The sequence below is a fragment of the Armigeres subalbatus genome, chromosome 3, assembly GCF_024139115.2.
Source record: "Armigeres subalbatus isolate Guangzhou_Male chromosome 3, GZ_Asu_2, whole genome shotgun sequence".
NCBI lineage: Eukaryota > Metazoa > Arthropoda > Insecta > Diptera > Culicidae > Armigeres > Armigeres subalbatus.
In genome coordinates this window covers 9,015,682-9,527,118 of record NC_085141.1, presented here as the reverse complement: position 1 = coordinate 9,527,118, position 511,437 = coordinate 9,015,682, and the positions used below count along the sequence as shown (strand labels likewise).

At 40.0% G+C, this 511,437-nt stretch overlaps 12 protein-coding genes and 3 long non-coding RNA genes across 28 annotated transcripts in view; 7 read left to right on the top strand and 8 right to left on the bottom strand.

Moving 5' to 3' along the window:
- The window catches only part of LOC134227135 (T-complex protein 1 subunit gamma), a 2,279-nt gene extending 490 nt beyond the window's left edge, over window positions 1–1,789 (bottom strand). The window contains exons 1-4 of the mRNA XM_062708426.1: window positions 1,624–1,789; window positions 1,498–1,559; window positions 779–1,380; window positions 1–721 (exon numbers count right to left, since the gene is read on the bottom strand). The exon at window positions 1–721 is cut by the window's left edge and continues 490 nt beyond it. Coding sequence (XP_062564410.1) covers window positions 1–721; window positions 779–1,380; window positions 1,498–1,559; window positions 1,624–1,657 — 1,419 coding nt within the window. The 5' untranslated portion in view covers window positions 1,658–1,789. The remainder of the gene's footprint in view (window positions 722–778; window positions 1,381–1,497; window positions 1,560–1,623) is intronic.
- An 11,506-nt stretch (window positions 1,790–13,295) lies between these two features.
- LOC134224548 (replication factor C subunit 5-like) lies at window positions 13,296–14,548 on the bottom strand. Its single transcript, XM_062703938.1, has 3 exons — window positions 14,464–14,548; window positions 13,844–14,406; window positions 13,296–13,764 (listed from the first exon to the last, which is right to left on the bottom strand). Exons 1-3 carry the CDS (start codon window positions 14,487–14,489, stop codon window positions 13,688–13,690), a joined length of 666 nt encoding a protein of 221 aa, XP_062559922.1. The 5' UTR covers window positions 14,490–14,548; the 3' UTR covers window positions 13,296–13,687.
- Window positions 14,549–19,357: 4,809 nt separating this feature from the next.
- LOC134225397 (DNA topoisomerase 2-binding protein 1-A) lies at window positions 19,358–25,044 on the top strand. Its single transcript, XM_062705438.1, is given in 7 exon segments — window positions 19,358–19,668; window positions 19,806–20,903; window positions 20,964–21,990; window positions 22,219–23,145; window positions 23,148–23,666; window positions 23,807–24,222; window positions 24,287–25,044. Coding segments are annotated over 7 exon segments (4,515 nt in total). The 5' UTR covers window positions 19,358–19,563; the 3' UTR covers window positions 24,710–25,044.
- A 15,991-nt stretch (window positions 25,045–41,035) lies between these two features.
- On the bottom strand, window positions 41,036–43,945 carry LOC134219237 (probable methylcrotonoyl-CoA carboxylase beta chain, mitochondrial). Its single transcript, XM_062697943.1, has 3 exons — window positions 43,686–43,945; window positions 42,823–43,626; window positions 41,036–42,104 (listed from the first exon to the last, which is right to left on the bottom strand). The coding sequence occupies exons 1-3, from the start codon at window positions 43,821–43,823 to the stop codon at window positions 41,298–41,300; spliced, it is 1,749 nt and encodes a 582-aa protein (XP_062553927.1). The 5' UTR covers window positions 43,824–43,945; the 3' UTR covers window positions 41,036–41,297.
- An 8,917-nt stretch (window positions 43,946–52,862) lies between these two features.
- Window positions 52,863–62,015, top strand: LOC134227222 (uncharacterized). Its single transcript, XR_009983632.1, has 3 exons — window positions 52,863–53,243; window positions 59,633–59,856; window positions 61,883–62,015. It is a non-coding gene; the product is annotated as an uncharacterized LOC134227222 (long non-coding RNA).
- Window positions 62,016–64,089: 2,074 nt separating this feature from the next.
- LOC134226818 (large ribosomal subunit protein bL20m) lies at window positions 64,090–64,865 on the bottom strand. The gene is made up of 4 exons (XM_062707830.1): window positions 64,680–64,865; window positions 64,357–64,565; window positions 64,201–64,289; window positions 64,090–64,145 (listed from the first exon to the last, which is right to left on the bottom strand). Exons 1-4 carry the CDS (start codon window positions 64,764–64,766, stop codon window positions 64,126–64,128), a joined length of 405 nt encoding a protein of 134 aa, XP_062563814.1. The 5' UTR covers window positions 64,767–64,865; the 3' UTR covers window positions 64,090–64,125.
- Window positions 64,866–65,180: 315 nt separating this feature from the next.
- LOC134226817 (tRNA (cytosine(34)-C(5))-methyltransferase) lies at window positions 65,181–68,365 on the top strand. Its single transcript, XM_062707828.1, has 4 exons — window positions 65,181–65,411; window positions 65,487–66,894; window positions 67,523–68,017; window positions 68,083–68,365. The coding sequence occupies exons 1-4, from the start codon at window positions 65,343–65,345 to the stop codon at window positions 68,262–68,264; spliced, it is 2,154 nt and encodes a 717-aa protein (XP_062563812.1). The 5' UTR covers window positions 65,181–65,342; the 3' UTR covers window positions 68,265–68,365.
- A 9,196-nt stretch (window positions 68,366–77,561) lies between these two features.
- Window positions 77,562–188,489, bottom strand: LOC134224496 (E3 ubiquitin-protein ligase Iruka). Of its 7 annotated transcripts, none has more exons than XM_062703866.1 (8): window positions 188,338–188,475; window positions 187,728–188,156; window positions 187,568–187,672; window positions 167,152–167,700; window positions 166,936–167,080; window positions 165,626–165,910; window positions 78,291–78,354; window positions 77,562–78,227 (listed from the first exon to the last, which is right to left on the bottom strand). In XM_062703866.1, the coding sequence occupies exons 2-7, from the start codon at window positions 187,812–187,814 to the stop codon at window positions 78,317–78,319; spliced, it is 1,209 nt and encodes a 402-aa protein (XP_062559850.1). In that variant the 5' UTR covers window positions 187,815–188,156; window positions 188,338–188,475; the 3' UTR covers window positions 77,562–78,227; window positions 78,291–78,316. The 7 variants fall into 7 exon arrangements, with proteins under 7 accessions (XP_062559850.1, XP_062559849.1, XP_062559844.1 ...); XM_062703860.1 differs by lacking the exons at window positions 77,562–78,227; window positions 78,291–78,354 and adding an exon at window positions 131,299–131,474 and having other exon boundaries at window positions 187,728–187,957; window positions 188,019–188,156; window positions 188,338–188,478; XM_062703865.1 differs by having other exon boundaries at window positions 77,562–78,354.
- Window positions 126,251–131,324, top strand: LOC134224497 (uncharacterized). Its single transcript, XR_009982960.1, has 3 exons — window positions 126,251–126,434; window positions 126,700–126,816; window positions 131,186–131,324. It is a non-coding gene; the product is annotated as an uncharacterized LOC134224497 (long non-coding RNA).
- A 9,508-nt stretch (window positions 188,490–197,997) lies between the features above and the next one.
- Window positions 197,998–317,411, top strand: LOC134225412 (ATP-dependent Clp protease ATP-binding subunit clpX-like, mitochondrial). 2 transcript variants are annotated; one of them, XM_062705471.1, is made up of 7 exons: window positions 197,998–198,269; window positions 247,918–248,218; window positions 296,137–297,088; window positions 297,253–297,529; window positions 315,952–316,101; window positions 316,168–316,389; window positions 316,448–317,411. In XM_062705471.1, exons 2-7 carry the CDS (start codon window positions 248,146–248,148, stop codon window positions 316,661–316,663), a joined length of 1,890 nt encoding a protein of 629 aa, XP_062561455.1. In that variant the 5' UTR covers window positions 197,998–198,269; window positions 247,918–248,145; the 3' UTR covers window positions 316,664–317,411. The 2 variants fall into 2 exon arrangements, with proteins under 2 accessions (XP_062561455.1, XP_062561456.1); XM_062705472.1 differs by lacking the exon at window positions 197,998–198,269 and adding an exon at window positions 234,987–235,263.
- Window positions 309,585–311,207, top strand: LOC134227511 (uncharacterized). Its single transcript, XM_062709057.1, has one exon. The coding sequence runs from the start codon at window positions 309,585–309,587 to the stop codon at window positions 311,205–311,207; it is 1,623 nt and encodes a 540-aa protein (XP_062565041.1).
- Window positions 317,412–328,880: 11,469 nt separating the features above from the next.
- On the bottom strand, window positions 328,881–334,653 carry LOC134220776 (uncharacterized). 2 transcript variants are annotated; one of them, XR_009982053.1, is made up of 3 exons: window positions 333,865–334,653; window positions 333,506–333,650; window positions 328,881–329,491 (listed from the first exon to the last, which is right to left on the bottom strand). It is a non-coding gene; the product is annotated as an uncharacterized LOC134220776 (long non-coding RNA). The 2 variants fall into 2 exon arrangements; XR_009982054.1 differs by having other exon boundaries at window positions 333,869–334,653.
- A 7,514-nt stretch (window positions 334,654–342,167) lies between these two features.
- On the bottom strand, window positions 342,168–436,900 carry LOC134226093 (tumor necrosis factor alpha-induced protein 8-like protein). Of its 4 annotated transcripts, none has more exons than XM_062706639.1 (5): window positions 436,773–436,900; window positions 435,454–435,601; window positions 380,511–380,652; window positions 345,447–345,601; window positions 342,168–345,385 (listed from the first exon to the last, which is right to left on the bottom strand). In XM_062706639.1, exons 3-5 carry the CDS (start codon window positions 380,587–380,589, stop codon window positions 344,972–344,974), a joined length of 648 nt encoding a protein of 215 aa, XP_062562623.1. In that variant the 5' UTR covers window positions 380,590–380,652; window positions 435,454–435,601; window positions 436,773–436,900; the 3' UTR covers window positions 342,168–344,971. The 4 variants fall into 4 exon arrangements, with proteins under 4 accessions (XP_062562623.1, XP_062562626.1, XP_062562624.1 ...); XM_062706642.1 differs by having other exon boundaries at window positions 436,784–436,833; XM_062706640.1 differs by lacking the exon at window positions 436,773–436,900 and adding an exon at window positions 436,321–436,339.
- On the top strand, window positions 400,241–412,632 carry LOC134221455 (uncharacterized protein K02A2.6-like). Its single transcript, XM_062700645.1, has 3 exons — window positions 400,241–400,381; window positions 410,659–411,330; window positions 411,403–412,632. The coding sequence occupies exons 1-3, from the start codon at window positions 400,241–400,243 to the stop codon at window positions 412,630–412,632; spliced, it is 2,043 nt and encodes a 680-aa protein (XP_062556629.1).
- Window positions 436,901–445,427: 8,527 nt separating the features above from the next.
- LOC134221922 (zinc finger RNA-binding protein) lies at window positions 445,428–495,274 on the bottom strand. Of its 3 annotated transcripts, none has more exons than XM_062701087.1 (9): window positions 494,856–495,274; window positions 478,657–478,826; window positions 469,696–470,173; window positions 468,542–469,614; window positions 468,244–468,471; window positions 464,341–464,456; window positions 447,254–447,349; window positions 446,839–447,190; window positions 445,428–446,769 (listed from the first exon to the last, which is right to left on the bottom strand). In XM_062701087.1, exons 1-9 carry the CDS (start codon window positions 494,903–494,905, stop codon window positions 446,678–446,680), a joined length of 2,655 nt encoding a protein of 884 aa, XP_062557071.1. In that variant the 5' UTR covers window positions 494,906–495,274; the 3' UTR covers window positions 445,428–446,677. The 3 variants fall into 3 exon arrangements, with proteins under 3 accessions (XP_062557071.1, XP_062557069.1, XP_062557070.1); XM_062701085.1 differs by lacking the exon at window positions 494,856–495,274 and adding an exon at window positions 478,980–479,097; XM_062701086.1 differs by lacking the exon at window positions 494,856–495,274 and having other exon boundaries at window positions 478,657–478,894.
- Window positions 495,275–511,437: the final 16,163 nt, after the last annotated feature.

Sequence of the window (511,437 nt, the reverse complement as noted above, 5' to 3'; positions counted from 1 at the left end):
GGATCCAGCCGGATGCGATGCATGTTTAGCTCGGAGGGCTGTCAAGGTACGGATCGTGTTTGCTCCACAGTTTTGAGCCAGCGTACGAGGAATGATTTCCAGGGCTTGGGCCACCGCACGGTAAGGTCCTTGGATTTGCTTGTTGGTTAAGGCTTGCGAAACAGCCATTTCCACTGCACCACCTCCGGGGAGCAGCCTTGGTTCCAACATCAGATTTCGTGCCACATGCAAAGCGTCCTGAAGATTTCGCTCCGTTTCATTAAGCACATCCTTGGAAGCACCGCGCAGTAGAATGGTGCAAGCCTTGGGATCAGCACACTGCGTCACAAAACAGAAGTATTCGTCACCCAACTTTTTTATTTCGAACAATCCGGCACCGACTCCGACATCCTTTTCCGTGAGTTCTTCGGTACGGTTTACAATAGTTGCTCCACAAGCGCGTGCAACTCGGTTGTTGTCGGTTTTCCGTAGACGCCGAATAGCAGTGATACCAGCCTTCAACAAGAAATGCTGAGCCAGATCGGAAACGCCCTTCTCAGTAAATACGACGTCCGGCTTAACAGCAATTATGTCCGCACAAACCTTGGCAACATGCTCTTCCTCGATTTGAAGCAATTTAGTGAAGTCTTGGTCGCCTACAATTTCCACGTTTGTCTGACTTTCACCTTTCTTGTACTCCAGGGGACAATCCAGCAGAACAATACGAGGATTTTCAATGTATCTGAAATTATTCCAAAGCTTTAATTATTTTCGATCCGTTTTATTCCCACCTTATTACCTTCTCATTTTAGGATGCGTCACATCTTTGTTCAACATTACTCCTCTAAGTACGCACGAATCATCAATCGATCCGCCGGGAATTTTCTCAACCTTGGCATACTTTTTGATATCGATCTCGGTGCGACCATTTTCCGTCAACATGACCGTCTCTACCGCATCCAGGGCAATTTTCACCGCCAAATCGGACCAACGTCCGATAAACTTCGTTCCAACGCACGATTTCACAACCTCTGCCAGTTTAGTTTTATCGGTTTTATCCAAAGGCATACTGACATCAGTCTCCAGCAGTTTGATCATATCCTCCAGAGCTTCCCGATAGGCACGGATGATCACGGTAGGGTGAATTTGCTGTTGCAGGAACTGTTCGGCCACTGCCAACATTTCTCCGGCCAAAACAATTACCGAAGTGGTTCCATCACCCACCTCCTCATCCTGGGTTCGGGCGATTTCGATCATACTCTTCGCGGCCGGATGTTGGACGGTGATTTCACGTAAAATGGCATTTCCGTCGTTGGTCATTACGATCCCACCCATCGGATCCATCAGCATCTTTAGCATAGCCTGTGGTCCCAAGCAAGTTCGAATCAAATCCGCAATGGTCTGTTAAACAAGAACGGAGTGGTCAAATTAAGATATATTCCATTAATTTTAACCTCATCATGTTTGCGGAGGCGTAAACTTCGCTGTCTCTTCTATAGACATACTAATGTGACTCACCTTGCCGGCATTGATGTTTTCCAGCTGCACTTTTCGGCCGCTCTCACGCTTTGTGTTCTGACCTGAAAGCACACGAAATCATTGAATTCCATTTCGCCGATGACTAAACCAGCAAATGGTACTTACTTAGAACAAGAATTGGTTGTTGCGGGGCATACATTTTGCCTTTAGTAAACTGGTCACTACTTGCTGAACAAATGGAAAGAGATCACGTTTGAGTTTTTTCACCGCACGCAGCACAGAAACACGAGAACAAGCAGAAAGAAACGAACGGGACAGCGTTTGACAGTTTAGGAAGGAAAATAAAAGATACATGACAGTTTAGCACAAATATGTTGGTAGTGTCGGAGTTGTCTTCTGGAAAATTCTGGTCGCTATTCTGAAAGGGCGAAACGTTCTGTTTGGTCCGATTCGCGAATTGGGTCCTAAAGCCCTACCTCGTTTATGGTTGCAAACGATAGTGCATCGGTCAAGATTACTTGTACCGTTGTTATAAAAATTCTGGTAAAATTCTAAATCAGTAAAAATAATATTTTTGTGTTTAAGACATTTTAAGGCAAATTTTGGGCTGTGCAACATTTCAGAACGAATGAACCATCAGCCCGAAACGTCAGCCCCATATATTAACTGTCAAAGGTTGAGTCAAGTGCCCTGCGGTGTTTTGCTAGTGCGTTTGAATCCGTACGTCAAACAAGACCGAAAATGTCGAGGAAGCATTTTTTATCTATTTTTCAATTTCAAATTAAATAATGTTCTTTTCGATTTTTAAGTCTAAAGAAAAACTGACACGTTTAGAATGATTACCTTCATCGTTCCCTGAAAGAAAATCGAATATCGATTCTTCATTTTAGGACCCAATTAAAATCAAAATTAAACTTAAATATTTAGGTGTGAACCATTCCACCGATTCGTTTAACTTTTAGAATAGAGGTAATAAACAATAGAGGAAGATTGTCGCTGTCGTCACTGGCGAAACATCTTTTGCTGGCGAGGATAGGGCACTAAATGTCAACAAAGGAAAAATCAGTACGTTTTGACAGATAGGTACCCAACATGTTTGGGGAGGATAACAAAGGAAACCGCAGCGACAATCGTCCTCTATATAGTTTATTAACTCTATTACTTTTAGTTAAAATTTGACAGTTCGATTGTTATTTCGCCGTGGTTAAAAATAACCATGCTCCGGAGCATGGTTATATTTGACAGTTCAATAGTTAAACTTTGTTCGCGAGAAAATTGGCGCCAAATCCATTTCGTTCCCAATAACTACCAATCTGTCAAAACTCAAATGGGTCGGCTTCGGAGTAAAATTTTAACCACGATGGGAAAATAACCATCGAAGTGTCAAATTTTAACTAAAAGTTAAACGAATCGGTGGAATGGTTCACAGCCTTAGTCGAAATTGTTTGTTTTGGTTTTCATTTACATATTTATTTCCATGCATGAGTTTTAGCATTGACGAATACATAGACGGAGTGGTGGCCATTTTTTCGGGCACCACTATATACCCCTGGGGAGTGACGGATTACAATTATTACAATCACTCGACCATTGAGAAGCCCCTCAATTCAAAGCACGTCAGTTTGACAACAGTTGTCATTTCCATTTTTGTTAACCTCCTGTTTCTGATTCAAAAATATATGAATCGAGACGAGTTTGTCGATTTGAGTGCAGTTATGGTGAAACAATAATAATGAAGCCTAAAACATGGATGATGATGATTATTCTGGACGATGAGATGCACCGGTGAACTAGCTCAGCAGCGACAACAACAACAACAGTTAGGGGTCTACAATCCGGGTCCATCCATGATCATCACGGTGGAAACCAATGTTCTGAAGCCAAAACAAGAAACACATCAACAGCGGTACACTCGAGGTCGGGGAGTGAAACGTACCAGCAATGGCGCTAAAGTTATACCCACCAAGAAAATTCATCCTCGAGCGATTCCCGAAGCGAAGCAATTGGATTAACGGAGAAGGAGGATGTCTGCGATTGTGTCGTTAGACGTTGATGGGATCGACACGGACGACGCGCCGGAGGGGTAAGAGCAGCAGCTGGTGAAGCATGAGCAAGAGTACTACAATGTTGAACCGCTGGAGTCAGATGTTTGGAACGACTTGATAACGGGGTCAATCAAGAGATTCTTAATCTGCTTGAGTTGTCGGACCTCAAGGACCACATTGTGGACGCACGACGGAAATACACGATGACATTTATTCAATATGAATCATTGATTATATTTACGAAGATACATTTGCCTTAGTTGGTAACTCGCATTGCTGCCCGCACTACCGTAATGCGTAATAAATTACCGTAATGATTACGAATACATACCTATTTTAAGATCACTTTAAAACGAACTTTTATTGAGAGGCCCGAAGATCCATATTATTACACATCAATCGACTAAGTGGCTAAGTTGCTTGATTGGTTGATTGCTTGTTTGATTGATTGATTGGTATGGTAGCTAGCTTGAATGGTTGAATAATTTACTGGTTGATTGATTGGTTGTGGTTATTTAGTTGATTGGTTGATTAGTTGGTCGGCTGGTTAGTTGATAAGTTGTTTTGTTGATTGCTTGGTTAATTAGTTGGTTGGTTGCTTGATTGGTTGATTAGTTGGTTGGTTGCTTGATTGCTTGGTAGATTGGTAGCTTGTTTGACTGGTTGGTTACTTGATTGGTTGGTTGATTATTTGGTTGGCTGCTGCTTGATTTGTTAGTTGGTAGTATGGTATGATTGATTGGTTGGTTGCTTGACAGGTTGATTGATTGGTTAGTCGGCTGGTTAGTTGATTATTTGTTTTGTTGGTTGCTTGGTAGATTAGTTAATAAGTTGATTGGTAGCTTGCTTGAATGGTTGGTTGCTTGATTCGTCGGTTATTTGGTGGGTTGGTTGCAGCTTGATTTGTTAGTTGGAAGAATGGTTGATTGGTTGGTTGCTTGATTGTTGGTTGGTTGCCAATCCTGCTTGATTTGTTAGGTGGTAGAATGGTTGTTTGGTTGATTGGTAGCTTGCCTGAATGGGTGATTGCTGGATTAGTTGATTGTTTGCTTTACTGGTTGATTGAATGGTTGATCGGCTGGTTGGTTGGTTGCTTGATTTGTTAGTTGGTTGAAATGTTATTTGCTTAATTGGTTAATTAGCTGCCTAATTGATTGATTGGTGGGTTATTTGGTTGATTGATTGCTTGACTGATTGATTGATTGGTTGGTCGGCTGGTTAGTTGATTAGTTGTTTTGTTGGATGCTTGAATGGTTGATTGGTTGGTTGCTTATTTGGTTGATTAGCTTGTTGGTTGATTGGTTGATTAGTTAGTTGTTTGATTGGTAGCTTGCTTGATTGGTTGGTTGCTGGATTAGTTAATTGATTGATGGTTGGTTACTTATTTGGTTGATTGGTTGCTTTACTTGATTGATTGGTTGTGGTTATTTAGTTGATTGGTTGCTTGATTGGTTGGTCGTCTCGTTAATTGATAAGTTGTTTAGTTGATTGGTTAATTAGTTGGTTGGTTGCTTGATTGGTTGGTTGGTTGCTTGATTGGTTGGTTGATTGGTTGCTTGAATAGTTGGTTGGTTGCTTGATTGCTTGGTTGATTATTTAGTTGATTGCTGCTTGATTTGTTAGTTGGTAGTATGGTTGATTGGTTGGTTGCTTGACAGATTGATTGATTGGTTAGTAGGCTGGTTAGTTGATTAGTTGTTTTGTTGGCTGCTTGGTTGATTGGTTAATAAGTTGATTGCTGGATTGGTTGGTTATTTAGTTGATTGGTTGGTTGCTTGATTGGTATTAGCTGGTTGGTTGTTTGATTGCTTGGTCGATTGGTAGCTTGCTTGAATTGTTGGTTGCTTGATTGTTGGTTGGTTGCTTGACTGGTTGATTGGTTGGTTGCTTGATTGGTTAGTCGGCTGGTTAGTTGATTAGTTGTTTTGTTGGTTGCTTGGTTGATTGGTTAATAAGTTGATTGGTAGCTTGCTTGAATGGTTGGTTGTTTGATTAGTTAGTTGATTGATTGGTTGGTTATTTGGTTAGTTGGTTGCTGCTTGATTTGTTACTTGGAAGAATGGTTGATTGGTTTTCCTTTTTTTTTATTGATTCCTTGATTGGTTGGTAATTTGGTTGATTGGTTGCTTGACTGGTTGATTGATTGGTTGGTCGGCTCGTTAGTTCATATGTTGTTTTGTTGGTTGCTTGATTGGTTGAATGATTGCTTGGATGATTGGTAGCTTGCTTTAAAGGTTGATTATTTGATTGATTGATGCTTGATTTGTTAGTTGGTAGAATGGTTGATTGGTTGGTTGATTGCTTGATTGGTTGTTAATTTGGTTGACTGGTTGCTTGACTAGTTGATTGATTGGTTGCTTGATTGGTTGGTCGGCTGGATAGTTGACATGTTGTTTTGTTGGTTGCTTGGTGGTTGATTAGTTGGTTGGTTGGTTAGTTGTTTGATTGGTTGGGTTGGTGGATTGGTAGCTTACTTGATTGGTTGATTTGTTAGTTGGTATAGTATGGTTGATTGGTTGGTTGCTTGATTGTTGGTTGGTTACTTAATTGTTGGTTGGTTGGTTGACTGGTTGATTGGTTGGTTGCTTGGTTGATTGGTTAATAAGTTGATTGCTAGATTGCTTGATTGGTTAGTTATTTGGTTGATGGGTTGGTTGGTCGGGGGCAGCAGGGACTTTGTCCAAGGGCTTGACGATCCCTCCCCAGGCCATCTGCGAGTTGTGGCGCCTGCCTAGGATGTGGTGGGGTTTGACAGTAGGCCCTGTTTAACCACTATAAAAGCTGCATGTATCCGCAAGTAGGCTCCGCCAAAGCGACCGTGTGCCGCTCAAAGCGCACAAGCCCAAGTCCTGGTGTTAGGTGGGACGCTAAACAGCCCTGACACGACGGCCCTCCGACGAGACAGGAGGTTTGCACAGGCCCAATAAGCCGCCTTTAAAAACAATCATTACGAACGACATAGAAGATAATACGACACGATATAATCGGCAACGAATAAAGGATCACGATTGGAAGCTTGGAACATGGAACTGCAAGTCGCTAGGCTTCGCAGGTTGCGACAGGATAATCTACGATGAATTACATCCCCGCAACTTCGACGTCGTAGCGCTGCAGGAAATCTGCTGAACAGGGTTGGTTGGTTGCTGCTTGATTTGTTAGTTGGTAGAATGATTGATTGATTGGTTGCTTCATTGTTGGTTGATTGATTGATTGTTTGGTAATTTGGTTGATTGGTTGCTTTACTGGTTGATTGGCTGGTCGGCTGGTTAGTTGATTAGTTGTTTTGTTGGATGCTTGAATGGTTGATTGGTTAATTGCTTATTTGGTTGATTAGCTTGTTGGTTGATTGGTTGATTAGTTAGTTGTTTGATTGGTAGCTTGCTTGATTGGTTGGTTGCTGGATTAGTTAATTGATTGATGGTTGGTTACTTATTTGGTTGATTGGTTGCTTTACTTGATTGATTGGTTGTGGTTATTTAGTTGATTGGTTGCTTGATTGGTTGGTCGTCTCGTTAATTGATAAGTTGTTTAGTTGATTGGTTAATTAGTTGGTTGGTTGCTTGATTGGTTGTTTGGTTGCTTGATTGGTTGGTTGATTGGTTGCTTGAATAGTTGGTTGGTTGCATCATTGCTTGGTTGATTATTTAGTTGATTGCTGCTTGATTTGTTAGTTGGTAGTATGGTTGATTGGTTGATTGCTTGACAGGTTGATTGATTGGTTAGTAGGCTGGTTAGTTGATTAGTTGTTTTGTTGGCTGCTTGGTTGATTGGTTAATAAGTTGATTGCTGGATTGGTTGGTTATTTAGTTGATTGGTTGTTTCATTGGTGATTGGTTGGTTGCTTGATTGGTTGATTAGCTGGTTGGTTGTTTGATTGCTTGGTTGATTGGTAGCTTGCTTGAATTTTTGGTTGCTTGATTGTTGGTTGGTTGCTTGACTGGTTAGTCAGCTGGTTAGTTGATTAATTGTTTTGTTGGTTGCTTGGTTGATTGGTTAATAAGTTGATTGGTAGCTTGCTTGAATGGTTGGTTGTTTGATTAGTTAGTTGATTGATTCGTTGGTTATTTGGTTAGTTGGTTGCTGCTTGATTTGTTACTTGGAAGAATGGTTGATTGGTTTTCCTTTTTTTTTATTGATTCCTTGATTGGTTGGTAATTTGGTTGATTGGTTGCTTGACTGGTTGATTGATTGGTTGGTCGGCTCGTTAGTTCATATGTTGTTTTGTTGGTTGCTTGATTGGTTGAATGATTGCTTGGATGATTGGTAGCTTGCTTTAAAGGTTGATTATTTGATTGATTGATGCTTGATTTGATAGTTGGTAGAATGGTTGATTGGTTGGTTGATTGCTTGATTGGTTGTTAATTTGGTTGACTGGTTGCTTGATTAGTTGATTGATTGGTTGCTTTATTGGTTGGTCGGCTGGATAGTTGACATGTTGTTTTGTTGGTTGCTTGGTGGTTGACTAACCAACCAATCTAGCAATCAACTTATTAATCAATCAACCAAGCAGCCAACATAACAACTAATCAACTAACCAGCTTACTAACCACCCGAGCAAAGCCTGACATCATAATGAGAGCAAAAAGAAAACATATTTTGATATCAACATTAAATTGAAATCATAATTTGTTTTCAAACTTTGATATTCATGATTGATAACTTATTTAGGTATCAATTTGCTGTTGATTTCTGAATAATATGAACTGATATTAAACTGATTACTTATTTCGTTATCCAAAACCAATATCAAAATCAGTTTTCGATTTGCTATCATCGACAGCAGAAATAGTTTTCAATTTGATGTCACAGTAAGATTTTTCTGCTATACATTTTGTTATTTTAACCGTTAAAACGACCAAAAGGATATCATGCTGAGTTATCAAAATTAGGCGATTTCACAACAACAAAATTAGTTATCGATTTGCTCTCCATCTTTGCTCGGGCAATCAATCAACCTGTTAAGCAACCAACCAATCAACCATACTACCAACTAACAAATCAAGCAGCAATCAACCAAGCAATCAAGCAACCAACCAACCAATCAAGCAACCAACCAACTAATTAACCAATCAACTAAACAACTTACCAATTAACGAAACGACCAACCAATCAAGCAACCAATCAACTAAATAACCACAACCAATCAATCAAGTAAAGCAACCAATCAACCAAATAAGTAACCAACCACCAATCAATCAACTAATCCAGCAACCAACCAATTGAGCAAGCTACCAATCATCCAACTAACTAATCAACCAATCAACCAACAAGCTAATCAACCAAATAAGCAACCAACCAATCAACCATTCAAGCAACCAACAAAACAACTAACCAGCCGACCAACCATTCAATCAACCAGTAAAGCAAACAATCAACCAAATAATCAACCAACCAACTAATCCAGCAATCAGCCATTCAAGCAAACTACCAATCAACCAAGCAATCAAGCAACCAACTAATCATCAACCAAGCAAACATTGAAGCAACCAACAAAACAACATATGAACTAACCAGCCGACCAACCAATCAAGCAACTAATCAATCAACCAGTCAAGCAACCAATCAACCAAATAACTTGATTAGTTGGTAAGATTGAGAACCAATCAACAATCAAGCAACCAACCAATCAATCAACCATTCTACCAACTAACAAATCAAGCAGCAACCAATCAACCGATCAACCAAATAACCAACCAATCAATCAACCAACCAATCAAGCAATCTACCAATCAACCAATCAATTATCCAACCTACGAACTAACCAAGCAACCAACAAAACAGTCGAGTCAGGTACGAGACACTGAATACGACCACACAGTTGTGGTCGAAATACGTATCTGCAAAGATATCAAAATAATTGGTGGAATTAAATGGAGAGTCCTAAACTCATCTTAGACGGTTGAACAAAACAGTATCAACTAACCAGCCGACCAACCAATCAATCAACCAGGCAAGCTACCAATCAATCAAATAACCTGATTGGTTGGAAAAATATATTAAGCTCTTTTAGTGGAATGTAGACGGTCTGATTGGTTGGTTGGATTGGCAACCAACCAACAATCAATTGGTTGATTATTTGTTTTTTTTTTTTGGTTTCTTGATTGGTTGATTAGTTGATTGATTGATTGATTGGTTGGTTATGCTTGATTTGTTAGTTGGTAGAACTGTTGATTAGTTGGTTCCTTGATAGTAGGCTGGTTGCTTAATTGGTTGTTTGGTTGCTTCATTGTTTGTTGGTTGCTTGGTTGGTTATTTAGTTGATTAGTTGCTTGATCGGCTAATCCAGCAATCAGCCATTCAAGCAAGCTACCAATCAATAAAGCAACGAATCAACTTATCAACCAACCAAGCAACCATTGAAGCAACTACCAAAACAACATATCAACTAACCAGCCGACCAGCCAATCAAGCAACCAAACAATCAACCAGTCAAGCAACCAATCAACCAAATTACCAACCAATCAATCAATCAACCAACAATCAAGCAACCATCCAATCAACCATTCTACCAACTAACAAATCAAGCAGCAACCAACCAACACATCAACCAAATAACTGACCAATCAAGCAACCTAGCAATCAACTTATTAACCAACCAACCAAGAAACCAACAAAACAACTAATCAACTAACCAGCCGACCAACAATCAATCAACCAGTCAAGCAACCAACCAACCAACTATAAACCATTCAACAATTCTACCAACTAACAAATCAAGCAACCAACCAATAATCAGGCAACCAACCAACTAATCTACCAATCAAACAATCAACAAATCAACTAATCAACCCATCAAGCAACCGACCAATAATCAACCAGCCAACTAATCAACCAATCAACTAATCAATCAACCAATCAAGCAACCAATCAACTGAATAATTAACTAGTCAACGATTCCAGCAACCAACCAATCCAGCAAGCCACCAATCAACTAATCAAGCAACCAACAAAACAACTAATCAACTAACCAGCCGACCAACCAATCAATCAACCAGTCAAACAACCAATCAACCAAATAACCAACCAATCAAGCAACCAACCATTCAACAGTTCTAACAACAAATTCTAACTAACAAATCAAGCAGCAACCAACCAAATAATCATTCTACTAACCAACAATCAACCAACCAACCAATCAAGCAACCAATCAAGCAACCAATCAACTAAATAACCAATCAATCAACCAACAAACAATGATGCAACCAAACAACCAATTAAGCAACCAACCAACTATCAAGGAACTAACTAATCAACAATTCTACCTACTAACAAATCGAGCAACAACTAACCAATCAACTAATCAATCAATCAATCAACTAATCAATCAATCAATCAACTAATCAACCAATCAAGAAACCAACAAAACAACTAATGAACCAACCAGCCGACTAACCATTCAATCAAACGGTTAAAGCAACCCAACAATCAAATAACCAACCAACTAATCCAGCAATCAGCCATTCAAGTAAGCTACCAATCAATTAAGCAACGAATCAACTAATCAACCAACCAAGCAACCAACAAAACAACCAACCAATCAAGCAAGCAATCAACCAACCAATCAATTATTCTACCATCTAACAAATCCAGCAACAATCAATCAAATAACCAACCATTCAAGCAAACTACCAATCAACCAAGCAATCAAGCAACCCATCATTCAAGCAAGCTACCAATCAACCAAGCAATCATTCAACCAACCAACTAATCAACCATTCAAGCAACCAACAAAACAACATATGAACTAACGAGCCGACCAACCAATCAATCACTCAAGCAACCAATCAACCAAATTACCAACCAACCAAGTAATCAATAAACAAAAAAAGAAATCAACCAATCAACCATTCTTCCAACTAACAAATCAAGCAACAACCAACTAACCAAATAACCAACGAATCAATCAACTAACTAATCAAACAACCAACCATTCAAGCAAGCTACCAATCAACTTATTAACCAATCAACCAAGCAACCAACCAACCAACAAAACAATTAATCAACTAACCAGCCGACTAACCATTCAAGCAACCAACCAATCAAACAGTTAAGCAACCAACCAACAATTAATGCAAGCTACCAATCAACCAAGCAATCAAGCAACCCATCAGCGAATCAACCAATTAAGCACCCAACAATTCTACAAACGTAACAAATCAAGCAGCAACCCATAAACCAAATTACAAATCAATCAAACGACGACCATCCATTCAAGCATGCTACCAATCAACCAACCAACCAATAATCAAGCAACTACCAAACTAATCAATCAATCAAGCAACCAACCAATTAGCCATCCAAGCAACCAACAAAACAACTAATCAACTAACCAGCCGACCAACTAATCAAGTAATCAATCAACCAACCAGTCACGCAGGGTCTCCAGCAGCCTTGCGAGCAAAGGCGTAGGATCGCCAATCCGGAGATGGCGAGTTCGATTCTCGGTCCGGTCTAGGATGTTTTCGGGTTGGAAACATTCTCGACACCCTGGGCATAGTGTATCCATTGTACTTGCCACACAAGATACATACTCATGCAATGGCGGGCATAGAAAAGCTTTCAATTAATAACTGAGGAAATGCTAATAGAATACTAAGTTGAAAAGCTAGTCCAAGTTCCAGTTGGAATGTAGAGCCATTGAAGAAGAAGAAGAAGAAAAAGAACCAGTCAAGCAACCTTTCAATCAAATAACCAACCAATCAACCAAATAACAAAACAACTAATCAACTAACCAGCCGACCAACAATCAATCAACCAGTCAAGCAACCAACCAACTATCAATCATTCAACAGTTCTACCAACTAACAAAACAAGCAGCAACCAACCAATCAATCAATCATTCTACCAACTAACAAATCAAGCAACCAACCAACTAATCTACCAATCAAGCAATCAACAAAACAACTAATCAACCCATCAAGCAACCGACCAACAATCAACCAACCAACTAATCAAGCAATCAACTAATCAACCAACCAATCAAGCAATCAATCAACTGAATAATTAACTAATCAACCATTCCAGCAAACTACCAATCAACAAATCAAGCAACCAAATAATCAGCCATTCAAGCAACCAACAAAACAACTAATCAACTAACCAGCCGACCAACCAATCAATCAACCGGTCAAACAACCAATCAGCCAAATAACCAACCAATCAAGCAACCAACCAACTGTGAAGCAACCAACCATTCAACAGTTCTACCAACACCAACTAACAAATCAAGCAGCAACCAACCAATTAATCATTCTACCAACCAACAATCAACCAACCAACCAATCAAGCAACCAATCAACTAAATAACCAATCAATCAACCAACAAACAATGAAGCAACCAACAAACAATGAGCAAACAACCAACCAACTATTAAACTGATCCAAAATTATTTATCAGATCGCTCACTGCGGGTAAACTATCAGAATTCTACATATTTAGGACTTCTGCTAGATCAAAAATTAACTTTTAAAAATTTGAAGGCCTTCAAGCCAAATGTAACAAATATATTAAGTGTCTTATATCCACTTATAAACAGAAAGTCAAAACTTTGTCTTAAGAACAAACTTTTGATTTACAAACAAATTTTTAGACTAGCGGAGACGAGCCAGCCTCGGGCTGCAAGTCTCTTAAATAAAAAAAAAAAATATGTTTAGACCAGCCATGTTGTATGCTGTGCCAATATGGACTAGTTGCTGCAATACCAGAAAGAAGGCACTTCATAGGATTGTTCCTCCTCGGACCACCACGATTACCAGATGGTCTTCCTTCAGTCCCTCCTCGGTGAGGTTGTGACATGTTGGTTTCAACAATTCTGTCGAAAAATCACATGGCGGGAATGAGTAGAGCACACCAGTTGCTTCCGTTTCTTTATTGAGTAAGAGTATAACGCCGGCCGCTTCTTTCTGCTTCAGGTAGGACACGAGATTACGCAGTGGACGCGTCTGAACGCTGGCATCATCCGACGATGCTACCGATGATGTCGATATCCCGGCAGGCCGAGGAAGTTTGCGTGCGACGATGACGTCGATATGCGCTTCTGCACATCTTCCAACTTGGGTTGATCGAGGCGTAGTCGCTGAGTAATACGAAGGTGGTGTTTACCTTCCTCGTCCTTCATCAGGCTGTCCACTATTTCGTGGTCTCCGTCCGTTAGGTGCAACTTGACGGGGAATAGTGTTTAAAATCAGCGCCCCTTGCCAGACTGTGGTAGATTTCCGTGCCACTTCTGGTAACGTTCTTGCATTCTATAACATGCCATTCCTACAAGAAGCCGAATCAGAATCAGCCGGACTGCGTCGCCTCGGTGAACGGGAGCGAGATCTATCGATTCCTGGTTCACGAATCATATTTGCCATCGACTCCTGATCGACGCCATTCATCATTGTCCCCGTGGTGCGGTGGGCCATCACGATGAAAACCGCCACGGAAACCACCACGTCCGCGGAATCCTCCACGGCCGCGGAACGGTCTTCCACCATAGCCGTACGATAAATTTTCCTCGTATGATGCACCGCCTTCCGGATATTCGTAGTCGGGGCCGCGACGATACTCACCACCTTCCTCAAAACCTCCACTGCTCTTTGAGAACGATGGTGTTGTTCCGTTATCAGCAAAATCGATACGAAGGATACGAAACGGAACACATTGGTGACGGGAATGAATTCCAGCAGGCGCGTGGTGAATTCATCACAGGCGAAATTTGAAGCTGCCGATACGAGAACGTTGGCTTTGGGTTGTAGTTTCCAAATTTGTAAAACTGCCTCTACGATAGTTGAAGTTTTTCCAGTACCGGATGGTCCAAATAATATGTACGGAACAGGGAACGAAGTCCGATTCACGATATTTCGCACAGCAGAAAGCTGCTCTTGATTTGTTGCGACATATTTGTTGAACCATTGAAAACTGTAAAAAGCACTGTATTGCATCATTTGAGTTCGAACATTTTGTAACACAACTCACCTCTCGTATATGATCTTCTTTTCCATCGGTACCGGATACTGATTCAACGGCGGACAATGAATCGTTGGTTTCTTCAAAATTAGCTGCTCTTTCACGAAATGACTCAACACGGTCACCTGCAGGTGGTAACCCAAGCAACCAGAAGTTCAGATTTTACTTAAATTTACTCTTAACCGAACTAATTGGTTCACTATGGTTCACATCAAGTTCCAAACATCCTTAACGGAACTTTAAAGTTCACTTAAAGTTCCGTTACATACAAAAAACTACTTAAAATGAGAGCTGATTAAGCCAAAATAGCCCTTCTTATCCGAACTTCTGGTTGCTTGGGAAAGTTCCAATATTTCTGTCTTTAAGTCCGCCAGTCCAACCAATATCAGTCCGTAGCTTCTATCCAGCTCCGACAGCAGACAACTGTCGAAGCAAAACTTTGAAACCGTACCCCAATGAAGGCGCATATCTTCATGTGACCGTCTGCCAGGTGGATGTAGGCCCTGCTGAGTCGCAACACCGAATGGGGTGACACGTTCCGCACGTACACCAACGTTCTGGCGTAATCGGGACGGTAGTCCAAACGCACGGCGAAACTCGGTTCCTCCAGAATGTAGTCATCAACCTGACGAATGAAACCAAATATGCGCCCGTGTTTCGTCATGTGTTTGGCGAAACGGTCGTCACAGTTTGTATGGACGTTCTTTGCTCTTTGACGACGTTGTTTCGGCTTTATCGCACTTTGGCTGTAAGATATTTTTTGAGTTTAAGATGTTTGTGGAGATGAATAGATTGTTTACTCTGGCATTTCTGTTAGACAATCTTACCTTTTCGGTTGCGACCTTATCAATTTTCGATGATGAATTAGAAATCATGTTCACAGAAAAAAAATTGTTCTAATTTAACTAACTAACTAACTGCACGCGTTGGAGTAATCGATCTGATAGCCACAAAATCTCGGGTACTTATTCAAAAGGACGTATGTGACTTTGTAAACAAAGATGCAAACGTCGATTTGTCCAATCTGGTGGCACTCTCACGCAAACCAACACCACAAACAGGTAGCCGAAGGCTTCTCCTATAGGAGAAGCCTTCGGCTACATGTTGGTGGTGTATTGGTTTGAGTGGGAGTGCCATCAGATTGGACAAATCGACATTTGAATCTTTGCTTGTAAAATCACATACGTCCTTTTGAATAAGTACCCGAGATTTATGTACGATGCAAAACCGAAACGACGTCGCAAGGTGAGGGAGAAAAACAAACAGACAAACTGTCAAAACGTCAAGAGGGGTAAGTCAGCGCTCGTAAAATATTTATGTAATGTAATTCGTCACCCACGAGGGGTATTTTCTTCAAAATGAAGAAGAAGACATGGTGCCCGATTTTCTGATGGCTTTGTACCGGACATTTAGGTCTATGTATTCGTCAATGGTTTTAGGATGTTTTAGCGCTTTTCGAGGCGCTTTTAATATATAGTTAGCATAGCAGAGTCTTGGTGATCAAATAACAGCTGATGATATGATTTGCCGTGACACGAAGTTCTCATCGTCCATAATACTGGACAACGCATTATCCAACTGCCTCTTTCGTCAAAATTTCGTCCGGGCATAGTTAAAAAACCTCCTTTAAGGGTCTGTCTCATTTGGAGAATTAAACTTAAAAGTGACAGTTCGAACATTAGAAAATCACCCAGTCATAAGAATGGTTGGTGCTATCCAGCAATTCCAATAAGACATTGATGCTGAATGATTCGATATCTGTCAAAAGTAATCTTAGGGTAGGGTTATTCGTTAATTATTGAAATGTCACTTTTAAGTTTAATTTCAGTTTAATTATCCAAATGAGACAGACCCTAAAGGTAGCCTCACACCTCGGGAATTTGATCCGCGGAATTTTTCCCCATGCATTTTTGCATATGCGATGTTTTCGGGATTTGGGCACGGAAAATCAAAATCCCGGCCCCATTTAAAATGCACGGGGATCAAAATCCGGCGGAAAATTTTCCCGAGGTGTAAAGTAGCCTTAAGGGTCTGTCTCATTTGGAGAATTAAACTTAAAAGTGACAGATCGAAAATTAAAAAATCACCCCGTTATAAGAATGGCTGGTGCTACCCAGCAATTCCAATAGGACATCGATGGAAAATGATTCGATATCTGTCAAAATTAATCTTGCTCTGCGAGCAGGGTTATTTAGTAATTAATGAAATGTCACTTTTAAGTTTAATTTCAGTTTAATTATCCAATTGAGACAGACCCTAAACTCGCACCACACTGCTTGGCTCGAAGCTGCCTGTCAAACATCTGGAAATTATTTTACAAAACTACCTTTTGTTATCACTCGAGTTATTAAAACAGAAAAACTCACATGGCGGGACCGCGATTTTCGGAACCGTCCGGTCATTAACGAGAAGTAGTCTGTGAAAACTAATGCCCGCTCGAACGCGTTGATCACTGTTTCGGTCTCCGGAACGGTGGTGCACTTCCTCTTGATTTGGCACCGAAATCTTCTAAATGATCTGAGGAGTTCCTTCAGCGCTTATATGGAAACGTTTATTCTTTAATTTTCCAATTCTGACAGATCGTCGCTGGCTGCCAGTAACATCATTTTTCGTTGTCGGTGTTGCCAGAAATATGATGTATGAAAGATAGTTTGATTGTTTTATCAATTATGTTCTGAGTGATATCACTGTGAAAATCACAATTTTAAATTGAGATAAAAACTTTCAGATCAAACATTTTACATTTGACTCGATTATTTTACCACTCGAAAATACCAAATTTTACATACTTTTAAAATAAAATTGGAAAAATGTTAAATTCCCAACTTTTTTTTCTCTGTGTAGTATCCCTATTAGTGATGTGTATCCCGTCCACTAGAAGCGGACGAGGGCAAAAATAGGAGTACAGTAGACGTTCGATAACTGCAAGTCATTTAACTGCAATGCTTTTTAACTGCAATTCGATAGTTGCAACAGTTTTGCAGTTACCGGACCGCTAAACTTCAAACTGAGTTCAGACTCAATGACAGCTGCATTGCGCTGCACATTTAGATGCACTTTTATTGCATCTGACGTCGATTGACAGCTGTTTGACGTCTAAAATGCATTGCAGTTATCGAACGGCATTCGTTAACTGAAAAGTAAACATTTTGCAGTTATCGTACAAAACTATTTCATACTCAAACATTTTGCTCCACAAATCGTTCTCATAATGCTTTTGCAAAATGTTTCATTAGCGATAGTTGATAAACATATATGTATACATTTCGCTCTGATGCTACGTTTAGACAAGGCAAGTGAATTGAGCAAGTCGCTTGAATCGAACGCGAACTGAACGTGTAAACACCTTGATTCAATTCACTTGAACGAAAAAAAATGTTGAACATGTTCAACTTTTGGCAAGTCAATTGAATTCAACTGAGTTGTTCAATTCACTTGCCCTGTCAAAACGTAGCATGAGAACCCCACTCATATATTTTTCATACATTCATTTTGAGTAGAATTCACTAGAAGAGTATATAGATATTATTTTCAATGTTTTCTAATGAATTCCACTACATTTCTTATTAAGATGTACTTGTGATTTGAGTAAGTTTTATTTGAATCCAGTAAGGCCGATAAAAGTTTCGATTTTTAAAGTCTACATGACTTTTTTATATTATCAATTCAGTGCAAAACCGAATTATAGCCGCTAACGAAGTTGGATTTTTCTCACAATCCATACGTTAAACCTAACTTCGGAAGTGGTGCGCTGTTTTCATTTGGTGATGTGCTATACAGCGCATCACTTCCGAAATTAGGTTTAAGGTATGGATTGTGAGAAAAATCCAATTTCGATAGCGGCTATAATTCGGTTTTCTACTGAATTTATAATACAAGACAAAATTTTCAAAACGACTTATCTGCTTTTGTAAACAAAGATTCAAACGACGATTTGACGAATCTGATAGCTCTCCCACGCAAATCAACAACATCAACAGGTAGCGGAAACCTTCACCTACCTATTGATGGTGTTGGTTTGCGTGGGAGAGCTATCAGATTCGTCAAATCGTCGTTCGAATCTTTGTTTACAAAAGCAGATAAGTCGTTTTGAAAATTTTGTCTTGAATAGTGGAATCAAAGTGACAATTATTTTGAGTGTAAGAAGCATATATCAGAAAATCAGAAACTTCGAGCTCTATCTGGTAAAAGGGCGAATGTCGCAAGAGAAAATTCTCTTCGTCGACTTCCCCTCTTTGGAATGAAAGTGACAAGCAGAGGATTTCTTTGTAGTTTATCACCTCAAAATGCAAGTTTGCATTGTTTTCTATCGTTCAGAAGTGAAACCACAAAGAAATCTGCTGCTTGTCACTTTCATTCCAAAGAAGGGAAGTCGACGAAGAGAATTTTCTCTTGCGACATTCGCCCTTTTACCAGATAGAGCTCGAAGTTTCTGTTGCGCAAACGCATTTTAAATTAGAACTTCCAATATTTAATAATTGCGTAAAATTTAAGCATCCCAAGAGCCACAGTAACCCTATGTGTAATGTACGTATTGTAACTTGTGAGGAGGTGTAACAAAGCAGGAGCTTATTGTGCTCCGTGATAATTTCACCGAATTTGTGAGTAATTCGCTGTAGTATGTTTTTGATTATATGTATTATTAAATAAATGTATATTACAGCTTTGTAGCTGACCAAAATGACAATACTATTTGTCTGTCTGCTGAAAGAATCGGCGTCTAAATGCACCTCCCGCAACACTTTTATTCAAAAGAGGGGAAGTCGACGAAGAGAATCCTCTTTTGCGACATTCGCCCTTATTCCAGATAGCTTGACTTTATGGTTTTGAACAATTTCCGCCAGACTGTTAAGTAACGATTGTTTACTCCGACAATAAATTTCCCACCAAGCACCCACTTTTTTGCTTTCAAATTTTGAAAGCAGAATGTCGCGGATCGCCGGTACTGTAATTCGTGTCTTTTCTGTAGATTAGAAAAATAATTACAGGCTTTTTGGCTTAAGAATAAGTCCTTTTTACTAGCTTTTTTAGCTATTCAAGCTTTTCCGAATAGTAAAGTTTCCTAGTTTCACAGGATAATAGTTGGTTTCTTGTTTATTCCGGAAAACGATGAGTACTTCCATTTCTGAGCAGCACCTGGTCAAATTGTGTTTCGTTTTAAAAGGAGGAAAACAGGTCGAAGATGCATCGGAGGATATGCAAATGGCTTATTCTGTAAGTATTATGTGTTGTTATTTTGTTGATTAAACGTGAACCTATTAGTTACAAAACTATTATCTACTTAGGCCAATTATGTATAATGCAGTGTTGAAAAACAAAAAAAAATTAATATGTTTATGTTTCTTTTGTAGTCTGCACGAGATCAAGGTGTAGAAGATTTGATCAGCTGGTTGGATGAAGACGAATGTCTGCTACTGCGAGGAGATCAACTTTCCAAAAAACACGTTTTTGTTTTTGAACAATTCTCCGGACCGGCATTTGATCACATCCGGACGCACTCGAGTGCTGTTCTGATTGGACCGCGATGTCTAATCAGTTGCTTTCTAGACAACGAGGCGATCCCTCTCGGAAAGTATCCGGTGCTGACTACGGCAATGAGAAATCTAACAATTTGTAGCTCCGGATTGAAACCAGAGGAGAAGAACGAGATCAGTCAAATGGTTCATCATATGGGGGGATACCATCTGGACATTTTGACGGCTAGCTGCACACATTTAGTAGCCGCGACAGTGAAATCTATTAAATACGAAAAGGCGGCTGAAATCAAGTTAAAGATTATGCACCCGGAATGGGTTAAGGACGTTTGGGAGCAAAGTCAACGGAAAATGATCAGTGCTACGGATTCGGTATTTGCCAAACATGCCCTGCCCGTGTTTTTCTCGTTGACAATCACTTCTACGGGTTTATCCACGCAGAAGCGAAATCAAATTAAGCAACTGATCGAGGAAAATGGCGGGAAGTATATTGGAGCCTTTAAATCGGAAATTACCGATATATTGATTTTGGAGAAGAACAGCATTGGGTCAGCAAAATTTCAAGGAGCTATTCGATGTAAGAAAGAATGTCTTTCGCCAGGTTGGATTGTGGACAGTGTCGAGGCTGGGTACGCCTTGCCTGTGGGAAAGTACGAGATTCGAGGAATCAAATCATCTACCCCGACGAAGGACGATGCTGGAATGTCGGTGGCCGGTGAATTCAACCCAGACTGTACGCAACTTTCGATGATCTCGCACACGAACAGTCGTAATTTAACCGTGAATGAAAGTGTGATGAGCTCGACAATATCTCAAGCCACTGGAAAAGGAACAGGAAGAACTTCTACGGGGGAAACAGGAGCGGTTCTAGCAAAGAACTCAAATGTAGACCAGAAGAAACAATATCGCGATATTTTAGCAACTATCAACGTGACTGTAGCAAAAAAGGCTGGCCCTTTCTTGGATGGTTGCAAGGTAAGGATTGACTCAGCTTATAAATCTCTACGAACATTGATTTATCTTGTTAATTCACAGATTTACTTGAGTGGTTTTGCATCCGAGGATAAAGAAAAGTTAAACAAAATTCTTAACAGTGGCGGCGCAACTCGAATTGATGAACTTAGTGAAAGAGTTAGTCATATTATTGTAGGGGATCAGGTTCAGGCTGACTTTCGGGAGATCCGTGATCAGAAGTTAACACCTCACATTATGACTCTGCAGTGGCTGACACGATCAATTGAACAAAAAGCACCGGCATCAGAAGATGACGATTTGATTTTCCGTCCTAACATAGCGACAGAGGAAGATATTCCCGAACCTCCATCACCTGCTAGCAAGAAAAACCTACAATCGATGAACAGCACTTTCAAGCGCCCAGAAGTACCCCGCAAGTTGATTTTAGATGATCCTAAACCGGGACCCAGCAGAATTTCCCGCTCAGAGGACGATGTTCTGAAGCAATACATGCAAAAGAACACTTCTGTGCAGCTGCCACCAGCGGAACAGAAAAAAATACAATCGGCGAACGTGACTCCAGCTCCAGGTCCGCCGAATGGATCCACAACGCAGGATTCGGAAAGCGATTCTCAGTTTACCGAATTCATGTTCGGCAAGACGCTTTTTATCTATGGATTCTCCGAAGAGGATGCCACGCAAATCGTTTCCGATTGCGAAAATTGTGGTGGCATGATAGTTGACGAACACTACGCGGACTTGGTGGATTACATTGTGATACCGACGTGCAGTGTAGGAGAGATCACGTTCAGCGTGAAGGGTCGCGAAACGGTTAACTGCATTTGGTTGGAAACTTCGATTCAGGACGGAATGTGTTACCCACTGGAGTACTACTTCGAACCGATTTTGTACAGTGAAGATGACCCTAAACCGTTGGAAGACGAGGTGCTGGTGATAAGTACGTATTCCGGGGCGGAACGAAACTATCTTATTGCGCTGGGCGGCATTCTGGGTGCAAAGGTGGAGGATCGATTAGTGCGAAAAACGGCACCAATTGTAATCTGTAAGGAGCCGACCGGAGCCAAATATGAGGCAGCTATCAAATGGGGTGAGTATGCAGGTTGTTTCACTATCGATTTCTGGCCCACGTCAAACAATTAAAGGCTTTCGTTGGAATGTTTTAACGAGACATCTTATCCGTCTTCTCTTGTGTTTTGTTTTTTATCTTTATTTCAAACTAAAGCACACTCTTTCTTATTTTGTTTAGTTAACGTAAACTGATATGGCACAAAATTATCCAAACCATATGAAAATTATTATATCTTCATCGTTACAGATCTTACTGTGGTAAGTGCAGATTGGCTGCGCGAGTGCTACAAGCAAAGACGCCGTGTCAATGAGCAACCTTTTCTGGTCGGTGCTTCCACTTGCTCTCCAAAGAACATCACCGAGCCACCTCCTCCTGTTTCAATCAGCACCAGCCGTATGTCTGATTTACCGGAATTTTCCCGGAACGCGTGCCTTCCTACGACATCGACTGACGACGTTGATATAGATTCGGTATTTTTACCACCAGCGGTTCCTGAACCTCCTGCTGTCACCACTACGGTTGCAGATCCGCCAAAAGAGAACCAACCTGGCAATTACAAATATATTTCTGTCGAAAATGCAGATAACACTTCCCAAGTGGAGTACGCATTTAAACGTCTACCGTCACCTGAACTTAAGAAGATCAGTTTGGAGGAACGTTTGGTATACTCTCAAGAACTTCAAGAATACGGAGAGCTGATTCAAACGCAACTCAGCCAACGAAAACCATTTGATCCGGGTCACCCTATTGATACCCCACCTGCCCTGAAACATCGCCGCCTTTCCGTCCTGACGGGAATAAACTCGCCTGCTACTCCAACCTCGAATAACACAAGTGCAGGCTCGTCCGATTACGAGCAGCTTAGCGTGACTCAGCGCGTAATGGAGTTTGAAACCCCGATACGCGATACGCTGTACAAAGTTTTGAAGGAAGCCGAAGAAAAAGAACGGAACCTGTCCCCACGAACCAAGAAAATGAACGAACTTCTGGCTACGCCTAGCGTCGGCAATCCTGGCCACGTAAAAACTCCCTCCCTTCCGGAGTGTATGACAAAGCAAGTCACCCCTTACGGATTTCGACCGGATGCCGATCAGCAAAATCATTTATATCACAAGCGCAAGCTGAAGGTTTGGGATCAATTCCACCAACCGAAGCAGCAGAAAGATCGTCGAAAGAGCCGCTTAGCGAAATTAAGCGACGCTACTGGAAGGACAACCTCGGAGAAGAGTATGTGAACTATATGGAATCCAAGTACTCCTCCACGCAATTCCAACACTTACACTCGGATGAAGCTCAGAAGCAAAGCACAGCCACCGAACCCGATCCATAATGCCAGCCGAGCACTTCAAAAGCAAGCGGCAGTCGAAGCAAACAAGTGTTCAGAGCTATCAATGATAGCGTCGCGGCCAACGAGAGTGCCACCGTCGGGGAAAAGCGATCACGCGAGGATGATGACGATGATGAGGACATAGAGGCTGTTGAGCTGGATGAAGCGAACAAAACTGGACAGGAGGTAGTTGCAGCGGAGGGTATCGGAGGCGAAGGTCACGCGGGAGCGTTTGGAGTTAAATCTTCCGAAGATGATCAGATTAAACAGCTGAGTGATTTGATTGCTATGAATAAAAACTCTGCTAGAAAAATGAAAAAGTTCAAGGAAGATACGCAGTATACCGAACTTCCCCGTTTCGATTCAGGTAAGTGCTTCTTTCTAGGATATTGGATTTTTTTTAAATAGTAATAGGTATAAAAGTACAACATCCAATATTGAAGCCATTAAGCGTGAAATAGAGTTCGCCATTTCCTCAAATCAAGTGACGTTTTCTTTTTTTTATAGAAATGGTTGACGCCCCCTACGCTCCTGCGGTCGGTTGGTGTGATCCAACCGAGTATGACAGGGAAAGCCGTTTCACTAGTGAGGCCGCGAGAACGGCAGCCGCCGCTAGTTCCGTTAAAACTGCCAGAACCTCCATTGCTTCCAAGGTCAACGAGAATCGAATGATCCATAAGGGTACGCCGGTGTTCGCTCTTTCCGGAGTAACCGATGAGTTACGGACAAGCCTCATGCGAAAGATCCAGCAGATGAATGCAGAGGTTTCGACCAAACCGAACGAGTACGATAAGGCATGCACTCATATTCTGTGCAGCAAGCCTAATCGAGGTGAGAAGATCCTGTCCGGAATCGCTGCAGGCAAGTGGCTTCTGTGCACTCAATATATCGATGACAGCTTCAAAGCCGGTTACTTTTTGAATGTAAGTCGATTCTATCACGAAACGTTTTCCTCGTTTGGTTTTCACATACATTTTTCAACTGCAGGAAGAACAATACGCTTGGGGCAATCCAAAAGCAAAGGATCTACCACCGCTTGAGCCGAACGACAAGCAAGTGGCCACCGCAGCGTACAATTGGCGCCAAAAAATCGCCTTAGAAGCGGGTAAGCACGACGGAGTGTTCTCCGGTTTCCGGGTGCTGCTGTTGGCCCCGAAGAAGCAGCAGTTTGTACGGTTGCTCAATTCGGGCGGCGGACTCGTGATCGATCAGGATCCGCCCTTCTGGTCCAGCGAGGCGGCCATGATGGCAACTCACTGCTTCGTCGATGTGAAAAAATCGAAAATCAGCCCGTCGGATCACAAGGCACTGGCCGAGGCCGGTATTGCCGTAATGAACATCATGTATTTAAACGCGTATCTTACATCGGAAACGCTTCCGGATCCGGCTAGATATCGATTGGAAATTTAGATTAAAAGTTTTTAGGTAATGTATATGCTATTTTTAATGTTATATTGGGAGTTAAATATTTTTCTTGATATTGAAATGCAAAATTTGTTAGGACATAGAAAAGAATGCCTGGAGATTTTTGTCGAAATTTACCGTGCAGACTCTGCAAAATTAGCAGAAACGTTAAAAACATCCAAAAAAATATTTAAAAACGAAACACAATATTGTATATATCACACGTTGAGTTCAACTTTTTTTTCAAGCATTACATGGTGACATGGGGTAGATGCTTTGTTACTGTATAGAGACACGCGTAGAGAATAAACGAAAATCTGGCTTTAGGGGCCGTACACTAATTACGTAAACATTTTTTTGGGTTCTTCAACACTACCAAACACATATTTTTTTTATTTATATGGAGCGTAAGAAAATGGAAGACCCCCCTGCCCCCATAAGTGCTTACGTAATAAGTGACCCCTTACGACCAGCAGACAAAAAAAATTCCTGTGCGAATGGCAACAAAAAATTTGTAAGAACTTGAAGTGACTCTCAGTACAAGCAGTTATTTCGTTTGCTCTCCCTAAATCTTTGTGTAACTCGTTTTTCCCTTACTCGATCATAATTCAAAGTCCCGTGAATCTAGCGAGGTCGATACCTCCTTATACTCGATATTCTCTAAGTCGAAGTAATTTTCCAATACATCTCGCTAACTCGATGTTGTCAAAAACGTTTCTCTTGCACGACATACACGCTGTCGCACCATTTGGTTGAGTCAAGTACGAGACACTGAAGACTGAAGAATCTGTCAAAGGTACAATAAAGTAGTGGAATTAAATGGAATAGTACAAACTCGTCTTATGCCAAGTAAATACATTCCACTAAGAGCTTAAAATAATTTTCATATAGTGCTTCGAATATTAAACATTACGAAATCGTTAAACGACATAGATATTATGGCACATAACTTTGAGAGGATGTAGGAAGCTTACATCAGACTGAAAAGCGAAGCTAAACGGATTGGACTAATAATCAACACGTCGAATACGAAGTACATGATAGGAAAAAGGCTCAAGAGAGGACAACGTGAGCCACCCACCACGAGTTTGTATTGATGGTGACGAAATCGAGGTGGTTGAAGAATTCGTGTACTTGGGCTCACTGGTGACCTCCGATAACGATAAATACTAGCAGAAAAATTCGGAGACGTATTATGGCAGGAAATCGTACGTACTTTGGTCTAAGCAAAACGCTCCGATCGAATAGAGTTCGCCGCCGTACCAAACTGGCTATCTACAAAACCCTTATTAGACGTGGAGGACCAACGCGCACAGGAAGTTTTCGAAAGGAAAGTACTGCGTACCACCTATGGTGGGGTGCAGATGGCGAACGGTACATGGAGGAGGCGAATGAACCACGAGTTGCATCAGCTGTTGGGAGAACCGTCCATCGTCCAAACCGCGAAAATCGTAGCCGTAATCGGGCACGTAGCCAGTATGTCGGACAGTAATGTGGTGAAAATGGTTCTCGACAACGATCCGACGGGAACAAGAAGGCGAGCTGCACAGCGGGCAAGGTGGATCGATCAGGTAGAGGACGATTTGCGGACCCTCCGCAGACTGCGTTGTTGGCGAAGTGTAGCCATGGACCGAGCTGAATGGAGAAGACTTTTATGTATTGCACAGGCCACTCCGGTATTAGTCTGGAAATACATAATAATAATCAAACTTCAGCACAGTAGAAACTTGTAAAAAAATCGTGCAAATTCAATCTAACCTGCTTGACAATCTCGTATTGATTTGCGGGCAGCAGGGACTATGTCCAAGGGCTTGACGATCCCTCCCCAGGCCATCTGCGAGTTGTGGGGCTTGCCTAGGATGTGGTGGGGTTTGACAGTGGGCCCTGTTTAATTCCTATAAAATGCTGCATGTATCCGCAAGTAGGCCCCACCAAACGACCGTGTGCCGCCGTGTGAGTATCATAGTTCTTCATCGTAAGTTGTGTAGTTCAGCTGCAATTTACTGTTTTTGGATGTTTCTGCATACATTTTTCCATATAAACTTCCAACGAGTTTAGGACCGCCCAAACGTTGACCGATTTGGCTGAAATTTTGTCCAGAGCATCAGGGCATCAAATAGAACCGAATAAGAGGGCGGCCCATCAAAAACGAACAGTGGGTAATGTCTGTGACATAACCGCTAAGTGGACGTAGGACTTGACCTGACCATGCCTTTAAGATACATAATATGTCCGAATTTCTCACATCAACTATTTTGGATAAATAATCGGCGTTCAATAATCAAACCGACACAGAAATCAAATCTACCTTGAACAAAATCATCAAAAAAAAAATTCAGGAAGTATCTGTCCGGTCACAAAATATTAGCCTCGACAGTGGCAACCTTCCCACTGAAGGACTGCCTGAAATAAACCACAAGTTGGCTCAGCGGGGGATGTAGACTGTATCTCAGCCCTTCCACTGAAGAGCCTTCTATTCCGTGCGATAGCAACTGAAGGAGAACATTATTTTTAACTCTTAGAGCCTTGAAAAAGGCTGTTTGCTTCAGCTAAGTGCAAAAAGTAAGAAAACGATCTTTTCAAATAACCGCGAATTTCTAGTGATGGTATAAAAAAAAATCAGAAGGGTTATGTACAAGACTCAACCGCCCAACGTAAACTACGTAAGGCAGTTTAGTTCATTGAGGATTGTAGTGCCATCATGCATGAATATTTTTAGAAAATTCATTTGATTACTTATGTCACTGATGTCGAACAAAACTAGCGTATCTTATGATATGAAAATTGTTGGATACGACAATTATTGTTTAAAAAATTTACTATGAAAACCCAAATTTATTCCTCAGTGGTAATTGGATCCGAATTGCCTACATTTGGGTTTTGAAGTATTTGATGAAATATTTCAATAGAAGAAGTCCTAGGGGAGCATCCTCTTTTCCGTTTGCAACATTTATTATTAAGAAACATTCCATTCATAGGCATATCTTGTTTTTTGTGCATTACTAGAAATCATAAAATTTCAATCATGTACTAAAACCCAATTAATTTGGTTGTGATGCGCGCGAGTAGTAAACGTTGCGGACGGGAAAAGAGGGTGTGTGTGTTATTACAATCTAAATCCCACTGTGTGGCAGTGTCACTATGGATAAAATATTCGTGCAACCATTTTATTAATACCATTGCAAGACTCTTGAATCAGGGAGCTAGAAGGTGATAGCTCTTTTGTAACTCATATAGCCCGTTTCAAGAACTATGCGTTCCGAAGCTTTAGTCGTGTACAATAAGTACCGCATGATTGCACTCACGTATTATAAAATATCTTAAGTGCATTCACACTTCCTGAATCAAAGTTAAATCCTTCAGATTCAGGCGCGCATTTAATTGAACAAAATATTATTAGTCCGATGTAAATTTTTTTTTTAAATATGTCTCCCCCTTCCCTTCGTATTTTTTGCCTTTCTCGTACAACAAAGTTGTAGCGAAAGGCTATCATTTCACTCCAAATTCGAACTTTTGATAGAAGTCCCGGAGACCCATAGTGTTATATACCATTCGACTCAGCTCGATGAGCTGAACAAATGTCTGTCTGCCCGTGTGTGCGTGTGTGTGTATGTGTGCGTGTGTGTGCACAAAATTCCATAAAAACATTAGCCAAATTTTCACATAGAAAATCTTAACCGATTTTCTTGCAACAAGTTGCATCCGACAGAGACTAAAACGCTGTTGATCACTATAGAATTTCGTAATAATTGCGAATTGCAAAAAATAAATAAATATTAAAATAATGATGAGACATAGTCACATAGAACAATAATGTGTTATGAAGAATGCCTTGCATTTATGAATATTTATGAAGTTTATCCGTGGCTTGCTCCCATTAAGAGTTTCATCGTACTATAAAGATGCTCGTGTTGCACGCATTTAGGCGTAAGTATGCTCTTCGTTCAGTTTCATAGTACCATGAAATTGTCCGAAAGTCAAAATTCGAACATAGGAAATTCGAGAAACTTTTGGCAGCGCCATCTGTCGTCTACTAGTGTAAATTTTCTATCATAACATTAGACGGTGTAACTGTTTTGCCTTTCTTGTACATCATCGAGGTGTCAGCGTAAAGGCTACATTTATTACCTTTTTACGCGAGAAAGGCGCCATCACCGCTAGGTTGATTAATCTGGGTTTTTTGTTCAAAAATAGCAATTTGAGGGGCAACAAAAAAAATTGCCGGTAAATTTTGAGAACTTTCAAAACATTCTTTAACAAATCCGAGGAGTTTTTTTTATTTTTTTTACCATTTTAATATTTATTTTTTAATAGCAGACCCGACGAACCTTTTTTCGTGTAAAATTGATTTATTCTCTGATTAGTTCTCGAGTTATGCAGAAATTTTTGGTTCATTTGTATGGAAGCCCCCTTTCCAGGCAAACCTCCACAGAAACATATCTTCCCTTCCAAAACCTCCACTTGTCAGATTTGGTTCCATTTGCTTGATCTCGAGTTTGAATGAAATTGGTGTTTCATTTGTATAGGAGCCAGGCTCCAAAGAGGAGAGGGGTCTCGAACCATCTTAAGAACCTTCCTCGGTCCCAAAAACCTCTGCATTCAAATTTTTACGCCGCTCGATTCAGTGGAAGAAGAAGAAGATTACCCCCCCCCTTGACTTTGTGGAGACCAGTAGACTTTGACCTTGCGTAGACCATAATGTTTAATAAATATGTGTAACGGCCTTATTAATTTTCAGTTTGCGAAAAAAATGCTCAACATTTTTCCAAAGTCGTTTTTTAATATAAACATCTTTGTGCAATTACATTGCGATGATTGCATTACTAGCAAGGACATTGGCATTGATAACAATTGATCGTCTCATGCCCAGGGACGGGAACGGTTGACATTTCTTTTTATCATTCAATCTGCCACGAAGTAAAAGAAAAACAAAAACACGGCAGCCGCAGCAGCAGCCACGAGCAAGCAGACGACAGTCAGCACATGATTTTATTATTTTCTCTCCCCACAATTAATGTTTTTGTACGCTCATTTCACGACGTATGACCGTTTTTTGGTGGTAAATGATTATTTCTTTACTCCTTGCTCATTTTAGAGACTACAACTAATGAATTAGTACCAACGGCTAGCATTCTCTCTAGGCTTTGCGCCACAGGCAATTACACTCGATCCTGTTCTGTTTGCTGCGCACGAGCCTAAACAAGACATCTGCTGACTGCACCGACGGCTCGACTCTCACGCAGCAGCAGGCAGGAACATACAAACAGTTTGCCGCATCGGTAAAAAATGTCACAATGAGGCGTACATGTTTTTTGGTTTGTGCGGTGCGTAAAATTTGACCGGATAAAATGTAAACATTCGCATAATCACAGTGTTTTACTGTACATTTCCCAACACTGCTCATGCCTGCACAAACATGCCCCTATCTGCATCACTTTTTATACACCATGCACTACATTAGGGGCCCCATACACGCTCCGACGTGTTGTACAACTTTGACTCCACCCCCAGGAAATTTGGTTCGGTCGGAGTAAAGTCGGACCGTCTGTGGGCAAGTTGTACGACTGTTTGGGGGGTGGGGGTGGAGTCAAAGTTGTACAACACGTCGGAGCGTGTATGGGGCCCCTTACGCATTTTTGTTACATTTGTTTCGACCGCGGTCACTGCTCCGGCTCCATTGTTCTACTTTTTGTGCGAAACACCGCACAAAAAGCAGAGTCCAAAAGCCAACCGCACTGAACGGCGACGGCCGAAACGAGACTCTTGCGGACAAGAAAAGAGGGTGCTGCCAAAATGATCCGATACCCTATTTTAACGTTCATAACCCAAAGTTTTAATATAACTGACAAATTGGTAGAGAATTTCCGAGTCGATTGATATATAAATCTCAAAAATCCATCGGAAGATAAAGGCGCTATTAAAGCTCGAAATCTTACATGATTTCGTGACGGTCTCGAATTTGGAAATTTTCATTTGTCACCCTGTATCCGAGTCTTCCCCTTAGACGTAGTTTACGTCAAAAAGACTGAATGCTCTGCGAGCGAATGCACTTTTCTTTTATACCTTATTTTGAATCTTCTCTGCTTCCCAATTGGTGGGCCAATCTTGTCTTCCTGTCTTGTATCCCACTTCTTTGTCAGCCAAACCGTCATCATCATCAACGCGTTCGAAAAGGGCTTCTTCTTTTTTACGCTTGTTGCTCGCTGCTGGCGTCTATTTCCTAACGGGACTTTTCGCTAGATACAGGTCAATAAGCCGGTCAAGCGAGCTTAGAATTGCAGTTCAGGTGGGAAATACGTGTTCTTTTCTGAGACAACATTGTTACTACTAGAAGGAAGGAAACACCCGGACATGGGATTTCGGGTGATAAGATTTAGAATTGGTAACATGGGACGATCATTCAGGCACGTTCGCTTTGTGTGCGGTCAGTATCAAACAATGTTTATCTACATATTTTTTTATCAATGCCAAAAAAATCCAACATTTGAGAAATTTGGACATCTTAAGAATCTTTAAAGGCATGGTCAAGCGAAGTCCTGCGTCCACTTCGCAGTTAAATCAAAAAAATTATCCACTGTTAGTTTTGACGCTATTTATAAAAATCACGCATAAAATTTGGTCTCTAGAATATTGGATTTGGCACCCAAGTACAATTTCTATCCCGAAGGGTATTGAAAGCATTGATATTGATCTCTATTATTGGCTCTCTGAAGAACCGTTTGTTTTTTGGACATACATGCTGCATCATGTGGCTTTTCTTCAGCCTGTCTCGGCTCAGCACCGATGCCGGCCGGTCTTGGCTCGACTCTGCTGCTGCTGTTGCCGGTATCTGCTCAGCATTGCTGCTTTGTCGGGTCTGCTGATGTACTGGCTAGGTTTCGGCTGATGATGGTCGCTTCGATGGTGTCGAGCCAAAAAAGCGGTCGGTGCAGACTTCATTCCCTGCTAAAAGGTGTGAGTGCTGTTCAATCGATGATGCGGTTGCTTCGCTTGTCCCGGTCAGAATGAAAGGAAAAAATCGCGTTGCGCTATTTTATGGCTTCTCGGCAGACCCAGCGGCTGCTCATTCGCTGGTGTCTGCACCAATGAGAACGTGGTAATGGAATGATGCAAGAATTATGCGGTACCCATATTTATAGGTTCCCTTGATCTCAATGTTTTTCATTGAAAACAGTTTTATGCCTATTGAAACAAGTTTTTCGGGTCTTATCAAGCATGGACATGGAAGGCATACTTGAAATCTGTCGATTGAGGGGCTTATCGCAGAAATTCGTCTAATGAGACGAACGCTATTAACGTTTAAAATCTTTCAACACAGCGTAACGCGGTCGATCTGAATATTTTGAAATGACACCCGGTATAGTGAAGAGAGACGTAAGTCCTACGTCAAAAATTGGACAAAGTTTTTCCCATACTAATTTGTGCCACTCTAATGGAGAGTGTTGTATTTAAAACGCAGCAGTAGTGCGACAAGTTTTTCCAGCCAGTGCAACGTGTAACGTATAGGCTAAAGATGTCACTTGGTGGTGAGATTGTAGCTACGGTAGCTACTTTTAAAAAGCTTAAAAGTTTTGAGCATAACGGAGCCGTTTTCAAGTTATTGTATTAAATAATTCAAGCATTTTGGTATTGGTAAATAGTACATAACTTTTGATAGAAAAAACATACACCTGAGATCTGCACAATATAAGCTAAGCTTTCCATCGATGTATTGATATTCAAAATCGGTGGTTGCAAACCTGGCGGAAAAATACTTTTCAAAAAGAAATCCAAGATGGCGGCCAAATTCAATATGCCTGCTTCTATTTTTACTATTGCAAATTGAGGATATACTCTTCCTCTTTCCAACGATATGCTAATCTCTACGATCGGTTGAGAAATGTTTAAGTTATGACTGTTTTGGTGAGTCAAGAATTGACAAAAATCGAGAGGTTCATTAAAATGATTTCGTGTATAACTAACGAGAGGTTCATTTTTCTGAAGAATTTAGCTCGGATCCATAATATACTCGCCGAAAGCTTTCGAAAGAATATAAATTTAGGCATTTTTAAGAACCTCGTGTAAATAGTGGCCCGGTTTCAGCGAGATTTACTCCACTCCTAAACTCAGGTCAAAATTTTTCAACTTTTCGGCCAAATGGCCTGACATTGATTTTTCTGCTGTCTTTTTCGCTGGTGTTCGGGTTCGGCTCATAGAACTTTAGCGGGTGCATATTCAATTCTATTTGTTTAATTGTCGTTTAATGTTTAACAAAAGTTTCGTACTACAAGTGTTACAGAACAAATTCCTTGTTGAATACGGTGCTGGTGCTGATGGCAACGATGGCAACGAAATCAACATCAGCTAGGATAAACCGGTGAGGATGTTCCAATGTTGTTTCTCTATCTACATTTTAGCAAACGCTCAACACTGGCGGCGCCAGCCATTGTTTTTTGGTCGGAGTGCAGCTGGGCGCAAGAACGTTATCAATGAAACAACTACACTCAGGTTTTTTACGCTGTTGAAATTCATTAACTTCTCGGTTCAAACATGAATTTTCACAGCTTTTTGAATACAATCCTGATTTTCTTAGTTCTTGTGTGATTTTTTCAGTGGGGTATCGAATAAGGCCAAACCGTGGAAAAAAGAAACCTCGGTAGTGAAATTTTCTTGTTTTGGATACAATAGAATCTGCTATGAGAATGTTAAAAATGAGTGTCAATTTCCATTGGAAATTTGGAAAACCTCGACGCTTTTTCTGCAGAACAGTTTCTAATGTTGTATGCAACATTCGGGATCCATTTGCGAGCGATAATAACTGACGATTTTTAATTTATATTTAAAAACTATGTATTGAGTATGATGCGAATTAAATGTAGATTTGATTTGATGTTAGAATGATTACATCCGGAAATAATTTTTCATATATCTTATACCTGAGTTAGATTTTTGATTACTATAATGTTCTAAAGTATGATACTAACGCATTTTCTGGTGAGGTTTGACAGTGGGCTCTGTTAAACCTCTACGAAAAGCTGTCAACACATGGATGCTGAAGTGGAGGCGATAGAGGTACTGCTCCATACAACATGTATGTATACCGTCTTCAATTTAGCATCTTGTATTGAACCATGTACGATTTTATGTTGACTGGGAAGTGACAGTGTGCCGCTCAAAGTGCACAAGCCCAACAAGAGCGCCAACCGGCACATCAGGATTAATACGTCAAACAACACACACCCACGCGCGCGATAGTAATGCAAAATAAACGTAAATTAACAAAATATGTCTGACTGAATATTCTTATTTAACCTCAAAAGGAGATAAAATAAGGGTTGCTGATTGACATTAGCTTTCCGATTATTATCAATGTGGTTCAACGGCCGTTAATATTACTTCATTTTCAATTTTATTCCCGGTTCATTTTACTTTCCTTACGTTAAAGATATGATGACGCGGGCGCCTAATCCGAAATTCAAAAGAAAAATCGCTCACTCTGAGCGATTGATTGTTTATTCTCGCGAAGGATGAACAATTCAACAAATTAAGAAAATGCTACCGTCGTGCAAGGCTTCTTTTGACAAATCGGGGGCTACTTTGGACATTTTAAAAATGGAATTATAACGTAAATTACTTTTAAATCGCCATTATTACCATTCGGGTTGGATGCTAACTTTCTGTTTCAAATTTGGTACTTTTTTTCGCTTAATTTTTTCATAAATCCAAAATCCAAAGTGGCTCCGAAGTCAAAAGAGGCCCCACATGACGGTAATACTGTTGTGTAGATGTTGCATAGGTCACATCGCTTTCCATGGTGAATCCCGATCTATGTTACTGATTACCCCACCCAACTAACAAAACTTCCTTCCCGTGATAATTGTGGAGATGCAGATGTATTCTCGGTCTCTAGTAGCAACAATAACCAATAACCACACTCTAACATTCCCTCCCTATCCCAACTGACTGTAAGGACTTGGCCGGCGCCGTTTTATTGATCAACATTTGCGATCTGCTGAAACGTGCACTTCGAGAATAGATGGTAAATCCCAACCACTATTCATTTGGATCGAAGTGCAATTTGCACCAGTTCTAATCAATCACGGAGTAGCAACTAGGGTGGTCGGTATTGGTCTTTTTTGACAAATACCGGTATTCGGTATTTGGTGGAGTCAATACCGGTAATACCGGTAAAATACCGGTTTTTGTGAAAATTTCAGGCACCAGGTATTAAATGAAAAACTTTTGATTTTGACTTTTGGATGAAAAACAATATATCTTGGGTACTTATTCAAAAGGACGTATGTGATTTTGTAAACAAAGATTGAAACGTCGATTTGTCCAATCTGATAGCACTCCCACGCTAAACATCATCATAGACAGGTAGGAGAAGCCTTCGGCTACCTGTTGGTGATGTTGATTTGCGTCGGAGTGCCATCAGTTCGGACACATCGACGTTTCAATCTTTGTTTACAAAATCACATACGTCCTTTTGAATAAGTACCCGAGATATGTTGAAAAACTTCGAAGGTTAAAATAATTGTTTGTTGAGCTTAACTTAACTTGAGCGAAACTTAAGTAATTAATTGGTTTAGTAATTAACTTACTGAATGACACATCTCCCAATCTGCATTGGATTTTGTTGGCATTGTTGTCAACTACTGAAAATCCCCTTTTTGGACGAATGGTTCCAAAGCCGTCAAAAATTAGTGTGAAGTACTTACCCTTAATCCCTTCAGAGGCATCTTCTTTGTACCGATCCTCAGGAATGGTCGTTGTCTCAGTTTCAACGATCGCATCAGGAAATCGTTTCTGATCAATTGCTTTACGGCAGAATTATTCAAAAACGCAAAAAGATCATGCAGAACTCACGACAGAGTAGTTTCACAGCAGTTTGAACAGGTTCGAGGGCTTAAATTATTTCCCCAACCGCCAAAAAACCATCACCGAAGTTTAATTCGGATTATGATAGATCCGTTTGAGCATAGATAAAATTCTATTTCAGCGGTCTTTGGGGTCAGCCACTAATTTAAATTCTTTTCTGAATTCAGAACGGACATATTTTTGCAGCAAATCGTTTTCACGTTTTTCTGAGAAATACTACTTTGGCTCAGTGATGAACTCTTGTAATAAGAAAAATCACTTTAATAAAGATTAAAAAAAAACTACTATGGCACGTACCTTTTCACAATTTCATTAATTGCAAGAAAATTCTTAACAATGTCAACAATGTTCATTGAAGAAAAAAAGTCATTGGCTAAGGGAATGAAGCAACATGTACATGCAGTTTAGCTGATATATGTAGGTGAAAACTATTTGAGATTTTTGATTCTGACAGCAAAATTTGAAATACCGAAAATACCGGTATTTTCCGTCTCTAAAACCGGTATTTTCGGTATCCAAAATTGGCCGGTAATACCGGTATTACCGGTTTCGGTACTACCGGTTAGACCACCCTAGTAGCAACCTTTGATATGTACAGTCCAGTCAGTCTAAGCTAACCTAAGCTAAGCTATTCGGCCAAATGGCCTGACATCCACTGGGCATAGGGCCCTAACATGCACTGCGTTCTGCGGATGTAGTTAATATCCTCACCCATGCCAGCGTATTTTTCACCGCTTCTCATGGACCTCAGTACATCGGCGTAGCCTTTGCCATCGGACTTGACAATAATTGTCTCGCCTCTGTCCCTTCGACTACGGCCATTTGAAGGTGCGCACTTTCGTATACAGGCGTTATTCTTCTTGGCCATCGTTCCTTTTTCTCTCTCAGCCGTTTTTTTTGCGGCTTACTTTCTCGTTCGTTTCGCTTTTTGGGGTTCATGACCTCCCTCGATAGGACGGCTTTTTCCCTGCAAACTTCAGCACCCTTTTTTGGTGGAGTAAACCCCCCCCCCCCTTACATGCTGTCGGTTAAAATTATTCTTGTTATTCTTGTTATATACTTGTTATACTCAACGTATCCCCGGGCCGTGGCCAATCTACGTTGTATGACATTAGGCAATACGTTTACACTGCTGGCTTAAATTTTCAACGTGACGATGAATTTATAGAACTCATGAAATCAATGTGAACTCGACTCGTGGAAAACTTATTCCAGGTTATCCGAGGCTTGTGATAGACCCTTTATCACAACGGACCTTTCCATCCACTGACTGGTAGGCTCGAGCGTCCCGTCCTCTGCTTCAGACCCATAAGGGGTCCGAAACAGTTCAGTTTCAGGGTGTGAGATAATAGAAGATAGAGGAGGAGAGTATGAAGCGGCTTGTTGACCGCTTCCGGCTCTAGCGACTGCTATGGAACCTTTTTATTAGAGAAATGTTTGTAGAGATAGAAACGGTTGTATTTATGTTCATAATAGATATTTAGGCAGTTCGGAATCGCTACGATAGAGTTTATTATAGTATGAATCATTACTTATGGTAGAAGGGAATTGATTGAAATCCGTTTTCTGGTGATTCTCGCTTCTTGTATGTAGATTGATATGATAGAGCAGGCCTGGTAGCGGGTCACTTTTTAGTGACTTGGTCACTTTTTTCGAGCAAGTCACTAAAAAGTCTCTTTTTTCGACCTCAAGTCACTAAAGTCACTTTTTCTCGAAAAAAGTCACTTTTTTCAACTATTTTGAAACTATTGACTATGATTTTTGAATGAAGCATTATGTAGCCATCGAATGATGCTTTGTTCATGGCGGAAATGAAATTACGGATCTTGGGAAAATTATTGCTCTAAAACTTCGCCAGCCATTTTACTCGCTGCTCTTATTGACATTTCACCAGTAGCTAATTGAAGTAAAACACCTTCAGAATTTATAAATTGGTATATGGTCATGCAAGCAGGAGGCCTGGATTTTTTGGATTTTTTTAACTATCAGGCTTTCTACAGTAATGGAAGGTGGGCGACTAGATTCCTGGAGAGACTTGGTCCCTTGGGAGACTTGAGCGTATTTTTCTAATAAATTCTCTAGACAAATGATCGTTATGTGGCGAGTTATTTTTCGGATTGGCAATTTTATTTACTCTATTATTTACTGTGTTTTGTCCCTCCTAAAGATTTTTTAGTGGCCACGAAAAATTTGAACAACTCCTCCCAACAATGACCAAATGTTATCATTTTTTACAGCACAAAGCCATAAGTATGCTAAATTGTCCATACTGATATAAAATCCTGCATTCAATTATAATTTCAGGATATTTGGATTTTTAGTTGTTGCCCCAATATGAGGAGACTTGATCTCTCATTAGTCACACATAAAATTGGCGAGAAAATTCAAGAAAATATAAATTGTGCTAAAGCGGATAATTTGTAGATATAGATGTAATGAAGGATTTGCTCGAAAAAATATTTATTGAGTAGATATCATTTAAAGGGGATTAGGACTCCCCAATTTTGAAGATTCCATGCGCTGTCGAATTCCATACCAAAAGTCATTCATGAATACGCACAGCAAGTTGAAAAATCTGCGTATTTTGGAGGAAAATATTTAAAAGTTCAGAGAGCACTTTTCTACTTTCATTAAAGCAAGTTCTTGGAGAAGGAACCAGACCCTCCGAATATTTTCAAATTCGACTTTTAAAGCACTCCAAAAATCAATTATGTATCAATAACAACAACAGTTGCATAACAGCAACATCATGCATCCGTGAAGCTAAATTATACATTTCATGGAGAGTAACAGAAAATGTTTCATCACAAGCCTCGTGTTTAGAATGATAGGGCCGTAACTGCATCAATTCATTGCTCTTCGTCGATGTTATCTTTTTATCAATGCAGCGAATTGCGGTAGTTGGCCGAAGATTGAATGGTTTGGTGTGATAAAGGATGATTGCACCAGACGCATCAATCACGGTTGTAACTTTGGAATCAGTTGAGCTATTTACGAAACAAATCGATTAAGAGAAAACGATTACTACCCTTATGATTCTCAGCGCGTGATGTTTCGATTAAATAAAAATATTTATTTTTAAATCGAAATAATGATATTTGCCTCTATGATTGTACAGCAATCGAGGGGAAATACATTAAATATGTAAGGGATCCCCAAAGTAATTTTGCAGCAAGAACATGAGAAAATTAAAGCCGTTTTTTCCTCCCAATATCCACTTCGCTCAATGTTTTAGAATTTTCCAATTAAGATGATAATTTATACATTTTAAATGGCATAAATGTAAAAGTTTCCAATATGAAATATTGTGATTTTTTTAGATTTTGTTAGATTTGTTAGCTTTTGATAACGAGCATTTAATTCCAGGCTCGTTGTTTCGTTTTGTACCAAAACGATCCGTACTGTTGTTTCTTTTGCATTAACAAAATTCCCTGGCACATATGACAAATCTGCAACTTTTTAAGTAGGTATTCAGCTAATCCAGTGATCGTAATTTTCACTCATTCTCACGAGAAGAGAATATTTCTTCACGCAGATTTTTGCCGAGAAATCATTTTTCGGGAAGAAACACAGATCTTGCAAGTGATAACCTTGTTTCGTTCACTTTCGTTCACTAGCAGGACTACTCATAATTTTGAGTAATCCTGGTTTTGACTGATATTTAGTAAAGTTTCCGTGGGATAAAAAAAGAGCGGCCAATACAATTTTACTTAGTAGCTGATCACTACTCGAGTTGATAAAAGTTAGCTTGCTTGATTTTCGTTTCTCTGCTGGATTCGTTATGAGAGAGTGGTGAGTGAAAGATGTTCTCCGCCACAAATTACGAAAAAAGATTCTTTTTCGACAAAAGATATTTTAGTTACCAGATAAACATTATCGCTATCCGGAACATCTTTTGCTGGCGAGGATAGGGGATCTAAATGTCATACATACGATTTGGCAGTTAGGTACCACACATGTTTCGGACAGCAGAACAAAGGGAACCGAAGCGACAATCTTTATCTTGTAACTAAAATATCTTTTTTTTTTCAACCCAAAAACTCTTGAATTCGTCTCATCAAACTTGCAAGTGAAACTAAAAGTCACTATTTGGTCACTTTTTCTGCAACTGAAAGTCACTATTTGGTCCCTTTTTTCGTCAGCTTTGGTCACTAAAGTCACTATTTTGAGCGGCATTGGTCGCTACCAGCCCTGTAGAGGTACGTGTAGTTTGGGATTAGTGTGATCCCGTTGGTTTAAGTTTGGAAACATAAAATAGAAAAGGAGGGAGCAGGACGGGTGGGGGCACAAATACCTAACCATTTGACGCAGAAAGATTAAAATAATTAAACTGAATTAAAATAAATCAATTAAATTTTACAATTTTGGTCGAACTTAAGTAAAAAATGTGTTCCAAGCGTGCCCACCGAATTAAGTATATTAGGAGTACTGATAACCTATGCTACTAATAAAGCTCGTGATTAAAAAATGGAGGATGGCATTGTTATTGCTCATCAAAATATAATATTATTCTAGATATTCAATTAAGAATGAAAACTGAATACTAACTGTCCAGAAACTGCTTTCACCATACTGCCGTCCCGAGCACAGCCGCCTCTGCCACTCATAGGCAATGTCCCTCCCACCACCTTGACAGTCTCCAGAAGTATCTACCACAAGATTTGAGAACTAGAATGAATTATTAACATGTCCAGCCATTATATAAAATGACTTGTTCAAGCAAAGGCGTCATAGATGCGGGAACGACATCGCCATAAACGACACGGGACAACCATGCTCCACACGACAGTGCAACAATGCACCGAATCGGGGACCTCCTTAACTGTTCTATGCAACGCAGAGTTTTACCCTCTCTTGCGTTATGAGATGCTGAAAATAAGCTCCTAATCATTTGATGGCAAAAATAAAAATAAAATAAAAACAATCAGACAAAATTAAAATATTCTAGCTAAATTTTACTATTTGGTCGAGCATGGGTCAGCCGCCTAACACCCGCGTTTAAAAATATGTTCCATGCGTGCCCCCCACATAAAATAATAACGTGTGCTAATCACTAATGATACTAAACGATTTAAATGGAATTAGGTATTGTTCCCGCTTATCATTTTAGCACCGCCAGGGGGAACTTGGCCGGTACCTACTGCACTTTTCTTTCCCTTTCCACAAGCAATGACCATCATTTGTGATATTTCAACGGAATCTTATTGGGAATTCTGAAAAGGCAGACAATCAATGCAGTTAGATTGCCAGGTAATACGTGCACATCGTAGCACTGGTGATGTATCACAACACAATCGTATATATACAGGAGTATATGAACTATATGATGACATTGACCGGAAGATTAGATAAGCATTTCCCCCCATGCTGTCGGTTAAAATTATGGAACCAAAATACGCACTTCTGTGAATACAACTATGTAACGAAATTATTTCTGGGAAAATTTTGAAAACGAGTGTAAAACACGAAAAATAATGTTTTGAACATTTGTAATCGTAATATTTATTTCAATCACTATTATGAGTACACATACATGGCATTAAATGCAACATCTGGTAGGTATGTAAATAAATGTCATCTTATGTTTTTAGTACTAAGTTCTTTAAAAGATGCCTAACACTTGTTTACCTGAAACTCCAATTAAGAACCTTTTTATCTTACCTTCTAATAAATGCACTTTAGTTACGCTACCTAGCACTGGAAGACTCAGGTAGTTTGACGATCTAATATTCGATTACATTCTGAAAATGCCGAACTTGGTATCCCCGATGGGTTTGTTCAAAGCCGCCTGCAAACTCAATCCGAGAACCTTTCTTGTATCGACCGGATCGATGATACCATCATCCCAAAGTCTAGCAGTACTATAGTAGGGGGAGCCTTCCTTCTCGAATTGTTCGATAATTGGTTCCTTGATTTTGCTACCTATCTCCTCGGTCCACTGCTTCCCTGTGCGTTTGTACTGCTCTTCGGTGATCTGCGCAAGCACTCCGGCAGCTTGTGAACCTCCCATTACGGAGATACGGCTGTTTGGCCACATGTACAGGAATCGCGGCGAATAGGCACGACCGCACATACCGTAGTTGCCAGCCCCATACGAGCCTCCGATGAGAAGTGTCAATTTTGGTACGTTAGCACATGCAACTGCCGTCACCATTTTGGCACCGTTTTTGGCGATTCCACCAGCTTCGGCATCCCTGCCCACCATGAAACCCGTAATGTTCTGAAGGAAGATGAGCGGAATCTTCTTCTGGGCACACAGCTCAATGAAGTGTGCTCCCTTGAGGGCGCTCTCTGAAAATAGCACACCATTGTTGCCGACCACACCAACCAACTGTCCGTACAAGCGAGCATACCCACAAACAATCGTCTCCCCGTAGAATTTCTTAAATTCGGTGAACCGACTGCCATCGAAGATACGGGCAATCACTTCGCGCACATCGAACGATCGCGTCAAGTTGGCTCCAACGATTCCGTATAGCTCTTCCGGGTCGTACTTTGGAGGTTCGGGATCCGGTAAAAAGCTGAGACGATCATGGTTCATCTGTAAATGTTAAATTAATAGAATTGAGCTTTCCTACCTTTAAAACTATATTTAATGATCAGGGTCAGTAATACTCATTGTCTTTATTTAGATAGAAGTAATCAGTTAGAAAAAATATAACTTTCGTAATGAAATGATTTTTTTTCTCATAAATTGCTTATTTTAGTTTGCAATTTGTTTTTAGGGTAATATTAATTAGAATCAACTTTGAGTAGATAATGACATTAAATGTATGAGTATATTTATCTCATGGGGGGCCCTCCTTAGCCGTGCGGTAAGACGCGCGGCTACAAAGCAAGACCATGCTGAGGGTGGCTGGGTTCGATTCCCGGTGCCGGTCTAGGCAATTTTCGGATTGGAAATTGTCTCGACTTCCCTGGGCATAAAAGTATCATCGTGTTAGCCTCATGATATACGAATGCAAAAATGGTAACTTGGCTTAGAAACCTCGCAGTTAATAACTGTGGAAGTGCTTAGTGAACACTAAGCTGCGAGGCGGCAATGTCCCAGTGGGGGATGTAATGCCAACGAAGAAGAAGAAGATATTTATCTCATCATCAGTGGCTTCCTCGCTATAATTTCGATGGAAATTTACAGCCCTGCCTACTAGCTGTAATCGCATATCTGTCCCATCTTTTCTGGGTTTTTTATTCATATGGGACTTATACGCGATTACAGGCAGCATATTATCCTTGTTTTTTTTCAATTCAATTCTTACCATTGCCTTCGTTGAATACCCGGCATTTTCGTCATACGCGCTGGGACGATTCAAATTCATCACGACCTGGCGTGCCAAATAGAGCGCATGCTCATCGTCCACCGCATAGTGATCCGTCACTCCAGACGTTCGGCAGTGTAGATCGGCTCCACCAAGATCTTCGGCCGATACCACCTCGCCGGTGGCGGCCTTCACCAACGGAGGCCCTGCCAGGAAAATCGTTCCCTGTTTCTTGACGATGATGCTTTCGTCGGCCATCGCTGGCACGTAAGCCCCCCCAGCGGTACAAGATCCCATCACAACAGCTATCTGAGGAATTCCTTGCGCAGACATGTTTGCCTGATTGAAGAATATTCTCCCGAAGTGCGTCTTATCTGGGAACACATCCGCTTGGCGAGGCAGATTCGCGCCGCCCGAATCCACGAGATAAATGCAGGGTAAGTTATTCTCCTGGGCGATTTCCTGTGCACGTAAATGCTTTTTAACCGTTATTGGATAATAACTGCCTCCCTTGACCGTGGCATCATTGGCAACAATCACACAATCAACGCCCTGCACCCGGCCTACACCGGTGATTATTCCAGCGGCGTTGACGACATCCTTGCCGTACATCTCGTATCCAGCCAGAGTACTCAGTTCCAAAAATGGCGAGCCTGGATCAATTAACTTGTTAATACGATCTCTGGCCAAAAGCTTTCCTTTACTGGTGTGGCGCTTGATGGCCTCTGGGCCACCCCCATTTAGCACATTCTCAGTAATGGATCGTAAGTTGCCAACCAAGTCGCGCATCTGCGTGTCATTTTCCTGTAAGATTTCCCAGCATAGTAACAGCGCTGAATCAAACCACAATGTTGCTTTCTTACCTTGAATTCCGGTGCTTGACGATTCACTTCGGTCGTTAGAACGTTCGCCTCGGAGATATGAAGAGCACGACATGATTGTTGAAACCGGAGCCGCAGCGGGGACAAATTAGATATAAGAAACCTTGCCTTCGAAAGCATTCTTTGCAAGAAATGAGATATTATGTAAATACTCCAAGTAGAAGGAGAAAAAGCGCACGACGAGCGTAATTACGATAATGATAAGCGAAGCGCACAGGCGCAACAACACGACGAACGTCAACACGTTGCCCGTGTTGCGCAACATTTTGGCTTTTTGACAGCTAAAGTAAAAACATTAAAAACATCGATTTTCAAGTGTTGCCTGTTTTGTTGTATTTATAATATAAATCTCGGGTACTTATTCAAAATGACATATTGCCTGATTTTCTCAAAATTGCACGACGCGAACCCTTCAGGGGGAAACGCAATGGAGTGCGGCAACGGAACGGCAACGGCAGGATGCGGCAGCTGTCACTTTTGAATACACGGCAGTATATGGAACGGCACGCAATGATGCGGAACGGCAAATGCGGAATGTACTAAAACCGCATATTTTTTGAAAATTTTCAAAAAATGCGGCAGCGGTATTGCGGAAAGATTTGTTTATTTTTAGCATGAAGTGATTTTATTCAAATTTGTATTATTTTCAGTAGCAGAGAACTTCAGAGAAAGCATAATCAGGACAACTCGATTAAACTGGATTGCTGAAAATGAATAAAATTATTTATGGAAATCGTGAAAACCTCGAAGAAACAATAATGATTATATTATTAATCATAAAATCGTCGTTCTACTTGGTTTTATCCAACAAGTAAATCCAATTTCAATAGAACATCCACTATTCATCCAAATTAAATCCCTGAAATTGTGAGTTTGAGTTCCCAGATCCTTTGTATTTCCGATAAAAATTGCATGTAAAATTTTCTCTTAATTTACCATGAAAATTAACTTGAGCTTTGTTGGATAATTATTCTGAATCTACAAGGGATTTCCACTGATTTTTAATGAAAAATTCCTATGAAATTCCAAAAAAATACCAAGAGAATTCCTCTCAAATATTCCTGAAACTCCGAAGGAAATTACTCTGAATGGAAATGAAAATCGAAAATTAAACAAATTAAATTGAAAAAAAAGTTTCTAATAAATTAGGCAGTTCCGGAATTCTTTCGGAAGTTCCTACAGGAATTGTTTCGGAAGTTCCTCCAGAAATTCCTTCTGAAGTTCCTCCAGAAATGTCTTCGAAAGTTCTTCCAGGAATTCCTCCGGAAGTTCCTCCAGGAATTCCTCCGAAAGTTCCTCCAGGAAATCCTCCCGAAGTTCCTCCAGGAATTCCTCCGGAAGTTCCTCCAGTAATTCCTCCGGTAGTTTCTCCAGGAATTCCTCCGGAAGTTCCTCCAGTAAGTTCCTCCAGCAATTCCTCCGGAAGTTCCTCCAGGAATTCCTCCGGAAGTTCCTCCAGGAATTCCTCCGAAAGTTCCTCCAGGAATTCCTCCGGAAGTTTCTCCAGGAATTCCTCCGGAAGTTTCTCCAGGAATTCCTCCGGAAGTTTCTCCAGGAATTTCTCCGGAATTTCCTCCAGGAATTTCTCCGGAAGTTCCTCCAGGAATTCCTCCGGAAGCTCCTCCAGGAATTCCTCCGGAAGTTCCTCCAGGAATTCCTCCGGAAGTTCCTCCAGCAATTCCTCCGGAAGTTCCTCCAGCAATTCCTCCGGAAGTTCCTCCAGGAATTCCTCCGAAAGTTCTTCCAGGAATTCCTCCGGAAGTTCCTCCAGGAATTCCTCCGGAAGTTCCTCCAGGAATTCCTCCGGAAGTTCCTCCAGGAATTCCTCCGGAAGTTCCTCCGGAAGTTTCTCCAGGAATTCCTCCGGAAGTTTCTCCAGGAATTTCTCCGGAAGTTCCTCCAGGAATTTCTCCGGAAGTTCCTCCGGAAGTTCCTCCAGGAATTCCTCCGGAAGTTCCTCCAGGAATTCCTCCAGGAATTCCTCCGGAAGTTCCTCCAGGAATTCCTCCGGAAGTTCCTCCAGGAATTCCTCCGGAAGTTCCACCAGGAATTCCTCCGGAAGTTCCACCAGGAATTCCTCCGGAAGTTCCACCAGGAATTCCTCCGGAAGTTCCTCCAGGAATTCCTCCGGAAGTTCCTCCAGGAATTCCTCCGGAAGTTCCTCCAGGAATTCCTCCGGAAGTTCCTCCAGGAATTCCTCCGGAAGTTCCTCCAGGAATTCCTCCGGAAGTTCCTCCAGGAATTCCTCCGGAAGTTCCTCCAGGAATTCCTCCGGAAGTTCCTCCAGGAATTCCTCCGGAAGTTCCTCCGGAAGTTCCTCCGGAAGTTCCTCCGGAAGTTCCTCCGGAAGTTCCTCCGGAAGTTCCTCCGGAAGTTCCTCCAGGAATTCCTCCGGAAGTTCCTCCAGGAATTCCTCCGGAAGTTCCTCCAGGAATTCCTCCGGAAGTTCCTCCAGGAATTCCTCCGGAAGTTCCTCCAGGAATTCCTCCGGAAGTTCCTCCAGGAATTCCTCCGGAAGTTCCTCCAGGAATTCCTCCGGAAGCTCCTCCAGGAATTCCTCCGGAAGTTCTTCCAGGAATTCCTCCGGAAGTTCCTCCAGGAATTCCTCCGGAAGTTCCTCCAGGAATTCATCCGGAAGTTCCTCCAGGAATTCCTCCGGAAGTTCCTCCAGGAATTCCTCCGGAAGTTCCTCCAGGAATTCCTCCGGAAGTTCCTCCAGGAATTCCTCCGGAAGTTCCTCCAGGAATTCCTCCGGAAGTTCCTCCAGGAATTCCTCCGGAAGTTCCTCCAGGAATTCCTCCGGAAGTTCCTCCAGGAATTCCTCCGGAAGTTCCTCCAGGAATTCCTCCGGAAGTTCCTCCAGGAATTTCTCCAGAAGTTCCTCCAGGAATTCCTCCGGAAGTTCCTCCAGGAATTCCTCCAGAAGTTCCTCCGGAAGTTCCTCCATGAATTCCTCCGGAAGTTTCTCCAGGAATTCCTCCGGAAGTTCCTCCAAGAATTCCTCCGGAAGTTCCTCCAGGAATTCCTCCAGAAGTTTCTCCAGGAATTCCTCCGGAAGTTCCTCCATGAATTCTTCCGGAAGTTTCTCCAGGAATTCCTCCGGAAGTTCCTTCAAGAATTCCTCCGGAAGTTCCTCCATGAATTCCTCCGGAAGTTTCTCCAGGAATTCCTCCGGAAGTTCCTCCAGGAATTCCTCCGGAAGTTCCTCCAAGAATTCCTCCGGAAGTTCCTCCAGGAATTCCTCCAGAAGTTCCTCCAGGAATTCCTCCGGAAGTTCCTCCATGAATTCCTCCGGAAGTTTCTCCAGGAATTCCTCCGGAAGTTCCCCCTGAATTCCCTCGGAAGTTCCCCCAGGAATTCTTTCGGAAGTTCCCCCAGGATTTCAGGAGTTCCTCCGGAAGAACCTCCAGGTATTCATCCGGCAGTTTCTCTAGGATTTCCCCCGAAAGTTTCACCTGAAGTTTCTCCGGAAGTTCCTCCAGGGTTTTTTCCGGAAGTTCCTCTAGAATTCTTCTCGAAGTTCCTCCAGGAATTCCAAGGAGAACTTCCGTTCCAAAGATATATAGGAGTAGCTTCCGGGGGATTATCGGGAGGTCCTTCCAGGTTAAATCTTGGAGGAATTTTGGGAGGAACTCCTGGAGAACTTTCGTGGGATTCCTGGAGGAACTTCCGGGGGATTTCCTGGAGGAACTTCCGGGGGAATTCCTGGAGGAACTTCCGGAAAAATTCATGTAGGAACTTCCGGAGGAAATACGGGAGAACTTCAGGAGGAATTACGGGAGGAACTTCAGGACCAATTCCGGGGAATTCCTGGAAGAACTTTCGGTGGAAATCCAGGAGGAACTTTTCGGGGAATTCCTGGAGGAACTTCCGAAGGAATTCCTGGATGAACTTCTAAAGGAATTCCTGAACTTGCGAAGGAATCTAGAGGAACTTCCAGAGGAATTTCTAAAAGAACTTCTGTAGGAATTTCCGGAGGAACTCCTGGAGGATTTACTGGAGGAACTTCCGAAGGAATCGGAGGAAATCCTGGTGGAACTCCATTAGGAATTTCTTGAAGAACTTTTGGAGGAATTTCCCGAAGAACTCTTAGAGGAACATCCAGAGGAACTCTTGGAGCAACTTTCAAAGGAACTCTTGGGGAAACTTACGAAGGAACTTTCGAAGGAATTTTCGCAGGAACTTCTGAAGGAATTCCTGAAGGAGCTTCTTAAGGAACTTCCGAACAAATTACTGGAGGAACTTTCGAAGGAATGTTCGATGGAATTACTGGAGGAACTTCCGAAGGAATCTTGAGGAGTTTGTGGAGGAATTCCTGGAGAAATTCGTGGAGAAGCATTCGAAGGAATTGGTAGAGGAACTTCCGGAGGATCTTTTGGAGGAACTTTCGAAGGAACTTTTGGAAGAATTTACGGAGGAACTTCCGAAGGAATTTTTGCAGGAATTTGCGGAGAAATTCCTGGAGGAATTTCCGGATGAACTCCTGGAGGAACTTCCGGAGGAACTCCTGGAGGAACTTCCGAAAGAACTTCTGTAGGAATTTCCAGAGGAACTCTTGGAGGAATTTCCGAAGGATTTGTGGAAGAAAGGAAGAAATTTTTGGAAAAACTTTCGATAGAATATTGAGGAACATCAGGTGGAATTCCTGGAGGAATTCGTGGAGGAGCTTTCGGAGGAATTCCTGGTGGAACTCCATGCGGAATTTCTTGAGGAACTCTTGGAGGAACTACCGGAGGAATTCGTGGAGGAACTTCCGAAGGAATTTTTGCAGGAGCTTCTGAAGGAATTTCTGAAGAAACTTAAGGAATTCCTGGAGGAGCTTCTGGGGAAATTCATGGAGGAACTTCCAGAGGAATTTTTGGAAGAACTTATGGAGGAATTTCTGGAGAAACTTCCGCAGGAATTCCTGGAAGAATTTCTGGAGCCACTTCCGAAAGAAGCGCTGGTGAAACCCCGAAGGAATTTGTGGAGGCACTTTTGAAGGAATAGGAGATCGTCAGTTGCGTTCTAGCAAAAATTCCGCTTGAGGCCCTTCCTAAATATTTTAACAACAGCCACTACACCTGACGGTATAATTGCAATATTTCCATTATCAGGCGACAGGTGGTGTTGCTGTGTGTTTGTATCAATGTAACATTGCATATACACTAGTGACATCTGCTGTTCGATATCGTAAGCTTTCAATGTTCCTTCCACACACACGAGGTGGAGAACAGTCTTAAAGAAATTGAAAGTATACAGCTAGAATTTAGTATGGAGGTACAATGAAATCTCTTTTATTGTTTAGAACTGTAAAACAAGTCGTGGGAACAAAAAATCTAAAAATTATTTGTTGCTTTTTGACCTAGGTTTCATATTGATGCGATGCGTAGTTAATGAGAACGGATGATTTGTCCATACAAGGAAATTAATTTTACTTTAAATGTTGTGGCGCCATCTCGTTCAAACAGCATCTTTGTCTTTGCCTTATTGCTGGAGAAATTTCCAAATTAATTCCTGGAGTAACTTTCTGTAGAATATGGAGGACCTTCCGGAGTACTTTAATTAGTGTTTTTTATCGCAATTAAGTATAACAAAACGGAACTTCCTTAGAACTTTTTGGAGGATTTTCCGGAGGACTTCCTAGACAAACTTTCTGGGGAATTCTTGAAGAAATTTCGAAGAAATTTCTGGAGCATCTTCATGTAGGAACTTCCAAAGGAATTCCTAGAAGTTTCTCCAGAGAAATATCCGGAGCGATTTCAGCAACAACTTCCAAAATAATTTCTTGATGAATTTCCGGTGCAATTCCTGAAGGAACTTTCGAAGGGATTTGTGGTGGATCTTCTGGAGAAATTGGTGATGGAGCTTCCTTATTGGAATTATGTACAATACTTCTGAGCCTCTGCAGTTCCTGCAGGAACTTCCGGCGGTTCAAGACATCAAAAAATAGTATTCCTACTGTTCTGATCGAGGTTCTGATATATTTAAAGCAGTCACTGAATCAATTAGAATTAATTTAAAAGTTTATTTAAATAATTGAAATTAAATCGTCTCTAGAAATAATTAAAATCATCTTTGAAAAAATCAGAATTCCTTTAAAACTTGAAACGTCATATAAAATCTGTCCGGCAAATCCGCATGCATTGCGTTTTGCAACTGCGGCAATGATGCGGATTTTTTTAGTACAAACCGTCGACAAACCGCTTGCCGTTGCCGTTCCGTTGCCGCACTCCATTGCGTTTCCCCCTTTCCATGAAAGGTACCGCCGCGCTTTCTGCACCCCGTTTACTTGATTCTTATGGGTGAATAGCATTGCGCTGTATCGTTTGGTGCGGCCGTATTTTTCGACAGTCATTCGCCGCGTGAAGTTTTGTGCAACATTACAAACATTACAAACGCCGCGCAGTGTATCATATCCAGAAAATCTGACAATATGTTATTTTGTAAATAAAGATTCGAACGTTGATTTCACCAATCTGATATCACTATCCCACTTAAAGCATCGCCACAGACAGATAGGGGTAGGCTTCGGCTACCAGTTCGTGGTGTTGGTTTGCGTGGGAGTGCCATCAGATTGGACGTATGAATCTTTGTTTACAAAATCACATACGTCCTTTTGAATAAATACCCAAGAAATAGCGATTGTATAGAGATGAGTGACGTTTAACGCTCGCACACTGATGTGCAATTCGGCATGTGTAAATACATGTTTGTTTTCCTTCTGCTCATAACCTCAAAATTCTAGAGTGCTTTGAGAATAGGTCGTATGTGCAAAAGAGAGCCTCTCTTCGGTTCCATTCTCTTTCGATTATTACAAAGCTATGCACAAATTTACGTTGGATTTTTTGGCAGATATCTAAAGACAATAGCTTTGTCTAGCGTGCTAAAGTGAAAATGTTGAAGAAAATGCTAAACTTGCCGATCTATTAGCGAAAGAGAGCGTGAACAAAGAGAGTCTCTCTTTTGTACATACGACCTATTCTCAAAGCAATCTAGAATTGATCGAGTCATCACAATGGTTGCGAAGGAGTCAAAAAATATATGGAAATATACTCATTTTTACCCAAACTTTGCTGAGTAGCACCATCTAGGAGTGTTTGTTTTCCTTTTATCGCTACTCACACATTCGGACGTGAGAATCTCAATGGAAACATGAGAATGTTAAGCTATCAGTACACTGTTTGTCATAATAACAAATATTTGTCAAGTCAGCCTGATATCCATGTCGATTTCTGGTCAGTCTGATAGATATCCGGATAAACTTGACAAATATTTGTCATCATGACAAACAGTGTACTGAGGGCTTTATACGTACATAAAACTCGACATTCAAGGACTTAAGTCATTGCAAGGACTTACTTATAGGTCCTGTACACGAGAGTGTATTATTAATAGAGTAATCTGTCAAACGCAACGCAAACGTATCCTATGTGCGGGGTTCTTATGGGCCAAACACAATGGATACGTTTGCGTGCGTTTTGACAGTTTTCTCATGGAAAAACTGTCAAACCGCACGCAAACGTATCAATTGTGTTTGACCCATTAATGCTTGTGATCCATTATTTTCTCTGGGTGTGTAGTTCACTCGGATTAACCTCGCTGGTAGCAATGAAGGCACCTTCCGGAATATGTACAGCACCTCGGTGCTGTCAAAGAAGGACTGTTTCACCGTGACATCTCCCAGTCGGCGTGTGTCGTCCTGTATTTTTTTTTGTAAAGCTGATCACAGGAGCCACAGGTGACCTCGTGATTCAGTCGAAGGGGGATCCCCCGATTACCATGTCGTTGTAACTACTGAATTCTGCGAGCAACACTCTTGATCATGATATCACCCTTGGAAATCTATCTACGACGGCATTAAGTTGGCTGTAGAAGGTCTCTTGGTCTTGCAGATCGGCAGCATCGGTTGACGCATAACATTGCATTATCGTAAGGTTGCGACCTCTTTCATTTATAGGTTCTCAGTTCATAAGCGAAGAGTGTGCCTGGGCGCTAGGTAGCCAAATTGACGATGCCGGAAAGCGTGTTTATCTCATAAACCAGAGTATAACAGAATTTGTCTCAACTTAGTCCCAGGATTTCAGGTTCGGCTCGGGGAACGAAGCCTTTCCGGGATGTATTGATCTTCTGATAGAACTTGCGTGTTTCTTGAGAACGGCACAGCTGCTCGCACTTTGCTTCTTCCAGGTGGCGCTTTTTCTTCCGAAAAGGTCTGTCTTCGTTTCCGTTCCATGTTATGTAGGGTCCCTTGCTGCAGCGCGACCCCCCGCGCTATCTGCACTCTTTTTCGAACCAATCGTTCCGCCGACTTCGTCCCTCATACCCGATGTTGCTTTCCGCTGCGTCGTTGATGACTCTTAACAACTGCTTTAACTGTATTCCAGCAGTCCTCAAGAGGGGCCCCATTGAGGCCCCACCCTATGCAACGTTGCCTCGAGATGCTGCGTCTAGACAATGGCGACATCAGGTAGCTTCAATCGCTCTAGGTCGTACCGCGGTGGCCGTTAGTGCCACTATATGTCCCGACGTCGTTAATGTCGGAACTCAAGTCCCGTAGTATGCAAACGAAGACAAATTCGCACTATATACTACTTTGATTCTTCCGGTGGCTTTATACGGCCATGAAACATGGACGTTAAAAGAGGCTGATCAGAGAGCTTTCGGAGTGTTTGAGCGTAAGGTGCTGCGGACAATACTCGGCGGTAAACAGGAGAACGGTAACTGGCGGCGTCGCATGAATCACGAGTTGTACCAGGTGTATAAAGGGATGGATATTGTAAGCTTATACAACACGGCAGACTACGGTGGGCTGGATACGTTGTTTGTATGCCGGAAGAACGTCAAGTGAAGATAATATTTTGTTGAGAACCCGGAAGAGGCTGCTGGCTTCGCGATGACTTTTTGCAGTTGAAGAGGACCTGAGGGCGTTCAATGTTCAGGGCGACTGAAAGCGATTGGCCCAGGATCGAGTCCAGTGGAGAAGGATACTCCATTCGGCGTAGGTTCATCGAAGAGCTGTAGCCCATCAAGTATCAAGTAAGTAAGAAAAAGGACTTAAATTGCGATTCCCAATAATTTTCCTTAGGAGTTCTTCTTTTAAATTTGAAAGAATGTCCCATGAGAAATCTGAAAATTCCGTAGAAATCTTTGGAAATTCTGTGGACATTGACCAAAATTTCTAGAGTAATTTCCGAAAACTTTGCTGGAAGAATATTTTGGGTAAGCTCAGAAGTTCTGTAAAAATTCTGAATAGTTTTAGGCCGAAGTTTGGATGAACCGTTTGTAGTTATTTTTTTATTTTTTTAAGAAAAATTCTAAATATTCCCTCGATAAAATAAAAAAAATATTGGATTGGATTTCAATTATGCAAAGTAAAGAAATCTATGCCGTGGAAACTTCGTGCTTCGAAGATGTTAACAAACTAGGTATACTTGTTTTTAGTACACTCAGGTTTTTTTTCACACGGTTTGGTTTTAGTCGTTTAAGACCTTCAGCGTCAATGAAACAATGAGTTAACCCCACGAAAAAATTCACAAAAAATCAAAGAAAATTCAGGTGGTATTGTTGAAAGCGTTTTGGAAATCTTTTCGGATCTTTCGGAGGAGTTGCAATTTCCGAACAAGATTGAATGGATTCCAGTGCTAGTTACCAGCAATTTGGTTCTATGCTTTTCTGGAGATTTAATCAAGTTCTTCGAAGGCAACTTGGATTGTTCACTAAAGGAATGACAAACGTCTTGTCGATTAGGAAGTGAAAACTGAACTGTACTGAACTGGGGCCATCCAGAAACCACGTGGTCATATTTTTGAAGATTTTCAACCCCCCCCTCCCCCCATGTGGTCTATCGTGGTCATTTGGCAGAACCCCCCCTCCCCCCCCCCCTTTGACCACGTGGTTTTTTTTTCAAGCACAAAAATTAAAAAAAAACCTATGTAACTAAAACATATGGTTAATCCGATCAATTTTAAAGATGGACAATTTCAACTGATTCAAAATCAAACTAAAACCCAGCATGGAAATTATAAATTTTCATTATTTCGAAGATTTTTATGATGTTATCATGTTGTAATGTGTATCAGGTATTAGTTTATCTAGAACTCGCATACCTTCGATGCATCAGGAGGATACCAAAAAATGCGGACTCGCGAATATGTTATAAAAATTTCGGGAAAAATTTGTAATGGCTTAGAAATTTTCCAAAATATCCCTATATTTTTTAATTTCTTTATTGGTGATTTTTTTAAATACATAATTGCAATTTTTGCTTTTACAGGTGCTAATTTATTATTGTTTTGTGGAAAATTTTCAACTGTTTATGGAAATTTTGCATTATTTGCAGTAATTCTATATTTATTTAATACTCATACCCTGATTTCTTTATTGGCAATTTCCAATTCTATTATTGAAAATTTCTATTTTTTCTCTGAGCTGGCTCTAGAGCTGGCTCATCTCTCAAAATTTCTAATTCTTCATTGAAATTTTATTTTGATATTGACTCGTGGAATCCAATGATGCCATACTAAACATATTTTCTCAGTCACTCTGATGTCTTTCGAATAATTTCCCAAGGAACTTCTATTCCATATCTCGAATATGCTTCAGTCAATGGTCTTTTCATAAGCGACTCATAGAAGAATGAATTTGTTATAGATCAATTATCATTTTGGAGTTCGGATCATTCGATTTATTCAATTAACCAAATTATGAATGATGTATCTAGACCAACATTTGAAAAGGGCGTAACAGCCAAAATTTATTCCTTCTGATTCTTTGTCCACATATATAGCTTTATACGTAGACGAAGAATCAGAAGGAATAAATTTTGGCTGTTACGCCCTTTTCAAATGTTGGTCTAGGTATGATATAATATCCCATTAGGTCCATTGGGTTGATATGACAATTGTTATTTGTACAAGCTACTACAGACTTTTTAGTTCAAAAACTTATGTTGAGCTTTTAAATGGAATGTCTTTACTTGTCATAAGACGAGTTTGTACCTTCCCATTTAATTCCACCACTTGATTGTACCTTGACAGATACGTATTTCGACCTCAACAGTAAGGTCGGCTTCAGTGTTTCGTACTTGACTCGACTTAGGTTATACAAAACTTTTAGGTTTTAAAAAACGTCCTGGAAGTCGTAATGTTTGAACTACTTAATCATCCAAGCAGAGATGCATCTGAACACGAGAACGCGTGTTCGTGTTCAAAACGTTTTGAACACTGCACACTGTTCAAGAGCACTGACCGAACTTAGCAACTTGTATCCTAGGAAAACAAACTCAAGCGACGGCATGCTACTCATTTTTCGGCTAGTAATGGAACACGTGGGTGTCTAACGGATAGAAATCAAGCATGCTCGTATGTTTTGCATAGTTCCAAATCTTAGGAAACTTAGTTACCATGATCGTTTTGCTTGCGTACCAACTCAGTGCACACTGAACAGTGTTCAGAGTTCAAAACTAAGAACACCAAGGCACGCTCTTGGCTCATGTTCTGTTCAGGATGCATCTCTGCATCCAAGACCCAGTGCTTCTAAGGCCCTACAAAAAAGGCATAGTCATTGTGCAGCTTGATGTTGACTCAAGATAATTTTGGGTACCCTGTCTCTTAGATCTCATGTTAATGGAAATTAGGATCATATGCTTATTTCATCGGATTGGGTACATACCGATGATGAGGACATTACAAATGTCATGATTGATCACCCGAGAAGTCGTGGGCTGAACTTGAGAGCAATCACTGGCTTAACGTTCAGGATGACCCATCTTATCTGAGTGTCCAGAATGATTCAAACATTTCAACTTCATTTGCATGCTCTTAGAATCGAAATCTTCCCAAAGTTTCGGATAACTGAGTTTTCAGGGTCAGTCAAATTTGAGCTCCCATATTTTTTCTGTAAAATCAATATCTAGATTAACAATTTTACTGAAGAAAATGGTGGTCTAACTCTCTTTGTGATTTAATAGACAATCTAAAACGCTGGACATATATGACCCATCCGTCCTGAAAGGGTTGAGATTTGTTTTGAATTCAATTTCAATCGTTATTATAACACTATTTATTACCCTAGATTGTTTTAGGAATTCAGTGTTTTTTCTGGAACACTGCCACTTTTTTCATATCGCCGAACTCTTCTTAGTTCTAAGACCCTTTTATGAATTTAAAAAGCATTTTATTTAGAATTTCATGTTGATTTTTTAAATGCAAACTTCTCTATGTCATAACCTTTTTAACACGCACTACTAGAATTTTGTGCATTATTGATCGAAAAATTTAAAAATGCACCTAAATGTTCTAATTAGGTGCATTATTAAATTTTTCGATCAATTAGCCTAATTATTCAATATCATAAGAACTAGGCTTCTTAATCCTAAATAATTGCCTACATGTATTGCTTGGATGAATTTTAAATTCCAAGATCTTCCTAATTTTCAAGAATAATTATTCTGGAGTTGCAAGGGAAACCCTTCAGAATAGTTAGAAGAAATTTTTCAGATTCTCCACGGAAAAATCTTCAGTTTTCAACGATTTTTTCGAAATTTTGTGGAAAAGTTCCTAAAAAAGGTTCGGTAGAAATTTTGAAGAACTAGAAGAATCCGTAGAAGGATCCTAAATGCATATTTACGATAAAAATTCCAATAAACATCAAATTCCGAAGAACTTCCGGTATAAATTAGAAAAAAAATCCAGCTTACTTTTTTTACAGAATCTCTAAAGATTTTTTTCAAAATCCTGGGCAAATTTAATAAATCTTCAAAGGAAATTCTTCTAAATTTCCAATGGAATTTTTCGTTTTCAAAAAATAATCTTAGAAATTTTCAGCAGTTTTTTAATTTCCAAAAGAAATTATTTGGAGTATACCAAAATATTTCCGATGGAAATTCCTAAGATTTTCCATTAGAAAATCGATGAAAAGTTCATCTAAAACACCAATAATGAATTTCCCGAGGATATTTCGATGTTTTTACAAGTGGAAATAACGAAAAAAATTGCACTTTTGTAGTACTTGTGAAGGTTGTACTTTAGAATCAATTCCAATAGGAATTCCTTAGAAAATTAAATCAAAATTTTGAAGATTTTCTGATGTGAAAATTCCTTAAAATTTTTAAATCATTTCTTGTGCTTCTTTGCATGGTAAAGATTTAAAGCAATGCACAATGGGGAAATCCGATTTCAAAGGTGGAAAAAATTGATAACTTTCTTCACGAACAACTTACAGAAGAGATCAAGACCTTATTCGAAAGGGAATTTTGCAAAGAATTCAGTGAGTGCTGTTTCATGGACGTGGAACGCTTCTGTATGTAGTTATTGAGCTCGTTTTGCCCTAATGCCCCATATATCGCGAGTTTCCAAACTATTTGTCATTTTATCTTTAAGACATTGTTCTAAAATTGTGTTTATCTCTTCACTGTGGATCCACAGAAGGGCACTAAATATATTTTGTTGGTAAAAGTTGGAAATTTAAGGGATTTTGGGGTCAAATACGCATCAAAGTGCATTTTATGTGAAATTTTCATGTATTCTGTAAGAAATAGTAATATTTACAGATAAGTGTTGATATTATTGTCTCAAAGTGTTGAACAGATATTGACAAATGTTTACCGAACCAAAATTAATGAAATAAATCGTTTCACAGATGTTTTAATTGGTTATTTATGGAGTAAAAAACGACTTTTAAAAACTTTTGAATAGCACCGATGCCAAACATTTCCAAACCATACCCGATAGCACAACTAGACAAGAATAGTCATATGTTATGAGTCTTGATGTGATCATAGATAGGAGGTGATGGGAGATACTCTTTTTTCTTACCTTTTTGCCCAAATTCCCCTATGAAATAATATAGCTCAATGATTATGAGGAAGGAAATGATGTTGTAATGTTTATTTAATTGATATTTTCCAATGATATAATGAAAATAACTAATAATAATATAAATCATTAAAAATATTGAATTATAGGGGACTTAGGGGTCATACAGCTCATTTAATGTAACTTTTTATACAAAATACTATAACTTTTCTCACGAGCGACTCACAGATAAGGTTAAGGGCTTATTCGGAAGCGAATTTTCCTAGAAATTCAGTGAGTTGCGTTTTATAGACATGAGACACTTCTGTATGTAGTTATTGAGCTGGTTTTGCCCCAATGTCCCATACATCAAAATTTTTCATATTTTGGTACTTATATCTTTCAAAAATTACACTGAAATTCTGTTTTCCTCTTCATTGTAGATCCATACATGGCATCGAACTCGTCATCTCCGGATTGGCAATCCTATGCCTTTGCTCGTAAGGCTAACTGGAGACTAAACATTTTGAAGTGCACTCCCCAAAATGTTCGAAAAACTTATTTTGGAAATGAAATAGAATTTCTGGTGAAGATTCGGAAGAACTTGTCGAAGAAATTCATTAGAATGTAAAAAAAAAATATGAAAATATGAACATTTTTTTCCACCGAAAATTATATGTATTTCCCACGAGACTGTTTTGAATTTTCAGACAGAATTCACATGGAATTTTTTCGGCATTTACACTGGCGATATTTTGTTTTTTTTTTCATGACCAATTTGTAGCAAAATTTACAAGCAAAATTTTCCAGAGAGAATTGTTCAAAAAACATTCTGAATGCTAGCACTTTATCAGGATTTTATGAAGTAAGGTCAAAGTTTTTACAGGAAATTTTTTTACAGGATTTTTCCTGAATATCCACAAGACATTCTTTTGAAGATTTTTCTTGAATTATTGTAAAAACATGAACAGTTTTCAATATTGTAGCTGTAGTCCGCTGATGCAAAAGTGTCGGCGGCGTGATGCCAAAAACCATCTGCGGCGGAATTTTAAAAAAATATTTTTTCATTTTTCTTTCCCAATTTTCTTTGGTGAAAATTGAGACTGAAACGCAACCTGCTTTTTCGTTTATTTTTTTTTATGGAAATAGGATCTAAAGCTAAGTTGGCCAAATAACTCAGATATGCATCGGCGTTGCGACCGACGCTGCGTTACCGGGTTTTCTCGATGCTTAATGCTAAATTCTTTTTAACACTGAGTTGAAAAGACGCTACGTGGGCATCGGCCCTAAGATGCGCTTTGCGTTTAATGATTAAATCATTAAATTTTGATGATTTGTATTTTTTACACCGCTATTGTTATTTACCAAAAATTTTTGTGTTAAAAAAAAACCACGTGGTTCGAGAGCAACACCCCCCCTCCCCCCATGTGGCTTATCGTGGTCATTTTCCACCCCCCCCCCCCTCCCCCCCTATATGACCACGTGGTTTCTGGACGGCCCCACTGTATTTTCCAAAGGACCTCTTAAGCTATATATACATAATCTTTGGGAAATCGACCTATACATATTAATCAGTGTTCATATCATCATTACCTATACCTTTAACCAATTCTAACTGGTATTCTAAATTCTTACTGCGTGAAATTCTAATACAGATGGCACTCTTATAATTTAGGTGCTGACCTCTAAAAGCCCATAGCTAAAGGACCTGCAATTCTTATTAGAAGAGTCTCAAATTGCATCCAACATAGAATGCAATTTCTAATCGTCGCGACACCTATCGTGCAAATACTTATGAGTGGTGCCATCTGTTATCCTAAAGGATACAAGTTTTAATGCAAGAGGCAATCTTGCAAACGAATGAATGGAAAATTCCTATTGTGAGTATGTTTATTCTATCCATAGGAACAACGCTCGAGAAGCGATCATATCTAAAGTAAACATTCGAAATCGGTTTCCTATCTAGAATTTGCTCTTCCTGGGAGGTAAACTATCTAGAATAAACATATGCTAAAGGAAACATTTATGGTTTGAAAACTAAACATAGATTTATTATCTGGTCTATGCCTGGCATATGGTTTTGATGATACGAACATTGGGTTGGTTCAACTTAACATGAAATTTGAATAAAAATGTTCTAACTATTTTCAACAGGTATTGAAAAAGATGTGAAAGTTCGGGTTAACCGAAAAATTAATGAATTCCAACCGTGTAAAAAAAAACCTGGGTGTATAGCATTTAAAATAAATCGACCTGAAAGAAAATAGAGTTTTTAAATGACGAATAATAACTTTCAAGGCAATCTGTCTCCAAATACATCACATCAAAAACAGTACAGAATTAGAACAAATTCAAATTTAAACCAAAGGATTGCTTATGTCGTTTTCGTTTTTACGGTGTAGCTGCACCGGGTGTACACTTTCTGCACTGAAATTCTTCGTTTTTGGTTTTCGCTCTACACTCAAACCCCACTTTTTCGTGCACCGTACGGAAAGTGTAGCACGCATAAAATCGAGAGTGTAGCTTGTTCGAATGGTGGTGTTACCAATACAGCCGCATGCCACGTTCTTGTTGCTGTCAAATTCTGTTTTGTTTTGGCTTCAGTTTTGATGTACCGGGTGCGCGTTGGAGTAAGATTTTTTTAATAAAGTGGGAATGGTAATTGCGCGTTTTAATTCTATTTATCTAATACAAAATAAATAAAACTGTAGTTTCATGTATGTCATAAGAGAAGGATAATTAAAAACAGTGAAGGACATTTACTAATCGATTAGTTTATAAAAGTTAGGCGATGAATCAAGGTAAAAGAAATTGCTTACATTCAACCAGTTGAATTGTATACTAATTCATGTTCCTGCTATTAAATTTTATCTTTCGTTACCTTGACCATCGGTTTGAATATATTATTAGTCATGAAATTATTCTAATAAACAAGTTTTTTTGTGGAACTTGAAAATAGTTCCAAAATTTTGAACCAACATCAGAACTTGTTCTTCGAAGTATCTTTTGAAAAAATCAACTAGCTTGAGGTGACGAATCATTCCATAAAATCTTTTGAATTCCAAGTTTTTGGTATTTACAAAGGATTTTTACAACCTTTTCAGATTTTTAATATTCAGCTTTGATCTATTGAGATTTTGTTAATTTTTATTATCTTATAGAATCTAATGACTCAATAGCAATAATTACAGTCTTGCTTTGCTAGCTCACATTTTATTACATGGGCCACCTTTTAGTTGAGCCTTTGCTGGTTAATATTTAGCATAATTGAACATAAATTGTGAATTGTAATGTTTGATTCGCAGTACATATGTTCAAATGGCTGACAGGTCACCTCTTAGAAATAAAGTTTAATAGATGAGGCGATGTGTTATAGCCTATTCAGATTACGCCATTAATCTTAATAAATATCGTGTACAAGTGGAATTGAAAATTGAATGTATGTGGATGGGCAGCAAGTTACTCTTTATCATATTTATTATAATAAATGGCGTAATTTTAAACGGCTATTAGCTCAATCAGCATATCACGAATGTACATGTATAATCGCTGTTGAACTTAATCTGTATAGATTAAAAAAACACCTTAATAAAGATTTAAAAAAAAAATGTACATGTATAACAAGATTAGTTTAGAATCGAGCTTAGAATGTATAAACTGATTCGAGCTTTTTTAATTCGTTTAATAAATATCTTTGCAAAGCAATATTTTATTAAACTGGAAAACTTTGGAAACCGATTTCATTTAGAACACATTCTACTTTCCACTTAATTTGTGAGTGCTAAGAAAAATATATGTCTCTTACGAACCGAAGTTCGCCACATTGTTATATAATAGCAAATATAAGATTAGTACAAACAAACGTTTCCCTAAGAATCCAACATTCTTCTCAAAAACCTGAAATGGCCCAAGAATTCACAATGAAAACCCAAAAATCAATCTACTTGTAGTTTTGTATTGTGATTAATTGGAATATGCTTTTGCATATTTTAATACTTCCATCAGAAACAAAGAAGCTCTTAATGAATCATTGGCCGTGAAATTTTGCAATATTTGATTCGTTTTGAAATATCATGCATCGTTTTCATGATCTGTCAGACAGTGAGTACTGTGTTCAGCTTTAGATAATCGATGCAATTAAACAGAAAGTAAAAGTAAAATGTCTATAAGAATGACACTATTCATACAATTTCAATTTAATCCCAACAAGAAAGATTGGAATAACATACATATTTCATAGCAGGCAGCAAGAACAAAACCAAATATGACAGAAGCATGGAAGATGACCGATGTCACACATACTTTCGCAATCTTATTGGGACTGCACTGAAAATGTTCGTTTATGTGGTGCAAAATTATGCACTTTCCGGTGTAGCTACACCACAAAAACGAAAACGACATTAGTTTTACAGGGTACTGCTTGGTACGGAACCACAAAATAAGTACTAATTTGCTATCACCTCAACATCTTGATATTAATTATATCTATGGTATGATTAGCTCTAAACATTCTCACGATTGATCCAAGCAATAATTAATTTTCTGGGTTTGCCCGATCTGCCCAACAATAAGAAAAATGGCATCGGCGGCATCTAAGAATAAGTACACTGAGAAAATTCTTCATATTGAATATATTTGTCGCACACATAAATTTTTGCAATTTGGGAACCCAAATATATGCAATTTGTGTCCACACATAAATTCAATAACTGCATATTAGAGACCACACATACATTTTATTTGATTATAGATTCTATTTGTACTTCGCGTTGAAAGTGGTTATGTGTGCCCTAATAAACATCATGAGTTAAATTAATGGATTTTTGCCAATAAAAATGTGTGGAGTTTTTGCAGTGTATATTGTACTTCCAGTTGAAAACCGAAGTGAGCTCTCGCGACAATCGAGTTTTTTCCCGTTTCCTTTTGTTGCAACTACGTCGCGACTAGTGCGCATCATGGCGCACGGCGGTGGCATAGATGCGCACTAGTCGCGACGTAGTTGCGACAAAAGGAAACGGGAGAAAACTCGATTGTCGCGAGAGCTCACTTCGGTTTTCAACTGGAAGCACAATATTACGCATTGCAAGAAAAATTTGGTTTTCAGGAAAATTCGAGCGCGCCTACGAGTAAATTTTCCACCAAAATCATCATAGTCATCCATGCTATCACTTGTTGTTGATTGTGTATCCTATTCTGTCATTCAAATGTCTTGTTTGGAAACAAATTTTGATTGAATTAAAAAGCTCTGCATTGATCACAGTTTTCAGGAAAGCAGTAAGTTTTTACGGGTGGAACACACCTGAAACACTTTTCGTTGAACTTGTTTTGCAAAATCACGCCTAACGCATTGCCCAAAACGAAAATAATGTGTTGAATCGCATGGTTTGGTAACTCAGAGAAGATCGTTCAAACCTTCATAAGATGGTAGTGGGTTGGGAGTTATGGGTTATCGTATAGCTATTTTTGAAATGCAAAATATAATAGGATGATGAATTTACCTCAATATTAGCTGCGTGGGTTCCAAACCGTGTTGATTTTGATCACTTGTAGAGTTTTTTACGATTTCGTTATTTACAATATTATTAAAAAACCCTGTGAACACAAGTTAAAACATGTTTGTCCTACATTCGATATATATCATTTACATATTAAGAAGAATCAAAAGCCAAAATCTCCAATTATTTGATGGGGCGTTCACTCATTCCATTCTGTTTGTTGCCCTGATGCTCATCACAAAATTAAATCCAGACCAGTCAACTTTGGACTGTGCTTAACTGATTGGGAATGCTGGATAACTGCTGGAATTTGAAAAAAATGTATGGAAAATCGAAATTTGGTATTTGTCCACGTGATGCCCATCCAGCTATTGCAAAATTCAATTATCCGACAAAGTTATTACATAGCATCTTGACTGTCTCAACAGGTAGTGAAGGTCCCAACGCATAGACTCTTGCACTCTTGCACAATCTGACATTCGTACATTCGTTTTTCAAGGCTGGATAACCCGGTATTGGAATCTTTCATAGGTGAACCCGCATGCAATATCTAGCCAATGGATGCAGTGCTCATACTCACACAGAAGTGCTTTCAAAAAAGGAAGCTGAACTTGCTTTATAAAGGTTACACTTTTTTCAATTGAAAAAGTCATTAGTGTCATACCATACCGATCGACCCAGATAATATGGGTCTAGTACAGCGTTTCGGAGAACCTTAGCCACCGTTGTGCTGTTGAAAAAATGTAATTGATAGTTTAAAGAAATTAAAGGTAGATTAATAAATAAACACAAAACAGAGATTACTGTCAATAAGCTGAACCATGAATGTAATACTCAATGCTTGCTATGCAGCATTTACTCTATGCGGAGATAGCTGACTGCGCGTTATTTCCGCGGATCCATCCAATTTTTTCTTTTTCTCCGTAATACTAACAATAACGAGTTTTTGCGGACCGACAGACATTACCTCGATTCATCAAGCGGTATATAACACTAAATATTCTCGCTTTCTATCAAAAGCTTGCATTTGAAGCTATCCAACAGCTTTTACGCACATTTAGTGTACAATAAAGTTGAAAATGGGAAATAATTCTCAAATAAATTATCTACTACAGGTCGAAACTTCATTAATTTATTAAGTGAAACATTTAATTATTTATCTGACGAAGATCCTGCAATTAAATATACATTTTACACGTTGAAATCAGTTTTCATTTCTTCACTTACCATCATCATTATCGGGTATTTGTTGGCTAATTAATGCCAAAGCTTCAAAAGTCCTTGGTTCCCAAATTGCGAGATCAGCTAGTACTTTTCTAAATATGATGATATAAAAAATTATATTATGCATATTATTTCTAACGTTAATTTACGAAAATTTACCTGTTTAACAAAACTTCATTCCTATGTAGTCCATCCTGAAAGGCAGCAAATTGCAATCCATGTTGCTCGCAACCTGCATTGATCCGATGTGTCCAAAGTTCACGCATATCTTGCTTTTTCAGCTCCCGACCCTTCGTGGCATAGGCTAAAGCCCGATGAACGCTCCGAATTGTTATCGAATAGCAGTTCCGTGAGCGTCCAACGTAGTGCTAGGGAATTACGATTTTTTACCACCTATTAGTCCCGATGTGCTGTGCGATGTTTTATCCATGTCCGTCGAACAAGGAATCTTTGAATGAATGTATTTTTTGGTTTGTACTTACAGCAGCCAACTTGAAGATTTTGCGTTTCCTCCAAAACTCATCTGGTCCTCGGGCACGAACTAAACTTACCACCGAGGTGAACACCATGTTAAAAATTGAAGCACTACAAAAATACAAAAAGATCAAGGAAGAGCTCTGCACAAGGAAGGTGCTGTTTTAACTTTTGACCAAAACAATGTTATGTCATCTGACGGGCGATATGCATGCGTGCGGTAACAAGGGGCGATCTTGAATCGGTATAAAAATGCACTCTAAAGCAATACTATCGATGGTCTTATTTCTTAATAATGATTATTATGACCTTTAATATGAATATAAATATTGACTAAATATTGTAGAAATAAATGATAATTATTACTGTTGTTTAAGTCTTCTACCATTAAAATTATATGTCGCTTGGTGATCAAAATTCAGGTTCTGACAAAAATTGTCCAAGCCATCGAATCCATCTGGTTGAATAAATTTTAACGAACGTGACTGTCACCACTGCCACGAACTCGCGAACGTCAATCAAAAACACATCGGAAAACACGCTGCGGTCTTCATTTGTAAACAGCGTAAACAGTGATTAGTGTTGTACCAAAAAGCAGATCGTTTTTTAGCGTTTAAACAGTAATTTTGAGTTTCAACAAGTGAATAACTTCGTATTTTGTTTCGTAAAACATGGGCAAAAGACGTGGCAACCATAAGCAAAATCCGTTTGCTAAGAAAAAGCGCGACTTGAAAGAGAAGGTTAGTGTGGACCCGTTATGGGGTTATGTTTATAGTCTTGACCGCTTTTAAGCAAGTGTTTCAATATTTTTGCAGGAATCAGAGCCGGCACGACGAGAAAAGCCATATGAAGATATTGTTCGCCAGAATGATTCATTCGAGACATACTACAAGCATCAGAATATCTGCAAGCCTGAAGAATGGGACGAGTTCATAGCTAAGCTGCGGTCCAATTTGCCGGTAACATTCAGAATCACCGGCTTCAAGAGTCAAGCCCGGGCCCTACTCAAGATTATCAAGGACAACTTTTTCTCAGAATACTACCGTGCGGTAGCCCAATTCAGAGAAAATGGCGAAGAAGTGCCAGAGCCACAATGTTTGGGGTGGTATCCGAATGAATTCGCATGGCAACTGGATCTATCTCGAAAGGATATCCGACGCTCGGAAGCTTTATACAAGCTTCATAATTTCCTGATTGCGGAAACAAGTTCTGGTAACATCAGCAGACAGGAAGCTGTTTCGATGATTCCACCGCTTGTTTTGGGAGTAGAACCCCATCACAAGGTGTTGGATATGTGTGCTGCTCCGGGTTCTAAAACAGCTCAGTTGATCGAAGCTTTGCATGCGGGCGGGGAGAATCTACCCACTGGATTCATCATGGCCAACGATATTGATAACAATCGGTGCTACATGTTGGTCCACCAAGCTAAGCGTCTGAGCTCCCCGTGTTGTGTTGTGACCAATGCCGACAGCTCAAATTTTCCGAATCTAAAGCTTAAAACCGATTCTGGTGAGATGCAAAATCTCAAGTATGATCGCGTCCTTTGTGACGTTCCGTGTTCCGGAGATGGAACCTTGCGAAAAAACCCGGATATCTGGACCAAGTGGAACCTGCAACATGCATGTAATCTACATGGACTGCAGTATCGCATTGTGAAACGTGGTGCCGAATTGTTAGAAGTTGGAGGAAAGCTAGTCTATTCCACCTGTTCTCTGAATCCGATTGAAAATGAGGCTGTCCTTCATTACCTTCTCACGCAAGCAGGTGATGCTTTGGAAATTGTTAAAGCCAGTCACTTACTGCCGACGCTGAAGCACAATCCTGGTATCACTTACTGGGAACCGGCAACGAAGGACTTGCAATTTTACAAGACTTTCGAAGAAGTACCGGAAATGTACCACACTATCATTCGACCACAGATGTTTCCCCCTGCACCGGAAGATGCGGCAAAATATAATTTGGAGAACTGTATCCGAGTAATGCCTCATCAGCAGAACACGGGAGGATTCTTCATTGCTCTGCTGGAAAAGAAAAAGCCTCTTCCATGGGAAGCGAGTGAGGCGGACACCCAGAAGGATGCGGATACCAAGAAGCAGGATGATGAGGAGTCCCAACGAAAAAAGCCAAAATACCGACGTGGTTTCAAAGAGGATCCGTTTGTTTTCTTTGACGGCCAGGAGGAGATTTTCGATTCAATCAAGGATTTCTACCAACTTAAAAATGGTAACGTATGAAAACAATCCTGGTGTTTATGCTAGAAGAGTGCGTAGTTCAATCGCTTTTTTGGTCACTTCAACTTAATTCGCGTAATTCTTTTTATAGGATCTAGAGAATATGTAATATTCAACCTCCGTATTCAGAGATGAATCAGCCGAGGGCTGCAAGTCTCTAATTAAGATATAAAAAAACCTCCGTAAGGAGAACCGACAATTAAGTTTCAGGGCACTACCTACAACGTCTATGTTTGGAATATAGATCATGTAGGGGATTTGGTAAGGTGTCTACCAACAAGTTAATGCTTAAAGATTAGTTTCGAAGTCGTTTGCATAATCAATCTTTGAACCGTTGATTTTAGGAGAGTTTATACTGCCGTGAATCGCATATCTGTCCCATCTTTGCTGGATTTCCTATTCATATGGGACAAATATGCGATTCACGGCAGTATAGCCAAGCCTGTTTTCATTATTTTATGAAAAAGTGCTTAAAAATATCATTTGGTGGCCCGAAGATACATTGCGACCTCTATAAAATCACAGCCAATTCAGATGAACTCTTAAACCATAAACTCAATCTAATATTCATAGAAATGCATTTTGCATGTCCAAACACTAACAAATTTCCCTATCCCCAGCCTTCGAACCGAAAAACCTGCTGACGCGATGCAAGGAGGGCAAGAAGAAAAACATCTACTTCAGCTCTGAAGTGCTCCGGAACGTGATCACCAACAATGAGGAACGTATCAAGTTCATCAATCTGGGCGTAAAGACGTTCGTCCGATGCGACAACCGCAACATGGAATGCGATTTCCGGTTGGCCCAGGAAGGGCTGCCCAGCGTCATCAGCTTCCTCGGTCCCGATCGGCAGCTGTTCATCGCCAAGGAGGATCTCGTGCGGTTGTTATCGAACAACGATCCAACCCGGCCGCCGGAGATTAGCACCCTGTCGGAGGCAACGCAGATGAGCGTCCAGCTGCTCGGGCCCGGAAGTTGCGTTCTACTGTACGACGACGGCGAGCTGCAGCTGAACGTTGTTGGGTGGCGTGGGACGAAGAGCTTGAGAGCGTACGTTGATCAGCACGATACTGTCCACATGCTGCGCCTGCTGGGCGCCGATGTTTCCAAATATGGTAGGTTAAAAAATAGCAATTTCGTGGTTGATAGTTTGGCGTTTAATAACTTATATTATTTACAGAGAAAAATAAGTTCGAGGCTAAAAAGGAAGCCGAAACGGAGAAGGAAACGGTAAAAGATGAAACAGAAGACAATGAAAAGAAAGTCATTGATGATGTAAAAGAAATAGACAAGAAGTCTGAACAAGAGGAAGAAGATGATAAGATGGACAATGAGGAGAAGAAAGAAAAAGTCTCGAGTTGAAACAACGACTATGAGTAATGAATCGTTTGGTGCAACAACCTACAAAATGACTTGTGTATTATTTCGACTAGATGTTGAATAAATATTGATTTGAACTCAAATATTTTTTTTTAATTCCTGATTATAATACCTGGTTTTACAGTTCGTGTCTGAGTGATAATACGGCCTACTTTTCCATACCAATTTTGCAATTATGCAATTCTAATGGGTTGCATAAAATCCATTATCACACTCATTTGGGTGCTATAATCAAACACCAACATCAGCACAGTAGTTACATGACTACATTTTGTTCAATTTGCTTGGGTAAGTGTTTAAATAGTGTATTCTTTGCGTCGCGTAATAAATGAAATAGTTTGATAGGCATGATATCAAAAATCTCCAAAGGCAGGTTCATCTATCACTTCTTGGTATGTCGAGCTATGCAATGTGGAACGATAACATGAAGTCTACTTGTTCTCTGCAGGAGCACAATTTGTTGGCAAGAATGATCTCGTAAAGTGAATTAGACTGTACCCTTTTAGTACAAATTCATCATATTCATTCATTTCATTTATTTAGTTTATATCTAAACAGATGACACTGAATCAACAATTTGACGCCACAATACATGGTTCGAGGCCGCATCTATCCATCCTCGAATGCGCCCCATGCTCGCAAAGTCGTTTTGCACCTGGTCTGCCCTCCTCGATCGCTGCGCTCCACGCCGCGCCGTCTCGTACCTGCCGGATCGGGAGCGAACACCATCTTTGCAGGGTTGCTGTCCGGCATTTTTACAACATGTCCTGCCCATCGTACCCTTCCGGCTTTAGCTACCTTCTGGGTTCGCCATAGAGCTGAGCGAACTCGTGATTCATTCTTCGCCGCCACATACCGTCTTCTTGCACACTGCCAAAGATGGTCCTAAGCACCCGTCTCTCGAATACTCCGAGTGCTTGCAAGTCCTCCTCGAGCATTGTCCATGTTTCATGTCCGTAGAGGACAACCGGTCTTATTAGCGTCTTGTTCATGACACATTTGGTGCGGTGGCGAATCTTTTTCGACCGCAGTTTCTTCTGGAGCCCGTAGTAGGCCCGACTTCCACAGATGATGCGCCTTCGTATTTCACGACTAACGTTGTTGTCAGCCGTTAGAAAGGATCCGAGGTAGACGAATTCCTCGACCACCTCGAAGGTATCCCCGTGTATCGTAACACTGCTTCACAGGCGGGCCCTGTCGCGCTCGGTTCCGCCCACAAGCATGTACTTTGTCTTTGACGCATTCACCACCAGTCCAACTTTTGTTGCTTCACGTTTCAGGCGGGTGTACAGTTCTGCCACCTTTGCAAATGTTCGGCCGACAATGTCCATGTCATCCGCGAAGCAAATAAATTGACTGGATCTGTTGAAAATCGTAACCGGCTGTTACACTCGGCTCTCCGCATGACACCTTCTAGCACAATGTTGAACAACAGGCACGAAAGTCCATCACCTTGTCTTAGTCCCCGGCGCGATTCGAACGAACTGGAGTGTTCGCCCGAAATCTTCCACAGTTTTGCACACCATCCACCGTTGCTTTGATCAGTCTGGTAAGCTTCCCAGGGAAGCTGTTCTCGTCCATAATTTTCCATAGCTCTACGCGGTCTATACTGTCGTATGCCGCCTTGAAATCAACGAACAGATGATGCGTTGGGACCTGGTATTCACGGCATTTTGAAGGATTTGCCGTACAGTAAAGATCTGGTCCGTTGTCGAGCGGCCGTCAACGAAGCCGGCTTGATAACTTCCCACGAACTCATTCACTAATGGTGACAGACGACGGAAGATGATCTGGGATATCACTTTGTAGGCGGCATTAAGGATGGTGATCGCTCGAAAGTTCTCACACTCCAGCTTGTCCCCTATCTTGTAGATGGGGCATACATATAACCACTCCTCCGGTAGCTGTTCGGTTTTCCATATTCTGACTATCAGTTTGTGCAGGCAAGTAACCAGCTTTTCTGGGGCCATCTTGATGAGCTCAGCTCCGATACCATCCTTACCAGCTGCTTTATTGGTCTTTAGCTGTTGAATGGCATCCTTAACTTCCCTCAAGGTGGGGGCTGGTTGGCTTCCATCGTCCGCTGAACTGACGTGGTCATCTCCTCCGCTACCTTGACTTTCACTGCCTGTACTCTCAGCGCCATTCAAATGTTCCTCGTAGTACTGCCTCCACCTTTCGATCACCACACGTTCGTCTGTCAAGACAACACGGACATCAGATTGCTGTAACGCACGCACCTTTTGGCCCACCGCTTAATTTTCCATGTGCATAGTCGTGTCTTGCGGCCATTGGCGGCCGTCGACGAGTAGTTGTTGCAGAAAATTATTCACAAAGATGACGTATGTAGCAAATAAGCGGAAAATCATTGAGTGGCTGTCGTCGGTGACAGCAGAATTGTGGAAATGCAATTTTCACCTCATTTTAACTCGCTGTCGACAAATCTGTTCTACTAAAAAATTTAAACAAATTCTATTGAACGCTGCCGATGCTGATGACAACCGCACGATGATTTCAAGCTAAAACGCAAACGCGCGCGTGAGAGCAGCTTTTTGAATTGACTTGAGACGATAGTTGCGCCGGTAGCGGTCCAAGTACCTAACATGTGGTGGTGATTGAGAAAAATGTTTGTTCTGAAGTTTAAGATAATTTTTGGTTGAAATACGCTATTGTGTCTTGTATACAACCTAATGTTCATATGATATTACGATTCCCATGGCACTAAGAGGATTTACGTAGTTTACGTCGAGCGGTCGTGTCTTGTACACAACCCTTCTAATTTTTTTATAAAACAAAATGAGTCGTGTGTTCCCTCGTGCGGAAGACTTGAATTTGGAGGAGTTAGATTTTGAATTGCAAATTCGCAATCAACCGGAAGATACTTTTAAGCTTGATTTGAATGCAAAGCAAAGACATTTGAGAAATTTATTTAAAAATGATCAAAAAGATGGACACATTTATCGATTACCTTACAATATTTTCGATGAATACTCTCACATTGAAGGAAGAGTACTAAATTTGGAGAAAGCATTAGAAAAAAGAGTGGAGTCAAAATACGAGTCGCGTGTTCTACATTATTGGTATAGAGTGAAGTGGATTCAAGTGAACGGGGAGGAAGAGAAAAGAAAGAAACGGGAGTTAGTGCAAGACCGCCGCAATCCCCGTTAGTGTCAACAATAAATACCATTATTCAAGGGAACGGAGAACAAGCAAGTGGAGGACAAATGTCGAGAAGTTCTCCATCGCTCAGTTTGCAGCTTCCTGGACATTCTCCTTCATCAATGGACCAGAATGAGGAAAGTAATGGTCGCGGTTTGGATACTCTAGCACAAAAGGAGTTATTCCAAAAATTACAAAAATCACACCGAAGACAACTGAGGAGCCGGCGACACTTATTACTGTGCCGCGAAGCGAGTGAGAAGAAATGAGAACAATGATAGCGGATTTAACAGCCAGACTAGCGCAGAGCGAAAGCCAGAGGAGAATGGAAGATGTTCCGAGCAGAGATAGAGCAGGTCAACAACGAGGAACGCCACAAAGAGGTGCATGTGAAAAGACCGCAGCACGGTAACAGCCATGTGATGACACACCACGGAAGTTTTGCGATGACGACAGCGATGACGAACCGAACAGGAATCCGCCGGGTTGGCGAAACAGAATTCCTCAGATGGGTGACGACCACTTCTCAGATTATTCCAATTACAACGATTGGAACAACTACGCAGGACAAGCGATAAAACAGCCTAGTGGACGATATGCAGGCCAAGGACGAGTGGAAAAGTGGAAGTTGAGGTTCAACGGTGAACCAAGATCAATGATGACAGTGGAGAGTTTTCTTTACAAAGCAAAGAAGCTTGCTGAGAGAGAAGGTGTGAGCAAGATGATCTTACTGAGAGACGTTCATATGTTGTTGGAAGGAGGTGCTTCGGATTTGTTTTTCACCTTCGTGGATGACTTGAATACGTGGGAAGAATTCGAGACTTCCATAACGTACCGATTTGGAAACCCCAATAAAGACCAGGGAATTAGAACGAAGATACAAGAACGGAAGCAACAGCGAGGAAAACCGTTCATTGCTTTTGTGACGGAGATCGAGAAGATGAATCGCTTACTGTCCAAACCGCTCTCAAACCGAAGAAAATTTGAGCAATATGGGACAATATGCGACAGCACTATAGATCCAAGATATCGATTGTTGAGGTCGAGAACCTTCAACAGTTGACGAGGTTAAATTACAGAATAGATGCCGCTGATCCACAACTGCAATTCCATAATTCAGAAGGGACATCAAGTTTTCAACGCCGCACATAGGAGTACGCAGTGTAAAAGCGTGGCCAAAACTATGCTAATCATTTTGTCGGCTGTAAATGCATTCAATTAACAGCAAAAGCGTTTTTTTTTTGTTTTTGTGCTCTTTGTATTAAAATAGTAGTGAAGTATGACCACCGGCGGCGTCAGTTGTTGTTATTAGGTAGAGCACCACTTGGCGTAAGAACGCTGCCTTTGGGAATTACAGCGTGCTTGCGACGAGTGGTGTCCTCCTCTGACTCTGTCATTGAGTATGATTTTTATGTTAATTTTCATTCTTTAATTATTACTTACTAAGATTTCCGAAGATGTGCTTTGTTTTTTTCACTTCGACTATATAAATTTGTCATCGGATAATGTTAAAGTCCCTGGATAATGTATGGATATTACAATCGATGGGGCAGATCAGATAAATTCGTTGCACTTCAGCCGCTTTATTTCTTAACAACCTTTTACATCCGAAAAATGCGTATGCTTTTCATTAAAGTCCAACTCTTCTTTGAAAGCGAACTATTTTATGAGCTTTGTCGCTGAAATCATAAATATTTATTTTTTTCGCCTAGCTTTTCTTAGAAAATTTCACTATATTCAAATGAAAACAACTCACAATTGCGTGAGGATGCGTGAAATGTTTTTCGTGGAGCTTATTGAGGAAACTCCAATCTTTCCAACGCTGACAATTTTGTTGCTTGATTGGGTTTGGAACCTAATTAAAAGTTTAATTTTGTAAAACATATTATTGTAAAGCTAGCAATTAATATCATCATTTTGGATCACCTAAAAACAATTTCAGATCGAATCATGCTTGGAAAGGATTCTACATACCCTCATTATTGGTACCTATATTGATTATCATCTTAAAAATCAATAAAAACCCAGAAAAACACGATAAAACATGAACAGTTTTTCATGGACAGTTGCAATAAAACTAGCATGTAAATTATGGTGAAGTTTTGGCAGCCAGCATTGCTCACAAGTAATCAATATTGATCCAAAAATCCCAGGGCAAGTTAGTATTACTATTTGAGAGTACAAAAACGAAAAATAATATGGCGATATCTAAAAATATTGTTTTTGACTTTTGGCCAGGATTTGGGCTGAAATACTCCTTAGTGCGCCGGCCAATAAACCACGTCGAACCGGAAGGTCGTGACTACGAAAGTGACCATTCCGTCAACGCAATCAACACTCGATCCAATCGGATTTTTCCCCAAGTGACCAGGCAGACATCGGAACAGCAAACAAGACCAGCAGAAAGTACGCCAACACCAGTGAGTAGTTGGAATTGTCAAGGCCAGGGCCATGGTTGGAGACAATGTCCTAGTATTCTGTTACGGATGTGGGAACTTGGGCAGAACAATTCGGAATTGTGATCGCTGCTCCAGAGCAACGAATGTGCAAGCCACAAACCAGGGAAACGAGTAGAGGGGGGCGATAAGGAGAATTCGTCACACCCGGTCGTTAGTAAACTCCCCAAAAATGTAACAAGTTACGATCCATTTTCTCAATTTTATTATATCAATGTTCAGAGGACCAAATGTCCCCATATTAAAGTAAAGGTCTTCGAATCAGAACTCGAAGCTTTGTTGGATTCGGGAGCAGGAATTAGCATCCTGAACTCCCTGGAAGTGATTGAAAAATATAATCTCAAAATTCAGCCGGCGTACATCAGGGTTTCAACAGCTGATGGGTCCGTATACAGCTGCTTAGGGTACGTAAATGTCCCATTCACGTACAAAAAGTTGACAAAGGTGGTACCTACTCTCATAGTGCCAGAGATTTCGCGACATTTAATATTAGGAGTAGACTTTTGGGAAACTTTTGGAATAAAACCGATGATTGACGTGGGCAGAGGGCCAGAAGAAGTGGAAACAGTAGGGGTTAGTGGCAACTCATCAATGTGTTTCACCATTGAACCGTCTGGGGATCCACTGTCTCCAGAAGTAGCCGAATACGATGAAAACCTGGACATTCCAGTTTACGAAGGACCGGTAGAGTCTGTCCCGGATCCTGATGCAATCGAAACCGAACACAAACTATCAGAAATGGAGCGGACACAGCTGACCGAAGTAATCAAGGAGTTTGAACTAGTGATGAGCAAAATGGTTCAATTTAATGAGCGGCTCTGAGCCAAGCGTTCACATGAATGAGCCGACTCATTTGAACGCCTCGTTGACTCATTTCGAAGTATTTTTTTTTGTGGATGAAGCATAAAATCGATAAAATCAAAGTGTTTTATGATATGGGGTCATTCAAAAATGACGTCACATGTTTAGGGGGGAGCGGGTCTAAGATTTTGTGACAGCACATATACTAGGTATACTAAACAGCTAAATCCTTGTACATTTAGAATCAGTAAACTGAGAGAAGTTATATGCTCTTTGCTCTCCAATTTCACTGGGGTATTTTTTTGTTGTTGTTCACATCATAACATCGAAACGCTCATCCTCGACAAGTGAGTTTCAGAATTTTTTTTTGTCAACTTCAATAACTGCATTAATCGATGAATCATTTAAATGTAGAATCTTGCTGAGCTACTCATCAATCATTCGCTGCTACCAATGCACGTAAATTCTATGACTGCCGCTATTTCTAATTTTTGAATAATCTACAAATTTCCATATCGCCTAATCAAGCCTGTAAGCAGTTCATAACAAAGTTTCTTAATGATTACCGGCGTAAATGTAGCATCACACCACGGGAATCTTGCCCTTGAAATTCCTGCATATTTTCAAAACGGCAGGATGGAAACTTTTGATAGAGTTCTGACACAGAGAATCGATATTCCGGCCTGTAGTTTTACATGGGAGACAAAACAGTTCCGGAAAGTTTACCCGAGGTATAATGTTCCCTTTAATCTTACTTGTACGTTAATACTTTCTAGCTACAGTTACAGATGTCAAACAATCAGATCATGGATCGCAAATGTGAGGGAATAGATGCTCTTAAATAAACGGACAGTTAAGTTAGCCACCCATGTATTCAAAATGGGCAGGATTTCCGACTACGAAAAAAACCGTAAAAAGATTCTCAGGCTTCCTTGAACACCAAAATTGAACGACTGAACGAGGGAACCAGCTATCGTTATTTTGAGCCATTGATTCATTTTAACAGCGACCATTCATTTTAGAGCCGCGGTTCAAAATTATAGAAACGTGGTTCGTTCGCTATTTCTTAAGAACCGGCTCAAATGAACGGCTCGTGAGCGTTCGCCCATCTCTAGTTTGAACTGACATCAGATGGAAAGCTGGGCAGAACGCATCTGATAACCCATGAAAACGTTCTCCAGGAAGGAGCTACACCCCGTAACCCGCCGATGTATTAATGCTCGCCTTACGTTCAACAAGCAATAAATGTCACACGCGCTCGCCACATGTGACTCGCCAAAATCGATCAAAACGTGGAAGACTTTGTTAGAAACTGTCGGGGATGTTCATTGGTAGCGCCTCCCGATCCTCCGGAGCCAATGAGTAGGAAGGAACTGCCGTCTCATGCATGGGAGCAAATTGCCATAGATTTTCTGGGCCCTCTTCCGGAAGGAGAACATTTGTTAGTATGTGTCGATTATTACAGCCGCTACGTAGAGGTAGTTGAAATGATGGCAAGCAACCATTGATGAACTGCTAACAATATTTTCACGTTACGGTATATCAATTTCGATGCGGGCTGATAACGGACCTCAATTATCATCCGAAGAATTTAAGATGTTTTGTACTGAACACGGAATTCAGTTGGTGAGCACCATACCATATTGGCCCCGGATGAACGGAGAGGTTGAACGGCAAAATCATTATATACTCAAGAGATTGAAGATAGCACAAGAGCTTGGTAAAGATTGGCGTAAGGAATTCCGACAATATCTCCTCATGTATCACGCTGCCAACCACACAACAACTGGGAAACCACTGTCAGAACTCATGTTTGGACGCCGTTTAAGAACGTGCCAACAGTAGTTGTTGAAGATGGCGAGGTGAGAGATCGGGACAGTGTCCAAAAAGAAAAAGGCAAGCACTATGCTGATACGAAGAAAAGAGCAAAATCTAGTCAAATTCATGTGGGTGACAAAGTGTTGATTAAGCAGATCAAGAAGAAAAACAAGCTAGGTTCAGATTTCGCACCAAAGCTATTCGAGGTGATTCAGAATAAAGTAACCTATGTTACTTTGCAGAGTTAATTTAGTGGAAAGACAGTAAGGAGAAGCGAAGCACATCTAAAAACTATCCTACAAAGTCATACTTCAGGTTCTGGAGTGGAACCCCCATTGATATAACTATGGCAGCAGGAAGTGATGATAATGATGAAGATGTACAAACAAAGGAAGGAGACGGACTTACGATCTCAAACAGAATCGAAGTTGTTGAAAGATTATGCTACTTATTGATTTCGGATTTATTGTTATTTTAAAGTAAGGAAGGGATGTAGGGTTCTAATGAAATACAATTAACAATCTCGTGTGCGCATTCTTATAATTTATCCAGGAGCTCTAACAGACCTGCGTCTGATGGGAAATTGGAGAGTTTACGAATAGTATGGGAGAGTTGAAGACGAGGAGAATTGGATTGAGCCGTGAGCGAGGCGGACGTGTTGCTGCGGTGACGAGGAGCATTGATCAGAAAATATAAGCGGATAGTTTTGGAGGATTGGTGTTCATATTTGGTAAGTGGGAACACTATAACCGGGTCACCTTTGACCACAATTGGCGTGCACTTCTTCCGCTCTGGCTTCTTCTCCTGCAACTGTTGTTGCTGCTTCTTCTTCCGCTTCACTGGTTGGTCACCGGCGTCGTTGTCTTCCAAACTGGAGTAGGTATTGCTCACCAAAATCTTTCTCCTAGCGGCTTGGTTCTCAGCCGAACTGGCTGTCGCATCACCCATTGAGGGGCCTTTAAACCGCACTCGCTATCGCGCAGTGCACTTTCGAATATGACTCAGTAGTGCTTAGTGCTTTCTTTTCAATGGACAACACGATATATTTTTATTGTTTGTTATTAATGGGTACAAATTAACCACTTTATTTATTTATACAAGTGTACTGTAGTCATAATTTATTCCAAATAGTAGCTGTGCTTCGCCTGGATAGGATGATTCGGAAAGATGCTCAGTATAGATTTTTTTCTTATAAATAATCAGTTATTTAGTTAAACTACTATAGCACAATTTGTTTTATTCATTTAGTAAAGAGCCGTTTCTGTATTTGGCGACGATTCTGTTTTTGCTCGTTAGAAATCTCTGTGGGGTGCGTGAATATTGAAAATAATTTTACCATTATGACATTACTTCCCGATAATTAAATCAACTGGAAGAAGTGCGTTTCTTAATTAGTAGCTATTTATTACAAAACCGAAGCATAAGATGACCTTTATTAACGCATGTTTTTGCGGTGTTCAAATTACGATTATTATCAATCTTATTTTATTTTCTGTTTCTTAAATGAGAACTTATAGTTTTCATTTGATTTTTATTTAATTTTTGTAGATAGACAGACAAGGAGCTTTTCGGATTAAATTGGCAATTTTTCTTTAGTATTTTAAACTGTTGCATGAGTATCTCATGATCGCCGGCTTAGTAGCAGAAGAGCTTAGAACTATGATGTCACGGTTGGACGGTTCTAGGTGAACCAGTCAAGGACTGAAAACCTCTATAATAAAGAATAAAAAAAAACAATACAAAAAGGAACAGAAAATTCTTGAAAACTGTTTACCTATAATAGGATTTGGGGGCCACTATTTACATTGACACACTCCCGGTAAGTTTGGGGTTATCCGCTAATAAATAAAAAACAAAGTTTTATGTACACATCTCTATAATATTTTTCCGATTTGCGAGCTTCAGGGCTTTTTTTCGATAAATATCACAATCTAATAGAAGATGCAATAGAATCATTAGCATTTTATGCATGCTTACGGATAGACGCGCTACGAAATTTCCACTGATTGTATTGAGGATCAAAAAGTTAGGAAAACTACAATCAAGAACTAGAACAAAACGATGAGAACAAAATAGGGAAAATAGGAAAATACATTTCAGAAAGGAAGAATTATCAATTCAACCAGTAGATGCATAAGTATTAGATTGCTAATGGCGCAGTAAATCTTGTGATCAACATATTTTGCTCAAGGTGGTATTGTGCAACTTTCGTAATCAGTTTCCAAGGCTCTCATAGATGTGCAAAATTTATCCACAGAGGAAATTAATAGCACTATCACACAATTCCCCACGTGGCGGTCAAATTTTTGGAAATATCAAAGTAGTAGTTTTTTTTTGCGCGGTGCAATACTATATTCAAGACAAAATTTTCAAAACGACTTATCTGCTTTTGTAAACAAAGATTCAAACGACGATTTGACGAATCTGATAGCTCTCCCACGCAAACCAACACCATGAATAGGAAGGTGAAGGTTTCCGCTACCTGTTGATGGTGTTGGTTTGCGTGGGGGGAGTTATCAGATTTGTCAAATCAAGACAAAATTTTCAAAACGACTTATCTGCTTTTGTAAACAAAGAATCAAACGACGATTTGACGAATCTGATAGTTCTCACACGCGAACCAACACCATCAACAGGTAGCGGAAACCTTCACCTACCTATTGATGGTGTTAGTTTGCGTGGCAGAGCTATCAGATTCGTTGAATCTTCGTTTGAATCTTTGTTTACAAAAGCAGATAAGTCGTTTTGAAAATTTTGTCTTGAAATGGTCGTTTGAATCTTTGCTTACAAAAGCAGATAAGTCGTTTTGAAAATTTTGTCTTGATATGAACATTGAAGCGACCAGGCCTGTGCGATGTTACATATGGGAATTTTGTTGATTGCACAGTTAAGCCATAGAGCGGGGATATCTCGTACAAAATACAAACCGCTCCTTTTTAAGTTTTTTTTTATTGCAATGAGATTTCTTTGGGTGTGGTTTTGCTAAGAAGGTTGATGTAGTAGGGGAAACCACCAAATGTTGAACGGATAATTTTGTCGCCTATTGTTGAACTCCCATAAGAAATACACTGCGTTCAACAATAGGCGACGACAAATAAGTGTCCACGGTGATTAAACCCCAGTCAGCTTACCGAATTAACAAAACAAAAACCGAATTAACAATTAACAAAAGATGACTTACCGATAAACACTAATAATCCTAATTATAACTAATAATCCAATTCGATTAGCCCTTGGACGTCTCCTGTATGGATCGTTCCAAAAAAATTGATGCTTCAGGTGACAAGAGGTAGCAACTAGTAATAGGCTACCGCAAATCAAATGAAAAAAACCATTGATGATCGGTATCCTATATCGAACATCACGGACGTTCTACATAAATTAGGACGATGTATGTATTTTACCACTCTAAAATATCTTCACGACACGACTAGAGAAAACTACTCATATCAGACGAACCATTGGTGCCTTGACCAACCTTATCAGTTTATCCGGAAATTCGTATTCGTGCATTAGCTGACATAGCTGGTCTCAATCGATTGTATAATATTCAGTTCTTGGCGTCGATCATGTATTATAACTTATCACGTCCGTAGCAAGCTATGCATAATTACGTCAAACTTTTTCATACTCTAATACACTTTCGTTCAATAAAGACGTTTATTGTAAAAGCTTCGCCTAACTTATTATTAGTAGCTATAGCGGGATTACCTGTAGGAGCAGATATCTTGAAATTTGAAAAATTAATGAGGTAGCCGGATTTTACAAAGCTATTCGGAAGTTCGAATTTATTAGGCGTAAGATTGGTTTGGAGTTATTGACTAGCAATACTAGTTGATGGCAATTGGTTGATGGTGTACTATACGCGAAACTAAAAGTTGGATTAAATGTACGGATTTGGAATGGATTTGAATTGGATTTGGATTGACTTTATACTGGATTTAGATTGGATTTGAATTGAGTTTGGATTGGATTTGGATTTGAATTGAATTAGCATGAATTTTCTTTATTAGGTTGTTCTTATATCTTATTAGTAATGAAGTTCAGCACCGCTTAGTTTTGGATTGCATTTGGGTAAGATTTGGAATGTTTTTTTGGAAGAAATGGTCATTGTATTTGACAAACAAAAGAAGGCCTTTGGCTTCGTAAATTTGTTGTTCTCTAATCATCCAACGAAATGAATCACGTTTTATCTTTCGCGACCCACACTCTGAATCATTGTTCTGGTATTAAAACCATGATGTTGAGTCAAGTTTATTTTGGTGTTCACCTTCGTCTCATTTAAAAAACCCAGAAGAAAAACAAGCATTGCATCCTATGCCAGAAGATTGTTTATGCGTTTTTAGGATCTGTCTCAATTGGATAATTAAACTGAAATTAAACTTAAAAGTGACATTTCAATAATTATCAAATAACCCTGCTCGCAGAGCAAGATTACTTTTGACAGATATCGAATCATTTTCCATCGATGTCCTATTGGAATTGCTGGGTAGCACCAGCCATTCTTATAACGGGGTGATTTTTTAATTTTCGAACTGTCACTTTTAAGTTTAATTCTCCAAATGAGACAGATCCTTAATGAGAGAAGAAGGGAAATGTGGGGTTTGAGTAAAATGCCTTCAGCGTGTGTTAACACTCCTCCGACCGTGATAGGTTTTACTTACACGAACGACCATGCCTCGAAAGACACTATTTTCAAATCGCTATATCTCAGCCGTTAGTGAACCGATTTGAATAATTTTGGGACTCACAAATTTTCCCGTCCATCAAGATTTGTCTGAGATGTTGAGACCTCCGATCGGACCAAAAATAACCTCTGTGGACCTCCAAACGTCGGAGCAAGTCGTGATTTTCATACAAATTTCGTGGTTGGTGCTCACCAGCTTGATGTTCATGCTAATATTAGTAAGATACTTCGTAATCCGTGAGATTTAGAAAGTTGCCGTCTTCTACAATTTTGTTCGGGAGGTTGAAACCAAACTGTCGCAGATCATATTATTTTGGAACTCGTCCGCTTGGCGGCGCTAGTGTATATGGGAATACTCCGTCAGTCAAATATTTCGGAATCCGTAGGACTTAGAAAGCTGCCGACTTCTACAATTTTGTTCAGAAGACCAAAACCGTACTGTCGCAGATCATATTATTTTGGAACTCGTCCGCTTGGCGGCGCTAGTGTATATGGCAATACTCCGTCAGTCAAATATTTCGGAATCCGTAGGATTTAGGAAGCTGCCGTCTTCTACAATTTTGTTCAGAAGACCAAAATCGTACTGTCGCAGATCTTATTATTTTGGAACTCGTCCGCTTAGCGGCGCTAGTGTATATGGGAATACTCGTTGGGTCAAATATTTCGGAGTCCGTAGGATTTGGAAAGCTGCAGTCTTCTACAAATTTGTTCAGGAGGCCAAAACCATACTGTCGCAGATCATATTATTTTGAAATTCGTCCGCTTGGCGGCGCTAGTGTATATAAGAAAGCTCATTGAGTCAAATATTTCAAAATCCAAAAGATTTAGAAAGCTGCCGTCTTCTACAATTTTGTTTAGGACTCCAAAAATATATTGTCGCAGATCATATTATTTTGGAACTCGTCAGCTTCGCGGCGCTAGTTTATAGGATAAAGCTAGTTGTGTCAAATATTTCGGAATCCGTAGGATTTAGAAAGCTGCCGTCTTCTACAATTTTATTCAAGAGGTCAGATCCATACTGTCGCAGATCATATTATTTTGGAACTTGTCCACTTGGCGGCGCTAGTGTATATAGGAAAGCAAGTTGAGTTAAATATTTCGGAATCCGATAGACTGAGAAAGCTGCCGTCTTCTACAATTTTGTTTAGGACTCTAAAAACATACTGTCGCAAACCTTATTATTTTGGAACATGTCCGCTTCGCGGCGCTAGTGTATATGAGAAAGCTAGATGGGTCAAATATTTCGGTATCCGTAAGATTTAGAAAGCTGCCGTCTTCAAAAATTTTGTTCAGGAGGTCAGATCCATACTGTCGCAGATCATATTATTTTAGAACTCGTCCACTTGGCGGTGCTAGTGTATATAAGAAAGCTAGTTGGGTCAAATATTTCGGAATCCGTAAGATTCAGAAAGCTGCCGTCTTCTATAATTTTTTTTCAGGAGGCCAAAACCGCCAGCTTGGCGGCGCTAGTGTTTATGAGAAAGCTCGTTGGGTCAAATATTTTGAAATCCAAAAAATTTAGAAAGCTGCCGTCTTCTACAATTTTGTTCAGGAGGCCAAAACCGTACTGTCGCAGATCATATTATTTTGGAACTCGTCCGCTTGGCGGCGCTAGTGTATATGGCAATACTCGTTGGGTCAAATATTTCGGAGTCCGTAGGATTTAGAAAGCTGCCGTCTTCAACAAATTTGTTCAGAAGACCAAAACTATACTGTCGCAGATTACATAATTTTGGAACTCGTCCGTTTGGCGGCGCTAGTGTATATGGCAATACTCGTTGGGTCAAATATTTCGGAGTCCGTAGGATTTAGAAAGCTACCGTCTTCAACAAATATGCTCAGAAGGCCAAAACTATACTGTCGCAGATCATATTATTTTTGAACTCGTCCGCTTGGCGGCGCTAGTGTATATGCGAAAGCTAGTTGAGTCAAATATTTCGGAATCCGAAAGATTTAGAAAGCTGCCGTCGGAATTCTTTCGGAAGTTCTTCCAGGAATTCCTCCGGAAGTTCCTCCAGGAATTCCTCCGGAAGTTCCTCCAGGAATTCCTCCGGGGGTTCCTCCAGAAATTCCTCCGGGAGTTCCTCCAGGAATTTCTCCGGAAGTTCCTCCAGGACTTCCTCCGGAAGTTCTTCCAGGAATTTCTCCGGTAGTTCCTTCGGGAATCCTCCGGAAGTTCCTTCGGGAATCCTCCGGAAGTTCCTTCGGGAATCCTCTGGAAGTTCCTCCAGGAATTCCTCCGAAAGTTCCCCCAGGAATTCCTCCGGAAGTTCCCCAGGAATTCCTCCGGAAGTTCCCCAGGAATTCCTCCGGAAGTTCCCCAGGAATTCCTCCGGAATTTCCCCAAGAATTCCTCCGGAAGTTCCCCAGGAATTCCTTCGGAAGTTCCCCATGAATGCCCCCGGAAGTTCCCTAGGAATTCCTCCGGAAGTTCCTCTAGGAATTCCTCCGGAAGTTCCTCTAGGAATTCCTCCGGAAGTTCCTCTAGGAATTCCTCCGGAAGTTCCTCTAGGAATTCCTCCGGAAGTTCCTCTAACAATTCCTCCGGAAGTTCCTCTAACAATTCCTCCGGAAGTTCCTCTGGGAATTCCTCCGGACGTTCCTCTAGAAATTTCTCCGGAGTTCCTCTAGGAATTCCTCCGGAAGTTCCTCTAGGAATTCCTCCGGAAGTTCCTCCGGAAGTTCCTCCGGAAGTTCCTCCGGAAGTTCCTCCGGAAGTTCCTCTAGGAATTCCTCCGGAAGTTCCTCTAGGAATTCCTCCGGAAGTTCCTCTAGGAATTCCTCCGGAAGTTCCTCTAGGAATTCCTCCGGAAGTTCCTCTAGGAATTCCTCCGGAAGTTCCTCTAGGAATTCCTCCGGAAGTTCCTCTAGGAATTCCTCCGGAAGTTCCTCTAGGAATTCCTCCGGAAGTTCCTCTAGGAATTCCTCCGGAAGTTCCTCTATGAATTCCTCCGGAAGTTCCTCTAGGAATTCCTCCGGAAGTTCCTCTAGGAATTCCTCCGGAAGTTCTTCTAGGAATTCCTCCGGAAGTTCCTCTAGGAATTCCTCCGGAAGTTCCTCTAGGAATTCCTCCGGAAGTTCCTCTAGGAATTCCTCAGGAAGTTCCTCTAGGAATTCCTCCGGAAGTTCCTCTAGGAATTCCTCCGGAAGTTCCTCTAGGAATTCCTCCGGAAGTTCCTCTAGGAATTCCTCCGGAAGTTCCTCTAGGAATTCCTCCGGAAGTTCCTCTAGGAATTCCTCCGGAAGTTCCTCCGGAAGTTCCTCTAGGAATTCCTCCGGAAGTTCCTCCGGAAGTTCCTCTAGGAATTCCTCCGGAAGTTCCTCCGGAAGTTCCTCTAGGAATTCCTCCGGAAGTTCCTCTAGGAATTCCTCCGGAAGTTCCTCTAGGAATTCCTCCGGAAGTTCCTCTAGGAATTCCTCCGGAAGTTCCTCTAGGAATTCCTTCGGAAGTTCCTCTAGGAATTCCTCCGGAAGTTCCTCTAGGAATTCCTCCGGAAGTTCCTCTAGGAATTCCTCCGGAAGTTCCTCTAGGAATTCCTCCGGAAGTTCCTCTAGGAATTCCTCCGGAAGTTCCTCTAGGAATTCCTCCGGAAGTTCCTCTAGGAATTCCTCCGGAAGTTCCTCTAGGAATTCCTCCGGAAGTTCCTCTAAGAATTCCTCCGGAAGTTCCTCTAGGAATTCCTCCGGAAGTTCCTCTAGGAATTCCTCCGGAAGTTCCTCTAGGAATTCCTCCGGAAGTTCCTCTAGGAATTCCTCCGGAAGTTCCTCCAGGAATTCCTCCGGAAGTTCCTCCAGGAATTCCTCCGGAAGTTCCTCCAGGAATTCCTCCGGAAGTTCCTCCAGGAATTCCTCCGGAAGTTCCTCCAGGAATTCCTCCGGAAGTTCCTCCAGGAATTCCTCCGGAAGTTCCTCCAGGAATTCCTCCGGAAGTTCCTCCAGGAATTCCTCCGAAGTTCCTCCAGGAATTCCTCCGGAAGTTCCTCCAGGAATTCCTCCGGAAGTTCCTCCAGGAATTCCTCCGAAGTTCCTCCAGGAATTCCTCCGGAAGTTCCTCCAGGAATTCCTCCGGAAGTTCCTCCAGGAATTCCTCCGGAAGTTCCTCCAGGAATTCCTCCGGAAGTTCCTCCAGGAATTCCTCCGGAAGTTCCTCCAGGAATTCCTCCGAAGTTCCTCCAGGAATTCCTCCGGAAGTTCCTCCAGGAATTCCTCCGGAAGTTCCTCCAGGAATTCCTCCGGAAGTTCCTCCAGGAATTCCTCCGGAAGTTCCTCCAGGAATTCCTCCGGAAGTTCCTCCAGGAATTCCTCCGGAAGTTCCTCCAGGAATTCCTCCGGAAGTTCCTCCAGGAATTCCTCCGGAAGTTCCTCCAGGAATTCCTCCGGAAGTTCCTCCAGGAATTCCTCCGGAAGTTCCTCCAGGAATTCCTCCGGAAGTTCCTCCAAGAATTCCTCCGGAAGTTCCTCCAGGAATTCCTCCGGAAGCTCCTCCAGGAATTCCTCCGGAAGTTCCTCCAGGAATTCCTCTGGAAGTTCCTCCAGGAATTCCTCCGGAAGTTCCTCCAGGAATTCCTCCGGAAGTTCCTCCAGGAATTCCTCCGGAAATTCCTCCAGGATTTCCTCAGAAAGTTCCTCCAGGAATTCCTCCGGAAGTTCCCCCAGGAATTCCTCCGGAAGTTCCTCCAGGAATTCCTCCGGAAGTTCCTCCAGGAATTCCTCCGGAAGTTCCTCCAGGAATTCCTCCGGAAGTTCCTCCAGGAATTCCTCCGGAAGTTCCTCCAGGAATTCCTCCGGAAGTTCCTCCAGGAATTCCTCCGGAAGTTCCTCCAGGAATTCCTCCGGAAGTTCCTCCAGGAATTCCTCCGGAAGTTCCTCCAGGAATTCCTCCGGAAGTTCCTCCAGGAATTCCTCCGGAAGTTCCTCCAGGAATTCCTCCGGAAGTTCCTCCAGGAATTCCTCCGGAAGTTCCTCCAGGAATTCCTCCGGAAGTTCCTCTACGAATTCCTCCGGAAGTTCCTCTAGGAATTCCTCCGGAAGTTCCTCTAGGAATTCCTCCGGAAGTTCCTCTAGGAATTCCTCCGGAAGTTCCTCTAGGAATTCCTCCGGAAGTTCCTCTAGGAATTCCTCCGGAAGTTTCTCTAGGCATTCCTCCGGAAGTTCCTCCAGGAATTCCTCCGGAAGTTCCTCCAGGAATTCCTCCGGAAGTTCATCCAGGAATTCCTCCGGAAGTTCCTCCAGGAATTCCTCCGGAAGTTCCTCCAGGAATTCCTCCGGAAGTTCCTCCAGGAATTCCTCCGGAAGTTCCTCCAGGAATTCCTCCGGAAGTTCCTCCAGGAATTCCTCCGGAAGTTCCTCCAGGAATTCCTCCGGAAGTTCCTCCAGGAATTCCTCCGGAAGTTCCTCCAGGAATTCCTCCGGAAGTTCCTCCAGGAATTCCTCCGGAAGTTCCTCCAAGAATTCCTTCGGAAGTTCCTCCAGGAATTCCTCCGGAAGTTCCTCCAGGAATTCCCCTTCGAAGTTCCTCCAGAAATTCCTCCGGAATTCTTCCAGGATTTTCTCCGGAAGTTCCTCCAGGACTTCCTCCGGAATTTCTTCCAGGAATTTCTCCCGTAGTTCCTTCGAATCCTCCGGAAGTTCCTTCAGAATCCTCCGGAAGTTCCTTCAGAATCCTCTGGAAGTTCCTCCAGGAATTCCTTCGAAAGTTCCCCAGGAATTCCTCCTGAAGTTCCCCAGGACATCCTCCGGAAGTTCCCCATGAATTCCTCCGGAACTTCTTCCAGGAACTCCTCCGGAAGTTCCCCAGGAATTCCTCTGGAAGTTCCCCAGGAATTCCTCCGGAAGTTCCCAGGAATTCCTCCGAAGTTCCCCAGGAATTCCTCCGAAGTTCCCCAGGAATTCCTCCGAAGTTCCTCCAGGAATTCCTCCGGAAGTTCCTCCAGGAATTCCTCCGGAAGTTCCTCCAGGAATTCCTCCGAAATTCCTCCAAGAATTCCTCCGGAAGTTCCCCAGGAATTCCTCCGGAAGTTCCCCAGGAATTCCTCCGGAAGTTCCCCAGGAATTCCTCCGGAAGTTCCCCAGGAATTCCTCCGAAGTTCCCAGGAATTCCCCTGAAGTTCCCAGGAATTCCCCGGAAGTTCCCCAGGAATTCCCCTGAAGTTCCCCAGGAATTCCCCGGAAGTTCCCCAGGAATTCCCCTGAAGTTCCTCTAGGAATTCCATCGGAAGTTCCTCTAGGAATTCCTCCGCAAGTTCCTCTAAGATTTTCTCCGAAAGTTCCTCTAGGAATTCCTCCGGAAGTTCCTCTAGAAATTCTCTGGAAGCTCCTCTAGGAATTCCTTCGAAGCTCCTCTAAAAATTCCTCCGGAAGTTTCTCTAGGAATTCCTCCGGAAGTTCCTCTAGGAATTCCTCTGGAAGTTCCTCTAGGAATTCCTCTGGAAGTTCCTCTAGGAATTCCTCCGGAAGTTCCTCTAGGAATTCCTCCGGAAGTTCCTCCAGGAATTCCTCCGGAAGTTCCTCTAGGAATTCTTCCGGAAGTTCCTCTAGGAATTCCTCCGGAAGTTCCTCTAGGAATTCCTCCGGAAGTTCCTCTAGGAATTCCTCCGGAAGTTCCTCTAGGAATTCCTCCGGAAGTTCCTCTAGGAATTCCTCCGGAAGTTCCTCTAGGAATTCCTCCGGAAGTTCCTCTAGGAATTCCTCCGGAAGTTCCTCTAGGAATTCCTCCGGAAGTTCCTCTAGGAATTCCTCCGGAAGTTCCTTCAGGAATTCCTCCGGAAGTTCCTTCAGGAATTCCTCCGGAAGTTCCTTCAGGAATTCCTCCGGAAGTTCCTTCAGGAATTCCTCCGGAAGTTCCTTCAGGAATTCCTCCGGAAGCTCCTCCAGGAATTCCTCCGGAAGTTCCTCCAGGAATTCCTCCGGAAGTTCCTCCAGGAATTCCTCCGGAAGTTCCTCTAGGAATTCCTCCGGAAGTTCCTCTAGGAATTCCTCCGGAAGTTCCTCTAGGAATTCCTCCGGAAGTTCCTCCAGGAATTCCTCCGGAAGTTCCTCCAGGAATTCCTCCGAAAGTTCCTCCAGGAATTCCTCCGGAAGTTCCTCCAGGAAGTCCTCCGGAAGTTCCTCCAGGAATTCCTCCGGAAGTTCCTCCAGGAATTCCTCCGGAAGTTCCTCCAGGAATTCCTCCGGAAGTTCCTCCAGGAATTCCTCCGGAAGTTCCTCCAGGAATTCCTCCGGAAGTTCCTCCAGGAATTCCTCCGGAAGTTCCTCCAGGAATTCCTCTGGAAGTTCCTCCAGGAATTCCTCCGGAAGTTCCTCCGGAAGTTCCTCCAGGAATTCCTCCGGAAGTTCCTCCAGGAATTCCTCCGGAAGTTCCTCCAGGAATTCCTCCGGAAGTTCCTCCAGGAATTCCTCCGGAAGTTCCTCCAGGAATTCCTCCGGAAGTTCCTCCAGGAATTCCTCCAGGAAGTTCCTCCAGGAATTCCTCCAGGAAGTTCCTCCAGGAATTCCTCCGAATGTTCCTCCAGGAATTCCTCTAGATGTTCTTCCAGAATTTCCTCCGGAAGTTTCTTCAGGAATTCCTCCGGAAGTTCCTCCGGAAGTTCCTCCAGGAATTCCTCCGGAAGTTCCTCCAGGAATTCCTCCGGAAGTTCCTCCAGGAATTCCTCTGGAAGTTCCTCCGGGAATTCCTCCGGAAGTTCCTCCAGGAATTCCTCCGGAAGTTCCTCCAGGAACTCTTCCGGATGTTCCTCTAAGAATTCCTCCGAAACTTCCTCCAGGAATTCCTCCAGAAATTCCTCCAGGAATTCCTCTGGAAGGTCCTCCAGGAATTCTTCCGGAAATTCCTCCAGGAATTCCTCCGGAAGTTCCTCCAGAAATTCCTCCGGAAGTTCCTCCAGTAATACTTCCAGAAGTTCCTTCATTAATACTTCCGGAAGTTCCTCCAGTAATTCCTCCGAAGTTCCTCCAGGAATTCCTCCGGAAGTTCCTCCAGGAATTCCTCCGGAAGTTCCTCCAGTAACTCCTCCGGAAGTTCCTCCGGAAGTTCCTCCAGGAGTTCCCATAAAAGTTTGAAGAAGACAGACTTTTTTCCAAGTCTTCCAGTTTCCAAGACAATGTATCAACTATGCATAAACCATATAAATCAGCGCCACCAAGCGGATGAGTCCCGAAATAATATTAACTGATACAGTATGGTTCTAAACAAATATGTAGAAGACAGCCACTTTGTAAATCCTACGGATTCCGAAATATTCGACTGACCGAGTATTCCCATATAAACTAGCGCCGCCAAGCGGACGAGTTTCAAAATAATATGATCTGCGACAAAATGGTTATGGCCTCCTGAACAAATTTGTAGAAAACGGCATTTTTCTAAATCTTTCGGATTCCGAAATATTTGACGCAACGAGTATTGTCATATACACTAGCGCCGCTAAGCGGACGAGTTCCAAAATAATATGATCTGCGACAGTATGGCTTTGGCCTCCTGAACAAAATTGAAGAAAACGGCATTTTTCTTAATCTTTCGGATTCCGAAATATTTGACTGACGGAGTATTGCCATATACACTAGCGCCGCCAAGCGGACGAGTTCCAAAATAATATTATCTGCGACAGTACGGTTTTGGTCTTCTGAACAAAATTGTAGAAGACGGCAGCTTTCTAAATCCTACGGATTCCGAAATATTTGACTGACGGAGTATTGCCATATACACTAGCGCCGCCAAGCGGACGAGTTCCAAAATAATATGATCTGCGACGGTACGGTTTTGGTCTTCTGAACAAAATTGTAGAAGACGGCAGCTTTCTAAATCCTAAGGATTCCGAAATATTTGACTGACGGAGTATTGCCATATACACTAGCGCCGCCAAGCGGACGAGTTCCAAAATAATATGATCTGCGACAGTACGGTTTTGGTCTTCTGAACAAAATTGTAGAAGACGGCAGCTTTCTAAATCCTAAGAATTCCGAAATATTTGACTGACGGAGTATTGCCATATACACTAGCGCCGCCAAGCGGACGAGTTCCAAAATAATATGATCTGCGACAGTACGGTTTTGGTCTTCTGAACAAAATTGTAGAAGACGGCAGCTTTCTAAATCCTAAGGATTCCGAAATATTTGACTGACAGAGTATTGCCATATACACTAGCGCCGCCAAGCGGACGAGTTCCAAAATAATATGATCTGCGACAGTACGGTTTTGGTCTTCTGAACAAAATTGTAGAAGACGGCAGCTTTCTAAATCCTACGGATTCCGAAATATTTGACTGACGGAGTATTGCCATATACACTAGCGCCGCCAAGCGGACGAGTTCCAAAATAATATGATCTGCGACAGTACGGTTTTGGTCTTCTGAACAAAATTGTAGAAGACGGCAGCTTTCTAAATCCTACGGATTCCGAAATATTTGACTGACGGAGTATTGCCATATACACTAGCGCCGCCAAGCGGACGAGTTCCAAAATAATATGATCTGCGACAGTTTGGTTTCAACCTCCCGAACAAAATTGTAGAAGACGGCAACTTTCTAAATCTCACGGATTTCGAAGTATCTTACTAATATTAGCATGAACATCAAGCTGGTGAGCACCAACCACGAAATTTGTATGAAAATCACGACTTGCTCCGACGTTTGGAGGTCCACAGAGGTTATTTTTGGTCCGATCGGAGGTCTCAACATCTCAGACAAATCTTGATGGACGGGAAAATTTGTGAGTCCCAAAATTGTTCAAATCAGTTCACCAACGGCTGAGATATAGCGATTTCAAAATAGCGTTCCGACTGTTTGGGAGGCACGGTCGGAGGAGTGTTAATAGATTCACATATAAGCGTGTCAAACGGCGAGCAGCAAGTCACGACTTTGCTTCTCCTAGTCAGACCTCCGCAGCGTGAACACTCATCCACGGAGAGTCGCTGTCATAACTTCGTTCCGGCCATTTAGGGCCTTACAGGGCCATTTGAGAATATCTAGATCATTGAAGCGTCCATCTTTGCCGTAAATCCTTTCTGGAGATAGCTCGGCCAGTGAATGAAAGTCACTGTTGCCGAGACGGCAACAAGGTATGAAAAACACTTATGGAGTGATAAGGACGAATTTTCGGGATCCAATTGTATTCAACCTCGCGTTATCAAGGGCACCACTTTCAATAATTAAGCAACGATCATCTGTCATCTTTTTATTCCACGCTTGCTGCGACGCAGCAAAGTTAAAATAAAAAAAAATACAGTTATTCAATGCTTCTTTGTTGAGATTGGTGTCTCGAGGTGTTTGGTTTCTTAACGAGGTGTTTGGTTTCTTAGCAGTTTCACCATAACTCATCATTAATGAACCATGTCTCATATATTCATGTGTATGAGTAAAATGTTCGAAGTAATTCGAATTATAGGCAAATGTGTAGATGCAGATTTAGTAGCCATCGGTGGGCCAAGACGTGGCGCCCATCCCAGGATGCATCCGACGATGACTTTCCTGTTGGAAATCTACTTATATATGAGTTACGAACGGAATCGAACCACCAGCCCATATTCTCATAGACCGGATAAGGAACATTCAACAACAACAACAACAACAGCTATCAGAATCAATCAGTCACACAGAACCATCAGACCCGACCGACCCGACATTGTAACCATCATCATTTTCAACGAACCAGGCGACGCCAAATATCCAACAGCCGCATCAGCAACATGTGACCGGACCGGACGGCGAAATCACATTTCTCTTAGCTAGGGACATTCCTCTTCCAAAGCAAGGCCTCTGTAACTTTGAATAATAAATCAACTCCAGTCTTGTACAACAGTCGTGAGAATACCACCGACAAATTTACGCTTCTAAATCCATTGGCAAATTTCATACATGGCTTACCAAATCTAAAATTCTTTATTTTCAGATTTCACGATTTTTTTTATGGCCTCATCGGCTTTGAATCACTTAGATCTATGGGTGCTGTTATTGAAACGGCATCCAATACAATGCTTATACAGAACATAAGGAATCGAGGTGTTTTGGGAGATCGTGATGTAGTCTATATGCAGGCCATTTATGGTTTTCTTTGTTCTTCTGACATCAAAATCTAATACTTTGTTTTTTTTTCTTTCTTTAAAGTTTTTTTTTAAGTCTCTGCCTGTCTGTTCCGTAGAGCTCCGTAGCTCTGGCCATCCGGAAGATGCTCCCAGTCGAACCATTCTTCGAGCACGACGACACACCACATCGTAACTGACACCAAATAACCGGATGAGCAGCTGACATTCTTTGATTATGATGATTCCCTGATTTCCGAATCCGAATTCCGAATATTTTCGAATCCGATTTCCATCCCTGAACATTGTAAACCTAACCTCGAGTCACCACGAGTACGTTGGCTTCTTCCCTTCTCTTATTAACTTCATAAAAAAATGATATTGATTGTACATATCCCAAAGAACCATGGCTCCGTAAAGTGTTATACACGCCTGAGCCTACCAAATAAACGAAATTGGAAAAAAAAAAAGAACATAAGGATACCCCTAAGTAAGAAATTCTCTATGAAAGAACAAATTAACTTTCACGAGAATGAAATCGTTTATAAACAACTACCCGTGAGAACTACAAAAGGGGACTTTTTTTTGTAGAAAATGATATTTCCATTGGTCAAAATATAATCATACTGTCTGGAGTATACAGTGCTCAAAACGGTACGGCTACATTTCCAATGATTAACTTGGATAACAAACAGGCTGAGATCGAAATTGATAAAGAAGCATTGTTTACTGAGCTTCTCAACTTTGAGGAAGTAAATTCTAAGCCACTCAGCACGATTGGCAAGAAACGAAAGACAGACCCAACGATACAACAAAAAATCAGAACAGAACATCTGAATGGAGAAGAGAAAGATAAACTCATTGACATCTTGACTCAATTCCCAGAAGTCTGTCATGATAACGATGAAAAACTTACTTTCTCTAACGCTGTTAGACATCGAATCAATACGAAAGACGATCTTCCAGTGCCATAGAGAAGAGGTCTAGCGGCAAATTATAAAAATATTAGACCAAGGAATTATTCGGCAGTCGAGTAGCCCCTGGCCGTCACCCATATGGATCGTACCGAAGAAGAGTGATGCTTTCGGCACGCAAAAATGGCGACTTGTGATTGATTATCGCAAGCTCAACCAAAAAACCATTGACGACAAATACTCGATACCCAATAGTACAGACATATTGGATAAACTGGGTAGATGTCAATACTTTTCAACCCTAGATCTTGCATCAGGGTTCCATCATATTGAGGTACACGCGAAGGATATTGAAAAAACTGCGTTTAGTGTCGATGGAGGGCACTACGAGTTTGTTCGAATGCCTTTCGGACTTAAAAACGCACCCGCCACCTTCCAGAGAGTGATGGATAATATTCTTAGGGAACATATTGACGTCAGGTGTCTAGTATATATGGATGATATTATCATCTATTCTACTAGCCTCCAGGAGCATTTAATCAATCTCAAAAAAAATCTGGAAACGCTGCGAAAGTTTAACTTTAAAATCCAACTAGATAAATGTGAATTCTTACGTAAAGAAGTCGCATTTCTTGGACACGTGGTTACTCCGGAAGGAGGTAAACCCAATCCAGACAAGATTAAAACTATTCAAGAATGGCCATTACCCAAGAATGAAAAGGAGTTACGAGGATTTCTTGGTGTGGTTGGGTATTACAGGAAATTTATTAAGGATTAAGCAAAAATTTCCAAGCCTTTAACCCAACAGCTTCGTAAAGGTGAATCAATTACGCACACGAAAGAATTTGTTTCAGCTTTTGAAAGACCGCTTAACCACTTCAAGAACCAAATATTTTAAAAAATAGGGGATGACGATGAAGAAAAATACGAAGAAATATTTCCCTCCGTATTTCGAAGGACAATCACTAAGCTTGTCTTTGGGGTTTTCTTTTTTATCGATATGTTCAAAAAATTCATGCACCCTACTAGAGTAAATGGAATACTATGCCCTGAAAATGTACTCAATACCCTACAAATTGTCTACAAAAACTATTTTTCTAGGAACAAACTTTTCAAGGTTAAACTTACGCAAAAACTATTACAGGACGTTAAACCTATGGAAGAACAGGATCATCTAATAGAACTTACCCACGACAGAGCACATCGAGGAATCGAGGAAAACTTCGCAACGATTTCCAAACAATTCTATTTTCCGGCCATGAAAAACAGGATCACAGTCAGAAAAATATATTAAGCTCTGTGTGGTCGAAATACGTATCTGCAAAGATAACGACAATTACCTGGTGGAATTAAATGGACAGTACTTAATTCGTCTTAGACGGTTTAGGATCACAGCGTTTATCAATCTCTGTCAAACATGTTTAGAAAACAAGTACGAGAGAAATCCGTACAGAATTAAATTTGCAGAAACTCCCGTGGCTAGAAAACCCCTCGATATTATGCACATAGATATTTATATTTCTTCCCCTAATATCTTCCTCACAAGAGTGGACAAACTATGCCGCTATGGTATCATCATACCCTACAAATCCCGTTCGATACCAGATGTCAAAAAAGGTATGATCAAACTCCTTACAACACACGGTACACCAAAACTACTTGTCTGCAACAATGAGGTAGCTTTCAAGTCACCCGAAATTCGAGGCCTTCTTCAAAGGCTGAACGTTCAAACATATTTCACACCTTCTGGACATAGCGAGGTGAATGGTATCGTGGAACGATTCCATTCAACTCTATCTGAAATTTTTCTTTGTATTAGGCAGAAATATGCTGATTTATCTGATAAAGAAATATACAGAATTGCGACCACTCTATGGGAAGATCAATAAAGTACGTCACGCAAAATTAGGATATTTTCTACTAAATCCTATATACTAAATTAAAACCCGTAGAAATATTCCTATAGGTAGTGGGAACGGAGACGAGCATCTTGCCAATATAGAAACAATTTGGGCAAATAGAGACGAACTCTTCGACGAGGTCGCTATCCAGCTTACAAACCACCAAAACAGAATGTTAGGAAAGCAAAATGAAAGCAGAGAAAACGAACCACATTTAGATGAGAATCAGTCAGTATACAACAAAATCCAGGGTATTAAAACAAAGCGCAGAGCAAAGTTTAGAAGACTTAAGGTGCGTAAGAATAATAGAAAGACATTTATCGATTACAGGAATATCAAAATTCATAAGACAAAAATCAAACGGAAGAGGAAATCATAGTTGATAGGCATATGATAATGACTTTATTCGTAAACACCATTAACCCTACTAACAACCTGTTATCATTGTTAAATTACAGCTCATCCAAATTTTTCTGTTGGCGATAGCACAGACACAACAACTAACCATAAGAGATTTGCAAAATGATCCGGTTTTACTCAACAAAGAAAGCTCATGTAAAATTCAAGTAGGAACCATTAAAGTAATACATCCTATAAATCTTTCATCAATTGAAGACGCAGCAGAATCCCTCGTACAATCTACCTACCAAAATTCTGTTAACACTAACCCACTAACAAATATTTTGCGATACAAAACCAAGAAACTGTTCAGTAATCTACACCAGTTGAAACCACAGCAACATCACAGATCGAGAAGATGGAATACAATCGGTACTATATGGAAATGGATTGCCGGTTCCCCGGACGCCTCTGATCTTTTAGCTATCGATACCACTATGAATGATCTAATAGATCAGAATAATCAACAATTCAAAGTTAATCAGAACATAGATCACCGTATACAGGAGCTAACACATGCCATTAGAGAGATCACCATACAAGCCAATCAAAACGATTTAATAATGAACGAGATAGAAACTATTACATCAATCCTTAATGTTGATATTCTAAAAATAAATACTCGAAGATATTCAAGATGCAGATGTCCATTACGACCAGCAAGATATTGACCATCAGAGAAATACTAACCATCAAAGGATTGCTTCAAGACCAAAGAATCGACATCCACCTACCCGACGAAGCATTACAGTTCGTCATGCCTAAATTTGCCACAAGTGCAAACACTTTGCTATACTTTATGCACGTACCATTATTGGAAAACAGAACCTCATCAATCATCAGAATATACCCAAACATCAATAAAAATTCCACATTGGACCAATGCCCTGAATACATCATAAAAAGAGGAGACCAGATCTTTACAACCCAAAAACCAAAGGATTACGTTCAAAAATGTTCGTTCTTCAAGGACCTCAACGACGAATGTATTAATCCCTTGATCAACGGTAGGAAATCAAAATGTAACGTCATTTTTAATAATCAAACCATATACAGACTAATCTCCGACAACACCCTTCTGATATCAAACGCCCAACAAGGATATCAAGAATCAAACTGTGGACCAGATAACCGAAGTTTAGAAGGAAATATGCTCATCCATTTCGAAAACTGCACGATCATAGTTAATAATCAATCGTTTAAAAATGAAGAACTTTTGAGCGCACTCTACAACCTCAACCCAGATTGGACTCTGAAGGAAAAGCATGACCTCAACGAAATTCACCGGAACACCATCCAAAACCGTCGACACCTGGAGCATGTGTACTTGAAACAGAATAATCTTAACTGGAAATTTTGGAGCCTGTTTGGAGGATTCTCATTAACCGGAATTGTAACTACAATCATCGTTGTATTCATCATACTTAAATATATTAGCAACGGAACGGGACGTTCCTCACTTGAGGGAGGAGTAGTTACGAACGGAATCGAACAACCAGCCCATATTCTAATAGACCGGATAAGGAACATTCAACAACAACAACAGCTATCAGAATCAATCAGTCACACAGAACCATCGGACCCGACATTGTAACCATCATCATTTTCAACGAACCAGGCGACGCCAAATAGCCAACAACCGCATCAGCAACATGTGACCGGACCGGACGGCGAAATCATATTTCACTTAGCTAGGGACATTCCCCTTCCAAAGCAAGGCCTCTGTAACTTTGAATAATAAATCAACTCCAGTCTTGTACAACAGTCCATCGTGAGAAGTTCATACTTCGAATTCCTTGCCGTAATTAAGATTTAGTTTTTTTTAAAACCCTTCCATGCAAGCATAACTTATAATTTATATATATATATATATATATATATATATATATATATATATATATATATATATATATATATATATATATATATATATATATATATATATATATATATATATATATATATATATATATATATATATATATATATATATATATACATATACGACATTTCGCTGTCAACGAAAGATGGGTAGTTGCTCTTTGGTACTTTGGCTTTGGAACGTCGATAAACGTCAACAACATGGATGCCGTTTATGCAACGGCCAGTGACTAGGGACAGTCACGACAATATGATAAATGAAAATATCAACCAGAGGATTATTCAGTTAACTATTACAATCAACCAGATGTCCCTTTCGATTAACGAAAACAAAGCTAGCTTGGACGCTCTAGACGCCGTTACGATTATGCTGAATATAGACGTCACCAACGAAATTCTGAATAATATTCAGGAAGCAATTACCCTTTCGAAAATATCCGTAATCAATAACAAAATACTTTCTACACGCGAGGTGAACATCATCATAACCAAATAGCAGTTAAGGACGGAGACCTGTTTTATATATTACTTCCCAACCTTGGAAAACTCACCATCGGTCATCATCAGAATTTTTCCACTCATAATAGACAATCAAATCATCAAATTTTATCTTACCCATATCATACGACATAGCAACAAACTAATCACAACAGACAACCCCAGACACTTTGTCCAAGAATCATCGACTATATAAAGGAATTTGAAGACGAGTGCATCCGTCACATCATATTAGGAAAACAATTGCATTGCAGCTCTAATTAATAATATTATGCGACAGAACAATTAGCTAACAAAAATACTATTATCAACTGTAATGCAAAAAACCTGTAATGGGGAACTTTATAATCATTCTTCGAAATTGCACAATCAACTTTAACAATCAGTCCCGATTAGCACACATGTTGCAAGTTAGTTACCGCAACTTATATGTGACCGAATTTGGTCACAGTTACGTTGCTGCAACCAAATCTGTTCGGAAGGTGCTACTTGGGGTCTTTCAAGAGTTCAGAAATCGTAGCGCTGACACCGAAGTTATGCACAACGTCTTTCAGAATGGTTTAATCCAGTGGAATCTACATAAATACCATGATATTACGGACATTAGCAACAACGCAAATTGCAACCGATGGAAGTTAGAACATGTATACTTGGAATAATACAGCATAAAAACCAAATTCATCATCATCAGGACTATCAAAACATTTTGCAAACTGCAATCTCAAAGAACGGGGCGTTCCACATTCAGGAGAGTAATCTCAAGGAATGGGACGTTCCTTATATTCAGGGGGAGTAGTTACAATCGATTCCCCTTCAATCCAAAATTACGACAGAATAAGAATAAGCACTACAGGACAACGATTACAATTTTCATTCGATTTAGCATTGCTATAGCAATGCTATGGGGTTTTTGGTTTTTTGGCTCGCGATTTTGTTTTTTTTTAAGCGGACCAGCCTATGGGGGATGTGAATGAAGAAGAAGCCCATAGCAAGCGCGGAGTCATAAACGATGAGCTACACAAAATACCACAAGCCGTGGGAATAAAGGTTGCATTCGCGCTACCTGGAGGTTTGCGGAATCAGCAGATTTAATTAAAAGTGATCGATAAACAAGTGACAGTTTTAGTTTTTAGTTTAATTAAGTGATTTTTTTTATAAAGTCTCGGCGAATCAACGCTTAACTGGCGCTTAACGATGCTTAAGTGCATCGAAAAGTATTCGAAGTAACGAAACCCAACTTAGCAAAATTAAGTGTGAACATCTGGTACATCGGGAAATCATCGCCGAGGGCATATCGTTGAGTTGCATGTATCCATGCAATTAGTGAAGAACATTCAGACAGAACTCGTTTCAACGATTAAGGGGCCGTACACATATTACGTATGCACTTAAGGGGGGGGTCAATATCTTACACTCCATATAAATAAAAAAATATTTGTATGAAAAAAAAACTTACATGTGGGGAGGGGGGTCGAAAAACCCAGAAAAATTGCTTACGTAATAAGTGTACGACCCCTAACGAGTTGAAAAAGAAAGCAAATAATCCTTTCACAAACTTTTAAATACCCGATTAGATTAAAATTATTTCTAAACTCAATGGTAATAGAAAAGAAGCCATTGCGTGGACTAATGGCACGCAAGAGACGCCTAGACCAATTTAAAGATTTCAACTAGAACCTTCATACAGGCACATAATCCGTACAATAAAATCTAAAATAATGGGAGAAGCAAAATAAGTGCTGAAAGCTTCGGGAAACCCCTCAGAATAGGAGGAAATCAAAGAAATTCTTTTGAACGCATTTGGCGGTAAAAGAGACATAACGTCCCTTTTACAATCATTATTTTATGCAAAACAGGGAAAAAATCACTAAGTGAATATTTCCAGAAGGTCAAAGTCATTGACACGGTAATGAAAACCACAGTCGTACAGATGGGCGGCTATAAAGGTTCAATTGAAGCGATGAACAAGCTAATTAGCTAATTCACGTTAACTAGATAATGGACTCAATGGAGAAAACTTAGCTATGTATGTCAGAAGATATCGACCAAAATCTTTGGAGGAAGCCCATGATATAACCATAAGAAGCTATCACTCGAATGCCTCACATAGGCAGAAAATGGAAATTCGGCCGACTTTATCTAGCTCATCAGGATTGAACATAAAAACAAAATATGTATCAAAATAGAAATGAGAATACTAAAAACCAGAATACTAATAATCATAATTATACCTACTCAAAACTCAAACCAACAGAAACCAAATTCCGGAAAAATAAAGAAAATCAATGATTACGATGAAGATATTTCGATGAGATCACATGTTCCAAAAATGCAAATCAATAATCACAAAGGAAAACTTAGTAAACATCAAGATGAGCCTGATTAAGAACTTGATGCAGTTGAACACGGAGCTAACACATCTAGATTCGAAGCCGACGATGATGACTGTTTCGCAGGAGACGAGATAAATTTTCAAATTACCGGCTACATAAAAGCAAAGGGGTGAATAACTTTAATTCCATATAATTACGTTATAGCCCACCCGATACCTACTAATCAGCACCGACCAAACTCTATAGATAAGCAATGAAGGAGTCATACCACACGAGCAAAGTCCAATGGCCAGCGACCCAGATGTGATATGCCCCATCAGCAGATGTAGTATACAAATAGCCAGATCGAACTCCCGATCAATCTCTTTTAGTCCCAGGTACTTGAGGTAATCAGAAGTAGTTAGTAATAAGGATGATAGTGTTAAGAAAACACGGAACACCTAGTCTAAGAGATGAATGCATGTATTAGATAATTAGCAAATAAATTTAGTTAAAAAAAAAAAAAAAAAAAAAAAAGAAGTAGTTAGTAAGAAGTGTTGAAGTGTTAATCAGTGTAAAACGGTAGAATAAAGTTTTTTTAAATGATTTTTTTTCTATGAAGGCACATATTTTGGACACGCTTAAGCGGCCCGTCCCAAAGATATCGAGGATGCTTACGCATTTCTCCCTAAGTTTAATTAGCAAGAAATTTTAGCTGGTTCTTTTCCAGATAGAGTGAATAAATTACCTTTAAAACATCAAAACAATTCGAAAGGCGAGCAACAAATTCGGAGATTGGTGATGCTATTCAACAATCGTTTTACGTCGATAACGGTGTCAGGCCATTAGGCCGAAGGCCGTTAGGCCGAAGGCCATTTGACCGAAGGTCATTAGGCCGAATGGTCATTAAGCCGAATGGTCATTAGGCCGAAAAAGCAAAAAGAGGCAAAAAATGAAAAAGGAGAAGTTCTTTCTTCACCTTCTTCCTTCTTCTTTCTTCCTTCTTCCTTCTTCCTTCATCATTCTTCCTTTTTCCTTCTACCTTCTTCCTTCTTCATTCTTCCTTCTTCCTTCTTCTTCTTTCTTCCTTCTTCGTTCTTCCTTTTTCATTCTTCCTTCTTTCTTCTGTCTTCTTCCTTCTTCCTTTTTCCTTCTTCCTTCTTCATTCTTCCTTCTTTCTTCTCCCTTCTTCTTCTTCCTTCTTATCCTTCCTTCTTGCTTCTTCCTTCTTTTTCCTTCTTCCTTCTTCGTTCTTCCTTTTTCATTCTTCCTTCTTTCTTCTTCCTTCTTCCATCTTCCTTCTTCCATCTTCCTTCTTCCATCTTCCTTCTTCCATCTTCCTTCTTCCATCTTCCTTCTTCCATCTTCCTTCTTCCATCTTCCTTCTTCCATCTTCCTTCTTCCATCTTCCTTCTTCCTCACTTTGCACAACTCACTTCTCACTCCCTAGTTCTCATTTGGCCTAATGACCATTCGGCCGAATGACCATTCGGCCTAATGGCCTTCGGCCTAATGACCTTCGGCCTAATGACCCAGCATCGTCGATAACCTACTGATTGGAGCAGCCACAATAGAAGATCTGATTACAATGAAAGAAGGCATCCAGCATGCCCTGCTCAAACACGGATCCCCCCTTCGCAAATGGGCATCAAATGATGCAAACACATTGAAAGGAATCGCAGATGGATCTCTAGAACCCTTGATACAAGTGGGAGATCAAGAGGGATTTCAAAACACTGGGAGTAGCCGGGAACCCAGTGAAAGATGTATTCATAAGTAGCCAAAGCCGGGATGATCCACAAAAAGCGTTAACCAAGAGACAACTGGTTTCGCAAATGCTACGGCTATACGATCCCATTGGCCAGGTACAACCTGTAATTGTGACAGCAAAAATTCAAATGCAGCAACATAAGATCAACTGGGACGATGAAGTTCCGGATGAAGCATGGCATGGAGACAATTTGAGGATTCACTGGCAGAGCTCCAGAAAATCGAGTTTCCGAGGATGACAATTCCAAGCAGAACTATTGTACTGGAGTTACACGGCTTTGGCGATGCCTCAGGAAAGGCATACGGATGTGTAATCTACTTACACTCCATAGACATGCAAGAAAATGAACACACAAACCTATTGTGCTCAAAATCGCGTGTAGCTCCGCTGACTGACGTCACGCTACCTCGCCATGAATTACAAGCAGCCCTGGATGAGCTGAGCGGCAGGATTAAAACAACGTTAGGAGGAAAATTCACTTCTGAGCACTTCTACAGTAACCCACAGGTAGCTTTTACTTGGATAAATTCTTCCAGCTCCCGATGGGACACCTTCATTAAAAATAGAGTGATTCACCATCATACAAGTTCAGATGTGGGAATCCAACATAAAAATAGCAAAGCGGCTGTTCAGCACAGCGGCAAAGGGCACCAAGCCGCGATCATTAATTCGCGCCCATTATCAGTCACGTACACGGCGCCAGGTACGCCAACACCACTTACATCATCCGACGCCGCCAAATCAGAAATTTTGATGCACCCGGCTGCCAGAGGGACCCCCACGGATAGTGCGCCCGGCAGACAAGACAAGTTTTAGCGTTAAACGAACCATTACATGGCGACCCGTGAACAACTGGCCCAATCAGGCAGTTACAAAAAATACATAAATTACAAAAATAGAAACATTTCAATAAAGTTGGCCACTACAAATGATGAGCAGACACAGCAGAAAAGCTGTGCACCATCAGGAGTCCCTCAACGCACCTATTTGTCGTTCTCTCGACGATAACGGAGTTCCCGACCCGAAAACGAAGTCCAGATTGTTATACTGGCCGCAATCAGGACACGGTCCTTATAGTATAGTATAGTATAGTATAGTAACACATTTTTACATTTAAATGTTATGAAAGTGATCAGTGAATAATTTAGCTTAAGAAGTGAAAGTGAAAAGAATTTTATATTTATCTAATCAGACGTGTGAAAGGCTTTAAAAATTAAGAAAAGAAGTAGATCTACACCAACTCACCAATCAATCATTTTATGAGTTAGATAAAGTGCCTGATCTTTTAAGAGATCTCCAACCATTTGATGGAAGACCTCAAGAATTAATTGTTTGGCCAACAAATGTAGAAGACACCCTCCAGCTTCATCGCTCAAAAGGTGCAACAGCTGATCAGCATTTACTGATTGGTAATTTTGTGAGAAGAAAAATTCTCGGTGAAGCAGCCGATATTATCAACGCAAACAATGTAACATATGATTAGGCTTTGATAAAATCTACTCTTTTACTTTATTATAGAGAGAAAATAGATATCAAAACTCTGTATTTCGCTCACTACCGGTACGGTAGCTCACTACCGTAAAGAAAATCCCTACGAAAAGCATCAGTAGCTATTATAGCAGAGTTAATGAATTGTTATCTTATATTATTGTTCAAATTGAAACAGACGATAATTTTAAATCGAATGCCATCTCTCACATCAATTACTTCCGTTAGAAAGCCTTAGACTCGTTCATTGGAGGAATTGAGCAGCCTCTTAATGTTTGACTTAAAACAGCAGCGCCAACAAATCTATCTAAGGCCTACCAATTGTGTTTAGAATTTTACAATATGGATGCAAGAAGTGCTCCATTCAGAAATGAATTTTCCAATTTTTAGGTTCCAAAACCTAGATTCCACCAGCAATTCCACCAAAAAGCAAAATATAAGTCTTCCTCCACCAAGAAACTTCTCATAAAATCCAAATCCGTTCCTTCAAATTCAAAGAAATGCCTTGAATCCATTTTTGCCATCTCAATCACGAGCTCAAACTCATAATAATCCATTTTCCAATCCCCAAAATAAATTCCTACAAAACTTTTACCTTTACCAAAGCCTGAACCTATGGAGGTAGACCACAATATTCGATCTAGAATGTTGAATTATGAAAATTATGGAACACCAACTCACCAATCAATCATTTTATGAGTTAGATAAAGTGCCTGATCTTTTAAGAGATCTCCAACCATTTGATGGAAGACCTCAAGAATTAATTGTTTGGCCAACAAATGTAGAAGACACCCTCCAGCTTCATCGCTCAAAAGGTGCAACAGCTGATCAGCATTTACTGATTGGTAATTTTGTGAGAATAGATATCAAATCTCTGGATTTCGAGCTCACTACCGTAAAGAAAATCCCTACGAAAAGCATCAGTAGCTATTATAGCAGAGTTAATGAATTGTTATCTTATATTATCGTTCAAATTGAAACAGACGATAATTTTAAATCGAATACCATCTCTCACATCAATTACTTCCATTAGAAAGCCTTAGACTCGTTCATTGGAGAAATTGAGCAGCCTCTTAATGTTTGACTTAAAACAGCAGCGCCGACAAATCTATCTAAGGCCTACCAATTGTGTATAGAATTTTAAAATATAGATGCAAGAATTGCTCCATTCAGAAATGAATTTTTCAATTTTTAGATTCCAAAACCTAGATTCCACCAAAAAGCAAAATATACCTCCTCCTCCACCAAGAAACTTCTCATAAAATCCAAATCCGTTCCTTCAAATTCAAAGAAATGCCTTGAATCCATTTTTGCCATCTCAATCACGAGTTCAAACTTATAATAATCCATTTTCCAATCCCCAAAATAAATTCCTACAAAACCCTAATCCTTTCAACTATCCCCAGAAACCTTTACCAAAGCCTGAACCTATGGAGGTAGACCACAATATTCGATCTAGAATGTTGAATTATGGAAATCGTCCAGCAATTCGATTAAAACGTCAACACAGATTCAAAATTTTAAGAGACAAGCGCATCCAATACAAGAGATTGAAGTAGACCCTAATGATTATGAACAACATACCGAATGTCCCTCTGCAGAGTACGATACTTATCAAGATTTCGACATACCGGATCAAATCAAGAAACGATTTTTTATTGTAGAACCCGATTTGGTGAAATCGGTTCTACCTTTCATCAACTTAAAAATACCGATTGGCAACTTCTCATTTCCTATCGATACAGGTGCCAATATAAATCTGATCGACCCTAAATTGGCTTGGAGTTGCAATATTTCAAAACCGTATGACTTTTAGGCACATCAAATTTCCAATGCCAATGGAAACTTTAACGCAACATCAGCCATTGATATAAACTTCTTTTATCCAAAACAAAATTTCAAATCACAGTTCCTTCTTTATAAATTTCATCTCCTTTTTTTGGTATTATTGGAACAGGAATTTTGAAGGCACTTAAGGCTAATATTGATATTAATCAAATGACATTAAAACTGACTCAAGGTATTGAGACATTGGTTATCCCTCTTCAAGAATATACACCTCACAAGAAAACTTCAAATAACATTTTTAGAACTTTAGAACTAGAAGAAGAATTTAACGCATCAAGAGAAGGAAAAGTTCCCATAGGACATTACCCGTTTGGTTGTTCCAAAGAAAAGTGATGCATCCGGAGAGAAAAAATTCAGAATGGTCATTGATTACAGAAAAATCAATGAAAAAACAGTTTCTGATCAAGAGGTGAGCCAGCCTAGGGCTGCAAACCTCTATAATAAAGATATATATAAAAAAAAGTTTCTGATCGATACCCAATGCCAGGGATTGGCTATGTAATCGATCACTTGAAAGGCCAGAAATATTTTTCTACACTAGATTGGTTTCTGGCTTTCATCAGATTGGGATATCCAAAAAACGACAATCTCAATAATCAACGGCAAGTATGAGTAAGAATGCCCCAGCGACTTTTCAGAGAGCTATCGAAAGAGTATATCGGTAAGTTTTGTTACGTCTACACTGATGACGTAATATTTTTTGAAAGTTCTGTTGAAGAACATTTGAAAAATTTGGTCATTATCTTGAAAACATTGAATGAGGCGAATTTCAAAATTCAACTCGATAAATCAGAATTTCTGCACACTGAGGGAGAATTTACAGGGTACATTATTAGTTGAGAGGGTATCAAACCGAATTGTAAAACAGATTGAAGTTATTTACAGGTTTTCGGAACCAAAAACGATTAACGACTTGAGATCATTCCTCGAAATGATGGAATGTACTATCGTCGATTTATTTGTAAACGATTTTGCGAAAATCGCAAAACCCCTAACAAATCTTCTACGAGGGGAGAGAAACCACATGTCGAGCAGAAACATTTAACGGAGCATAACGCCATCGGAGCTGTTCTGTCTCAGGGCGAAATGGGTAAGGACTGGCCGATACATTTCGCATCAAGAACCTTATCAGCAACAGATGAATAATTTTCTATTCATGAAAAAGAAATGCTTGCCATATATTGGGCCTTACAAACATTTAGGAATTATCTCTACGGCACCAAATTCAAAATTATGACGGATCATCAACCAACGTTCGCACTCTCACTCTCAGTCAGGGCAGTCAGTTCAGTGCGGCATTCGACAACACGTCAAAGTGTAGATCAATAAAAGTTGTAAAACATCAAGTGTAAAACCATGAATGAATAAAATTTATTCATTTATGGTTTTACACTTGATGTTTTATTATTATTTATTACTATTTAATAGTTATTTTTGCCTTTCTCGTATACTAAGTATACGGTAAAGGCTATATGATCGCTCCAAAAACAAACTTTTTATAGAAGGCCCGGAGACCCATAGTGTTATATACCAATCGACGTTCGACGAATTGAGGTGATGTCTGTGTGTGTGTGTGTGTGTGTGTGTGTGTGTGTGTGTGTGTGTGTGTGTGTGTGTGTGTGTGTGTGTGTGTGTGTGTGTGTGTGTGTGTGTGTGTGTGTGTGTGTGTGTGTGTGTGTGTGTGTGTGTGTGTGTATGTGTGTGTGTGTGTGCGCAAAACTACTCGAAAAATGTCACTCATTTTTCGGGCACTTATCCTCAACCGATTCAACCGATCCTGTCCCATTATTTCCTATTTAAAATTGGCAAGATCGGACTATGGGATCAAAAGTTATGGCCAAAATACAAATTCATACGAAAAAATCACGTAAAAAATGTCACTCATTTTTCGGGCATTTATCCTCAATCGATTTGCTCGCAACAAGTTGCATTCGACGCAGAATCCTGTCCCATTATTTCCTATTTGAAATTGGCCAGATCGGACTATGGGATCAAAAGTTATGGCCAAAATACAAATTCATGCGAAAAAATCGCGTAAAAAATGTCACTCATTTTTCGGGCACTTATCCTTAACCGATTTGCTCGCAACAAGTTGCATTCAACGCAGACTTCTGTCTCATTGTTTCCTATTGAAAATTGGCTAGATCGGACTATGGGATCGGAAGTTATGGCCAAAATACTTTTTTTTACGGAATAATCGCGTAAAAAAGTGTCATTAATTTTTCGGCACTTATCCTCAACCGATTTCCTCGCAACAAGTTGCATTCGACGTAGAATTGTTTGCATTGAATTGCATTCGACGCAGAATGTCTCATTGCTTCTTATTGAAAATTCACCAGATTGGACTATGGGCTTAGAAGTTATGGTGAAATTACTATTTATTGTGAAAAAGAGTTCAAAAAAGTCTAGCTCACTTTTTTAGCGCTTAGACTTCATCTAGGGTTTCTTACCCCATTCCCGGCCTAACATGCATACGACTGCATTATTTAATTGATATTTATGACAGGAAGCCACTTTTCCTGAATTTCGTGGGCCGTGCAATACAGCAAAGGGGTTCACTTCTGCTTAAAAATAGCTTTTCTTGGTAAACATCGTTTGAAAAAGCTTTCATTTGATTTAAATTAACGATGTGCAGCACTCATTTCAGTTATAGCGATTGCATATCCGGCCCACTTCAAAACCAGTTCCCGGCCTAAGCAAAATTTCGCTCAATCTCTCAACATCTTACTCTCATTCTCTCTCGGGACGGTAGAAAATGCGACGTAAACAAAAATATGCACGTTTAACGCCGACATGATGCCAGATGGTATTATTTATAATAATTTTCATTTGGTTGAAAAGATATATTCACTCATCCAAATTACTTCCAAACGCTTAAAAACTATATTTTTTCACTTTTTGAAATCGAGAGAATTATAAATAACATGATAGCGTCAACTAATTAGAAAGTTTTCCTATGAACGATGAAGGATTTTTTTCGTACTAAAAAAGACTCCTGGCCTTCTGGCAGCACAGTGCGGCTAGAAGTTCTTAGGCCGAGGTGAATTTTTGTTCGGTTTGAGGATAGATTTTTAAATGTATTTTAATATGTTTATACTAGTTCTAGTGAAACGAACAAATAGAAAAGATGAAAGTGCGTGAGTTTAGAATCATTGTGTGGTGATTAACAGCTTCAAGCAATGATTGTATCGAGAACTGTGACGATTTTCAGGTAGGTGTTTATATGAAAATACTGTTTTGTAAAAGTGGAAAGATTCACTCCGGCTCAGTGGTGTAGCAATGGAGAGCGAATGTTCGGAATCTACATTTTTATTTTCTATAATTGGACCAATTAAGAGTGAAATAAATAGTTGAAAAATATTGAGTATTGTGCAAATTAATGGGAGACTTTTTAAAAATTATCAATCATAAACCTACGGCTTCCAAAAAGTATAAATCCTTAGTTTTCTGTGCAGTGAGCCGGGAATCGGGTCCATAGGCCCAAGTAGTGATTTACCCTATTCCCCAAGTTCAACAAATCTGGTTGCAATAACCGGGTTAGGGACAAAAGGTCGAAAGACAAAAGGTCGAAAGCACAAAAGGTCGGAAGACAAAACGTCGAAAGACAAAATGTCGAAGGGACAAATGGTCGAAAAGGACAAAAGGCCGAAAAGGACAAAAGGTCGAAAGGACAAAACGTCGAATGGGACAAAAGATCGAAAGGGACAAAACGTCGAATGGGACAAAAGGCCGAAAAGAATAAAAGATCAATAAGATCTAAAGGTCAAAAGTCACAAAAGGTCGAAATAGACAAGAAACTGAAACGGAGAGAATCAATTCCGCACCAGAGTTGCCTTACACAATGGTAAAACTCTGCTTTTATATTTTTCACAATTTTAATATAAATACATAAAACTCATTCAATATCTACAGATGGATGTTTGAGTTTTCTAAATATCACTTCGTTCTCTCAAAATGGCGCACGCCGCACATCAAACACATCGGCGTGTATTAAGGTTCTATTGCCTGGCGACTGCGATTCTGTTGGTATGGATGCGTAAATCGAGCATTGCCAGCATCCACCCAACGATATAATCGCCGCAACAAGCTGTCGCCGTCTTAGAGTGGATGAAATCGCTTAGACTTTGAGGAGCCTTTACACACCGGTGTATTTTTAATGCGCGCACTTGCGTGGCTACGGCGTACACTATTTAGACAGATTGAAGTGACATTTAGAAAATCTAGATCTCCATCTATTATTTGCACTCATTCAACGATTTTTATTCAATTGTTAAAAATAGTGAAAAATAAAAGGGCATTTTTTTGCCAACTGTATAGGACAACTCTGTCTCGCGCAATACAAGTTTTATTCATTTCTAACAGAACTATCTAGCTATTCATAATATTGGTTCATAGTAATTACTCCTTCTTTGAAAATTGCTCATTCTTCAACTTTGATTTATGAGATAAGTCTGGTATTTCTGCATGAAAATAAATACATTTAACAAATTCCTTTAGAATACACTCAACTCGTTTTTTATCGACCTTTTGTCCCTTTAGACATTTTGTTCTTTTCGACATTGGTCCTTTTCTGTACCCTTTCCTGTCTTTCGACATTCTGTCCCTTTCGCCGTTTTGTCTTTTCGACCTTTTGTCCTTTCGACCTTTTGACTTTTCGACCTTTTGTCCTTTCGACATTCTGTCCCTTTCGCCGTTTTGTCTTTTCGACCTTTTGTCCTTTCGACCTTTTGTCTTTTCGACCTTTTGTCTTTCGACCTTTTGTGATAGATTCGCAGTAACCATATTGTGACTGAATCCGGTCATATATAAGTTACTGTGATTGATGTGCAATATGTGTGCTTCTCAGGTCGCTCGCAACAGATTGCATTCGACGCAGAATCTTGTCCCATTGTTTCCTATAGAAACTTGGCCGGATCGTACAATTGGGTCAAAAGTTATGGCGAAAATACTAATTTTAAAACTACAAAATAAAATGCCATTTTTTGCTCTTATGCTCATCCGATTTGTTTGCAACAAATTGCGTTTGGCTAGCATTTTTTTTATGCACATAAACAAATATGAAAAATAAGACCAATCCACATATTGGTGTTGTTTTAGATTTTTCCAAACCTTTTGAACGAACGAGAAAGGCACCATCACCGCTAGGTGGATCAATCTGGGTTTTTTTTTAACTTTATCACGTTCATATCAACGTAACTGACGCAGTTGTACGGCTCGTCCTATGGGTTAGTAAAGAAACTATAAAAACACAACACGTGAAACTTTTTGTGACAAACAGTGACTTGCAACCAACTAAAGTTCCACACGTAGCGGATGCTGACCGGCTTGGAAGGAGGCGATTCGAGTCAATTGTTCAGGAGCTTATACTAAAACGGTGGATTTCAATCCTTCAAGGACGAAGAACCGTAAGTAAACCCTCCCTTTTCTAGATATTTTCGTCTATGCCAAAATTTAATCCATTTCCAAAAGTAAGAGCCTCAAAGTTCTCTGAAAATAACATGGAAAATATCAACTTTCAAACCCTCTTTGATCAGATTCAGAGTTTGGAGCAAAGAATCGGTGCTCTCCAATCGGGGAACATCATAGGCTTAGCTAGAGTCCCGGTCTAGGGGGGTGGTCATAGCCCCAACTGGTGAGTAATTTTAGTTTTCGTGAGAATTTTAAATTTCTGTAATTAAGCATAGTTAGTGGGAATTCAAAAGGACCCTAAAATGAAAAAAAAACTCGGAATCATTCAAAAACTTTTTTTAATTAGAGAGATTTTTTGTTACTATGTTATAAATTCGTTACTATTTTATTCAACTAGTGCAATTAGCGAGCATATTTGGGTATTCGGAAGACCACAAACTATTGTCAGCGATCAAGAGCCCTCTTTTACATCTATTGATTTCATAGGATTTTTGTATGATTTCGGCATTTCTATTCATCATATGCCAGTAACTCTCAAACTAATGGCATACTGGAGAGATTTTATTCAACAATGATCGAATTGTACAGAACCCTCAAAACAAAATATCCGAAAATCCAATATAAGAGACTATGAACTTACTAACCGACATATACTACAACACGATACATTCAGTTACTAAGCGAAACCCAATAGAAATTATATTCGATGTTTCAAATTCAGCGAATGTACAACAATTACAAGAGGCAGCTGACAATTTACAAACAGCGGTCAAACTACAACTTCAGAAAAATAAACAAAGACACGAGGAAAAGTTTGAAAACAGACAAAACCCACCTGAATTAAATCCAAATGACAGTAGATACGTAAAAATCTCACAGCGACAGACAAAAGACTTGTTTAAAGGCTCCCCCAGACCTAAGCGATTTCACCGCCGCGACGGCGACAACTAGTCGCCGCGATTCTATCGTTGGGTCGCTGCAGGCCATGTTATATTTACGCTTCCATACCAACGGCGACAGAATCGCTGTCTCAAACCCTCAAAACAAAATATCCGGAAATCCAATATAAGAGACTATGAACTGACTAACCGACATATACAATAACACGATACATTCAGTTACTAAGCGAAAACCAAGAGAAATTTTATTCGATGTTTCAAATTCAGCGAATGTACAACAATTACAAGAGGCAGCTGACAATTTACAAACAGCGGCAAACTACAACTTCAGAAAAATAAACAAAGACACGAGGAAAAGTTTGAAAACAGACAAAACCAACCTGAATTAAATCCAATTGACACTAGATACGTAAAAATCTTGCGACAGACTAAAGACTTGTTTAAAATAGTTAACATAAAAAATAACGATTTTCTCACATTCAGGGACGCACATAACGTAAAAATTCATAAAAACAGACTGAAGAAATAACCAAGTACAACCTTTTTAATTTCAGACTTCTCATGATTCATTATGCATGCACAACAATCTATAGGGGCGTAATAAACGACAATGGGTTAATGGTATTTAAACTTGATACAGTTAGGATCAAACTAGGGTATGAACGAATCATAAAGAAGATCAGTATAAACTCCATAGAATTGAACATTAACCTTATCGAAAAAATAGCCAAATCTTTTACTATCAAAGATCATTTACATGAAACACTTTCGAGGAAAATTGCAAAAGCCAGGAAAAAGCTAACAATCCTGCAACCACACGGACAGAAAAGAGGATTGATTATAACGCATTAGGCACGGTAGTTAAGTACATAACAGGTAACCCAGATCAAGATAACTTGGAAATCATTCAACATAGAGTTACATCCAGCCCAACCATCGATCCATTGCTACATCAGCTATATCAGTGGCGTAGCCACGGGGGTGGTTTTGGGTATAAACCCCCCCGCAGAGACAACATTTTTGGAAGAAATTTTTTTTTTCGAAAAAAAAAATCCCCAGACCAATTTTCTGGCTACGCCACTGAGCTATATACATCCGGTCACCAAGGAATCTGCATCATCAGCAGTTCAATATTATAAAAGGTGCAATCGATCGACCACGCGTCATCTTTTGTAATTCAGACGTCTAGGTGTTAAGTTCTAGTATTCAATATATCAATCCGTTTAACCAATAACCAAATAACCAAATTAACCCGCTCGTAATTAACCCGTAATCAACTCAGCAACTTAGAACTATGATGGATACAATCAACCGATTGGATGCCAAGCAAAGCGAACACGATGCCGCTATTCGCAATGTAACCGGAGTATCTCCTGGTGCTTCTTCGTCGTCAAGTGCGACACAACCCATAGTGCAACAACCTCTCAATCGGGGTGACTTAGACTATTTGTTTAAGATACCTGACCCAATAAAATCGTTGCCGATTTTCGACGTCAACCGTAAACAGTTATCTGCCTGGCTGCAAACGGCAGAAAATACACTCAATCTTTTCAAACCACGTGTCGATGACACTTTGTTTCAAATGTACGTCACCGCGGTGACTAATAAAATTCAAGGGAAGGCAAAAGACATACTGTGTCTAGCCGGTAACCCAGTCGAATTCGATTCGATAAAAGATGTGTTGATAAATGCTCTGGGTGATCGACAGGAGCTTTCGACCTACAAATGCCAACTTTGGCAAAACAAAATGGTGGATGGTATATCTATTCAAAGATACTACCAGAAAACCAAAGATATCATACAATGCATCAAAAATTTAGCTAAGCAAAAGCAAACTTGTAAAGACAACTGGCAGGCTATAAACTACTTACTAAAGATTACTAACCCACTAACAAAAATAGTAAAACAAAAACTTCAGGAACTGTACACAAATTTTCAACAAATACGACCCACTTCAAGTATCCGGAACAAGAGATGGGACACACTCGGAACGGTATGGAAATGGGTTGCTGGAAACCCTGACGCACATTATTAACAGCTCAATGAATGACCTAATTGCTGAAAATAACAAACAATATCAAATCAACGACCAAATTAACCTGAGACTACAAAGCTTAACGTGTACCGTCAATAAGATAGTTGAAAATTCGTACTCAAATAAAATTATCTTGAACGAGGTTGACACACTCATAACCATTCTAAATATTGACACAATTAACCAAATTTTTGCTGGATATTCAAGATGCTATATTCTTATCAAAAACCTTAACTGTCAATACAAGGATTCTGTCGCTGAAGGAAATAACTACAATAAGACTATTGCTAGAGGAACAAGGAATCAAAGTCGACTTACCGGACGAAGCCATCAACCTCGTCACACCAAAGATAACAGTGAGTAGAGATACCCTCCTATACATAGAGTAGAGTGGGGCAAGAGTACGCATTTAATTTTCAATCGATTATGTGGCCCTTATGAAGCAAGCTTCTGCATATCAAATCAATGTCGACGATTCGTATATTCTTCCTTTATGTTACTCAGTGGGAAAAATATTGAAATTATTGAAATTCGTTTTAGTAGAACCCTTATTGCAAGACACGTGAAAAACGCACTCTTACCCCACCGGTGCTTTAAATATATTAACACAAATAAGAGTTAATAACATTTAATTGATGTTTAATGAACATATATTAGGGAATGTTTAAAGATTACGTAACTCTTAAAGGGGGAGAGGGTCCCAGAAATGTGAACTTTCATACTAAATACCATTGGTTGTTTTATATACAAAAAAACTACAGAGGTAAAATATATCAGGTTTCGCGTGGCGCAAACAAAGGAATTATCCTTAAAGTCAGTCCACCAATCACGTAACGCACGGCTAAGGAGGGCCCCTTAATTAATCATTAGCAGCATGCTTTTGCTAGTAATCAACATCAGGAAGAGGGAAACTTTACAGGTACAGGTAAAAGGCGAAAGTTTACAAGACGATTCTGCGGATTCAGATACTGGATCAAAGGAAATAGAACCGACGGCAATAAGCTTCAGTAAACTATTAACATTCAGCTCTCCAAAAGGTCAACAATCTCAAAGGAATTATGCAATATCGAACCCGCTAAATCCGTAGCAACATTACCGAACCTACAACCCACATGGTAACGGACATTCGACACGTCAATTGGCACACCACGGAAACGCTGAGACAGCAGGAACTCAAGGTAGCAACACCTGAAGAGGACAATGTGGCCGATCAACATCGACGATATTGATTTTTGCATGCATACTTAGCAAAAAATAGTTTATAAAAGGCTAGCGATAGGAATGCGACTTCAGTCGCGATTCAGTGCAAGTAGTGAAGAAATCTTAAGTGTTATCAATTTGTAACCAAACAAAATTAAATAAAAGTGTAATAGTGAATAGTTTAAGTTTTTTTTTATTATACCGCGGGATATCACGGCACAATTTATATACCCTGAAGTATCAATAAAGTTTGAAGCTTTCGATTTTGTCTAAAGACGGTTGTCTGTTGGTTAGGACCGAAAAATTCCCTGGCATCCAGTAAGGAAAGGCCGATTTCCACTCTTCTGCAGCATAGACTTTCTGAGCAGAGTATATTAGCGGAATGATTAGAAAGGAAAGTATTTCCACATGGTAGTTCAGTCTCAATTAGATGAAACTCTCTTCCGGATTCATCGCATAAGCTTTCAGAGCAATGCAACTAGCAAGGATCGAGAATCCCGAGTGATATCTGTGAGAGAATACGACGTAGTTTCGCTAAAGCCAACAATCTTCAACATGAACGACCCATCACCGGAAAAATCATCATGTATCTCGGAACTTTTGGATGGGAAACCTGCCAGTTGCAACTTCATACCTAATTCAATTCAAGATGAAATCATCGCCATTGACAGCAATAACGTTATCATAAATTACAACAAAAAATTCACCGTTTCATCCAATTGTGGAATCAGCAACTAATTTATCCGGTTCATTTCTTGTTTCATTAGAAAGCTGCGAAATTTCGATCGACAACAGAACCTACAGCAGCAGTATTAAAAATGTAGAGAAATCGCCTTTACAAATACCACTAGATGGTGTTTCGGTGGATAATCAACATCTCATTATCGAAACAAGAAAGGATCTAGACTACATCAAGTTACTGCACTGGCCGAAGTTAACAGGGAATAGCTTTCCTTCTAACCATAATCAGCATTCCTATCGTTTTCAATTTCATATTCAACAGATCAACGAGGATAGAAATTCAACATGAAGAGCCAGCGGGTGAGGGGGAGCAAGCGATGTTCCACCGTCTGACCAGAGAAAAAAAGACGAACCCGGCAAAGTTGAGGATCCTAAAAAGAAGGATGTTTCATTGGGATATCTCTTCGAAGTCATTTCTCGACTGAGGATTACTCTTGACAAGACCGTCAATACTGCTTTCGACTCGAAAACTTCTCCTTTAGGCTCTGTCTCATTTCCCGAATCAAATTTAATTTTACTTAAAACTGACAGTTTGAAAATTTAAAAATCACCCGGCCATAAGAATGGCTGCGTGCTACCCAGCAATTCCAATAAGACATCGATCAAGAATGATTCGATATCTGTCAAAAGTAATCCTGCTCATCCAGCAGGGTTATTCGATAATTATTGAACTGTCTCTAAACTTTTAAGTTTAATTTGAGTTTAATCATCCAATTGAGACAGACCCTTAGCCTCTCTACTGAATAGAGGATCATACCCTATTACCAATATTGAATCTGTTCCGTTCGGTATTGGTGTACGGTATGATGAACCTAATGAGCTTTCCGTTTAGTGACATTATACGAGACGGAATGCCATCCTCACGTAATTGTTGGATGGATATCCTATATTGAATAACTTCAAACAACGAGCTGTCTCGATCCATAATGCTGCTTTAGGCTTGCAAGATCCAGACGTAAGAATTTTGAGTCATTATGAGACTATATACCCTATATATGCCTTTAATGACATGGAAGGTCTCCTCGACGCCAGATATGAGATTGTGACCAGTCTCTATGAGTTTTCGGCCACTTTGAGTCCAGTACCATCAGGGGACATATTGAAGGGCGCTGCAGCCAACGCCACTAGGGCTAGTTAGCTCTCGGATATTACCTCGACACCTCATCAGGAGGATATGGGTTCCGGGCGAGGTGTTTTTAGAGGTTGGTTTATCTGATAAACCAGATTCAGCCACTGAGTTAAGAGGAATAGCAGCATTAGGAGCGCTTTTCTTGATGCTGTATAGTTATGGACATTATTGGATATTGATTACAACAATACCGGATGCGCCATCCCTGACGCATCAAATCAAGTTTGGACATTATGGATATCAACGGCAACAACGACGACGACACCAAAGGCCTGATGCAGCAATTAACCAGTCCATCGATCAGTAGGGACAGTTAACCAATTTTTATTTAGAGAGCAGTTCTAATTTAAACTTAAAACAGATAGGACCTTGATTGTAATGTAATTCTCCCCGCTAAATGAATAAATGTCTTTTTTAAAAAGCAAATTGTAGAGGCCCGTACTTAATTGGCGCAGTCGTACGGCTCGTCCCACGTTTCAACTGCAGTAAATGACTAGAACATTGAAAAGTGAACTAAACGGAAAAACCCGACGCGTATAATTATTCCGAGTGAAAGACTTTCCGTGATTTACTGCCCAATCCGTGACCAGAATAAAAGACTATTAGTGATTTAGTGTCCAATCCGTGACATCGACTAGCCGGCAAAGACGGTCCGTGAACAGGATCCTTCATCGACATCCCTCAAAACGTAGGAGACTTATGCCAGCCGAGCGGAAACTTCACAAGAAGCGGTGAAGTAGAAGTAGAAGCGTAAGTAATTTTAATTAAATTTAATTTTTTTTGGCAAATTCAATCCTATTCCTAAAGAGAAAGCATTGAAATATTGCAACAAATAGGAAAATATGCAATCATTATTTGATAGCTTGCGCGAGTTATCGACGGTGTCATCCGGACATGGCAACAGTAAAACGATGTCATCAAAACATACCACCATGGCAACAGTAACATCGAACGGTCAGCAGAAATGGTTTTTGGCCAGAACGGTATCGAGAGCGATGGACGAACTTCGGACCGATCGGACGAGGCAGCTGAGTATGCATTTCCTGCTATGGACAAGTGAACTGAGGTGCAATATCAGAAAGGTGCAATAAATCAGTCTTAAGTTAGCGTTCAACGGAATGAGTTTTTTTTTAATTTTTAAAAAGACTACTGAACCCCAAGTCTTTAACTGGCGCCCGAATAGGGACCCGCGAGCAGGAAGTGAATAAATTGAACGTCGTAGTAACAGAAATATCAAGTGACTTCCAAACTAGGAAATTTAGTGCGGTAGAGATAGCCGCGTTAACTGTGAACTGTTAAGTGCCAGTGTAGCGAAAATCTTAAAAACTGATTAACTTCAGTACACCGGTTCAAAGAGCCGAATCACACAAGCGAAAAGCAGTTTCATCACGACATCGAGGACTCTGAGGACAAATCCCGGTCGGTGTTAGGAGCCTTAGTAGCAGAACCAGCAAAACGGAGCCCTCCGACACACCTGCCTTCGTTCCCCCCATCAAAAGCGAGTGCCATCTAACCCAAGAAGTCCAACAAGGGGCATGTTGGCTTTACTGTAAGTAACTTTAACGTACATTCTCATCAATAAGTGCAAATTATTATTTATTTAAGAGTGTTTAAAGTGATTAAGGAACCAAAATACGTCAAAAGTGTATCAAAAAGTGATTTAGTGTAGAAAATTGATTGAGAACAAAAATTAAAATCCCAAGTAACACACGCAACATCTTCCTAAAAGCACCTTGTTTCTATTCAGTTTCATTAAAGGCATTGGAAAAACATCAAAGCACGAAAAAGTTGCATCAAGATGTCAAAAACGTTCGAATTGTGATCGATGTTTCATTAAAATTGCGATGCAGTACGTGTTTGACATTTGGAAACAAACAAACAAAGAATACTGCACTTCATGTTGCAAACACGAAGCAAAATCATTAAGTTGCATATTTTTTACCATGTAACTTCAATGCGTCTTTCAAAATTTAATTGTTTGTTTAAATTAAGTTGCAGAAAAGTTGAATGTGTCTTCATGTTTAATTTAGCATCGTTCAACGTTTTGACTATTTTTTCCTGTGATGGTGCAATCAAGTAACTGAAAACCCGAGTACAAAACTGCATAACCGTATGGTTTTTATGGTGAGTCAAGATGCAGTCCCTTCGAAGTGTTGAATGGTGCTGTGGTAGAGTGAAGGACTATCAATTACAAGATCCATAAATCGAATCCAGTTTTATATTTTTATTTTAGTTTTTTCTGCTGTAGTATTTTGCAACATTATTGCACTTTTACTGTAATCGAAGGATGTTTCCGTAGGCTCCACCTCTTGCGCTTTTTAGATTGCAAGAGAATTATATTTGATGGCACATACGCAAAGATTGTTTATTTCCGAATAGTTGCAACACAGTGAAATGTTCAGTAGTGAAACAATTTGTGCTGCTTTGGATGGCAAATCCGGCTCCAAATCCTTCACCAATTTTGAGGCCAGCCACGTTGCTTAGCCCTACACGTGCGACTGCAGAAAACTTTGTTGAAATGGGGAGAATTCTAGATTTTATTAAGGACCTAGGAAGTTTCACCGGAAACGCCACTGAATTGATGAATTGGATTTTAGACGTGGAAGGTATATTTAACATGTACCGCCACATCCCCAAAACTTCTTTAAATCATGATCTTATTGAAAAAAGCATTCGAAGACGTATAACTGGTAAAAAGAGAAGTTCAAAATTCCATTTCTCCTTGGACATCTTCAATTTGGATTGTTCCAAAGAAACTCGATGCTAGTGGTAAGAAAAAATGGCGTATTGTAATAGACTACCGGAAATTGTATGAGAAGACTGTGGATGATAAGTTCCCAATTCCACGCATTGAACAAAATTCTCGACAGACTTGGTCGCAGCAATTACTTCACTACGTTGGACCTCAAATCTGGGTTTCATCAAATTGAAGTGCACCCTAAAGACAGACAAAAAACCGCACGGTTGCATTGGGTCTCTTCTCTGTGAGGGTGACAGTGGGTTTTGGCCATCCATTTGAGTTAAAATACTCAAGCGAATAAGTTGAGGTTACTCCTCGTGAGAGCATCAGATCGTCAACGGGAAAGTTCCCGACACCTCTGTGCAGCCTAGTTCTGCCGAACGAGCTATCACGGGGTGTGCTGTCTAATCGCGCGTGCGACTGCGTTGGTTGTCCCACGAGGGAAGAGGCAAAGTCATGGCTTGCTATTTGCTAGTTAGTGTTGGCAACCGAACCGTTATACGATATTTACATATCTGTCATCAATGCACTCTAAACGTGGATTGCCCAACTCTTAATATATCTCACCCTCACATTCCCCTTCTACTCTCACTAAAAAAGAGAAAAAAAATCCATTGACTTAGGATTTTCATAAACAACTATTTAAATCGCATTTTTTTTTTCAATTTTACAATCCAGTATCCAGTCCGTACTCAATTCCTATATTCAAAATCATCCTAATTCAATTTGGAATTCAAATATTTTAATGTGATTTTCCAATCTGATACTCAAATCCATTGTATGAACCCGAAAAGCAAATCCAATATTCCTATTCCATGAACAAAGTTTTATTCCCAGACCAACATTGGAACGTTTTTTATAATGGAATACTAAAATCAAACATTCATATAAAATGATCAAGTTTTTTTCATTCTCCTCATCTTTTTATGCCTGCCATTTATGCCTGCCATTGCATGGTTATGTATTTTGTCCATCCAAATTTCACAACTAATATTCTAATCCAACTCCATCTTTCAAATACATCCTCTAGCTTATAACCAAAAGTTGAGTCTAAGATAATATTAAATATTTGCAACCAAGCTAATTCCAATTCTCAAATCTAATAATCATGTTACCTCACCCATTATCAAAAATCAAATGTTTCATCGAAAACCAATACCAGAAACAATCCAAGTTCAATATTTCAAATCAAAGTCCACATACAAACACGCAAATACATATTTTCTAAGAAAATTAATCCAGCCTTTTATTAACATTCTGAAAATGTTAACTATTTCAGATTCATGATCCTCCAGCTGTATTCCTTCTATTTTTTTTGTGCAAATATTTCCAGAACTGCAACCTATAACCAATAGAATTCGATCCGGCAGTCCATATCCAATACAATTTGATGGCCTTCCAATGGGAAAATCAAAACGATATCGGTGGTTCGCCAAACGTACTATGCTCTTTAAGCTCAAGCCAATTAGTCCGGTACTCTCACACAACAGCTTCGAAATTCAAATTTGAATAGTTGTGTTCTGCTGATCCACATTAACGTTTGATGCGAAAAATCCGCCCCTCTTTTACACAACCTTTACCATCAAAAGCTGAAACAATCCGATACTCTTCCAGAGCACTTTCGACAACACAAGCAGAAAACCGATGGAAAAACAAATCATTTATTCCGAAAAAAAAATCATTTTTAGTCGAAATCGATAAGAACAACAAATCATTTAATCTGACACCTTCGATATTACAAGTGGAAACCGATGAGAAAACGAATCATTTGCTTCGGCGCTACTCCAGAATTCTTTCGACATCTTAACTCGTTTAAGTCAAACCAATGAGAAAACAAATAACTTTTTTTTTCGGCGTTTTTCCAAAGCGTCTGCGACGTCACAAGCCAAAACATTCAATCCATTCGACATCACATGTCGAAACCGATGAGAAAATAAATCATTTATGCTGGCGCTCTTCCAAAGCGCCTTCAACTTTTTTTTAAAGTAAAAACCGTTGAGAAGTCGAAACCGATGTGCAAATCATTTTATCCGACGCTCTTCCAAAGCGTAAGTCCAAACCGATGAGCAAATCATTCATTCCGACGCTTCCCACAGCGTCTTCGACATCACAAGTCGAATCCGATAGACAAATCATTCAATCCGACGCTTTTACAGAGCGTCTTCGACATGACAAGTCGAAACCGATGTGCAAATCATTCAATTCGACACTCTTCCAGAGCGACTTCGACATCACAAGTCGAAACCGATGTGCAAATCATTAATTCCGATGCTCTTTCAGAGCGTCTTCGACACTACAAGTCGAAACCGATGAGCAAATTTATCAATCCGACGCTCTTCCAAAGCGTCTTCGACATCACAAGTCGAAACCGATGAGCAAATCATTTAATCCGACGCTCTTCCAGATCGTCTTCGACATCACAAGTCGAAACCAATGTGCAAATCATTTAATCCGACGCTCTTCCAGAGCGTCTTTGACATCACAAGTCGAAACCGATGTGCAAATCATTAATTCCGACGCTCTTCCAGAGCGTCTTCGACACTACAAGTCGAAACCGATGAGCAAATTTATCAATCCAACGCTCTTCCATAGCGTCTTCGACATCACAAGTCGAAACCGATGTGCAAATCATTTAATCCGACGCTCTTCCAGAGCGTCTTTGACATCACAAGTCGAAACCGATGTGCAAATAATTTTATCCGACGCTCTTCCAGAGCGTCTTCGACACTACAAGTCGGAACCGATGAGCAAATTTAACAATCCGACGCGCTTCCAAAGCGTCTTCGACATTACAAGTCGAAACCGATGAAAAAATGTCCCAATCACGCCCACAGGATACTTACAAAATAATTATTTCCAACCAGGATAAACCTGGCAGGATCGCCAAATGTGCAGCCTAGTTCTGCCGAACGAGCTATCACGGGGTGTGCTGTCTGATCGCGCGTGCGACTGCGTTGGTTGTCCCACGAGGGAAAGAGGCAAAGTCATGGCTTGCTATTTGATAGTTAGTGTTGGCAACCGAACCGTTATGGTCACTCCTGACGGAATCCAAGTTCCAAAGTGCTCACGTTTTCGGGGGCACACCACTCGATTCAGAGGCGGCGCACAACTGTCATTTTTGTTGATTTAGCTTTGCTGCGTCGCAGCATGCGTGAAATAATAAAAATGGCAGTTGTGCGTTGCTTCCGTATCGAGTGGTGTGCCCCCGAAAACGCGAGCACTTTTAAACTTGGATTCCGTCAGGAGTGACCTTATACGATATTTACATATCTGTCATCAATGCACTCTAAACGTGGATTGCCCAACTCTTAATATATCTCACCCTCACAACCTCGGACGACGATATCTTCAATATCTTCTTTTGCAAGCTGTTTCACTTGGGTAGCAGTTAATCTTCCGGTTCGCAACAACAAAACGGCATCCTGCATAGATTTTACTTGGCTTCGTCCAAGAGCGCACGTATCAGATACGAGAATAACGTCGGCCGGAGTTCTTTCAGGCATGTTGTTCTCAATACAGCGCGAAACTTAAGACACTAGAGAGCAAAAAAACTACGTAATCAGAAAGGAATCTAGTAACTGCATACGAAAAGGTCAGGTTTCTTAACTAGCGCTACGATGGAGCATCTGTTAAAGGTTGTAGCCGAGGGCTCAGCTAAACTCTCAAGAAGGAAGGATAAAGAAAAGGAGAGTACTAAAAAAATAACAAAGATGAAAGGGAAGCTAATTGAACGCCGTTATGATCCGGTCCAAAGCAAAGTTCCACTTAAGTCCACAAACTCATCATCATTGATCGTGCCCAGCAACTAGCATTAGCATCAGCATTGTTACGGTGTAATTCGTAGATTGGACACTAGTGATACTCATGTTTTACTTTTGAGATCCTTATCTAGAATGCTATCAGAAATCGAGAAGGGGAGTGGTCCTTGATTCCAGTCTTAAACAAAAATAACAAAAGCATGAGGATTACTACTCCTGGCCACGCCCATCTTCACCGTAACTAGGGAGAGGAAGGAAGTGTTGATGTAGTACTTACTTAACGAGAGGCCACCGACTTAGCGACAACCTCATAAGTACCACGGAGCTGGATAATGAGGAAGGTAATCGTTGGGTCAGGATTTGCCTGTAGCTAGCAATGTAACCGTGGTAGATCTTACCCCGTAACACACCACTGTAACATTATGTAATGTAACTGTAACAGCATTACGGGTCATCATTGATCGTGCCCAGCAACTCACCATTTACTGAAAACTTTCTCGGACTTCAAAAAATAAGCATGCTTAACTATTCATCTGATGAGTCTTGTTTCGATTTACCAGAAATCTTAGCCAGCGAACTAGTCACACAGATATCTGACACCTTCTATAAGCAATACTACTTGAAGGGCCCACTTATTCAAACAGAGGATAAGATTATTAGGCTCCGTTGGAAGAACTTCAAGAGCTTACCCAGGGAGGACACCGACGCTCCTCGGGCTAGTCTAGAAGAAATACAAGACGATCCAAAAATCCCATCCTCGTCGCCACTTTATAATATCCACAACGTGAGAAGAAAACACAACTTAACTTGTTGCTTGTCAGAAAACGAGAGCCACAACTTTATTGATCAGATCTATTTATATCTGTGCATGGATCTTGTATAATATCAGCAATACATAAACAATAGGCTTAAATAAATACTAGCTGGAGGTACTCAAAGTCAGAATGGGTAGCTGCCCTATAAGTCAAAATGATGGCTACCCCAGGAAAGCGCGGTCGATTGCAACTTTGTTGCACTGTCGATCGAGGAAAACAACATAGATGCATATGGCGACAGAATTCCTGCTAAGAAGTCCCTAACGCAGCAGAAAATGTGCCCTCCGAGAATTGTCAGCGGACGGGCACCACCCAGCAACAAGTCGAGCGCATTGTTAGCAGGAAATGCGCACTCAACAATTTGAACTCGATCCAGAATTTACTTCGACCGTGCCGCAACAATGCAGTACCATTCTCACAGCAACGGCAACCAACTACAATGTGGCCATTTGAGGCGAGCTCCGATATCACCGTGGAGAACGAAATCTCCACTCACGAGGCAGCAGGCTACACCATAGACGGCCTGTTGTTGCTGGCGATCATCATCGTCATCATAATCTGGAGATGGCGGCGGAACGCGAGACGAATCCAGGAGCTGGAGGACACAACGAGGCGAATCCGCCTAAACCAAAGCACCGCTTAGCAGCCGAGACGTTGAGCGATGCCACCCGACGCCTGTCTAGTCAGCGATTCTGGTGCACCAGGCATCAAGAAGGACTGGGCAGAAACGGTGCACACGGCACCATCAAATAAAATTCAAACATTCAAACTCTGTAAGTAAAATTCAATAAAGTTCTCAGTTCTAGGCTAAACGTGTTGGGGATCAGTTCTTTCGATGACAGTTCCCCTAAACCATGAAAGTCCGAACTACACTAGCATTTAATTAGCTGTCAACCAGCACAGCTGAACGGCTAGCTTCACTCCCTACCAATACACAATGAAAACATAAAAGTAGTACATTACAGATCTCCAGACATCCAAAAAATTAAGGAGGCAAAAGACAAGTTTTATGAAGAAATCATGTTGGAACATAACAAATCAAAGAAGCGAATCTTGGACCTTGGAACCAGAACCTGACATACCTGTTGAACATATCGCCTATAAGAATAAACAAAGATTAAATAGAAAAACAAAACCTAAGTATACCCCCATCACTATTGCCGAAAACAAGGATAAAATCCTAGTCGACGATGCTGGCAGGGTAGTACATAAGGATAACGTAAAAAGGACATAACACTTCTCTCATTGCAGAAATGGACACCAAACTAAAAGATGCAATGATACTCCATTTGTGTTACCACCAATTATGTAGATTTAAGGTAACACCTGAGACATCAAAGGAAGCAGAATCAGCACGGCTGATAATCGCGAAGAACTGTTCGAGCAGCTGTTCGAAGCGGAGCTCGAAAAGAATTCACAGACTCCTTAGTAAAAATTACGGATGAAGTACGCGAACACCTTGCTTCACCAACCACACATCTAGAAAGTCGTTAGAAATCAAAACACCCCTAAATAGGCAGAAAAGAGCAATCAATATTTACATTACTTGAAATTTAGAAGCAGAAGATCTTAAAGTTATAATTTCGGACCTTGATGAGTTAAGAAAAAACGGAAATCTTTATGTAAAACAGAACAATCGCCAAATCAGGATTAATACCAAATTTGAGAATAGGTTAGAACTTGTCCATAATAAGATCAGAGATCAAGAGAACATGATTAGGAAAATTTTGCATCCAGAAAATTCGAACATCCTTGAAAATAATAAAATTTTGTTAACATTGGAATTTCAAATATCGAACGACATATCAATTTAACAGAACTCCATGAGCGTCACATAAAAAACAGACAAAATTCGGAAACAGTAGACTTTAAAAACAAAGTTGGATTCGCATCACTCAGCAGTGTCATCATATTCATAGCCGCATTGCTGATCTTCGGCGTCTTCAAGTATAATATTTGAACGAGGATAGGAAATTGCTCGGGACAATCAACACTTGAGGGGGGACGAGTTAAGCATGGACCCTCTACACCATCTTTAGCTGGCGCACCATGTTATTCCAAGAAGACATCGCCAACGTGCACCCAGACGACAAAGTCAGCAACATTCCTGCCTGCTGATATTTGAGACAACGGACGTGGACAGCGTAACCGGAGGACCATCGTCGCTAGTATTGTGTACTGCAAAAGCAAATCTGAAAAGATTATTATAAGAGTGCATGACAGCAGTGTGCGCTGTGCGCTACACTGCTGTCAATTTCATAAAAACAATAAAACAGACCAGAAGGTCTTTCTGTTTCAACACTCGACGACTCCGCATCTTTAATCATTCTCGCTCCCGAAACCATCCCCAAGCTTAATCACCGGATTTAATAGTGGCGACGAGGACAATCGGTAGCGGTGCAGAAGGTTTAAACTGACCGCAGCGAAGGAAACCAGCTCTGGACTATCTCGGCACCAGAATTCAACAAAAATAAAAAACGAGGTAACAGTGCAGTGAAAAAAAAAATCGTTTGTGATAATTATCATTTTTCGGCATTTGATTGGCGATATTATTTCGGTAGTGACGAAGCGACTTTGTCAACCGAAACGCCATTTGCTTTGGTAGCGTCGGTTTTTGGGCAACAATAGAGTGATTAATTAGACGACTAATTGAAAATTATATTCTTCAAAATAGTGCTCTTGGTGGTTTACAAAAGTTTTTTGACCAGATAATAACAGTGCTTTTTCTCTTATTTTGGGGAGTTTAGTGGCATCAGGCTGTGCAGGTTTGCGCTGCAACAATCGGCTTTGCAGCAGGGAGTGTCATTCCGTTCCACCGGGAGGTTTTGTGTTGCTTATTCGTTGGCATCGAGTTAAGAGTCGTGGTGAGTGTTGCATGTACCGGGTGAGTATCTAAAATTTGTGATTTATTGGCGTTTTGGTGTACAACTTTATTTGCACTGTTTCCAAAGAAAAGGCGCTTTAGCATAATTGATTGAAACAAAACATTGCACAAGCAAAGTGGCGTGTTAAATGTAAAAACTTGATAAATGGTGTGGTGATTTTATTTTTCGCTTATTTTAAGAAAAGCTGTGTAATTAATTAAAAATTAATTAAACTAAATTGGTCATTTAGCGCATTTATCAATTCGAAGCGCAGTGAACAGTGATGCTTTTTGGCTTTATTCACAAAAAAAAAAAAAAAGAACACAATAGGAAAACAATATAATAATAATCCTGATTGTTTGTCAGTGAAAGCATTGAATGTAATCATTATTTTGATTGATTGTCAGTGAAGGTATTGAAATTATTGAACCATTGTATTGTTTTATTTGCAATTTTTGTTGTGTATTGGTTTAAAGCGTTGTGTTTATCGTCTTTTTGCAAACATTTTGACAAATATGGCTTACATGGTAGCTCCCAATATTGAACCTTACCGTAAGGGTCAATCTTTTGCTTCTTGGACTAAACGTTTATCATGCCATTTCCGAGTGAATAAATTTGAAGAAAATGACAAAAAATACCATATGTTATTTTTGGGAGGAGATTTTCTGTTCAATATGGCAGATAAACTCTTTCCTACAGATGAATTGTTTGAAAAGTTTCCTATGAAGTGTTAGTTCAAAAGCTTAAGGAGAGACTTGACAATAATGATTCAGTCTTACTCCACAGATATAATTTCGGTAGAATGGTGCAACAACCTGGTGAATCAGCCGGTGAATACATATTTTCGCTGAAAATTCTTGCGGCAAATTGTGAGTTCGGTGATCAAGAGGATTACCTTATATTGGATCGCATTCTTGTTGGTCTACAAGATGGCTCACTTAAACATCGCCTTTTGACTGAAAATAACTTAACATTAGAACAGGCTGAAAGGATTATCGCTTCTTGGGAAATTATAATACAAACGACTTATAATACAAACCTGTTGGCTAACAATAATGTTGACTTTGTGGCTTCAATAAGTGCCAAATATTCATTTTGTGATTCGAATAATGAGGATTATAGGTATTCTCAGAAGTTTAGGTACCGTGATTCGTCTGCTCATTCATCGTCTCATCGAGGAAGCATAATGGATGGAAACCAATGGACTGGGAACCAGCGTATCTGTGATTACTGCGGACAGCGAGGACACGTGCGAAGAAGATGCTACAAACTTAAACAAGAGAGAAACGATGAAGTTAATCATGTTGACATCAAAAAACCTAGCCCGATTCCGGATAGCTTGTCCGAGCAACTGGACAGTTTGAGGGAAATGGATGGTGACTCGGATAACAATAATCCAAATGACTTCGAATTGGAGTGTATGCATATTTATCTCATCAATAAGTCCAGCGAGTCTTGTTTGTTTGACGTATCTGTTGAACGTAGTGCTTTTCAGATGGAGATTGATAGTGACTCTTTGGTAACAGTGACGAACAAAAATTTATTTGCTTCTGAATTCAACCAACCTTTATGTAATAGTTCAAATGAACTGATTGTGACAAATGATTCCAGGGTCAAATTTTCTGATGAAGTTGATGTTACGGTTGAATTTAATGGGAGAAAAATCATTTTAAATTTGTTAGCGCTTGACTGTGATTACCAGTTTATTTCTTTGCTGGGTAGAACGTGGTTGGATGATTTTTTTTCCAACTGGACTAATATTTTTGGGGCTTCAAGGCCATTAAACAACATTTTTGGAAAACAAATTAGAGCACTAATTGCAGTTGATCAGATTAAACTTGTTGATGTATTTGTCAATTATTTTAGTAAACCTGTGTTTAATGATGGTTGTGAAGCAAAAATGGCTTTGAATAGTAATTTTCCAAATAACAATAAGAATTATGACATTCCCTACAGCTGGAGGGAGAACATTTTTAAATTGTCGGTGTTTGATTCCAAAATTCAGAATAGACTTTCGTTGTGGATTTATTTTGCGAATTATTTTTCGAGAATTAATGTAAATATGTCAGCTCCCAGGAGGAGATCGGCCGGCTGAAAAACAACAAAGCCCCTGGAGTTGACCAACTACCAGGAGAGCTGTTTAAACACGGTGGTGAAGCACTGGCTAGAGCGCTGCATTGGGTGATTACCAAGGTTTGGGAGGATGAGGTTCTGCCGCAGGAGTGGATGGAAGGTGTCGGGAAGGGCGATAAGCTGGATTGTAGCAACTACCGCGCAATCACATTGCTGAACGCCGCCTACAAGGTACTTTCCCAAATTTTATGCCGTCGACTAACACCAATTGCAAGAGAGTTCGTGGGGCAGTACCAGGCGGGATTTATGGGTGAACGCTCTACCACAGACCAGGTGTTCGCCATACGTCAGGTATTGCAGAAATGCCGCGAATACAACGTGCCCACACATCATCTATTCATCGACTTCAAAGCCGCATATGATACAATCGATCGGGACCAGCTATGGCAGCTAATGCACGAAAACGGATTTCCGGATAAACTGATACGGTTGATCAAGGCGACGATGGATCGGGTGATGTGCGTAGTTCGAGTTTCAGGGGCATTCTCGAGTCCCTTCGAAACCCGTAGAGGGTTACGGCAAGGTGATGGTCTTTCGTGTCTGCTATTCAACATCGCTTTGGAGGAGTAATACGAAGGGCAGGGATTGACACGAGTGGTACGATTTTCACGAAGTCCGTCCAGTTATTTGGTTTCGCCGACGACATTGATATCATGGCACGTAACTTTGAGAGGATGGAGGAAGCCTACATCAGACTGAAAAGCGAAGCTAAACGGATTGGACTAGTCATCAACACGTCGAAGACGAAGTACATGATAGGAAGAGGCTCAAGAAAGGTCAATGAGCCACCCACCACGAGTTTCTATCGGTGGTGACGAAATCGAGGTGGTTGAAGAATTCGTGTACTTGGGCTCACTGGTGACCGCCGATAACGATACCAGCAGAGAAATTCGGAGACGCATAGTGGCTGGAAATCGTACGTACTTTGGACTCCGCAAGACGCTTCGATCGAATAGAGTTCGCCGCCGTACCAAACTGACTATCTACAAAACGCTTATAAGACCGGTAGTTCTCTACGCACACGAGACCTGGACGATGCTCGTGGAGGACCAACGCGCACTGGGAGTTTTCGAAAGGAAAGTGTTGCGTACCATCTATGGTGGGTTGCAGATGGCGGACGGTACGTGGAGGAGGCGAATGAACCACGAGCTGCATCAGCTGTTGGGAGAACCATCCATCGTTCACACCGCGAAAATCGGAAGACTGCGGCCGGGGCCGGGCACGTAGCCAGAATGTCGGACAGTAATCCGGTGAAAATGGTTCTCGACAACGATCCGACGGGAACAAGAAGGCGAGGTGCACAGCGGGCAAGGTGGATCGATCAGGTGGAGGACGACTTGCGGACCCTCCGCAGACTGCGTGGTTGGCGAAGTGCAGCCATGAACCGAGCTGAATGGAGAAGTCTTTTATGTGCAGCACAGGCCACTCCGGCCTTAGTCTGATGATAAATAAAATGTCAGCTCCCACAGAATATGATGAATATTTGGATAGTGAAATAAATAACATACCTGCCAAATCTTTGGTCAATGCCAGGGAAAACATGAGTAATAATATTGTGCAAGAAGTGATCTATTCTGATTGGCTTGGGAAAACTGATAATGTGAGAATTTTGGAAAATCGACAAATTTTAAGACTTTTTGACGTGTGTTCTTTGTTCCATGACAAAGTGAATATACCGCAGACAATTCAAAATTTTTTAAAACTTTTACATGGCAGCAAGTTTGATGTCTTTAGAATAAAACGATCAGTAAAACACGCGGTGCACTTTGTTGGAATAAACACAAATTTTATTAATTCTTGTGTTGTCTATGCAAGTGTGGCAATTAATCCAAAACAACACATTATTATTAAAATTTTAAAACGTAAACCTGCTACAAATTTTTTGGCAGTGAATAATTTCTTCAAAAGGGTGGAGGTAAAGTAGTTGATGAAAATTTACAACTGCTTAGTGGTTTTGACAAAGTTAATTCAATTTATTGCTAGTTTTGGATTGCCAGACGTTACAGTGATTGACAAAGGTCTTCTATACATAGGATGCTTTGAAGACCTAACAAATGTATGTTTGTTTCCTAATAACTTGACATTGAAGGACAACTTTCCTTCAGAAAAAGCATATTATCACGTGAAGTGTGTGTTAGTCTATTTGATTAACTATAAGAGGCATGACGTGCAGCATGTACGCGAAAAGCTGAGTAAAGCATTTTTCTTAAAACATGTCTCTAAACGCTCATTACAGATCATGGTTGAACACAAGGAGATAACCACCGTCCATCCAATTCAACTCAGAGTCGTTAACGATGGACGCGGCATGCCAAGGCGATCGATGCGTGTTGTCGAGACTGGTCGGCCGGTACTGACTGATGATTATGACGACACATTCGTGGCTGGTCGGCCGTTACTGACTACCGCAGTATCCATGATGGCATTTGTAGAAGACAGCACTATCTGGCATTTACCGATGGCACCCGTACCCATGATCGAGAACGATGTCTGGCAGTTACCAGATCGGAGAAGTTCGACGCAGTCTGAAAATAATGTGTTAAATGGAAATAGAAATAGAAAGAGAAAATTTCCTTCAAAGTTGCCCGGATAAAAAATACAATAGAGCTGCAATAAAATATCATAAAAGTACAATACATTTTATTTATGAACATTAAATTCTATTGTTTTTATATCATTACAATTAAAGTGCTATATTGTTGTTCCAATAAACGTACAACAGATTCTATTGCCAGTAAAAAGTTGGCAATAGAATCACAATAAATTTAATTGTAATGGCAAAAATTTGTTCGAGAAAAAATCGAATTTTTTATTGTAAAGATACATAACAACCCCTATTTTCTAATGTAAAACTGCCATTTACAATAGGCTTTATGGTGGAAAACAATATTCTTTAATGGAATTCTATTGTGAGCCACAATAAAGTTTACCGTAATTACTATTAATTTCAGCGTAATGTTACAATAATTTCAATTGTAATTGTTTTGGAATTTTTTATTAGGGTGGTAGTGCTTTCTGGCATACCTTGGCGTTCTGAGACAGCTATTGTAACAAGAATAGATAATAATTTCGAATATTTTTATTTGATGAATTATTGTTCATCTTTCCGAAGGGGGAAGAGCTATTGTGTACTGCAAAAGCAAATCTGAAAAGATTATTATAAGAGTGCATGACAGCAGTGTGCGCTGTGCGCTACACTGCTGTCAATTTCATAAAAACAATAAAACAGACCAGAAGGTCTTTCTGTTTCAACACTCGACGACTCCGCATCTTTTATCATTCTCGCTCCCGAAACCATCCCCAAGCTTAATCACCGGATTTAATAGCTAGGAGCTAGGTTAGCAGTTTTAGGGCACAAGGCCCAGCTAGGACTTTAATTACGATTAATAAAACAGTCTTGTCGTAGAGCTCAACGCGGTTAGTTAAGTTTATTTTTTTTAGTCCCAGTATCACTTCCAATCTTTCAGTTATATATATGAACGTCAATGATGGACCCGCTCGAATTCTGGAAACTAATGATTTAGTTAGACATTTTGAGAATAGGACATATGTATAATAGTGTACACCCAAAACAATTCTGTGTGACATTCTTTGTATTAAGCATTGTGTATCAAAACTCGCATTCAAACCGATCAGAGAATGTCATACTTGCTAATACAGCTCATTGCATTAAGTCGGTTTATTTGGTTTCGATCAATACATCCAAACGAATCTCGTTGGCTTCTCCTAGAACAAGTAGGGTAACCGGCGGTAATGTTGGCCCTGGATGTAACATTGGCTCATCACGCAAAATAATCAATATTTCAGCGATAATACGTCGATTTGTAGGGAGATATTAACCACTGCTTCTTTAGAAAAGTGTATCAAACATATATCTGCTTCATAACTCTAGATTTATACACTTCTTAAACTATTAAAAGCAATTATCTTGCGTGAAAAATCACTTTGACTCGATTTTTTAGCAGCCATGTTTCGTTGACTTATGCAGGCTGGCTGTGCTAGAGTTTTTCTTTTGCCCAATAAAAGAGTTTTCTGAATGAACATACCTGTTTTCGCACATCAGATGAATGGATAACAACCACACTACGTCAGCTATCATTTTTATTTCATAATTTCCATTAGTATAGCGACATAATTAACCAAAACTTTTTTGGACAATACTGGGGGCACCCGTTGCCAAATGGTGGCATGCGCTTACGATTTGTAGCACTACGTTAGTATAGGTGAAACTCTAAAATCAAAACATTCTCACCAATAACCCGTACTGGAGAAAATAACCGAAAGCTGCAGATAGAATATCCGATGCTTGCGATTAGAATTTTTGTAAAAACAGGTTAATCCACTCAGCGGTTGAGTTTCATTCGCAAATTACATAACGCTAAACTGAACCCACACCAAGCCTCTAGTAATGCTTCATGTATGGTAGGATTCTGAAATTTATAAAGTCCTTAACGCTCAGACATGTACCTTCCAACAACCTAAAACGTCATGTAGTTTGTAAATGGGCCCTCATGATGCTTTTCTCGAATCACGATATAATCGCTTTTATTCGCAGAACATACCAACAATAATTGCCTACCTTACGGCTTCCAAACACGATTCAAGCATCAACCTTTCGCGGTTCGATACACCATTTTCTTCATAATTTCGCAAATAAATGATTCAATCAGTGTAAGAATATTTAGTTTTATCATCTTTCGCATGAATCCTACAAACATTTTCTCATTTAATAATGGAAAGATACAATGGATCGTATGTTTCATTAGATAAACTTTCAACGTCATTTCATGGGAATAATTTCAAGTCAAATTACTTGACAAATACCTTCATCATAATTTAGATTTATTATTGCTTGCAAAAACTATTTTGATCTGTAAAATGATACCGAAAAAGTATTCTTTCAACTCGGGAAGTTGAAACACGTGAGAGTTTTGAGAGGATTCACAACAGCTGATCGATATAGATAGGAGTGGAATCAAACGCACCTACCAATCATGAAACTTCAATGCAGGCAGAGTTAAAAACAAGCTTCCAATAATTGTATTTATGAATAATTGTGTAATAATATCAGGTAGTTTGCACAGTTCTAACTTTTTATGCAAAGTACCAAGCAAGGAATTGCCTGGAAAAAGTTTTACAATTGGCTTTCTTCAGCAGTGCGTTATGCATCATCCCCACCTAAAGCACTGTTTACGTTTTGGAAAAAAGTTTCTTTGAGAGTATCGCGAGAGCGAGAGCAACACAACTGCCATGGTTTCAACTAGCAGTAAATCTCTAAATTATGCGGCAGCTAATAATTAACGTATGCAATTTGTTTGAAGGCACAACATGAGGGCTAGAACATGTAGCCTTTTCGCAATTGCAATTTTTAATACAGTTTTCATTTTTCTAAACTTCTTCACTTGCAAATATGGTAAATATTTGGGAAATAAATGATTCATATAATAGTATTTCGTTAGCAAGTCCTTGGTAAGCGTGCTATTGGGGGAATCAAAAACGCACTCTCACAATCCGTGTGGTAGTATTTTACATGTAACCAATTAGAATTCACGCTCAATCAGGTGATTTGATTTTCACTATTTGTTTGCATGCTGCCTTTATTCAACGCAAGCAAAATGACTATGGGCTGAAAAATGGTCCACCTGATAGGGACAAGGATGCCGACATTTTGTTAATTTCTCTCGAGACTTTCGCTGGTTTAAATGAGATATTGCGGACATTCATCGCCGTTTTTTGCTATTTGGCGTCAACACCAAATGTAAGCAAGCCGGCTGGTGGAATAATTCTGGTTGGAAATGCAATATATGAAAATTTATAACGATAAATGTGCTCAACCGTAGCATAATGGGCCAAGGGCCGTTACCCCTATATGAATCGTGTACAGCAATATAACTTCAACCCACACATTCTTCCCGATTCCAATTAAGCTTGATGATGAAAAAGGACACAAAGATGCATGGTGCTTCTTCCACTCGTATCACTCATTGCTATCCCTGCTACAGTGCTACCCTTCCACTAGTGACATCCGCATAGCATGAAACGTGGATTATGATTGCCTTTGGTCGCATCGTTCCTCATCTAGTAAATAGTCCAGATGGTTAGCGCGTCAGTTTAGATATGTGGAGAGTCCGGGTACAAATCCCGTCTTTGACCGATTTTTTTTTGTATGGTTGCTGAGGTTGTCGAAGTATACTGCAATTAACTCCTCGATGGGGGAGCGTGAAATTAGATTCAATGTTGACACTAACACATAATCAGTTCTTATTTTCTCGTGACCGGAGATCTAATGCAAGGGCCTTCCGTTTACTTAATACAATCTGTGCATATGTCGCAAATTATGGCAAACTGTACGCGAAACTAATGCGAGATTGCAATAAAATGTTGCAATCTCTGGTTGGGTGTATGTTATAAATCTGCGCCATCTCTTATCACGTAGGCGATTCGAGTCCACCGTTCAGGAGCCTATACTAAAACGGTGGATTTCAATCCTTCAAGGACGAAGAACCGTAAGTAAACACTCCATTTTCAATATATTTTCGCCTGTGCCAAAATTTAATCCATTTCCAAAAGTCCGAAAATAACATGAAAAATATCAACTTTCAAGATATCTTTGATCAGATTCAAAGTTTGGAGCAAAGAATCGGTGCTTTCCAATCGGAGAACATCAACCTACAACAGCAGCAAAAACAAAAGGCAAGTCCCCCGCCGTAGAGGAACGCCGCACTGATTTTTTTAGAATTCTCGACCCCATTCGGATGATCCCATCATTCGACGGAAATAAGAAACAATTGAATCACTGGCTAGACACGTAGCACGTAGCAGCGGACTTATTGTCCGTGTACGAACAAGCATAAACAAAGTCGACAGCAAAGCCCGAGATATGATATACGTAAATAGAAACCCAGCTACTTTTGATGAGATAGCGGAAACTCTACAAAGCTCATAATATGGTGATCACAATAACATTGCGACTAATCAGACTTAGCTTTGGTCATTGAAACATTAATTTAACAAACATCCTGAAGAACAATTTTCAACGCGACAGAAAAGTGCATCTGATAGGCAAAAATTTACTCCCATGGAAATAGATCCTTCACTACGTTCCAACGGAATATTGTGTGTGTGTGTCATCCTCTATCCCTCACCCAGCTGGGGGTGTTGGTCAAGTAGTACTACGAATAATTTGATCATATCGCATGTTCCGTAATGGTGCCCTTTTTGTTATGAAGACTAGTACTACAAAAAGGAATCACTTATGAGGCAAGGAATCTCAGGAATTGTAGGGAATGGGATGTACTAGTTGTTCATAACAGGTACAGCAAAACATCACAAGGACGCCCTTATTCGCACTAACTGCTCAGGGAGTAGAAGGTCGAGAAGAGCCACCGTTGCTAACCAAAGCGTGAACCGGGTATTTGGGACACCCACAATATCCGCGGCAATAGTAGCAAACGATGCCCTGTGCGTATTTAGTGGTCAATGATATGTGTTATGAAGCATCTAAAACATAATAGGGTAAGATGGTACAATTAGCCATCCCTCCCTTATGGAAATACATTTATGTACAACTTTTCAATGTAATTCACGCAAGCTATGTGTGATTTGATAGTTCAAAAGGTCGTATGTATTGAGAGTTTTCAAATGAAGATATTATTAAGAACGCGTAATAAAGCTTTTATGAAGTCATGAATAATTTGGTTTCAACAATTTCTGAGACAAAACGCTCCATATTAATAGGCATCACAAAAAGGGGTTATATATAAGTTAAACACGATACTCCTCAATCGAACTTAAACGACAAATCAGCAATACCCGGACAACCGATAGAAGTCAGTGCTACAGCGGAGTCAGCAACATCGAAGTGGAACGGACGCAATACGACACCCAATATCAACAATATCCACCTGGACTACGTGACCACCGGAGGACCATCGTTGCTAGGCGTCAAGTCAGCAGTTTTAGGTACGAAGGCAGGGCACTTAGGCTTTGTATAGTATTCAATACAGCATTCCAGTTTCGACAGCGAAAGCGTGTAGTTCAGTTCATATTTTTTTTAAAACCGAAATCCTGAGATTAGAAACTTAATTGGCGCAGTCGGCGCGGATAGTGAGAAAACTTGTACCGCAATCGAGCACCCGCGAGTGAACATCGTGGATTAGTGTCAAGTTCAGTGTCCGCAGAACCTTTATTCCAAAACCAAAAGTGATCTTTAAAAATTTCAGAAGAAATAAATTAGTGATCTCTACGAACTCTACAAGTGCTAACCGATCGACAACTGGAATCCAGAACTCATCTTAGATCACGAGCGAACATCGTGCAATCAAGGGTAAGTCTGCATGTTTATATTTTTAATATAATTTAAGAAGTGAATATTTTACAATAATCGAACAGATTCGGCAAGTGACAAAAAATTTATTACCAAGAAATAAGTGAAAAAGTGAATAATTTTTATTAAAATGGATCAAATTCAACACCAAGTTAACGTTCTTCAACAACAATTAGAAGAAAAGGGATGAAATCATCCAACAATTAAGATTAGAAGCTCAAGGTGCTGCCCATGCATTAAATGCTGCACAATTGGCTGGGCAAGCAAACGCAGCTGCGGCACCCGCGCCTATAATTCAGGAAATAGAGCAATCGCAACCGATTTTAAAAGCATTACAAATACCAATTGTTAGAGACCTCCCATCTTTTGACGGGAATCCTGTGAAACTTCACTCGTTTCTGAGATCTATCGAAAATCTCATGCCATTAGTAAATTTTGTGCGCAATACCGCGATGCACATAATTTGGATTCAGGCGATTCGTTCAAAAATTATCGGTGATGCCGATGATGTGTTAGAGTTGTACGGGACTAGTCTAGAATGCAATGAAATAAAAACTAATCTTATTACACACTACAGCGATCGTAGGGATGAGGTGACGCTTACAAAAGATCTTACAGGGCTAGTGCAAACCAATACTGTGGAAGAATTTCATGCAAAAATCTCGCACATTCTTTCGTTATTAGTTAACCTACTGAGACAAATCCACAGATAAAATCTTCTAAAAACACTCTTTATCAACAAATGGGACTAAAAGTGTTCTTAGGTGGACTAAAGGGCCCTCTTGGACCCATTATTAGGGCTCAAACACCCCCAACTTTAAAAGACGCACTTAGACAAGAAGCTAATTACCACTATGCAAGAAATTCAAACAAACAGATACCGCCTCCAATACCAGTCCAACGTCCTATCCAAATGCATCCAATGCAACATCGCGTACCATTCCCACGACTTCCATATAAGCCATTCATGCCAATGCAAAGAAATCCAATCCCCACATACAAACCGAATTCATTTAATCCTAATCCATTCTACAACCAAATCAGAAAACACCCAAATCCGCCTCAGTTCAACTTCCCCAGACAGCAATATTCAAATCCGCATCCATTTAACCTGCCCCAACAACAACGTCCCATCCAAAATGTGTTTGCTCCGCGATTTACATCTCAACCAAAACAAGTCCCGATGGAAGTCGATCATTCAACCAGGTCCAGTTAATTAATGAACAGATCATATATATCATATATAGCACGATACATACAACTAAGACGACTATTACGATAATTATTACTACTATCCTAAGTCGGAATTTTACGACTAAGGACTGTTCATTAAAGAAAGTGGACACCTGTTTTTTAAAGGAACATGTTTATTTTGAAACAAATTCATAAGGTTGCTTTATATAAATGACAATTAACTTACATATGAACGAATTCACGTGATTTTGAATATTTACTTCTCTTTTCTGAAGAATGCTCGGACTTTTCTCTTGACAGCTCCCATTAGATTCTGCTCAACTTCTTCCGTAACTTTTCATTGTGCCGCAGACCAAATTTTCTTGAAGCAGTCAACAGGGCTTGTTTCTCTCCCATCTACCTTATGATGCCGCGTAATTATTGCCCAGTATTTTTCGATAGGACGCAGATCAGGGCAGTTTGGTAAATTTAGGCATTTTTCGACAAAATCGACTTTTTTCTTCTTCAGCATCTCCAACGTAGCAGAAACGTAGTGAGCCGATGCCAGATCCGGCCAAAACAATAGAAGATCCGCATGCTTTCGATAGATGGTTAGAAGTCGTTTTTTGATACATTATTTTCTTCAATTTTCACCGTTGTTTGTGAAATACGGAGTCACAGGAGCAAATTGCTTGCCATACCAAAACATTTTCCCCATTTTTTTCGGTTCGGATATATCGCACGTCATCAGGCACATCTGCCCTCTGTTCAGCGTTAAAAAAATGTGACCCTGGAAGTGTACCGGTGTCCAAATGGACGTATATCTCTTCGTCCATCAAAATGCACTATACCATTTGTGCAGAATTAATCTGCGAGTTGATAAACTGATCCGATCTATCGTGCGGAATTTCTAAGGTTTTTCCAAATTTTTCAGGTCTGCTGCAAAATTAAACAATTTCTTTACAAATAGAGCGAAAATTACGAATTTTTCGTTAAGTTTTAACCTTAAACCATTCATAAAAAGGTGTCCACTTACTTTAATTTAATGAACAGTCCTTATTATCAACCCGCAGAATGCAATTCAAACGAGCACGCCGTCGAAACAGTAGAAGAATCTACTGTCGAGACACCTGAACCGACAGCAGAAAATGATCCCGAACCAAAACAAAGTGATAACCAACTCATGTCGATGATTTAAATTTTCAGCATGCCGGCGGTCCATCGAGTCAGACATGAATAATTTCATTCCGTACATCACCGTTTATACAAACAAAGGTGAACTCAAATTTTTAATCGACTCTGGAAGTAATCGTAACTATATTTCTGAAAAACACGTAAATTTACAAAGTTGCAGGTACACAACTCCTACTACTGTGAGAAATGTAAGAGGCACACATACAGTTAAACAATTTGTAGAACTGAACCCTTTCATTACCATTCCCGATACTAAAAAGCAAATATTTCTCGTTTTCGATTTCCACCCATTTTTTGATGGCCTTATAGGCTATGAATCCTTTAAAAATCTCAAAGCAAATATTATTACTGGTAGCAATGAATTACAATTTCCTCGAGGAAAGTTAAAAATGAAATGTAAGTACGCTGATACAATATCGCTACATCTGAATGCTCACGAAACAAAATTCATCAAGATCCCTATAGCAGTAAAAGGTGATTTTCTATTAGAGGAAGACTTGGAAATCAACTCGCACGTTATAATTCACTCTGGATAATACTCAGCAGAAGACTCTCATGTTATAATGCCTATTATGAATCATTCTTCCGAAGCCTGTAGTGTCACAATTAACAATGATATCCTTAAACCCGAAATTAATAATTTCTAAGCCATTACGTTAGAGTCAAACAGGTGCAATATTAACCTGAAAAAATCTTTATACGATCAACTTAGGACAGAGCATCTTAATGATGATGAGAAAAAGGAACTACTTGAGTTAGTTTCTCAACACGAAAATATTTTTTTCATGGAAGGCTCGAAACTTTCTTTCACGAGCGCAATAAAACATAATATTAAAACAAAAGACGAAGCTCCAATTCATGCTAAGTCCTATAGGTACCCATTTTGTCACCGAGAAGAAGTTCAGAGACAAATCGCAAAACTGCTCGATCAGGGGATCATTCGTCATTCGGATAGCCCTTGGACTTCTCCGGTATGGATAGTACCAAAAAAGTTAGATGCCTCTGGCAAACAGAAATGGCGGCTAGTAATAGACTTCCGCAAGTTAAACGAAAAAAACGGTAGATGATCGATATCCGATACCGAACATCACCGATATCCTTGACAAATTAGGAAGGAGTATGTATTTCTCCACGCTATCTCGCATCTGGGTTTCACCAGGTAGAGGTAGAAGAAAAGGACATCCCGAAAACAGCATTCAGTGTCGAAAATGGACACTACGAATTTTTGAGGATGCCCTTTGGGCTAAAGAACGCGCCATCAACATTTCAACGTGTGATGGACAATGTTCTTCGCGAGCACATAGATGTCATCTGCCTGGTGTATATGGATGACATCATTGTCTTTTCCACAAGCCTTACAGAGCACATTGATGGTTTAGCAAAGATTTTCAAGACCCTTTAAAAACACAATCTTAAAGTGCAGTTGGACAAGAGCGAGTTCTTACAGAAAGAAGTTGCTTTCTTGGGCCACATAGTCACACCGGATGGTGTCAAACCAAATCAAAGTCATTCAAGAATGGCCATTGCCATCGAATGAAAAGGTATTGCGCGGTTTCCTAGGAATTCTATAGGATACTATCGCAAATTCATCAGAGACCTTGCAAAAATTGCAAAGCCTCTAACTAATGCTCTTAGAAAAGGTGAAAGCATTTCTCACTCGGAAGAGTTTGTTAGCGCTTTTGAACACTGTAAAACAATACTATCAAGAAGTAATATTTTACAGTATCCCGACTTTTCTAAGCAATTCATCTTGACTACAGATGCCAGCAATTTTGCAGTTGGCGCTGTGCTCTCTCAAGGGACTATCGGAAACGATAAGCCAATAGCTTTCGCTTCCCGAACCCTTAACAAATCTGAAGAAAAATACTCGGTATAGAGAAGGAGCTCTTAGCCGTCATTTGGGCTTGCAAATATTTTCGTCCGTACCTGTACGGAAGAAAATTCACTTTATACACAGATCATAAGCCACTCACATATGGTCTTAACTTAAAAGACACCAATAATAGGCTTGTCCATTGGCGTCTTTCACTGAGTGAATTCGACTACGAAATACGCTACCGCCCAGGTAAGCAAAACGTAGTCGCTGATAGCCTCTCAAGGATTCGAAATGACCTCAACAATAATGAAAGCTCATCATCTGATATGACTGTCCATTCAGCCGATACGGATGATTCCGAGTTTATAAAATGCACAGAACAACCGTTAAATGCCTTTAGCAAACAAATAATTTTGAAAATAGGACCCACTGAACCTGATTATATTTACTCTTCGGTAAAGACGTTAAGTTACTTGTAGATAGCCCAACTAACATTTAATGTCAATGTAAATGTTATTTCAACTCGTCTATACGGCTTCAAGCTGAATATGTGTGCTATACATATGATCAAGAACTTCTATTCAATGCTTTTACCAGCAAATCTGGCGAATCTATTCAGCTGTTTTTGACATGCCTGCACAACTACTTTACAGCATGTTACACATTTTTTTCTCAATCTTTACTGAACCATTTAGTAATATAATTCGCTTCAATGGCGCTTATTCAGATTTTTTGATTCTGTTAAATAAGTTTTATACAGCCACTGAATTCAATTTGATTAAATATTATTTGACAGGATAGTAAATTTCGGAGAAAAATATATTAAGCTCGTTTAGTGGAATGTATTAAACCGTCTAAGACGAATTAAGTACTGTCCATTTAATTCCACCAGTTAATTTTCGTTATCTTTGCAGATACGTATTTCGACCACAACTGTGTGGTCGTCTTCAGTGTCTTGTCGAGTCGAGTCAAGTACAAGACACTGAAGACGACCACACAGTTGTGGTCGAAATACGTATCTGCAAAGATAACGAAAATTAACTGGTGGATTTAAATGGACAGTACTTAATTCGTCTTAGACGGTTTAAATTTCGGAGTTTATTTATTATTATTTTTTTGTGAAAACTCAAATATCAATTTTGTTGCTACCTAGATTCGAACTCCTGATCTCCTGATTCAATGGCCGCTGCTCTGTCATCACCGTCACTTTGACATATGTAAAAAGCAAAGAAAATTATGGATGTGCTTCTTCGCATACCCTATAAGTTGTTTTACTAACGCTATTTTCAGATTCACGCTGTATAAACGTTAGAAAGAGGCCTACATGCTGCTTTCAGCACATAAGCTTAAAAAATATGCTTTCAGCATTATTTCAACCATTATTCAAACATCTGTCAGCATGTTCTGTGGGCTAGCTTTTATGCATCATCAATCGCTGAAATTGTTTTTAGGCAACATTTTCTCGATCTGTATAGATGATACTCTGCTGCTAATCGTTTAACAGTAGCCGTCAACAGCAATATCGCTTCTAAATGGCTTGTTTTCTTACACTATCTGCTAGCATTAAGGACAGCGCTTTGTCAGTTGCTATAAGAGCAGGTGAATACCTTTATAGCTGCATTACAGAAATCCAAAGGCGCGGCCACCTTCCGAGACGTGAGTAGGACAAAAAATCGAATAAGAGAAATGACAAAGTTCGCGTGTGTCACATGTTACATGTCGAAAATACATTTTATAGGTCAAAATAATATTTTGTTACGTTGAAACTACTCTACTGACATAAAAAAAAACCTGAAATTAAACAAACGATTTAAAACTTATTCAATATGGAAGAAATATTATTTTAGACTGTCGCTAGCTAGTAACTAGCGGGGCTGTGCAAGTTTTACCTATTACTGGGTTATCAAATCTATAAAATACTTTTAGGGAATTTCACTGACTTTCGGGAGATTCTCTTGGATTACACATCACTTTTCGAACATCCTCAGATAATTTATAAAACTCTCTAAGGCTATTCAGGCAACATTACATTTTCAGAGTTTATAGAACATTTACAAGAAACAAGATCTTTGAGCATCTTAACAAACTTCTAGAAGTGGTTATGGATTTCTGTAAATTTTGTAAAATATTTAATCATTAAACGATTATTACTAACTTTTAGAAATTTGTATCTTCAAAAACATTGCTACGATCTACCAGGAAAGATCAATAATCTTTCAGGGTGTTCAGTACTATTTAGATGTTTCAGTACATTTTCAGAAATCTCAAGAATTATGTTAGTGAATTAAAAACTTCTAACTTTTAAGACTTCATGAAAACGTAGGTAAATTTATGATTCCAACAGATTTCAATCAACTATTTGATGCTTCTAGAGCTGTTTTTCTCATAGACTACCACACATCCGGGTGTGCTCCAATTATCATAAACTACTTCATACTAGCACGCTGTTGGAACCGCACCTCCTTGGTGAACAGACGCTCGATCAGTCGGGTCAAATTTGTTTAACCTTTCCGTCCCCAACGTCTGTTTTTAAGGGCTTTCAAAAATCTAAACTGCTGTAAAAATCGCATTTCTTGACCGATTCTTTCGCAACAAGTTGCATTCCATCCGGATGGATCCCAATTTTTGATTTATACTAGTTTCGAGGCTATCCACAGAACGGTTCCAGAATTATTCCAGATTCCGTTGGGGTCAGTTGCCCCCGGAATAAGTGGCCATTTACAATTTTAAGTCAAAACAGGTCGTGCGACACCTCAAACTTCATGATTCCACAAAGCAATGATGCGAATGATATTTTTGGGGTTCCTGGCCCACTCGGACTCAATCTGGCCACATCGGTCCCAATCCGGGGGCCTACGGAATGACCATTTTCTAAATTGATTCAAAATAGGTCGTGCGACACACAAACTTCATGATTTTACAAAGCAATGATGCGAATGATATTTTTAGGGTCCCTGACCCACTCGGATTCAATCCGGCCACCGGTCCCAATCCGGGGACCAACGGAATGATTATTTTCTAGATTTATTCAAAATAGGTCGTGCGACACCTCAAACTTCATGATTTTACAAAGCAATGATGGGAATGATATTTTTAGGGTTCCTGGCCCACTCGGATCCATTCCGGCCACAATCCGGAGGACCTACGGAATGGCCATTTTCTAAATTGATTGAAAATAGGCCGTGCGACACCTCAAACTTCATGATTTCACAAAGCAATGATGAGAATGATATTTTTAGGCTTCCGCGCCCACTCGAATCCATTCCGGCCACAATCCGGAGGACCTACGGAATGGCCATTTTCTAAATTGATTCAAAATAGGTCGTGCGACACTTCAAACTTCATGATTTCACAAAGCAATGATGGGAATGATATTTTTAGGGTTCCTGGCCCACTCGGATTCAATCCGACCACATCGGTCACAATCCAGGGACCCAGGAATTCCACCGAAAATTTATACAGAAATTATACCGTAAATGAAATCAACAATGGAATTTTTGGAGGAATTCCTAGATTAATTCCCAAAGAAATCCTGAAAGAATTCCGGTGGAAACTTCAAGATTTCTACTGGGACATCCTTCAGGAGTTTTTTTTTTCTGAAAATTCCTCCTGGAGTTCCTTCGGGAATTCCACCGGCAGTTCCTCAAAGAGTTCCTGCAGGATTTTCTCCGAGAATTATTCCGGTAGTTCTATCGGCAGATCCTACGGGGGTTCCTCTTTCGGGAATTTCTCCAGAATTTCCTCCGGGAATTCATTCAAGCTTTCTTTCTGGAATTCATTTAGGCTTCTCCAGGAATTTATATAGAAAATCCTCCAGAAGCTCCACCGAGAATTTCTCTGGGAGCTCCTGAAGGTAATCTCCGGGAGGTCCTCCGATGATGATGATGATCCAGCTCAGCTACATACCCCTAGAAAGGTTTCAGTTAGACGAGATTTGTGTATAAGATGAATTATCCGAGATTTCTTTCGATCATTCTTCTGGTAGTTTCACTGGCAGTTCCTCCGGGGGTTCATTTGAAAATTCTCCCGGAAGTTTTTTCAGAAATTCCTCCGGAAGTTATTTCAAGAATTCCTCCGAGAGTTCCACCCAGAGCTTAAAATATTCATATTCATGAAGTAACTTCGGTCCGAATTTTGACAAACATCGCATGAATATTCAAAACATAGAATGACATAGTCAGACGACTACTCAACGAACTCATTCATTCGACTGTCACTGAATGTGTTTACTATGTGCAGAAAAAAACATAATTAGCATTGTTTATGTTGATGTTTACCACTGAAAGTGCCTCGCGGATGAAAATCGGATTCAGTCCTGTGTGATAAATCACTTTACTTATTTGAAACGTGTTCAGATTTCAGATAATTTATCAATTTGTAAAATGTGCATAAATATTCAATGACTAATATTCAACTGAATATTGACTGTCCAGAGCCGACTAGAATGTGTCGGAAGTGAACTGACAAATGAAGAAAAATGGTCTTCACTAAAAAATTTCGATTATTTTACACTTTGGTTCCACCAGTAGCTCTTCCAGGAAATCATTTAGTCCTTCTTCAGAAATTTAGCTGGAAATTCCTCCCAAAGTTCTTCCAATAGTTTCTCTGGGAGTCCCTCTAGGAATTCTGCTAGGAGTTCCTCCTGAAATTCCTCCGGGAGCTCTTTCGGCAGTTACTACGAGAATTCCTCCGGGAGATCCACCGGCAGTTTCTATGAGCATTCCTCCGGAAGTTTCTACGGCAGTTCCCCCGAGTGTTCCTCTAAGAAGGAACTCCTGGAGTAATTTCCGGAGGAGCTCCTGGAGGAATTTCCAGAGAAATTATCAGAGGATTTTTCGGAGGAACTTCCGGTGGAACTTCTGGAGGAATTTCCTAAAGAACTACAGGAAGAATTTCTAGAGTAACTCTCGTAAAAACTCTTGGATGAACTCCCAAATGAACTTCCGTAAGAATTCCAGGAGGAACTCTTGGAAGAGTTCTCAAAAGATCTCCCAGAGAAATTCTCCGAGGAACTTCTGGAGGACTTTGTAGATAAATTCTAAAAAAAAAGCCTGATTGAATTCCCGGAGGAGCTACTGCTGGAACTCTCGGGTAAATTTTCAGAGGAACAGTCGTTGGAATAGTTGAATTTCTAGAGGAACTTCCGAAATCCCATTTCCCGTGAAATTCTTGCCATATATCCTCCTGGATTTCCCTGTGAAGATCTTGGAGGGATTCCCGGAGGAACTCTTGAAAAAACTCCTGGAGGAGGTCCCACAAGCACTTCCGGAAGAATTCTCACAAGGAAGTCCTGAACTAATTCTTGGAGAAGTTCATGATGGAATTTATGGATAAATATCTGAAGGAATTCCCGGAAAAATACCAGGAGAAATTATTGCAGAAATTCCCAGATGAAATGCTGAAGAAATTACCCGATGAATTCCCGGAGATCGTTCTGAAGAAAATCTTGGAAGAACTCTTGAAAGATATCTTGGAGGAACTCTCAAATTAATACCCGAATGAAATTCTGGAGTGAATTTCTAGTGAAGTCCGGAAAGCATTCCAGGACAATTCCGCGGAAAAATTTCGGGAGAAATTCCTGAAGGAATTCCTGGAGAAGTACCGGAAGCAATTCCCGGGAAAATACCTGGGAGAATTTCCGAGGAAATATATGGACGAATTCCTGGATAAATTTCTAAAGAAATTTTTAGATAAATTCTTGAAGGATATTCTGAAGTAATAGCGGAAAGAATTCCAGAATGAAATCCTAGAGGATTTCACTATTAAATTTATGGAGGTATTGCCGGAAAAACTCCTGAAAGTTATCCTGGAGGAATTAAAGCAAGAGTTCCTGGAGGAGTGGTACAATTTTCAATAAGTCCGTCCAGCTATTTGGCTTCGCCGACGACATAGATATTATTTCACGTAACTTTGAGAAGATGGATGAAGCCTACATCAGACTGAAGAGGGAAGCCAAGCGGATCGGACTAATCATCAACACGTCGAAGACGAAGTACATGATAGGAAGAGGTTCAAGAGAAGACAATGTGAGCCACCCACCGCGAGTTGGCATCGGTGGTGACGAAATCGAGGTGGTAGAAGAATTTGTGTACTTGGGCTCACGGTGACTGCCGAAAATGATACCAGCAGAGAAATTCGGAGACGCATAGTGGCTGGAAATCGTACATACTTTGGACTCCGCAAGACGCTAAGATCGAATAGAGTTCGCCGCCGTACCAAACTGACAATCTACAAAACGCTCATTAGACCGGTAGTCCTCTACGGACACGAGACCTGGATGATGCTCGTGGAGGACCAACGCGCACTCGGAGTTTTCGAAAGGAAAGTGCTGCGTACCATCTACGGTGGGGTGCATATGGCGGACGGTACGTGGAATGAACCACGAGTTGGATCAGCTGTTGGGAGAACCATCCATCGTTCACACCGCGAAAATCGGACGACTGCGGTGGGCCGGGCACGTAGCCAGAATGTCGGACAATAACCCGGTGAAAATGGTTCTCGACAACGATCCGACGGGCACAAGAAGGCGAGGTGCGCAGCGGGCAAGGTGGATCGATCAGGTGGAAGATGACTTGCGGACCCTCCGTAGACTGCGTGGGTGGCGACGTGTAGCCATGGACCGAGCCGAATGGAGAAGACTCTTATATACCGCACAGGCCACTTCGGCCTTAGTCTGAATAAATAATAATAATCCTGGAGGAATGCCCGGGGAAGTACCTAGAAGAATTTCCGAAGGAATTTCTTATAGATTTACAAGTGAAATTGTGGAGCGAAATCGGAGGATTTCCGTCATAAATTTCTGAAGAAACTTCTAGCGAAATTTTGGAAGGAAATTTCGTTTGTATTATTGAAGGAACTCCCGAATGTATATAATTGCAGGAGATTTGTCTAGAAGGAAAAGGAGAAATGTCTAGAAGGAAAAATTGGAGAAGAAAATAAATCTTCAAGGAATTTCCTAATGAATTTCCTAAAAAACTAATTTAGTTAGGGGTTTCTAGGTAAGGAGAAATTACAATTACATGAGAAAGATTTTCGAACGAACGTTTTGCCCCAACCTGCCCTCTCTGGCTAAGCCCTTGTATCATTCCCATCATTGCTTTGTGAAATCATGAAGTTTGAAGTGTCGCACGACCTATTTTGAATCAATTTAGAAAATGGCCATTCCGTTGGTCCCCGGATTGTGACCGATGTGGCCGGATTGAATCCGAGTGGGTCAGGAACCCTTAAAATATCATTTCCATCATTGCTTTGTGAAATCATGAAGTTTAAGGTGTCGCACGACCTATTTTGAATCAATTTTGAATATGGCCATTCCGTTGGTTTCCGGATTGTGACCGATGTGGCCGGATTGAATCCGAGTGGGCCAGGAACCCCAAAAACATCATTCCCATCATTGCTTTGTAAAATCATGAAGTTTGAGGTGTCGCACGACCTATTTTGAATCAACTTAGAAAATTGGCCATTCCGTAGGTCCTCCGGGTTGTGGCCGGAATGGATCCGAGTGGGCCAAGAACCATAAAAATATCATTCTCATCATTGCTGTGTAAAATCAAAAAGTTTGAGGTGTCGCACGACCTATTTTGAATCAATTTAGAAAATGGCCATTCCGTTGGTCCCCGGATTGGGACCGATGTGGCCGGATTGAATCCGAGTGGGCCAGGAACCCTAAAAATATCATTCCCATCGTTGCTTTGTGAAATGATGAAGTTTGAGGTGTCGCACGACCTATTTTGAATCAATTTAGAAAATGGCCATTCCGTAGGTCCTCCGGATAGTGGCCGGAATAGATCCGAGTGGGCCAGGAACCATAAAAATGTCATTCTCATCATTGCTTTGTAAAATCATGAAGTTTGAGGTGTCGCACGACCTATTTTGAATAAATCTAGAAAATAATCATTCCGTTGGTCCCCGGATTGGGACCGGTGGCCGGATTGAATCCGAGTGGGTCAGGGACCCTAAAAATATCATTCGCATCATTGCTTTGTAAAATCATGAAGTTTGAGGTGTCGCACGACCTATTTTGAATCAATTTAGAAAATGGCCATTCCGTAGGCCCCCGGATTGTGACCGATGTGGCCAGATTGAGTCCGAGTGGGCCAGGAACCCCAAAAATATCATTCGCATCATTGCTTTGTGGAATCATGAAGTTTGAGGTGTCGCACGACCTGTTTTGACTTAAAATTGTAAATGGCCACTTATTCCGGGGGCAACTGACCCCAACGGAATCTGGAATAATTCTGGAACCGTTCTGTGGATAGCCTCGAAACTAGTATAAATCAAAAATTGGGATCCATCCGGATGGAATGCAACTTGTTGCGAAAGAATCGGTCAAGAAATGCGATTTTTACAGCAGTTTAGATTTTTGAAAGCCCTTAAAAACAGACGTTGGGGACGGAAAGGTTAAGGTGGTTATACAACAAAGCCACAAATCGGCCATCTTGGAAACCACGTGCTTTTCCTAGTGATTTTTCAAGAGCACGAATTGAGAGAACAACAACGCCCATGTTGATGAAACATCCGAAGATCGTTTGCTTACTCATGCTGAACAATCGACTTTAATTTCAGCATTGTACGACAATTATTACGCTAGATTTGAACTTTTGATAATAAGAGTAGAAAACAGTGTGGTGAATTTGAAATTCACCACATGGCTTGATTGTATAATCACCTTAAAGTCCTACCCAAGATGAATACAGTACTAGGTGCTCTAATCTTTTAAGTTTGTGGAAGAGAAGAAGGCGGGGACGATAAATTCATTTTCAGTGCAAAACGAAAACAAACCGGCTGGCTCTCCCATACTAAAAGCCAAGATGGCTGAATCGTGAATTTGGCAGATTGGAACAGCTAGTGGTCTATTCATCTTGGTCCCACCCAACACCAGGACTAGGCTAGTGCGCTTTGAGCGCTTGCGGATACTTGTAGCTTTTTATAGAAGTTCAACAGAGCCCACTATCGAACCCATCACATCCTATAGGCAAGCCCCCTGATCGCACCCTCTTAAGGTCACTCCTGACGGAATCCAAGTTTCAAAGTGCTCGCGTTTTCTGGGGCACACCACTCGATACGGAAGCAAAGCACAACTGTCATTTTTTTATTATTTCCCGCATGCTGCGACGCAGCAAAGCTAAATAAACAAAAATGACAGTTGTACGCCGCCTCCGTATCGAGTGGTGTGCCCCCGAAAACGCGAGCATGCAAAGATTGAGACTTGGATTCCGTCAGGAGTGACCTTAATCTAGCTGATGTCAGAAGAACAAAAGTGCCCAGGCTACACTATTAGCTAAGTACGCAACCCTTAGCTGGCGGTCAGTTGTCATCGAAAGACCAATACTCACGAGCTTGTGAGTTATGACCAGAGCTACCCGAGCAGACGGAAAAAGCTCAAAAATCTCAAATCTGATGTCGCCCTAGCATATTCTTGTTAAGATTTTGAGCTTTTGGAAACGAGCTTACTAGTCTAGCAACTACAAACAGGAGGACGTGGGCTAAATCCCTATTGGAAAAAAATGTGGCATAGACTATACATAAATTTTCTTAGTGAATAATCAATCTCTATCCTACCGAATTAACGAAATAACGATTTTTTTTGTAGTATCGTGGGGATGCACAGGTACTGTTGGTCTCTAGTATCAACAATAACTACACACCAAGGATGTTATCGATCATTTAGTGATTTGCGTTTGATCATTTAGTAGTTTCTTTCCATCCTTTAGATATTTATATGGTATGTTCTTACCAAAATCATGGGTAGGACAATGCTTCGACTGTCCTACCCAGGTATTTTCATGCGTAGGACATGTCCTACTTGTCCCACCCACTCCCGGCGCCACTGCAGAAATCAATAGCTCATACACAGCTCCGGCATCAAAAATCAAATGTAAACATTGTGGTTTTGACGTTCCATACTGATAAGCTATTAAAAGAAGCAGTATAAGGTTTACTTAAACGTTGTGTAATCTTCAAAAGTACAGAAGTTGCCTAAAAGCTTCGTTAGTTCATTTATAGTGCCATTACGCTATATTGTTATTGCTATAACAACAGCGAAAACGTTTTCATTGTGAATGCTACTCACCGTAATATGGGAAGTTGCTAACAAGCAACTCAATTACATACATGAGCTCTTAACCGATAAGCTTTATTGCTAATTCAGACAGAGCTGTTTTATGACTATATGAAAGCTGCATAAACGATAAAAGATGAAATATATTCGGCACAAACTGACTAGCTGATAGATATTTGGGTAATAGTCGAGTTGAAGTTCAAGGGATTATTCGCGGAGGCTTTTCTTTTATTCAGCATTGGCTGCTTTTATTCAAATATTATACATACAGCCAAAGGCTAGAAATTGAAGCTTTTAGCACCAAAATTGTTAGTTGGGAGTCGTTCAAACAAGAATTTTATCTCCCCACGTCTGATTCCAAAATGAAAACAGGAAAAATCGAATTTCATACACTTTAGGGCAAAATCCCACTGATAAAACGTTTATTTCGGCTTGAAACAAAAAGTCGCCTTCTACCTGTTAAATTTACATACATTCTGCGACGGAATTCTCTTTTAAAAAAATCTCTGATTTCGAAGCGCTAATCGACGTGAGCAATAATAAATTAGTTTTTCCACACAAAAAAATAGTGCTATGCAAATAGGAAAATTATGCCCATCGCAAATCACGCTGACCGAAAATACAACCGAGCCGAGCCCATCGGGGAATTAAGAATGACTATCGGATTACATCTAAGCAATTTTTCTGTCATTAAGATGAAGCATAAGGTAACCTTTTGCCTTTCGCGTATACTAAGTATACGTAAAGGCTATAGGATCACTCCAAAGCCGAACTGCTGCATGCATTCAAATGAACGCAAATAAGTGTGAATTGATGGAAATAACTGAATCTATCTCTCTAAAGTGCAATTTTAACCTCTCTTATATACAGGGATTGAATCCTAAAGAGAAAGAACAAGTCTCTCACATATCATCTCTGTATACATATACGATATGTAGCATACCGCGAGAGACTTATTTCGCAAGCTGTCATGATAGAGAACTGATTCGGGATGCTATACCTTATGATAAATTTCTTTTAGAAAGCTCCAAATGCGGGGAGCACTGGCTCTGATTATGCATTTCAACTTGTTCTACACAGCTATGCAGTAACCAACACGAAAGGAGCTAAAACAAAGCGAGAATCACCATTTTTCTGTGGGGCTCCCTATCCGATTCTGTTTTTTTCGCACTTGTATACAAGTTTGATACATTTGTTGTCATGGCCTGTTATGATTCGGAAGCCTCTCTTTTATCGTTGTTCGTTATCTATTGAGAGCGATTTTTGCAAAACTCTGCTTATATACTTTTCTTGTTACATTTTACAATACACGAGAAAGGCACCATTGATTATTCTGGGTTATTCTGGGTTTTTGTAAACTGTTTCTTGCAGGTCAGATGGACCCTGCTAAATCCTTGGGCACAGGCCAGTCAGAGCTTAAACTCTATTGCTCTCAGGGTCGGCTACTACTGCTTTTCAAGAGTTCTTTCACTTGGATTGGGAATAACACTATACTTTGGAATTTAAGATTATTTATTTTGCCACTTACGGAATGGTGTGTGTGTGAGTATAGGAATGGGACCAGAGCCGGCCGGCTACGTACTGCTGACATGTACCGTAGATGATTTCTGCCTGCCACGTGGATCGTTACACCTATCGCGGGTTATTTGCCCGCATAATTACAAACTGTACATGGATATTTTTCCGTGCGGTTGGCAACAGTATCCTTCACTGTTGACAACTGTAAATGAACAATCTCATATAAAGTTTTAACAGTTTTGGGTACGGTTATTTGACAAATAACAATATGTTGAATGGGTTGTTAAATTATGTCACCATAAAAAATCGGCCGTTTTCGCGTGCAAAACTTTCGCTCGACAGTATGATAAAATGTTGACATATAATGCAGGAAATATGAACGTTTAAGGGAAAGCAAGTTATATAATGGCATTTAGTGATGATGTCGAGTAGTTATGGTTTAAGTAGTTATGGAAAAATATTTGATAACCGCAACGTAAACTGTGAAGCTATATCTTACATCGTAATAATGATTCTGACCATATAACATGTTGTTTTTTATTATGCAGGTGGCAGCGTTTCCAGAAGCGTTCGTGGTTCGGATACTCGGGGGATTTCGTCACGCCACTTAAGCTTGGCTGCGGCTTCGACTCCTTGTGACCTCGGAGTGTATTAACGGGAAGCGTTCAAGGTCCCAGATGACGCCTTCAAATCGGCCACCGTATGGAGAGGTGATTATCGGGTTCACCGGATTCCGGATGCTTTCGGGGTTGTTCTTGGCCGTAGTCGTAGGACTTTGTCGCGCCTCCTGGAACTTGCTTGTACTGCGTGCGACCGCGAGGCAGGTCACTCAAGTCTGTTAGACCTCTTAATGAACCAAATTTAATTCGATAACCGTTTGGGTCCTGATTCGACCTAATCAATGCCCTTCGGAATTAGAGGTTATAGGTTCACGACAACTCACGACTTGCTACGTGGTAAAGGGCTTCTCTTTAAACTTTTCCACGACTTAAACTTGAAATTTACAGACACTTTCCAATAAGACTGCGACTTGCTCGAAGTGTGAAATGGAAAAGGAAGCAGGCTAGCAAACGTAGCAGTCCAGACCCTAGTATCCTCTCTTTTTCTATATTCCCAATTTTTTCATCCTGCTCTTCCTATTTGGTACAACTTCTCATATGGCATCCCGTTTTGCTTTTCAACAGTGCGTACAGTGTATGGTGTAATGATATGGCTTTACAAATTATGTTTTGATTTAGTGTTACTTTATTATTTACCCAATTCTTATGTGTGCATGCTATTTAGTAATTAGTTTTAGTTTATTTAAGCTTACTCAAAAACATAGATAATATATTTCTTTAGGTTGTATATACGTTATTTAATAGAAATTTTAGGATTTAATGTGTTAACGGTAACAAAACCTATGCCTCACATGTCTCGAAAACAAATACGATAGGAATCTTTATGTAGTAATATTTTAATATACCCCAACCTCGAACGAACCATTAGATATTTCTCATGTGGACCCATTCCAAATCTTTTTATTTCTGGTAAAAACAAATTGTCACACCTCGCGATAAATATTTATTCCAATAGTTTATTGTTCTATCCCACACCCAACCAGCGACTGTTAGATTTTCTAACAATTCTGTATAAGAATTTGTATAAGAACTGGGCATATGCGAAATTGTTAGATTCTTATACAAAAAGTAAGCTCATAAACAAATATTGTAAGAAAAGTTTGCAAAATAGTAACGTCTCATACAATATTTGTATCATAATCAAGCAAAACCCAGATTAATCCATCTACAGTGAGATATTGACCCTTCCTTAGTTAAGAGGAAATATTTTCAGACTCCAGTATTAAAAACGAGATAAAACTACTCAACTTCCCACGGCGATTGAGCGTTTAAAGTGACAAATTAATTGTCTACCAAAAAGCGAATCTCATGGGTTGAGAGACAACAAAACGAATTATAACGAACTGTACGTCAAGCTGCCTATTTATAAGGCGCTCGTCGGATTGCAGCTATTAAACATGGCCAGTAACATTGTCAACATTGTAACTTAGTTAGTAACTATCGTAACGCTGGTAGCAAATATGATTTCCAGAGACCTCGATATTGATTAATCCAGAACGAACTAAATCAGTCATTGATCTGAACAAAACTCAATAGCGTTCAATAATAACATATATTTTACCTTATGGATGCCTAATTTTGTAAGACTAATCTTGTTTAATACCTTAAAAATGAGTGAGATTTATATGTTAGTGAATTTCAGAATTAGCACACGTACGTACACATGCATGCAAATAAGTGGTCTATTAGTGTCTCAAAACATACTCACATTTGCTATCTAACTTCTACTAAAGAAATTTTTGAAATCCCTTTAAATTTTTACGTTTTTACTTTTCTTAGAAGATTTTTTGGTACAGGCTTCTATACGTTCCTCAATTAAAATCAATTGCTCCTTTGAAACAAATCTGAAAAAAAGGATATTTTCACATCGTATCATTTGTTATAATTATATTTTCAGTTTTTAAGAGATTTTGTATAAAATACCATACATTTTATTTCATAATTCAAGAGATTTTTGATAGACTAATACGTAACACGCCTGCGTATCGCATACAAAGTGAAATTATAGACACTTAGACAGGGTCAAAACAGAACTGAAGAGGAAACGCAAGCACTAAATGAATTGGAATTACCATCAAGATTTGGACCTAGCAACGATCAACAATGAAACTCTTGAAAATAGGAAAAAGCTTACACATGTCTACCTCTAACAACACAAATTTCAATTCAAATTCTGGACTTTGCTTGGTGTAGGACTTTCCTTCATTCACATAATCATTTTATGCATCTTCATCATAATCATCTTTCATTAATAATTGCAACTCGAGGACTAAGACGTCCCTCCCTTAAAGGGGAGCAACAGGTGTACCCAAACGCTGTATCAACTCCACAAATTGCAATCAACTGCAGTTTGTAAACGAGTCAGTCAGCTAAATCAGACACCATCATCGTACCTTCAGAAAACTACTGATAGAAGCATTTAAGTTAGTGATTGAGGCCAGGGAGGATTATTTTCGAAGTTAATAAATCAGTCTTACAGTGATCTTCAACAGCGTAACAAGTAGTTAAATTTATTCAAGCGTCCTCAGAATGTCCCACTTATATTTTAACGCCAAAGAACAGTAGTCATCATTTAAACATATCGGACGATCGACCCATCAGCCAGTTATCGACGAGGGTCATCAACGTGCTGCACCAGCACTGGAATATCCAGAATTTCATAAATACCGCCAAAAACACCGGCATGCTTGTTCCTATTATCCACGACCGTGTTTACCTCTGTTCGCATTACTTAGTAATAAAGTGTTTGTGAATTAAAATTATATCTTTTTAAATCGTCTACCGCGGTAAATCGCGTCCAAAATTGGCGTAACCGGGCGGTTTCATTGAAGAAACACTAAGAACGTTGTGTAAAAAACAGTGCAAATGTTAGGATTGGTAAATGCAACCTCAATTTTGAGACCTTTCAAAGTACGAAGAGAGCATAATCCTCTATTGACGCTTAAGACCTAGCTCGCATACCAATGCAATATACCTTTGAGTTACATAACAAGACACGAACATGGAGCAAATCAATGCACAGCTCCGAACTTTGATGCAATTGATGAACTCTTTCTCCGAGAAACACTAGGAGCAAGACGTTCCAACGAATAGAATCGCATTTAAATGCAACATCTGCCTGTAAACGTCGTAAACGTTTTTAAAATTGTGAGACTCCTTTTATTATAGGATATCCTCAGTTATGGGGTTGAGCTATGTCCGGAACGATTTGTGGTCAATTGGATCTGCTATACGAAAACTAGGGGTAAAAAAATTAATGGCAAAAAAAATCAAAAGATGATTGAGCATTTCGTAGTTGTTAGTTGCTCTTTTAATAGAATAGATGATGATAACAGTCAATGTAGGCCAAGGGGAGGAAAATTAATTTGACAATCATTGCTAACAGACAAGCGAAGGTGAATTGGAAGTCGCCTTGGAAAGCGATTAAATATTTCTTTTTACGAAGCTATTTCAAGACATAAAAGGGAAAACCGTGTTTCACTCAAACTCAATGTGTTTTGCCTAATACGCGATAGCACATTTCATCACATACTACGCACACGCCAATGGCTTGTGAAGAATTGCGCTCATTTCGTAGAAACGACGCGTTCTAAAAGTCTACGATACGTCAAGCACTAATTATTCAACCTTACTGTCTTCTTCTTATTCCTTCTAGCTATTGTATTTTTGTACCAAAACCCATCCTGGATTGCTCTTGATTTTCGAAAATCTTTACCACCTTCCAGAAGAGGTCAATACATCCCCTATCTAAGCGCTTTGTTAGGCAATGTGCACAACATGTTTCAGATTACAAATTTTACCCTTCATTAAAGTTCAACTAAATTATAATTAGTTTGAGATATAAATAGCAAGATTGAGAAAAGCAAAGAATTAATTAGTAAAGCAACCCGAACATTTGCCTAAGCAAAGTGCATTTTAGAATAAATTCGTGTGTTTGAACATGTGTATATTGGGCCAGGGTGTATAGATGTTCAGACTCGTGTTCAGATTGTTTTGTGCAAGTTCGAACATAGCAAGTAAGGTTTGATTGGACATCAGACTAAACACTGTGTCCTATCCCAAGATGTTGAGGCCCCAAGAAGTGATAATTAACCATCATAGCCAAATCACTCCCAATGCAACGATCCTATTTCCTAATAATGAAAACGGAGCGGTTGGTACGAGATGTACCCGTGTTGTGGCTTAATTGTGAGTTCAAATTATTTTCAACAACGCTGCATCTTAGGCTTGGCCGCTTTTGTTTGAACTACATTTATGATGTGCTTCAAACTGATCTTCTTAGTGATGATCAGCACGGATTTACTGTCAGTCGCACGACTTCCACCAATTTACTACGTCATTAACAATCTAACAGAACAGGCTCAAACGGATGTTATTTGTACTGATCTCTCTGCAGCTTTCTATAAGATTAATCACTCATTCATTAGTCATTGCAAAACTGAACCGATTTGGAATCAGCGGCAGTCTGCTGAACTGGTTTGATTCGTATCTTTCTGACCGTAGTTATCGGGGAATGCACGTTTAAAAGTTTTCATGTACCATCCGGTATCGTCAACAAAGCATCCACAATTATGAGATTCATCTTAAGAGTTGCAAAGAATTTCTCCGACATATAGAGTAGAGTGGGGCAAGAGTACGCACTTAGTTTTCAATCGATCATGTGGCCCTTATGATGCAAGCTTCTGCATATCAAATCAGTGTCGATGATTCATATACTCTTCCTTTATGTTACCCAGTGGAAAAAATATTGAAATTATTGAGATTCGTTTTAGTAGAACCCTTATTGCAAGACAAGTGAAAAACGCACTCTTACCCCACCGGTGGGGTAAAACTGACTCATGCTGGTTACATATGAGCTACAACAACAGATAAGGAACAAGTGTGCTAAATACTCGGAATCCGTTTTTCCTACTGAGTTACGAAAGCCGAGGTCAGCTGATCAACTTGGAGCTACTTCGCTCAAGGGTAGATGTCGACAAAGCCATTATGATCGCCGACACCCTGCAGGTGTGGTGGATGCGGACCTGTAGTTGATGTCGACTGTTTACGCTGTTTACTGTTGATGCAAACATAAGTAAAATAATCAATTCAGCATATCCGCGATCACGCCACCCGGGCGACGAACGCGGTTATGCTGAGTGAGCGAAAAGGGTCACGTACCCACCACCGCATGATTCCGCATAGTTAGGAATATAAGAATTAATAAATCAGTCTTAGACTATACTTTGACTAATCCTGAAGTGTCTTGGTTATAACTAAAAGGAGTGATTATAACCATCCCCGTGTGGGTAACCAAACTCAAAAAGGACCATTTGTCTGAGGACATAACATGGCGGTCCTGCCAGGAGCAGGCTTGAGTTGTGAAAACTTAAAGTGAAGCACTTATAGTAAAGTCCAAAATGAATGAATAATTATATTGTGTGAAAGGAACCACGGAACAGTCATCGCGCAATTCAGTAATTGATTTTTATGAACCACCGCTGATAAAATAGGCGGATACCAGACGGTTGACTGGTCAGTGCTCCGCGCAGATGGGCGAGTGAAATTGTGTTATGAACAAAATAAAAACTGAGTGAGCACAGCAACAAAACCCCGTAGCGCCAAATCAGGAGGATAAATTTGCACCAGTGCGCGGAAAGTTGCCTAGACCCAATAGTGCAGAAAAATAGTCAGTCGATAGTGCAGAGAAAAAATACATTCAAAATGGGATGGTTTTCTTCTGATGAGAACCTAGCCATCAACACCAGCAATTCCATCAACACCAAACTGCGCAATCGTTGGCGCTATGCGGAATGGCCCTACTGGCGGTGATCTACATCGTAGCAAAAGAAGCCATCCAACTACACAAACGGAGCACGGAAAGGCTGGCGGAGCGTACAGCTCGGCGTGCGACGGCGTTACCATAGGACAAGGTACAAGTCGTAATCGATCGGCAACGAAAATGTAAGTTTTATTTCTTTGTCAATTGCATAATATGTAAATGTTGTTCGTTTTGTTTCACAAATTGTATAACCCCGTTATCATTTACCTTGTTTTTACAACGCGAGATTGACTTCAAAGTAAATCAGACAACTACCACGTGAACTAAGTATAATCCCAAACACCAACCAAGTTAATGGCATCTTCCCCGACCCAAAAATCGCCAAACAATGCAAGGAGATAATTGAAAGTAATTTTAACAGAATCAAAGTTTGCTTTTCTAACATGAAACTTCCAGATATCATTTCAGGTAGAGACCAGAGAGACTTCATAAGGAAAAATCACAATTTCAATCACCGGGGCTATAACCTAACGTACGAAGAAGTTCAAAAATCAGTATGCTTTCCCCAAATGCTTGCAAAGGTAAGAGCGTAAGAGATTACATTACAAATTGCGAATCTTGTAAGTTTGCTAAGTACGAGAGGAAGCCGTTCAGAATTCCTCTTACGAGACGAATTTATAATGGACCTTTTGAGAACGTTAACATTGACGTGTTCGTAAAAGAAACTGAAAAGTTTCTCACGTTGGTGGATGCATTCTCAAAATTTGCACAGATTTACAAGATTGCCAACAAGACAACAGAGGAAATCACAAAAACTCTGATATAGTATTTCAAAATTTTCGGTTTACCAAAAATGATCACTTGTGATCAGTCAACAAGTTTTCGGAAAGTCGAATAATTAACTTTATATAAAGGCCTTGCTATGATTACGGCCATCTAAAGCACAATCAAATTAAAACCAAGGGAAGTTATCTTTGGCACTTGCGCTTCCCTCGAACCGAATTAATCTAGCCAAGCAATTAACAATACAAAACGCTAAAGACTCACTGACAACACAAGTGGAAGTACACCAAGTCAGATTGGATCTTAACCCTGTAAGTTAAATTAAAAATGGAAGTACACCAAGTCAAATTGGATCTCAGCCCTATAAGTCAAATTAACACAAGGCAGTCATTCATCGAAGAACAAAACTGTCACCAAAGTATCAGCACAAATTGTGCGACAATTGAGAGACCCAAACCATAACATCCAGAGGAAATCGATCAGCAGAAATCATGCGATAAGTACGATCGCACCACCCAGAGCACGGTCAGTAAACTCATCATTCTACCAGCGCACTTAAGGTCACTCCTGACAGAATCCAAGTTTCAAAGTGCTCGCGTTTTCGGGGGCACACCACTCGATACGGAGGCGGCGGACAACTGTCATTTTTGTTGATTCAGCTTTGCTGCGTCGCAACATGCGTGAAAAAATAAAAATGACAGTTGTGCGTTGCTTCCGTATCGAGTACACGTGCCCCCGAAAACGCGAGCACTTTGAAACTTGGATTCTGTCAGGAGTGACCTTAACCAACGTACACCCAACCGGCGGATGTTAGATTTTCCAACAATTCTGTATAAGAATCTACCAACACCTGTATAAGAACTGGGCATATGCGAAATTGCTAGATTCTTATACAAATATTGTATAAGAATCTAACAATTTTGTAAGCTTTTCTTACATTTTTTGTAAAAGAATCTAACAATTTCGCATATGCCCAGTTCTTATAAAGGTTTTGGTGGCTTATTATACAGAATTGTTAGAAAATCTAACAACCGCCGGTTGGGTGTAGCAACAATTTGACCCAATAATCGCCGTCGTCATCCTCATCGTGTGGAAGTGGCGGCGCAACGTGAACCGCCTAAAAGTTACTTGAAACCGCAGCGATACGACAGAACCTAAACGGCTAGGCGGGCGTCATCCGACACCGCCAAATCAGAAATTTTGATGCACCCGACTTCCAGAGGGACCCTCACGGATAGTGCGCCCGGCACCAACATTGTGAAATGAATAATCAAACTCTGTATCTTAATTAAATAAAAACAGTCAGTCTCGAATCCGAACCGTTCGCGTTATGTAGTTTTTTTTATCATAGCCATGAAGAGAGTTATTTACTGGCGGATAGTCTCACTTGTGTTTAATTAAATTCAACAAGCAAAGAACCACAATGCGAAAATACAGTTGATAAATGAACAAAACTTTTAAAAACATGAATAGACAAAGACTTCTAGTTAAGAGAAAGGCGAAACCCACTCCCAGCGATAACAGATATAGACTGATAGATACCATCTACGAGTCGGACAAAACTGTAACTGATAAATCTGGAGTTAAGACGCATAAAAAACATATCAAACGGAACTTTACGGATAACCATGACTAAATACACTAAAACTACTTTCTCATTACAGACTATGCCTTTGGACGACGACGATTTACTCAAGAATACTTATACACGACTTAGACAGAAACCCCGTCGCCATCATTACTTTAGGACCAGCCCGAACTAGTTATTATCATTTCAGGATCGTTCACCGTATAAATTTCGATCAAATGAAGGATACAGTAGATTCATTAACTTTCCAAACTAGAGAGCATGATAGAGTTATTATGTTAGAGAAGTCAGAAGATTTTCTTACCCCCCTAATTCAATTGAGGATAAATTAATTAGTAAAAACATATAGGAAATTGACACCATCAACTAGGATAAAACCACAGACAAACAGATGTAACACTTCTCATTTCAACATCGTTCACGTGTTTAACGGTTGATTTGAAATTCATTTGTGTTACGCGATTTTGCCAAGAGAGGCACTAGTGTTCAATCGCTTTGACATTTGATTAGTGTGCTGAATGTTTTATGTGTTGATGACGATGATGATGATGATTCATTTAGAAGTATGCGTTAGGAGCAAACGTCAAATCGGAAATAATCTTGGTCGACTGTGTTTTTCGTGATTCTGATAATAGATGGGAGTAGTGTTTTCTGAAAAAGGCATGACGATAATTTTTTGGGCAATTTATATGAAGAGTTACGTCTGTTTGTCTGTGATAAAACGATGGAATCAATTAGGACAACTCTGGAAATATGTTTCGGGAAGCCCAGATTCAGAAGATCTTAGGATTATCAACGCAACCAACAATAAATTAATAAATCTAAACGAAAAACAGATTAGAATTAATCACACGTTTGAAGATATTTTATCATCGGAAAACAAAAGAGAGTTCGAGTCAGTAGCTTTGCTTTGCAGTTTAGATGAGTTTACCCAGCAGCTAGAAAATTTAGAAGAATGCTATAGTTTTGGCACAACACGGCATCCCCAGCAGTAAAATCACCAAAGAAATGACAAGAATACAGCACCTAATGGAAGCAAATGGTCTCTTAGTAGGAGCTTTAGACATTGCCAGCGCTTATATTATGTCGTTAAAAGAATCAATTGCTTATATCTTGAAAATTCCTAGAATCAAGGAGGCGGAATACAACCTCAATTACATCGAACCAGTAATTACCAACAATTCCTGTATCCATATATCAACTAACCTTTACTTGCAAGGAAAAACTTCATTCTCACCATGTATGATGAACCGTAATTTTTATATCTGTTCAAGCTCACAGGTAGAGCCGATTACAAGTTGCATTCAACAGCTTATGAGAGGAGAACCAGCAGAATATCCCATGGAATGGACATACACAAACAACATCATCAAAAGAATCTATGATTCAAATATAGTAATTAATGATCCGGAAGTCACCCTGATCTCGAACTGCTAACATAAAAGAAAACTAAAAGGATCATTTCTGCTACAGTTTTCCAACTGTACAATCTTCATCAACGACGAGATGTACTCCAACATCGACAAGCAAATTCGTTTGGCCTCATTCTTACCAACAACCGGGTTGAAGGTAAATTCTACAGTGTTAATCAACAAAATTCCTACAGATCATTTACAGACACTACATCTGGAACAACGAGAGCATATAGACAACATCAATCTGAAGACAGACTGCATTCATTTCTTAAGTTATTGGAATGGTCATCGGTTCCCAAACATTCCTCATCTTCATTGGGACCGCCGTGCATTGGCTCAAGAAAGCAATAGCAATTATTCAAAAAACCGGAAGTCATCAGACACCAGACGACGTGACAGAGCTCCTCGAGGACGAATATCCGAAAATAACCATTGTTCCACAGGAGTAGCGAAGGAGTAAGAAAGCCGAGGACGGCTTTCCACCATGGGGGAGGCCGTTAAGAAATTGCAGTATGTACCGTATGCCACGTTGCGCGTCAGTCGGTAGTCATCCGATCGGATGCGCATCGTCAGCAGGTTTAGATTATAAAATAGGTACCGCCACGCGGCTCACTCTCTTTCTTCCGTCAACAGTGTAGTGTGAAGTTTAGGCTTAAATATAGTGAAAAGTGAATATAGAAAACTTTTTAAAAAGTGCATCATACATCCGAAATTCCTGATGCTGAAAGAATGGAAATATGTCTGAAATATGCTATTTTAATCAATTATGCCAAACGGCGCACCCTCGAGATGACAGGCCTGCCGTTAGAGCCACATCCATAATAAATTATAACACTCAATATTTCTATATATCAGACAATCCATTGACGAAGTGAATCAAGTGGATCAGAACATTATAAATACCGCCATGCCATCAACACCGACATGCTTGTTTAGTTTCCTTTTCTCAACGTCCGTATTTACCTCTGTTCGCGGTGATTAGTAATAAAGTGTTATATTGTACCGTGCATAAAAAACATCTACTCCATCGCTTAATTTTATTCGCTTACAGGAATAATCGCCAGATAGTCACCTAAGAAAAAAAATATCTCCAGGAAAAAGCTACTTTGATAGTTTTAAAAGTTTGTTCGCCACGTGGTGGATTGTGGTGGTGAATACTATGATAGCACGTGCGATTTGTTAAGCCTAATTTAATCAGAACCCTCGCAGAATGTTAACAACGTAAGCGGCACGTATGAAAATGACAAATTTTCTTATCAAAACCCGTTCGCTAGTTTCGTATAGGGGACTTACAAACTAAAAATTTTACTTCTTCCGGTTCCACAATTTTTAGCGACGGCCTATAATTAGCTTCGAATCAACATCTTTTCCAAGAGGTGAGCCAGCCTAGGGCTGAAAACCTCTCAAATAAAGACAAAAAAACATCTTTTCCGGTTTACTTTGATGATCCCATCCAACAGCTTCCTAAAAAAAATATATTTTTCGTTTCAATATTTCTCTTAAATTTCCATAACTCGACGATCCCTTCAATATCGACTTATGGAGGGTTGACTGGAGTTGTGACTTGTGATGATCAAATCTCAATGCAAGTGTTCAAATAGTTGTCAGTTGACCCAACTAAAAAGCAGATCTCATTTGTTTGTAGCCAAGCTACTAATACCCTTGGTCTAGCTCATCGCCAGATCGTAATCAGGTCGTCCTGGTCACATTTTTTTTTCATATTGCGTTTCAATGATGACAGCGGTCCTCCTATGTCTATTGATGATAATGACACCGCGCTTGACACAGGCTCAGTTGTAGCCAAGCTAAAAAGCAGTGACAAGCAACAGAGTAATAACTTTTGGAACGTGTAAAAGAGGACTACTTACGCGAAAGGTGAAAACTAGCTTTCTAATCTTTCCGTACCTAAAAGTTTGATAATAATCGTAATTATGACCAACCGGCTTGCAAGTGAAATCGAAAATGAAGCTGAAATAAGACTGCTTATAGTTATAGCCTTCCTTCATCCAACTTGAAAAATAGCACTTTGAATTGCAATGGTTTTAATACATTTGCGTTATGGTACAAATACCACAATCATGTTATAAGTGTAGTTTGAAAATTAGAAAAATAATATCAAATTCCTTTGTTAGATACATCTTGGTAGTTAGTGCTAGGGTGGTTCACATGAACAAAACAAAATATCGTAAATTCACTTGGAAATCTGAAATTACAATTAAAAAATGTTCCCTTTTCTAGCGCTTGGAGCTTCCTTAATATTATATCCGACGAAAACCGAAAAAGCGGCGCATCTTAACAGTTTTTTTTTTGGTAAAAAGCATCGCAATCGTGTTCTACACCTCCTACCCTACCAAGGTGGCCATTTTATGAAACCATTAATCAAACTCGTAATCGATGTTACCATCGTCGTCACGATACCTACTGTTGTTGGTTCCGGATGTGCCGGAACTACTACTGCCGGGTGCCGACGATGTGTTGGGGGCGGAGGTGGATGCTGCGGACGACGACGAGCTGGCGTTGCTCTCTCGCGACGTTGTCATGCTGGACCTGGGGTTTCCCGTGCTGGCACCGGCACCGGTGCTGAAGGAAAACATCGGCTGGCCGAGATCGACTAGTAGACTAGATGATGATGATGGTCCTCCCTCGTCGACCGAGGATGATGAGGAGTGACTCGCTGCTCCCGGGAATCCTTCCGAATGGAGCGATCCTGCAAAGCCCAAAGATAAAAAAAACGCCACGACGGTTGTTAATCCATTGGGATCCAATGTTTGGAATTTGTGCATTTGGTAACATTAGTCAATAAAAAATTTCAGATATATCTTGAATCCTGGACGCACAGTTTATTTTTATACTGCGCTTTTTAGTGACCCATTTTTAAGGTGAAAAAATGTTTGGAAAGCTTTCCACATTCAGTAATAAAACTGAAAAAGAAACTAATTTGGTACACTAATGATTGGGCATCTTATTGACCATTTCTTGAGTTCCGTAGCACCCCGAGTAACTTTTCATTCTTTTGCATCATCTGATTAACAATTGCCCAACATTCCCGATTGAGCGAAACTAAAAGCATTTGATGGACAGAAGTTCTTTTCGAATTACTTACACCGTGTCCAATATATTGGTTTTCATACAGATTAGAACTTCGATTATTTCACATCATTTCATTGGTGATTGTTTTTATTAAAATAACGCTTTTATCCTTTTTTACCAGCTTCAAACATTTTTCAAAACATTCAAAAGCGGCGCGTATGTAGAATTAAGGTGTTGAACTGAGCCAAAAATAGACACTTTATGCTCGTTTTTTTCTCGACATCATGTATGACCACAAAAAACAATCAAAGACGTTTGTATCTGGTGGATTGGGTGCCCATTCAGAAATTTTTCAATAAATTCAGTGTATGAAAAGCCGCTTCGACCATCTGAAACCTTTCCGTAGATTTGTCTAAGCTTGGCCTAACGACATTCTGTAAAACTTGACTTCTATTTTGTAATAGAAAACGTTAATCTTAACGCCATTCTTGATAAAAACAAACAATAGCTTGCCGCACTTGCAAATAACTTCACCACTAGGACGACAGATAAAGTGTGTGAGAATAATCTGGACACGGTGTAACTGAAACTCACTCTACCACTGTAGTTTCTTTCGACTGTATTATACACATCGAAATTTTAATCATTGTAATTAACGAATATTATAGAAAATTAGAAAATTTTACTAGAAAAATTACTCACGTAACGTGTTGGCAACGGCATTCGCTGCAGCTGCTAGGCCACGCTGTTCGTCTGGTTGCTGCTCTGGTGCCAGACTCTTCCGACATATCGGACACGTACCATGCAACTCCAGCCATGGAATGATACACGACTCATGATAAACGTGCTGCAAAACAAATACGATCATTATAAGGTAACTGTAATGCCCAATGTGGTGGTTTAGGCTTCGATACGCACAGCACAGGACAATTTCCGTACGACTTCATCGATCTGGAAATCTTCCCAACAGACCGAGCACTGGAGCTTCGTGTCCACCTGCTCGGCACTAATTGTGACTTTCGGAATCTCTGCAATTTTTTCCTTCTCCAGTGGCGGTGGCCCCGTGTTATCCATTTGGTTGAGCAATTGGGTCACGATCGTATCCAACCCCTCCCTGCCCCACGCGTAGTCAGCTGGATTGCCCATGAAGAACATGGGAGTCCCACCGGCTCCTCCGTTGGCACCGTCTGCCACCGAAATCAATATCTCCCGCAGGATGTTGTCCAGGTTGCTAATATTTTGCATACCGCGGCGTCTGTTGCGTTGTCTCCCAAGGCCTCTCATAATAGTGCGACCGCCTCCTCCTCCACCGCCGACAGAAGCGCCCAGTGCTACGGGCGTATCCGCACCATCGTCCCCCAGTGAGCCAGCTCCGTCGGAATCGGAACCACGTGGTCCACTTGCAGTAGATAGCAAAAGAGGAGGCAGGATACTGTTGCTGAAGATCTCGCTCACCAGTCTTATTGCCTGCATGAAACAAATATTTTATATTAAGAGTTCTTTGTTAGAGTCTTCAAGAAGTTTCCGGAGATTTTATTCAAAATATAAGTATTTTTAAAGGAGTTTTATGAGGGATTTTTTGAAGGATTAAAGTGCCCATGATCGCATATTTGTAACATTTGCATTTTCTCAAACTCAATCATTTCCTGCTTACCATAGATAAGCAAGATAGTAAAGCCTTTTTTACTATTGTGGCAGGCTTGCCAAAAACTCCTCGCCGAGTAGAAAATGAGCAAGAGCAAGAGTTTTTTTTGAGGAGCAGAAATAAGCATCAAAACTCACAATATTGTTTTTTTTTCTTCCTAAACAATGGAGGGGGAATCTGCTCAACAGACATCCTGGGTTCAATGATGTTAACGATCATTCAGTAATTTGCGTTCGATCATTTAGTAGTTTATCAATAACACATTCCAGAAGCTGAATTTCTAAATATGTTGTATGGTGGACTTCTAGTGCGAAGGTTTTTCTACAACTTTGCCTAATGGTTCGTTATTAAAATTCATCTAAGAACGGAGTTAGAGCGCTAGTTGCAGTAACTTAAACTAAATGATTGGAGTTTTGTTATCATTTAGTCTAAGTTACTGAAACTATAGCTATAACTCCGTTACTAGTGGAATTCAAACAACGAACTATTAGGCAGAATTGTAGAAAAACCTTCGCACTAGAAGTCCACCATACAACATATTTTGGAGTTCAGCTTCTGGAATATGTTATTGACAAACTACTAAATGATCGAACGCAAATTACTAAATGATCGTTAACATCCTTGCCTGGGTTGACCAGGAAGTGCGGGGTTAGGGATCACCGTGGGAGGGAGGACTACATCCCCGACCCGCTAAACCGTTTCCATTGCCGCCAAGCCCATAGTCCCTTCGGTACAACCAGAAAGTAATGCTTCAAAGGGGGGCCAGTGCACAACGCACCCTCGAGGTTAGCTGCGTGTCCTTGCAGCACCGAACATCGTAACTCGCTTTTTTAGAAGAACACCATGGTATCGTGCCAGCGCGTTGCCGGCTTTCCATGTGGCCTTACCACGCCCTATGTTCTCGGAAGGTGGGAAGGGTCGACTTCGCGCCTGCTTCCCTCTGCACGACTGGTATCAAGAATGATGATGCCGCGTGCACCCCAAATTGACCTTTCTGCGATAGGGCCTATTCGCCAGCACACAGAGGGACTTGCCGACGCGAGGCCTACGCCTGCCCCAGCCTTGACGAGGACCCCTTTCCGTCCTCGGGCTCGGAACCCGCCCGGTTGACCGACGCCGCGCAAGCGACGATACCATGTTGTTCTTCGCGCGGCCACTTGTTCGATAAAAGGATCGAGTTCGACCACAGAGCATGACCACCGGTATGACCCATGAAGCCGACTCCGATCCCTTGGACCACCTCTTATTTGCGCCTGAACTAGCCATCCTTGAGTCCACGCGCCACCTTCTGTGTAGCTCCGAGACGATTTGGGCGATAGCCGATAAAACGGCGTTCCAGCCAACTTCATCTTTACACATCCTCCGAACTAGGTTGTCCGGGGTAGTGTCCAGACCACATGTGGCAAGCATGTGGTCACGCATTGCGCGAAAACGTGAGCACACGAACAACACGTGTTCCGCCGTTTCCTCTAAACCTGCGCACACCAAACACTCGGGCGAGGCCGAGCAAGCCATCTGCGTTACCTGCACTTTGATTTTGCAGCACGCTTGAACGCCGTCCACATCTAACCCCCCATGGGGTGCTTGCTGTTCACAGCTTTGCTGGAACAAATCAAATAATTGGGAGGGTTCGTGCAGCATTGTGCCTTATGTCCCTCCAATCCGCAGCGTCGGCAGAGATTGCTTCTGTCAGGGCCTTTGCAGTCCCATTGCTTGTGCCCCGGTTCCAGGCACTTGAAGCAAACTTCGGGTTGCTCGTATATGCGCACAGGGCATACCGACCATCCCACCTTGACGCTCCCTAACTTGACTACCTTGGAGGCGTCCGCTGCAGATAGCCGAACCAATGCTACCTGCGTCCCTGCCGGACCTTTCCGTAGCCGAACGGCCGACTGTAGCCGCAGTGCCGTGACGAGCTCTTCGACTTCAGTGATCTCGTCCAGGTCTTTAACCCTTAGATTCACCTCCGTCGTGAGTGCCCTCACCTTGACCGTCTCGCCTATGACCTCCTCCGCCAACTTCTCGTAGGCGGCGCCCTTTTGCGAGACGCCCCGCTTCAGCTCGAGTATCATCTCGCCCATCCGGGTACGTCTTATTCGACGTACGTCGGCGCCGAGTTCACCGAGCTTGACGTCACTCCTCATCGCCTTCAAAACATCCGAGTACTTAGCCTCGTCCGCCGTGATGACTAGGGCATCGCCCCTGGAGCGATTGGCGCCTACCCTAGAATTCTTGCTACCCTCATTCGCCTGGGCCTTCCTTTCGGCCCTTGACGTCTTCGGTTTCCTCTTGTTCTTGACCAGGGTCCAGGAGGCGTCATCCCCCTCTATTTCCCTGGTCTGGAGCGGCTGAGAACTTTCAGCCTGCCGTAACCCCTTACCACCGTCTTTCCTGAGTGGACGGACCTTTCCAGGTCCTTCCTCCCCCGGTTTAGGAGGTACCTGACAACATTGGCACTCACAACATTGTGCATCATTAAAACCGAGCTTGTGCGTCGCAAAACAAGAGCGAGTCTATCTGTTCATCTTTTTCTTGTGGTGCGTCACTCACTTACACCCACACTCAAAACAGCCTCCAAGATTTTTTTACATACAAAGCGTCGCTCCGGAGGCTCAATGAATGCTCTTTCGCCCGACGCCTCACTCACATGTGTTTTTATTTTGCTTTTCCTCACTCTGCGTTTTTGTACCTGTGATTTTTTACGCTTCCACTCAACTGTGAGGATGCGAAGGCAGCATTTTGCTGATGATTATTTTATTTGACTCTATTGAGATTCTCACGTCCGAATGTGTGAGTGCCGATAAAAGGAAAACAAACACTCCTAGATGGTGCAACTCAGCGAAGCTTGGGTTAAAATGAGTATATTTCCATATATTTTTTGACTCCTTTGCAATCATTGTGATGACCCAGTCAATTTTGAGGTTGGTTATGAGCAGAAGGAAAACAAACATGTATTTACACATGCCGAATTGCACATTAGTGTGCGAGCGCTAAACGTCACTCATCTCTATCGAGGGTGAGGAGTTTTGTCAAGCCTGTGTGGGATTAGATGCAGTAAATTGAATATTCTGAACGATTCACAGGCTTTCCACAAATGAACAAAAATGCGAGTGTTACAAATATGCGATCGTGGGCAGTAAATGGCAAAAGGAGTTTTAAAAAAATGTGCTCCACTTTTGACAATTTTGCCAAAGCTCTTTTTTAAAACGGTTTGGTATTCTTAGTTTCTCACACAAGTGACATGTGACTTAAAATTAGGATTGGCCACTTGGTCCCGGAGTTATTCCGGATTGTACTGGGATACTTTTTTTACCGATGGGTATTGCCGAACGAATCCTTAGTCTATGCTGTCAAAATTACCTAATACTGTGATTGGTCAACTCGGGGATGTATATCGGACATGTTCTGTCCGTAATGGAACTTTTTCTAACCTGTCTAGGGATTATTCGCCCTTCCGGAACCGGCTATAAGAGATCTATGTCCCGTGATGGAAAGGATATTCCAAATATTACTTGCGACACATCATAATGTCATAATTTTTCGTTCAGAAGCTCGAAAGTGACCTCCTGGATTGATATGGCCACATTGACTCACGCAAACAAGTTTTGAATTCCCGTGCAAAATTGATGACGGGAAATTCCAAAAGGATCCCTGATTCGCCAGCCAGACCATCACCACCTCGGCATGATCTGCCTAGGATCCGACGTATAACACGCGTCAATACCGAAGCTCCATCACTGCTAGAGATTCAAACAGCCATACAAAGCATGAAATCGAATAAAGCCCCAGGGGTCGATCGAGATGCTCAAAGCTGACCCCATGACAACCGCTCAACTACTGCATCGTTTATTTCGTAATATCTGGGACACCGCAACTTTCCCGGTCGACTGGATGCAAGGTATATTAGTGAAAGTGCCCAAAAAGGGTGACCTGACTGTATGCGATAACTGGCGAGGCATTATGTTGCTGTGTACCGTTCTCAAAGTTCTGTGCAAAATTATCCTAGCCCGGATTCAGGAGAAGATCGATGCGACTCTCCGGCGACAGCAAGCCAGACGGAAGATCCTGTGTGGACCATATTGTCACGCTCCGCATCATTCTGGAGCAGGTCAACGAATTCCAAGAGTCCCTTTACTTGGTATTCATTGACTACGAAAAAGCATTCGACCGTCTCAATCACGAGAATATGTGGGGCGCCCTCAGACGCAAGGGGGTTCCTGAGCAAATCATCTGCCTCATCGAAGCACAGTACGAGGCCTTTTCGTGTAGAGTGCTGCACAATGGGGTCCTGTCCGACCCTATCCGGGTCGTAGCTGGTGTGAGGCAAGGATGTATTCTATCACCGTTACTGTTCCTCATCGTAATCGATGAGATTCTGGTAGGTGCGATTGACCGTGAACCAAACCGCGGGCTGTTATGTCAGCCTATAACCATGGAGCACCTAAACGACTTCGAATTGGCTGATGACGTTGCAGTCCTCGCGCAACGGCGCTCTGATATTCAGAGTAAGCTCAACGACCTTGCCGAGCGCTCCTCCTCGGCAGGTTTAGTCATCAACGTCAACAAAACCAAATCGTTGGATGTAAACACGGTGACTCCTTCCAGTTTCACAGTAGCCGGGCAACCAGTGGAGAATGTTGAAAGCTTCCAATATCTTGGTAGCCAAATGGCGTCAGACGGCGGTACCAAGATCGACATAGGCGCACGGATCAAGAAAGCAAGGGCTGCCTTTGCGAGTTTAAGAAATATCTGGAAAAACGCATCAAAATACGAATTTTCAACTCTAACGTGAAATCTGTGCTGCTATACGCTAGCGAAACATGGTGTGTATCAGTGGAGAACACTCAACGGCTGCAGGTGTTCATTAACAGATGCCTGCGGTATATAATTTGGGCCTGGTGGCCTCACAATTGGATCTCAAACAACGAGCTCCATCGTCGTTGTCACCAGAGGCCGATAGCAACAGAAATTCGGGATCGGAAGTGGGGCTGGGTCGGCCACACTCTACGTAGGGGCGGAAACGAAATCTGTAAACAAGCATTAGACTGGAACCCAGCGGGACATCGCAGCAGAGGCAGACCCAGAGGCTCATGGCGGCGAAGCCTCAATAAAGAAATAAAAGAAGTCGACCGAAATCTAACCTGGCAACAGGTTAAAGCGATAGCCGGGCAATGGAGATCTTTTAAGTCGGCCCTTTGCACCACCGGAGGTGTACAGGATCCATAAGTAAGTAAGTCACGAAATCATGTAAGATTTTGAACGATAATACAGCCTTTATCTTTCGATGAATTTTTGAGATTTATATATCAATCGACTCGAAAACTCTCCAGCAATTTGTCAATTTCATTGAATCTTTTGATTATTCACCATAAGCTATTAGAAATTTCAATTCTTGTCCTACCCAGAAAAGATATCAGAATCAACCAATTCCGTACGTGCATTCCCAACACGGACATCAGAATGATATAAGTCACGGGCCTTTTGACCCACCGTTTCATTTTCTCTGAGTATAATTAGACCTGTGTTTCACTCCCGCGCGTCATTTCGGTTCGAGGATCCACAGAGAGCGGACAGAACGATGGTAGTGAAGGCGGTGTTTGTTGCATCTGTAGCGGCTCAACGGCAAACAGACTATCGTCGGCGTCATCGGCACTCCAGTGAAAATTTCTCGCATGGTTCGGGATCTGGATTTGTTGCAGTTTATTGAGAAGGAAGAAGAATATAACCTCAATTCTCCAAGAGAAAAGGTTGAGCAGAATACATTTTCATCAAGGACAAATCATCATCGCTTGGCCATAGCGGAAATTGATTTCGGCAGCAGAATTACAAGCGCGCGTCGGACTGTTGAGTGATTGCTGTTAGTGATTCGGAAGGCGCATTATTTATATTATTCGGTTCTTCTCAGGACCCAACATTCTAAAAGGGAAGTTTGAGAAAAAAGTTGGTTCAAAGTGAAAATTAATTGCTTGGCAATCGCAGAAAGTTTCCGTCCGTAGCACGCGTCGAAGGGAGATGCTGCCGCATGTATGACATAAGTATCAGTAATGTGAAATTTTATTTCAAGATACTGATTTGGTTTTGTTGCTATTAGTGTTCAGGAAGGCGCTTTATGCAGAGATGAACTTCACCGCGCTGCTGCCGCAAACGCCAGCGGAATAAAGGCCGATGCCCACGTAGCGTCATTTCAACGCAGAGTGCACGTGGCGTCAAAAAGACGCAGGTGTGCACCGGGAAAAAGCGGTAACGCAGCGTCACCACGCCGATGCACACCAGCGTTATTTTAACGCTGCGTGCACGTGGCGTTGAAAAACCGCTTAGTGGGCATCGGGCCTAAGCCACACATAGTCCGAATGCTGCGAACGAAATGCTGCAATAAATTCGAACAATGAATGAAGTTTAAATCGGTAATTATCCTCTTCCAGCGATTATTGTGGCCCTGAAAAGAGCCTTTTGGTTTATTAGACAGTTAATTCGCTTCATTTTCTCAGCGGCACCAAGCTAAATGTAACTCGAATGCTGTTGCCCCGTGATAAAACCGATCTGTATAGGTAGACGTACTTTGATTTCCTCCACCAGCGCCTCCGCTTGCTGTTCTCCAAAACTGTTGCTACCTCCTTCCGCTTTTCCTGCTTACGACCACTCACTTCGCAAGAACTGCACGTGTCTGATCGCATAAATAATATCCTTACGTTGACCAACGGCATGAAGGTTTGATTGTAAAATTAATGAATTTTAATTTTCCTCTGTACATTATTAAACTGATCCAAAATTATTTATCAGATCGCTCACTGCAGGTAAACTATCAGAATTCTAAATCTGATAGATTACCTGAAGGAGCTGGTGTTCCACAAGGCAGCATACTGGGGCCCATATTGTTTAACATTTTTACTTCTGACTTACCTGATTTACCACCAGAGTGTCAAAAATCTTTGTTTGCAGATGACATGGGTCTTTCAGCCAAAGGGCGAAGGCTTCGTGTCATTTGTAGGAGATTGCAAAAAAGTTTGGATATTTTCTCCACTTACCGTGGAGGCACCATATTTGACGCAGTTAAGAAAATTTGGAAAAGAAGCATTATTTTAAAAAAAATACAAAATGGATTCGCTGAATATTCTGCATAACGAGCTTTCTACTATTATAGAATGTGTACAAATAATGAAACTTCGAAATATAAGTTCATTTCTTAGATTTTTTTTATCTGTGTGGTACTTGAGGTGCCCAAATTGACGTACTAATTTTACCATGTTCCTTATTTGACGCAAAGTTGTTCCTAATTTGACGCACTTTGAAACTATGTTAAAACTCAATCAATCAATCAATCAAGTAAGGTGTTTATTATTTGTTTATTATATAATGACAGTGCAAAAGAACTTTTTACTGTATAAAATAACAAGTTAATTCATTTTACAAAGCAGCATTTCATTTATTTTTGTTCAGTTGTTCTGCAAGTTATATGATATGTGGCATGTAATGTAAGTGTTTTGTTAGTTTCATGTACCCTGCACATCAATCAAAATGCTTCTCAAAGCAACACCTGTAAAAGTCATGTCAAAACATGTATTCACGGAAGAACTAACTTTGACATTTCATTGCATAACCAGTCTATCATGGTCTGTTGCATTTGTAATGAAAACCGCTTTCTTTGGTAATCTGGAATTTTGTATCTATAAACTGAGACGGATAAAAGGAACGCAACCCGTATTTGAACCCTTTTAGAACAATGTTGAAGCTACCAATATGCAAATGTTACTTGACAGGCAGATATTTCTCAAAAATATGAGCTGTTCGTCTGTATACATTTTTTCAATAAACAATTAACGTAAACTGAAGCTTATATAAGAAAGCCAGGCATATTTTTCTTTGATTTCCTATTCATAGTTGCCTGACTAGTAGCTTGCATAGCAATAGAGTAATTAATTAAAAATGTATTCATTTTTTGGGCCTGTTAGAATTTATTTATTGTTGCTACATTAACTAACTAATTTGTCCCAATGATGGTGTGATAAAAAAAAAACTATTTGGGCGAATATAAAACAAAACGAAAAGTTATACATTTAAAACAATTTACAAAAAAATATCAGTCTTCACGTAGTCTACTGTGCGGAAAAGAACTGGTAGAAACGGCGGTGCAGAGAAAGTAAATTGAATTGTATGATACTAATTTATTATATAATATTATTTTCTCGCGAGAATTTCAAAACCTGCAAAGAAAAACTGCATAATTACCAAATACCGTGTAAAAAAACGCATCAAAATCGAAGACAGCATAAGGCATCCAATGTTGATTAATTCTAAGTAGTAGAGATTTAGTTAAAATAAAATGAATACATTATTGCTTTTCCTAAGAATATTATTGAGGTTTCTAAGCACTAAGCATTTTATATTCGTCTGATAAGGTTAATTTGGAACATCAAAATGAATTGTGAGCCTAATTTGACGCAGAACATTTTGGGTTGAAAAATGCGTTCGAATGTTGCAATGTTCAGCATAAAAGGAAAAGCTTACTCATAATACTCAGCTGTTTGTAGGTAGGGGTCGAAAATTCTCTTAGCATTGTGGCTAAGAGAGCGAAAAATTGACGCATTAAAAGTATGACCTCCATATATTTTATTCGGATAAGTTAATTCTTCATCGGCCCTCGGGGCCCTCCTTAGCCGTGCGGTAAGACGCGCGGCTACAAAGCAAGACCATGCTGAGGGTGGCTGGGTTCGATTCCCGGTGCCGGTCTAGGCAATTTTCGGATTGGAAATTGTCTCGACTTCCCTGGGCATAAAAGTATCATCGTGCTAGCCTAATAATATACGAATGCAAAAATGGTAACTTGGCTTAGAAACCTCGCAGTTAATAACTGTGGAAGTGCTGAATGAACACTAAGCTGCGAGGCGGCTCTGTCCCAGTGTGGGGATGTAATGTCAATAAAAAGAAGAAGAAGAAGAATTCTTCATCGATAATATGCTTTTTATGATATAAATGCAAAGAAGAGGAGCAAATAAAGCCGTCTGGCTTGATTATTTGATATATTTTCGGCGAAAATAAGTTTTATGAATCATTTGATATGAAAGTGCGCCAAGTTTGGATCTGCGTCAAATATGGTACTTCCACGGTACTTGCAAAAATGGAAAATTTCCCCGAATGCTTCCAAAACTCAGCTTATTTTTTTCACACATAAGCCGAGAGCTTCTTATTTGAAACCTTCTAGCAGACATATTGTCACTATGAATGGGGTTCCATTTAATTTGTCTAGCGAAGCCAAATATTTAGGACTTCTGCTGGGCCAAAGATTAACTTTTAAAAATCACATTGAAGGCCTTCAATCCAAAATGTAACAAATATATTAAGTGTCTATACCGTTGTGAGGGTGAGATATATTAGGAGTTGGGCAATCCACTTTTATAGTGCATTGATGACAGATATGCAAATATCGTATAACGGTTTGGTTGCCAACACTAACTAGTAAATAGCAGGCCATGACTTTGTCTCTTCCCTCGTGGCACAACAAACGGAGTCGCACGCGCGATTAGACAGCACACCCCGTGATAGCTCGTTCGGCAGAACTAGGCCGCACATTTGGCGATCCTACCAGGAGGTTCCTGATTGGAAATAATTGTTTTGTAAGTATCCTGTGGGCGTATTTGGGACATTTTTTCATCGGTTTCGACTTTTAATGTCGAAGACGCTCTGGAAGAGCACCGGATTAATAAATTTGCTCATCGGTTTCGACTTGTAGTGTCGAAGACGCTCTAGAAGAGCGTCGGATTAAATGATTTGCACATCGGTTTCGACTTGTGATGTCGAAGACGCTATGGAAGAGCATCGGATTGATAAGCTTGCTCATCGGTTTCGACTTGTAGTGTCGAAGACGCTCTGGAAGAGCGTCGGATTAAATGATTTGCGCATCGGTTTCGACTTGTGATGTCGAAGACGCTCTGGAAGAGCGTCGGATTAAATGATTTGCACATCGGTTTCAACTTGTGATGTCGAAGACGCTATGGAAGAACGTCGGATTGATAAATTTGCTCATCGGTTTCGACTTGTAGTGTCGAAGACGCTCTGGAAGAGCGTCGGATTAATTTGTATGTGGACTTTGAATTGAAATATTGAACTTGGATTGTTTTTGGTATTGGTTTTCAATGAAACATTTGATTTTTGATAATGGGTGAGGTAACATGATTATTAGATTTGAAAATTGGAATTGGCTTGGTTGAAAATATTTAATTTTATTTAAGAATCAACTTGTGGTTATAAGCTAGAGATTGTATTTGAAGGATGGAGTTGGATTAGAATATTAGTTGTGAAAATTGGATGGACAAAATACTTAACCATGCAATGGCAGGCATAAATGAAACTTTCAATTAGAAAAAACAATTCAATTAATAAATAAATAGTAAACCGAGAACTAGTTGAAATGCAGAGCCATAGAGGATGAGGAGAATTTAAAAAAAATTGATCGTTTTATATGAATGTTTGATTTTAGTATTCCATTATAAAAACGTTCCAATGTTGGTCTGGGAATAAAACTTTGTTCATGGAATAGGAATATTGGTTTTGCTTTTCGGGTTTATACATTGGATTAGAGTATCAGATTGGAAAATCATATTGAAATATTTGAATTCCAATTTGAATTAGGATTATTTTGAATATAGGAATCGAGTACGGATATTGGACACTGGATTGTAAGATTAGAAAAAAATGCGATGTAAATAGTTGTTTATGAAAATCCTAAGTCAATGGTTTTTTTTCTCTTTTTTAGTGAGAGAAGAAGGGGAATGTGAGGGTGAGATATATTAGGAGTTGGGCAATCCACTTTTAGAGTGCATTGATGACAGATATGCAAATATCGTATAACGGTTTGGTTGCCAACACTAACTAGTAAATAGCAGGCCATGACTTTGTCTCTTCCCTCGTGGCACAACAAACGGAGTCGCACGCGCGATTAGACAGCACACCCCGTGATAGCTCGTTCGGCAGAACTAGGCCGCACAACCGTGACCTGCCCTAATTCTGCGCATTGCCTAATACCGTGGATTTTATCCAAATTGATGAATATAGAGGTACTGTCTGTCATACACATCACATTATTTGGTGAAATACACAAATATATATCAGAAAATGTTAGCAAATCATTATTGTGGGTATTTGTGACGTAAATTAGGCGCTAAAAATAAATGTGAAAATGTATGGATCGACCAGCCAAAATTTGCATCCGCTTAGCAAAACGCTTAAAATTATGGTTATATTTCCAAGTCTTGTAACTTGATTTTTAAATGATATTTACTTCCAATATCTCATTGAACCCAGTTTTACAGGTATAAAAAATTAGTTGGGTACTGAAATGGTATTTAAGTTTCTTGTTTTTGCATTTTTATTGATCAAAACAATTGTCGCGGTATTAGGCCATCTTCTTCGCCAGTAGTGCCTAATACCGTGACTAGGCTATACCGTGAAGTTGATACTCAGAAAAATAAAACGTAACTATCACATTGAATACATAGACCACTAGACAATATCGTATAGGTATTGAAACATTCATATTAAATATCTACATTTTATGCGTAGGATTACTAGGGAAGCATCATTCAGATGAATTACATATTGCAATACGTATTATTCCAATACTTCCCCAAAAAGAAACTTCTGTTGGAAGACTTGAAGATGGTATACATCTAATGAACATACAAATCGTCTTTATTGTGTCGTTCAGCATACGAATACAATATTGTTTATGCGATATTTACCACAGACTATAGACGTAAATATTTTTCCTGTGCAGTTTCCTTTAGAAATGAAGGTAGTGTATTTTTCATCTGAATACAAATCCTTCAATTGTCTTCAAATCTACTTAGATACTCGATTGGATATCATCTATCTAAAACCTAAATAAATATGAAGTAAATTATTTGAAAAATTAATGAACGCTTTTAAACCGTCAATATTGAGAAATAGCTAGCTTCCCAAGGAAATGATTCTTTTCCCAGTAGGTATCTGTGTAAAATAGTAAATTTTTATGACGTTTTTAGTATGTATGACCTAATAATTTATTTGAAATTTGTATATGATTCAATTATTTACATATTTTATTGTAAATGTGCTCTTAAGCTCATCATTTGAGCTTGTTTGATAGGGCACGGTATAAGGCAATTTTCTGCGCGGTATTTGGAATTTTCTTCGGAATGTACGCGGTATTAGGCATATTTATAAATCAAATGTCGAATACTATTTTCTTCATTTTCTTACGAGTTGAAAGTACAAAACATATTTTTCCCTTCAAATGTATTTAATATTGATTAAAGCGACATAGTTTTCAAGGGTGATTATTACAAATTGAATTTTATATAGCGAATTTATTGTGGACACGTCCTTAACCCCACGGTAATAGAGCATGTCACGGTATCTACTTATAAACAGAAAATCAAAAATTTGTCTTAACCTTCTGGGACTCGCATCGTTGTAAAAAGTACAACACATTGAGTAAAAATGAGATATCTTTTTAGTCAGTTGACCAATTTGTACCAAACCACCATGTATTCCTCAAAAAATTCGTTCTTCATCAATTGAAAAGATAATAAAAGTGATTCGATAGAAGGCTCGGGTAATTATAGCTAAATAAAAGGCTCAGGTTCACTGCGAAAAGTGACCAGTAATGAATTATTTATTTATTTCATTAACAATTCATCATAAAGTAACGCAATTTTTTCTATATCATTTCTGATAATTACCTTGGAGTTAATTCGCAGTTCTCACTCACCTATGGCCGCAGGTGGCCATCAGACGGCCTTCCGGATAATCCGGAACGTCCGTGAAAATGGTCATTTTGTGAAGTTCGTCCTAGAGCAGCGCAATTTTTCTAAACCATTTCTGACGGTGATTTTGGAGGAAATTCTCAGTCATTACTATGACTTAGTCATTGATATGACCGCAGGTGACCACCAGATGGCCTTCGGGATAATCCGGAATGACCGTACACTGACAAAAATTGAATCATATCCATTATGTGTGGCACACATAAATTTTGAATATAGCATTTCCCACATAACGGCTATGCGAATTCGCATAGCATATATGTGGAAACACACATAACCCTTATTAACTAATAACCTTTATGTGGATTCTTGTATAGCGGGTGGTTATTTACGCACACATAATATTCATTTGTAAATTTCTTTAGATTTTTGCCAATAAAAATGTGTGGATTTTTATTAATGTAGAAATGATGATTTTGGAAAGTTTTTCCTAGAGCAGCGCAATTTTTTCTAAACCATTTCTGACGGTGATCTTTCAAAGTCTCAATAAACTATGACTGCAGGTGGCCTTCCGAATAATTTGGAACACCCGTAAAATGGTCATCCTGCATGGTTCGTCCTAGAGTAGCGCAATTTTTCTAAGATATTTTTAATGGTGGTCTTAGTGTTAATTCACAGTTCTTACTCTGCAACGGCCACAGGTGGCTACCAGACGGCCTTTCCGCAAATCTAAAACGTCCATGGAGGGTCGTTTTGTACAGTTCGTCCTAGACAAACGAATTGCTTCTAAACTATTTCTGATAATGATCAGGAAGTTAGTCAATGCTCTTCAGAATAAAATATTGTATAGAGTTTTCCACCTTCGCCAAAGGTATAATAATAGCCCAAAAATATATATGTACTAGGCAAACAAATGAATAATGAATTCTATCATAATAATACTTAAATAGTTGTCATTGACCACATTAGGTATTCGAGAGATATTGGTCTTGTTTGGCCAAAACGAAGCTATTTCAGCTAAGAAACTTTGTTGGGATGTGATAGGAACGCAAAATACGGAATTCTAATTGGATGTATGAAACAAGTTTTTCCTGCATTTCCAATACTAGCAGTTACTGTAAGACTAGTCAAGTTGAAGGTACAGGATTGAAATGGAAACGCTACGGAAATCCATTTCCTGTTCTAGCGATTGCTGTAACATGAGAAATATATAAATATATATAAAGTAGGCGTATGAAATGGGCCTGAGATCGAACCCTGAGGCAGAAACGGTAGTTATATGACTATCAAGCATGCTTTTCTGAACACATTGAATTTCAAATCCCAAATAACTGTAAATGGCGGCACTTTTAAATATCCTGCGACATCTAACAAAACTGGTTGATCCATATATCACCACCCAGCGGATGTAATCCAAACTAAACAGTTTTTCAGAATAATGGTTTTCATCCTTAAACAGCTGTGAAAAAGACGGGCACTCTCTAATATCACAGATCCGGGGCTATATAATCAAACTGGTGGTCTCATATGTACTATCACTACTCTACGAATGAATTTTAAACTTCACACTATTTCAACATACTGGTTACCAATCTCCAAACAACTTTGTAGAAGACGGCAAGTTTCTAAATCCCCCAGATCCCAAGATATCGAAAAACTGATATCTCATATGCAGTAGCACCTCCTTGCGGAAATTATTCAGTTTTTCAACATATCGGTTTCCAGTTTTCGAACAATTTTGTTGAAGACGGCAATTTTCTAAATTTCACAGATCCCGAAATATCGAACTAAACTGATATCTCATATACACTAGTGTTGCCTTATGGCCTAATTCCGAACTAAACAGTTTCTCAACATATTGGTTTCCAACAACACATATTGGCTCGAACAACTTTATAAAAGATAGCAACTTTCCAAAACCAATAGATCCCGAAATATCGAACCAAACTGATCTCTCATATACAGTAGCGCCACCTTGCGGATGAAATGAATTCTCAACATATTGGTTTCCAATCCTTGAACAACTTTGTAGAATACGGAAATTTCCTAAATCCCATAGATCCCGAGATATCGAACCGAACTGGTATTTTCATGTACACTAGCGCCGCTCAGTGGGAGAATTCTAAATCAATTTTTCCTTGACTCAAAGGGCCGCATGAAATTATAGATGGATTTAGATTTTTTCAGTTTTTAGAGTTTTTAGAATTCTTATAAGAAACATTGCGCCATTTATTGAAAAGATGGACTATTTTCACCGGTGTTCCGTTGGTTCCAGAGTACCAGCAGAAGATCCATTGGACTTGAAAAATGTACTCAATGAGAGTATATATCTCCTTTATTATTTTTCCGAAAAAATCACGTTGATATCATTTGAATTGGCTTCATTATAACGGATTTTAGGACTGTTGTACTTTTTACAACACGCGAGTTCTTGTGTTATGAAAGTTGAAGCAAGTTGCGGAAGGTTAAGAATAAACTTTTGATTTACAAACAAATTTTTAGACCTGCCATGTTGTATGCTGTGCCTATATGGATTAGTTGCTACAATACCAGAAAGAAGGCACTTCAGAGGATTCAAAATAAAATTTTGGAAATGATGCTAAAGTTGCCTCCGTGGCATAGTACCAATGAACTTCATAGAATTTCTAATATTGAGACATTGCAACAAATGTCCAACAAAATAATTTCCAATTTTAGACAAAAATCGTTGAAATCTTCTATTGCAACGATTAGCTCCTTGTACCCTTAGTATAAATTAGGTTAAGCTTAATTTAGGTTTAAAACATTGTAATTCCTACATGGTTCAATTCAACCAGAGGAAAAATTCTAACTGCCGGAGGCAATTGAAATGTATTAATAATAACTAAAAATGTAACATAGCAAATAAGGATGATAGTGTTAAGAAAACACGGAACACCTAGTCTAAGAGATGATGTAGGGGAAAGTGGGGCAAGATGGCCATCCTAAGCGGTAACCCTTGTAAAATAGTGACACTTCTTCAAATTCTGCTGATTTGTTCATGAAACACCTTTATGATGACCCGTCTTTGACATAAGTATCAATAAACACTGATTAATAACGTTTCAGTATCTTATAAACTGATTTTAAAAAAGGTGTTTTTATGATGCCTATATTTACCATATGGGGCAATATGACCACCCCCTCGGGGCAAGACGAGCATGGACCAAAAACTATATCAAAAGTTTGCTAAATTTATTTAGAATAGGGGACACATTTCTTGCACTTCTATGGATTATGTTCGAATGATGCTTCGTTTAAAAATGTCGTATTTCATGTTGATTTCTCGACAACTGGCACTACGACAATATCAGAATTTGCCTAAAACTAATTTTTACTGTTAAAACCATATCCTTTGTTCTAAATCATCTCTGATTCACGCAGAAACTATTTAGATTATTTTTTAAATGCATTCAAGGGTTAGGCGACTCTTAATCCTGGAGATGACCTTGTTTTTATACAGTTGGCAATACCGCCCCAGGCCGACGTATATCCAAAGATTTATATCCTATCGAACCTAATTACTGTGAATCTCCTCAAATTATTATTGTATATAGGCTATAGTTATATAAAAGCTTCGGTAAATATCAATTTGTCCTGAAAAATGTGTAATTTAGGCTTCAATTGTTAAATTATGTAACTAAAAAATTATAAGAAAATTCGAATTTTAACTAAACCATCTTCAAATCAATATTACAAGAATAAGTCAAAGTGCATTTTTCAGTTGTATAGCCCATTTACATTATTTTGAATCATCCCTTGTAATAATAATGTGAATATAATGCTCACTTAAGGCATAAATAACGTTGGCTGTCTTGCCCCATATGGCCATCTTACCCCACTTTCCCCTATTAGATAATTAGCAAATAAAATTAGTTAAAAAAAAAACAACGACGATGCGATTGTTTTTCATCAATGACCGGGATCCAACTGTTTGTGCCTATCAAGTTAACCGTGCGGTTGACTCAAGTACGAAAACTGATCGCTGCATAGGACGCATACCGTTATCATCAACCGCGCTAGTTTTAATCCGTGTTGCAGTTCGGGTGAGATCAAACCATATTTTCATTTTTTTGACGTAAACTACGTCTAAGGGGATGGCTCGGATACAGGGGGTAAAATTAAAATTTCAAAATTGGGGCCGTCACGAAATCATGTAAGATTTGTAGCATTAATAGGTCCTTTATCTTTCAATGGATTTTAAAGATTCATACTTGCTACTTGCTACAAAGCAAGACCATGCTGAGGGTGGCTGGGTTCGATTCCCGGTGCCCGTCTAGGCAATTTTCGGATTGGAAATTGTCTCGACTTCCCTGGGCATAAAAGTATCATCGTGCTAGCCTCATGATATACGAATGCAAAAATGGTAACCTGGCTTAGAAACCCCGCAGGTAATAACTGTGGAAGTGCTTAATGAACACTAAGCTGCGAGGCGGCTCAGTCCCAGTGTGGGGATGTAATGCCAATAAGAAGAAGAAGATATCAATCGATTCGCAAACTCTCCACCAATTTGCCAGTAGTATTGAAACTTTTGAGTATCAACGTTTAACTATTGAAAATTTTAGTTGTTTCATGCATCATGCATCTCCTATGCAGCGCTTTCCAATCATTGGTAATTGTCTACTTTTAGGGTATTATCAATTCTTCAACCGGAGTGTAGGAATGGAGTGGCCCAGCTGTTATACCGTGGAGGTGGAATTCCTACTCTATGAGGATAGAGTGGGTGATGCTGCTAAAGCTGGGTAGTATTGTCGGTGGGTTAGTTCCTTCTCTTCTATATAGAGTGGAATAATTGGTTCAGTGTACTATATTTGGTTTAACGAAGTTTACGTCGAGCGGTCGTATCTTGTATACAACCCAAACTTTTTTTTTCAATATATATTTATATCTATTACAAATATTCATAATTTATGTCCGCCATTTTATCACTTCCTACGTCTGTGAAAGCTGTTTCGGTTCCGAGCGCTTTCTTAAGCAGAGATAGGACTATTATAAAATAAAAATAAAAACACTTGTAAGGACGTGGCCAGGTGTGTTGAGAAAAACGAGTCCGCCTAATTGTAGATTTTCAAACCGGAGTAGACTACTTCGGACGGCTGCACATCATACCTGCACATTGTAATGGTAATGGTAATTTATATGCTTACGTTTTTGTTAGGCTGAGTGCAGATCATCTCGAAAAAAAAACCTTGTGACAAAGTGTGGTTTAAAAAAAATAGTTTCACGAAAAAAAATCGTGAAACGTCGGAAACGTGGAAATGCCTGCCAACCAACATTATTTTACTAATTGAGTTGGCCCCTGAATAAATAGCAAAAATAATAAAATAAAGCTGTACGGAAAAATCTACCAGAATTTACAACATCTTGCTGTCATTAACTGGAAAACGGGAGAAACTTAGGATTTTTTAGATTAAGATGGGGCAGTTCTAAGTGTGTTCAATGCATACTAAAATCATACTGAAAGACTTCGGAAAATTTCCCATACCTGTAATCCTGGTACATATAAAAACTATTATGGATGAGTCAAACAATCCAATTCACTGACCGTATGACAGATATCAATAGTAAATTTGAACTTTGATATTACTCGCCATTCTTCTACGGCTAACATTTATTGCGGAGCCACTTCAAACTAATAATCTGAAAGTTGTGCGGGAATCAATTGGTGACCTTCCGACGGAGTGTATCGAATCGTATCGAAAATGATAATCAAGCCATGATTCTGAGTAACATACATTACAGAAACTGTGAAAAGTATTTAAATTATCAATGTTTTTGTTTCAAATTGACTTGTTGAAACTAAAACAAAATATACTTATTTGCGAATTATTTATGTTCAACATCCAACTGTCCAAATTTCATCTGATACTTCGTAAACGATAACTTACTTGAAATCATTGAAATAAAAAAAAAATTAGGTTTGTATACTTGACACGACCACTCGACGTAAACTACGTAAAACCAAAAATAGTACACTGAACCAATCATTCCGAAGAGAAGGAAGCCTCCCACCGACACTACTACCCAGCTTTAGCAGCCCCTCCCAATGGGGTGCTCTAGCTGCTAGACAGTGAGGGAGTAGGGACCCACTGTCTAGCAGCTAGAGCACCCCATTCTTACACACACTCCAGTTCATTTATTGATAATACCCTAAAAGTAGGCAATTACAAAGGATTGGGAAGCGCTGTATAGGAAATGCATGATACATGAAAGAACTAAAATTTTCAATAGTTTAGCGTTGATAATCAAATGTTTCAATACTACTGCAAATTGGTGGAGAGTTTGCGAATTGTTTGATATATAAATCTTTGAAATCTATTGAAAAATAAACGACATATTAATGCTACAAATCTTACATGATTTCGTGACGGTCGTCAATTTGGAAATTTTCATTTTACACTCTGTACACGGTTAGAAAAAAGTACCTAATATTAGGTACTTTTCACTCAAATTGGGGGTTCAGTGTGGGAACCCAAAATTAAGTAATTTTTTCTTGAAATTAAGTAAAATTCACTTAATATTAAGTAAAATATACTTAATTTTAAATAGAAATTACCCAAAAGTTAGGTAAATTTCACTCAACTTTTGTAAACTTGAGATTACTCAACGTTGGGTTCCCACACTTTAATGCCCTTGTTGAGTGGTTTTGCTCTTCATTTTATGACAACAAAAGGAAGAGGGAGGGAGATGCAAGAGAAAAAAAGTACCTAAAATTAGGTACTTTTTTCTAACCGTGTATACGAGTCTTCCCCTTAGACGAAGTTTACGTCAAAACAATTATTGTTACCTATACATAATATAATCATCTAGCAATAATAATATGCATAATATAACCATCTAGCAATAATATGATCCGAAATTGCCATTCACCATTAGAACAAAACAGAACATTGATGCAAAATAATTGTGCAATTAGTGCCTCAATACTCACCTCACCATCGGATCCTGCTGGAAGCGGAGATGGTGGATTATTACTCCTATCGGCAGCCGGCAGTTCTTCGATAAATCCTTCGGAACAAATCGGACAAGTAAAATTCTACGAAAAAAAAAATTTAATCGCCTTCCAGTTCAAATTTTGGATTATTCCTCACCGATGAAACTTGATCAATTTCTACTGAACACGAATGACAGTAGAATCGGCTCGGAGGATTCGCCGAATTTTCCACCAGTGCTTCCATCCTAACGGTTCCACTGACTTTGTACTCGATTAGGCTCCCAAAACTATTGTTAACCAACTTTCACAAGTTATTTTTATCCGGCTTTTCTAAAAGAATCTGATAGCGGCAAATGTTCAGTAGCTGCCACCTCCGAAATAAAGTGGCTGTAATAAAAAGTGACGACGCTGTCAAAATAGGAACATGAGATCTTTCTCATTCCCATACAAAATCACTTCGCAAACGAGCTGAACACTGTCAGACGCGGCACATGTCGGTACTCTTATTACAGGAGATTATTCCGATGACGGATGACTTCCGAAAAACAGCTAATCGAAGCTAGAGTTTCATGCTGCTCCAATAGACCTGTGCAGGAGTTCATCAAATTCACTCACCTGATGGATTTTGACATTTGAGCGGGTCGTCTTCTCGAACAAAAGTTCATTTTGCGTTCATTATGCGACCCGCTCAAACGTCATAATTTCTTGGGGGAGTTCATTTTGCGTTAGTCTATGGCGTTCGATTGTTACAATGCCACTGCACTCACCAACTATTTTGTCCTTTAAAACAGAACACTCTTTTGATAAAATTGTAATTTTTCTAGTTTTCTTCCTTCTCAGAATAATGATGTCAATCGCGAGGAGACAGCAGACCAGAAAAAAAACTTGCAAAACGGGCAAAACGTCTCGGTGCGAACCGATCAATGATATAAATACTAAGGTATGGCAATCCATATACTGTGTGCGTGCCTTTCGGGCATGGCTGAAAACCTTTCACTACTGCATTCGAACGAGCTCCCATAAGAAGCCATATACATATATACGTCACCATTTGCTGTTTACATTTTCTATCATCCACTAACACACTTGCATTTGGTCTTCTTCCTCACCTTCTATGTTATTGCGAACCGATGACAATTCGTTCATCAAACACGCAAAACAAACAAGCATGGGTGGAACAATAAATGGGGGCTTTCGACAAAATCGACTAAAGTCGTGATATATACACGTAAAAAAATTAATGTTATTTATTATTAAGATTTCTAAGGGCCAATTTCTTCACCTTCGCTTAACTCTTAAGCGGTGCTTACCCATACGTTTAAACCTGGTTTAAGGCCTAAGTGGAGGTGAAGAAATCGGCCCTAAGAACTACGTCTGTCTTTTCTATATTGGGGTACACTTTGGGGTCATTCAAAAATGATGTCACATGTTCTAGGGGGGGAGGGGGTGTCAGATTTTGTGACAGTACATGTACTAGGTATACAAAAAAGCGTGACAGAGGGGGGAGAGGGGGTCTAGAAATCCCAAAAAGTAGTGGACGTCATATTTGAATCACCCCTTTACGATTGCAAAACATCGAAAAACGTCACGAAAATATGATAGACTTTGATCGTTAATATCTCAGCCGTTTCTCGATGGATTTTCAATTTTCTTGGACCATCCGATCAAGGAAGAGTCAACGCTTCATTCCCGATGTACACTGAACTCGTTTTTTACCCGTTTTATTTTTACACGAATCGCTTTTGATGCAATTTTTTCACTAGAATTTCGGAATTAACGCCCGCATAGTGAAAAACATTAGGTCAAATTGTCACAACCAAATACAAAGTTTAACACATGAGCTCACCGTTAACATTATGATTGAGGAAATATCCAACTTTAGTTTTTCTTCAGTGTTTCACTCTACATAACAATGACTCCACATCATCTCTGATTATCAATTGGGTCCTAAAGCCCTATCTCGTTTATGGTTGCAAACGATAGTGCATCGGTCAAGAATACATGAACCGATGTTACAAAAAATCAGGTAAAAGCCTAAATCATTAAAATAATATTTTTATGTTTAATACATTTTGAGGCAAATATTGGCCTGTGTAGCATTTCAGAACGAATCAACCATCAGCCCGAAACGTCAGGCCCATATATTAACTGTCAAATGTTGAGTCAAGTGCCCTGCGGTGTTTTGCTAGTGCGTTTGAATGCTTACGTCAAACAAGACCGAAAATGTCGAGGAAGCATTTTTCATCTATTTTCAAATTTCAAATAAAACATTGTTCCTTTCAATTTTTGAGTCAAAAGAAAAACTGACGCGTTCAGGATGATTAACTTCATCGTTCCCTGAAATAAAATCGAATATCGGTTCTTCATTTTAGGACCCAATTTATGTTTTATTGTTAACGAAAGATTTTTATGTTCCTCCCTTGGTTCCATCTTTGTTTTTTAGTGTAATGAATAATATGATATTTTATATGAATTATCTAACAAGCTGTGACCTTTTGGTATGCAGTCTGAACATCATTGCGTGTTCTCCATATAGCCTCAAAACATGTCACACACACTTTGATGCATCATACTGTTTCGGGTTAAAGCAACTGTATCTGTTACAGTTATCAACATTGTGTGCATGCAAGATCTTTTAGTCACTTTTTTCGCTTTATTCAACTGCCATCTTTGTAAACACAGACTAGCCGTGATGGAAAATGTGAGTTTGTTCTTAGCTATTACATGGAAATAAATTAATGTTTTTATATTTCAGTATCACCATTATTTCATTCAGCCGGAACCCTCATACAGTGCACAATGTAGCATGATTCAAGGTAAGCAATAATCAAATTTTAGCTTGATGATCATCATTACATTGAAGCTCCATATGAATTATTCTACACTCAAATAAATCAAATGATATATTTTAAATAGATTCGCACTTAAAACCTTAACTGAAGGCATAATTTAGGATTTATATGCGCCTAATAAAAAATATAGCTAAGCTTTTTAAAACACAATATTGAGTTGAATGAATTTGAAGTGCATTGAATAAAAAATAATATGCTGCACATACAATTTAAAAAAGTTTGTTATAAGGCAAACATAACAACAAAAAGCTTCAGAAGGAAAAATCTGCAAGCCGGATTATCAACGAATTTGATCATCTTTCCCATATCAGAAGCGGGTGTGAAGAATTTACTAAACGGTAAGTAACCAAAATGAATTCTCCATTTACTGCAAGATTTACTATCTCTTCGACCCTCACATTTTTTTCTAAACGGATCAGGTTGGATCAGGTACATACTTCGGGAACTTTTTTTGAACAGCATGCGGCTCGAGATGCGGCAGTTCTCCACCAGCGGAAGGAATCCATTTTCTCGAGGCAACTGACAGTCCAAAATTCTCATCAAAAGTGAAGGAAATCAGGAAATATAAAGAAGAAAAGTGAATTGAATCAAATTTAAAGACGCAGGTGTGCTCCGGGAAAAATCGGTAAAGCCGGGCCGATGCATACCTGCGCGAGCACCTGCGCCGCGTGCACTTATAGCGTCTTTATACATGGGCAATGGGCCTATATATTGGAAATAAACGAAACTTGAATAAATAATGTTAGCCTATGCTTGAATTGAATTTCTAAATATATAAACATCCTTGCTTTCCGCTCCCATTAGATTTGTGTTTAAAATTAAGTGCAGCACTAATAAATGATTTGAAACACTTCATTATGAAATCTATGTGCAGGTCTTATCGTATTATAAGTGGTCTACACATATAATTTATCATGACTGATCCGATCAATAATTATTAGTGTCGCACATATTTCAGAACAGCCAAAGCAACTGGTCAGAATATATGTGCGAAAATAATAATAATAATATGCACTTTATTCTGAGTGTAGGTGACTTCTGCAACAGGTAAAAAATGAACGGGAATCATCCTCTTACCTCCGGAAGATTCCATGTCGTGGATAGAAGTGGACTGATGCGGTGGTTTTCGTGTCAATTGGCAGGTCGAACATCAGCTGCGCATACGGAAGTGGATAAACTAAACGAATTATAGCCTATTCAGATTGGGCTATTTATAACTTTGTTAAGTGAGAGGGTATCCAATTATTACGAGGTGTTCAGACTGCAGCAAGATAATATATCTTGACGTTTCCATGTTTCCTCATTTGCACGCTAATACAGGGTTGAACTCAAGGAGAGTTTTAAAATTTAATTTGCGAAATCAAGCATTTGTGTGGCGACAATCGAACATTTTTTTCTGAACAAAGTTTCTACGAAAAAAAAATTTAAAAAAAAATATGAAAAGGGATTTTCGAAGAATATTTGAAGGATAATGAGCGAAGCAACATTCATTAGTTGGGTGCGTCGTTCTTCGGGCAATCAGACTATTCCTCAATTTATTTTTAAGTTTAAAAAGTATTTTGATTCTGTACTATGATCGAACGGAGATAGAAAAATTTAGATACTTTTGGGAATTCTCACAAATAAATAAAAAAAAGGACGATTGGACCAATTTTCAAGAAATATTATCGAACTAAAATGTATTTCCACCAGTATCTCCATGTATGAAGGGCAACTCAGCAATTACATTTTTTTCAAAAATGGAAACTGAACCATTGCGTTCTACTCGACAATCAAAGATACAGCTTCTAACAAAATCGAATCGTTTGAATGTGATATAATTTAAACTGGATTTTGGATGAATTAATGCATTACCAATCCATGTTTTATTTAAGGTTATTCTACTTTATATATACATCCCATTCAAATCGTACAGTTGTCCCACGTGAAAAATGTTGAAATCCAAAGTATATTAAGCCATTCAAGGAGCAGAATTGAAACAATTTATGAAATCATGTTTATTCATCAAATATATTCGTTTTACAACCATTCCTACGTTTTAAATTGTCTTCCGCATTGGCCCTTGAACTTTGAAAATTTATTCGATTTGTTCTATTAAATTTAGGTTTAAGTTAAATACTTCATGTTAATTCTAGAGAGCATCTGTTTTTTAAACAATTCATGTTGAATAAGTGGAGAATAAATAATTATCATCATTATTTTTCATCATATAAAATGCTTTCCACAAAACCATCACAATCCGAGTTATTCTTCAGCGCTCAGAAGATTTCCATCTAACATGCATTCGACCCTGCTGCGACAGAAAGAGCATGACTGTCAACTACGAAACGAAATGAAAACAGAGAGAATTTTCTCTCTGGCAAAGAGAGCGTGACGCTTGTCAGTTTTGTTTTGTTGAATTTCTCCCTGCATTCCAGTTAGAACGAAAGCTCTCTCGTAATAATTGTTCGTAATAAATTCTTTTTAGTGGGTATCTTTTGACAGCGCAAAACCATTTTTTTTCTTTATATTCTCCAAAAATTACTCCACAGTATGTGTTGTAGTTCAGTTTCAAGAAAATGGATAGAACATCGACTTCTTGGTATAAAGTAGAGCGAAAATTTTGTTCGCGAAAAATTGCCATTTTTTTTTTGGTAACATAACTTAACAACCCATTCAACATATGGTGATTCGGCTAATAACCTTTTGTGATGTGGTCAAAATCATTCGACAGAATGTGGATACATGGTTATTTTACTTTAACAGAAAATGTCGACAACAGTGAGAGATACTGTCTATGAATGGTTTAGAATTATGCGGGCGCGCTTCATTTAGACATATTTTGGAATTTATGCGGTTTTTTACGTTGTTTTAATTTACGCGGCCCATATCCTCCGCGTAAAAGCTGACTCCAGTGTGTTAAAATATGTATGTATGATTATTTACTACTGAACACTTGCTAACAGTTTAGCAATAGGTTTTGGTGAATCAGTCAAACTCGTAAATGCATCGCAAGTTTCTTCTTCCATAGCACTACATTCCAACTGGAACATGGCCTGCTTTCAACTCACTCAATCTCAGCAGACAATCACGAAAACCACCAGTACTGCCACGTAGTTTAACGTCACCTTTGCGTACAACCCGATTGGGCTGCACCTTTGAGTTTTTTGCCAAAGCAGGCGCTTAATGATATGTATAAGAGAAAACTTATACATCGCATTAGTCACATACATTCCAAAACTTATACTTTTCATTAACCTATGAATGTTATTATAGCTTTTTGATATGGGATCATTCATTAAGAGGCATAATGAAGAGTATAAGCATGTTAGGTACCACACATGTTTCGGACAGCAGAACAAAGGGAATCGAAGCGACAATCTTTACCTGGTAACTAAAATATCTTTTATTTTTAACAATTAGATGCATTTGTAATGCATTATGTAATTTTTACAGCAAGCATTTCGAAACGCATTTAGTATTTAGATGCATTTTATAACGCATTTGATATTTTATGCATTTTTCTACGCAATTAATTAGGTAATTGGCACATTTGTGGCCAATTTTTATCAATAAGTATTTTGGATTCAATTAGCGAACCCCAACTCGAAGCCGCATATGATACAATCGATCGGGACCAGCTATGGCAGCTAATGCACGAAAACGGATTTCCGAATAAACTGATACGATTGATCAAGGCGACGATGGATCGGGTGATGTGCGTAGTTCGAGTTTCAGGGGCATTCTCGAGTCCCTTCGAAACGCGTAGAGGGTTACGGCAAGGTGATGGTCTCTCGTGTCTGCTATTCAACATCGCTTTGGAGGGAGTAATACGAAGGGCAGGGATTGACACGAGTGGTACGATTTTCACGAAGTCCGTCCAGTTATTTGGTTTCGCCGATGACATTGATATCATGGCACGTAACTTTGAGAGGATGGAGGAAGCCTACATCAGACTGAATAGCGAAGCTAAACGGATTGGACTAGCATCAATACGTCGAAGACGAAGTACATGATAGAAAGAGGCTCAAGAGAGGTCAATGTAAGCCACCCACCACGAGTTTCTATCGGTGGTGACGAAATCGAGGTGGTTGAAGAATTCGTGTACTTGGGCTCACTGGTGACCGCCGATAACGATACCAGCAGAAAAATTCGGAGGCGCATAGTGGCTGGAAATCGTACGTACTTTGGACTCCGTAAGACGCTCCGATTGAATAGAGTTCGCCGCCGTACCAAACTGACTATCTACAAAACGCTTATAAGACCGGTAGTTCTCTACGGGCACGAGACCTGGACGATGCTCGTGGAAGACCAACGCGCACTGGGAGTTTTTGAAAGGAAAGTGTTGCGTACCATCTATGGTGGGGTGCAGATGGCGGATGGTACGTGGAGGAGGCGAATGAACCACGAGTTGCATCAGTTGTTGGGAGAACCATCCATCGTTCACACCGCGAAAATCGGAAGACTGCGGTGGGCCGGGCACGTAGCCAGAATGTCGGACAGTAATCCGGTGAAAATGGTTCTCGACAATGATCCGACGGGAACAAGAAGGCGAGGTGCACAGCGGGCAAGGTGGATCGATCAGGTGGAGGACGATTTGCGGACCCTCCGCAGACTGCGTGGTTGGCGAAGTGCAGCCCTGGACCGAGCTGAATGGAGAAGACTTTTATGTGCAGCACAGGCCACTCCGGCCTTAGTCTGATAATAAATAAAAAAAACTAAAAGAAAAAAACAATTCTCGGGAACTTTTTTCAAATCGGCGGATGTAATATTTTGATCAAGCTGAGAAAATGAGCTTGGAAGTTTTCAGATTTTATTTTTATTCCTTTTAGAAACTACTTATTTTTATTGCAATTGAATACACCTCAACGATACATTATAAAAAAGGTTCATCGTCACTGACTCTGAAATCTGCACTGCGTGTGAACATTTCAGTTATTTTGATAAAAAATTATGTTACAACATTCTGCAACAGATAAATCACATACGTCGTTTTGATAAGTCAGCATGACCGAGGTCATGCTAAATACTTTCATCGAAATGTTACGCTGCTCCGTACGCTGCATTGTTGATACGTCAGAATGTTGCGTCAAGTTGAAACGTTTCACGCACATGCACTCAGCGAACTGGACTATCGAAATTCATAACTGGCGCCTTATGAATCTCCGGCCGATTATTCCACCATCAGTGCTTCTTATACGCAGTTACACAGTTAGTTTCTATTACCGAAATCGGTAAAATTTTACTGAGTTTTTTAACAGCTGACTTTACTCGGTAATTTTAAATGTTACTGATAACTCAGTAAAATTTTCAGCCCATGAAATGTTAAAAAATACCGACTAGTTCAGTAAGTCTTATTGCTGACTTTTCGGTACTTTTATTGTTTACTTTGGTTTACCGAAGATTACAGTATTTTTTTTTCTTCAAAAAATGTTCCCCACAAAATTATTGCTTTCTTAAAAAAAAACACACGACGGTAAAAATCATCGTGTTATTGCGCAGATTCCGCCTTATTAGACTCCTGCGCGAAAATTATTTGCGTGAATATTTTCCCCGTGTAACGCATATAAATGAATTACCACTGTTTACTGTTTGTTTGAGTTAACAAAAACACGTGTGTTCGATAAATAACAACAATAAAAAAACAATTACAAAGATAGATTGAATGTATTGGCGTGCACGCTAAAAATTCAAAGCAAATCGAAGTTGCGCCAGAGTCTAAAAATTGATGCAACGGGCAATATCAAATAACCCTATAGATATATCTATCTGAATTGTTACAAAAGTTTGCTTTGAGACTCATACTATAGTTGTTTTGATCAGGTTTTGATGATTGCATCGTGGAACTCTGCGCTCCCTGGAAGGTCATGCGGTGTTATTATGTCCGATTGGGACTATATCGGTCAGCTGACATGAAAACCGCTCTTCCGCCTGCTGCCGTATGAAGTGTTCTCGCCGGAATTGTTCACGATCATTAGATGCAGCACCTGTAGTCGGAATATACAAGGATTATACCGCTTGTTCGCCTTGTTTCTGTTCTGCTTGCGTAAGTGTTTTTTTTTTAGTTTCAGCAGGCTCCAGTTCTACTACCAGCGGTTTTGTCAATTTAAGAATCCACGATATGGCCTTCCAGGGAGCGTTCAGTTCGTCGAGGTCTCGTGGCAAATACAATTTGCCAGAAGCTTGGAATAGAAAAACATGGCGGATTAAATGAAAATGTTTGACACAAAGGAAAGCTTAGTTGACGTTTAAGCTTTGAAGATTTTTTTCGGTAAATTAAAAAAAAAACACCGGAATCTCGGTATTGACATTTACTGAGAAATCATTCTATTCAGTAAATATGCTTTTATTACGGGGAAGTCAGTAAGAATCATTATAGACGTCAGTAATCAAACAAATCTATTACTGGTCATCGGTAATATTTTGAGAAGTTACTGAGTTTCCGGTATTTTTTATGATTTACGGTTTGAAATCAGTAAAAGAAATTACCGAACAAGCAAACCGCTGTTATAAGTGTGTACCTTCCTGAGTATTCAAGCGTCGATGGGCGTGTGGTCTACATACCGGCCTCTCGACCCCGATGCCTATGGTTCGAATCCAGTCTGCCGCACTTCACTTTTTTTTAAATGAAAATCATCATTCATAAGGCAACATATATTGAAATTCATACCGATTCCTTGTGGCAAATTTTCATAAGGCGTTTGATTGAAAATCATACGTCCATTTTCCTCAGTGTGCGACAACTTACAACACGACGTAACAACATTTGCTGCAGAAAAACAACGTAAAATGTTTTTCTTAACAAAAATCAGAATATTCAAGCAACATGCTTAATTTTGAAATCAGTGATGAAAAAGTACAAGCAGACGCACGTTTTAAACTATTTAGTTGTTCGAAAAAACTTTTTAAAGTACATTTTCTGCTAAGCGGTGTATGTGCAATATTTTCAACAATGATGTTACATCGTTTTGCAAAAAAATGATTTACATTTTTAATAACACATTTTCATGTAGCTTTGAAGATATACACATTTTTAGATGAATTCGATGCCATATGCTGTTGAAAACGGGTTTGTTTACAATTTGCGACATACGCCGTTTTGAAAAAGTATCCGAGAGTTAGCGAACGTTAAACTGTATAATTGAAAATGTCATGGAAAATTCGAATCCATTTTTCTCCATTTGAGCTCATTGCGACATTGGCCCTTATGAAACAACTGTATCGACATGTATTTAAGGGTCTGTCTCAATTGGATAATTAAGCTGAAATTAAACTTAAAAGTGACATTTCAATAATTATCAAATAACCCTGCTCGCAGAGCAAAATTACTTTTGACAGATATCGAATCATTTTCCATCGATGTCCTGTTGGAATTGCTGGGTAGCACCAGCCATTCTTATAACGGGGTGATTTCCTAATTTTCGAACTGTCACTTTTAAGTTTAATTCTCCAAATGAGACAGACCTTAAAAACAATGCGAGGATCCCTTGTTCGTCATTGCCGCGTCTAATCCCTCGTTTGTCAAAATGCGTCATCTGTCAAATGCTGTCCGCCGTCCCGGTCCAGTTTTGTCACCATCAATCCGTCAAAAATCAGAAAAAAAATATAATCATCAATCGAGTGTCGTGTTCGCGATCTCTCGCACGCCTGTTGTTCTTTTCGCGTTTCAAATTCCTGTCGTCGTTCGCGATTTATAACATATTTCAAGTGTTTTTTGCCCATCGCCTCCGCAGTGCCGTTCCGAATACACCGTCAGAAAACCTGAATTGAGGGAATTCTGAAGTTGAAGTGATTTTTGCGTTGAAAAGTTTGTGCGGAACCCGTGGAAAGTTTATGGACGGCTGGAAGTGCTAGTGCTACTGCTGAAGGTAGGTGCCCAGCGGGGTGGGTGGGATCGGAAAACCGACGATAAAACGCGAGTAATGGTATTCTTTGTTGGAATTTGTTTTTTTTTTTCTGCGTTCTGACGATTGGGAGATTGGAGAAGTTAAAATGTCTGCCACAATGAACTTTTGGATTTCGTAATCATCCTGCTGCTTCTTGTGCTCGGTTAGTTTGTTATAGGATTTCCGGTGGATTTTTCCTAGCGGATAGAGCAATCGACATTCGCTGTAGAGGCGTATAATGATTTCGCAACGAAAGGTTTATTTTTCTTGATAACATGCGACGTAATTTTACTGTGAGTGAATACTCTTACGAGCGGTTTTATTTTCATTAGATTCGTTTTCCTTGTGTAATTGTACGACTACATCATACTGAAAGGATATAGTATCATGCAGAATTATTGTTTATCATGGATTTGCAGGGTAAGAAACCGATTGATTCGATTAGATTTACTGGGCAGTTTACAAGTTACGTAACACAGTCAACTGACTTTTTATAATTTCTTATGAAGCATATTTTAACCTTGAACTTCACGATAAAGTCATTCTAATAACTATGCAAATAACTGTACTATACCTAAATTTGATCATTTGTTTAAATTTAAACCCAATCAATAACAAAAAGATTAATTGAAAGTAAATACGCTGTGTAAAATATTAGGCGAAAGCTCTGCTGGTTCTGGGCAGTTCTAACAAAATTTTACGAAATATCATAATACAGCCAATCTTCCTCTATGTTCTATGACTCGATTCATGAAGCAAATCATGCTATATTGAATGAAAGATATTTTTTTATGTTACTGAGATAGTCCCTTCAAAGTTCAAACACCTTCCCAAGGAGTTTCTATTTCACATCTCGATATTCCCATGAGTCAATGAGCCCTTCATTATCAACTAATGGAGGTTTGACTGTAATTCCAAAATTATTATTCTCATTAGCATTATTATGCATACATTCGACTCTCTATATCTCGATATATCTCCCTATGTCGATGTTTTTTTCGGTTCCTTCAATCCACATACATTTTTGCTTTCTACATCTCGATAACCTTCCTATCTCGATGTGTTCTGTACATATTTTGTTCCAGGATTCACTCTCCCTTTGTCGATGTATTCAAATTTCTAGGCTACTAGACCATCTTTAAAATAAAAACATCAATAACAAGAAATACCATTTTCTTTGTTGTCTTTTTTCATAGCAACGAGCTTTTTCCAATCTAGTACCCAAGTTATCGATCTCCCCTTATCTCGATATTTCCCTTCAATATCGAGATGTGGATGAGCGACTGTAATAATAATAAGTTTATTTACTGAAGAAATGAAACAATCGAAGGAATCTGTGAAATAGGGACATTGTTGGTCGTGTTTAATCTAAACCCTCATACATGACAAGCTTTCAAGCAGATGTTTTTATATAGTTTTTAATAGTTTTTAAAGTTGAAGAGCTCGTTATTTTATTCTATTGAAAATCATCAGCCCCATTCTTTATCAAACCATACTAGAACCTTGTCACTTCCCCTTAGACTCCCAGTCCAAGGGGTACATGAGACATGGAGACAAAATAAATTTAGTAATCTAGATTGGTTGCCGATAATACTGGTCCCACGACCCATGTACTCAATCTGTAGCAAGAACTAGGTTCAAGAAAGCGGAACCCATCGCCGAAATGAACGAGCCATTCCCAAACCAAAAACGGAGTTGCCAGCCTCTGAAGACATGCACTGAAGACATGCACTGCCATAGTATTGCCTGGGTCAAAGAAAAGCCTGGTTCAGGCATCACAGGAAGAGATTTAAATGGTCTCTCACGTCATCTTATAGACTTACTTATTAATCCTGTACACCTCCGGTGGTGCAAAGGGCCGACTTTTTTTTTATCTATTGCGTTTATTTGACAGGCTCAGGCGTGTATAACACTTAACGGAGCCAAGACTTTAAAATATTTACAATCGATATCATCTTATTATCAACAGTTAGTAAGGGGAAAGGGTATAGACCAAGATACTCGTGGCGACTCAAGGTTAGATTGCGTAATTTCAGGACGGACTAGGTTGGGATTTGGGTTTGAGGTATTTGGGTTATTACAGCTGCTCATCCGGGTATTTGACGTTATTAACGGTATGGCGTAGCGTCGGGCTCGAGTTGTGGTTCGTCAGGGAGCATCTTCCGGATGGCCATAGCTTCGTATTACACAGAACAATAAGACAAAAACAAAACAAAAACGAGAAAGAAAAGAAAATAGGGGAATTAGACTTTTATGTCAGACGAGCAAAGAAAGGCATAGATGGCCTGCATATAAACCACATCGCGATCCCCCAAAACACCTCTTACTTCCCTGTAGGGTTGTTTACCTCGGGCCCCAAGGGTATCCAATAGTTGCTCTCTGGAGGCGTCGTTTTCCGAGCAATACCAAACTACGTGATCGATGTCATCGTAACCGGCTCCGAACCTACATAGGTTGCTATCGACCAGGTTTATTCTATAGAGGTGTGCGTTTAGTGAATAGTGATTGGACATAAGTCTCGACATCGTGCGAATGAAGCCGCGGCTTAAGTCCTCACCTCTGAACCACGCTCGCGCTGAAACTTTTGGAACTATGGAAAACAGCCACCGTCCAAGTTCATTGTGTGACCAAATCATTTGCCAATTTTGAAGAGTACTCTGACGGACTAATGGGAAAAACTCGTTGTTCGAGATTTGTCTATCATAAACTTCACCGTAAATGGCCGACTTGAAAGATCTCCATCCTGAGCGTTGCCCTGCTATCGCTTTAACCTGTTGCCAGGTTAGATTTCGGTCGACTTCTTTTATTTCTTTATTGAGGCTTCGCCACCATGAGCCTCTGGGTCTGCCTCTTCTGCGATGTCCCGCTGGGTTCCAGTCTAATGCTTGTTTACAGATTTCGTTTCCGCCCCTACGTAGAGTGTGGCCGAACCAGCCCCACTTTCGATCCCGAATTTCTGTTGCTATCGGCCTCTGGTGACAACGACGATGAAGCTCGTTGTTTGAGATCCAGTTGTGAGGCCCCAGGCCCAAATTATATAACGCAGGCATCTGTTGATGAACACCTGCAGCCGTTGAGTGTTCTCCACTGATACACACCATGTTTCGCTAGCGTATAACAGCACAGATTTCACGTTAGTGTTGAAAATTCGTATTTTGGTGCGTTCACTTATCTGCCTGTTTTTTTCAGATATTTCTTAAACTAGCAAAGGTAGCCCTTGCTTTCTTGATTCGTGCGCCTATGCCGATCTTGGTACCGCCGTCTAACGCCATTTGGCTACCAAGATATTGGAAGCTTTCAACATTCTCCACTGGTTGCCCGGCTACTGTGAAACTGGAAGGGGTCACCGTATTTAAATGGTCTCTCACGTCATCCAACGATTTGGTTTTGTAGACATTGATGACTAAATCTGCCGAGGAGGAGCGCTCGGCAAGGTCGTTGAGCTTTCTCTGCATATCAGAGCGCCATTCAGCGAGGAGTGCAACGTCATCAGCCAATTCGAAGTCGTTTAGGTGCTCCATGGTTATAGGCTGCCATAGCAGCCCGCAGTTTGGTTCACAGTCAATCGCACCTACCAGAATCTCGTCGATTACGATGAGGAACATTAACGGTGATATAATACATCCTTGCCTCACACCAGCTACGGCCCGGATAGGGTCGGACAAGACCCCATTGTGCAGCACTCTACACGAAAAGGCCTCGAACTGTGCCTTTTTCGTAGTCAATGAATACCAAGTAAAGGGACTCTTGGAATTCGTTGACCTGCTCCACAATGATATGGAGCGTGACAATATGGTCCACACAGGATCTTCCGGTACGGAATCCGGCCTGCTGCCGAAATAAACGATGCAGCAGTTGAGCGGATGTCATGCAATCAGCTTTGAGAATCTCGGATGATATGCGATCGACCTCTGGGGTTTTATTCGATTTCATGCTTTGGATGGCTGTTTGAATCTCTAACAGTGATGAAGCTTCGGTATTGACGCGTGTTATATGGCGGATCCTAGACAGATCATGCCGAGGTGGTGGTGGCCTGACTGGCTTTTGAAAAAGTTGTTCGAAGTGCTCGAACCAGAGTTTAAGTCAATAACTAATAATTCGTCACAGGCATCGTTGCATTAATTTTCGCCGAGATATAGTAAAGGAAGCGAATGTTCCCGGTTGCTGCGGCTCTCTCTCCTTCGTCGGCCAGAAAGTCTGCCCAGGCTCGCTTGTCCCGTCGACATGAGCGTTTTACTTCCTTCTCAAGAGCCGCGTATTGTTGACGGGCTAAGGCTTTGGCTCCTCTGGGTTTTGATCTCTCTATCGCGACTTTGGTTTCTCTTCGCTCCCCTATCTTCCTCAAGGTCTCATCGGTGATCCATTGTTTTCTATGGGTGCGCAGTTCGCCCAGATTGTTCTCGCTGGTGGCGATGAAGGCATTCTTGATGGTGGTCCATTGGTCTTCCACGCTGCCACCTTCCGGAATATCTGTAACACGTGTCTCCAGTTCTTCAACGAAGGACCGTTTCACCGTGGCATCTTCCAGTCGGCGTGTGTTGAACCGTCGTCCAACTTTCTCCTCCTGCCGACGAATCCGCGCAATGCGCAGGCGTATTTCGCCGATGAGGAGGTGATGATCAGACGCGATATCGGCACTACGTTTATTCCGTACATCATGAAGGCTCCGTTTCCATTTTCGGCTGATGCAGATGTGGTCGATTTGGTTTTCTGTAAAGCCGTCATGGGAGACCCACGTAACCTTGTGAACCGGTCGATGAGGGAAGAGCGATCCCCCGATCACCATGTCATTATTTACAGAATTCTGCGAACAGTTCTCCGTTTTCGCTCATTTCTCCGAGACCATGGCGTCCCATAATGCACTCATGGTTCGAATTGTCGGATCCGATCTTCGCATTGCAGTCGCCCAAACAAATCTTGATATCACTCTTCGGAAATCTATCTACGACGGCATTGAGTTGACTGTAGAAGTTCTCTTTGTCTTGCAGATCGGCAGCATCGGTTGGCGCATAACATTGGATTATAGTTAGGTTTCGCACCCATGTTCTAAATCTGGCAACCATTATCCTTTCAGTTATAGGTCCCCACTTCATAAGCGCAGAGTGTGCCTGAGCGCTTAGTGAGAAGCCATCTCCGCGATGCCGAGGAGCGTGTTCACCTCGTATACCAGAGTATAGCGTATAGAGTATAGAGTATAGCAGCAGAACTTGTCCCGACGGCGTTCTGTGTTCTCCAAAGTTTGGCCAACGGACTTCACTCAGTTCCAGGATCTCAAGCTTCATGCGGCGTGCGTCATTGGCAAGTTGTGCCAATTTACACTGCTGGGCTAGGGTTAAAACGATCCATGTTCCTATTCGTGTCCGTTGTTTCGCGCTAAGAGTCGTCGCCGTAAAATCAGTCCGCATTCTTTCATTATCGGATTCTCGAACAAATTGATGTTTCGGGAACAGTAGGTTGTTGGCCCAAGGTTCCCTATCCACCGGGATGGGGCTGCCATCTTAGGTATAGCTTCCGAGGAATAGCATTTCATACTCAGCCGCTGGATGCCAGAACAGACACTGTTGGAGCCGCACCTCCCTGGTGAACAGGCGCTCGATCAGTCGGGTCAAATTTGTTTTAAGTCCCACCCAACGCCAGGACTAGGCTAGTCTAGTGCGTTTGGAGCGGCACACGGTCGCTTTGATAGGGCCTGCTTGGGAACACGTGCAGCTTTTTATAGAAGTTCAACAGAGCCCACTGTCGAACCCCACCACATCCTAGGCAGACCCCACAAGACGCACTCTCTCACTCTAGCTGATGTCAGAAGGACAACCAGGCTACACTACCAGCTAAGTACGCAACCCTCAGCTGGCGGTCAGTTGTCATCGGAAGACCCGTGGAAGCGTGAGTATTGGAACTTGTGAGGACCAGAGCTATGTTAGGCGCTCCTTCCCGGATGTCAACTCTCCATGTCGTAGCCCAATCATCTTATAGAGATCCGTCCATTTGACCGAACTCAAAGAATAATTTCACTACAGCCGGTACATTGCAGCACTAAGCATAGCCGCCTTGCCTACTCAGGCTTCTTCATTCTACGGAAACAATCAACAGGCAGATATAATAGGTCGAGCAATTCACACAAAGTTAAACTCACATCAGTACTTGAAGGGTGGATTCGCTTTTCACTATATTGTAGGTATATCTATCTATTCACTAAACTGGACTGTAGATATGGTTTAATTGCGGTGCAATCGAAAACTGTTCGCTGTCCATTGTTTCATCGGGGATTATATTAATATGTTGTGAACTCATGATTGATCCACAGAGAAATCGACTCCAAGATTGGCGTTCACATTAACGTGAGACTTTCCTTAATGTCTTATCATACTGGAAAAGCAAGTGTTACTAATACAGATGGTTGGCTTTTATGGCATTTTCTCTTATTGATCGGATTTAGGTGTGGCAATTAGATGGTGCGGCGCAGATCTATTTTCACTAATCACAATCAGGACCGTTGCACAGTGACAGAAAGCCGGACAAAACCTCAAATTTTTTTTCGCGAAGCCCATATTTTTTTAATTTCACATATACATGAATGTGCTAGTTCCTAAATTTTTTGATTGTAGCTTGCAAATTAAATTTTTGGTGTCTTGTTGAAGATCATTCCGTAAAGTGTCTTCCGAACAAATATGTATGGGAAAATAAAATTTGGCTAATTTTTTTTTGGGAAGATTCGAAAAGATCTGGTATTATGTATTAAAATCTATTTTTTTTGTCTACTTTCCGGTGGTTAGTGTGGTGAATTGCGCATAGCTGCGCCAAAGCGGGAAATTGTTTGGTGCAATGTTAGAATGAGAACGCTGTCTTTACTCTGAATCCTAGGGCCTGGGCTTGCGGAAGCCCTTGGATAACATAAAGTATGTCGGATAACCATTTAAACCTGTGGTGATGTTTTGAACGCAATCTCAGGTTTTGTCCGGGATTTGTATGAGGGCCCGCCACTGTGCGTTGTTTCGGTGTACAAATGTAGCTGCGCCTTGCAGCTCCAAGGTTTACACATGAGGTGCGTTTGAAATCCGCAATCACTCCAATAAAGTTCCGACAATGCTACTACGAATGGCAAAATCCGAAGGCTTGTTTTCACTTTTTCTGATGCTAGTGAAAAAAACCCAGATTAATCCACCTAGCGGTGATGGTGCCTTTCTAGTTTTTTTTTTGAGTGAGTAATTTCATGCCAAAAAAAAAAGTATTTTGACCATAACTTCTGAGTCCATAGTCCGTTCTGGCCAAGACAGGATTCTGCGTCGAATGCAACTTGTTGCGAGCTTGTCGGGTGAGAGTAAGTGCCTAAAAATGAGTGAGATTTTTTTTTGTAAAGAAATGTATTTTTGCTATAACTTTAAATCCCATAGTCCGATTCCGCCAATTTTCAATACGAAACCATGGGACAAGATTCCGCGTCGGATGCAACTTGTTGCGAGCAAATCCGTTAAAGATAAGTGCCTGAAAATGAGTGAAAATTTTGTATGTGTTTCTTATGTAAAAAATCTGAAGGGTTATGTACAAGACACGACCGCCCAACGTAAACTACGTAAAACAGTTTGGTGCATTGAGGAATGTAGTCATATTTTAAGATAATTCATTCGGTTATGTTATGTCACTGGTTTAGAACAAAATTACCATAACTTAAAATATGAAAAAATTGGATACCGTAGTCAGGGGTGACGTCAGCGCAGCGCCCTCACCGACAGTCTGGAGGTCGGATAACATAATCGTTCAAAAATGTCATTTATAATTCAGTTTTATTGTTCTCCGATACATTAAATCTATTCTACAAGCATTCTATGTAGTTGAAACAGTGACACATTCTCACCCCCATTTGACCCGTTGTCTCCCCGACGACGGTACGATAACTTAAAATTTTAACTTTAAAACCCCAAGTGGTAATGATGCTTTTCGCGATTCCAACTGTTGCATTCGGCTTAGAGTGAAATCAGTAGTGATTCTGATTCATTCCAAATTTTTGACCACTATTCTAGTTAAAATCTGGAGCAAAACAGAAAAAAACTCGCTGGTTTCTCCAGCATTGTTCCATTCGTGTTTCAAAATGATCGAATAAATAAAATAATTATGTTCAAACATGCAGAAAATAGAACTGAGCGTTTCACCAGTTTTAAGTTTTTGACAGTTGACTGGTATAAAAAATGAATCTAGAACAGCTGCTGGGAAATTGAATGTTTCAGATTCATATTCAAAATGACAGCCCGAACAATGTGAATCATTGCTAATTTTGTTCTGAGAGTGGATAATGCGGCTAAAGGTTAATAAATTGCTTACATTTTCACTACATTTTCAAAGAAGAAGCCCTAGAGTAGCACCCCCTTTTCCCATTCGCAACGTCCATTTATCGAAAGCGTTCCAACTATATATCTTTATTATTTGTACATCACTAGTGTAGTAATATATAGGTGGAAATAAAATAGTTGAGTATGATTATTAACCTTTTGTCTGTGCTCTGGGGTCAATATGACCCCAGGCCACTTTGAGTGGCTGCCATTTTTTTAGTTTTCAACCGATTCTCATAATTTTTGGTAGTTTGGTAAAACTCGCCGAGATCTGTCTCCTAGTTGCAAATTTGCTTAAAAAATGAAAATATGCCCTACAGTGTACTTTTTTCAAAAAACTTACGTTGTCTGTGCTCTGGGGTCAAATTGACCCCAAATTGAAATTGCTATAACTTTTCTAATGTTTGGCCAATTTTGGATTTTTGGGGCTTTTTCGAAAGATAATTTAATCATCTTTCGTAACCAAAGAATGACTATAGGTGGGCGGGTACAGCGCGAGGAGGGGTTTTCGTAAAAAAGGGTACAAAGACACTGATTTTTATGTCTATTTTACTTATATCTGAAAATCCTACCTATTTTGAACTGCACCTTTTCAAAAGGCGTGTGCTTTGACATGAGGCATTGATTAGTTTAGCGCTTGGTCGCTAGGTGACGGTATATTTGTATTCATTATTTTAGACTACTCAAGTAATTCAGATATATGGAATTTTCCTCATTGTAAATATTCTTATCGCACTAATTTGAAATTTGTAAAGATGACGTCTTTAACAAAGTTCATCTGGTGGGAATGGGCTGTCATGTGACAGAATAAATAATTGGTAATTTAAAAAATAGGCGGCGCTAGTGTACTTGCAATATTCATGCATATTTGAAATATTGCTTTAGCTCATACCTTTTCGGATATAAGTAAAATAATCATGAAAAATCACTGTTTTTGTACCCTTGTTCACTAAAACCCCTCCCCGCGATGTACTCGCCCACCCATCAATCTTTGGTTAGGACCTGAAAGATGAATAAATTATCTTTCGAAACAGCCCCAAAAATCCAAAATCGTGCAAACAATAAAAAAGTTATAGCAATTTCAATTTGGGGTCACTTCGGAACACAGAACACAGACAACGTAAGTTTTTTTGAGCGGAGAAAGGATAGTCGTATTCTCTCGAGTCCGATAAAGAAGCGCGAGTCGATAAAACTCGTTTGCGACAACTAGAAATCAACAAATACTAGCCATGTACCGTTTTGGCTCAAATTCCGAACATGACTCATATTTCGAACACTAGCTTTTAAATTCCCATTTTAACTTTATTCGTGTAATTTTCTCCACAGGAGCTTGAATTCGTTTGTTATCTTGATCCTCAGTGTGGAAAACCAATTTTAGTTTTAGGGCCCAAAACGCTAGTGTTCGGAATATGAGTCATGATCGGGATTTGAGTCAGAACGGTACCAAAAGCTAAGTCATTCGGTTGAGATGCGCCAGAGTAGTAAACGTTGCGGACGGGAATAGGGTGTGTGTGCTATTTTATTACAATATAACTCCCACTATCTGGCAGTGGCATTATGGATAACATATTCGTGCAACCATATTATTAAAATAATTGCAAGAATCTAAGATCGGGGAGCTAGAAGGTAATAGCTTTATTGTAACCTATAGCCTGTTTCAAGAAAGTATGCGCTCCGAAGCTATAGCCGTATACAATAAGCCCCTCATGATTGTACCCACAGAGTATCTGAAGTGCATTCACACTTCCTGAATTAAAATTGAATCCTTTTGATTTTGGCTCATATTTAATAATTTGCAGTTTATCATAAAATGGCTTATCATTTTCCTAAGTTATCTTTAAATCGAACATGTTTGTTCATTTGCATTGTGATTATCGCATTATCAACATTGCATTGCCGTTGCTCACTATGCCGACCGCGGTCACTGCTCTGGCTCTACTTTTTGTGCCAAACTGGTGCGAAGCACCGCACAAAAAGCAGAGCCCAAAAGCCAACCACACTGAACGAATGAGACTCACGTTGCGAACGGGAAAAGGAGGTGCTGCCAAAATGGTCCAATATCCTAGTTTAACGTTGATAATCAAAAGTTTCAATAAAACTGGCAAATTGGTGGAGAGTTTCCGAGTCGATTGATATATAAATCTCTAAAATCCATCGAAAGATGAATGCGCTATTAACGTTCAAAATCTTACATGATTTCGTGACGGTCTCGGATTTGGAAATTTTCATTTGTCACCTTGTATCCGAGTCTTCCCCTTAGACGTAGTTTACGTCAAAAAATGAATTTTGACCATTACTTCGAAACCCATAGTCCGATCTGTCCAATTTTCAATACGAAACAATTGGACAAGATTCTACGTCGAATGAAACTTGTTGCGAGTAAATCAGTTGAAAGTAAGTGCCTAGAAAGTGAGTGAGAATTTTCCTGATAAAAAAAATTTGGCCATAATTCCGAAGCCCATAGTCCGATTGAGCAAACTTTCAATACGAAACAATGGGACAAGATTCCGCGTCGAATGCAACTTGTTGCGAGCAAATCGGTTAAGGATAAGTGCCTGAAAAACACACACACATACACACACACGCACACACAGACATCACCTCAATTCGTCGAGCTGAGTCGATCGGTATATAACACTATGGGTCTCCGGGACTCCTATTAAAAGTTCGTTTTTGGAGCGAACATATAGCCTTTACGTATACTCCATTAACTGAATTCCTAGTAAATTATGTATTGCTAGTACCAATCCAGGAAATCATTTTTCTGGAAGCCAATATGGAAATTTGGTGTGTACATAGTAATCCGTCCGTACTGGATGAAGAGAAACGAACAGAACTATACAGTTCAAGTAAAAGACGCAGTCCAAGTGAAACCGCAGTACAGTTCGAAAAAGTGTTGTGAACTTTTTGATTATTTTCGACTGCAGCTGCTTGTGATGAAAAGAAATACAAGAGAGCCAGGTGATCCTAAGAGTATATTCTAAAAAACTTGATACGTTTTACAATTCGTATGTTGCCTTTCACAAGGAAATTCTGGCAAATACCCCGTCCGGAAAGCTCGATGAGCAGGATGGGAAACTTTCTGAGTTTGAAAATCTCCACAGTGATGCTATTGTTCGTGTGGAGACACTTATCGAATCTTTGACCAAACCTTTTTCCGCTACTGCACCAGCTGCAGCACAATTGAATTCTCCTCAAGTGATAGTTCAGCAACAGCCACTCAGAGCGCCAATCCCGTCCTTTGACGGGCGTTTTGAGAATTGACCCCGTTTTAAAACGATGTTCCAAGACACCATCAATAAGTGTTCCGATTCCGATGCATTAAAATTGCATCACTTTGATAAGGCGTTAGTTGGTGCAGCAGCAGGTATTATTGACGCAAAAACTTTGGCGGACAATAATTACTCCCATGCTTGGGACATTCTTATAGAATGGTTTGAGAATAAAAGGGTGATCATAGTCTAGACACCCACATCGGGGGGCTTTTGTCATTGAAAAGAATGAGTAAGGAGTCTTTTCGGGAGCTACGGGAATAAATTGAGGAATTGTTCCGCCAGTCCTACCAGAGATTCTACTAGAGTACTACTAGAAGATTTGTAGTGAAACTTCCATTTCGAAGCAACTTATCCTAGCTTGAAGATAATAGATCTTTGGCTCTCCGTCGCTTCATCTTTCTTGAAAGACGTTTGCAGTACCTACCTACTTCTTCTTCTTCTGTTCGCGGCTGACTGGCTGTCATCATGCCGCTGGTTTAAGGGCTAGTGACTTAGACTATATGCCCTACTTACTTACCTAGTCCAGTACTCATCATTCATTGATGAATATGAGCGGTTGGGACATTTTAAGGAAATACGCGAGTGCGAGGATCGTCCTAACATGCTGAAATATTACATGCCTCACCATGCCGTGCTTCGACCAGATAGTTTGAGTAGCAAACTAAGGGTTGTATTTGATGCATCGGCTAAATCGTGTCCCACGGGTACGTCACTCAATGATGTGCTACAGGTCGGTGCAACTGTTCAGAGCGACTTATTCAGCATTTTGCTGAGGTTCTGAATGTACCGTTTCGCCTTACCCGCTGATACCACGAAGATGTATAGGCAAGTTCGTGTTCACCCAGAACAGACCTCAGTCCAGAGAATTTTCTGGCGTGCTAGTCCAACTGAAAGGCAACTCGGGCATCCCGAGTAGACGAAAATAGCTCAATAATATCAAATGTTGATAAGATAGCAAAATGAGATATGGACATGATTGATATAAGAGATAAAAGATCACACGAGAATATCAATATTTTGCACTAAAATATCATGAGGAGATCAAGTTATGCTATTTGTAATAAGTGATCAATATCATGTGCCATTAGCTTGTTCTTATCCATAGCATGAATCCTAAAGAGAAAGAGCAAGTCTCTCACTTATCATCTCTGTATACTTATACGCTAGGATAGGTTGTGACAACTCAATAGAGACTGCCTTGTTGTTTTTTAGTCGGTTGCTCTGACGAGGTGGTTACCAGTGCAGCCAAAGTAATTTGGTACAAAATCTTCCAAATATCATGTATCAAAATTTTATGTTTTTCTTCCCGTTCCATCCACTATTTATGTAAGAGAAGTGAAAGACTAACAGAGAGAAGTTTTCGCTACTGAAAAAATGACTTTTAGATCGAAAATGACGGAAAGGTGAATGATAATGCTTAAAATCAACAGTTTTAAACCTGTACAACCCTTGAGAATAATTTATATGGCGTTTGCAGTTCAATATAAATTTATTTCTTACCAAAAAACTAGAACTCAAACATTTTTGTATTTTGGTTAATATCAACTTTAAAAACCTGCAACACGGCCAAACTAACAACATGCTGCCCTACGGAAAACACGCCGCTACCAATCGAAGTAATCGATTGTCATATTCAACCAATCAGCAACCGGTACGATTGTGACAGCAAATCGGTACGATTTTTACTGACTACTTGTCACATCCTATCCTAGCTTATACGATATGCAGCATACCGCGAGAAACTTTTTTTCGTAAGCTATCATGATAGAGAACTGATTCGGGATGTTATACCCCATGATAAATTTCTTTTAGAAAGCTCCAAATGCGGGGAGCACTGGCTCTGGATAATGCATTTTAACTTGTTCTACACAGCTGTGCAGTAACCAACACGAAAGGAGCGAAAACAAAGCGAAAATCACCATTTTTCTGTGGGGGCTGCCTATCCGATTCTGTTTTTTCGCACTTGTATACAAGTTTGATAAATTTGTTATCATGGCTTGTTATGATTCGAAACAGTTTTTGTCTCTCTTATCAAGGTGGCTCTAATAATCAAGGTGGCTCAAAAAATAATTTGCTCCGCCACGCTCAGTCGAATATGTTTAATATTTTGGGTGTTTTCCGATGGTTGGGGCTGGTTTGAATAGGGGCTTAAATACCGTGCACAGGTCGTTTCAAATTTGTATGAGAGTTGATATGACGAGGATGAATTTTACATTATTCTGATTGTGGCGCTTCGTCATTGGGTCCTGGTGAGGGGGGGGAGACCATACGACTAGATGAAATATTCAAGACTTTCAACTCTATAGACAATGCATATTGAATGGTCGTTCCAAAGTCGATTAACGATTGGTTAAGGGAACATCCTTAAATAACGTATCGCTTAGAATGGAGAGGGTGGTTAGGCTGAATCCATACAGATCTTCCAGGGACTTCATACATAAAGTGTGACATAGGGTAGAGCGAGGCATAAAATGCTTTTTTTGCGTTACGTAATCAATGAATCTTTCCTAAGGTGGTAAGATTTAGTTTCTTTTAGCTATGTGGGTTTTTTTGTCGCCAGTGTTTGGAGGGGAGGCGCTGTAGCCAGTCTAATGAAAGGTTTAGTTTCTCATACTAGTTTTCATACAAATTTGAATCGGCTTATGCTCAATCAGTTTTTGTTCAAGTATGCTTTTGGAGGACACTCGGAGCATGGGACTTAATCGAGTGGGCGTGGTGGAGCTGGGTCGTTTTTTGAACCACCCTACTAATATTATTTGTTTTTATAAATACGACACCAATATTACTACAGTATATGACAGTTTTTATTGTACCAATACATTCAAAGCTTTGTTTTGGTCTCAAATTACCGTCATCCAGTCATTGACCAGAAAGACAGCCACGTGCTAGTACTACCCCCAGTAATTAAACCACCCACCGAAGAGAAAAAGCAGTCTCCAGCTGGATGGGGGAAGTATTTTTGTTGCAAAACTACATCATCCAATAGCGAAGACATAATTATATTCATACAGTTTTTTTTTTGAAAACTGAAGCGAAATACAACCAAATAAAGCATCCACCGAATATCCCCATAACATGGGTCCGCGACGTTAGACATAAGTACGTTAGGCATATGGACGTTAGGCGTAAGTATGTTAGGCATAATGGACGCTTGGTATAACAGACGATAGGCATAATGTATGTTAGGCATAATGGACGTTTGGCATAATTCTGCCTTCTTTATGTCATAGGCTGTTCTTTTGGTCATTTTATGCCTAACGTCCATTATGCCTTACGTACATTATGCCTATCGTCCGTTATGCCTAACGTATTTATGCCTAACGTACTTATGCCTAACGAGGTATATCCCCATAACATAAACACCGCCCCCCCCCCCCAAGAGACGAATTTTTTTTTAGAGGAAACAAAATGTACAGACCAATTTTCTGGCTACGCCTCTGCATCCGATGCATTGGTTCTGGAGATGAATGTTTTGTTCGGCTGCTGTGCAGCAAAAGTAAGATTTCCCCTCTTCAGGAAATTACGATTGTTCGAAAAGAGCTCTGTGCAGCATTGCTGGTTTCACGACTTGCCCACAAGGTAGCTCCCATATTGCATGCCAACGTGTCTGGCATTCACTTGTGGTCAGATAGTCAAATAGTAAGGGTATGCGATAAGACACTTTTTCCCAACGAAACGAAACGAAACGAAATTTATAATGTCCATGTTGATTCGAAACGAAACGGAACGAAATATAAATTTACTTTCGAGACTTCGAAACGATACGAAATCAAGATCCATTTAATTCGAAATTTTACGAAACGAAACGAAATTTTATTTTTTTTCCGCGGAATTTTTGTTGAATTGATTTTACATTATGTACGCAATTCTGATTTCAGTTTTTCAAAGAGAATTGTTAATAGCATACATTCGATCGCTAGCCGAATCTTCTGCACCTTTCTAAAATGCACGTATTTCAGATTATGTTTTCAGGTTTGTCAGGTATGAAGGAATATTGTTTCCTTTCTCATACAAAAACTTGTAACAAAAGGATATAATTTCCTTCCAAATTCAACCTTTTTATAGGAAGCTCGGAGACCCATATACAATCAACTCGACGAACCAAACTATTGTCTCTTTATCCTTGTATATGTGTTTGTGCATATGAGGTATGCAAAAATTGTTGTCAAATTTTTTTTCCCGACCGACTTCAATTGAGTGCAAGAAACAGCTGCTATGGACTGTATGAGCCGGTCACGCCCTTACAGTCAATTCAGGATTTGGAGGATAAAATAATTTTGACACTCATTATTAGGGGAAGGGGGGGGGGGCAATATGCCCTAGCTAAGCAAACACTGCTCTATTGTCTTATTTGTAACGCTATTCATGGGTATTTTTACATTATGCATCAGTTGAACAAGATAGCTATTTGATGCCATTCAAAAATTGTCAAAAATCTCAATCATATTGATAATATTCACATTTCAAAAAAGTAGTGATATTCTGTTGCCGGAAAACTCATGAGGCAAAACGCCTTTTAGCTAGCAGCTCCTAGGGAACAAAGTACCACGCGTCGGCGAATCAGCATTCTAGTATGGATAGTCCGTGGAGACGCAAGTTCTTTGTAGGTTATTGCCACTAGGGCGTTTTGCCTCGCCAAAATGTTAGATGTTTCTTCAAAATGTGGAAATTTTCGGTTTTTCCGACCTTCCCATGCACTATTTTGAAACTTTCTTCGCCCATCCTACATAATTTTAGATCTAGTTTTGTTAAGGACATCTTAATGACGGTAAATATGAGGGAAACCACAAAAGGCGTTTTGCATCGGGGGGGCGTTTTGGGGCCTCTTCCCCTATAGGACCTCGGTCTCTTGGAATTTATTTATTTTACAGTCTTCTACTATGTTATTCATCGTACAGACTAATACGCAACTTGTACATCCGTTTACTTAAATTAAAATCATACAAATGACTGATGACATTAAAACATTCACAACTAACGTCAAACGGATTTTTGTGCCCATGCAATGTACGGTGTGCAGGGCGTCGAAAAAAGTCTGCTCTCCTGCTCTGCTTCGGGCGCATTAAAACGGAGTTTCGCCAAGAGATCTGGACAGTCGATGTTGTTCTTCAGAAGGTCGAATACGAAGAGCCTCTGAAGAAGTATTCTCCTACTCCTCAATGTAGGAAGACTCACGAGTTCACAGCGGTTCTCATATGGAGGGAGCTCACGTCTATTACACCAGAGAAGCCTTCGTAGCGCAAATCTGATGAAAGCTTTCTGAACATGTTCGATTCTCGCTATTTGCGTTGCGTGATACGGTGCCCATACGACTACGCCATACTCTAGAATACTGCGAACCAACGATGTATACAACGTCCTGAGGCAGTAAATATCGCTGAAATCTCGGGTGTTGCGCTTCATAAGTCCCAATACGGCAAAAGCTTTAGTTGTTGTGGTTGAGATGTGCTCACTAAATCGAAGTTTACTGTCCAGTGTAACACCTAGATCTTTGACGCGCGAGACTCGGTTCAAAGTTAGGTCACGCATAGTCGGCTTGCAACGCGCAACAATCCACCAGCGACGTCACGACTCGAAACATTTTCAAGTCGTCGGCATACATTAATTTTGAAGATTTTAATCCGCTGCATAAATCGTTCACAAAAAGCACAAAAAGTAGGGGCCCAAGGTGGCTTCCTTGCGGCACTCCGGACGTAATACAGAAAAGAACCGACCTAATTGTCCCGAGTTTCAGGTATGAAGCGATCCAAGTGGCTAACCAGTCAGGGAAGCCGATTCTTCTAAGTTTCTCCACCGCAAGTTGATGAGGAACTCGATCGAAAACCTTCGAAAAGTCCACATACACAGAATCGATTTGTTGTCGCATTTCTATACTATCGATTAGTATAGACACATAACTCATAAGATTCGTAGAAGTCGACCGTTTCTTAATAAATCCATGTTGTTCGGTAACTATTGTGTGTTGAACTGCTGGGTAAATAAAACCCAGCATCATACTTTCGAAAACTTTGGCGAGGCAGCTGAGAATAGAGATTCCCCTATAGATCTGAACATCGTGCACATTTCCAGATTTATGAATGGGAGTTATTTAAGATCTTTCCCAAGTCGAAGGGAAGGTTTTCTCTACGATTGAGCGATTGAAAAGCAGTGCAGCCGGTAGGGCAAGTGAATCGGAGCACTCTTTAATGAATAATGGTGAGAGTCCATCTTCATCTTCACCTGGTCCTTTCCGCGGAATTCCGCGGAATTTCGTTTCGAACCACCTGAAACGAAATTTTTCGAAATACCGCATATGCTTATCAAATAGTACTTGCATGGTCGCGGAAACCTCCCGCAATGCTACAGTCGTTTGATCGGAACCGCGTCATCGAGATAATTCAAGGGAACCAACATACGCAGTGCAGGTATGTTCGGTCGAAAAAGAAACGGGCTGATGTAGTATCACGAGGTCAGTCTCCTGATCTTTTGAAAGAAAACTCGTTATGGTGGAATGGTCCAGCATTTCTACATTTGCGCGATTATGAACAAATTGTTCTGGAAGAATTACCTGATTCAAATCTTCCGGAAATAAAGACCTCCGTTGCAATCGTCATTACTGTCATGAATCTCGACGATCTTTTGCTTTTCAAGCGCTTTAGTTCTTTCCGGAAGCTCCAGCGCGTCCTTGCTTACGTTCAACGTTTCATTAAAAACTGTCGAGATAAGCTCAATCGTATAACTGAACCGTTTCCAACACGGTTAGATGACTTTACCCATTAATGGGTACTATGTTATTGTTGATATTATTCCCACCGTGAAAAATTCACCCATTTTCTTGAAAAAGCGCCACTACCCATTTTAATGGACATTTTAATGGGTAGTGGCGCTTTTTCAAGAAAATGGGTGAATTTTTCACGGTGGGAATAATATCAACAATAACATAGTACCCATTAATGGGTAAAGTCATCTAACCGTGAACGATAATAGAGCTCAGAAGATCGAGCCGGTGACAAGCGCGGTGTCATCATCATCAATGGACATAGCCCGCTGTCATCATTGAAACGCAGTATGAAAAAAAATATAGCCCGGGACATCCTGGCTACGATCTGGCGATGGGCTAAACCAGCACTGTAATTTCTCATTTTCAATGCGAGATGTCACGTGATGTTTACATATCTGCCCCTTTCAATATCTATAGAAACGCGAAGGATGAATGGCATGCTACAAAAATCTCAAAAAATATTTGTTCCGTGACAGGGCATGAAAGTGTGCAATATCTGCTTCATTTTTGTGTTTATTGCCATTTTCAAGTCGGTGAATTAAAAAAGTATGATTATTTTATCGACTAGTCACTATTCTTTGCATATACCTATTAAAATAACTTAGAAATTTTAATTTTAAAACAAAGCACAACGTCCTTTCATGACTGCCTTTCATGCGAGATTGATCAAAGAACTCACGATTCTCTCATTTGGTCGGCTGAAATAGAAAAAGGTGCTTTGCTCTCTGTCTTATGACGATCACGACCTTTTCCAGTACTGGGCTAAACAATACACGTAAAAAATTTAATGTTGTTTATTATTAATATTTCTAATTTTTGCCAAAGCAGGCGCTTAATGACATGTATAAGAAAAAACTTATACATCGCATTAGTCACATACATTCGGAAACTTATACTTTTCATTAACTTATGAATGTTATTAGCTTTTTGATATGGGATCATTCATTAGGTGGCATAATGAAGAGTATAAGTTTTTTCGAATGGTTTTTTTGCCATAACATATAAGGTTATTTTTTTACGTGTAGGATGTCAATAGCCTGCAGAAGATCGAAGAAGAAGTGCTCCTGATAATATGACCAGATTTACATCGCTGCACACTGTCCAAAAGTATCTACCTATATCCCCAGTGTAGCGGGATACACGAATAAGGGTGGAGAGCGCAAAAGCGTGTTCGTTGGTTGCGTGAGTTTTTGACATCGCTGTTTTTAGCTGTAACGATTTTGTTAAGAAAATTATTTTGAGCTTTTTAGTGGAATGTTTCACTTGTCATAAGACAAGTTTGTACAGTCCCATTTAATTCCACCACTTAATTGTACCTTGACAGATACGTATTTCGACCTCAACAGTAAGGTCGTCTTCAGTGTCTCGTACTTGACTCGACGAAGTCGAGGTCGAAATACGTATCTGTCAAGGTACAATTAAGTGGTGGAATTAAATGGGACTGTACAAACTCGTCTTATGACAAGTGTAACGATTTACATTTTGACGTAAACTACGTCTAAGGGGAAGACTCGGATACAGGGTGGCAAATGAAAATTTCCAAATTCGAGACCGTCACGAAATCATGTAAGATTTCAAACGTTAATAGCTCCGTTATCTTTCAATGGATTTTCGAGATTTTATTATCAATCGAATCGGAAACTCTGCAGCAATTTTTTAAGTCCATTGGATCTATTGATATTCAACGTAAAAACATTAAAAATTCCAATTCTTTACCAACTCAGTAAAATTTCAGATTTTCGTTACGACCGCCGTATGGTGCCGTTGGTTCTTGCGCTCTACTTTTGTGCGGTGATTCGCACAAAAAGTACAACAATAGAACCAGAGCAATGACCGCGGTCGGAGCAAAAAAGTAGTGTTTATGAAAAAGTGCTACAGATGCTGGACATGTTGATGTAAGCAAGAGGTGATCATTAAAATTGATTATTAGGCAGCACCCCTTTAAAATAACACTGCAAAAGTCACACAACAGACGGAAAAAGGAAAGGCATCATTACCACTGCGGCATAATAAATTCGGGTTTTTTTTTTTTTAATTTTTATATCCAGCCATTTTCATATTTTTATATCCAGCCATTTTCATATGAGTTACGCTAATTTTGTTCGAAGCACAAATGAATTGGTGTGCGATCAAACATGATTTGCGTAAAAACTACAAATTTCAACAAAACGAACCGCGCTGTCTCCTGACCCAATATATCCAACATCCCCAACGGCCGGCGCCGGTATTACTTAAATTTGGGTCACCCGTATGTGCACATTGAAGGTAATATTATTCTTAAATATCATCTGTTGGTTCTCTTTGTAATTACATCTGGCCTGGCAGAAACAGAGTAACAACCGTGGTGTCAATCATGCTCATAAGAGTGGTTCAATTTTTGACTTTTTCGCTCCCCTATGCTTAAACGGTGGTATAAATTGACTTTATAGAACTTCCTTAATTTTTAGCAGATTTGTATGTAATTTGACTTAGGACGCGCGATTTGAAGTTTTGCAATGTTGCTCATTAATATCTAAAAATATATGAGTACGTTGGCAACATAAGAAATTTAGTGAGTGAATAAATCGTTTTTGTTGCGAAACAATTTGCTGCTTGCAAGAAAAATTATTAAGGGAATATTAAATCGTGGGAAATTCAATTGAGCGCGTAAAAGAATAACATATCAATAATGAGCATTTTTGTTTTCTTTTTAACTTTGCTTATGAAAGTTCGATCGGTTCGCAACATCAACCGTCTTACAGTATAAATAATATTCTTCGAAGTCTTTGGGTTGATTATATTTAAGGGGAGATCCTCCAGTGCCGGACATAAAAGCCATTTGACAAAACACTCTAACTATCCGGATTATGTTTCCTTTTATACCTTTTACATAAAATATGGCCATTGATGATTCATACAAGCTATATTTGATCATTTGAACACGTTTTACGACGATGAATTTTGGAGAAAAATTTCACGGTTCAGAAAAATGTCTCCTAGTACCGGACACTATTGCATCAAATGTTCAAATATTGTTCAAATGTGACTAAGTTCCTGTTACATGAGTAAAGACATCATTCAGAATAATCATATTTTTCACGTGCTTCAAGCTGTAAATATTAAAAATTGTTAGTAGAGCTTATTTGACTCTTCAGCTAAATTTTTTACATCTTAATCCAAATTCTCACCTTTTTGAATGTCCTCTTTGTTTCTGCTAATTTCTGTGGCTTTCTCAGCAAGAAGAAACAATTGAATTGAAGTAAGTGTAACAAAACAGGTGTAAAAAATGGCTATGAAAAATCTCAATGTCCGAACACCACAATTACATGGCACATCTAACAAATCATCATCATTATTTAAAATATGGCTAATATGGACCATCTTCACATAATCAGAATGTATTAGATTGATTTTAACATTGTTGGTTCTAACCTTCTTAAATAACGTGAAACATCAAAATTTTAAACATTTTTATTCAATTTCATATTTTGTACAAAGCTTACATGAAGATCTGATATCTCATGGCGTTAAAAGCCTTGTAAATAGGTTCCTTTTGTACTTAATAAGCTGAAGGAGGGAGCTCTACAAGTATCGTTTTAAGAAGTGTCCGGTATCGTGAGGTGTCCTACGCTGGGGGATATCCCCCTAAATAGTTAATGAGCCGCCTCACAAAATGATCTTTCACATACGGGGCGATTTCCATACAAACTTCAAACTGCTCGTACTCAGATAAATTCGGTTGAAAATTTAGGAGGTTCATCAAAACAGCAAATGTTATCGTTCAAGCATAGGGGAGCGAAAAAGTCAAAATTTCAATCACTCTAAACTCTAAGCAAATTAATTATTATGTTATGATCTGCTTTAGGGGAGAACGGTCCAAAATGCACCCCTTAAGCTTTTTCGATGTTTTCGCCCATATAAACAAAAATACCCAACCATTTTAACGTATAGGTGCAAAATTTACAAACCCAGCTACATTTCACAATGATCTCTTATTCAAAACAATAAGGTTTTCATGACTTTCTAACGCATTTAAAAAATGTTTTAAAAATAGGCCTGGGGCAAAACGCCCGAATGGTGGTCTAAAATGACTCAATTGCATGTAAAATGATGGTGAACGCATGGTTGTTTGTTTTTTCTTAATGGATTGAACTACAATCTTACGGATGTGGTGGAAGAATAGCAAATCGTTAAATTTGAGTGAATATGAAGGGATTTTGCTAAGTTTTTCCAATGGGGTTCAATGATGGTTAACTAATTATGAATTGTAATGGTAATATTCGTTCATAGATGTACTACAACAGATTATATAAGTGATTTTATGTGTGAGGCCATTATGCCCCAGGGGTGCATTTTGGACCATTCTCCCCTACGTAGTTTACGTCGGGCGGTCGTATCTTGTATATAGCCCTTCTGATTTTTTCGCCTCATGCAACAAACAACATAGCTTGCAGGGGCAGCAGGGACTATGTCCAAGGGCTTGACAACCCCTCCCCATGGCCACTGCGAGTTAGGGGGCCTGCCTAGGATGTGGTGGGGTTTGACAGTGGGCTCTGTTAAACTTCTACAAAAAGCTGCATGTGTCCATAAGCAGGCCCTATCAAACCCAGTCAACACATGAACGTATATGGTGTCGTGTAGGATGCTGAAGTGCAGGCGATAGAGGTACTTTTCCACACAACATGTATGTATATCGTCTCCAATTTAGCATCTTGTATTGCACCATGTGCGATTTTATGTAGACTGGGAAGCGACCGTGTGCCGCTCAAAGCGCACAAGCCCAACACGAGTGCCAACCGGCACATCAGGATTAATACCAGTGAGATCCTGATTATGGTATACTGGTCAAGGGAAGTGACACACACACGCGCGCGACAAACGGCATGTAAAATGAACGTAAATTTACATTCTTAATTAACGTCAAATAGAGATAAAATAAGGGTTGCTGAATAACATTAGCTTTCCGATTACTATCAATTATTTTCAATTTTAATTCCGTTTCTTTTTTACGTAAGAAAACGTTAATGAAATGATAACGCGGGCGCCTAATCCGAAATTCAAATGAACAATTGCTCACTTTGAGCGATTGATTGTTTATTCTTGCGAAGAATGAACAATTGAACAAATTTAGGGAAATGCTAATACTGCTGTGTAGAAGTTTCATAGGTCACATCACTTTCCATGGTGAATCCTGATCTATGTTACTGATTACCCCACCCAACTAACACTACTTCCTTCCCGTGGTAAATGTGGAGATGCAGAGGTATTCTCGGTCTCTAGTAGCAACAATTACCACACACTCACATTACCTCCCTTTCCCAACTGACTGTAAGGACTTGGCCGGCGCCGTTATTGATCAACATTTGCGAGCTGCTGAAACGTGCACTTCGAGAATAGTTGGTAAATCCCAACCACTATTCACTTGGATCGTAGTGCAATTTGCACCAGTTCTGATCAATCACGGAGTAGCAACCATTGATATGTACAGTCAGTCTAAGCTAAGCTAAGCTCATGCAACAAACAACATAGCTTGCTGATACTTTCAAAAAATTAAAGAAAATCTAAATCATATTGATAATATTAACATTTTCAAAATGTGCTGTTTTTGTTGCCGGAAAATACATGAGGTAAAACGCCTTTTAGCTGGCAGCTCTTAGGAAACAAAACACCACGCGTTGGGTAATCAGAATTCTGGGATGGACAGTGCGTGGAGACGCGTAGTATACTGTAAGTTAGTCCCACTAGGGCGTTTTGCCTCGCCAAAATGTTAGCCAGCAGTGAAAACGTATTGCCTAGTGTTATCCAATCCGATTGGCCACGGCAAGAATAACAAGAACAAACCACGTGGTGTAGGAGGTGTCAACAAAAGACTACAATAAGCCACATGAAAACAGGGGGAGGAGGTGATGTGAGTTGAAAATCCAAAACATCGTTTTTGGTACTTCGGTTTTTGGTACCCTACTTAGTTTCTGGGTGGTATAGCCTAATTCAGCTGCTCATTTTGGGTGATAGGCTCGTACGTAGTTAGTGCTAATTATCGGTAACTTGACGAAAACTTGCAATTAGTTGAGATTTATCGAGCTCTTTGTGTTTGCATAGCTATCCTGTGTCAAAAAATAGCACGTCGATAACTCCAAACCATCATGAATTAAATGAACAAAAAACAAAAACATTGTACGCCATATTTTGATTGAATGATTGGTAGACCAACTAGCCATCTCTTCAGTCCCCTGGAAAATCCACAAAAAATATTGTCACATGGTTTCTGATAGGGTAGCACAACCTCGCCCACTGTTGATCAGCCAATGAAGCAACACTGGGCGAGGATATAAGCCGTCAGCTTTTGACAACTGAACCTAGTTGAATTGAATGGGCTAGTACGAGCATGCTTATAAGAAATAATTATTCAGTAAATTGCCAGTCTTATAAAATACTTTCAAGAGAATTATTTGTATGATAAACATAATATCAGCAAATGTGAGCACAATTAGCTCGCACGTCTGGACACAATACACAGAAAGTTTACAATTCTCTACCGTGTCACTAATAGGAGCACGTCAATAATCCACTTTTTAGCCAGATCATCGGATTAAGTCATACGATGTTATTCGTCTGAAGACGAATCAACAAAGAAATATTAACCATCCTTCTTGGCGCGGACTCAGAGAGTAGTGTTTGCCGTCGGCCGGTTACCGCAATTAGGAAAAACAATAACAGCAAGCATGAAATGGGATTGTAAATATCTCGCGGATGGAGCATCAACCCAGTCCAATACCCACACCTTACACCTTTCGGTGTTTGAAGAGCATAGCCCCATCTTGATCGTACGATTCGGTCGATTGCGTGTAGAACTCCTGTCTCGGATTGTATATTGCTTTGATCGTATTTGTTTTGCTGAAGTGTGCTCCGGCAGACTGGTGAAGATTATTTTTTTATTACTCGTTCAACTGAATAGCTACAATGAAAACATAACGTAGTCTAAGTAGGGTAATACATCACTTATGCGCGTGACTTAGATCCAAACACACAATTCAAAGTAATTATAGATTTCCTTTTGAATTTGTTTTTTTTTTCTTGCGATGAAGTTGAAATATTTGAGTAATTAATAGCCACACAGCAAAAAATATGACTTTTACTGGTAATGTAATCAATAAAACTAATGTAATTATAGACCATGTAATCGTTTTCTCAATGTAATTGTGCTTTGAAAATCATGCACATAAACAGAGCATGAAATAACCAAATTTGTATATCCCGACCAACCATTCGTCAAACTACTTCAAAGTTATTTATACAAAATTAAATAATTTTGTCGGTATTTCTTTACCCTAAAATATTTCCAAAAACGATATAAATCTTAATGAATCGTTATCTCAATTCATGTAAAGAATGTTATCAACGGAATGATATACTTTGACATAGCATTTCAAAGATGAACACCGCTACATCTTTGTCATTAAGTTAATCGCAATTACGATATGAATATTCATGAAACGTTAACTGATATCTGATAAAGAACGATCTCAAAGCAATGATATATTTTGACAAATAATTTCATACATAAATAACGTTGACCCTTTATCACTTTTTAGTTCGTCGATTCACATCACTGAATATCGAAAAATCGATTGCCATTTTGTTGTTTGTTTATTTCCTCGGAAATAAAGATTTTCGAAAACAAATAGATGACCTATGGAATGAAACGACTTTCGATTTCCAATAATCAAAGAAAAACTATGCCGGAATGGAAAACCATTTTACTTAGATATGACCGAAATTTATGTATGATAATATTTGCATGAAGGTAAGTGTACGATGATTATAAGAAAGTGCTAATAGGGTGGAAAATAATTCCCCTACAAATAAGTAATATTTCAAATAAATCATATGGTGTAGAATGTTAATGCAATTTAGTTACTCACAATCAGAATATAACGTGGTCTAGTGGTTAAGATCTCTGTGTGAAAATACAACATCTTCAACAGTTCTTCAGGTTCGATTCTTGAATAAGCAAATAGATGAAAAAAAATGAACGTGCTCTCGAAGTACCTCTGAAAATTTTTGTTTTTGTCGAATATTTTGACAGGTCTATAAAGAAGAATGATGAAAAATCATATCGTTTCAACGGCATCAATTGGTATCGATATTTTGGAAAAGATCGTTATAAATTTTCCGTGTTGTAACTTTTGAACAATTTAAAATTCTTCATGAAATGGCATCGATCGCTATTGATGGTTGATAAGAACACCTTTAAGCTTTGAAGATCTATATGAAGATTTTTGAAGAAACTTTAAGAAATGAGGGGGTCAAACGCAAAGGGGTGTAAGTGACAAAAACTTAGTTTTGCGATAAATGGGTGCAAAGTTTTTCAATATGTTTTGGTTCCATACAAAATGTATGGAGGTCCAAAAATTTACTAATTTTCTGTGAATTATCACATTTTTTATGAACATCGTACAAGCATATTGCCGCAAAGCTCTAGAACCAGAGATTTTTTTTGCTGTAGTCAACTCAATTTTGACAAAAATGCCACTTACACCCCTCTACTTCTAACCCCCTCAAATGGTTGGCCGGCATATTATTCCTAATTAATCAGCGCTCTGGAGCTTGGAGATTCATGTCGTCTTCGGCTTCGAAACCAGCCTCAGATTGAGTTACTTCTTCTTCTTCTTTTTCTTCTTCTATGGCTCTACATTCCAACTGGAACTTGGCCTGCTTTTCAACTTAATATTCTACAGGTAAACTTCGATATAACGTACATATCGATTTCAAAGTTGTACGTTATATCGAATTGTACGTTATATCGAAGCATGGCTAATCATTTTTATTTTACACTACTTAAATGTTGTACTATTATGTACTTTATGGGCGAATATTATTTTTTCATATAAGGCTCAGCTAGCAGTGTGAAACAACTTTTCTTATAAACAATTCCTACAAGCTTGTTCTTTATTAAGAAAAATGACCCGAAGAATTGAATTCTTCATTTTATATCTGTATAAAGCACAGGAAATAAGAGGCTAAGAGACACAGGAAAAATAAGGCACACCGTTTGCATGAATATTCATCATTCCGCGATCTTTAGTGGATTTAAACTAGGGCACGATGGGGCACGTGACTCGCCAAATTGAATATTTTCACTTATATACGCCAACATTATTCTGAAACAAAATCTGATATCACACCAATTTTGATCAATTTTAATCCAATGGAATTTGTAGAGAAGTTCCTGAATAAAAGTCTGGAGAAATTTCATCAGAAATTCCTTTGATATTTTTTTCTGAGATTCTTGGAGTATCTTCTTCTTTCCTTTAATAAAACCATACAAAATACCTGAATTCTATCCGATATTTTGTTGGATGTACTTTCAAGAAATTTTAATACTTCCTTGAAGATATTTCCAATAGAATGTTTGAAGGATTTTTTGATGGGAGGGATTTCCCAAGAAATTCCTAATGGTACTTCCGAACTATTTCCTAAAGGAATTCCTAAAAAATAGAAAGCATTCACCGAAGGATTTTTCGCTGGCATTTCCCAAAAACATTCTAAAGGAATTTTCTCAGAAATGTTTAAAAAGTTCTGACATTCTGACATTCTGGACATTCTGAAGAAAATTCCAGAGGAATTTTCAAAGAAATTGCTGAAAGAGCTGCTGAAAAAACTGAGGAATATCCTAAGTAATTTCCTGCAGAAAGTTCTGAAAGATTTGCTACAGTCCTAAAGGAATTTCTGGAGAACTTTTTCGAAAATACTGTTTTTTTTAATTTTTATTAACCTCTTTTTTACCCTTCTTACACCCTAAGAAGGGTATAAAGATCGCTTGAAAAACCGACTTTTTATCCGAGGCTCGGAGACCCAAGTCGTATATACCAATCAACTCAGCTCGACGAACCGAGCACATGTATGTATGTGTGTGTGTGCGTGTGTGCGTATGTGTGTAAATCTCACATCAAGATCTCAGCCGTCCGTGGACCGATTTGCACGATTTCAACACTAAACGAAAGCTATGACTTTGTCATTGTACAAGTTCATTTTTTTTGCAATCGGACAGTTGGTTCCAGAGATATGTGAGAAATACGAACATGAAGTGTATTTTCAGAAAACTAACAAAATACTGTCACATGAATATCTCAGCCGTCTGTAAACCAATTCGCATGATTTTATCTTTAAACGAAAGCTATGACTTTGCCATTGAACCCATTGTATTTTGTTTTTGCAATTAGACATTGGGTTCCGGAGATATCTCTGAAATACGAACATAAAGCATTAGACGTATCAACTTCACACATTGGTAAAATATGTCCCAACAAGATCTCAGTCGTCCTTGGACCGATTTGTGCGATTTTATCTTTAAACGAAAGCTATGTTTTTGTCATTGGACCCATTCATTTTTTTCTGCAATTGGAAATTCGGTTTCAGAGATATCTGTGAAATACGAATATGAGACATATTTTCAGACTCCTAATGAAGAATTGTCACACCAATATCTCAGCCGTCTATGACCCGATTTGAACTCTTTTGGGCTTAAACAGAAGCTGTAATATTGCCATTTAAGGCGGCAAATCAAATCTGCAGTCTTTTTGTATTTTTTAAAAATTGTTAAATTTCCAGAAATATCCCTTTTTACCCTTCTTACATTCTAAGAAGGGTATAAAGATCGCTTGAAAAACCGACTTTTTATCTGAGGCTCGGAGACCTAAGTCGTATATACCAATCAACTCAGCTCGACGAACTGAGCACATGTATGTGTGTGTGTGTGTGTGTGTGTGTGTGTGTGTGTGTGTGTGTGTGTGTGTGTGTGTGTGTGTTTTTTTTTTTTACAAGGGTTAAAGGCCATCAAAAATCTGCGCGACAGACACCTCGAGCATCCACACTATGCTCGAAGGCGAACAGGGATGGGCTCCTCCCGACCTGCTAAAAATGTGCCTCCCGGATAAACCGGGTCCCTTATCCTCCTTGCCTCGATCCCCCCGGGACCACGGGATGCTGCGACTACTTCGGGGGGGGCGGGGGGCTGTGCTCATGCACTTCTTCTAAAATTCCGGCCCCTAGCTTAGGCTAGTTCGCCGACTGGCTTGCTGAGATCCACTGCTACGTTGTCTCGATCCCTCGGCGGTCGTGCCGCAAACTTCCTCACTCGAATCCTTCTGACTTCCCCCGGCGTCGAGGGTGGTCCACCAGTTCCGGTGAAGGAAACTTCCGCACTGATGGTGCCCCGACTACCGGCGGCTATCGCAGGGGACGCTTTCGCGCATTGCGCCGTCTTCGTCTTCGGGTTGCAGAGGTGGTCCGACAGTTCCGGTGGTGGATGACGTCCGCACTGGCGGTGCCCTACATACCCGAAGCACTTCCTTCTTCTTTCTTCTTTCTTCAGCAGGTTGGCAATTCAAAAGCCGAGGTCGGTCCAACGATTCCGGTTGGCAGAAGACTTCCGGTTCGCTGGAGCCCCGACGACCCGAAACCAAACACTGCTCACTGTGCTGGATTTCGCTCCAAACCGACGCTTATTTGCTGGTCCCTTCTCCATTGACGCTGCAGCTCTGACAGTATTTGCGTCACGACTCTGCTTACTGCATTCCACGTACCCTCATCGCGACACATTCGCTCTGCGATGTTGTCCGCCCGTAGGGCAGGCATTCCTCTACGTACTTCCGCAAACCTTGGGCAATCGAATACCACGTGTTCTGGAGTCTCCTCTATGTTGATACACGCCGGGCAGGATGGCGATGACGCATGGCCACACCGATGCAGATAGTGTGTGTGTGTGTGTGTGTGTGTGTGTGTGTGTGTGCGTTACAAAAATCTCACATCAAGATCTCAGCCGTCTGTGGACCGATTTGCACGATTTTAACACTAAACGAAAGCTATGACTTTGTCATTGTACAAGTTCAATTTTTTTTTGCAATCGGACATTTGGTTCCAGAGATATGTGAGAAATACGAACATGAAGTGTATTTTCAGAAAACTAACAAATTGCCTTTCTCGTATACTAAGTATACGGTAAAGGCTATATGATCGCTCCAAAAACAAACTTTTCATAGAAGGCCCGGAGACCCATAGTGTTATATACCAATCGACTCAGTTCGACGAATTGAGGTGATGTCTGTGTGTGTGTGTGTGTGTGTGTGTGTGTGTGTGTGTGTGTGTGTGTGTGTGTGTGTGTGTGTGTGTGTGTGTGTGTGTGTGTGTGTGTGTGTGTGTGCAAAACTACTCAAAAAATGTCACTCATTTTTCGGGCACTTAACCTCAACCGATTTGCTCGCAACAAGTTGCATTCGACGCAGAATCCTGTCCCATTGTTTCCTATTTGAAATTGGCCAGATCGAAGTATGGGATCAGAAGTTATGGCCAAAATACAAATTCATACGAAAAAATCGCGTAAAAAATGTCACTCATTTTTCGGGCACTTATCCTCAACCGATTTGCTCGCAACAAGTTGCATTCGACGCAGAATCCTGTCCCATTGTTTCCTATTTGAAATTGGCCAGATCGAAGTATGGGATCAGAAGTTATGGCCAAAATACAAATTCATACGAAAAAATCGCGTAAAAAATGTCACTCATTTTTCGGGCACTTATCCTCAACCGATTTGCTCGCAACAAGTTGCATTCGGCGCAGAATCTTGTCCCATTGTTTCTTATTTGAAATTGGCCAGATCGAACTATGGCCTCGAAAGTTATGGCCAAAATACAAATTCATACGAAAAAATCGCGTAAAAAATGTCACTCATTTTTCGTGCACTTATCCTCAACCGATTTGCTCGCAACAAGTTGCATTCGACGCAGAATCTTGTCCCATTGTTTCCTATTTGAAATTGGCCAGATCGAACTATGGGATCAGAAGTTATGGCCAAAATACAAATTCATACGAAAAAATCGCGTAAAAAATGTCACTCATTTTTCGGGCACTTATCCTCAACCGATTTGCTCGCAACAAGTTGCATTCGACGCAGAATCTTGTCCCATTGTTTCTTATTTGAAATTGGCCAGATCGAACTATGGGATCGAAAGTTATGGCCAAAATACAAATTCATACGAAAAAATCGCGTAAAAAATGTCACTCATTTTTCGTGCACTTATCCTCAACCGATTTGCTCGCAACAAGTTGCATTCGACGCAGAATCTTGTCCCATTGTTTCCTATTTGAAATTGGCCAGATCGAACTATGGGATCGAAAGTTATGGCCTAAATACAAATTCATACGAAAAAATCGCGTAAAAAATGTCACTCATTTTTCGGGCACATATACTTAACCGATTTGCTCACAACAAGTTGCATTCGACGTAGAATCCTGTCCCGTTGTTTCCTATTTGAAATTGGCCAGATCGAACTATGGGATCAGAAGTTATGGCCAAAATACAAATTCATACGAAAAAATCGCGTAAAAAATGTCACTCATTTTTCGTGCACTTATCCTCAACCGATTTGCTCGCAACAAGTTGCATTCGACGCAGAATCTTGTCCCATTGTTTCCTTTTTGAAATTGGCCAGATCGAACTATGGGATCGAAAGTTATGGCCAAAATACAAATTCATACGAAAAAATCGCGTAAAAAATGTCACTCATTTTTCGGGCACATATACTTAACCGATTTGCTCACAACAAGTTGCATTCCACGTAGAATCCTGTCCCGTTGTTTCCTATTGAAAATTGGCCATATCGGACTATGGGATCGAAAATTATACCATTTTTTTTATGGAAAAATCAGGCTCTTTTCCTCAACCGATTTGCTCGCATTAAATTGCATTCGACGCAGAATATCTCATATTTTCTTATTGAAAATTGGCCAGATCGGACTATGGGCTTAGAAGTTATGGTAAAATTACTATTTATTGTGAAAAAGAGTTCAAAAAAGTCTAGCTCACTTTTTTAGCACTTAGACTTCATCTATTTCCCAAGCAACACAAGTTCAACAAATCTGGTTGCAGTAACCATATTGTGACTGAATCCGGTCATATATAAGTTACTGTGATTGATGTGCAATATGTGTGCTTCTCAGGTCTCTCGCATCAGATTGCATTCGACACAGAATCTTGTCCCATTGTTTCCTATAGAAACTTGTCCGGATCGTACAATTGGGTCAAAAGTTATGGCGAAAATACTAATTTTAAAACTACAAAATAAAATGCCATTTTTTGCTCTTATGCTCATCCGATTTGTTTGCAACAAATTGCGTTTGGCGAGAATTTTTTTTATGCCTATAAACAAATATGAAAAATAAGACCAATCCACATATTGGTGTTATTTTAGATTTTTCCAAACCTTTTGAACGAACGAGAAAGGCACCATCACCGCTAGGTGGATTAATCTGGGTTTTTTATTTTGAAATCGTTAAAAGCATGATAATATCAGTTATTTTATATTCAATTGAAGGTCATATGCATAGAAATTGTAATATGCACTGGGCACACACAACCATTCAAAAGTGTAAGAAGGGTTGCGTTCACTGTAGGTGGATTAAGTCGGGTTTTATTTAGAAATTCAGTTCAACGCTAACAGGATTTTCTGAACGAATTTCTGAAGAAATTTCTTAAGGTATTTGTGAAAGAATCTCCATAGGGATTTCTAGTGGAATTCCTAAAGGAGCTCTTACATGAATTCCTGAAAAAAAAAATCTGAAGCAAATTCCGAAGAAATTCCTAGGCGAATTTTCAAAACCCTAATAATTTACTGAAGATATTTGTGAAGAAATTCCAAAACGAATCCCCAATGGAATTTTCTAAAGAATATCCGAAAGAATTGCCAAAATATTTTCCGTAGATATTTCTAAAGGAGTTTCGGAAGGTATTTCCAGAGAATGTTTAAAAGAAATTCGTGAATATATTTCAAAATAAATGATTCGAAGAATTTCCGAAAGAATTCCAGGAGGAAGTTTTGAATTCCAGAGAATCTCCTGAGGTAGATTCTGAAGTAATTCCTTAAATTCATTCTTTCAATTTTTGAAGAAACATTGAGGAGGAATTTAAAAATGATTTTTAGATTTATTTCCGAAGTTGTTTCCGGATTTTCCAAAGAAATCCCTGGGGGAATTTATGAAGGAAATCTTAAAACAATGCTCAAAGAAGTTCTTGAAGAAATCTAAGAATGTTGGAAGTTCCGTCAGGAGCTCAATTTAAAAATCCTTCAGGAATTTGTTATTATCGGGTAAGTATGCTCAGCACTATACTGAGATCAAGGATGTTAACGATCATTCAGAAATTTGCGTTCGATCATTTAGTAGTTTGTCAATAACACATTCCAGAAGCTGAATTTCAAAATATGATGTATGGTGGACTTCTAGTGCGAAGGTTTTTCTACAACTTTACCTTATGGTTCGTTGTTTGAATTCCACTAGTAACGGAGTTATAGCTATAGTTTCAGTAACTTAGACTAAATGATAACAAAATTCCAAGTTACTGCAACTAGCGCTCTAACTCCGTTATTAGTGGAATTTTAATAACGAACCATTTGGCAAAGTTGTAGAAAAACCTTCGCACTAGAAGTCCACCATACAACATATTTTGAAATTCAGCTTCTGGGATGTGTTATTGAAAAACTTTAGTAGTCGAACGCAAATTACTGAATGATCGTTAACATCCTTGACTGAGACTCCCTAAACTGACAGCCTCAGGGTCGGCACGCTCACATCAAGCAACTCGCGGACAGGATACTCTCGCAATCAAATGCAAAGAAAAACCACAGAGCTCCACTTTGCGACACTTTATTCACTTCTGTCTTCACTCTCTCATAAAGCTAGTTAACCTGTCTTTAGATCTCCTCATCCTGGCAGCACTGCACCACTACTTTTCTTTCATTCCTTCCTTCTGTGGCCGAGGATCCGGCAGCGAGCAACTCTGTTCGCTGCGGGATTCCCGGTAGTCTAGCCGGGCTGGCTTGGGGATCTTCCCCGCTCCTTGCTTCGCTGCAATTCGACCAATAAGAAAGCCGAATATCGGCGGAAACAATGCCAGATTAGGCCGACTACGGAACCAGGGAATGACGACTATTCTTGCTGGGGTTTTCAACCTAAAAACAGTGAGGTTGTCCTCAACGGCTTCTCTTGTTCCACTTACTTTCTTCTCTACTCTTCAATTTCCAACTATGGTAACTTGGTAACATCCGTTCGCTTGAAAATACTTTGGAATAGTGACCGCATCCCATGTCATGACCTGCTTTTCCAGGTCAATCACCTCGTCTCATAGTATCAGCCCAATTACGCCACCCCTTAATGGCTACTTAACGAAGGTGCTTCTGGCCCTCTGGCGTTGGTTTTTTTTTTTTTTTTTTTTTTTTTTAAACTTTATTAATGTACCTCTGGCGTTGGGTGGAGGACTATGGTGAGGGGTTGGATGCGGTCTTATAGGGTGGTGAAGGCTAATCATGCCCTGCTCTACTGCAATTGCTAAAGTACTGGGAAAACCTACACATAAAGACGAGTTTTACCTGCCATTCACAAACAATTCACGCATTAGACTACATTTTCATAAATTTCTCGGCAACACTCATTACATAACCAACACTTACAAATTCATTTAGAAGTTTCTTTGATTTTTTTCTAGAACTTTTTGTCAAATTCCAGAGATAATTTCTAAAAGTATTGCACAAGGAGTTTCCGTAGGAATGTCTGGAGGTCTTGGGATTTTCTTGAAAAAAATTTAAGGAAAGAATTCAATGTGGAAGTATTGACCCAATGTCTAAGGGAAATTCCGAAGGAATTCCTGGAAGAATTTTCGAAGGAATTACTGGATTCATTTCTGGAAGATGTATTGAAGAAATCCCTTCGGGATTCGCCGAAGAAATTCTTGGAGTAATCTCCAAAGAATTTTTTGGAGGAATTTTAGAATAAATTACTGGTGCCTTTTCCTAAGGAAATCCATAAGAAATTCCAGATGTTACATCTTAAGAAGGAATTCTGGAAGTAGTTCCTGAAGGAATTTCCGAAGGAATTCCTGTAGAAATCTAGGATTTTCTTCGCAAATTCTATTTGGAGTTTCTTCCCAAATTCTTTTATGAATTTCTTGAAAATGCATTCAGGAAACTCCTTTAGAAATTATTTTAGGTCAACGGGTCAAATGGGGGTGAGAATGGATCACTGTTTCTACTACTTAAAATGTTTGAAGAATAGATTGAATGTAACTGAGGGAAAGAAGACTAAAATATAAGAGAACTTTTTGAACGATTTTGCCTTACGACTTCCAGACTGCCGGTGAGAGCAATGAACCATTCTCACCCCCCAGACCCAATGTCACACCCGATGACGGTAGTTTTTTTTAATTACTTCATTAATTCAATCAGATTTTTTTTTCAAGAATTGATTCGGAAATTCTTTTTGGAACTCTTTTAGAATTTCCTACAGGAATTCCTTCACCAAATTCGCCAGAAATTAATTTGGGAGCTCCTTTAGGAATTTTTCTCTAAAAATCAGTAAAACAGTAAGTTTTCAAATCGCGTTTTCTCAAAATTGCGCAAGTTTGCGTAAGATTTTCCGTGATAATCTGAAAGTACACATCCCAAATATGATCCCCAACAAAAGTATCAAAGTATTGTAAGCAAGCTGTCTGCTCAAATAATATTACTTAAAACTAGAAAATGATGAGCAACTTAAATATTTTATCGACTAGTCATCGTTTCCAAACAAAGTAAACATTCCCATCATGAGTACATGTAATGTGACAGACAGGTGACAGGGAGCCTCTGTTTTTGCTTTCACATGACGATCACTAAATCTAAACCAGTACGGGCCATATCCAGGAAAATGCTATTCTGAATAAGTTGTTTCTCTGATCCCGCATATTCAATGGTTTCAAAACGGTTGGTTGTTCTATTTTTTTTTTGATAAACGCAGCATGTGTTTTCAATCAAATTCAGTGTAAACACAGTATGGAGGCGCATGGTATGTTATTGTTCAGAAGAGAGTTTCGACTTTTCGTTTCGATGAGACAAACAAACGTTTCTTGAGCCAAGTGAGAATTTTCTTCGTTGTTTATGATGAGGAGCATCTTTCACCAATCATTTTTGTTTCTAAGGGCCAATTTCTTCACCTCCGCTTAGTGCTTAAATCAGGTTTGAACGTATGGGTAATCACTGCTTACCATTAAAGCGAAGGTGAAGAAAACGGCCCTAAGAGGACGTTATAGGGCTTCTTTTCCCAATCTCAATATTTACTCATAAACATTTTCAAATTATTTGAACCAGCCTGAAAATTATCACAGAATCAGCAAGTACACGGTCACTTACACTTCTCTGCAGAAGTGCCAGTTGAGAGCGAAAGAGTAGAGAAGTGGCGCCAGCAGCGCCGACGTCGATTAGGTCGGACTCGTCGAGTGCAATTACTCCCAGCGTTTGGTTTACCTGCAGTGCCCTGACTGGTATACGTGATCCAACCGCCAAACCGTAGAGACTATACCTCGCGCGACTCGCGAACTTAAGCGTGCGTCCGTTCAAGCTTAGCTAATATTTTAAACAAAAAACAAATCCTCATCTGTCCGCAGGCGATTGCTCGTTACTTTTTATGCCGTCACGTATCCGCCTCTCTTGCTCGGATCGAAGCCTATGCCGTTGTAATTATACTCGGGCGGATTAAACGAGGGTATCGTTAGCCAGTTGTGCTTAAAATAGAACGAAAACAAAAACACCGTTCGTTGTGGCGAGAAGAAAAAGGTGAATCAAGTGTTGTAGTTGTTATCGAAAATAAGAGTTGAAACGAAGCGAAATTTTGAACGTTGAATCGAAAGTGAATGTAGAGCTAATCCAGATTAGCAACACAATGCACGTGTGTGGAACGGTAGACGAGATGGTGTTTAAAACGACAACACAGCACGGTTGTGGCAGTGTGATTTTGTTTTCTTGCATTCTGTATTCTATTTTTATGTAACAACTGAGTGCCACAAAGTGAATTTGTTTATTCCTTCACTACTGATCGAGTTTTTGAATTATCAACATTAGAATTCAAAAATCAATCCATTCGAGCTGATTACATAACTTGGACCGTAGCATTTCTGAATTGAGCGTCTATAGCTGAAAAATAGTTCGATCTCTTTCGCCATGTAGGAACTGGTTTTGCATTTGGAAAGTCAGATTTATTTTTTACGCTCTACAACCATTATTGAAAAAAATAAACAAAAATTGAATAATCTATTAATTATAAGCAGGACCGGATTTAGCCGGAAGGGGGCCCCGGGGCCGACGGTATGTGGGGGCCCCAAAATGTACAAAAAAGGTTGGTTTTGGTACATAAGATTTGTGGGGGCCCGGGGCCACGGCCCCCCCGGCCCCCCCATAAATCCGGCCCAGATTATAAGTAATATTATAACTAATTAATAATTATAAGCAAATTGTAAAGCACCAATGTCCAAAATCGTTAAGCTTTTCCATGAAATTTATTCTAAGAATTGTTTCATTTCCTAATAAATATGAAATGGCAGTCTTTTTATTTTTTTAATTGTATATATTTTGTAAACCACCTCACCGTTTTCGAAAATTGAATTTAAAATAATTTCTAATCCTATTTCTAAATTGAACCTCGAGCAAATTATATTCAAAATCTTCTCTCACATTGTTGAATGCCCGCACGCATGAGCTCAGTAAGCTATTGCAACCGTTACTAGTTCTGTGTTGAGGAAAAAGTAGTGTAGCCGAATTACGAAATATTCGGGAGGGTGCGTTGAAACAAACCTGTTCAAGAGACTCAGAGCAGTCAGTTTAATCTGTGACTAGATCGAATATGAAAAAGCCTTCACTTTGTTAACCGCCTGGCGGACAATGATTCTAAATCAATGGAAGGGTAGGTTTGCTGGAACCAGGCGTGCGGCCACATTACAAAGCTGTGAAAAGCTTGACACCGCATTACACACTATATCACTTTTGAAAACATTGACTCCATTATAAAAATTATTGTTATAATTAAATTGGTATTTCGGGGAAAAAGTTGTTTCATCTGAAATGTTGTTTTCGGAAAATACTATTTTGAGGAAAAGTCATTTTCAGGGAGGCCCGGTTTATTTGGCATAATTTGGAACCGTGATAGAGAAATGAGTATTTGATGTATTTTTTCACATAGATAAAGTAGATCGATATCCTGATATCTGGACAAACCATGATTTCGATGGAGGGATAATAATTTGGAAATGGAAATTGGCAATTGGCTTTCAATGAAAATTTTAATAGAACACTTAGTAGAAAAGCAGACCAAGTTCCAGTTGGAATGTTGCGCCATTGAAGAAGACGAAAACGTCTATTTTTTTACTGCATTGCAATAAGGCTTTCAGAAAACAAATATCGGGAGCTAATCAGAGATAGGAAATCCTATGATCTTTTATCTTTGTTTCTCAACGTACAGGAAATGAACCAAAGAAGGCAAACATAACTGAACGGAAACGGTCCCACCAAACTGTTCTGTTATTCGCACTGAAGTTGAACTTACCAACGGATGTTGAATAGTGGACTTGAAGATGGTTCGATTAGGATTTAATTATCTATTTCTGTTTTTTCTTCTATATTCGTTGCGACCTTTTGATATACAAATGTGATTGGTCTTTTTTGCCGTTCTCGTATAACAAAGTCGATGTAGTTTGCTAAATCAAGGTGACGTCTTTGTGTTTATGTTTGTATGAAAAATCAAGTTGTTCAGTTTGCTCGATAATCATTACAGTCATGTCTTCCAATGATTGCGCCCTTTTATCAGAGAGTGCTGCATAATCTAATTGATTAAAATTTTTGGACCTCTGTGAAGAATCGCACAAAGTCACAAATGCCGAGTTCCTGAAGAATCTGGTACTCTTGGTTTATAACTAGCCTCGAATTGCTGCAAATAAAAGATTTTTTCGGATTTTATTACCTGGAATAATATATTTCTAATGGAAGAAATGTATATTCATAAGGCTTCTTTTGAAATACTTACTTAGAATTTTGTTTTCAAACGATTTTTTTCTGGTAGTTTTTTTTTGATCGTGTGGCTTCAATTTACCATCAAAATATATGCATCATGTTCTTAAAAATTCTAAATAATACAAAGAAACATATACATATTACATATTATCATACTAAGGCAGGAGTGGCCTGTGCTGCACATAAAAGTCTTCTCCATTCAGCTCGGTCCATGGCTGCACTTCGCCAACCACGCAGTCTGCGGAGGGTCCGCAAATCGTCCTCCACCTGATCGATCCACCTTGCCCGCTGTGCACCTCGCCTTCTTGTTCCCGTCGGATCGTTGTCGAGAATCATTTTCACCGGATTACTGTCCGACATTCTGGCTACGTGTCCGACCCACCGCAGTCTTCCGATTTTCGCGGTGTGAACGATGGATGGTTCCCCCAACCGAGAACTACCGGTCTAATAAGCGTTTTGTAGATAGTCAGTTTGGTATGGCGGCGAACTCTACTCAATCCGAGCGTCTTGCGGAGTCCAAAGTACGTACGATTTCCTGCCACTATGCGTCTCCGAATTTCTCTGCTGGTATCGTTATCGGCGGTCACCAGTGAGCCCAAGTACACGAATTCTTCAACCACCTCGATTTCGTCACCACCGATAGAAACTCGTGTTGGGTGGCTTACATTGACCTCTCTTGAGCCTCTTCCTATCATGTACTTCGTCTTCGACGTGTTGATGACTAGTCCAGTCCGTTTAGCTTCGCTTTTCAGTCTGATGTAGGCTTCCTCCATCCTCTCAAAGTTACGTGCCATGATATCAATATCGTCGGCGAAACCAAATAACTGGACAGACTTCGTGAAAATTGTACCACTCATGTCAATCCCTGCCCCTCGTATTACTCCCTCCAAAGCGATGTTGAATAGCAGACACGAAAGACCATCATCTTGCCGTAACCCTCTACGCGTTTCGAAGGGGCTCGAGAATACTCCTCAAACAAATGTTACGGTGCAATTAATTTGTTTGGGACATTCCAATTTATCCAAAACATTCATGAGTTCAGTTTTTGAATTCTACCATAGAAGAGAAGGGTAATATGCACATCAAAATACGCTCAGTACATCCTGCAATGTTCATAGATGTCGAATGATTCTTGAAAAAAATCTTGGCTCTAACTGCTATAACTAGCGAAATATTCTGAAGTTCAGTTCGTATTTCGTATTTGGATGTATATGAAGATATGTTATACCAATCTGGCTGCTTTTCAACACACCCAAGGCCATCCAATAGGTTCTTGAGTTCATGTCGTCAGATTTAAGAATGTTTTGGAAAATGTTAGAGGCATTGAAACACAAAAGATGACTAATATCTATATGTGTTTGGGATGAGTATTAATAGATGCGTGGGAACATTTTATAGCCCGTTACTGCAAAAGCCTAACGAGTCGAAATTCAGTTCAGTTAGAAAGTCATCCAATATCATTATGTGGTATGTCGTCACTTCTATAGAACATTTTTGAAGCATTTAGCATTTCCATAATATTGCAATTCAATACCAAATTTTCAGAACGACTTGTCTGCTTTTGTAAACTAAGATGCAAACGTCGATTTGATGAATCTCCCACGCAAACCAACATAACCAATACGTATGTGAAGGCTTCTTCTACCTGTTGATAGTGTTGGTTTGCGGGGGAGTGCTATCAGATTCTTCAAATCAACGTTTGAATCTTTGTTTTCAAAGGCAGATATGTCATTTTCAAAATTGGTATTGATTCCCCTATTTTGAGTTCTAAGACTTGTCCGATTTTTAAAATCTACCTACCTAGTACCTGCACATGATAGGCTACAGCGCCGGTACACCTATGCCTGGCGTATTGTAGAGCTCCATAATCGTCGGTCTTGGGCGATGTTGCTCCAGTTTCCCCGAACGTTCAGGGTCCCCAGGTCCGATTCCACCGCGTACAGCCAGCGTGTTCGTGGCCTTCCATGAAGTCGCCGGCCCCTATCTGGTCTGTTGTTTTCGCTATTCTTTCTTCCAACATTCGCACTAAGTGACCAGCCCACTGAAGTCTTCCGTATTTTATGCGATTTATGATTTATGCGTCTGCGCCACACACCATTTTCTAGTTTCCCTCCGAGTATTGTACGCAGCACTATTTGCTCGAAAACCCCGAAAGCTCTCCGGTCCGCCGCTTTTAATGTCCATGCTTCATATCCATAAAGGGCCACTGATTCTACCAATCAGAGTTTTGTATAGAGCCAATTTCGCTTCCGTTTGCATGTTGCGGGACCTAAGCTGGTTACGTAATCCGTAAAAGGCCCTATTCGCAGCAGCAATACGTCTTTTCACTTCACGGGAAACGTCATTGTCACATGTCACAAGCGTTCCAAGGTAAAATTTTTTTCAACAACTTCAAACACATCCCCATCAAGCACTACCTCTGCACCAACACCAGTAGGTCTTCCTCTTTCTCTACCTGCCACCATGTAGTTTATCTTGGTAGAGTTAATGGTTAAGCCTATCCTCGCCGTCTCCCTCTTCAGTGTGACAAAAGCCTCCACTACTGCTCTGCGATCGATTCCAATAAGGTCGATGTAGTCCGTAAAGCCCAGGAGCATATGCGACCGGGTGATGATAGTGCCGTTCCTCTGCACGCCAGATCTCCTAATAACGCCTTCGAGTGCAATGTTGAACAATAAATTTGAAAGTGCATCACCCTGCTTCAATCCGTCTAAGTTCACAAACGAGGTTGACACTTTGTCTGCAATCCGAATACTTGATTTTCAGTTTTGCCGGAAAACCATGTACGCACATTATCTGCCAAAGCTTATTTCTCTTCACTAAATCGTACACTGCTTTGAAATCAATGAACAGATGGTGAGTCTGCAAGTTGTACTCCCGGAATTTATCACGGATCATCCGCAGGCTAAATATTAGATCCGTCGTTGATCGGCCCTCACGAAAACCTGCCTGCTATTCGCCGACGAAGGACTCCTCAAGCGGTCTCAGTCTGTTAAACAGGATACGGGACAGGATGTTGTATGCCGAGTTCAGAAAGGTGATCACTCTGTAATTGGCACACTGTGCCAATTACAGAGTGCCTTTCTTATAGATTGGGCATATGAGGCCATCCAACCATCCGGCAGGCAGTTCTTCAACCTCCTATATTTTCTGGATAATGTGGTGGATTGATTGATGCAGCTGCTCACTTCCGTGTTTGAGAAGCTCGACCGGGATCTCGTCCTTCCAAGCAATTCTTCCAATAAGCAATTTTTATGGGTTTTTCGACAACCCCCCTTTCCCCCATGTAAGATTTTTGACGTAGGACTCACGTCTGTCTTTACTATACTGGGTGTCATTTAGATTTTTGGAAATCGAGAGCGTTACGCTGAAAGGGAAGATTTCGAACGTTACTAGCGCCTTTACCTTTGGATGGGTTTTTAAGACTTATATATCAATCGACTCGGACACTCTCCAGCAATTTGCCTATTTCATTGAAACTTAAGATTATTTACGATAAGCTATTGAAAATTTCAATTCTTGTCAAAGCCAGCATGTATTCCTAACACGGACATCAGAATGCGGTATGTCACAGGCCTTCGGTTCCACCAGAAGATTTTCTTTGTGCATAAAAGAAGCAGTGCCTGCCGTGTGCGAGTCATTACAATTTGTGACAGCAGCGCGTACTGACGTGCTTTTTGCTCGCGCATTTTTCGTTTCGTTCGTTCGTTCGCTGTGTTTACCTACACAGCGACAGCATGCAGTCACCAGCGGTAAAACTGCCGCTGGGTCTGCGAATATGCATGAAAGAAGTGGGCGCTTTTTTTTTGTCATTCTGTGCTTGACGATGGTCGGATGCAGTGGTGTCGGTTGCTATGGATGCAATCGCTCATCGCATCGCTCGGAGTTCACGGCTAGAGGCCGATAATGGCTGAGGCAGCGAGATTTAGTCTGCGCATCCACCAAAAGTGATTGGTTTCATAATTCACATGATCCCAGGATGGGTACGAGTCATGGCATATGACTGACCATATGTTAAGTTGTGCTCGGTACTTAACGACACGTACATTAAAACATGGTTATACTTTAACAGTTCTGATTCCCTAGCAAAAAAATCAACTACGCTAATGAAAATAAAAAATTGATTGAAAATAATTACTTTCATTTATTCGCAGACAGCAATAGTGATGATATCCATTTTAGATTACAAAATGTCGCCGTACTACATGTTTTAAAAAAGTCCGCAAAAATAATTTCCAGAAGAATATTTAAATAAACATTATCTTATTTTTCATTTTCTGAGAAATTATATTATTAAACTTGACGTAGACTCGGAGTGTGGTATCAAAACATTAAAACAATTTTTGTTGACGTATTAGCAGTACCTCCTCTATTTTAGTAGGGTTACTGCTCCTTGACTTGTTTCTTATTGTTGTGATTTTTTCAGCAGTAAGCACGCATGATAGCAAAAAGAAGCAACGAAATTGGTGTTGTATTTCTTTGTTTGGAAAACGGGACAGTTCCCCTAAAATAGCACATTTTGCCCAAGTCTGAAAATTTTATTAATAGAATTTTTAAACTTCAAATACTATCATCAATAAGAAATCTATAAATGCCCTACATTTGCTTGAGTAAATAGTGACTTAATAGTTAGAAACAAAGCAACTTTATATTATACAACAGGTATTTAATTATTAGTTTTATTTCTAGAAGTTTTGAATAAACAAATTGCTAAAAATTCTACACAGCATGGAAGTTGTCGTTTCGAATATCAATACCTATAATCAAACTCCATAGATCCAAAAGTTAGAAGTTAAATGTAAATACGTTACGTTTATACAAGTCCTACGTCTACTCGCGATTATGTTAAAAACATTACCCATTGCTCTTTTCGTTTTGCCTTTCTCGTACAACTAAGTTGTACCGAAAGGCTATCATTTCACTCCGAAAACGAACTTTTTATAGAAGCCTCTGAGACCCATAGTATTATATACCAATCGACTCAGCTCGACGAGCTGAACACATGTCTGTCTGTCCGTGTGTATGTGTGTATGTGTGTGCACTAGGGCAGTTCAAATTTAAATTTTTTTCGAAAATTCCAACTCCCATATGTCTGTTAGCATCATTTTGATAATATAGGAGTCCTGGCAAAATTTCAGGCAACTCGGTGGCCATTTAGAGGTGGCGCGAAGTCAATTTATGTTTATATGGAAATTTGTATGGGAAAAACTTAAAATTTATTCAAGTCTCCCTACAATTGTCAAATTGTGATGAACTCAAATAAACATCCCCAACCTCCCTTTTTGAAATCTATATAAAAGGGACCCCCGGATAATACATTAGTTATGAGAGGATTGAATGGTTCTATAAACAGTGTGAATATAAGATAAATGGCTAAAATGGTGTAATTAGCATCAACGTAGCAGTGAAAATATAAATCAAAATTAATGAGTTATCCACTGGTTGAGCTCAAATAGACTCCGAAAATGGAGGTTGGGGATGTTTATTTGAATTCATCACGATTCAAGAGTTGTAGGGGGATTTGAATAAATTTTCAGTTTTTTCCATACAAATTTCCATAAATTGACTTCGCGCCACCCCTAAATGGCCACCGAATTGCCTGAAATTTTGCCAGGACTCCTATATTATCAAAATGATGCTAATAGACATATGGGAGTTGGAATTTTCGAACATTTTTTAAATGTGAACTGCCCTAGTGTGCACAAAAGCTATGAAAACATTAGACAACTTTTCGTATAGAAATCCTTAACCGATTTTCTCGCAACAAGTTTCATTCGACAGGGGACAAAGCCTTGTTGATCACTATTGAATACTATTATAACGATCGGTCATTGCGTTTTAAAGTTATGAAGAAAATGGTACATCGAACCATATAAACCCCATATAAGGTTGATGTCTTAACTAAATGCGAGAAAGGCACCACCAACGCTAGGTGGATTAATCTGGGTTTTTTCATACAAATGATTTTTCATTTATATGGAGCGTAAGATATTGACCGACCCTATACCAACCGATTTATGTGGAGCGTAAGATATTGACCTCCCCCCATAAGTGCTTACGTAATATGTGTAAGGCCCCTTTACTGTTTTTCAGCTCGTTTAGAGTCTTCTTAACCTCGTCCAGCGTTGGTGGTTTCACAGCTTGACCGTCGCCGACTATGTCCATCCTGCTCCTTAATACACCTTCATTATCACCGTTCAACAAATCTTCGAAGTGCTTCTTCCACCTGGCTGCCACCATAGTCTTGTCTGTCTGTAAGCTCCCCTCTCGGTCATTGCACATGGCGGGCACTGGCGCAGTCTTATGCCGCGCGCCATTGACAGTTCCGTAAAACCTCCGCATATCGTTTCTATCCATGTGCGCTTTGGCTATCACACTCTCTTCGGGTTGCCTTTTTTTCTGCGGTGAATTTGTTTCTCTTCTGCCCTTGCTACACTGTACTGTTCTCTGTTGGAACGGGTACGAGCCACTAACATTCGACTCCCAGCAACATTTTTTCTCGTCCGTCACTCGCTGGCACTCCTCATCAAACCAACCATTTAGTTGGTATCGCTGTGCAGTGCCTAACACTGCCTGCGCTGTTGTAGTCACAGTTTCGTGGATATTTTCTCACAATCTGTTGACGTCGCCAGTTCCGGTGGCATCTCCTATCCGCTCGTCCAGCTTCTGGTGGTACTGTTCAACAACTCCTTCAACTGACAATCGTTTGATATTGAAACGCATCGTTCTGTTGTTTCGAGAATTCGTGACGCTGGAAAGTCGCGCCCGAATTTTTGCAACTACAAGATAGTGATCCGAGTGGATATTCGGACCTCTGAAGGACTTTACATCTATAACATCCGAGAAATGTCGTCCATCGACCAGCACGTGGTCTATCTGTGAGCAAGTGTCTCCACTCGGATGTTGCCAGGTGTGTTTGCGGATATTCTTACGTGCGAAGTAGGTACAGCTAATTGCCATCCCTCTAGCAGCAGCAAAGGTTACAAGTCGCAGACTATTATCGTTGGTAGCGGAATGAAGGCTTTCCGTACCAATGACAGGGCGAAAGAAACTTTCTGTTCCGATCCGCGGATTTGCATCCCCCATGACAATCTTTACATCGAGTGTTGGGCACTCTCTGTAGGCCTTATCAAGGCTCTCTCTCCTTCACGTCATCAGGTTTATCGTTCGTTGAGGCATAGATGCTGATCAGGCTATAGTTGAAGAATTTGCCCTTCATTCTCAACACGCAAATGCGTTCGCTTATCGGCTTCCACCGGATAACACGCCATCACCATGATCACCATCCTGATCACCATGAAGCCAACTCCTCGTTCTGCTTTGTCACCGCCGCTACTGACGAGGTTTGGTGGAGGGGTTGGGAATCGAACCCATGACCATTCGCTTGTAAGGCGAACGTGGAGCCAACTACGCTACGTTTTACAACATTTATTTATTTATTCAGACTAAGGCCGGAGTGGCATGTGCAGTACATAAAAATCTACTCCAATCAATTCGGTCCATGGCTGCACGTCGCCAACCACGCAGTCTACGGAGGGTCCGCAAGTCATCTTCCACCTGATCCACCTTGCCCGCTGTGCACCTCGCTTTCTTGTGCCCGTCGGATCGTTGTCGAGAACCATTTTCACCGGGTTACTGTCCGACATTCTAATTACGTGCCCGGCCCACCGCAGTCGTCCGATTTTCGTGGTGTGAACGATGGATGGTTCTCCCATGGTTTACAACATTATGAACTGCAAATGGATGAATTTCTGAATAAAACATCGCTTCCAAACCTTTGAATCTCACGATAATAAGAATCTTACAAGCTGTTCTATCAAGCCTTGTATCATTATGTGCTCGAGTGCTCGACCAATTATTTTCATAAATCTATATTCTATATCCTTATACATGCTACGAAATGGTGGGTTGACATCTGGGAATGGAAGTCCAGGATAGCACTCATCTTTCCGCTTTCAAGGGTCTACTGATTACAATCGGAATCGACTGCCTTTTGTGAGTTGTGTACGTAACTGGGCCCGAGCCTTGTTGTCCTTGTCATATTAGCTAGAAAGGGAAAATATCAAATTCGTCCGATCAACCTTATTTGACCAATTCACCCAATTTGCACAATTAATCTAATTTGTCTAATTAGTAAAATTTTGCTTATTTGCCCAATTTGTTTAAGTTATCTAATTATAGATCTCATCGTCTAGTACCATGGTCTAGAATCGATTAAATAAAAAGGTAAATAGTTTTATAATAACATGTCGCAACGATGCGTCCATAGGTCCCCAACAACATAAATAAAAACTAGATCAAAGAAGTAAAGTGTGCTCAGTTATTATTCATTGTGTTGTCAAAACTCAAATCATATTAGCAGTTTTCGGTACTATAATCATATTTCTACAAGCGTCTGTAAACTAAATCTCACAAGTTACTTATTTCCGTCAATTATCGCTGTTCTAGGCTACGAAGGAAATGTGTTAATCAGAAGCTATGGCAAAAATCACTGTTCCGAAAAGAGTAAATAAAACAGAAGACTCTCCATCAGTTATTTTTGCAAGCACATATGTGAGTTTGTCAATCCGGAAATGCTGAGTTTCATTATAGGTTCCATTCTCGTTTCGGTCGAGGAACTCTTTGAGTTAAACATTGTCTCCTCTTTTTGAAAAACATAATGGCAAGCATGAAGATAACGCGTATTTCGAATATTTTCTTTTACTCTTTGATATAGATAACAAAATTACAAGCATTAGAAACGTAAATAAACCTTATGAGCATGATTTCTTTAAATCATAGCATCCATGGTCAGTTGATGTGGATGTCAATCGACGATTGCGAATGATCAACGCTTTGGTAAATATTGTTGTTCCAGAGATAGCTTTCCCTTTTCCGGCTCAATTTATAAACTACCGCAACTGTCATTTCATACTTTTTCTCTGTCGTTTTGCATGGCATACTAGGATGGTAACACTAAATATGAGATTTTTGTTTCAGTGTTTTAAAGATTTCCAGGCCTGCGCAAAAACTTTGACAGCTGCGGAAAAGCTTCACAGGATCCGCTAAATGGAAAAAAAAATCAAAGATCTGCAATAAGAAGCTACAGGGTTTGTCAACTGGCTTAGATACCTAACTGGTTTTGATTGTTTCTGGAACAAATTAACTAGCGTAATCAGTAATCTGTTTGGATAAGGACTGTTGATGCATGCCTGAGCATAACTTGAGATCCTCAAGAAACACTTGGGAAGGTCAGGACAGCAGCCTTTTGGCATACAGGCAAATTTTCTGGAAATAATAAGAATCTTAGAGAATTTTAATTTTGTTTTTTTGGACACATACACTTAAAATAAATCACAGATTTTTCAATACTAGAATAATATCTTAGATTTTGTAATTTTTGAAGGATGCAAAAATTCACTTGAAAATTGTGGAATATTGAATGAACTGTTCTGCTGTTGAGATTTCACTGAAGAAATAAGTCGAAATCTGTGAAATGAGTTTAATAAGCAGATATAACTTTTAATACTAGGAGTGGCTTGAAATACTAAGGGTTTTAATGGATCATATTTCAGGTTGCTCGTTCGTGGGCCGCTCCTTGAGTAATATCTCCCTGCACACACCGCATGCACGAGCGTCTTCCACGGTTTGTTTGAGAATTCGATAGTCAATTTCCTTTAACGTTCATGCTTCATGTCCGCAATCCGCATAGAGCGACTTGACGAATCAACGATTTGTTTTGTTCGTGTTTGTAATCTACGAGACTTCAGCTGGCACTGACTCGCAACCGCAATACGCCATTTCACTCCGTGGCTAACATCATTATCATCACATGTCACGAGTGTTCCAAAATACGTATATGAACTCGTCGACAACTTAAAATCCACACCATTTGGACTGCCTCCTTCGCTGCCTATCAACATAGATAGGATACCCGTACTTGACCCGACTTGTGGTGGACAATTAAGTGGTGGGATTAAAATGGATAGTACGCATTCGTCTTAAGACAAGTGAAAACGTTCCACTAAAAACTCAAAATAATTTTCTTATCAGGTAGAAGGGTTTTTAAATCATGGGCAGTTTAGTCACTCAGCCTCATCTGGAGCGATGAAAAATCAAAACAAGATAAAACTATGGTCGTCTTATCTGATAACGATAACCATTGCTTTTGATTCGATACTTTAGTGGTGGTTCAAATGCGGTGACGTAGTTAGGGAAAATACCACGACGTTCGTCGTTCATCAATTAATCGAGGATTTAAATTTAAATCAACAAGAACGCAATAAACCAAAGTCCCATCTAGGTAGTATGACACTCAATTAACCAACTCGACTAGGCTACAGACAGACTGCGAAGAGCGGCGAGGTCACCGAGTCGCGAATCATTGATTGTAAATAATACTCCTGACGCGTCGTGTGGATTAAAACCGTTTTTTCTTCTTCTTTGCAGGAAAAAATAACATCGAAATCCAAAGTACAGTGTGCATTTGAAAGTCAGTAGCAGTTGTTATATTTTGTAGCAAATTTATTTAGTGATTAACCAAATTCTCCACGGTGGAAGTGTCGTCAGTGAGTTGTGAAATCAAAATCAGCCAGTGAATAAAGTTGTTACTGAAACCCGAAATCGAAAATCATCAATTGCAGTCAGGCACTACCAGAAGCAAAAAATTAATTCGAAATGCGTAGTGTTCGCAGCAGCCTTACCATTGGACGACTGGCAATCTATCCGCGGAATTCTAACATACGTGCAGGTGAGTGCCCCTGGTCTTGACCTTGAGACTGCTGCCGCGACCCGGGTCGCAGTACAATCACTGACTGGCTGTCGTGATATGGCTTTTTAGTGGATCGTCTAATAGTTATGCGGTTTTAGGACGCGGCAAAGCTAGCGTTCGTGTCTGCGCCTGGGTTTTAATTAGCATCGTTAGGAATTATCGCGCATTTTCGCTGCATGCGAGTAGCGCGATCAGACAGGGGATTTTGTTGACAAACTTGCTTCCTCCGTTGAAGAGTATTGCTGGTAGTTGTATTGAAATGTTTTTATTATCTTAGACAGTGTGCACTGTGTAAGAGTGTGGTATTTTTAATTGGTGTGAGCGCTTCTTTCGAACGTTGAAGGCGATTGATTTCCCGTTAACCGTTGCAAATGGATAGAGAAAATAAATCTACCAGGTGTTTGTTATCTCAAGACCGTCGTTTGTGTTTTATTGGAACCAGTACTGAAATTTTCATTTTCATTGAGAGAGGTCACGCGATATTTACATTTTATTCTCTTCCGCTTTCATAGAAAACATAAACAATGAAAGGAATTCTGTTAAATTTTCACGGATTTTTATTTCATGAAAGCGCATCAAACTATTGTAAACAAGCTGTTTCTTTTTCAATAATGTCACGTCTAACTCGAAAATCAAAAACAATACAATCATTTTATCGACTAGTCATCGTAATTTGCACAGATCTATTAAAACTATTTGGAAATTTAGATTTCAAAACAAAGCAACATTCCCATCATGACTGCTTGTAATGTGACAGGTGACCGGGAGACGGCTACATTTTCATTTGGTCTCTTGAAAATGAAAATGCAATGTTTTCGCTTTCACATGACAGTCACGAAAACTACCAGTACTGATTGGAACAAAACATTGGCTTGTATAATCGGTATTGAATCAAAAAGCTTTCAAATATTACTTTGGATAAGATTCATCATCAGACATCAGACCAAATGATAACATTGTTTCGTATTTTTAATTTGACTGCTCTTACTGTACATCGATCGTAACGTAATTGACATTTTGTCTATGTTTAGAAATGTCCTGTTTCATATTCTGGATTGATATTATCATTGAATCCTTGCCGACGGATCAGATTTAGATTTATTTTGTTACATCTATTTAGTTTGATCTGAAATGTCTTGGAACGGCCTTTTTTGATTTACTTATTTAAGGGTCATGTTCACCCTCAGTAGTGTAAAGGGCCGACTTGAAAGATCACCATCCTGGGCGATGTCCAGCTTTCGCCTTGACCTATTGCCAAGTTAGATTTTGGTTGACTTCTTTTATTTATGGAGGCTACGCCGCCATGAACCTCTGCATATCGGCCTATGGTAACAACGTACACAAGTTCGAGATTTCATTGAAATAAGGCCTAAAAGCCTTATGGAACCAGTGCTCACATATTTTCGTGAAGTTCTGAAAAGTTCATCGAAGATCCACAAAAGTATGCAAAGTTTAGCCTAACTTTGTGATGGTGGTCGAAGGTCCAAGAAGGTCCGCAGAAATCTATGAAGGTCTACTGAGGTCCACAAGACTCGTGGGGGCTCAGGGAAGTCAGCTTCTACGAAAGTATACGAAGGACTGTGAAATTATGAAAAGCCTTCGCGGATCCGAGCAAGTCTTTATGAATAGTTTTCGAAGGTCTGTAAGAATATTTTTTGTTTCGTTATGTACGTGTACGTTAAATACTTCAACAATATTGTCGTTTATTTCTTCAAGATTGCTTTCTCTAGGGCCTTTTTCTCTGTACTCAATTCTGTTATCCTGTACGTTTTTAGCCATAAAAAAACTTCGTACATCTTCTGAATATGCAGATATAAAATATAAGTAAAATATAATATAAAAATAAAATATAAGTCGAGTCAAGTACGAGACACTGAAGACGACCACACAGTTGTGGTCGACATACGTATCTGCAAAGATAACGAAAACTAACTGGTGGAATTAAATGGAGAGTACTTAATTCGTCTTAGACGGTTGAATACATTCCACTAAAAGCTTTATATATTTTTCTATAAAATATACATTTTCAAGAAATAAATTCAAATATGAAGCCTTTCTGTTACTCTTAGAGGTGTTTTTGAATACTTTATACTTGATACCCAATACACTGTCCCTTCTTGGTGAGCCAATCATTCGCCAGCTGGGTTAAGGACAAAAGTGGTGTCGGAAGCCTCCTTCCAAGAGGCTCGGAAGGCTCCTTCCAAGAGGCTCGGAAGGCTCCTTCCAAGAGGCTCGGAAGGCTCCTTCCAAGAGGCTCGGAAGGCTCCTTCCAAGAGGCTCGGAAGGCTCCTTCCAAGAGGCTCGGAAGGCTCCTTCCAAGAGGCTCGGAAGGCTCCTTCCAAGAGGCTTGGAAGGCTCCTTCCAAGAGGCTCAGAAGGCTCCTTCCAAGAGGCTCAGGAAGCCTCCTTCCAAGAGGCCTCAAGCCTCCTTCCAAGAGGCTCAGGCCTCCTTCCAAGAGGCTCAGAAGCCTCCTTCCAAGAGGCTCAGAGCCTCCTTCCAAGAGGCTTGGAAGCCTCCTTCCAAGAGGCTCAGAAGCCTCCTTCCAAGAGGCTCAGGAAGCCTCCTTCCAAGAGGCTCAGAAGCCTCCTTCCAAGAGGCTCAGAAGGCTCCTTCCAAGAGACTCAGAAGGCTCCCTCCAAGAGGCTCAGAAGGCTCCTTCCAAGAGGCTCAGATGGCTCCTTCCAAGAGGCTCAGAAGGCTCCTTCCAAGAGGCTCAGAAGGCTCCTTCCAAGAGGCTCAGAAGGCTCCTTCCAAGAGGCTCGGAAGGCTCCTTCCAAGAGGCTCAGAAGGCTCCTTCCAAGAGGGTCGGTAGCCTCCTTACAACAGGCGCATAAGCATCCAGCCAAGAGGCTAGGAACCCTCCTTCCAAGAGGCTCGGAAGCCTCCTTCCAAGAGGCTCGGAAGGCTCCTTCCAAGAGGCTCGGAAGGCTCCTTCCAAGAGGCTCGGATGGCTCCTTCCAAGAGGCTCGGATGGCTCCTTCCAAGAGGCTCGGAAGGCTCCTTCCAAGAGGCTCGGAAGGCTCCTCCCAAGAGGGTCGGAAGCCTCCTTCCAAGAGGCTCGGAAGCCTCCTTCCAAGAGGCTCGGAAGCCTCCTTCCAAGAGGCTCGGAAGCCTCCTTCCAAGAGGCTCGGAAGCCTCCTTCCAAGAGGCTCGGAGGCATCCTTCCAACAGGCTCGGAATACACCTTCCAAGAGGCTCGGATGCCTCCTTCCAAGAGGCTCAGGCCTCCTTCCAAGAGGCTCAGAAGCCTCCTTCCAAGAGGCTCAGAAGCCTCCTTCCAAGAGGCTCAGAAGCCTCCTTCCAAGAGGCTCAGAAGCCTCCTTCCAAGAGGCTCAGGCCTCCTTCCAAGAGGCTCGGAAGCCTCCTTCCAAGAGGCTCGGAAGCCTCCTTCCAAGAGGCTCGGAAGCCTCTTTCCAAGAGGCTCGGAAGCCTCTTTCCAAGAGGCTCGGAAGCCTCCTTCCAAGAGGCTCGAAGGCCTCCTTCCAAGAGGCTCGGAGGCATCCTTTCAAGAGGCTCGGAGACGTCCTTTCAAGAGGCTCGGATGCCTCATTACAAGAGGCTCAGAAGCCTCCTTTCAATAGGCTCGGATGCCTCCTTTAAAGAGGCTCGGAAGCCTGCTTTCAAGAGGCTCCGAGGCCTCCTTTCAAGAGGCTCGGAGGCCTCTTTTCAAGAGGCTCGGAGGCCTCTTTTCAAGAGGCTCGGAGGCCTTCTTTCAAGAGGCTCGGAAGCCTCCTTTCAAGAGGCTCGGAAGCCTCCTTTTAAGAGGCGTGGAAGCTTCTTTTCAAGAGGCTCGGAAACCTCCTTTCAAGAGGCTCGGAAGCCTCCTTTCAAGAAGCTCGGGAGGCTCCTTTCAAGAGGCTCGTAAGGATTCTTCCCAGAGGCTCGGAAGCCTCCTTTCAAGAGGCTCGGAGGCCTCCTTTCAAGAGGCTCGGAGGCCTCCTTTCAAGAGGCTCGGAGGCCTCCTTTCAAGAGGCTCGGAGGCCTCCTTTCAAGAGACTCGGAGGCCTCCTTTCAAGAGGCTCGAAGGCCTCCTTTCAAGAGGCTCGAAGGCCTCCTTTCAAGAGGCTCGAAGGCCTCCTTTCAAGAGGCTCGGGGGCCTCCTTTCAAGAGGCTCGGAGGCCTCCTTTCAAGAGGCTCGGAGGCATCCTATCAAGAGGCTCGGAGGCATCCTTTCAAGAGGCTCGGAGGCGTCCTTTCAAGAGGCTCGGATGCCTCATTACAAGAGGCTCGGAAGCCTCCTTTCAATAGGCTCGGATGCCTCCTTTAAAGAGGCTCGGAAGTCTCCTTTCAAGAGGCTCGGAAGCCTGCTTTCAAGAGGCTCCGAGGCCTCCTTTCAAGAGGCTCGGAGGCCTCTTTTCAAGAGGCTCGGAGGCCTTCTTTCAAGAGGCTCGGAAGCCTTCTTTCAAGAGGCTCCGAGGCCTCCTTTCAAGAGGCTCCGAGGCCTCTTTTCAAGAGGCTCGGAGGCCTTCTTTCAAGAGGCTCGGAAGCCTCCTTTCAAGAGGCTCGGAAGCCTCCTTTCAAGAGGCTCGGAAGCCTCCTTTCAAGAGGCTCAGAAGCCTCCTTTCAAGAGCTCAGAGCCTCCTTTCAAGAGGCTCAGAAGCCTCCTTTCAAGAAGCTCAGAAGCCTCCTTTCAAGAGGCTCAGAGCCTCCTTTCAAGAGGCTCAGAAGCCTCCCTTTCAAGAGGCTCAGAGCCTCCTTTCAAGAGGCTCAGGAAGCCTCCTTTCAAGAGGCTCAGAAGCCTCCTTTCAAGAGGCTCAGGAAGCCTCCTTTCAAGAGGCTCAGGCCTCCTTTCAAGAGGCTCAGAAGCCTCCTTTCAAGAGGCTCAGAAGCCTCCTTTCAAGAGGCTCAAGCCTCCTTTCAAGAGGCTCAGAAGCCTCCTTTCAAGAGGCTCAGAAGCCTCCTTTCAAGAGGCTCAGAAGCCTCCTTTCAAGAGGCTCAGAAGCCTCCTTTCAAGAGGCTCAGAAGCCTCCTTTCAAGAGGCTCAGAAGCCTCCTTTCAAGAGGCTCCAGCCTCCTTTCAAGAGGCTCAGAAGCCTCCTTTCAAGAGGCTCAGAGCCTCCTTTCAAGAGGCTCAGGCTTCCTTTCAAGAGGCTCAGGCCTCCTTTCAAGAGGCTCAAGCCTCCTTTCAAGAGGCTCAGAAGCCTCCTTTCAAGAGGCTTGGAAGCCTCCTTTCAAGAGGCTCAGAAGCCTCCTTTCAAGAGCTCAGAAGCCTCCTTTCAAGAGGCCTCAGAAGCCTCCTTTCAAGAGGCTCAGAGCCTCCTTTCAAGAGGCTCGGAAGCCTCCTTTCAAGAGGCTCGGAAGCCTCCTTTCAAGAGGCCCGGAAGCCTCCTTTCAAGAGGCTCGGATGCCTCCTTTCAAAAGGCTCGGAAGCCTCCTTTCAATAGGCTCGGATGCCTCCTTTAAAGAGGCTCGGAAGTCTCCTTTCAAGAGGCTTGGAAGCCTGCTTTCAAGAGGCTCGGAGGCCTCTTTTCAAGAGGCTCGGAGGCCTTCTTTCAAGAGGCTCGGAAGCCTCCTTTCAAGAGGCTCGCAAGCCTCCTTTCAAGAGGCTCGGAGGCCTTCTTTCAAGAGGCTCGCAAGCCTCCTTTTAAGAGGCGTGGAAGCTTCTTTTCAAGAGGCTCGGAAGCCTCCTTTCAAGAAGCTCGTGGGGAGGCTTCTTCCAAGAGACTCGGAAGCTTCCTTTTAAGAGTCTCGAAAGCCTCCTTTCAAGAGGAAGCCTTCTTTCCCTCCTGGTCACACTGTGCGGCGCACTCCTCTAACTATCATTCGCCCACTGCAAGCCGAATATACCTTTGCATTTGCTACAATTTGTTCATGCGGGATTTATTGGAACTTTTTGGGTTAGGTTCGAGAGGCAGAGGTTTGTTTTGGGTAACGAATTGTTAAATGTGATATGAAAGCAATTTTTTGATTTCTCATTGGTAGAAAACGGGCTTTGCTGTTCATTTCTAAATTCTAGCAGTCTTTTGCTAGAATAGTCAGGTTGAAGGAATAGAAACGGAATGGAATGGAAGTCCACTTGCAGTTCTAGCAAATACTAGACAGCATGAGAAATATAGAGAAAGATACGAAGCAGGAGAATGGAACGCGCCTGGAAATGGACCCACGACATCCTGCGAATGAGGCAGAAGCGGAAGCGATGGAATTTCTTCGGATTTGGATTTTGATTGGATTAAGATTGGAATTGGATAATTGGAATAGAGTGCTGCTGATTCAGATGTATGAGTAACGATTGCCAATTCTATAATAGCGAGTCCATGAGCTACTCAATCAGTGGCATAGAAAGCTTTGAATCAACCACGAGCTCTGAAGACGATCTTATGGTTAAGGTAGATAGTAGAAACACGCATCTGCAAAGCTACAATGCGAAGGAATTAAATTTAACAGTTATATTTTTCTAACTTGTTTTATGGCAAATGAAGATATTCGAACAAATAAGTCTTTAAATTGATTGTGGAAATCTAGTAAGAACACTGAGTTCTATTGATACGAATGTAAAGGCACAGAAGAAGTGGATTAGAGCAGCCTTCGAACCAACCTATTCCACCAAGTGACCATTTTTCTCTACTGAAAATCTGAAGAAAATAATTATCAAATTGTTATTAATTTTTGCTATTCGCAAAAGTGGTGGAAAATGAACTATTGTTTTTTTTTCGTTTCGGTGTACCTTAATAATAATGTGATACCGATTTCGATATCCCTGTAGCTGTCTTCCCGGCTTATTCTTCATCTCATGCTACAATATTCATCTTATCTTGAAACAAAAGAATAAGGAACCAGTTTCATCTGCTGTTTTTGCTAACATGCATAGTCACAGAATAAACAAGAAAAAAAAACAAAAAATGAGAGTCGATTTAATTTGTTTTTTATTCCTTGGTTTCTGATAGGATGAATATGGTAAAACGATAAGATGAAGAACGGCTGCACAACATTTTTTCTGTTGCTAGATGACGAACAAATCCAAAAAGCAAAGCCCATCAGCCAGACAGACTCGTCATGAACATGTGGCCGTACATGTGAGAATCATAAACATTTGCATAGAAAATAAAAACAAAAGTTTAATTCATGATTATTCAGCCATTATCGTGTCCATTTTCAACACTTGGCATTACTGACTGGTGCCACTGCAACTGCTAGTTGGATTCACCGCGATGTGCGCGTACGTGGAATTTATAATTAGCCGACACAAATACGCAGACCATATCTAAACGTCATCAAACGAACTTGACTCGTCGAACAGTACGCCGCTCCATCGTGGGTGGCTGCAATTCGCAACGTTTACGAAATTTCGGCACCATTTTATTGGTTTGGCGAAGGTTTTTTGTACACGCTTCGTCCGGTGGTACCTTCTATTAAGGAATTGCCTACAGCCAGCCGTTTCCCTAGAAGGAAAAAGAATATTTTATAACTCGTTCTACAACCGGGGCTCGCGAAATGGTTTCACACTGTTCCACATGGTACAAAATGTAACCTTGAGCATATGTTTCGCGTGAACGAACAGCAGCTGTTGTATGGACGAGAACGATTCTTGAACAAGGTAATCAACCGGTGCTGATATGAGCGATTCACATTTATCTGTTTCGAGTTGTTCGCTTTGGGTCGATGGAGATTGAAAAATGAAAAGTAATAACAGCTTAGTAGCAACTAAGCATGGCGAGGAAGTGAAAAAAGGAACTGGAAATGTTTGTCTGGCTTGCAAAATAAAATGTACATACAAGCTTTTTAGGCAAAGGTTCCCAACGCTGGAAACCTCCTACCACCGGATACTTCTTACACATACACTTACAGAAGCTACCTGCTTGCGGAAAAAGTTTCATAAAAATCTGAGACCCTTTGGTTCAAAACTGTATGGTAATGAAAGAATCCCCATAAAAGTTTTTATTGTTTGTGAAAGATATATTATTGGAAAACTATTAGAAAAATCAAAGTCATTTAAATCTTCACGAAATTCCAAGAGTTTCCATGAGAAGAAAAATGTAAAATTCCAATGAATAATAAAGTGAACAAAATACGTGGAAATTGATATTATTCTTCTCATAGCTCTGCGGAAAATTGGCATGTTTTCAAGTGTAATAAGCATTCCCACAGTTACTAATTGAATTACTGCGCCATTGCTGTTGCGTTTGTTTCATGTGCGGCAGATATAATGATGAATTGTACCCAGTACGGTAAGGAGCTTTCCCACCGAAAAAGATCCTAGACCGCAATACCTCTCATCAAACATTGACATTTTGATCCTCATAACTCAACACTTTAACCTATAATGATGAAACAGCGGTACTTGCGCAAAATAAAAACTTGTTTCGCAAATGACATGAATTTGACCAGTTTCTAAAAAAAATCGCCACGCATATCATCAATCTGTTCGTCCATTATCAGAGGAAAGCAGAAGCTTTGTACATATGAGCGTAAAAAATCATCAGTCAAGTACGTCAGTCATGCATATCGAATCTGACCCGTTAAGGACGACCACAATCCTCCAGCCCAAGTACATCAGTCTGCCCACGGTGCCCACAGCTACACCATCCTCACGTAATCAGCATGATTAATGAACTGGTCAGTTAAGCAGACTGCGGTAGCTGCTTGGTGTATTACCAACTGCATCGCGTCTGGGTCTGGGTGCCAATGCCGGGCAAGTGGTTCGCAATGAATCGCGTTTCATTCCAAATTGGGTCAATGTCATCCACTCGATCCCAACTGGGATGGATGGATCGGACCAAACATAACGCAATACGTTGCCTGCACGACACGACGTCGACGACACACGGATTCCATGGCCAAGAAGTTCAACCGGCATACGACGGCGCAGTGTCAGCTTACTGGAGGCTCGTTGTTGACATTGCTGCTGGCACGTTATTGCACCTACGCTTCTAAATGCCGCGTGCAAAATGATTGGCAATTTTTCTATGCGCATGGAACTTGAGCCGTCCGCTGTGGCTAATTACTGGCGAAACTTGTTTTGCAGTTGAGACAACACAAAATGCATAAAGCTGAGCAAGCTATGAGCAAAGGCATGTGCATGTTTCAGGTTTGGGGACATTGACGAGCGGATAAATAATGCGCGGGGGATAGACTTGAAAATCGTAGATAATTACTTTGGGAGTCCCTTACGAATACTAAGCTGATAAAGTTATGGAATGTGTTGTCAGTAGAAAAGAAGACGATTTATCAGGAAGGAATTACGCGCAAGACTGGCTCTGGAAATTCTAAAAAATCAACCCAATTTTACTTTTCAACATATCTGTTGGACTTCAACTTGCAGGATTTACACAATAGAGATTATCATAACACATAGGATTTGAAAATGTTTCCCATTCGACTTTTCGCGTATGATTATGATTGCGACATTGTTTATAGTGTCTTTAGGCAGAACGACATGGATCACAAAAATGTAGGTGTATGGACGAAGGATTGGGGATCTCCAGTAGCCTTGCGAGCAATAGCGTAGGATTGCCAATCCGGAGCTGGCGAGTTCGATTCTCGGTCCGGTCTAGGATGTCTTGAATATAAAATTCTTTTGCGAATCTCTTTAATAAGAATATTAAATTCATTTTGAAAGAACGATAATTTTTATGACGTGAACAACATGTTTTATGTTGCATAAATAAAATAATGTTTTATGCTGCACGTAACATGTTAGAGCTGCATGTAACATGCCTTATGTTGCAAGAAACATGATGCATGTAACATGTTTTATGCCCATGTTAATGCAACATAAAACATGTAACATTAGAGTGATTCAAATTTTGACTTTTTTGCTCCCCTATGCTTAAACGATGGCATTTGCTATTTTAATAATCGTCCTAAATTTTTAGCTAATTTGGATGTAATTTGACTGAGCACAAGCAGTTTGAAGCTTATATGAAAATTACTATGAAAACAGTAACTTTTGTGAAAAACCGCTCTCCATCATTGCCCATTAAGCTCTAAAAATGTATGAATACGTTAGCAACATAGGGAATTTAACAAGGGAAAATATCGTCGTTGTTGCTAAACGATTTGATGCTGACAACAAAAGTTATTAGGGAAATACTGAATTGTGGGAAATTCAATTTAACATGTAAAAGAATAACATCAATATCAATAATGAGCACTTCTGTTTTCTTTATAATTTTGCAAACAAAAGTCAGATTGCTTCGCAACAACAACTGCCTTTCAGCTTAGGATCTATTCTATGATAGCGATGCGTTAAATATATTCAATTAGCTTCTGGGCTGCTTCACGAAACGATCCTGTACATAAGTGGCAATTCTCATAGTACACACTCAGTTTTTATGTCTGCAGCTCGGCAAAAATCCACACAGCCGTGCGCCAGCAAAACAAAAAACTGATATTTCAGCAAAAATGACGTTTGTTAGCTGATTTTCGGCAAAATATTTGCTGATTTTCAGCAATTTTGATAGAAATCTCGGCAAAAAACATGTTTGCTGGGGCACGGCTGTGCGAATCTCGGGAAAAGTTCAACATTTTGCTGAGATCTTACTTACTTACTTACGGATCCTGTACACCTCCGGTGGTGCAAAGGGCCGACTTGAAAGATCTCCATCCTGAGCGTTGCCCGGCTATCGCTTTAACCTGTTGCCAGGTTAGATTTCGGTCGACTTCTTTTATTTCTTTATTGAGGCTTCGCCGCCATGAGCCTCTGGGTCTGCCTCTGCTGCGATGTCCCGCTGGGTTCCAGTCTAATGCTTGTTTACAGATTTCGTTTCCGCCCCTACGTAGAGTGTGGCCGACCCAGCCCCACTTCCGATCCCGAATTTCTGTTGCTATCGGCCTCTGGTGACAACGACGATGGAGCTCATTGTTTGAGATCCAGTTGTGAGGCCACCAGGCCCGAATTATATACCGCAGGCATCTGTTAATGAACACCTGCAGCCGTTGAGTGTTTTGCGTTTTGCTGAGATCCCGGGAAAAAAATTAAGTGTGTAATTTTCATATAACCTTCAAATGGCACGTGCACAATCAAATTACATCCAAATAAGCTAAAAATTTGGGAGGACTTAAAATAGCAAAAACAATCGTTTAAGCACAGGGGAGCGAAAAAGTCAAAATTTGAATCACTCTAATGTAACATGCAACTTTAATCATGTTAAAGTAACAGAAACATGTTAAATACAACAAAAACATGTTACAGTGAACTCTCCCTAACTCCATGTTCTGTAACTCGATATTTTCCATTACTCGATGAAATTCAAGGTCCTTGAATCTAGCATACTGCGTTCCCTCCATTTGGTATCTCCCTCACTCGATATTCTCTAAGTCGAAGTAATTTTCCAATGCATTTCTACCTCGCTAACTCGATGTTGTCTGAAACAGCTACATGCACGATATAGTAAGAAGTTAGAAGTGAAAAGTGATAAGCGAGAAGTGATAAATGAAAAGTGAAAAATAAGAAATAAGAAGTCAGAAGTGAGAAGTGAAAAGTTAGAAGTGAGAAGTGCCAAATAAGTAGTGCGAAGTAAGAAGTGAGAAGTGAGTAGTGGCAAATGAGAAGTGGGAAAATTGAAGTACGAAGTGAGTAGTGAGAAGTGAAAAGTTAGAAGTTAGATGAGAAAAATGATAAGTGAGAAATGAGAAGTCAGAAGTTAGATATAAGAAGGTATAAGTGAGAAGTGAAAAGTGAAAAAGAAATGAAAATTATGAAGAGATAAGTGAGATGCGTGAACTGAGAAATGAAAGGTAAAAGTGAGTAGTGGGAAGTGAAAAATTTGTAGTGAGAAATGAAAAGTGATAAGTGAAAGGTAATAAGTGCTGAGAAGTCAGAAGTGAGATATAAGAAGTTATAAGTGAAAAATGAAAAATGAGAAGTGAGAAATGAAAATTGAATAGTGGAAAGAGGGAGGCGAGTGAGAAATGTAGAGTGAGAAGGGAGTAGTAAAAAGAGTAGTGCGAACCGATGAACGAGAAGTAAGAAACGAAATTCTTTCTATTCCCTTCTTTTTTCCTTTCTTTTAAATGTCTTTCTTTTTATTTCTGTCCAATATATCTCACTTCTGTCAACTTCTCACTACTCAACATCTCGTTTCGACTACCCAATTATCATCTCTCACTGTTTTCCCCTGTTTATTTCACTACCCACATCCTACTTCTCACTTCGCAACTGTCACATCTCATTTATCATCTCTCAGTTCTCGCTATTCACTTCTAATATCTCACTTCTCACTTCACTTGATGAGGAAACAAATTTAAATTATTCGGCCAAACGGAATTCGGCTGAATATAAATGTGTACCCTATCTCAATAGTCAATAGTCCTTTCAATATCGAGTAAGGGAGAGTTCACTTTAGTTAAAATAAAGTAGTTTTTATTTGGTTATTCTTTTTTTCTTTATTTCTGTGAATTTTGAAATTACTTCAGTTCTTCACTTGTCATGATATTGCCAGCGCTAAGAGAGCAACTGGCAAGGGTGGGCGCTGAAAGCAGCGACCCTCAGGTTCAACCTAGGGACCTTCCGCAAGCAGATAGTACAATACATAATAATTAACAATGAAAATTATAACTATACACTAACGTTAAAAATTTGGTTGGTTCATAAAATTAAGCTGGTCGACAAAAACGGACATCAATCACGGCCTTCCGCGGTGGGAGTCTCCATCGATGAACTTTGGCCAGATGGCCAACTGTGGCTGTACGGATGTCCAAGAATCCAATTGTTGAGTCCCGCTGTTCTCCGGAGTTCAACCCGAGCAGGAGAAATTGGCTCAATAATACTTAATTCCGTTATTGATACCATACTCTGTTATGAACTAGCCCTGCATAAGAGGTAAAATACCAAAGGAATACAGTCCCTTCCCGATTTTGGCAACACGACCGGATTTTAATGTTGCTAAAATAAGGATGTTGCCAAAAACGGGAAAAAAATTTCGTACAAAATTTCAATTTTTTTTTGTTTGCGTGTTTGAAGCTAAATACTTAGAATATGTACTACAAAGTATGTAGAGTGTATTTAAGTGATGCACGTGCATTATAATTGACTATTTTGCGATATTATTCATAACTCGGAGATTGTAGTTCAAACAAAATTGAAACAAACTCAAGAATGGTAATCAAACGATATAGTAACTAATTAGCCAATTTCATGATACAAATTCAATAATAAATAATATTTGAAATAAACAATAGCGTCGGCCACGTCCTTACAAAAAATTGTGATAAAAATAACGTTTCTATTGTAGGCCATTGAAGTGCTGCCTTCAATTTGACATCTCATATAAATTTTAGTCCACCAAAAATGCTTTTTTGCAATTCCTGATCATAATATCTGGTTTACAGTTCGTCTTTGAGTGATAAAACGGCCTACTTTTCCATACCAACGAAATGGATGCTTTAATGAACATTATGCAACTCAAATGAGTTGCATAATATTCATTATAACACTCATTTGGGTGCTATAATGAAAAACCAACACCAGAACAGTCGTTACATGACTACATTTTGCTAAATTAGCTTGGGTAAGTGCTCAAATAGTGTATTCTATGCGCCCCGTAATAAATTAAATAGTTTGGCTGTCATGACATCCAAAATTTCCAATGGCAAGTACATCTATCGCTTCACGGCTCATTGAACTTTGCAATGTGGCACGGTAACATGGAATCTGATACTTCTCCGCAGCAACATAATTTATTGGCAAGAATGATCATGTGGAGAAAATTAAACTACAATTTTGGAACAGATTTATCCAATTAAAGTCCATTTTTCGTCATTGCAAAAAATAGCGTGTGCAACTCGTTGCAAAAAGATGATTTTTTCGGCAAGCCTCGTTGGATAAACATACAACTCGTGCTGAAAAAATCATCTTTTTGCAACTTGTTGCACAAACTACTATTTTTTTATCATAATTCACTACAAATTTCAAATACTTATATAATGGGCTTTGCTGGAGCCAACTTTTTTGTGGTTGGTGTGCACAATTTTCGCTGACATTACGGAAAAATGAACACAAGGCATGAGACATTCCATTGTTTTAATGGTAGCGAAAATCTGCATTCTGCACATTAGTCAAGCGTATCCAATGTAGTCTGAGTTTGGGTTAACTACACTCGACTCACTAAAACCAAATCCCTTTGCACTAGTCGGTACTCAACCCAGGAATATTTCAGGTGGCAATGATTGGACACGAGATCTGGACAATTCTTGTGGAGGACCAACGCGCACTTGGAGTAAAAATGGTTCTCTACAACGATCCGACATGCACAAGAAGGCGAGGTGTGGAGCGATCAAGGTGAATCGATCAGGTGGAAGACGATTTACGAACCCTCCGTAGACTGCGTGACTGGTAACATACAGCAGTCGAAGGAGACGACTGTTATATACCGAAGAGGCCACTCCGGCTTTAGGCTGAATAAATAATAATAAAACCACATGTGACGCATCACTCGCCTATCGAAGCAGCTAGAATTACACCAGCGATCTCATGGGAACTTCACAGGAGGTACTCCACTTCCGATACTTCGCCATCACAAATAGAACACTCGAGAGCAGGCATTGGAAGTGTGAGTGAGCATTGTGAGCATTGATCTATTCCAATCGTAGCATCCATAGCCAATGAGTGAACTGCCTCGCTCAGATGGATGCCAAACAACGAGTAGGAGCGATCATTGCTGTGATAAACAATTTTTGCATTCGTTTTCCGCTTGCTCTAGAACAATCAAACCATTTCATGCGTTCTGCATTATTCGCTCTTCTTTCAAGGTGATAAGATAGTCGAGAAAAAGTATCAACGCCTCCCATTCAGTGTGCTAGAGTTCCAGACTCATAGAGGTCTTCATTTTTAGAATGCTTGAATGGCTTCTACTATCAGCGCACCGTATCAACGCTCATTGTTGTGTTACCAAGTGATTCGCTTCACTCAATAGGCTTCTAAGCTTCACTCAACAGGCTTCATGCTGGATTCAAAAGGCTCGTTATGCAGTTGACACATCATGAAACTTGAAAAAACCAACAGTGTTCTAATATTAATCGCTAGACAAATTTGCGTCAAAGACTCTTTGAAAAAAAATTGTTGCTTATTATCTACACGGGGATGCAGCAGAAAGACGGATAAAATGATAAAATGACAGTTTCTCGGCTGGTATCAGTAAAGAGGCGCATAATGAACAAAACGACTTGATGGCTATATAGCGCATTTAGAAAATCGAATGTGCTAATCACTAGCAATTAAACCTACTGGGGCTTGGTTGCTCCTGGATAACTCATGCAGCATCGGTTGCAGGCTTCGCTTAATAGGTGTTGTACTATGTACAACGGTGTGAGTCAGCTTGTCGACGACAAAAGCAGTGAGAATACCAAAAAATACGACATTCTACGGTGGGCTGGTTAGATTAGGCAGTGTGAATAAGGACATGGAAAACGTGAATAAAAAGAGCAGAAAAGTTTCAATATAAATTGTTTGCAATGAGCGGTGATACGAGTGGTGGTTCATTATTTCAGTGAAAGTGCCCACTATTGGTACAGAGCCCATAATACGCATATAAACCTTAATAACATTCCCTTTTGGTTTTGTTTATCCTGCTACATATTAATAAGAAGGTTTTAACTCTAAAAAGTATTAAAATAAATATTTTCGAGGTTGTTGCCAAAATCGGGAAGAAAATGTTGCCAAAAACGGGTGTTGCCAAAATCGGGGGTAGACAAAAACGGGTGTTGCCAAAATCGGGATGGGACTGTAATACCAAAAACTAATATGCACAATACTTTAGCCATAACAAACTCAATTATTAAATTGATTTTTAATACCAAATGCATAACCAATTATTATTCGTTTGGTATTGAAATACCTAAGCATGGTATGCCTCAAGTATTCTGCATATAAGTTTTTGGTATTATTTTTTGGTATTTTACCTCTTATGCAAGGCTAAATCATACCAATTTCTGTTATCGAGGTCGTTGCTCCTGCTCGGGAATCGCTGGAAACCCAACCTTAACGCATAATATCGATCCATACAACTGACCGAAGAAGGGAAAACTTTTCAGAGCGAAGGACTTTTGCAAAAAAAATATTCGATGCAGAGGATTTCCGCAATAAACTGATCAGAACGTCAGTTAAACGATGCCGAATTCAGATCGCATTAAAAAAAAAAACAAAAAACTTCGGAGCAAGCGTGGCTCACTCTGAGAGCAACCGCTTTCGTATTCCTGCTAAACCGGACTTGGTCGGTTGGTATCAAGATGAGTATCAGGATGAGGATGTCAGCGAAGTTGGGGAGGAAACGCAGCCATGACGACTGTGGGGACCGTGGGGACTTACAGTCCTGGGAAGACCAGGAAGGCTCGCACACCTCCATGGGTGGGACTTATTTCCGGGTTGGTGTTCCCGGAAAGTCAAGCTGGTTCTAGTTCTAGATCTGGTGGTACAGTCCTCCATCTTTGAGGAAGGAGATGAGGACAGATAGGTTGAGGGGAATCTACAGCTCCAGCTACGGAATACCGACAAACATAAGAGATGCCCTACTCTTATGTTTGTCGGTATTCCGTAGCTGGACCGAGGAATGTCAAATTTTGTTCCACTGAGTTTGTCACAAACTAAAGGGTCTTCCGCCGAAATTATGTGAGAATCGGGTGTGGAGGCGGGAGATTACTTGCTGATCCTTGAGACAGGACATGTCGTTCCGAGGTGCCGTAGATCCCTTGGCCTTCCGCAATTGCGTGGTTCTGGAAGCAGCCCATTGGTTTTCCCAATCCTGGCTGACGATCTTTTTGATCCAGGCTTTAACGTCAGCCAAGTGAAACACCGGCCTTGGTGGTCGGATCTAGCCAGAATGTCCGTAGTGACGTTGCCTGGCACCCCGCAGTGCCCGGGAATCCAGTCGAAGGCTATCGATTGTTGTTCACCAGCGACGATGGCCTGGATCCATGGATGTTTCGGGTAGTCACTTTGTAGCACAGCGATGGCACTAGCGGAATCAATCAGAACTAGGACTGGTTTGTCGGAGGGGGTGGTAGCGGCAAGCAACAGAGCTGCGGTTTCCGCCGAGAAGACGCTGCATTGTGCAGGAAGGCTGTCCGAGACCGTTACGTTGCTCCCGGTAACGCCTAAGGCGACCCCTTATCTCGAAAGGGAACCAGTATATCGATGTTCATGGTCCCTAGACTCAGTGTTTAGCAACTTCGATTGATCTTCGAAGAACTTCCGTGTTGTCCCCTCTTTTAAAGCGTCTCGCAATGGAGCTGTTTATGTTGGCTGTGGAGGAGTGCCAGCTCCTCGCCCCATGCCAGTGGACCCTACCCACAGAGGGGAAATTGACGCTTTGTGCATCATGTCCTATGCGGTATTGATAATGTTTTTATAAGTTTCATTTATTGAACGGCTACTCAGTCTTGCACTTATTACAACGAGTTTTTTTTATTTACCCGACGTTTCGACACGGGGATTGTGTCTTTTTCAAGGGGAACTATTTTTATAAGGTTGATCCTTGATTTGCATCCGACTTTGACCGCTTGTAAATAAAGGACGAAGTTCAGTCCTCGGTCTCCGAGGACCTTGACGCGTTTCCGGTTCGGAATCGACTGCTCGGTCATCTTGAGACTAGGGTCAGAGAGACGTACCGTCCATTGCACACATGTCCGCGGACGCTTTTTTCCGATTGACATGGTGAAGCCAACCGACGAGGCACACCGATAAGCTCCACTAACCGCTGCTTCGGTTAGGATACGCGTACGCGCCGGATTGTCTCCGACTTCCACAAGCAGGATGTCGTCCGCCTAGACGAAGATGTAGATATTCTTGGGGAGGGCATTGAAGATCTCAGCCATGGCAACCAGAAACAGGGTCACTGCCAGAACCAGTGACGGGAAATGTCATATCGATGTCATGGGACTAACTTGCTAATAACTTTTCTCACAAGTCATTTACAATTATGTTTTCCATATAAACATGTAGCCCTCAAATGACCCGAAAACTTTTTCTAATAGGTAATTTCTATAAATATGATATTGGCGGCGTGAGAGCCGAATTAGTGTCAGATGACATTAATATCATGACATTCCGTGACATTTTTTTAATCTCGCTCTCATGGCTCACACTTTGTATTTAGAATAATGATCTGTTCGACAAAGTTCTAGCACCCTTTAAGTACTACATGTTAATCAAAAAGTCCGAACTGTAAATGACTTTTGGAAAAAGTTATTACGAAATTAGTAATAGCAATGCCATGACATTTTTTTGACATTTCCCATCACTGGCCAGAACAGGCCCCTGCGTGACCCCAGTGTCCTCTGGGAAGGTTCTGTAGGTGGAATTGCCGATAAAGACCCGGAAGGACCGGCGGGTGAGGCAGTTGTGCACAAAAGCTAGGATGTTACCAGTGAAACCCCAGTCCACCAGCTGCTTGAGCACTAGTGGGGTCCAAGTGCGGTTAAACGCCTTCGAAATATCCAGGGAAACTAGATCGACGTGTTTCCCTTGGTCAAAGGCGCTTTGGAGTACGAGATTTAAAATGTTATACACATCAAACTACCTTTTTGCCTATTTAGAATTTGTTTTCCAACTATTAAAAATTTGTTCTGCCTATCTGCATGCATGATTCAAAATTAATAAAAAGGCCACAAATTAAATGTTTATCTTGAGCCTGACCTACATAACTGGCCCAAATTTGAGCTGAGTTGAGCGTCAGATTCTCCAGTGAGTGATAATTATAAACAAACAGAAAATGGCACCAATATATTAGCAGAATTCAACTCCAAATGTATGGTTGTCAATGAAAGCAAAACCAACAGAAAGTTCTATGCTAATAAAAGAAATAGGGGCCCTCCTTCGCCGTGCGGTAAGACGCGCGGCTACAAAGCAAGACTATGCTGAGGGTGGCTGGGTTCGATTCCCGGTGCCGGTCTAGACAATTTTTGGATTGGAAATTGTCCCAACTTCCCTGGGCATAAAAGTATCATCGTGTTAGCCTCATGATATACGAATGCAAAAATGGTAACCTGGCTTAGAAACTGGAAGTGCTTAATGAACACTAAGCTGCGAGGCGGCTCTGTCCCAGTGTGGGGATGTATTGCCAATAAGAAGAAGAAGAAGCATAAAAGAAATGTGACATCTTACTTTAATATTGAACTTACAAAGTTTGTGATAATGGCTCTTATATTTAGTAAAGTTTATAGTAAATATTCATTATTAAAGTTTTCCAATTTGGCGAAGTACCAGTCTAACGTACTGAGGGTCGTGAGTTCAAAGCCCACCGAGAGAAAGTACTTACCTCCATATATTTTTCGAATGTCAATACCCGGAAAATAGGGTGACCGTACCCTTAGTAGATTAGCACCAATAGTGGAGGTATTGGGGTTTCAATGAGATTAATCATAATTATACACTTTATGATAGTTTCAGTTGATGTCCCGTGCTTTAATTATCCTGTCAAATACAACTTTTCCTAAGGTTTCGCTTGAAAAACTAATTAAAACAATGATTTTTTCATATTTGAAAACAAATCATGATTTCAATTTGATATCAATATCAAAATATGTTTTCTATATGCTCTCATTATGTTTTCAGACTTTGCTCGGGTAGGTACCCATTAGTGGTCCAAGCAATATTTGGTAGTTGTTGATGTTAAATGACATCAATCTCATTTTTATTAGCAAATTTATTAGTTTAGTTTTATTAGCTAAGATATTAAAGTTGTAAATTTCCCATAACTATCAATTTTTAAAAAATATTTTTTTCTGTGGATCTACTAATACCTCCACTATTGATACCGTTACCCTAGGTGATTAATTTCGATTGAACATAAAAGTAGTTATATAGAAAAAGTTCAATATAACACTGATAGATAGAATAGGTTTTTACGATAAAGATGGTCATGAATGGGATTATTGATCCTCATGCGTTTCCTAACACATTCCCAACAAACTCGTGTCGATTTAGTTGTAGCATATCCAAATGCGACATGTTATATATACAATTTGCTACTAAACGTAGTACAAGAGTTTATTTCACGACGACCATCATCAAACATTGCATACTTAGTATGATTGTAATTGTTTATGACTTATTGGAGTCTTTCGAAACAAACAAACGTCTAAATTAGTGCCTTTTCTCATTTCGCCGTACATTAACCTCAATGATCACTTCTTATATCACTACTGTCAAGAATTTAATGATCACTACAAGGGCTCTCCGTTGTGGAAACGTTTGACTAATTATGCTATTATAGCGAAAGCAAGGCAAAACTCCGCAAAAAAAAACTATGTGGCACGTCCAACCATTTCAACGTTATGTGGCAATCAGCATATTTATGTGATTCTACCGCCAAGCTAATAACCTGGTTAGATCATTCCATATAATAACCTCCAATATAAGATAATAACCGTCTATGCCTAAGTGCAAGCATGACTTGTACCTAACGTATCTCAATGGGCGACGTCTTCTTCTGGTGCCCATATTGTTAACGTCCGACAACGCCATCGGTCGAAAACCGCAAAACCTACGTGCTTTTGTTTGACGAAAATTTTATGCATCCATCAACCCGGCATAATATCTCATCAGTGTTGTTTAGATATTACATATTAAGTACTTTTACTCATATAAAGCAATGCATTGTATTACATCGCCATGCGTCATCTGTTATTGCTGTCGCGTCCATGGGCACGCGGTGTCAAGTCTTTTCCTTTCCCGTCGAAGCTGCTGGTCCCCGATCGAAGCGAAGCCTTTTACGTTTGTTTGGGGCTCACAGTCGTAGTTCGCTTTGCGATTGTTTGTTTACTTTTGCACTGCACGGACGCGGCCGACGAGCGACGACTCATTTCAGGGGCAACCCAACCCAGCCGTAGAACCGCGACGTGACGCCTGCAGGGTAGCGATTATACGAAACATTGGAAACAGTAGCAACTTACTTGGGCTGGATGCGCGGTGCACACAAAGATTGTAAAAATGGAACTGACCAGTACGCGTCATGAATTTCAATTATGCTTCTATCAGTCTACTATGCGCAGTTTTGCGTATTGCTGTTAGTTGACACGACCTTAACTTTTGATAGATGAAGGTTGTGATACCGTCGTGTCGTAGCACGTGTTTTATTATCTATGTGCCCCTGTTGGGTTTTATTAGCAGGGGAAGCAGAGCGGTCATGGCCAGCCCATATAGTTGGAGTAATAATAAGCATATTAAATTTTCACGCCTGATACTTCATATTTATTTGTACCCAAAAAGAGCTTTATTTACCCCAACAATAAAAGTACATACTTAAAAAATTAATAGATTTTTTGTGTTTCTTTACCATTGTTCATGTTTCATTGTTTATGTTCATTTCTATCATTCGTTTTTTGTTTCTATTCTGAAACGTCATAGTTTTATTGTTTAACATATATTTTAGAATTCAGATTTCATCACAGAATGACCACTTATAGAAAATATATAAAAAAATATTTAAATGAAGATTCTTCATACGTTTGGACATTCTTCATCATTCTTTTAACATAACAAGGGGCTTGTTCTAAGAACGAATAACTGATCTGACGTCAATTCTTGTATACAATCCAGCTCATCCCGAAGGTTATAGCCCCAGGCTCTTAGTAATAAAAAAACACTCGTCATTCATCGTTAAGCTCACGAGTCTAGGGAACTTTACAACACATACAAGCCAAACTTGTTCGACGCTGCTTGCCTAATGAGCTAAAACAAGCGCTAGAGGAAGTAATTTAATAAATTTTAATAAAATCGATGTAAGCTGAATCCCATGCTTATTTGTTTTTGCAAGATGTTTTTCTCTGGTCTCAGCCTTTAATTATTACAGATTTTTTTTCTATTAATCGAGAGCTGTATGCAAATTTTGTTTTAACCAGAAACGTATGTACGTAACGGCTTCAAAACGATACGATGACTGGACATCAAATCTAATCGTAACTTCCAAAAATCTGCCAAAATGTGGACAGTTGACTGCTATGCAAAATGCTCTAATGAGATAAACATGTTTTGTTGATAAGCAACCTAACGTTTTGGCAGTTATTATACCGAGTTCGAAGTACAAAACAAATCCAAAATAAGCACGCTTTACATAATAAAAATAAAATTTAATCGCATCATCGGTTATTTTGACTCGTTCAGGAGCGTGCTATGTTTATTGCCACAAATAGCCCAATTCAAAATATACACAAAACTTTATCAATCATCATATCTCCCAAGAAATGTAAATTTTCAAATTTTGTTATTTATATTAATTTCGACGAACTTCCGCAAAACCTCAACCTATCTCCACACATATCTATTTGTCTTCCAATTGTGCAAACAAATATTGATAGTTTTTCGCCAGAATCCGGTTTATCGCTATCACAACAAGTCATGATGGCAGAATGTGTGCCAAGGCTGCTTCCGCGTGTGTCACACACCTACTCGCTCAAAATCGATGGGACGATAGGCAGCTATCAGCTCTTATCCCGAGCGAAGCGGTTAAAATTTCTTGGTCTGAATCGGTGGCGGATCGTAGTGATGTGTATGTGGCCATCTACCAATCTTTCGCCCAAATCTTCAGCAGTATAAACCTTTTTTTGTGCTCGAATTATAAGGGCGGAAACTTTTTTTTGTCTTTATTATCGAGACCGAGGGCGGAAACTATTTATTTAACGATAAACCGAGATGATACGGAGGTTGGGTTGGTATTCATTATATCTAAGATCAAAAAAGTTGAACGATAATTTTATAAAGCATTTAATAGGGTATAAGATTTGACTCTAAAAAACAATTGTATTGTGCAATTCTTGTTAGTTTTCTCAATCTTTCGATGGACGTTTTACTCTGCGATAGTTCACTTAGTGTTAGGAAATACTTAGGAGATTTGATCTCGTTGGATTTTTATCTCATTTTAAAATAGGATGCTGTGTAAAGTGATCCGAATTTTGACTTTTTTGCTTCCCTATGATTAGACGATTGCATTTGCTATTTTAATAGTCCTCCTAAATTTTTAGCTGATTTGGGTGTAATTTGATTGGGCACGTGCCGAATGAGAAGTGAAAGTGAAAAGTGAGAAGTGAAAAATGATAAGTAAAAAGTGAGAAGCTAAGTGATCAATGAAAGTGATAAGTGGAAAGTGATAAGTAATATTAGTGCTATATAAGTGATGATTGATAAGTGAGAATTGAGAAGTTAAAAGTAACAGGTGAGAAGTGAAAAGTGAGAAGTTGGTTTGAAAGATCCCTTGTTGAGAAGTTGAGAAGTTGGTTTGAAAGATCCCTTGAAAAAGGGATCGTTGGTTTGAGCCTTATTCCGGGCAAACGTCAATTGCCAAAGAAGGGAAAACATTCACCGATGCTTTATTCCGGGCAAACGCCCATTTTTAAAGAAGGGATCACACTCACCATTGCCTTATTCTGGGCAAATGCCTACTTTTAAAGAAGCAATCACATCCATCATCCAGGAGGAAACACATTAATCACTGCTTTTCACTGGACAAACCATGATTCCGATAAAGGGTAACAATTATCATTGCTCTATAGTTTATAGAGTCTATATTCAGCAAATGCATGCTTTCTATGAAAGATTTTTCTGATGCTGTTCATAATTATCCCAAATGCCCTTCATGTCGAATGACTAATGACTTTAGACCAAATAGTGTTATGTTAATGGCCTGCTTCATTCAGGGATATTTTCAGGGAAATGTCATATTCTGGGATATGTGTATCGGTAGGAATCATATTTTTGAGGAATTTGGGAAATTTGTTGTTGTTGCATTGTACAATGTCAAAGAACCTCGAATGAACTGAATAAGATGGATTTTAAATTAAATCGTTTTCTAAACAATACCCAACCCCAATAACCTCCCGCATTCCAAAAGTTTCTCCCAGCCTTTCTATAATGATTTTGGGCAGAGAATACGTGTTTAAAAATTTGGTTTGAATTGACCCATGCGGTAAAAAGGTATACTAAACTGTTCGTTTAATAAATATACTCTCTCTCCCATTCAGCTATCACACTCCTACCCAGTCTGATATAGTCTTCCTTAAACAGAGAATACACAAAGCAAGACCATGCTGAGGGTGGCTGGGTTCGATTCCCAGTGCAATTTTCGGATTATAAATTGTCTAGACTTCCCTATAATAAAATAAAAGTATCATCGTGTTAGCCTCATGATATACGAATGCAAAAGTGGTAACCTGGCTTAGAAACCTCGCAGTTAATAACTGTGGAAGTGCTTAATGAACACTAAGCTGCGAGGCGACTCTGTCCCAGTGTGGGAATGTAATGCCTAAGCATCCCTAACAACACTATCGTCGTCTCCTTACTATGAAGAATATGTGCTCCAAATTTGGTTGAAAACGGCCAATGGGTTCAGAAGTTACACTGAGTTGATCGATATCTAAGCAATACCCCTTCCCTCACATCCTCCCCGTTTTCCAAAGAGCATCCCTAACTGCCCTATCGTCGTCTCATAAAAATAAAGAATGTGTGTTCCAAATTTGGTTGAAATCGGCCAAGGGTTTCAAAAGGTACACTGAGTTGATCAATAATTTAGCAATACCACACCCCCCACATTAGGGTGGCTCAAATTAGTATGGGAAAAACTTTTTTCAATTTTTTGGATGGGCCGCCTTCTTATTCGGATCTATTTGATGCCCTGATGGTCTGGACAAAATTTCAGCCAAATCGGTAAACGTTTGGGCGGTGCTAAACTCGTTGGAAGTTTATATGCAAAAATGTATGCAGAAACATCCAAAAACAGTGAATTGCAGTTGGACGGCACAACTTACGATGAAGAACTTTTATACTCATTCAGATATTGAAGAATTTAATACATAATGTTATGCAGAAAACCGCGAGAAGATTAGAGTTTGCCCGGCGAAGTAATTAGTGTTTCTCTGAAGTGGGGTTTGAGCAAATTTCGTTTCTTTTACCTTTGAAAAGAAATAAATTCACCCCTACAACACTCCAGTAAAATGCTAATATCTTTGCCTAATAAACTCTAATCTTCTCGCGGTTTTCAGCATAACATTCTGTATTTAGTTCTACAAGAGCTGAATGAGTATCATTGCTCTTGATCGTAAATTGTGTCGTCCAACTGCAAATCACTGTTTTTGGATGTTTCTGCATACACATTTCCATATAAACTTCCAAACGTTGACCGATTTGGCTGAAATTTTGTCCAGAGCATCAGGGCATTAAATAGAACCGAACAAGAGGGCGGCCCATCAAAAAATTTAAAAAAGTGTTTTTTGAGCCACCCTACCCCACATCCTCCCTCTTTTCCAAAGAGCATCCCTAACCGGAAATCGGTCAATGGATTCAGAAGTTATGCTGGAACATACATACAAACATACAAACATTGAGTTTTATATATATAGATAAGTGAAAAGTAAAAAGTGAGAAGTGAAAAGCATGGTTTGAATCCACAGGAGAATAAAAACTTATCAACTTATCAAGACTGCCTATACGCTCTCGATAAATAACATATAGGGTGGTCGGTATTGGCCATTTTTAACAAAGACCGGTATTCGATATTGTGTGGAGTCATTAACGGTATTACCGGTAAAAGCAAAATTTTCCGTCTGCAATACCGCTACATAATTACTTGGCGAGCGTGGGGGGCATTCGAGAATAGAGAGATGCGGCCTTGTACATTGTTTTGTAACGTGAAATTGTTGATTTAGTGTTATCTGGGTGTTATATGTAAGCTAAACAAATGAAACCAGAAGCCCGACAAGTAACAAACCTCCCTCCATGATCTGAAAATTCTACGACTCAGGAATAATATGAATAGGGGTGATTCAAATATGACGACCACTACTTTATAAGGTTTCCAGACCCCCCTCCCTTACCCCTCTGTCACGCTTTTTTGTATAACGAATGTACACACTGTCACAAAATCTTGACCCCCCTCCCCCCTCAAATTGTGGACGTCATCTTTGAAGGACCCCTTATATTATAACTTCATTCCTCAAATTAGTTTCGTTCGACAGTATAACACAGAATAAGGGCGGTAGGTCATTTGACATGAAGTCGTTTGGTATAAAGGCCGTTTGGCATAATGGTCATTTGGTATAATAGTTGTGTAATCACCGGTTTCGGAAATTATGCATAATATGCTCAATTATTTATAATTGTTGTGTCTTGAACATTATAAGAGAGATGCTTTGATTTTTTTTTGTTTTAAATTAAAAATTGCCCGAAGGTTCCTGGTAGACTTCAGATTTTTTTACTATCTGCCTTTTCCACTTAACATCTTTTTACCTCTGGGTTACCTAAAAAGCATACTTTGTCGTTCATAAGTCTAAAAAGTATACGCTTCCAAAGGATGAATTTTCTCGGCATATGACAAAGGAAGATACGATTCCTTATTTCAAATAATGCATTTGCCCGGCATAACACCAGGGTTCCTATTTCAATGTATGCATTATTCAGTCCAAGGAAAGTGAAGATATAATTCCTTCTTTCAAAGGATGTATTTTCTCGGTGAAAGCAAAAGAGTATATAATTCATTTGTTAATCAAGGCATTTGCTCGGTTTAAGGCAAGGGAAGATATAATCCATTTTTCCAAAGGATGCATCTTCCCGATAGAAGGAAAGAGAAGAAATGGTCCCTTCTTTCAATTCAAACATTTGCTCGGTTAGAGGCATGGGAAGATTAGATTCCTTCATTCAGATGATCCATTTGCCCGGCAAAAGGTAAAAAACGACTTAGTTCCTTTATTCAATTCAGGCTTTTGCTCGGTTTAAGACAAAGGAACAATATGATTCCTTATTATTAATTATTATTCCTTCTTTAAACTCTAGCACTTGCTCGGTTTAATGCAAGGGAAGATATGATCCCTTCTTTTTGAAGAATGCATCTTCCCAGCAGACGGAAGATATTTTATTTATTATCAGACTAAGGCCGGAGTGGCCTGTGCTGCACATAAAAGTCTTCTCTATTCAGCTCGGTCTATGGCTGCACTTCGCCAACCACGTAGTCTGCGGAGGGTCCGCAAATCGTCCTCCACCTGATCGATCCACCTTGCCCGCTGTGCACCTCGCCTTCTTGTTCCCGTCGGATCGTTGTCGAGAACCATTTTTACCGGATTACTGTCTTACATTCTGGCTACGTGCCCGGCCCACCGCAGTCGTCCGATTTTCGCGGTGTGAACGATGGATGGTTCTCCCAACAGCTGATGCAACTCGTGGTTTATTCGCCTCCTCCACGTACCGTCAGCCATCTGCACCCCACCATAGATGGTACGCAGGTTGTGGGCAGCAGGGACTATGTCCAAGGGCTTGACGATCCCTCCCCAGGCCATCTGCGAGTTGTGGCGCCTGCCTAGGATATGGTGGGCCCTGGTGGTGGGTTTGACAGTGGGCCCTGTTAAACCTCTATAAAAAGCTGCATGAACCGCAAGTAGGTTCCGCCAAAGCGACCATGTGCCGCTCAAAGCGCACAAACCCAAGTCCTAGTGTTAGGTGGGACGCTAAACAGCCCTTGCACGACGGCCCTCCGACGAGACAGGAGGTTTGCGCAGGCCCAATAAGCCGCCTTTAAAAACAACCATTACGAACGACATAGAAGACGGAAGATATGGTTCATTCATTTGCCCGGCAGAAGGCAAGAAAGAAAATGGCTCCTTCTTTCTGTTCAGGCATTTGCTTGGTTTAAGGCAAAGGAAGATATTTCCCTTCTTTTAAAGGATGCATTTGCCCGGCGGATGGCAAGGGACGATATGGTTTATTTTTCAATTCAGGCATCTGCTCAGCTTAAGCAAAAGGAAGTGTTCAATGCAAGGGGATGATATGATCCCCTTCTTTAAATGTATGCATTTGCTACCTTTAAGACAAGCTAAAATATTATTTAAAGCAAGCTGAAATATTAAATCATATAAATTAGAATCCGTTTCCTAATAAAAGGGAGGAATGGGCATGCCCTAACATGAAAAACAAAACATCCCACCAATATGTCACATTAATATAAGGCTGATCTATCGTGATGATAGGTGCGTCAACATTTGAAATGTTCCCGTTTTGACAGGAAGCTTCTTTATTTTTAATTTGTCACGCCGTACAATCCCGCTTCCAATTATCATGTATTGCCCATATGGAGGAAACAAACGTAACTGAATGGCTCAACAAATCTTACTAAATAAATCACACAGTTTAAGTTACAATTATGCCAAATGACCTTATGCCCAACAACCATTATGCCAAACGGGGTACAATCCAGAATAGATCCCACTTGGCCCGTTTGAAGGGGTAAGTGGGTCCTAAAAGGTAAATTTATTTCTGTCACCACCAATACTTTTTGTTGTCCAATAGCTCGAGGGTGTGATTCAGCAGACGTAGATTAGGTACCAGCTGGTGTTTATGTTCTTTTTCTTCTCTTCTCCTTCAATATCTCTACATTACAAATGGAACTTGGTCTGCTTTTCAACTCAGTGTTCTATTAGCATTTCCATAGAAATTAATTGAAAACTTTTCTATGCCCGCCAATTGCACATTTCCACACATTTCCTCCCAAGGCTAACAGAAGACTGGAGGTGTTGATGGGTTGATGCATCGACCATGGTTGCTTCAGGCGCTATCTAACAGGTTCGGATATACGGGCTCTCCCATCACGCCGGTGTCTGTGAGCAGATTCCCACTCTACATTTCAGGACTTTAATCAAAATCTTTAAAATCACTTTCAATCAGATCAAGTTCAATGTTTCTAAAAAATACAAGGTTTCTTTTAGATTTTATGGAATCCCAGAATCATTTTGAAATGCTTGCAGTTTTTGCTTATCTAATACAAGATACATTTGGGAATCACAGGCTTTTTTATGAGGATTCATTTGGTATCAAACTAATTCTTTCGGAATGTTATAGTAGTACAACAATATATGTATGCTACCGCCGTCGGGGGGGACAGTGGGTCAAATGGGGGTAAGAATGGGTCACTGTTTCAACTACATAGAATACTTGTGGAATAGATTTAATCTATCTGAGGCCAAGAAAAATTATAAAAGACCTTTTTGAACGGTTTTGTTATCCGACCTTCAGACTGTCGGTGAGGGCGCTGACCCATGTCACCCTTCGATGACGGTATTTGAAATAAGTCTGAATTCATCGTAATGTCGCAAATTATTTCAAAACATTGATGTTGACAAAGTTCCCGAAATTTCAGAAATTCCGAAGGATTGTGTCATTGCACAATTTAAGAAGCTGTCCTCGGAATTCAGCAACAGCGACAATTACATCTCATTATAAATAACTGTAGTACTTTCTTTTGCTTCGTAGTCGGTTTAGGTCGAAAACCACTCAAGCGCATCTCATTCGTAAATCTTTGTTTTTAGTTCCATTGGACGTTGCATGCTAGTCCGAACTTTAGTGTCTTTAGCGTTTACCAAAGAGCAAAATGCTCACTGAAATAATAAAACGTGTAGCCAATTAAACCCATTGGAGACCACTGAGTTAAATCACTAACCTAAGCACCGGCGTCTTGAATTACCATAAAATTTAAATTACTAATAGGTGGTTCGAAACCCGAATCCCAAGAGGCGGTAACCAGATTGAACCAAGCGTCGAAATAATGATGGATCTCTACGGAAGATGTACTCGCGAATTCGGGCAGTCCACTATATTTTTCCTTATAAAAGCAAAATCAAAACAAGTTTGTGCCATCCTTCCAGTTTTCGAACGAAAGAAGGAAACTAACGAAAAAAAAAACGCCGGTTGACCTTGATCTTGGCGTACGCATATGCGCTTAGACAAAGACGTTGAACCTGGAACCGGTCGGCCAAGTCGGCGGCGGTGTGGCGGCGTGAGTTGGTTTTATGCAAAGTCCGGTCGTGTGTTGTGATGTCAATTTGATCAAACAATCTTCAATCGTATCGGCCACCCGCTTCTTCTCAGCGACTGTTTTAAATGACGACTAACGTCTCGAAATTATACCACATTTAGCGGCAGTATATCTTCCATTTGCTAAAAAGTCCTAAAAACGGAAAAATTATTGAAAACAAAAGACTATTAATAGGACAACATTCGATATTGACGTCATTGTGCGTCGTTCTGGGTCAGGCTGCTCTGTTGTCAAACAAAATGTTGTGTGATGAAATTCTCATTCCACCTGGTACTTTTGACCGCATGTTGAATGCGTCTTTAGTTTGTGTTACTGGTAAATAGGAAAAAAAATAGGAAAGTGAAGTTTTCTCATGATCAAATAAATAATAATGGAATTTTCAAAAGAACATTCAGAATATCTAATCTATTTCTTTGAAATTACTGGCAGGTATAGCTAGAACCTATAGAATAAAAGATTCCATAACAGCACAACATTTAATGAAACATAAACATGCTCGAAATATCTCCTCGACATTCCTCAGAATTTTTCATGAAAATTCCTCGGAAAGTTATTTAGATTTTCCTAGCCTAAAAGGAAAAATCTTAGGAATTTACATGTGAGTTCTTCTGAATGTCCTTGGGATTTTTTTTTTATTTTCATGGTAGTTGCCTCAATGTTCCACATCCTTAATTCCTGCTACAGGAATTCGCGGGAATGCTGTTTCAAGATGTTTTGTCAATTTTTACTTTAAGTATTCCGACCGGATTTGTCGTTGATCATCAGGTTTTCAGCTTTCTGTGAGACCAACACTCTATTTGATTTCGAGCGTTGATGAAGATCCAAACCCCAAAGTTATCAACAATTTCATGTGGGGTTCGATCAAAGTTAATTGCCTATTTCCGGGGATTAAACCACCCGACCTGGACATTAAATTTACAATGTTGTGAAAACTCATATGTGAATATGTACATTATGTGGAAGATATTGATTTGGAAAATGTATTAGAGGTAATCACTTTCCCTTCGATGGGATTCGAACCCATGACCCTACAGTACGCTAGACTGGTGCTTTAACCAACTAAGCTACGAAGGACCTCCGTCGGCCTTCGCAACCTAGCGGCTACGCTCCTCTAATGTGAAAGTGTACTATACACATGTGGAAGTGTTGGCTTGAGAAATGGATTGCGAGTGATTTGACTGTGCGTCTAATTTGGGAATCTCGAGCTCATTCAGTAGCCGCTAGGTTTCGAAGGTCGACGGAGGTCCTTCGTAGCTTAGTTGGTTAAAGCACCAGTCTAGCGTACTGTAGGGTCATGGGTTCGAATCCCATCGAAGGGAAAGTGATTACCTCCAATACATTTTCCAAATCAATATCTTCCACATAATGTACATATTCACATATGAGTTTTCACAACAATTTCATTTGGCTGAAAGCCGATAATTTGATTATTTGGGAATTACTCCTACTACAGTTCAGTGTGATTCCTCTTGCCATGAATTTTGAAGAATCTTTCGTCGAAAAGTTCAAAGGAACTCCTCCTTCAGAAATTTGGATGAATTCCTTCTTAGAGCATCCTGGGGAATCACTCACCCCAGCCCAGATATTCGGGACAATTCCTCAATCTTTTTTTATGTCTTTATTTGTGTGTTTTTTTAAATTGTACATTAAGTTCAACACAAAAATTCCTCATTTCTTCAATCTAAAACGCTGGTGTATTTCTCCTTCTCGTATTATGAGGAAATCTCCCATTACAAGTTCTGGGGAATGTCTTCTCCATGTATTCTGGGAGATTTCGTCTACAGAACTGATGAGCCCACATTGCCTACACTCACAATTCAAAGTGCATCAGCGCTCCCACCACAGTTCAATGGGGTCATCTGTGAGGAATATGTTCCTATAGGACCAGTCACAATGGTCCACAGAGCGAAATTAAGTGGAAATTAGTATTTTGAGCCTGAAATAGCAGAGTTAGAAAAAACCTTTGTTCCACAAAGTTGTTCCAAATAGTAAGAACTTTATCCGGATGTTGATGAAAATTAGGGTGGTCCTCATTTTCATGGAATGTAAAATCAACTTTTTTAATTGCAAGAATAGGGTGAACATTATTCTGTAAAGTTGTAGCCTAGCTAATTCCAATCATTTTGCTAAAAATGTTTTCTGTAGCTCTTAAATTGACGAATTTAAAGCATTTTTCTCATTTAGACTTAGGGTGGTCCCACATAAAACAGTTTTTCTGTTCTAACTTTTTTCTTCAAATTTCTCAGTTTAGTCGTCTTCGGACGACTTTTAGCGTTTTTGAGACGCAACTTTTCGTGATAGTAGCTTGTTGATATCTTTTGCAGATGAAAAGTTATTCGCATTTTGCCAAAAAAAAATGGGTTTTTTTAAATGGCAATATCTCTGGATGGCGCAGCCATAATTTCAATCTTTTAACACCATTTCAAAGAGTAAGCCCTAGAGTATATCATATCAAAAAATCAGGGAGGTGTTTTCTTGTATCTGAAGTGACATCGGTTTAAATTTGTTAATTTTTGCCTTTCTCGTACTTCAAGGTGTGACGAAAATACTCCAAAGACGATTTTATAATAGAGCACCAGAGATCCTTAGTGTTATAAACCAATCAACTAAGCTCGACGAGTTAAGTTGATGTAATTGTATGTTTGTATGTATGGCAAAAAAATTGCATTCACCTTTTGGGTATTTATCCTTGACCTTCCGGCACACATCGAGTAAAAGTGAAATATCTGTTTAGTCTGGTGACCAAGTTGAACCAAACCACCATTCCTCACAAAATTAGTTCTCTATCAATTGAGAAGATATTAGAAGTGATTAAATAGAAAACTCCGATAAATATGACTAAATAAAAGGTTCAAGGTGCACAAGGAAAAGTAATTAACAAGGTGGCTCAAAAACACTCTTTCAAATTTTTTGATTTCATATTGTTTATTTTATTTTTTTGTAATTTATTATTGGAATAATAATAAAGTCATAAAGTCACTTGTACTAATTGTATCAGATAGAACTAATTTTCAATAACTAACTGCATTGCTTTATCTGGTAATTCTGAATAATCTTTTCTTGAGACAATTCCAACATTATTCATCGAAATTACGGGGTCTGACGATAACAGCAACCTTCTGAAGACGTCTTCGATGTTTACCATTCTATTGAATTTTCTGGAGTGGAACTCTCGATATCTTCGAATACTTTTGTTCCTCGTTTCTTGTACTTCTTCGCTACACATTCCAACCGGAAGTATTGTGTATTTTATGATTGCCGCTCCATGTACCAACAGTTTATGAACTGTTGGGGACAATGTATACCAACCATAACGCTTCTCATACAAAGCTCTTGTCTCTTCTGCGTAAATCTCGAAAGATTTGTGATTGACTTTTGATTTAGAGTTTATAACGGTAAGAAGGATGAAGAAACGCTCTAACAAGCTCTCATCCAGACCGGTAATTTTCGCAGTGATTTTCCATTCACGAAAGAACTTGCGGGCTGTGTTCCCGTCATTTGAATTTCCACCACCGGGAACAGGTTCACTAATGCGTAATCCTGTTGCACAAAAAGGATGGATATAACTTAATCTACCGAATTACTAATATTTGTTATTACAGTACGTACCTAGTTCCGCTCGCATCTTGTTTCGAATTTCCGTTTCTCTAATTTTCACCGCTTCATTCGACTTGCTTACACGCCATGTTGGTTTATCAAGGGCAAGTCTATAGGAGACCTTTAAAAGCATTTCCATTGTTCTGATATATGCATGAAGAGGAGAAAATCCATATTTATATTTGCCTGGATCATCAGAATCTGAATCAATTCTGGAATTGTTCAAACATTTTCCTGACCTTCCACAGATGTAACAAGCTTGCGAATATGTTCCAGTTAAATCATTGACGACCTTTGTATCCATCATCGTAAACAGCATCTCTGTTTGAACGGATACCTCTCGATCCGCCACAGTTAATTTAATGTTTTTCAAATTTTGAATTTGCGAGTTCATCAACGAAACCTCGCGTTTCGTTAATTCGGCTGACTCTTTTGCAAACATTAATTTAATGGGTCTGCACAACGAAACGGATGAGGGCAGGTCATTGTTCCACACAATTTCATCAATTTCATCTGCTTCACGATGGCCAATCAACCTTAAAGGAACCATCGAGAAGGCGAATATCCGTGAATCGGAATATTCGTGTAATTCCTTATTCTCGTCTTCATCAAAAAAGCATTGCTTATACCTGGCGTGATTGCTGCTTCCGTCACAGCCCCACTTATAAGTAATTGTGTACCCATCATACGGTCCACTATTTGAAAGTAATTCTTTACTATCCACGCTTTCCAGAAGGCGCTTCGAGGTATGCTCGACAAGCTCTTGTAACGGCACTTCTGCAGCTGATGGATTTATAGAAAGACCTATCAGAAATTTTCATTAGTATTTATCATGTACTATGGATTAGTTATTTTGTATACCTGTAGGATAACACAACTTTTTGCTTCGACCAGTTTGTTATACGCTGGAAATATATCGACGCCTTTGACGATAGTTTGCTGTCTGATATTCGAATACTGAGCTTTAGAAAATCATTTTGCATAAAAATGCAAGAGCTTCCTCCGCTGTTAGAGCTACAACATCTTGATTTGAACGTTCTGCCGAACGCTGCAGCTCGAATGCTGCATCAGGGTTTTCTGACAATTTTTGAATCAATTTCCCAGCTTTACGAAACCCTGCCCGGGCTACGGAAGTCGCAGCAGCAAACAAAATCTCCTCCATTGAAAATTGATGTATGGACTCAATCCGCTTTTTCTTTGTTTTGGATGTCAAAGCAGCGAAAGTTTTTGAAGTACGGCAGCCAGATGATTTTGAAGGAGAATGGATATCGACTACAAATTCTCCTGCGATCCAAGCTTCGTTCAACTTGAAAAAATGGTCCCGTTTCCGGCCAGCTTCTCGCCATAGCTTTCGGAATTTCAGCAACACGAGGCTTAGCTTCTTTTTCACCAAATTTTCGTTTACTTCTAGGGAAATTCGATTCTTTACAAATTCTAGTAAATTTTTCAGTGTGAAAAAAAGAAGGAAGATGAGATCGGCCAGCTGAATCACTGTTGAAAAAGTATTATCGTTATTTGAATGTCAGCTCTCCAGAAAGTGACCTTACCTTGCTTCATTATGTAACGTTCTGACAATTCTGAGTGGAAAAGATCACAGCTTGCTATTATTCATCACATTCGAGATCAAATATACAGTTTTGATGCAAATATCAGGCACTTGAAGCTACTAAAGGGTCTTAATCAATAGAAGTAATCATACTTATGATATGCATAAAAGAAATATATTGTCCAAGATAGGAAATTGTAAATAAGCAATAAATAAATAAAGTAAAAAATCCCATAATTCAAAATTTTGGAAACATAAATAATTTAAAAAAAAATCATAAAAAGGCATTAGTCATTTTGAACTGAAAATAACAATTATGCAAGAATAATTTTCCACAAAGAAATCGAAATTCTTCTTTGGAAAAATATAATTTTCTTAATTAAAACAATAAACAATTGCAAAATTTTCCATAACATTTTTTTTCTATATACATTGTAAACATTCCACAAAAAAAATTATATGGAGAAGAAAATAGGAAAACTACATAAAAGATAAAAAATCAATTAAATAAAATCAAATTTTTCTTGAACAATAAACACTCCCAAAGCAGGGGTCATTCATGCAAATTATGCTCCGTTTTATTGTTTTCTGTATTTTCAATGAAAATTTTTATTTAATTTTATTGTTCTTCATTGATTTCAGTAATTTTTTTAAAATTTTTATGGAATATACAATCATTTTGTGGAAATTTTAGCAGTTTTTATTTCTATTCTGGTTTATTTATGGAAGTTTTGTTTTTTTTTTCTGGAAATTACATAAACAATAAACACTCCCAAAGAATGGGTCATTCATGGAAATTATGCTCAGTTTTATTATTGTACATTTTTTCTACAACCGCAATTTTTATATTCAAAATTGCTAATATACCTTTGGATCTTGGAAAATAGATAGAGATTGATAATTTTGTGAGGAATGGTGGTTTGGTGCAACTTGGTCACCAGACTAAACAGATATTTCACTTTATCTCGATGTGTGCCAGAAGCTCATGTATAAATAACAGAAAGTTGAATGAAATTTTTTGCCATACTTACAAACATACAATTACATCAACTTAACTCGTCGAGTTTAGTTGATTGGTTTATAACACTAAGGATCTCTGGTGCTCTATTATAAAATCGTCTTTGGAGTATTTTCGTCACACCTTGAAGTACGAGAAAGGCAAAAATTAACAAATTTAAACCGATGTCACTTTAGATACAAGAAAAACACCTCCCTGATTTTTTGATATGATATACTCTAGGGCTTACTCTTTGAAATGGTGTTAAAAGATTGAAATTATGGCTGCGCCATCCAGAGATATTGCCATTTAAAAAACCCATTTTTTTGGCAAATGCGAATAACTTTTCATCTGCAAAGATATCAACAAGCTACTATCACGAAAAGTTGCGTCTCGAAAAGCTCTAAAAGTCGTCCAAAGACGACTAAACTGAGAAATTTGAAGAAAAAGTTAGAACAGAAAAACTGTTTTTGTGGGACCACCCTAAGTCTAAATGAGAAAATGCTCTAAATTCGTCAATTTAAGAGCTACAGAACATTTTTTTAGCAAAATGATTGGAATTAGCTAGCCTACAACTTTACAGAATAATGTTCACCCCTATTCTTGCAATTAAAAAAGTTGATTTTTACATTTCATGAAAATGAGGACCACCCTAATTTTCATCAACATCCTGATAAAGTTCTTACTATTTGGAACAACTTTGTGGAACAAAGGTTTTTTCTAACTCTGCTATTTCAGGCTCAAAATACTAATTTCCACTTAATTTCGCTCTGTGGACCATTGTGCAGTGGTCGGGAGCTTCGGAGCTCAGGTTGGTTTGCTGACTTTGTAGTTCCTTATAGAGCACTTTCTGCTGCTGTTGAATTTCAACAGGTATCATCTAGCTATAAAGCAACCTGTGGACATCCGCATGAGTCGGAATGGAGAAAGGCGATCAATGATAAACTGAGATCAACACATCAAAGACGGAGTACATGATAGGAAGATGCTCAACAGAGGACAATGTAAGCCACCAATGCTCTGTCGGAACCTCTAAACTAATTTTTAGAATCTTGGGTTGGTCTACAATTCTACATAAAGGCTTCAGATGCGATTAGCTTTCATATAAAGCTTGAGCACCATGACATCTCGAACATTTTTTTTGACACCCTAGTGCATATGTGCATAAGATAACGATAATCACCCTCCGCCTAATCTCCATCCAAGCCTTCTTAGCTGTTTGCAGGGGATAACATAGATTTATTGAGTTCTGCTTCGTTATGCATTTTAACGCGTGAGGTAACTTAGTATTATTCGATAGTTTTTATATGATGATTGAAATAAAAAAAAATCCAGGAATCTCATTGTAAAGGGGATGCAATAAATAACACTAGTCAACAGTGTTTTACTCCCTTCTACCATTTTCAGTGTACTTGAAAGATTTTTCTTCGCTGAATTCAGTCTTGTACTCAGATTTTTTGTAACACGTCCAGTTTTTAAGAAAAACGGGTTTAAATTCACAAAACTACGTATTCTTATGGTAATTTGGATTCTCTGTTCTGTAAAGCTGGTTTTCGACTTATAACTTTGCGAATGAGGTTTGAATTATATAGAAGAAATCGCACATGATCCAAGTAAGTTGTTGAATCGTACTTGAGACGTTCATTTGTTGTGAAAAACGGAATTTATTTCGCAAAAGTGGAATGGAAATGGAAATTTGGATTCTCTGGTCTGCAAAGTTCAATTTTGGCTTCTCACTTTGAGAATTAAGTTTAAATATCGTAGAAAAGGCCTTGCATGATGCATGCGGTTTGTTGAATTTTATTTGGCACGTACATTTGTTGTGAAAAACGGAATTTAATTCACAAAAGTACGAATTTTCATAGAAATTTGGTCTCTCTCTGCAAAGCTGAATTTCGGCTCCTCACTTTTAGAATAAAGTTTGAATTTGGTGAAATGGGCCTTGTAGAATGTATGTGGGTTGCTGGATTTCATTTAGCACGTTTATTTGTTGTGTAAAACGGAATTTAATTCACAAAAGTACGTATTTTCATAGAAATTTGGTTTCTCTGTTCTGCGAAGTTCAATTTTTGCTTCTCACTTTGAGAATTAAGTTTGAATTTTGTAGAATAGCCCTTGCAGAATGCATATGGTTTGTTGGATTTTATTTGGTTCGTACAATTGGTGCTTAAAAACGGAATTTAATTCACAAAACTACGTATTTTCAAAGAAATTTGGATTTTTCCCGGGTAGAAGCCGTGATATTGATAACAAAACATGACATTAACTTGTTTGAAATAAGAGTAAAAATAACAAGCGAAAATAACAAAAAATTGCACCGAAATATAATAAAAAAACGGATTTTGCTATTAACAAAAACAAACTAATAGCTCAAGACATTAATAAGTTCTTGTTAATGGCAAAACCTGATATTTTTATAATATTTCGGCGCAATTTTTTAGTAATTTTTGCTAATTACTAAAGTAAAAGAGTAAAAATAATTACTCTTATTTCAAACAAGTTAATATCATGTTTTGTTATCAATATCATGTTTTACTGTTAATGAGCAATTTTCGTCTACCCGGGTTTGCTCTTCAAAGCAGTATTTCGGCTTCGCACTTTGAGAATTAGGTTGGAATATAATAGAATAAGCCTTGTAGATTGCAAATGGTTTGTTGGATTCCATTTCTCAAGTACATTTGTTGCTAAAAACGGAATTTAATTCACGAAAGAACGTATTTTCATAGAAATTTGGTTTCTCTCCTCTGCAAAGCCGAAAAATCCGTTTTTCACAACAAATCTATGCCAAATCCAACCAACCATATGCATTCTGCAAGGCCTATTCTACAAAATTTAAACTTTATTCTCAAAATGAGGAGCCGAAATACAGCTTTGCAGAGGAGAGAAACCAAATTTCTATGAAAATACGTACTTTTGTGAATTAAATTCCGTTATTCACAACAAATGAACGTGCCAAATGAAATCCAAAAACCTACATGCATTATACAAGGCCCATTCTAAACAATTCAAACTTCATTCTCCAAGTGAGAGGCCAAAACATATCTTTACAGAGCAGAGAAACCAAATTCTATGAAAATACGTACTTTTGTGAAATAAAATGCGTTTATCTCAAAAACTGGACGTGTTACAGAAAATATGAATACGTATCTGAATTCAGCGTAAAAAAATCTATTGAATACATTGAAATTAGTTGAAGGGAGCGAAAAAAAGTTTAATTTTGTTGGATAGTTATAGATAGTTGGATTATAATCGATGGTTTTCAAACTGAAAAAAATATTGCAGAGTAAAAATAATTGTTGTAGGGGTCCCTCGCTAGATTTTTTTTTCAAATGGTCACGAAATAAAAGCTGAAGAGCTGTATTTTCTTGTAGTGAAAGTTTTGGGGATGAATTTTTTTTTGTCATAAAGGTCTCCCATACTCACGCCGTGCAAACATTTGAAAACGGGTGTTGTTTTGGGATGTTTTAGGAAATGTTTGAAAAATAATAATGCCCCGATCTACGCCGATCTCAAAAGCATTTACACCGCGTTGGTCTAAATAGAGATGATTTCTTCTTTCTATTCGCTCCAAAAATAATCATAACTGCATCACTCCACAATTCTTATTCATCAAGCAAACAGCTCTATTATATGTACCCTCAAGCCAAACGACCATTATGTCAAACATCTTCAAACCAAATCGGGTGCATATCCACACCAGTAAAAATACGAAAAATACACGCAGACTGTACAGTGTCTTAGAAAGTAAAAGCACGATTTATAAATAACAATACGACTTTGTTGATGGAGTCCGCTTCATTAATATGCTTTCATGCCTTTGTCAAAGCCCAAAAAGTTTCAATAGGAATTTCCTGGGAATAGTTTAGAGAATCCATCTCCTTGACTCATTTTGCCTTGTACCAGATTACCGTGTCCATCGCGTAATACACTGATAAACCGGCATAGGCGTAACTAGAGTCTCGGTCTAGGGGGGGCCATGGTACCAGCTGGTGGGATGTAATTTTCAAAGGCGATTTAAACACTGTGCGTATGGATTGCAATAGAAATTGATTGACTAAGTTTATCGCTCATTCGTCCTAGAACTAACATAAAAAAATCGCGAATAATACAATTGATTTCCAATGATGCTGTGATTGCTTCAAAACGCTGTGTCTGTGTCAACTTGTCTTCTCCATGTTACTAAATGTGGATAAGTGTGTAATCTAAGATTCAAGAAACTTTTTCGAATTATCTATAAATGAAATTCGATATGAGTATATTTCTGAAAGTTTTCAAGCATTTCCATGATTACTTAATGCATAAAGATCTCGATTTTTTTGAAACTTGGAATTTTTGAAACTCTTTAGATGTGGAACAAATTCCACGAAATTTTGTCATAATCAATATAAGTATTCATGTTGAAGTGTTGAATTCTGATCCAATTAATATAGCGTTTTAGCTGGTCATCAGACTGCATAGCCGATAAACAATTCAACAAGTTAATTACAGTCGATAACCACCTCCACGATAAGTATTCATGCAATTCCAAAATGTATGCTATGTGCCGAAATAGTTAAGTACCGATGAACACAAATTTGGAATCCTAAAGTGTTTTTTATAAGTCATAAATTCCATGAGAAATGTTTTCTGATACGAACTGGTTTCTAAATCTATTTTTTTTATCCTAAAAAACAAATTCTAACTAAAGCAGGCACAAAAGAGTTTTCCGATGATCCTTATGAAATCGCCAAAAAATTAAATGGAACAAGATCTTTTGAGGATTATAAAAATATTTCTTTAATGCAATCTCTGTTGTGAGTGCGAGGGTTGCCTAAGTTTTGTCCTAATACTTTCAATGGAATGCGTTGTTGATTTTTCTGTCATTATTGTAACAAAGATTCTTAAGTTTTATAATTTTATATCTTTCTGTGCCAGAATTATATAGCGAGAGCAAAAAGCTCCATAGGAATTTGATCAACTGTTTTGCGGCATACCTTGCGATTAACTCGAAGATTTTCGAAAGAATGGTCGTTCGAAATTTCATTGACCGGATTTGTGTACATGTGCCCTGTGTAGTTGCTTCAGTCTTTTTTGAAGCGGATGGTAGTTTAATAGATAAGAAATATTTATATCTTAATTCAATTATGTTTTTATGTTTCTGCGACCAGGATACTAGTCAAACAAATGCAGAACAAATTTATTATTTTAAGCTAGCAACTGAATTGGAAGCGGCATTGATTTTAGCTTAAAAATCGAGAAAATGTTCCCGGGGGTCCAACTTAAATATTTCGATGCTTTGCTGAACAAATGGTCATAGATGTGATAACGCAACAAAAAATATGTTTATAGAATTCATAATCAAAATTAAGAAATATGTAGGAAATATGTAAATGAAATAAAAACTGACTAAGTTGGAATTACTTTTCAAAATTTTCTGGGGGGGGCCACAAGTAGGTCTGGAGGGGGCCAGGCCCCCCGGCCCCCCCTTATTTACGCCAATGTAAACCGGTCAAAATAGTACTGAGTTATGATGCTTTCGGATAATGGACAGCAACAGCAACCAGAATTTTTGAACGTACACATCAACTTTTGGAATGGACAACTGCAAACGCTGCAAATGGTTTTGAGAGCATTCCACGCTTACAAATTGCTTGCAAAATCATTGCCTTTTTACAGAATTTTCCTAAATTAACTTGTTATCAACATCGTCAATACTTTACCACCATGGATCATGTTGAACTGGTCCCGTGAAAGCATCTTGTAATCTGATTTCACTTATGGTTCATCATCATCAGCACCTTGCATAACGATCTGCCACACAAAAGTTTATCGTATAACTCATGGTTTCCCAAACTGTGGGTCGCGACCCCCAGGCTATTCGTGGGTTGATCTATGGTGTGTCGCGAAAGACAAATCTTGATTCAAACTTTTGATCCTACTTTATCCCATAAATTTATACCAGCTTTTAGATAAGGATTTAAGTAATAAATAGATCATTGGAGAATAACAAATTTTATGAAGTCAATAGCAAATAAAATGAAGTACAATACAATCCAAATCTAACCTGAATTCAAATAAAGAATAATTCAATTCAAATCCAATCGAAATCCAACCAAAGTTTTCAATGGTCCTGCATATATCATGAGTTATATCAAATCAAAAATTAATATATGTTCAAAAATCAAACAATTATGTTTCAATTATAAATCAAACATTAATGAGATTTCAGCAAATACAATGGTGGGGTATGAAGTAATTTATTATGATTTGTGCAATTTAACGAGAACGAACTTATCCGATTTCTACAAATCAATGCATTTTGGTACCTGGTGGGTCGCAAGCAACATGGGATTCATATCCTAAAAGTTTGGGAACCTCTAACTTATGAGTACATGTTCTGACATATGTGGCATGTTATTCAATTCTTTTTTTCTTCTGCTTCCTGAAAGTCTGTAGTTCATTTTATGTCTTGTTTGGTCGACTTTATTATTCGATGTTCTCAGATTTTTTTCAAATCTTGAACTGAAGAACCCTTTATATGGGAAAAGTTTGAACGATTTTTCGATCGAGCGTATGGCTCATTGGGACCGCTTTACGTTCAGATTTTTTAATGTTCTGAAAACTACTTATCATATACTTCCGATTCGCATTGCAAACTGCTCCGATGCTCTTAGCCTTTATTTTCGCCATTTGAATTAGTGGATGTTGGGAATAGTGCACCATTCGTGCAAGGCCCCATACAAAGTGGTGGCCAATAATATTTTTTTGGCTTTTCTGCATTTTTTATTATATTCTAGTAATATTAGCATAAGATTAATCATATTTATGCATTTTCATCGCATCCGAAAGGCTTAGCTAGTATTTAACCCAGTAATGAGCTACGTACTCTTGAACAATAAACTTGAACGATTGTTTTTAATTTTAGGGCCAGTTCAAATGCAAATCAAAACTAGAATAAGGTTGCTGTGCATAAGATTAAATAGGAGAGGTACAGGTGGAAGCCCAGCCTCCTCCACCTTGCATCCGCCCCCCTTACCAAGATCTGACCGCTTCCCCATTTTTTAATTATGTTGTATAAGAGTATTGTTTTATCAATCAGGTATTTTGGTGAAGAAATATTTCTCTTCCAAACCGTACCCCCCCCCCCCCCCCAAAAACTTATCTGCACCGCCTCCCCATACTGGAGATATTTTTTCCGTACAAATAAATCATTCAAACTAGTCGAAAGATTATTTTTTAATATGTTTCCATTATTTTTACATATTTAACTAAGTCAATTTTTCATACTGCAAACTGTTCCGATCTCCATCTCACTGAACATATATTTATCTCATCGCGAAACAAATAAATTCGGCACCAATTTCATCGCTTCTAGATCTAATACCTTTTCTTTGCTTTGTTTTTGATGGGATGAACATCGGCGCCATGAGCAGTTCCCCTACTACAAAACTAAACATAATTTTTATTGATAAATTGTTATAATAAATTTTTGTTATTAACTTTCTCTTAAAACTAAACCAAATTTACGTGCAATTAATGTAAAATGGCACCTGGACAGAGATAACTTTTTAGTCCAGTTGGGTAGATACAGTTTCTATATGGAATGATAATTTTCGGTCCGTTTTTCCCTATTTTAACAAAAATAATAATTAAGTGTGCAACATTTTTAAGACTAAATTTGACATTTAACAGCTTCATCTTCCAAGCATTGTTTAATTTGAAGTTTTGCCTTTCTTGTACAAAGTTGTACCAAAAAGCTATATGATTATTCCAAAAATGAACTTTTGATAGAAGGCCCGGAGACACATAATGTTATATACCGATCGACTCAGCTCGACAAACCGAGATGATGTCTGTATGTGTGTATGTGTACATATTTTGTAGACACACTTCTTGGAACTTAGTTGCATTCGACGCGGAATGCGGTCCCATTGTTTGATATTGAAAATTGGCTCGATCCGATATTGCATTTCGGAATTATTGAAAAATCTTTGTTTTTCCCAAGGCCACCTTCTAAAATAAAATTTTCATGTATGGTGAAAATGCATAGTAATTAATACAAAAACATGTAACATGATAGAAAAAATGCGATCTATTCCCCTAAAGTGCTTTTTTGACCTTTCTTATGTAATTTTTTCAATACATTTTACGATTCACGAGAAAGGCATCATCGCCACTAGGGGGATTAATCTGGGTTTTTTAAACACATTTTACGATGCACAAGAAAGGCATCATCCCCGCCAAGTGGATTAAATTGGGTTTTTGTTATGCTCGATAATCGTAATTAACAAAGAAAAAAATTAAATAATTTTAAAAAATACTTTTTTCGATCTTTTTCAATCACCGATGGACATCCACACGTCCTGAGGCGGTGACGTCCATACGCCCAGGCCAGCTCACCTTCTCAGTTACCTCAGGGTCGGCTTTGGACCGGGGAAAACCGAGTAACCCTATACTTACCTTCTGCTATCTATAGCGAACCAGGGAGAGGCCTATAATTGTGCTGGGGATTGGTCATGTACTAGTTAGATAAAACAAAATGCATAATCGAGACATCAAATCTATATTCTCAGACAAAGGGGGGGGGGGGTTACAATGTTCTGATTCTTACAATGCTTGTTTTTTGTTGGGGCCCATTGTTGCTGGAGGAGAGATCACGTTGTTGGGGGAGAGATGACGGAGACATACCTGGGACCACGTGTCCGATGATGTGGTACTCGTAGAATGAGCGACGCTTGACGATCTGACGATCGACCGGATTGGCAACTTTCAATTCGCAGAGATGCGTGCCGTGGCAAACACGGCTATTATTTGCAGGGTTGAAGAATATTCGCTTTACCGTTGACGGTAGGCACAGGAATGTGAGTGTCCGGTTGTTTGTTAATCCGGGGTCCAGGACGTCGCGTGAGCCGGTGGCAGATCAGAGCGAACAACACACGAAACTCTCCATCCAAACGTGTGGTTGGCTTCCTATCCCGGACTTAAGTCCTCGAGCTCAAGCGCGCCATCTCTCTTCTTCCCTTCATCATCCTCGACACCTCCCATCTCCTCCCCTCCATCATCCTGCTCCATTATATAGTCCTCCATTCCTCGGCAAAATGCCAAATTTAGTATTGTCGTACTCTAAGCTGCTCCCAAGGGCCTCATACGCCTGTCACTGGCGAACAAAGCTCGTATACTCTGCATCGAAGCTTAGAACTGGTGTTAGGGCGCAATCGTTAATGCGAACATTTTTATATTCGGTTAGTTACTGCAAATAAATTCTTTTTCGAGTCCCTATAATCTAGCAGGTATCTCAAGCATACCACATCGTTATAATGCTGCATGATTGAGTGTTTAATTTTGTTAAAATATCGAAATCAAAAGTGTGCATAAAAATTGCCTCGCCATAACAAAAAGGTGGTAGAGAATTAACACTGTTGTTTACAGTTTAGAACCAAATCCAGATGTCGCACATGTTGGAGTAGGGATTCAGTGCTCCGCCTTCTCCCCCTGGCTGCTCCCCATTCGGTTCAGTTTACATATAACGAGGGGTTCATGATTTTGATAAACTAGATTTAAATTTATTTATTTTTCAGGGGTTCTCAAATACTTCTCTTAACTAATGTTTATGTTTTTTTTCATTTATCGGCAATTTATCATAATATAATTTATTTATTTAACTAACTAATTTTAAGACCTTTCATTGTTACCGATTCTGTCGGTAACACTTTGTGCCAAAATGACGCTCATCCGCAGCTATCCGCAGTTGGATTCTTGTTCCGCAGATAGTATAGACCCCAAACTAAACTGTGGTGGTGGTCTCTTGAGACTGCTCGGCCCTGCTCGTTAGATATAGCCCAACAAAACAATACATTTTTTCAATAATTACACAATTTTTGCCAATTTTTATTAGCCGTGTATCCTCAACAGCATACTCATTTTATAGTTTAGACAATTATCTTTCCAACGGTGTATCAAATAAAAAATTAGACCGTTATTCGCTGAAAAAATTGCATTTTTTCAACAATTTTCACAATGTTCCTAAGTCTGATGTCTGTGGCGCAACGAGTTTTTATCACAGAGGGCTGAAATTTTGGGAATCTAGGTTTGAACTATCCGTCTATCAAATGGTATACAAGACAAGTCATTCAAAGCAAGTCAATTTTTTGATTTTTGGCCACCACTTTCCCCATAGTGATGTTGGCGCTTTTCAAGGGAATAGCTTCGCTTTTCCACAAAGCGACAGATTCCAATGTAAACAATGATGCTCAATGATTACCAGTTATTTAAACTCCATGTGAAAACGAAAGGAGCGCATTAAAATCGTGCTTATACTTTATGGGACACCTTATAAACAAGCAAGACTGCATGAGTGATCCAGGACCGTGTGAGTCCGGAAGGTTAAAGTTAAACGTTTTTCACTCCGTTTAAAGTTACTTTGTAGGTAGTCGACAGGGCGTTACAAAAGCTATGATTGTGTTTATACAATAATTGCCTGTCATTATGCTCAAAAATGATCACCTGTCTTTGTAGATATATTTCTTTTCAAGGTTGTTTGTACAGCATTTAAAATTCCAACAAATATGTCTATTACAAAAAGCAAGAGCGAACTCCGAACCTAATCTAATTCCACATGAGTGCGCATTATTATTTAAATTCGCCATTCAAGGCGCTATATTGTTAGCCATCATATAAGTAAACTAGTCAAGGTCGACACAGTTTTGGCGTTTTAAATTTCCATCAAGTGCAACCCATCACCACGTTTATTGTGCGATGATCTGTTTTGACATAGATTCACTACACCCCACACTGAGAGATTTGCTGGTTGAACTAAGAAGTCTCTCAGCCCCAAGTACCTCTACCTCTACCTACTGTGGCATCTTGGGGTTGATGATCACTTATATTACTTTGGCGTAACTCACTCGACCGCCACCTTTGCAAGCCAAACCATTCACCGCATGTTTAATAGATGATTCAGATGATTTGGGTCGGCAACACGTGATGACAAATCGTTTTCAATTGATGTATTCTCCGCTATTTATCAATCGAAACCTAAACAATTTTGAGGCTTATTTAGTATGTGTGTGTAATACGTGTGTTGCGTATTTTGCACCGCAAGTGCGAGCTATTTTTTACTTATATTGCCGTGGTCAAATTGAGAGTAATTACCCCTCACCTGGCTAGTTATCCAGTTGTGGATACCAAGAGATGTAGTTATGTAACATTCAATGGACCAATATGTTTACGGTCATTATCAAATACACGCCTCAATTGTAGTAATAAAATTACCAGTTCAGATTGCTTAGTTCAATTACTTTATTTTACCTTTCCTTCCATTCATTACACCCACATGAAATTATTTGTACCAACAGATACGTATTTGCAGATCAGTTTCCTACTTTAAGCATGCTCTCTTTCATTGAATGAATGGAAGTCAAAAACAACAGTACAAAAGCTCTATTTTGAACAATGATAGGTCAAAACCTGCCAAATACTAATTTTCCACAACTTTTCTATATTCTCCACACAATGCACTGAATTGTAAGAAATTCGATATTTTCCCAAACTTGTTTAATTTTACCCCTTATAAATGTTCACGCCGGAAAGGTTTATCTGTTATGAGAGTTCTTATTATAACGAATACGTAACAATCAACAGGGCAAAGTTGCATGTTCTATGCAATAGAAAGAAACACAACAAAGTTACCTTCCAATCAGCTGTTGCGCATTGGTTTATTCATTGCTGTTTCATGTGAAGGTCATCTTACTGGTTTACATTGGTTGGGGCATTGGCCTATAAAATCTCCCAATCAGTTAGTGCTGCGCTGTACTGATTAGGCGTCATAAAACAGACCGTGCCCGTGCGTGCAGTTGCACGATTGATTAGTTAATGCTTTTATTTGAACGGTCTACCTAACAAATATCGCCGGAGGCCCATGGTTAAAGTTAGACAAAACAATGTAAAAAAATAACAATCAAACTATAAACACATTGTTTCCATGACTGTTGCAAAATGAACAAATTGTAGAAAACCGTTTCGAATCCCTTTCTGATAATCTCTCTATTTTACGATTTCAGGTTTACTCTGTCTGGTAGCCTCACACCAGCACAATCATCAGCACTGCGCTTTCTCAGATCACACTCATTGCTGCAGCCAAATCAGAGCAGAGACCCATTCAAAGGGACACAATCAGCTGCGAAGGTTCCATGTTTCATCCACATGTGCAAAATCTTCCAAGGATGACTCAAACACGCCTGGGTCCGGTTCGGGTGGTTCATCAGCGTCTAGCTCCGGTGGCGGCAAGGATGGCAATGGTAAGGAACCTCCAAATAAAAAGAATGTTCTTTCCTGTCCAAAGTGTGGTGATCCCTGCACTCATGTCGAAACTTTCGTTAGCTCCACGAGGTTCGTGAAGTGCGAAAAATGTCATCACTTTTTTGTGGTGCTAAGTGAAGTGGATTCGAAGAAGACCATGAAAGACACGGAAACCAAAGGGCAACGAAAGCCTCCTCCACCGCCGAAAAAGATCATGGAATATCTCGATCGACACGTCGTTGGTCAAGAGCTTGCCAAGAAAGTCCTCTCCGTGGCCGTGTACAACCATTACAAACGGATCTATCACAATCTGCCGCCCCCGGCGAGCAGTGGCGGACAGTCTGGTGCGCAGCAAATAGATGCCATGTCCCGCAGTGGTGACCTGCTTCACATCTCCGGCATCGGTCACACCATGATGAGTTCGGCTCCCTCAGAAGTACCTCGTCCGCCTATGGCTTCATCAAACGCATCGCAAGCACACCACCCGGGTTCAGAGCTGCTTGACAAGAAAACCCACGAGCTCAGACTGGAGAAAAGCAACATTCTAATGCTAGGCCCGACCGGTTCGGGTAAAACACTTCTAGCGCAAACTATTGCCAAGTGTTTGGACGTCCCGTTTGCCATTTGTGATTGCACCACGCTGACACAAGCTGGCTACGTTGGAGAGGACATCGAAAGTGTGATCGCCAAACTGCTTCAGGATGCCAATTACAGGTACAGATTGACATATTCATGATTTTTAGCGAATTGTATAATACTGCCGTCATACGCATATTTGTCCCATGTTTGCTAGGATTCCCTATATACATGGGACAATTATGCGTATAACGGTAGTATAGAGAGTAGACACGATACCAATCACGACTATTTTGTTTTAGTGTGGAACGAGCACAGACCGGAATCGTATTTCTGGATGAAGTCGATAAGATTGGTGCCGTTCCCGGGATTCACCAGCTCCGCGATGTTGGTGGTGAGGGTGTTCAACAAGGCATGCTAAAAATGCTGGAAGGTACAATCGTGAATGTGCCCGAACGGAATTCGCCACGGAAGTTAAGAGGCGAAACTGTTCAGGTGGATACGACTAATATTTTGTTCGTGGCTTCCGGTGCGTACACGGGACTGGACCGGTTGATTGCCAGGCGACTGAATGAGAAGGTAGGTAGAATTATTGACAGTTGAAATTTATAGAAAAGTTCTACCAATTGACAAACAACATTTTTTATGTTATGGCACAATTGCAAAGGCATGAAATTCTTAGACATTTGTTTTACATTTTGTTCATTTTCTATTATTATATCAATACATACTGCAAAATTTATTTCCTGCAATACTCTGGTCTCGATTTTTACCCGGATTGATTCCATCAATTTATCGGTTCATTTTTGACGGTTAGAGTCACTTGGCCGAAAGGATCATTTGGCAGAAAAATTAAAATTTGTTTCCTTATCAAGTATGTGAAGTGATAATGGAAAAGAGCGAAGTGCGAAGTGAGTGCTGAGAAATGAGAAGAGAATACTGGAAAGTGGGATGTTCGAAGTAAAGTAAGTAGTGAAAAGTGGATAATGAGAAATGAGAAAGAGAAGTGAGATGTGATAGGTGAGAATTAAGATGTGATTACTTCTCTTAGTGAGTAGTGAAAAATAAGAGGTCAGAACTAATCGGATTACTATCAGGTTGTTGTCCGAAATTCTTACTACATGTCTGGTCCACCGTAGTTTGTCAATATCTTGTGTCTATAAAGTCTCTTATGACAATGAATGCATGGCAGGCATGTAAATGAAATAGCTGTGGTGAGAAAGTCTAAAGGTCCACTATTTAGATATTTCACTCTCTCTCTCTCTAAAGCGAACAAAGAATCCACATCTTGTTAACTTTAACGTTTAACCCGTGGATTCTCGGAAAGTTGTTTTGTTATATCTGGGATATTTTTGTTACCACGGACATCGAAATGCTGGCAACACGATTGTCTGAATATCAAGCAGCGGGAGGTCAGTCTAGTGCATATGGGAATTTGATTTCAGACATCCCGTAGCAGCCCTATAATGATTTATTAAGAGTTTATTTCGTTTCCGTTGCTAAACTATTCTGTCCAGCTCGCGCATGAGTTAAATCATAAAATTTCACCCAACCGCTAAGAGGCCCCTGGTACGAGGCTGCACAAAAAACAGTCTGGCGGAAACAGAAAACCGGTTAAATTTTGTTCTTGACATTTATTCAACGGACTGACTGTCTGCATCGTTTGGTGCATATTGCTTGATCGAATAAAATATGAATGTCTGGAAAATTATGTTTTTGCAAATTCTTCTGGTAGTCTGTTATTATCCCGTTTCGGCTTCAGCCTATCTGCGATATCTTAACACTGGGCAATACGTCAACCGTTAGACGTTCAGTATAATAGGCCTGTATACTTAGCCCCTCAGCTGAAAATGAATCACCTTAGACTGTAAGATCGTAATGCTACGAACATAATGCAATCTACTAAATAGTGGGATACGCATAAAATAAAATTAGTAAAAATGTAGGTATGTAGGTCATAACGGGTCTGGGTCATTTGATGTAAAGTCAATCCTAATAACGTAATTTGACATAAAAGCCATATGGCATAACGAAGGCTAAAGGCCCATCTATAATGGTGAGCGCAGTGGCGAGTTTTAACAGAAAATGCATGGGTTGATTGAGGGGATGAAACGCAAAGGAGTGTAAGTGACAAAAACTTAGTTTCGTAAAAAATGGGTTGCGAAGTTTTTCAATATTTTTTCGCTCCAAAAAATACAAATTTTATGTAAAATTTCACATTTATTACAAACAACGTACAACTTATATCAACATATTGCGGCAAAGCTCTAAAACCAAAACATTTTTCGCTGTAGTCAACTCAAATTCAACAAAAATTTCACTTACACCTAGTGACAGTCTAGTGGCTACCGCTTCTGCCTTATAAGCAGGAGGTCGTGGGTTCAATTCCAGGCTCGTCCCTTTTCTACTTTGTATTTCTATCTTAGTTCTTTCTGTGTTTCACGTTCTACCAGAACGATTTCTACTGTTAAACCTTCAACAGTAGAAATCCAAAAACCTCCCGTGGCACCTATGAGAGGTCGTAGAGAGCATCTTTCTTAAGTAGGTGTCCAACTAACCATCCTTTCCCTTCCTCAGCATTCGCAAGGACGTGCCCAGGATAGATCTCGATTATTGGAGAGTGCATTGCTTCCATCTAAGAGATAGCGATTTAGTCCCAAATCAATATCTGTGGTTACGAATGAAAGTGTTGCTACTCTCATACAATAGTTTTGGCTTATACCACCTACGAATTTGTGCGAAATGCTCAATGCTAATGCTAATGCTAATGATCAATCGCAAAGATGACCTTCCGTTGTTTGACGTTTGCGGTCGTGTTTTGAACACAACCTTTATGATTTTTTCCCTTCAGTGCCCGTCTCAAACATATCAATTGCGTTCTGCCTCAATTCACTTGGTTTCAACAAATGCAGAGCAGAACCTTGGCGCAGTGAATATTCGTTTTGGGCGTCGCTGTAGAGGCATGTCCGGGCTTTCCTATGACTTTCTGCGTTTTGAATTATCGTAATGGACCCAATTTTCGTCGCCACACGCTATGCCTTAAGGCAATTATTACGCAAAGTGAATGCACCTCAGATGTTAAGCCGTTAGATCATAGTTTTTGACCTCTAGTTTAAGGATATGTATCGATTGAAATATTTAATCGGTTAGTCTTTTACTATTTAAGGGGATTAAAATATCCCTAAAAATATGATCTGATTTTTTTTAAAATTCCTGTCTGCTTCAAGGAAAGCAAGTCCTGATGCTTCAAGGAAAAAATTCATATAAAAACATCTAAGCTAATCTAAGGATCAAGTTAAATGTTTCACTGTCAACATTTGCTATCAGCACCTTGCTCTTTTTGTACCGCTGTCTAGCTTCCCGAGCAAAGTCGGTTAACAAAATGAAAGCAAATTGATATTAAGCTCTGCTGTTGAGATTATATTGAAAACAAAATTGTCTATTGTTAGTCTATTGTTAGTTGATATCGCAACTTGTTTTCAATATGCATTCTTCAGTTATCATAATCAAGATTTTTTTATGTACAGGTTATCCGACTTCGTCAGTAGATGGGAATAACCAGCGCGAGGGGGAAACATACATCTTCAGTGCAAAACGTAAACAAACGAGCATAAATTCCATACAAAAATCCAAGATGGCTGAGTTGAGGATATTGACAATAGAGATGGTCGGGTTTCGGGTTTGGAAAATTAGAACAATGTCGGGTTCGGGTCGGGTACGGGTTTGTGAGATGATAAAATGTCGGGTTTGGGTCGGGTACGAGTTTAATAAATAAAGTATTGAATATTTTTTATTCGCTTCTTGTAATTTGAATTATTATGGTTCGTTGTTTGAGCCTATACCCTTTTGAGTGTAAAGAGAAATGTAAAATATCTAGTTTGAGTTTTCCGCCAAAAAATAGTTCGGGTCCAGCTCGGGTTTAAGACTGCAAAAATTGTCGGGTTCGGGTTTGATAAGATTTTTCATTCCGGGTTCGGGTCGGGTCCGGGTTTGAAAGGAATTTCTAAATCGGGTTCGGGTCGGGTTTGGGTTTACAAAATGTGAAACCCGACCATCTCTAATTGAAAAGTCGGATAACCTGTATACATAAAAAAATCTTGATCATAATGATAGCAGCTTCACATCAAATTATGCTGTCGATTATCTAAAGTGTGTTTTACGAAAAATAAAAGCAATCTGCAAACAAAATATGCTGATGTTGTGAATGCTCATAACAATAATCTAATTGAATACTCCTTTTTATATCAAATTAAGAATCTTATGATATCAAATTTAGTAATCATGTTGATTTTATCAACAGCAAAATTTGTTTTCAGAACGATTTCACAGTGGAAAAATATGCTCTCATTTCTGCTGTGTTAACCGTTAATCCATACAAAACGAGATCAACTGGAGTAATCAAATTACTGACATCATAAAAGCAAAATCTGATTCAAATTTGATTTCAAACTTTGCTCGGGTTATGGGGTTACACCACTGTAGAGCACAAAAAAGGTATATTGTAGGAATTTTCTTTCTCTTCTTCTTCATTGGCATTGCATCCCCCACTGGGATATTGCCGCCTCGCAGCTTAGTGTTCATTAAGCACTTCCACAGTTATTAACTGCGAGGTTTCTAAGCCAGGTTACCATTTTTGCATTCGTATATCATGAGGCTAACACGATGATACTTTTATGCCCAAGGAAGTCGAGACAATTTCCAATCCGAAAATTGTCTAGACCGGCAACGGGAATCGAACCCAGCCACCCTCAGCATGGTCTCATGGTCTTGCTTTGTAGCCGCGCATCTTACCGCACGGCTAAGGAGGGCCCTTAGGAATTTTTCTTTGGCTCTTCAAAAAGAGTAATGATTAATTATTTTAGAGCGTCTTAGGGGAAATGCTACAAGGTTAAAAGACTATTATTCTTCCATTTACTTCCACTATTCACTTTTTATGTATCAACATACATAAAAAGTGAATAGTGGAAGTAAATGGAAGAATAATAGTCTTTTAACCAAAAAGAGTAATTGAAATTAATTTAACTTTAGCTTTGACTGCCTACACATATCTATGGTTGCTATTCCATGAATCAATGGTCTGTGATTGTTCAAACATTCTCAGTGTGCAAGGTGCAAGTGGCTTCAATAACGGTATCGGTAACGTCCTTGTATTCAGTTTGGAAGGTGGAAAGCTGGGTCTGCAGAACGTTGCGTGGATAAACGATTCGACTCAATTACGATGAAATGTGCTTTTAGAGCCATATTTTCCTGGCATACTGTCTAGCCTAGGCCTCTAAAAACGTTCCTCCCATTTGTTTAGTGAATCGGCTGCCCCATGACATTTCCCACGCATTAAACTCGCCTGCAATGACTACTGGTTCCAGCCCATCTGATCTTGTCAGCCAGTCGATCATCCGAGTATATTGTATATTAACCATGGCTATGGCTGAGCTGCGCCCTCCGCTTGTGCCTACTTCTTGTACTGGGAATCGATTCGTCATGTAAATCTCCGCTGTCCAAAATTCATCTACAACGGATCCGAGAGGATACGTCTGTACCCGATTTTTCCGAAAGCTGCTGAGCTTCCGAGCTGTGATTGAGATTTAGCTGTATGAAAGGCTTTCTCTTTGTCGCCACATAACGGGGAGGCTATTCACAGAGAAATTGGAATACTCAGAAGTGGGTGTTTTTTCACCCATCTCCGAGATAACTGGACTAACCCATAAGGTGGTTAAAGTGGCTTTACCCATAAGTGGGAAGAAGGCTTGTACGTCAAAATAGATGTGTACTTTTCAACCACCTTCAAGACGCAAAATTTTTGTTCGGATGGGTAAAAAACACCCACCTGCAGTAAAAATAATGTCAGCATTGAGGATTTTCGTCTAATAATAAATTTTGATCACAAATAAGTACATTTCAAAACAACACAACAATCGAGTGATTTATTTGATCTTTGATGTTTTAAATTTTAAACATTCGAAGTTATTGAATACATATTTTCACCAAACGTATATAAGATATATTGAGCCTGCCATTTGTGCTTTTTCGTACGTCCTTTGTCCTTTTGCAAAATAGTTGTTTCGTCTTGAAGCCATGTATGTATAAAGGTATCCTGACCCGCCGTTGTTTTTGAATGCAATACCGTGTGCGATGCTTATAGCGATCCAAAGAAAAGTTATCTGAAAAATAAAACACAAAATTAGTTAACCTTAGAATCGGGAACATTGTAAAACAAAATCTTAACTTACTTTCAATGCTTATCATCTTCTTTGAAGGTTCCCACATTTTACTTATTGTGTAAAGCTTCAGCGTTAGTACAGCTTACTAGTACTTTATCTGTTTCAAATAAATTGCTTTAAATAAAAAGACAGGTATTTTTTGAGACGCCATTCTTCAATAAAAAATTGCTAACTATTTTTTCAATCATAAAGGCATAAAAAGAACTCACATTTCTAACACAGTAGAACTATTTGAAGATGGGTACTTTCCCCCCATTCTGCATATTATAAAATCACTCACCTTTTTGACAGCTTCATATAGATTCCGAAGGTGGGTGATTTTCATACATGAAATGTGTATTCTCAATTCTCCGTGTTGGTTCCGATAACTAAATAAGGACTCAGTTTGATGTCAGATCATACGGTTCCCGAGCAAAGTTTGAGAGCAAAACGATAACTCGTTTTGATATTGTGAAATCGCCGAATATAATTACTTAATTTGATATCTTTTTGGTCGTTTAAACGGTTAAAATAACAAAATGTATAGCAGAAAAATCTGACTGTGACATCAAATCGAAAACTATTCCTGCTATCGATGAGAGCAAATCGAAAACTAAATTTGATATTGGTTCCTATAACAAAATAAGTACACAGGTTGATGTCAGATCATACAATTTAGAAATCTACAGCAAAATGAGATTAAAATATGTTATCAATCATGATGATTTATATTTGAAAACAAATTATGATTTCAATTTGATGTTGAATTCAAAATATGTTTTCTATATGCTCTCGTTATGTTTTCAGACTTTGCTCGGGTTTAGAAATCTACAGCAAAATGAGATCAAAATATGTATTCAATATTGCTGATTTATATTTGAAAACAAATTATGATTTCATATTATTTATTTATTCAGACCAAAGCCGAAGTGGCCTGTGCGGTATATCCATTCGGCTTCAGTCTTCTCCATTCGGCTCGGTTCATGGCTACACGTCGCCAACCACGCAGTGTACGGAGAGTCCGCAAGTCATCTTCCACCTGATCGATCAACTTTGCCATTGCCCTCACCTTCTTGTGCCCGTAGGATCGTTGTGGAGAACCATTTTCACCAGGTTACTGTCATTCTGGCTACGTGCCCGGCCCACCGCAGTCGTCCGATTTTCGCGGTGTGAACGATGGATGGTTCTCCCAGCAGCTCATGCAACTCGTGGTTCATTCGCCTCCTCCACGTACCGTCCGCCATCTGCACCCCTCCATGGATGGTACGCAGCACTTTCCTTTCGAAAACTCCAAGTGCGCGTTGGTCCTCCACGAACATCGTCCAGGTATCGTGTCCGTAGAGGACTACCGGTCTAATGAGCGTTTTGTAGATTGTCAGTTTGGTTCGGCGGGGAACTCTATTCGGTCGGAGCGTCGGAGTCCAAAGTACGTACGACTTCCAGCCACTATGCGTCTCCGAATTTCTTGGCTGGTATCATTTTAGGAAAGTCCGCTTAGCCTCCCTCTTCAGTCTGATGTATGCTTCCTCCATCCTCTCAAAGTTACGTGCCATAATATCTGTTGCGTCAACCGCAATAAATTGTATATTTAAACTAAGCACTACAACACCAAATTGTTAACCATATTGCACTTCACACCATACACCCCATTCCCACGCTCTCAATTATACTACCATATGACACACAATAGCCCCCAATCAATAGCACATCCAATAGACTAAGCATATCCATCACTGCATCCAACCCACTTTATACACAAAGTCAGTTGTAACCGTCTCTTCACACCGTACAGCAATACACGCGATCGCGATAGTAGAGTGAAGTGATTTTATCTCCCCGACCGAAATCCCCCAGTGCAGTGTACCGGTTAGTGACTGTTATTCGCGAACCAGTGACCTATATCCGGATTAGTCCGTTCCGCCGTTGTAGGCACAGAGCCGTCGGAGAGGATTCCGAGGCGCGGACATCTTTTTGGTCCGTTCGAAGCGGATTATCGTTCCATTCGAGTGGGAAACAAGCGCACATTGGTAGTGCAATTGTTGTCGCATGTGCGACCAGATACAGTGAAGTGGGGAAAGGTGATTGATTGCTTATTGTGGGGCAATTAATTAATTCTCCGATTTGTGATCGGTGCTGGGACTTCGGTGTGATTTGGTCGGTGGAGATTGGGATTTCCCGTCGCATTCCGGGTCGCGTGTGATTCAGATCGCCGTGTGTGTGACGAAGAGTGAACTGTATGGACTCTGGACTGGACAATTGAATAATTGAACCAGAAAGAAAGCACAGTACACAGTGGTCCAAAGAGGACATTTTGGTGGTAGAAAAGCGCTAGTGCAGTGAAACCGTTTACGGGTAGAGCGATAAAACCCAATAGTGCATTCGTTTTCTGGTTTGTCGTTAAAACTAGAACAACCGTTTCCAGGTTTGTTCGTTAGAACCTGTGCCAACACGTTTCTTGGTTTGGGCGTCAGAACCTTGTCATCTCGTTTCCAGGTTTGGGCGTCAGAACCTGTACCATCCCGTTTCCAGGTTTGGGCGTCAGAACCTGTGCTATCGTGAGTAGAGTGTGGTAGTATTGGGTCGGCGAGACTACGGTGAGTACTCCATAGTAGAGTAACTTTTTGGAATTTGGATTGGTGGAGTGGACCGGCATCGTAGTTTTTGTAATTGTTTGGGTTGTGGTGGTTTTGTTGTTCGTGGCGTTCTGAGGAAGCAAAATGGCGCTTCGAGAACGCTCGAAATTGATGAGTGTCACTGTGGACGCCATCAAAACTATAGAAACGTTCGTTAATGAGTATGATGCCGAGGTCGATCAGAGTAAGATCGACTCAAGATTACTGAGGTTGGATCAGTTATACGATCGTTTTGTAAACGTGTCCATTGAGGTGGAATTACTCATGGAGGAGAAAGCCGAAACGAAGGCGACGTTTGTCAAGAAGCGCAGTGATATGGAGGACTTGTATTACAAGCTCCGGGATTTTCTCACATTGAATAAGCAGAATAGCACGCCTTCTGCCCAAGCGTCTCACGTTTCTTCCTCTGTCGTCCGACTACCGAAGATTGATCTGCCCACATTCGATGGTGAGATGGATAATTGGATCCCATTCTACGACGCCTATCGTAGTTTGATCCACAATAATAAGGATTTGGCAGCTGTGGACAAGTTTCACTACTTGCTGGCGGCGCTCAAGGACCCAGTCAAGCGTCTGCTGGATACCACGAGCATTACCGGGGACAATTACAAGATTGCGTGGGATCTTCTGGTTAGTCGGTACGATAACAAGCGCCTGTTGATCAAAAACCACATCAACTCGCTTTTCAATGTTGAGCCCGTGAGGAAGGAATCTTCTTCTGCAATTCTATCACTTGTCGACCATTTCGAACGCCACGTAAAGATTTTAACGACATTGGGGGAGCCGACCACGCAATGGAGCTCGCTACTAGTACACATGGTGTGTAGTCGTTTGGGTCAGAGCATGTTGAGGGAGTGGGAGAGGTCGACAAGCAACGATAGGCAAGAAATTCCGAAGTATAGCGAGTTGATCACTTTCTTGAAGGATCAAGCACGGATTCTGCTTTCACTGAATAGTGGAAGCGTGATACCCTCCCCTCCCCGGGACAAGCCTCGCCTCTCTGTTGCTCACACCGCATCCGTTTCAAAGCCGTTTCCACCTAAATTCAGTTGCCTTGTGTGTCATCAACCCCACCGTATTTATGACTGCGAGGTGTTCAAACAGATGCAGCAGGAGCAGAAGCAAGACACTGTTCGCAAGAAGAAACTATGCTGGAATTGTCTGTCGTCCAACCATCTCAGTCGTGAATGTTCATCGAAACCCTGCCGGAGATGCAACGAGAAGCACCACACTCTGTTACATCCGTCCTCCCCAATGATCGTACCACCCAACCCCAAGCAAAACTACCAATTAGGAATCAACCATCCACCTCTAACACTGACGGTGAGTCATCTCGGCTTCCCATGATCACTCCGTCCACCTCATCCATCTCGTCCACCACCCATCAGCCCCACACTTCGAATGCTTTAGCTGCTGCCAGCTCGTCGAAGGCCACATACTCCACTGTCCTGCTGTCGACTGCCGTGGTGAAGGTCCACGGTCCAACGGGAAAGTCCACATTCGTTCGAACCCTGTTGGATTCCTGTTCGAGTCGAATTTCATCACCGAAAGAATCGTCCAGCTTCTTGGTCTACACCGGCAGAAGCGAGCAGCAGTTATCGCCGGAATGGGTGGATCCACAGTGAATAGTCACCAGTGCACATTTGCAACGTTCAGTTCCGTTGATTCCACCTACTCCAACAGTTTGGAATTCAGCATTCTTCCGAAGATTACGAACGATCTTCCGGGAAGGACACTCGATGTTTCGAAATGGAACATCCCATCCACAATAGCTCTCGCCGATCCTGATTTTGCCACACCGCACAGGATCGATATGGTCATCGGTGCACAGCTTTTCTTCAGTCTACTCCGAGAAGGTCAGCTGCCAGTTGGAATTGGTTCTCCATCAAGTCATCCAGTTCTACAGTGTACCGTGCTTGGCTGGGTAGTAAGTGGTTCTGTATCTACCACTGTTGAAGCCCGATGTGCCAAATCAGTTGCGCTATTGTGCACTACGGAAGATCTCGACAAACAGTTAACTCGATTCTGGGAAATCGAGAGCTGCCCTGGCAATCGTGGACTGTCCAAGGAGGAGTCAACCTGTGAGCGATATTTCACAGAAACCACTACCCATGATGAATCAGGTCGTTTCATTGTGCGCCTACCTAGAAAGGAAGGCATCTTGAGTCAACTTGGTGACTCCAAAGCTAGCGCTCTTCGTCGATACCATTGGATGCAACGTCGGTTAGTCAAAAATCCCGATCTGAAAGGACAGTATGTCAGCTTCATGGCGGAGTATATCGATCTTGGCCATATGGTTCCCGTAGATCCGTTACAAGACACCACTCATCCCCACTCATTCTATCTTCCTCACCACGCTGTTTTCAAGCCAAGTAGCACCACCACAAAGTGCAGAGTGGTTTTCGATGGGTCCAGCAAGTCTTCTACGGGAATCTCGCTCAATGATTGTCTCATGGTCGGACCAACTGTTCAGGACACACTGTATTCCATCGTCGTCAGATTCCGAACGAATGAGATAGCTCTCGTTGCCGATATCACCAAAATGTACCGGCAGATCTGGGTGCATCCAGACGATCGACATCTTCAACGGATATTCTGGCAAAGCGAATCAGATTCCGTCGCTCGCTCCTACGAGCTCACTACTGTGACGTACGGCACATCCAGTGCGCCGTATTTAGCAACACGATGTCTACAACAACTCTCCTATGACCACTCGGTGATGATGGAGACATCCCGTCGAAGATTGGAAAGGATTTCTATGTGGACGATTTCCTCAGCGGTTCCGATACAGTGGAAGGTGCAGTACAGTTATATTCCGGTGTGCAGAACATTCTTGGGTCCGCAGGTTTCGAACTGAGAAAGTGGTCCTCCAACTCTAGTGCAGTGCTGTCCCAAATTCCGGAAGATTTGCAAGACAACCGGTCGATAGTAGAAGTCGACGACGTTCGAGGTTCGGTTAGCACACTCGGACTATTGTGGCATCCTGAGTCGGATACATTCCGGTTCAAAGTTCCCGAGTTCTCCATGAACCTTCCACTCAGCAAGCGGATCGTCGTCTCCGAAATGTCCAAGTTATTCGACCCATTGGGCATTCTCGGTCCAGTGGTAATCCGGGCGAAAGTGTTCGTCCAACAACTCTGGAAAGCAAACTTGGACTGGGACGAACCGCTTCCCAACGCACTGAACGTCGAGTGGGAAAACTATAGACTTGGTCTAGAAGCTCTCGAACACCTCTCCATCCCTCGCTTGGTAAAAGCAGCAGGTGCAGGAGAAAATATACAACTGCATGGATTTTGCGATGCTTCTCAGCATGCCTACGGAGCGTGCATCTACATACGAAGTACCGGCATGAATGGTATCATCGCGTGCCGTCTCCTAACAGCCAAATCCCGCGTAGCTCCAATCCAAACTCTGTCAATTCCCCGCTTGGAACTATGTTCTGCTGTACTTCTGTCCCAGCTGTACCAAAACGTGGTGTGTAGCCTCAACATTACACCTGAGGCCTACTTTTGGTCAGATTCTTCCATCACTCTACACTGGTTGAACAATCCTCCTACAAACTACAATACGTTCGTGGCTAATCGTGTCGCGGAAGTTCAACGAATGACTGAAGGAGGAATCTGGAACCATGTCGCCGGTTTGGAGAATCCGGCAGATATCATCTCGCGAGGCATTGATCCGTGCGAGCTCATCAACGTCGCCCTATGGTGGAAAGGCCCACCTTGGCTATCGTCTGACCCTTCGGAATGGCCAAGCCTGTTCACAATTCCAGAATCTAATGAATTCCAATCAGAAGTTCTAGAGATGAAAGCAGCTACAATTGCAGCTATCTCACGGTCAGTCGAGGCACCCGATCACACTCTGTTCAATCGATACTCGTCACTGACGAGGCTTATCCGCATCGCTGCTTATTGTCGCCGTTTTGTGCGGCATTGTCGTGCCAAGTTAACTAGAATAGATCTGCAAGTTACACCGTTCCTTACCGCCGAGGAACTGCATCAGGCGCTCATCGGCCTCGTGAAGGTCGTTCAAGATGAGTGCTTTAGCCACGAAATCGCTATTGTTCGGGCTGGAACTGAAGCAGATCTAAGAAAATCACCACTCAAAACTCTCCATCCGTTCATCCATGATGAATTACTCCTTGTCGGTGGCCGGCTAAACCACTCCTCGTACTCGTTTACACGTAAGCATCCGATACTCCTGCCTGAAGTGCACCCACTAACGTCACTGCTCATCGATTCGGTACACAAGCAACTCCTACACGCTGGTCCTCGCGCGATGATCGCACACATTCGTGAGCAATTCTGGCCTCTACACCTTCGTAACTTGGTACGGAGACATGTCAACACTTGCTTGCGTTGTTATTGCGTCCGACCGCAGTCGGAATGTCAGCTGATGGGCCAACTCCCGAAAGTTCGAGTAACACCAGCAAGAGCCTTCCTCAACACCGGTGTCGATTATTGCGGCCCTGTTTGGCTCAAGTCTCCAGTAAGAAGAGCTGCGCCGATTCGAACCTACGTCTCCGTCTTCGTATGCATGGTCACTAAAGCCGTGCATCTTGAACTTGTCAGCGATCTCAGCACCGATGCTTCCATTGCTGCATTGAAACGGTTTGTTGCTCGCCGTGGTAAACCAATCGCATTGTTTTGCGACAACGCCACCAACTTCAAAGGTGCAGACAAGCAACTACGAGAGCTCTGTTCGCAGCTCAACCACCAGCAAGTGGCATCGTTCTGTGCTGAATCCGCCATCCAGTTCAATTTCATTCCTGCAAACGCACCAACGTTCGGCGGCCTTTGGGAGGCCGCAGTCAAATCCATGAAGCACCACTTCCGGAGAGTCGTGGGTCTAGAAGCACTGCCAAGCGAAGCCATGCACACTGTTCTCTGCCAAATCGAAAGCTGCCTCAATTCGCGGCCGCTCACTGCAGTCTCGGAGGATCCAAGCGACATGGACTTTCTCACTCCGGGACACTTTCTTGTTGGGTCGGCTCTGCAATCGATCCCCGAGCCCGGCCTGTCTCAAATCCCAAAGAATCGGCTATCGCTCTGGCAGGAAATCCAACGGAGAACCCAGGCGTTCTGGAAATCGTGGTCTACGGACTATCTCCACCAGCTTCAGCAACGGTCGAAGTATTTCTTCCGACAGCCGAACGTTCTAGTCGGTAAGCTGGTACTCCTGAAGGACGACAATCTTCCCCCGCTCAGGTGGAGCGTGGGCCGCATTGCAGCTGTACATCCCGGCGCGGACGGAATAGTCCGTGTAATTGATGTCAGGCTTGCATCCGGTGCTGTACTAGACCGACCAATTGTGAAGGTGTGCCTCCTCCCAATCGATGATGACTCTCGTTCCGCCTCCATTACTGGCGAAATATCTGGCCCCCAGGCCAGCAACACTGATCCTGCTATCATCAACCATAGATCTTAAGTATATGAATTTTGTTAGAATTAAGCACACTTTTCGAATTATAATGAACTTCTTTCATTGGTGGCCGGTATGTTGCGTCAACCGCAATAAATTGTATATTTAAACTAAGCACTACAACACCAAATTGTTAACCATATTGCACTTCACACCATACACCCCATTCCCACGCTCTCAATTATACTACCATATGACACACAATAGCCCCCAATCAATAGCACATCCAATAGACTAAGCATATCCATCACTGCATCCAACCCACTTTATACACAAAGTCAGTTGTAACCGTCTCTTCACACCGTACAGCAATACACGCGATCGCGATAGTAGAGTGAAGTGATTTTATCTCCCCGACCGAAATCCCCCAGTGCAGTGTACCGGTTAGTGACTGTTATTCGCGAACCAGTGACCTATATCCGGATTAGTCCGTTCCGCCGTTGTAGGCACAGAGCCGTCGGAGAGGATTCCGAGGCGCGGACAATATCTATGTCGTCGATGAAGCCAAATAGCTGGACGGACTTATTGAAAATTGTACCACTCGTGTTAACACCTGCCCTTCGTATTACTCCTTCCAAAGCGATGTTGAATAGCAGACACGAAAGACCATCACCTTGCCGTAACCCTTTGTGCGTTTCGAAGGGTCTCGAGAATGCCCCTGAAACCCATCGTCGCTTTGATCAACCGTGTCAGTTTATCCGGAAATCCGTATTCGTGCATTAGCTGCCATAGCTGTTCCCGATCGATTGTATCATATGCGGCTTTAAGGTCGATGAATAGATTATGTGTGGAAACGTTGTATTCGCAGCATTTCTGCAGTACTTGGCGAATGGCGAACACCTGTGGTGGAGCGTTCGCCCATAAAACCCACCTTGTACTGCTCCACGAACTCCCTTGCAATTAGTGTTAGTCGACGGCATATAATTTGGGAGAATACTTTGTAGGCGGCGTTGAACAATGTGATTGCGCGGTAGTTTCTACAATATAGCTTATCGCCCTTTTTGTAAATGGGACACACGACACCTTCCATCCACTCCTACGGCAAAACTTCCTCCTCCCAAATCTTGGTAATGACCTAGCGCTCTAGCCAGTGCCCTAACACCGTTTTTTAATAGCTCTCCTGGTAGTTGGTCAACTCCAGGGGATTTGTTGTTCTTCAGTCGGCCACTCTCCTCCTGGATTTCCTGGAGATCCGGAGCCGGTATAATTATGTCCTGCGTGCGTTCTCCCAGGTCCATCGGCCATCTTCGTCTACCACATCGCCATTCAAGTGTTCTTCGTAGTGCTGCTGCCACCTTTGGATCACCTCACGCTCATTCGTAAGAAGGTTCCCGTTTATGTCCTTACACGTATCAGGCTTTGGCACGTGGCCTTTCGTGAGTTATTAGCGCGGTACAGTTGCCCCGTCTCTTCACGGTCTCGATCTTCCTGCTGACGCTTTTTCCTCCGGAAAATCGAGTTTTGTCTGTTCCGCGCCCGTTTATATCGTGCCTCGTTCGCCCTCGTGCGGTGTTGCAGCAATCGCGCCCATGCTGCATTCTTCTCTTCCACTAACTGCTCACATTCGCCGTCATACCAGTCGTTTCTCTGATCCGGAGGCACCGTGCCTAGTGCAGCGGTTGCGGTGCTTCCAATGTCGGATCGAATATCTCTCCAGCCATCTTCAAGAGACGCTGCGCCTAGCTGCTCTTCCGTTGGGAGTGCCACTTCCAGCTGCGGCGCGTATCCTTGGGCTAGTCTACCGTCTTGACTTCGACGCGTGTTGTACACCGTCGAGAGTTTTGAGCGCAGGTATACTGCAACGAGGTAGTGGGCGAATTCAAAATTCGCACTGCGGTAAGTGCGGACGTTCGTGACGTACTGTCGATTAGAACGTTGTCGATTTGGTTTTCCGTTTCTTGGTTAGGTGATCTCCATTTGGCCTTGTGGATATTTTTGCGGGGAAAGAAGGTGCTTCGGACTACCATTCCGCGGGAGGCTGCGAAGTTTATGCATCGTTGGTCGTTATCATTCGATACGGTGTGCAGACTATCCAGTCCGATGACCGGTCCATACATTTCCTCCCTTCCTACCTGAGCGTTCATGTCGCCGATGACCATTTTGACGTCCCGCAGTGGGCATCCATCGTATGTCTGCTCCAGATGTGCCTAGAACGCTTCTTTATCGTCGTCGGGTCTCCCTTCGTGTGGGCAGTGCACGTTGATGATGCTATAGTTGAAGAAACGGCCTTTTATCTTCAGCTTGCACATCCTTGCGTTGATTGGCTGCCACCCAATCACGCGTTGGCGCATCTTTCCCAGCACTATGAAGTCGGTTCCCAACTCGTTGGTGGTGCCACAGCTTTGGTAGAAGGTAGCCGCTCGATGCCCGCTTTTCCACACTTTCTGTCCTGTCCAGCATATCTCCTGCAGCGCCACGACATCGAAATTGCGGAGATGTAGATCATCCTGTCTAAACCGGCGAAACCAAGCGACTTGCAGTTCCTTGTTCCAAGCTTCCAATCGTGATCCTTTATTCGTCGCCTAGGTCTTTGCCGATTACATATATCGAGTCGCATTATCTCTTATATTGTTCGTAATCAGTGATGGGAAATGTCAAAAAAATGTCATGGGGTTGCTATTACTAATTTGCTAATAACTTTTTTCAAAAATCTTCTACAACTCGGATTTTTTTATTAACATGTAATGCTTAAAGAATCCTACAACTTTGCCCAACAGGTCATTGTTCTAAATATACAGTGTGAGGCATGATAACGAATTTAAAAAAATGTCATGGAATGTCATGACATCAATGTCATTTGACACTAATTCGGCTCTCACGCCGCCAATTTCAGTTTTAGAGCAATGACCTATTAGAAAAAGTTTTAGTCCTTCCCCTCGGATATGTTACCTTGCCGCGGTGGGTCTTACGCCATTAGCACTGAGATGGCATCCAAAGACATATCCTGTCGTGGTGGTATCACATGTTGACTATTTTTGTTTGGTGCCGCGTTACATATCTGGCATTGACGCACTAATTTACGGCATTTGCATGTAATCCAACGGACATCGTGTCTTGGAGCCTTGAATGGTAGTGCAGTCAGGCAGAGGCCTTTTCATCAGTGATAATGATGTGAGTTCTCTTCTTTTCGGCAATACTTTTCTGATGCGTTCCCTGTGACGCTGAGTCGTAGCCACGCTTACATTTAGCTAGCTAGGCATTTATTGAAAAACAAAGTATTCAAGATATTCGTAGGGAATCGACTGCTGGATTCACTAGTAGAAGTTTTTTCAAAACTAGGAACGTGGTGTCAGTTTTATTTTGTTATGCCTCACTTCGAAGAGCAATAATAAAAAATACCACACATTATGATGATGGTATATGAACAATCTTATAACGGCTTCATTCTCGATAATTTTTACAAACAGATAGGCAATAGGCGTGATGAAGCTTTAGCTTGCCATCGAAAAGTGAATCCTATACCTGACCTTGATTAGAACTTAATAGATAATCACCGTAATTAATCAACGATAAAGCTACTTGTTAGAACAGTTTAAAGCTATAGGCAACCTTGACAAAAAATATAATGGAACAAACTAAGTTCTTTAGCAGTTTCCACTTTTATATTATACAACTTACATTGAGTTTGTAGTGTCGACACAGCTTAAAAACATTGACGAAACAATGACTTAGGTAAACAAAGTGATTTGACGAACGCATAACCTACACTCAGAGCAAACAAAGTCAATTAATTTTCATTCTGCATAAATAAAAGTTAAAAAATAGTTAGTGTTCTATTATATTCGCAATATTTTTTTTATATTTTCAATGTGGTCACAAAAAGCTAACACATTAAATAACTTATAATTGTACTATATGACTAAGTGGCCTTCAAACCACATCAGATGCTTCTAAGGCAAAAAAGAAGACATTGTATTTTAAACATTGCTTTTAATAACTAGAAAAACGTTGTACTAGAAATCTTGAAATTATCATTTTAGCCTTTAATCATTGACTAGTTTGCATTCAATTACATTTTGCATTAGTGTCGAGACGATTCCAAATCTGAACCACACTTCAACCCATCCTTATCCTACCCCATGGCGTTCAAGTGGTCTGCACGGACTCTTTTGCCATTACCCTCTCTATTATCGGCTTTGGAATGACTTGCGCTCTCATTGCCCCACCAAACGCTGCAAAATGAAAATGAAAAATGACCTATTAGAAAAAGTTTTAGTATCCTTTGAGTGCTTTATGTTTATATAAAACATACGATTGTAAATTACTTGTGAAAAAAGTTATTAACAAATTAGTCCCATGACATCGATATGACATTTCCCGTATCGTAATTACTGGTTTTCCAGGCGGCTTATTGGGCCTGCGCAAACCTCATGTCTCGTCGGAGGGCCGTCGTGTCAGGTCTGTTGGGCTTGTGCGCTTTGGGGAATTAAACAGGGCCCACTGTCAAACCCAACCACATGCTAGGCAAACCCCACAACTCGCAGATGGCCTGGGGAGGGATCGTCAAGCCCTTGGACATAGTCCATGCTGCCCTTAGATTTCAATTTGATGTCAAAATCAAAATATGTTTTCTATATGCTCTCATTGTGTTTTCAGATTTTGTTCGGGTTCTGCATCTTTTTGCTCCCTGATATTTTTTGAATATTGAACATTGAATAATTTATGTCTAAACAATAAATCTCTATCTAAAATGCCTTTGCACTACACTTAATTCATTTTGTTAAACATATCGCTATTGCTCCTCTTACAGTATTTGGGTTTTGGCATGCCAGCCAGCTCATCCGAAGGACGCCGTGCAGCTCAAGCTTCGGCCGCACCAATGGACAACGACCAAGTCGAACGTGATGCCAATCTGAGAAAAGTTCAAGCGAAGGATTTGGTGGAATTCGGAATGATTCCTGTAAGTTTCAGCATTTAAAAATTTGCACATAAATGTTTATTTTCTCTAATGATCATCGTTCGACAGGAATTTGTTGGTCGTTTCCCGGTGCTCGTGCCGTTCCACAGCCTGGATGTGGAAATGTTGGTGCGCATCCTGACAGAACCTCGCAACGCCCTGGTGCCGCAGTACAAAGCGCTTCTCGGTATGGATCAAGTTGAGCTTACCTTTGCTGAGGAGGCCTTGAAGCAGATCGCACAGCTGGCAATGGAAAGACAAACCGGAGCTCGTGGTCTGAGGGCCATTATGGTAAGGATTGTCCTTTTCTTTCATATTTTTCATAAGTTGTAACATTTCGGTTTTATAGGAAACGCTCCTGCTCGAACCGATGTTCGAAGTGCCCGGATCAGATGTGAAAACCGTTCACATTACGGAGGACTGCGTGCGAGGTCAAACCGAACCGGTCTACGTTCGCCGAAATCAGTCCAACTCAGCCAGCAGTGGACCAGATGCGCCTAACAGTAACAATACGTCCCAGGCTTCGGACGAGGAAGAGAACACCAAACTTCGCGTCAAGCAGTAAGAGGGCCGCCATCTGTGATAGACCACGACTACACGTTCCGGTAGGAAACTTTTAATTTCTATAAATACAAACATTACGTGATGGTCGTTGATGTTGTTACAATCATTGCGATATGTGCGATCGTGGGATAAGAAAAAATTAAAAAAATGTAGTGCAAAATGTGTAAATAGATTAAAGAACTTAATTCAAACCTGTGCAGGTTTGAAAGTTAGTAAAAAAAATATAAAAAGATAGCGACTTTAACAATGAATTTTCAGCGTTGCATGGACGATTGCAAAATAAAAAGCGAAATCATTAACGGCAAACCGTTACTAAGTGGTGTTAGGTTCCTTTTTTGAGAGAGTAAGAGTGCGGAACGGAATTTTATCCTTTTCTCTATCATCTGTGTTCTTGGCGAACAACGAATTGTGATGTTTATTTGGTTATACCAATGTTCCTTTGATTGGTTTTAATGTATCTAACCCGTTCAAACCCCGATCGCTGAGGACTTTTGCCACATTTGGAATTATAAACCCCCTACCTACTTTTTGCTTGCTTAGTTCGTAGATCAGTAAAATAAATGAATGAATGGACTTCTAGTGGGAGCCAGCGTGTATATAATTTAACTCTGATAAGTGGTAGTTTATATGAAGTTTTATTGCATTAACGACAAAGAGAATGAAACGGAAAAAAATATACATAGGCTAGTGGTAGATAAATCAATTCTCTCGTGAAAAGTGAATATATTCGAATTGTTTCGAAATACAAATTTATATTTTTCTTGTAGAAATTTGAGAACATCCTACACTTACTTACTTGATACTTGGGCTACAGCTCTTATCTACGCCGAATGGAGTATCCTTATCCACTGGACTCGATCCTGGGCCAATCGCTTCCAGTCGCTTTGAACGTTGAGCGCCCGCAGGTACTCTTCAACTGCAAAAAGCCATCGTGTACGCAGCCATATTATCCTCCGGCATACAAACAACGTGTCCAGCCCACCGTAGTCTGCCGTGTTGTATAAGCTTAACAATATTCAGCCCTTTATACACCTGGTACAACTAGTGATTCATGCGACGCCGCCAGATATAGTTTTCCTGTTTACCGCCGATTATTAACCTCAGAACCTTACGCTCAAACACTCCGAAAGCTCTCCGATCAGCCTCCATGTTTCATGACCGTATAAAGCCACCGGAAGTATCATCAGAGTAGTATACAGCGCGAATTTTGTCTTCGTTTGCCGACCACCAGTCTTAAGCTGGTTACGAAGTCCGTAATAAGCCCTATTTGCAGCTACAATACGCCTTTTCACCTTGCGGGTAACATCATTATCGCACGTCACTTCCACCACTTCATAATTCTCACCATCCAGCACCATTTCACTACCACCATCACTAATGAACCCACATTGATTGCCAGCTTCGTACCTCGTTTTGCTGGTATTGATTGTGCAAACCTCACTGTCTCCCTCTTAAAAGGTACAAAAGCCTGTTCCACGGCACGCCGATCAATTCAGATAATATCGATATCGTCCGCAAATCCCAGGAGCATATGCGATTTTGTGATAATGGTACCGCTTCTTTGCACACCAGCTCTCCTAATCGCTCCCTCGAGCGCTATATTGAACAGTAGATTCGAGAGTGCATCACCCTGCTTTAATCCATCTAAGGTAACAAATGACGTCGATATTTCATCCGCAACCCTTACACTTGATTTCGATCCGTCCAACGTTATACGAAAAATCATGTTCAAGCATAATTTGCCATGGTGTCAGGCCATTTGGCCGAAGGTCATTAGGCCGAATGGCCATTAGGCCGAACGGTCATTAGGCCGAATTTGCAAAAATAAGCAAAAAGAGAAAAATGAGAAGTTCTTTCTTCACCTTATCACTTCTTTCGTCCCCCTTTTTGTATCTACCTTCTTCCTTCTTGCTTCTTCCTTCTTCTTTTTGCTTCTTACTTCTTTCTTCTTCCTTCTTCCCTGTCCATGGATGATGGGGTCAACGTTGATAAGTCAAGTGTCTGCATATTGTTAAAATTGTGAAATAATTTGTTCTTTTATAGTACACATTGCTAATAATACAGTACTCAACACATTATCGTTAGACGAAAACGAGATGAATTTACTTGCATCCGAGTATGGTTACACTATTAAGCAGTACTGAAGTACGTACTTTAAACCCGGTAACATTTCAAATTAACAGAAACGCGTCGAGTATTTTTTGCCAATATATAGAAAATAATTAAACACTTGATATATCATACCTCCTTGCAAATACTTAGAGAAGGTGTCGCATGATCTAACAACATTTTCTTGAGTATATGCTGCGGAGGTTCCGGCGGGGTCTAGTACCAGTCTTAACTAACAAAATACTAACACAAAAGACTGGGAAGCAAACGATCATCCATTGCACCAATTGTAGTTCATAGTTCAGTATACAGTAAGTAGTGAAAGTAGATACTGTAGATTTACTAATTTTTCATTATATATGGTGATTGTATCCGTTATTTCTTCTCAGTAATCTTTGTTATTTTACTCTTACTTTCACTGCATGGATCAACGTATAAACAAACCTGTTTCGCTCTTCATTTTTCGGGTTAGGAAAAAATAATACATACTCCAATGTAAAGAAAGATTGAAGGACATAGGAGACGTGACTAAGTGTATTCTGAAAGACAAATAAAATTAGTTGACTACCTTATAACACAGTAAATGACCGATAGGGAATGAACTCATGATCAGCGCTAGACGGTAAAACAAGAGATGATTTCATCCACTATCCTTTTATCTACATGACTAATAGTTTGACCACCTAAGGTCGTGAGGAGGATCAATCAATGTCTTTTTAAGCCCATCATCAAATGGAAGCTCACGAAATGGTTTGAAATTTTTACTGACTGAATCTAGTTCCGAGACAATGATGATGCTATGCAAAGCCGTCATAAGTCCACAAAGATAGTATCAGGCGTTTTCTTGGAACATGGTTCTTCAAAATATGTAGTTGTGAAAATAGCAGGCTCAAATTTTTTAAGATTGTTTGGTGAACGGTTCTGAACTGTGGCCCATTTTGGCTTTTCGATTCAGTTTCGACTGCTTTGACTAGATAATTTTCAAAACTTTGGACGATTATTGATATTCATCAAATTGTAATACGATATTTTAGTTTCAAAATACGTTTTCATGAAAGGTGTTTATTTGAAATATAGTCAGCAATTCAAATTTAACGAGATGTATCGCAATTCCTGTACCATATACACATCAACATAATTGTATTAACACTGACTCGCGATTGAAAATTAAGATTTTGAACAAACTTTTAAAGCTTCTTTTGTTTGATGGGGACATTACTTAAACGCTATTGATGAGAAAACTACTTCGAAACAATACCACTCACACTAAATACTCCGAACAATATTGAAAGAGACTTTTTATAAGAACTGTTTAGATCAGGCCTTAACAGCAGACTGTAACGACGAATAGACTGATCATTTAAGAGTAAGGATTTGTAAGGGTTACCTTGCTGGACAACTAAAATTTGTAATATCAGACAACTTTAACTGGAAGAATACAGATATCAACACGACATACTAACAAACACATTTGTTTAACCGCCTAAATACAAGGGAAGCTCTTTGTGATTTATAATTGGAATCAAAGTTAATACATATAATCAAATATTATAACCAACATCTCTCCACAGCTTTAATATTCATCATAAAAATATCCCCAACCTGCCCATACTCCTAAGGCAGTGATATACTAGCAGTATATCCCGCAAAACTTAAAACCCCCATGGGTAAAGATGTTGTGAAGCCTTATCCTTTAGTCCCTAGTGTATCATGGACGATATGAATTTCAAATTCACATCGGTGACTTGGCCCCCGGCCCCCTTATACATCAATAAAATAAAAAATAAAATAAAATAAAATACTTCTTTCTTCTTCCTTCTTTCTTCTTCCTTCTTCCTTCTTTCTTCTTCCTTCTTCATTCTTTCTTCTGCCTTCTTCCTTCTGTCTTCTTCCTTCTTCCTTCTTCCTTCTGCCTCCTGCCTTCTTCATTCTTCTTCCTTCTTCCTTTTCCTCCTTCCTTCTTCCTTCTTCCTTCTTCATTCTTTCTTCTTCATTCTTTCTTCTTCCTTCTTCTTCCTTCTTCCTTCTTCATTCTTTCTTCTTCCTTCTTCTTCCTTCTTCCTTCTTCCTTCTTCATTCTTCCTTCTTCTTTCTTCCTTCTTCCTTCTTCCTTCTTCTTCCTTCTTCCTTCTTCCTTCTTCCTTCTTCCTTCTTCATTCTTCCTTCTTCCCTCTTCCTTCTTTCTTCTTCCTTCTTCCTTCTTCCGTTTCCTTCTTTCTTCTTCCTTTTTCCTTCTTCCTTCTTTCTTCTTCCTTCTTCCTCCTTCCTCCTTCCTTCTTCCTTTTTTCTTCTTCCTTCTTCCTTCTTCCTTCTTCTCTCTTTCTTCTTCCTTTTTCCTTCTTCCTTCTTCCTTCTTATTCTTCTTTCTTCCATTTTACTTCTTCATTCTTCCTTATTCCTTCTTCTTTCTTCCTTCATCCTTCTTTTTTCTTTTTACTTCTTCCTTCTTTTTTCTTCCTTCTTTCTTCTTCCTTTTTCTTCTTCCTCTTTCTTCCTTCTTCCTTTTTCTTTCTTCTTCCTTCTTTCTTTCTTCTTCTTTCTTCTTTCTTCTTTCTTCTTGCTTCTTTCTGCCTTCTTCCTTTTCCCTTCTTCCTTCTTCCTTCTTTCTTCCTTCTTCCTCCTTCCTTTTTCCTCCTTCCTTTTTCCTTCTTCCTTTTTATTTCTTCCTTCTTCTTTCTTCCTTCTTCCTTCTTTCTTCTTTCTTCTTCTTCTGATTTCTTCCATCTTTCTCCCGTCTTCCTTCTTTCTTCTGTCTTCTGTCTTCTTCCTTCTTCCTTCTGCCTTCTTCGTTCTACCTTCTCTCTTCTTCCTTCTTCCTTCTTCCTTCTTCCTTATTCCTTATTCCTTATTCTTTCTTCCTTCTTCCTTATTTCTTCTTCCTTTTCTTCTTCCTTCTTCCTTCTTTTTTCTTACTTCTTACTTCTTCCTTCTTACTTCTTCCTTATTCCTTCTTACTTCTTCCTCCTTTTTCCTTTTTTCTTCTTCCTTCTTCCATCTCCCTCCTTTTTCTTTTTTTTTCCTCTTCCGTTCTACTTCTTCCTCACTTCGCACTAGTCACTTATCACTCCCCAGTACTCATTCGGCCTAATGGCCATTCGGCCTAATGACCGTTCGGCCTAATGACCATTCGGCCTAAAGGCCTTCGGCCTAATGACCCAGCATCATTTGCCATAATTCATTTCGTTTCACTGAATCGTACGACGCCTTGAAATCAATAAACAGATGATGTGTCTGAAAATTGTACTCCCGGAATTTATCAAGGATTTGTCTCAGGGTAAACATTTGATCCGTCGTTGATCGGCCCTCACAAAAACCTGCCTGGTTTTCGCCGACAAAGGACTCCTCAAGCGGTCTCAATCTGTTGAACAGAATACAGGACATAATTTTGTACGCCGAATTAAGGAGGGTTATTCCTCGGTAATTGGCGCACTCCAGTCTATGTCCTTTCTTAAAGAGAGGGCAGATGAGGCCGTCTAACCAGCTAGCAGGCAATTCCTCGGCTTCCCACATTTTCGACATACCTTATTCCTTATTCCTTATTCTTTCTTCCTTATTCTTTCTTCCTTCTTCCTTATTTCTTCTTCCTTTTCTATAATATGGTGCAGAACTTCATAAAGCTGCTCACTGCCATGTTTGAGAAGTTCAGCCGGGAGCTGGTTCTTCCCCGCAGCCTTATTGTTTTTCAGCTCTTTAACAGCTTTTTTAACCTCATCTAGTGTAGGCGACTAAACAGGTTGTCCATCGCCGCTAATATTTATTCTGTTCACCGATGCACCGTCACTTCCTTTATTCTACAAAGTCTCGAAGTATTGCTTCCACCTGGCAGCCACTTCGGTTTTATCTGTAAGCAAATTCTCTTGTTGGTCGTTGCACATGACGGGAGATGGCGCTGTCTTTCTCCGCACGCCATTGACAGACTCGTAAAACCTCCGCATATCGTCACGCTCCATTTTTTCCTGCGCCTCACTAATAACTTGTTCTTCGTACTATTTTTTCTTCCTGCGGTGGGTTCGTTTTTCGGCTGCTCTTGCTTCCTTGTACCGATCTCTATTCGATCGGGTACCCGACACCAACATCCGGCTTCTGGCAACGTTCTTCTCGTCTGTCACTCTTTGACACTCCACATCGAACCAACCCGTCCTGGGTCGCCTCTGTGCAGTGCCTATCACTTCTCGTGCTGTTGTGCTCACCGCTCCATGGATCGACTCCCATAGATCATTGATGTTGTCGCTAACGTTGATTTCACTTATCCGTTCGTCGAGCTTCTGGCGGTACTCAGCCGATACTCCTCCGATTGTCGCTGGATATTGTAACGCATCGTTCGCTGTGGTCTTTCGTTCGATACAGTTGACAACCGTGATCGAATTTTACTGACAACGAGGTAGTGATCAGAGTCAATGTTCGGACATCTGAATGTCCGCACATCGATAACATCCGAGAAATGGCGCCCATCCACCAGAACATGGTCTATCTGGTTGCAAGTTTCACCATTTGGGTGTCTCCAGGTGAGCTTTCCGATGTTCTTTCGTGCAAAGTAAGTGCTATACTGATGGCCATCCCTCTGGCAGCAGCGAAATTTACTAGCCGTAGGCCGTTGTCATTGGTAGCGGAGTGAAGGCTCTCCCTAGCGATTATGGGACGGAAAAAGTCCTCTCTACCGACCTGGGCGTTACCCAACTAACAATTTTGGTGCTAAAAGCTTCAACTTCTAGCCTTTGGCTGTATAATATTTGAATAAAAGCAGCCAATGCTGAATAAAAGAAAAGCTTCCGCAAATAATCCCTTAAACTTCAACTCGACTATTAACCAAATATCTATCAGCTAGTCAGTTTGTGCCGAATATATTTCATCTTTTATCGTTTATGCAGCTTTCATATAGTCATATAACAGCTCTGTCTGAATTAGCAACAAAGCTTATCGGTTAAGAGCTCATGTATGTAATTAAGTTGCTTGTTAGCAACTTCCTATATTACGGTGAGTAGCATTCACAATGAAAATGTTTTCGCTGTTGTTATAGCACTAACAATATAGCGTAATGGCGCTATAAATGAACCAACGAAGCTTTTAGGCAACTTCTGTATCTTTGAAGATTACACAACGTTTAAGTAAACCTTATACTGCTTCTTTTAATAGCTTATCAGTATGGAACGTCAAAACCGCAATGTTTACATTTGATTTTTGTTGCCGGAGCTGTGTATGAGCTATTGATTTCTGTAACGCAGCTTCAAAGGTATTCACCTGCTTTTATAGCAACTGACAAAGCGCTGTCATTAATGCTAGAAGATAGTGTAAGAAAACAAGCCATTTAGAAGCGATATTGCTGTTGACGGCTACTGTTAAACGATTAGCAGAAGAGTACCATCTATACAGATCGAGAAAATGTTGCCTAAAAACAATTTCAGCGATTGATGGTGCATAAAAGTTAGCCCACAGAACATGCTGACAGATGTTTGAATAATGGTTGAAATAATGCTGAAAGCATAATTTTTAAGCTTATGTGCTGAAAGCAGCATGTAGGCCTCTTTCTAACGTTTATACAGCATGAATCTGAAAATTGCGTTAGTAAAACAACCTATAGGGTATGCGAAGAAGCACATTCATAATTTTCTTTGTTATTTACATATGTCAAAGTGACGGTGATGACAGAGCAGCGGCCATTGAATCAGGAGATCAGGAGTTCGAATCTAGGTAGCAACAAAATTGATATTTGAGTTTTCACAAAAAAAACATTAAATAAACTCCGAAATTTACTCTCCTCTCAAATAATATTTAATCAAAATGAATTCAGTGGCTGTATTAAATTTATTTACCAGATTTAAAAAATCTGAATAAGCGCCATTGGAGCGAATTATATTACTAAATGGTTTAATAAAGATTGAGAAAAAATTGTGTAACATGCTGTAAAGTAGTTGTGCAGGCACGCCAAAAACAGCTGAATAGATTCGCCAGATTTGCTGGTAAAAGCATTGAATAGAAGTTCTTGATCATATGTATAGCACACATATTCAGCTTGAAGCCGTATAGACGAGTTGAAATAACATTTACATTGACATTAAATGTTAGTTGGGTAGCGTCTCCGATAACAATTTTCAAGTCATGCTTTGGGCACTCTCCATAGGCTTTATCAAGACATTCATAAAACGTGTCCTTCACGTCGTCGGATTTATCGTTTGTCGGTGCGTAAACGTTGATTAGGCTGTAATTGAAGAATTTGCCCCGTATCCTCAACACACAGATTCGTTCGCTAATGGATTTCCACCGCATCACTCGCTTCATCTGCTTGCCCATCACTACGAAACCAACTCCATGCTCTGCTTTTTCACCGCCGCTGTGATAGATGTTATACTTGAATGCAGTGTTGGTCGTGGGGTTCACGGCTCGGAATTCACGTTCTCCGGATCTGGGCCATTGGACTTCTTGAATAGCGGCCACGTTCACTCCAACCTTCTGCAGTTCGCGAGCCAGAAGGCTCACTCGTCCAGGTTCATTTGGGGTCCTGACATTCCAGGTACCGAGTTTCCAATCATAGTCCTTATTTCGTTGCCGGGTCGGTTGCCAAAAATAACGTTCTCTTTTTCTTCTATCTTCATTTTTCGTTCGTGGTATTCGAGAGGCTTCAGTAAGCTACCTTACCGGGGTCGCGTTACCTACATCGCGCTGGTGGGGCTACCACCTTAGGTATAGCTGACGCGATACAGCATTTCGTAAATCAGCCGCTGGGTACCAGGCAGACGCTGTTTGAGCCGCACCTCCTGGTGAACAGACGCTCGAGGCGTACCTTCTCACTCTAGCTGATGTCAGAAGGACAACAGTGCCCAGGCTGCACTACCAGCTAAGTACACAACCCTTAGCTGGCGGTCTTTTGTCATCGGACGACCCGTGGAAGCGTGAGATAGGGACTTGTGGGGACCAGAGCTCTGTTGGGCGCTCCTTCCTCGATGTCAACCCACCATTTTTTACAATAATATGATTTACAAAATAAAACTTTTGATTAGGTTCCAAACACCAAACACGATCAAGCAACAAAACGATCAGCGTTGGAAAGATTGGAGTTTCCTCAATCAGCTTCACGAAAAACATTTCACGCATCCTTACGCAATCGTGACTTGTTTTTATTTCAATATAGTGAAGTTTGCTACAAAAGATATATTTTTCTAAATATTTAATTTAAGTATTTATCATTTTGTGCGATAAAGCTCACAAAAATGGATAGCTTATAAAGAACAATTACACACCGATCCATAAAAAGCATAAGCATTTTTTGGATGTAAAATGTTGTTAAGAAATAAAGTGGTTAATTTGCACTTGGTATTTTTGATCTGCTCCAGTGATTGTAATATCAATGCATTATCCAGAGACTACATTATCCGATGACAAATTTATATAGTCGAAGTAAACAAACAAAATACATCTTTTCGGAAAATTTAGTAAGTAATGATCAAAGAATGAAGATTAACATAGAGTCATACTCATTGGCGGAGTCAGAGGTGGGCACCACTCGTCGCAAGCACGCTGCAGTTCTCAAAGGCAGCGTTCTTGTGCCAAGTGGTGCTCTATCAAATAACAATAACTAACGCCCCCATTGGTCATATATAACTGTTACATCAATACAAAGAGCACAAAAACGAAACAGAATACGCTTAGTTGCTTTTTGTATGCATTTAAGGACGACAAATTATTGACATAGTTTTGGCCACGCTTTTACACTACGTACTCCTATGTGCGCCGGGTAGATACCTTCTTGTGATATGTTACTTAATATGAGGTACCATGGCCACATTGCTAGCTCCTGACTGATCCAACGAATACCATCCTCAACTCCGTGATACTTATGAGAGTGTCACAGTCACGGGCCTCTTGCTTCCATGCTTTCTCTCCTTATGATGAGTAATCCTCATGCTTTTGTTGTTTTTGCCTGTTGATTCCTGATAGCATTCTAGATAAGGATTTCAAAAATTAAACTCTAGTTTTTCATCTACGAATTATATCGTTACAATGCTAATGCAACTTGTAGCTTTATACCCGGTATAAAACATCATACAAAAGTCACTATTTGGTCACTTTTTCTAAAATGGAAAGTCACAATTTGGTCACTTTTTCGTCATCGTTGATCACTAAAGTCACTATTTTGAACGGCCTTCATCGCTACCAGCCCTGAGTTGAGCGTTTAGTGAATGGACATAAGCCTAGACATCACGCGAAACCACCCTCGCCCAGAAAATTTCGGAACTATAGAAAATAGCCACCGTTCAAGTTCGTTTGTGTCTAATTTCTTTGCCAACTTTGAAGAGTACTCTGACGGACTAATGGGAAAAACTCGTTGTTCGAGATTTGTCTATCATAAACTTCACCTTCCTGTGCGCCCACCTTTGCTAGCGAGTCCGCCTTCTCATTGCCATAGATCAGGGGGTGGGAGGGTACTAAAAATCAAACAAAGCCACAACATTTTTATTCAAGTTTTTTGTTGTTAATATCAATATTTTTGTTGTTGGAATTCAAAACTATAGAGAAAACCATCTTATCAATGCATTAATTGAACGTGTTTTGAAAACCAACTGGAAAAAATATTCGAATTTTCGACACGCAACACGTGTTTCGACACGCAACACAACTTGTGCAAAAGATGTACCTACTCGATAGGTTAGAAGTCTTTTACTCTCGTATGTTAAAATGGTTCATGGTTTCATGTTTTACTCATCCAACGCATTGATTTGAATTGCCATGTATGATTGCGAAGTGAATTTGATTAATTCCATGCTACATCATTGAAATATTTACGTTTTTTTTCACTTGCCCCATTTACCCACTTACCCCACTGTACATCAAATAATTTCAAGAAACGATCCACAAGGTGCTTAAATGATATCAATCCTCGCTTGGACGAGATTCTTTTCTTGGAAGTGCGAGTAGCAGTTTTCTGCTCAGAGATATTCCTTGACTGATGTTCCTTTGTACACTCAACCCTCTTTTTACGTCACTTATTGGGAGGACGTAAACCGAATGTGACGTAAAAAGAATTTTTGCTAAAATTTCTAGTATTTCACTTAATTTATTGATCGTTGGATACTTTTAAATCCATTCACTTGCGTCTTACATGAGGTATTGTAAGATCTCTCCAAATCCAGGCTTATGAGATGTTACAAGATCTCCAAATTGTCCTGGAGTTTGAATCAAATGGTCTGCCGAATCAATCAAAGCATTCATGATGTCCCATGCCGTGATATCAACTCAATTATGTCCTACAAGGATTTGTTTTTCACTTGTGTCTCAAAACAAGAAATATGAGATGTTGTAAGATCTCCAAATTGTCCTGGAATTTGAATCAAATGGTCTACCGAATCTACTGACACTTCCATGGTTTCCCCAGCCTCGGTATCAACCCGATTCTGTCCTCCGATTATTTGTCTTTCACTTGCGTCTTCAATTCTTGCATTATGATTTTTTTTTTCCAAGTTCGTTTATTTGGTAGGCTCAGGCGTTTATAACACTTTACGGAGCTATGTTTCTTTGGGATATATACAATCAATGTCATTTTTTCAGTTAGCAAGAGAGGGATAGGAGCCAGCGTACTCGTGGTGACTCGAGGTTAGTTTACAATATTTAAGGATGGACGGGGCTTAGGGGGCTGCGAAATGGTGAGTTGACATCCGGGAAGGGGCGCCTAACATAGCTCTGGTCCTCACAAGTTCCAATACTCACTCTTCCACGGGTCTTCCGATGACAATTGACCGCCAGCTAAGGGTTGCGTACTTAGCTGGTAGTGCAGCCTGGGCACTGTTGTCCTTCTGACATCAGCTAGAGTGAGAGGGTACGTCCTGTGGGGTCTGCCTAGGATGTGGTGGGGTTCGACAGTGGGCTCTGTTGAACTTCTATAAAAAGCTGCATGTGTCCCCAAGCAGGCCCTATCAAAGCGACCGTGTGCCGCTTAAAGCGCACTAGCCTAGTCCTGGTGTTGGGTGGGACTTTAAACAAATTGACCCGACTGACCGAGCGTCTGTTCACCAAGGAGGTGCGGCTCCAACAGCGTCTGTTCTGGCATGCAGCGGCTGAGTATGTGATGAAAGAGAAACACGTGTGGTTACGCTGCTAGTCCAGATGAAAGTGGACGATCTTTTATTTGATCATTACCTCGGAACAACGAGGTAAGATTCGTTTGACGTTTAAGCTCAAGGTGTTTTACAATACAGGTATATACATTTTTGTACAATCTTGGTGTGGGTGACACAACAGCTGTTCCCCTTTTAAATTAATACATCAGTATTCACGTTATACAAAATCAGAACTTGAAAATATCAAATATACAAAACAGATAAAAATTCATTCAGAAAATATTCATATAATCATTTCACTTTTTTGAAATTCACTTCGAACTTATTCACTACTAATAAATGAAATCTGGATCCTCGATTCGCTTTCGGATCCTCTTCGATCGCCGTGGATACACGTTCGGCAAGTTCGCCAAAGTCGCGTTTCGCTTTCTGGCCTTTGCCGGAACCATAGGGAATCCCCTGAATGGTTCATCATCAGAGCCGCTTCCAGCGTTAACATCTTCGGTGTCCTCTTCGTGTCGTTCTTCAATTCCAGTTCGTCCTTCGACCGTAGCATCTCGACCACCCGTACTGACTCCCAGCCACACGTTTTGCCTCGGCTGCGGAGTTTCCCCCTTGTAGCACCTAAGCTGATTTCGGTGGGCCATGGTGAGAGCGCTTCCAATTGCTATCTGGAAAGTGTTGATAGAAAAACGTTTGAGAAACGTTGCCTTAATCCATTTATTCGGTAAATGATGATGAAAATTTCGATACCATACAGTATCTCCTTCTGTCAGTGTGTCTAAACCGTCATTCGACTTTTTCGGCATATTAGACACATTTTCGTCATCATTTGGAGTCTGTGTTTGTAAATAATTTCTGTAAGTCTTTTTTGGATTCAAAAGATCCAAAATCGTTTTTGGTTTAAAAAGGAATATTTTTTCTGAGGGAAGTTGCCCATCACTTGAAGCAATATTATTTCTATAGTTCATTAGAAATAAGTTTATCTGATCCTCCAAATCAACTTCTTGCAAGTCTGGTTCTAATAAAAACTTTTTCAATACTGTTTTAACAGTTCTGACCAGCCGTTCCGCCTGCCCATTACTGGAGGGGTTATAGGCTGGACTTTTCAATACTTTTATCCCCTGCTTTTCAAGAAATGTTGTGAATGAATATGAATTAAATGGAGGACCACCGTCAGATACCAGTACATCTGGTAACCCAAATCTAGCAAAATAAGCTACCAATTTCTTCACCACTTTTGCACAATCCGTGCCCTTCTTCATCCATTCTACCTCCAACCACTTTGAGAAAGAATCAACAATCAGTAGAAAAGTGTGGTGAGAAAAATAGAAGAAGTCAATGTGAACTCGACTGAAGGGTCTTGTTGTAGGTTTCCAGTTGGATAAAACTTTTGTTTTTGGTACTATTACCATACTTCCACACACATCACAATTCGATACATACTTCTCAATGTCTTTATTAATGCCAAACCAGTACACTTGCCTTCTTGCCAATTGTTTCATTTTAACTATCCCTGCGTGGTTGGCGTGTAAAAGCTTCAAAATTCCGTTTTGCATTTTATGTGGAATTACCACCCTGTTCTGGTACAAAATGCACCCTTCAACAATTTCCAAATCATTTTGATTTGCAAAAACGTCCATTAGACATTTATCCAGCTTTTTTGGCCATCCATCACGCAAATATTTCATAAGTTGTTGTAAAAACTCGTCGTCCTTTGTCCATTTGGCAATCGAAACAAAATCAATGGGAAATTCATCACCAAAGTTTATACTTTTTATAAACTCGTGATCTAACTCAATGGGAACCTTCTGCTCCAAAGGGAATCTCGAACAAAAATCCGCGTTTCCCATTTTTGCAGAAGGTCTGTACCGTATTTCAAAATCGTAAATCGAGAGTTCAAGTATGTATCGTTGGAGTCTTGTTACAAATATGGAATTTTTCCCTTCTTTGCCGAAAATCCCTATCAATGGTTTGTGATCAGTATAAGCAATGAACCTTTGCCCATATAAATATTTATGGAATTTTTTAATAGTACAAACCAAGGCCAAAGCTTCCAGATGAAGAATTGGGTAACCTTTCTGCGCGTCATTTAACGTAAAAGAAGTAAAACTAATAGGCTTTTCGATGCCTTCTATCACATGTGCAATCACTCCTCCTAGGCCATAGCCTGAAGCGTCTGTTACTACTACAATGTCTTTTGATGGATCATAAAATTCTAAAAATTTGGCATTAATCAGTGCGTTTTTGCTTTCTTGGAAAGCTTTTTCACAATTACCGTCCCAAACAAATTTAGAATTTTTCTTCAATAGTTTATACAAATGGAATAACTTGATAGACATATGAGGCACGAAACGATTGTAGTAGTTGATCAAGCCTAAATATGACTTTAACTCAGTCACATTTCCAGGAACCTTTGCTCTTTGTATGGTTGCAATTTTGTCTTGACTAGGTAGTAACCCGTTTTCGCTAAGAATATGGCCCAAATATGGCAATTCTGACACAAAAAATTTACATTTTTCAACATTTACTTTGATATTTGCATTTGCGAGTCTTTCTAAAACAAGAAACAATTTCTCACGACAAACTTCCAAGTTTTCACCTGCTATGAGTACATCATCAAGATAAACATAAACATTTTCAATCCCGTCTAAAATTTGATCCATAACTTGTTGGAAGATCGATGCACTTGAGGAAGCCCCCTGGGGTAAACGATTATATGTGAACAACCCCTTGATTGTGTTAATCACCATAAATTTCTTGGAACGTTCAGTCAATGCTAGCTGTGTATAAGCTCCCTCCAGGTCTAGCGTACAAAAAACTTTGCAGTTTGCCAATTTAGCAAACAAGTCGGCTGCCAAAGGTAAAGGGTAAGTATTTGGTATTAGAACTTTATTTATTGAAACTTTACAATCAATTACGAGTCTTATTTCATTATTTTTTTTCATAACTACAACCACTGGTGATGCCCATTCACTGGTCTTCACCGGTGTAATCACATTTTCTTTTTCTAGTTTTGTCAAATAATCCAGGACTTTTCCCCGCAACCGATAGGGTACATCATAGGCCCTTTTGAAAATAGGAACATCACTTTTTAATACCAAATCAGCCTCAAAATCTTTAATGGGCGTTGAAAAATTTTTCCTAAACACTTCCGCAAATTTGCTTTTGATTTCCCCAATAATGCACTCTTTGTCTGCTGAATCTACCTTATTTACCATATGATCACTAAGAAAATTGTTCCTCCATTGAGGAAAGAAAACATCAAGCCAATTTCGGCCAAACAAGGGAATAAATTTAAAATCTGTGTTTAAAATTAAAAGATTTAATTTCATTTTCAATCCATTTCTATTCACCGAAGCATTTGAAGCAAATTTTAGTTTTGACCCATTGACAACTAGCAGTTGCTTCTCACTCATGGTTAAAGGCTTTTTGAATAACGAAAAATATTGAGATTTTCCCATAACGGTTACACTAGAACCACAATCAACCTCCATTTGTACCAAACGATCATCAATTGAGACATTTATAAGACATGGTTCACTTATCTTATTAAGAGACGCAACACACATACACTGCAAATCACCTGAATTCCATTCATCATCATCGCTGTCATTGTCAGCTCCCTGAAACGTCGACATTCTGCCCATTAAAGTGCTCAGGTCTTTCTCCGCGCTCGTACCCGGTTTCGCAACATCCACGAACTTTACTGCATCCCTTTTCATGTTCTTTAACCTAAAACATTTCCTTTTTATGTGTCCTTTGACCCCACAAAAATCGCACGTCATATTAGAGTAGTCTGTCCTACGTCTGTCATTGTTCCGGTAATTGAATCTAATTGTCTTTTGTGCATGATTGTTGTAATCTTGGGTACGTCTTATGTTATTGTATGGTTGTGTGCTCCGGTTGTTTTGTCTGTAGGGCTGGAAACCTAATCTTTCCCTAACTGGTATCCGAACATGATTCGGCCGCTCCGGTGTTCCCACCGGACTATCCCTTGCCGTATTATAAACCTGAAGCAGTTGATTTATCCGAGAACCCTGAGGAAACCCCGTGTTAATCGTTTTTGCATTGTCTTTGGCTATATTCCATGTTGTAATGAATTTGTCCATAGATTCAAGGGTTAAGTTTTCCTCATTAAGAAGCCTTTGCTTCAATGCCTCATCTCTAAGTCCATGCAGAATTCTATCTTGAATAGCAATGTCCTTAAACCCGCCAAAACCGCAGAATTCCGCTTGGAGTTTTACCGCCAAGACGAAATCCTCGGCTGACTCATCTGGTTGTTGGACGCGATGACTAAACCGGAATCGCTGAACTAAATCTGGTTCGGTTTTGTCGAACCTTTGTTTCATTTTATTAACTATTTCGGCATAACTAACTGTCGCTAATGTTCCTTGCTGAAACACTAGTTTCAATTGAGAATAGACATAAGGTCCACATAAATTCATAAAATGTGACTTTTTCTGTACTTCTGATAACTCATTTGCTTCAAAAGAAAACTGCAGACGGTCAACCCAGTCTGAAAAGGACGTTCCCTTGCGGTATGGCTCAATACTAGAGGCCATGCCACCTGGGATCTGATTGCCATACATGTTTGACTCTTTATAAAAGAAATAAAAGGAACAAAAAGTCCAAAATCTTCAGTTGTAGGTTCGCAAAAGAATAAAAAGATCAAAACGACTTACCCGTACGAAACAATTGGCTCTCGCCTAGGCCTTTGCCCGTGCCGACAATTGTCGCAGTTACCCTACACTGTGTCCGGAAAACGACGTGAAACCGAATTACTCGAGCTACGATTTAGATTTCCAACCGAGGAACTTCCACAAATGCCTATTATTTGGAAGGATGAAAAGAAATTATATTAAAATGGTTTATAAAACTAATTTTTAACGAAAAGTAACAACCACTAAGGATCTTTTATCCTTTTCTAGTATCGACAATGGGCAATATGTAACAAAAGAATCACGTGGAATTATCCAATGCACAAAAGGCTTTGTTCACAAAATGGGCACTTTTAACACTTTATTTTTTGCGTTTTGCTTACCGACCTTTCGACGAATACCAATCTGACGCTACTAAACTGGACGGCGATGATGAAATTAGTTGCCTCCGTTGATTTTATCCGGCTTCCGTAGCAATCAAATTGTGCGTCCGCGATTCGTGTCCTTTATATTGCAGTTGTCGTTCTCGTTGTCCGGCTTTGTTGGCGTCCTCGTCGTCCGGCTTTGTTGGCTGCCGTCGCAGTGGGGAGCCTTTGGGATGCACAGAAAATCACTTTTTGATCGTTGTTCTCGGCGTTTTTTCCTGCCTCGGCGTGCCTCACAATAGGGCTTTTGGTAATATCTTCGGTTTGCTTAAACAACTTTTCGCCGCCGCGATTGTAGTATTCGTTCACTAAATCTTCACTGTGCAAACTAACGGCGATGAAAAAAAAATCACTGTCACCGTCCTCGGCGTTCGGACTGGCTAAGTAGTTGAAAAAAAAGCTCTAATTCTTGCCGCTCCCTTCGATATAAACCGCCCGCGGCGTGGTTTTCCGCAACCGTTGGGGAAGAAAAACTATAAAACACGCAGCCTCCGGAAAAAATACCGCTCCAAGGTTTTCTCACTAACAAGATTTCGATTTTAACAAAATAATGTTCAAATTTAACACTTTCAAGGTTTTCCCTCGTCGCCACTTGATGAAAGAGAAACACGTGTGGTTACGCTGCTAGTCCAGATGAAAGTGGACGATCTTTTATTTGATCATTACCTCGGAACAACGAGGTAAGATTCGTTTGACGTTTAAGCTCAAGGTGTTTTACAATACAGGTATATACATTTTTGTACAATCTTGGTGTGGGTGACACAACAGTATGAAATGCTATTCCCCGGAAGCTATACCTAAGATGGCAGCCCCATCCCGGTGGATAGGGAACCTTGGGCCAACAACCTACTGTTCCCGAAACATCAATTCGAGAATCCGATAATGAAAGAATACGGACTGATTTTACGGTGACGACTCTTAGCGCGAAACAACGGACACGAATAGGAACATGGAACGTTTTAACCCTAGCCTAGCAGGGTAAATTGGCACAACTTGCCAATGAGGCACGCCGCATGAAGCTTGAGATCCTGGGACTGAGTGAAGTCCGTTGGCCAAACTTTGGAGAACACAGAACGCCGTCGGGACAAGTTCTGCTATACTCTGGTTTACGAGGTGAACACGCTCCCCGGCATCGTGGAGTTTGTTTCCTACTAAGCGCTCAGGCACACTCTGCGCTTATGAAGTGGGAACCTATAAGTGAAAGGATAATCGTTGCCAGATTTAAAACACGGGTCCGAAACCTTACTATAATCCAATTTTATGCGCCAACCGATGCTGTCGATCTGCAAGACAAAGAGAACTTCTACAGTCAACTCAATGCCGTCGTAGATAGAATTCCGAAGGGTGGTATCAAGATCTGTTTGGGCGACTTCAATGCGAAGATCGGATCCGATAACTCGAACCATGAGCGCATTATGGGACGCCATGGTCTCGGAGAAATGAGCGAAAACGGAGAGCTGTTCGCAGAATTTTGTGATAATAACGACATGGTGATCGGGGGATCGCTCTTCCCTCATCGACCGGTTCACAAGGTCACGTGGGTCTCCCGTGACGGCTTTACAGAAAATCAAATCGACCACATCTGCATCAGCCGAAAATGGAAACGGAGCCTTCTTGATGTACGGAATAAACGTAGTGCCGATATCGCGTCTGATCATCATCTCCTCATCGGCGAAATACGCCTGCGCATTGCGCGGATTCGTCGGCAGGAGGAAAGAGTTGGACGACGATTCAACACACGCCGACTGGAAGATGCCACGGTGAAACGGTCCTTCGTTGAAGAACTGGAGACGCGTGCTGCAGATATTCCGGAAGGTGGCAGCGTGGAAGACCAATGGACCGCCATCAAGAATGCCTTCATCACCACCAGCGAGAACAATCTGGGCGAACTACGCACCCAGAGAAAACAATGGATCGCCGATGAGACCTGGAGAAAGATAGAGGAGCGAAGAGAAGCCAAAGCCGCGATAGAGCGATCGAAAACCAGAGGAGCCAAAGTCTTAGCCCGTCAACGATACGAGGCTCTTGAGAAGGAAGTAAAACGCTCATGTCGACGGAACAAGCGAGCGTGGGCAGACTCTCTGGCCGACGAAGGAGAGAGAGCCGCCGCAACCGGGGACATTGAAACGACGCGAATGATCAGTTATTGACCGACCCAACTGACCAGCTGAAACGCTGGTTCGAGCACTTCGAACAACTTTTTCAAGTGTCAGCCAGGCCATCACCACCTCGGCATGATCTGCCTAGGATCCGACGTATAACACGCGTCAATACCGAAGCTCTATCACTGCTAGAGATTCAAACAGCCATCCAAAGCATGAAATCGAATAAAGCCCCAGGGGTCGACCGCATATCAGCCGAGATGCTCAAAGCTGACCCCATGACATCCGCTCAACTACTGCATCGTTTATTTCGTAATATCTGGGACACCGCAACTGGATGCAAGGTATCTTAGTGAAGGTGCCCAAAAAGGGTGACCTGACTGTATGCGATAACTGGCGAGGCATTATGTTGCTGTGTACCGTTCTCAAAGTTCTGTGCAAAATTATCCTAGCCCGGATTCAGGAGAAGATCGATGCGACTCTCCGGCGGCAGCAAGTCGGATTCCGTGCCGGAAGATCCTGTGTGGACCATATTGTCACGCTCCGCATCATTCTGGAGCAGGTCAACGAATTCCAAGAGTCCCTTTACTTGGTATTCATTGACTACGAAAAAGCTTTCGACCGTCTCAATCACGAGAATATGTGGGGCGCCCTGAGACGCAAGGGAGTTCCTGAGAAAATCATCGGCCTCATCGAGGCACAGTACGAGGCCTTCTCGTGTAGAGTGCTGCACAATGGGGTCTTGTCCGACCCTATCCGGGTCGTAGCTGGTGTGAGGCAAGGATGTATTCTATCACCGTTACTATTCCTCATCGTAATCGACGAGATTCTGTTAGATGCGATTGACCGTGAACCAAACCGCGGGCTGTTATGGCAGCCTATAACGATGGAGCACCTAAATGACTTCGAATTGGCGGATGATGTTGCACTCCTCGCGCAACGGCGCTCTGACATGCAGAGTAAGCTCAACGACCTTGCCGAGCGCTCCTCTTCGGCAGGTTTAGTCATCAACGTCAACAAAACCAAATCGTTGGATGTAAACACGGTGACTCCTTCCAGTTTCACAGTAGCCGGGCAACCAGTGGAGAATGTTGAAAGCTTCCAATATCTTGGTAGCCAAATGGCGTCAGACGGCGGTACCAAGATCGACATAGGCGCACGGATAAAGAATGCAAGGGCTGCCTTTGCGAGTTTAAGAAATATCTGGAAAAACAGGCAGATAAGTGAACGCACCAAAATACGAATTTTCAACTCTAACGTAAATTCTGTGCTGTTATACGCTAGCAAAACATGGTGTGTATCAGTGGAGAACACTCAACGGCTGCAGGTGTTCATTAACAGATGCCTGCGGTATATAATCCGGGCCTGGTGGCCTCACAACTGGATCTCAAACAACGAGCTCCATCGTCGTTGTCACCAGAGGCCGATAGCAACAGAAATTCGGGATCGGAAGTAGGGCTGGGTCGGCCACACTCTACGTAGGGGCGGAAACGAAATCTGTAAACAAGCATTAGACTGGAACCCAGCGGGACATCGCAGCAGAAGCAGACCCAGAGGCTCATGGCGGCGAAGCCTCAATAAAGAAATAAAAGAAGTCGACCGAAATCTAACCTGGCAACAGGTTAAAGCGATAACCGGGCAACGCTCAGGATGGAGGCTTAGGATTCGGGATCAAGGAATTTCGGTTGCTCATCCGGGCATTTGGCGTAAGGGACGATGTGGCGTGTCGTCGTGCTCGAGGATTATTTCGACTGGACATTATGAAGTTGTAAGATCTCCTAAATGTCCTGGAGTTTGAATCAAATGGTCTACCGAATCAACCAAGGCTTCCAAGATGTCCCCCATATTTAGATTACTTACCAAATGTACAACGACTTGCATGATGTCCATAGCAACAGTATTACCCTAATTATGTTCTCCTTGTATTTATAGTTTACTTGCGATCTTCCAAATTGCCCTAGAGTAGTAACCAAATAGTTCACCAAATCAAGCTCACCTGGAACTATGTCTCCAATGAAGGTGTGTTCCCAATTTTGTTTTATCTTTATTCTTCTTCTTCTTGTTGGCATTACATCCCCACACTGGGACAGAGCCGCCTCGCAGCTTAGTGTTCATTCAGCACTTCCACAGTTATTAACTGCGAGGTTTCTAAGCCAGGTTACCATTTTTGCATACGTATATCATGAGGCTAACACGATGATACTTTTATGCCCAGGGAAGTCGAGACAATTTCCAATCCGAAAATTGCCTAGACCGACACCGGGAATCGAACCCAGCCACCCTCAGCATGGTCTTGCTTTGTAGCCGCGCGTCTTACCGCACGGCTAAGGAGGGCCCCCGTTATCTTTATTAGCGAGGCTTTTAGCCCTAGGCTGGCTCACCTCCGTTCCCAATTGCACATGCACATATTTTATTCATGAAAATGACATGATCTAGGTTCTCCAATCGGCCCTATGTCCCCAGCACAGGTATGCACCCATTCGCGAAATGCGATCTTTTAGGTCCCCAAATTGACCTGGAGTGGGGACAAATAGCCCTCAGTCCTCTAGTCCACGTTTTCAGAGCCCATGCACATGTTTTGTACATGATGATCCGATGTTCTACGTCCTCCAAATTGTCTTGCAGTGTTAATCAAGTAGTCTACCAAATATCGAAGGACATAATTGGGTTGATACCGTGGCTGGGGACATCATGGAAGCCTTGGTTGATTCGATAAACCATTTGATTCAAACTCCAGGACAATTTGAAGATCTTACCCGAGTAACAGACATGTAGAGTAGAGCAGTAACAGTAACTCAAATGCAACCAAGACCTATACTCCAGGGAATTGTTGGATGACGGGAACGGAATTTAGTTCAATATATCAAATAGGGCATGAACCATTTTTAAAAAGAAATAACAGCTCCTTGGTTACGCGTGTAGACTCCAGGAAATTCTTGGATGACCTGGAATGGAACAATTTTTGAAAGCAAATGATGAACGCATCTACTTTGTTTTTTGGGTTTCTAAGAGTGCCTTCTTTTGGGCTTACTTATGTATGACAATAATGTTCAAATTCTTTTTACAACACGTGCCGTAAAAAGGAGGCCGTAAAACGAAGTGACGTAGAAAAAACTGCCGTAAAAAGAGGGTTGAGTGTAACATTGAGGGAATGTCTTACTGCAACATGGGTCAAAAGGAGGAGTATAGACCGACTGCTTCGGGATTTTAAATAATCCACCCTTACCATCAGATTTCAGCAAGATTCTAGGGATGATTATTGTTTCCTTACGGTGCAATCCCGGAGAAGACACTCGAAATAGCGTTAGCGTTAGCGTTGTTACGGTATACTTCGTAGATTGGACACTAGTGATACTCATGTTTTTCTTTTGAAATCCCTATGTAGAATGCTATCAGAAATCAAGAAGAGGAGGGAAGAAGAGGATCAGTCTAACACAAAAATAACAAAAGCATGAGGATCACTACTCCCGGCCACGCCCATCTTTACCGTAACTAGGGATATGGAAGGAATTGTTGATGTAGAACTTACTTAGTGAGAGGCCCCCGACTTGGCGACGCCCTCATAAGTTCTACGGAGTTGGTGTTTGGGTAGGGTAAGGTAGGTCAAGGATGTTTGCCTCAAGCTGGCAATTCGACCCATAGCATATGTTGTTTATATGTTTCTAATTTAAACTCTTGCCAGCCGGCTGTCGAAAGAGTATATACTTATATCTATTCTATTTATTGTTTGTTCTTTAAACGTTCATGATTTATCAAGCCAATAGAGGCAGCAATATTTAGTTTTAGACTATGTATTCACTCGTGAAACTCTGATATTCCGACTTATTTTGTGGGGATAGATTATTAAAATATAATTATTAAATTTTGATTTCTATGTATAACGTGAACGATTTCTATGTATAACGTGTAGTTTGACTATCGCGCACTAATTAGTTTAATTACTGACCGCACTAAGTAGAACAAAAATTCCGTGATCTCGAGACCGTTCTGTTTTAAACAAACCCGTCCGATCGCGCACTTAATTATAGAAATAACTTACTGCACAGAGCAGAACAAAAATCCGTGGCCTCGAGACCGTTCTACTTTTAAGCGAACACTAATTTAAAAAATCTTTTACCTTCATGGTATCGCGACGAAGAAAAAACTAACACAATGAAGGTCCGGTGCCAATGGTTATTTGACTTGATTACAAACTTTCACTATTCTTATGTTTGGAATAATTATAAATTAAAAATTATTAATGTCAAGCAATATAGCAGTATTCATCTTGGAAATCTTTTTGTATGAGAACTCCGATGTTATTGAAGGCGAAGGAAGTTGTGTTTGTTGCGTGCGGTAAATCAAAACATAGATCAGGATTCATCATGTTTAGTGATGTGATCTATTTTTTATTAATTAGTAAATATATTTAATTGTGCAACAGTGTTAGAGATTATTTGTAACGATATCCATGGTTCAATAAAAATTTCCATAAGACCTTTTAGAAAATAATTGCAAGGCTCATGCAACCAATTCCTGCTTGTTAAGCAAGATCGATCCCTCCAGGGTCATCGAAATCATAACACGTACAGATCGATTGTTCATCAATTTTTAATTGTAGCTTTTTTTGCATTCGTTTACATATCTCATTCGATGCAAAAACATTAAACTTGTTTTGCTCAGAGACGATGGTATTATATAGAGACACGCGGAGAGAATAAAAGCAATTCTGGCTTCACGGCCAGCAGACACAAAAAAAATCTGTGCGATCGGCAACATAAAAATTTGTGAGAACTTGAAGTGACTCTCAGTGTGAGCAGTTATTTCGTTTGCTCCAACTACATATTTTCTCTTCTTTAGCATCATTTCCTTATATTCAACAATAAATATGATTAAATACATATATAAATTTGCTATGAGTACTCTGAAAACATCTTCATTAACTGAACTTTTCAAACTTTTTTATAATTTCTATAATGTTGATTACAATACCTATCTTGCATTTAGTACCGATTGGTAATGTTTGTTTACTTTGCTCGTTTGGTACCGCGTTTGTCGGTTCGTTTGGTACTTTCGGCTTCACTGTTTGCGGGTCTCTATCTATTAACAACGTCTCTGGTTTTGCTCTGTCTCAATCAAAAAAATAGAGCCAAATTAATTGCGCAATTCAAGCATAATTTTTTTTAAAAGGACGCATGTAACAAAAGTAAACAAAACGAGGTTTTTAATACAACATAACAATCACACGCGACTTTATATAATACACATCGATTTTACTGATTTTAAATCCTTAAATTCTTTAATTCAATCTTTCTACGATCCGACAAATGTAGAAATTTCTATTTTTAAAGTCTCACTGTTACATACGTCGGATTAACGTATGGGAACTAAGAGCGACCTATGTAACAAAAAAGCAAAATAAAATAAAACTGCAGTTGCCTCAATCGTGCACTATTGAATACCGACCAATGTACACACACTTAAATCATTTCACAGATTTCGGTGAATTTTTCTTCAATTCACCGAAATCTCAACAGCAGATCTGCTCGGTAATTACTTCACCGATTTTCTGCGGTATTTACCGTTGTTCAACTGTCAAAACTACCAAAAAATCTGTAAAATTCTCACCGAACAGTTCTGCTGCTGAGATTTCGGTGAAATCTCACAGAAATCTGCGATTTATTTTTGGTGTGCAGCGACGTATGTGCAGCATACCGGTGTATGTATAATTCTATATAATAATAAATATATAATAATTGTATAATAATAAATATTGAAAATAGATTTAGTTCTAAAACAGTTTTAGAAAAAGCTTTGCCAACTTTCTGCAAAGGATTTCTCGAATCCTCACAATTGTTACATACGTCGTTATGAAAAATTAGGCTTGAATTGACTGTTCAAATAAGACCTGTCCTCATTGGGAATCCCGGGGAAGACACTCGAAATGTTCTCATACCTAATTTACTTTTCTCGTCGCCACTTACTACATAACAGTTGGTAGTTGGTAGTTCAGTGATTCCCAACATTGTCCATTCGGACTTCGTTGCCACATCAATATCCAGGATAATCCTGGTTGGTTGAAGTCACAGACTGTATCAACTTGCTTGCTATTTATTCTTCAACAAAGTGTGTATAATCTTTGATAGTAGGTAATTGCGATATTTAAAAAAATAAAAATCGTTGATTTACATCCTCTTTATTTTCAATTTCGATCAAAATATCATCTGTTGTTGATGTGAATTTGGAGGTGCATTCACGTGTTATCCGTTTACTAACTATACAGAGAATTAAATCTAACAAATACCCCATCCAAAGGCAACCATTCTAGATTTTGTTGTTTTACTCAAGTTTTTTTGTTTCACCTTACATTATGCTTTGAATATTCCTCCGTATTTGTTGAAGTATTCTATTGGTTAGATGCAGTTTCCCTTGGTCAAACTTTTTGCATTGGATTATAGACAATTCGGAAATGCTGGTTCTTATACGTGAGTATTTCTGTATTCGAAAATAATACCATTACCATCAGCAAATTTTTCCAAAACCTAGCACACTAAAAGTATTATTGGAGAAAGTTGTTGAAATCCAGATTTAGAGTTTGCAGTACCAAACTGCATCAACCCCACATAGTTTAATTAATCTATTTTACATTTATTTTTGATAATATTTGCTTTAAGTACGCTTTGAAAGTTGAGGAAAATTTCATTTCGCATATAGACCACCCAATGTGTGGGGGTCTTCTGATATGAATGTTTTTTCTGTATTTCTTTTCAGTGGTATACTCTACTCTATAACTGTGTTGTAGATAAAATATATGACTTAGAATATTGTTGTTGTTTTCTAATCCAAATATCAATAAATTAGACCATAATGTCATCAGGTTCGTGTATGTATATTTTGCTTTTTCTCCAAATTGTATGGTGTGCGTAATAGGCGCAGTGTTGTTTACGTTGATCCTCTTTTTTTCCGCAAATTTTACAAAGTTCGATAACACCGAGTTTTTAGGGTGGTTCTAGTTTAGATTTTGATCCAGAAAACTGGCTGCACTGGTTTAAAAATGGGAAATGATTTTTATGATGAATTTTATGGTTGTTAATGCTTTAGTAGTATGATGTTACCAGTTTTATTGATATTTGGTCAGGACTCGCACCATGCGCCTTTTTGACTATTATGTTAAACTTGACATGAAATTTTATTGTGCAAACTATTTGTTTTATGTTAATTCCTTTTTTGGTTCTTGTTTTTTTTTGCCAGTGCTTAGCGAAGAAAATCAAGTATATAGGACTAATAGTAAAACAGTTTACAACCATTTCTTCCACAAACTTAGAATCAAATTGTGCGATTTGGTCGTTGAACTTTTTGATCTCTCTCTCGGTAGTAATTTATAATATTCTAATAGTCACGATAAAAGTAATTAGACTTGATCTGACGAATGACGTATATTATCATCATATAAGGGGGTTAGAAGTAGAGAGGTGTAATATTTTGTTCAAAATTGAGTTGACTACAGCAAAAAATGCTTTGGTTCTGGAGCTTTGCGGCAATGTGCTGATTAAGTGTTTATAATAAATGTCAAAATTTACAAAAAAAAAATGTTTTGAACTACCATACAAAAATATATGAAACGAGTTTATATTTGAATGAAAACTAAGTCTTTGTCACATACACCCCTTTGCGATTGACTCCTTCATATGCAATCTGTTACAATAGACATTTCCCGTCAATAAATAGTTTCATTTCGTTTTATTGTATCAGTCGATTCTTTAATTTATTTTCAACTATCCCCAAAAACCTATATTTCTGTGGACTTATTCAGTATTGAATCAATGACAAAAAATGAAATAAAGTGTTGGTAGCATTCGACAAAAAAAACTATCTGTCAAAAATAGGGCGAAAGGACTTTATGTATTTAAATTTTTGTTTTGTTTGGAGCGTTCTGAATTCTTTAGGAAAGTTGACCTTAAATAAGTAAAAGAATCGACTCAGAAAAACACGAGACAGATCAATTCATGTGGTCAAGGGAACTTTTACTCGGTTCAACTAAATCGTAGTTAACAAGAATTAACAATATCTCTCAAAAGTGCCAAACAACGGGAAACAATAATGTGCTCCAATCTAAAGCTTCTTTGCAGATTTTTGTGCCTATTCTGCGTCTCGTATGAGGTGAGGCGCTTTGAATGAAGTGAGAATTGTCGATATCTCCCATTTAAATTGCACGGTTGTCTCACGTGAGACGAAATCGACAGTTCTCGAGTCATTTGAGACGCAGAATAAGCACATTTGTTTCCGCCTAACAAAAATGGGACTTAGATGCGACTAAAGGCTTTATTCATATGGTGTGACCGGCCCAGCGCATATGAATACACAGGTTTTTGTTTGTACGCGATTTATATTTTCTCGGTTTAAGGCAAATGTAGAATTTAGATTTATTGATGGGGATAACTGTGTCAAACTATCAATAATACGGCTTAAGAAAAGACGCATTTAAACGAAATATTTTTCCAAGAAGTTCAACTACCTCATCCTATCTGGTAATGACTATTTTTGTTCTTTGAATGCTACATTAGTTCGTGCCATTCACACTACTATTTTGTGAGCAACGGTACGGGCAGAAATTTAATAACAGGCGTCTAATACAGTAATGACTTCAATAATATTAACAACAGAAAAGCATTAATGAGTTCTAATTCTAGCTCTAGTTCAACCGACTTGCCTTTTTTTCGTGGCTGGCAAGCAACTTCCCCCATTTACCGTATCTAATTCAGTACAGAAATATCTATAACAGTGTTAGAACCATTCGCAAGCGTGATTAGCTTTGGAAATAGGCCTCACATATCCTAGCAACTAAAATACCATAAGTTTCTTGCCTAATTATCACTACGTGCGAAAAAATGCGCCTTACGCTCGCGTGCGCTGCTTTCACACAAATCATTTCGACTAAACAAGCTCTGATTGTATTATCCAACTACGTCACTTGTTCCCAAACATTAAATATCCCCGTTCTCCATCGCTTTGTTGAGATCGGCAATGATCTTATCCATCAGGTCCCGGTAGGGCGATTCCTGCCGGAAGGCTGTCTCCAGCAGCGTGGGATCGCTGAAGAACGCGAACACCTCCTCGATCCGGCCCATCGATTTGTCCGTCAAGTGTCGCTCGACGCAGCCCTTGAGCAGTGCGTGCACCTCCTGCAGTGACTTGAGCATGTAGTTGAGATCGAAGCTGTAGTCCACCTCGTAGAAGGAAATGATGGCCATCTGTAGGGTTTGGAATTTGGCTCGGAACCGGTCGGCCAACTTCAGCTCGTCAGCGCTGAACTGGCCATTGCGATGCAGGACGGCAATTTTGATCACGATTTTGATGATGTTCTTGACTAGCTTTTCGGCGTCCTTTTTGCTTCCGGTCTATATGAAAGGAAAGAAAAATTGAGTACAAGATATACTTGAAGGCAGGAAGCTTACTTACGTGCGTTTTTGCTAGTCGGTAGACGTTGTCCAGCAGTGAAGCAGTAGTACCATCGATGAACACCTTGGCCACGTTTTTGCTCGCCATGCGGGAGAGGATCTTCTTCTGGGCTCGGAGACCGATGTCTTTCGCTTTGAATGCATTATCGGTCATAACTGAAAATAAATAGAAGAAATAGTTTAAATGAATTCTGAACATTAGTTGCTGATGAGCTTATAATAGTTATAAATAGTTGCTTATTCAAACTAGAGACCATTGTTGATTAATCATACAATTATTCATGATTTCAAATTATAATAAAATATGATTAAATCGGTTGTCATAGATTTTGATACCATTTTAATTCATATTATGGAAACTTATGCACAAAACCAACTTCGTAGTGCATAAATGGTCGGGGCTCAGCCAAACCGCATCAAGCGGCTTTTTGACTGACTTGTGATGTTTTGTTCGCAAAAGGAAAACGGAAAGTATTTTAAGTCAATTCATGCGTACATGTGTTGTAGGAGATCCTCAGTTATGGCGTTGAACAATGCCCGACGCGATTTGTGATTAAGTGAATCTGTTACACGAAAAGTTTGGCAAAACACTTGGAACTTTTTCATTGGCGCTTGGTGTGATTTGGCTGAACCCCGACCAAATGAAAAAATAATTAAGGATAAATGTTTGGTTGCGATTGCGCCCCCCTGCGCGTGAGCGCGCATCTTTTTGCGAAGTATTTTTTATACAAAAACGTAATTCGTGAACATTATCGCACGTCGTCGAGAACAAACAAACAAATTTATAAAATAATGATTTGAAAATAAATCGTTTTATTCGGAGTTTAATTGCGTCAATATTTCCCTCGCGCTCAGTAGCGGTCTTCCAGACCCGGATTATGAAGAAATTGTTTGGCCGTCGAAATGCGCGTGTGGTGCAAGTCAAGTGAAAGAGCAGCCTTCGATCGTTCAGAACCTCAGTGAAAGCAACTCACAAAGATTAATTCAGCTCAAAACGCTTGCCGACAAATTTCGTGCGGTGCAAGGGGAAATTGAGGAAAACCAGGGATATCCTGCAATCGCGTCAGTGTTCGCTGTGCCCGAAGTGTTTTGACGTAGACTTCATCTAAGGGGAAGCCTTGGATACAGAGTGCAAAATGAAAATTTACAAACTGGGGCCGTCACGAAATCATGTAAGATTTCAAACGTTAATAGCGACTTTATCTTTCGATGAATTTTTAAGATTTAAATATCAATCAATTCGCAAATTTTCCACCAATTCGCTAATTGTATTAAAACTATTGATTATCAACGTCAAACTATTGAAAATTTTAGTTCTTTCACGCCTGGTAAAAAAAATCAAAGCCAACCAATTCCGTTCATGCATGCCCAACACGGACATCAGATTGCTGTAACGTACGCACCTTTTGACCCACCGCTTTATTTTCTCTGTGCATAAAAAGAGTCGTGTCTTGCGCGCGCGTCATTTTCGAGATTTCACGGCGAGCGGACCGCTCCGCTAGAGCGTGGATCGTCTGGTAGCGATCTAGTAACAACGGCTCGGTGGCGTTCGGTGGTGTCTGTGGCGATCGTGGCATCAGCATCAGCACGTCATTTCCGATAGAGATTTTACGGAGCGTGAGCCATCTGGTGTCCGTTACAACGAATCATCTTCTTTGTTAGGACCACCATTATATACAGAAGAGAATTTTTTTTACCGAAAATGTCCACCAAAGTGAAAATTGTTCCAACAATGGCGGCCAAAAAAGAAAACTCGTCGTCAGCTGGGTGGTGCGGATAGAATCGATTTGGTTGTCAAACTGAAGCCAAAATTTGCTATTGTGCCGGAGCCAAACATTGAAGATTGTGGTTATGTTCGTTTCTGATCTAATATTGAGAAGTATTGTTATTATTTGGTGAAAAAATAAAAATAAACTTTGTTTGAGTTTTGTATTCTTTGTAACAAATATTCTCACATTATATTTCGAGTGGAAAATTAGTAGGAATGCAACTAAAAAGCACTCGTTACGAAATTTCTTGAGATTCAGCAGCTGATTGGAGCATGAATGTATGTAAACAATCGTTAAGTCATGTAGAGTCTAGCGCATTTGTGCGCCCTCATGCAGCGTGGAAAGAGAAATTCGAAGAGCGGGAAATGTTTGACAGCCGAGTAACTGCAAAATAATTTTGTTTATGGGAGTGATTTCAAAATATTCCTCTACTCGCTTGAGCGCAGAAAAGCGGTTCTATCCGCAGCACCCAGGTCGTCAGTAAGAATATCATTCAAGTGAAATCGTTGCTCACATGCTGTTAGTAATGAATCGCCTGCTTTGAGCGTGCTTACAGCGGCACACTAGGAGTTAACTTTTGGAAATCAGTATGTCGAAAGGCATCTAATGTTTAATATCTCGAAAATAAGCTCCTTAATCGAAAAAATATTTGGTAGGCATAGTAGCGGACACCTTCCTACATGACTGGTACCGAATAGTTTTTCGTGAAAAGTTCTTACTGTTGAGAAAACCCGCGTTAGATGTCTTTCGCCATACAAACTTCTGGCGGTTAACTCATGCTGGCTATTTTACGCATATACTATAGTGCCTGGATGTGACAGCGTCGGGTAGAAAATCAGCCACTGCTAATAATTCATTGCAAAGGCGCAAAATTTAAAACATTTACTATACCAAGAGAAGGGTGTGATCTGCCGTGTTTGATTGTGATGCTATATTTGGGAAAAGATTTTTCTTTATACTACTGAATGGATACAGACGATAGCACGGCAAATAGTTTTTATGCAGCAACCACCGCCGACGGACAACTCCGACGCCATAATAGCAACTTTCAATTTGAAGAGACAATTCGTCTCAAATCAACTATCTTTCGATTAAAATGGGGATCATGAAAAGAAACGATATACACGTGTTGATGTGCCTTTACAATCACTGATAGCAACCAAACCATTATCCAAATTTGAAAGGAAAATTTCATTTCCTACCACTAAATGGCTGCAGCAGCTACCGATGCTTATAAATTTTCTATGTTTATTATCCAACTAACAATGTTGGTGCTAAAAGCATCAACTGCTAGGCTTTGGCTGTATTATATTTGAATAAAAGCAGCCAATGCTGAATAAAAGAAAAGCCTCCGCAAATAATATATTCAATAAATAATATTTCATCTTTTATCGTTTATGCAGCTTTCATATAGCCATAAAACAGCTCTGTCTGAATTAGCAACAAAGTTTATCAGTTAAGAGCTCATGTATGTAATTGAGTTGCTTGTTAGCAACTTCCCATATTACGGTGAGTAGCATTCACAATGAAAACGTTTTCGCTATTGTTATATCACTAAAAATATAGCGTAATGGCGCTATAAATGAACTAACGAAGCTTTTAGGTAACTTCTGTATCTTTGAAGATTACACAACGTTTAGGTAAACTTTATACTGCTTTTTTAAATAGCTTATCAGTATGGAACGTTAAAACAAACGATATTTTAGTTACTAGATAAAGATTGTCGCTTCGGTTCCCTTTGTTCTGCTGTCCGGAACATGTTAGGTACCAAGCTGTCAAATCGTATGCATACGATACGATGCGAGCAAACAAATTCAAATTGATCGTTGAAGTCATGGTGGATGGTAATTTCTCTAGTGTTACGTCTGTTTGTCTGTGGGAGTATGTTCATGTGGGACACAGTCGTACGACAATCGTTTCATATGAATCACTTTATTATTGAATAAATATATACATAAGAGCTCTCTTTTATTATTATTTGTTAAAAATGAAGAAATCGTTTTCTTTTTTAAAATCGAATAATTTATAATAAGGGGTAAAAAGTATACATTTTCATCTTTGTTGTTGGGAGTAAAAAAGACGCATGCTTCGTTTCGTATAGGCTATATACTCGTAACGACGTATAAGGCTATCTGACGTTTATCTTCTTTCTCTTGCACGCGCACAGACGGGATAGGGTTTGTTTTCATACGGAAACGCTTCCGAAACGTTTCCGTATGAAAACAAATCCTATCCTTTCCTTGCGCGTGCAAGAGAAAGATGATTAAACGTCAGATAGCCTTATAGGCTATATACTCGTGACGTATAGGCTATATACTCATAATGGGAAGATCCATAAAGTACGTCACGCAAAAATCGGCGATTTTCAACCCCCCCTCCCCCCTTCGTCACACTTTTTGTATTAACATCTTAAAATTTTTGTAAGAGTCGTCACGCTGCTCGGAACCCCCCCTCCCCCCTAGGAGCGTGACGTACTTTGTGGATGGCCCCTAAATGAGTAAACGAAATATACTCCTTTTATGCGTAGTTCCACTTTTCCAGGATTATGCGTACCGCCAACGGGGGTGTCATTGGGCCAAAATGTGATATGCTCCAAATAAATGTTACAAAGCTCTAGTAGTTAACATTGGAATCAAGTTTAAATTAGTTTGGAACAAGCTTGAACGACGAATTTACCACTGTGTGGGGAAAAAATAATAAATTAGGGAAATTCTTCAAAGTTATATGCTGTTTAACAATTTGCCCATTCTCACCCCTCACAGGGGGTGACATTGGGCCAAGTACAATAAAGCTCAACTGTGACGATGCAACGATTCAAGGTTCCCCCAAACACACGCGACGCGACAGTCGCGACGCGATTCTATCGCTTGGCGACAACGATTCTGTCGCCGTTGGTATGGAAGCGTAACTAGAACATTGCCTGGTGCGACCCAACGACAGAATCGCGGCGACTAATTGTCGCCGTCGCGGCGATGAAATCGCTTAGGTCTGGGGAAGCCTTCAATCGTTCATTAAAAATAATTGCCTGCATTACGGCTCTTACCAACTATGTATGGCAAATCAACCAAAGGCTTGGCCCAATCTCACCCCTTTTCAGCGTGCATTGCTCGTTGCTACGAAAAACCAGAACCGCTATATAAATATTCATAAAATTTGATAAAACAACAACAGATTATCGTAACATGATAACCAGGTATCCATCGATCTAAAAACTAGTTATGTAATAGATTTGTGGGGCATTACTGGCACTATTTTAATACGGATTCATTCGTTCAATAGTTTTACATTCAAATTCCAAGCATTGTGGTACGAGCACAATTAGTTCCTGGAATTTGTTTTGTGATTTCTTAGACGTGAATTTTACTATAATTTCGATCCGTTTGAAGTTTTGATCAAAATTCGTAACAGTTTCTGAGATATTAGGAGTTAAAACATTTTTCGTTTTTGGCCCAATCTTACCCCCTAGGCCCAATGTCACCCCGAACGACGGTACTTTATAGTCCTAAAAGAGTACATTCTGGTTACCGTGTGGATTTTCCTTCTTTGACATTTAGCTCCCCTATCCTCGCCAGCAAAAGATGTTTCGGACAGCGACGACAGCGACAATCTTTATCTAGTAACTAAAATATCTTTTGTCAAAACCGCAATGCAGGGATGCCAGACATACAGACATGTCTGTATTTATACAGACATTTGATCTTGCATACAGACATCATACAGATTACAGACATTATACAGACTTTTGATTAAAGTTACAGACTTTTACAGACATTCAGTTTTCGAAAAATTTGGGCGGCCAAACAGAATCCTGTTGGGCTATCCAATTAAACCATTTTGGGTTTCCAAACAAAATTGTTATGGGATTTCGTAAGGATTTTTATAAAGTTTCCAAACGGTAACATTTTGTAGTTCCGAGCGGAGCTTTTCAGGCTTCTGAACGGGATTCCTTTTGGGTGTCAAAAAGAATCCTTTTAGAATTTCAAACGGATAGATTCTTTAATTCCTTTGTGAAACCTAAAAAGATTCCATTCAGAAGTCCAAAATTCATCCATTCTGAAACACAAAATGATCCCTTTCGGAAGCCCAAAAAGAATTCCATTACGGTGCCCAAAAGACATCCATTCGTACGGATTTCTGTACAGAATTATGTGAACTTCCGAACGTAATCCTCCTGGGTTTACTAACGGAATCTCTTCAAATTTTCGAACGAAATTCTTTTGGGTTTACGAAAGGAATCTTCCAACGGAATTCTGATGGGATTCTGAACATAATCTTTCTTGAATCACGAATGGAATACTTTTGGTCTTCCGAACGGAATCCTTCTGGACTTTCCAAAGAAATACTTCTAGACTTTCGATTGGAGCGTTCTGGGCTTCTGAACGGAATCTTTTTCTGCTTTTGAACAAGGGATTCCCATTAGAATACTTGAGCGATTTCCTATCGAAGCCTTGAAAGGATTTAGCTCGGAACTGCAAAAGGAATCGCTTAAAAAAACCCAGAAGAGTTCTTTCCGAAAGCCAAGACGAGCTCCGTTAAGTTCTTCTTTAAGTGATGAACTTTGTACTGAACTTAAAAATCATATTAATAAAGCTACGAAAAAAAGCTCTGTTCAGAAAACCAAAAAAAATCTCGGTTGGTAAATCCAAATGAGTCCTTTCTCTGGGTTTCCGAACGAAATGATTTAGGATTCTGGAAGGAAATCTATATTTCTGAACGAAATTCTTATAGGCTTCCAAAATAGAGTTCTTTTGGGTTTCCTACCGGAACCTTATTGGGCTGCTGAACGAAATTATTTTGGACTTTACTTTCGAACGGATTGCTTCTAGACTTTCAAGAGGCCGATCGACCACCTACAAAAAATTGAATCCACCGTTAAAAAGCTGAACGATGGAACATGTGTTGAGTGAGACGTCTGTTTCTCTGTGGTATTTTGTTCGAAAGCGCACTTAACTCGACTAAGTATTACAATGACTTTTTGATTATTGTAACTTCGATATTCTACGTTTTCAAAAGTGCACTGTTTTTCAATAATTGTCTCTACACTGAGGATAATCCGCACATATTTATCGGCGAAAATCCATAAATTTTTATTTTAAGATTTATATGTGCACACATAACTATCCACTATCCCTAGACGCACTTAAAACTAATTAGTGTAATATATATCATCAGCAGCTGCACATACTTTTCATTAGCGAAGCACGATTTTTATTAGCCAAACAAATGAATCACAAGTGTGAAGTTGGCTGATCACAATCTATTAGTGTACACATATGTATTACGTGCAGATTATTCTTAGTGTATACAGACAAATACAGACATTTTGCTGAGATTGATACAGACTTATTAAAAATGTATCTGGCATCCCTGCCGCAATGTTTACATTTGATTTTTGTTGCTGGAGCTGTGTATGAGCTATTGATTTCTGTAATGCAGCTACAAAGGTATTCACCTGCTCTTATAGCAGATAGTGTAAGAAAACAAGCTATTTAGAAGCGATATTTCTGTTGACGGCTGCTGTTAAACGATTAGTAGCAGAGTAGCATCTATACAGATCGAGAAAATGTTGCCTAAAACAATTGCAGCAATTGAAGATGCATGAAAGTTAGCCAACAGAACAGGCTGATAGATGTTTGAATAATGGTTGAAATATGCTGAAAGCATAATTTTTAAGCTTATGTGCTAAAAGCAGCATGAGGCTATCTGACGTTTATCATCTTTCTCTTGCTCGCGCACAGACGGAATTGGATTTGTTTTCATACGGAAACGCTTCGGAAGCGTTTCCGTATGAAAACAAACCCTATCCTTTCCGTGCGCGTGCAAGAGAAAGACGATTAAACGTCAGATAGCCTTATGTAGGCTTGTTTCTAACGTTTATACAGCATGAATCTGAAGATAGCGTTAGTAAAACAACCTATAGGGTATGCGAAGAAGCACATCCATAATTTTATTTGTTATTTACATATGTCAAAGTGACGGTGATGACAGAGCAGCGGCCATTGAATCAGGAGATCAGGAGTTCGAATCTAGGTACACTACTAAAAAAGTTTACACACAAAAGACTGTGAAGTATGCTCTTTTGAATATGAAGTATTCAAATATGACTTCAAAGTACGCTCTTTCGTGGGAGAATGGGACTACACACAAAAAGGAATAAATATTATGCACAATTATGACTATATTTTATTCACAAATGATTAACTTTTATTCATAAAAACAATAAAAATGTGTAAAACTTATGCTTTTTATGTATCAAATTTTACTCCTTTTGTGGGTAGTCCCATTCTCCCGCAAAAGTGCATACTTCTCCACAAAAGAGCATACTTTCAGTTTTGCGTGTAGCAACAAAATTTATATTTCAGTTTTCACAACAAAAAAAGAACATTAAATAAATTCCGAAATTTACTGTCCTCTCAAATAATATTTAATCAAATTGAATTCAGTGGCTGTATAAAACTTATTGACCATATTCAAAAAATCTGAATAAGCGCCATTGAAGCGAATTATATTACTAAATGGTTGAATAAAGATTGAGAAAAAATGTGTAACATGCTGTAAAGTAGTTGTGCAGGCACGTCAAAAACAGCTGAATAGATTCGCCAGATTTGCTGGTAAAAGAATTGAATAGAAGTTCTTGATCATATGTATAGCACACATATTCAGCTTGAAGCCGTATAGACGAGTTGAAATAACGTTTACATTGACATTAAATGTTAGTTGGGTAACTCTTCCGTTTCAAATGGGGGCTCTGAGAAGAATTGACTTATGCTTCTTAAGACCTTGTTGAGCATTCACAATCACTAAACAGCAACCAACCGATTCTCCCAATCTTGCGAGAATATTTCACTTCTCTCTCTTAATCCACTATTATATACAAGAGCAAATTTAATATTGAGAGAATTTTACCACATTACGAAGCACATTCTCATGGTGACATTCGACAGATTGTCGACGTATACCGAGCGTACTGGTTATCAAACAACCAGTATGGCTTCCGTAAAGGTCGTTCCACCGTCGAAGCGATTCGATCGGTAGTCGGAACGGCTAAGATAGCAAGAGGTTTGAATAGGCGAGGAATTAGGTACTGTGCATTGATTACACTAGATGTAAAAAATGCCTTTAACAATGCGAGCTGGGCAGCTATAGCTGACTCTTTGCACCGCTTGAAAGTCCCGGATTATCTGTGTAGAATTCTGAAAAGTTTATTTGCTAATCGACACTGTCGATGGGCAGCAATCGATGGTAGTGTCAGCCGGTGTTCCACAGGGATCGATCCTCGGACCGGTTCTGTGGAACATCATGTACGATGGAGTATTACGCTTAAGTCTCCCGGCCGGTGTGAAGATAGAAGGCTTTGCGGATGGGGTAGCTGGCGACACTCTCGAGGAAGTTGAGCTCAAAGCTTCTTATGCGATCGGCAGGGTCGAGGAATGGCTCAACTCGAGGAGGTTATCCCTAGCACACCACAAGACAGAGGTCGTGGTCGTGCATACCCATCATGGGTTGCAGCAGGCGAAGATAAGGGTTGGGACCTACACAGTTAACTCCGTTAGGTCGGCGGTGCATAGTCAGGTACGCAAATTGATAGCGGGTGTTGCGTTGTCAATTATTCGATATGGCGTTTCAACATAATCCGTGGCACTAGAAGCCGAGTACAATGTAAAGAAACTTATCAGAGTACATCGACAGATGTGTTTGCGGGTTGTAAGCGCATACTGCGTCATTGCTGGTATGATGCCGATAGACATCCTGCTGGAGGAGGATGTGGAGTGTTTTAACGACCGAGACGTGGTGCAAGTGCGACGTGTCAAGAGAGCAGCCACGCTGCTCGAATGGCAAAGAGCGTGAGACACTGCAGTCAAAGGTCTTTGTACCCACAGACTGATTCCGGAGGTGTCACACTGGGTGAATAGAAAACATGGTTAGGTTAATTTCCACCTAACACAGGTGTTATCTGAACATGGCTGCTTTAAGAAGTTCTTGCATAGATTCGGATTCGCAGACTCTGCGGATTGTCCGGAGTGCATGGGCGTAGAGGAATCGGCAGAGCATGTGATGTTCGCATGCCCGCGATTTGATGTTGAACGACGTGACATGCTGCTTATCAGCGGCATGGACACAACCCCGGACAACCTCATTGAGAGGATGTGCCGGGATGAAGTTATATGGAATGGTGTGAACACGGCAGCTAGACAGATTATGTCGAAGCTGCAGCGGTGGTGGCGTCTTGAACAAATCCAACGTCTGCAGTAGAGACCCTATCATGCTGTGAACGGGGGGGTGAGCGGGGTCACCCCGGCAGCAAACTTGTCGCGGGTGAGCTGCGGTTGCCCCCGTATGTAAATACGGAGGTCGTTGCGGTTTATTCGCGGAATGTTGTTGCCGGGGTGCTCGTCTCCAATACGCTAGTCAGTGATAAAGACCTTTAGGCCTCTAACACGGCTCGCGATCGACGGGTGGTTGAGGTTACCACCCATAAGTCGATGTTGTGTGTTTTATTATGCCTTTTGGCGTGAGCGTTCTCGATAGCCACCCCCCCCCTCGACGTCTATTGCTTGATTGCGGGCCGGGGGGATACGGACTGGTGAAAGGGTTTTGGTTTTAGTGGGTCGGGTGAGCATTACTATGACACTCATCCCCACACTACTTGAGTTACCTCCTCAGGTGTCTGGTTGCAGATTTCCGTGTACCCTTACTCAAGAAACAAAAAAAAAAGACTCCGACAACTGCCATTGATGTCGATGCACGGGCCGTTCTTCAAAGAATCTCGAACAAAAGGGCTCGCTCGCGCGCGCTGCTTTCTTATAATCAATTTAGTGAGCCCGATACCCAGCCCCTTTGTTGTTCTTTGTGGATGGATCGACATCAGTGGTGCTCGCTCATGTAATTGACGGGTGCTGCAGATCCGGTTTGATATAAATAATCGCGTGGCCGACGTCAGCAACCTCCCGCGCGAGCCCTTTGTTCGATATTCCTTGAAGAGCGGTTTGATAATCGGTCCTTTTTCAGGACCATCATTTTATAAAGAAGAAGGTTTTGTTTGCTGTATTGAAAATTGTCGCACAAATGAAATTTTCTCGCAATGTTCTTACTTTAGTTTTGCTGCTGCTAGTGACTGGCATTAAGAGGAAATGAGAGAATCGCACAATGGAAATTTTATCTCTCATTTTTACTGTATGTCAACAAACCTGTTCTACCAAATTTTTTAAACAAATTCTTTTGAACGCTACCAATGATGATGACAACCGTACGATGAGCTCAAGCTTAACCGCAAACGCGCGCGGGTGAGCAGCTTTTTGAATTGAGGTAGCAATCCAAGTATCATCTGTGATAGTCGTCGGTGATGATTGAGAAAAATGTTTATGCTGAGAAAAGATTATGATAATTATGACCTTTCAAGACGACTTTGAACAATCGCTCAGTTTTATGTATGTGAATCGTTGCATCGTATGTGAAGAATTTATGGCGCTTCTCAGTTAAATACTGAAGAAGACGTTTGCAATCGCCAAAGGATCCCGGCAAAACGCGGCAGTCACCCTTCCTGGCAATCTGAAATGATCCCCTGAAGGTTACTCAAAATCATATTCATAAAACCAGAACACTCGACAACAGATACCACAATTGGTGGAATCTTTTCCTCTTTTTTGCATAGATCGAATCACCTGGGCTAGAGGTAGATTCGATTTGCTCAATTTCGTCATTAATCAAATCGTACTGATTGCTCAGTTCGATAGGAGAAGAATTGTGTTGTATGTTAGAGTTAGAAGGAATATCTGATGTCTCCAGCTTCTTTCTATTTTCTCCGCGCTTGGGCGGGACGGTCTTGAAACCTTGTTTCTCTGAAGGAAGTGGAGAATTCAGAGATTCCCCCTTCCTCTTGTTTTTGTTAATACTCATTGCTGAGCGTGAAGACGTGACCTTCTAAGAGGTTTTTACCCAGAACGGTGTCCTTGCAGGATTACCACCGCTTGTCGGAATTTTACTTCCGCAAACGGGTCCAACGTAAAACAAAGGCACGAGTCCAAGCAAATATAGTAACTGGATCGCAAATATAGTAACTCAGCGCTATTTGGCTGAGAAGCACTGTTGAAATTAGAATAAGGGAGGAAGGTTAATTTTTATTGTGATCCTATAGCATTTACATAAACGTAGTGTACAAGTAGAGCAAAAAGTGAGACATTTGAAATCTATATAACTCACGTGTAATTTCGTGTAAGAGTAGAGTAGACATACAGCAGTTTCAGTGTACTAAAAAGTTGTGTGCGCCATTTTGCGCCGGAACAAGTTACACAATTCTAAAACACCCCTAGAAAAAACACATTTTCTCAAATAACTTTTCAATTTCAAGAGATAGAGCTTCGCAATGTTCTACAAAAACGTGTAGCTAACGTGTTAGCTAAACAACTTTGTAGAAGGTGGTAAAAATGCCTGAAACATAGAAAAAAAGTTATGCTCGAAAAACTAATTTCAGGGACCTTCCACAGAAAATGTCACATATCTCGTTCTATATAAGTCATAGGTATAGAGTGTCTTTGGCAAAAGGGCTTGAAATACCATCCACTACAACTTTCCTGAAGACACTAGGCTTATATCTGGTTTCGATGGTTAAGCCAATTTTTTATCTCACTTTTAGGTGGATTAATCATTTTACAGATTTTCTCCCTTGTTATATCTAACGTCTTCTCCAAACAAACTCCAAACTCCAAACTACAGCGAAAAAATCAACAGAAACGATTCTATTAAAAAACGCACGAAATCTGCTGATGAAGTTACAAGAAGTTTGATACCCATTGTTGCATTTTATATCGCATCTTAAATTTGAATTAATATGCCAAAACAACTTTAGCACCCCTAGAATAAGCTTTATAGCTGTGACATTATCCAGACACCGATAGTTGTTATGTGAGGAGGTATCTGAACAGTAAGAGTCAATTGAGCTCTGTTATTCTAACACCGAATATGTAAGTGAAAATCAAATCTGTATATTTATGTTAATATTATGTTCAATAAACATTTTATAACAGCTTTGTAGCTGACCATTGACAAATTAATTTGTCTGTCTGCTGAAAGAATCGGCGAATTCTGGAACCTCCCGCAACACTACAAAGATATTCGTTGCAATAAAATCATTCAACGAATTGGTTTTCTCCGATGGTACAATATGATCCAACTAGAGGGACCATATCTCAGACCAGTTCTTCACCGCGAGATGCACGAAGGGCAATCCTGGGAGTCGCTCAATAGATCCTTTTATTAGTCATTGGAGGACAATCATCATTCAGAATGGCAATGAATACTCATGGCTAAAGTCATTTGACAACGCGGGCAGGAGTCTGTGCTGCAATCATGTGTATAGTGCGGCTGCTGTGCAATTTACTCAGAACGACGTGGATGGACACAAACCAGTGAGCAAGGGAACCGCAGATTGTCTACAGTAGGACAATGATAAATTGCAAATTCCGATCGCCTTTACTGGTGCCACCAAACCGAATAGGAGTAGTTGATAGCACGTTCAATTGTCTTTGCCATGTGGTTAGTCTATTGTGCTTTTTTGAGAATCAGCAAGTAGCAAAACAGCGTAAAGCGAACACAGAAATTTATTTTCGAGGTTTGTAGTGATATAGGGATGCATAAGAAATAATATATTTAAACATAATATGTGTAATGTGTCTGTATGAGTCAGTGATACTTAGATGTCAGTTTTGTGTAAGCATTTTTCTAAGTAATCAAATCTGTACTGTATTCAAATATTAAGAAAATCTGTAAAACATCTACATATGAAGTAGAAGTGTTACGGGGGGGAGTGTTGCATTTTATATCGCATCTTAAATTTGAATTAATATGCCAAAACAACTTTAGCACCCCTAGAATAAGCTTTATAGCTGTGACATTATCCAGACACCGATAGTTGTTATGTGAGGAGGTATCTGAACAGTAAGAGTCAATTGAGCTCTGTTATTCTAACACCGAATATGTAAGTGAAAATCAAATCTGTATATTTATGTTAATATTATGTTCAATAAACATTTTATAACAGCTTTGTAGCTGACCATTGACAAATTAATTTGTCTGTCTGCTGAAAGAATCGGCGAATTCTGGAACCTCCCGCAACACCCATATTGCGGACTACCTACCGAAATCAAGGATCAATATCATCTAAATAGGACATGTCCCTAGAAATCCGGATTTCCCGGAAATCATGCCGATCACAACTTGATAGAAGAAGAAGTTTTAAATTGTGCGAGACCAAAATAATGTAGATCGGTCACACCAAGTGGCATTTACCGGCGATGTGACAAAAATTTACTGCCAAGTTTGGGTACACAAAGAGGGTCGTGATTACAAACGAATTCTTTGGTTCGACGAAGCAGCTCAAGTGCAGCACTACAGATTCCGTACGGTAACGTACCGAAACAAGACAGCCCCGTATCAAGATATTAAGGCCATGCGAGAGGTAGCTAGGCCCTACGAGAAGATTTATCCGGAGGCGGTTAAGGAACAGGTGAGCAAAATTCTGGGTTCAGCGGGATTTGAGCTCAGAAAGTGGACGTTCAACAGCGAAGCACTTCTATCGAAGCACATCTTCAATCAAGCTTTCGGAACAGGAATAATTGGTAAAGGCATTGAGTATGCTCACGCAGTATGGTAGCGCACGGAAGATGAGTACGGATTCAAGATTTGTATATCGGCGAACAGCGTTAACACCAAGCGGCAGATGATTTCTGATTCATCGAGATTGTTTGACCATTTGGGTGCAATTAAGTGCACTGATTTTTTCACACTCTGTACAAATCCACCCAACCCGTTGTTGGGGTGTGTTAGTGGATTGTTCTAGTAGGCTATGGTATGGACGGTTGATGGAATAATAAATCAGATTATTGTATGCGTCACAACATAACGGATGTTTTCCCTAGCAGCACAATTCACGTTGATTTCTCGCTTAACTTTTTTAACATTTGCGTAACATTTTTTTCATGAATTAATTTGAATACAGCAATCAATTGCTTTCATGTTGTTCTGTTGATTGCGCTATTAAAATTAATTCATGAAAAAATGTTACTTAGGTCCTTTTGAAAAGATAAGCGAGATTTAGTTGCAATAACTCATATATGACCAAATTTGGTCATATATGAGTATCATCAACTGATTTACAACATGTGTGTTGTTCGGGTTTTATTCAAGGTACCACATCTGGCGACGAGGATTAAGGCTCGAATCTACAATTTTCATTATCTAACACCCATTATCAAATATTTCCCCCGATCTAGCGAAGAAGGATTTACGATTGGTATGAGATAAGTTATTAAATAATGGTTTTACAATTTTTTGTACAACTGCTATAAGCAGGACACTCCGCTGCTAGCAACAAGGAAAGGTATAAAGCCGCTACCGTGGGTAGAAAAAAAGAGATTTACTGCTATTAAGCTGGACACTTTGTCATTGTGAGCAATAAGGTACAGTGGGGTAAGTGGGTAAATGGGATTAGTGAAAAAAAACGCGAGTATTTAACTGATGAAGCACAGAATTATTCAATTTCACTTCACAATCATACAAGGCCATTCAAATCAATGCGTTGAATAAGTGAAACATGAAATAATGAACCATTTCAACATGCGAGAGTAAAAGTTTATTAACCTTTCAAGTTTATCTTTTGCACAAGTTGTTTTGCGTGTCAATAAATACAAATATTTTGTTATGTTGGTTTCCATAACACATTCAATTAGTGCATTGATAAGTTGGTTTTCTTTGTAGTTTTGAATTCCAGCCACTAAAATATTTATATGAACATCATAAATTTTGAAAAAAATATTTTATTGCTTTGCCTGTTTTTTACCATGGGTGGGGCAAGTGAAAATTTTCCGACACTGAATGCATTTCTCTATTTTTCCAAACACAAATAATTTCTATTAAGCGTATATAAACAAATAATACCAATTCGAACTCATTCGAAGGCTTTTGGTTTTTACAGTGATACGTGGTAATACTAAATCAGGAACCCAAAGTGCCAAGCATGTCAGTGTTTTAAATAATCCATGTTTGATAAATAATTCGTGAAAAAATGTTACTTATATAGCTCAAATAGAAGAATCACTACTATTGCAAATATATCAACAATTATGATTTATTTAGTTGAAATTTATAAAATTTATTTATTTGGTAATGTAGACTCTTCTACTGAAATCATTAGTGGATTGTTAATGAAACACAATATGATTCCAGGTTTGACGAATATTTCAAAGATATTTTTTCTGCATTATCGTCAAAGTTCATTTTCTTACTATAAACCTGAAATAGAAAGTAGTGTTAGGCACAAATGGAGATGAGATATTAAATCTCAAAAAATTCAAGTAAAGAAAACATAAAAATATAAAAATCATTTAATGGAGGCACTTTAGTGCCCTATGACTTTCATGAAGTGTCAAAAAGCACCACAACAGATCACAGTTATGCTCTATTCAGTATAGTTATCGTTTGCATGAAATATATGAACAGAAAATGTGTTCTTATATTGAAAAATCCTCTTTTAAAATCATTTTTTCACTTACCCCACATGTGGGGCAAGTGAAAAATTGAAACCGATTTTTTTGTTTTCCAAATATTTTGTATCCTAAAAGTATTTTTCAAAGATCTTGTTCGCAGGCATATAAAGATTGGATAGATGATTCGTTATGTCATAAATATGATCAGTTTCAATATTATCTTCAACTTTTATGACTTGATGAACATGAAATATACGATTTCCTTTACCCACTTGCCCCACTGTACCTTATATATAAATATTTGAAAAAAAAAACTAAATGTTTGCAAAGAACAGCAAAGCTGTTACCATAGCAACCATTTAAATGAGTAATTTTACAATAAATTTTCAGTAATAGAAATTCAAAATGGAAAGCTGGAACATAAACCCGTTTAAATTCAACCACCTTCCTGAGACGCAAACCCGTAAAGAATGGATGCGCTGGAAGCGAAATTTTGAGGTCATTGTGGCAGCTAGCGAGGAGACAAATTCGTCAAAGATCAAGAATGTACTACTTGCCAAAGGGGGTCTCGAACATCAGGATTTATTTTATTCAATTGACGGAGCAGATGTTACCGAAGGCAAAGAAAAAGGAATTGACCCTTACAAGACCGCCATAATCAATCTCGACGAACATTTTTCACCCAAGCAACATGAATCTTTTGAACGAAACGAATATTGCAAACTATCATCAGCTGTTGTACAAGATGGCCAACATGAGACCTTATCGAAATTAGCGTTATTGGCGTTAGTAGATTGTTCGGTAAAATTCCCTAATATTTGTGGGTTCGTCGCTATAACGGCGTTGAAGTTATTTGCTGACGGACTTGGAGGTACAATGGATGCCACTTTTGCTTCAAACGCAGCAGGTCGTGGGTTCAATCCCAGGCCCGTTCCATTTCCTACTCTGTATCTTTCTCTATACTTCTCATGTTTTAGCTAGGACTGGAAATGGAGTCCATACCGTTTCCAACTTCTACCTTGATTATACTATTCTTGTATTCTGTTTGAATTGGAAATGAACAGAAAAACTCGATTTCTGTAAATAATCAATTCATTAACCAAGACGAACCACTGCCATAGCACCTAATCCCCCAAATTCCAATTGAATTCCGCATTATCTTGTGGCAAATGCAGAGGTGCTCTCGGCTTGCAGTAGGCGAGTGAGATTGCTTCATAATTTCCTACCCATCCCCAACAGACCGTAAGGACATGGCCGGCGCCGTAATTGACCATTGGGTAGTCTAGAGCTCTCGGACTGTGAATATTGAGGTTGGAAAGCAACTCCCATATGGGTCATTCCATATGAAGTGACCGAAAAAAAAAATGCAAACGTGCAATCGACTTTCTTAAAATTAAATGAAATTTTGACCAAATGTTTATGTATCGGTTATACACCAATTTCGTAGTGATTGTATCTCCCCACGATTATTACGACCATCCCTTTTTTCGGACAAATGTATGAAACCCATCATTTTGTTTTGGTAATATCTCTGGAACTGTGAGGTCTCTTTTCTCTTTCCGGAATTTTCCTTGAAAAATTAATCCGAATAACTACAATTTGTTCCTCAGCCCTAAAAGATTAAAAATTTTGAAATAACGTAGTTGAATGATTGGTACACGTAGTTTGGCAGTGCTGGCAGAATAAACAATTTTGGTCGTCGTTCCAACAAGGATCCTTCATCTGCAAAGTTTTTCGGCATCCTTAGGGTCAACGTTTAACGAAATATGTCACATGGTTTAAGAAAATCTGAATTCTCTAGGAGTTCAAAATGCAAAAAATACAAAAAAAAATTGATAGCAAATTTTATCCATTTATTTTCAAAATACAGAAAGTAAAATCATTATCTCAAAGAAGACCATTTTTATGATGTTTGTTTTTGGTCTACTATTTTCATATTTTGATAATATACATAGTTGACATACACAGTTGACAATTTTCGATTCCTTGGTGAGTGACTGAGAGCTCATGGCTGTCGTCAAATCACATTTGCGTGCTGTGAAGTGTGGGTTTAATTCCCGTGGTAACTTTTCGTGGATAATTCTCCTCTGGTCGACTAGTATTGACATTAAGATTTAATCCTGCCTTGTGTATAATTACAAAATTCGTTTAAAAATTTCATCCAACGTTTTTTGCCATTTTCAACCCTCTTACCTCCCACTTGTCACAAATAGTCAGTTCACAAATCACTTACCCTCTCCTTCTGTACGTACAAGTTTCGCTAGTCATGTTGAAAACCGAAATGGGGGACTATCGAAGTTGGATTTTTCTCGGCCCTAATTAGACTAGCGCGCCACTAGCGAAGTTAGGTTCAACGTACGGATTGCGAGAAAAATCCAACTGCGCTAGTCCCGTATTCCGGTTTTAAACTTGATCGAGTATATCATTTACATAATGATTTGCCTTTTTCATGCACTATTTTTCGACAATAACATAATGAAATCTACTTCCTTATGAGCTACTTTATTTTTCCCTTTCTGGTACACTAAGCGTACCGAAAGGCTATATGTTCGCTCCGAAAACAAACTTTTTATAGAAGGCCCGGGGACCCATAGTGTTGTATACTAATCGACTCAGCTCGACAAATTGAGGTGATGTCTGTGTGTGTGTGTACGCAGAAAAATTTTAATTCACTTTTTAGACATTTTCCCCTAACCGATTTGCTCACAACATGTTGTATTTTACGGGAAATCTTGTCCCATTGTTTCCTATTTAAATTTGACTGGTTCATACTATGGGCTCGAAACATTTGGTCAAAATACTATTTTCAAAATTCACGAGAAATGCACAATTCCCGCAAGGTAAAATAATCAGGGTTTTTTAGATAATCATATGGTTTCTTCTTGCTTCTCGTATGTCTTTCTTTTGCTGTTTTAAAGAAAATATTTGTTTAACGTTGATGAAGTTCTTGTTTCATTTCTATTTCCCGTTACACAAATGAAACAAGAACTTCATCAATGTTTTCATCATCGTCATAAATTTAGTATTCTTCGTTCCCATCCTTCCTACTGTGATACTGTATTCCTCAATCCAGATTAAAACACAAGTATTTCGGTTCACTCAATCTAACGTTATTTTGTAAAAATAAAAGAGTATAAAAAAGATTTCGGCTCCGTAACGCTTAACAGCATATGAGCCGAAGGCTTTTGAAATTAATTAATGATTTATAATATAATATCTTTGAATTCTTGACAATTCCATAAAAACACTCTAGCAAAAAGGGTAAAGGTTAGGTATGCATAACAAAATCTTATATGATTGATAAGTTCCATATGAATCATATAACATTCAGAACTCCATAACTCGAGAACGGCTTATAGTATCTTGGGGTTTCGAGTGTTTCTTACGCAAAATTCTCTGGACAACACGATACTGGTGTTATTTTCCAAATAAAAATATACTCATTGGCAGAAAAATACAATTTTATACTTAAAACGCAAAAACAATACAGATGGCAACACTTCTTCTGAAAATCGATATTTTTCTCAAAAAGTTTGAAAAATTCTCTTCAAAATGCATAAAAAGAAGTTATTTGTAGCTTTAAAACTGTCCGAGATATAAGTCGTTCAAAAATATGGTTTTTACAAATCGTCAAAAACGGGGGGTGCTCGCATTTGCCGAGGGGTTGGCCAATCATCAAATAAATTTGGATTTTAACATATAATCGGTAAATAAACATATCCACGAAATTTTATGAAAATCGGTGTAAGTCGATTACAAGTGGTTCGGTCACTTGGTATGGAATGACCCATATTCATTCCATTGGTTCCCTATGCAATTATATGCTCATGCATAACGGCGTTGAAGTTATTTGCATGTTTGCATGATTTCATGTTCATATAAGTTGAAATACTTAGTTGTTGTGATAATATGAGCTATAACGATATCTGTATGTCCGTTCCACGAGGAAAATCATTCCGTTGCACCTAAGCTAAGCTTCTATTGATCACATTCTCCTCCCCCAGCACAAATTGACGGCTGTTGACGCTATGTTTGAGCGTGTGTATAGCCTTCTGATGACCCGGTATCTTACGATATCAAGGTTGCAAAGGAACTAAAATTTCTATGCATTTTTTGGATGATAATTAAAGACTATGTTAGTCCATGCGTTTCTTGGTTAAGTAAACTTTAAAGCTCATACCTGTATCAATCATTTTCCCTTCGAAAAAACCAAGTTAAAAATAACGAAGCTTCTCGCACCAGCAAAAAACAGGAAGTGATGTGGATTGTCTAACCGTTGTCGCCGGATTCCTTTCCTCTTTGTGGGGTAACAAGATCGATCTGTGTGATGATATCAGTCTTCTTTCCTGTTGTACCTTTCTTTGGTTTGATGTCTTTGCGGTGAATAGCGTTGCTTCCACCTCAAACGAGGTCATACATCATACTCCACTCGAATTGTTGGGATTTTGTTGTGTTTGCACTCTGCGATTCCTGGTGACGGTGTAATGACGGCCCCTACAACAGCTGGAGACCTTCAGACAGCACCCGCGCCTTTCTTTGTGATTGAAACCGTCGCTTTAGATTGCTCCAGACTATATTGTGCTTTTCGATGTTTTGCTTAATGCAGCAATTTGATTTCAATCAATCACGCAAAAATATATTTATTTATATTCTAAGACCGCGGCGTCGTTCTGTACAAAAATGATTTGTCGGTTGATAGCTTTACAAATGACGCTCTATGTTCTGTCTGGGCGTGTTTTTTGATTGCGGTGACACGAATGTGCTTTTACGTGTTTTGAACAAATCGATAAATAACTGGCAACGAAAGATTGTAATGATTTCTGAAAATAAAAATAAATAAAAAAAGAAAAAATTATAGACAAATGAAGTTTATACTAAAATAGAATATATTTTAAAAATAATAATGAAAGGACAATGGTACTGGCACTGTGGGGTGATATGGAGCAGACAGGAAAGGTGATTTAACAAAAGATGGTAAAGTGTATACCAGACAAACCATTTTCAAATTTCAGCATTTTACAAGACAAGTGAAGTAATGACATCCGGATATGATTCTGGGTACATGGGCCACCTTGGGGTCAGTTCCGAGGCCCTTGAGGAAGCCTCCGGAAGTAACAAATCAGCCATTTTCGAAACCATAATATAGTATAATATTTTTGTCTTCGTAGATTCGTCTCTGGAACCATTGTGAAATTAGTTCGGATTCGAAATTTGAAACGGAACGCGTGTTTTTTTTATATTTTGATAGTTACAATAAATAAAATAGGGATCATTAAATTGAAAGCGTGCCCAAGTATTCGTAATATATTCGTAAAATAAATAAATTAATTAGGGTGAAAGGCGGCTTTGGCAGGTTTTGTTCTATTATTGGCAGGGGGCTGTTATGGCAGCCTATAACCATGGAGCATCTAAACGACTTCGAATTGGCTGATGACGTTGCACTCCTCGCGCAACGGCGCTCTGATATGCAGAGTAAGCTCAACGACCTTGCCGAGCGCTCCTCTTCGGCAGGTTTAGTAATCAACGTCAACAAAACCAAATCGTTGGATGTAAACACGGCGACCCCTTCCAGTTTCACAGTAGCCGGGCAACCAGTGGAGAATGTTGAAAGCTTCCAATATCTTGGTAGCCAAATGGCGTCGGACGGCGGTACCAAGATCGACATAGGCGCACGGATCAAGAAAGCAAGGGCTGCCTTTGCGAGTTTAAGAAATATTTGGAAAAACCGGCAGATAAGTGAACGCACCAAAATTCGAATTTTCAACTCTAACGTGAAATCTGTGCTGTTATACGCTAGCGAAACATGGTGTGTATCAGTGGAGAACACTCAACGGCTGCAGGTGTTCATTAACAGATGCCTGCGGTATATAATTCGGGCCTGGTGGCCTCACAACTGGATCTCAAACAATGAGCTCCATCGTCGTTGTCACCAGAGGCCGATAGCAACAGAAATTCAGGATCGGAAGTGGGGCTGGGTCGGGCACACTCTACGTAGGGGCGGAAACGAAATCTGTAAACAAGCATTAGACTGGAACCCAGCGGGACATCGCAGCAGAGGCAGACCCAGAGGCTCATGGCGGCGAAGCCTCAATAAAGAAATAAAAGAAGTCGACCGAAATCTAACCTGGCAACAGGTTAAAGCGATAGCCGGGCAACGCTCAGGATGGAGATCTTTCAAGTCGGCCCTTTGCACCACCGGAGGTGTACAGGATCCAATGATGATGATGATTGGCAGGGGGGTTTTTGTCGACCGAGTTTTATGAAATTTGGCCACAATATTCTTTGATATGCAAAGAATGTTCAGGCCAAATTTGAGCCTAGTCAGTCATAAAAAACCCCTACCAATAATAGAACAAAACCTGCCAAAGCCGTCATTCCCCCTAATTCAATTTAAAAAAGCCGGAAAGTTCTACTCACTTTTTAGTGAAGTAATGCGGTAATGTTAAAAATCAAATTCCACCACACTACCAATTTTATTTAAAACCAAATCAAACTGCGATCAATATAAGTAATATCTTAAGAATGCTTTTTGATCACATTCAATTTAGTCGTTTTACCGCTACCACTGAATTTTTTTTTTATCAATTTTCCAAACTACCTTGATGGATCTTGCGTTGTCACCTTTTAATTTTTTCTATCATTATGTGCTTTATCTCCAAGGCTATGAAACATAACTTTGCCTGTAAAGTGACATTGTAGGTAACGGCAAACTATTAATAACAGCAAGGTGGCCTTTACCATCACAGAAAATGGGAGGGTGAAATAATATGCCTTCATAACAACACTTGTAAATAAGTAGTCACGCACGCAATGGATCAACATAAAATAGAAATATCTAGCATTCAAAATATGAAAGTTTCGTTCAGTTCAATATCGATTAGGTATGACAAAGAAAATCAAAAACTTTTTTCCTCTATATGCAAGAAATAGAATAGAAAATTTAAGTATGATTAGTATACATCAGTGTTCAAAAGTAATTCATCAACATGTATATCATAGGAATATACTTTGCAACTTTTAATTCAACACGATAATTACAAATAGGGTAAATCCGGGTGGTTGCAACACCTTTTTAAAAATCGATATTTCTCCAAATCAATACGTTACATTATTGACACTCTACTAATTGTTTTTGATAGTTTAGACACAGACAAACAGACGTTACACTGAGGAACTTCCCATCGAACATGAGCTCAATGGTCGTTTTAAATTCATTGTTTGCGAGTTTCACATCCAGGGGCGCGCGCATCGTATATCTTTGTATTTGACATCTCACACTAGCGCCTTCTGTTGACATTGTCGTACTAAACTTTATTTCGTGCACATGCACGTGATGTGGTGGTAAAGTAACTGGCCGATGGATTTTAACACAAATTGTTGAAGCTGTTACGTCTGTTTGTCTGTGGTTTAGGGATCCTTCTACATAGCGAAGAAGTTCTTTGCAAAACGAAAATAATCGGACTGTACTATTTACATTTCAAATACGAGAAAGGCAAAAAAGTCGAATCCGAGTGAGGTGCCACAATAGAGTAGACCTGTGCGCCGACATTTTTGTAAGCGGCGGCGGCGTAAGGCCATTTTTACACCGGCGGCGGCGGCGTCGGTGGCGTCACGTCGTATAAGCAATGTTCGGCGGCGGCGGCGTGAATCGGCGTGAAGAATTTCGAGCTGAGAAAAACAAATTTCATGTTGCAAGGTTTTTTGCTTTTTTATAAATTTTAAACTTTTGTGTACAATTGCAAGCTACAGTCAGACTGATGGGGTGAACATCCTAATAGCTATAGCTTGCATCTCCACAGCAAAGGTTTTCTTTACATCCTCCACTAAGACATTACCGCATAACAGCACATAAGTTCATTGGAAAGTATTTCGGATATAGATTCAGAAATTCGTGTGGAAATTCCTCAAGAAATTAATTTAGAATTTCCCTAATGAATTCCTTCAGAACTTCCTCCAAGAATTACCTTGAAAATTTATTTAGGTATTTCTTCGGAAATTATTTCCGAACTATCCCCAAAGGTTCCTTCAGGAATTCCATTGGAAATTAATTTAGGGATTGTCTTCCGGAATTTCATCATAAATTTTGCCGGGAATCGATCCGAAGATTCCACCATTATTTACTCCAAGAAATCCTCCACGAAGTCCTTCATAAGTACTAGGAATTCTTCAGATAATTCTTTCGTGCTATCAAATGTTAATTCGTTGGTTTGGATGAGCTGCAATTTTAAATGTCGTTGAATTTTCAAAACTATTTGCTGTGTAGGGTTACGTATAGTATTCCCAGCGGAGCTCAATAACCGGCTCAGGGTGAAAAACCAAAGATTGAAATTTTATTGAGCTTGAGCTTGATTGACTGCTCGTAGTTGCTACTCCATTATGACCAGATCAGCTGTTCTTGCACAGGGAACCAACAGATGTTTGCTTGGGACTAGCACACATCTTCAATGTACAAGTACTGGTGATCTCATTTGTTAGGTCATACTGGCGCCTGCCACGTCAGAATGCAAGTCAATGTAGGGAAGGGGGAGGAAATGATGATGCAATCACTCGCACACTGCAAGCCGAATATACCTCTGCACTTGCCACGAGTTCATGCGGAATTTGTTGGAATTTCTGGGTTAGGTTGGAGAGGCAGGGGTCCGTCTTGGTTAACGAGCTGCCAATGTGATAGATAGGAGAAGGTAACTGATGGAATTTCTAATTGGATGTAGGAAACGAGCTCTATAGTTCATTTCCAATTCTAGCAGATTACTGTTAGAATACTCAAGTTGAAGGTATAGGGATAGTAATGGAAACAGTATGGAAGTCCATTTCCAGTTCTAGCGATTGCTAGAACATGAGAAATAAAGAGAAAGATAAAAAGTAGGAGAATGGAACGGACCTGGGATTGAACCCACGACCTCCTGCGTATGAGGCAGAAGCAGTAGTCATATGACTACCAAGCCCGCTTCGAAACAAGAGAGATGACGCACTGAACTGATTAATTTTATTACCGGCCGCGCAATGCAGAACACAATAATTCGGCCGACCGCGCGATCGTTCTGCTGACCGAAACATGAGAGATCATGCACTGAACTGATTAATTTTATTACCGGCCGCGCAATGCAGAACACAATAATTCGGCCGACCGCGCGATCGTTCTGCTGTCCGAAACATGAGAGATCACGCACTGAACTGATTAATTTTTTTACCGGCCGCGCAATGCAGAACACAATAATTCGGCCGACCACGCGATTGTTCTGCTGTCCGAAACAAGAGAGATCACGCACTCCCAAAGATTGAAATTTTATTTTGCAAAAACTCCACAGTAATCGTGTATTCTCCGAACTATACAGATTCATCGATTGTTTAAGATGCTGCTAGTTGACATTGAACATAAAGATATAATATCTGCTTAAGAGGGGTGTGCAATACCCTGCCGATACCCTATGTCAAGTGCGGGTTCGATTCCCGTACCAGTCATAAAAACTCTTCGATAAGCGAAAAATTCATCACTGGTCTGCTGAGTATTGTTCGCAGTCTGTTGTCGTATGTAAGTGTCCAGTCTTGGAAAACCATTATTTTCAGATTCTGGAGCGTTACCGTCGTCGGGGGTGACAATGGGTCAAATGGAGGTGAGAATGAGTCACTGTTTCAACTACTTAGAATGCTTGTAGAATAGATTGAATGTATCTGAGCGCAAGAAAACTAAAATGTAAGAGACCTTTTTGAACGATTTTGTTATCCAGGCTGTCAGTGAGAGCGATGACCCATTCTCACCCCCCAGACCCATTGTCACCCCCGATGGCGGTATTCAGAGACTTACGGAAATTTCCATAGATCAGAGGTTCCCAAACATTTTGGTATGCTATCCACAAAGTAGAATCCCATGTTGTTTGCGGCCCACCAAATACAAGGAACGTAGATTCTTAAAAAGTAGATAGAAAAATGAGTTTGCATTAGATTGAGCCAATTGTAAATAATTGCACACCTCTTCATTGTGTACTGTGTAAAATCTCAATAATAATATGACACATTCCACGCACTTGTACGTCAAAGGACCAACATTTCAAACTGAATATTAGGGTCCAGTATCAATAGGACACGAAAACATCTTCTTCTTCTTACTTCTTCTTATTGGCATTACATCCCCACACTGGGACAGAGCCGCCTCGCAGCTTAGTGTTCATTAAGCACTTCCACAGTTATTAACTGTGAGGTTTCTAAGCCAGGTTACCATTTTTGCATTCGTATATCATGAGGCTAACACGATGATACTTTTATGCCCAGGGAAGTCGAGACAATTTCCAATCCGAAAATTGCCTAGACCGGCACCGGGAATCGAACCCAGCCACCCTCAGCATGGTCTTGCTTTGTAGCCGCGCGTCTTACCGCACGGCTAAGGAGGGCCCCGAAAACATATATATTGAATTATAAGAAAAAACATTTTTCCACTGAAAATTGGTTTAGGAACATAGTTTAACAGCCAATCAAAGTAGTAGACTTTTAGCATGAGAAAAAGACTTCGTAATCTTTTTTTTACAAATGTGCTCCATCGCACCTATTTGATTCCTTGAGGAATGTCCTTAATAAAGACATATTATATTAGACATTGGAATGAATTTCACTTTAAACTTGAATATACAACAATTGTGCCAATTATGCGTCTTGAATGACTCGAGAATTGTCGAATCTGACACGTCTCACGTGACAGACCGTGTAATATAAATGGGAGGTATCGGCAATTTTCATTTTACTTAAAGTATTGACTCTAGAGCGTAAAGATTTAAAATGCACGCAAGTAGTGCACTCTCTTGTAATGAACATTTGTTGAGGCATGAAACATACACCAATGTCTTTGAAAGGGAATAAATAAAAAGTTTAAAACAGACCACGTTCCAGTAGAAACGTAGAGTAAAAAACGACAGAAAGGTGCATCTTCAACATTTCTGATTTGCTTAGGTCATCATCACCTTTCAAAATGGTTAACGCAGCAAAAGCAACATAGAACTTTTAAATGTAAAAATACAACTCACTTCTAGGGGGATCGATCATCTGACCGCGTATTGAAAAACCGATCCTGATCATACCTGGGTGTGACTTATTTAAAAATCAGTGAACCCATTAGCATTGATTTCGTTTCGAAAACTGGATATTTGACGTGAATTGTTTTGGTCCAGTACCGAATTCGGGCCGATTAGTCCTTAAAACCTTAAAAGCCGAAACTCCAGATCGCGACCACTAACTCGAACAAAATTCAACGATAGATAATGTGATAATATTCCACGTAAAATGCAACATGCCGCATCGAGATCGACTGAAAATATGTACTCCATCAACGATAAACACGTTCGCATAACGCGACACCATTTGCAGAACACTCCCAACAAACAACGACAAGCTACAAATAAGCATCTAAGTTGAATTATTGTTTATTTGTGATCTTCATAGCTGAATAAAATGGATCCTGAATAATTCGCTAGACAGATTTCATTTCAGCATTTGATTCAACTAATATTCGACTTGGCCTATTTATTTGTTTACCACCTTTATTTGAAGTCGAAATAACGTTTTAGTTTTATCACATTTCAGCACATTGGAGAAGTTTATCAATGTACTGAACTAATGATTTTCAAAATTCTCTGTTCGACTATGATGTGATGCTCTAAAAGGGTGGTCGAATTGAGTTTGAATAGTAGATTAATAAGCAAGCATTAGACATTCTTCTTGACCTTTGTCCTTCTTAACCATTGGATTTCACCTGTCGGATCTATCGCACAGTGGAAGAAAACATTATAGGTAATAGGTTATTCTTTTTCCATTTGAAAGAAAGCCGCGATGGCTTGAGCTGATGATATTTGGATAGGAAAATAATGATTTATTTCCAAGACATTGTTGGATTCATTGACAAGAACACTCAGGCTTTTTATTTCGTGGGGCAATTTTTGATCCTTAAAGGTGTTGGAGATTATATCCAACAAAATTGCTGGAGCAATGAAGAAAATTAATGCAGTTGTTTTAAAATTTTGCGGAAACGAACACAAACAAATTCATATAAAATCGACCATATTGCTCATATTTTTTAACCATATCGACCATATTTTTCTATATATAAATAAATTTCGATATGTGTAGTTATTTACTTGCTGCATGTGTGGTATTGATGGCACAATCATATCGCAACCGGTTATTCAGAGATTCCGAGCAAGGTCGAAAATAAATCCATAAAATTTCCATAAACTCCATTAATATCATTGGGGACGGATTTTATTTTATCGTTTTGACATTATTTTCATATATTACTAGCGAAAAATACCCAGCTTTGCCCGGGTGTTGCAAATGTCACAATGAATTTATTTGCAGCACCGCACGCTAGATCAATTCCCGCGCGTTTGTTTTGTTTTCCTCAACAGCTGACCTAAAATTGTATTCAAAAGATTTTTTACATTTCCCCGTTCAATTAATCAACTTTTTGTAGATACAAACCTTGCGGATCCCAAAACGAATCGATTAGGGAAAAAATCTTGCCAATCGGTCAATCCGTTCGCGAGTTAAATCGTCAGGAAGGGAATCTCAACTCATTTTTATTATATAGAAGAAGATTTCCCAGTGTTCTATGGTTATGACTAGCTGAACAATAATGGTTGAAATAAAAATCTTGTACAGTTATTAACAAACTGTAGTTTGGTTCAATCAAAGTTAATTGCCTATTTCCGGGGATTAAACCACCCGACTTGGACGTTAATTTACAATGTTATGGAAACTCATATGTGAATATGTACGTTATGTGGAAGATTTTCAATTTTTCAAAAATTTTTCAAATTTTCAAATCAATATCTTCCACATAACGTACATATTCACATATGAGTTTCCATAACATTGTAAACTGTAGTTTGATAGATTGAATTGTTGAATAAGAGTCCAATAATGATTCATATTCAGCCACACGATTATTTATGTTATGCATCGAGTAGGCCATAACTTACAAATCAAGGATGGCGTGGATGACAACGTTACCGGCGGTTGATCAAATGTCAGCAGTTCGAGACCCGACTTAAGAAAATTATAAAATGAAATATGAAAATAGCAATTTCTTCAACATACGTTCAATGGAGATCTTGATGATGTTACACTCAATGCGTTATTATTTTCGAAAATATTACATGTAGCTGAATTAAGGCTTAGTAAAATGCCTATTAAAGGTTTAACAAATCTGGAGTTGATTTTCAAAATAAGATTTTGTAGCTGTATAACTTCTCCAAATTTGTGTGAACAAAGCCTGAACAGAAATTGCGATAAGAAATTGTACAGACATTATTCAACACAGTGCTGAATTGAATCATCACATTGATGTTAGTTAAACTAGTGGATGTTTGTTGGGCTGTTTGTTGATCAGCGTAACGCGGCGGGTTTTAAATCAATCCAGCAATTTTTCATAGTATATCCGTTTTTATCCGTAATTTGAATTCACATCCTCATTTCTATTAATGTATACGAGAAATGCTTGGAATAAACCGAGATTCCAAACCTTATACCAGAGCTAAAAAACGCACTTTCATTGCCAATTGCAAAATAAGTGCATTTCAGCGATGGTGTCGCGTTACGAAATGCAGCGCGTTATATTAATCATATTCAAAGCGAAAAATCTTAAAATTAATATACCATCAGAAAGGAAATTTAGTGAGAATAATTTTAAACCTGTTTAATCATATGTCCCCGAAGTTAATCTTCGAATGCGGACCTAATTTCTCATTTCGCCTCATGGTGTCGCGTTACGCTGGAATGTGTCATATGCTTTTTTATTTTAATGAATTGTTCTATAGAGATTAGTGTCTTAAATCATCGCAACCTGTCTTAAAATCGATTACTAATTACTGGGGCGATTAATCAACATGCGATTTTCGTTGGGTGAAAGCTGTTGAGTATTCCTTTTAGCTGTGTAGGTTTTCTTTTAACCTGCGCTCAATGCGGAAGCGTCATTAAGGTGGTTATACAACAAAGCCACAAATCGGCCATCTTGGAAACCACGTGCTTTTGACGTAGAACTACGTCTGTCTTTTCTATATTGGGGTACACTTTAAAATTGCAAAAAATCGAAAAACGTCACGAAAATATGATAGACTTTGATCGTTAATATCTTAGCCATTTCTCGATGGATTTTCAATTTTCTTGGACCATTCGATCAAGGAAGAGTCAACGCTTCATTCCCGATGTACACTGAAGTCGTTTTTTACGCGGTTGTTTTTTACACGAATCGCTTTTTATGCGTTTTTTTTTCACTCGAATTTCGGGATTTTTGCGGTTCATTCAGACATACTTTGGAATTTACGCGGGGTTTAACTTTGTTTTAATTCACGTGGCCCATATCATCCGCATAAAAAATGACTCCAGTGTATTACAATATATACGTATGATAATATTTAGTATTGAAACTTGCTAACAGTTTAGGAATTGGTTTCGGTGAATCAGTCAATCTCATAAGTGCATTGCAAGCTTCTTCTTCCATAGCACTACATTCCAACTGGAACTTGGCCTGCTTTTCAACTTAGTAATCTATTAGTATTTCTTTAGTTATTGATTAAAAGCTTTCCTTGCCCTTTCCTTGCATTAGTATGTATCTTGTGTGGTAAATACAACGGATACACTATGCCCAGGGTGTGAGAATGTTTCCCACCCGAAACATCCTAGATCGGATCGAGAATCGATCTCGCTATCTCCGGATTCTGCGCCTTTGTTCTCAAGGCTAACTGGGAACCTCAAGCCGGCATAGACGTCAAATTAAAGCAACTTACAGGACTTTTAACTCGTTTCTGCTAACTTACACGCGCGTTTTCTCTGTAAAGCATGAAGTCGTTTGACGACAGCTGCTCGCTTACGTCTATTGATGCCAGTAGAGAGGCTCGGAATCTTTTTCGCTGCTGCAGTAAATGCGTTCTGGTAATCTTTCTTCGGCTCTTGGTGTCTGCTGGAGTAAATGCAAAGTCCGACTCCTCACGTGAAGGAATGATAATTATTATCAATAAACTCTCAAATTGTCAAGCAGCGGCCAAGGCAGCGCAGCGGTACACTATCAGCCAGATTTTTGGAATTATCATTTGATAACTTCGCAGGTGTGAAAAGTAGGCGAGTTGTTATTGGCGATAACTTTTCAAATCTTGCAACACAAAATTATTATTTTAATGTAAACCAAACTAATCTATTACCAATTTAATGTAAACAATGAAGCTCAATCGAATGTTTGGCATTGTGTTTTGGTGTTATGTAGGGAAAAAAGTTCAAAAGTAGCATTCACCAATAATGCTTCGAATCAAGATACAATTATCGAACGATTCTTACTCTCTAGCGAGTTTTTATTAATTGATAATTTGGATATGTGATCGATTATTCATCCTCGTTTATTTGAAAAAAATATTTTTATCATCCTTTTTAAATGTTCGTCTAAAATCTCACTCAATCTCAGGAGAGCAGGATAAACAGCGAAAACAGATTCACCCTGGGCTTGAAACACGCTTGCTTTGGTCTCATCGAACAGAAAAGTCGTAAACCTGTACATTACATACAGCTGCGTAGTTCAACGTCACCTTTGCGTACAACCCGATTGGGCTGCACCTTTGAGTTTTTCTAATATTTTTTCAAGAGCACGAATTGAGAGAACCACAACGCCAATGGGGGTGAAACATCCGTGGATCGTTTGCTTAGTCATGCTAAACAATCGACTTTAATTTCAGAATTGTACGAAAATTATTACGCTAGATTTGAACTTTTGATAATAGGAGTAGAAAATCGTGTGGTGAATTTAAAACTCACCACATGGCTTGATTGTATAATCACCTTAACAGTATAATGAAAAACCCAAATTTATCCCCAAGTGGTGATTATGCCTTTCTCGATTCGATATGTTGGATTCGAATTAATGTTGTAAATGCTGTGCTAATTGCCTACATTTTGGCGGTTAAAATATTTGATGCAACTCTATCACGCTGCTTATAAATTACTCAATAATTGAGTAATTTTTAAGCAATTATTATGAGAGTAATGGATTGCGTCATGGCTAAATTTATTAATGACTTAAAGTGTGCATGTAAACAGCGTATTTGTTAAAAGAAAAATAGAAATATTATTCAAATCGAATGAGTTATTAGCAAACAAAACCAATAATGTCCAACTAGGAAAGTTTCTCCGTCGAATGAAACTAGTTGCACTCGAATCGGTCAAGTCCTTCTATATGAAACGTGTTTAACAATAAAAAATTCCCGGGGCTACACACACACACACACACACACAGTCAGACATGTGCTCAGTTTTTCGAGCTGAGTCGATTGGTATATAACACTATGGGTCTCCGAGCCTTCTATCAAAATTTGGCTTTTGGAGTGAAATTATAGCCTTCTGGTACAACTTTGTTGTACGAGAAAGGCAAAAATAAATTTCCCCATACTAGTTTGCATGCAAACTTGAAACGGCTTGTGCTAAATTAGTTTTAATCCAAATGAGCTCAAATTTTCAGAGGACACTCAGAACATGATAAAAAATCAGATGAGCACTGTGGAGCAAAATCGATTTTTTGAACCACCCTAATGTATATATATATATATATATATTTAAAGTAGCGCAAAGAGTGAAGCCAAATCTACCTATTGAACTGTCAAGCCGTCTACCTATCGAGCGAAGTAAATGAATACGATTTTTTTTTTCAAAAAGTGATTAAAATGTGGCGAACATAGCCAATATATGACAATAAGTGCAAAAAACAGCTTTTTTTCAAAATCGCTCTGTCGGTACCTCTGAACTATTTTTTAGAATTTTGGGTTGTTCTACAAAAATGCTCCAGATATGATTTTCTTTCATCTATGGCTTGAGCACCATGGCTTTTCAAACATGATGTTTTTTGGGACTTCTTTACGTTTTTGTTTTTGCTACAATAATAGTAACACTTTCATATACCTTTACGCCAATAAATCAAGTCTGTTCAACCAGATCTCAAAAGTGCGGCATCTATACCGACGCGGCAGCTCACCCGGATACATTATTTTATCTTACACAGTGTATAACGATTTATCATTGGGTATGCCCTTTTGATGCGTTAAGGTGTATGATTGATATGATTGTATCCAAAAAATCGGTGGTTTACAGCCTTTCATAATTTGTCGGATTAAACCAGATTTATTAATTATTACTAATAGCGGAAAATTCACACAATTATAATTATATACAATTTCTTCCATTTACTCTCACTTCAGTTCCAGTCGATTAGAATACACCGAAGACATTTTCGAGTAGGAAACGAAATAGGAGAGAGCAGTGCTAAATGCCTAACCTAACTCATAAAACCACTCACTGTAATCTTTGGTAGGACATTTCTGAAGGAATGTTACCAATATAAATATTCAATACTAGTTATTCATTATCGCGCTGCAATGAGAAAATTGACTAATTTCATTATTTTCTCTTAAATTTAACGATTTGCATTTCTCACCCGTAAGATTTTTGTTCAATCCGCTGAGATAAACAATCAACCATGCGTTCACCATCATTTCACATGCAATTGAGTCATTTTATACTACTATTCGGGCGGTTTGGCCCAGGCCCATTTTTTAAACATTCTTTTTCATCGTGCCAAAATTCAACGAAAGACTGCTGCTAGCGAACCGTATAGATTCGATTAAATGATTCGCTTCTTTAGTAGACCAATTTAAGTAACAAATTCAAACATTGATTTGACCGACAAGTAGTAGAGCGGCTTCTGCTTCCTATTGGAGGTATTGGTTTGCATGGGTGTAATTTCTCCAAACTGCCATTTGAATCTTTGCAGAATCATATAAGCAGTGTGTATAAATGTTCTAAAATTTGTGTGTATTAAGACGTTTGTTCAAATTATTTAAGACTTAGATTCAGTGTTTACCAGTATCGCACATACGCCTAAAACTGGTCTGAGACTTAAGCGGTGGTGAAGAATTTTCTTCTGATTTTATCGAATTGATTATCTGATTACATTTAGTTTTCAGCTTATAATTTTCATATTTTGAAATTAATTTCATAATTTTCAGATCGGATACCTCACTCAGAAGTACCGCAGCTGCACATTGCCTCTAGAGAAAATCATATAAAAGAAAGCAATCCTAGCAACATCTGCTATGTCATATCGGGAAGGTTTCTGATGAGGTATGTAGAGTAGAGCCATTTGAGATAATGAAGCTCTATTCAATTATAATTCTTCTCAGTTCTGTCTTTAAATTTCAGTAGGCGAAACAATACTGTTACTTGAAACTTACAAAATCTGGCAGCAAGCAAAGTTTAGCGTTGATGCGAACATAGTATTCATTTGTTATTGAATAAAAATTCAATTACAAATTCAGTAATCCATTTCAATTGAATTTCAATATCATATTGTGTTATTGGTTTGTTCTCGAATACCTATTCAATAACTGACTCAGTCCTTTGTACAATTTCTTACTTTGAGTTATTCATTTATTATCAAAATACTGCCAGTTGCCTACTGCCTACTCAGGTGTTATTCATATTAATTTTAGTTATTATTTTTTGTTATGTTAACTCTTAATCACACCTTATGAATAACTTATCAGGGTATTGTAGTATTTAAAATTAATACCTCGTCAAGTTATTCACAAGTTATTTTCTTCTGCTCGGGGAAGTTCAAAAATTGATTTTAAATATTTTATTTAAAAAAACATATAATGTTCTAGTATTCCAATTTCCAGTATTCCGCATTGTTTTTAATATTTTATAGCCATTTGATCCAGATTTGATGTACATAGTTTCCTTCCATGGATTCACCCTCCCCAAACTAAGAAAGAGATTTACAAATGCAATACTTACACAAACAGTTTGCACATTCCGCCGCAATCCTCTGATAAACGATCCACGTTTGTAACTCTAGTATACTGGCAGCACTCATAGCTCAGACGTTTTGGGCGATTATCACCTAGGCCACGTTATCGTTATGTCGAATGTTGGAAGCCTGTTGAGTAAAATAGAAATGGAGAGAAAACGCATTAATAATTCAGTTGGTTTAGCTGATACAGCTGAATGCTATAGACTGACAAACAACAACCCAACCCAAAAACTAAAGCCGCTTTTCTACGGACACACGGTGCTAACAATATGAAATATTCTGCTCGATCAGTAGTTCTACCAGCAATGGCAGAGTGCAATATTTTGGTAAAACAAAATTCGTTGGATTCGAACTTCTGAGGGTGACATTCTGATTGAACTCTTTATTTGCTGATGGGAATGTATTTTTGATGTTTGTTAGAATTTAAATTTTAGCCAGTTTAAGAAGACTTCGTTTGGGCTGAAATTTATTAACAAGTCCTACTTGTCCTACCCACTCCCGGTGCCAATGGGTATATGTATGTATATTGCATGTACTGCAAGACGTTTTATTGCATCGTATGTCTAGGCATGCAATTCAAACTGTCCCGATCTCCATCGCACTGAACATAAATTCATCTCATCGGGTATAGGGTAAATGATGTATTTGGGACATCTGAATATATTTTGGACTTTGCGTGTTTTTCGACTTAGCTTCTTAGCTTAGCTTTAGGAATCATGTGTCTCTTTGGCCTCTTTTATAATAACATTTCTAACCGCATTTATGTAACAAAATAAACAAAATAGATGTCCAAAATACCATCATTACCCTACGGCACCAATTTCGTCACTTCTTTTTGTTAACATGCATGCTCACTGCTGAAAAAATCACAGAAATAAGTAATTAATCAAATACTTTTCCATTGCTTTGTTTTTTATGGGATAAACATCGGAGCCATGAGATGAATTCCTGGAGCAGTTCCCCTATCTTAATTTTAGTTTTTCACGATTTTCAACGTTTTACTCGTTTATAGAATAATTTCTCATATGAAAAAATATTCTATAAACCTGTCGAATATTATAACAAACAAAACTATTAAGGTGAATCGCGTTGGAGCCCAATTTCAAATCTACATAGCACTTTTGAGGGCACATAACTTGAAAAGTGAACGACAGTCAAAAGCAAAAAGTATTTTTTCACTTTTGCTCACTTGCAGCATACATGAAAAAATGGTTTCCAGATGTGCTAACCGCCTAAATATTCACATTTGTGCGAGCAAAAACGCGAGGTGAGAGATAGCACGGCCATTGTGGCTGCCATTTTTGGACGCCGCCGTAACTCACCTTAAAGGAATGAAGAAAATCCGTTCAGCTGTTTTCATGTTATGCCAATACGAATTTAAATCATTTCATTTTTATAAAAAGAAGAAGTTAATTGCAAAAATGGGATTAGGCCTGACCTACTAACATCGATGTACGTGCAGCAATTCCAAAAGTAGACAAAGCATGTTTATAAGATTTCCCACTTCTTTCGCCTTATACCTAGCTGTACAAGCACCAAGCATAATCAATGTAACTAACTTCTTAAGTCTTGGTGGCGGTCGTACTATGCCGTATACCTTTAAATAGAGTGTCATTCAAGTCCAAAAATGTTATTTAGAGATTTTGCTCATCCATGCTTTGTTAGTACCAAAGAGCTGAGCAAAACACACAAAGATTCATTTTGCACCCTTCAAAATAGGCGTGCGGTGAAAAAAAAAATCTCAAAGCATGACACGCAAAAAATGTGTCTTGATCAACTTTGCTGTTGAACGGAACCTAGATCTAAATTGAATAAACTCCAAAATGTTGTGTTATTAGAGAAATTTTCTTTGACCTCCTTCCTCTACAACAAAGCCGCAAATGTTAGTTCCACACTGTCAAACGGGCTAATATTTTTGATTTTGTCGTTCAAACAGTTGTTTCGTAAAAGCTAACTTTCCCTCCAAAAACGATGTTTTATAAAGAAGTCCTATGGTAATGTGACCAAACCTCGCACTCGCAGTTTTCACGAGACACTGCCTTTTTCAACTTCATTTTTTAGTATTCCGAAGTCAAAATACATGGTGAATGCACTTTAAATTTGATTTCGATAGCTTACTATTACGTAGGAATGATTTTCCATAAATCGTGTTTTGAGTCAAATGGGTTTGTAGGAATCGTGGCCAAGCTTGAGAATGGCAGTTCCACTACTTGGTGGATTAATGATGGTTTTTATCGTGATTATATTTTATGATCGACAGCTCAGGCACATAACAAACGAAGATTTTATCGTGTTTGCTTGTTGGACACTTTGTAATAAATAGAAGCAAGCATATGACAAAGGCATATGACTAGATTTTGCACAAAGGAATAAAGTTTAGTATCATGATCTATCATATTGTTGTTTGTTGTTGTCTAAAATATTTATTGTGCCTTGCAACAAAATGACAACTTTTATTATCATTTTTCAAGGCTTCCACAGATCTGAAAAATTTATCCGCAGTACAAATAGCACGTGCTATCAAAGCATTCACCGCTACAAACTAACAACCCTATAACCAGAGACCGGCGGAGTGAAAAACTGTCGAAATGGCAACGTATGAAAATGCATGAAATCGTGAAAATAATACTGGCAGCACTTGTACTTTTTGCTTGCTTCTTATGGATGCAAAAAGTAAACAAGTCGAAATGGAACCACTTTTGACGGTTCGATTGGAAACAAGATGGCGTCTTCGCTGATCTCTTATTCTAGTATTTCTACTACAAACCACCAAGTGGCGGTCAAATTTTCAAAATTATCAACCAAGCTATTGCGACGAAAAATAAGCGGATGAATAGATATTCTATACGCGGTATAATAACACTTAGGGCCGATTTCTTCACCTCCGCTTAGTGCTTAAACCAGGTTTAAGCGTATGGGTAAGCACCGCTTAAGAGTTAAGCGGAGGTGAAGAAATTGGCCCTTAGCGTTAAAAAAAATCGAAAAAATTCGTAATCTACAAGCCTAGACTGTTGTAACTAAAATATAGCATCTCTTCCATCCATTACCATAGATATTGATTCGAGACTAATCAGTATCTGTTAGAAGGAAGCAGGGTACTCTCCAACAGTCGAGATCAAAGCAACCAAACCGGAAGATCAAAGTAGTCATGTGTAATGACAACTCTTGAAGCCGGGAACATCGCACAGTCCTCGCAGTCAACGCATCCAGTACAACATTTATCAAATCTCCATCGATTCTAAAATTGTGAAAAATAAAAGAGCAGATTTTTGCCAACTGTGTATGACATCTCTGCTACGTCCACGCTAAAGAGGCGAGCTCTGCTAGGGAAGTCTGGGGGAAGCTAGAAGCTGTGTTTGAAGACAACGGGCTTACATGCCGAGTCGGGCTGCTGAGGAAGCTGATTACAACGAACCTCAACCATTGTAATTCCATGAGACGTATGTAACTCAGATCGTGTCAACTGCTCATCACCGGAGAGTGGGTAGGAACCAGGCTTGTAAAATGTCATTTGCATGTCATTTGACTAATTTGTTCATAACTTTCTTCAGAAGCCAAATTTACTTTCAAATTTTAGATGTACGCATAACGCTTGAGTAGTGCTATATTTTTGTCCAAAGGTACATTGCTCTAAATATAACATCTGAGGCTAGAGAGTGAAATCTCTCCAAAATGTCACGTGTCATTTGACATAATGTCATTTGAATGACATTTTGCTTCCCACGCCCCAGATTACATATTTACAGCAATGTCTTGTTAGACAAAGTTGTAGCTAGCAACATTTAAGCGCTATAAGTTTGTCATACTTGATACTAGATAGCTAACTACTGAAAAAAGTTCTGGGAAAATTATGCAAACGAATGCAAATGACATTTTACAACACTGGTAGGAACACTGCTTCTCGCAGGACTCCCGGGTGATTATCGACCCATGATAATGGCGATTGAGAATTCTAGAACGAAGATGACTGGCGATTGTATTAAAACAAAATTTTAGGGCTCTCCTTAACCGTGCGGTAAAACGCGCGGCTACAAAACAAGACCATGCTGAGGGTGGCTGGGTTCGATTCCCGGTGCCGGTCTAGACAGTTTTCGGATTGGAAATTGTCTCGACTTCCCTGGGCCTGGGCATAAAAGTATCATCGTGTTAGTCTCATGATATACGAATGCAAAAATGGTAACTTGGCTTAGAAACCTCGCAGTTAATAACTGTGGAAGTGATTAATGAACACTAATCTGCGAGGCGGCTCTGTCCCAGTGTGGGGATGTAATGCCAACAAGAAGAAGAATTGAATCGAAATTACTTGAAGAAGTCAACACAAGTAAAGAAAAGATAGCGTTTGTTGAAACGAAGGTGCTTCCGAACAAGCAGAAGCAAGATGTTAGAATCGAAGCGAGATCTGCGGAACATACGAAAAAAGGAAAAGGGTTTTCGACTCTTGGTACGAAGAACCGTAAACTGCATCTAAATCCACAGGAAGCTAGTTGTGCAGTAGTTGCTGCTGATCAGGCTGTGATGAACTTTGAGGCGAGGTGTTGTGAAGCTTGAAGCTAAATGTTGCCCGAATAGTACCTCCATTGAAGTCTACAATGTCAAGTACATTCCTGGTATGTGCAACAACTTACAATCCGTTAGCCAAATCGTATCGTGAGACCACAAGATGCTGGTAAATCGTGAAATAGTGAAGGTCATTGAATATCATTGAGATATTCGATCCGCCATTGGAAGCACCGCAACCGCTGCACTAGGCACGGTGGCTCCGGATCAGAGAAACGACTGGTATGACGGCGAATGTGAGCAGTTAGTTGAGGAGAAGAATGCAGCATGGGCGAGATTGCTGCAACACCGCACGAGGGCGAACGAGGCACGATACAAACGGGCGCGGAACAGACAAAACTCGATTTTCCGGAGGAAAAAGCGCCAGCAGGAAGATTGAGACCGTGAAGAGACGGAGGAACTGTACCGCGCTAATAACGCACGAAAGTTCTATGAGAAGTTGAACCGTTCACGTAAGGGCCACGTGCCACAGCCCGATATGTGTAAGGACATAAACGGGAACCTTCTTACAAATGAGCGTGAGGTGATCCAAAGGTGGCGGCAGCACTACGAAGAGCACCTGAATGGCGATATGGCAGACAACGGTGGCGGTATGGTAATGAACTTAGGAGCACGCGAGCAGGACATGCCACTTCCGGCTCCGAATCTCCAGGAAATCCAGGAGGAGATCGGCCGGCTGAAAAACAACAAAGCCCCTGGAGTTGACCAACTACCAGGAGAGCTGTTTAAACACGGTGGTGAAGCACTGGCTAGAGCGCTGCACTGGGTGATTACCAAGGTTTGGGAGGATGAGGTTCTGCCGCAGGAGTGGATGGAAGGTGTCGTGTCCCATCTACAAAAAGGGCGATAAGCTGGATTGTAGCAACTACCGCGCAATCACATTGCTGAACGCCGCCTACAAGGTACTCTCCCAAATTTTATGCCGTCGACTAACACCAATTGCAAGAGAGTTCGTGGGGCAGTACCAGGCGGGATTTATGGGTGAACGCTCTACCACAGACCAGGTGTTCGCCATACGTCAGGTATTGCAGAAATGCCGCGAATACAACGTGCCCACACATCATCTATTTATCGACTTCAAAGCCGCATATGATACAATCGATCAGGACCAGCTATGGCAGCTAATGCACGAAAACGGATTTCCGGATAAACTGATACGGTTGATCAAGGCGACGATGGATCAGGTGATGTGCGTAGTTCGAGCCACAGGGGCATTCCCGAGCCCCTTCGAAACGCACAGAGGTTACGGCAAGGTGATGGTCTTTCGTGTCTGCTATTCAACATCGCTTTGGAGGGAGTAATACGAAGGGCAGGGATTGACACGAGTGGTACGATTTTCACAAAGTCCGTCCAGTTATTTGGTTTCGCCGACGACATTGATATCATGGCACGTAACTTTGAGAGGATGGAGGAAGCCTACATCAGACTGAAAAGCGAAGCTAAACGGATTGGACTAGTCATCAACACGTCGAAGACGAAGTACATGATAGGAAGAGGCTCAAGAGAGGTCAATGTGAGCCACCCACCACGAGTTTCTATCGGTGGTGACGAAATCGAGGTGGTTGAAGAATTCGTGTACTTGGGCTCACTGGTGACCGCCGATAACGATACCAGCAGAGAAATTCGGAGACGCATAGTGGCTGGAAATCGTACGTACTTTGGACTCCGCAAGACGCTTCGATCGAATAGAGTTCGCCGCCGTACCAAACTGACTATCTACAAAACGCTTATAAGACCGGTAGTTCTCTACGGACACGAGACCTGGACGATGCTCGTGGAGGACCAACGCGCACTGGGAGTTTTCGAAAGGAAAGTGTTGCGTACCATCTATGGTGGGTTGCAGATGGCGGACGGTACGTGGAGGAGGCGAATGAACCACGAGTTGCATCAGCTGTTGGGGAACCATCCATCGTTCACACCGCGAAAATCGGAAGACTGCGGTGGGCCGGGCACGTAGCCAGAATGTCGGACAGTAATCCGGTGAAAATGGTTCTCGACAACGATCCGACGGGAACAAGAAGGTGAGGTGCACATCGGGCAAGGTGGATCGATCAGGTGGAGGACGACTTGCGGACCCTCCGCAGACTGCGTGGTTGGCGAAGTGCAGCCATGAATCGAGCTGAATGGAGAAGTCTTTTATGTGCAGCACAGGTCACTCCGGCCTTAGTCTGATGATAATAAAAATAATAATAATCGATCCTTCTGATAATTTGATAGCAACCGGACTGCATGGTATAGTTGAAGGAAGCAAAACGGTTTGGCAGAAAGGGTGAACCATGCCGTTGTTGAACGAGCACGATGTGGCAGCAGCAATACTATCTTATAAACCGTTCACCAAGCAAGGAGCACAATCTAACACCAGAAGAAGCCTGCAGACTTGGTCTAAGCCAGATCTTTCTCGTGTGCGGACCTTCGGAGTCCACGCGATGCACCCTAACTTTCACCTACTCAGTGACTGAGTAAAATTATATTGCCATCTCTTTTCTTCCCACGGAAATGCTACTCAGTTTCCGTCAAAACCAGGATTACTCATAGTTTTGTCCTGCTTTTGACGGAAATTGAGTAAAATTTCCGTGGGATAGAAAGAGAGAGCAATACAATTTTACTCAGTCACTTAGTAGGTGAAAGTTAGCGTGTGGCGCATGTTCCGAAGCAGCAAAGAAGGAAATGCGATACGAAATCTCGAAACCAACCAGCACGGTTTTGCATCAGAAACAAAGGCATACCGACTTTACAATACGAACACCAGGAAGATTTTCAAAAGTCGTGACGTTATTGGAGGGAGCGCGCAATACCAGGCAAGTTGAAAAATAATTTCATACTTCCGAACAGTGGGTTTCCGTATCATACAATTACAGTTGAACACCAACAATTAAATCCTAGAAGATCAAGCATAGCTAGGCATATTCCGTATCTGAGGACCATATTCACCACGAATTGAAAGCAAGTATGGAGGGAAGTGCAACAACTGATCCTTGTACTGTAACCGAAGCACTAAACAGCAAAGATTCGAGTTCGTGGAAGAATGCTATGGATGAGGAGTATCAAGCATTGATCGAGAACAACGCATGGGAGACAAAACTGAACGGAAGCGAAAGGAGTTTTAACCATTAAAGGCGCAAGGCGATTTTTTTAGAAATTGTCGGAAATATTTTTAACGTAAATAACCATTGAAATTATTAACATTAAACGTATTTTCGGTTTGTTGTTTTAAAACAACATTGCGCATTTAAAGGTTAAGATATCTTCAATTCACCTGCCACTGTAAGCTGCATCTTGGCTCAACTGAAGCTGCTAAACTGTCGATGTACGTAAACGCAGACTGGGCAGGAGATTGTCGGGATCGGCAATCTAACTCTAGTCTGTTTCGGAGGTGGTATAATTGCTTGCAGTAATAAAAACAATCTTGCGTTTCGTTGAGCTCCACCGAAGCCGATTTCGTAGCATTAACTGAAGGATGTCAAGAGCTCATCCAGATGATCAAACGTATCATTGAAGAGAGAAGAGAGAGTTGATTATCCAGAACTAAGCATATTAAGACAAGATATTTTTTGTCCGTGATTTACAAGAGCAATGCAGCATCCAGTTAGAATACTGACCTACTGAAGATATGTTGACAGATATACTAACGAAGCAATTACAACGTGTTAGATTGCAAAGGTTACGAAGTGAAATAGGAATCAAACCGAATTCGTTTGAGGAGGAGTGTTGTAAACTAGCAACCAAACCGGAAGATCAAAGTAGTCATGTTTAATACAGAATAAATATTTCCATTATTCAATGAAAATAGTTTTCTGTCAAATTGTCAAATTAAGTTAAAATCTGTTCAATAGAAGTTAATTCTCGGGTACTTTTTCAAAACGGCGTATGTCGCAAATTGTAAACAAACCCGTTTTCAACAGCATATGGCATCAAATTCATCTAAAAATGTGTATATCTTCAAAGCCACATGAAAATGGGTTATTTAAAATGTAAATCAATATTTTACAAAACGGTGTAACATCATTATTGAAAATATTGCACATACACCGCTTAGTAAAAAATGTACTTTAAAAAGTATTTCGAACAACTAAATAGTTTAAAACGTGCGTCTGCTTGTACTTTTTCATCACTGAGTTCAACATTAAGCTTGTTGCTTGAAAATTCTGATTTTTGTTAAGAAAAACATTTTACATTGTTTTTCTGCAGCAAATGTTGTTACGTCGTGCTGTAAGTGTTGCAATTTTTTTGTCGCATGTGCGTGAAACGTTTCAACTTGAAGCAACATTTCGACGTATCAACAATTATGCAGCATACGGAGCAACGTAACATTTCGACGAAAGTAGCATCACCTCGGTCATGCTGACTTATCAGAACGACGTATGTGATTTATCTTTTGCAGAACGTTGCAACATATATTTTTGTCAAAATAACTGAAATGTTCACACGCTGGACAGACTTCAGAGTCAGTGACGATGAACCTTTTCTTAATGTATCGTTGAGGTGAATTCACTTGCAATAAAAATGTGTAGTTTTTAAATAGGAATAAAAATGAAATCTGCAAACTTCCAAGCCGATTTTCTCAGCTTGATGAAAATGTTACATACGCCGATTTGAAAAAGTACCCGAGAATTGTTTTTTTTAATCGGGTATTGGACCACCCGACATTAGACATTAGTTTACTATGTTCTGAAAACTCAGATGTGAATATTGTAGTGAATACGATTGACCATCTGATTATTTAAACTAGGCCAACAGTTGAAAAGGGCGTACAGCCAACATTTATTTCTTCTGATTCTTCGTCCACATATATAGCTTTATATGTAGACGAAGAATCAGATGGATTAAATTTTGGCTGTTACACCCTTTTCAAATGTTAGTCTAGAATAATCAGATGATCAATCGTATTCACTACATGTGGAAGATTTTGATTTGAAAAATGTATTGGAGGTAACCACTTTCCTTCGATGAGACTCGAACTCACGACCCTCTGTACGCTAGACTGGTGCTTTTAATCAACTAACAGGCTGTCTACTTTTCTGTAAAAACGAATTTCCCTGATTTTTCCAGGCAAAAAAACAAAAGTGTCATATCTAGATTTTTGCAGCAAAATCATCAATTCAAACTAGTAAATATTGCGAAAAACTTTTTTCAAATGAATTTATTGGAGGCCTCACATTTTTTTCGTAAATTATTTAAGACATTCTCTAGGAAATACATACCTCCAAAATTTTCTTAACAGGTACATCTAGAAATTTCTTCAGCCATTGAATAAAAAATTAGTTCAGTAAATCCATTGGAAATTCTTCCAAGTATTCCTTCCAAAAATGCTATAGGCATTCCTACGAAAAATCTTCCAGAAATGAATTCAGAAATTCCTTTAAATAGGGAATACTAGATTTTTTTTTAATTTTCGCTCAGAAATGCCATCATAACTCCCTCCATGATTATACTCAGAAATTCCTTTAGGGACTCCTTCGAAAATGTCTCAATATCTTCAGGTACTCTTTTGAAATATCTTCGAGAACAAGAATACTTGTAGGGGTTTCTTGGGAAATTTATTTAAGATTTATTCGGTAATTTGTTTACAGAAACTTTCCAGAAACTGGATTTGATATTTCTTCGGCAATTCCTTCAGAAATTCTTTTAGCAATTCCCTCGGATATGTTTTAAGGAATTCCTTTGAAAACTCCTTCAGCAGATCCTTTGAAAATTTTCTTTAGAAACTCGTTTGGAAATACATCTAGTTTTCCGACGCTTTTTCTTCTTCTTCTTCTTCTAACTGGCTTTACATTTCCCACTGGGACATTGCCGCTTCGCAGCTTAGTGTTCATTCAACACTTGCACAGTTATTGACTGCGATGTTTCTAAGCCAAGTTACTTTTTTTGCATTCGTATATCATGAAGCTAACACGATGATACTTTTATGCCCAGTTTGCCGATGTTGTCGAAGAAACCAAACTTGCCCTACAACTACTTGCCTTGTACAACAAACTGTCAAGTTAAGCGTGGGAAATAATGTTAATGACTACATCGCCACTAGCGTTGTAGAACTTACGTTTCCATTGGAAATACCTTCAGAAAATGTTTAGAAATTCATTGGGATTATTTTTTAGAAATTCATTCGGAAATTTCCTCACGACAACTTGAGAAAACACCGGAATGCTTCCGGATATTCCTACGAAAATTCTAGTAGTGATTCCTTCGGACATTTCTTTGAGAATTTCTTTGGAAATTTAAGAAAATTTCTTCTGAAATTATTTCTGGAATTCCTGAAAGAGATTATTCCAGCGATTTTCTTAGAAATTCCTCCAGTAAATTTTAAAAAAATCCTTCGGACATTCCTAAAGAGTTTCTTTCAAACACCCTATTCACAAATTTATTAGGTAATTCATTTTGTAATCCTTTTGAGAACTCCTTCTAAAATTCTTTTAGAAATCCTTTCTAGAATACCTATAGATTTTTTTTTGTTGAAAATTCCTGTTGGAAAATAAATTTGTGAATTCTTTCGAAAATCCTTCACAAATTGCTTTAGATTTTTTTTTTTTGAAAATCCTTTCAGATTCCCCTTTATGAATTCCTTAAAGAATCCTTCGGAAGTTCCTTCTGAAATTCCTTTAGAAATTCTTCCAGGAGTTCTTTCAGGGACTCAACTTGGAAATTTCACCAGAAATAATTTAGAAAATTATGCAAATAATTTCTAGGTTTTATTCCTTCAGTGATTCTTTGGAAAATCCTCTTAAAATTGACCCGTAATTCTATCGAAAGGTTCCTCCAGGAATGTATTTGAAAAGTCCTTAGCAATTTAGAAGAAGATTCGAATTTTCGAGGGAATTCTCAAAAGAATTTACAATGCAATCCCTAATTGATTTCTCTAATAAATTCTTAGATTTCTCTAGGTATTGCTTCGGAAATTCTCCAGGAATTCCTTTGAAGATGGCCGAACGTATTTTTGTCCAGAAATGTTCAAGACATTTCATCAATTGTATTCAAAGTTATGGATCATTTCCATCTTTTGGGAGAGTTTCACTCTTGATGAATTGATCACCGGGTAACTATCGAGAAAAATGTATGGATGAATGTTTAAAGTAAGGAATGCCTTCGTAAATTATTCAGGAATTCGTTCGGAAAAATGTTCAAAACATTTAAAAAGCAGTTTTTTTTTGGAGCCATTTTGGTGTTATATAATCTCATAAAAGCATAGATATCAGAGTGGGCACCATGGTCATTTTTCAAATCAATAGTTTTTCGATACTATTCGGGGTCCCAAACAACTGTGCAAAATTTAAGCCCGATTGGTCGCTTATGGAAATTAGTATGGGAAAACGTACATTTTTGCATTTTTACTTCTAGAGGTTCCAGTTCATCGTAAACCAAGTGGCACATTGTGTTGAAGTATAATCCTAAGGATGCCGAAAAATATTGCTGAAGAAGGTACTTTGTTAGAATGTCCACAAAAAAAGTTATAACCCTTCTAAGATTGCATGTTCAAACTATTTGCAATTTGCCAGCACTGCTGAAGCTGAACTACATAGACCAGTAATTTAACTGAATGTTATATCAAAATTATTTATTTTATAGGGCTGGGAAGCTAATTTGGAGTTATTCTGAATCATTTCTCAACATTAAAATCGGGTCAAGAATGAAAACAAAGTTTTGCCCACAAACAACCATAAGTAGCCTAGTGCCTATAGTCTAGTAGGTAGTGCTGGCAGAAACATTGTTTTTTCCATATGGTTCGAACAATCAATCTTCGAAACGTTATAACATTTTTTGTAGACGTTCCAGCAACGTACCTTCTTTAGCAATGTGTTTCGGCATCTTTCAGGCTATATGCTAAGGCAATGAGTCACGTGATTGAATATAAATTGAAGCCGATAAGAGCAAACATGTAAAAAAGTGCGATCTCCCATACTAATCTCCATATAAATTTAAAACGCAATGCGGAAAGCGTTGACGCAATCAATCGAGCCCATATTTTGCACAATTGATCGGGGTCCCAAAACGATTTAGGATAACCTTGATCCCACTTGATTGGATGAAGTTTGCGTTTTTCCATACAACTGCGCCCCACTCTAATAGATATTCAATTCAGTGGGACACGTGTCACAGCTCAGCTCCGTCAGTGGAGGTCGATAGTAATTGAAAATCGGGAACAAAAATGGGGCTGGGTCTGCCACAGCTTACGTTAAGGTGAGTTACGGCGGCGTCCAAAAATGGCAGCCACAATGGCCGTGCTATCTCTCACCTCGCGTTTTTGCTCGCACAAATGTGAATATTTAGGCGGTTAGCACATCTGGAAACCATTTTTTCATGTATGCTGCAAGTGAGCAAAAGTGAAAAAATACTTTTTGCTTTTGACTGTCGTTCACTTTTCAAGTTATGTGCCCTCAAAAGTGCTATGTAGATTTGAAATTGGGCTCCAACGCGATTCACCTTAAGGCGGAAACGAAATCCGTAAACAAGAGTTAGACTGGAACCCAGCTGGACAGCAGAGGTGGACCCAGAGATTCATCACGGCGTAGCCTCCATAAAAAAATAAAAAAGGCGAGTGAAATACATCTTGCCAACATGCACAACATGTTAAGCTGAAGATCGCCCAGGATGAAGATCTTTTAAGTCAGCCCTTTGCCCCACACGGTAAAAATAAAAGTTTGGTAAAAAATAAATTAGTAAGCATGGACAGAAGTTTGTCTATACTTTTCTTTGCTAGGCGAATGTGCTTATATAGTATATGGGTGAGTATATGGGTCGAATAAAAAGGAAGTTCTAGTTTACTACAGTTTGAGTAGTAAACGTCACTTGTGAACAAATAAGAGACTCTACTACACTACACATTTTGAATACTACAAACAACTATGCGAAATGTAGTGTTTTACTACTGGTTTTTATAATCTGCTCTAGACATTGCTTCTCATGTCTTAGATGCAGGCGTATTTTTGGGATGTGTTTAAATTTTAAGTTCGGATTTTCCCTGATTGAATCAGGAATTCCCTGATAACTCCAGGTTTTCCAGGTAGTAGACACCCTTACTAAGCAACGAAGGACCTCCGTTGGCTTCCGCAACTTGGCGGATACTAAATGCACATTATTGCGAGAAAATTGGATAAGAATTACTACATGAAAAGCTTCACTTCAAATATGAAAAATTTCCCTAGAAAAATTGGTAAAAAAAACCTGACATTCACAAATCAAAATATCAAATTTTATTCACAAATTATCAAATTTCATTTACATTAGCTCAATACGGTTGTAGCTAAAATATAGATTTACCTACCACTGAAACGATGCCAATTTTACAAACGGTGTATTTTTACTGCTACCTACCTAAAAGGTTTTTAAGTGAACGAAAATAGTAGAACGAAAAACTTGACGTCCTGACGTCAAAGCTACGTTCTGCGGCCATCTAAATCAAGTGAAACAATAGGGCGAGAGGCTGAAAGCTTTCACAAGGCGACTGGAAAGCAGCATGTTTTTGAAGTGGTATCCAGTGGCGTTCGAATTGTTGTGGATGATCAAACCACATGAAAAGCGATGTTCTGCTACTAGTCTACATCCACACCACAGCGCGACCACATGCAGACGAAGAAAATCGAGAAAACGATTTCCCACCCATCGGATAATCTCAGGTCCACCACCTACCCAGCTTCTGGTCTGTACTCTTCCCACAATACAACTCGACCCAAGCGTACGAATAATTGACGACGCTGATGACGAGGACGGCAGTGTATCGAGGTATCGATTCACCATTCGTGCTTTTGAAAGGAAAAGCAATGAGAATCAAGTGAGGGCTTGTTATGTAGATGCGGCGTTGGAGCGGAACGAATGGTGAATGGTTTTCCTATCGTCTTCCTTCACCAAATATTGTGCCTTTTCGATTGGATGAAAAGCAATGAATTGAATTCGTAATTATCCAGTGGGTGGTGATGATTTGAAATTTGAATTGATTTATTTTTAATTTGAACTGAACACTGTTTTATTTGTTATGTCAAATATAGTTGACAGTGACGTTTGTTCATCTGACCCTCATTTAGGTTCCAGTGTGTGCTGAGGACCCTCGTTCGTGTGGCTTCGATAACCAATCGAAGCCTTTTACCCAGAGTGTAAAATAATCGAATATTTTTGGTGAAGTCCACCTTTCTAAACTTGTCAGCTCACTTGCAGACACATTCATAGTCGGCTATGGACTGTCAATATTCAGTTGAATATTAGTCATTGAATATTTATGCACATTCTACAAAGTAATTTATCACAAAGAACTGAATCCGATTTTCATCCGTGAGGCACTTTCAACGGTAAACATCAATATAAACAATGCTAATTATGTTTTTTCTGCACATAGTAAGCACACTCAGTGACAGTCGAATGACTGAGTTGGTGGAGTAGTCGTCCGACTATGTCATCCTATGTTTTGAATAATTATGCGATGTTTGTCAAAATTCGGACCGAAGTTGCTTCATGAAGATGAATATTTTAAGCTCTGCTTTTACCTATTAGATCAAAGAGTATGTTTTACTTCACACGTAACATACTTCTCTCAAGTCTATTACAGGGTTACAGTATAGTTATACTGCCGATGTGTGTGATTACAAGGAGAAGAAAGGAACACGAACGAAACTCACGTGGCCTTTCCTTTCGAGCAGAACCACGTGATCATTCAATAGAAAAGCACGAAGCCGTCGTGCTTCAGTGAATCTTTATTAACAGTTTAGTTCATTGTGCTCCAATCTCGTGGATGTGTTTTCACCTTTAAATTGAGTCGAATTGAATAACATCTAACGGGGGACTTGTTTACTTCCAACAATGAGGCGATAATGCGAGAGAAACGTAATTCGTTGAAATGTGGAACTATATTGCGTTCGGATATTTCATTTTTCTGCAGGATATTTACAGAGCCGTTAAAATGCAGAGGAAGTGTTCCGTTTTCCATCTCATCGTGAAACAAAAAGGAATACGAGGAATACAGCACCAATTCCGTGGCTTCTTTTTGCAAACATGCATGGTCACTGCTGAAAAAACACAAAAATGGGAAACAAATCAAATTCCTTTTCATTGCTTTGTTGTTCATGAACATCGGAGACATGCGATCCAGAAGCAGTAACCCTACATAATTTGTCTACGACGATTATACTGCGTAGACAAGTCAATTACAGGAGCACGTTCACCTCAATTCGGGAGATTTGTGCCATCGCCTTCACAGAATTTCTCATCACGCACCTGACGGAATAGGAAGTGAACAAAAAGGAATGGAATATGGATGGGAGAAAAATGGGAAGTTTGGGAAAGGTACCTTTGAAGAGGACATACAACGTATACAACACGTACAAAAGCTCATAGCTCCTAACCACAACGGGTTATGAACAACAGAATACTTTGAAGGTTCAGGTTTCTGTAGTCAATTTCACTTAGTAAGTGTTTACCAAATATTTGGAAACGCAGTTGCGCATAAACTGGGCAGTTACATATCAGATGATAAGAAGTTCCGGATTCACAACCATTACAGACAAAATATTCAACACGTTGAATATTTGCCATGTGATAGTTGAGTCGGAAGTGACCTGTCAAGGCCTTGACTAAGACACTGCAATTCTGTTTAGACAGATTAGCTAAATAGTTAGCTACTACTGGAGATGGCTCTGGGATATACAATTTTGTTTGTCGACATGAATCCAAACTACTCCAATACCGTTTGTGCTGAGTGGAAGCCCAAGAGCTAATCAAACGCTTCACCCAACACTTAGATATTGGAATAGCTGGCTCAGGACCAAAAAAGTCTTGTGATGCTCCAGTGCGAGCTAACTCATCAGCCAATTCGTTTCCAGCTATGGAAGAATAGTAGTACCCATAATCGGTAAGTACAAGAAAGTGCTTCTTGTTTGAGATGTATGTGTAGTGGGACAACGTCGAAGAGAACCTCGAGAGCAGCCGTGGGAGTCGAAGAGAACGCACCAGTCATTGCCATTAGGCACATCCTTTGAAGATGGCCTAATTTAGACTGAATTATCCTCACTTCACCCTTTTGCCACCACACAAGGCATCCATAAGCCAAAATTGGTCGTACAACTGTTGTGTAAATCCATTTGATATATTTGGGTTTAAGACCCCAAGTTTTACCAAAAGTTCGTCGACATTGGCCGAAAGCCATACACGCCTTTTTGACTTTGAACTCAATGTTAGGTGTCCAGGAGAGCTTGGAATCAAGAATTAGTCCCACATACTTTACCTGATCCGTTACATTGATTTCAGAGTCAAAAGATGTAATGGGCGAATACCATTAGGGTTACGTTTTTCCGTGAAAAGTACAATAGATATTTTATTCGACACCAACTTTCGACTGCCTGAAGAGCGTTTTGCATCAGGTCGAATAAGTAGTAAACACAAACCAACTATCAATATTAGATAGTCGTCGGCAAATCTATAGGTAGGAAAACCGCCATTATTGAGTAATCTCAATAGCGTATCTGCAACGAGATTCCACAAAAGGGGAGATAATACTCCCCCTTGGGGGCAGCCACAGACACTTAATTTCCTAATCGCTACTTGACGTAATGTCGAGTAGAGATGTCGGTTTTTAAGCATCTGGTGAATCCATTTGGTAATTATATTAGGTAGCCCATGACAACGTGCGGCTTCCAATATTGCATCGAAAGACACGTTGTTAAAAGCACCCTCAATATCTAAGAACGCACCCAAGCATGATTGCTTTTGAGCAAATGCTTTCTCAATGTCGTAGACAACCTTGTATATAAGAGTCACGGTGGGCTTTCCAGATTGATAAGCATGTTGATTAACATGAAGAGGCATGTTTGCCAAACAGTCACCATACGAATGTGATGATCGATAATGCGTTCTAAGCATTTCAGAAGAAATGAGGTTAGACTGATGGGTCTAAAACTCTTTGCTTCTTCATACGAAGCGCGTCCTCCTTTTGGATAAACTTTACAGTGACATCCCGCCAGGATATGGGAATATACCCAGTAGCAAAACTGCATACTAAAAGTTTTTTCAAAACATGTTTGATATGGTCAAAACCCTTCTGAAGAAGAACGGGATAGATCCCATCTTCCCCTGGAGATTTGTAAGGAGCAAAACTATTAAGAGCCCATTGAGTCGATTCAGTAGTTATGATTCTACGAGCCTGAGCCCAAGACCCATAACTACATGAAAAGACATCAGGAACATCCGAAGATGCTATATCTACACATCCAGGGTAGTGTGTATGAAATAAGTGCTCTAACGCTTCTTCGTCAGAAGAAGTGTAGTCGCCATTTGGCTTGCGAATTTTGCCAACTTGGAAATCCTTGGATCTCGCAAGAATTTTATTCAATCGACTGGCTTCACTCAAATTGGAAACATTTGCACAAAGGTTTTTCCAGCCGAATCGTTCAGCAGATCGTAGAGCCTTCTTGTAAGCTTTGCGAGCCAACAAAAAATCTGTCCCTGCTGAATGGCGTCTGTTCCAAAACTCCTTCTACACTGCTTCCTGAGCTTAGCCAAATCGGAGTTCCACCACGGGGTTCCTCTTGAGGTTTTCACAGAACGCAAGGGACAAGCTTCTTCAAAAGCTTCCACGATATGCAACGTTGTAGTATCAACGGCATCATCCAAGTCGGTGGGAGTTTCAATGGATGGTATATATCCATGAAATTTTGTCGAGAGCAACTCTGTATAGAGATTCCAGTTGGTTGAACGGGGATTTCTAAAACGCAAGGTCTGCGAAGAAACATTCAACTGATCAAAATAGATGTAGCGATGGTCAGATATGGATTCCTCATCTGACACATGTCAATTCGTCAACTCGTGACTGATTCTATTGGAGCAGAGAGTTATGTCTAATACTTCTGCTCTGTTAGATACCATAAAGGTTGGGCAATTGCATATGTTAAGTAAAGTTCGGTACTACTTAAGTATTCCATCAAGCTGGAGCCTCTCAGATTGATATCCGATCTACCCCAGATGATGTGATGAGCATTTGCATCACTGGCGACAATTAGCGGAAGGCCTTTTGACGTGCAATAACTGACAACTTGTTTGAAAGCATCCGTAGGGGATGGTTCATCATGTGGTAAATAAACCGAACAATAGACGTATTTCCTGACGAGGGATCCGCCAGTTGCATCAATTGTGACAGCACATACATTTCTGGTTATTAGTTCAGAGATAAGTGTAGCAACGATAGCGTTGTTAACAAGTACACATGCACGCGGCATTGATCGAGAGTTTGCCATTTCATTACTGAAAGCAGCAAAAACAGGGTTCACTAAGACCTAGGTAGAAGCTACCCTTGCAAAAATAGGGTTCCTGCACCAAAGCCACTTGGGATTTGCCATTTTGCATAAGTCTTAATCGTTGCTGTTCTTTTGTGCTGAAGATTGATTTGAGCTATCCTAACTGTAGCCATTGGGAATTACGATAATACACTCCACAACTTCAACATTTATGTGGACAGCAACGATGAAACCAAGTCGGTATCGTATTAAGAACGTCAAAGACGAAACACAGAGTACACTGTGAAAAACTAAATAAAAACATACTCATAATCCCACCCTTATTTAACCTCAAGTTGAGATTGAAGAAGAGTAGCCGATTTTTCCGGAAAAGCAAAAAGTCAACTACGCCATAGCTCCGGTTAGCGCAATAAGGGCTAAATACTGTGAAGGGTGCCCTGGTGCTTCACAGGCTCCGTTAGCGGTTAGGTTCTTTTTAGACCCCCCTAACCATTCATTCATAGGCACGGTAAGCATAAAGCCGCATAACACCAAGAATTAGGGGTCACCTGTATGGTGGATTTTTACCACTGAATCAGGCAATGCGTAGCGTTATTCTTGGCCGGACAACCGGCTGCTGACACCACACGGCTATCTAGGCTATACGTGGAGAGAAGTTGACATTGACTTTACGTCAACTCTCAATGTGACCGAACATTTTTAATTCTAAAGGGAATCAGTAGAATCAGTTGAATAAACAATTACGCGGTTTCCAATATGTGTTTCTTTAGACGGGTTTTGGAAGTTACACGGTACGAATAACCCGCGTAGAAACCGACCGTACAGTATTTATAAGAATTTGATCAAATAACTTCTAAACCAAATTATGTACGGCATGACGCGTTTGACTGAACCAGTGACTATTTCGAATCAACGATTATGATTGGGTGGTACTGATTGACAGTGTGGACATGTCGGCTGCAGCCAAAGCAAATGCAGGGAATGCGGTGAAAGAACATTCCACGCATTCCGCTATTAAAGAGTGGTTCCGTTTGCACACATGGCGATCCAGTTTCAGTTCAGGCAAACTGGATACTCTTCTGTTGGAACTGGTTTTTTTTTTCTCAATGGATAAGCAACCTGAACAGATGATTTGAAGCGTGTGGGCAAGCATCATGTAGGCATGAATCAATGAAGCAAAATCTAGAAATTTCCAATGTACTAAATTGAAGAAAAATGTTTAGCTAAAACTTATTTTAAATTGAACATTACTTTGCTCCTGCCTTCGAAATTTAACTGAGTCATGAAAACGGCGAACTTTGGATGTTGTGAAATTCTAAGACTTATGAATGACATCAATCATGATACATATCATTGTATACGTATAGAGCATGCTAATAATTTTGTTTATCATCAATATGAAATAACAGTTTATCATCGTGCTAACAGGTAAATAAAACAAATATTTTTTCCATCAGATTCAGGCAACATTAAGCAACAAACTATACAATTGAATTGTCGGAATTTGTGGAAAATTTTTGGTGTAACTCCGGAGATGAATCGCTGCAGCTAGTTTGGAAACCCAAACTTAGCGCATAATTTTGTGGCAGAATATCGATCTATTAATGAATGAACACACAGGACGATTGCTTGGTGTTCTCGATAGTGTTCTACTTTCATGGTGCGAAATGGTTAATAACTGCGAAACTACTAAGCTGCGAGGCGGCTATGTCCCAATTGTGGAAATCGACATGAGTAAAGAGAGAACCGTCTCTTCTTGATAAAACTTAAAATTAGAACCCTACTCAGAATAACCCGTTTCGATTTCTTTACTTCACATGCCTCAAAGTACACAAAACCCATAGTTCCTACTAAACAAGTTGTAATTGTGGGAATAGTGCATGAAGCGAGGTGGACCACGAGGTGAAATGCATAGTCGTTGGAGTATGTTTTCTGTTCGGAATGCTTGTGTCTGCTGCATTTCTATATTCAATCATAAACAACAAAGACCAGATGTGTACCAACTGTACGGCGCCGGCTGATGGTCCCCATTCAATATGCTTCATTTCTACCCCACGGCCATTGAGTTGAATTAATTAATGCACGAGTTGCGCCTGAAATAGCTTATAAATGATGCCAAACACACATTTTGCATATCAAGCAAGAAGAGACAGAAACTCGCGGCTAGAATTTGAAACATCATATTAGTTGGATTAAATGGCCGTGGTTGGTTACGAGCAAGTGGTTTTACTCAAGTCTGTCACAAGTGCAGCTACCGAGGGGAATCGTTCCCATTTCCATCTCACTGTTGTCATAAATTCATCTCATCTCGAAAGAAAGAAAGAAATAAACTTCCTATTTCATGGATTCTTTACGCCAACATTGAAAACGCACTGTTTAAAAATAATAAATTTAAGAAACAAATTTAACTGCTTTTCATTTCCTTGTTTTTGTTTTGTTGATGAATAATAGGAACAGTTACTCTACAATCTACATATGTGCATATTTCTATGAACGGCACTTAGTTTTCATCGTGGATTATCATATACATATCCTAAATATACACTGAAAACTAAAGTAAGTAATATCCAAACAAGTTAATATTTTAAAAACTATTATCGTACATACAAGCACCTCCACGTATTATGTCCCGAGGTAAGATCTACCATTGGTCTCATTGTTGGCTACAGCTACAGGCAAATCCTAACCCAACAAATATTTTGTAATGGCGCTACATTCCAACTGGAACTTGGCCTGCTTTTCAACTTAGTATTCTATTAACATTTTTTCAGTATTAATTAATTGAAAGCTTCTCTATGCCAGCCATTGCATGAGTATGTATCGTGTGTGGATACACTATGTCCACCCGAAAACATCCTTGACCGGACCGAAAATCGAACTCCGCATTGGCAACCCTAAGGCTTTTGAAAATTTTTGTCATGTCATTGTTGAACGAAGGTTATTTGGGCCGCTGAATATATGTCTGAAATTTATTACTCTTACAATACTCTTACAATATAACTCAATTTGTTATATGTATAACAAAAAATGTACATAGCATGTTATGGTGGTACATTATATATTTCCCGAATTTTGTTGAAATGTGCGAAATAAAGCCAAATGCTACTCTGCATAGTTGTTCCAATCAAAATAAACTAAATTAATTCGAGCTGTTCTGAAATACTTAGGTTACCAAGAATAAAGCCCAGAGTACACTCCAAATATTTGTAATGTTCACTCATACATCTAACAGACTGATGCGGCATTGACATGAATATCAGATAGTACTAATAGCTTAAATATCTGTTCCTGTCGCAGATTGTGTCATCCGCAAACAGTAATAAATATGCAATCCAAAGATTCGTGACCTTTCCACTATGGATATGGAAGCAGTTGCAAACGATGTCCTGTTGTGCCTAGCCGCAGAAAGTTCATAAACGTGGTCCTGACACGCGGTCTTATGTGAAACCACAATAATCGATTCGGTAACCATAGTTTCCTATTGTTTGGGTTGAAACATAGCAGGCCTCATTATTACCGCATGCAAGCAAAACTCTGGAGAGCGCACAGAGGATGAATGGGTGAAAAAAGTTGGTTCCAAAAAAAAAGTGTTCCGTAATGTTTATTGATTCGATAAGAATAATGAATACATCAGCAATATAGGCTCACAACAAAACATCACATTTTTAGTTTGAAACATAGTTTCGAACCTTGGATACATGTACCCCAGGCTTACATTCACTGATTCCAAGGGGTACCTGGGAGGAAAACGCGATATGGCGGATTTAATACTAATAAACAGTAAACTCATTCCTATTGGATATTCAATCGATACTATTGAGTGAGGAATTATATTGAGAGAGAGGATAAACGTCGAAATTAGAATGAAGTTAACAGTCACAGACCAACAAATATTGTAAGCTAATAGAGCGCCTTTTCCATCAAAAATGGCCTTCTTCAGCTAAAACTCGATCTTCTTCGGCTTAAATTGTTTGTTGGAAGAGTTACCAAAATAACATCGCGTTGGAAGCACATCGAACTACAGAACCCCCACGTGATTAACGGGAAAGGAAACAAAGTTAGGATGATTTCATTGTGGCTAAACATTGTGAACACCTCTGCATCTCTGCAATTGTCAATGGGAAGGAGCTCTTGTTAGTAAGCAAGGATTCATAGTTAACGTGAAAGTTATTTTTTGAAACTTATTTGACGAGTGTAAAATGATTAATGCCATGTCTTATAGTGCGTCGCGTTTCATAAGGGATAGCAGAATTTCATTTGCAGGTTACGCAAAAATAACACTTTTTAATTTTATAAAGTTTTTATAGAATACTTTGGAGGATTTTCCGGCTCAACACAGAAGAATTTCCTGGAAAAATCCATGATAGTGAACAAGTGAACACAACAAGTGAACTTCGCCCAAAGCTGCTGTATAAATCACCCCCCTCAAGAGTCTACGTAGTTTATGGACAGCCCCTAAGGCATATTCCATCTCTCTGTCTACAGATGGAGAGGCACTCTAGCAAATATATTCGCGCCTAATGTGGATGATGGATGGATACACTATGCCCAGCCCAGGCTGTCGAGAATGTTTCCCACCCGAAAACATCCTAGAATGGACCGAGAAACGAACTCGCCATCTCCGGATTGGAAATCTTACGCCTTTGCTCGCAAGGCTACTTCACACGTTTTTTTTCTTTCGTGATTTTAATTGTGTGACTTCAATTTGTCACAAAACTCTTCGCAACATGTTTCAAAAAATGCAGAATAAATCAAAGAAAAATCACATGATTATTAATATATGGTAAACATTTAGGTTGAGTAGAAAATTGAGTAAAAGTAAATCGTGTAAAAACAGAATCCAGTGTATTAGTAAACATAGAACAAATACCAGTGGCAGTTAAAATGTAAATATTGTACATTGTTTGTGTGTGTCAATAATTAGTAATAATGGCTGTCTATTAGTGAATAAGTGACCGAAAGATTGTATGTTATTATTTTGTAAAATTCTATGTGTTTATCAATATTATATGTGATTTTTAGTGTCTGCAGAAGATGGTCGAAGGCCAGTAAATCGACCGAAACGTCTGGACAGTCTTGCAAATTAATGTGCTGTCTTTACTCGCCGAAAAACAATCGATGGAAGTCCCATACATATCAACCATACATTGTCAACCTTTCCTCTTTACCTTTATTCTAGACCAGCGGTTCTCAACCTGGGGTACATGTACCCCTGGGGGTACCTTTGCTGGTCTCTGGGGGTATCTGAGACAAAAATGCGTGATGACGGACGTTGTATTAAAATTGCAAAGAATACTAATGTTAGGAACTTTTTCGAATATGCTTAACGACTGTATTATTTCAGCCTATTCCGTTAATTTTACGTTAAGTTGCCAAATATTGGGTGAGCGACGATAGGCATCAATACCTTAAGTACCCTTATTTGCATAAACAAAGTGGGATTCATGTCCAGTCCATGCGGTGAGCTACTTCAATCGATTTTTGAAATCAGTCTTAACATAGTTATTATGTACAGTTGCACATAACAAGTACCGTCGTGCATGGCTTCTTTTGAAAATCGGGGGTTACTTTGGACATTTTTAAACAAGAATTACAACGTAAATTATTATCAAATTGTCATTATTACCATTTGGCTGACTCATTATTTTTACTTCGTAATTGTATTTTTACGGGTATTAAGATTATTACATATTATGAATCTATTATGAAAACTGAGCCTAAATCCAAAATCACGGGATCAATTTCGAAAAACCTAATAATTTCGCGTATTGAACACCCCTAACTTGATTTTACTATGGCCCGAGCTGTCAACCTATGAACTTACTGCCAAGTAGTCAAATTTCCAAAAAAAATTAAAATAATATGAATAATCGAAATACCTACCCTACATACTCCCTTCTCTAGGCATAAAAAATGACTAGCCCAATCCGGGTCTTTTCTTGAATCCAGTCACATGCAGCATAATTTTCCGAGCTATTGAAGGTTCAAAATGTACGACGCAGTATTATAATCAATTAAAAGCCCAAGCAGCAATTTTTAAAAGATCAATCAAATTCAACAATTCTATCATATTTTGAAGTACAAAAAAATGTCAGAAAAAATGTGTTAGAAATGAACACCTAGTAATATCCTTTTATTTCCTAGAATTTCGTTAGAATTCCAAAGTTTCACTCAGGCCTATATTTTCAAAATATTGTCTGATACTAATTAAAATCTTATTTAAAAAATTTCCAAGATTTTTAAACGTTTAATTTTATTTTTCTATGGCATTATATTCACATTGAAGCGTTTTTCGAATAGCATCTCAGTGTTTATTAGGCGCTTCTATGGTTATTAACTGCGTTGTTTCAAAGCCAATCTACAGGGTCCGGCAATTGAACTACTGCATAAGTGATTAAAAGTAATTAAATCCAAAATATGTAGTGGGAATTAGTTCTACAAAACATCGCCGAACTTTGGGCACGTCCTTATTTTGATACCATGGGTTAAGTCTTACGACAGGATTAGACGCCGGCTCAAAAAGTGAAGAAAACCCAGCTAAGGGGTTTTCAGGGATCATTTCGAGCTGAGAGCGGCCAGCGAGTTCACCGGACAAAAATCTTATGAATTTCACTGTCAGTAGTATGTTGGAGGCCGCAGGTGCTCTATAACATCATGTTTTTTTGTGCAAGTCCTGCAGCGACATCTGGTGACCTCTGGTAAAATAATATAAGAGCAGCCGCGGGACTCGTACCATGCGTTACTCAATCGTCTGCGACGAGTGGTCTAACTCAAGGACAAAAAAGATGACCTTTACCCATGAACTTTCAAAAAGTGATATGTTTTCTTGTGAAATCGAATGAAATATATGAAATATTTTTGTTTTGATCAATGTATCTGTTTATTCTAATGAAGCACTTCAATAGCCGGACCCTGTATTATTGTTGCATGAAGGCTAACACGTTGAAATGAAACTCTTATGCATAGGAATATTTAAAAAAAAAAAATCCTGACCTAGATCGGGAATTGAACCCAACCGACTCCACCGTGGTCTTGCAGCGAAAGACTAACACTTTCAGGAACTATTGATGCAAGATCGACTTTATATCTAACTTTACGGCTACGCAGTCTTTATTGATAGAAACGGGTTTATTCGTTTCCGAACGTCTCAACACGGGGATTGTGTCTTTCTCAGTGGGTAATTATTTGTACTGTCTGGACTGTACATTATTACGGAACACTACAAATCGTGATATCACAGTACTGGCTAATGACGCTAACATTTTTATTTTTCTGCGAAAACCAGGATCCAAGTTTTAAGTGTTTCGTCGGTAACCCGATGATTTGTTTTTTTGAAATATGAGCCTTTAGTTCAATTTTCATTATAAAAACTAGGGGTACCGTTTGTACATTTTGTCTACAACAGCCAGGCCGTTATATTCATTCATTCATTTATTTAGTTAACATCTAAACAGATAACACTGAATCAACAATTTGACGCCGCAATACACGGTTCGAGGCCGCATCTCTCCATCCTCGGATACGCCCCACGCTCGCCAGGTCGTTCTGCACCTGGTCTGCCCATCTCGCTCGCTGCGCTCCACGCCGTCTCGTGCCTGCCGCATCGGAAGCGAACACCATCTTTGCAGGGTTGCTGTCCGGCATTCTTGCAACATGTCCTGCCCATCGTACCCTTCCGGCTTTAGCTACCTTCTGGATACTGGGTTCGCCGTAGAGTTGGGCGAGCTCATGGTTCATTCTTCGCCGCCACACACCGTCTTCTTGCACACCGCCAAAGATGGTCCTAACCACCCGTCTCTCGAATACTCCGAGTGCTTGCAAGTCCTCCTCGAGCATTGTCCATGTTTCATGTCCGTAGAGGACAACCGGTCTTATAAGCGTCTTGTACATGACACATTTGGTGCGGTGGCGAATCTTTTCGACCGCAGTTTCTTCTGGAGCCCGTAGTAGGCCCGACTTCCACTGATGATGCGCCTTCGTATTTCACGACTAACGTTGTTGTCAGCCGTTAGCAAGGATCCGAGGTAGACGAATTCCTCGACCACCTCGAAGGTATCCCCGTCTATCGTAACACTGCTTCCCAGGCGGGCCCTGTCGCGCTCGGTTCCGCCCACAAGCATGTACTTTGTCTTTGACGCATTACCACCAGTCCAACTTTTGTTGCTTCACGTTTCAGGCGGGTGTACAGTTCTGCCACCTTTGCAAATGTTCGGCCGACAATGTCCATGTCATCCGCGAAGCAAATAAATTGACTGGATCTATTGAAAATCGTACCCCGGCTGTTACACCCGGCTCTCCGCATGACACCTTCTAGCGCAATGTTGAACAACAGGCACGAAAGTCCATCACCTTGTCTTAGTCCCCGGCGCGATTCGAACGAACTGGAGTGTTCGCCCGAAATCTTCACACAGTTTTGCACACCATCCACCGTTGCTTTGATCAGTCTGGTAAGCTTCGCAGGGAAGCTGTTCTCGTCCATAATTTTCCATAGCTCTACGCGGTCTATACTGTCGTATGCCGCCTTGAAATCAACGAACAGATGGTGCGTTGGGACCTGGTATTCACGGCATTTTTGAAGGATTTGCCGTACAGTAAAGATCTGGATCTGATAGAACTTGCGTGTATCTTGAGAACGGCACAGCTGTTCCATCTCATCGCACTCCGCTTCTTCCAGGCGGCGTTTCTTCTCCTGAAAAAGGCGGGTCTGCTGTCTCCGCTTCCGTCTATAACGTTCCACGTTCTGCCGGGTACCTTGCTGCAGCGCGACCGCCCGCGCTGCGTCCTTCTCCTCCAGAATCTGTCTGCACTCTTCGTCGAACCAATAATGGCTGCTTTAACTGTACTCCAACAGTCCTCAATAGGGGCCCCATCGAGCTCACCATCTTCCGGCAACGCTGCCTCGAGATGCTGCGCGTATGCAGTGGCGACATCAGGTTGCTTCAGTCGCTCTAGGTCGTACCGCGGCGGTCGTCGGTACCGAACATTGTTGATGACGGATAGTTTTGGGCGCAGTTTAACCATTACCAGATAGTGGTCAGAGTCGATGTTAGCGCCACGATATGTCCTGACGTCGATAATGTCGGAGAAGTGCCGTCCATCAATCAGAACGTGGTCGATTTGTGATTTTGTCTGCAGTGGTGATCTCCAGGTGTACCGATACGGGAGGCTGTGTTGGAAGTAGGTGCTACGAATGGCCATATTCTTGGAGGCGGCGAAATCAATTAGTCGTAGGCCGTTTTCGTTCGTCAGCCGGTGAGCGCTGAACTTTCCAATAGTCGGTCTAAACTCCTCCTCTTGGCCAACCTGAGCGTTCAAATCTCCTATGATGATTTTGACGTCGTGGCTTGGGCAGCTGTCGTACTCACGTTCCAGCTGCGCGTAGAATGCGTCCTTATCATCATCAGTGCTTCCGGAGTGTGGGCTATGGACGTTGATTATGCTGAAGTTGAAGAACCGGCCTTTGATCCTCAACCTGCACATTCTTTCATTGATCGGCCACCACCCGATCACGCGCCTTTGCATATCGGCCATCACTATGAAAGCTGTTCCTAGCTCATGTGTGTTGCCGCAGCTCTGGTAGATGGTATGATTACCTCTAAACGTTCGCACCATTGATCCCTTCCAACAAACCTCCTGCAGCGCTACGATGCCGAATCCACGGTCCTTGAGCACATCGGCGAGTATGCGTGTGCTCCCGATGAAGTTGAGAGATTTGCAGTTCCACGAACCGAGTTTCCAATCGCTAGTCCCTTTTCGTCGCAGTGGTCTTCGCCGATGGTTCCGGTTGTAGGGTCCTGATGAAATGTATAAACCTTGTTGTCAAAATACCTTGTCCCGTTAAACGACACCACGGGCGACGAATGTACTCGGTGAGACGATCGGTACTGTCGGAGATAAAAGACAGAAGTAGTGTGACAACCAAAGAGTGCGGATCGTTCGCGTGTGCCGTGAATATCGTATTCAGTGAAAGTGTTTTACTTATTTTATCACGTGGCTTCCACGACCGAAAATAAAAGGAAACCTCCCCCGTACATTTGGCGACGAGGAAGAAAAAGCGATAAGGTAAATTTTTATATATGTAAAAGAGTGGAAATTGCTGAAAAAAAAAAGAAAATGGCTGATTGCGGTTTTTTTCCTGTCTACCCATTGTCAGCCATGTTGGAAATGTTTTGAATTACTGTACAAAAAAAAATGTAAAGGTAGTTTTCTTTTAATCTTTGTTCTTACGGATTTGAACGATAAAATATAGAGAACATTTCTGTTAAGCTACGAAAAAATTGTTGGGGGAGCGCCCAGTGATGAAGGCTAGTGCTTCGAGCGGCGCATGCAGCAGAAAACTTTTGTTCAAACGTATGAATGAATTGCTATGGAAACAACGTGAACTGTGGCACGGGGCCCAGTTGAAACCTGTTGAAACGAATGTTTAAGTATTAAGAATTGTGATAATGGTGAATTGCATGTTATGAGAAAAAAAAATCCGTGGTAGGGTGCCCGGTTGAATATTTCAGTGCCAAGGGGGCCTGCAAATATTGTGGATATCTCAATAGAGAAGTATTAAATTTTCAAAGAGATAGGAAACATGAAGCCGTGGTAGGGTGCCCGGTTGAAGCTTCCTGTGCCGGGGGCCTGGAAGAAGAAGAAAAAAAAACAAAGTACATGTTGAAGCTTCTAGTGTCAGGGGGCCTGGAAGAAATCCGTGGTAGGGAGCCCGGATGAAGCAAATTCTAGTGCAAGGGTTGCAAAGAAAAAAAGAATACACATCGAAGCGACCAGCGTCAGGGGGCCTGGATGATAAAAGAATCGATCAGTGTATGGAACCCTATGGATGAACACCTCGATGAACACTGAGGCAGGGTGCCCAGTTGCATTTGCATTGAATACTGTTGTTTAAAGAAAATAAAAAGAATCAAAATAAATAAATTGAAAATGTTGTGGTGTAGTAAAGAAGCGGTTAAAACAAATAGTCTGATGATATGAATAAAAGAAACACATGATTGGATGATAGGTATTCCTTTGACATGGTGTAAAATAGATAACAATTAATAGTTGACTGTCTGTTTGCAGTAATTGCTTGTGCCACAGAGTCTCGAAATTAATTCACTTCTCTTTGTAGAAAGGCATTAGAGGAAATATATAAATTTCCTATTCAATTACCTGAATAATTTGAATAGTTATGACAATGTGGGATTGCTCTATGATCAGATGATTTCAATTAAGTAATGATAAATGATCAATGAAGGAACGAGTGAAGAAATTAATTCAGTGGGGTTTTTATATGCATTTTATAGAGTGCGGAAAACTGCACATCATATCAGTTAAATAATTAGTTAACTATAATGTGGACTCCGTGTTTTCTTTTGTCTTTTAGATGGAAGAAAGCCGGCCGCTCCCGATGTTCAGATGTGAGCAAATTGAGGGTGGGAAGCTTGCCAAGGAGTGGCAAGAATGGAGAAGCTCGTTGGAGTATTATTTTGAATCGTACCAAGTAACAGATCAAAAAATGATGCGCTCAAAAATGCTATATCTGGGCGGACCTCAACTTCAAAGAGTTTTCAATACTTTGGAGGGGACCGAAGATTTTCCATTGGTCTTGTTGGAGAAGCGTTGGTATGATGTTGCAGTGGATCGATTGGACGCATATTTCAAACCGCGCAAACAGGATGTGCTCGAAAGACACAGACTTCGAAGTATGAAACAAGGATCCAACGAACGTTTTTCGCATTATATTTTACGTTTACGTCAGCAACTAAGGGAATGTGGGCTGGAGAAATATTCTCAGGATGTTAGAAGCGTTATGGAAGAAATTATGATGATTGACGTTATCGTTGAAGGCTGGAGTTCTCAGGAGTTGAGGCGTAAAATTCTTGAGAAGGATCAATCGTTGTATGACATTGAAGTACTTGGAGAGTCACTCGAGAGTGTTCGAATTCAGGAGCAAGAGTTGAAGACAGGTAAAGGCAACGGTGAACCAGGATCCAGTGAAGTTTTCAAGGTACAGAAGGAGTTGAGAACAAGGAAGGAACGTAGGGAGGACAGAATCGTAAGTCGTTTTCAGACAGGTGCCTCTATCATGAGCAAGGATATAAGGATTTGTTTCTCTTGCGGTCGTCAGGGTCACATGTCAAAATCACCAATGTGCCCGGCGAAAGATCAGAGTTGTCGGCGGTGCAAGAAACCTGGACATTTTGAGATTGTTTGTCGTAAACGTCCATCTGATCCACATTCCTGGGGTCCTACGAAAAAGGTTCACATTGTTGAGGAAAAGCAAGAAGATACTGAAGATACGATGCAGCCGATACATGAGCCAGTCCTTCAGCCGACACCGCAGCCGATGCCTTGCCGTACTGCAGCTGAAAGGAAAGTGTATTACACGTTCTACACTGGAAACGATGCCAATGTACTCAATTTTACTATTGGTGGCGCGAAAATGGACATGTTCATCGATTCAGGTTCAGATGTTAATTTGATAACTTCGGAGGCTTGGCAGAAGCTTAAGGCGCAACAGGTTGCGGTATCGAAGTGCGAATCCGGCAGCAGTAAAATCATAAGAGCGTACGCATCGAATACGCCTCTCACTGTACTGGGAAGTTTTCAAGCTGTGATCGAGATCGGGAAACGTTCGGTTGAAGCTGAGTTCCTAGTTATTGCTAATGGCCAGCGTAACCTGTTGGGTGATATGACCTCAAAACAGCTCGGTATCCTGAAAATTGGTTTGGGCATAAACCGAGTTGTAGATGATGGAAATACACATTGTCCATTCTCCAAGATAAAAGATACAAAAATACGCATTTCTATGGATCCGACAATTACTCCGGTATTTCAATCGTTGAGACGAATCCCAATTCCTTTGGAGGGAGCGGTTAACCAAAAATTAGAGGAACTGCTTCGCAGAGATATTATTGAACCAAAAGTAGGCCCAGCATCCTGGGTGTCGCCGCTTGTGGTGGCAAACAAGGCGAATGGTAATATTAGGCTGTGTATTGATTTACGTAGAGTAAACCAAGCAGTTGTTCGAGAAAGACATCCGATGCCTGTTGTGGATGACATTCTTGCGAAAGTTGGTAAAGGAAAAGTATGGAGCATTTTAGACATCAAAGATGCGTTTTTCCTTCTGGAGTTGGAGGAAGAATCAAGGGACATCGTAACATTCATCACACATCGTGGGCTGTATCGATTCAAACGGCTACCCTTTGGCCTCGTATCACCTCCAGAAATATTCCAACGCAAGATGGATGAGATGCTGGCCGATTGCGAGGGTACCTACTGGTATATGGATGATGTGGGTGTTGAAGGTAGCTCGGTTGAAGAACATGATTTGAGACTGAAGAAGGTATACTATTAAAATGGGAATAAATAAACATTGAATATTTCAACTAACGAAAATATTTATTTGCTGTTTCATTTAAACTAATATTGTTCTAGGTTCTTGATAGATTTGAGGAGAAAGGTGTTATTCTCAATTGGGAGAAGTGCAAGATACGGGTAACGAGTTTTGAATTTCTCGGATATGATATCAACCCTCAAGGTATCATGCCTTCGGATTCGAAACGTGACGCGATTACGTCGTTTCGTCAACCACACAATGAAAGCGAAGTTAGAAGTTTCTTAGGACTTGCAAATTACATGGGAAAATTTATTCCTAATTTGGCCGCCATGGACGAGCCTCTCAGGCGATTGACCCAGAAAGGTGTAAGGTTTCATTGGGGTGAAAAAGAAGAATCATCTTTTCGTGCTGTAAAGCAAAGTCTTGCGGATGCACAACGGCTAGGATTTTATAGAATAGAAGATAAAACATCCGTCTTTGCCGACGCCAGTCCACATGCTCTTGGAGGCGTTCTAATTCAAACAGATGCATTTGGAAACTCGCGGACCATCTGTTTTGCTTCAAAATCCCTGACAAATACTGAAAGAAGGTATTCTCAAACAGAGAAAGAAGCGTTGGCACTTGTTTGGAGCGTGGAAAGATTCCAAAGCTATTTGATTGGCAGAGAGTTCAACCTGCTGACGGACTGTAAAGCTTTGACCTTTCTCTTCAATCCTGTATCTCGCCCATGCGCACGAATCGAGCGATGGGTATTACGTCTCCAAAGTTTCCAATACAAAATAGTGCATATTTCAGGACATTCCAATATTGCCGATGTTTTCTCTCGTTTATCGACATTCGAGCCAATACCTTTCGATGAAACAGAAGAATTGGTAGTAAACGAAATTGTTATATCCGCCGCGAGCACAGTTGCTCTTAAATGGGAAGAGATTCAGAACATGAGTCGTAATGACCCCGAAATAAATGAAATTTCTGAAGCATTGAATTCAGGAATGGTTGAAAACTTACCACTGCAATACAAAGTTATTTCAACAGAATTGTGCTTGGTAAATGATGTTCTCTTGCGGGGTGACAGAATCGTAATTCCCAATAGTCTACGTCAACGAACTTTGGAGCTAGCCCATGAAGGTCACCCGGGTGTGAGAATCATGAAAACACTTCTTCGAGGTAATGTTTGGTGGCCTAAAATGGATTTGAACGTTGAGCAATTCGTGAAAGCATGTAGAGGATGTACTTTGGTGTCAGCACCTAATGCACCGGAGCCAATGATGAGGAAGGAGCTCCCATCTCGCGTTTGGGAGCAAGTTGCTATAGATTTCCTGGGTCCATTGCCGAATGGAGAATACTTGTTGGTTTGCATAGATTACTACAGCAGATATCTTGAGGTAGTGGAAATGGAAGTGATATCTACATCAGCTACAATTCAAGAGTTGTTGACGATCTTCTCTCGTTATGGGGTTCCGGAAGTCCTCCGAGCAGACAACGGACCGCAGTTTACCTCAGAAGAGTTCCGTAATTTTTGCGATGAGTATGGTATTCATCTGGAGAGCACCATTCCTTACTGGCCACAGATGAATGGGGAGGTGGAGCGACAAAATCGATCCATTCTGAAGCGCCTGCGTATATCTCAAGAGCTCGGTCAGGATTGGAGGCTGGAGCTACGCCGATACCTGATGATGTATCACTCATCAAGTCACACAACGACTGGAAAACCGCCAGCAGAACTGATGTTCGGAAGGAAAATGCGAACCAAGTTACCACAGGTTCCCACCACAGCTATATGTTCAGAAGAGATTAGGGATAGAGACAAACTAGAAAAAGAAAAGGGAAAAGTGTATGCGGACAACCGACGAAAGGCGAAGTTTAGTAATATCCAAGAAGGTGATCATGTGCTTGCAAAGCGAATGAGAAAGGACAATAAATTGAGTTCAGAATTTGCTCCGGAAGAATTTAAGGTAGTTAGGAAACGGGGTAATGAAACAGTAATTCGTTCAACAGAATCAGGTAAAGAGTATATAGAAGAAGTGCATCTCATTTGAAAGTCGTACCTGCGCCCATTATGCAAGGTTCCGCGTCATCCAGTCAACAGACAGAAGAGTTGAATGCACCAAGGCAGAAGAAGAGTGATTCAGAAGGACTGAGATCTAAGGCATCGAAAAGAGTAAGATCGGAATCAAAATTACTCAAAGATTATGTAATGTACTAATGTTGATGGAATGTTTGTTCTCAATAAAGAAAGGGTGGGATGTAGGGTCCTGATGAAATGTATAAACCTTGTTGTCAAAATACCTTGTCCCGTTAAACGACACCACGGGCGACGAATGTACTCGGTGAGACGATCGGTACTGTCGGAGATAAAAGACAGAAGTAGTGTGACAACCAAAGAGTGCGGATCGTTCGCGTGTGCCGTGAATATCGTATTCAGTGAAAGTGTTTTACTTATTTTATCACGTGGCTTCCACGACCGAAAATAAAAGGAAACCTCCCCCGTACACCGGTCCGTACTCTCCTGTTGATTGTTCGTTGCTTAAGATTTTTTAAAGGCTGGCTTGCAGGGCCTGACACCAAACCCCCTAAATTTCCGGAGGACCATTCCTCCTTATTTCCGGTGGACCATGGTGCACAGTTTCACTTAGAGTCCCTCGCTGACACTCGGACGATGATCAGCCGCCCCTAACATGGAGAACAGACGCTGTTGTGAGCCGATCCTGACATGGAGAACAGACGCTCAATAAGATTTGCACCTCCGGAGAGGAGCAAACCCCCCCCTTCCCTGTCAGCATTCGACCATAATTCCCACCGGGGTTGGTTACCCGATCTTCCCTAAGGTTGCTCGTATCCCGGCCGTTATATACATAGCTCAATTTTGTTTAGGATTCAGATCCTATTTGGGCACCCCCAATGATTTTGTGCCATGTGGCACCAGCAATATCAAGTCTGTGTCTGAGAATTTCTCTATTTATAATTTTAATTGCCTATCCTCAGGCCCAAACACAGAACATTCAGGAATGGAACATTACACAACTTCACTCAAACATTTGTCACTAACATGTAAGATAAAATGAACCGTAACACAACCTTCAACCAACGGGAACGAAATTTTTGTCGATGGTCTAAAAGCATCCACAAAAATTTCGTCCATTTGATTGGAGGAAAGGTGTTGAAGAGGCTAACTTAAATTACGCAATCTCAAACAAATACTCCATACAACGATGGAACTTCGAGCATTGCTAACGGTAACGGTAACGATAACGAAAGATGGTAAACGAAAAACACATAGTCAAATCCCGCAAATGTGTTTTTATTGCGTTTTGCATTTTGTCTACAACAGCCAGGCCGTTATATACATAGCTCAATTTGGTTCAGGATTCAGATCCTATTTGGGCACCTCGATAATGTTGTGCCATGTAACACCAGTAATATAAAGTCTGTGTCTGGGAATTTCTCTATTTATAATTTTATTTGCCTATCTTCAGGCCCAAACACAGAACATTCAGGAATGGAACATTACTCAATTTCACTCAAACATTTGTCACTAACATGTAAGATAAAATGAACCATAACAAAAATTCAGGTAAATTCCCCCGGGCAGCCAAAATTTCAGCTCGATTGGCCAACTAAAAGCCGAGATACAGCCCTCCAAAGTTGGTCATTTTGAATAAAAACAACCTCTGGTCTTATAGTTTTTTCCGAAGAGAGAAGAAGAAAAAACCAGAGCCAATTATTTTCCTAATTCGAGCTTGCCAAATTAGTTGAATAGGAATAGTTTTCAAACAAATATCGCATTGCATGATGTATACGGAAATAGGGAAAGTTTGATCGTGTTTTCAGCGAATCAATGCACATTGCTTAGGTTTTTAATTTTGCAAAGTCAAGTTCGAAGCATTGAATCAATATGAATGAACTTATATTTATGTGGCAAAGCGGAATATGATATTAGAATTTAAAGCACCAGTTTATAGTAACACTTAAAATTCATCATGATTTTTCTCAGTTATAATCGTTAATCACTTGTACCTAAAGCTAAAGTAATCCATTTATGCCACTTCCGTGACTGCCTCTCGGGTATCTTTGCATTCATTTGTTCATAATATATGTATAGAAGTATAGGCAAACGTTCATCTATAACGACGTACTACACGCATTTGTTATGCGCCTCTAAAGTACTCTCTCTATCAGCCCTCTTAACGGCTTTCGCTGTGTGAAAGACATTATTCTTCTCTTGCATTTCTTCTTTTTCAGCAGAACAAGCGCAAGGACACGCCACCGCCAAAAAGAAAAAAAAAAACACCCCGATCAAGGTCTCTCACAGCAACAGCTGCAATTCTGGCGGTCTTGCCACGGCACATCACATCATTTATTATTAGGGGTGTGTGGTGCACATATGTAGCAGTCGGGAAGGATAGGTCGATACAGGGAACACAGTGCTTCCGCTTACGAACCCGACGTTAACCCCCTGACTCACATTACAAGCGTGCATTGGTCCCTCCGGCTACGGTGTCTGAAATGCCTCCTACGTGACCATGGTCGCATGTCAGTCACATATGAATGTAAAATTCTACATCGATAGGAATGAAAAGCGATCATAGCAAGTGCATGATTCAACTTAGATCCTTACGATGAAAGTCAAAGGAACGTGCTTTTCACAATCAACAATCGTTCCGTTTACTACACAACATCTGTGACATCTTCTTTCCCGTTCTTTTTATGACGGCGACAGCTCGTAGCAGTGTTCATATTTACGGTGCCAGGGCATAGGCAGTCCTGTCCTGCTGAAGAGAATTTTGTATTTTAGGAGAAAAAAAAAATTAAAGCTTCGTTTCTCAAATAAACATTGAGAGTAAGTACCGTCAAATGAACTTCCAGAACTTCGACTTACTCGCATGGATAGGGTAAAAGACCCAATAGTGGAGGAACTAAGCACGTTCTACCATTATTTGTTCGCTTGCACAAAAACTTTACATTACTATACATTGCATCCGAAAGCTCTAAATTTGTATTTTGATTAAAAGGTATTCCAATAGCAGAAGCTCCCGTCATTATCACCTAAAATGAATCCTTCAATTATTGGTGCAATGTTCCAATAGTTGCGATATTTTCTAAGATCGTTTTGGAAATATTAAAATCGAAGATATTATCAACCTCGTTGAAGAGTCTACAACACCTGAGTAGGGAACTATTGTGACCATACAAAAGGTGCGATGTGTCGGAATATATAGTAGAGCTTGGTTGCGAAGCGTGGAGTGTGGAAATTCACTTGACAATAGATTAAAACAAAACATTTTCTGTAGAAGAACTCGTCTAGAGCCCAGTAGAGCCCAGCGTGCTGAGACCGATTAGCTTGCAGCAGTTTTCATACGGAGGTAGCCTATTCCGATTATTCCACTGCAGGAATCTCAAGGCGTAACGCACAAACGATCGTTGCACTCGTTCAATTCGGTCGGATTGTACCTGATGATACGGAGCCCAAACTACAACTGCATACTCTAGCACACTCCTAACTATTGCACAGTAGATTTTAGAGCATAGACATCAGTGAACGATTTGGTAACTCTACGCAGATATCCAAGCAATGCAAAGGCCTTTGATGCGGTAACGGCAATGTGTTCGTTGAAGTCAACTTTGCTGTCGATGAGAATACATAGCCACTACGTAGTCGTGACGGAAAGCAGATCGTGAGCGAGTGAACGTTATTGTTTTACATTTGCCAGCTTGACACTCATTCCGTTCGCTTGACACCACATATTCAGATTGTCCAAGTCGCGCTGTAATATCAAGCAATCCAAATGCCAGAGAATTGTTCGGAAAATTTTCAAGTCGTCTGCGTACAGCAACTTATCCAATTCGATCAGTGAACACAAATCATTTATGAATAACACATACAGGAGAGGCCCGAGGTGGCTACCTTGAGGAACACCAGAGGGAATACTAAATCGCGTTGACTTATAGCCATGAGTTTAACAAATGCAAGCCGAGAAGTCAAGTATGATTGCAGCCAGGCAGGATATCAAGCTTCCTACAAAGTGTCACGGACAACACATTCAATAACTTTCGACAAACAGCTCAGTATCGAAATACCGCGGTAGTTTTCGGCGTTGTTGAAGCCTCCCGCCTTATGAATTGGTATGATTTTAGCCAGTTTCCATAGTTCGGGAAATTCTTCGCTAGACAAGGATCGGTTAAAGATAATTGATGCCGGCAGTGCAAGAGCTCCAGCGCATTGCTTCAAGAAAAGAGGTGATAATCCGTCGGGACCTGGACCTTTGGTGGAGTCCAACTTAGAGAGCCGCTTACAAACTTCATCGACTGAGACAGTTATAATAGGCAGATTTATGTCATATTCGATTATGCTGTCAAGTACAAGGGGATTTTCATCGGACCGGTGCTTGAAATAGCGTTTTGGACATTTACGTAACCTATTTCTGAGCGTTCTAAGATTGCTGTTCCACCATGGTTGAGTATCACGGAACTAACAGCGATTTCTCCGCGGAACATGTTCACGAATTACATTGTAGATGACTTCATAGAATCTGCAAAGCGCATCATCCGCATAACAATCACAAAACAAGGAATTCCAATCGACGTCAGATATACGTCTACAAACTGCATTTACAACATATTGTCGGAAGTCGAACTACATGTCCTCGAAGTCACCAACGGAAGGTACTGGTGGCAGTAAGAAATTCAGCAACAACGGCTTTGTTAGTGAGTACAACGGTGCGCCACTCTATCATCCACTTTGCGCCCCAAGATCGCGCATTACTAAATTAATACCATACCTATGTTGTTAATACTTTGTCGAAGGTAAATGTCAAAATATAAAAACGTTTCGCAACGACGCCGCGTGCTTTTTTAGAAGTCTCCGATTGTCCCGTATTTTCCCGTGTTTTATTCCTCCGAACGACGTGATTCCGCTTCGTAACCTGCCTCTGGTCTCACAGGTTTTGTGCCCAGGTAGAAGTTCCGAGGAAAAGTGTTTTTTCGATCGTTTTTCCGGTGCAAAGTTTGTGCGTGATTCGGCTCGTTTTTTTTCGTTCGGCGGGTGCTTCCGCGGTGCATTAGTGTGCGTGTGCTTTGCCGGGTCGAACAAATTGTGTATAACGGGATGGAAGCGTTGAGCAAATTCTCCAAACTGAACAACCAAAACTACCAGTCATGGAAGTTCAGAATGGAGATGCTCTTGACCCGTGAAGAGCTTTGGTACGTGGTTGAAGAACCAATGCCGCAGCCCGTGACGTCTAGGTGGTCAAAGGATGACAAAAAGGCGAGGGCTACCATGGGGCTATGTATAGAAGAAAGCCAATATAGCCTCGTGAAGGGTGCTGAGAATGCTCAAGATTTCTGGACGGCACTTCGGGATTATCACGAGAAAGTGACCGTCACCTCTCGTGTGAGTTTACTGCGAAAGTTGTGCAACCTAAATCTAGAAGAAGGGGGTGACATGGAGGCCCATTTGCTTGAGATTGAAGAACTTTTTTGTCGACTGGAGAATGCTGACATGAAGTTGGAGCAACCACTGAAAATTGCGATGATGCTTCGCAGTTTACCTGAGTCGTATAGTGGACTTGTAACAGCGTTAGAGAGTCGCTCTGACGAAGATTTGACATCCGAGCTCGTCAAATCGAAGCTTCTTGACGAACACGAAAGGCGAAAAGAGCGGGGTGGTGGTTCGTCGCAAGTGCGCGTGATGAAAAGTGACGTTAAAGACTCGATCAGTGTTTCGGAAAAGGTGTGCTTCTATTGTAAGAAGAAAGGCCACCTGCGTCGCAACTGTCGGTTGCTGCAAGCGAAGAAAAACCCTAAAGAGCAAGAGAAGAGCCGCTATAGGGCGAAGCAAGTGAGCGCGGAGTGTACCAGTGCGATGTTGTTCATGATTGGGCAGAAACAAAAGTGCCATTGGGTTATTGATAGCGGTGCGACCGCGCACATGAGCAACGATCGAAAGTGTTTCAGCTCGTTTGACAAAAGTGTTACTCCGGACGTTTCGTTGGCGAACGGTACCACAGTAAAGGCTGCAGGATGCGGCAAAGTGGTAGTGTATGGTGTCGATGGCTGTGGGGGGAGAGTAGAAATCACACTTAGTGATGTGCTGTACGTGCCATCGTTGAGCAGCAGCTTGGTGTCTGTGCCGAAGCTTATCGGAAAAGGACTAACTGTGATTTTCGCGAAGAACTGTTGTGACATTGTAGACAATTCTGGTAAAGTGGTTGCCAAGGGTAATCTTCGCGGATGTGTGTATCACTTGGAAGTGTCAGAAGTCGTGCGAAGTGTAGCCAGCACTGAACACAATGAGCTGTGCCAGCATCAGTGGCACCGAAGATTTGGGCATCGGGACCCCACGGTAGTGCAAAAAATGTGTAAGCAGAATCTTGCTGATGGTGTTAAGGTGAAGGACTGTGGCATTCGTCTTACATGCGAAGTGTGCCTCGAGGGTAAGTTGCCACGAACGGCCATCCCTAAGGCAGCCGAAAGAAAGTCATCGAAGGTTCTCGATCTGGTGCACACTGACTTGTGTGGCCCGATGCGCACCACAACACCGGGCGGAAAACGTTTCCTCATGACGGTAATCGATGATTACAGCCGATATACCGTCGTGTATTTGCTGAGCAAGAAATCTGAGGCGACAGATCGATTGATGGAATATGTCAGGTATGTAGAAAACCTTTTTGGCAGGAAGCCACGTATTGTGCGTTCCGATGGCGGCGGTGAATACGCCAATGAGCGTTTACAGAGGTTTTTCGCTGCTGAGGGGATAAAGGCTCAATTTACGACCGCGTACACACCCCAGCAGAACGGCGTTGCCGAGCGGCGCAACAGATACCTGCAGGAAATGGCCACCGCAATGCTTCTAGATGCGAAGTTGAATCATCAGTTTTGGGGTGAGGCAGTTCTGACAGCAGCCTACCTGCAGAACAGACTGCCATCCAAGTCGGTCGATGCTACTCCATTCGAAAATTGGCATGGAAGGAAGCCCAAGTTGGATCACTTGCGGGTGTACGGCAGCAGTGCGTGGGTTCACATCCCAGCGGTGAAACGAGGAAGTTCGAACGTAAAGCCAAGAAGTTGACTTTCATAGGGTATTCTGATCAGCATAAAGCCTATCGATTCGTCGATCTGGCGACGCAGAAAGTCATCATAAGCCGAGACGCTCGGTTTCTTGAGTTAGGCGAGGCTGATGTACGAGCTGACGGAAAGCGATACTTGGTAGAAGAAGATGGTATTTCGCTGATACCTGCACGGAAGCTGGAGGATCGTGATGAGATTCCGGATGCTGACCCTGTACGAGGTGAAGAGTATGAAGAGTCGAACGACGAAGAATATGATGAGTGTGAAGAATTCCAAGTGGAAGAGCCTGAAATGGCCGAAGATCCTTTGACAATCAAACGTGAGCAAGTGTGTGACATTGACTATGACAGCTCCATGAGTGATGATGACGATTCAAATACAGTGAGTGAGACGCACGGAAAGCGTAAAAATCGTGGAAAATTGCCAGATCGATATTCTGAATTCGTGGTTGGTGCGGCTACGCAGATTGTGAAAGAACCTATGTCCTATGACGAAGCAGTAAGGTGTGCGGAACGTGAGTCCTGGAAGCAGGCGATGGATGACGAAATCCGATCGCATAAGCGCAACGGTACCTGGGTACTTACGGATTTACCAGCAGGGCGAAAGGTTGTAGGCAGTCGATGGGTGTTTAAAGTAAAACAGAACGAAACTGGTCAGCTAACACGCTTCAAAGCTCGCGTGGTGGCTCAAGGCCATGTGCAGAAGTTTGGTGTCGACTACGACGAGATTTTCGCTCCTGTTACTCGACATTCGACATTACGAACGCTATTGGTGATAGCTGGTAGAGATCGATTAGTATTGAAACACCTTGATATCAAAACAGCATACCTGTACGGCGATATCCAAGAGGAGGTGTATATGCGGCAGCCACCTGGCTACGTTGTGCGGGGACAAGAGAAGAAGGTGTGCCGTTTGCGGAGAAGCATTTACGGGCTTAAGCAGTCCGCTCGCTGCTGGAACAAGAAATTGTCTGGTGTGTTGACTGCAATGGGCTTTACCGCAAGTTCCGCCGATCCCTGTTTGTTCGTTATGACCCGAAATGGACGGAAAGTGTATCTCCTAGTGTACGTTGACGATTTGTTAATTGGCTGTGCATTTGAGGAGGAGATAAAGCGAGTGTACCATGAACTGAAGAACCACTTTGAGGTGAATTGGCTCGGAGATCCCAAGTATTTTTTGGGTTTGGAGATCCGCAGAGACGCCGATGGAGTATTCAGTCTGGGAGTACAGCAGTACATCCACAAGTTGATTCTGAGTCTGGGACTCGAGAACGCAAAGGTTGCCCGAACGCCAATGGACACAGGCTATATGAAGATTGAAGAGAAGGGCAAAGAGTTTGCTGATAATACCAAATACCGTAGCATTGTAGGAGCTCTGATGTACGTTGCAACCTGTGCTCGACCCGATATCGCAGCAAGCATTTCAATATTGGGTAGGAGCTTCGAGGCACCGAAGGAAAGCGACTGGACAGCGGCCAAAAGAGTGGTCAGATATCTTAAGGGGACAGCAGACTGGAGACTGCGACTAGGAGGTGAAACGGCTAACAATCTGGAGGTGTTTACAGATTCCGATTGGGCCGGTGACCCCAGAACCAGGAAGTCGATGACCGGATACATATTGTTTTTTGGAGGAGGAGCTGTGACCTGGACAAGCCGAAGGCAGGGATGTGTCAGCCTATCCTCAATGGAGGCCGAATACGTCGCCCTTGGCGAAGCATGCCAGGAGGTGGTGTGGACGCGACGTCTTCTCAAAGATCTGGGCGAAAAGCAAACCGAACCGACTCTGATAAACGAAGACAACCAGGGCTGTTTAAACTTCGTTCAGTCCGAAAGAACAAATAAGAGGTCGAAACACATCGAGACCAAACAGTGCTTCATCCGTGACTTGGTTGAACAAGGTGTAGTGCATCTGAAATACTGTCCCACTGAAGTGATGAAGGCGGATATTCTTACCAAGCCGCTTGATGCGGTGAAACATACCCGATTCGCTAAGCTAATTGGACTCGTGGCTGATTGAGGACGTTACGTTGAGGAGGAGTGTTAGTGAGTACAACGGTGCGCCACTCTATCATCCACTTTGCGCCCCAAGATCGCGCATTACTAAATTAATACCATACCTATGTTGTTAATACTTTGTCGAAGGTAAATGTCAAAATATAAAAACGTTTCGCAACGACGCCGCGTGCTTTTTTAGAAGTCTCCGATTGTCCCGTATTTTCCCGTGTTTTATTCCTCCGAACGACGTGATTCCGCTTCGTAACCTGCCTCTGGTCTCACAGGCTTATGATGTGCATCGGCTTTCAGAATAGGTGTGGGAGGCTCAAATGCTAGATCGAGGAGCCGTGAGTTTTGATTAAGAATATGCGACACTTGAAAGAGGCCAGAAGCAAGTACAGATTCCGTAAGAGAGACTTCAGATTCAGAGGAAGCATTGGTTGGCAAGTATGAGGCAATATCTGCGTCGTAGCGCCACGACAGATGCGGCAAGTTATAGTCGCCGAGTAGAACTAAGATATCGTTACTAGAGGTAATGTTACACAGTTCGTTTACACAAGAGGAGTGCTGCTCATTAACCGCTGGATCCGAATTGGGTCTAACATAAACGCAGCAGACAAAAACAGTTTTAGTCGGTAGCTTGATGCAAACAGTAATCTGCTCCCGGCCAGTTTCAAGCGCAATCGGAACTATTTCACTGTGGAACTGCTGTTTAACTGCTATTAGTACTCCACCGCCACGCTGGAGAACACTCGTCGAATGATTGCGCAATTTCGTAATTTCCGGACAACTCGCCATTATGAATCCCGCTGTGAAACCAGGGGTGGCATTGTGCATCTCGAATCGAATCACTCGGTTCGTACGTTTTTGCATTCGTTTCGAAAAAATTGCGGCATTATGTATTTCGTTCGACTTCATTCAGTCGCAGTACAAGATTTCGAATGGTGCTGTACTAGTTCAATCGAGTATCTTCTGTCAAACGAAATGTAAACAGAGAGAATAAGAGATAGCTGTCTCCGTGTTTAGTGTGCCGCCCGCTGGAGAGACAACCTTCAACGCATGGCGAATGTGAGTAAACAGAGAGAAAAAGAGTAATTTCATCTGAATGTAGCATGTTGCCTGTTGGAAAGGCATCAGGGCATGAATTGGCGGTTAATGTATAAATAAGCAAATTGTGCTCAATGACTATAAAAAGGAATATTATTTATTGAGCAGTTGCAAACATTATGCCGATACGATATGTTTTGTAGATTGAGATATTGTTACGACACAAATTATAAGTTTTATGTTTTATTGGCCCGTTTATATATTATCTAGTTCTAGAGGTCAATGCATTATCCGACAATTCTAGCGCTAAATTAGCATAATGTAAACTCTTTTTAGCGGAGACAATTACTGTTTACATTGTGCTAATATCGTGCAAGTATTGTCGGAGTGCATTGTCCGCTAGAACTAGCGAATATGTAAACGGGTCATATGCCACAGATCAAATTTTGAGCTAAATAATTTAAAGCCAATGGCCCACTATTAGTAAATGACAATTCCTGTTCACATTACGCTAATTTTGCGCTAGTACTGTCGGATAGTGCATTGTCCGCTAGAACTAGCGAATATGTAAACGGGCCATAAAGAAGGATTCGATAATAAATTACTTTGATGTTTCCATGTGTTTTATTTAAATGCACTTGGGTTATCTCTTGTGCGTTTTTTGTTATTTAACTCAATTATTTTTACGTAGATTTTAGAATATACACGTTTTTACGCAGATTTTCCCCATCGGTTTTTTCGAAATCGTCAAGAAATACGTGAAAACTACAAAAAAAAGATTTTAGTTGAATTTTAGTTTTTACGCGGATTTCGGGATAATTAGAGATTGCATATTGTCTGCAAACTATAAAAATAGGTATACTAATGACATTATTTCCTTCAAGATACAATAATGAAACATTTATTCTTTTTCCGTAGAGAAATAATAACAAATATAGATATAAACTTTCAGCAAGAAATGACTCTCGAACAACATTCGAAAGCTAGAAAGGTGACGAGTGTTTTTCATTCGACTTGAGTCGTTTTTCAGTGTGCTATCGAGTATCCATAATGCCAAAACATCTCGTTATTCTTGTACCTCCTCGAGCATACTCGAACGATGAGTCGTTTTCGAGATCGAATCGAAAGCCGTAATACCAAACATGTTCGACTCGATAAAATTACGTTCGAATCGAGATGCGCAATGCCACCCCAGGTTTCCGTGAAGGCAACAATGTCATAATCACAGCTACTCAGTTCGAGAAAGAGCTTGTTTGTCTTGGTTCTCAAGCCTCGCACATTTTGGTAATACACCAGGAATGATGAAACTGGAGTCTGAGTGCAAACTGGGGAGGAATTAAAAACTGGTGGGTCTGGTGTGGGATGAAGGAGTGGCTCTATGAGTGAACGGTTGTTGTGAGCGTGGATTAGTGGTTAAGAGAGGGATATTCGATGATCCTGGATCCGTGCTCTGGTGTGGCTTCCAAAAATGTCGAGTATTTTCATTTGTATCCACAAATTCGCGAAATTGTATTTCAGGAGGCCAGGTGGAGGGATCCATGGCTTTTGTTTTCAAGTTCAGACTCACCCCCACCTTGAACGAGATGAATGTCAACGTAGTAAAGTGGGTCCTCTCGGCACCAACACTTTAGCAACAACATGCTCGGTATTCAAGCAGTACTTGGCAAGATTCACAACGTCGTCTTCAGTAGCTTCGGGTGAGATTTTCGTCAAGTAAACCCAAAACTTACTCTCCGGGTTTTCATTGAGACCCGCTGAAGCGCTGGCAGATTGGCTTGTGCCGCGAAGAACTTTTGAAGGTCTATCGGGTACCGGCAAAACCGTCTCGATACTTTCACTTCTTCTTCTTATTGACATTACATCCCCACACTGGGACAGAGCCGCTTCGCAGCTTAGTGTTCATTAAGCACTTCCACAGTTATTAACTGCGAGGTTTCTAAGCCAAGTTACCATTTTTGCATTCATATATCATGAGGCTAGCACGATGATACTTTTATGCCCAGGGAAGTCGAGACGATTTCCAATCCGAAAATTGCCTAGACCGGCACCGGGAATCGAACCCAGCCACCCTTAGCATTGTCTTGCTTTGTAGCCGCGCGTCTTACCGCACGGCTAAGGAGGGCCCACTTTCACGCGTTCTCTTAAAAGCAGGTCGGCTGCAGAACTGAAACCGATTCGAAGCAGAAGATAGGATCGCCGGAGAAAGTTTGTTAAAGCCCCTTTGGGTCTCTAGTCTTAGTTCTTCTGTTTATCTCCGTTTTCAGATCTTCAACAAGCTTTTGATAAACATCATTCACTTCTTTGGTCGCAACATTCATGGATTTCTGAGTGTTTCTAAACCGAGCATTCGCACAGTCGTCATAGTATTTAGCGGAACACCCAACCGATAGCCCGAATGTTGCGAGAATATGTCACTGGAGTGCTGCTGATGCTGACGACAACGACCACACGATGGGAATAAAATTTCTTGCAGCAACTCCACCGATGCCGATGCTGGAACCACTCTTCGCTCTTTGTGACGTCTCGAACAACAAACATGTCTGCGAAAAACCCTGTGTCTTCCCCTCTATGGTGAGTGTTATTGTTACACATAATATTTACATAAACAATCAACAATGAGGCGGGACTAATGGGCCTTCTTTATTGATTACAAGAAAGTTACTTTCACGCGCGCGCATTCCATTTTGCTCGAGATGTCGCAGAGAGGGGAGAGCAATCCCAGTATTGGCATCGGTGGAGTTGCTGTAGGAAATTTTATTCCCAACGACGGCGTGAGTTATGTGGGAGTCGTCATCATCAGCATCAGCAGCACTCCAGTGAAGTTTTCTCTCAAGTTTCGGATTTGGTTTGTTGCTTTATGTGATTGGAAATACGCATTATTGAAAATAAATCCGTTCTTTTCAAGACCAACTACTACAAAAAAGCTTATTGTTGAAAGTTCAAACTTCAAAACACAAACGATTAGTGACGGCAGAAAGATCCATCGCAATGATAGCCTTACGTTGTCCAACGTCTACCTCGCGGTCGTGTCTTGTACACAACCCTTCTGATTTTTAAACTGAACATCAAAGCTATTAAACTTATCATGTGATAGCAAAAATAAAATTCGATATAGTTTTTAAGATGAATGCTTTAAAAGCTTTTAGTTAATTCAACATAAAAATAAGGCTGAAAGGTACTCAAGGCTTAACAAAACTGCGTGTTAAAAGTTGTATGAATTAAGCAACAAACCTTGAAAAAATGTGATAAACTCTCTCGAACATCCGAGTGGGGTAACTTGCAACAGTGCAACCAAAAGGTATCCCAGGAAAACTAACTGGAAATTGGATATCACAAATTCAACATGTAACGCGGGAAACTTGAGCACCTTTAACTTAAGCACATGTAAGGTGGGAAAGTTGAGCATGTTTTGAAGTCCAGGATGTTTTGGAGAACCCAAAAGCCCTGCAGTAGTTTGTAAAAATTTTGTTATAAATGAAATCCTATCAGCTCAATGGCCCTGCTGGGATGTTAGGCAATGCACGGATAAATCGTTCAGGACCTGATTGATCGGATAGATCGTATGTTTTTAGCTCCATGGCGTTTTGGAGAACCAAAAAGGCTTGTAGTAGTTTCTAAAAGTAATCCTATCCGTTCAATGGACCTGCTGGGAAGTTAAGGGCTGCACGAATACATCGATTGTATGTTCTGAACTCCAGGCCGTATTGGAGACCCTGAAATAGGTTACGTTAATTAAAAACTCGATGATTTCATGTCTTATGATCACATATATATTTTTGGATATTCTCAGCTCATTCTTCTATTCTCAGCTTTGGACATTTTGTTTCTAGAGATATTTTCTGATGCATTCGAAGATATGTACTCCAGAACAGTTTTGACGGCCTAGGACAACGAAAACAATATTTCAACACCTTTTTAGTTCTTTCTTTACTAGTTTTGGCAGGATTGAGCGGAAAACTCCAAATCTGTACATTAAATCTATGTTAAAAAAAATCGTCCTGAAACGGTTAAACTTTTGTAATGGTTGTAAGCTACTTTCTTGCTTGATATTGCAATCTCATTAATACAGCTGCGATGCTAAGGAGCTTTCTTCAAACAGAGACGTACCTTAGTGGGATACCAATCTCCAAAAGATGCGGATAAAAACCCGGAAACTCTTCACCCATGCTAAAAGAACACAAAGTACTGCAGTAGCTGCTAGATTGCAAATAGTCCTTGCTAAAGATCACACAAATGGCATTGGAACTGGAATACGGCTCAGTTGTATTTTTGCTCGAATTTGCAACAGAATTTACTCAAGGTATAATTAGTTAAAAACGGGTCCACGACGTTAGGCATAAAGACGTTAGGGATAAGTACGTTAGGCATAATGGACGTTAGGCATAACGGACGATACGCATAATGTACGTTAGGCACGTTAGCATTTTGCCTCCCTAATGTCATGGGCTGTTCTTTGTGCCATTTTTTGCCTAACGTCCAATATGCCCAACGTACATTATGCCCTGGGTGCTGCGGATAGAGCCGCTTTTCTGCGCTCAAGCGAGCTGAGGGATATTTTGAAATCACTCCCATAAACAAAATTATTTTGCAGTTACTTGGCTGTCAAATATTTCCCGCTCTTCGAATTTCTCTTCCCACGCTGCATGAGGGCGCACAAATGCGCTAGACTCTACATGACTTTACGATTGTTTACATACATTCATGCTCCAATCAGCTGCTGAATATCGTGAAATTTCGTAACGAGTGCTTTTTAGTTGCATTTCCACTAATTTTCCACTCGAAATATAATGTGAGAATATTTGTTACAAAGAATACAAAACTCAAACAAAGTTTATTTTTATTTTTTCCCAAAATAATAACAATACTTCTCAATATTAGATCAGAAACGAACATAACCACAATCTTCAATGTTTGGCTCCGGCACAATAGAAAATTATGGCTTCAGTTTGACAACCAAATCGATTCTATCCGCACCACCCAGATTATGCCTAACGTCCGTTATGCCTAACGTCCATTATGCCTAACGTACTTATGCCTATCGTCCTTATGCCTAACGTACTTATGCCTAACGGGGTATATCCGTTAAAAACAAATGTAGATCACATCAGCTTAAAAAAATTCAGTTTCATCGACATCACAGCCATTTGACGTTTGAATATAGCATCGGATCATATTTTTGTTTATCATTATTAAACATGTGTAACTGCTACCAAGGATGTTATCGATCATTTAGTAATCTGCCTTCCATCATTTAGTAGTTTGTCAATAACTCATTCCAGAAGCCAAATTTCAAAATGTTTTGTATGGTGGACTTCTAGTGCAAAGAGGTCTCAGCAAGCTTTGGTGAAATTCGGACGTAAAACTTTTTCCTCACGTCAAAAAATAAATGAAGTGAAATAAATACCTGGACAATTTCAATCCAAAGTATAGCGAGGAGTGACATTTGTTTTGAACGATGGGAGACAAGGATCAGCTCACCCTGGAGACCTATTCCAAGAATTTCATGCAGCCCAAGATTCAGCGAAATTGATGAGACATGTATGTACTGGGAAAGGTTAAGGAGGCATACAGCGGGATTCTGCGTTGTGGAACTGAGGCGACTTATTCAAGAGCAGCCGACGGTGAAGCGAAGTGATGCTGTTTGAATCCCATGCAAGTCTACACCATCGTTCGAGGAGTGGACGCCAATAATTGAACTATTCAAGTAAGATCCAACCAATTAGACCCTTTTAACTCATTTTCATCATCTTCATATTACTATCAGTAACGAAACATGTTTTTTTATTGTAAATTGAAAAATTGGGTACCAGTTTTGCACATTTTTTTTTTCTATTATTTGTGAGTGCCCTGTTCTTAGGAGATTAGTTTATATGACATTGTGTGAATTATGTATGCGTATGTTGCCGCTCGGTAGTTGCAAGGGCTGACTCTATGTTGTCTCCAGGTGTTTGTGTCCATATTTTAAGTACAGACTTGTAAAATATTTTCTACATTTCACCGGTTTCAATGATATCGGAGGCTTTCGCATCAACGTCTGTTCTGTGGATCGGCACCAACATAGAGTTGTTGTATATGGGACAACAATACTTTGTTGACAAATGAACTTGTGCTGACGAATAAATGCAGAAGCCTGTATCATCAGGAATTTATCTATCCATCGAATCCTACTTTAGCAATATTTCCCATCTTTTCTCTCTACCCAACTATGTGTATCGAAATTGAACAACAGTCGATCGCGTTTGAATCACAAACATGTGCTTCTGCCTGTCGTATTGAGGCTGGTTTGCTTCTGCTACGTCAATAGAGGCTTGTTTGCAGCCGTTCGATCATTTATTCATCCAACTTGAATTCATTTGTTGATCAAAATCATTATCATATCAGGGGGAATTTAATTTCTTTTTGCTCTTTTTTCGTTTCAGAGAGCGAGCAAAGGCGCTTAAACCTAGGCTATTAGCCAGGGCAAGGCTAATACCTTCGCCCCATCCGAGGAAAATCATCGGCAAGGATAATGGAGTGACATAAATTTCTTAGCAGAGTCACTCCCAACGTATTTCCACAAATTTTCTATCATTTGCTTATAATGATACTCCTAAACCACATACCCTACCCACCATCCAATTTCTTGACATCTATGAGGGCGTCGGTGAGTCGCTGGCCTCTCGTTAAGTAGATGTCATATCATCATTTCCTTCCCTTTCCTAGTAACGGAGAAGATGGGCGTGGCCGGCAATGATAGCTTTCATGTTTTATCATTTTGGACCCCCAATTGGATTTCCATTGAATCCCAAATGGAAATCCATAAGCAATTGGGGTAAGAAAGGTAAAGAATATACATGACAACTATCAGTATGCAATCTACGAAATACTCCGTTACAACGCAACGCAACGCAACGCAACTCATTCCAGAAGCCAAATTTCAAAATGTTTTGTATGGTGGACTTCTAGTGCAAAGGTTTATCTACAACTCTGCCTAACAGTTCGTTTTTTGAATTTCACTTATAACGGAGCTATAGCGCTAGTAGCAGTAACTTAGACTAAATGACTGCATATTTTGTTATCATTTAGTATAAGTATAGCAACTAGCACCGTAACTCCTTTAGTAGTGGAATTCGAACATCGACCTGTTAAGGAGAGTTGTAGAAAAACCTGCGCACTAAAATTCCACCTTTTTTTTAACTTAAAACGGCTACGTAGTCTTTAAGTATTAAAACAAGATTTATATTTGTCCAACGTTTCGACACGGGGTTGGTGTCGAAACGTTGGACAAATATAAATCTTCAGAAAAATATATTAAGCTCGTTTAGTGGAATGTATTAAACCGTCTAAGACGAATTAAGTACTGTCCATTTAATTCCACCAGTTAATTTTCGTTATCTTTGCAGATACGTATTTCGACCACAACTGTGTGGTCGTCTTCAGTGTCTTGTACTTGACTCGACTTGAAGAAAACAATCGCAACTTACACTATTTATACTACGCTAGGTACCTAATCTAATCTTATTTGCCTACTTTATTTACCTATACAGTAAATTACTTTATTGTTTAGGTAGAAACTTGAAGAGCCAAGAGCTGCCATTTCCCTGATCCTTATTCAACAGCGCTGTTTGTACCTGTCGGTGGATTTCCAAACTCTCAGCTACATCGAGTTTCCATGGGGAAGAGACATTTCTTAAGATTTTAATATTTGATGCCGTAATTGGGTGATTTTCCTTATACACATGCTCTGCTACCTTAGATCTAAATTCGTAATGTAATCCCTTATCGTTTTCTCTTTTCGCCTTACTCACTTCCGCCATATGTTCCTTGAACCTTATATCTAATGATCTTTTTGTTTGGCCTACATAGATTTTTTTCACATTGGGAACAACTTATCTTATAAACGCCTGCCTTATTCAACATTTCTACTTTATCCTTCGTTGAACCCAATAGAGACTTGAGTTGGTTGCTTCTACTGGAGAATACTAGATCGATGCCAAATTTCCTTAGTCGAGGGCGTAGCTGGTTGGTGATGTGTTTATCATATGGGACCGATACTCTTTTCAGCGGCTCCTCTATCGGTGTCCGCGTTGTATGTCCATTTCGTCGTAGGGTCCTTTCCTTCTTGTTGATGATCGCTCGTATAGTCCTCTCCTGGTATCCGTTGATCTTCGCTGTTTCCAAGATGTATTGTAGTTCCTTCGTTTTTCCTTCTTCGCTCAGGGGTATCGTCTGCATCCTGTGGATCATGTGATGAAATGCTGCCATTTTATGTTGGTACGAATGGTTCGATGTATATGGGATGACTCTCATGGTGTTCGTGGGCTTCCTGTAGATTTCGAGGCTCAATGTTGTATTTGCTTCCCTGATGACTAGTAGATCCAAGAAAGGTAGTTTACCTTCTTTTCCTCTTCGAAGGTAAATTTGATGTCCTTATGCACGTTGTTTATCGCTTCCAAAATCCTGGGTAGATCCTTTCGGTTGATGATGCTGAAAATGTCGTCGACGTATCTCCACCACTTCTGGGGTAGTATTCCTTGTTCTTGTAGGTTGTTCTCCAGATTCGCCATGAACAGTTCGCACAAAAACGGTGATAGCGGATTTCCATCGGTGCTCCTTTCGTCTGTTTGTAGTAGTTGCCACGAAATGTGAAGTAGTTCTCCGTCATGCATAGCCTTGCCAGATTTAGGTACATCTTCACCTTTCCTCGCCATGTTGTTTCCGTCCTTTGTGTTAGCAGCCAATCCTCTAGAAGATTCAGAGCATCTTTCACTGGAACGCTAGGGAACAATGCCGCTACGTCGAATGATACCATTATGTCCTCTTCTTCGATGTGTCCTGATTCCAACAGCTTCTGGGCGAACTCCTGGGTGTTGATGACTGACCTGCTGGGGAATGGTTTCGGCATACTTTGGAACTCCTTTACCAACCATTTGGCTATGTTTTGGGTAGGGGAACCCACTGATGAAACTATCTCTCGCATCTCCTTGCCGGGTTTATGGATTTTTGGTAGTCCTTTAATCCTAGGTAGAACCGGGTTTACTGTCTTTACTCGGGCTTCTCCATAAATCTTGTTTTAAAAATTAAAGACTGCGTAGCCGTTTTAAGTTAAAATAACAATAAACAGTCGATCATTCGAAAGTATAAAATTCCACCATACAATACATTTTGAAATTAGGAATCTGGAATGAGTTATTGACAAACTACTAAACGATTGACGGCAGATTACTTAATGATCGATAACATCCTTGACTGCTACTGAAGATGCATTCCCTTTTTATATGTTAGAAAGTTGCAGCGATCTACTGTTGTTTTGAACAAAATAAAAACTGTTTCAAATTCGTGCAGAAATAAACTGAGCAGCATTCAAGTTTTATAAACAAAATTGTTCGAATTTTAAAACTACGTCTGTTGAAGATGGCACTCCCCTACAGTTTATAACTCTACTAAAGATGCCCTTAGAAGATGATATATCTAACAAATCCTAACCATTATTTAAAACATCCCCAGTAACATTTTGGTTTTATGCTGGTTTTATAAAAACCATAAATAGCAAATATTGGTTTTCATGACAGTTATAAAACTTAAAATGCTACTTGGGATGGGTTATATTGACATAATCGGAATGGGTTCGATAAATTCAAATATTGTTGATTAAATTCAATTAAAATAAGATAACTGACACCAAAACTTCGACCAAAAATAATTCAACCTTAGTCATCAGAATCGACTATTTCACAACATCCAAACAAATTATCGATTCAATTTTAAGCTTTGCTCGGGTACTCTCTTTAAGGTTCCGTCAACAAACCAGTACATATTTGAAAAATCTAAAACCCTTTATGTGCCAAGAAAAAGATACCATGAGACTGCGAGCATCATATTCTGCGCACCCAGGGCCTAATTCTGCGCACTTTTTCAAAACCTAAGGAAAGTCAAATATTTATGTTAGTTCCAAATAGCCCCCATGCGTGAGTAAATAACATTATTATGCGATAGTTTCGGGACCATTGCATTGTTTCATAACATTTTGTTAAAAATGCGCAGAATTAGGAGCGGTCACGGCACAAAGATTTTACGAGGACCATCACATCCACTCACATCTCACATGCTATTTACACGCTCGTATTAATATAATGTTCGCATGTTATACGCCTACCGAGCGGCATGGGGTCGAACCCATTTAAAGCACGGCGGTATCTATAATACTATAATAACTACTATTATGACCTGAGCCAAATCTCCTATTTTTTATTAAAACGTGACGTGGACAATAATAAAGTAAAAGCATGAACTTGATAATACAGTATTGACCCGATTTTGTCTACCCCCGATTTTGTCTACCCCCGATTTTATCACGTTTTCGACCCGATTTTATCACGTCCCGATTTTGTCACCCCAAAAAAATTTGTCATTCTTTTTATTTTCGTAAATAATACCAAAAACAACAATGATTTTCATGAAATAACTTTCACCACCTGTAGTTTATTACAAACGACTTCTTAGTTCCTGGGAAATATTCTGTAAGCAATTTCGACAAGAAATAATGGGTACTGTTCACGCAGTTGGCCTTTCCAAGGCATACAATGATTCATATTTGTGGAATGAATTAGTAAAAATGAAAATATTTTTTTTTTTCAATTTTGTCACATACCCTGTTTTATCACCCCAAAATTCACCAGGGGGGTGATAAAATCGGGATATTACTGTATAGTATATAAATAATAATCATAATAGGAGAGTGCAGGATACTCACCCTTCCTTCCTTTTAGTTGTCTCCCCAATCGTATCCTTTGTTTCTTCTCTCTTTTCTATGTATGTATACCGATGCAGGATGGAAATTCTCAGAGCGGTTTCTAGTTGACACTTCAAGGTGTTTTCTAATGTGTGACACTGTTTCCCCCCTAAGAAATCGATGAAAATAATTAATCACTAAACTTCTATTTATGAAACATTGGATCGGTCCCAAAATGCTGATACCCTATCACTGTTTGACGTTGTGTACAAACTTTGGTCGGACTCTTGGTTACTCATTTACAGTTCTGTGAAGGAGGCCAAGAATTATCTTCAACTTTTATTGATACTTGTTATCAGCAATGCTATACATTGACACATTCCTTAATATGGCACACTGACAATGTTGGCTTTTTCATCACTCTCGGTCTTCACGACAAAACACTTAATTTATCACTCAGCTAATTAAACGAAGCGTACGTGTGTTGCTGTAGTATAGGCTTTCTCGTTAAATTCTTGAATCAAAGCTCTTGTAGCACGAGGCTTTTACAATCGACACTATATTATTATATTTTTGATACTTTAACCACAACAATTGCGAACTACGAACTACGTAACAATCTTCATCAAAGCTGAACACTCGGTATTCGTTGTGAAGGAAAATACACTTCTTGGTGTACTTTCTGCTTCAAGCCTCTTACGACAATCAAATCATAAATAAATCATTTTCCTCATTCCACGAGAATCGCAACTATTTATACCCAAATAGCAAATACCCCTGTAACAAGCCAGATAGGAGCAATGCCTAGGTAACAAATTGCAGTGTATGCAATACGCTGGAAGATTACGCGCGATCTACACCAGACGACACGGTGTCTGCCAGAGATACCTTTCCAAAACAATTCACTTCTCAGATGTGCAATGCTACGTACACATGCTTCAGAAGCCGATTGTGCATTGTATGCCTCATCGCACTCAGCTTGATTCACCCAAATTGAATTAGTTTACCGACAAATAGACACGACAAGCATCGGAGATTCGGTATGCAACCGGCCATGTGACTCAACCCTTCAGAGAAGCTGATGCGAAAATATCACTTGAGGTCACGTCAAAATCGCAGTTCACCAACAACTTGTTGTTTCGTTAACGACACCCCACAATCAAAGTAGCCAAAACGCGTGCAAATACAGCTGAGGCCCGGCGCCTTCTGTGCACCTGTTGTTCACTATTTCTTTTCCTATTTTTCTGACTTCCAAAAGATGATTCTTCTAGCAGTCGATTTCCCCCTCATCATCCACAATTCAAAAGTGCAACCGGATAACAAAAAAAATCGAAACCTACGTCGTACGTACGTCCGTTTCTCCAGGTAGTGTCTAATTGACTGAATTTGGTTCGCTCTTTCGAAGACGACAAATCCACGAGAACGGCAGCTGTTTGTTCCGTTGAGTTGGGCTGGTCGCCGATGCGTAGCAATTTTCTCTTCCAGTGGTGCCTACTCTCAATGCTCTTGGAGAACCAACACGCTAATATAATTTACTTCAATTCAAAGTTAACTCATAACTTCTGAACCGATGAATCGTTTTCTTATTGTTAGTTAAAAAAAAACTAAAAACTCTCAGAAGTATTTCGTTATTGGTACAATACATATGAACAAAAAACACACTACAATTTGTTTTTCTCAATACTCATTGCTCATTGTCTTAAATGACTCTTTGTTTTATTAATTTGATTGGCTGATTATAAAATTTCAAATAAATACAATTTCTTAAACATAAAAAATCAAAAATGACAACTATGTGGACGCATGGTAGCTCACCATAGGTGACGATAGCCACCACAATATGTACATACTAGCCGTCTTCGATATTGTGTAAAAAATATGAGAATGTCTGGAAAATGGATTGATTAGAAGAAGCAAGTGGGGCAGCAGGGACTATGTCCAAGGGTTTGATCACAAAGTTTGATGATCCCTTCCCAGGCCATCTGCGAGTTGTGGTGCCTGCGTAGGATATGATGGGGTTACAGTGAACTTCATGTATCCGCAAGCAATCTCCGTCAAAACGACAATGTGCCGCTCAAAACGCACAAGCCCAAGTCCTGGTGTTAGGTGGAACACTAAATAGACATGACGTACCGTCCGCCATCTGCACCCCACCATAGATGGTACGCAGCACTTTCCTTTCGAAAACTCCCAGTGCGCGTTGGTCATCCACAAGCATCGTCCAGGTCTCGTTTCCGTAGAGAACTACCGGTCTTATAAGCATTTTGTAGATAGTCAGTTTGGTATGGCGGCGAACTCTATTCGATCGAAGCGTTTTGCGGAGTCCAAAGTACGTACGATTTTTTGCCATGATGCGTCTCCGAATGTCTCTGCTGGTATCGTTATCGGCGGTCACCAGTGAGCCTAAGTACACGAATTCTTCAACCATCTCGATTTCGTCACCATCGATATACACTCGTGGTGGGTGGCTTACATTGACCTCTCTTCCTATCATGTACTTCGTCAATACATCGAGTTGGCTAGTCCAATCCGTTTAGCTTCGCTTTTCAGTCTGATGTAGGCTTCCTCCATCCTCTCAAAGTTACGTGCCATGATATCAATGTCGTCGGCGAAACCAAATAACTGGACAGACTTCGTGAAAATCGTACCACTCATGTCAATCCCTGCCCTTCGTATTACTCCCTCCAAAGCGACGTTGAATAGCAGACACGAAAGACCATCGCCTTGTCGTAACCCTCTGCGCGTTTCGAAGGGACTCGAGAATGCCCCTGAAACTCGAACTACGCACGTTTTCGCTGCCATAGCTGGTTCCGATCGATTGTATCATATGCGGCTTTGAAGTCGATAAATAGATGATGTGTGGGCACGTTGTATTCGCGGCATTTCTGCAATACCTGACGTTCGGCGAACACCTGGTCTGTGGTAGAGCGTTCACCTATAAATCCTGCCTGGTACTGCCCCACGAACTCTCTTGCAATTGGTGTTAGTCAGCGGCATAAAACCTTGTAGGCGGCGTTCAGCAATGTGATTGCGCGGTAGTTGCTACAATCCAGCTTATCGCCCTTTTGGTAGATGGGACACACGACACCTTCCATCCACTCCTGCGGCAGAACCTCATCCTCCCAAACCTTGGTAATCACCCAGTGCAGCGCTCTAGCCAGTGCCTCACCTCCGTGTTTAAACAGCTCTCCTGGTAGTTGGTCAACTCCAGGGGCTTTGTTGTTTTTCAGCCGGCCGATCTCCTCCTGGATTTCCTGGAGATTCGGAGCCGGAAGTCGCATGTCCTGCGCCTGCGTCTACCACATCGCCATTCAGGTGCTACCGCCACCTTTGGATCACCTCACGCTCGTTTGTAAGAAAGTTCCCGTTTATGTCCCTACACATATCGGGCTGTGACACGTGACCCTTACGTGAACGGTTTAACTTCTCATAGAACTTTCGTGCGTTATTAGCGCGGTACAGTTGCTCCTTCTCGAGTTCCGAAAAATCTGCTCCGCGCCCGTTTGTATCGTGCCTCGTTCGCCCTCGTGCGGTGTTGCAGCAATCTCGGCCATGCTGCATTCATCTCCTCAACTAAATGCTCACGTTCGCCGTCATACCAGTCGTTTCTCTGATCCGGAGCCATCGTGCCTAGTGCAGCGGTTGCAGTGCTTACAATGGCGGGTCGAATATCTATCCATCCATCTTCAAGAGATGCTGCGCCTAGCTGCTCTTCCGTTGGGAGTGCCACTTACAGCTGCTGCGCGTAGTCTTGGGCTAGTCTACCGTCTTGTAGTCGCCCATTGTTTAGCCGCGGCGGACGACACCGTCGAGAGTTTTGAGCGCAGACATACTGCAACGAGGTAGTGGTCGGATTCAATATTCGCACTGCGGTAAGTGCGTACGTTCGTGATGTCGGAGAAGAATTTACCGTCGATTCGAACGTGGTCGATTAGGCTTTCCGTTTCTTGATTAGGTGATTTCCATGTGGCCTTGTGGATATTCTTGCGGGGGAAGAAAGTGCTTTGGACTACCATTCAGCGGGAGAAATATATGGAAAGATACAAAGTAGGAGGAATGGTACGGGTATGGGATTGAACCCACGACCTCCTGTGTATGAGGCAAAAGTGGTAGTCATATGAGCACCAAGCCCGTTTGATTATTTAGTTCAGTACCGTCGTGCGGAGCTTCTTTTGACTCCGGGGCTACTTCGGATTTTTGATTTTCTGACGAAAAAATACCAAATGTAAAACAGAAATTTGCCATCCAAGTATCAACAAGACACCCAAATGATGATAATCGCAATTTGATAGTCATTTATTACCTTATCATTCTTGTTTCAAAATGTCCAAAGTAGCCCCCGATTTGTTAAAAGAAGCCCCGCACGACGGTAATCAGTATAAGCAAAAATAATCGCACGTTCTTTTCATCTCCCATGCTGCCTCCACTCGCATTTTAGTTCCATACTTTTCTTTCGCTCATAGAGATAATAGCCTTAGAAGTTCCAAATTGCATCTTCCATATAAAACTTCAAAAAAATCTAATAAATTAATAATAATAAATAACATCATCCGATCTTGTTGAAATCTTGCGGAGTTGTTTATCATTCGATAGGTTACCGTGAAATGATTTAGTTTGATTGAAGCATTGTTTAGATTAGTGCAATGGCAATCAGGTCATGTAAATTCTTGATGGGACTTTTATGCGGGTATTTTCAATATGGGACGCAGACTTGGTTTCACCACAGATAACAGATATTGAGGCTGGCATCCGAAATAAACACGTTTCGCAATTGTTAGTTCAAATGTATTTTAATTGGGACCGCGTTTGGCAATCGATTGGAGATGGCGCAAGAATCATTGTTATCGAAAACGCAGCCCGAACGCGGCTGTCGAATGCATTGGCTGCGTTCGACGGTTGTTAATTAGCTGCGTCTGTATGTACTGCCGCGATCAGTTGAGTAGATGGCAGTAGTGGGCCAACGTATATCAATTCATAAGTTTACACAGGATTTTCAATAAAATTTGTTCTAGCCTAAATATCTGTTATCTGTGGTTTCCCTCATGGACATACAAAATCGTAATTTTTATTGTGATTTATGGAAGTACATTAGAAATAAGCACTATTCACTGAGTTAATTCAAAAGAGATGAAAAGTCAAATGGAATTGTTATACGAATGGAGGCAGCATGGGAAACAATCAAGTGTTTTACCAACCAAAGCATTCGAAGAACCGGTTTCCATTAATAAACTTTTAGAATAATAGAGCTACATCTGCATCACTTGCAAGACAAGTGACTGATTTTGAACACAATCCTCCAAGATTGTCTCTCTTGAACCTGTGAGGTTCGGTGTCTTAAAATATTTCACAAAACATCAAGAAGCGTAGTTTACTAGGCTGTATTTTTAGAAGTGACCACTTCCATCTTCTTTAAAGGCTCTACATTCTGCGGATTCGCAAATTCTCTGGCAATTCCGGAGAATCACTCACTACCCACCCAGCGTCACTTACTGCGACTACTTACTGTTATTATGTCTGAAATTTGATTTGTATGCATATGCACGACATGTGAAAAGTTTTGTTAAAAAATATATTGGAGGTAATCACTTCCTTCGGTGGGGTTTCATCCCACGATCCCAGTACGCTAGACAAGTGCCCAGGTGCTTTCCCTACTACGCTACGAAGGACCTCCACAGCGGGTACTGATGAGGCCAAATTCCCTGGGAGGTAGGGGAGAAACAATTACCCAGGTAGTTAACGGAGCCTGTGTAGGTTCCATAGAGTGTGGGCTGCTTTGTCGGTGACAACGGGTGATACCCGCACATCCCTAAGTGGTGCAAGTGAGAGGGAATTGGGGGTATTACAATACCCCCACAGAGTAAGGGACCGAATGTATGGGCGAGCACACAAGTAAGCTTCGCATGGTACGTATGGCCGGTAGTCATAAAAAAAGTGAAGTCTCGCTAGGTCTGGCAGGAGTGTCGGGAGGCAGACACATCTGCGGTACCTAAGAATTAGGGGACGCGAAACTTTCGTTATGCCTGGCAGGAGTGTCGGGAAGTTGATGCTTTCGCGGCACCTCAGGAGACGTGGAAGACAAATGAAGCCACTTTGTTGCGGGACTGGGTGACCACCAGTCTGATCGAGAACTATCTGGGCTACGAACTGTCAACAGGAGGGAGGGGGGTACCTGAGCAAGGTATCTGCCTAACTATCTGTTGGCTGTATCAAAACCAGGGTGATGTGATCGTTGAGACACAAGTGGTGGTCCGGTGTTCCACGTCAAAAATTATACACAGGAGGTGCACAAGTGGAAACATAAGGGATATGGGGTGGGGGTATTACAAGTAATTGCCATTTCCGGATGATGCTTGTGATTCTATTGATGAGTTGCTTCGTGTCTTTGGCTTTCCAATTATCTTTGTATACAATGGAGCTCAGTAGACCAAAAATAAAACAGTTTTCGAAGGTCACGAGGTCGGGAGGTTGATGCTTTTGCGGCATCTTAGAAATAGGAGATGTGAAAGGGTCTACCTTGTGGCGTAGCTGAGGTAGGAGTGGCACCGCCCTAGGGTCGCCTCCGGCTTGGTAGACAAGGGGTGCCACCATATTGCAGAACAGCCTGTGTTGCGAGGTGTCAGTATGAGGGTCCCCGTGAATTCCCTTGCTATTATTCGAACAACATAGGCAGGAGCGAGTTGGGGCACACGTGATGCCAAAGTGTCTTTGTGCTCAAATGATGCGTGGGAAGGCGTTGGAAATTGAATTCAATCGTAATATTTGTTATAACTTCGTGAATTGGAATAGGTTCTGGGAAGGAAATCCAAAAGGTAACACGTACCCAAATTTTTTTTACATATTTTTATGTTCTTCGATTCTTAATCTTCGGAAATGTTCGATTCTTAAGCCGTAAGGTTGGCAATTCTTCCTTCAGCGCATTCATCATCTTTGGCGGTAAAAGTAATCGGGTTTTAATTGGATTAGACCGTCAATAGAAGTGAATGGGCTAGCTTCCGGGTATTGGCCAACCGGCACGGTACTTTGTTCAACATCTTACATACGATCGTGTCTTGTGCTCAACCCTTATGATTTTTTGCTTAATTTTCGGTGTGAAACTTGTCGTAAGTGTAGTGATGGATAGGGATCCTATAATGAGAGATATGCGAAAGCGGCCATTGTAAGCCAATCGAGCATTGAGAACTGTCAAAACGTGAGCCAAATGAACATTGTTATTGTTGTAGATTGAGACGAGGTTGAGAGGTATTGAGATAGATTTTAAGAAAAGTTTCATCGAATAAATATTTTGTTTTACTTTCGCGAATAGAAGTAATATAGTTTTTGTATTGTGTTTCGCCTGTTTGCCTATTTAAACACTGTTAGTGGACAGACAAACATAATCCAAATTGTTATCAAATGTAAAGTCATATACAAGCTTCAACACTTTGCGCTGCGGCAAGTGCTGGAAGCGTTTGCTAAAAAAAGTAACAGCGTTGCTAAATCGTCTGGAAAAGTATTTGCATATCTCTCATTATAGGATCCCTAGTGATGGATAGAGTGCTTATAATAATTACCATAGGAGGCTTTGGTTTGTTATAAATGTCAGAAGAATAGAATTGTAAATCAGTCTTCCAATGATTGTCAAGAAAGATAGAAGCAAGAAATATGAAAAGACTGCCATACTCATCCCCGGTCACAACATTGGCGTAGTTGAGTCTCCCTCTGCCGGGAACGTGGAACTATGAAGCAATTCAGAAGAAATTCGAATGGAATCACAGAAAAAAAAACTGGTGTCTTCAGAAACATTATATCTATTCAGGTTAAGGTTCTCTGCGTGTATTGAAAATGACCGAAGGTTAGGGAGTAGTTTGGCCTTTGAGTTGTAGATTACCGTGTGGCTTTGATAGTGTATTCCAATATTGAACTTCAATTCAGGAACTAGAGAGCTCCCCAGAGAGTACTGCAGTAGACGATATGCTGTGATAGAGCAGATAGAGGCAACAGCCAAGACCCGATAAGAGTTGATACAGAGTTGCTATAGAACTGTGTTTCCCAAACTGGTCTAAAACAAAAGCCTTCGAATAATAGCCAGCACCCAAAATAATAGCCAGTACGAAAACAATGAGGATGATTATCCAAAGGTCGATAGAGATTATCAATATATCCTGTTTTTAAGACTCTTTCGTTGACATAATAATCGGTTCGGGCTTACAATTTCCTTGAGAATGAGAAGTTGAATGATGGTCATTGCATTGGAAAACATTCTATCTACAAATTGTGTCATTTGTTTCACTAAATGAAACCTGGAATACCTGATGGCTTCTAATTACAGACCTATGTCAAACAAATACTGCTTCTGTTTTTCAATGATAACAGGAATGATACAGGAACACAGGTGAGTTAAAACTGTGAAAAGCAAAGTACCTGAATGATGAACGCACACCGTTAAGCTTTAGTACCACAGTTCTAAGCCTTCTAAGCTTTCATCTATGAAGCAAAGTTAGCTTCAGATAAGTCCGATTGAGAAGGCGGAATATCTAGGTAGTTGACACTAAAAAAATAATGATGGCCCCTTTTAGGGAAGTCAGAGTAGTTTTATGATGGTTGGTCCAATTGAGAAGGTGGAGAACCAAACAATCAAACTAAGCTCTCCTGGAAAAGGTACAGTGACCTTTTGATAAGTCCGATAGAGAAGGCGGAATAATCGTTGACGGAGTATTGAGTAATGAAATGGTATTCTTACTTAGTGATGACGAACTACAATGAAAAGAAAAAGGATAACTTTCATAACATATGTGGTTCTTCAAATGATGGTTAACTTGATAAAAATAATAGATATCATTCTCAATATTGAAGCGAATCCACTTATAAACTAATGATTGTTTAGTAATAGATTTTAAGTGAACTGGGTAGTATAATGTCCGCATTTCATGATTTCGCATAAAAAGCTTGTATATGAGGAAGCTTTATTATTTTGGACATTAATCATAGAGTCGATAGACTATGGAATAGAAGAAGTTATATAGTTCCGTCTTCGTTGCCATTTGAAAGATTTCAAGACTTGTTTGAATATGAGAATCAACATGCGTAATAAGCGTAACGAGTTACATCGTCATCTAGATTCGGAAATTAAATGTAGTTGCAGTAGTCATGTACTCATAAGAAAAGACAATACGTAGACATCCAGAAAGATGATTATCATTATGCCGACGATTATCACAAAGATGACAGAGTACCTGCGATCATTTTCTTAAAACTGAATTGGATCAAGTTCACATTTTTCATTAACACAATAATTTAAATGATGGTCACTGTAAAGTAAAAAAAATGTACATCAGAAACACTAGTAACAAAATAACACAGTTAAAAACATGTGTAATTTGGATTTTTTTAAACATTAGCATTACATTTAAACATTAACATTGCTTGGTACTATGATTGTTGATGATAAAAACGTATTTTTCAAATTTTGGTTGTAATGAATTCCATTATAATAGAATTGATAATTATGATGAGCATAACGATGAATCTGTATGTCAATAATATTTTATTTATAATATACTAGCAGAACTAACCCAGCAAGGGAAATTCGTATATGGTTTTAATTTTCAAAATGTAAAATGTATGCAGTTTGTACAAAGTTCTGTAATTTTTCACATATTACAAATAATTTCGCAAAAATGTATGTCTAAATGTATCTTACAAACATGTCAATTCGTTCATGAATTTAATCATGACAAACGAGCCTTCAACTGATTTTTATTTATATAGATTGCTATATTCTGTACAAATAGAAGAAAATAAAGAGATTAGACACAGGGAGTAATGTAGTGATGGATAGAGTGCTTATAATAATTACCATAGGAGGTTTGTTATAAATGTCAGAAGAATAGAATTGTAAATCAGTCTTCCAATGATTGTCAAGAAAGATAGAAGCAAGAAATATGAAAAGACTGCCATACTCATCCCCGGTCACAACAGTAAGGATTGTTCGGATTAAAAAAAAGTTCAACATTACATTTGTTCTTTCAAGAAGAAAATACTTCAAATTTGTTTATTACATACTTGCTATCATGGATTCCACAAACTGACTGACTTCACCTATTCAACAGGATGACGTTCGACCGTGTGTAAGGTGTAAGGTATGTAACTTGATGTGTGTGTTTTATGCGTTTTCGAATGGAATTATTCAGATTCAGAGTTACTAATTGTAGTGTAGGTTCTCTCTGTCTGTATCACGGTCTACCATTGTTGCCTGTACTGAGGACTATTTCAGAATTGAGTGTACAAGGATGTGTGTGTGTATCGTACTCCATATGTATTTTGTTTCTTAGTTTTTTGATTCTGTATTGTGTAGTGCATCTCAATTCATACAAAAGGTATCTGGCAGAGGTGTGCTGCTAACTGCGTTACTTTGCGTCACTCGGCTCCATATTTGGAGTAAACAATTTTCACTGCCTTTAGCCATAAGAACTGATGGCTTACTACTAATAGGATATCATATCGAAGCAACCAACGGTTTTTCTGCATACTAAACGTAGCAAGCCGTGGTTGATTAGATTTGAATTCGTAGTGATTTAGTTTTTCAAAGAGGTTGTTTTGACCAAAGAATACATAAATTTTCCAAACACAGTTTCTTAAATTTTTGATATAATTTATATCTGATTTCGATTGAGGATTAAATACATTTATGCATATATATTTGTTTTTGTTTGTTTTCAAAACGTTTTCTAGTTAGTCTTACGATTTCTGCCTGAATTTGATAGCAAACGTAATATTTTAGGAATCAAAGATAGGAAACAAAATTTCTTGGAGGATTTTTAGTTTTAAATTGACTTTTTGTTCAACAAATAGATTGCCTAAGATTTGGTAATTTAAGCAGATTCATCGTATGACAGATTCTACCCTTGGGTTGAAATGAAGGAAAATGTGTCTGTTTGGTTTTATCTTCTTATTTCAATTCAAATATTGTATCTAATCATCGAGGATAAACAAATCATTATTCTGGGAAGGACTGTCAGAATCTTTTCATATAATTTGCGTTAATTTTTGATAATACCTCTTGACTGCATTTCTCACGCAATGGTTGGGTTTCATTACCACAGTAAGATAATATTCCTCATAGCAGAGTTAAATCCAATATTTGAAAGTTTTACTGTCTTAAAAAGGTTGCTTTAGAAGATTATACCTTATTTTCACTTAGTTGTCAGTTAAAATTCTAGCTGAAAATACCTACCTTACATATCAACGGAGTAAACGACAGTGAACTTTACTTTCCGCTTTCGGTGTCCATGTCCACTACGGCGTTATTAGTGCCACTTTCCCCTTTACTTTCCTCTTTCTTAACCATTTTTCCATCAGCTGTATCACAAAAAAAGAAACACCATTAAATTCAATCATTTTTACTCATGACCTTTTAATGAAACTCACCTTCGTTATCAGCTCCCTCAGTTCCGGAGCGCCTACGCTTACGGTTGAAGCGCCAGTTGCGATTGCCAACAAACTTCGGAGGTGGCAGCGGTTCCATTCCCAGCACCTTGTGAATTTGCCGGAATGCCATAAATCGTAGGAACATCTGAGCGGAGACGGTGATATCCTCTCGTTGTTGCTTGCTGAGGTTAGTAAGAGCATCCTCCGGTTCTTTTTCGCATGGATCCAACAGACCGGGACCGTTGATCAGTATCGATGAGGCGATGGCTTCCATTACGCGACGTATACACTCGCCCGGAGACAGTGGCCCACCGGCAGATGAGATGACCTTTTCAATGAGCAATTCTGTTGCCTAGAAAATGACATATGTAAATGAAAGACTGTCCAACAACTTCCAATATATAATGCAACTCACCCACTGAGAGATGTTTCCCCAGATTGGGATCCTCTGACAAAGATCGCGCATGATTCTCATAATCATCACACAGGACTGCAGACCAGTTGCCCTAGCCTTGATTGGTAAAAGATAGTTTTGAGTTAGAGCTGCCATTTCTAGAACATACTTTATCTCAACTACTTATTATACTACATACTTTTCAAAACTACTGCTAATCAGTTATGCAAATAACTTTACTACAGTTATTCGGACAAATCGACTGTATTTTTAAAATGATTCACTCACATACACACGAGAATGGGTTCTTTCAATGTAAATGTATCTTGTGCTTTTGGTCTTAGCTAGGAGATATAAATTTGAGCTTCTTGTTTTGTTCGCTCTTTGCTGTAAAGATTTCTCCTGGCACAATTTTGGACCTAATATATGTAATGTGGAACTTGAGTCAAATGAAAGCTATTTTTCTTCGATACGTATTGAAATTGCGATTCATCAGTTGAAATATGTGGAATGTGCCATTGTCAACAACGCTGGGATAAAGTAATTTTTTTCATATGTCGCTTTTGAGTGCATGTTTAAGAATTACTGAATGTAAGGGTAATATGAGTCATTTTAAATTTAGCCTAATTGACAAAATTCATATCAAAGCTACACCATAAAGCTACACTGTGGTGAAAAATTGACATGTATGTATTGGACAAAACATATGTAACTGATACCTAACTAACATGAAAATCATTGGCGTAAATAAGGGGGGGGCTAGGGGGTGCTTAGCGCTCCCTAGAAAAAAAATTAGCCCCCCTAGGATTTAATAAGTTAGTTAGCAATGATATCAGTTTTCAACATATAGCATGAAATACCGAAAAAGTTTGAAGACTAAAGAGTTATCTCTCATATTCACTCTATCATACTTAATGAAATGAGTGGAAGAAAAATTAGCTTGTTTCTGAATTCAGAGAAATATTCCCATCAGCATCCGAGAAGGATTCTCATCAGAATCCGAGAAAAAATCTCACTTCAATCTCTAAAGAATTCTTTTCGGATTCTTCGAAGTATTCCAATCGTAATCCAGAAGAATTCCTACTGGATTCTTTCCAGTATTGTTAAGCAATACCATTGGGAATCTGTGAAAAATACCCTTCCATGGAGGATTTGCTCCGGAATATCTCCAGATTCGTTTTAAGATTGGTTTAGGAATTCCTTGACAAATCAGAATCGAAGCGATTTGCTTCGTAATCCTTTGAAGATTTAATTCGGAGTCTCTCGACGTTTTGTAAATGATCTGCGTTGGGATCTCTAGACGATAAGGAATCCGGCTGACGATTAGCTTCGGAATCCCGCGAAGAATTGCTTCAAAATCATTCGACGTTTCGTTTCGGAATACATCGACGGTTTGCTTCAGAATTTCTCATAGATTTTGTTCAGAGTCCCTTAACGATTTTTTTTTTGGAACCATTCGACGATTTGCTTCGAAATCCTTTGGTGATTTGCATCGGAATCCCTCAACGATTTGCTTCAACATCCTTGGAGGATTCCCTTCGGGATCGCTGGAGGATTCTTTTCGACATAACTGAAGGATTAATTCGGAGTCGCTCGACGATTTGCTTCGAAGTCCTTCGACGGATTGCTTCGGAATCCTTCGACGATATGCGTCTTCATCCCTGGAACATTGCTCATGAAATACCTGGAACCATCATATTGCAATTCCTGGGGGGTTTTCGACGAAATTCCTGGAATATTCCCCTTCAAATTCCTGAAATATTCCCGTCGAAATTCCTGGAGGGTGAAGGATCCCTGGTACATTCTCGTCGGAATCCTTGAAATTTTTCCGTTGGAATTCCTGAAACATTCCCTCCGAAATCTCTGGTGGATTCCCTTCATGATCCCTGGAGGCTCCCATCGGTATTCTTGAAGTATTCATGTCGAAATATCCCGTCGGAGTCCCTGGAACATTCCAGTCAGGATCACTAAAGGATTCTCATTAGAATTCTTGGAAGATTCTCGGCGGAATCTATGGAAAGTTGCACTATTTTTTTTTCTTCATTTGAGATAGATTGAATATTTATGAAGTATGCAAATATATCCACTGCTTGACGCTAGTCGAGCGCAATTAAACATAGACTGTGAGTTGTTGCTCACACGTGCACACGTGCACGTGCTTGAGAAAAGAGAATAATATGAATGAGTGTGATGGATCCACAATTGCCTTAGGTGTTTGGAATGCATTTGTCACATTACCGCTGATAACTTGATGAGATGTTAAAATGTTCGAGAATTTTCAAAAAGAGGGTCAATTTCGAGAAAAAATATAAAGGATAAAAGCATAAAACTGATCCTTCCAAGTAATTTTGTAGGATACAGAAGGAATTTGATTTGTTTGTTTCGAATTGATCAATTTAATGGCCGGAGATGACTGAAATATAATACTTTTTATGTAAAATAATAAATTTGTGGCTTTGATTTTCTAAACTTTTCGAATAAACATATAAAATCGTGAAGTTGCATTTGTTGTGTCCAACACAAAATTACGCTTGTCAACAAAAACATGTCCATGAGTTGTAAATTATCAAATTATTGCTCATTTGTCAGGTACATGATGCTAGATATGTAATCCGTTGTCTGGTAAAGTGTTACGGTTTATATTTGTTCGTACAGTTCGTAAATGTTAATGTGAGACTGTAGTGTAGTTTGCTGTAGTGAGAATTATTGATGCCTCATGGTATCGATTCTATCAAGGTGCCCCCAAATAAGATCTGATTCCTAAACGAAACCAAGATATGAATACAGCAACCTAATTGCTGTAGACAAAGAGCACCATACGCAATGGAAATCTATTTACGGGATTGTAACAGCCCAAATTTCGTCTGACAACTAGAAATATTACGCATTTCATACGAATGCGAAATACCAAGTTTATTAACACTGACCGAAGGGTGACAAGGCGGATAAAAGGGTTCGAAACCATACAAAACAAAGTGAACGCTCAAGTAAGAAATGAGGAAAATTTATAGACAACCTTTTCCCATCCCCACATCCCGCCAAGAATATCTACAAGGTCGCATGAAGATCACATAACCAAGATGGGCCCTATACAAATAGACGCGAGCGAGTGTGATGATAACTCGACTAGAAGAACATAACCAAAACTGAACACAATTTTAACATATTGTGATATTTTATTTCGATATAATTTCGTTCTTAGTTGCCATTATCTTTCAAATGTAGTAACAGGATTTTATCATAAAATGATTTAAAAAATGCTTAACATCGAATTACCCACCAGTAGGCAATTAAAATAGATGTAGCATAGTCTCCCAAACATGTTGTCTGTTGTCTAAATTGTAATGTTGTTAGTTTCATGTTTTTTTAAATATTATTGTACAGACAAAAACAAAAATTTCTGATTATTGATCACAATCTGGAGACCTATCAAAACCTGTAAAAATATATTTTGTACATGATTCTGTTATAATTTTTTAACAAAATATGTTATTTTTATAATAAAATTGTAACAAAATTTGATAGTTTTTTTGTTTCAATTAGTGTAATTTTTGATAGAAATTTTAATATTTTAACAGCATTTTGCACCATGTTTCTAACAAATTTTGTTATAAAAAAACATAATAACATAATATATATATATATATAGCTATATAGCTATATAGCTATATACGTAGACGAGGAATCAGAAGGAATAAATTTTGGTTGTTACGCCCTTTTCAAATGTTGGTCTAGATATGTTGATATAATTTTGTATGACTTTCTAGTCGGAAATCTAGGGCGGTAGCACTATAAAGAGCACCTGAATGGCGATATGGCAGACAACGAGTGCGGAATTGAGATGAACCTGGGAGCACGTGAGCTTTTTCAACGTTTTCTATCTAGGAAATCCAGGAGAATGGCCGGCGCATTTTAGGGTCGTAAGGTGTTCTTCCAACTTCGTTGTAAGTTGACTGAGACAGTGCTGGACTATGAGTACACTTTTTCGACATTCCATTTCTGGAAAAGATCCCACGGAACATGAAACTATTGCTGACGTTGTAATGCGTTTAGTAGAGATGATTTCTGGCTACTTTCTGAAGTAGCTACAAACCAGTCGAAGCCAAAAATGTTTAAATTCATATTGGGGGAAGCAACAGGACACAAACATCGTTTTGTCACTGTTGTATGATTTGGCCAAACAATCCCGTGCGTGATCAAGTGATTCCTCAAAAGCAGAAATGGAATATCGATAGCGATCCTGATGAATTGCATTCACAGCAAAGAGGGTAATGCTGCTTTTTTATCTACAAGGTTGTTGCCTTTTTTAAGATTTTTCTGCATCGTTGTCGACAAGTTTTTCTGCATCGTTGTCGAACAAATCCACATACCGTGCACACCAAGAGACGAAAGTACAGCACTACTCCGGATCATAGACGAACTCAGTGATGTTACTGGTGAGCGAATCCAAAACAATATTTCCATCCCTCGTCAACTTCTGAACGGCCAGCTGGGTAGCTAAACTCACTTATTGAGTTATTGTTGGAAAACGGAATTTCGCGAAACCGACACTGAATAGGGTGTCTATTCATCTGTATCTGTAAAAACAAAATTCCCTGATTTTTCCAGGTGTTTTAAATTATTTTCCAGGTAAAAACAAACGTTCCGTATATACATTTTTGCAGAAAAAAATCGATTCAAAAGAAAATCCCTCGTATATACCTTTGTAAAATACTTTGCAGATTTCTTCAGAAATTCTTCTAAAATTGCTGCTTTAGGAATTTCTTTGAAAATTTGTTGAAAGAATTCTTTCGGAAATATCATTAGGAATTGCTTTGAATTTAAAACCGGTAATTCTTCTAGAGAAACTTGATGTCAATCCCCTTATATTACGATAACTGGCTTAATCTAAACAGGATATCGAGGCTTGTTCGCGACAAAATCTGGACACACAACATTGAGAATTAAAAAAAACGATGTAGTCAATTTATTCGACACAGTTTTCACTTCAAAAGACTTCATTCCTTGTCGATGCTTCGATGTATGCACTAAAGTTGGTGACATTTTAATTTCCCGAGAAGCAGTTCGTGCCGAAAGATGTATCCTCTTCTGTAGTACTTGTTTCACCTTCCTATCCTTCTAGTGGTTCTTAAATCCGTTCTTGTTACACTATTTGGCATTCTCGTTGTTTCTAGACTTTTTCTAGACTGTATGAGCAGCGCTTACATGAAAACAAGAGGCCACTATTTACACGAGGTTCTTAAAAATGCCTAAATTTATATTCTTTCGAAAGCTTTCGGCAAGTATATTAAGGATCCGAGTTAAATTCTCCAGAAAGATAAACCCCTCGTTAGTTATACACGAAATCATTTTAATGGACCCCTCGATTTTTGTCAATTTTTGACTCACCAAAACTATCATAACTCCAACATTTCTCAACCGATCGTAGAGATCAGTATATCGCTGGAAAGAGAAAGAGTGTATCCTCAATTTGCAATATTAAAAATAGAAGCAGCCATATTTAATTAGGCCGCCATCTTGGATTTCTTTTCGAAAACTATTTTTCCGCCAGGTTTGCAACCACCGATTTTGAATATTAATACATCGATGGAAAGCTTAGCTTATATTGTGCATTGTGTCAAAAAATCTCAGGTGTATGACAACGGCTCCGTTATGCTCAAAACTTTTGAGCCCTTCAAATGAAATACTGTAGTAGATATGCTTTTCATTTTTGAAACATATTTGGCTTATAATAGTGTATGAAACCAAGGAACTGACGTCGTAGTATCAAATTAACCAAAAAAATAATGTTCTTTGGTCAGATGGGCCTTCTAAAAATAATTTGGTAAATCGTACATAACTAATGATAGAAAAACCATACACCTGAGATTTTTTGACACAATGCACAATATAAGCTAAGCTTTCCATCGATATATTAATATTCAAAATCGGTGGTTGCGAACCTGGCGGAAAAATAGTTTTCAAAAAAAATCCAAGATGGCGGCCAAATTCAATATGGCTGCTTCTATTTTTACTATTGCAAATTGAGGATACACTCTTCCTCTTTCCAACGATATGCTGATCTCTACGATCGGTTGAGAAATGTTGGAGTTATGATAGTTTTGGTGAGTCAAGAATTGACAAAAATCGAGAGGTCCATTAACCCTTTATAAGGCAGACGAATCTAAACAATAAATTAACAAAAACAACAATAGGACACAATGTTGACATGGTATTAAACTCAAATGTATGTTTGTTATACATTAAACAGTTCAGAAACATTGAAAAATTGGTGGCAATATAGTTGCCACTGCCCGCGAAGCGGGACAACATTGGTGGCAATATAGTTGCCACTGCCCGGCAAGCGGGAAAACAGGCAACAACAAAAATATAAAAAGATTTTTAAAAATTTGGTTTTACGTAGAATTAGTCAAATCAAGGTACGTTACATTTTTTGGTGAAGAGTCCTAGTCAGAAAACGCATTATAAGTGAAAAAAAAATTTTCACGTTTTTTCTCCCAAGGGGGGACCCTTGGGAAAAAAATACAATTTCGTCAAAAATCCAAAAACCAAATATACAGAAAGGCAAAGCTTTTTTCACGCTAATCACGTAGTAATCTAACACAGGAGATTCAAAATAATTGATACCAACCGGAAAAAATAAATCTTTGTCGTTTTTTTAACGAATTATAACTGAAAATCCTTCTTCCACTCGAAACTTACGACATGTTCGTAAAAACCCAGATTTATCCACCGGTGGTGATGATGCCTTTCTCGATTCAACATGTTGAATTCGAAATAATGTTGTAAATGCAGTACTTATTGCCTACATTTCGGCGGTAAAAAGATTTGGTGCAATTCTAGTACGTTGCTTAAAAATTACTTACCGTGGGTTACCGTGGGTTGCGCCACGGCTAAAATGATTAATGATTCAATGTGCATTTGTGTTTTTGTTGATTAAAAAATAAAAATATAATCCAAACTGCTTGATTTATTAAAAAACTAAAACAATAGTGTCCAACTAGGAAATTTGCTCCGTCGAATGAAACCAGTTGCCCTCGAATCTATCAAGCCCTTCTATATGAAACGCGTTTAACAAAAAAAAAATTTATGGGCTACACACATACACACTTTTGGAGTGAAATTATAGCCTTCTGGTACAACTTTGTTGTACGAGAAAGGCAAAAACTGTTCTCAAATTGACATTTCAATTTTTTTATGGCTCAAATTCATCTGGGGTGTTACTAGGAAGCAAATAAAGTCACTACATGTGAAATAATAAGTAGAGCTCTTGTTAATAAATAGAAAAACATATTATTTGTTGGTGGCAATATAGTTGCCACTGCCTTATAAAGGGTTAAAATGATTTCGTGTACATATAACTAACGGGTTCATCTTTCTGAAGAATTTAACTCGGATTGCCGAAAGCTTTCGAAAGAATATAAATTTAGGCATTTTAAGAACCTCGTGTAAATAGTGGCCCGGTTTCAGCGAGAATTACTCAATATTTTCCGAATACCTAGATTTTAATGGCGACTGCACACATTTGATTTTTGAACCTGTTCTTCATTCGACACCATTATTGATTAAGTACTTGTAATACTTATAAATTAAATATGAATTATTAAGTATTTCACTCGTTGATGAGGTATTTCAAAAGTTATACGTGTTTCGGGGTGTCCAGATTTTGTCGCGAACAAGCCTTAAGCTTATTGAAGCATATTTTGGCAGAATAATTTCAATGGTTACCGCGCCACTAATGTTCTATTACTTATGCCTTTATAAATACCTTCAGTGAAATGCAGTAAATACCTTCGGATATTCTATTGAAATTTCTTGGGATTTTTAAGGAACTCATTCAGGATTTTTTTTAGGAAAACTTAAAAAACACCTGGGGGAGTTATTCCGGATATTCCTACGAAAATTGCTTTAGAGATTCCTTCCAGGTATTTCTTTGGAAATACCTCCAGTAACTTCTTCGGACATTCCTAGAAAATGTAAAATGTAACATATATATCCATAAAAATTTCCTCAAAAATTCCTCCGAGAATTTCTTCAATTCTTTGCTTTGAAGAATTCTTTGGAAAATCTTTTAGGAATTTGTTCGAGAAAACCTTTAGGAATTCCTAGTCAATTGAGAGTTCGACTGCTTATGTTAAACTATTTGCGAGTTTTCGGCTTTTCAGTCTGGATACTTTTAGAACCGTTAAAGATCTGTGCCAAAGTTTCGGCTTCACCTGATGGAGGAAACAAAAACTTGCCGAAAGTTAGGAACTGATTTGAAACGGTTGTTCTAAAAATATTCAGACTGGAAAGCCGAAATCTCGCAAATAGTTTAGAAAATCCATTCTTCCAAAAAGTCATTCACAAATCTTTCAATAAATGTGGCTTGGGACTAGCTACCCATTCTCAATGTACACGTTTCGGGAACTCAAATATCTAAAGTCAATAACGGCGCCGGCCACGTTCTTACGGTCATATAGGAAGGGAAGGATTGTTAGTCCGACTATCGTTGCTACTAGAGACCGAGTATACCTCTGCATCTCCACGATTGTCTTGGGATAGGATATCGTTTTAGTTACAAAGGATAATTTATCTGGATTCACTTTGGTAAGTGATGCGATCTATGGGATGGGAAATAACACTCTCGCTGTCTGAAACTTTCACTTTCTGATTTATTCACTCACCCGCGCAAAGCAGAACAAAATTACGGCGACCGGCCGATCGTTTTGCCTTCCGCACAAAGCAAAACCAAATTTCGACGACCGGCCGATCCGCTTACTGGAGAAACACGACCGGACAAGAAACAAACTTTCACTTTCTCTCATTCACAAATCCTTTTACATTATGTTTAGAAAAATCCCTTCAGATTTTGGGAATTTTTTAAAGAGTTCATACGGGAATTCCCCCAGAAATTCCTTTTGAAATTACACCGGGATTTTTTCGGGTACTTATCACTGGACACTCTTTTAGTGATTTCTTTGAAAAATCCTCCGGAAATTCCTTGGAAAATTGATCCAGAAATTCCTTCGGAAGTTCCCTCCGAAATTGCTTTGAAAAATCCTTAGTAATTTTGTGTTCTTCAATATATTCCTGAAGAATTTCCGAGGGAATACTCATACGAATTTACAAAGCAATCCCTAATTGATTTCCCGAATAAATTCCTAGATTTCTCCAAGAATAGCCTCGGAAATTCTCCAGGAATTCTTTTGAAGATGACAAAACGTTTTTTTTTTGCCTATAAAACGGAACAACGATCCATAAATGTTCAATACATTTTCAATAGATTGGATTGTTTTATATATTCAAATATTGTAATGGATCATTTTCATCTTTTGAGAGAATTTCGCTCATGATCACCGGGTATTGAAATTTCCCTGCCCAAGTAATATTTTAAGATTTATAACGCTCTAGAAGGCCCTAATTCATTCTACAAGAGTGTTATAAAACCAGTATAAAACCAAAATGCCACTAGGGTGATTGTGTCAGGAATTCCCTGATTATTCTAGGTTGGGCGAAATTCCCTGATAATTACAGGTTTTCCATGTAGTAGACACCCTGTGAATATACAGTCAAAAATCTTTATTTAAATCTCCTGGAAACTGGCATTACCAAGCGAGATGCAGGGGCGAACGCTATACCACGGACAAGAATTTTGAAATACGACAAATATTGAAGAAATGCTACGAATACAGCGTGCCGACACATCATACATTCATCTATTGCAAAATCGCAAAAGGATGGACTTTTTCACTTGCTAAACAACATAACTTAGTAGGAGGCAATTAGCAACAGATATTGACACAACTTTCACTAAGTCTGTTTATTTGGATTCGCTGATGACATCAATATTTATGGCACAACACTTAGAGAAAATGGAGGAAACCGACATCAAGCTGGAAATGAGGGCTAATAAGAGCATGATATGTAGAGGTTCAAGAGAAGGCAACATTAGCCACCCACCGAAAGTTTTATCGTTGATGCCGAATACGATATGATTGATGAGAAAGTAATGATGCTTGATAAAAATGATGTCTCAAAAACTTATGCGTATGATGATTTACTATTTAATTATTCTCGAATCAGATACCCTAGAGGTCCTTAAATTTTTCTAGATTTTGGATTGGTTTACCAGATCTACTATGCGTGGTACAAAACTAAAAGCAACTCATCATGTCCGTACAGATCTCTTTAATCTATGCACATTATTTGAAATCCCGTGATGTGTGTTCCAAATCTAAAGCGTTCTGAAGTTCAGAGCAATTGATCTACCAATCAGGGATGCCAGGGGATATTTTCAAATGTCTTCACAGTCGAGTAAAAATGTCTTCAAATGTCTTCAATATCAAAGTTACGATAATCAGTGAGAAATTTCAAAATCCAACAGGTTTGTAATTTCAAGCATCTCCTTGTTTTTGTTAGCATTTATTTTTTAACACTCAAATTGTTAGAATTCAAGAGAATATTCCTTCAAATCTTCACGAGTAAGGGCGGATTTTTGACGTAGGACTACGTCTGTGTTATCTATATTAGGGTACACTTTACGATTGCGAAAATCTGGGACAGTCACGAAAATATGATAGACTTTAAACTTTAATATCTTCGCCGTTTCTCGATGGATTTTCAATTTTTTTGGACCATTTGATCAAGGATGAGTCAACGCTTCTTTGTATTTGTATGAAAATACTATTTTTTAACTATTTATTATCGATAATTGATAAAAAGTTTAGAAATAGGTAAACTAACCAATCACGTACATGCATCACTAGCACAGACATCAAAAATCAATCACTTGCGGGTTTGGATCTAATCCTCAGTTTGAACAAGATTTTACGCAGAGCAGACGCATCAAAGCGATCGCAGCGGAGCGGACACAGCATCACGGAGGCGCTAATAACATTTTCAAAGAAAATCCATCGCATTGGTGGTGGTGCTCGATGTGTTGCTGCAGATCATTCAACCTCAACGAACCAGCATTTCATATGAAGAAAGGGTTGACCATAAAAATAGCACTGTGGCGATCCCGCACCGCCAGTGCCGATGCTGAAAATTTATTACAAATTGTGGTGTCAGTTAGTTGGAAAGGAGCATTGGGAAAAGAAAATTGGTTCTTCTCAGGACCAACATTTTATGAAAAGAAAGAGTTAATTGCGAAAATGGACTGTTTCGGTGGCATCGGGTTTGGCGTGGTAGCTTGGTTGCTGTTAGTGATTCCATCCATTAAAATTCACTACATCATCTCCCTCCGATGCGCTATCAAATTCGCTATTTACGATTGAGTTTTGCACTTTGAAGAAAGTTTATTTCGGATAGTCGGATCAACCTTCTTTTGTATAAAATGGTGGCTTTTGTATAAAATCAATGAAGACGCCACCTCAGTGGAAACTTTCTACAGCAATTACCCATCGGTGAACGTCGCTCGGACAAACAGATGCCAAGAGATAATGTTTGGTAATATGAAGAAACTTCGTCTTGAGTCAAATTTCTGCTGTTATTCCTCGCAACAATACGCATTTTGGATAAACAACATCTCATAACCAAATTCAGAATCTTGCGAGAAAATTTCATAGGATTCTTGGAATTTGTCATTCTCCGAATGGTCCGTTGTCTGCGGAATCCTGATCGAAATGGCTCGTGCGGGCCGAAAAGCAGCTTTCTTATATCTAATGAAGTAATTCCATTAGCCCCGCCCCTTCATTAATCGTTATGAGTGCACATTATATTCACACCCATATCAGATCACAAAGGGGCGGGGCTAACGGGCTTAATTTATTAAATACAAGAAAGCTGCTGTTCGGCGCGCGCGAGCCATTTTGATCGGGATTCCACAGAGAGCGGTTCGACATTCGATGCAGCGGAGCGGACACAGCAGCACGAAGTGGGTGGCAGTGTGGCAATGCTGAAAATTTATTTCAACCTTTAGAGGCTTAGCGAAAAATCATCAAGTGGCGGTCGGACAGTTGCAACGCAAGGTGTCGACAAGCGATTGGATGCAGTTAGTTATTGGAATGGGAATTGGGAAAAGAAAATTGGTTCTTCTCAGGACCAACATTTTATGAAAAGAAAGAGTTAATTGCGAAAATGGACTGTTTCGGTGGCATCGGGTTTGGCGTGGTAGCTTGGTTGCTGTTAGTGATTCCATCCATTAAAATTCACTACATCATCTCCCTCCAACGCGCTATCAAATCCTCTATCTACGATTGAGTTTTGTACTTTGAAGAAAGTTTATTTCGGATAGTCGGATCAACCTTCTTTTGTATAAAATCAATGAAGACGCCACCTCAGTGGAAACTATCTACAGCAACCACCCATCGGTGAACGTCGCTCGGACAGACAGATGCCGAAAGATAATTTTTGTAATATGAAGAAACTTCGTATTGAGTCAAATTTCTGTTGTCATTCCTCGCAACAATACGCATCTTAGATAAACAACATCTCATAACCAAATTCAGAATCTTGCGAGAAAGTTTCATATGATTCTTGGAATTTGTCATTCTCCGAAAGGTCCGTTGTCTGCTGCGGAATCCCGATCAAAATGGCTCGCGCGCAGCTTTCTTATATCTAATGAAGTAATTCCATTAGCCCCCCCTCCATTAATCGTTATGAGTGCACATTTTATTTACACCCATATCAGATCACAAAGGGGTGGGGCTAACGGGCTTAATTTATTAAATACAAGAAAGCTGCTGTTCGGCGCGCGCGAGCCATTTTGATCGGGATTCCACAAAGAGTGGTTCGACATTCGATGCAGCGGAGCGGACACAGCAGCACGAAGGCGGTCGGCGGTCGGACAATTTCAACGCAAGGTGCTGTCAAGTGTTTGGATGCAGTTAGTTATTGGAAAGCCGCATTGGGTAAATAAAATTGGTTCTTCTCAGGACCAGCATTTTAAGGAAAGAAAGAGTTTATTGCGAAAATGGATTGTTTCGGCGGCATCGGGTTTGCGTGGTAGCTTGGTTGCTGTTAGTGATTCCACCCGTTCAAATTAATTGCATCATCTCCCTCCGCCGCGCAATCAAATTTGCTAGTTACGATTGAGTTTTGCACTTTAAAGAAAGTTCGGATTGTCGGATCAACCTTCTTTTGTTTGCATAAAAACCTTTTTGGAGGACACCATCCTCAAAAATGACCGAAATAAAGGAGAAATAAGCAGAATCAGAAGTGGCGTGAAATCAAACGCAAATTTATTTATATGCAGCTTTTGGTTTTCGCCAGCGATGTAAGCGTTAGTGGCAAAGTACGGATTGTGATGTCCCCGACTGAAAGCCAGTCGAGTGGCTTCAGCGGCCAATGAGTCATGTTAATTCCACGGTAAGAGACTCAAAGTCCATCCAACTGGGAACAACTATTCGACTTCTTGATTCAGTTGGCCTCCGAGCAGTTAGCTCAATGTAAATAAAACGACACAAATTATTATGGCAAATACTATCAATTTCGAATAGCTACGTAGTCCTACGTCACCTTTGCGTACAACCCGATTGGGCTGCACCTTTGAGTTTTTTAACTGAATTTCCATGTGGAATTCTTCTGAGTTTCTTTTTTAAGAATTCCCTGAAAGACTTGAAGAAACTTCCACAAGATTTTCTGAAGAAATTTCTGGAAGAATTTGTGAAGAAACTTCAGGATAAACTCCTGACTGTTTCGGACGGCAGAACGATCGCGCGATTTGTCGAAATTTTGTGCTTTGCATTGCGCGGCCGGTAATAAAGTTAATTGGTTCAGTGCGTGTTGGCTCTTGTTTCGGACGGCAGAACGATCGTGCGATTCGCCGAAATTTTGGTGTTTTGCATAGCGCGGCCGAGTTTTTCCGAGTTTTTGGTTCTGATTTTAATGTTCGGTGAATAAGTGTGCGGTTGAACGTGTTTTGTATATAATGCGAAACATTTGTAAATTTCAGGTTACTTTGTCCTCCTTTGGACGGTTCGTAAGTAAATTGATGAATATATTTTAATATTTTTTTCAGCATATACTGTTATTGACAAACGCTCTATATTGTCGAATAGAGCTCCCTATTATTCACCTTACCCACTAACACAAATTTTCCTTCCCGAGACATCTATGAAGGTAGTATGGGTTCCCTGCATCTTCACTAGTAGATGTTGAACTAACATTCCTTCCCTTCCTTCCGTGATTGTAAGGACGGGGCCAGGTATACAACTGCTACTGTATAGGAAAAGGTACTAATCCCAAGTACCTATTTGCGAAAATATACAGTAGATTGCTCAATTGAGCATTGTATAGCCACCCACGATTTGGAATGGAATGGAACTTGCGGAGGAATTGCAGGAGAATTTTCAGGAGGAATTACTGAAGGATTTTCCCGAAGAATTCGTGAAGGATTTTTCTGAGGAATTCCTGAAGGATTTTCCTGAGCAATTACTGAAAGGATTTGCAGTGGAACTCCTTGAAGAAACTTCCGGAGGAACTTCTGCACAACTTTTTGGAGGAACTTCCTGAGGTATTGTTGCAGGAATTTCCGAAACAATAATTTCAGAGATATTATTGGAGAATCTTTCGGCAACATTCTTGAAGAATCATCAAGAGGAATTCCTGGAGAAACTTCCAAGGGGATTTTTGGAAGAATTTCCTAACGAATGTCTGCAGGCATTTCTGGAAAAACTGGTGAATGAAGTCGTGAAAGAAACAATGTGTGTAGGAACGACTGGAGAAACGACTGGAGGTATTTTCAGCGAGGATCCTACGGAGAAATTTCTGGACGAACTTATGGAGGAGCTCCTAGAAATATTGCTAAACGAATTTCTGGAGAAATTTTCTGAAAAATCTCTGAAGGAATTTGCGGACGAATTCCTGGAGGAATTTCAGAAAGAATTCCAGATAGGGCTTTACTGGAGAAATTCTTAGAAGGATTCTCAGATAAAAATCTGGAGAAGAGTTTCTAAAGATATTTCTAGAAAATATACCAAAGGAATTCAAGGAAGAATTCAACGAGAAAGTGTAACGAGTGTCCCCTGAACTTTCTACTGAGTCTTTAAAAAAAAACTCTGACGGATTTGTTTAAGAAATTTCTCTGATTTTTTCATCAAATTATTTACCGTGGCAATTGTAGCCATTCAGCACCAGAACAATTTCAATTTCTTGTCGACATTCGTAAGAATTTTCGAACTTGGAAACTAAAGGAAATTTACTGAGAAAATTGAAAATAATTTCCTGTTGAAATTTAGAACTTTCTGTAAAAATGTGGTACATGGAAAATCCGAAGAGACTTCCCTAAAATTTCAAATACAAATCCGGAATGGATCCCACGAAAATTAAGACAAATTTCTTGTGGAAATGAAAAAAAAATTCATTGTGGGAGTTCAGATGATTTCCCCGCAAGAACATAGACAAAATCTTGTGGAAATTGAGATGAATCTCCCGTTTAAATTTTGGAGTAATTCCTTCATTACGAGAAATTCCCCAGAATTTTCATGCAAAATTCTCCTTATTTCACGGAAATTATTTTTGAAAACGAATTTTCACTTAAAATTATTTCTAAAACTCACAGAAGATTCTAAGAGTTCTTGAACATCTATTTTTATTCTCGACGGGTATTCTGGAAATACCGATTACACAGAGAAACAGACGTCTTACTCATCGTTCCATCGTTCACCTTTTCAACGGTTGATTTTTTTTGTAGGTGGTTAATCGACCCCCTATGGCGCTTCGATCGATTTTGCTAGTGTTTGACTTTTGCGCACCACCACCATTTGGTTGCGGCTTGGCCACACTCAGTGATTTTGGCATTGGAAGGCAATGCTTCCGTGACGATGATTTTGATTGCATTTTGTTCTAAGTGAGACGTCTGTTTCTCTGTGCCGAAAAGATCAGATGAATTATGAAGAAATTAAAAAAAAATGGTTCTAGCCCAACAGTTGAATAGATTTAATCAAGTCATTGTAGAATTCTGTCTTTTTTGCCGTTTAGATTAAATTGCGTTCTGATGCAATGATCGAAATACCTTTTTAAGAGACACGTCGAAAATGCTACCGCTACCTAGGAAAATGCTGTAATCGCAATTTTTGAACCAGTACACATCTAAAAAAAGCCCGTTTGACATCTAAAATGTGTTGCAGTTATCAACCTTGTCCATGTGTTTTGACGTTTAAAATTTTTAGCCCGGGACATTAGTTTATTATGTATAACTTTTGTAATATTTATATTCTCTGCATATAGAAGTCGCAGAATTTATAAGTTAGTAATCAAATTATATTTTCTGTTCACAGGCTTATTGATTGTTTTTTTTTCTCCTTTATATAAGTGATTTTTAAATTTTAAAATTTAGTTTATCACTAGCTTATTGATTGTCTTCAAGTACCTTTAAGTAGGAAGATAAGTCTTCAAATATTTTGAAAAGTCTTCAAAATGTCTTCATGAAATAAATGTCTTCACAGAGATTCAAATGTCTTCAAATTGAAGACATGTCTTCAAATCTGGCATCCCTGCTACCAATGCAGTTGACTTAGCTTGGTACAAAACCGATCGCAACCAATTATATATCTCGGGTACTTATTCAAAAGGACGTATGTGATTTCGTAAACAACGATGTAAACGTCGATTTGTCCGATCTGATAGCCCTCCCACGCAAACCATCACCATAGACAGATAGGGGGAGGCTTCGGCTACCTGTTAGTGGTGTTGGTTTGCGTGGGAGTGCAATCAGATTGGACAAATCGACGTTTGAATCTTTGCTTACAAAATCACATACGTCCTTTTGAATAAGTACCCGAGATATATCCATAGAAGTTTCTAGAGCAAGGGTTGCAGAATTCGCCATCAAATGAAAATGAACGACGATAAATGAGAGCCACAAAACTCTTTCAATCACTACAAGGAGGCGATTCAAATATGATAGCTGTCAGCTAGTTCCATGAAATTTGAGATTGTCTCCTAATATCTGTCGTTGAAGACAATGGCACAACACAACCTAAGCAATGTACTACAGTGAAATACGTGTCTTCAATTCGTAGAATACTTCTCAAGCTAAATTCAACAGCTCACAGTAGAAAAAAATGATCCAAATAAAGAATAATCTCCGTTGGTGACAAACGTTTGACTTACGAGTTAATAGATGTGTACGTGGATACAAAAGAAATAATAGTATAATGAGTAATGTTTTCAATTACACAAACCTGGAACCATTTCGCGTGTCGTAGGGCGGCAAGTGCCTGAAGACAGGGCTCTCGTGGCAGTAAATCTTCCGAGCTCTGCTTGTTGACTTGCTCGTTTGCGGTGGTACTGTTTGCTTCTGTGTATTTTTCAGTGGTTTTAAAATTGGTTTCAGTTTTTATTTTTTCGAGAAAGAAGTAACATAAAAAAGAAGAAGGGATTCGATTATTGACAGGGTGTTTGACCATTCGTTTCTTTTGCAACCTTGAGCACAAAAGACAAATCACTAGGAGAGATCATTTGTTTCGTTGTTTGAATTTCACATTAATAGGATCAATGATAGTCATCTGCGTGTGGATTTGGGAAAGTGTGGCTACAAATTTGAGGCATGTGAATTTTGTAGTTGATCGCGCCAACATGCGATAACTACCATTAATCGTTCATAGAAATAACAATCGGGAATAAGGGAAACATAGAGATGGTCAAAAATCCTGTTTACTGAGGTTTAGAACTGTTGGAAGCTGTACGAAAGTTGTCTTATATCCAGGTTCATTGCATTCGTTAGTTCCGTGGTTGGTGATTGAGAAGTACTGTCTGGCTAGATTTATGTGCACCTAGCTAATCCATGAAGCACTGGTTTGGTTTCTTATATGTCGATTGATATATCTTAAAGGGCCCATTAATGCATCATCATCGAAACACCAACACTGGATGTCATCTCATTGGAGGAAATACGCAGAATAACACAAAGGCTGACACGGTACATTGGACAACACACTGATGATGACATCCAGTTTGCTTGTTTTTCCTCTGCTGCACTTGTCGGTGTATGATTGTGTTTCTAGCTACACAGTTTTAGAGAATAGTTATCCTCCATTGCATTCGGTGTTAGCGGCAGGATACTGTCAACGGTTTTCAACAAACTTATTTTCGGTTCTGATAGTTTGCTCTCCATTGATATAACAAGCATGCCGCGAAAAATAGTTCAATCCACATTCAAGTCTTACCATACGGAAAGTTGAGTGCACCGAACTTCATGCAATCAGGAACAAATGTTTCATATACCGAATGGAGATGCGCTAATAAACACTCGTATTCACCGGCAGTTCTACTGCCAACGACAACTCAAATAATAACGAAATGACTGCTTCCGCTGAGTTCCGTATGGTATGACATGTTATCGATTAAACTATTTTGATCGCGCTTTCCTACGGCTATCGTCTGTGCATGTGTTGCTTCTTATATGCATGCCCATCGGATTTGGTAGACTTTCCCGGGTGCAGGTTCTTGGCAATCCATCCATTATTAGGTTATCATCGACAACATTAACAAAATGAGGGGAGGAAGAGCAGCAGAACAACGACCTTCTAGTTTTCATGGTGAAGTTTTTTTGTAGGTATTATGTAGATCAATTCTATGTTAGACGTAGTTTTCAAAACTATAGAAACCCGTAAATAAAAAAATGGGGCCATCTTTTACAAAGAGTAGCGTAGTAGAGTCATCTTTTACCTATGTATGTGCAGGAATTTGTATGGAAGAACGAAATAGAAAATTTAACTTTGGATAGTATTTTTGCGATTCTAAAATACTTTTCCAGAAAACTTTACCCCAGAATGCAATTACCCTGAATGTACAGTGGCCCAGAAAAAAATAATATAGTCCACTCTCTACATCTCGATATGTCCCCCTATGTCGATGGTTTTCTCAGTCCTTTCAATCCACATTTCTGATTTCTACATTTCGATGACCTCGCCCCTAATTCGATATCTCTCTATCTCGATGAGTGTTCTGGTCATATTTTGTTCAAGATGCACTCTCCGTCGATACCTATATCCAAATTTCTAGCCTACTAGACCATCTTGGGGTAATAAAAAACTCATCAAAAACAAGAAATAACATTTGTGTTGTCGTTTTTCATAGCAACGAGAATGAGCTTTTATCGATCTAGTACTACAATAAGGGGGTACGCCATTTGGCATAAACTAATTTGGCATAATTGATTGAAAATAATATATACTCAGAAAAATTACAATTCTTTGAGAATAGTTACACCGTTTGCTCGGTGCAATGCGAAAGGGGAGACTACTCCTTTAAAATAACGCAATAGCTCGGGATAATATTAAAGAGCTGATGATGCCTTCTTTTAAAGCACGCGTTTGTTCGGAGCAATGCAAAAAAGAAGATCATTCCTTCTTTTAAATTACGCGATTGTTCGCGATAATGCAAAATAATTGATGCTGCCTTCTTTTAAAGCCTGCATTTGCTCAGTGCAATGCAAAAAGGGAGGAGATTATTCCTTCTTTTAATTTACGCGATTGCTCGGGATAATGCGAAAGAGTTGATGATGCCTTCTTTTAAAGCACGTGTTTGTTCGGAGCAATGCAAAAAAGAAGATCATTCCCTCTTTTAAATTACGCGATTGCTCACGATAATGCAAAAGAGTTGATGCCTTCTTTTAAAGCATACGTTTGTTCAAAGCAATGCAAAAGGGGAGATCATCCCTTCTCTTTAAATTACGCGGGATAATGCAGAAGAATGATGCCTTCTTTTAAAGCACGCGTTTGTTCGGTGAATGCGCCTTCTTTATTGTCTATATCAAGAAGTCTATGTTGAAGTCTCGCTTTAAGTTGCGTAAACAATATGAAAATAGGATCATTTTCATTGCGTTATGCCAAACGACTATTATGCCAAATGACCGTTATACCAAACGGCTTTATGCCAAATGACTTTATGCCAAATGACTTTATGCCAAACGGGTTGCCCCCTACAATGAGTACCCACTCCAATCATTCTTTCATTCCTCGGTCTCTTCCTATCTTAATAATCCCTTTACTATCGAGATGTAGAGTCGACTGTAGAGAAAATGATTGCATTTTCTTTAAAAAAAAATTAAGCATTCCGGGCAAATGTGTAGGGAATCATACACTCTTCGCCTTATTCCGGATAAGTGCTTACTTATTTTTGAGTGTAAGGCTATTTTTTCATCAAAAGTCTAAAAACTCTTTTATTCAACAAATTTATTGGCAGATCTATCGATGTAGGTGTAATTTAATATCGTGGATAAAAACAATATAAATTGCAGAATTCAAAGGTGACCATTGACCCATTCTGCCCCGCTGTTTGACCCAACTTACCCCACAGAAAAATAGACTTTTACTTTAATGGAGGTACCAAACACTTTATGACGAATGGCCCATAGGCATTTAACCCGTTATGCCAAACGGCTTTATGCCATAAGGCCTTCCCTCTTTTTTGAGACATACGTTTGTCTGGATTTAGACAAATGAACAGATGGTTCCGTCTCGAAATAAGTCTAATGAGTCTCTAAAGAAGTCTCAAACAAATGATTCAAATGGTGTTTATGACAAATGGCATTATGCCAATTAAGGTAGCCCTCTTTCATAATACTAATATTCGAAAGAGTTGCGCCTCTGTAAATGAAGTCAATGCATGCAATTCAGAGAGACACCAATCAGCCAAACGCTCAATGCCATCCCAGATGTTCATCATGGGTAGTTTGCTTCTAACCAGTTTATTAATTGACTTTAGTTTCCAGCCCACTCGAAATGCTAGAACAAAAATTGTAACGGAATTGATCTACATAAAAACCTAGAACAAAACTTCATACGCAACTGAAAATATTGCCGAGCTGCTTTGAAATAGGAAGGCTAACTAAACTTTCCCTAATTTCCTTCGCAAGTTAAACGGAAGTTCGTCCGATTTCGAAACACCAATTTCCTATTTCGGGATCAAACAACTAACAGTCTTAGGCTATTTTCGAACCCAACGAAACAATTCGGGCTTTGGCCCGCAGCAGAACGATATCATTGAAACTGGTAACTCGAAATCGTGATTTGTCTTCTGGCCGATGATAAGCGAATAAAAGGAAATTAGCGTATGCCATGAAATAACTGAACGGTGCTTACCTTCGCGGAGCAGCGGCGATGTGAGTGAGATTTTCACCGTGATAGTACCATCCGACACCAGAACGGCGCCCTCGACTGGAGCCATCGTCACGGTGTACTTTTGCTCCTCGGCAACCTTCTTGAGCTGGATCGGAAGTTCGGTTACGACGCGTTTTAATAGAGAGGTCGTGGGCTTTTCTGCACATAGTACAACGAGTTGAACTGTGTTATCGCCATGTAGAAGAAGTCCTACAAATCGAAAAAATAAATTATATCATTAGGAAGATGAGTAACAGGGAGCAAGATTTGAATCGTTTACCCTTTGCAAGCAAGCCAACGCGCATCACACCCTTCAGCAGACGAACATTGTTACCCTCGGTTTCCTTGTGGAAGGAAATCATTTGATTAGCATCACCCTTGTTCTGTTCGTCACCTTTGCCGTTGTTTTTGTCGGAAGGTGAATCCTTCTTCTCATCCTTGACAACGCCAGTTGTCATTGCGTCGGAGACCAATTTCAAAGCTCTTTCCGTGTGTGAAACAATGCGCTGAATTGTCTGGAGCTCCTCTTCCTTTGGATAAATATCGGCATGACGTGCTACAACGTGACGATCATCAGACGATTCCGGACGACGACCCGGCAGCATTCCGAAGAACGGATGCCGTCCGAACTGACGCATTCCGTGATCACCATCGTCCATTTCTGCTTCTGCCATGCGTCGACGGTTCCAATATTCCTCCTGCATTGCCTGACGATGAGCACGAGCTTCTGCCATCTTTTTCTGTTTTAAAGTGGGCTTAATATCTACGAACAGATCTGGCTGGACCTTCTTCTTGTACTGTAATCGGTGACGACGTCCCTTCATGTGCATCTCCTTTGCGTTCGGATCATTGAATTTGCATTCGCACAACTTGCAACTGAAACTGACCAGTTTGCCTTCGTCATCCTTGATTTCTTCAATGTACTCGCTTCCAACAGGCTTAACCGATTCATCGGTTTCATCTCCATCGAGCCCATCCTTCTTCTCCTCGGAGTTCGGTGCCGGTTCACACGCCGGAATTGGCTTTCCAAGTTTGGTGTGCAACTTGACAACCTTCTGATGTTTAGCACCGCGAACGTGAGCAGCATAGGCATCGTTTCCGGTGCATGTCACGTCGCATAGATCGCAGTGCAGACTGTTTGGAGGACGTGCCGGTGTAGCTGTTCCTGGTTCGGTTGCTTGCTTCAACAAAAGTTCGCGCTTCTTGTGCTTCTGGCCTTCCAAATGTTCCCGATAAGTCTGGGGGCCGGCGCAGCTAATCTTGCACACATCGCAGTAATGAATTGGTTGGGGCTTTGGAGGAGGCTTGTTACGGTTCTTGAACGGATGTATTCCCATTGGCCCTTTTTTGTAACTGAGAAAGTTAGAAAGATTTCAAAATATAGTCTTTCGTAGTTAAAGAATTTCATTACAAACAATTAATAAGTAAACTTACCCATGCCATCCACCACCGGTTCCTTGTTGGCCTCCGACGGCGTTGTTACTTTTATTATTTTGCTGTTGAGCAACATACATGGTAGCAGCGCTGTACAGGGCCGATTCGTAGCCTGAATAGTTGGCGGTCTGGCCCACGGTCTGGGCCGTGGCTGCCGGCTTCGGAGCGGTATTGACCGTGGTTACTGTGTGAGAGTAACCAGTAGTTTGCGGTACGTATGCAGTCGGTTGCCCCGTGTACTGTGCGGTAGTGGCCTTCGCCGTTTGGATTGTACCACGAGTTGGCTGAGCGCCGTACGTGACTTGCGTGGCCGGCTGAAAGTTTATAACCTTGGCGGTTCCTGTTGCCGATGTATCGTATGCGGTCGGGGCAGCGGCGTATCCCGCGGTTGCTCCCGCTTGCTGATAATACGTCTTGCTGGTGTCGTACGTTTGGGTTGTACGACCGTACCCGTAATCGTAAGTAGCAGTTGCTGTTGCTGTGGACAAAACAAATTGACCATGTGAAGATCTAACAATTATGCATTTGTGGTGTTTCACATAGATAACCAAAGCCCCCCACACCCCCTTTCAAGGAGATACTGATCAATACATTCGAAGTTAATTGCCTATATGCCGGGTATTAAGCCACCGGAAATTAGTCATTATGACTGAAACTCGATTAAGCATATGCACAATATGTAGTAGATTTAGTTCGGAAAAGGTATTGGAAGGAAACCGCTCCTTTCGGTGGGGTTTGACCCACGAAACCAGTACGCTAGACAGATGCTTTCCCTACTAAGCTACGAAGGACCTCCGTCGTCCTCCGCACCTTAGCGGGTACTGATGAAGATACAGATACCTAATCGTGGTTCATAACGGAGTAAATCTGTTCATATCATCAGGCTCGGTGTCAGTGAAGTGGGTAATATGATGTCCCCTAACCGTTAATCCCCTCACAGCTAATACTCTACTCGTAGGAATCGAAATGATGCACACAATTTACTACAAAAAAAGTGGTGATGATGGTGAGGCTAGCGATAAGGAGAGAAGTGGCCTCAACAGATCAACACAGCGATCGCCGGGGATAGGCGATAAAAACTACTATGGTAGGTCGGAGGAACTGCCCGTCGACATTAGGATGGCCAGCGCCACTCTAACTAAGATCATCAAGGTACTGGTGACCAACCATGGTGACGGCTGTAAAATGAATGTGAAGATATACATTACGGATGTGATCATGTCTTTTTTGGACAACCGCGGCCATCAAACAGGTCGTGCTGACCCTCTGCGACTTAATCGTGGTGGCAAAGTAGGAGTTCAAGTCCCTGTTGAATCCAGTGAGGAAGCGGAGAAAAAAACCATCTCCTTTCCAACGAAAGGTAGTTGGCACTGAGTCAGACTGAAAAGGCTGATAAGGATGCGGAATGTGAGATCCGTCTCCTTACAGTAGAATAACAACTGACGGAAAGCCACATCGAAGAGTTGACGAACGGCCGGCATAGGTGCAACCAGGGATTGAACTTATCATTTCATTATCATTTAGTATTCGGTCAATAATTCATTTCAGAGGCGGAATTCCGAAATGTGTTGTATGGTGGACTTCTGGCGCTATGTTCGCTCTACCATTTTGTCTAAGAGTGCATTGCTCTATGTCTAATATTCACTGGTATCATCCAAACGTAACGGTTGGACCTAAAGCGTGTTAACATGCGTGCTCACTGCTGAAAAATCACAAAAAAATAAGAAACACATGGAATTCTTTTTCATTGCTTTGTTTTTCGTGGGATGAATATCGGAACTATGAGATGAAATCTAGGAGCAGTAACCCTACCTAGGCACCGAACGAGCGAACAGCTTCGATGGATTGGAAGCGAGTTTCCAGACTTGGAAGTGGCGTACTGAGCATCGACTGATTAAACTGATGTAGTCTCACACGCTGGTGAGGACCCCCGCCGAAGAAACATTCCTCACTCCGCGAGTGATATCGCAGAGCAAGAGAAGAAGCGGAAATAAACGCTGAAGAAACGGTTGGAAGAAGATATCGATGCTCTTGATAAGATCGTTATGCTCGCTAACAACGAACCGATTGTACGACATTTCGCGGTTAACTATTTCGCGGTGTACCAGCTCCCGGTCTGCCACTTCGCGTTCAGATCATATCGCGGTATAACATTTCGCGGTTTATATTATTTGGCGGTATACCATTCCGCGGTTAGTACTATTTCGCGGTGAACTTTTTCGCGGTCAATACCAATTCTCAGGTCTAATTTTACTAATGTTACAAGTAGCTCAATAATGTGTTCTTTAGCTTTGAAAAGCCTCTAAATTTACCTAATTTTAATGTAAAGCGAATAATCATTGAGCTTACACCAGACTTGTTTAAATTTAAATCCCAATAAAAAAATATTTAGATGCAAAACATATTTGCAAATACGGCTATTTAAAGAAGGCAAAACAACACACTTTGCCTTATACCGGGCAAATGCAAACATTTAAAGAAGGCGAAACAACAGATTTTTAAAAAATAAAAAAAGGTAAAGAGATAAGCTAAGCTTGAATAGCGCGAAACGGAGCACCGCGAAACAGATTACCGCCAAATGATACAGACCGCGAAATGGTACACCGCGAAATGGTTTACCGCGGAATGTTTTATCGCGAAATGTCGGACAACCGGCTGGGACTGCGGCCATGGTTAACATGAGAGAAAAGCTGTTCTCTATTAAATACCGGCACCGAGACTCGTTTCGGAAGATTTTTGACAAGTATGACAAAATAATAAGCGAGCTCAAACGGATGCGTTCTATCTAGCATCATGCTGGAGAACATCCACACACTGCTTAGTGCGATTCCCGAGCGGTTTAGACATGTGCGCTGCTAGTACTTGAAGAGAATCGATAAGAAAAGCGAATAAAAATGACAAAAGAGTTAAAATGAAGAGGGTATCTTGTAATTGTAATTGTTTCGGGGATATGGTTTGTTCTAGCTTTAGGATGGAAAGTTCATTGAATTGGATTCATGCTCAGCATTCATAGGGAAGCATGAGAGTCTTGGGACTTGGCATAAACGATTGGGACATCGGAGTACATCAGAATCGAAAAACTACTCAAAAAGGTAATGGCTGACGATATCAATCTAAATTCGGCAAAGCAGACGTGCGCGATGGTTGTTTTGCAGGAAAGCATACAGCTAATAAGTGACAGAACATGAAACTGTCAGGATCGAAACGACCGCTTGAGTTGGTGGTACCTTCCGACGTTTGAAGTAGTTTGGAGCAGGGTTGTGCTGAATCATTCCCATACGAAAATGATTGGAATGATCATTTGATAACTTCTCAGGTGTGAAAAGTATGCGAGTTGTTATCGGAGTTAATTTTTTAAATTTTGGAATCAATTGATAATAAACACAAAATTATCAATTAAATGTAAACCTTACCAATACAAATCTAATATAAACAAATAAAGTTCAATCTGATGTTTGGAATTGTGTTTTAGTGTTATGTAGAGAAATAAGTTCAAAAAGTAACGGTATATGTTTAAATCGAGGTACGATTCTAACTCGTTTGCGAGTTTTTATCAATTGTTGTGATCGCATGAGAGTGTTGCCTATCCTCGATTATATGAAAATTTGATCTTTCCCATTCTTGTATGGAGATGGAAACCTACGATGGCTATCGTTACTTTGAAACTTTCTTCTGTAGTTTACCTGATGAAACGCAAATCAGAAGTTTTTGGGCGATTCAAAGAGTTTGAAGCAATAATGGCATTGGCATCATCATATTTCGGAACGCATATTTCAACGCTAAGATGCGATAATGGTGGAGACTCTTCTTCTTCAATGGTTCTACTTCCCAACTGGAACTTGGCCTACTTTTTAACTAAGTATTCTACTAGCATTTCCTCAGTTACAGTGTTGCCACATGTACAGATTTATCTGGAAAGGTACAGATTTTTTGACAAATTTTGGTACAGATTCTGTAGGGGCAACTGGACACACATGATCCCCACTTTTTGTTTAGGATATTTCTCGATGTAACATGCACAGATTTGCACGCTTCTTGATGGACTTGATAAAGAATTTAATTAGCTTTTCAAAAACGTCATTGGAAGCAATTATTTGTTCATGAAAGTTACCAAAAAATCGATTTTGCCGAAAGACAGAAAATTTGGCATTTTCAAAACTTGCGGGAGACTTGATCCCCATATAGGGAAATTGATCCTTTTATGAGCTGAACATGTTTAGGTTCTTCCAAGTCCAATGAAAGGTTGAATTGGTCTAGCCTCATATCCTAACACTTCTTCATAGTCTGTTGTAATATCAGTCGTGCGAAAATTAAATATTGTTGGTATTAAGCAAGGCAAGTATTTTGGTTCTCGAATAGAGTAATAGTGACAGATAGAATGTCTGCTATAGCAACAAAATTGGCATGGTGATGATGATTTATCTGCAAACCATTCAGTCCACTGAAATACAGTGGTCATATCACGACAACCATGATGTTCCTAAGAGGATCTCTCTTTGTGATTGATACATTTATGATACCAAAAATGGTTGATCGACACATAAATATATCTTTGTAATTTTAGAATCTAATTATTCTATTAAATCTCTGAAAATTTGCCACACTGCAAATGCCATGGCCAATGGTAAATCTCCCTGAGTACCTGTTTTGGGACCAATGTAAAAAAGACTGTGATACCGCCATCGGGGGTGACAATGGGTGGGGGGGGGTTGAGAATGGGTCATCGTTCTCACCGGTAGTCTAGGGGTAGTAGAGCAAAATCGTTCAAAAAGGTCTCTTATATTTTGGTCTTCTTGCCCTCAGATGCATTCTATCTATTCTACAAGCATTCTAAGTAGCTGAAACAGTGACGCATTCTCACCTCTATTTGACCCATTGTCACCCCCGACGACGGTACATCGAGATCGCCAGACTACTAACAATACCACAACCGTGATCATACCAGGATGGTGACTTCATACATCAATATGGTACTGTCACGCATAATCATTTGGTACTGTCACACATCACCATTTTGTAGTGCGTGTTATTATTACACGAATGCGATTTCTTTTAAACGACTGACCAAAAGTTGTTGAATGAGCCTATTTAAAGCTTAATTTACACTCTTTTTTATTATTGAACATAATGTTAAAGTGCATTTAATTAAAATTATCAAAACTAAGTATGTTCAACTACACTTTGTTCTGGTTAATGAAATAAGTCTATTGAGAAATTCAAATTGCGCGTGTATCGTCTGATTGACAAAATTAAAGAGAAATTAAATTCATTTATACTTTTTAACTAGTAAAGAATTTTAACAGATCAATTAGTTACATACAATACAATAATATGCGACTGTATACAACAAACGCCTTAATATATGCAATATCGGGATCAAGTGTGTCCAAACTGTGGGGGATCAAGTGTGTCCATGTTGAGTATTTATCTTGTTTTGTTTTTTGTCTTCAATGGAAAATAACCATAGTTAATTGAATGAATTTATTCAATTCTACAATAATAAAACTTTGTCCAGTAAAAATTTGGTACGTTTTGGTTGGACATATTCAAAGTTATTAAACTTTTCTCCTTTGAAGAAAAAAAGGATTGAGAATGCTTAAATAATAAAACCTCTCTAAAACCCATATACATACAGTAACTAATATCAAATGTTACTCAGGTTCAATAATCTATCTAACGGATCCGTTTGCACACATCACTGGTATAAAAATGTGATTTGTTTTCGAGAAAACAGGGGGGGATCATGTGTCCCCGGGGATCATGTGTGTCCACTTTCCCCTACGGTACAGATTACAGATTTTCTGCAATAAGTACAGATTGGTACAGATTTTTTTCACATATCAAACATTAGAAAAGAATATTTAATTTAAATTTTCTTCAAATAGTTTCTTCTGCTATACAAAATATTAAATTCGTGAAAGTCAAAAAAAAAGTTCGACCACCGTTCGACTTCCATCTCGTTTTACCGTCCGGATAATCCGTTCGATAGATAATTCGCGATAAATGAAATGTCATCTCATCGTTATTTATTCAAACGAACATGTGAAGCCAAATTTGTTAATATTTAAATTCCAACGACATTTCAGTATCGATTATCCGTGAAAAATGCTTGACTATATCGCTTATATTATTACATTTTCAAAATAACCATTCCAGATTCATGAATCTACATTTATGTTTGATTGTTAATAAAGGGATGACAATCAGAAACAGATGCAAAATTAACATGTGTTACTTATGTATAAAATTTGGTTTTATTGGACAATTAATTTTTCAAATTTATTACTTTACTCATGTAAACCTTCGACAATTCTTGTAGAGGTATTTGCTCCAAATAATTATTGTATTATTATTGTGTTTATTAAAGAAACTTGCAGCCATCGGCTGGCTCATCTCTGAAACAGTACTCAAAATAAGAAAACAAACAAATACATAATCTATTTTTTGATGTAATGAAAAAAAATATTTGGAAATACTTTTCAAAAGTTAAGCTCTCAATCCAGCGCTATCGAATGAAAGAAGAGGATTCGCCGCTTCTGTCAGTGGTGTTGGACTGCGTGCGTGGGCTCAAATTAGCCCACCATCGACGTGAGAAGCTCTTGTTTTCAAAAGCTGTTTCGCCCTTTTGAAATGTTGGTGCCGATTTGTCTTATGATTTTTAGATATTTACTCACAAATTTTTCATACTTTCTGGTACAGATTTTCGTAGATTTCGGTACAGATGAAAAAGATTTTTGAGCCCATGGTACAGATAAAAATGTGGCAACACTGCTCAGTTATTGAAAGCTTTTCTATGTCCGCCATTGCATGAGTATGTATCTTGTGTGGCAAGTACAATGGACATACTATGCCCAGGGAGTCGAGAATGATTCCCGCTCGGAGACATCCTAGACCGGACCGAGAAGCGAACTCGTCATCTCCGGATTGGCAATCCGACGCCTTTGCTTGCAAGGCTAACTGTAGACGCCAGAGTGGAGAATATGCGAATGACAAATACCAGAATTTTTGTAGTAAAGAGGGAATCCGGATGATTTTGCAGTACCGTATCCACAGCGAAACGGAATTTATAAAATAATAAATAGATCTCTGCTGGCATATATGGGAAAAAGCATTAAGTGCAGCAGCATATGTGACCCAACAGATCTCCAACAAATGGACTAGAAGATCAAAAAAAAAAACTATTATGGTTCGGAAAAACGGACAAATATGAAGCATTCATCGATTTTCGGCTACAAGGTCTTCAAACAAGTTCCTAAGGAAAGACGTCGTAAGTTAGACTCCAAAACTAAAGCATTGATATTTTGGGGTACGCGGACAATGGATTTTGATTATGGAACAGAGATACACGGTCTATCAAAATTGCAGAAACGTTGTATCCGTTGAATCTGTAATAGTCAATCGTGGATTTGTATCAGCTGATCCAAACCCTGGGAGATATCTGGCCAAGAACTGATTGTGGGTGCACGATTTGACGACAGAAACAAGTCTAATGAAGGCAACGAAGACGGTTCGGATCATATGGAGAAACAATCAAACGAAAACAAGAGAAGAATTTGCCGAAAATACCGAAAATATTCCAAGAATTTTCCGAGGAATTTTCGAAAAAAATCTGACGAGGAAATCTTAAAAAATTGGCCAAGGAAATTCTTAAGTATTTCACTAAGAGGTTTTGAAGAATTTTCCGATGAAAGGTCAGAGAGCTTTCCGACAAAAAATTCAAAGCATTTTTCTTTAAAAAGTTTTGGAAATTTTTCATTTAACACCAAATTCAAGAAAATAAAATCCTGGAAAAGGGTAAATTTTTTAAATTTAATTTCATTTAATTTTAGCAACATAATTGTTTTTAATCATTTTTTTTATATAATTATACTTTTATCATGGTCCAGTTTTTGATAACAAAAACAAGAGTAGGGTTAACACGATTGATACGAGTTTTACAAAGTCCGTTCAGTTACTTGGCTTTCCCTATGACTTTGACACCCGATGACACTATACTATACTATTATAATAGGACTATAAATAAACTTTATAGACTTTAAATAAATGTTAAATAAATGTAAATGTGTAAAATTAAAATATGAAGAATACGTATTTTACAAAATGATCCAACGCAGAGTTTGCACTATTCCAAATTTTATAATATATTCATTCAAACTATTAGCTGCATTTACCTGTACATATCGCTACGGTAAATTAATTGCCCATTACTCACATTGGTGAGGAAGAAAATGAAAAACTTCCATCGTAGCCCTCGTTGCTTCCATGTTGTATGTTGTTCTATGCTTTCTGCATAAATCAGTTTTATTTTTCTGCATAGTTTGATAGGCGCACTTGCACTACTGCGGTATGCACAATGCAACAATAGTTAGGATTGGTGGAATCACAAAAAAACCCTTTCCTCTTCAATCATGTACCGAAAAAAGGGGTAACTTCTATTTGAAGTTAAAGACATTCAAAATAAAATGTGTTAAACAGGATTATTTATGCAGACGCATAATCGAACTTGTGACATTATTATAATCTGACACTATTCCATGAGATTCATGAGATATTTTCATGAATTCAAAAGGTTTCAAATAAGGCCGGAACATAACTGAAATTCTATCCATTTAAATTGGAAAATGAATAATGTTCTGGAACTTTCAATAAATTTCGCGAATAATTTTACAGCATTCATCAAGTATAGATCAACGAATGCTTTAATACGAATTGTTGGTCAAACGTGCCTATTTATTACATGGTAATAAAAATGGAAAGCCTTTATCTAATCAATGCTACCTTATTTGACGGTACCCGAAACTAAATTCGTTCTTGGAGGTACCATTGATAGAGCAATGACCTCCCTTGCCGGGCCTTCTGATTTGGTTAGACACGAAAACGAATATTGCAAACAAAAGATGGAAAAATCTAGGATATGATAGTGTTACACTTCACAAAACGAGAAAAAAAAAAGCCACTTACTTGCGTAGGTTCCTGGGGTGGCCGCCGTTTGGTAAGCTTGCTCGTATCCGGCTGGTCGTGCTGCTGCAGCGGCTGCTGTCCCGTAGGTTGCTGCTGCTGCCGGTGCGGCCGCTGTCGCTACTGCATAGCCCGTCTGCGTGGTCGAATAAGCTGTTCCTGGGGCAGTCGTACTGCAGGTCACAATCGTGGTCGTCGCCGGGGAAGAGCAGAACACAACAAACATCAATAATAGCGCTCAAACAAGCTACAATTTTGATACTAATAGCACCAAAATCGAATCTTTGCACACTTTTCTAGCCGAAAATAGAGAATTTGCATCTAACCAGTCAAGATGCGGACCACAAAATCGGATCGATCGATTTTTCACGTTTACAGCAGACCGTCTCGGGAGGTATGAAATGCCGTGTCTCCCGGCAGCCATTATGAATGGACCGAAGAGAAAAAAAAGCACATTAGCCGGTCTCACGCGCTCTCACACACTCTCTCACTCCTTTCTCACTTTCTGAAATTGAATCGGCCGACCGAGAACGGTGCGTCAAGTGGAGGATGTTTCATTATTACATAAAAGTTTAAATGTCATGAATTAAAAAAAAAACAGATTAATTCACCTAGCGGTGACGATGCCCTTCTCGATTAAATCGTTTGGTTTCGCCTTAGTGTGATACACTTCATACATAATTGCCTACATTTCGGCACTGGCAAACGCTGTATGCTAAACAACTGATTATATTCAATAGTGATCAACTAGGGTTTGTCCCCCGTTGAAATGTTGCAAGAAAATCGATTAAGGATTACTATAAGGAAGTGGGCCAATGTTTTTCGGTTTATAACTGGTGCACACACAAATACACACAGCCCGAGCAGTTTTTTTTTGCCTTTCTCCAAAATCGAACTTTTTATAGAATTCTCGGAGACCCATGATGTTATACACCAATCGACTCAGCTCGTCGAGCTGAACAAATGTCTGTCTGTCCGTGTGTATGTGTGTGTGTGTGCACACGAAAACCGAAAAACATTAGCCACTTGTTCATATAGGAATTCTTGAACGATTTTCTCGCAACAAGTTGCATTCGACGGGGGAGATACCCTAGTAGATCAATATTGAATATAATCACGATCGGTCATTGCGTTTAAAAGTTATGAATAAAATGGTGTGTTGAACCATATACGGTTGGAGCTTGATTTGTAATGTAGGCAATTATTTATGATGTGTATCTCACTAAGCCACTAAGGCAAAAACCAAGTGATTGAATCGAGGAATCGAGGTCCTCCGATGACAATCGACCGCCAGCTAAGGGTTTTGAACTTAGCTGGTAGTGCAGCCTGGGCACTGTTGTCCTTCTGGCATCAGCTAGAGTGAGGGGGTGCGACCAAGGTGACCATCGTCCCTAACGCCTAGCCCCAAAGCGTTAAGCGACCCGTGTCGAGGGGATGCATGGCCAGGGGGTGAAATAATGAGCTAGGCCTTTAACGGAGCCTGTGGGGTACCTAGGCAACCTCCACAGTAATTGTCCCTTACCGCGTCATGCTAGGCTTTGGCATGGTGGACCTCTTTTCCCTAGCAACTCGTGGGACCAAAATGGAAAACCATGTCAATTCTTCAATTAGTGGTAGTAGTGTAGGCGACAACCCCTTCGCAAGAGGTGGGTTGTTCAGGTCTCCGCCTAAAAGATCAAAGGCAATAGTCGGCAGCTCGGTGCGCACCGCCTGCGTGGGTCACTTAACCTTCTCCCCGGCTACGCTGGTAGTGGTTATGGACGGCCCATGGCTTGTGAGGGCGATGAACCGCAAACGCGATGGGCTATCGGCCTTAGAGGTGGCGACGGAACAGCTGGACGCCATCATCGACTTTGCGCCATCGAAGCATAATATCAGTAAGGACCTCAAGGGGAGCTTGCTGAAACTTCGAAAGTCGATGTTCGACGCCAAGCTTGAGAGGGCGGTCGGGACGGCCAAGTGCAAACCCGTGAAATCCGTGGAGTCGACGTCTACCCAGACTGAGACAGGACTGAGGATTCGCGGACTCGGACAAGGTCGAATCGACCGAGGGCGTGCCAACGAAGACGGTGGTGATCCAACGGAGCAGACATGAAAACGGGGGAGACAGTCTCCAGGGGATGAGCTCCCTGGGGGCCGTTCCAAAACGCGGAGGGTTACTACCCCGAACAATGGTAGTGGGGCTGGGAAGCTGAACCCCGGCCAGGTACCTCCAAAACCGGGGGAGGAAGGACCTGGAAAGGTCTGTACGAGGCTGAGTACTCGGACGTCTTGTGTTACGTTAAGTTTATTTTATTGTTGCTCTATTAAAGTTAAAACCACAAGCAAACAATTCGCAAAGGCTCAAACAACATTTGGCGTAAAAAACTGTTCACGAAATTAAGATTGCCCTGTACACCAACCGCCACTTCGAAAATAAATCCATCCCTGCGGAAAACGAAAGGCCCATTCGCAAGGCGTCGCGGCAGCCTGACAAGAGTACCTAGGCCACATCAGCAAAAATTGAACGGCACTTTTTCGCTTCGTCTTCGCGAGTGGTAGCATCGCCGCCATCATCAGGCGACATCAACTAAAAGTGAAAAACTTTCGGCCACGAGGCGGAATCACTTTGTGGCAAAGCAATTGCCTTCGAGTTAGTGTGCTTTCGTCCGGAACGGTTACCTTTGCCAGCCAGAAGGTGTTCTCGAGGTAAGAGAATAATCAACATGCCGAGAGCATTTGATGCTAATAAAAATTTCGGTAATTCAGGCGACGGCACTAAATTCCGGAGTTCCTTCTGAGGAGAACGACTAAAGACTCCGATGCATGAAGTCTCCACTCGCCAGGAGTGTCAGAAGCCGTCTTATAGAAGGTAAATTCTCGCAATTCGGATAAAACAATGAAGCCCTAACCTCACACGGTACGCAGGTCATGCATCGAGAGCGGATCACGTGGAAACGCAGAAACACTACAATCGTCGGAACCCAGACACGAAACGGTCTAAGTAGTTGGTCAGCAACCAGATAGACCGAAAATACCCCATCTAACGGGTAAGTCCAAATGATTCAACCGAAGATCAATCGTGATAATGATGTGCGTGCCTTCCAGGGTGTTTTTGAAGGACTAACGTTTGGCTTGGCTGCGATTTGGTCAGACTGTTAGCTTGCGTGACCGCTACTCCACCGGATTACAGTTTCGTCGGAAAGGTTGTGCATATCTACCGGACGGGTAGAAGGATAGGATCACTTGACAGTCGCCGTCGGGTTGCGGATCGGTTTTGTAGGGTCATTGCGGAAGACGGTGACCGCTGTCTTCGGATAGCTTCTCCCAACCCACCGGACGATCAGATCGTTGGCTTCGGAAGGAACCGAACCGGAGGCGGAAGCAGGACGAGAACGCTAATGGTGCGAAAATCTCGACGAGGGAATCAGACGCCTCGGAGAGATCCCATCCAGCAACGCGGTCGCACTGGACGGCCAGAGGGGTCTCCAGCGGAGGACGTTCGTCGGGCGAGTGGCGCGATGGCAGTGTGTGCGAGGCGGGCAATCCCGGCGGCATGTGAGCCGTCAGAAAGTTGGTAGGCCAGGGTGCACCCAAGAAGAAAATTCGTGAGTACGCATAAGGTTAGCTTGTAAGCAGAAAATTTAGAGAACATTAGGGAACATTAGATGACAGGAGCAGTAGAAGAAACATCAATGAGCTTCGAATATATGTATTGATTGAGCATTCATGGCACTTGTCGAATTTCATTTAATTGTTGAGCATTTGTCCTCCAGTTTGTGTGCATTTTGTCCGCTTTAGCAATTACGCTCTACCGCTACCGGAGATCCCACAACACTTGAAGGCGATGAGGAGTGACGTCAAGCTCGGTGAACTCGGCGTGACCACGTATGTCGAATAAGACGTACCCGGACGGGCGAGATGATCCTCGAGCTGAAGCGGGGCGTCTCGTGAAAGGGCGCCGCCTACAAGAAGTTGGCGGAGGAAGTCCTAGGCGAGACGGTCAAGATGATGGCACTCACGACGGAGGTGAATCTAAGGGTTAAAGACCTGGACGAGATCACCGAAGTCGAAGAGCTCGTCACGGCACTGCAGCAACAGTGTGAAGTGGAGACGCCCACCGCAGCCGTTCGGCAACGGAAAGGACCGGCAGGGACGCAGGTAGCATTGGTTCGACTATCTGCAGCGGACGCCTCCAAGTTAGTCAAGTTAGGGAGCTACAAGGTGGGATGGTCGGTGTGCCCTGTGGGCATATACGAGCAACCCGAAGTTTGCTTCAAGTGCCTGGAACCGGGGCACAAGCAATGGGACTGCAAAGGCCCCAACAGAAGCAATCTCTGCCGACGCTGCGGATTGGAGGGACATAAGGCACAATGCTGCACGAACCCTCCCAAATGTTTGATTTGTTCCAGCAAAGCTGTCAACAGCAAGCACCCCATAGGGGGTTCAGTGCCCGGCGTCTGTGCGTGCTGCAAAATCACAGTGCAGGTAACGCAGCTGGCTTGCTCGGCCTCGCCCGAGTGTTTGGTGTGCGCAGGTTTAGAGGAAACGGCGGAACACGTGTTGTTCGTGTGCCCTCGTTTTCGCACAATCCGTGACCACATGCTTGCCACATGTGGTCTGGACACTACGCCGGACAACCTAGTCCGGAGGATGTGTAAAGATAAAGTTGGCTGGAACGCCGTTTTATCGGCTATCGTCCAAATCGTCTCAGAACTACACAGAAGGTGGCGCGTGGACTCGAGGAATGGCTAGTTCAGGCGCAAATAAGAGGTGGTCCAAGGTTTCGGAGTCGGCTTCATGGGTCATACCGATGCCCTGTGGTCGAACTCGATCCTTTAATCGAACAAGTGACCGCGCGAAGAACAACATGGTATCGTCGCTTTTGCGGCGTCGGTCAACCGGGAGGGTTCCGAGCCCGAAGACGGAAAGGGGTCCTCGTCAAGGCTGAGGCAGGCATAGGCACCGCGTCGGCAAGTCCCTCTGTGTGTTGGTGAATTGGCTCTATCGCAGAGAGGTCAATTTGTAGTGCACGCAGCATCATCATTCTTGATACCACCCGTGCAGAGGGAAGGAGGCGCGAAGTCGACCCTTCCCACCTTCCGAGGACATAGAGCGTGGTAAGGCCACCTGGAAAGCCGGCAATGCGCTGGCACGATACCATGGTGTTCTTCTAAAAAAGCGAGTCACGATGTTCGGTGCTGCAAGGACACGCAGCTAACCTCGAGGGTGCGTTGTGCACTGGCCCCCCTTTGAAGCATTACTCTCTGATTGTACCGAAGGGACTATGGGCTTGGCGGCCATGGAAACGGTTTAGCGGGTCGGGGATGTAGTCCTGCCTCCCTCGTTTGCTGTTAGAGGTAGTCCCTAACCCGCACTTCCTGGACAACCCAGGATGTCTGTTGAGCAGATTCCCCTTCCATTGCTTAGGAAGTAAAAAACTCAAAGGTTCAGCCCAATCGGGTTGTACGCAAAGGTGACGTTGAACTACGTAGCTGTATGTAATGTACAGGATTTCGACTATTCTGTGCGATGAGACCAAAGCAAGCGTTTTTCAAGCCCAGCCTGCATCTGCTTTCGATGTTTATCCTATGCTCCTGAGATTGAGTGAGCATTGTGGGATCGGCCATTTGCTTTGCTGCCGTATCAAAGTGACGGCGAATTACTTACTAAAACGCTACAGAGACTTACCACCCGTCGCTAAGTCAGTCTAAACCCCTGGTGGCTCATTACAGAAAAACCCATTGCGAAAGCTGGGCTGTCAACGGCGTTATTGATAATAATAATTATTCCTTCACGTGAATTGCGTCAGACTTAGCGTTTACTCCGGCAGACACATACGAATCAGCAAAAACGAGCCAAAGAAAATTTACCAGAACGCATTCACTGCAACAGCGAAGAAGATTCAGAGCCCCTCTACTGGCATCAACAGACGTAAGCAAGAAGCTACCGTCAAACGCCCCTAAACTTTCCAAAGAAAACGCACGTTTAAGTTAGTATAAACGAACAGCACCAGCTAAAAACCCTGCAATGGCGGACATAAAAAAAACTTTTAATTAATAACTAAAGAAATGCTAATAAAAAAGTTGAAAAGCAGGCCAAGTTCTAGTTGGAATGTACAGGGCTGTTACAAACTAGTAGAGTTCCAATCCGCGAAATCCGCGACTAGCAAATTGAAATCCGCGACTGTAAAAACAAATCCGCGACAAACAAAAATATGGTTTCTTACTTAATTTTAAAAATTTTCAATGTTTTTGCCTCTAATCTATTGGCATATTCGTCGATAGAAAACAATGAAAGAACATTCGCTTATTTATGTAATATCTAAAACTGCATAGTTAACGCTTCAACCATATCAGCCACAGTGCAGCGTTGAACTATTCCCGAAAGAAATTTAATTTTTAATGTTGCCGGGAAACCCCCATTTGAATCGATGTTGTATCATTTCATTTCTTTATAAGTTGGTTGTGCAGATGGCAGTCTGTTGTCATAGTTAGATACCAGTTAGATCAAGGGTTATATTTGAATTATACTTTTTAGTACGCTACGCTACGCTCAAGGCTAAAGTTCAGTCAGACAGTTTGTTGCAACTAAGGAATCCCGAACGAACTCTCAATGGATATAGTAACAGCGAGAAATTTTGTAGCACAGGTAATGGAACAAAAACTAGCCTACCAAAAAGTTATTGGAATGCATAATAAAACAAAGGACGAATACTGAATGGTTTGAATGAGATGCCTGCAATAGTGGGAGTCATTGAGCATGGTACAAAACTGGACGCAACTGATGGTCTGGCAATTAAAAAAACCTCTCTATCGTTCAACCGACGATATTTGGATTTCTGAATGCCCCAATCATTGAAAGGTGATATTTGGATTTCTATGCAGCCTCAACCATTGAAAGGTGATCTGATCCTTTCTCACGAACAATCCACAGGAATTTTCTGTTTAGCAGGATGGTCAAAATGTGGCATTCCCAAACTAGACCTACATCCTTCAGTAGCAAGTTAATATAGCAGCGGAGAACAGGGCGCAAACAAAATATTACTGCGAGACACTAGAGGATGCAGATGAACTATATTCCCACCACCCTTAGAAAAGGAGCCATACGAAGCGGCAGGAACCCCAAGATTCCAGTCCTTAGGGAGAAGCCGGAACCATCAGGGCCCTATCATCGCAATTTTTGTCTATTTTATTAGTGTTTTGTGTTTTTTTTTCTCTACAAAATTTCATCCTAACAATCATTTTAATGTGGTAATTTTAACTCAAAATAACTGGCGAAGCCCTTGGTTGACTCGCAAGGCGGCCCTTCTGGCCCAGCCTTCCTCTTAATTTAAATTGCTTAATCTTTCTAATTCCTTTCCTCATTGGTGTTGAACCTAATATTATAAATTTAAAAACACCTAAATAAAGACAGCTTCGATCATCTATCAATCCGTCCCGGCAGTTGCAGGTGTGAATATTACTGCGTTTGATCCGACTTCATTGTCGACTCTCTTCTTCTTCTTCTTCTTCTTCTTCTTCTTATTGGCATTACATCCCCACACTGGGACAGAGCCGCCTCGCAGCTTAGTATTCATTAAGCACTTCCACAGTTCTTAACTGCGAGGTTTCTAAGCCAGGTTACCATTTTTGCATTCGTATATCATGAGGCTAGCACGATGATACTTTTATGCCCAGGGAAGTCGAGACAATTTCCAATCCGAAAATTGCCTAGACCGGCACCGGGAATCGAACCCAGCCACCCTCAGCATGGTCTTGCTTTGTAGTCGCGCGTCTTACCGCACGGCTAAGGAGGGCCCCGTTCGACTCTCTATGTAGCGCAAATAATCATAATTGTAATTCCGCAATTAGCGGCACAAAAGTTCTAAGCATTAAAATAAATAGTACTCGGCATTTCGGTAATCCAGAAATGCAATATGATCGATTTAACAATTCGACAGATTTTCTATGTGTCCACTTGAACCATCTTGAAGCATCCACTTGAAGCATCCATATGACTATTGAAAGGTTATTCAAATACCATGTGTTTGGATCTTGACGTTGAATGTTGAATTAATCCTAAAATTAAATTGAGGGAGATCGCGATTTTCGCGATAGTGTAGTTATAAATCCGCGATTTTCGCGACAATGTTTGACGGAACCGCGATTTTCGCGACTGGAGGGGTAAATCCGCGACAAATCCGCGAAATTCGCGAAAAACGCGAAAATCGCGAAATCCGCGACTGTTGTAACAGCCCTGAATGTAGTGCTATGGAAGAAGAAGCTTGCGATGCACTTACGAGATTGACTGATTCACCGAAACCAAGCGCTAAACTGTTAGCAAGTTTTTAATAGTAAATATTATTATACATAGATATTGTAACACACTAGAGTCGGTTTTTACGCGGTAGATATGGGCCGCGTAAATTAAAACAACGTAAAAAAATGCGTAAATCCCGTAAGTATGTCTGAAGGAACCGCGGAAATCCAGAAACTCGCGTGAAAAAAAATCGCATAAAAAACGATTCCTGTAAAAATTACCGCGTAACGAATGACTTCAGTGTACATCAGGTATGAAGCGTTGACTCTTCCTTGATCGAATGGTCCAAGAAAATTGAAAATCCATCGAGAAACGGCTGAGATATTAACGATCGAAGTCTATCATATTTTCGTGACGATTTTCATTTTTTTGCAATCGTAAAGTGTACCCCAATATAGAAAACACAAACGTAGTTCTACGTCAAAAACCGTCGGCGGGACAAGCGGGAGTGGGCGGACTCTCTGACCGACGAAGCAAGGAGAACCGCAGCAACCAGGGACATTCGCCTCCTCTACGATATCTCACAATGCTTAAGCGGACGAAGATGAATGCAACGATGCCTGTGAAAGACGCGAATGATCAGTTATTGACCGACCCAACTGACCAGCTGAAACGCTGGTTCGAGCAAATCGAACAACTTTTCCAAGTTCCAGCCAGGCCACTACCACCTCGGCATGATCTACCTAGGATCCGACATGTCAATACCGAAGCTCTATCACTGCTATAGATTCAAACAATTCAAAGCCATCCAAAGTATGAAATCGAATAAGGCCCAAGGGATCGACCGCATATCAGCCGAGATGCTCAAAGCTGACCCCATGACATCCGCTCAACTACTGCATTGTTTATTTCGTAATATCTGGGACACCGCAACTTTCCCGGTCGACTGGATGCAACGTATCTTAGTGAAGGTGCCCAAAAAGGGTGACCTGACTGTATGCGATAACTGGCGAGGCATTATGTTGCTGTGTCTTCTTCTTCTTCTTATTGGCATTACATCCCCACACTGGGACAGAGCCGCCTCGCAGCTTAGTGTTCATTAAGCACTTCCACAGTTATTAACTGCGAGGTTTCTAAGCCAGGTTACCATTTTTGCATTTGTATATCATGAGGCTAGCACGATGATACTTTTATGCCCAGGGAAGTCGAGACAATTTCCAATCCGAAAATTGCCTAGACCGGCACCGGGAATCGAACCCAGCCACCCTCAGCATGGTCTTGCTTTGTAGCCGCGCGTCTTACCGCTGTGTACCGTTCTCAAAGTTCTATGCAAAGTCATCCTAGCCCGGATTCAGGAGAAAATCGATGCGACTCTCCGGCGGCAGCAGGCCGGATTCCGTTCCGGAAGATCCGGTGTGTACCATATTGTCACACTCCGTATCATTCTTGAGCAGATGTTGGCAAAGATGTATTCTGTCACCGTTACTGTTGCTCATCGTAATCGACGAGATTCTGGTAGGTGCGATTGACCGTAGAACAGTCACACTCATCAAATGTTTTAGTCAATCAAGCCTTTGGCGCAGCAGAGTGTGATCGATTCACACTCTATACAAATCCGCCCAGCCTGTTGTTGGAGGCATAGAGTGTGATGCTCTGCCGTGCCAAGCATAGTTGTCCCATGTTGTTTTTTTTTTCACGATGCCATTTCCACTGTGCTGGCGGTGTCTCATTTGATCAAATTTCTCTATCATACATCATGGCTAGGCTTGCCAGCAATCCTTTCTAGTTCTTAAATTCATTGATGAATTTTTTTGTTGGCCACCAGGGCAGCAAGAAGACCATCAACTAAAAACGACATGGGACAACTATGCTATGATATTCATTTTGCAAAAAAGAGTTAACAGCGGAAAAGGTTGGTACTCGGATTCTGATGGCTTTTCCGTAAACGGGACTTTTCAATGGTCTTGTTGTGTAGGGGTTATCACGCCTAGCTAGAGAGAAGGAGGTTGAGGGTTCGCGTCCCTCCAAGACACGTGGATTCTTTTCCGAAAATTTCATACCAATTTGTGAATTTCGAAACATGTGCTGTGCATATGCACAGCCAAGATATATATAAAAAACAGATGAATCCACATAGCAGTGATTATGCCTTTCAACAATCCAATTAATTATTATTCAAATGCATCATCGGACAATAACGAAATATGCGGGTGTTGGTTCACATATGCTGTGAAAAAAATCTTAGCGTGCGCGTTTTATTTGTGCTTTTTCATTGAACGATTAGGCTTTGAAGCATTATATCACATAAGCCACAGCACGCCGCTCATCCGTTTGCTATAACGTATACGTCAAAGCAAACGGTTGGCGGCGTGCTTTTTGTGGTATAATTGGCGAAAAGCTCCCTGGCGTCATCTGTTGGTGATTTTTTTTTGTGTAACCGAAAGAAGTGCCTTCAAATGATAGCCCGAGCCAAGACAGCAATTATGTTGATGGAAATCATTTCCAGGATGTCTGTTGAGCAGATTCCCCCTCCATTGTTTAGGAAGAAAAAAAAAAGACATGTGCTCATCTTGTCGAGATGAGTCGATTGGTATACAACACTAGAGGCCTGAATAAGAGAAACGCGGATAGAAAATATAACTCTGCCAACACTGCATTCAATCTTCTTCATCAAAGAGCAACACATGAAAAGAGAGAAATGGTTTATGTAGATAAAATCTCACAATCCGCTATTTAATGTGTCCACATCACATGACAATAGAATCCAATAAACAATACAATTTAATTTCATAATCTATAAATGACTTACATATATTATTGCAAACTAATGTAAAATGCATTCAAATTTGTTTATTTAAAAACTGCATAAAATCGAATTTAGCCGTTTTCAGTATTTGAGCCAACATTTTGGCTGCTTGACAAGTCTCCTGCTCGATTGGCTGCTGTTTTTTGACGGTTCGATTGGCGGCACATACCTATCCGCGTTTCTCTTATTCAGGCCTCTATATAACACTATTGAGATTCTCACGTCCGAATGTGTGAGTGGCGATAAAAGGAAAACAAACACTCCTAGATGGTGCAACTCAGCAAAGATTGGGTAAAAATGAGTATATTTCCATATATTTTTTGACTCTTTTGAAATCATTGTGATGAACCGATCATTTTTGAGGTTATGAGCAGAAGGAAAACAAACATGTTTTTACACATAACGAATTGCACATTAGTGTGCGAGCGCTAAACGTCACTCATCTCTATGGGTCTGCGAGCCTTCTATAAAAAGTTTGTTCTTGGAGTGAAATGATAGCCTTTCGGTACAACTTTGTTGTACGAGAAAGGCAAAAAAATGATTTTCGAACGGTCGAGTTGCCGAATAATATGCAATTAATTATTAGAAAAAGTTATAAAGTTTCTTAATGGCTATATGTTTATTTAAAACCCAGATTAATCCACCTAGCGGTGATAGTGCCTTTCTCGCGCAAAAAGGTAATAAAGGTAGCCTTTACGCTTACACCTCGATGATGTACAAGAAAGGCAAAACAGTTACACCGTCTAATGTTATGATAGAAAATTTACACTAGTAGACGACAGATGGCGCTGCCAAAAGTTTCTCGAATTTCCTATGTTCGAATTTTGACTTTCGGACGATTTCATAGTACTATGAAACTGAACGAAGAGCATACTTACGCCTAAATGCGTGCAACACGAGCATCATTATAGTACGATGAAACTCTTAATGGGAGCAAACCACGGATAAACTTTAAAAATATTCATAGATGCAAGGCATTTTCATAACACATTATTGTTCTATGTGACTATGTTTGATCACTATTTTAATATTATCTATTTTTTGCAATTCGCAATTATTATGAAATTCAATAGTGATCAACAGCGTTTTAGTCTCTGTCGGATGCAACTTGTTGCAAGAAAATCGGTTAAGAGTTTCTATGTGAAAATTTGGCTAATGTTTTTTATGGCATTTTGTGCACATACACACACACACGCACACACGGACAGACAGACATTTGTTCAGCCAATCGAGCTGAGTCGAATGGTATATAACACTATGGGTCTCCGGGACTTCTATCAAAAGTTCGGATTTGGAGTGAAATGATAGCCTTTCTGTACAACTTAGTTGTACGAGAAAGGCAAAACACAATTATAAATATCATGTGAAAAAAGTTATTAGCAAATCAGTCCCATGACATCGAAATGGCATTTCTTGTCACTGATCATGATACTATGGTAATGAACATTAAATGTGATTTTGTGATCGATATTCAATTTCCTGGTTGATTGGATGATTTCCCGCATTATACCCGGTTTTCCCTTGTCAGATGATTCCCGTTTTTTCCCGACGTCTGGCATACTCAGTACAATTTTTATAACAGACGTGACGTTTCACTCCGCCCGCCCACTGTGGGTGGTATTGTTTACATTATTTTTTCGACTACTACAGACTTAGAGGACTTTGGCCCACACCTTTACTGAGGCACATCGGGACAAACCCTATAGTTGATTACTATCGAAAATCATCACGGTCATTGCGTTTTAAAAGTACATACGAGGAAAATAATGTATCGAACCATATAATGTTGTTTGGTTGATTTGCTATTGGCGCTTTGATGTTGCATAAAGAAGAAGCAGCAGAACGATGATAATCGAAAAAATCTCCACGGGAAACCATACGAAGAAGTTTTTAAAATCTCTTCCCAAAAATTCTAGAAGCAATTTAATTAAAAACGGTAAACAGTACGGGGTTAGACTTTTATTATACTGTATATTAAGTGTAATATCACAAAATAAAATTACGAATAGTATTATGTTTATTATACAGTAAAAGAAAAGTCCAACCCCGAACTGCTTACCGTTTTTAACAATCCCATTGAATTCCACCACTTAATTGTATCTTGACAGATAGGTATTTCGACCTCAACAGTAAGGCCGTCTTCAGTGTCTTCAGTGTCAACTGAAGACACTGTTGGGCTCCACAAAGGATAGAGTAGAAATGTTAAATAAGGCTGGGGTTTATCAAATTAATTGTTCACAGTGTGATAAAGTATATGTAGGTCAAACAAAAAGATCGTTAGATGTAAGGTTCAAAGAACATATTGCAGAAGTAAGTAAGGCTAAGAGAGAAACTGATAAGGGATTAAATTATGAGTTTAGGTCTAAGGTAGCTGAACATGTATATCAGGAAAATCATTCAATTACGACATCAAACATTAAAATTTTAAGAAATGTCTCTTCTCCGTGGAAACTTGATGTTGCTGAGAGCTTGGAAATCTACCGACAGGTACAAACGCGGTTGTTGAATAAAGATCAAGGAAATGGTAGCTCCTGGCTCTTCAAGTTTATACCTAAGCATTAAGCGCATCAAGCGAGTAGAAATAAGCACCGTAGTAAGATAAGTACCTAGATAAATTATTATACCTACGCATAGTATGAATAGTGTAAGCTGCGATCATTTTCTTCAAGTCGAGTCAAGTACGAGACACTGAAGACGGCCTTACTGTTGAGGTCGAAATACGTATCTGTCAAGATACAATTAAGTGGTGGAATTCAATGGGATTGTTTAAACTCGTCTTATGACAGGTGAAAACATTCCACTAAAAAGCTCAAAATAATTTTCTTACCGTTTTTGTTTAAATTGCTTCTAGAATTTTCGGGAGGAGTTTTAAAAACTTCTTCGTATGATTTCGCGTGGAGATTTTTTTGATTATCATCTTTCTTTTTAGCGTTAGCAAAATCCGTAAGGTAGGCAATTATTTTTGATATGGTATGCTAAGGCAAAACCAAACGACTCAATCGAGATAAGACACCATCACAGCTAGGTGAATTAATCTGAGTTTTGCCTTTCTCGTACAACTAAGTTGTACCGAAAGGCTATCATTTCACTCCGAAAACGAACTTTTTATAGAAGTCTCGGATACCCATGATGTTATATACCAATCGACTCAGCTCGTCGAACTGAACAAATGTCTGTCTGTCCGTGTGTATGTGTGTGTGTGTGCACACGAAAACCGAAAAACATTAGCCACTTTTTCATATTAATATTTATTCGATTTTCTCGCAACAAGTTGCATTCGACAGGGGACAAAGCCTTGTTGATCACTTCGACGATCGACCATTGCGTTTAAAAGTTATTAAGAAAATGGAATCGAACTAAAAAGTGCCATATAAGGTTGGTGTCTTGGCTAAATGCGAGAAAGGCAGTATCACCACTCGGTGAATTAAGTTGGGTTTTGCCTTTCTCGTACAACTAAGTTGTACTGAAAGGCTATCATTTCACTCCAAATTCGAACTTTTGATAGAAGTCCCGGAGACCCATAGTGTTATATACCATTCGACTCAGCTCGATAAGCTGAACAAATGTCTGTCTGTCCGTGTGTGTGTGTGTGCACAAAATGCCATAAAAAAACATTAGCCAAATTTTCACATAGAAACTCTTAACCGATTTTCTTGCAACAAGTTGCATCCGACAGAGACTAAAACGCTGTTGATCACTATTTAATTTCATAATAATTGCGAATTGCAAAAAATAGATAATATTAAATTAGTGATGAGACATAATCACATAGAACAATAATGTGTTATGAAAAATGCCTTGCATCTTGAATATTTTTAATGTTTATCCATGACTTGCTCCCATTACGAGTTTCATCGTACTATAAAGATGCTCGAGTTGCGCGCATTTAGGCGTAAGTATGCTCTTCGTTCAGTTTCATAGTATGACTATGAAATTGTCCGAAAGTCAAAATTCGAACATAGGAAATTCGAGAAACTTTTGGCAGCGCCATCTGTCGTCTACTAGTGTAAGTTTTCTATCATACACTACTAAAAATCCACACATATTTATTGGCAAAAATCCATAGATTCAACTTATGATGTATATCAGCGCACACATAACCATTCTCCACGCGAACTACTTATAAAATATATATCCAAATAAACTTTATGTGTGGTCTCGAATTAGCAATTATTTAATTTATGTGTGGTTCTATATCGATTATATTAGGGTGGAGCTATTGCAAAAATCTATATCGGCGACACATATATCTTATATAGATATTTTTGGCAGTGTAACATTAGACGGTGTAGCTGTTTTGCTTTTCTTGTACATCACCGAGGTGTAAGCGTAAAGGCTACATTTATTACCTTTTTGCGCGAGAAAGGCACCATAACCGCTAGGTTGATTAATCTGGGTTTTTTTATTCGAAATAGCTGTAATGCCTTCAAATCAATGCAAATGTGAATAAATATTGGAAATATGTAATGAAATATATCTTCTACCCTTATTTCATTATTGTTTTGATTTTTTCCCTTTTGACGCACCGTAATAGACGAATCCAAGTAAAAATAAGAAGAAGACACACGACGGTGTTAACTTTGACAGATCCTACAGCACAGCATAGGAAGATCATTTTAAAATGCTTATAATAAATTCTAGACAAAATGTAATTAAAATCTGATTGAAGTATGATACGGAAAAAGTTCCGAACTGTATGATAGATACATTTTTGGAAAATATTCAAAAAATTGAGATAAGCTTCCGAATATGTAATTTAGAACTTTTTCCGTACCCTACATTAATCAGTTTTAAATTACAATTTGTCTAGAATTTATTATAAACATTTTAAAATGATCTTCCTATGCTGTGCTGTAGGATCTGTCAAAGTTAACACCGTCGTGTGTCTTCTTCTTATTTTTACTTGGATTCGTCTATAACTTTCATGCTTTTATCTCAACACTATCGCTAAAAGTCTTCACTCATTCAACCTTTTCTCAGCTGTCATTATGCCTCAAATCCTGCTTTGCTTCTTTCTTCTTCTTCTGCTTATTTGCACTTAAATTTGGCATTGAAAATTTTCCACTATCTAAATTTTAGCAATTTTGCAAATTCTAATGTCCTTTATTCTGATCGTTCTTCACTATTTTCCGATAGTCCGGCGTTTTAGCTATACGTTAGTAACAAATTTACTCACCCGTACTGCGTTGCACCATGCGGAAATCCAAAATAGTTATTGGTGGCCATACTTTTTTCAGCACATCGACTTTGTCCACTCTTCCACTCTCAACAACTACGTGAGGTGAGAAAACCACCGGGATGGGAGCACGACATAAAAACAAAACTCACGTCGCCAGCTGACAGCGCACTCTTTATTCTCACTTGCTCACACTTTTCAATGCGGAAAACAAAAGCGATGACCATTAAAAACCTTTTTCTAGAAACTCTAACGGGATCAGTTTCTGGAAGACACCCACTGATGTTGACGGTAAGTAATTTATGAACAATAAAGCTCCAAAAACTATTGTTTAAATGAATTATTCAAACAAAATTCAATCACAATGCAAACCGACGAACATGAGAAAGCCGCGATACCGCATCACGATCAGCTGTCAGTAGCATGGAGTGTTGGTGAATGCATCGAAAAAATTCACCACGAAAAGTGTTGTCATTTCTCTCAAACGTCAAAACAAAATCTAGACAAACATCACAAATGGTCCTCTTGATTGATATCATATAATATGTCAAGTTTTTTTTATGTACAGGTTATCCGACTTCGTCAGTAGATGAGAATAACCAGCGCGAGGGGGGAGGGACATACATTTTCAGTGCAAAACGTAAACAAACGAGCATGGCTGAGTTGGGGATATTGACAAGTCGGATAACCTGTACATAAAAAAATCTTGTAATATATAATATTTTTGTGCCTTGCAATAAAATGAACACTTTCGTGCAGCCCTATGCTAAGAGCTCATGTTTAGCGTAGCCAACACCAACACCAACGCCGAGCAACGTACGTCAAATCTAAAAAAGCTTAACATCATAAAACATCCAAATTCAGTTTTATTCAATATTCGACTTTAATCGGGAATATTAATTAAATATGACTAATGAGTTTAATTGATTCAAAACTTATCTACATGATCAATTTTGATTTTACTTACATGGAGAACAACAATTTGTCTTTTATTTCACCGTGAAAAGCTTGAGCAGAATTTAAAAATAAATCCTGCTCTTTTATTGTTGTAGATATTTTTAATTATCAAGCTACAATCATTGGTGTTGTTGACGATTGTTACCCCATAAAACATTTGACAGATGGGAAATTTCCAGGTACACCGACGAAGTCGGGTGCCGATGAAACCAACTGATTTTTCCACCGACGAAATCGGATGTCGACCAAGCTATCGACGAAGTCAACCATTTTTATCGCCGACAAAATCGGGTGTCGTAAAAATCAACCTTCAAAAATACCAACTAAATCGGGTGCCGACCAAATCATTTGAATGGCTAACCTATTTTGTCGGGTGACTCATAGACATTATTTATATCGACGTATCAATCGATAGATTAAGTACTGTTTATATAGACGATTTTATCGGGATAATAGTTGGCAGATTACATTTGACTAGCATATTATTATTCATGATTATGCAGTTGTTGTGATTATTGAAACAATATTATTAGAATTAGTCAAAAAGTGAATATATTCCATGTAAATTGTAAAGTTTAGTGCAAAACGATGACAAATATGTGTTTGTATTTATGTTTCTGTGCAGAAAGTATCGCAAAAAGTTTTCAGCACTTATCCTTGACTCGCAACAAGTTTCGACGGCAAATCCTGTTTCTTGATGAAAATTGGTCGGAATGGTATATGGATTCGGAGGTTATGGTAATATGTAATACATCTTTTTATATTATTAAAGTTTAAAATTTGGGTTTTCACTAGCGAAAACATGTGAAAAACTCTGGTCTATTTTTGGGTCGTGACTTTAATTGCTGCTCGCACCAGGTGGAATTCGACGAGGAATCCTATCCCATTGTTTCCTATGGTAAATTGGCCAGATCAGACTGCGAACACTGAAGTAAAAACCCTGATTAATCCACCTAGCGGTGATGATGCCTTTCTCGCTCGTTCAAAAGGGTTGACAAACATATTTTTCACATTTGTTTATGGCAGCCTTACTTTGTACCGTTAAATGCACAAAAACGATCCAGAAAAATGAAAAACGATCCATAAATAACATCTGAATGTTCCATAAAACGCTACCTTAAATCCAAAAAATAGCTCAGGCGTATACATAAAGATTAATTTTAAGATCCATAACTAAGCATAACTAAGCTAAAAAAATAAACCAAATAATTGGAAAATAAGTATGTACCTTTAAACATGATCAAGAAAAACAATATCATTCCTGCTATTTTCCCATCATCCATTTGGAAAATGATCCATAGAAAACTACATTTTGATCCATAAAAATACAATTTTGCGCAATTTTTATCGTGATTATGATCCAAAACTTCGGTAATATGATCCATAGTTTTGGATATATGATCCATAATGTTGGTCATTTGACAAACTTTCGAGTGTTTCTTGTTTTGAAGTCAGAATCCAGCATAGGCTTCTGGCACCCATCAATAAGTTAGCCTTTTTAAAATTATTGTTTTGAATAGTATGATTCTTCATATAGATAAGAATTCATTTTTTGCTGATAGCAGTTCCGTTTTTGTCATTGACATTCAACCACTTTTAACTAAGATTTACGAATTTGATCCGACTTAATAAAATTTGAAGGGAATTCTACTATGGTTGCTTTTCTTCATATGGAGATCATTTCGGAGTGATTAACGGAAGGTTTTATTAAAATTGATTCATATTAATTTGTTTTTGTATATATTATAATGAACTGATCTAAAATTATTTATCAGATCACTCTGTACAGGTAAACTATCACTGTACAAAATCTGATAGATTACTCGTAACAGAGCTGGTGTTACCAAAATCAGCATACTTGGGCCAATAATGTCTAATACTTTATATCATACTGATTGCATACCTGATATTATTCTATCAGGAAATCAAAAATCGTTGATTGCCTTAGAGTAATTTGTTATGGATTATAGCAAGGATGTTTTCGATCATTTAGTAATATAGGTTCGATAATTTAGTAGTTTGTCAATAACTCATTCCAGAGGATAAATGTCGAAAATATTCGCACCAGAAGTCCACCATAAAACACGTTTAAAATTTAACTTCTGGTATGAGTAATCGACAAACTAAATGATCGAACTTAGATTACTACATGATCCAAAACATGCTTGGATTGTAGAAAAGTTTGGATACATTTTCCATTGACTTGCCAAAAAGAAATTTTTTCTTCAAATCCTACCGAATCTCAGCTTCTCCCACATAATCCGAGTGCTATTTGAAATCTTCAAACAGATGTGTTGTCACTATGAATGGGGTTCCAATTGGTCTAGCGAAGTCCAAGATTTAGGACTTATGTATAGCATGAATTAATTAACTATCAAAAACCACACCGAAGGTATGCAAGCGAAAAAGTACGAATATAGTAAGTATTTATAGAAAATCAAAACCATTTACTAAAATAAATTGTTTTATTTACAAACTAATTGTTAGACCAGCCATGTTTTACATATACTGTGCCAATATGAATTATTTGCTGCAACGCCAGGAAAAATGCATTATAGTGGATTCAAAATAAATGTTGAAATTGATTCTGAAGTTGCTTCCCTGCACACCAAAACATTATGAATATTAGGTGACATATTTGAATGAATTGACACAAAAGCACATGACGTAAACTCAATCGTATATGTTTTTCAACGTCAGATGATTTAAATATGCCACGGAACCTAAAACCATAGCACCAGGTGCGTTGCCGCACGAATGCACAAGCAGCCGATGATCAGTGCAAATTGCATATAACCTGTTATACTTCGATCACCACTCATCCAAGAAGTAAAGATAGCTGAGAGGTAACGTTCTAGCCTCTCACTCAGAGAATCTGTGTTCGACGCTCGTTCGGTTCTTATTTTTTTTCAAAAACATATTTATAAACAATTTTTATTTTCTATAACTCAATACCACATTTTTAACATCGTTAACATTAAAACATCGATTCGTCAAATCTGAGAGGCGAGAGCACTCCCACGCAAACCAACACCACCAACAGGTAGCCGAAGTATTTAGGTAGCCGATATATGTTAGACTATATATCTACACATGTCTTTTAATCGAAATAATTAGACTTTCATGTTGCCATGTTTCAATAATGTGTAATACTTTATATCATACTGATTGCATACCTAATATTATACTTAATTAATTTAATAATTAACAAACCTATACATTTAGTAGTTTGTCAATAACTCATTCCAAAGGTTGAATTTCAAACGTGATGTCCACCATTTCTAGTGCGAAGGTTTATACAACTCTGCCTTATTGTTGTTTCTTTTGCACTAATAACAAAATGATAGCGCTAGTTGCAGTAACTTATACTGACTAATAATAACTAATAAAAAAAAATTGTTATCATACAGTATAAGTTATTACAAACTAGTGCTTTAAATCGATTATTAATTAAATTAAAACAACAAACTGTAGGGCAGAGCTGTCGAAAAATTTTCGCACCAGTAGTCCACCATAAAACACGTTTTGAAATTTAACCTCCGGGATGAGTCATCGACAAACTAAATGATCGAACTGAGATTACTACATGATCCAAAACATGCTTGGATTGTAGAAAAGTTTGGATACATTTTCCGTTGACTTGCAAGAATGGAACATTTTCTCCGAATCCTTCCGAAACTCAGCTTCTTCCACATAATCCGAGTGATATTTGAAATCTTCAAACATATATGTTATCACTATGAATGGGGTTCCAATTAATTGGTCTAGCGAAGTCCAAGATTTAGGACTTATGTATAGCATGAATTAATTAACTATCAAAATCACACAGAAGACATGCAAGCGAAAAGGTACGAATATAGTAAGTTAATATTTGTAGAAAATCAAAACCATTTACTAAAATAAATTGTTTTATTTACAAACTAATTGTTAGAAAAGCCATGTTCTACATATACTGTGCCAATATAGATTATTTGCTGTAATTTGCCAGGAAGAATGCATTACAGAGGATTCAAATTAAACGTTGAAATTGATGTTGCTTCCTTGCACATCAAAACACTATGAATATTAGGTGACATATCTGAATGAATTGACACAAAAACACATGACGTAGACTCAATCGTATATGTTTTTCAACGTCAGATGATTTAAATATGCCACGGAACCTAAACACAGCATCCGGTGCGTTGCCGCACGAATGCACAAGCAGCCGATGATCAGTGCAAATTGCGTATAACCTGTTATACTTCGATCACCATTCATCCAAGAAGTAAAAATAGCCGAGAGGTAACGTTCTAGCCTCTCACTCAGAGGGCCTATGTTCGACGCTCGTACGGTTCTCTTTTTTTTTCGAAAACATATTTATAAACAATTTTTGTTTTCTATAACTCAATACCAAATTTTTAAAACGTCTTCTCTGCGTTAAAGATTAAAACATCGATTTGTCAAATTTGAGAGCCGAGAGCACTCCCACGCAATCCAACACCAGCAACAGTTAGCCGAAATCTTCACCTATATGTTAGGCTACATGTTTTTAATCGAAATAATTAGACTTTCATGTTGCCAATCTAAAAGAAAATTAAATTTCAAACCCGAAAAATCTAACTATTTTCGGCTAAAATGTGTTTTAACGTTTCAACAGTTATTTTAAACTTGTCGCCTTATATCCCTTACCGGGTGAAATAAAAAAGCATCACCCGGCCCCCATTTTGTTTACTCGCTTCCGTCAGGGCCAAAGCGGTGTGTTGGTGATGCTTCCTTCTGCGATATTCATCCGACGGCAAGCGACTGAAGCGAATGCAGTGCCGTTCGCTCCCGCCGAAATGTGCTTGCATAGCGTCCTCACGTACACCAGCTGCGCTCCCATGCGCTGATTGAACGCTACAAAAATAGCTGCCACGTGAGAAGTTCACTCGTATATAGGGTATGCGAGCGCATGATAGCAAAATAATAGAAAAAATGGGCCTGATTACGTTTAGTAAAGAGAAACGTTATTAATTATTGAACAGTTTTCTCTTCGTTAGAGGTAACCCAAATAAACACTTATAGGGCAATCATGCCTTCAGTGAAGACAATGGGTTCTTAATAATATTGTTCATCATTGCATTTCTTAACGTTTGCTTTACTTGAAGCGACACGTTGTAATTATGCCATTATGAATACTAACTGAAAACAATAATTTCCCCAACAAATTGGCTTTCCTACCTATATACTGCCGCCGAAAGCGTAACTGTTCCATATTTTCTTCCATGCAAAATCAATATTGGACGATTATGCTTGCGACGGCAGTATAATGGAGCTCATTTTACCTCCAAGAAATTTAGATTAATTATCAAGGCGAAATGCATCCAATTTCATGTCTAGCAAATTCAAAGTTTGTCTATCAGTTAACGCATTAAAACTATCAATTTAGAACCACTATTGATTTTATCAAATATATTTTCTTTCATTGATTCAATAATACTTCCAATATTGGTACCGTTACCCTAGCAGAGTGAACTCTGTGGCTTTGAAAAGAAATGAACATATACCAATTTGATGAATACTGTACGACTTATATATAAAATAAATATAAATATAATATATAATATATAATATATAATATATAATATAATATATATAATAATAAATATATTTACTCATACCATGTGTGTCCCGATGGTTTAGTGGTAAAGTAAGCGCTTTCCACCCCAAAGGTCAGCAGTTCGAATCTAGGAAAATTCAGCGTAGAACATTTTGCTGTTTTTTTATACGCAAAAACAGTTTTTTGGCCATAACTCCAGATTGCGATGAGTTATTGATCTAATTTTCAATAGCAAACAATGGGACTGAATTCCGCGTCGACTGCAACTTGTTGTGAGCAAATCGGACAATGGGAAGTTCAAAAAAGTGTGTCTACAAAATTTGTACACATACACACATACACACATACACACACACACACACATACATCCACACATACAGACATCACCTCAATTCGTCGAGCTGAGTCGATCGGTATATAAAAATCGGCCCTCCGGGCCTCCTATCAAAATTTTGTTTTTGAAGCAGTATTATAGCCTTTACGTACACTTAGTGTACGAGAAAGGCAAAAAGTCTGTTAGGTTATGGTGACTAAATGGAACAATTTTCGAAGCCATTCAACCTTCAACCAGGAAAGTATTTATTGCGTATTCGTTTTAAAAGCATTTATAAACCAACTTTTTTCATTTGCGTTCTTTTCTCGTCAGCCTATTTCCTCATGAGTGACAAACAGGGGCCCACGAAAACGACTCCCATACCCGGACCCAACACACGGCTTTTCGTCCTAACTGGTGGAAGGTGGGACCAAAGATTTCCCGTTTTAATTGTTTCCTACGGTGCCTATTAGAATTTAGGATTAAAGCACCAATCTCAATGCCAGCGAAACGACGACGGAAACGGAGAATTTGACACAATAAATATGGCCTGTCAAATCTTGCCGTATCCATCGCCGTTCACTAAACCACTAACTAATTCAATATATACATCGCTCGATTTAATAAAAATAAATCACCCTATTTCGTCGGATTATGTTTGTTTTCAGTTTAAAACATCCGATTCATAGCCTATTTTAGTTGAACAAAAACAACCGATTTCATCGGGAAACGTCTACTATTCATTAGAATACATTTACTAATCGAGCAATTTAGTTGCTTTTAATCAGCCGATTTCGTCGGCTATATTTTATTCTTAAGCGGAATCAGTTTATTAATCATGCGATTCTTCAGGTTTTCATCGGCCGATTTCGTCGATGTAATTGATTTTTTGCGCTAGGCTATGTTAGCCGATTAATCAACCAACTAAATTTCTTCAAATCTACTGATTTGGATGGCCGATTTAATATACTGTTTAATCGCTTAACGCCCCTGTTAAGCTCCCATAAGACGATCCCCACCGATGTGTATCCAAATGCGTGTCTAGTATAGGAACGAAATGCGTTCATATTTTATTTATGCACTTGTTCTCGCACCGGTTGTTTCTATCAAGGTTGTTGAAGTGCAATCATGCTTCGCACCGGTGGTGAATATCCGGTTGCTTTTGAGGCAAACACGGAAATAAATAAAATCAGGAAAAAAATATTATTTATTTTCAAATCTTTCAGAACGCGCTCCAACTTTTGTAATTTAAATATGTGCGTAATGCATTTTGTGATTATCAGATTAGCTAGACACACATCTGCTAGGTGGCGCTAGCTTATATGCAATAAATTAGTGAGGTGGATATCTCGAGATCTATAAGACTTAGAAAGATTTTGTCTTCTACAAAGTTGTTCGGGTAGCCATAACATTTATGATGGAGACTAGTTTAGTTTGGAAATTATACGCATAGCGGCGCTAATGTATGAGAAATAACCTGTTAGGTTAAATATTTCTAAATCCTTTAGATTAAGAAAGTGGCCATCTTCTACAAAGTTATCCGAATTATCTGTTAGGTTGGTTATTATGTAAGATTTAAAAGGGTAGTCAAAACCAGAAGTTTAGTTTGAAACCGCAATACTCATTGGCGCTCGAGTTGAGTTGAATCGAGTCAAGTATGAGACACTGAAGATGGTCTTACTGTAGTATCTGTCAAAGGTACAACCAAGTGGTGGAATTAAATGGAATTATACGAACTCGTCTTATGGCAAGTTTGTAGAATACGGCAATATTCTGAAAATTCCAGATTTTGAGATATTTAACCTATCAGTTTATTTCTTATACACTAGCGCCGCTAAGCGATTGTGTTTAAAACTAAACTTGCTTGCATCATGACGGTTTTCACCACCCGAACAACTTTTTGGAATACGGCAATATTCTAAAAATTTCAGTTTTCGAAATATCTAACCTAGCAGGTTATTTCTTATACACTAGCCCCACCAAGCGGTTATATCTTAATCTAAACCTGCGTTGATCATAATGGTTTTGACCACCCGAACAACTTTGTAGAAGGCGGCAATATTCTAAAAATTACATATTTTGAGATACCTGACATTTCAGGTTATTTCCAATACACTAGCGCCGCCAAGCGGTTGTATTATTAACTAAACTTGCTTTCGTCATGATGGTTTCAATCATCCGAACAATTTTGTAGAAGACGGCAATATTCTTAAGATTTCAACTATCGAAATATCTAACCTTTTAGGTTATTTCTATTTCACTAGCGCCGCCAAGCGGTTGTATTTCAAATTAAACTTGTTTTCGTCATGATGGTTTTGATCACCCGAACAACTTTGTATACAAGACGCCAACTTTCTGTGTAACTTGCTACTGCGCCAGGAAATCACCCGTTACGCGTCACTGCACTCGGCGGACAGTACGCCTTGCTCGGGTCACTGTTGAACTCTGACTGAGGGAGAGCGATGCTTGGCTGCTTGCTCATCATCAACACCAAGACAGTATATAATATAGAGTGGTATACAACAGGGCTGTCTCGCCCCACACATCCCCCTTTCTCTCCGGATTTTTTTGTTAGTATCCTGCACTTATAGCTTGGCTTTGGTTTTCTCTTCTGTTACAAATCTATTAAAGTAAATACCACTATAAAGATTTATTTGCCGAACGCAATACATATCGAATATATTGAACTTCGTGGCCAAGGAAAGTCGAAATCCATTTTCAGGGGGCTTGTTGGCCTTGCTACTTCTTCTGCCTATTGAGCAGGAGATCAAGGGTTCGATCGCTGGCTCTTTCTCATTTCACATTAGAAAACTTCGCTAGAATTGCGTACAATCTGCCTGTTACTTCTCATTCTCATTCTCTCCTAATTGTCATTTATATATTCCCCTACCATAGATTTCATCACTTAACACAGTGAATGCAGATGATATATCTAACTGATCCAGGGACGAATGTGGAGATGCAGAGGTATACTCGGATTCTAGTAATAACGAGAATTGAACTAATAATACTTCCTTTCCTTGATGGCCGTGAGGACGTGGCCGGCGCCGTTATTGAAATTCAGAAATTTGAACATTGGGAATAGTAGCTAAATTTCAAGCTCCATTCAATAGGTTTCCTGCGCAATTTCAAGTGCTAGTCAATCACGGAGTAGCAACTACGAATTGTACTGCTCATGCTTATGCCTAAAGAAAGTCTAAAGCCATTTTCACCAGAGCATTGCCCTGCATTCTGGCTACGTACCGATATTTCCGGTGTGAACAGTTAATGTTTTCCCTTACAGTTGTTGTTTTATATGGTTTATTCGCCTCATCCATATGCTGTCTTCCATCTGCACTCTATTACTGATGGTTCACCGCACTTTTCATTCAAAGACTCCACGAGTATTGTCTCCGTCTCCGTAGAGCGCTAACAGTCTGCTGATTCCTATGCTGGTATCAATTTTGAAGATAGCTAGTATATCAAAGTACACGAACACAAAACATCGCCTTAGTTTCAATGTAAAAACATGTATGTGCTTTTTTTTAGATATGACATTGTTTTGAGGGGCGAATAAGCATCACTCTGATTGTCACAAAAAAAATGGAGTTACTGTTTGCTTCCATAATGTATAGCATTTTCTAGCTATCGCCAGTACAATCGGTAGCAGCTTTAGTAGAACAAATAACGTAATGCCTATATGTGACTAAAGTGAACGTAGCGAGTGAAACATGTTTCTGTCGTATCCCAGCCGAACAGATAGGACGGTTTGATGTGACAATGGTTCTCGAAAATTATCGACGACCTGACGGTTGGACTCGCGACGATCCGATAATCAACATAGCATGCTACGATGTCTTCTTCTTCTGCTTCTTCTTATTGGCATTACATTCTCCACTGGGACAATGCCGCCTCGCTGCTTAGTGTTCATTCAGCCCTTCCACAGCCATCAACTCCGAGGTTTCTGATGTTACACAATGATACTTTTATGACCAGGGAAATCGAGATAATTTCTAAACCGAAAGTTGCCTAGACCGTCACCGGGAGTCGAACAAACCTAGCCATACTCAACATGATCTAGCTTTATAGCCGCGCATCTTACCGTTAGACTAAGGAAGGCCCCTACGAAGCTACGATGTCACCAACACCAAATCTCCTGCATCGATAAGACACGCTAGCATTGCAACATTTTTCTGTGCATCCTCTCGCAACTCCTCAAAAGCATTTATTCTTTAGTCAAACAACATCATCGGCATCATATAGCCATAAGCAAATGCTACATGTAAATATTTCTCTCGCTTTTTTCCTCATTACTCCATCACATACACATTCCTTTATGATAGTGATCGACATCATTTTATGTGCAACATTACGGGTATGATACGATACAATCATTCCATTTGCTCAAATTAATACTGCAGTTCATACGAAAAAATGGAATCTCCCTTTGTCCGAAAATCTCTTGCTTCGGTCCTATTGAAAGACTGATCACCATCGATGTATAGTCGTGGTGTAGCTACGATGTCTTCTTTTAAGTATCTTTTTATCATATTACATCGTATTCACAGCAGTCTTCCTCCATCTTGTCAAAGTAACGTGACAAAGCATCAATGTCGTTGGGGAAACCAAGAAACAGTACTGAAATTGATACTTATAGGGTCAATTATAGGTGTCAATCCATACCAAAGCGATGCTAAGTAGCAGGCGTGAAATCACCTTGCCGTAACTCTCTGCAGTTCGGACGAGATGGAAAGCATCCTTGTACCTTGAACGACGCCTAATACTTGATCCATCGTCGCATTGATTAATCTTCTTAGTCTAATGATTAATTATTCTTGGTTTATCCGAAAATTAATGTTCGTGCTGTCATAACACAAAACAAATCAATTTTTATTTCAACATTTTATGCGCTCATAACATGTTTATTTGTGATCTTTGTTTCGTATTTTAAATGACATAAGAACATAATTTTATCTTGTTCGAAGACCAAAATAATACTGATAATCTGTTAGTGGTCTTTTCGTTCCTAAGCACAGTTGGAGATTAAGTTCAGAAATGTTTTAGGTAGATTGGATTGTTTTTAAAGTAGGTTAAACCTATATTTCATACCTTTTTGACACAGTGTGCTACCCCAACTAACATTTAATGTCAATGTAAATGTTATTTCAACTCGTCTATACGGCTTCAAGCTGAATATGTGTGCTATACATATGATCAAGAACTTCTATTCAATGCTTTTACCAGCAAATCTGGCGAATCTATTCAGCTGTTTTTGACGTGTCTGCACAACTACTTTACAGCATGTTACACAATTTTTTCGCAATCCTTACTAAACCATTTAGTAATATAATTCGCTTCAATGGCGCTTATTCAGATTTTTTGAATCTGTTAAATAAGTTTTATACAGCCACTGAATTCAATTTGATTAAATATTATTTGAGAGGAGAGTAAATTTCGGAGTTTATTCAATGTTTTTTTTTTGTGAAAACTCAAATATCAATTATGTTGCTACCTAGATTCGAACTCCTGATCTCCTGATTCAATGGCCGCTGCTCTGTCATCACCGTCACTTTGACATATGTAAATAACAAAGAAAATTATGGATGTGCTTCTTCGCATACCCTATAGGTTATTTTGCTAACGCTATTTTCGAATTCATGCTGTATAAACGTTAGAAAGAGGCCTACATGCTGCTTTCAGCACATAAGCTTAAAAATTATGATTTTAGCATTATTTCAACCATTATTCAAACATCTATCAGCATGTTCTGTTGGCTAACTTTAATGCATCATCAATCGCTGAAATTGTTTTTAGGCAACATTTTCTCGATCTGTATAGATGCTACTCTGCTGCTAATCGTTTAACAGTAGCCGTCAACAGAAATATCGCTTCTAAATGGCTTGTTTTCTTATGCTACTGCTAGCATTAATGACAGCGCTTTGTCAGTTGCTATAAGAGCAGGTGAATACCTTTGTAGCTGCATTACAGAAATCAATAGCTCATACACAGCTCCGGCACCAAAAATCAAATGTAAACATTGCGGTTTTGACGTTCCATACTGATAAGCTATTAAAAGAAGCAGTATAAGGTTTACTTAAACGTTGTGTAATCTTCAAAGATACAGAAGTTGCCTAAAAGCTTCGTTAGTTCATATATAGCGCCATTACGCTATATTGTTAGTGCTATAACTACAGCGAAAACGTTTTCATTGTGAGCTACTCACCGTAATATGAGAAGTTGCTAACAAGCAACTCAGTTACATACATGAGCTCTTAACCGATAAGCTTTGTTGCTAATTCAGACAGAGCTGTTTTATGACTATATGAAAGCTGCATAAACGATAAAAGATTAAATATATTCGGCACACTGACTAGCTGATAGATAGTTGGGTAATAGTCAAGTTGAAGTTTAAGGGATTATTTGCAGAGGCTTTTCTTTTATTCAGCATTGGCTGCTTTTATTCAAATATTATACAGCCAAAGGCTAGAAGTTGAAGCTTTTAGCACCAAAATTGTTAGTTGGGACACGCTCGTTGATTCGTTTCCTACTACCATCTATCTCGGAACCATCAAGTAGCTTATTCATTTTATATATACTTATCTGAAACGCATAATAAATTCAATCACAACACAAATTAAAACTTATGTTTTATGCATACTGCAATAAAACAAAGTAATGCTCCCACTCTGCCCCACACGTTCGCGTTCATAATTTCTTGGGGGAGTTCATTTTGCGTTAGTCTATCGCATGCAGCCCGCAGTGACAGCCCATTAGGTTCATTCACACATTAATACAAAAAAAATAAAAGAGATTTGTGATGAACGAATTACATATTCATCCCGCTGTTAGTGAGTTGAGTTCACTTGCTTTTTCCGTCTTCTTCCATCTGATTCAGAGGCAAAATTATATGAAGAGAGAATTAAGAAAAACGATTCTGCCGCAGGAGGTCGTGGGATCAATCACGGGTCGTTCCATTTTCTTACTTTATTTCTTTCCATATATTTCTCATGTTTTAGCAATCACTAATATTAGAAATAGATTTAAAACCGTTTCCATCTTCTATTCTTTACCTACAACCTGACAGCAGTAGCTGTTGGAAATCAAAAAGACGACAAAAGGTTCTTTCGGCATCCGATTGGAATATACCATCCTTTCATTACTATCACATTGGCAACCGGTTAACCAAGACGAATCTTTGCCATAGATTCCAATAAAATTCTGCATGCACATGGCGAGTGCAGAAGTATTCTCGGTTTGCGGCTGCATCTTCAATTTCCCCTCATCTCAGGTAGCCCGAAAGGACGTGGCCAGCGCTACCAGCCAATCACTACTAGCGCTCTCGAATTATGCATATTGAATTTGAAGTGCAAATCCCATGCTACAGTCATTATTGGTTCCCTATGCAATTGCGATTGTTCTGACCAAACATGGTGTATCAACTACGAAATGCATGGTTATTATCATTCTCATGCTCTACTTTGTACATGCAATGTTTTTCTCATAAGGCAGGAGATAATTTTATAAGTATCAACATAACATGGACCTTGGCTGATTTTGATCGCTTTTGAGTGAAACATTGTGATTCTACATAAATAAAAGTCAAGCATAATATACTTCTTCTTCAATGGCTCTACGTAGATGTACATTGTACATGTACATTTCAACTGGAACTTGGAGCTTGGCCTGCTTCTCAACTTTTCTATTAGCATTGCCTCAGCTTTTTCATGGTCGCCATTGCATGAGTATGCATCTTCTGTAGCAAATACAACAAATACACTGTGCCCAGAGTGTCAAGAATGTATCCAATCCGAAAACATCCAAGACCGGACCGAGAACCACACTAGCCATCTCCGGATCTTACGCCTTTCCTCGCAAGGTCACTGGAGTCCCCCTACTCAGTTCAGATTACACAATGGATTGAGCAAATCGCTTGACTTGAACGTCTAAACTCCTTCGTTCAACTTACTTGAACGGAATATCAAATTACTTGCCATGTCAATTCGTTGTATGATACATTTCATTTCATGATTTTTTACTGTCCTTTTGTTCTTCCTAGTGCTCTCCATTGCTCTCTCTCTCCAACACACCATTACGTTTTTCATCATCAATCAAGCCATTTCATATATGTACGGTGGTCTTTCAAGCACGTAAACCATTTCGTCTTTACTTGACGGTCCTCCAAACTCGCCATTGTGGTCATCAAAACACGCAAGCCATTTTATCTCTACTTGGCGGTCCTCCAAACACGCCATTGCGGTCTTCAAAACACGCAAACCGTCAGTCCAAAACACGCAAACTATTTCGTCTTAACTTGGCGGTCCTCCAACCTCGCCATTTCGGTTCTCAAAACACGCAAACTATTTCGTCTTTACTTAGCGGTCCTCCAAACTCGCCATTGCATTATTCAAAACACGCAAACTATTTCGTCTTAACTTGGCGGTCCTCCAAACTCGCCTTTGCGGTCCTCAAAACACGCAAACTATTTTGTCTTAACTTGGCGGTCCAAACTCGCCATTGCGGTCCTCAAAACACGCAAAAATTTTGTCTCTACTTGGCGGTCCTCCAAACTCGCCATTGCGGTCCTCAAAACACGCAAACCATTTCGTTTTTACTTGGCGGTCCTCAAAACTCGCCATTGCGGTCCTCAAAACACGCAAACCATTTCGTTTTTACTTGGCGGTCCTCAAAACTCGCCATTGCGGTCCTCAAAACACGCAAACAATTTCGAACCTACTCTGTACCACTCACCGCCACCGCCACACGCCACCGCGTCACTCCCAACTCGCAGCACCGCTTCTGTAAACACTGCAAAAGGTAAACAATCTTCTTGTCTCAAGAATTTACAATTTTCTTTGAGATTGCGCAGTGGGTGATTTCCATGACACAGTATTATTATAAAGCATATAAGTAAACATTATTGCGCTTCATACTAACAAAAAATAGCAGAAAAACCTGCCACTGTCGCCAAATGTGTAACTTGCTACTGCGCCAGGAAATCACCCGTTACGCGTCACTGCACTCGGCGGACAGTACGCCTTGCTCGGGTCACTGTTGAACTCTGACTGAGGGAGAGCGATGCTTGGCTGCTTGCTCATCATCAACACCAAGACAGTATATAATATAGAGTGGTATACAACAGGGCTGTCTCGCCCCACACACTTTCTATAGAAGACGCCAATATTCTAAAAATTCCAGATTTCGAGATATCTAACCTATCAGGTTATTTCATATGCACTAGCACCGCCAATCAGTTGAAATCCAAACTAAACTGACCTCCATCACAATGGTTTTTCAGCAGACGGCAGATTTTTTATTTATGGGTTACTTTATATTTCCGTGTGATGGTTTGGCAACGGTTGGAGCGGGTCGCCAAATTTGCCAACTCGCTATTGAGATTCTCACGTCCGAATGTGTGAGTGGCGATAAAAGGAAAACAAACACTCCTAGATGGTGCAACTCAGCAAAGATTGGGTAAAAATGAGTATATTTCCATATATTTTTTGACTCTTTTGAAATCATTGTGATGAACCGATCATTTTTGAGGTTATGAGCAGAAGGAAAACAAACATGTTTTTACACATAACGAATTGCACATTAGTGTGCGAGCGCTAAACGTCACTCATCTCTATTCACCGAAGGTTGCGTTTACATTTCCCAAACCCGTTTACCAACGACCGGTGCGAGTTCGCGTCATGATAGAGGTTGCTATTTTGGCTTTATTTACGCACTGGTGGGGATCGTCTAAGCGTCTG

What these genes read in the sequence shown, in the direction of transcription:
- LOC134224548 (XM_062703938.1), bottom strand. Translation starts at nt 14,489, where the DNA reads ATGGAAAAGAAGATCATATACGAGAG. An exon ending in AAGAAGATCATATACGAGAG is followed by an intron (nt 14,407 to 14,463) that starts GTGAGTTGTGTT and finishes TGCTTTTTACAG; the next exon opens with TTTTCAATGGTTCAACAAAT. An exon ending in GTCGATGGCAAATATGATTC is followed by an intron (nt 13,765 to 13,843) that starts GTGAACCAGGAA and finishes GGCTTCTTGTAG; the next exon opens with GAATGGCATGTTATAGAATG.
- LOC134219237 (XM_062697943.1), bottom strand. Translation starts at nt 43,823, where the DNA reads ATGCTTTCGAAGGCAAGGTTTCTTATATCTAATTTGTCCCCGCTGCGG. An exon ending in GTCAAGCACCGGAATTCAAG is followed by an intron (nt 43,627 to 43,685) that starts GTAAGAAAGCAA and finishes GAAATCTTACAG; the next exon opens with GAAAATGACACGCAGATGCG. An exon ending in GGTATTCAACGAAGGCAATG is followed by an intron (nt 42,105 to 42,822) that starts GTAAGAATTGAA and finishes TAACATTTACAG; the next exon opens with ATGAACCATGATCGTCTCAG.
- LOC134226818 (XM_062707830.1), bottom strand. Translation starts at nt 64,766, where the DNA reads ATGGTGTTCACCTCGGTGGTAAGTTTAGTTCGTGCCCGAGGACCAGAT. An exon ending in AAATCTTCAAGTTGGCTGCT is followed by an intron (nt 64,566 to 64,679) that starts GTAAGTACAAAC and finishes GTAATTCCCTAG; the next exon opens with CACTACGTTGGACGCTCACG. An exon ending in AATGAAGTTTTGTTAAACAG is followed by an intron (nt 64,290 to 64,356) that starts GTAAATTTTCGT and finishes CATCATATTTAG; the next exon opens with AAAAGTACTAGCTGATCTCG.
- LOC134226817 (XM_062707828.1), top strand. Translation starts at nt 65,343, where the DNA reads ATGGGCAAAAGACGTGGCAACCATAAGCAAAATCCGTTTGCTAAGAAA. An exon ending in AGCGCGACTTGAAAGAGAAG is followed by an intron (nt 65,412 to 65,486) that starts GTTAGTGTGGAC and finishes ATATTTTTGCAG; the next exon opens with GAATCAGAGCCGGCACGACG. An exon ending in TTTCTACCAACTTAAAAATG is followed by an intron (nt 66,895 to 67,522) that starts GTAACGTATGAA and finishes CCCTATCCCCAG; the next exon opens with CCTTCGAACCGAAAAACCTG.
- LOC134224496 (XM_062703861.1), bottom strand. Translation starts at nt 187,814, where the DNA reads ATGGAAGCACTGGTGGAAAATTCGGCGAATCCTCCGAGCCGATTCTAC. An exon ending in AAATTGATCAAGTTTCATCG is followed by an intron (nt 187,673 to 187,727) that starts GTGAGGAATAAT and finishes TTTTTTTCGTAG; the next exon opens with AATTTTACTTGTCCGATTTG. An exon ending in TACGGAAATTGTCCTGTGCT is followed by an intron (nt 167,081 to 167,151) that starts GTGCGTATCGAA and finishes TTTGTTTTGCAG; the next exon opens with CACGTTTATCATGAGTCGTG.
- LOC134225412 (XM_062705471.1), top strand. Translation starts at nt 248,146, where the DNA reads ATGCGTAGTGTTCGCAGCAGCCTTACCATTGGACGACTGGCAATCTAT. An exon ending in GAATTCTAACATACGTGCAG is followed by an intron (nt 248,219 to 296,136) that starts GTGAGTGCCCCT and finishes TTACGATTTCAG; the next exon opens with GTTTACTCTGTCTGGTAGCC. An exon ending in CTTCAGGATGCCAATTACAG is followed by an intron (nt 297,089 to 297,252) that starts GTACAGATTGAC and finishes ATTTTGTTTTAG; the next exon opens with TGTGGAACGAGCACAGACCG.
- LOC134227511 (XM_062709057.1), top strand. Translation starts at nt 309,585, where the DNA reads ATGAAAGCAGCTACAATTGCAGCTATCTCACGGTCAGTCGAGGCACCC.
- LOC134226093 (XM_062706639.1), bottom strand. Translation starts at nt 380,589, where the DNA reads ATGAGTGCTGCCAGTATACTAGAGTTACAAACGTGGATCGTTTATCAG. An exon ending in GGAATGTGCAAACTGTTTGT is followed by an intron (nt 345,602 to 380,510) that starts GTAAGTATTGCA and finishes ATTTATTTTCAG; the next exon opens with TTATGACCGATAATGCATTC. An exon ending in ACCGACTAGCAAAAACGCAC is followed by an intron (nt 345,386 to 345,446) that starts GTAAGTAAGCTT and finishes CCTTTCATATAG; the next exon opens with ACCGGAAGCAAAAAGGACGC.
- LOC134221455 (XM_062700645.1), top strand. Translation starts at nt 400,241, where the DNA reads ATGTCGGCTGCAGCCAAAGCAAATGCAGGGAATGCGGTGAAAGAACAT. An exon ending in ATACTCTTCTGTTGGAACTG is followed by an intron (nt 400,382 to 410,658) that starts GTTTTTTTTTTC and finishes TTTGTCTTTTAG; the next exon opens with ATGGAAGAAAGCCGGCCGCT. An exon ending in AACGTAGGGAGGACAGAATC is followed by an intron (nt 411,331 to 411,402) that starts GTAAGTCGTTTT and finishes TGCGGTCGTCAG; the next exon opens with GGTCACATGTCAAAATCACC.
- LOC134221922 (XM_062701085.1), bottom strand. Translation starts at nt 479,077, where the DNA reads ATGGCTGCCGGGAGACACGGCATTTCATACCTCCCGAGACGGTCTGCT. An exon ending in TGTGGTCCGCATCTTGACTG is followed by an intron (nt 478,827 to 478,979) that starts GTTAGATGCAAA and finishes TGTGACCTGCAG; the next exon opens with TACGACTGCCCCAGGAACAG. An exon ending in ATCGCCGCTGCTCCGCGAAG is followed by an intron (nt 464,457 to 468,243) that starts GTAAGCACCGTT and finishes AAAAATACACAG; the next exon opens with AAGCAAACAGTACCACCGCA.